A 576,716-nucleotide genomic window follows, 5' to 3' on the forward strand; every position below is an offset into this window, starting at 1 on the left:
CCCACCCCCTGCCCACCCCCCAACCCCCACTCTCCACCTGCAGGGGAATTGCTTCACAAGCGGTGAAACAGATCTGCAGGTGTCTGTTTTTCTCTCCCCCTTCGGTTTTCCCCTCCTCTCTCCATTTCTCTCTGTCCTATCTAACAACAATAATAACTACAACAACAATAAAAAAAAAAAAAAAAAACAAGGGCAACAAAAGGAAAAGGAAGGAAGGAAGGAAGGAAGAGAGGAAGGAAGGAAGGAAGGAAGGAAGGAAGGAAGGAAGGAAGGAAGGAAGGAAGGAAGGAAGGAAGGAAGGAAGAAAGAAAGAAAGAAAGAAAGAAAAGAAGAAGAAGAAGAAGAAGAAGAAGAAGAAGAAGAAGAAGAAGAAGAAGAAGAAGAAGAAGAAGAAGAAGAAGAAGAAGAAGAAGAAGAAGAAGAAGAAGAAGAAGAAGAAGAAAGGAAGGAAGGAAGGAAGGAAGGAAGGAAGGAAGGAAGGAAGGAAGATGAAATACCGCTCCACCACCCTCATGGCTGCATCTGGGTTTGGCACCAGGCTTTCCCTCACCACAATTCCCGCTGAATGTCAAGGACTCAGTGGAACACACAGAGGAACCAAGAACCAGAACAATGTTTTCTTTCTTGGAGGCACTCATCTCCCACCCTAGGATCTGTCCCTTCCAAGCATGTCTCCTGATTGCTTGTGCAAAAATCTTCCTTCACCACCCTCTGCAATCAGCAGTTCTAGAGAGAAAATGCAGCCCCACAAGAGACGAACATATGAAAATTTGTACCTAACAAATTTAATGACAGCAAAGCTGCAATTATACAGAAAGCTTAATAATGAGACTTTTCAGTACCAGGAGGTGTTTGACTCTCAAGTGGCATGCCTCTCAATTGTGACCTTTGTTACTGAAAACCTAGAACGTATGACTGTACTCCCCTTGAGTAATATCACTTAGTTCTTTTTGATGAGTCAGTGTTCTGTATTACCTCAATAAGATATGAAAGCTAGCTTATTGTATGAGGCAATATTTACTTTTCAGTTATATTATTTTAACTAGAAGACTTTTAAGAAATATGGTGGCTGAAAACTATTTTACTAAGTAATATGATCCATCCATCCATCCATTCCTAACACCACTAGGAAGAATTTGCAGGATATGCTTGTTTACAATCTCCTAAAATACTGTTGAACTCTCCTAAAACACATTTGTAGGCCTATAGTCATAAGTTCTATGACAATTATATCTCAATAAGAAAAAGAAAAGAAAAGAAATAGCAGTAAAAAGCAAGAGGGTTGAGATGTGAAGGATTAATAATGAATTTGATATTTTAAAACATTTTTCAGTAATCCTACAATGTAGGGCTCATTGTCCACAGTGACATTACACTTTTTTTTCTGACCCAAGAAATGCATTAGAAATCTAATTTGAAGAGTGGGGGCTGACAATGGTGCTCCCTTTGAGCAAATATAATACAATTCACAAGAAACTGGGTTCAAGACCTCAGTTCCCACCTGCAGGGGGAAGCTTCATGAAAGATGGAGTTATGCTGCAGGTATCTCTTTGTCTCTGTCTCTCTCTCTATATATATATATATACACATATATATCCCACTTCCCTCTCAATTCCTTTCTGTCTCTAGCCTATAAATAAATATTTAAAAATCTAATTAAAAGCTCTTGTCTGAGCCAAGAATTAGGGAAGCCTACACAAAGTTCATGAAGACTACAATCAGAGCCTACCTAGATGATTTGTTTTATGACATGTAATTATGTTTATTAATAAATTCAGCTAAATCATTTGCCATAACAAAAGCTCTTGTCTGTTTTACTGAAAAATAAATAAGGAGATGGGGTGGCAGTGCATGTGTTTGAGTGCACACATTACCCTGCTCAAGGACTCCATTCAAATACCCACTTGCCACCTTCTGGGAAGAGGGGAAACACTTCATGAGTTACGAAGCAGACATCCATCTTTCTCCCTCTCAGCTTCCTCCTTCCCCCTCAATTTCTCCCTACCCCTACCTATCAAATAAAAGAGAAAGAAAAAAAATAGCCATCGGGACCCGTGAATTTTTAGTGCAGGCATTAAGACACTGTGATAACCCTAGGGCCAAATAATAATAGTAAATAAATAAATAAATAAAGATGTACCTTACTATAATTTTTTAAAATCTAAGAAAAACATGTAAATGTATACACACACACACACACACACACAGAGTTAGTCATGGGATCCAAATATCCTCCTGAAGGCTATCAAGAGATTTCTAGAGATTCAAGAATACTCCATGCAAGACTCTGTATGAATAGAGTTAGGTGAAGGGGTGCATTAATATTGGGTAATATGCCAGCTTCCCCAGCTTCTGTCTCTAATCCTGCTTAACTAAGCACCAGCATGCCTGTATGTCATTGGTTTGATCCCATTCAAAGCTGCGGTCTATTTACATAAATCACTAACCACCCTCCCTCCAGGGCATTGGTGGTTCTGTGGTAGAATTCTCCTCTGCTCCGCCCCCTCTCCTTGTCACACCCTGATTTTCCACCACTCTCTTTTTGCTCCACCCTCTCTACATCACATCCTGTTTACACCCTACTTGGCAAGTATATATAAGGACAGGTTTGTGAGTTTTCAGTTTAGTTTAGTTTTAGCATAGCTTGGTTTAGATTGCGCTGAGTTCGTTCTGCATGAATAAAGAGATACTGCGTACAACCCAGCCATGAGTCCCAGTCATCTGTCTCTGCCCAGAAGCCAGCCTGACACATTAAGAGATTGCTCACCCAGTAGGGAATACCCTTCGCTATGTGTGTAGCTCTGGGTTCAGATCTTGACACCATATGAGAATACCACAGCATCAGCTAACACATCTCTCCTCCCTCTTTCTCTGTGGATCCACCAATATATCTGAAATTTAAAAAAATAAAATAAAATAAAACAATAAAAAGTTGACTCAAAAAAATAGTAAAACCTCACATGCATAAGGCAAATGAAAAATGAAAATTAAGTAGTTAAGATAGTTCTCTGATGATATGCATATGAAAGTATATTTGATAATTATGTGGAAAAGAATTGCTATTCCTAAATTAATTTTCTGTTAAGATTTCTTTTTTAAGTATTTATTTATTATTGGGTAGAGACAGAGAGAAGTTGAGAGGGGAAGGGGAGATAGAGAAGGAAAGAAACAGAGACACCCACAATCCTGCTTCACCACTAATAAAGCTTCCCCCCTACAAGTGGGGCCCAGGGGCCCAAACCCAGTTACTTGCTCACTGTAATGTGTGCGCTCAACCTAGGTGGCCCAATGATAATTTTTTACTACATCTTCAAGATTTATGTTTTTCCCAGAGGCCTGTTCAGCTCAGTTTATTGTGTCAGTGGGGACTAAACCTGAGACCTCAGAGCTTCAGGCAGGAGAGTCTCTTTGCAGAACCCCTGTGCTATCTCCCCCCCCCCCAAGATTTATTTACTACTGAGGGTGGGGGAGAGGTGATTGGCAAAGCACTACTCTGGGATGTGCTGCCTAGAGTTGAACTGGGGACCTCGGACCAAGGCGCTACCCACCGCAGCCCCTCCCATCTGCCATTCTTGGGCAGCCAGAACAAGCTGGGGTACGAGTCCCTGAATTTCAGCACCCCGCGTCACCATCTGCTAGGATTTCTGATTTAATGCATACCCCAGGTTTCTCAATAAAGTTAATTTTGCCTGTCACGGGGCATTTGTCAATATATCAAAATACATATGGTTACTTCTCAAAGAGAGGAAGGTTGCAGAGACCAGAGAGGGATATAAACATTCTAAAGTGCACAGCACAACTCCGAAGTTAACATCGAAGAATGTTTTGACCAAAATAGCAACAGCACTAAAGTTGAGAAACCCTGGTCTGGAATAATTTCTATATGCTTTGCAGAGAAATAAGAAAAATGTCAGGAAGTATTGATTTCAGTCTAAATAAATAATGTCTTTTAGGGAGCCTGGGAGTAGATTATTATCATAGTGTCCTTTAGATTTATATTTATATAGTATTGTTATTTTTGTCTTTTGAGTGAAAGAACCATTTTAACTAAAACAAATCATAAAATTATCAAATGATGTCATTTTGAGACTCTTATTTTGGGGTCTATTTTTATCTAAAATAGGTTATAAGCATCATTTCATAAAGGCAGGGGGAATCTCCTTTGTGGAATGAAAATCGGGCTGGTCTATCGGCCCATCGGTGTTAGCCTGAGGCAGTTGCTATAGCAAATATCTGTGTTTTCTGAATACCACCAAGTAACGCAAGCAGTCAAAATGAAAACAGACTTGATTAAATGCAGAGTAAATGACCTTTAAAAATATCTCATTGCCTCTGGACAATGGTCAGGGTTATTGTGAACCAATAAGTACTCAGTATATAGTGATGGTAATAGGGACTGCTTCTGACACACAGAAAAGCACCCAGCCGTGTGACTACCAAAATCTGCCTGCTTAAAAGTACACATTAGCCATCCACCTTGAACGTAGAGAAATCTGCGGTGAGCATTAGAAGCACAGTGAGATAACTTATATGTGCCTTGCTCTGTTTTCTAGCTAAGAATAGTGGCATACTTTCCAGTCGAAAGTTATTTTGCTTCCTCTAAGTTTGAATGATCATGGCCATTATATGTGTTTGTCTTATAGGAATACATATTTTTAAAAAATTAAAAGCATGTAAGTTATAGTGAGGTTATTTTTAATATTCTCAAATGTCACTCTCTCCTGGGTGCCTTCATGTAACACTATTTCTTTTGGATTATCTAAAAATATACAAAAGCTCAAAATGAGTCCTTTCTTTTAACCTAATTTTCAAAACTCACTGTTAATTAATCTACAGCACTAACAAAGTAATTCTCATTAAAGCGTAAATGGTTGATGGCTAATGGCTAAGTCTTGTGCTAAGACTTCAATAAGTATTTGTATATTTAAATAATTAAAATAAATGAATAATTGATATGGGGCAGGAAATAGGATAGCTTTTTAGTGTCTCTTAAATCATAGCATATGAGCAACTTTTATATAGCATTTATAAAACTGATTCCAAATCATAGATTCTTACAGTTATCATTTGCAATAGTAAATGGGATTTTAGGACCTAGGAGATGACTCTGCAAGTAAAAACATCTTTATATGTATATGTTTATTTATTTATTTACTTTTAAATGAGAGAGATACAGAGCAGGAACTACCAGAGCTTTGCTCAGCTCTGGCTTATGTTAGTTCTGGAACTGAACTTGGGATCTCAGAGTCTGAAATATGACAGTTTTTTTTTTTGTTTGTTTCTTTGTTAAGATTTTATTAGTGGAAACAAACAAGCATAAACATGTAATGCACAAGCCTATGGTCTTGTCAGTGTTTACATTTTATAAATAAATACATCAAAATAAAATTTAAAAACTGCTGTTTGGGGGCTGGGTGGTGGTACACATTGGTGAATGCCCATATTACCATGCAGAACGATCAGTGGAGTTTAAGTCCCCTTGTTGGGAGGAGAGGGGGATGGGAGCTTCATGAGTGGTGAAACAGTGCAGTTGTCTCCTTCTCTCTCCCCTCTCAGTTTCTCTCTGTTCTATCAAATAAAAAAATTGAAGAGATAAAAGAAAGGGTACAGTGCTGCCAGGAGCAGTGGATCCATGGTACAGACACCAAGCCCCATTGATAAGCCCTATGACAATTAAAAAAAAAGACAGTTTTTTTTTTTTTATAGAACTATTATGCTGCCTCATCACATTTCTTAGTATACATGAAACTTTAGGTTCAATCCTGTATTCATATGAGATCATCATGTACAGTGCCAAGGGAATCAGGCGGAACACTGCCTTGATACATCTCTCTCTGTGTCTCTCTCCTTTCTTTCCAAACAGTATATAACTTGATACCATATTGGATCAGGGTGGCAGCTGAGCAGTACTGAGTAGTATTATGCATGTGCTAGGACCTGAGTTTATTCATTTTCTATCAATACCAAAGACAAAAAAGCAACTTGAAAGAAAAGAAAATTAAGTTCTACTAGACAATCATATTTATTAGTAAGTAATATAATGATCTTTAAAAAGTATTTCCAAGGTAGGTCATAGTATCACAGTTTCAGAGATTGGAAAACTGAGACTTATAGAGATTAGTTTACCCCAAATGCATATTAATAAGTTCAGGGTTTTATTTTCAAAATGATCTATTTATATATCCCCAGACAATAACTTGAATCTACTTCTATATCAGATGTCAGGCTCAAGAAAAAAAAAAAAAGAAAAAAAATAGTATAGTCATGGGCCCTTTGGAATATAACTAAAATAGGACTACTGGAATATAACTAAAATAGGACTACTATCTACAAAAATGATTAGTCATTCATGATTAGTCAACAATTTGTTTGGCTCTCTATGTTAACTCTTTTTTCAGCCACCAAGTTCCAGATGCTAACATGATGCCGACCAGACTTCCCTGGATAGACAACCCCACCAATGTGTCCTGGAGCCGATTCCTCAGAACCCTGCCCCACAAGGGAATGAGAGAGACAGGCTGGAAGTATAGATCTACCTGCCATTGCCCATGTTCAGTGGGAAGCAATTAAAGAAGCCAGTCTTTCCACCTTTGGCACCCCATAATGACCCTGGGTCCATACTCCCAGAGGGATAAAAAATAGGAAAGCTAATAGGGGAGGGGCAGACACAAAGTTCTGGTGGTGGGAATTGTGAGGAGTTGTACCCTTCTTATCCTATGTTTTTTGTCAGTGTTTCCTTTTTATAAATAAAAAATTTTAAAAATAATTATTTATTTTATTTAAATGAAAACGAGCTACAGTGATAAAAATACAGAGATCAAAGGACTACTCAGCTCTGCTCATGGTGGCTGGAAATTGAGTCTGGGACCTCATAGCCTCAGGCATGAAAGTCTTCTACATAACTATCTTGTTGTCTCCTCAGCCTTGAATAACAGGACCTGAAAAACTCTGAAGATTCAAAATTCCACAGTCTTTGGTTAGATTCATTTGTCTGAACAACATTCAGTAAACGCCTACCGCATTTTAAGCAGTTTTGGGGCTAAGTGTTTTCACATAATAGCTGATTTAATTCTTAAAACAAATTTGTGAGTTAGGCATTATTTCCCCCCATATTAACAAATGTAGAAGGTAATGTTTAGTGAGGTGAGGTCCTACACACTGGCAAATGGCAAATCTGAAATGTGAACCAAAGTCAGCCTGAGTCTGAAAGCTTACTCTTTTTTTTTTTTTTTTAAACCTGAGCACTGCTTAGTTTTGGTTTATGGTGGGAGGAGCAGGGAGAGAATTGAACCTATGACCTCAGAGCCTCAGGCATGAGAATCTGTTTGCATAGCCATTATGCTATCTCCCCCACCCTAATTTCTAGTTCTAAGAAGTTGGGTTTTTTTTTTCCCTTTTTGTTGCCCTTGTTATTGTCCTTGTTGTTATTATTGTTGTTGTGCTGCTGTCGTTGTTGGATAGGACAGAGAGAAATGGAGAGAGGGGAAGACAACGGGAGAGAGAAAGATAGACATCTGCAGACCTGTTTCACAACTTGTGAAGTGACTCCCCTGCAGGTGGGGAGCCTGGGGCTAGGATCTGGATCCTTAAGCTGGTCCTGGTGCTTCCTGTCATGTGCTCTTAACACTGTGGGGCTCCCAGTGTGTTTTTTGTTGTTGTTGTTGTTGTTTGTTTGTTTTACCACATATTTATCTGTTAACAAAAATTGGGTGATAAAAATAAAAATCAACGGTGTAGGTCAAAGACTCTTTCAAACAGAATTTTTTCCAATTTATGTTTCTTTCATTCAAAACAGAAAATTCCATAGTCTTTCACACTCACTATTGCACAATTAAAAAAAAAAATCTTTATTTTCTATCTCATCTAAATGTTTAGATTTGATGTCAAGTGTAACTATTGCTAAGTCTCTCTTTAGAGTTTACTGATTTTGTTGTTTGGGGCAATGTCTTAGGGATAGGGGGATTTGAAAAATCAATGCTAATCTCCTGGCAGGGAGGAGCTGTGCTAATAAAGGAAATAAATGAGGAAAAGAAAAGATAAGCATTCATTCAGAAGATGTGTGTATGCAATATAAAAACATAATTTTTCCAAACATACTGTTACTAGCCTGAATTTGCTTTTCTTTTAGCAATATGACTTACAAAAATAGACATAATGTCCTAAGTTTTTTGACATATCTCTCAGTAACTTTCCACAAACGGGAAATACCTCTTGTCACACATTACTCATCACAGCAGAAGCATCTATATTTAATATCACCATACCCATCAACTTCAATATACATTTCTGGAGACATCAACTAAGTGCCCTAACGAGAGGTCAGTGAGAATGGTGCTACCTCTGGTTATTCAAGGTCAGTCAGACAGAGAGAAAATAGGATCAGACCTGTAGTCTGAAAGAAACCTGTAGTCCCTAAATATATTTCCCTTACAAATAGGTTTTTGAAGTTCTGTTCTATGCTAATGATTCAGATTGGCTGTCAGAAAAGACTGTTCTACAATCCTAGGTCAAACAACCATAATAATGCAGTTTCCCACTCAACAGAAATTATTGAACAGTCTTTTCTGACTGTTACCCTTGTTGTTTTATTATTGTAGTTACTACTGTTGTCACTATTGGACAGGACAGAGAGAAATGGAGAGAGGAGTGTAAGACAGAGACAGACAGGGAGAGAAAGACACTTGCAGACCTGCTTCACCGCCTGTGAAGCAACTCCCTGCAGGTAGGGAGCCGGGGGCTCGAACTGGGTTCCTTATGCCAGCCCTTGTGCTTTGCTCCATGTGCACTTAACCCGCTGCGCTACCGCCCAACTCCCTCTAATAAAATTTTTTTAAAAAAGATAAAGTGCTTATTTGGATGTATAACAATGAACTAAGTCTAAAGGTCAGGCTTTGCTGATTCCCATTAAGTGAGCTGGTTTTTCCCCCCCCCCCCAGGGTGTATTGAAGATTAGAAGCACCTGCAAGAAAGCATTTAAGAGGAAACATTGAACAGCTGCCACAGCTGACACAAGAATGCCAGGTAAACAAGTCAGAAAAACACAACCTATTGTACCTTAAAAAGCATATTTTCTCACTTGCAGGTTTTATACTGTTTTTATATTGATTGTATTTCTTTAAACAATCTTAGGAAATAAACAATGGCTACATTACTGAAGCATTTCCCTGGAGATTCTTTTTTAACTCAAGTGTGGCCTATGGAGCCTCATCATGACCTTTCCTGAAGACCTTTACCTTAAGCCTAATTAATTCAAATCTACATTTAAATCAACTTGCAGATGATTCTTATACCTCTTAATTTTTTTAGAAACACCTATATATATATATATATATATATATATATATATATATTAAAAATCTATCTGACTTTCTATTTCATCAAGGACCCTCAGGCCCAGACCTTGTGGTAATCATTGTCCTAAGAACTTTAAATACAAATTCTCAATGGGTTTCAGTCTAGTCACACAACTGAGAATTACTTTAGAGAACATTAAAATAGGAATACCAGGCCCTGCTCCAGACAATATAATCTAATCAGTGTGAGACAGGGTCTGAGCAGAGGTCTTTTTAAAGCTCCCCTGATAAATCAAGTGTGCAAAGTTGAAGACAAGTGCATTATCCTATTTAATTTTACATGTAAATATAAAGTTGTCCAATAATAAATTTACAGTGAAATTTGCACATGGTTGTAAAACATGGATTTAAACTCAGGTCTTTCTAAGTTGAAAGTTTTGCTCCCAATGTATTATATTTGTTATAAGCATTTATGATAGTTAATAATTTCAAAACTTCCACTGTGTGACTATCATAACAGGGAAAATGATAGAAAGTCTCTCAGAGGAAGGGAGAAAAAGAACGGACTCAAGGACTTGAAGACCACACAAGACTGTAGCAGAAAGATGAAGAAGCCATACAGCTGTTTCTCCACAGTAAGAGAGAGATCAGCCGAGTAATGAAGCTGTTGAGATTACTCAATGAACAAAAAGTGTATTGATGAATCACAGAAGGTAGAAGCTATAAGACTGTAAACACAACAGCAAGGTTTAATTGGTAAATTTAGCCTTCTAAATACAATATAAGTACCTTGGGTACATTTCCTGGATCAAATAATTACCATTTGTGGATCACTCCATCACTGTGGTTTTATCCACCAACACTGTAAGAAAGAGGTCTCTTGAAATCTACTTATGCCAATATAAAATGACCAATCAGAGGCAGATGTGTGGAATGTTCCCACAGAGCCATGGAGGATGTGAGTCATTCCTTCATGCATCCTTTAAGCAAGTCATGTGGAGATGCTTTTAAACATTTACCATAAATGAGTCCCTCTAGCACCATCTGTTCTCTTTAAGCACAGGAAATATTGAAGCCACTTTTGTTATATAGATTTCCAGTTCATAGTTTTGAAAATAATCCCTCTGATCTTTTGAAATATGTCCAAATAAGTCAAAAGACATGGCCACTTTCTTTTACAAACTACACTTGTAAGAGTCTTAAGTCATTCTCTTTGTCAGCTAGCCCAACTCTAGGGACTGACACTCTCTCTCTCTCAGGGAGCACTAAAAATCCTGGAATAATCCCAAAATGTGCACGTTGACTTTGAAAGTCTGATTTAACTGACAGATGTGTGAAGTGGCACATAGAAAATTCCCCATGGGAGACAACAAAAATGCTAGAGAGTGACACTTAAGGAGGAATGGCAATGACATGACTTCACTGGCTTTCTCTTGTTTTATATGTTCTATTTTCTGACACAAAGTGATTTTTGTGATACACAAGGCTGTATGCACATTCATAGATGCCTGTTTTAAGAGCAAATGCCAAAATTACACAAACATAAAAGCCTACTTTGTGGGAAAATAGAACATCTATGAACAATTTAGTTCTGTGCAGAAAAGCAGTAGTGTTTGCTTGTTGTTTGCTTTAGCTAGAGTCATTATTTAAATGATAATCTTCATCTTCAAGGAGTGCTTCCATCTTGAGCAGATGTCTGAGGACGGTCAGGTCAGATTATTCTCAAGACCTGGGACTGAATAGGGACTATCAGGGGAGAGGTGAGACCTCTTTAAGAGATAAGTGCCAAGTGCTCTAACTTTGATCTCTAGATAGTTCGACTGCAAATCAATGAAATTTGGAGAGAAACATAGTGATGAGAAAAGTCATAATGATGCAGAAGAAGCATAAGAATTAACTGCCTTGGGAGTCGGTGGTGGCACAGCGGGTTGGGCGCACGTGGTGCAAGGCGCAGGGACTGGCATGGGGATCCGGGTTGGAGCCCCCACTCCCCACCTGCAGAGGAGTCGCTTCAGAGACTGTGAAGCAGGTCTACAGGTGTCTATCTTTCTCTCTCTCTGTCTTCCCCTCCTCTCTCCATTTCTCTCTTTCCTGTCCAACAACAATGACATCTATAACAACAACAATAATAACTGTAACAATAAAAAAAAACTAGGTCAACAAAAGGGAATAAATATCTGAAAAAAAAAAGAAATTAAAAAAATTTAAATAAATATATAAAAGAATTGACTGCCTTTACTTTCTTTCTCCCAGTGACATCAATCAAGGTCACAATGTTTGAAAGTACTAATATTTAGCATTATTTCAGGACAACTAGTGAATAACTTATTTGCATATACAAAGAAAGACTTTAGGTGTCTTAGAAGGATCCTCTGCCTGAATTCACAGTTCTGGAGACTATGATATTTAAAATAAATAAGCTTTCTTCCTTTAGTTCCTGGGTCTTCATATCACTGAACCTAGCTAAGTTAATGGCACTTGCAGGGGGCCGGAAAGAGGTCAGGCAGAAATTGTGAATGGTCAGCACCTGCACCCTCTCAGCAACTCAGAGGAACTCTGCCCTCTAGTGGGTTATTCAAGGATGAGTTTTAATGAAAGTAGTAGAAGCTTCACTTTCTACGCCCTTCCCCTACAACTTCAACCTTTCTAGGAAGCAACAGGAAAATAATGACCATCAGCCAACTAACTACTGAGAGTCAAAATGTGTCCTGTATCTTTGTGTACGTCATATGAATAGACTCTAAGCTTTGCAACAAATTGCAAGTCGGCTGCATTTATGAAGAGAATTACATAACTGTAACATGTTCTATATACATTCAAACCCAGGATTTTCTGTTTATTTTTTCCTTTCTTTTTCTCTTTTCTCTCCTTTCTTTTCTTTTTTTCCTAAGTTTTTCATTATCTTTATTTATTGGATAGAGACAGCCAGAAATCAAGAGGAAAGGGTGTGATAGAAAAGGAGAGAGACAGACACGGTTTCACAACACAGTTTGCAAAGCCTCCCCCCTACAGGTGGGGACCAGGTGCTCGAACCCAGGTCCTTGGGCATTGTAAAATGTGTGCTCAAACAGATGTGCCACCACCGGGCTCCTCCTTTTCTTTTCCTTTCACTTCTTTTCTTTTCACTACAGCTCTGCTCAGCCCTGGTTTCTGGTAATGTGGGCAAGGATGGAACCTGGAACTACGAAGCCTCGGGCATAAGAGTCTTTTTGTATAAACATTTTCCTATCTCCCCACTTTCAAAGGCTATTTTTCTAACTGCTTCTCTGCTGTTCATCTAGGCTAGTTTCTTCTTAGGTTTCCCCCATGCGTGCTTCTAACACAACTTTTGCTTTACCCTATTTCACAAGTTGTAAGATTGTTGTGAATCAAACTCCCTACCCTAAAGATTAAGAATGCTGACCTGGCGTGGGGGGGCGGTAGTGCAGCAGGTTAAGCGCACATGGCACAAAGCACAAGGACTGGCATACGGAGCCCCCCCCCCCACCAGCTCCCCACCTGCAGGGGAGTTGCTTCACAGGCAGTGAAGCAGGTCTGCAGGTGTTATCTTTCTCTCCCCCTGTCTTCCCCTCCTCTCTCCATTTCTCTCTGTCCTATCCAACAATGAATGATATCAACAACAACAATAATAACCACAACAAGGCTACAACAACAAGGGCAGCAAAAGGGGGGGAAAATGGCCTCCAGGAGCAGTGGATTCATGGTGCAGGCACAGAGCCCCAGCAATAACCCTGGAGGCAAAAAAAAAAAAAAAGTTGACCTGGAAAAGTCTTGTGTCAGTTGCTCTGACTTGCTCTCATTATAAACCATGAAAGCACAATTTGTGTAATTCCTTTAAGAATTTTCCTATAGATAAAAACTAACCTACACTCCACCCCAAGTCATGAGCAAGACATGCCAGTCCACCACAGTATCATTTGCTATCAGTTATTCACTTTTGAAAGTTCAAATTTCAAAGTGAAACCAGAATCTAATGAACGAATCTTTCCATAATAATAGAATTACCACTCAGTGCTTTATAGAACACAAAAACGACTTTTATTTCATTAGTTTCCTAAATTTCATGTTCAATTATACATTTGTTGAATGGTGGAATACCAAAAGAATTTTTCAGTCACAGCAATTCCATCAAATACATACAATTTAAGATTTTTAACTGCTGGAATGAATTAAAATCTTCTCAAGTTTTCCTAATTAAAGAAGATAAAGTTAAGAGAAAATGTGAAAAATTCTGCTCTGTAGGAAATTTGTTGAACTCAATTACCATTCTTCCATGAGTGCAGTGTTCATTTTTAAAACGGAAACTCTAAAATTCCTAGAAACACAAGACAGTATTGGTATTTTTGGAAGAGAATACATTCAGATACTTGTGCAAAAACATGTGCAATTAAACAGTATGGAAAATGTTATTTATTACTACAGCCAATGAAAATATATTTTCATTTCCATTCAAGTTAAATATTTCCGTCTCCCATTTTATGTTCTGCAAAAAGCCATATGTTTAATTTATGGAACAAACTATGCCACAGGCAGCAGTAACTGTAAAGGAGCTTAACAATCCTTAACTACATACCTCTGGAATGAAGAATATATTTTGCTTAATCATGTGCAATGCTGGATGATGATTCTAGATCACTTATAACTACAAAGGTTTGCAGGCTTCTATTTCACACAGTATGTCCCCATCCTGTCAATTCAGCCAAAAAGAATCAAGCAAAAATGTAGGTAGATAGTCTACAAAATTCTAGTTTAAAACCTGTATGGCTAAAGTGACCACATTCTGTTACCATGAGGACACAACTATTGTAGGTGTTCTAAGAAATCATTTGCAACTGGCTATCTGTTTCAATTCAGCCTTGCCTCCCACGCCTGGCTTCTATAAACTGACTTAATTGTTTAAGGCCTAAAGAAGAACAATTGTGTAAACAAAAGACAAGCATTAATAACATAAAAACAAATGTCAATGCCATGCTCTAAGCAAGTAGCAAGATAGATTTCTCCATAGGAGAAATGTCACAAAGAAAGAAAGAGGAAAAGGAGAAAAGGACAAAGGAGGAGGAGAGGAAAGAAGAGAAGAGAAGAGAAGAGAAGAAGACAGAGGAAGAAAGGTAGGGAGAGAGAGAAGGGAAAGGAGGAAAAAGAAAAAGAAAATTGGGTGATATAGCAGAAATATAGGATTAGCTAGTACCTACAATTTGATCTTACTCCAATACAGGTGTAAATGTTGATTAAAATCTCTCTCTATATTTTTTTTTCCTTTTTTGACTTAGTTTACAAGTGAACCTTTGAATAGCATATTTTCAAGAGTCATTACATCAGAATGAAGGTCTGTACAGTAGGCAAGCAATGTACTTCAGCTCAATACAACTGCTGTCTGACAGTCTAGACTGGGGAGCTTCACACAGGAAGTGAATCTATTTTACAAAGACAACTTGCTTCTGCAGACAAAAGGTATCAACTGCAGGAAGATCTCTGAAGAACTGCCTGTGAATCTTCTTTGGTGTATTAAATACTTTACATACCCCCCCCCCCCCCGTTTTCTGTGCAGATGGCCTTTCAGGACTTTATGTTTAGACAATGTATTTGTCATCTTTAGTGTGTGATCTTGAGCTGTGATGGGATTTCTCCAGAGAGAGAGAGAGAGTTAGGTCAATGACAGATGTCCCAGGCTCAGAACTCTGTCAGTTTCTTGATTGTCTATTAAAACTGTTTCCATGGTTTATAAAGGGAGCAGATTCAACTTTTCTAAAGTCTTTGCGTGCCAGTTTCTAATAGCCTCTGTTCCTGTCCAAACTTCAATAGCAAGGGAAAGGAAACATTATTTGATGATATAGTTTGTAGATTCTTGCTGCATTTTGAAGACCTTGTGGGGGGAAGAGCTAGTTCTCTTGATTACTTTAATGCCAGCACACAAAGGAATTATAGATGGGAAGGAGAGTGCAAATGACTATCAGAAAAAAGTCTCATGCATTTAAGATTTTTTTTACAAGTCAAAATATACATCCTCCTATTGCCCCATTCCTTAAATGTATAAGAACCATCCCTAGCCCACTGGTCTCCTTCATGTCTCACTGAATTTGATAAGGAATAAAGATACTTTTCTTGTAAAGGAACAGTATCTACCTAATACTTATCATTTTAATCAATTGTGTTAATAAGAAATATAGCAGCAGTTTGGACTGAGTCACCCATCAAATCCTCTATTTATGGGCATTTAAATGTGTAAAAAAATGACAGGTACATGAAATTAGGAGAAAAAAATAAAAGAAACCTGCAGACTTTGGCACTAGCACACATAATGTTTTGTTAGAGTTGTTAAAAATGTGGTTTGACAATTGCTAAGTAGGAATGAAAAACTACAAACCTGCAGAAAACAAACAATCATAGGTGTTGGTTTGAGTTAAACTTTCCCCATCCCCCATTCCCTCCCACCCACCCCATATAGTTTCAATTATAATAAAAATAGAGATCTTAACACCAGAATTTTTCTTTTTAACTCTTCAAGGTTGCTCTGCATCATTCAAGCCCCACATAGGGTTTGAAGCACCAAATCCACAAGTTTGTCCAACCAAATTTTAAATAAATGAACACTGAAGACTGAAGGATGCCAAAGTAACTGTTCTTAAATGAAGCTGTAACACAAAGTTCTCCCCAAAACACAGGGCGTTAAGTGTCAAGTTCAAGTACTGCCAGGCTGTAAGTAGATCTGTCTCAGACAAGCTTCAGATAACAACTACAAGTACCATTGATTCTAGAGGGCATCATCCATGCTACCCAAGCAGGGCTGGAATCCCCTTCCCATCATTGACTTTTACAAAGTCGCGACCTCCACTGTGATTGGCTATTGCAGGGTCAGTGTCGAACCTGGGTCTGGAGAGGAGGAAGTAAGTCTCCTTCACAGCAGGGAAGCTTTAGTGTGAACAGTTCTTTCAGGGCTCTGTGTGTGTGTTGGGGGGAGGGGGGTTTTCCTGGCTTCTCAGGATCCACTGCTCTGGCCAGGAGTGAGCTTCACTTCGACCCAGAAAGTGAAAGTAGAGACGACCTACCTGTGGAACCAAACACAGCATGCCCCCCCCCCAAAAAAAAAGGCCGCTTAGACGACCCCACTGCAATTGACAAGTCAACTCGTGCACTTAAAGCGTATCAGTTTATGAAACGCTTGTTTGAAGTCCTCATTGGACATAGTATAGATGATGGGGTTGATGAGGGAGTTGAGATAGCCCAGCCATGTGAAGAAGTCGAAGATGGCCAGGTGGAACCAGCAGGCATCCTTGCAGATAGGCATTACCAGGGAGATGATGAAGAAGGGCAGCCAGCATACAATAAAAGCTCCCAAAATGATCCCCAGAGTCTTGGTGGCTTTGCGCTCCCTAGCGGCCATGAGTTTCTTCTTCTCCAGCAGGGCATCCGAAACGCGCACTTTGACTTGGTTCACATACACTGGAGACCCCGATTCGCTAGGCACGTCGGGAGCCCTCGAGTTAATGGAAGTGACCGAGGACGTGGACCCCGGGGAGTCAGTTATCAGCTGGGCGCGAGTCAGTCGCTTGCCGGTCCGGTTGGGAGTCTGTTTCAAAATGCGGGAGCGGGCTTCCACATAGATGCGGCCATAGAGGGCGATGAGGAGCAGGGTGGGGAAGTAGAAAGCGCCCACCGTGGAGTAGACGGTGTAGAGGATATGGTCGGTATTCACCACGCAGGTATTCACTTCCTCCTCGGCCTTGGCCTGGCGCCAGAAGAAGGGCGGCAGCGAAATGGAGATGGAGAAAACCCACACCAGCACGATCATGACCGCCGCCCTCTGGGGAGTCCTTTTAGCTGAGTACTCCACGGCGTCCGTGATGGCCCAGTAGCGGTCCAAGGCGATGACACAGAGGTGCAGGATGGAAGCGGTGCAACAGGTGATGTCCGAAGACAGCCAGAAGTCGCAGACCACCTGGCCCAGCGTCCAGCGGCCGGTGACTGTGTACATAGTACTGATGGGCATCACCAGGATGGAGACGAGCAGGTCGGTGACCGCCAGGGAGGCGATCAGGTAGTTGGCCGGGGTGTGCAGCTTCCGGGTCCGGTACACGGTGGCGATCACAAAGGCGTTGGAAAGCGTGGTGGCCAAGGTGATTAGCGCCAGCAGCAAGATGAGTAGTACTTTCCAGGGCAGGGCGATGGAGTCCTGGTAAATGTAGCCCTCGGCGCTGCAGTTATGGGAGGGAGCAGCGGCTGAGATGTTGGCTGGAGACACCCGGGTCTGGGAGTCTGCAGGCGGCGGTTGGGCGCACGAAGCGCCCGATTCCTCCATGTCTAACCTAGCCTCGGCTTAGGAGCGCAGCTCTGGGGCATGGAGCGGACGAGGGAGAGGACTGAAGAGCCGCCAAAGAAGCCACCGTCTTGCCCACCCACCAAGCCCTCCTTGCTAGTCTGTTCTGCGGGATCCTTAACTCCTGGAAGCTGCAACGCTAGGTCAAGGGCGAGGCAGCCCGGGCTGGCGAGCGCGTCCCCTGCACTTGCCGTGCGCCAGGCGCTACCACCGCGCCTCCAGCGGCTCCTCTCCACGCCCCGTCTTAGCCCGGGTTTGCTAAGGACTAGTCCCCGCTAGGCTCCTGCTCGCACCCGGGCTTTTGGGGAAGGAGGGCGATGTACTGTTTGAAAAGGAGGGAGCATCAGCCAGGTGGGGTCTCTTACCCCAACTACGCGGGGCTGAGCGTCTCCTAACCTGGGCGCTCCTGGTTGTGCAGCTTCAGCCCGCAGGAGTTTCCTAGCTGTCCAGAGCAGAGCTTGCAGCCCAGCGAGAGGTCCTGGTCTTGCATGCCCGCTTCCACCCTCCAGCCCCCATTCCCCAAGCTGGGGCAGGTCCCAGCGGCGGTTGTGGCCACCAGAGTAGGATGGGGTGAGGTCGGGCAGCCGCGCCCCTGCTTTTCAAGCGCTGGCCACTCCGGCGAGCTGCCCCGCGGAGACAGAGTCATAAGAGGGGGGACTCGAGGATTGTGGCTGCAGCTGCTCCAGCCGCACCGCCTTCGCCACCACATCGGTCCCACGGGCACCCCTGTGAGCCATGCCACACGGGTCTGGGGGGGGTCTGGCGCGGTCCGAGGGGACGGGGCAGTTGTCTAGGGAGCGAGCGGGACGCTGAGTGCGCCAACCCGGGAAGAGCGTGGGAGCCACGGCGCAGATAGGCTCCTTTTATAGACTCCAGCTTCGGTCCCCCCAAGCCTTGCAACTCGTGAGGTGCTGCAAGTGCGGAAGCAGGTCCTCATCACCTTCCCTTTTTTTTTCTCTCCCTCCCAGCTTTACTCCAGCCCGGCTCCCTCCCAGGCTAAGGAAGCTCCCGCCGGGTCCTACTGCCTCCTCTCCCAACTTCCCATCCCCTCTCCCCTCTGCCCACCCTGGCATCCAAGAGCCGCAGTTCTGGCTGGGGATGGGGAGGAGGGCGTCCTGTCCTTGCTTCTGTCCTCTAAGCTTGTTGGACGCTGCTCAAGGTAGACCCACACCCACAGCCACCAGCAAAGGAACGCTTCCCGCGCCCCTTTCGAAGCTCCCACCTACCACCCTACCCCAGAGAGTTGGACTGAGGTGGAGCCAGACTCAATTTCCGACTTCACTACTCAGGAATTTTATCCAGTCCTGCGGGCCACACCCAGGTTAGAAGGAGGTGCCAGTAATATCTCCTTAGAAGGAAACAGCCAATGGTGCATTTTATACTTCAGAATTCAATTCATACTTAACTCTTGGTACCGTGCAAACTAATTTTTCATATCTGGTTTTAGGAATCTTTATTTTATTTTTCTTATTTGTTCTCTCCTCTTTAACTGTGAGTCAACAGGAAATAAAAGAAAACTGTAAATGGTCATGAAATTAAACCTTCACTTCCAGCCTCCTGTTCCAGCTGCTCAGTAGTTCAGTGCCTCTGGAAAAAACAGTTTGCAGAAAGCATGTGCCCTTCCAGACAGAGGTCATCAAAATTCAAGAATAAAAGTATTTTCTTCCCTCAGATCGTCATCACTAACCTCAGCAATATGTCTCTTTTACCATCACCTTCAACAAACACATCAGTGTATAGGTTACTTCAACACCAACTATGCCTGTACCCAGGTCCCCTGAGGACTTCCCACCCCCAACAGATGTAAAGGTAGAGCAGAAGCATAAACTGGAGTAAGTTTAAAGAACCAAGAAAGGGCATTCCATATTCAGCCCTGTGAGCTAAGGGATTTCCAACTACTTGCCTCCTCAGTGCCTAGCACAATGTTAAACAGGTAGGATGCATCCAGTATGAGCTAGATAGTGACTGACTATGTCAGATGAAGTGTAAATATTTTAAAGAGGATTAGTCCATCTGAAATTTAAAGAGAGTACCCATTCCATGCACTCAGCTTTAGTGATCTGTTAATTTTACCAGAGTACTGCTCAGTTCTGGCTTCTGGTAGTGCTGAGCACTGAATCTGGGACTTTAAAACCTCAGGAATGAATGAATGTCTTTTTGCATAAACATGATGCTATTTCCCAGCCCCTGATTTTTTTTAACCTAAAGTCATAAAATATTAATCCAAGTTCCATCCATTTTCATGCCTCTAAGTGAAGCAGGCAGGCAAAAAGAAAGTGCCTGCTCTATGCCTGGAATTCTAGGCATCAAAGCTATAAAGGTCAATGCGACAGCTACAAACTCAGTTTTCAACCCCCTTATAATCTATAGGAGGCACACAGAGGACAAATTGCACTCATGTGTCAACTGCATTGTCATCCATTAACCTCCTCCCTTCCAAAAAGGAAAAAAAAAAAAAAAAGGTACCACAACAGCAGCCAGCCTGAGGACAAAAGCACAATCGATCCTCATCCTCCTCCCTAGTATCTAGCACTGCTTTGCTTATTAATGCTAGACCTCTCAAATTTTTCAGAGGTCCCGCCTGTCCTCCCACCCCAGCCACCCACACCAGGCGCCTAGACAGACTTTTTTTTTTTTTTTTTCAAACCGGCGCTCTCTTTGAAGTCACAGCAGAAGGAAGCAAAAAACCTCAAGCCTAAACCACTAGGTGGGGGCGTTGACCAGGATGGGAGCAAGTGTTTGGTTGCCCTGGGGGTGTGTACTCCAAGAAACTATGGTTTCTGCTATCTTGGGGAAGCTCAGCAAGATTAGAGAGAATGGGTGGAAGGAAATGAGGCGGTAGCAGGCGGAGAGGATTGTTAACTGCCTCAAACTGCCTTAAAAAAAAAAAAAAAAAAAAAAAAAAACTCTGCTCTGGGAGCTCTGGAAGGAGAAAACCACTTGCTTCTCCTGAAATGTGACTTCAGTTATGTGGGGACCTGTGGCTTTCTCCAGCTGAGACTTCAGTGCCTCAGGGACTCCCTGAAGTGGAATAAGCCCCCTCTGGGAGAAATTCGAGTCTCCACACCCTCCTTGCTTTGGTTAAGAATTGTGAAAACATACCAAGCCTTGGCATGGAAAGATTTTGGCATAGTTTTTGTTTTCAGGTGGTTTGTCGTTGTCGTTGTATTTTGAGAACCACATTTGAAAAACTCAGTCCCCACTCTCTCCATTCTTTAACACATATAAGTAATGTAGATGTGTGCACTTGAGCGCTTGTGTGTGTGAAACCTTCCAGAGATCATTAGGGTCACCACTGCTGAAGAGGAGGGCTGCTGGGCGTGGTCTGCACACAGGCTCCACAGTCCCAACTGCTGCAAGCTCCAGAAGAAACCTTCCTTCAGGTGTGTGGGAAATTCCTCTTACACAGAAGTAGTGAGAAGAGGGCCTAAAGGAGATTAGGGGGGAGAGGACTAGAAGTTAGTTGAGGTCTAAAAAAGAAAGAAAAAGAAAGAGAGAAAGAAAGAAAGAGGAAAGAAAAGAAACTGAACTGTGCTTTCCCTATCCCCACTGGCTTCACGCAGATGGACTCTAACCAGTCTGTGACAGTGAGGTGCAGCATGACCTAAGAAGAATTGCTTGTGACAGACCTTATGTGCTGCTATGCAGCAAAATACAAGGCACAGGCTTCCAAGTTTGCAGCACAGAGTTGTAAAGAGAAATTCCTCCACCCCATTACAACACAACAGACCTACTCAACTGCAAAGGCAACACTGGTTGGGCTGAGTCTCCCTTGCCTACCAGCTCTCTTGCCTGGAGCTCTTGGGTGGAGCTTGCAGCATCCTGGAGTCTTCCCTGCATTTCCCAGAAAAGGACTCTTGAGGGAGAGTCCAGGAACAGAGGCAAAAGAAACTCTTTGAGATTTGATTTTGCTGGAATAACGTCAGAGTACTGATGTTTCGGCTCTTTTGCAACTTTGATAAGGGGAAATGCAATTGTAAGCCGTTCATCTCCAATATTTGAAAAAGCCAAGAGCAGCCCCTTCCCCACACAATTTAAGGGCTAGGCAAGCTGTTTCTCCCATTCCTATGTTCTTTGTATATGGGTACTCTATTTTGTCTTTCTTTTGAAACCTCTACCACCAAAATGGCTTGTGTGAGACCATGAACTCTGTTCAAACATCATCTGGGTTTCTCTTGTATTGCCTCCAGTCACTATATCTGAAAGTTGGAATTAAATTAGAATTTCACTGAAGCGATGAAAATGTCCAAGTCTTGCTTATGTCTCCCCTTATGCTACTATCGAAATGTCCAGGTAAATAAACATATGCAAAGGTAAAGGTTTATCTATCTAATTTCTTCTAAGCAATTTTTTTTGTCTATTTCTAATTTTCCCCCCCTGTGGAGAGAAAGTTAGTGAAAGAGACCACAGCACCAAAGTCTGCTTCAATATTTCTACACCGAGACCCGCACTGCCTGAAGGGTAACGTTTATCCCACCAGTTAAAACCATTGCAACAGTTGCTAAGGAAGTTCAACCTTTCCAGGGTGCCTTTATCCTTTCTCCACCCCCTTTCCTAGCCATTTCGTTTCCAACTTGCCAATTCTGGTTCTATTATATAAAAAGCCACTTCTGTTTCTGGTTTCTCTCTTCTTTCCCTATCCCGACCTGGAGGAGGGTAGGCATGCAGACAGGGAGGCAGACACTTGTGGTTTGGCTCCACATGGCCTAACCCGCTGCACTCATGCCCAACTCTGGGGCTCCTGCATGAATAAAGATCTGTATTGTTACCTCCAAGAGCTTGGTTCCTGGATCATCTCTCTCTCCTGCTGGGAACACTAGCCCAGAAAATCTTGTCAGAAATCAACTCATTTACTATGTTAGTGCTAGGATGTATATAAGTTAACCCCTGGAAGGATAAAGCACTGAAAGATCAAGCATAGGACTGAGGTTATATCCCTAGCATAATATATGTTAGATCAATGCTCTGATTTTCTCTCCCCCTCTCATGAATGAATAAATAGGTTTTTTTTTTTTAAATAAAATGGATAACTCTACTATATGTTGATATACTGGTATATTATTGTATAAGCTATAACCTCTAAGAATGCAGAAAAACTAGGAAAAATAAAGATAATTCATATATTTTATAATGGTTATTGTCCTTATAATTGCCACTTATCTAGCAATACTTTGAATAGATACTAGCAGAATACTACTAGTTCAAAGCTATCCCAGTTCCTCTCTTTTTTTACTCTTTTTCTCTTAAAAAATTGGGCCAGGAAGGCAGGTCTGTGGTGCTATGTATATGCAATACATTTGGATTTATTCTCTAGTGCCACTTATCATATTTAAATAACTAACTAAATAAATAAATAACCCAGTTCCAACAAGTAGAAGAGATATCTCTCAACTTATTTATTTTATTACCACTATGGTTGTTGCTGGGTCTTAGTGCCAGCACTATGAATCCATGGCTCCTGACAGCCATTTTCCCTTTTTTCAATTTCTATTTTATTTGTTAATTCTTTATTTGACAGGACAGAGAGAAATTGAGAGGAGATTAAAGATAGATACTTGCCTCCCTGCAGGGAGGGAAAGGGGCTTGAACCCAGATCCTTGTGCATGGTGATATGGACATTTAACCTAACCAAGTGAGCCCAGCCCCTGAAGAGTTTTTTTAACTAAAAATTTAAGTAGTATAAGTGGAGGTTACATGGAAGAGGGATATTCAGCTATACGTCTCAAGTAAACAATGGGATTTCACAAAATAAAATAACTTCAGTAGGCAAACTGATGCCAATGAATTCACCAAACTGAAGAACAGTGTGGTACTTTAAGTTAGCAGCGTCATTAGGCATCTCAGTTCAGGATGAAGTCTCTCCTGAAAATCAAATAAAAAGATGTAACAGTGAAGTTCCCTACTGGTCTAAGGAAAGAAGCAACAGAAATTAGGTTTTTGCCTTGTTCTTAAACTAAGAGAAATTGCATCACTTCTTGTGATTAGTTCCAGGTTTTTTGGGGGGAAGGAGTGGGGGGTGGGAGGAAGGCCATGATATTTTTATTGCTTCCCACCTGCAATTAATGAATTAAAAACCATTATCCATTATTGGGTATTATATACTGAGCCTTATGCTGCATGTTCTAGATATAGTCTCTCATCTGATTCTTGTTACAACACTAGGAGTTGTAATTATCATTCTCATTTTCTGGTTGAGGAAGCTGAAATTTAGGGAATTTAAATAGTTTTCTAATGTCATAAAGCTGATAAGTTATAATACTTGTCTTCAAATCCAGGTTTCTCTAATTTCTTTCTCTAAGCCTTACTTCACCAATAGTCTCCACTGAGTCAGTCACACTAGTCAGTACTGGCTGTCTTTTTCCTATTCTTCCTGTAACTGTTTTTCATTCTCTCTGTGAGGAGGACATCATTTCTCAGAGTAAATTTGTTCCAGAATATTTGGTAAAGTTCCTTAAGATATAGAAGTTGTAGAAGTAGTAGTGGTGGTAAAAGTCTGGTAGAAAGTTGTGCTTCATGGTTCTGTCTAGTTAATCATGACTTCCATAGCAATGCTGATTGATGATCACATAACACAACAGTCCATATCAAAACCATGTTAAGGCCCTTATCTAAAATATTTCCTTGGACCTGTCCAAGAAGGATGACAGAGGACCTAGTGGGGGTTGTATTGTTATATGGGAAACTGAGGAATGTTATGCATGTACAAACTATTGTATTTACTGTTGAATGTGAAACATTAATTCCCCAATAAAGAAATTTTAAAAATACATTTCCTAAGTACTATTTTTGGTCCTATATAATTAATTCCAGGGTATGCTTTTATTGTTTGTTTATTGTTTGGTGGATTCAGGGCCTTGATTATAACTTTACTTCTTTTTACTTTATATACTGTAAGCAAGATTGATTCATCTTTTACTGCATAAACTTAAAAATCTTTAGAAGCTAAAAGAAAGTTAATAATATTATACTTGTCTTAATGTATTTAGTAGTATGAACATAGGACTAGATAAGACTATTATTACAAGTGGCGGGAAAACAGTTTTATCATACTTCAAAGCAAAATAGTGACTATAGTTCAAATAGAATGCTTCCAAATCAAAAGAAAGGAGAACTAACAATTTTTAGATAAAGAATGCAGCTGAATCTTAGAAACAACCAACCTTCCGGATTGCCATCAGAGCTTCTGTTTTCTGTTGATTACCATCTGCATTTTGATTTCTTTCGTATATTTTGTGGTAGACAGATCATCTTCATGTTAAAGAAAATATAGGCATAATACTGTATGGGGATGGGGGGGTTGGTGCTTGTTTTCCTGACTTTAAAAAAGTTCTAGAATTTTAAAATTTATTTAGAAAATTGAGAACATTCAAATGTTAGGCAGAGAGAGAGAGAGAGGGAAACCCCCAAATCTTTCTTACTCACATGTTGATGAGTGAGAGAGAGAGATAACCCAAAAAGCAGCTTACTCACATGTTAACCTAAGGAGAGAGCAAGTCACATGGTTATCTAAGCAGAGAGAGCATGAGAGAGAGAAGCCTCATATTATTTACATCTTGAGGGCTCTACCTTGCAACTTCAGATCATGTTTTTTTATATCTTAAAGATTTATATATTTCATATGAGATAAAGAGAGAGTGAGAAGTCAGAGCATCACACTGTTGATAACCGCAGAATAGAACTAGAAATCTCAGATCAGCCATTCATATACTCCACACATTTATCTATTTTCCCAGCAGCTCAATTATATGTTTTTAATTAATCTGAACCCATTATAAATGTAGAGATTCTGAGAAATAGGTTCTGCTGCTGGGTAAAATACCTTGCCATATCAACACACCAAAAATACTGTCACCAAAAATTTACAGGAACTGCTAAATAGAAAAAGAGAAAAAAGAACTTTATCAGCTAAAAAAAAAAAAAAACTTAAATTGGAGGGGGGGGAAAGACTGTTGAACAAGTTTCAAAAAAAAGTAGTTTTTTTTAAAGAGTAGAATTAGAGTGACATAACAGTCTATACATATTTAAGAGTTTTCCAGAAATAGCCGTGCATATTTATGAGACGGAAATGTGGGCAAGAGCAATTGAGGAGCACACAATAATCATTTATCACATATAAAGAAAGTGATAGGGATAGGGAGACATCTTATTTTCTCTGAGGTGCACATTAGTACGCTAATGAGGAGAAAGATGGAGACAGGTCAAGGTGGGCTCCACTTGTACCATCTTCATTGACGACTTCTGTTCAGAAGTTTTGGGCTTCTTATCTGCACAAAGACTCATAATTGGTCCTATCAAAGCCAAAAGAATGTTAAGATGGCTTCTCAGAGCCAGGCTGAGGCGCACCCTACAGAATGCACATGCCGCCATGTTCAAGAACCTGTTCTCTACCTGAAGGGCTGAAGCTTCAGAAATGGTGGTTGTTTCTCTTTCTTTCTCCTTCCCTATCTCCTCCTTCCCTCTTAATTTCAATGTCAGGGAGGAGCTGTTACAATGTCTAAATTGTGAATCTCAGTTAGTCAAGGTGTGTATGTGTGTGTGTGTGTAGATGTGTGCTTCACATACACATTATTTCCTAAGCATCACAAGTCCATCTCAGTTTTAACAAGAATCAAAGGGGGAAAAGTGGTACAAATTTTTGATTATTTGACTACAGTAACATTAAAAAGCTCTTGAATTTTAAAAATATCTCATTAAAAATAAGTACACCTTTATAATATCCTATTTTTTAAAAAATTGAAAGAAGAAAGAAGAGTTTCATTTTTCTACCTGAGTTGATTGCTTCCTGTTGTATTTCATTGAGTCATTTGTTGATTCTGGATATAGGTTATTAGACTTGGTCCTGGATTAAAAATTCTACTGGGAAAAAAAGAAACTATCAGAGTTTTGATAGTCATTTGGACCAGTGTGATGGTATTGACTATGAGAGAACCCCACATGAAAAGCAAGTTTTTCCCATGGACATTAGCTAATCAAGGGGAATGTGGAGGGATGTTTAGGTTAAAAGTCCTTAAAAGAAGAGACCTGTATAAGAATATGACTGGTCTAGTATTCGAATTACTTGCAAGATTTTATATCTCACTGAAGTAGCAAACAAAAGAGTAAAGCTCAATTTCTGAAGGTAGAAACCGCTGTAATATTTTAGAGGTGAGGATACAGAGACCTAAGAATATCAGGATAGCATGGTTCAAAGTGCTATATGAACTACAGATAATTGAGAAACACCTTTGACTCAGTAAATGTCCAGTCCCTCAGATTAAATATTCAGCCCTGCATATATTCTGCCTGACAGAGGAAATGGTGAGCACTGTATGAAAAATTTTTATCTTCGGGGTTCTGACAGTGGTGCACCTAGTGTGAAGCACAAGGATCCAGGTTCAAACCCCCCCCCCCCCCGTCCTCACCTGCAGGGAGAACACTTCACTAGCTGCAAAGTAGTTCTGCAGGTCTCACTCTCTCTCTCTCTCTCTCTCTCTCTCTCTCTCTCTCTGTGTGTGTCCCTCTTCTTTCAGTTCTCTCTATCCTACCTAATAAAATGACCATTAGGAGCAGTGGATTCATAGTATTGGCACTGAGTCCCAGTGATAACCCTGAAAACAAATAGCAACAACAAAAAAAGTCTGGAGCCCTCAGAAGTTCACAGAATTCACTTATATACAATATCTGATTACAGTTTTAAAATAAGATACCTGCACAGTATAAAAATAGAATTCCATACACAGTTCAGATATTTGTCAGTAAAAATATAATCGTACTGTAATATTTATGATTAATATTTTATAGAAAATGGAAACATTGGAAGTAAAGATCATTTTGATAGTGAACAAGAATCTTTAAAAACTGAGTTAATTAGCAATTCTAGAAGAAAATTGATTGATATGAAGGTTTCACTAGGTGGGTGTACTAACACAGGAATAGCAAAATATAGACTTAGTAATCTTATAAAGTTTAAAAATAAACATGTCTACATTAAAGCACAGAATGAAAAGAAAAAAATAATAATGTATGGGGAGTCAGGCGGTAGCGCAGTGGGTTAAGCGCATGTGGCACACAGCTGCAGGGACCTGCGTGAGGATCCCGGTTCAAACCCTGGCTCCCCACATGCCGGGAAGTCGCTACACACGAAGTGAAGTAGGTCTGTAGGTGTCTATCTTTCTCTCCCCCTCTCTGTCTTCCCCTCCTCTCTCCATTTCTCTCTGTCCTGTCCAACAACGATGACATCAATAACAACAATAATAATAATTACAACAAAAAAACAACAAGGGCAACAAAAGGGAATAAATAGATATAAAAATAATGTTTGAGTCTGAGAATAGGTCAAATGATCTAAAGCATATGCCCACAAATAGTTAAGCATGAGAATGGGAAACGAGTGAAGTAAGACTAACTTGTTCACAGAAATGGTGGGTATCAGGAGATAATGTAATGTCAACAAATTTGAAGAAGCAATTACAGAAGCCAGACCTTCCATCTTCTGCTCCTCATACAGACCTTTGGCCCCTAGTCCCAGAGAGATAAAGAATAGGGAAGCTTCTATTGGAGGAAATGGGAGATGGTACTCTGGTAGTGGGGATTGTATGGGATTGGACCATCTTATTCCATGATCTTGTTAATCATTATTAAATCACGAATAAACAGATTTAGTTAAACAAAATCTGTCAGTCTAGAAAGTCATTCCTACAGCCAATATTCTCCAAAAAATATATAGATAAAAATACAAATATTTTTAGCAAAACAAAAGTTGAAGTTTATTGGTAGTAGAACAAGACTATAAGAAATAAGTAAGGGGGAGTTGGGTAGTAGCACAACGGGTTAAGCGCACATGGCTCGAAGTGCATAAGGATCCCAGTTGGAGCCCCCAGCTCCCCACCTGCAAGGGAGTCGCTTCACTGGTGGTGAAGCAAGACACCTGGAGAGGTGTCTGTCTTTCTCTCCCCCTCTCTGTCTTCCCCTCCTCTCTCCATTTCTCTCTGTCCTATCTAACAACAACAATAATAACTACAACAATAAAAACAACAAGTGCAACAGAAGGGAAAGTAAATAAATAAAATTTAAAAAATAAATAAAAATTAGGGCAACAAAAGGGAATAAATAAATAAAACAAAAATAAAATAAAATAAAATTTTTTAAAAATATATAAACAAATAAATAAAAATTTAAAAAAAAGAAATAAGAAAGGAAGTTCTTTAGGCTAAATGGAAAGGGGATTCAAATAGAATCATAGACTGAAAAAAGAAATGAAGAACACGGGATGGTATAAATATATGAGAAAAATAAAAATGTTAAAAGTACAAAATACTCCACCTGCAGGGGAGTTGCTTCACAGGCAGTGAAGCAGGTCTTCAGGTGTCTATATTTCTCTCCCCCTCTCTGTCTTCCCCTTCTCTCTCCATTTCTCACTATCCTATCTAGCAACTATGACATCAGTAACAACAATAACAATTACAATAAAACAACAAGGGTGACAAAAAGGTAATAAATAAATAAATATTAAAAAAATAAATATAAAAATTACAATATAAATAACATAAATGTATTACAATACAAATAAAAGTAAACTATGAGATCACAGTAACTTGAAGGGCTTCTGTATCAAGAGAAGGGATATATACAGAATGAGTTGTTACAATTTGCATTGTTCAAGAAGTGTTAGAGGGTCTGGAGTTGGTTTAGCAGGTAGAGTACATGCCTTACCATCTGTGAGACTCTCACGGCCCCATCGTTAGGCTACTGAGGTATAGATCTTTTCCTGAGTTTTCTCCTTAGTTCTCTGTCCCCTGGTGTCAGCTCAGGGGCTCCCTCCTGCTGCTCCAGATTCTGAGGGCAATAGCAATGGAGACACATAATTGCATTTGGTGATTCTTAGGGGAGTTCTGGGATGGATTGGATCAACCTTCCCGTGGTGTATCTCGTGAGTACCCATTCATTGAGGAAACTGACGATCCTTCCTAGCCGACTGAATCCACATGGATCCCAGTCACTTTCAAAGCCAGCAACAAGCAGTTTTGGCAAACGCTAGAAGAAGAAGAAGGGGAGTTCTCTCCTCCCTTCAGTTGTCTTTTTGTTGGTGAAATAGACTGGTGGTGGTGTCTCAACCGGTAAACTGCCAGACTGCTGCCAACCACTTAATCTTTCCCTTGGCGCCTCTCTGTCCATGAGCCATAGGTGTTTGCACTCAACTGGTAAACTGCAGGACTATTACCAACTACCAGCCTCTTAATCTCTCCCTAGGCTCCTCGCTGTCCGTGAGCCACGTGTTTGCACTCACCAGTGATTTGGTAGGTTCCTGAAGTTGTTCTAGTCCCATCTTGTTACGGTCCCAGGTGTTCTCTTTTGGTATTCCTAGTTGACCTGGGAGAGGAAAGGAGAGAAACACCTTTTTTTCTCTTTTAAGTATTCCCCATAGGGTTTTTTTTTCATATATTTTAAACATTTAACCAAGAAATAATTTAAAAAAAAAAAAAAGCACAAAGCACATACCAAAAGAACATATGGGCCATTCAGGCAAAAATGGATGACCCTGTTTGGAAGCTGATGCCTGTTTTTATTTACCTCTAAGACTCTACTTTCACTTCATTTCTATGCCATACCTACATCTGTTATAACTTCCAGGTGTGCTGTTGTTGTTTTTTTTTCCTTCTAACCTCTCAGGTAAGGGAAACAGGTCTGTCTTCTTCAGGTACTTTCCAAGTTCCCTTCTATTTCACTAATAGGCTCAAACAAAGATTCCTTGTCATAAAAGTTCCTGGTCCCAATGTAACTGGGATTCAGAGCCCTCTGGTTATCTTCCCCTAACACTTCTTCCTGTGGAAGTGTGGACCAAAATTATTTGGGGGTTGCAGAAAGAACGAAGAGTTCTGGCTTCTGTAATTGTTTCTCTGTTGGATATAGATTTTGGCCAGTCTATTCATACCATCTTCCTGTTTCTATCTTTCCCTAGTAGGGTAGAGGTCTGGAGAGGTTAGGTTCTGGGACATGTTCATGAGGTCATCTGTCAAGGAAGATCAGGTTGGGGTCTACTAAGAACTTGGTGGATGAAAGTCAGTAAGACATAAAGCAGGACAAAATGTTTAATAAACAGTGACCAAAGTTTAGGACTAGAGCCAATGAGAATAGGAACCCTAGAATGGAAAGAAACTAGGATGTCTATTTTAGGTATATTCCTAGGAACCTGGAACTTTAATAATCTTTGGTTGAGTTTGATAGATAATATGAAGGTGAGCTACAAATAATATCTGGGAAGATGGTGCCTAGAATGGAGAGTCGATCTTGAAAGATGGGTTAGGGCAGAAAGTGTCTTTCAGATTTGAAACATATGTATTTATAAATACAATGAACTGTTTTCCACATTGATCTGACTTGGATGCAATATGTATTAATATTTAGCACAGGGACCTGTTTAACCTCCCAGTCCCTGTCAGTCTGATCTCACAGTCCATATTCACAGCTGGGAAGTTCTAGACAGCACGTATTATAGGAATAGTCTTCTTCAAGTTGCAGAGTAGAATGAACTAGCAGTCTTCATTTGCACACTGGTGCAGTACTTACCATTGCTAGTTCTTTGTGAGGGTAATGTTTTACAGAGGCCCACAGAAAGGCTAACAAGAACATTCTTGACAGAAGTGGGTAGTGATGGCTAGAAGAGGGATTACTCAGAGGTCTATGCCATAGTATATATGGGGGATCCAAGAATTCACTGACTAGGACCCCAGATGATGAGGTGGCCTGCATTGGCCAAAATGGTCATCATTAAGTGAGATCATCTCTTTCCGTTTTCCAGTTTTTTTTTAATCCCTTCTTTGTCTGATAAGCTTAAAATTTCTCCCACTTGTTAAAGCCTTGAATACCATTAGTTATATCCACACCACTATTGATTTATGGAATCCAGCCTTGAGTTGGGAAAGAAACATGCCTAGGTTTTTAGTGAAGTCTATGTTAAAAGATTCACTTGTCAGTGAGAGAGAGGAGGACAAAGAGTGGAAAGAACTAGAGCATCACTCTGGCACGTGATGCTGAGAATCAAACTTGAAACCTCATGCTTTATTCACAGTGCCACTTCTTAGGCCACAATGTAACATTTTTTTTCATATTACTCTATTCTTATCTTTAGTATTTTTCTACAAAGAAAAAATCTGTCAGATTTTTTTTTAAGATGTTTCTAAAAACAAGTGTAACAAATGACAACCACATAATCTCCACAGGTATTTGTGGAATGCACCTCCATTTCAGAAATGTTCAAATGTGGAAAGAAATGTTCATCTTAGGCTTGATATAATCTGGTAAACTCAGCGATTGTATGATAATACTGGTCTGCTGATTATTTGCTTTACCTGCATTTTATCATAACTGGTATCTACATAGTTCATTTGTATGAGAATATCAGAATACTTCTCAAATATATTCTATTCATCAATACTTAAAATTTTAATGTTACAGTCACCTCAGAACTCTGAAAGACATCAAGATATCTGCTAGGAAGTAGCATGGTTCTGACAAGTTAAAAGAAACTCAAATTTATGAACTAGCATTTTAAGTCTAGTTCTTGTAGTCTAAATGAACACGAAATATTCAGAACAAATTAAAAGAGACTTTTAAAACTATAACACCAAAATATACATGCTGTAAAAAATTAATATTATATCACACAGAAGAAATTTTTATGTAGAAAGAAAATTTGATAATTGATACCTACATCTAAAAATATGTATCAGGCATGAAAATAAGGGAGATTCAATAGGAATACTAATTTAACATAAAATGAGAGTTCCAAAGAGTTATGACTAAGTAAAGAATACAAATGAGCCTGAAATGTCAATACCCAAATCCATTCCAGAATTAAGAAAAAGGAGTTCAACAACAAAACATTTAATAAGAAGCAAGATATAGAGTGAATTGAATAAAGAGAAAAGAAAGCAAGATATAAAAAAAATGAGAGAGAGAGAGAGAGACAGAGAGAGGGAGCCAGAGAGAGAGAGAGAGAGCCAGAGAGAGAGAGAGAGAAAGAGCTAAAGATGATACAGATCTATTGCATTGTTTGCTCATGAAGCAGATGACATGATCACAAATGATTACTCACAGAGACCTTAGTTATTTGTCTGACCGAGACCCCAGAGGTGTCTCTATTGAATTCCCCCTATAGGAAGGGGGGATGAACAATGAAGCACCTTCAGTTGGGTCAGGGCCTTGTTATAGCAAGTTTTACAATGCATCATGTATTCTGATTTACAAAGGAGTTGATTCAGCAGGAAGCAGAACAAGCAGCAAGGCGCAATAATAAACATCTTGAGAATTCACCAAGTTGGAATGGAGTCTTACACATTCTAGCTCTCAACTTGGTACATTTATGGATAGTTGACTCAGTAGTAGGAGTCAACTTAATCCAGGAGTCTTTGCATCGTGAATGTCTTTGCACATGCTTTGAGGAGTTTTCCCATAACTTTACTAGACACAGCTCTTTCAGATATAAAGTTAGATATTAAGTATACATCAAGCCTCAAGGGGGTTGCTTCACAAGTGGTGAAACAGGACTCCAGGTCTCTTTGTCCTATCCAGCAACAATAACAACCTTAAGAGCAACGAAATAGAAAAAATGGCCTCCAGGAGCAGTGGATTCATAATGCAGATACCATGCCTTAGTGATAACCCTGAAACCAAAAAGAAAAAAAAGGTTCAAATCATCAAATATCTATTTGGAATGTGCTGCTGTCATACAGACCTATAGGTTTCTGGAGAAAGAAACTAGACAATGTGAAATAGCACTAATTTAAGTACAGAAAACCTTATTGCACTGAAAATATAAGTACTTCCACAGGCTAGACTAATTGAAATGCACTCTCACATATGTAATGTGTGTTTATCTTATTTTCAGAATAAATGTTTTAATTTCTGTAGTAACAGAGAAAAAAAAGCAGGCATTTTCAACAAAATGACCAGAACTAAGTGTTTCATTAATACTTCATTTCCAGGTGATGAAAAATGTATACACATTTTCAAAAAATATTACAACCCATATTTATGTACCAGTAAAGTGTTATTCGATTATATTATGCAAAAGAATGATGAAAACAATCTCAGATATACAAGAATTTGTACACTTACCCAAAAATTTTTTTGAAACCCACATTCAACTGAAAAGTTTGCAAGTAGATATGCTAAAATATTCGCCACTGATATTATTTTGGTGGAGATATCACGAATGATTGCTACTTCTTTATTCTCTATTTGTTACATTTATTTGAAATTAAAAGTAAATTTCTAGAATTTCCAAATATATGTCTATTTTAGAAAATACTCATTATGCAGAATAGTGTAGACATTACATTGCTATACAATCTTACTCCTTACAATTTATCTAATATTTTCTAGCATACATTTCATATACAAAGAAAAAAAAATCAGATAAAATATAGCAGCTACTGAAATTTAATTTTATCTTTGAAAAAAATCAAATAAAACCTACTCAAAGCATAAGTGAAGGACTATTACTATGAAAACTTTAGGCACAGAAAATGATAAGCAGCTGATTTCTAAGGTTTTTTTTTTAGTTGTCTAAAGGAGGTTTACTCTTATGTAAAAATTATAGCAAGCAAATAGTGTACCTGAGAAGAATTAGGCTGAAGTTATTCCCAACACTGGGAAACATACCAAAATGCCAATGTAGTTTAGCCTGTTGCAAAATATTTTAAGCGTTTTCTTCCAACAGATAATTTTCAAAACAACAGTCACTTTTCACTCGGCTCAAATTTTGATACTTTTGTGATTTTTGCTTTGCATCAATGGCTTTTTGTTACCTTTTTAAAATGTACTGAGTAATTTCAGCTTACTTTATATATATTGTTAGAAAATATATAGCCAAGAAAAAGTTTCCAGGAGAAGTTAAATGATTTAAATACTATAAAATTTCTCTATAATTTCATGTTCTAATTGACTACAAATTTGAGGAAAACATTTTATTATTTTACAACTCATAACAAAGACTAATGCTTAATCAAAATGCCATTTCTGAATGTCCAATTTTCTGAATGCTGTATTAAAATAATATTTATCAGTTTTTGGACTTTGGATGTTGTGTCAAATATATTACTTTAAGTGTTATTTTTTCCTGTTTTTGAGATAACCTTAGTTTATAGGCCTACAAATGTCTCACAACTAAAGTTTCTCATTTCCTCAAAATATATTACTCCACACCTACCAAAATACCTATATGGCTCCACCAGGTCCACAGGAATCTCTACCCCGATAGATTCCTATTCCCATTAATTAATCTCACTTCTAAACTTTGTATCTATAGTCTTCCTTATTTTGCTTGATTTTCTTGCTTTTGTGGGTGAGGTTATTCTATATTTTCATTTTATATAGGTACTTTTAATATTACATGTAGGATTAATTTAGTGGCGATGAATAACTTTAGCTGTTGTTTGTCAGAAAAGCTCTTCATCTCCCCTTTCTACCTGACAACATAGCAGAACAAAGTATTTTTTGAGTGCCACCAGGATTATCACCGGGGTCAGTGTCTGCACAACCCACTATATTTTTTTTTCTTCTTAGTTCTGTTTTTTGACAGAAGGTAAAAGACAGAATTATTGAGAAAGGAAGAAAGTTGGTGATGTGTACACTCTACCAGGTGTGCAATCACTCAGTCCTGCCATTCAGAAATCTTTAAATTCATCCAGCCAGTGATTTCTAGCATTTAGAATTTCTGTAAAAACAAACAAACATGATAGTCATGTAGTATGTATCTAATTTCCCTGGATTGTGTACAATCCTCTTTGATCTTGGCAATGTGAATTATTATCTGTCTCAGTGAACAGAGGTTTGGATTTATTTTCCTTGGATCTCCTTGAGGTTCCTGGATCTGAGAAATCTATCATCTTAAGTTGGGGCAAAATTCTCAGCTAATGTTTCTTCAAATATGAATTTTTCCCCTTTGCTGCTTTCTTCTTAATTTTATTTATTTATTTATTTATTTGATAAGACAGAGAGAAATTGAGAGGGAAAGGGTAGAGAAGGAGAAAGAAAAAGAGAGGCTTGAAGCACTGCTTCACCACTAATGAAGTCCCTCCCCTTCAGCTGGGAGCTGTGAACTTGAAGGCAGGTCTCTGCACACTGTAATGTACACACTCGACCAGATATGCCACTACCCAGACCTAGCTCTCTTCTTACTAGTCATAGGATGTGCGTACTGTGTCTCTTTAGTTGTCTCATAATTATAATAACTTCATATATTTTAGTGTTTTGTCAATTTTATTATTTTTATAAAGTATTTTAAGCATCAGAAAAAGCATTGCCATTCTCTCTCTCTCTCTCTTCTTTTCACCGGGGTTATCACTGGGGCTCAGGGACTGAACAAATAAATTCAATTCCAGCAGAAAATATTTTTTTTCTTTTTACAAAAGAAAGACATTGAAAGGCAAAGGGGACACAGAGAGGGAGGGAAAAAGAGAAATAATGACAAGGCTGTTTTATCATTCTTGAAACTTCCCTTTTTTTAAAAAAAAAATCTATTTATTCCTTTTAGTTGCCCTTGTTTTATTGTTGTAGTTATTATTATTGTAGTTATTATTGTTGTTGTTGCTGATGTCGTTGTTGTTGGATAGGACAGAGAGAAATGGAGAGAGGAGGGGAAGGCAGAGAGGGGGAGAGAAAGATAGATACCTGCAGACCTGATTCACTGCTTGTGAAGCGACTCGCCTGCAGGTAGGGAGCCGGGCCTCCAGCAGGTATCCTTACGCCATTCCTTGCTCCAAACTTCTCTTTTGTAGGTGGAGACGTGGGGCTCGAACACAGGTCCTTGCATATGGTAATGTGTGCTCTCTACCATTCAGCCCTAAGCATTGTCACTTAGTAGGTAAATAGTAGTTACAAAAAAAAAGCATTAGCAATTTTACTACCTTAGGTCTTTCTAAGTATGAAAGTCATATAGTTCATTTACACATCAGAGATTCAGGGCCAAACACGGCGCTGGGAACACAGAAGAGCATTTATTAAACACTTATTTCAGAATTCAAACAATAGTTATTATAAGCTGAACCCCCAGACATGCACGTTATACTTGCTATTCTGACGACCTTTATAAAGGTACTTTAAATATAATACTTCTCATTTATCATTCCTAATTTCTTTTGACATATAAAATCTACATATTACTCTTGAAATATACTTCTCAATGTTTTTGAAATAAACTTCAAGCCTACTCATAGTTCACTGGAATATAATTGGAAGTATCTAAATGCATTATTTTATTAATTCTCTACTTAAAATCACAGTACACAACTTGAGTTGTTATATTTTAAAATGCATTTACTCTCTTGACAAGTGAAAGTAGAATGATACTGAAAGTATAAAAATAAAGAAAGCTAAGCGATTTCACTTCCTTTTAGCATAGCTTGTCTATTATATTGTCTATTCTAATTGCCTACTTAGTATTCAGTCTCTTTATCATTAGATATGTTGGGGAGTCGGGCGGTAGTGCAGCGGGCTAAGCCCAGGTGGTGCAAAATGCAAGGACCGCGGTTAAGATGCAGGTTCGCGCCCTGGCGCCCCACCTGCAGGGAAGTCGCTTTACAAGCGGTGAATCAGGTCTGCAGGTATCTATCTTTCTCTCCCCCTCTCTGTCTTCCCCTCCTCTCTCCATTTCTCTCTGTCCTATCCAGAAACGATGACATCAATAGCAACAACAATAATAACTACAACAATAAAAAACCAGGGCAACAAAAGAGAATAAATAAATATTTTTAAAAAGAGATATGTTGGTGAACTCACCTGAAAAATAATTTTTATAGTTCTTTTTATTTTATTTATTTATTTATAAAAAGGAAACATTGACAAAACCATAGGATAAGAGGAGTACAACTCCAAACAATTCCCACCACCAGAACTCTGTATCCCATCCCCTCCTCTGATAACTTTCCTATTCTTTATCCCTCTGGAAGTATGGACCTAGGGTCATTATGGGATGCAGAAGGTGGAAGGTCTGGCTTTTGTAATTGCTTCCCCGCTGAACATGGACATTGACAGGTCAATCCAGGCTCCCAGTCTGCCTCTCACTTTCCCTAGTGGGCAGGGCAAAAAATATAGTTTTACATTTTCTTTTTTTTTAATTTTTATTTATTTATTTTTCCTTTGTTGCCCTTATTGTTTTTATTGTTGTTGTTATTATTGTTGTCATCATTGTTAGATAGGACAGAGAGAAATGGAGAGAGAAGGGGAAGACAGAGAGAGGGAGAGAAAGATAGACACCTGCAAACCTGCTTCACCGGTTGTGAAGTGACTCCCCTACAGGTGGGGAGCCAAGGGCTTGAACCGAGATCCTTATGCCAGTCCTTGCACTTTGTGCCACCTGCACTTAATCTGCTGTACTACCACCTACATTTGTACTACCACCCTACATTTTCTTATTAGAAGAATGCTAATACAATAGTAGAAGTTCTAAGGAGGGGCTTCTGGGTAATTCTATTAAACTGCCATTTCAGCCTTCAGCTGCCTAACTCCAGATTTCTACTTTAGTAGGTCACCACTATTGCTGTATTGTGAACTAGCAAATGCAGTTCTTAACCTATTAAGATATAACTTGGACTCTTATCGTGTTCAGTATGGTTACAGTGCAGTCATAAATTGTTTAGGTTATCCTCTTTAAAATGTGTGAGTCATACTGATAACTTATCTCACAGACAACTACTAAGAGACAACTACTTACCTAATTTCATTCTCTCAATATTTTATTTTTTTATTTTTTATTAGTGATTTAATAATGATTGATAAGATCGTGTGATAAGAGGGAAACAATTCCATAAAATTCCAACACCAGAGTCCCATTCCCATCTCCTCAATTGGAAGCTTTCCTATTCTTTATCCCTCTGGGAGTATGGAACGAATGTATGTATGGGGTGCAAAAGGTGGAAGGTCTGGCTTTTGTAATTGCTTCTCTGCTGGACATGAGCATTGACAGGTCAATCTGTACCCCCACCTTGTTCCTATCTTACCCCACTAGGGTAGGGATCTGGAGAGGTGGGTTCCAGGATTCATTAGTGAGGTTGTCCACCCAGGGAAGTCAGGTTGGCATGGTAACATCTGCAACTTGGTGGCTGAAAACTATTAAGATATAAAGCAGAACACATTGTTTAATAATCAGGAGCCTAAAGGTAGGAATATAGCAGATAAGATTTGGGAGTCTTCATGTTGGAAGAAGCTAGGAAACCTATTTTAGATATATTCCAAGGGTCCCATGACTTTACTAATTTTTGCCTGATCCTGACAGCTAACATGCAGGTAGGTGGGTTAAAAGCATTGTCTGAGAAGATGGTGTCAGAGTTGGAATAGGACTAGAAAACTAGATCAGGGCATAGAGTTGCTCTCAAATATGGGAAAAATATATAAATACTGTGCAACCTCTGCATCCCACTGGTCTGAACTCACATTCCTGGGCTGTAGCACAGCAGGTCACGTGCACATAGTGCAAAACAAAAGGACCAGTGAGAGGATACCAGTTGGAGCTCAGGGCTCCCCACCTGCAGGGGGTCGCTTCACAAGTGGTGAGGCAGGTCTGCAGGTGTCTTTCTCTCCTCTCTGTTTTCGCCTTCTCTCTCAATTTCTCTCTCTCCTATCTAACAACAACAACAGCTATAACAACAATAACAACTACAACAAGGGCAACAAAACAGGGAAAAAAATGGCCTCCAGGAGTAGTGCAGGCACTAAGGCCCAGCAATAACCCTAGAGGCAAAAAAAAAAAAAAAAAAAAACCTAAATACTATAGGGATTTGTTTCTCTCACAGATATGATAATACATATTACATAATTATTTTATTTTAGGGAAAGTTACAAATTATTGTAACAGCTCCATTCACTTTTGTTTTGATTAAACAAATATTTAATAAGGATTTTCACGTAGAAATAGATATAAAATTTGGTCTCAAGTTATATGATGTTCTCTCTACCTTGTATAATATGAAGGGTATGGCAAGTACTCTAACTGTAAGTTTTTCTCACTGCCATTGTAAATTGCACTTATTTTCATTTCAATGTAACAGCACTATTTATCACTTAGGATCTTGGTCTTACTAGACAGTAGGCAAGAGCACTATCAGGTAATTTAGAATGCATCATTACCAATGGGCAGATGTGTCCAGTGCCCATGATGACAAAGATTAAAGCTGTTGTTTGCCCAATACCTGCTGAAAACCCATCAGTCAGTTATTGTCCACTCTGATATTTCTAGGTAGACTGTGCCTTAGAAACCTATAACATTAACTCTTCTAACAGCTACATGAGACCTCTCTTTCAGACAGCTGAGTGAAGGCTCCTGGCAGAAACTAAACTTGCCAGCTTAAGTTTGTCATCAAGTATGTCAGATACAACTGCCTGTCAGTTCCGTAGAACTGGGCAGAGTGACCACTCTAATAATGCATTGCAATTATGCAACATATAGCTTTGCCTTTATGCTAGAATAAAGAATCAGAATATCTGATTGGGAAGTTCTACATAACCCACCTTATTAAAAGAAATCTCAGCATTGTGTTTGTAAGTGGAAAATAAAGGGAAGTGTGATCTTCAAAATAATTGAAATGCTAGATGACTTCAGTGATTGTGAAGAGTTTGGTAGAGGGAAAGAATATTATCAACTGAGATTTTCTCTTACGAACTAAATAAAAAAAAAAACGTACATTGTAAATATAAAGTTCTTCCTACTTGATCTTAAAACTTTGCCCAGAATTTAATCCATGAAGACGATTAAGTGGTTTTTCATAAGTACTTAAGAATTCTTTATTTTTGAGGACTATGAAGAATAAGTCACTTTGAAAATAGCAGCATTGAGTCAAGAGACTATTTCTTTCTGACACAGCCAGACATCTAAAACAATATATGAAGTTGTTCTTGTTTTTAAAATATAGTTGAAATTTTTACAAATGCATAAAATGTTTTATCCTTCCTTTTTGGAAATTTATTTTCTATAAAAGCTGTAAGGTCAGAATCACCTTGGGAAAAATCATCAGCTGGTTATTTCTATAACAGAAGAAGGTCTTTGACTTGATGTGATATCTATCCTTTAGGATGGCAATAATTTTACTCCTCTACAAGCATACACTGTCACTTTGTATTAAAGGAGTTTTCAATTTCAGATGAAAAGAACAATTGACTTTCAGCAAGACTGAAGAGCTTACCTTTTGACTAAAAGACACTGTCTCAGCAGTACTTTTTATCTCGCCTAATTTCCAGTAAATGTATTAGCTATCTACCATAGGTGGATATTAAATAGCTGCTAGTTAACTATTTGGCTATTATAGACCTGTTGGCACTTTAAAAATGTGTGCTAGGGTTGGTGAAATAGCTCACATGGATAACATGCTACTTTACCATGTGTTTGGCCCAGGTTTGAACCCCTCCCCGACTGTAATGAAGGTTTTCTTTTTTCTTTTTTTTTTTTTTATTTAAGAAAGGAGACATTAACAAAACTGTAGGATAAGAGTGGTACAGCTCCACACAATTACCACCACTAGATCTCCATATCCCATCCCCTCCCCTGATAGCTTTCCTATTCTCTATCCCTCTCGGAGTATGGAGCCAGGGGAAGGAAGATTTTCTTCTATGTTCTTTTTTACTTGCTCTGCTTCTCTGTCTCTCAATGGAAAAAAAGAAAGTGCTAGTTTCTAAGGCTGTTCTTACTTTGAGGTAATTCCTAATGAGCATTTCTTTATACTTGTGCCAGGATTTCCTTTGACAATGCTCTTTAGAAGGCTTTAACAAGGGAGTCAGATGGTAGTGCAGCAGGTTAAGCACACATGGCATAAAGCTCAAGGACCAGCTAAGGATCTCAGTTCGAGCCCCCAGCTCCCCACCTACAGGGAGTCGCTTCACAGGCGGTGAAGCAGGTCTGCAGGTGTCTATCTTTCTCTCCCTATCTTTGTCTTCCCCTCCTCTCTCCATTTCTCTCTGTCCTACCCAACAATGATGACATTAATAACAACAATAATAACTACAAACAATGAAACAAGGGCAAAACAGAAAAGGAATAAATAAATATATATTTTTTAAAAAAGGCTTTAACATATGCAAAATCTGGTTTATACACACATGACCTTTAGAGTCCCGAAGAGCAAAAACTTATATAGCGTATCACTTAAACAAGAGAAAGTAAACATGCAGTGTATTTTTAATCCATGAGGAAAAAAAGTAAAGCAGGTATCAGTGAAGAAGATATATCATAGGGATCAGGTGGTGCACCTGGTAGAGTCCTTGCCTATCTGGGAGAAGCTTCGTGAGCAGAGGAGTGGGGCTTTAGGTGTTTGTGTCTCTCTCCTTTCTTCTCCTTCTCCTTCTCCTTCTCTTCTTTTTCCTCCTCTCCTTCTCTTCCTTCTCTTCTTTCTCCTCCTCCTCCTCCTCCTCCTCCTCCTCCTTCTTCTTCTTCATCTTCTTCTACTTCTTTCCTTTCACTTACTATCACAGAGAAAGAGAGCAATGAAAACTGAAAAGTGATTTTGTGGAGAAAAACAGAGAAGTAAAAAGATAGCTGCTAGGAATTTGAGTGAAGCTGTATAGACAAAAAGTCTCAGCATCAGAGTAAAAGTTAGAGAAATGAGATAATATCAATAGCAGAAGTTACAGATTTTGCTGTTTATGTAACTGTTTTGCTGGAAAAGGGAAGGAAATCATAGTTATCATATACCAAACAGGATTCCTAACTATTTTCCCATAGCTTATTTTTGGAATTTCATATGCATCTGCTCTCTTAATAATTTTTTCATGTAAGAAAATACTCAATTTAAATGAAAAACATTTTTCACCTAACTCCTTTTTTTCTTTTTTTAATTTAAGAAAGGATTAATTAACAAAACCATAGGGTAGGAGGGGTACAACTCCACACAATTCCCACCACCCAATCTCCATATCCCACCCCCTCCCATGATAGCTTTCCCATTCTCTAGCCCTCTGGGAGCATGGACCCAGGGTCACTGAGGGTTGCAGAAGGTGGAAGGTCTGGCTTCTGTAATTGCTTCCCCGCTGAACATGGGCGTTGACTGGTCGGCTCATACTCCCAGTCTGCCTCTCTCTTTCCCTAGTAGGGTGTGTCTCTGGGGAAGCTGAGCTCCAGGACACATTGGTGGGGTCTTCAATCCAGGGAAGCCTGGCCGGCATCCTGATGGCATCTGGAACCTGGTGATTGAAAAGAGAGTTAACATACGAAGCCAAACAAATTGTTGAGCAATCATGGACCCAAAGCTTGGAATAGTGGAGAGGAAGTGTTAGGGAGGTACTCACTGCAAACTCTAGTGTACTTCTCCTTTCAGGTATATATTTTGCAGTAGTTTATGGATACGTGTGAACATAAGCTCTCTCTCACAGAAACTGGTGTATATCTAGGTTTTGGGACTTTGTTAGAAAGTGAACTACTTGAGATGAAATTAGAGTGTACTATGAAAGGAAAGGTCTCACCCGAGTAATGAAGCTGAAGGGTTATCATTCCACACCTGAAGTCTCTGGACACAGTCTGAAGTGAAGCACACTGAGGTGGCAATCGTGTGTTGGTTAGGTTGTGATCAGCAGATGCAATATTATTTGATATGGATTGGGAGAGGCATACGGGAAAGTGGGCCCTATCCAAGGGTTCCAGGACTGAGGGAAGTAGGGGCTCTGTAGTGGAGATGTGAGGTTCCTGCTGTCTTAGGGTTCAAAAAGACAATCGATAGTTAATGTTATCATCACATTATTTGGTAATTGGGTTAACTTTGTAAAGTCCTTTTGTTAGGGTTTGCTGTACAGTATCCAGTATCTTGTATATAGCTGTGCTATTGGATGCTTCTGATCTACTTGGTCTAGGCTTTTGAGAGAGTCCGCATATCAAATACACAGCCTATATATTAAAAAGATTAAGCTTGTGTTTTGAAAAACTTTGAGACATACAATTAATTTTCCCCCTCATATTAATTAACTAGTGATTTATATGACTACATTTTACTAGGAGTGTACATAAACACCATTCCCACTACCAAAAGACTGTGACCTATCCCTTCCACCCACTCCCATCCCCCACTGGCTCAGGAAGCTGCATGTCTACCCCTCACCACTGGGTTTTTACTTTGGTGCCCTACTTACAATTTGATCAGGTCCTGCTTTTAGTTTCCTTTTCAGATCTTCTTAGTCAACTTCTGTTGATGAGTGGGATCATCCCATACTCATCTTTCTGACTTAGTTCACTTAACATAATTCCTTCTAGCTCTGTCCAAGATGGGTTAGAGAAGGTGGGTTCATTGTTCTTGATAGCTGCATAGTATTCCATTGTGCATATATACCACAGCTTTCTCAGCCACTCTTCTGGTGTTGGGCACCTGGGTTGCTTCCAAGTTTTAGCTATTATGAATTGTGCTTCTATGAACATAGGAATACACACCTCTTTTTGGTTGGGTGTTATGGAGTCCTTGGGGTATAACCCCAGGAAAGGAATTACTGGATCATATGGAAGGTCCATGTCTAGCATTGTGAGAGTTTTCCTGACTGCTCTCCACAGAGGCTGTACCAATTTACATTCCCACCAGCAATGTAAAAGGGTTCCTCTGTCCCCACAACCTCTCCAGACTCCTTTTTTCCTTATGATACACATTGTATCACCTTTTTTTAATGAAGATCCTTATCTGAACCTTTGAAAAAAAATCTAGAATTTAAGTGGTTACAATTTCTTATCTCATCTTTATAATACAGAATTTAAAGACTGTCCTTGATCCTGTCTCCTTAAAATATGAGCAAAATTACTAACTAGAATTTTAAAATAGCTTTAGTTCCACTCTGTGTGGCTTTGATTTTCGAAACTATTCACCATGTAAATTGTGGTGTACATAATCTTTCAGAATTCAACTCAACTATTACACAAAAACATGTATCCGAGGTGAATACTTTGATTTATAACCGGTTTTGAAAGAAACTTTTGCAAGCTATAAGCAATCACCTCCCAGATGCATTTTTCTTTGCAAAACCCTAGCTTTCACTTTTACTCTTAATACTTGTCTTTTGCAGACTTTTTCATGCCTCCCACACATGTGTTTCTCATCATACATATGTCATTCTTAAACAGTCAAATTTATATATAAAACTCTGGGAGTAGGGCGGTAGTGCAGCGGGTTAAGCGCACATGGTACAAAGCACAAGGGCTGGCGTAAGGATCCTGGTTCCAAGCCCCTGCTCCCCACTTGTAGGAGGTCGCTTCGCAAGCGGTGAAGCAGGCCTGCAGGTGTCTATCTTTCTCTCCTCTCTGTCTTCCCCTCCTCTCTCCATTTCTCTCTGTCCTACCCAATGACAACAACAGCTATGACAACAATAACAACTACAACAAGCACAACAACAAGGGCAACAAAATGGGAAAAATAGCCTCCAGCTGCAGTGGATTCGTAGTGCAGGCACTTCTAGTGTTTACCCTTCTTCCGTAGCCAGTCAACAGCGTCAGGTTGAGCCTGATGTAAAATTTTGAGACCGCCTTTGAATCTGGAGAGGTGGCAGTCGTTGACTATGTGGGTCATAGTCTGTCTGTAGCCACAGGGGCAGTTCGGGTACTGAGCCCCAGCAATAACCCCGGAGGCAAAAACAAACAAAAAAAAGAGTTATATATAAAATTCTAAGTAAAATTTATGAGACTTAGTTGGTTTTTACCTTCTTGAATTTTTTCTTCTGCTCCATCTCACTAACCTAAGATTAAGAAAGACAGAAAACACTTGTCCTACCAAGTTCCCTATCCTCTCATTTTTATAAATCTCAGTTTCATTCCACTTTAAAGAGAACATGCACCAAAGAAAGACACTTCAACTTAGAACCAGTTCAGTGTCAAGATACAATCAATCCCTGGAGTGACACGCTTACTCCCTGACTACCAAGCGTTTTCAGATCACTGAGATAGTAACTACACTTAACTGATATATATGTTTCTGTAGCATGGATTTTATGCAACACAGTGAATCAATCTGAAATATTTATTACTGATGCTGAAACTCTTGCTAGATATTTTCCATTTATTCATTAATCTATTGGTAGTTCTGTGTCCTCAAACATGTGACTTTCTCTACTCTTAGACTGAATTTTTAAATATATACTTTATTGGTTTTTATTATTTATTTGATAGGATGGGGAGAAATTGAAAGAGAAGTGGACAATAGAAAAGGAGAAAAAAGAAAGACATTTGCAGCCTTGCTTCATTGCTTGTAAAGTTTCTATGCTGGTGGGAGTCCAGAAGCTTAAAGCCAGATCCTTGTACATGGTAACATACCCACTCAACAAGTTACTCAATGGACACCCAACCCCAGGCTGATATTTTAATCCTTACAAAGATGATGATGATGATAGATAGATAGATAGATAGATAGACAGACAGACAGACAGACAGACTAAAAGGCAACATAGCATAGTTTCCCCCAGAGCTACTGCACTCCCATGTGGTGCCCAGGCTCAAACCCAGGTCACATATCCGACCAAGCAAGCTATCTTGCTGTCCTTCCTTATCTTTGAACAGAACTCTCTCCACTAAATAATCAATAAAATCTCTTATATAACTAGCATTTCTGGAACCCACATGCAAATTACAGAATAAAATTTTAGCAGAACATTTGCAGCTTTTGGTGAAAGCCATTTGATTTAAGAAAACTGTCAACTTTGATAATGGACTAATCAAAACATTTGTTAACTGGAATCACATTAATAGAGAAGGCAACAAACATTGCAATATCCTGAGACTGCAGAACACCCTAGATCTATATGATGCTCCTCACCTCCAGGAAATCTTCGTGCTCAAGGTAATACCCAAAGGCCAACCTTGCACTAGTCTAAGTACTAGACCCTCTTTAAGTGACTGACTCATTTCAATTTCCTTTCATTTGAGGTTAAATATTAATAATTATTCCATTTTCTGGAAGCCACTCTCTCTTTTTTTTTTTCTAATTTTTTATTTATAAAAAGGAAACATTGACTAAACCATAGGATAAGAGGGGTGCAACTCCACACAATTTCTACCACCAGAACTCTGTAGCACGTTCTTTCCCCTGATAACTTTCCTATTCTTTAACCCTCCGGGAGTATGGACTCAATGTCATTGTGGGATGCAGAAGGTGGAAGGTCTGGCTTTTGTAATTGCTTCCCCGCTGAACATGGGCATTAGCAGGTTGATCCATACTCCCAACCTGTATCTCACTTTTCCTAGTGTGGAAGGCCTCTGGGGAAGTGGGGTTCCAGGACACATTGGTGGGGTTGTCTATTCAGGGAAGTCTGCTGGGCATCATGCTAGCATTTGGAACCTGGTGGCTAGTTAATATACAAAGCCAAACAAATTGTTGACCAATCATGGACCTAAAGGCTGGAATAGTGCAGATGAAGAATTGGGGGGGTCCTCCATTTTGTAGATAGCTAGTAGGTATACTTTAGTTATATTCCAATGGGCCTGTGGCTATACTAGTTTTTTTTTTTTTTCTTTTTTTCCCTGAGCCTGAAATCTAATATGTAGGTGGATCCAAGTTATTGTCTGGGTAGATGATATCATGGCTGAGAAAGGACCAGAAAGCTGGATCAGGGAAGAGAGTAGCTCCCTAATATGGGAAAGGGGTATAAATATTGTTAACTGTAAACCTCATAGATTTGATGTGATCTGGGGCCCATATTCAGCTTAGGAGCCTGTGTGACCTCTTCCTCCCTGTAGATCTGAGCTCACATTCTGTGGCCATGAGTAGAAACTTTCCAAGTTGCCCCAATACCAGCCCATCTTCCTCAGGTGTAGCATAGAGTATGTTGTCCATCCTCCCTTTGGGGGATGGAACATTTTCTACCGTTGTTGATCCAAGTTGAGGGCAAGGTCCTATGGGGGCCCACAAAGCAGTCTATTGTGTTGTTCCTGATAGAGATGAAGGGTAACAATGGAGAGAGGGATTTATTTGAGGTCTAGGCCCATCATGTCTGTTTGGGAGTCTCAGAACTCCCCGATTAGGGCCCCTCCACTCTCTCTTTTCTACATTTTCTTCTCCTTACTATAACTTACCAAAGAATTCTACACTTAATAGTCTAGTATGAAACTTTCATTATATTGGCAGCAAAACTGCAACTTCTGTCCAACAGTCTCTTCCCAGCTTCTTTTTTTCTGTGTTCAGGATACATGCTGGGGATACACCAGTGAGTTTGCCACACTGCTTGCCCTCCATCATCCTGCCTGTTGCCTACAGATGATGCTGACAATTGTAAAACTGCAGGTTAAGCACCTGCATACATGAGTATCTGAGGAAGAAGTGATTGGATTGTCAAAAAGTCATGAACTATTTTTGTATTTATTTATTTTTCCTTTTGTTGCCCTTGTTTTTTATTGTTGTTGTTATTGATGTTGTCCTTAGATAGGACAGAGAGAAATGGAGAGAGGAGAGGAAAACAGAGAGGGAGAGAGAAAGATAAACACCTGCAGACCTGCTTTACCGCCTGTGAAGTGACTCCCCTGCAGGTGGGGAGCTGGAGGCTCAAACCGGCATCCTTACACAGGTCCTTGCGCTTAACCTGCTGCGCTACAGCCTGACTCCCAAAACTAAGTTCTGATTAGAAACTTACTGAATACTAAGCATGCTTTTCAAGTATAGTTAGGGAGTCTACAGTCAGTGATTATCACTATCCTAGAGATAAGTTTTAAGACTCAGGACTAATAAGCTGCAGAGCTGATAGACCAACATGGGTCTAACCCTCAAGACTTGAAATTTTAATCTTTTCTCTATTGTTTTCAAATATTTAATTTTTTCCTTATCTGCTCACAGATGTCTAAATTCTGAGTCAATAATTAATTAAAACTTTAAAGGTGCCAATATGCAGTCAGAATACTCTGATACCTTTTTTCAGACTTTTCCAGTCTCTTTAGACCACCCTGTGGGTGCTTTTCCCCCTCAGCCTGTATATAGACTACAATCAGATCTCAGTGGATTATCGTAAAATGATATCAGGATAAGACATCTAATCCTGTTAAATAATATTTTTCAAGTAGGAAATGAAAATTTCTTACATTTTTTTTCTAAATGGAACATTATGAAAGCAGCAGGAAGGTGATAATTGAGACAGTACTTTGGCTAATCCAAGACATAAAGGAACATGCATATGAGCATACTGCAAAATGGCAACTAAGAAGTCAACATGAAATGTTCATTATTGCCCAGTTATTCCTCATCCTGCAAACTGGAAAATGCGACTCCTACGTAATTAGGAGTTTATTATACTATACTGCACTCCCTAGACCTAGGGTGTGGCATCACAGAATGATGTGTGGAAAGGACATTAAACTAATTAGTAAAAGGATGGTGAATATATATATATATATATATATATATATATATATATATTATTGATATTGTGAATCTGAGGTGATTAACTGTAATACACTAATAGCAAAGTAAGATATACAGCCATATCATAGATTCTAGCAGAAGGTATAATATATGGGAAATTAATATATCTTCTTGGACTGACAAAATAGCTAGCTTAGACTGTGTGCTTGTTTGTTATGTACGTGATCTAGATTTGAGCCCTACCTCCACAGTATAGGAAGTATTGGAGAAAGATTTGATACTGTGATGTCTTTCTGTATAAGTGTGTGTGTTTCTGACTATTACTTAACTTGAAAAAGTTGACTCAGAGAGAGGTTAAAAACCTAGTGTGGGGAGTCAGGCTGTAGCGCAGCGGGTTAAGCGCAGGTGGCGCAAAGCACAAGGACCGGCATAAGGATCCCGGTTCGAACCCCGGCTCCCCACCTGCAGGGGAGTCGCTTCACAGGCGGTGAAGCAGGTCTGCAGGTGTCTGTCTTTCTCTCCTCCTCTCTGTCTTCCCCTCGTCTCTCCATTTCTCTCTGTCCTATCCAACAAGGACAACAACAATAATAACTACAACAATAAAACAACAAGGGCAACAAAAGGGAATAAATAAATAAAATAAATATTAAAAAAAAAAAACCTAGTGTGATGGGGCCAGGTGGTGGCACACCTGGCTGAGTGCACATGTTACAGTGCTCAAGGACCTGAGCCCCTGGTCCCCACCTGCAGGGGGAAAGCTTCACAAGTGGTGAAACAGTGCTGCAGGTGTCTCTCTGTCTCCTTTCTCTGTCTTCCCCTTCCTCTCAACCTCTGGCTGTCTCTATCAAATAAATAAAGATTAAAATTAAAAAAAAAACCTAGTGTGATATATAGATAGATTTGTGTATATGTATACGCATATATGACATTGTATAGATATTAAAGGATAATTATTTTCCCAAATCCGCCATTAATTTGTCACAAAGTTATCCAGACACAAATACTTTAAACTTTTTTTTCCAATAATGTAATATAGCCAGGTGCTTTGTTCATTTATTTCTTCAAAATCAGCTCACAACATTAAAAAGAAATACGAGGACTGGGTGGTGGTGCACCTGGTTGAACGCACATGTCACAGTCTGCAAGGACCCGGGTTCAAGTCCATGGTCCCCACCTGCAGGGGGAAAGCTTCACGAGTGGTGAAGCAGGCCTGCAGGTGTCTGTCTCTCTCCCTGTCTATCTCCCCCTTCCTCTTAGTTTCTGGCTCTCTATCGAAGAAATAAACATAATATTTTTTTTCAAAGAATTTTTTTTCTTTACTAGGAGGTAAATAGGTTACAGTGAAGTTTGGCATATGGGTACAAATCTCTATCTCACAGTGATAGGCATCTGTAAAATATTCTCACCGCCAATTAGGTCTTTTTCCACTATTATGTACCGAGACCCCAAGATCTCCCCTCACTCTCCTCAGTTCTCTTAGTTTTCCAGAATTCTTTGATTTGGTGTATTGTATCCAGTCTAATTTTCACTTTTTGTTTTCTCTTTGTGTCCTTGTTTCATAATTTCTTTTTTTTTGTTGCCCTTGTTGTTTTATTGTTATAGTTACTATTCTTGTTGTTATTGATGTCATCGTTGTTGGATAGGACAGAGAGAAATGGAGAGAGGAGGGGAAGACAGAGAGGGCGAGAGAAAGACAGACACCAGCAGACCTGCTTCACTGCCTGTGAAGCGACTCCCCTGCAGGTAGGGAGCCGGGGGCTCGAACCAGGATCCTGTTTCACAGTTTGTATCTATGAGTGAGATCATCCAGTATTTATACTTCTCATTTAGACATATCTCACTTATCTCATACTCCTTCAAGCTCCACCCAAGAGGAGGCAAAGGAACTGATTTCATATTTATTTAACAAAGGTGGACATATTTCTTCCCAATAGGTTGTTTTTTAAAGTGTGTTCTGTTTCTCTTATATTTAAGGAGCTTGTGAATATTTTTACCATCCTCTAAAAGGTATCTAATATTCCCAGATTTTACTATTTTGCCTTGTTTTGTTTTAATTAATTAATTAATTTTTTGATAGATACAGAGATTGAGAGGGGAGGGGAGATAGCAAAGGAGAGAGACAGCGGTCCAGTAGGTGGCACAGTGGATAAAGCATCAGACTCTCAAGCATGAGGTCCTGAGTTCAATCCCCAGCAGCACATGTACCAGAGTGATGTCTGGCTCTTTCTCTCTCCTTCTATGTATCTCATTAATAAATAAATAAAATCTTTTTTAAAAATTTAAAAAAAAAATAAAGGGAGAGAGACATCTGCATCTCTGATTTATAGTCCAAGAAGTTTTCCACTTACAGGTGGAGAGTAAGTCTTGAACCTAGGTCCTTGCACATTCTAACATGTGCACTCAACTGGGTGCACCACCTCCTAATGCTGCCAGGTTTTACTATGAGCTGATATATTTCCACCATATTTCATAATATTTCTTGCTGCTGAACTGCTAAATAAATGCTTTCATTACTTTCTACTTTTATAATCTTTTTAAGTTTAACCTACCTATAGATTTACATGTTGGAAAAGTTTCAACTAGATACAAACTGAAACCTATCTTGACCCTATCAAAGTGGTTATGAATAACTATTAGCATCTCTGATCCCTTTCCTTTGTAAGAAAAGTGATGATAATAATACCAATTATTTCAAATGGTTCTTGGGTGGATCAAATGAGGTTACAAATTTAAAACTAGTGATTGGTAGGTACTTATCAAACATGGTTTTCTTATGTTTTGTCTCTTTGGGCTTGACATTTGACTCTTTATGTAACAGTTCTCTGGCCAGAATCATAAAAGACCAGGGTCTTGTCATCTGTTCTATTTATCACTTTGTTCTTTTACTTCTACTAATTTCCCAAATGTGAAGTGCAGCTTTAGCTTTTCCATTTTCTCAGTCTTTCAATGATAAGATATTCATTTTCATTAAGTCTGTCTTTTATGTGTCATTTTCCAATAATGTGTGAAGTTAACATTTTCCACTTCTATCATTACAAGATTTGTGTTCACTCCAAGCCCACATATTTGGTTTATCCTTACAGACACTCCCTCAGTCTTCCCTTCTAGAAAGCTAGTGAGGATTGATGGTCTATCTGTAGCATAGGGCTGCCTTGACAGTTTCTGATCACTTGGGTTTCTCAGGAAACACTGTCTTTTTGACCAAAAGGATTTTTATATTGTGGTGAATAGTCAAGCCAGGAAAAATTGCTCTTTACTCAATTAAGGGGAGGCACATTTTGAGGAAGTTTTTTTTTTAAGTGTTTGAATTGTTCTGGTTTATACAACAATAAATGGGCTTCTCAGATTAGACTCTTAAGTAGATAGAGAAATATCATGGAATTTGTAAGAACTAAGAGTATGTTGCTTACTTACTGGCTTATTAACAGCTTCAGATCAGCTGTACTTAGTCACTCTCTCTTTTAATTCTTTCTTTGGCAATCACTCTACTGGCTTTCATCTCTTGTGCTTGAAAGAAGCCATGCCAGTGGAATTAAGAAACTAGCAGTAATTATCAGATCCACCAATGGAATACATTGGCAAAATAGTAAAACACAACTGCTGCATCTTCTGTAAAGTGTTCTTGGAACAACTATGTCCATTTATCTCTAGATCAGGCACAGTTACTTTTGTGCTACCATGGCTGAGTTGAGAAGCTGCAATTAGAAAATAAAAACCCCAAAGCCTAAAACATTTAGTGTTTAATTTTCACACAAAATCTTTGCCAACTCCTGGTTAGACAGTAATGTTGGAGAACATTTATTTATAGGGTATCTAAAGACTCACAGGAGTTTTTTCTGCTTTACAAAGAGAGTTGTTATTATGAATTTCAAGGCTTTAGAGTGTGGTAGTGTCAACAGACTTAGGTGTTCAACCAAATTCTACTGTCATTATAAGGAAACTGTATGTTGGAAATGTTAAGCTCTGAAATTTACTGAGCTAGAGCAGAGCTTAACACCAGAGACAAATAATACTTAACATCAAATAAACGATTTTGATGAGGTCCATGTTAATACACTGTGCGTTTCTTTCTTTGCATTTAATCAGTCTTTAGATTGTTACTGAGTAATACTTAGCTTTCTAATGATACTTCAACTAAATATGAAAATTCTGAGATTTGAATGTCACATATTTCTCCTTCTGTGCCTTTACAGTCGCCTTCACCTTCTTTTACTAGAGCACTGCTCTGGCTTCTGGTAGTACTGGGGATTGAACCTAGGACCTTTGATGCCTCTTGCATGAAAGTCTTTTTTTTTTTTTTACTACCCCCTTTTCTTAGAAAAAAAATGGAGGGCTTTAAAAACACAAAAGTCGCTTCTAAGTTTAGTTGTTTGTTATAGAGAAAAGAGGAGGAGGAGAGATAATTGGAGTGTCATATTATAATGGGTGTGGGACTATGTGAAAACCTGGCAGAGCTTAGGGGAGCTCTGCCATCCTTGTGATGGAGGTCTGGAAAGACACTCCCACTTGTCAGCCTCTCCCTTCTAGGGATGGAGCTAAGAGGGAAATGCTTTCCTCACTCAGTTTCCCCTTGTTAGTCTCTCAAAGCTTCACAAAAGCCTGCATCCTCTCACACTTAGTTCATTTCCCTGCTAGCAGACCAAATGGCTTCCTGCTTGTAAGTTCACTTAGAGTTCACTATAAGTTCACCACCCTTTGATCACACACATAAGCACACTCCATCATAAGCCTTGCCAGTACCCTGGCAGTGAGACCCCACACTTTATTTCCTTGTCTTTGATACCTATGATTTACATCAAGCTTTGCCCTTCTCTGCTTTATCTCACCCTACTGATTTAACTACTATGTTTTCCTTACTACCTTTAGATAATTAACATGTCTTGCATCATGGAAACTAATTGCTTTGACCTTTCTATATCTCATCAATTCTTGTCATTCCTACCCCTCCCCACCATAGGGGTATCTGACCTTTAGAATGCTGTAATTTCTGACATATTTCAAAAATGTCCTTTGTTCTGTTTGCTATAAAACCCTGTGCTTACCCCAAATAAAGTGGAAGTTCATACCTGAGTTTCCCCTTGCAGTTTTCCTTCTGCATCACTCAGTCCCTAGAACTGGTGACGGGAAAGCCACCAGCTTACTTCGGGTTGCGAGGCCACCCATGTAAGCACCAGTAAATGGAGACTGAATTCAGGGCTTCATGCTTATCGTCAATGCCTCTGTACACTGCCTCCCACTCCCAATACCAGTATGCTAAAAACATGATAACTGTTAGTTTATTCCTTCAAAGATGATTCTCCACTTTTATAACTAAATTTATTTTTCTTTAAATTTATTTATAAAAAGGAAACATTGGCAAAACCATAGGATAAGAGGGGTACAACTCCACACAATTCCCACCACCAGAACTCCGTATCCCATCCCCTCCCTGGTAGCTTTTCTATTCTTTATCCCTCTGGGAGTATGGACCCAAGGTCACTGTGGGTTGCAGACGGTTGAAGGTCTGGCTTATGTAATTGCTTCCCCACTGAACATGGGCATCGACAGGTTGATCAATACTCCCAGGCTGCCTCTATTTTTCTCTAGTGGGGTGGGGTTCTGCAGAATTGGAGCTCCAGAACACATTGGTGGGATTGTCTGTCTGGGGAAGTCTGGCTGGCATCATGCTAGCATCTGGAACCTGGTGGCTGAAAAGAGAGTTAACATATGAAGCCAAACAAGTTATTGACTAATCATAAACCTAAAGACTGGAGTAGTGCAGATGAAGATTTGGGGGGGGTCTTCATTTTGTAGGTAGTTAGTCGGCATATTTTAGTTATATTCCAAAGGGCCTGTGGCTATACTAGATTTTTTTTTCCCTGAGCCTGGATTTATCTTATACAGTAGACTTCCCTGATGTATTTTTTTAAAGTCTTTAACTGTTCATGGTCATTGGATGTTTCTAATCATTTAACTGATAAAAGCTTAACGTATTTAGGGACTTAAGTTCTTAAAGACAACTGAAAAGAATTAGAAGATAATATCTCAAAAACAGTTTTTGCTTTTGCTTTTTTCCCTAGTAAAAAGATGAATGAATCCAAAGAGAGTGAATATCCTACTCTAGGTTCTGGGAGAAGAACACAGCCATGTTCAGGTGCAATCCTCCAGACAAAGGTTCCCCCTGGGAATGCACCTGAGCCATTTCTAATCTCTTTGATAAATGCAACTACAGTTCAAGTTTCAGAATCAGTTGGGGGAAATTTTGAAGTAGGGCTTCTTCTGAAGCAGTGGCAGGTCCATTCTAGACAGACGTACATAGTACATTAGAGTTTTTAGATTTCATTGCCTGGAACTAACTCAAACTGTCAGTATGTGGCCAGGTGTAAACAGTGCAGTTAAGATGGCAGATGTCATACAACCTAAGCTGCAGGATGAGCTACTGGAAAAGAATTTGAAGACCAAGATCCTGGGGAAATAACTGAGAAAAGTCCAAGTTAGTGACAGTATAAAGAAGATTAGGATGCCAAGTGCATAGATTTCAATATTAAAAAAGGAACCAAACAGTAATTAGGTTGTATCAACAGTAATAGTAATTAAAACAAACTTCATTTAATTGATTAAGTTGATAAAGGAAAAAATGAGTTTTCGAGTCACCAAGGCTTAATGATTAAGATAAATACCATTCATATGAATATTAACTCATCTGAATATATATATGGATAGAGGTCCTTGTACCATTGATTTTTAATAAAAAGAATCTTTACTTTGGTGCAATAAATACCTAAATATCTACAACTTAAAGTGAAATCCACATGTGTGTTCTCTTAGAGAAAGGTTAAGAGTTCATCAGGAGGCAAGAATGCATGCATTCCTTCTTTCTCACCTAAAGTGGTCTGAAATTTGTAAGCTTAAGTAACAGATTCACAGCTACAATGAGACTTAGAATTCATCTAGCCATATAACATTAGATATGAAAAAAACCTGAGGCTAAACAACATCTAATATTTTAGTGAAGAGTCAGCATGTCATTTAAACAACTTGGGGATTATATTCGAAGAAAATAGGTTTAAGTATTAATTCTACAAACTAAATGAATTGATATCTTTAACCCTCAACTCTCTACATGCAGCAAAATAATTGTATCACATACTTTCTTACTTTTCCTCTGGAAAAACATGTTTGTTCTAGTACTGGAACTCCCCCTGTGTAATTTGAGTCCTGGAATCTCTATTTGTTCACATGCTTAGTTATCGGTTTATACTCCAGGAAAAGAGAAGACCAACAAATCTTAACTTTTTATTTTAAAAGGTAAGACTGAGTATGAACCTTCTAAATATCTGAAAGAAGATGTACTTTGGCAGGACATGATTTCTCACGATTCTTTAGTAGCACCACCACCACTTCTCTCTCTATTAATTAAAGACCTTATCAATTGGGGAATGAAAGGATTAGAGAGTAAGGAAACCAGCTTCAAGTTAGTCTGTCTCTTGGCAACCCTGCTATCTCTTTATCTTAGAGAAGGTGGAACATAATAACAGAAAAGTCTTTAAATACATTTGAAAGTTCATTTGAAAAACTTCTGTTCTCTTTGAATGGAGATAAATCTATACATGTTTTAAACATAATGTTGATAGGAGACAGGTAGGTGCTAGGAGAAAAGTAAGTGTTCACTGACTGTCCCACAGACAATATGAGGAAACTTTAAAACAAATGAATATTTTCCCCTTCTTTTTCTTCTTCTCCTCCTCCTCTTCCTCCTCCTCGCCGTCCTTCTCCTCCTCCTCCTCCTCCTCCTTCTTCTTCTTCTCCTCCTCCTACTCCTCCTTCTTCTTTTCCTTTTTCTTCTTCTTCTTCTCTTTTCCATTTTACCAAGTACTGATCAGTACTGACTTATGATACCTGGGATTGAATTTGGGATTTTAGACTCTCTAGCTTTAAAGTTTTTTATAGGACTTTATCCCAAATAAGTAATTTCTACATCTGACAGAAGTTTTGATGCTGAAGGAAAAGCTTCCAGCACAATCAATGGGGCAGAAGTCTAATGAGGAAGATTCATAGATACTTGCATAAATCTTGGGCCTAGAATAATGGACACCACTTTGGCTTTTAACGCAGAATCTGTAGATCAAAATGATTAAACTCCACAGCTAATGATTCTCTATAAAGACCTAATAGAGATAGCATTACTTATCTGCTCTGCCAATGCCTAGAGATCTTATAAAAGACCCTTCCATAGTTTGGCTCAGCAAAAAATAATATGCAAACTGGTAGAAAGTTAACAGATTTGACAAAGTTCAGCTAAAAATAGAGTATGTTTTCTTTATCATACTTATTAGAATCTTTGAATCAGAAACTAAACTAATCAATAGGAAGTCAAGTTAGAATTTTTCTCATGTGAGTTTTTGACTGTCACACAGCTACTTGTTCTCTAACATTGCTCAATAAATAACCACAATTTCATGATGTGTAATAATACAAATTTATATGTTTTTTGTTCTAAAGATCAGGACTAAAACCTAAGTCTCATTAAAAAAAAAATCAAAGTGGTGATACTACACTTTTCTTAGCTTCAAGGCTGTTGTAATTGCCTAGCTGTTGTCCATTTATCCATTATCAAGGACAAAAATAGAACATCTTTTCATCTCTCATCATCTGCTTGACTTTTTTCATTTTTTTTATAAAGACAAAGAAGGAGAGAGAGAGAGAGAAAGAGAGAGAGGAGAGAGATTACAGATCCTATGTCGGGTTGCATAGTGGGGGAGAGAGAAGAGACCAGGAACTCGTGGAGAAGCAGAAACACAAATCTTTATTCACGCGGACACTCCAGAATTGGATGTGAGCACAGCAGTTCAGGCCACGTGGAGCTAGCAAAATGGCTGCCTCTCACTATGCCCACCAGCCCTTCTCTGGGTCGGGTTGTGGAAGAGAAAAGAGCAAAGAGAACGAAAGCAGAAATAGGAGAGGCTTTTGTGGGAGAATTCCGGAAGTGGCAAGTCAGGAAAGGGGGTGGAGAAAGGCAAAAGGCATGTTGGGAAGGTGGAAGCGTCTTTAGCAACTGTTACAATGGTTTTAATTGAATTAGCAATACCCTGAGGGGATAACATGGTGGGGATCTGTAAATAATACTTGCATGGAAATACAGTGGTTTGTAGGCCCTGCCAATGTTCAACCACATCTGCACAATTTCCCAACAATCCATAATGTGGTGGACTTAGACTCAAACCTGGATTGTGCACATGGCAAAGCAGAACACTACCCCAGTGAGCTATTTCACCAATCCACCTTTTTATTTTTAAAGTACCTTTGACAGCAGATTGGATCCACCTAGGTAACCCCAAGTAATCTCCCAATTACAAAACTCTTAATCACACCTGAAAGATTCCTTTAGCTCCATAAGGTTATAGATTCAAAGATTTTGTAGACTTGTTTGTGAATATTTTTTTGGGGGGGGCATAATTCTGCCTATCATTTCCATATATGTGTCCAAGGATAAGTGAAAAAAGAGAGAGGGATTGTATTCTATAAATATTAACAATAAATAAAAACCAAAAATTAGCACAGGAATATTTATTCTTTTCTTTCTCCCCCTCCCCCCAGTAGGGTTATCTTGGGGACTTGGTGCTGCATGACAATTCAGCACCAAGAGAGACTGTTTATGATTTTTTTTCCTTTTATTTTGATAAAGATGACATTGAGTTGGGGGGGTAATAAAGACACCTGTACACTGCTCCACCAATCATGAATTTCCTTCCACCACCACCCACACTCACACACAAGTAGGGATTAGGAGCTTGAACCTAAGTGTTTTCACATAGTAACCTAAGCACTCTCCTGGGTTTACCACATGTGGGCCTATTTTTATTTCTCTATGCTGCATAAAAACCTACCTTTACATTTATTTGTTTATTATTAGTGATTTAATAATGATTAACAAGATTGTAAGATAACTGGGGTACAATTCCACACAATTCCCAACATCAGAGTTCTGTGTCCCATTCCCTCCATTAGAAGTTTCCCTGTTTTGTTTTAATCTTGTATATTTATTTATTTATTGGATAGAGACAAAGAGAAATTGAGATGGGAGAAGTAGATAGAGAGAGAAAGATATAGAGAGATACTTGCAGTCCTACTTCACCAAACATGAAACTTTCCTGTTGCAGATGGGGATCAGGGCCTTGAAACCAGGTCCTTAGACAACCCCACCAGTGTGTCCTGGAGCTCTACTTCCCCAGAGACCCACCCCACTAGGGAAAGAGAGAGGCAGGCTGGGAGTATGGATCGACCAGTCAACACCCATGTTCAGCGGGGAAGCAATTACAGAAGCCAGACCTTCCACCTTACACAACCCACAATGACCCTGGGTCCATACTCCCAGAGGGATAAAGAATAGGAAAGCTATCAGGGGAGGGGATGGGATATAGAGATCTGGTGGTGGCAATTGTGTGGAGTTGTACCCCTCCTATCCTATGGTTTTGTTAATGTCTCCTTTTTAAAATAAGTAAATTACAAAAAAAAAAAAAGAAGTAGGGGAGTATTATATGGGATTCCATGAGAAAGTTGGTACTGTGGTCAAATGCATGTTTAAATCATTATTTTTCCAGTGTTAAATGCCTGTAAAGCAGATGGAAATAGTATCTTTCTTTCCCACGACTTTTAAATTGTTCTTTCCCTTCACACAAAGGTTCTTTAAACGGTTCTACTCCAGATGCAATGCATCTATCACACGCCATTTTCTGCTAAGTACGTTGTTGTATTTTTGTCTAATACATTATTTTTTCCAGTGGAAAAAAAAAAAGAAAAAAGAAACCAGGTCCTTGTGCATTGTTATGTGCGTGCTTAACTAGGTGCGCCACCAAGTGACCACTTTAAAAAATTAATACATTAATTAAATTTTAATTTATTTTTTTATGATCTTTATTTACCTATCGGATAGAGACAGCAAGGAATCCAGAGAGGCAGGAAAGATAAAGAAGGAGAGAGAAAGAGAGACACCTGCAGCCCTGCTCTATCACTAGTCAAGCTTTCCCCCTGGAAGTGGGGACCAGGACTCGAACAGGGTCCTTGCTCATTGTAACATGCGCTCAACCAGGTGCAGTACCACTTGGCCCAGCTTCCCTATTTTTTATCCCTCTGGAAGTATGACCCAAAATTCTTTGTGGGATGCAGAAGGTGGATAGTCTGGCTTCTGTAATTGCTTCTCCACTGGACATAGATATTGGCAGATTGATCCATACCCTCAGCCTGTTTCTATCTTTCCATAGTGGGTAGAACTCTAGGTCCCAGGACACAATGGGTAGGTCGTCTGCCCAAGGAAGTCAGAATGGCATCATGGTAGCATCTGAAACTTGGTAGCTGAATGATGGTAAGATATAAAGCAGGGCAAATTGCTTAATAAACAGGAACCCTAAGGTAGGAATAGAGTAGATGAAATTAGGGAGTATAGTGTGGTAAGAAGCTAGAAAGTCTATTTTAGGTATATTCCAAGAGGTCCATAACTTTAGTAAGTTTTGCCTGAGCTTGATAGCTAACATGCAGTGAACTAAAAATATTGTCTGGGAAGATGGATGTCAGAGTTTAGAACAGGACTAGAAAGCTGTATTAGAGCAGAGAATAGCTCCCAAACACAAGGAAAGAATATAAATACTATTAACTGCTTACTATGTAGATCTCACCTAGGGTCCATATCAACTCATATTTAGCTCTGTGTGAGCTTGTGTGACCTCTGAGGACCTCACCTTAAATGCCTAATGCTTTTCCTCAATAAAATATCAGAATTAAAGCAATATCCCCCAAACCATTTTCAACAGCTATTTATAGTTATTAAAAAGAAGAAAAAAATGAAACCAAAGAAGCTAAAATAAGATTCATTACCACATACTGAGAACTGTTTGGCCCCTTTCAGTTTGACATCTACATTTATTCACCACCTGGTTTTAGTCTGTATTTATAACTCTTTAGAAGGGTAGGCTCTTTTCCTTACTCCTATTCAGTGGCGAGGTCAGCTTTATTAACCCACCTGCCTTTCTTCAAGAAACATCCTTTCTTTGACTTTAATTACATCTTGCCCTTCACTTTCAAGGCCCATTGAAAGACTTTAGATGTTGACCACAGAACTCCATCCTCATATTTTTACACTACAGTAAGTCTTATCTCTCCCGTGAGTGGTTCTAAATTGCAGTAAACCTCAGACTGAATTAATTGCTCCTTCCCTAATTCACCCTAAGGAGTATTGGGACCTAATTTCTCTTTCATATGGGTTCATGCTGCAAGTCCCCACCTGTGTGTGTGTGGGGGGGAGCTTCATAAGCTGTGAAGCAGTGTTTTGGGTGTTTCTTTCTCAGTCTCTCCCAACCTATGTCCCCTTTCCCTTTCAACTTTTCTCTGTTTCTATCAAAATAATTAAATGTATATATTTAAAAAGCATTAATTACTAACCAACTGTATATACATAGTGATGTCTTCATAAGAACTTGAGAAGATGGGGTTTAGAAAGCTTCTGAGTTAGGGTAGCAGAGTGGTAGCGCAGCAGGTTAAGTGCAAGTGGCACAAAGCAAAAGGAGCAGTGTAAGGATCCAAGTTCGAGCCCCCAGCTCACCACCTGAAAGGGAGTCACTTCACAAGTGGTGAAGCAGGTCTGCAGGTGTCTATCTTTCTCTCCCCCTCTCTGTCTTCCCCTCCTCTCTCCATATCTCTCTGTCCTATCTGACAACAACGACAATAATAACCACAACAATAAAATAACAAGGGTAACAAAAAGGAATAAATATTTTTTAAAAGAATAGAAAAAAAAAGCTTCTGAGTTGTAGAACATGTGGAGAAATTAGGAAAGTGGCTACCCAACGAGAGCATGGACTTTGGACCACCATATACACTGCTCACTATATGCAGCTCTACTCTTCCATCAGGCTTTATTTATTTATTAATTTATTTACTATTGCATAGAGACCGAGAGAAACTGCGAGGGGAGGAGAAGATAGAGAAGGAGAGAGACAGAGAAACACCTGCAGCTCTGCTTTACCATTTGTGAAGCTTTCCTCTTGCAGGTGGGGACCAGAGGCCTGAACCCGGGTCTTTGTGCTTTGTAATGTGAGCTCTTAACCAGGTACATCACCACCTGACCCCCATCTGGCTTTCTCAGAGTTACATGCACTTGTAGGCTTTTCTCATCAGTTTTCCTTTCTTTACTCCTCTTCCTAACTCAGCCTCCTTCTTCCCCCCACCCCACTAGCCATTACATCTGCATAATTCCACTGCACCCAGCAAACTTATTTACCCTATGTGGGAAATGGGTCCACTGTCTCGGAAGTCCAGGCCATTGTTTCCATAAGAGTCTGAGTGGGTAGACCCCAAGTTCTCCCCACTCCCGTGTAGAGACAATGGCAGGTCCCTCCTGACCTCGTGAACTCATGATGTATGGCTTCTCACGATGGGGCTACCTTTCTGTACATGCCACTCCGTCCCCTTAAAACAAAGGCCATGAATTACTGTGTATTTTGGATGGTTAACTTGAAAACTGCTGAAAATGTCCTGATTTTACTCAATTGCTCCCTTGCCCCCTGCCCTGAAGTGCCTTTAATTTACCCCCCTAAGAAAATTGCATTGTTTAGCTCATGACCAAGCCTTGTAGGATAACTTCCCAGTTATGATCAAATACTTAGTAGGTCAAGATGTAACTATGCATTGTGTTGCATTGCATTTGGGTTACTTCGACCTTCTTTCTGGGCTATGGGTATATCTGCTTGCTTGCATCTCCCAATAAACAAGTTGACCCTTTGAGGCTTCTCCCAGAGCTGGGTAAGTCTGGTGTGGCTTCTTTGTCTCTGTGCACTATGCCCTTGTCATGCAGAGCCACTCTAGATCTCCCAGGGGGCCGCTTCATCCTCCATCGCCAGTGGTCAGGGAGGCAGGGGACCCGGAGTGACCCACAATCCTTCACCCCCAGGCCACAGCTTTCCAATTCCAGATAGAAATAAAGGGAGATAGAGTGGAATTCTACCTCTTGTGAAACTCCCCTACTGCAAGGTGCTCCCATTTAGTGCGACAAGTTCAAACTCAGGTCCTTACATAGTTATAAAATGTGGGCTCTACTTGGTGAGCTATATCCTGGCCCCTGCCTATGGAATATTTCATAAGCTAAAGTGACATAAAGTAAAACAAACAAACAGAAAATCCCTAATACTATGGAAAATTTTTTTTTAAATTACGAACTCAAAAATTACCCTATCAAATCACTCCAAAGAATATAAAATCAAAAATAACACTAACATGTACTAAAAGCAGATAGCATGTTGCAACTACACATCCTGCATAAACAAGAGAAAGCACAGTGGCCAGGTGGTGGCATACCTGGTTAAGAGCTCACATTATAGTGCTCAAAGGCCCAGGTTCAAACCCCTGGTCTCCACCTGCAGGGGCAAAGTTTTGCAAGTGGTGAAGCTGGGCTACAGGTGTCTCCTTCTCTCTTTCCCTCTCTATCTGCTCTTCCTCTCTCAATTTCTCTCTGTCTGTATCCAATAGTAAATAAGTAAAAATATATATTTAAAAAAAAAGAAAAGAAAAGAGAACATGAAACATGGCTCAATTTCACTTACCTGGATCTTCAGAAGGTCGTGGAGCGCACTGGTGGCTAGAAAGTAGTGGTGATGGTAGATTCAGCTGAATCTTCAGAAACTGGACTGATGGGAGGTACAGGGCCTTGGGGTCTTTGCCATCTATTAACATCTAACTGTTATCTGTATCCAGTTATTCATCAGAGAACACAAGTTGTTAATCTCTGTAAGTACTTCCATGCTGAAAGTTGAAAGTTGGTCTTCTGTTGTGATAGGGGTAGTGGAAATGGAAGGTTTGTAATTCAACAATATGTTTTGATTGCTGAGACTCACATATTTTTCTTTTTTTAAAAAAAGATATTTTATTTATTTATTCATGAAGAAGATAGGAGAGAAAGAAAGAACCAGATGTCACTCTGGTACATGTGTTGCTGGGGATTGAACTCAGGACCTCATGCTTGAGAGTCTAGTGTTTTATCCACTGCGCCACCTCCCAGACCACATGCATTTTTCTATAATAAAATTCTCCAGAAACACTCAAAGCATCCTACATTCCTGTGCAGGATTCTGTGCCCTTTCAAAAATTAAAGCCAGCCTTTTCAACAATCATTTCAGAACTCTCGATCATAGGGAACAACCCCACCCAAGCGCTTAATTCAAGTACCCAGGTGATTTCATGTCAATTCCGATCTTTTCTTCTTAAAATTCATCTCTGCTCTGCTCTTCATCTGCTGGCTCCTATGCCAAAACCTCTTCAACATCATCTTAGTCAGCTTTGTGTTGATGCAGAAATGCTGAGAGTAGTCCCCTAATCATCTCTTCACAGGGTAAGGGCTTCGTGTGTGAGTTGCTTCTCCTCTAACTGCAACTGTAAAGCAGACAATGAAAGCTGGTTTTGCTTTGCGACTTCTGTCTTAAAAAGTGAACAGTCATATAAAGGCCCATAAAACAACTCACTGGGTTTGAAATACCCCACCACCACATTGGAGGAAGATTTGCTATAGTGATGTCTTTCTCTCATTCTATGAATCCTTATCTGAAAAAAAAGGAAGAAAAAAAAAAGAAGAAAGAAAAAAAGAAAGAAGAAAGAAAGAAAGAAAGAAAGAAAGAAAGAAAGAGAAAGAAAGGAAGGAAGGAAGGAAGGAAGGAAGGAAGGAAGGAAGGAAGGAAGGAAGGAAGGAAGAAACCTTCAAATAGCTTTCCATTTTCAGAAACAGGTACTAACTGGGCACTTTCATAAAAGAGCAGTGACTTTGAAATTTCAAAAGTATGAGATGCCTATTGAATAAGCCAGTAATATAATAAGGCAACTGTAATATGAACTCTGTCTCTCACCAGAGAAAAAGGTTCATGGAAATTGTCAAACTGGTTTTCTGGTTAGCAGAAGTACAGGTGATAACCCGGACAGGAGGCAGTAGGTAGATGACGTCAGAATTCAGTTAACTACAATCCTGCTGTGGGAAGAACCCTACCATTCAGTGACTAGAAATGATGTGTCCAGGGAGTCGGGCAGTAGCGCAGCAGCTTAAACCCAGGTAGCAAAGCGCAAGGACCAGAGTAAGGATCCTGGTTCGAGCCCCTGGCTCCCCACCTGCAGGAGGTTCACTTCACAGGAAGGGAAGCAGGTTTTCGGGTGTCTATCTTTCTCTGTTCCTCTCTGTCTTCCCCTCCTCTCTCTGTCCTATCTAACGATGACATCAATAACAATAAAAACTACAACAATGAAAAATAACAAGGGCAACAAAAAGGTAAATAAATATTGAAAGAAAGAAAGAAAGAAAGAAAGAAAGAAAGAAAGAAAGAGAGAAAGAAAGAAAGAAAGAAAGGGAGAAAGAAAGAAAGAAAGAGAGAAAGAAATGATGTGTCCCGACTAGAGTGTGAGAATAGAGGAGATACAGGAAAGATTATTTTTTCCCCTTCAGAGACCGACAATAATTGCAGTCTAATCTGTGTCACAGTCCTGACAGAGTCTCCCAATGAAAAAATCTGTCCAAGAACGGGCAATTGTTTACAAAATGTAAGGTGCCGCCTCTAAATGTGACCTTCGCAGCAAACATTTATAAGAATCACTTTGTGAGGGTCAGGCGGTAGAGCAGCGGGTTAAGCGCACATGGAGTAAAGGCAAGACGGGTTCAAGGATACTGGTTGGATCACCAGGCTCCCCAGCAATAACAACAATAATAATGACAACCACAAGAGCAACAAAATGGGAACAATGGTCTCCAGGAGCAGTGGATTCCTAGTGCAGGAATCCGCTGAGCCCCAATGATAACCCCGGAGGCAAATAAATAAATAAATAAATGAGAATGACTTTACATCCCAGTCATATACCCAAACCAGGTTAATTCCACAGTTGTAAAATAACTGTTGTTTTATCATGCATCCTGATACACAGTCCCAATTTTATTCCTTCATTATCATTAACCTGTAAGAGTTAATTCTCACTTGGTGAACCTCTATAAGCTTTATTCAAGGCCAGTTTTCTGTGATTCCATACTTCCCTAGTAGACAAGCTGGAATGATTATTATATATATAGCCGGGTTCTCATCTTCAGTCCAGCTCCCTCTGAGTGACCGTTCCATTGGCCACGGGAGAAGGGTGCAGATAAGAACTTGTCCCAAGGCAGCAGGGGTGGGCACGTTGGGATACCTTTGAGAGAGATGAGACCAAAGATCATTCCAGGGGGCTATGGCAGTGGATAACCCCTTTATTGAGGGGCAGAACAGTTTTTAAAGGGTAGTAGGGGGATGCAAAGGGCAGTAGGAGGAAGCAGTTTATTTTACCTTATATGGTTAAAGCAACAGGGGTTTGAGAAAGGGTGGGGGTTCTTCCAGTAATTGTTAGGTGGGTGGTCTGGCTGGTTTGGGAATGAGGAGGTGAGATTATCATCAGGCACACAAGGAGAGAGGAGGGGAGTGGGGACTTCTTTGTGTGGGCAGGGGGAGTCAGGCCATATATGGTCAAAAGGAACTGGGAGACAGGGAAGTGGTGAGGGGGCTTCTAGTAAGAGTAAGCTGACCAACTGGTTTGGGAACAAGTAAGTGAACTATTGCCTTAGATAATGTGGGGCCCTTATGGGGTGGGGGAGGCTTATAGGTGGACAAAATCCTGGAGTTCGAGGCCTCCCCCCCGCCCTCCCCCCTCCATCTGGGTAGGTAAGACTGAAGGGGTGACTGTACTTCCAGGCACCCGTTTGTTTTTTTTCACAGGCAGTCTGTACCATGCTCAACCTCAGCCCCACAGTTTCCCACAATATATGTGCTATTCCTCTCTGAAAATGCACTTGATAATCCCTTCAGTTTTAAGTACTTCAGTAAGCAAAAAGTTTTCTTGGTTGTTAATGAGGTTTATTCACTTAGATGATGTGCACAGCAACACATTTAATAAATCGACCATAAATTTGGTATATTATGGTAAAAAAATATCCAAAATAAGGGGTTTCAACAAGTAACTTTTCGGTATTGTTTTCTCTGGGACTTTGAAATCCCAGGCCAAAGATTTCAGATAGAGAAGTATATTAAGGTAGAGAGGAAAAGAAACCACAGTACCACGTGCAGGGGAGATACTTGGCAAACTGTGAAGCAGTGCTGCTGTCACTTTTCCTCTCTCCCTCCCCATTCCAGCTCTTAATTTCTATCTCTATTCAAACAAACAAATAAATAAGATACTAAAAAAAAACGGTAAGAATCTTGTTTTAAAAAAGAAAGAAAGAGAGAACGAGAGAGAGAGAGACTCACAACAATGAAGGTTTCCCTACCACAACAATGAAGATTTTCCCACATTGTGAGCCAGGTTCAAACCTGGATCATACACATGCCAAAGCAACAACACCCTTTTTCAAGTGAATTATTTTGCTGATCCCAACAAGTAAATGGTAAGACTAACTAAAAGTAAATGAAGCAGAAGTAATTACTGGTTGAAATAATTATCAGAAAGGAAGTCAGTGCATTTGGTTTGTAAATGGAAAATACTTAACTCCCTAACAACTAGATTCTCAACTTAGCAGAGAAGAGAAAAATCAGACTCAGACAGGAAATTTTGACAGGACAGGTTGGGAAAACAAATTTTATGAAACTAGTTCATATACATTCTTTCCTATTTCCTTGGCACAGTGGAGAAAAAAAAAATCACTAATTAGTAGTATTGTACTTTCTTGGGAGACATATGTTGAGGTTGGTGATTAATTACACTTGAAAATAAATTACTAAACACTCCAGGGTTTTCTTTTCTTTTTTTTTTAATCAAACAGTAGATATTGAAAAGACTGTATATCAATGTCTACTTTAAAACTACTAATATCCAGGAAAGAATATTAAGTGAAAATATAAGGTATTGATTCTTCTTAAAAATAATAATAAATTAGCTAAAATTAAAAAAGAGAGATCAATAGAAGATCTATAATTCTATAGCTCATCTTATTTCAACAAAATATTGACCATAAAACTTGCATATTTCCAAGTGACAACTCTGAGATTCTGCTGTATCAACTAAAGATGGTTTTTTTTCATATTATTGGGTAAGTAAGTTATATTCACAGATATAGAGCAATGACTTGAGCATTATTCACCAGAATATTTCTAAAATACACAACACCATTAAAGGAATACTTAAGACTTTAGTAACTTTCAAGAACTCATCTCTATCTCTATACTATTTCTCTTTCTCTTTCTTGCTTTCTCTCTACCAATCGATCCATCTATTTCTGCTGGTGCTTTTTTTTACATTAGATGTTTTTTTAAAAAAATTATTTATTTATTCATTCATGAGAAAGATAGGAGGAGAGAAAGAGCCATACATCATTCTGGTACATGTGCTCAGGACCTCATGGTTGGGAATCCAGTGCTTTATCCACTGCGCCACCTACCAGACCACTCTGCTGCTGCTTTTTAAGGGGCTACACAAAAAAACTTCTAATATACTTTGTATAAAGAATTTGTTGGGAGTCAGGCGGTAGCACAGCAAGTTAAGCGTAGGTGGTGCATAGCACAGGGACCTGCGTAAGGATCCCGGTTCGAGCCCCCGGTTCCCCACCTGCAGGGGAGTCCCTTCACAGGCAGTAAAGCAGGTCTGCAGGTGTTTATCTTTCTCTCTCCCTCTCTGTCTTCACCTCTTCTCTCCATTTCTCTCTGTCCTATCCAACAACGACATCAATAACAACAAAAAAATTATTGCTTGAAGTCATTTTTATTATTTCTTATTTATTGAAACTAAAACCTGACATGGTTGCATCCCAAACAGCCAGATACATTTGAGTGTTTAATTTACCAACATGACACAACCAATTTTTAGGTTATGTTAGAACTTGCCAGAGTTATCTCAAGGAAAATGAGCAAATCAATCAATCCACCTTGAATTTTTAACCGAGAAACAAGATTTTATCACTGGCACTACTTAGAACTGCTGCAACATAATCTTCTTGAAAAGTTTTCTGAGGTCAAGGAATAAATAGCTCACCTAGTTGACACCAGCATGGATGAGAGAATCCACTGTGTAACATAAGGGCATATAATTGCTACAGCAAAAGGAGTCTCAATGCCACTATTACACTGAGAGTACACAGGCCTCCTAAGTAGGAAGTAAAGCATTTGACCACCAGTTTTCACAATGATTAGTGCAGGTTTACCAGGAAATAATCATAATTATGTGTGATGGATTTTTTCACTGCCAGTTTTTCATTCTTTAACTAGAAAAATTATTACCATTTAGTAGTCGTAGTAGTAGTAACATTATAGTAATAGTTTGTCATTGTTATCCATGCAGCCAAAACCAGATTAGACAAAAAAAAAATCTGCTGCAAAGGGGGTTCGGGCAGTAGCACAGCGAATTAAGCACACATGGTGCAAAGCCCAGAGACCCAAAGAGCGGCCTAAGGTTTCTAATTCTAACCCCTGGCTCCCCACCTGCTGGGGGGGGGTGTCTATCTTTCTCTCCCTATCTCTGTCTTCCCTCCTCTCTCTATTTCTCTCTGTCCTATCCAACAACAATGACATCAATAAAAACAACAATAATAATAACCACAACAACGATAAGACAACAAGGGCAACAAAAGGGGAAAAAATAGCTTCCAGGAGCAGTTGATTCGTGATGCAGACACGAAGGCCCAGCAATAATCCTGAAGGAAAAAAAAATTGCTACTAAGAACCATGTGCCAGAAATCACTCTGATTGACTAGATTCACAGTGCCTTACAGTTTTATAGTGCTTCTTCAAATATGCAGCCATTAAATTCTCACAAAACACTATGGAGTTGATATTTCTTATTATCATCATCACACCCTCTTTAGATATGAGAATGTCTTGCCCTAAGTCAACATGACTAATGATCTATAAAACAAAGACTTAAATTTCATGCAGTGTGCTTTCTACAATGACATTCTTCTTTAATAGAATTATGACAATCCTTGACACTAACATAAGCCAAATGGCCCTCTGGCCTCTCTTCCCCCTTCTCTCTGTGCTCTAATAACTAGCTAAATAAATAAGAAAGTTATTTATTTAAATAAGAAAGTTATTTATTTAAAAAGACTCAGTCTGTGCTCTAATAACTAGCTAGTTATTAGAGCACAGACTGAGTCTTTTTAATACATAGGCTGAGTGTTTGATATATTGACTCTCTCGAAAGCCTAGACCAGGGAGAACAGAAGCAACCAGTGGCACAGCTATATACAAATAATGTCAAAGGACATAAATTATGGTGATGTTGTGTATGAAATAGCAAATCCTAACAAAGGGATATTTCAAAGTTAACCCAATTGCCAAATGATGTGATTATAGCAATAACTATCTATTGTCTTCTTAACCTTAAGGCACCCCTAGGATTGGGGTCTTAAATCTGGATCCTCTTGAGTAGTAGGGATGAACCTGGCAAGTCCAGCTCCATTTTTTCAGAGGAAAAAAAAGCAGGCAGAGAACAAGTGGGGTAGGGATATCACAAGACAGAAGCTTCCCTCGTATTCATACTTCTGGGGCTTGAAAAAGTCTGCACACATTGCGAAGCAGATGTTCTCCCAAGTGACTATCTCACCAGTCGTACAATTTGAAGTTCTTGTAGCTGAAAAAAACCTAACATGAAAGTGCATTGTTATTATTGTAGTGCAAAGTGAATCTGTTCTATATAAAACCTTATCTTAAAAAAATCATACTATAGTAAATAATACTAGTTCAAGATGCCTAGGTCCCTATAAGCTATTTTTTTCTTACCTCTGTATGGTATTTCATCTTATACAAAGCACTTCATTAGAATTTGTCTGTCCTATATTTGCAGTTGACATGGTTTTGAGGTAGATCACAATGTGTTGAAGTAAGATTTATCAATCCAAAATGATTCAATGGCCTATCTAAACTTATAGCAAACACCACAGAATGGTGGAAGAGAGGGAATTATTATATTTTGTGGAAGAGATTGTTCAAGGAAATCTATAAAAAAAACACTTGTAAGAGAATACTATGAACAATCAGACTATAAGCATTTAGGAGAAAATAACAAAGAAGAATAGCACTAATACCTAGTATCTCTGAACAATTCTGTATGTTGTGCTAAGCTTCTTACACATGTGGCTAATCCTCCCGATTAAATCTTAAAAATATTCCCCCACTTCTTCATAACATTGGAACATTCTATGATTTCTTTTATTAAAACTAAGAAACCACTTCATTTCTTACTTTGCCCTCAGATCAAATGTGGAGAAATTTACCTGGTTTTATTGACTTCCAATCCCTGGATGCTAATTCTCTCTCCCCACACACATATTGTATAAAGGAGTCCACCTTCACTCCATACACATCACTCTTGTCTAAGTCATTAGTGCTTCCTGTTTGCAATGGTCTTTCACTCAGTTTTCAATAATCATTTGCCTTGACCTACCAACAATATTTAAACTACCTGATTCTGTCTTCCTGCAAAAAACAAGCAAACAAAAAACCTTCATTTATTTCTATAATGTCACACTCTCTGATTCTTCTAATAACATTTTTTTTATAATCAGTACCTCCATTCTGGTTCTTGTACAATTTTTCCAGCTTTTAAATATTAGTATATTCCTGTGCTAGTCCTTAGGCTTACATTATTTTCTTTCCGTATTTACTCTCCATGGCTTCATCTAATCTCCCACCTGAAAACACTGAGGAGTCCCACATGTATATCCATACTATAAACCTCTCCTGTAAACTTCAAACTTCACATTATTTTTCTTAAATATCTGACAAGCATTGTGAGCTCAAAATGTCCACATAGGAGTTTTGAATTGTCTTCAAATGTCAATTTGTCACTTCTAACTTGATGACAACTCATTTTTTAGTTCCTTATCTCAGAAGCCATGGAGGCATCACTGACACTCCACACACACACACACACACACACACACACCTCTAACCGCTGTTCAATATATCAGCTAACTCACATACCTTGAAAAGACGCACAGAAACTGACCACTTTCCAACTCTGTATTTACTGCCTTGATTTTTCTTGCTATTGTATTTCAACCAAATTATTATAATGACCTCTTCAGTGTGTAATACTTTTTCTATTTTTGTCAAGTTTGTAATTTATGCCAAAGAGTACCTCACTTTCTGAAAGATAGAGAGAGAGAGAGAGAGAGAGAGAGAAAGTTCTGATTTTTTTTTTTTGTCTTACTTGTTTTTATGTGGTATGGTGGATCAAACCCCAGGTGACCTGCATACAAAGCATACAGTTCACTATCAAGCCACCTCCCAGATGCCAAGAGAACCTTGTTTAGGGGAGATATCAGCTCATGCCTGATCAGAGTTTTGCCCCTTCTGTGGCATCTTTGGGGGGCACCCATTCCCTTGCATGTCTGCCTTGGCTTAGTCACTTATCCTTGGCAGGAGGGGACTAAAATATCTCCTAGATGAGGAGTTGTCTAACTATAATTCTTTTTCTTTTTATTTATTTACTCTTCTTTTCAGATCTAGTGCCTCACATATATATCCTTTCACTACTTAAAGTCTCTCTCTCTCTCTCTCTCTCTCTTCACTCATTAGAGAAAGAGAGAGACGAGGGGAGAGACAGCATGGCACCAAAGCTTCCTCTGGCATTACAGTACCCTCTATGTGCTGTGGCTTCAAGCCTGACTCACACACATGGTAAGACACATGCCCTACCCAGTGAACAACCTCTCTGACTCTAATATTTTAAGCTGGAAATGTCACACCCATTGCTTATATTTTCCCTAGTTTTGTTTTCTTCCTTTTATTTCTTACTATCTGATAGACTACAGTTTACTTGTCACTTTCCAGTGAATGCCTCTATCAAGATCCAGTGAAATGTGTTTCAATGTTTTCTGTGCTACTGACTCCCTTTTGCATAATTTGATGCTCCATAAGCAATAGACCCTCACTGCGTGAATAAATAAGCTAAGCGTCTTTAGCATCAGAATTTCAGAGTGAAGGAAACAGAGGTCACAGTAGTCTGTAGCAGACAAGCTTCCATAGCTGTTGCTCTTCCCAAATTTAGAGACAAGGTTCCATGGTAGACAAATTTAGAATGAAGTAGAGCTATGTTCAAATGCACGTTTCCCCACTTGCTTCCTACATGACTTAAAGCAATTTACTTAACTCTAACTCTCTTACCAGACAAGTGAAATAAGTCCTAACACACACCTCTGTGGGATGCCTTAATGATTAAATGTCCTAGGGTGATACATTTTTGCCCAAATAGCCCATATGCTTTCTGGCATATGCCTTTTACTATTCCTGATAAAAAGTTTGAAATATCTGGCCAAAAAAAATAATAACTATAAGCAATACTTTGATCAAGTAAAGGGAAAAAATCATTTAACAATGGAATAAAAATGATGCCTTTTGATTCTTATAAATACAAAAAGAAGGAGGAGGTGGAAGAGAAAATGAAGGAGGATAAGGAGGAAGTGGAGGTGGAGGAGGAGGAAGGAAGGATAAAAGTCATTGTAGGACATATACTCAATGGAATACTACTTAGCAATTAAAAAAGTATTGTGTCCTTTAGGAAAAAACAGATGGAACTGGTGGTGATTATGCTTAGCCAAGTCAGGAAGGAAGTGAAGATCAGTCAGCAGATGGTTTCACTCATATGTGGAATATAGATATATAAAACATATTAACTTGAATATATATGTGTGTGTATATATATACATACACACACACACACACACACACACACACACACACACACACATATATATATATATTCAACCATATTTAAGAACTTGGGAAAACTATTCTGATCAGTAATGAAGCGGTGTGGACACAAAACTCTGGTGGTAAGAGTGGTGTTGAAATATACCCCTTATATCTTTTAATCTTGTAAATCACTAATACAAATATTATATGTTATAGATATTATTTCTCCATTAAGGATTATACTCAGTACCTGGTGACAGAACATTCAACTACCGATAGTTTAAGAAGGGTGAGTTTCCTTTTGTTGTTGCTGTTGTTTTGTTTTGTTTTCCTAGGAGATTATCCTTACAGCTTGGACAGAATAAGTTATTCAGGGCTGATTTGACTGCTTCAGGGATCAAAGCTTATTTTCTCTTTTTTGAAATATTTATTTATTCATTCCCTTTCTGTTGCCCTTTTTTTTTTTTTTTGTAGTTATTGATGTCGTTGTTGTCGGATAGGACAGAGAAATGGAGAGAGGAGGGGAAGACAAAGAGGGGGAGAGAAAGATAGACACCTGTAGACATGCTTCACCGCCTGTGAAGCGACTCCCCTGCAGGTGGGGAGCCCGGGGATCAAACTGGATCCTTCTGCCTGTCCTTGCACTTTGTGCCACTTGGGCTTTGCGCCACCTGCGCTTAAGCCGCTGTGCTACCGCCTGACTCCCCAAGGATCAAAACTTAATAATTATAATAAACCTGGAGTCTTCCATTAAAGCAAAAAGAAAACAAAAGTACACGTTGATTTATATACTCAATGTGGAAAACATATCATGTTAATTAATATGCAAAAGAAGTCAGTTTTAGCTTTCATCTTTAAGAAACATATATTTTATGAACGTCAGAGAGGAAGAAAATATGCAGAGTACTGCTTCAACACATGTAGTTCCAGGCTTCAAACCTGAACCTCAAATATGCAAAGCAAGTGTTCTACTTGCTGGACCACTTCCATGATCTCTGTCTTCTTAATTTGACTTTTCATTTTTACCTATTAAGATTCTGAGGTTTTAATGTTTAATATTGCTCTCCATCTTGTTATTCCGGTTGCCAAGGTTAGTGTCACCAAGTGATTCTTCAAATTCTTCATTTGAATTAAGGATGGAAGTCATTGAACAGGGTCCCTGACAAAGCTCTGTGACAGGCTATTAAAGATCAGTCTTTGCCATGAGTGCTTTATGAATACAGACCTTCTATGCAGAACTAAAGAAACTGTAAAATTATAACTATGTTTATCAGTTTTTTTTCTAAGTCAGCATGTGATTATATTGCTGAAATTCTGACACAGAAATTTCCCTCCGAGCTTTTGATACTAAGCTTAATGTACCTCTTCCTCGTAATGTTTTACCTTCTGGCTTCTTCAAACCCTTTCATCTATGCTTTGAACCATGAAATGAGCTTACATTTATCACAAACATAATTAAATATCACTTTCACAAGGAAAACAGCTCAAACCTTACACATCACGGGAAATGGTGTCTTTTTACCTCCAGACCTTGATTACAATGTTGATGACAGACTTTTGGAACTGCCAGGCTTATAGTCTCTTGCATGTCCCTGAAAAGTCATCCAGCCTGACAGCCTCTTCTTGGTTTGAATGGTTTTATGTAGTCCCACATGACTATCAGGTGAAGATGCCTCAATTAGTGACACTGACTTTCTTTCAGTTCTAGCCTCACATGATCAGCTACCAACAAAAATCTGCCAACTATTTAGAATTATGGAGTCACACAGTTCAATGAGTTATCTCACTACTAACCGACTCAGCTTTCTTTTGCCTCTGGTATCACTCGTCTTCCAATTAGTTCAATTCAGTACAGCAATATTTGAGTATTTATATTTATATAAGTGCTTTTTATGACTTATTTACTTATTTACCAGAGCACTGCTCAGTTCTGGTTAATTGTAGTGCAGAGACTTGAAGCTGGGACCACAGAGGCTCAAATATGAGAGACTTTTTGCCTAGCCTCTATGCTATCTCCCAACCTATTTATTTATTTATTTTAGATAAGGACAGGGAGAAATTGAGAGGGAATGAGGAGGTAGAGAGGGTTAGGGAGAGTAACCTGCAACACTGCTTTACCACTTGTGAAGCTTCCCCCATGCAGGTGGAGACATCCTCAACCGGGGGTTGAACATTGTAACATATGCACTCTACCAGGTGCACCACCACTTTGTCCTATTTGTGTATTTATTTTTAATTAATTAATTAATTTTTAAATCTTTTTTTGTTATTATCTTTATTTACTGAATAGAGACAGCCAGAAATCAAGAGGGAAGTGGGGTGATAGAGAGGGAGAGAGACAGAGAGACACCTGCAGCCCTGCTTTATCACTTGCAAAGCTTTCCCCCTGCAGGTAGAGACCAGGGGCTCAAACCTGAGTCCTTGGGCCTTGTAGCATGTGCTCTCAACCAAGTTCTCCACCACCCAGCTCCCCCTTTTTTGTGTATTTCTTAGGTAACATTCCAGGTCCCATCGTAAATATCCCATATACAAATCTTAAAGCAGTTGGTCTAGAAAAGCTATAAGGGGGAAAATGACTTATTTCGATGATATGGTATACAATGACTCAAATAAATTAAAAGAAAAAAAATGTGCACAGCAGAGGAACAGTAGAAAGAACATCTTTCAAATGCACATGGTTGGCAGGGCTCAGTACAGTATACACATAGTAAACATTTCTAGGAGACTTAAATCACTACCTCTGTAGCTGAATGGCCTCATAAAACAAAAGGGATATATGATGTGTCTTGGTGATGTGAAGAATAAAAAGGCATCAATAACGGTGGCAAAGGAGCTAAGATGACCATCCAAGGATTTTTAGCCATCTTGATGAGAACTTTCAAGGTATTTCTAAGTACCGCAAGACCAACAATGGCGGGAAACACTTTTTTCACAGATAGCTTCAGGACATATCAAGATCACCAAGAAGAAAGTTAGAACTTCTGCAGCTTGCCCTTAGTGAAGGATTTGGCTAACATCACGCCATCACTGCTATTCACTTATTCAAATATCCCTAACTCAGTGCTATGGAAAAAGTCATCAGATATTTATAGATATTAACTACACTTCAGCTCTGGACTGCATACTCCGGGGAGATAATTATGAGCTCAGAATCCTCTTTTGAAAATGACCCATTCATTTACATAAACTGCAAACTTTTATGAAATCTTCTATGTTGTGATATATTTGCATATATGCAAGGAATAAAATAGTAAGACCACTAAGAGAGAAATAATGTGCATAGTACAAGATAAATGCAATTCTTTAGAGCTGATCTGCACATTCAACTCTTATGAGAGCTATTAAAGTGCTATTTAAAAGGGAAGAAACTCAGAAAATACAAGGTCAAAGCAGTAGTCTCAAATTTCTTTCAATCCTTTGTCCTGGATAATACCTTTTAAAATTCCCAATTCTTTTAATCCATATTTTATATACTTAACCTTTATTTGTTACCACAGATATAGTTTAATTTAAGTGGAGAAATGAGAATGTAAGAGCTAAAACATGGAAGCCAATGGCAATAGAGACTCATAAAATGTGGGCCATTTCAGCCATTTAGCAGAAAGTAGTGGTGGTTTGCAGAGTTCACTGTGGGATTGTGATTTCTCACTTACATTCTTTAGCTGTCTATCCACAAAGTTGTGGTTCTGACCAACAAACAAAATCATTGTTTTGAAAGTCTTAAGAAGATGAAGAAATCTCTAGAATTTCCTTAAATCATATACTGCCTAAATATGCCTTTCCCAGCTGTTTATTGGACGGAATTGGTGAAAAGATATTCATCAACTACTAGCAAAGGGATACTGAAATTTGGAGTAGTAAAAGAAAATGGAAGCAGGAAGAGTCATATATGAACTCCACACCAAGAAATTGTCCTAAAACTAATTAAATACTACTACTTATAATTCTTTGCATGCCTGTAAATACATAGAGATACATAAGCATGTACTTATGTGCTTAACCCATTGCGCTACCGCCCAGCCCCCATAAGCATATACTTATGTATACGTGTATACGTGATAAATTATATGTTTAACTGGGGTGGGGCTAATGGTTTACAGTCTAGTTGTTAACAAATCAGTACAGTTTCTCATCTCACCATCATAGTTGTCTGCAAAACGCTCTCATCCCTAACCTAGGTTCTTTTCTATCATTATGTATCAGGACCATGCCTCGGCTCGCGTGAGCTTAATGTGCAGCTTGGCGATACGAGAATCCGGCATGAAGCCCAGCCAGTCTATCTTGGCGTTACTCTCGATTGCACCCTGTCATTTCACGAACATCTCATAAAAACTGCAGCAAAGGTGGGCGCGAGGAATAACATCATTGCAAGACTGGCCAGCTCCTCATGGGGCGCGAGCGCTTCCACACTACGATCATCATCTCTGGCATTATGCTATTCCACTGCAGAATACTGTGCCCCAGTATGGTTCCGTAGCCCCCATGTCCACTTGGTCGATTCCAAATTATATTCCTCCATGAGGATAATTTCTGGAACCATCCACTCCACCCCGGTTCCATGGCTGCCAGTTCTTAGCAACATCGCCCCGCCAGATATTCGTCGGGATGCGGCATCATCTAAGTTCATTTCCCACGTCTACGCTCGCCTGGACCTGCCAATATACGCGGATATCTTCGCCCACCCTGTCCAACGCTTGATGTCTCGTCACCCAATCTGGTCCCCTACGCCTACACTGAACTTCTCTGTTCCAGACTCTTGGAAACAGAGTTGGCAGTCAGCTGAGGTAAAGAACAAACACCTCATCACAGACCCCTGCAAGCGTCAACCCGGCTTTGACCTAGCACGTTATGACTGGGTCCTCCTCAATCGCTATCGAACAGGCCATGGCCGGTGCGCCTCTATGTTCCATCGCTGGGGAGCCAGAGACGACCCGAACTGCCCCTGCGGTTACAGACAGACTATGACCCACATAGTCAACGACTGCCACCTCTCCAGATTGAAAGGAGGTCTCGAAACTTGACATCAGGCTCAACCTGACACTGTTGACTGGCTACGGAAGAAGGGCAAACGCTAGAAGAAGAAGGACTCCAAAGACATTCTACCCTCCCTCCCACCCCAACCCCAACCTCCTTCCCCAGAGTCCTTTGCTTTGGTGCAATACATCAGACTGAGTACAAAATCTACTTTGTGTTTCTCCTTTCTGTTCTTGTTTCTTAAATTCTACCCCATGAGTGAGATAATCCCATAGTTTTAATTCAAAATCTGAACTGTCAGAAAAGCACTTTAATTACACTGGTAACTGATACATTGATTTTGTTGACCCATGAGACCTTACCTCCTAAACATAGGGTTTCTAAAATGCATAAACTGACAAATATAAGAAGTAAAATTTTGACAGAAGCTGTAGCTTAACTCCATTCCAGACTCTTAGAGCCACTTTTGAAAAAAAGCACAATTTTCCTTCAGAAAAAGAAGCTTGCTTTCCTCCAAACTCCCACCAACAAGTGATAACAGAGGCCTAATTAATTTTCTCCTTGATTTGCTTCCCTTTATAGAATCAAATGTCCCTAGTCTATTTCTTGTACTAAAAGGTAGTCACCTGGTTTTTTATTTTTGCTAAAGATGTATTTATGAGGTAGAGAAAGAAAATTTGGCACATACAGGGCTACAGATTAAACTCAGTGCTTCCCACTTGCCAGTCCTGTACTTTACCTCAGCACCTCTTCCTGAAGCTTCACGTCTTATCGAAGGGGTGGAGAAGTCCATGAAACTAAAACGGTCATTCAGTGATATCCTTGTCAAAAATAAATGACATAACTGAATTATCTTTTTTAAAATTTTTATTTGTATACTTTTATTGCCCTTGTTGTTTTATTGTTATAGTTATTGTTGTTGAATAGGACAGAGAGAAATGGAGAAAGGAGGGGAAGACAGATAGGGGGAGAGAAAGACAGACACCTGCAGACCTGCTTCACCACCTGTGAAGGGACTCCTCTGCAGGTGGGGAGCCGGGGACTCGAACCGGGATCCTTATGCCAGTCCTTACGCTTTGCGCCACATGTGCTTAAAGCTTAATCCGCAGCGTTACTGCCCTACTCCCAAAACTGAATTATCTTATTATCTTATATCCTTCTTCACTGGATTTTTCTTCAGAGATCTCTCTCCAAATTATCAGTGTTTTTAGAAATTCAAGCGATAGTGATTAGATGTCACAATAAACTTATAATCAGGGTCCAAGTAATAATCAGTAATGATGTAACATCATCACCTCTGTTCACTCTTGCCATATTCCACTATACTTATGTCCCTTCTCCCCAGTGGTATTTGTCATTGCTTTTTTATTGTTGTTTTAACTTTCACTTCATCCATGACTTTATGCTATATATTTTGATATATCTCATAGCAAAAACCACTGGTAACTTCATTAAGTGGTGAAGTATTAATAAGTCATTTTATTCCATTTGATATGAACAGTTTGTTCAATACAATTTTTGTGTGTGTGTGTGTGTGTGTGTGGAGTACTTTGAACAAACTTCAAACTACTGTATATAGTGAGCAGTTTGATTTTAAATTTGCACAAATTTCATCTCGAAAAGTCATATGTGAGGCTTGGCAGAGGTGTACTCTCTTAAGCACACATATCACTATGCACAAGGACCCAGTTTTGAGTCCTTGCTCTCCACATGCAGGGGGAAGCTTCAGGAGTGGTAAAGCTGGTCTACTTATGTCTCTCTTTCTTCTCCCTCTCTATATCCCTTTCTCCCCTTCCCTCTCAGTTTCTCTCTGTCCTGTAAAATAAAAAATAATAATAATGTGAGGGGCTGCGGAGCGGGTTAAGAGCACATGGCACTAAACTCAAGGTCTCATGAAAGGATCCTTGTTCGAGCCCCTGGCTCCCCACCTACAGGGGGTTGCTTCGCAAGCAGTGAAGCAGGTCCCTAGATGTCTATCTTTCTCTCTCCATCTCTTTCTTCCCTTCCTCTCTCAGTTTCTCTCTGTCCTATCCAACAACAGCAGCAGCAACAATAATGGAAAAAAGATGGCCACCAGGAGCAGTGGATTCAAAGTGAAGGCACCAAGCCACAGCGATAACCCTAGAGGCAAAATAATAATAATAATGTAGAAAGAAAAAAAATGGCCACTGAGAGCAGTGGATATGTAGTGCTGGCACTGAGCCCCAGCGATAACTCTGGTTGGAAAAGAAGAAAGAAAGAAAAAAAGAAAGAAAGAAAGAAAGGAAGGGGGAGAGAGGGAGGGAGGGAAAAAGGAAGGAAGGAAGGAAGGAAGGAAGGAAGGAAGGAAGGAAGGAAGGAAGGAAAGAAGGAAGGGAATAAGAAAAGAAGGAAGAGAGGAATGGCGAGAGAGAGAGAGAGAATGAGAGAAGTCACCTGTAAAAACATAATGTTGAACCCTTATTTTTGCCTTGTCCCACAAGTACCACAATGTATCCGAAGTTCCTCCTATTTTTTTTTCCTAGGAAAATTACCATAAGAATTCTCACACATCTGTGATTCTACCTTATGTCAGAAATGAAAAATCTGAGGTGTGGAATGGAAATTAGAAGATGAATTCTAATCAGGTTGAGATGGAGTGCAGAAGGGTTTCAGTGCTTTATGAGCACAGCCCACAGTGCCACAACCAAAGCCTGAAGAGGAAATTAGCTCCTGCAATGGACATCACCCAGATCTGGCAGAATAAGAGTCCAGAATAAGCAGCTCAGGAGCAAAACTCAAAAGACAAGCTATCATAACGGTCAGGATAGAGTTGGAATCTGGATAACTGGTGCAACTGAACAGTCATACAACTGTTTTTGATCATAAAACTTGGTCTGTTTAATGAGAACAGAAGAGCCTTCACCAGGGAAATATTATTTTAGCCAAGACCTGTTAAAACAATGAAGGTTAGCTAAAAGCATTGAAAACAAATGTGTGTACTCTATAGAAGTGAAAGCTTGACTATGTGATTAACTAAAAGAAGCCCGGTGTGGTGAACTCGTGAACGTAACAATGGTAGAAGTTCATGAGGCTGGAAAGAAACTAGAGTTAGAATGTCTTCAGAAATTTTTTCAGGGTTTTCTTCTTTCTTCTTCCTCCTAATTGAGGAAGAGTAAGTGGAATGAATCTCAGTATATAATCCCTGATGTGAAGAAACATAATATTTCTAAACTTTCCATGTTTTGCTCTAATTTCGACACCACCTCTAATGCTCCTCCTCCTTTTTCTTCTCCTCTTACTTCCTCATTTTCTTTGTTTGTTTGTTTGTTTGTTTGCTTTCTTGTTTTTTTCCTTTGGCCAAGCTTTCACTGCACTGGTGTGATTTTTTTTTTTTTTTTGAAATAAAAAGATACAGACCCTGAGAGAAAGTAAGAGGAAATAACATTACACTAAAACTTTCCCCTGAACTATGGAAACCAGGCTTGAAACTAGGCTTCACACATGACAAAACCAGTCTTTCCAAGTGAATTATCTTGCCTGTTCCTCAGTTTCTATTTTAAGCTTTGTTCTTAAGATAATAGATATCTAATTGATTGATAGTGATCAATTCACTGTCACTTTTGTCAAATCAGATTTCCTTTTTTTAGCCTTAAAATTGTCTTATTATCTTTATTTATTTATTGAATAGAGACAACCAGAAATTGGAGGGAAAGGGATAATTGAGAGTGAGAGAGACAGAGAGACACCTGCAACACTGTCTCACCACTCATAAAGTTTTCCCCCTGTAGGTGGGGACTTGAAGCTCAAACCTAGGTCCTTCCACATTGCAACATGCATGCTCAACCAGGTATGTCACTGTCCAGCCCCTTAAATCATATTTCTTCAATCTATGCAAGTTTTCGTTATGTCCCTTTCCCAAAGTTGAATTTGCTTTTAGAGGTTGTCCATTGTCAAATGCATCGAGGAATGAATGTAGCTTCATGTTTCCTCATCAGTAGCTACACTTGCCATTGTCATTAGTACGTCCTGTCTGGAGATGAAATTATGAATAGCCCAGTGATACAAAAATAAATGAACTTTCAACGTAAATGGCAACACATTTAGGTATTTTCTACAAAGTATGGATGTTTGGATAGTGCAGGCATCTTATCTTTCTATCCCCCACCCCCAATTTCTCTCTATCTCTATCCAATAATTAACTAATAAAAAGATGTTCTTTTGGGGCTGGGTGGTGGCACACCTGATTGAACATTCATGCTACAGTGTTTCCCCCCACCTGTAAGGAGAAAGTTTTTTGAGTAAACCAATGTTGCAGATGTCTCTCTCTCTCTCTCCCTCTCCATCATTCCCTTCCATCTCAATTTCTGGCTGTCTCTTAGCCAACAAATAAATAAAGATAATAAGAAATAAAGACAAATAAAATGGTGATAAGGGTATCAGTTCACCATAATTATAGAATAAACATAACATAAGCTAATGTAATTTTGGATGCTGGGTTGAAGGAGGAAAAACCCTTGTGAAGTTAACCCATTTCATGATAGTACCATTTACTGAGCAAGAAAATCCTTATGGAAAATCCAGGGAAATATTGTAACTTGACGCTCTGAGATCTTTTTGAGACATTCAAGAGGCTGTTAATAAGTAGCTGAACTAATGTAATATTTAGAAACTAAAGGAGAAGTGTGAACTAAAAATAAAAATGAAACTGTTGGATGTGGTTTCTGTTTAGAAATATGGGAATGGGTACCAGCCATTGAGAAGAAGAACTTACATTAGGGAAATGATACAGAACTGAGCTCCATCTCCTATTTCCATCAGTGTATGTTTCTTTATGGTCTGTTCAAAGGAAAACAAGCACAGACAACTCACCAAGTATCTTCTGTATGATCAGTCAGTGGTTCATCACTAAGCATAGAGACAGGAACATCACTGGATACACAATAAGACTTCTGCCCACTTTGATTCTCCAACTGTTTTCTATTGTCTCCAGTTTGGGGAACTTTAATATCAGACATGTTGACAGGGAGTCTCAGAGTCTGCTCTGCTTTGCCCTTGTCCAGTATCAATGCTACACTCTGTTCTCTCTGTGAAAGTTCCAAATTTGATACTCCCACCACAGGAAGAAAATGGTTTCTAGTCAAAAGAATAGAAACAGCAAAACCTGGGAGAGGTATGCAACTTACTAATGACTTCAAAACAAAAATTGAAGTTTATTCAATTATAATTGTAGGTAATAGACATTAAACTTCTATACCCTAAGGCCCAAATTCACCTTTCAAACTGTAACCTGGAGCAATAAGTTTATATACACAATGGTCCCTAAGCAAGAACATGTTTCTCTACAAATGCATGCCTGCAAAAGTCCTAGGATTTCCGATAAAGTATGAAGTATGAACATTGGAAGAGGATGAAATAATTATTTCATAGTTATTCAAACAATAAGCCCTGAGAAAAGTGTTGCACCGTGAGATTTTAGAATTTCCTGATGGTTTTGTTTTAGCTATTTCTTGAACAAAAGGGGGAAGACGATGACTTCAAAATTTAATTAAGTTATGCTGAATAAATTTCACACAGGAGCGAGCAACAGTGGTCAAAATAGCTATGAATGAAAGATAAACAGCATCAGCAATGGGTGACATTTAAGACTACATTTATGCTTATTTTCAAGCATATTTACATAAAGTATTCTTAAAAACTAAGTTATAACTCTGGGTAGTGTATATGAGACAATTTTCTATTTACATCTTTTGTTTATGCGAAACACGTAAGCAAAGATTCCTGGTGTTGTGTTTGGAGTGTGAATTGGAAGCCATCTGTCCTTGAAAGTCTGTCATTTAAGTTGTCTTGTTGATAGAATAATATAGAAGTCATGCTAAGAACCATAGGGTAGAATACATAGTCAAACCCACAAACTGAAAAACATGGGTAAAGTTAACCACAAGCCAAGTGTTCTTTTTCAAATTTTATTCTATTTTTGTTTTATTTGGAAGACATTGAGAGGGCAGGGGGAGATAGGGAGAGAGAAGGCTTCACTGTGACACTCCCCCCTTGCAGTGGGGACTTGGGCTTTGAACCAGGATCCTTACACATGGTAATATATGCACTCAACCAGGTGTCATTCCTGTCTCCCCCTCCTCTAGCCATAAAGTCTGGAAAGGAAGAGAATTCATGGGAGAGGGGAGTTTGCTTAAAAGATTTAGACGTCTCATAGAAGTGGCATTCAAACTTTGCTTTGAAAAACTACTAAATGAAATAAGAATGTAGAATGTGTCAGATGAAAGGAACTGCACAAGGCAAGAGTAACCACATGGGCATTTGTGACATAGTTACAGCAAATACATAAATTAATTCCCAGTCCTGTTAAAACAGATGTCAAATATAAATCAATTAGTAACGGTGACTTTAACCAAAGTTTGGAACAGACTTATAACTTCCTTCAATACTTCAAAATGTAGTTAAAATCAAGGGGAAACAAATGTGACTTACAGACAACAGATAATACTTTGGAGATATTTTGTACTTATTCATTCAACATAGTCACATCCAAACAGCAGAACCCTTAATCAGGCACCTGAGGAAAGAGCTGAGTCATAGTCAGACATGCAAACAAAATACTACACCCTTTGCCTAGCAGCATATTCACAAAGGCATGCATGCACCTCAACCACATTTAACAGCTCCTTTACATTTGCAGACATTCAAAAGTAAGCAACAGGTAAGTTGATAGATTCTCTGGTAAACTAAGATTTGGTACAAAAGTGACTACACAAAGCAGTTCTATCTAAAGAAGATACTGTATCTTCCGGTTAGAAAGAAGAATCAGAAATTATGATGGGACCCGGCAGCGAGTGGCAGACCCAAAATAGCATATATGTTATTAGTGCACAAGTATCCAGTTCAAGTCCCCAGTTTCCACGGGGGGAGGGAGGGAAGCTTGACATGCAGTGAATTAGTGCTGTAAGTATCAAGCTGCACATTAAGCTCACGCGAGGCCGAGGCATGGTGTAGATGGAAAACAGATGATACCGTTTTTGCAATACTAGGGATTAGTCGCCATTTTTTACAGTAATCAGATATCAGAGACATGTCTTTCGTGAGTGTTTCCTCGAGGATGTCAAACTTGGATGCCTGAGTTGCACAGATGTCATCGGCGTAGATGAACTTCCTTGAAGAAGTTTCTGGGAGGTCATTGACGTAAATATTAAATAGCGTAGGAGCCAGAACAGAGCCGTGGGGGAGGCCACTTGAGACAAGTCTCCATCTCCTAGACTTGTCACCCAGATGCACCCGGAATCTTCTGTTTTGGAGAAGGAACGATATAGTGTTGGCCACCCATGGAGGCAGGGATCTTGAGATCTTGACTAGGAGACCACAGTGCCAGACCGTGTCATAGGCTGCTGTGAGATCAACAAAGACAGCACCCGTCTTTAAATTCTTCTGGAATCCATTTTCAATGTAAGTTGAGAGGGCCAGGACTTGTTCGCAGGTAGATCTTCCTGGGCAGAAACCAGCTTGGGCGGGTGATAGGAATTTCTCTGTAAGAGGAGAAATTCTTGACAGAAGCAGCCTTTCAAGGAGTTTGTAACACACGGAGAGGAGAGAAATTGGTCTATAGCTGGCGGCCAGTGTTGGGACTTTCTTTGGTTTCAAAACTGCTATTATCTTCGCACGACGCCAGTTTTGGGGCATAGATTCAGATTCCAAGATGTGGGACAGGAATGTAGTGAGCCACTTCTTTGCCGCGGGGCCCAAGTTAAGAATGAGTTCTGGGGTGATGTTATCATAGACAGCAGCCATTCCCAGTTTAACCCTCTTCAAAGCGTCTTCCAGTTCAGACAGTGTAAAGGGAGAGAGTTTTGGAGATGGACAAGATAAACGGAAGTGGGATGACCACTCATGGGAAATTTCTCTTTTCCAGACTGGGTCAATCTTAGCACGTCCAACTTGAGTTAGGTGACTGGCCACTGAGTTTGGAGATACGGGAGGATGGGAGACGGGAGAGGGTTGGCTACCGGCACCCAAACTATGGAGAAGCTTCCAGGCCTTCCTACTTGACTGGGTGAAGTTCAGACTTTCCGTGAGTTGTTGCCAGCGGGCTTGGCGTGCTGCATCCAGGGAGGCAATGAGATGGTCACCTGTAATGAGGAAGCTTCGTAAGCAGTGAAGCAGTGCTGGCTGCAGGTGTCTCTCTCCCCCTCTCAATTTCTCTCTGTCTATCCTAAATAAATAAAGATATTTAAAAACTACACACACACACACACACACACACACACACACACACATATATATATACTCCCTACTCCTGAACAACCATTAACTAGTTACTTTTTGCTCTGCTCATGTGTTCAAAAAGCATGTGCTCTAGTTCTTAAGAGTTTTTCACTCATGCAAACAAATTACTTATCCTTTCCATTTCCAAATTGCTTTTGACTGTGTAATCTTTTCAAAGTTGTCTTATCTTATACTCTAAACTACTAAATGCACCTTCCTTGTACCACTATCATATCATTCATCCTTCTGTGGGGAACAGAAAATAGCATCTTTCTGTAATCTCCATTATAGAACTGTCTCTTTAAATTCAAATAAGTTGAAAATCAACTCTGTAAGACATTCGTCTTCAATGAAATTTTATTGAATTCTGAGTGCATCTATTTTACTACCTCCTGGGCAATAATCAATAAGAAATTTTAATATTCAGTGAGAAAAAAGCAAATACTCAGAAAATTATTACAGGTTATATAGCTACTAGTGTAATTAAATCATACATAATAATTAAACACTTAAACTTTTTATAACAGATAAATATTACAGTGTTCCACCTTAATTGTATCAGTGAAACAGATATGCACTTAGAATTAGTTATTCTTACATTTCACTACAGTATCTTTAATTGAGGTTTTCGTTAATTTGAAAAGCTCAAATAATTACCACATCCAGCATTTTATTCAAAGTTAACTTGATTAAATTTAGCTCAACTTGCCATTTTTAATTTCCAATATATTTAATTGGAGTTCTCCAAGTGGATAATCAGCAAAAACTATATTATGATTCCTCATTATATAAGTAGACAAATAATTATACAAATGCTCCAGTGCAATGATCTTGGAGATACTAAATAAATTTTAAATATAAAACAATTAAAGATTAATCTCAAAATCCTTTAAATTACATTAAGTATATTAAAGAATTGATGTGTTGCATATAACCAGAGTAACCAAATTTCATATTTTGAAATTTATTATTTATAAAAGTTTATTCAAATTTTGCTATACTACTCTTTATACATTAAATAATTTTTACTGAGTGAATTTATCAGAATATTGGCATATTTGGGAAATCAAAAATTTTGTTAAAAACAAAATGCTACGGGACCAGGTGGTGGAGCACCTGGCTGAGTGTACGCACATGCTACAATATGCAGGGAACTGGGTTCGAGACCCCGGTCCCCACCTACAGGGGGAAAGCTTTACAAGTGGTGAAGCAAGGCTGCAGGTGTCTCTCTGTCTCCCTCTCTATCAACCCCCCTTCCTCTTGATTTCTGGCTGTCTCTATCCAATAAAGAAATAAAAAAAAAAAAAAGCTCCTTCTGAAGATCATGGAAATAATTTACTAAATAAAATAGATGACTCAAAACATCCTCTCATTAGATAACATTTCCAGTCCTTTCTATGAATATATGCATTTAAACAGTGTTCTTATGTTACACAATCTGATTCACTGCATATAAAACACAATTGTGTTGCTATATACATTAATTTGTAATTTAAACCATTACTAATAAAGGAAGCAATGTAGCAGGAAGTATTTTTGCCTCATTGATTGTAGAGAAGCAATGATTTTTCTTACCTGGGATTATAACCTAGGATCCATAAAAAAAGGTTCCTAATACAGACTAGAAAGACTTTTGGAGAGATGTAAATGGTTCTTGTCAGTCTTCTTTAATCCTTTCTCTCCAAGACAGCATTCTAAATCCATAGTGATCTTTCCCCTAACTACTGTTATTTTCTCATTTCCGCAAATCTATCCTCCCAAGTCTATTTATTGTCCTCCTGATCAAATATATATTTCCAACCCCTGCCCTCAAACGCATCTACTAGCTGGATCAAGATAAAATACATGGATATATAATTTTTTTCTCTACTCTGAATAGCTGATGAAAAGCTGTATTTCCTCAGAAACATTTTATTGATAAATCCTGGATATTTTCAAGCTATATGTAGAATCTCTGTTATTCAATTTAACTCAATACATAAAAATTAACTAGACTCTCAAAGCAAATGGTCTAAATTGGTTTTCTAGAACAAAAGTATATGAGAGCAATGAAATGTGATAAAATGCAAAGATCTGTGTTAATACATGATAAAGTCCCTTAATTATAATTTACAAACAAAACAGTTGGTGGCACCTTTGAAGCAATTTTTTTTTTTTTGGTTCTAACAGTATCTATGGTCTTGTAAATCACTAGACAATTGCATTAATTTACAAAATCTTCATAATTACCTGGATGATACAATTTCTGATATTTGGATAATCTGTGGAGGGGGGAGGAGACAATAGTAACAATATTCATTTTCATTATTTTCATGTATTTTATTTATTTTCATTTCATTTATTTTCATTATATTCATTTTCATTATTTTCAATATTCAATATTCATTTCATATTCATTCATACAATGTTTACTTTCTGAATATTTTTACTAGAGTTTAAGACTGATACAAATTTTTACTTCCTCTTAAAAGCAAACCATGAGTCCCTTGAAAATAGCATTTGCTACCCAGACATGTGATCCAATTTCACAAATTGGATAAATAAATACAATGGCATAAGAAGAGTGCAGAAGAGTGATTAACAGCTACTGAAATGTCTCCGACCATCTTAGATCTTTTGTCTTATTAGGTTGTTATTTGAATAACTTAATAATCAGAGCTTTTTAAAATTCTTCACTCTTACTTTCTTGTCAAAACTGAAATGGATTTTCCCACTTTATGGAAGCAGGAAAATATGCATTGGCCAGCACTTGGAGTTTACTGGTGTGACAACTTTTTCTAAGAGCAGATATTCTTTTGACTTTGATTAAACCAAGACATAGTCTAAGTACATTTATAATGAAAGGGCCCCAGACCTTTGACAAGAATTGACTCATAGAAGTTTTGTAATGAAACCTATCTCAACCATAGTTGCTTTTCTCCTAACTACCATACTGAAAATAAGCCCCTGGTGATGTAATGTTTCCTCACCTCTTTAAAGGCAATTATGGAAGTCAGGGTAGAACAGTGGAAAGCAAAGGACCTACTACTGTAAATGATTAAATTTTGAATAAGTAACTTCCAGATCCTTGAGAAAGACACTCTTGAGTTATAAGGAATGCATATATCAAAGATGCAGAAAAAGACATGACAACTATAAAGATACTTTAATAAAAGATTTGAATAAATGACATCAGGTGTCTGACTTTGTTATGGCCTAGAACAAAAGGCAAGTATTTTGATAGTGTTCTGTGGTTTTGCTCAATCACTGAAGGGTGCACATGGCTAAGAATTATTGACATTAAAACCAGTATAGTGTGTTCTAGAATCCCTCTCCAGAGGCCCCCCTTTCCCCCACTAAGGAAAGAGAGAGACAGGCTGGGAGTATGGAGCGACCTGATAACACCCATGTTCAGCAGAGAAGCCATTACAAAAGCCAGACCTCCCACCCAGAGGGGTAAAGATAGGAAAGCTTTCAATGGAGGGGATAGAATACAGAACTGGCAGTGGGAATTGTGTGGAATTATACCCCTTTTATCCTATGGTCTTGTGAATCATCATTAAAAAAAAAAACAGGATAGCAAGTGATTCTGTTCTTTGGAATAAGGCAGTTCTACAAAGAATTGAGTAAGAGCACATACACCTAGAAATATGGCCCTGAATTCAGGTATTTGTGCTCTCAAAGGAACAAGTGGCAATATCTTGAAGCTTTTTCGTTTGCCACACTGGAAGAAAGAAGCATTGCTAATGGCATCCAGCAGTTAAAGGCAAGAACCACTATAGTAGGGGAAGAAAATTAATGTTCTCTCTCTCTCTCCTAGTTCCTTATTTGAGATTTCTCTAATAAGAGACAGATTAAAGAATATCTCATCTGGTCAAGCTCCAGCCTTACAGTGAGGGAGATCTTGAGTTGTTCCAGAAGCACATAGAAATATTATGACATGGAGTGACAGTCTCTCTCCTTATCATCTACCTGTCATAAAGTGGGAAAAGTTTGCAGAGAATAAGTGGAATTGCAAGTGTATGAAGCCCCAACTTCAGAAAGAGAGAGGAGGGGGCCGGGTGGTAGTGCAGTGGGTTAATCCCACATAGCGCAAAGCACAAGGACCAGTATAAGGATCCTGTCTTGACCCCCCCCCCCAGCTGCCCACCTGCAGTAGGGGGGTCCCCTTCACAAGCAGTGAAACATGTCTGCAGGTGTCTTTCTCTCCCCCTTTCTGTCTTCCCCTCCTCTCTTGATTTCTTTCTGTCCTATCCAACATCAACAACATCAATGACAAGAACAACAACAAGGACAATACAGTGGGGAAAAATAGCCTCCAGGAGCAGGATTTGTGGTGCAGGCATTGAGTCCCAGTGATAACCCTGAAAGTGAAGGAAAAAAAAGGAAAGGAAAGGAAGGAAGGAAGGAAGGAAGGAAGGAAGGAAGGAAGGAAGGAAGGAAAAGAGAAAGAGAAAGAGAAAGAGAAAGAGAAAGAGAAAGAGAAAGAGAAAGAGAAAGAGAAAGAAAGAATGAGGAGGCAGATTAGTAAGAGAAAAGCAAACAAAAGTATACTAACATATACACATGGGAGAAATCTAGGAGACAATGAGAACCTCAAAGAGGCAGTTTTAATTTTTTAAAATATTTTATTTATTTATTCCTTTTTGTTGCCCTTGTTGTTTCATTGTTGTAGTTATTACTGTTGTCGTCATTGTTGGATAGGACAGAGAGACATGGAGAGAGGAGAGGAAAACAGAGAGGGGGAGAGAAAGACGCCTTGTAGACCTGCTTCACTGCTTGTGAAGCGACTTCCCTGCAGGCATGGAGCCAGGAGCTGGAATCTAGATCCTTAGGAGGGTGGAGGGTCCTTGTGCTTAGCACTAAGTGAGCTTAACCTGCTGCGCTACCGCCTGACTCCCAAAGAGGCAGTTTTAGAATTCACGATTAAATGCCATTTTCAGAGGAGATGTGGATCTTTTAGAAGATGATGCATTATTTTTAGGGAAGATAAAGAGTCCTTTAGAAGGTAGGTTGTGGATGAGTGTTCTACAGGGAACTCTCACAGGGAGATGAGAAATTGTACTCATGTGCCAGTGACTGCACTGTGAACCCTTAACCTCACCCCCAGCAAAAATGGTTTAAAATAAAAAATAAAAAATCTCAGAGACTCATGGCAGACATGTTTCAGATTTAGAAATAAAGGAACATCATTCACAATAGCAGAAAAGACAATAAAATGTTTAGAAGTAAGTCTAAGGCAATGAAAGCTCTAGACCTTTTTTTTTTAATGTTTTATTTTAATGAGAAAGATACAGAAAAAGATCAGAGCACTGCTCAGCTTGGATAACAGTGGTGCTGGGGATTGAACCCAGGACCTCAGTCTCAGGCATGAAAGAATGACTTTTTTTTATTGCCACCAAAGTTACCAATGAGGCTTTGTTGTGCTGGCATTAAGAATCCAAGATAGCTCCTAGTGACCATTTCTTTCTTTCTTTCTTTTTTTTCTTTTTCCTTTCTGCTTTATTTTTATTTGAGAGGACAGAGAGAAATTGATTGAGATGGAAGGGGAAATAAAGTGACCTACTTCATTGCTCATGAAGTGTGTGCCCTGCGGGTGGGGGGCAGGGGTTTGAACCCAGGTTGAACTTACTTACTTTTGGTTATATGTGAGCTTAACCGTTTGTGCCACCACCTGGCTCCCTGTACTACAAGACTTTGATGAAAAACTGAAGACATGAATAGAAAGATACTTTATATTCGTGGAGCAGAAAACAGTATCAGGCCAGATACATAGCATAATAGCTTTGCAAAACACTGTCACGCCTGAGGCTCCAAAGTCTCAACTTCTACCCCCAGCAGCACCAGAAGTAACACCAGAAGTCAGAGCTGAGCAGTGTTTCTCTTAGAGCTAGCTCCGCAATTTAGGCAGGAATGATTAATCACTGCGCATTGGTAGTGAACTCCATTTTAAATCCCACTTTGTTCCCCAGAGGTCAGGGATAAACTGAAAGTTTCAACCTTCTAATTATTTAGCTAATTTCTCAAATAGCTAAGGTCTGTCCTCCAAGAGTCTTCCTGTTAATACAAAGTTTGATACCGTTGAAAGTGATTTGTTGGAGGAAGGTGGTGGTGTACTAAGTTGAGTGTACATGTTACAATGCACAATGACTTGGTATGAAGTGTTGCTGCAGGTCTCTCTGTCTCTCTTTATCTACCTCTCTTGATTTCTCTGTCTCTATCTAATAAATAATAAATAGGAATTTGTCACAAATAATAAAAGACTTTCCCATTATTTCTCCCACTGTAGATAGACCAAGACTTTTATGCAATTCTATGCTGGGAACAGAGTGAATATCAAATATGTTTCTAATTATATTACAATAACTCAGATGCCTGAGGTAGAGTGATAGAACTTGGGAGGTGGAGGGTTGGGTGGTAGCTCAGCGGGTTAAGCAAACATGGCTCAAAGAGTAAGGACCAGCATAAGGATCCCAGTAGGAGCCCAGGGTCCCCACCTGCAGGGGGTCGCTTCAGGAGCCTTGAAGCAGGTCTTCAGGTGTCTATCTTTCTCTCCCCATCTCTGTCTCCCCGACTCTCACCATTTCTCTCTGTCCTATCCAATAACAATGACATCAATAAAAATAATAATAATAACCACAAAAAAATGATAAAACAACAAGGGCAACAAAAGAGGAAAAAAATAGCCTCCAGGAGCAGTGGATTCTTAGGGCAGGCACCAAGCCCCAACAATAACCCTGGAGGCAAAAAAAAAAAAAAAAAGAATTTGCGAAGTGATTGATTGTAGGAGTCAAAGAAATTGGAAAGTCAAAGGTATCCCTGGGAAATTTCTTGTTGAATACTTGACTTGGAAGGTGGATAATAATATAATTAAAAGATTCTGAATTAAAGGAAGAGGAAAAAAGAAACATTGAGAAAATGGCATGGAAAGTTGTGTATAATGGAGAGTACATAAGTCATCAAAAAGTGCTTATCTATAAAAAAAAATCTTGCAGTAGTATTTCAACAGATAGAGCAGAAATTAAAAAAAAACACTTGTAGTAAAAAATTACTTACATATACTTATTTAAACAGGGCTGTCTGATATAACTCTGGGGACAAGGTGACTTAAATTTATAAATAAGGTAGGTAACTATAGTCACTTTTCCAGCAGCAAATATGCTAAAATAAAAATTTGGAAAATAAAAGGACAGCCTCAGGAACTCACAATCTCATTGACTTCTTTAACGTAGTTTAAGAAGGAAGTGTCAAAAAACCCTAATCCCTAAAATCTGAAACCCTCAAACTCTCTCCTATTTATTCCCAAACCTAATTCCAGTCTTTCTACCCATCCCCCACTTCTATTTGCATAAGTAACCACTCACTTTAGAAGGTCATAAAACTGATTTGCATAATCATTTCAGCCTCCTTTATGGGTTTGGATAGTTATTACATAGAGTATTTTTCCCTTCATGCAAACAACAACAACAACAAAAATGGTTGTAATAGTGGTAACCTAAGGCACCAGGCAGTGGGCCCTCATTTCAGCTTCAGTGATCTATTTATTGTGTATTTCTCAGCCCAGAATTTTAATTGCTGTTTTGAAGTCTAGCAAGTATTGCCTAAAGGAAATTGTATCTAACGGGGGGGATAAAAACAAGCACAGTTTTACAGTGAGTAATGCATATGTAATACTATAATTCATTGCTAAAATCTATATGCCATTGATGCATATGTCAGAGTTCTCAAGAAAAAAAGAAATCAATATAGAAAGGATTTCTAGAGTTGGTCAAAGTGGATTGGGCTTAGACAACAATGACATCAATAAAAACAACAATAATAACTACAACAACAATAAAAAAACAATCTCATGATTCTTTCTGGACTAAGGCAGAAACAATGTCATTACAGATTATTTCTCTTGGGATGGAAAGAACAATGACATCCCATGTCATGAATCTGCCATGCTAACCTGAGGAAGTGACAGGTTTACCAGAGCAATAGCATAGAAATATGAAGCAATAATTATTACTGAAGAATCACTAAAATTCTAGAATGTTCTATGAAACAAGAAGCCACTTTTGTACTGCTAACAAGCTATGTAACATGTGAAGTTACTCAGTATTAGCTTCTAGAGTAGTGTTGGAGGACAGGACCCACTGTCCTGGGAAGTCCAGACTGTAGTTTCCATGAGGTCCAAGGAGTTGACCCCCAACTCTCCCTTTGGGTCAAGAGACAATGGCAGGTTCCCCTGACCTCCTGAACTAATGATGGATGACTTCTCTGAATGGGCTATCTTTCTGCACATGCCCTCCTCTCCCCATAAAACAAAGGCCATGAATTACAGTACATTGTGTTTGGCCTAACTTGAAAACCACCACTTACGTTCTTGATCAATTGCCCCTTCTTCCTCCCCCTTACTCTGAAGTGTCTATAATTTACCCTGAGGTGCCTGTAATTTACCCCTGGGGAAATATGCATTGTGAAGCTTGTGATCAAACCTTGCATAATTCTTCACTTGTGATCAAGTATTTTGTGGGTCAAAATGCAGCTGTGCATTGTGTTGTTCTGTGCTTGGGTTAATGGGTATATGTACTTGCTTGCTCTCTCAATAAATGAATTGCCCCACTGAGGCTCTCCCAGAGCTGTCCCATCTCTCTGCGCACTTTGCCCTCGACATGCTGAGCTACCCCAGGACCCTGGGGGCCACTTTTGACCTCCGTCTCCCAACAGCCAGGGATGGGTTGACCCAGAGTGGCCTGCAGAGTAGCACTACCTTTCTGAAAAGTTTTAATTATTTTTTAAATGTGGGCTCCCTTATTATTTTTTTTATTAGAGAGTTAGTTAACATACAACTGTTGACACATGTGGAAAAGTTTTATCAAGTATTTGTTACTCAATGAGTATTCAGCTAGGTAGAGATAATGCTATCCCTTCAAATGGTAAATGAGTATTTACATCCAATGATTTTAAGATGAACATGTAGAAATTTTATTTTATTATTTATTTATTGCATAGAGACAGTCAGAAATCAATAGGGAAAGGGGAGATAGAGAGGGAGAGACAAAGAGACACCTGAAGACCTGCTTCACTCACAAAACTTTCCCCCCTTAAAGGTGGATACCTGGAGTTTGAACCCAGGTCCTTGGCACATTGTAACTTGTGTGCTCAGCCAGATGTTCCACCACCAAGCCCCAAGATTAACATATAGAAACAAAGAGTATGCTGTACCCAGGGAATATATCTTGAAAAGCAGCTACCACCAAAGTTCATAGACTTTCAGATAAGCATAAATTAATCCATCCCATGACACTAAGATTATATTCGATTTCCTTTGGCTACATGTCAGTCTGATTAAGCAGCATATGAACAGGAATATCAGGAAAAATTGAAATAGTGAAATTAAAATTAAACAGTTGTGTGTGTTCAGTTTAGAAAGTTATCTAGAAATACTTATTATACATTTTAGTCTGAATTAAAAGTACTGTATTTTTCTTTTTAACATAATCATAAAACTACTACTTCAAAGAACCAAATTGCCTCTTTTTTTTTTTTTTAATTGCTAGGAAGAGGGAAAAAGGAGAGTGGAAAGAAGAGGTAGAGAGAAACAAGTTCCTCTCACAATGGATAGGACACCCAGTCACCTAGCAATAGAAAAAACAACAATGGTTAATTTTGGTCAACCTGAAGAAGGTGGATGGAAAAGGGACACGTGTATATAATAATAGTAGTAATAAAATAAAATAAGAGTAGAAAACCCCTAACAGTCAGTCTTCAGCTTGGACCCCTTGATTGGCTGCAGCAGCCTGAACAAAGATAGCCAATTGTAACAAGTATACAAAAAACAAACAAACAAAAAAACCCTCCAGGTAGTCTTTCCCAGGCACGGATGAGGCTCTGATTGGTCATTTATTTTGTCACTCAAATAGAGCTCCAGCCACTTAAAAAAAGAGAGAGAAGTTAAAGGAAGAGGCTTGGAATGACACCCCTGGTGAGCCAGGGATCTTGGTAAAGATAATAGCTCAGCGGGGAGCCTGCTAGGAGCTGTGCTGCCCCTGGAGCTGGAACTGGGGCGGGGTGGGGTGGGGGGGTGAGCTCAGAAATAATCAAGTCCCCCTGACTTCTGTTGTCAGCCCAAGAGAGTTATGGGACTGTATTTTGGTGCCACTCTACCAGCCCATGTTCACCCTCCTACAGACAGCCCAGTATCCTAAGCTATCCGGTGAATCCTGGTTTGCAAGCCGCTGCCTCTTGGAGCTCAGGGGAGCTGCAGCTCCAAATTTACCATCTTGGCTTTGTCCCCCTGGTTCTAATTTTTTATGAACCAGCAAGTCATGGCATGGCAGCACTGATAACACTGATTTAATTGAGGTCAACAGAGGCAGTATGACAATAAGGAATCAGAGGAAGAAACATCAAGCCTAGTCCTAGAGGTCCCAGGAGTAGGAAAAATTAGGATCTTAAAAGAGAATGGGAAGGAGGGGTTCCTTGTAGTCTTAGAAAGTTTAAAATAGCAATAGTTAATTATTACTATATCCAGGCAGGTTGGGGATTTGTTTTTCTATAAAAATCCAGTGATTAGGATTTACTGTAATATATTTGACCTCCCTGTGCTTTGTGCCTTTTAGTAGTGTCTGGTAATCACTGAATCTTACATACTGACAGGACCAAATGGTTTTGATCTATCTGGCCTAAGGTTGTAGGTAACTTAGATAATCAAAAAAACTATATATACAAATATGTTTTTTGGAGCTTCTTGAACATTTTTTTAAAACCATAGCACTGCACAGCTCTGATTTATGAGTTTATAAGAGTGAAACTTTCACCTACAGCCTCAAGCATGAAAGTTTTTTGCATAACCATTATGCTATCTCCACAATAAATTGCATTATAGGCTGGAAAAAATTTTTTCAGCTTATAAGCAATATAATAGATCAAGTACAAACAAATCTTTTCTCTCTTGGCTTAATTAAGACTTGCTAAATGTAGGTAACAAAAGGTGAAACAGGTTGGGAAAAATGCATAGTGGTTACGCATAGAAGACTTTCATGCCAGAGGCTCCAAAGTCCCAGGTTCAGTCCATAATATTATCATAAACCAGAGTTAAGCAGTGTTCTAGAAGCAAACAAGCACACAATAAGGAAACCAGAATAACAGAAAAAGTTAGAATCATTGTTACAAGTACATTTATTTCCTATTGAGTAATGTAAAAAAATAAAATTGCAGACTCTTCCAAGTTCTATTCTTGATGGGAAATTCTGGTTTTTAACTGCTTATTAAAAGCACATATTCAGTTACTGAAAATTCCATGAAGACGTTTAAGTAAATGTAAATGCAGAAGAACTGGGCTGAGGATGAGTGGTCAGAACGTGTCAGATGAAGGATGACACCAGTCACAATACTTGGACCCCAAATTCAAGGTAGATTAATAAAAAGAGACAAAGGGTAGGGCAGGAATCAGTGCAAGAACCTGTAAAATAATCAAACTCAAGTTTGAATGCCAGAATTTTTGTAAAGGCAACTGTTGTCAAGTTCTTTGAAGCCAAGGTTAACAACACAATTCAGCTTTCCCATGAGACACATAGTACTGTTAACACTCATGAGTACGTACCTTCATCTGTTTAGCCAGGCTATTCAGGACTTGTTACAGGGTTTTTATCTCAAAGAGAACTAGTTAGGTAATAGTTGCCTGTGCACCACAAAACAGGTGGGATCCAGCCTTTAAATCACACAAGATTCCAATGAACTCAGAAAGACTTTTAACAATGTGAAACTTTAATCTGCTATAATACGTGTAGACTCCCACAGCATTTTACAATAAGATATCCTAATTATCTTTTGTATGATTTTTCTCCTTTCTCTGTTTCTGTTCTCTTCCTTTCTTTCTTCCCTCCTTCTTTCTTCCTTGACTTTTCAAGGGTCTCGCACGTGCAATTTTGTCACTCCAGGTCTGATTTTCTTTCATCCAGAGAGTGACAAATAGGAAGAGACATCACAGAGTGGCAGAGTTTTCCTTGGTGCTGTGACACTTCTGAGGAGATGCCAACATCAATACCTAATGAGCTCTCTCTCTTCTGCCTTTGCATTTCTTAATTTTTCTAATTTTATTATTTTTTAAATTTTATTTAAGAGAGGATTAATTAACAAACCATAGGATAGGAGGGGTACAACTCCACACAATTCCCACCACCCAATCTCCATTCTAATTTTATTTTTTATGGTAAGAATACTGAACAAGAGATCTATCCCCTGTACACGAACTTTAAGTGTACAATAAAGTACTGTTAATTGAGGACAAAATGCTGTACAACAGATTTTTAGATTAAAACTGAAAGTGTATTCATTTATATATACAAGTCAAAGAAACATATTCCATTTTCATTTAATTTGGTATTGTTATTATTCTATATGTTGTTCATATTAAAGTAATCCTTGATCAGTGTGATGTAAGTATATTTGGGAGAAAGATACACACACAAACATATCTTGGATATATTAATAGATATTTAATTTTTAAATAAGCAATTTTTAAAATATATTTTATTTTAATGAGACAGAGATTCAGAGAAACACAAAAGAAAGAGCACTGCTCAGCTTTGGCTTATGGTGGTACTGGGCATTGAACATGAGACCTAACAGTCTTAGATATGAAAGCCTTTCCATAACCATTATGTGGTCTGCTCATCCTTCTTTTTTTTTCTTTTAAATTTTATTTATTTATTTATTTATTTATTTATTCCCCTTTTGTTGCCCTTGTTGTTTTATTGTTGTAGTTATTATCGATGTCATTGTTGTTGGATAGAACAGAGAGAAATGGAGAGAGGAGGGGAAGACAGAGAAGAGGAGAGAAAGACAGACACCTGCAGACCTGCTTCACCACCTGTGAAGCGACTCCCCTGCAGGTGGGGAGCCGGGGGATCAAACCTGGATCCTTTTGCCAGTCCTTGAGTTTGGCGTCACCTGCGCTTAACCCGCTGCTCTACCGCCCGACTCCCCTTTTTTTAAAATTTCTTAAGGACTACTAATGATTTCACTTTTGAGGGATAATATATATTACATATGTATTATATATATATAAGTATATAGTACTTGTGTATATATTCTTGACACCAAAACATAATTAGTGTGAGCGTGATTGCTGAAAAGAACTTGAATTTTCTCATGTGGTCTGGGCATTATTACTGATCCAGCTGTTACAGACAGTGAAGAGTGGTGAGCTGTCAGTTTTCATTTCTAGTCATTTAAAGTATCAGTCAGCCATGGAGCTTCCCAGCATCCTTTCCTCACCAGATTCTTAATGACTGCCGAAAGGTGCAGGTTATGAAAGACAGAGAAAACACTTTTAAATCAAATTCATGTCATTGAGATTTACTCTGTGCCCGAAACATCAAATGACTTTTCATGTTAGCCGCAAAGAGCAAATGAAACTTTACATCAGGCTCAACCTGACGCTGTTAACTGGCTACGGAAGAAGGGCAAACGCTAGAAGAAGAAGAAGCAAATGAAAAGGGGTCAGATAGTGGTGCACCTGGTTGAGCACATGCATTGCAATGCACAAGGACCTGGGTTTAAGTCCCTGGTCCCCACCTGCAGGGGGAAAGCTTTGCAAGTGGTGAAGTAGTATTGCAGGTATCTCTCTGCCTCTCTTCTTCTCTATCACCTCATTCTCTCTTGATTTCTGACTGTTTCTATCAAACAAAGTAAAGATAATAAAAATCATGAAAACAATTTTAAAAAGAGCAAATAAAAAATGACAAGGGTAAAAATGTGTATAAATTCTTAGAATCATGTGCATTTAAAGACATAAAAAGTGCAGTTGAGGGGGTTGGGCTGTAGTGCAGTGGGTTAAGCGCAGGTGGCACAAAGCACAAGGACCAGTGTAAGGATCCCGGTTTGAGCCCCCGGCTCCCCACCTGTAGGGGAGTTGCTTCACAGGCAGTGAAGTAGGTCTGCAGGTATCTATCTTTCTCTCCCTCTTTCTCTTTCCCTCCTCTCTTCATTTCTCTCTGCCCTAACAATGAACGACATCAACAATAATAATAATAACCACAACAAGGCTACAACAACAAGGGCAACAAAAGGGGGGAAATGGCCTCCAGGAGCAGTGGATTCATGGTGTAGGCACTGAGCCCCAGCAATAACCCTGGAGGCAAAAAAAAAAGTGCAGTTGTTTTTGCTCAAGAGAAAAAAGATACTGAATAAGAAAAGATGTTCCTCCACACCCAGGGAAGAAACAATGTGACATATCAAGAATCTCTGAAAGAAAACAGACTGAAATCACTGTTATTTCAGGAAGCATCAGAAGTTTAGTTCACAGATTTGTAATGAAACAATACTGTATTTTTAAAATACTTTTAAATTTTGTTTTTGAAGTAACCTTGGTTTATAAGTATATAAATGCTGTTAGAAGTACAATTTTGCAGTAGTTTATGGATACGTGTGCACATAAGCTCTCTCTCACAGAAACTGGTGTATATCTAGGTTATGGGACTTTGTTAGAAAGTGAACTACCTGAGATGAAATTAGAGTGTACTATTAAAGGAAAGGTCTCACCCGAGTAATGAAGCTGAAGGGTTGTCATTCCACACGTGAAGTCTCTGGATACATTCTGAGGTGAAGCATGTTGAGGTAGCAATCTTTGCTTTGGTTAGGTTGTGATCGGCAGATGCAATGTTATTTGGTTTGGATTGGGAGATGCATACGGGAAAGTGGGCCCTATCCAAGGGTTCCAGGACTGGGGGAAGTAGGGGCTCTATAGTGAAGATGTGAGGTGAAAGCAGGACTACACTAGAGTTTGCAGTGAGTACCTCCCTAACACTTCCTCTCCACTATTCCAAGCTGTAGGTCCATGATTGCTCAACAAATTGTTTGGCTTCATATGTTAACTCTGTTTTCAATCACCAGGTTCCAGATGCCACCAGGATGCTGGCTAGGCTTCCCTGGATTGAAGACCCCACCAATATGTCCTGGAGCTCAGCTTCCCCAGAGTCACACCCTACTAGGGAAAGAGAGAGGCAGACTGGGTGTATGGACCGACCAGTCAACGCCCATGTTCAGCGGGGAAGCAATTACAGAAGCCAGACCTTCTACCTTCTGCATCCCTCAACGACCCTGGGTCCATGCTCCCAGAGGGATAGAGAATGGGAAAGCTATCAGGGGAGGGGGTGGGTTATGGGGATTGGGTGTTGGGAATTGTGTGGAGTTGTACCCCTCCTACCTTATGCTTTTGTTCACTAATCCTTTCTTAAATAAAAAATTTAAAAAAATAAAAATAAATTAAAAAAAAAAAGAAGTACAATTTTACCTCCACAAAATATGTTACCCCACCACAAAAATGTTTATTGGTGCCATTCTCCCCCACTCACCACTACTACATGGTAACATGATATCCAGAGGTTTTTTTTTTTTTAACTAGTTTTAAAGTTTTGAGCAAAGAGAGAAAAAATATATTTCTAGCTCATGCTCTCAAATTTCTTTTTGTCTCTTCTCTTTTATGATTTGTTATTTGGAATTGTACGTTAAGGAACTGGGCAGTAGTGCATTCCATCTGCAAGGATTCTGGATCAAGTCCCTGAACCCCACCTGTGTGTGTGGGGTGGGGGGGAAGCTTCATGACTAAAGAACCAGTGCTGCAGGTATCTCTCTTTCTTCCTCTTCATCTCAACCCTTCCCTCTCATTTCTCTCTATATTTATCAAAAACGAAAAAAAAGGAGTAGAAGGAGAAGGAAAAAGAAAGAAAACAAAAGATGGCTGCTAGTGATGGGTCAGTGATGATCATGGTGGTCATAAAAAAAAAAAGAAAAAAAAATTAGGTAATACTAATTTATGAAATTACATATATGTTAGAATAAACTGCCACACCATTTCCAAATAGTTTTTTACCACACCCACCACTAACATTCCCATATCCCTCCACCAGTCTAACCTCAGTTTAGCTGTCTAAGTCTAAGGGTTTATTTTGATTTTTGTCCCTTTGCTTTGTTTCTCTGTATATGGCATATGAGTGAAATTATTCACTATTTTCTTTTTATATATCTCTCTGGAGAATTAGTTCAAGTGCTGGCTTAGTGGTAATGAATCCTTTAAGTTTTTATTTACTCAAAAGTTATTTACTACTCTGAGTAATAACTTACATGGTAGGAGTGTTCTTGGTTCTTTCAGACAATTCATTTTTTTTCATTCAGTACTTTAAGTAGACCATGCCATTCCTTTCTTATAGAATTTATGTTGACAAATACACTGATAGTACTATGAGAATCCCTTGAAATATGTTTCTTTATTTTTTTCCTTGGTCTTTTTTAAGTTCTCCTTTTGTTTTTCATCTTTGTCACTTTACAAGTATGCTGGTATACACTGGCTTGTGTTTATTTTACTTGATACTCCATGAGCCTTTTGGATCTGGGTGTCTGACTCCCTCCTTAGTTTGTGGAATTCTAACATATTATTTCTTAAAATACAAATCCTGGAAGTTGGGCAGTAGCCCCACAAGTTAAGTGCATGTGGCGTGAAGCACAAGGATCAGCTTAAGGATCCCGGTTTGAGCCTCCAGCTCCCCATCTACATCTGTGGGGAGTTGCTTCACAAGCGGTGAAGCAGGTCTGCAGGTGTCTTTCTCTCTCCCTTTCTGTCTTCCCATCCTGTCTCCATTTCTCTCTGTCCTATCCAACAACAATGACATCAACAACAACAACAATAATAACTACAGCAATAAAAAAAACAAGGGCAACAAAAAAGGAAAAATAAATTTTAAAAAAATTTAAAAAAGAACTACACACATTAAAAAAATTACAAATCCTGTCTTTTTCTCTCTTCTCCTTCCAGGACCCCTATGATGACTATATTGGTCTCTTTTTTGTGTTGTCATATAAATCTCCTATCTTTTCCTCCTTTATTATAGTCTTTTTTTCTTCTATCTGTTTTAATTATTTACCTCTACACTGTCCTCTAGCACACTGATATAATCTTTGGTTTCTTTTTTCATTTGTTCAGAGCCTTTATTTACTTTTTTATTCAGTTGAATTAGATTTAATCTATAATTTAATTTTTCCTTATATTTTGTTTCATACTTTCAAGTTTTTCTTCCATTGATCTCATTCAAGTTATTCTTTAGAAATATTAAACAGCTCTATTGTTTTAAAATTTTTCCCAGACTTTGGTCTTGATATGTCAATATGGGTGACTTGTCATTAAGTTTGACGTTCAAGAAGAACCAGAGCTTCAGGTTTATAATAGAGCAGTTCTGGGAAACAAGCAATATTTTGAAATCATGAGTGCCCCATATCCCCTATGTAGCCCATAGTCTGAGCGAACCTATATGAGATTCTAGGGATTCATGTCATACCTGGCCCATCGACAACTCCAGAATAACTACCATCTGCATGAATTCAGGTCTGAAAGGAGAGTCAGTGCACAGTGCCAGATGTCATTTGAGTAAATACTCTAATTTTCTCTGAAAGCAGAGTTTGTCATGTTGTGGGTCAAGGAGGTACAAAAGACCATGAGGGTCCCCTTGCTAACTTGGTATGCTTTGGGATATATGTATGGTTTATGCTTGCTATAAAGCTATGGCTTGATTATCAGCAAGTCACATGTGAACAAAAGTGGACTTGGTTTGTTAGAAGGAGTTAGTACTCATGATCAATTTCTCTTAGTCAACAAAACTAGCTACTTGATTGGAGTGACTGGAACACTCCTCCTGGCATTTATCACCAGTGTTTATACAATGCTTATTAAATTCGACATGGTCTTCAGGAGTCCAGCTCTCAGAAAGGTTGCATAAAATACTGTGTCAGGCAAGTATCTATTGCTAATTCCTATCCAATTTGTAGTCTATAACTTCTTGATTCCTATCCTAGTGTTGTAAGAATAAGAGCACACTATTAGACCACTTAGAGGTCTTCTAGATTGTACCCCCTGCTTACTAGAGCAAATCTTGTCAAGTCATCCTGATTACAGCTTATTTTCACACTTGTCATATAGTGGGGCTTCTTTTTTTAAGGAGAATGTCCATCTATCTTTCTCATGGCATTGTCCATTATCTCTTTATCATCTGAATGCTGTTATTTTGTTACTTATCGAATCTTGTTATTCTGGGTTTCATGTCTGTTTTTTAGAAGTCTGATGCATGTTTTTGTGTAGTTTTACTATGATAAGGCAGGTAAACTCAAGTTCCCCCTGTTTGAACACCTTGGTCCCACTCTTTCCAAGAACTTAAAGCTTATAGAACTATCTTGTAAAAACAAATTCAAAGGTGTGGTTTACCATACGATTATGTCATTTTTATTCCATCTATTTGTTTCTTATTCCATTGATTTATTTGTTCCACATATATGTGTTGTGATGATTGCAAGGTCCTACCAAACTTGAAATTCAAGAGTGCCAACTAAAATAGAAGTAAAATTGAAGTGTAATGACACGAAACCTGGATTCCTTCTCTACTAGTTTGCATCATTTTCTGAGGTTTTCTATTTTGAAGTAGAGCATCTGTCAGATAAAGTATATTTGCCCCATTTCAAAGCTATGACTCAGAAAAGTCAAAATGATTTGTTCAAAGTGACTTGGATGAAAAGATTTAAGTGAAACTGAACTGATAATCAGAGTGTGTCTTTTTATTCTGGCTCAGTGTTCACATTCAAAAGTAAAGATAAGTATCTTGCTGTGTGTTTATGAGAAATAAGAGCCAAACCAGACTCAGGATTCTGTCCACACATTCATTATTCAGGGAAAATGTCTTTTTTTTTTTTAGAAGACAAATAAACTAGGCTAACTATACAGCATATTTAGTTCTAGAAACTAATTGTTCTTACTATTTCCAGGCAATAACCTAGGAGAGAACCTAGTTCACTCTCATATGATTATAGTCTATACAGTTTGCATAATACCAACTCAACAGGTTTACAATATGGAGTATTTTCCTTAGAAATAAAACAAAAATCTATGATAGCAAGTTCTCTTTTCTTAATATATTACTTTGATTTGTAGAAACATGAACCTTTTAGGGAGCTGGGAATCCACAATAATTATTTATATATTTTTATTTTATTTTATTGGATAAAGACAGAGAAATTGAGAGGAAAATGGGGATAGAGAAGGAGAAAGAAAGGTACCTGCAACATGTTTCTCTCACTGCACTTGGAGGTTTTTTTTTCCCTTGCAGGGTGAAACCAGGGGCTCAAATCCAGGACCTTGCACATGATAATCTGTACACTCAATCAGATGCATCACCACCCAGCCCCCTCCAAAATGACTATTATACAACATTTAATGCTTGTTTGAGAAAGAATGAAGAGTATGTGAATGTTTGTATCTACTGAGTTGGCAGCATTTGCTACAGGACAATTTCATTAACAAATTGGTATCAGTATATTAGGAGTTATCAAATGGGGTCTGTCTGAAATATTTCTTTTTTTTTTATTTAAGAAAGTATTAATTAACAAAACCATAGGGTAGGAGGGGTACAATTCCACACAATTCCCACCACCTATTCTCCATATCCCACCCCCTCCCCTGATAGCTTTCCCATTCTCTATCTCACTGGGAGCATGGACCCAGGGTCATTGTGGGTTGCAGAAGGTATGGCTTCTGTAATTGCTTCCCCGCTGAACATGGGCGTTGACTGGTCGGTCCATGCTCCCAGTCTGCCTCTCTCTTTCCCTAGTAGGGTGTGTCTCTGGGGAAGCTGAGCTCCAGGACACATTGGTGGGGTCTTCAATCCATGGAAGCCTGGCCTCTGGAACCTGGTGACTGAAAAGAGAGTTAACATATGAAGCCAAACAAGTTGTTGAGCAATCATGGACCCAAAGCTTGGAATAGTGGAGAGGAAGTGTTAGGGGGATACTCACTGCAAACTCTAGTGTACTTCTGCTTTCAGGTATATATTTTGCAGTAGTTTACGGATACGTGTGAACATATGCTCTCTCTCACAGAAACTGGTGTATATCTAGGTTTTGGACTTTGTTAGAAAGTGAACCACCTGAGATGGAATTAGAGTATACTATGAAAGGAAAGGTCTCACCCAAGTAATGAAGCTGAAGGGTTGTCATTCCACACGTGAAGTCTCTGGACACAGTCTGAAGTGAAGCATGTTGAGGTGGCAATTGTTGTGTTGGTTAGGTTGTGATCAGCAGATGCAATATTATTTGATATGGATTGGGAGACGCATACGGGAAAGTGGGCCCTATCCAATGGTTCCAGGATTGGGGGAAGTAGAGGCTCTATAGTGGAGATGTGGGGTTCCTGCTGTCTTAGGGTTCAAAAAGACAATCGATAGTTAATGTTATCATCGAATTATTTGGTAATTGGGTTAACTTTGAAAAGTCCTTCTGTTAGGGTTTGCTATACAGTACCCAGTATCTTGTATATAGCTGTGCTATTGGTTGCTTCTGATCTACTTGGTCTAGGCTTTTGAGAGAGTATGCATATCAATTACACAGCCTATATATTGAGAAAAGATTCAGTTTGTGTTTTGAAAAACTTTGAGACATACAATTGATTTTCCCACTCTCGTATTAATTAACTAGTGATGTATATGACTACATTTTACTAGGAGTATACATAAACACCATTCCCACCACCAAAAGACTGTGACCCATCTCTCCCACCCACTCCCACCCCCCACTGTCCCAGGAAGCTGCATGTCTAACCCTCACCTCAGGGTTATTACTTTGCTGCCCTACTTACAATTTGGTCAGGTCCTGCTTTTAGTTTCCCTTTCAGATCTTCTTCCTCAACTTCTGTTGATGAGTGGGATCATTCCATACTCATCTTTATCTTTCTGACTTAGCTCACTTAACATAATACCTTCTAGCTCCATCCAAGATGGGTCAGAGAAGGTGGGTTCATTGTTCTTGATAGCTGCATAGTATTCCATTGTGTATATATACCACAGCTTTCTCAGCCACTCATCTGTTGTTGGGCACCTGGGTTGCTTCCAGGTTTTAGCTATTATGAATTGTGCTGCTATGAACATAGGAGTACACACCTCTTTTTGGTTGGGTGTTATGGAGTCCTTGGGGTATAAGCTCAGGAGAGGAATTACTGGATCATATGGAAGGTCCATGTCTAGACTTGTGAGAGTTTTACAGACTGCTCTCCACAGAGGCTGTACCAATTTACATTCCCACCAGCAATGTAAAAGGGTTCCTCTGTCCCCACAACCTCTCCAGCATTTGTTGCTGCTGTCCTTTTTGATGTATGCCATTCTTACAGGAGTGAGGTGGTATCTTAGTGTTGTTTTAATTTGCATTTCTCTGACAATCAGTGACCTAGAGCAGTTTTTCATATGTTTGTTAGCCTTTTGGATCTCCTCTGTAGTGAATGTTTTGTTCATATCCTCTGCCCATTTTTGGATGGGGTCATTTGCTTTTTCGGTGCTAAGTTTGCTGAGTTCTTTATATATTTTGGTGATGAGTTTCTTGTCTGATGTATGGAATGTGAAGATCTTCTCCCATTCTGTGAGGGGTCTCTTTGTTTGTTTAATAGTTTCTTTGGATGTGCAGAAGCTTTTCAATTTGATATAGTCCCATTGGTTTGTTTTTGCTTTAGTCTTCCATGAAATTGGGTTTGATTCATCAAAGATGTCCTTGAGGTGTAGGTGGGAAAGTGTTTTACCAATGTTTTCCTCTAAGTATTTGGTTGTTTCTGGTCTGACATCTAGGTCTTTGATCCATTTGGAGTTGATTATTGTTTCTGGTGAGATAAAGTGGTTCAGTTTCATTCTTCTGCGTGTTACTACCCAGTTTTCCCAGCACCATTTATTGAAGAGAGCCTCCTTTTTCCCTTTAATCCTTTGGGCCCCCTTATCAAAGATTAGATGCCCATAGGTGTGGGGATTTATTTCTGGGCTTTCAATTCTGTTCCACTGGTCTGTGTGCCTATTTTTGTTCCAGTACCATGCTGCTTTGATGATGATGGATTTATAATATAGTTTAAGGTCTGGGAGTGTGATGCCTCAGTTTCTGTTTCTTTTCCTTAAGATGGTTTTGGCAATTCTAGGTGTTTTCAGGTTCCAGATAAATGATTGTAGTGTTTGTTCTATTCTCTTAAAGAAGCTTGGTGGAACTTTGATGGGTATTGCATTAAATTTGTATATGGCTCTGGGGAGAATATTCATTTTGATGATATTTATTCTTCCAATCCATGAGCATGGGATATTTTTCCATTTCTTGGTATCAGTTTCTATTTCCTTGAGTAGCGACTCATAGTTTTCAGTATATGAGTCTTTCACTTCTTTGGTCAACTTTATTCCTAGGTATTTGATTGATTTTGCTGAAACAGTAGAGGGGAGTGCTTTCTGGATGTCTTCTTCTTCAGATTTAGTGTTTGCATAAAGAAATGCCACTGATTTTTGTACATTGATTTTGTAGCCTGATACTTTGCTATATTGCCTAATATCTTCCAGTAGTTTTCTGCTGGATTCTTTAGGTTTTTCTATGTATACTATCATATCATCTGCTAATAGTGAGAGCTTGACTTCTTCCCTTCCAATCTGTATTCCTTTGATTTCTTTCTCTTGCCTGATTGCTATGGCAAGAACTTCCAATATTATGTTGAAGAGTAATGGTGACAGTGGACAGCCCTGTCTAGTCCCCGATCTGAGGGGGAATGCTTTCAGCTTCTGTCCATTGAGTATGATGTTGGCTGTAGTTTTGCTATATATAGACTCCACTATCTTGAGGAATTTCCCATCTATTCCCATTTTTTGTAGAGTTTTGAGCATGAATGGGTGTTAGATTTTGTCAAAGGCTTTCTCTGCATCTATTGAGATAATCATATGGTTTTTGGCTTTGCTTTTATTGATGTGGTGAATGACATTGATTGACTTACGGATGTTGAACCAGCTTTGCATTCCTGGGATGAATCCCACTTGGTCATGATGAACAAACTTTTTGATATATTGCTGTATCCGGTTGGCCAAGATCATTTAATATTTTGGCATCTATGTTCATCAGTGATATTGGTCTGTAGTTTTCCTTTTTTGTTCTGTCCCTATCAGCTTTTGGTATCAGGGTGATGTTGGCTTCATAGAAGGTGGAAGGGAGTATTCCTTTTTCTTTAATCTTATGGAAATGATTAAGATGTATGGGTACTAACTATTTCCTGAAAGTTTTGTAGAATTCATTTGTGAAGCCATCTGGTCCAGGACTTTTGTTGTTGGGGAGGTTCTTAATAACGGTTTCAATTTCTTTGTCTGTGATTGGTGCATTTAGATTTTGTAGTTCTTCTTGGTTCAGTTTTGGAAGGGCTTATGCGTCTAGGAATTGTTCCATTTCTTCCATATTCTCTAGCTTGGTGGCATATAGTTCTTTATAGAAGTTACGCAGGATTCTCTGGATTTCTGTGGTGTCATTTGTGATATCTCCTCCATCGTTTACAATTCTATTAATTTGAGTCTTCTCTCTTTTTTGTTTGGTGAGTCTGGCTAGGGGTTTGTCAATATTGTTTAATCTTTCAAAGAACCAACATTTGGCTTCATTGATCTTTTGTATGGTTATTTTATTTTCGATGTTGTTTATTTCTGCTCTAACTTTAGTGATTTCTGTCCTTCTGGTTGCTTTAGGGTTCCTTTGTTCCTCTTCCTCTAAGTCGTTGAGGTGTGCAGTAAGGTCGTTCATTTGACCTTTTTCTTGGTGATTAATATGTGATTGTATGGCTATAAGTTTCCTCTCAGTACTGCTTTAGCTGTGTCCCAAATATTTTGATAGGTTGTGTCTTCATTTTCATTTGTTTCCAGGAACATTTGAATTTCCTGCTTGAGTGAATCTCTGACCCAGTGGTTCTTAGGAGGATGTTGTTTAGTTTCCAAATTCTGTGACTTTTAATAATTGTCTGTCTGTTGTTAAATGTTAGTTTTACTCCACTTTGGTCTGAGAAGATACTAGGGATGATTTCAATGTTCTTGAATTTATTGATGCTGTCTTTGTGGCCTAACATGTGGTCTATCCTTGAGTATGTGTTATGTGGATTTGAAAAGGAGGTGTATTCCAGTTTTTTGGGGTGAAGGACTCTGAAAATGTCCCAGAGGTCTAGTCTGTCAATCTCTTCATTCAATTCTCTTGTATCTTTGTTGGTTCTCTGATTTGTTGATCTGTCTAAGTGTGAGAGTGGGGTATTGAAGTCTCCCACTATTATTGTATTACTATTGATGTATCTTTGAAATTCTTTCAGTAAGTGCTTGACATATTTAGATGGTCCCTTATTGGGTGCATAGATGTTAATGATTGTTATGTCTTCTTGGCTGATTGATCCTCTAATCATTATGTAATGTCCTTGCCTATCTTTTATTACTTTATTTAATTTAAAATCTATTGTGTCTGAGATGAGAATGGCTGTTCCTGCCCTTTTTTGTGGTCCGTTAGCCTGTATGATAGTTTTCCATCCTTTCACTTTAAGTCTGTGTTTATCTTGTTGTGACAGATGGGATTCTTGCAAGCAACATATGGTTGGATTATGTTTTCTGATCCATCGCCCAACTCTGTGTCTTTTGATGGGTGAGTTTAAGCCATTGACATTTATTGATATTATGGATTTAATGTATTGTAGTGCCATTGTTCAAAAAAAATTTTTTTGTTGTTTGCTCTGATATATTGCCAGTATTGTAGTGATGTTCTTATTTATAAGAGGTCTTTTAGAACCTCTTTCAGGGCCGGTTTGGTCATGGTTGCCTCCTTTAACTGTTATTTATCTAAGAAGGTTTTGATCCCTCCATCTAGTTTGAATGAAAGTCTAGCAGGATATATTATCCTTGGTTGAAACCATTTTTCATTCAGGGCTCAATAGATATCTTGCCATTCTCTTCTGGCTTTTAGAGTTTGAGTGGAGAAGTCTGCAGATAATCTTATGGGTTTTCCCTTGTATGTGACTTCTTTTTTTTCTCTCTTGCAGCCTTTAGGATCCTTTCTTTATCCTTACTTCTTCTCATTGGGAATATGATGTGTCTTGGTGTCTTCAGATTTGGATTGATTCTGTTTGGTACTCTCTGGGCCTCTTGAATCTTGATGTCCTTTCTGTTATTCAGGTCTGGGAAGTTTTCTTCTATTATTTCCTCTAGAATGTTTGCTTCCCCTTCCTCTCTTCCTCTGGCAGGCCAATTACGCGAATGTTACTTCTTTTGAGATCATCCCATATGTCTCTGTTGTTGTTTTCAGTGTCTCTCAATCTCTTTTTAAGCTCTTTCACCTCTTTCTTCGTTTTCTCTAACTCATCCTCTGTCTGACTAATTCTGTTTTCTGCTTCTGTTAGTCTGCTTTCCCTTGCCTCAGCTTCTTTCTTCATTACAGCTATTTCAGCTTTCAGTTCTCTAATTGCCTCAAGATAATCAGTATTTTCCTTGTGGGTCTCAACTGTTGTTTCCCTAATACTGCCATTCCTTTCCTCCAATGTTGTTTTCATTTCTGTGATTAATAAGTTTATTATTGCTTGCATACTTTTCTTATCTATGGATACTTCTGGCTGATTTGTAGTTTCTTCTGGGCTCTTGTCTTCATTCATTGGAGTAGCAGTTTTATTTGTTTTTGATCTACCCATTTTTTTATTTATGTGCTTCTTTTTTTTTAATGCTCTGTTGTTCCTCAGTTGTTGTGTCTTGAGTACAAGCAACACTGTACTAAATACCTTTATGACAATTGCACTCACCAACCTCAGAAATTACAGTAGCAACTGAAGCAAGTATTGAAGCAGTTTAATCACTACCGTTAGCCAAACAATGTCTCCAGTCCGTGAAGAAATAGTAACCAAATCCCAGTGAATAAGAAAGAGAAAAAAAAAAAAAAGGGATAGCAAGAATAGACAGTTATGCAAGTTTACTATCCACTGTATATTCAAGGGGTAACAAGAGGGTAAAGGGAAGTAGAGCAGAGATACACACATAGAGAGTCCACTTTGAGTCAGAATTCTTCCCCCAAATAATTCCCAAATGTGTATCAGTGAATTCAAAACAGCACACTGTTTGGTGGTTTGGGGTCTGGGGCCTGTGGCTTTGGGAGCTTTAGGATTAAGGAAGAAAGGATGACAAGAATGAGAAAAAGAATTTAAAAAGAGAGAGAAAAAAAAGAAAAAGATAAGAAAAAGAACAGTCATAAAAGAGCAGTGAAAGGAAAGAGTTTTTTAAATTTATTTATTTATTTTTATTTATTTAATTAGCTATGCAGGGTGAGGTGGGGGGGGGGTTTGGTTACTTAGAAAGAAAAAAGGCCAGAGGTTTCAGAAGGGTATAGACTTGGAATGACTGATACTCCCTGGTGGGACAGGAATTTGGTAAAGACAGAAGCTCAGCAGGGAATTCTGCTAGGAGTTAGTCCCCAGGGACTGGTTGGGGGCGGGGGGGAGGCAGTGTGCTTAATAATTAAAAGGAAAAAAATTTTTTGTTCCCTTTTTTTCTACTCTAATTCTTAACCCAAATTAGGTTATAGTCACCTCCTTGGTTTCACTGCTAGGACCCCTTATTGACTGGCCTACTAAAGGTAGAAAATCCTACCATTTCCAGAAGATGTGATCAGAGCTCAAGCCACTAGCAGCTTCTCAGTCTGCCATCTTCTGGGACTCCTGTCTGAAATATTTCAAAGGTGAAACTTAGAAAGAAATCAGTGTTTAGGGGGTCGGTGGTAGCACAAAGGGTTAAGCGCACATGGCACAAAGCGCCAAGGACCCGTGTAAGGATCCGGGTTCAAGCCCCCCCCCCAACCTGTAGGGCGGGGTTGCTTCACAAGTAGTGAAGCAAGTCTGCAGGTGTCTTCCCCTCCTCTCTCCATTTCTCTCTGTCCTATTCAACAATAACAACAACAATAATAATAACCACAACAATGATAAAACAACAAGGGCAAAAAAAAAGGGGGGAAATAGTCTCCAAGAGCAGTGGGTTTGTGGTGTAGGCACCGAGCCCCAGCAATAACCCTGGAGGCAAAATAAATAAATAAATAAATAAAAGAAAGGAGATTGGTGTTTACAAACAAAATGAAGCTGTTGCTGACATAGACACAGGTAAATATTGATGTTGATGTCACAGATGGGAAAGAGAGGTAATTTTGTACTATTAAAATAATTTAAATTTCTTTCCTGGATTATTACTTTTAAAGCCTTCACTAGAACTGTATTTTGTTCTCAATATTTGTCAAAGTGTCTTTTTTAAAAATTAAAAGCGTGCTTATTATCAAGGACATCTATGCACATGAATTCTTTAAACAAATACTGCTAAAAGTACAAGGACAAAATTTCATTCTTATTCCTATCATTTTTCTCCTTGCCTTGCCCCAACGTCAGCCCTATTACCATGAAACTCCTGTGTTCATGTATTTTATCAATTACTTCTGAGACTTTTGTAAGTCATAAGAGATGCCAAGAATGCCTGCCAGTGATACTAACATCTAGCAATACAATACTTAGTCTCCACTTTGGACAAGTGCTAACTCAACTAGACATTCATGCTGTTGTGATTGTTCTGAATTTCATTACGTTTCAACAGAGACTTTACAAGGAAATACTTATCTTGTGCTTTTTTGGTCTAAGATATAAGTAAGGGTCAACTTGATCAAGATCTAGTCCCTGTTGTCAGTCTTCAAAGGGAGATAGTTGATGGAACACTACGAAGACCAATTATAACCAGGTGCTTAAGTTAGACACTAGTTTTGAGAAGCTGGATCAATGTTCGCAGGAGTCACTGGTACACCAAAAGCATGCTGCTACTTAGAACTTAGCCTTCTGATCATCCCACACAGGAACTTTTTCACCTCTTGGAAGATGAATAAGCAGAACAGGGGAAGAAGTCAGTTCTGCTACCATTCTGTTGCTGGATCCAAACTGATCACACCAGGTGAGAAGTAATGTTTACCTATTCCTGCAGCCCAAGTCTGACCCCATCACCCAGAGTTATATCCAGCACATTCAATGGTTCTGCACTGCTCATGGACAAGGGAAGCCCTGCATACTTCTGTCTAGTTGTTATTGACAGAACTTGGCCCTTAAAATGCTGACTCAGTGGGAACTTGTGTGACATACTCTGTTAAGTGCACACTTTATCAAGTGCAAGTATTAGGGTTCTACCCCCCTCACTCCCTGTCTCCAGGGGGTTACTCTCATGTCTGTCTGTCTGTCTATCTATCTATCTATCTATCTATCTATCTATCCATCCTCCCTCCCTTCTCAATTTCTCTCTTCCCTATCAAATAAAATAGAAAGAATTTTAAAAAGTAGAAAAATGGCCATCAAGAGGGGTAGATTCAAAGTTCCAGCACCAACCCCCAGTGACAGACCTGGTACCAATAAAAAATAAATAAATGAAACAGAATAAAGGCTGACTCAGTCTTATATAGATGGCATCATTTCACTCAAGTCTAATTGCTCAGTATGTGTTTTAAAAGTTTTACTTAGTGCTCTAAATCTCTTTTTTATAATTTTATTAGTGATTTAATGTTAATTTACAAAATGATGAGATAATGGGTATAATTCCACACAATTACCACTACCAGAGTTCTGTGTCCCCATTCCCTCCTTTGGAAACTACAGTGGTTCTCTCAAAGTCATAGATATGGGTTGACTATTATTTATATAACTATCTATACTTTTTCCCCATGGTCCATTTTTTTCCTATGGTCCTGCCTTCTCTCCCATTATAAGTCACAACTATATCTACTACTACTTATAAATGTCTTCATTTTCCCCTCTTCTCTGGGTCCTGATGAAACTGGAGTTCAGAACCCTCTGGTCATCTTCCCCTATTATTTTTCTCTCTCTGAGAGTATGGACCAAAATTCTCTATTGGGTGCAGAGGGTGGGAGTTCTGGCTTCTGTAATTGTTTCTCCACTAGACATGGGCATTGTCAGGTCAATCCCATGACCTTAGATTTGTAAGACCAGAGCTCTATCACTATTAGCCTCCCAGGTCGCTAAAACTAACTAAATCTGATTAACACCTCAGCTTTTACAAGCTGTTGTTGTTTTTAAATATACTATTTGATGTTTATTTACCAGAATGACACTGAATCTAGAAGATAATCTCATTCTTTCTTTAATAATGATACATATATAAAATGATCTTTTCATTGCTATGTCATAAGCCCCCAGAATTTAAAATATGAAGGAATATCTTATATACTTTTCTGGTGATGTTCTTTAAGAGAAAAAATAAGAGCAATATCCATTTAGTCTTTTAAACTGCTTATAGTAAAGAAATGAAATACCACTGACTTTCAATAGCTTGACTGTATTCATTAACAAAGGAGAAGGGAAAATATAGTTCCAAATATATTGAAATGAATTTAGCAAAATAATATGTAAGTAATATGTTGATGCTATGGTGTAGTAGGGCAATAAGATTGAGTGTTGGGAGACTGATTTAAATATTTAATCTAGCATAGCAATGACATATTTGAGTATGTCACTTGCCTTGGTCAATGAGACGTTTGCAAATGTGATGCATAGTCACACTCTTGTTCCTTTGACATTGCCAAAATCAAAGTTATAATATGAGAACAATTCAAAGATATAAGAAATAGTAGCATCACTAAGTATGTATAAAGTTACAAAAAAAATGGAAACAATGAAGATATGACTTCACTAATTCACACGCCAAATCTCCTAGCCCATGTGATGAGTCATTTAACCAAATGTTGTCCATCATTATATGATGAAAAGTTCACTTGAGGATATGGCTTCTAATTCTAATTTACTATTGCAAACCATGCTAACATTTAATTTAGAAAATTCAGTAGCCAATTCATAATTCATAAAGAATATAATTAGGAGGGGGTTTTATGTTCGTCGTGAACAATTTAAGAATGCATCATAAGAGTTAATGCATTATCCAATGTCATAAGTGAATTATGAGTTAATTACAATATAAATGAATGAGGCTAAATGCACACATGTAGTATCTTTACAGTGAATACATAATTAGAGCTTTCTTAATACTTGACTTGGGTCAAAGTACTTCACAGCATGTACGAAAAAATATCTCTAGCAGATTTTAAAAGAGAATGAAAATTTTACTATGATATTAGAATGCAGTTGTTGGGCCTAAATTATATGTTTGTCTACTATCAGAATCAAGCAAAGGTATTGTTGAGCTGGTAGGTTTCTGAACAGGGAAGTCTAGATAAAAAGATTTTCATATGGTTATTATTTGGAAGAAAAGCAAAAATAGTCACTGGATGATTTAGGAGAAATACTAGGAATAAATTTAACCAGAGAGAGTACAGTACACAAGAAAATTCACCTGGATATTGTGTCTGCTTTATTATGCACACAGCCCATGATAAGGTCAGTTTTTACTGTAGTGGGGAAGGTTCTGGTGTCTTTCTTTCTCTCCCTGTCCCTCTCTTTCTGTCTGAAAATGTTGGCTCAAACTAATGGAGTCCAGTAATGATTAAGGTAAGTAAATAAATTTAAGCAAAGAAATGAAAGACCTCTATATGGAAAAACTATAATGCACTGTTAAAATATATAGCAAAAGGGTGGGGGTAGATAGCATAATGGTTATACAAAGAGACTCTCATGCCTGAGACTCCAAAGTCCCCGGTTCAATCCCCCACACCACAATAAGCCAGAGCTGTGCAGTGCTCTGGTATTTGCCTCTATGTCTTTTCGTCTGCATCTATCTCAAAAAAAAAGTAAATAATTTAAAAAATATATACAGCAAAAGATACGAAGTCATGAAAACGAAGCCCATCTTCATAGGATGAAAGAATTAGCATCCTTAAAATGGTTTTATTATCTAGGGCAATATACAGAGCCAGTGAATTTTCTATCAAAATCCCAACAGAATTCTTCACAAAAATAGAACAAAATTATAAAATTATTTTGAATTACATAAGATCTCTCATAGCAAAACCACATCTTAAATGAAGGACAAGATGAAGGTGTCAAGATGAAAGTATACCACAGAGCAATAGTAATAAAAACCTTATGGTATTGGAAAATAAAAGAAACATAGGGATAGAACAAAATAGACCAACCAGAAGTAAAACCACTCATCAATAAACAACTAATTATGAGAGTCAAGAACCTCTAATAAAGCAAGGAAAAATGCCTTCAATAAATGGTGTTAGGAAAATTGGACAGTCGTGTAGAGAATGAAACTTGACTGTTTGCTATCATTATGCACAAAACTGAATTCAAGATGGATTAAATACTTGGATTTAAGAACCCCCAATCATAAAATCAACAGGAGAAAAAAAATGGAGAAAAAAACGTTATATTCCTTGACATCAGTCTTAAAGATGTGTTTAGAAATTGAGTACAATGGCAAAGGAATCAAAGACAGGAATAAACAAATGGAACTTCATCAAACTAAACAGCTGTTGCACTGCAATATATATATAGTCAAATGAGAGTATCAAGTGACACACACACATACACACGGGACAGTGTTGGAGAGATAAGTTAACCAGGTAGGATATCTATATTATCATGAGTGACCCAGGTTTAAGCCCTGGCACAACATGAGAGGTGCTCTGACTTGGTATCTCTCTTTGTCTCTGTATTTATGTCTCTTTATCTGAATGAAAATAGTGACCTCTAGTATGAAATCATCTACACAAAGACCTCATTTCCAAAGAAGTAAGAGAGAAAGAAAGGCACTGATTTGAATGGAGACAAGCACTCCTGTTTATGCACACTATTTACAATAGGAACTGTAAACAACCTCAGTATTTGTGGACTGAGAAATAAGAAAGAAAATGTGATATATCACACACACACACACACACACACACACACACATACACACACACATATATATACACACACGAATACTAACAGCTATTAAAAAAAAATGAAATCCTGCTATTTACACCATTTAGTGAAATTAGCCATATGGAGAAAGATCAACACCATATGATTTCACTAATATTCAGAATATAGAAAAACAAGCACATGATCTAAATAAAGCAATAATAATCTTGTGGACTTATTAAGGGTGAATAGTGGTTACCAGAAGGAATGAGGGAAGGCCAGTGGAACTGGCAATATGGGGGACATAAGTCATAAATTGGGACAAAGGGGATGTGCCTGTTGATTCTTAATGATGCACACCTTGAACTCATATGTCACAGTGCAGTGGTACTGAAATAAAAAATAACTTTTATAAGACAAATTGACAGGATCAGATTGCAGTGTACCCAATGAAGTGGACATATTACCATGCACGAGGATGACCTGGGTTGAAGGCTTCAGACTTCACCTGTAAGGGTGGAGCTTTATGAGTGGTAGAGAAGTCCTGAAGGTGTCTCTCCCCCTCAATTTCTCTCTGTCTTTATTGAAAATAACACAAGGGGGGAGTAAGTAAAGATCACTGGCAATGTTGAAGTCTTATATGCCCTGAGAACTAGCAATAACCCTGGTGACAAATTAATAAATAAAATCAATTTATATAGATATGCTTCTACTGATCATTTTTTTCCCAACTCTGTCCTCCCTCTAAGCTCTGGTAAATTTATAGAGACAGCTGGATAAAATTACCAAGATAGATCATTATTATTTTTTTAAAGAAGAAAGTTTACTGCTGTATATGTATGCACACACATAATATATTCAACCCAGATAGAATGCACATTCAATACACAATCATATCAAATATATGATACAGTTAACAATGATATAATTGTTCCTCTTGAATTCAAAAAGCATATACCTACACCAAGTAAGTAAATTCACAGTTTATAGATTAGAGAGCGAATCCAACCATTCTGTGGTGACATTACCATGACAGTGTCAACCTGGGCAGATGCATTTAATCTGAGAGTAACGTAAGAGGCTAACAGGACTCAGAAGCACTTCAGAGCATCAAAGTGTGCTGGGGTTGCAGTCCACTGAAAGGCATCTCAACTTAGATAATTATTTTAACTATACCCGAATGCCCCTCTTTCATTCCCAGATGGAGAAAAGCTTGGCCAAGATACCAAGCATTAAACAGCAGATATCCTAGGTGTCACACTTTAATTATTGTGTTTCTTTTGAGTTCACTTTATGAAGACACACTCAAGAGGGACAATGGATTTATTTCAGTGTACTGAAAGTCATGCAGTTTTTTAAATTAATTAATTTATTTTTACTTAGCAAAAGGGAAAGAGAAGAGAGCACTGCTCAGCTTTGGCTTATGGTAATGTGGAGGACTGAAATTGGGACCTGGGAGCCTCAAGCATAGGAGTCTTTTACACAATCATCATTCTATCCCTCCAGTACTACACTATGATTTTATTTTATTTTTTAATTTTATTTATATATTTGATAGGACAGAGGGGAAAGGAGAGGGAGAGAAAGACAGATGAACACCTATAGCACCACTTTACCACTGCTGAAGTTTTGCCCTTGCAGGTAGTGGTTGGGGGTTAAAGTCAGGATTTTTGTGCACTTAAATATGTATGTTCAACCAGGTGTGCCACTTCCAGGCCCCACACTGTGATATTAAATGGCAACTGGTAAGAGGATACATTATTGAGTGAACGATAATAGGTAATGTCATAAAATATTCTCTAACATAAAATAGGATAAGGAGGATAAAGAGAGTTGGAGAACAAGAAAGGGCCCAGTTGGGCCCTACTTTTTATTTTATTCAATTTAAATGAATTAATTTAAAGAGAGAGTGACAGAACAGAATATTGCTAAGTCATATGGGATACAGGGAACTGAGGATGGGCCCTCAAGCACGTAAGCAAGGTAAGTAAGATACCTTCTAAGACACTTCCCTGGTTTCAAGCTTTTGTTGTTGTTCAGTTATAAATTCTAAGTACATTTTAATAAGATGAAAAAGAGAAGTGGGAGTCATAGTAACATGAAAAAATTAAGGAGGAACATGGAAAATGAGAGAGGAAGGAGGGAGAGAAATCAGCAAAGCAATAATTAAAGGCAGCTGTATAATGACACCAGTGTAGGTCTGCTTTCATTGTGAATTGAGTGCACTCTTCCCAACTCTATAATCTTTTATTTATTTATTTTTTTGCCTCCAGGGTTATTGCTGGGGCTTGGTGCCTGTGCAATGAATCCACTGTTCCTGGATGTCATCCCCCCTTTTTTTGTATTGTTTTGTTGCACTTTTTGTTATTTATTATTATTGTTGTTGTTGCTGTCATTGCTGTTGCTGTTGGATAGGACAGAGAGAAATCGAGGGAGAAGGGGAAGACAGAAAGGAGGAGAGAAAGACACCTGCAGACCAGCTTCACCACTTGTGAAGCGACCCACCTGAAGGTGGGGAGCCAGGGGCTGGAACCAGGATCCTTAGTCTGGTCTTTGCGCTCCAAGCCATGTGAGTTTAACCTGCTGCGCTACTGCCCAAACCCCCCCCCCCCAACTCCACATTCTATACTGTTACATAGTTGGAAACTGGTCATCAAGGGAATATTGCCACCATGAATACTGACAACAGCCATCGATGGAGGCTCCACCTGTCCTGTCTTGGAAGTCCGTAATTAAACATTTATCAGTACACCATTGACCGGAAAACATGAATTAGGTAGACCCACCACCCCCCAACATGAGCAGTGGGAACATAACACCATGTGCCAACCTAGGGAGGGAAGGAGTTTTGTTTGTTTGTAGCAGAGAACCAGGTGACAACCAGAAGTTATCAAAATCACAGATGCTACCAGGGGCCTTTAGGTTATAAACCAAAGTCACACTGATGAGATTACATACATGGTTTCAAATTTCAGTTAAAGTTCGGACCAAATTCCTCCACTGAGGTGATGAAGAATCCAAAGCTGCTGCAGGCTGAGTGTTATCTAAGAGGACCAGGATGCCACGTGCCTCTGTCCGTGATGTGTCTGGTCTCTGCATCTGAGAAGCACCAGTGAACAAGTTCTTGCTTGCTACATATATCATTTGGAATTGGACAAAAGTGATGATGTTTTATATTGGCAAACCTCGTCTAGTCATTCCATATTAGATAGGGAAAAATAATGGAAAATCATGATGATGAAATTAGTAACAATGGTTACACACTTGAAACCCTGTAGGAATAAATCATATGCCTTGTAGGTTCATTTCTATCTGTTTTGCTCACTGGTTACATAATTATTCATCAAATGAATTAGGAAGTAAGTCACATAATTGTTCTTCATAAAATATTTCATAAAATAATTTTGTAATCATTTTCATCACACTACTACATCACTACCTAAGTTAAAGATACTCATTTAGATAAGATAACCACATGGGAATTTCACAAGTAAAATGATGTTTAAAGATTATTTTCAATGCACTAGAGAACCAGCAAGCTTTCAATACCACAGATACTTGGTATTTACTCTTTTATTTTTCCCTAATCCATGGTTAGGAAACAAACTTTATGGGTGTCCTTGATGAAAGTCTTTCAAAAGAGGTTTACTATGGCATGTTTTAGGACAATTTTAATCTTCCTGACATCTACCTGCTGTTATTGGGAAACTCCTGTATCTGTAGATAGAACTTATAAATATTTATGACATTTTCACCATATATCACAGAAAACTAGTAATTTTTAAGCAATAACAATTTATGTGGTGAAATCAAATGTATATGCATTTCAGTTCTATGTTCTCCAGTAAGCTTAATGTCCACACTTCAGAAAATGAATTCTCTATTACATTCCAATGAACCTAGAATTTTATCTATATGAAGAATCACACATATTTTGAAACCCAAATCTCTTATTCTAAGGATAAAGAAACTAAACTCCAAAGAATATGAAAAGAGTATGAAAATCACAGAAATAGAAGCCATAGAACTATAAGTCATGCTCTGTAGAAAACATGAAGATTGAATTTAAGAGACAAACTCATAATATTCAATAAATGATGTCCATTGCATGCTTATAAAGTCAACCCTCTGATAAAAATCTGTAATTAAGCATAGAGAGTTCTTTTCATTTGCCCTTTTTATGTTCCTTTCTCATCGTGAATATTAATATTCTATACCTTAAAAATTTGTACCATACTTATATGTAAGTGAGGTGATCACTCCCATCAGTGTTCTTCAATCTTCTATCCTCTTCAGACATTTAATCCTTTCAGTAAGAATATCTATTTTTCTGCTTATTCATTCATTCATTCATTTTTGTTTTTTGAAAAGTATATTTCAGCTTAGAAGACATAGAAATATTTTAATTGAGTGGACATTCTTTATACTTTAAAATATTTGATAAATGAATAGCTACTCTTTTAGTTTTACCATAATCAGTATAACTTTAGCAAGATTTTTAGCTACATAATCTAAAATTTGAAATATTTAACAGAACAACACAAACTTAATATCGTTTTACTATTTTTTTGTCCTCACTTATACCCTATTTTATATTTTCCGTTCCATTTTATCTTGAGTTTTCTTAGAGATCGCATATTTATTAGATTTTATTTTACTGGGAGTATAGAAAGTATAAAACAAGTAAAAGAAGTTTTTCATATGTTTTCATTGCTAAGTTAGGATTTAATAAAGACATTTTAGCTATTGCTACAAAATGATTAGAACTAGCTGATAGTTATGTACTTTTGATTCTTTTGTTGTTCCACTTTGCTAAAACATACCCTTTCATTAGTTCTTTAACAAAGGAGACAAATGTTTCCATCTTAGTTTTATATAGACATCATCTTGGTTTGAGTTTGTTTTTTTCCCCTTTTGTTGCCCTTGTTTATCGTCATTTTTATTATTGTTGTTATTGCTGTCATCATTGTTAAATAGGACAGAGAGAAATCGAGAGAGGAGAGAAAGACAGAGGGGGAGAGAAAGACACCTGCAGACCTGCTTCCCTGCCTGTGAAGTGAACCTCCTGCAGGTGGGGAGCCGGGGACTCAAACCTGAATCCTTACTCTAGTCCTTGTCCTTCCTGTCATGTGAGCTTTACCCACTGTGCCACTGCCCTGCTTCCTGTTTGAGTTTTTATATTCATTTTTTCCCTCTGAGAATGTAGAGTATGTTGCTGAAATACTTTCCACTTTATAAAATTGTTATAACAGTAATATAATTCTAATTTCTTTTTTAGCTAGCATTACACCCTCCAAATTTTTTATTTCTTCTTTTCGGTTTGTTTATTTATTTCATAAAGAGAAACTATATAGAATTATTTGTGGAGAGAAAGAATGAGAGAAAGAAGCTGAACATCATTCTAGTATGTTTGGTTTCAGGAATCAATCCCAGGGCCTTGTGTATACAAGTCCTGTTCCCTAGCTTGTCTCACCACTCTTGATGCTTATTCTTGTTATAGTCATGGTACTCTGAACTATAAAACACAAATGATGCTTCATTATGTGCTATTATTTGTATTTTCTATTGGAATCTCAAGGATTTTCTTGATTATTTTTTTAATCACTGGAGCCTCACACATGTGATTTCACTACTTCAAGATGATATTTTTAGATAGAAAAGGGGAGGGAGCAAGAGACATTCCATAACACTGAAGCTTTCCCCAGTACTGTAGTAACCACAGTGGTGTGCCAGGGGCCTGAATCTGGTTGAAAGCATAGCATAGCAAATCCTTTGACAAATGAGTCATCTTGCTGGCTCCTAATCCAAAGTTTTGGAGTTATTTAGCTCTTGTTGTTGACCTATCATTTCTTTGTGAGAGTGTTCTGCAGAAAATTGAGAAATTTTACTCATGTATCAACAATTGTATTTACCACAAACCATTAATACTCCCCAATTAAAAAAAAAAGAAAGGAAGGAAGGGAGGAAAGGAGGAAGGAAGGAAAAGAGAAAAGAAGGGAAGAGAAGAGAAAAGAAAAGAAGGGAAGGGATGGGGAAGGGAGGGGAGGGGAGAAGAAGGAAGGGGAGGGGAGGGAAGGGAAGGAAAGGGAAGGGAAGGGAAGGGAAGGGAAGGGAAGGGAAGGGAAGGGAAGGGAAGGGAAGGGAAGGGAAGGGAAGGGAAGGGAAGGGAAGGGAAGGGAAGGGAGATGTCAAGAACAATAGTATGCCTGGATCACTTTCTTTTTAAAGACTTCAACCTCTAAAAATGTAATACACAAAGTAGAGATGAGAGCACAAATACTCTTAATTTTTTGGAAAGCAGATGGTATCTACATGAGTGAACTAGTACTTATTTGAGAGAAAAATATTTTCATATTTAGATTTCAAATGAGGAAAAATGAGTGTTGGAGATAACATGATAGCCTGGAACATATTAATACTAATGATTCAGGCTGTTTTCTAAAAGAGCCTTTCTAAGTATTGATTGTTTGAATAAATCCAAGTACAAAGAATTACAGATATATGCCTTTGTCTTATTTGCTAAAGTAACAAAATGTCACAAATCAGAGTGGGTGGTAAAGACTGTGGTTTTATTTAGCTTTTAGTAAATCGTGCCTGGTAGTAAATATATATATATATATATATATATTAGAAATAAAATGAGAACAGAAAACTTTGAGTTTTAGGTTATCCTTAATTTTGACCTCAACAATAATTCTAATAATAAGTAATACTATATCAAACTGTAATCAGATATGCTGTCTTTTTAAGAAAAAAAAAAAGCTTTGGTGGCAGAGTTTTTCTGCTGTGCTAATGGAAGTGATAATTCAATCACCAAATAAATAAAAGACAGGCCATTTTATATTCAGTGAGTCTTCTGTATAGTAAATAGAGTCCATAAATTTTGCTGTCCACGTTCAACAAGAATATTGCTCATTGGTTCTATTATTTACATTAAATAGCATAGCTAGCAAATTAGCTTCCTTGCCTCCAGGGCATCTATAAGCATCAAATGAATTCATAATTGCTTTGATTTTATTAAAAAAAGGGTTCTTGACTTTGAGAGTGACGGAAAACTGATCTTATTATATAGTGATGTAAAGTGTCATAAAAGTCCAGAAAGACTTTTATGCCTTCTGTTCATCAATTTGTATGTTTGTCACCTCTTTCTAAATGTTACAGCACAGTATGATGGGATGAGAATACGTTTTTTGTCGGAGAACTGGATTAGAATCTCAACTGTGTCAGTGTTGACCTTAACTTCAATAACCTCAGTTGCCTGAACACATCCTCTATACCCCCCCATCTATACCAATAGTTGGATTACAGAAAATAAAATTGTAGACATTTATAAGCATATTAGAAGACAAAATGTAAGAGGATTTCCTGTAAAAAAAAAAAAAGGAATTGGATAGACAAGCAAGGGAAAAATAAAACTCAAGAGACACATAATGCCTATGCTACCACTATGAAGTATTTTTCTTCCTTTCTTTTGTTTTTGTTTTTTCTTTTTTTTACCCCTTTATTTTTGTCACTGGACCTTCACAGTTCCAGGCTGACTTTTGAAACAAAGACCACAGCACTGAAGCTTCTTAAAATTGCCATAGTGTTCCCATGTGGTGTATAAGGGGTTCTAATCAGGGTAGGTTGTATGGCAATGCAGACACCCTACCAAGTGAACAATCTCATCATCCCCAGTAGTAGTGTAGTTCTGACTTTGCTGCAAACCCAGAGATAAAAATTGAGTGAATGGAAAGAAGGAGGGGGCAAATACCGAGATATGAAATATGAAACTACAACCAGGCTTTAATGCTAACCTGCCGCAAATTCTCTCTTGCTTGCCAAGCAGTAGACAAAAGAAATGTTTGCTTTATGACAAACCAGAGAAGGCAGAATTTGAAATGCAGAAAAGGAGCCAGTAGTAATTAACAAACATCAAGAGGGAAAGTACAACTTGCACATGCAGAATGTAAGTAAATTGCATAGCTTTTCATACCAAAATTGCTATATGTAAAGCTAAACAAAACAAACAAAAACGGGGTGGGGGGGGCCGGGCAGTAGCCCAGCAGGTTAAGCACACATGGCGCAAAGCGCAAAGAACAGCATAAGGATCCAGGTTCAATCCCCTGGCTTCCCACCTGCAGGGGGTTGGCTTTACAAGTGTTGAAGCAGGTCTGTCTTCCCCTCCCCTCTCGATTTTTTTCTGTCCTATCCAACAACAACATCATCAATGGCAACAACAAGAGCAATAACAACAACAGAAAAGGGGGGAGAAGCCTCCAGGAACAGTGGATTCGTGGTGCAGGCACCAAGCCCCAGCAATAACCCTGAAGGAAAAGAAAGAATGGAAGGAAGGAAGGAAGGAAGGAAGGAAGGAAGGAAGGAAGGAAGGAAGGAAGGAAGGAAGGAAGGAAGGAAGGGGCATTCATAATTTACACCCACATATTAAGGTAAATACAAATAATTAAATATGAAAATAAAGATAAGGATAGTTACCCAGATTTGAGAAAAAAAATCAGTATCTGAAAAGCAGGCAACAGACTCAGCAATAGAACTACAACCAGGGCAACAAGGGAAAGAAAGCAAAAAGAAAGTTTTGAAATTAGGCTAATAGCCTTGGAAAATTATATTTCATTCACAAAAAATTATGAAAAAGGAAAAAGAAAAACTGATCTTCAAAAATGTGTACATTAATGGGAGGTAAACAGAATAAAGGATAAGCTTAAATGGGGATAAATTAATTGGAAGAGCAATTGGTTGTATCCAAATTTTAAAAATGACATTTGGTTTTTGAAAACAAATTGTTAAAATAATAAAGTATTTCCAAGATATTTAGCAGGTGCCTCACAAGGAAATAGTGTGTGTGTGTGTGTGTGTGTGTGTGTGCGTGCGTGCGTGCGTGTGTGTGTGTGTGTGTGTGTGTGTGTGTGTGAACCCTAGCTTAGGATCTCCTTCACCATCATGGACCAGACCTGAAATCCCTTGCTCCTGAGTCCTTTACTTTGGTGTAATTACCCAACTCCAGTCCAAGTTCTGTTTAATGTCTACCATTCTGATCTTGTTTTTCAACTTCTGCCTTTGACTGACATCCTCTCATATTTATCCTTTTTCTGGCTTATCTCACTTAACATGATTCCTTCTAGCTCCATCCAAGATGAGGTGAAGAAGATTAATTATTCTTAATAGCTGAGTAGTAGTATTATATGAGTGTGTATATACCACAACTTTCTTAGTCACTCATCTGTGGTTGGACACTTAGGTTGCTTCCAGGTTTAGCTGTTGCTAAATGTGCTGCTATGAACATAGCTATGCACATTTTTTTTTGCATTAGTGTGTTTGGTTTTATAGGTACATCCCCTGGAGAGGAATTGCAGGGTCATAGGGTAGGTCCATTTCTTAGCTTTATGAGAGCTCTCTGGACTGCTCTCCACAGGCATTGGACTAATTTACATTCCCACCAGCAGTGCAGGAGGGTTCCTTTATTCCCAGAACCTCTCCAACATTTGTCATTACTATCATTTCTGACGTATCACATTCTTACAGGAGTGAAGTGATATCTCATTATTGTTTTTATTTGTATTTCTCTAACAGTCAATGACCTGGAGCATTTTTTCATGTGTCTGTTGGACTTTTGGATCTCTTAATTAGTTAATATTCTGTTCATATCATCTCCCCATTTTTGGTTAGGGTCATTTTTTTCTGAGTTTGGTGAGCTTTTTACATATTTCACTCATTAGCTTTTTGTCTAATATATGGCATGTAAAGACTGTTTCACATTCTGTAAGGAGTCTCTTTTGTTTGGGTGGTGGTTTCTTTTGCAGTGCAGAAACTTTTCAATTTGATGTAGTCTCATTAGCTTATTATTATTATTTTTTGTCTCCCTTAAAATTGGACTTCAGTCATTTAAGATGCTTATAAAACTTAGATGGAAAAAAGTTCTGCCAGTATTTCTCTCTAAGTATTTGATAGTTTCTGGTCTAACATCTTGCATGCCCTTGATCTACTTGAAGTTTACTTTTATGAGTGATCAAATGGAGTGGTTCAATTTCATTCTTCTGCATGTTTCTACCCAATTTTCTTAGTACCATTTGTTAAAGAGACTCAACTTTCTCCATTTAATAGACTGGGCCCCCCTCTCAAAACTTATGTTCATAGTTGTGAGGTCTTATTTCTGGGCTCTCGATTCTATTCTACTTGTCAGCATATCTAATTTTTCCAAGTGTCAGATAGTTTGGATTGTAATGACCATATAATATAGTTTGAAATCTGGGATTTTGATGCCTGCTGTTTACTTTTCAAAATTGCTTTGGTAATTATAGGTATTTTCTGATTCCAGGCAAATGTTTGTAGCTTTGGTTCTATTCTCTTAAAAAAATTGGATGGGACCTTAATGAAGATCACATTAAATTTGTGTATGGCTTTGGATAGAGTAGTCACTTTGATGATATTAATTCTTCCAGTCCATAAACAGAGGATATCTTTTGACTTCTATTTCTTTCTATACCCTTGAATTGTGACTCATAATTTTCAATATACAGATCTGTCACTACTTTTGTTAGGTTTATTCCTAGATATTTTTATTGGTTTTTGCTGCTGTAGTGAATGGGACAGATTTCTGAATTTCTTCTTCTAACTTAGTGTTTGCATGAAGAAATGCCACCAACTTTTCTATATTAATTTTGTAGACTGACACCTTACCAGATTGCTTGATAATTTCCAGGGGCTTCCTGCTGGATTCTTTTATGCATACTGTCGTATTGTCTGCAAATAGTGACAGTTTGATTTCTTTCCTTCTAACCTATATCCATTTAATTCCTTTCTTTTGCCTGACTGCTATGGCAAGAACTTCTAACATTATGCTGAATAGTGGGCATAATGTCTAGTACCTTGTCTAAGTGAGAATGCTTTCAGTGTCTCACCATTGAATATGATGTTGGCTGTAGGTTTGCCATATATAGTTTCCACTAGGTTAAGGAATTTTTCATCTATCTCCATTTGTGTGTGTGTGTGTGTGTGTGTGTGTGTGTGTGTGTGTGCATGTGTGTGTGTGCACAATATTCGATCATCAAGAAATGTTAGATTTTGTCAAAGGCTTTCTTTGCTTCAGTTGAGATAATCGTGTTTTTTGGCTTTTCTTTCATTGGTGTGGTGAATCACACTGATTGATTTACATATATTAAATAAGCCTTGCATGCCTGAGATAAATCTGACTTGATCATGATGTACAATCTTTTAAATATACTGCTGTGTCCAGTTGGCTAGAATTTTGTTCAGTACCTTGGCATTTATCTCCATGAGAGATATTGGTCTGTATTCTTTTCTTTTCTTTTCTTCCTTCCTTCCTTTCTTTCTTTCTTTCTTTCTTTCTTTCTTTCTTGTCTCTCTGCTTTTGATATCAGGATATTGTTAGCTTCATAGACAGTAGAAAGCCATATTTTTTTTCATATATATGGAGAGAGAGGGAAGGAGGAGGGGGGAGGGTTGAGGGAAAAGAGACATCCACCCCTATTATCTCTTTCATTAAGATACATGAAATATTTTTTATTATTCTCAGTATTTAAAAGATATAGTACATACACAGACTGAATAGAATGCCCCTTTATTATATAGTTTACTTACTTTTTTTTTTGCCTCTAGTGTTATTGCTGGGGTTCAATGACTGCACTACAAATCCACTGCTCCTGATGGCTATTTTTTTCCATTGTTATTGTTGTTTCTGTTACTGTTGTTTTTGGATAGGATAGAGAGAAATGGAGAGAGGAGGGGAAGACAGAGAGGGCAAGTAAAGACAGATACCTGCAGACCTGCTTCACCACACCACTTGTGAAGTGATCCCTGCTGGTGGGGAGGCAGTGGCTCAAACCCAGATCCTTGCTCTGGTCCTTGTGCCAGTCCTTACGCCAGTCCTTACACTTAGGACTATGTGTGCTTAACCCAGTGCGCTACCACAGGGCCCCCAATATACTTATTTTTAAAAGATACATTATTTATCAATAACTAGAGAGAGAACCAGAGGCATCATTCTGGAACATTCAATATTGGAGATCAAACCCAACACCTCATGCTTTTAAGTCCAATGTTCTAGCCACTGTGCTATTTCTGCTACTTAATATGCCTATGAATTGAATTTAAAACCTATTTCTAGTAATTTTGCTTATTCTGTATTAAACATCTCAATTACATACAACATCTCTATAGAGGTTAGGGCAGGGAGCAACCCGTACTATCTGGAACACAGTGGTGACTCCATGAATGGTTAACTCACTGACTGATTTAAATTTCTTTTTGTCCTGGTGATCCCTTTCTTCAACACAAAAAGAGTGTAAACAACAAAGAAATAAAAAAAAACTATCTTTTAGAGAACTGGCACTGAACAGGGGGTTTTCTTCTAGTTCATAATTGTCCCTAGGATTCAGTTTTATCTCAATAAGAAGTAGATTTCATTTTTCAATTAATTCAGTTTTCCTCCTCTCCCAACACTTTTCCATTAGCAACTACTGTCATAAGTTTATTTTTATTATTTATTTATTCATTTATTTGTCTATTTATGGAAGTGGGGTGGAGAGTCAGAGCCTCAATGGAGGCATAGGTAATATAAATGCTCAAACTCAAAACTTCATGCTTGTGAATTCAGAGCTCTATCTACTGTACCACCTCCCAGGCCACTGGTATACCTTTTATTCTTCAAATAATTTTACTGTAGAGATAATAGTTTACAGTATAGTATAGACACTCCAGTATATACTATTCTTCTTCTAGCGTTTGCCCTTCTTCCGTAGCCAGTCAACAGCATCAGGTTGAGCCTGATGTAAAGTTTCGAGACCTCCTTTGAATCTGGAGAGGTGGCAGTCGTTGACTATGTGGGTCATAGTCTGTCTGTAGCCACAGGGGCAGTTCGGGTCGTCTCTGGCTCCCCAGCGATGGAACATAGCTGCGCACCGGCCATGGCCTGTTCGATAGCGATTGAGGAGGGCCCAATCATAACGTGCTAGGTCAAAGCCGGGTTGACGCTTGCAGGGGTCTGTGATCTCACCTTCCTGTATAGTCATCTTCAAGACACTTCCAATAGTCTGAATCTAATACATCTAGATTGCTTGTTTATCAACAGCTAATAATGAAAGCCACATACACACTATCTTCAGTAACAGAACTATCCCTAACAAAACAGCAGAAGTATTTTTCAAGTATGTCTGCATATATTTATTATAAAGATGGGGAGAGAGAGAGAGAGAGAGAGAGAGAGAGAATCAGGATACTACTCTGGAATATCCAGTCAGAAAAATGAACACAGGGTCCCATGCTTATAAGTCTAGCCAGAGCAGAGCATCTGTGAACTATAAATTATTGTAGGTTTTTTTTTTTTAATTATTTTACCACCCACTTAGCCACTTAGAATTTCTTCTGTCAACACAGGGTAACTCTGACTGAGAAGTTGCAATATGGAATGACAAAGAAGCAAAGGAATGATGACATAATTTTAGGGATGGTCATGGTAAAGTAGATTGTAAGACATTAACTCAGTTTCATGCAATCTCAAGTGTAAGAAATTTTAGCATAACTAAAAAAGTTAAGATAAATTCTTTTACAACAGTGCCAAGGGCAATCTCTAATTAACAAGTTCAAATTTAAAATGGTAATTCATCATAATGAACCCCCTTGGTCTTTTCAGATAATTGCAAGTTATAATTATATACCTAAACTGACCTCTTATTTTCCTCAATACCCCACCACGTGAAAAGTTGTATAGCTTTTAGGAGAACTAGATCCTGCTATATATTTCATAGAAGTAAGAATATAGTCCTGAACTGGATTTGCCAACTGAATTTAGTGTCCTTTAGAGTCATAAAGAAAAGAAGGAAACGGGGCCAGGTGGTGGTGCACCTGGTTGAGCGCACATGTCGCAATGCACAAGGACCTGGGTTCAGGCCCCTGGTCCCCACCTGCAGGGGGAAAGCTTTGTGAGTGATGAAGCAGGGCTGCAGGTGTCTTTCTGTCTCTCTCTTCTCTACTACCCCTTCCCTCTCAACTTCTAGCTGTCTCTATCCAATAAATAAAGATAATTTAAAAAATCTAAAAAAAATAAAAGAAGCTAATTTCATCTCAGGTGGTTCACTTTCTAACAAAGTCCCATAACCTAGATATACACTAGTTTCTGTGAGAGAGAGCTTATGTTCACACGTATCCATAAACTACTGCAAAATATATACCTGAAAGCAGAAGTACACTAGAGTTTGCAGTGAGTACCTCCCTAACACTTCCTCTCCACTATTCCAAGCTGTAGGTCCATGATTGCTCAACAATTTGTTTGGCTTTGTATGTTAACTCTCTTTTCAATCACCAGGTTCCAGATGCCACCAGGATGCTGGCCAGGCTTCCCTGGATTGAAGACCCCACCAATGTGGCCTGGAGCTCTGCTTCCCCAGAGACACACCCTACTAGGGAAAGAGAGAGGCAGACTGGGAGTATGGACCGACCAGTCAATGCCCATGTTCAGCGGGGAAGCAATTACAGAAGCCAGACCTTCTTCCTTCTGCAACCCTCAATGACCCTGGGTCCATGCTCCCAGAGGGCTAGAGAATGGGAAAGCTATCATGGGAGGGGGTGGGTTATGGAGATTGGGTGGTGGGAATTGTGTGGAGCTGTACCCCTCCTACCTTATGTTTTTGTTCATTAATCCTTTCTTAAATAAAAAAATTTTTAAAAAAAGAAGGGCCTGCAGGGGAAAAGCTTCATGAGCAGCGGAGCAGGGGTGCAGGCGTCTCTCTGTCTCTTCCTCTCTATCCCAACCATCCCTCTCATTTCTGGCTGTCTCTGTCCAATAAATGAAGGTAATTAAGAAAAAAAAAGAAGGAAACATCATATAAGGACCACTAAAGAACAATGTTAGCAATGATATTAGGGTGAGAAAAAGTATGGAAATAGTAGAATATCCAGGTAGAAAATTCTGTGCAATTGTTGGTGACATTCTTAGAGGTGGGAAGGAGATAATACAGATACCTTGCTCTCCCATTCATTTTTTTGTGAAAACCTTAAAAATAAAAATGATGGGAAATAGGAAGAGAAGGGAAGGATAAAGAAGGGAAAAAAAGGAAATAAAAGAGAAGAAAACAGAAAAAAAGGATAGAATAATTAACACTCGAGAGTCAGGCAGTGGCACAGCAGGTTAGGCACACGTGGCGCAAAGTGCAAGGACAGCATAAGGATCCTGGTTCGAGCCCTGGCTCCCCATCTGCAGGGGAGTTGCTTCAGAGGTGGTGAAGCAGGTCTGTAGGTGTCTTGTCTTTCTCTTCCCCTTTCTGTCTTCCCCTCCTCTCTGCATTTCTCTCTGTCCTATTTATCAATAACCACAACAATGTTAAACAACAAGGGCAACAAAAGGGAAAATAAATAAATAAAATCTAAAAAAAAAGAAGAATTAACACTCATTTGAGAAGTTAGATTGGGCCCTCTCATTACTCTAGCGGGTTCAGCTGGACATCAGTGGACAAGATTTGGAAAGTCTTTGCTTGGTGTAAGATAGAGGACATAATATCTGAGTCTCTTCAGAAAGACCAGTATTAAGAAAGATGAAAAATTTGTTTTTGATTTTCATTATGGAGGAGTAGTGCTGTCAATAAATCAAAGTTCAAGTTAAAGGAACTTTTGGGAAATGTTCTCAATCTCTGCATTTTCCTTAAAAGAAAAAAGACACAGCACTTATTATTGAATAAATGAGCAAAGAAAAATGCATCCTAATTAATCTGGTAATTTGCCTGTTGGAAATAGTGAGACTGATTTTGATACAAAATACATTGTTAGAATTTTATCAGGCCCTGTAAAAAAGAAATGTCTCCATGGAAAGTGGATCAGTTAATAGATGATAAAGAATGTACAATTAGTAATGACCTAAATAGGGAATGGTAAATCTAACAATTTTATAAGAAAAAAAATGTCTGGAATGATTTCAAGGCAGTACAGTTCTTGAAGAGAAAAAAAAATAGCAATTAAAATATTTAAGGCATATGAACAAAGGAAAACCATTCAGACAGCACACATTTAATTGTGCTGAATCTGTTGGTTGCAAATGATTGTAATCAAATGAAAATGAAAAGGATAAAAATGGATTTAGAAGTGAAAATAGGGGGTGGGGTGTTTGCGCAGTGGGGTTAAGAGTACATGGCGCTAAGCATAAGGATCCCGGTTTGAGCCCCCCACACACACACCTGCAAGATTGCCTCACAAGTGGTGAAGCAGGTCTGCAGGTGTCTATTTTTCTCTACCTCTCTCTATCTTCCTCTCTCAATTTCTCTCTATCTTAGCCAATAAAAGCTATAACAATAAGGGGCAACAAAAAAAATGGGGAAAATGGCCTCCAGGAGCAGTGAATTCCTAGTTCAGGCACCAAGCCCCAGTGATAACCCTGGAGGCAAAAAAAAAAAAAAAAAAAAAAAAAAAAAGAAAAAGAAAGAAAGAAAGAAAGAAGTTAAAATGTATACTTATACAATGTAATAAAAAAATGTACTAAATAAACAATGTAGTAGATATATAGAGAAAAACATGTTTGCTAAACTTTCTAACTATCAAGAAATACACTTACAAAGGTAACAGTGTGAGGCCAGGTGGTGGCACACCTTGTTGAGCGCATGTATTACAGTACACAGGGACCCGGATTCAAGTCCCTGGTCCCCACCTGCAGGGGAAAGCTTTGTGAGTGAAGCAGTACTGCAGGTGTCTCTCTGTCTCTCTCCCCTCCACCTCTCAGTTTCTGGCCATCTCTATCCAATACATAAATAAAGATAATTTTAAAAATTTTTAAAAAGATAACAATTAATTTAGAGACAGCCATATTTACAGAAAGTACTGGAGGTTACACTGATGCGAACTAGAACTTGAAGTGCATTTAATTCTGAAATCAGTTTCTCAGGGTTCTCAGTATGGAACTCTTCTAGTCTGCCTTTCTTTTTCAAAGCTCCCTTGGAAAGAAGTTGAGACTATTAGGAGAGGTGAAGAAAGGGGAGCGCAGAATCTGATCAAAATATTAAGACACCCAGAAAACTCTGGTGGGTTGAACTAAACCACCGTATATCTGAGGCTTAGGCTTTTGGAATGTGATTCTACAGTCATCGTTACTGACGTTTTGAATTGGACAAACCTATATTCACCTCGGTAAGTTTCAAATTCGACAGGATCCTCATCAGTGTTATTGGTTGTACACTTTGTGTAGTATAATGTACTCTCAGACTTGTCACCCAGCTTGTATGACGTTGAAAGTAGTATTGCAAGTTTCTGAGAGACTTTTCTATGTAAAAGAGTTAGAAATTTATATTGTTAAGTCACAGTTGCTAAATGTACTTTTGCAATGCTTGAGTGCTAAAATGCATTTGTTCTAGGAAACAACTCTGCTAATGACCACAGAACAGGAATATCTTGAATATTTCCCATTTCTGGTCTGTGAATAAGCCATGTCAGATTTGGAAAAGGATTGTAAGTATTAAAGAAATACATATCTGTCCAAGGAATAAGTAATCTAAAAAGAGGAAGTGAAAGATTCTAAAATAGTTATGAACCAAGCAGTTATAATTGTGATTTAATTTTATTGCTCATTATATAACTATTAACATGCCACTTTTCCCCAGAGTGTACCCTACATAATGAGAACTAGAAAATTAGAAGCCATGAACATTCATCCCTGCATAAAGGAGCATACTCAAGGTTTGTGCAAAAGCTTTTAGACATCTCTATAGGAGTAATTATTGAAGTTGTGAGATTTCAAAAGGAGAGAAAGCAAAAAAAAAAAAAAAGGAACATGAGATTGTGATGCCGGAAATATCTTTCTTAAGGGTACAAGAGGTACGGGTATGAAAAAGGAAAATCAAGGTGTCTGTATCTATGTAAGTGGAAGACTCAATAAGGGAATGGCTCAGGGGATGAAGAGCAACACAGACAAGAAGGGAAGCATTTTCACTGAAAATCACAGCAACTTTTTTCTTAAGCAAAGTCACTTTGACAAAGTACTGCCTATTATCTAGTGGAAGAAGGGTGTAAGGGCAGCTGTGAAGCTTCCATTTCCCTCATTCATCTTAAACTATAGCTACTATGTTCTTTATTTTCTCTTCAAAAAGGCAGGAAACTGACTTCAAAGATGTGGACACATAAAGGTCACTTTAAACAAAGTGCTAGTAGCAAAAATACCAGTTGTAGGAATCCAGATAAGAGAACCCATGTAGAAGCTTTATGGTACATCATGCAAGACTAGTATCAGGACAGAAATCCCATTTCAGAACCTAGATTATTACTGAACTCTCAGGTCATGCACATGTATGCTTGCTTCCTAAGCAAACTGATTCTAAGACTTGTGAGAACTACGGTGGTTATCTTTGGGGGTGGGAGGGTAAGGATATAAAACTTTGGTGGTGGGTGTGGTGTGGAAATATACATTGTAACCTTAAAATATAACCTTAAAATTGTAACCTTATAACATAGTACTAATCACAAATAAAAAAATTAAAATTGAACACTAAAGTGATAATGGGGGGGTGTATGTGTGCTTCCTGTTTAACCTCCTCAATCGTGTCCTTTATTTTGTAGCTAAGTCTTAGGAACTCTTTATGATTCTGTAGCTCCATCTTTCGCTTTCTGCATTCCAACTTTCTCTCTTGTTTATTTCTCTCACATACATGGAGAGTCATGTTTCTTTTTCTTTTTTTTCTAAAGAAGAGTCATGGGTATATGCTGGGCTACTGACCTCCTGGTATGAATCACTGTAGTCAATTAAAATCTCTTTGTTTTGGAGATGGGTAGTGGCACCTTTAGTTAAGTGCACAAGGACCCTGGTTCAAGGTCCTGCTCCCCAGCTGCAGTGGGGGGGAACTTTATGAGCAGTGAAGCAGTGCTGAGGTTGTCTCTCTGCCTTTCTCCCTCTCTATCACACCCTCCCTTATTAATTTCTCTCTGTCCTATCAAATATAAGAAAAATAAAATAAAATAAAAAATAAAACAAATATTTTAAAATATTTATTTATTCCCCTTTTGTTGCCCTTGTTTTATTGTAGTTATTATTGTTGTCTGTCTTCGTTGTTGGATAGGACAGAGAGAAATGGAGAGAGGAGGGGAAGACAGAGAGGAGGAGAGAAAGATAGACACCTGCAGACCTGCCTCACCGCTTGTTTAGCAACTCCCCTGCAGGTGGAGAGTTGAGGGCTGGAACCAGGATACTTACATAGATTCTTGTGCTTTGCGCCACGTGCGCTTAACCCGCTGCGCTACCGCCAGACTCCCACAAACATTTTTTTTTAATTCCTTCATTTTTTTTTTCCACCCAAGGCATCACCACTCTGGGATAACTTTTTCAAACAGAGAAATACAGACAGATGAAGAGACAGAGAGAGGGGAGTCGGGCGGTAGCGCAGAGAGTTAAGCACACATGGCAAGAAGCGCAAGGACGGGCATAAGGGTCCTGGTTCAAGCCCTGGCTCCCCACCTGCAGGGGAGTCACTTCACAGGCTGTACTTCATCTGTCTGCATTTCTCTTCCAGTGAGGTATGAGAATCTAGTTAAATAAAATCATCTATACATATTTCCCATATATCTTAATAAAGTGCAAGGCCACTAGCTAAATGCCATACTAGATAGAATACAAGTCCAATTATTTTATATGCTATAAGAAACAGACTTATAGAACCAGAGAAATAGTTCACTGCATAAGGTATATGTCTTGCTATACACTTGGCCCGGTTTTGAGCCCTGAAACTATATGCTAGGTACTGTGGCACTTGGAGAAACTTCAGTGCTGTACAATCTCTTCTTTTTGTGAATGTCTCTTGTCTGAATGAAAAAAAAAATCTGCCTGGAACAGTAAAATTGTACATGCATGCGGCCCCAGCTGAAAAAGAAGAAAAGAAAGAAAAAGAAGGAAAGAAAAAACGTTTAAAAATTAGGCCCTGGGGAGTCTGGCAGTAGCACAGTGGGTTAAGTGCAGATGATGCAAAGGGCAAGGACCGGCTTAAGGATCCCAGTTTGAGCCCCCGGGCTCCCTACCTGCAGGGGAGTCGCTTCACAAGTGGTGAAGCAGGTCTGCAGGTGTCTTATCTTTCTCTCCCCTTCTCTATCTTCCTGCCCCCTCCATTTCTCTCTGTCCTATCCAACAATGACAGCATCAATAACAACAATAATAACTATAAAAAGGGCAACAAAAGGGAATGAATAAATAGGTAAATAAACCAGTTTAAAAAAAAAAGGAAAAGAAAAAGGCCCTGGTAAAAAAAAGGAAATAGCCCCCTCCCCCCAAAAAAAAGTGGGGTAGGGTGGTGTTGTACCTGGTTGAGTACACACTTTACTTAGCTGAAGGTCTTTGGTTTAAGATCCCAGTTCCTAATTGCAGAGGGAAAGCTTCATAAGTGGTGAAATGTGTCTGTATGTGTCTTTCCTTCTCTCTACTTCTCTATTTCCCTCTCATCTCTCAGTTTCTTTCTATGATATCAAATTAAACCCCCCAAAAGAAGAAGGACGAGGAAGAGAAGGATAAGGAGGAGAAAGCAAAGGAGAAAGAGAAGGAAAAAGAACAAAGAAGAAGGAGGAGGAGGAGGAGGAGGAGGAGGAGGAAGAGGAGGAGGAGGCGGAAGAGAAAAAAGAAGGAGGAAAAGGAGGGGAAGGAAGAGGAGAAAAAGTATACTTACAAAGTTCTATGAATATGTTTAGGAGAATACACATCTGGCAGAAATTTTGGTCAAACTATCTCTTCTAGTTGTTGTCACCTAATCTCTTCCACTCTATTACTCTACCTCACTCATTCTGCAACAGGCTTCTTGTATCATTTTAGATTCATTAGGACTTGTTTTTCTGCTAGAGTTCCCTGCAGTTAAACTAAACTTCATGTTCCTGCCATGCTCAGGCAATGTGACATCACAGACAGTGGAAGTAGGTCATAGTGACTTTATTTGACGGAGTCAGGTAGGGATCATCAGCTTTGCTTATTTGAATAATTCACCATAATGGAAATTGAAACTTTCTTTTTACTCAGTTCCTCCTGTCACTGTAAGGCATAAAATAAGCCTTGTATAAGCACTGTATATGCTCCTGGAATTTTTATCCAAGTGTCTAATGATTGTAAATGAAATTAAACAAATTATACTACATAATACAATTTTATGAAAACAGGAGTATGTGTTATATTCTGCCTCGGAGAAGGTACTTATTTCTCAATTTAAGAGTCAGTAGAGATTCTGAGCTTCACTGATACTGTGTCATTAGCCTTGAACATTATTAACAAAGGCTATAATGTGGTGAGCTAACATTTCTTTAGAATATTTACCCATCTCTAAGTATCGCTTTCTTCCCTTACAGCAATTTGCTCCAACCTACAGCAGAAAATGTCACATTATTGATGTGGCATTATCAAGTTTCATCATGATTGACCTGATGTCACACTATTTGGTAGCACAACTGCTTACTGTCAGTCAAAGATACTTAAAGAAACCAGTTATAAACACAGGGAACAATTTGTACCAGCAACGGACCATCTGGTACACTTTAAGCATGAGCCTTGTGGCTATTTAAAAATCTTTTTAAAATAATTTAAATTTTAACTGTGGTTTTTATTACTATAATGAAGACCCTGCTTGATCTTCAAATAGGGTTCTTTGAAGTAGATATAATTATTTATAACTTTTCTTCATGTAGAAATATAAAAAAAAGACATGGGCGGTAAGCCAAATAGCTCACTAGGACCATGGGTTGCTTTGCCATGTGTGTGACTCAAGTTCAAACCTGACCTCCACCATATTGGAGGAAGCCTTGATACTGTGATCTCCTTCATTTTTTCTGTCTCTCTCTTTTCTAAATTTATTTGTTTTCGCTTTTGTTGCCCTTGTTGTTGTAGCTATTATTGTTGTCGTTGTTAGATAGGACAGAGAGAAATGGAGAGAGGAGGAGAAGACAGAGGGGGGGAGAGAAAGACACCTGCAGACCTGAGATTGACAAGAGATTATACAGCACTGGAGTTTCTCCAAATGCCATAGTACCTATATAGTTTCAGGGCTCAAAACCAGGCCAAGTTTATAGCAAGACATATACCTTATGCAGTGAGCTATTTCTCTGGTTCTATAAGCCTGTTTCTTATAACATATCAAATAATTGGACTTGTATTCTATCTAGCATGGCATTTAGCTAGTGGCCTTGCACTTTATTAAGATTTATGGGGAATATGTATAGATTATTTTATTTAACTGAATTCTCATACCTCACTGGAAGAAAATTTTATTTTAATATTTCCAACAGTGGTTAAAAAAAAATCTAGGTTTTGGAACTTTATTAGGAAGTGAACCATCTGGGATGGAATTAGAGAATACTATGAAAGGAAAGGTCTCACCGGAGTGATGAAGCTGAAGGGTTGTCGTTCCACACCTGAAGTCTCTGGACACAGTCTGAAGTGAAGCGTGCTGGGGTGGCACTCGTTGCGTTGATTAGGTTGCGATCAGCGGATGCAATATTATTTTATAAGAATTGGGAGAAGCATACGGTACGGGAAAGTTCCCCCTACTCTAGGGTCCCAGGAGTGGGGGAAGTTTAGGCTCTATAGGGGAAATGTGAGGTTCTTGCTGTCTTAGGGTTTGAGAAGACAATGGATAGTTACTGTTATCACATTATTTGGTAATTGGGTTAACTTTGAAAAGTTTCTTTGTTAGACATACAATCAATTTTCCCCCTCTCATATTAATTAGTGATTTATATGACTACAATTTAATAGGTGTGTACATAAACACCATTCCCATCACCAAAAGATTGTCTCCCATCCTACCCACCCCACCCACCCCCCCCCCACTGGCCCAGGAAGCCTCATGTCCACCCTCCCCCTCACCACAGGGTTTTTACTTTGGTGCCCTACTTTCAATTTAGATATAGACCTAGATATAGACCTAGATATAGACCAGGTTCCAGGAGATAGAGCATATGTTCGCATGTATCCATAAACTAGGGCAAATATATACCTGAAAGCAGTAGTACACTAGAGTTTGCAGCGAGTACCCCCCAACACTTCATCTCCACTATTCCAACCTTTGGGTCCATGATTCTTCAACAATTTGTTTGGCTTTGTATGTTAACTCTTTTTTCAGCCACCAGGTTCCAGATGCCATCAGGATGCCGGCCTGGCTTCCATAGACTAAAGACCCCACCAATATGTCCAGGAGCTCTGCTTCCCCAGAGACTCACCCTACTAGGGAAAGAGAGAGGCAGACTAGAAGTATGGATCGACCAGTCAACGCCCATGATCAGTGGGGAAGCAATTACAGAAGCCAGATCTCCCACCTTCTGCAACCCACAACCTCCCTTAGTCCATGCTCCCAGAGGGATAGAGAATGGGAAAGCTATTGGGGGGGGGATGGGATATGGAGATTGGGTGGCGGGAATTGTGTGGAGTTGTACCCCCTGCCATCCTATGATTTTGTTAATGTCTCCTTTCTTAAATAAATAAAAAAAGCAAATTTTAATAGTTTTTTTTTTATTCCAAAGAGAGAGCATGACCTTTTTTTTTTAAGGGTGAATTCACCATTTTTATTTATTTATTTATTTAATCCCTTTTGTTGCCCTTGTTATCTTATTATTGTAGCTGTTGTTGTTATTGATATTGTCATCATTGGATAAGACAGACAGAAATAGAGACTCAAGGGAAAGAAAGAGAGGGGGAGAGAAATATAGACACCTGCACACCTGCTTTACAGCTTGTGAAGAGACTCCCCTGCAGGTGGGGAGCCGGGGGCTTGAACCAGGATCCTTATGTTGGTCCTTGAGCTTTGCATCATGTGCTCTTAACCCACTATGCTACCGCCCAACTCCCAAGCATGACCTTTTATCTGCTAGTTTTTCAAAGGGTGCAGACAGTAAAGTTCTGTACAAATTCTGTACCTAAAACACAATTGTCTATAGAGAGTACAGTAACTGGAGATAATCTGTATTCTATTTTTGATGGTATACAGATTGATCTTTTCAGAAATAAATTAGAGGGTTATATCCAGAGTACATTTTCTTTGACAGACATTTTCTAGAAGGGTCTTCTGGGTTTGTTTGTTTGTTTGTTTGTTTTCAATATCTTTGTCAATTTTCTTTCTTTTAATTCTTCCCCTTTAGCAATAGTTGAAACTTGCCTCAATATTATTTATTTTATGCTTTACTGACCTGACACAGAAAATGTATCTCACATGGTGTCCTATATTTTATCAACTTCCTTTTTCAGATTCAGGCATCAGCAAGAAACAATAGTGATTGATTGGAGCCCAAAAGTCCTTGAAAAATTCTCTTTCACAAAATTAATCTCTGTCTCTGTATTTCTATGCCCTGCCTTATATGACACCCCTGCTATTATCTGGGAAAAAATGGAAGAGAAGAAAAGTCCAAGTAAAATTCTATTCACTGGGGACCAGAGCATGAAAACCTATGCATTTCAGCTTGGCCTATTTGCTGTAAAAACAGAATGTAGTCTAAAACTCTGGTCTTTTCAGCTGTCTTTGTGCCTTTTATTATGTGTGTTTAACCAGGTGTGCAGGTCTGCAGGTGACTAACTTTTCTTCTCTATCTACTCCCCCTCTCAATTTCCCTGTGTTCTAGCAAATAAAATAGGAAAAAAGAAAGAAAGACAGGGAGGGTAGGAGGGAGGGAAAAAAAAAAGAGAGAAAATGGCCACTAGAGCCAGAGCAGTGTATTCATAGTGCTGCTACCAAGCCCCAGCAATTAAAACAAAACAAAAACAAACAAATAAACAAAAAACGTACCAGGATGTAGTAGCCATTCACAAATAAAATACCATCTAAGAGATCCTTAAAGATGCTCTGAATTAACTCTTTTTGCATAAGAATGGGGGAAGGGGTAATCCCTAAAGGAAAATAGAGTTATATTGAGTTCTAATTGCCATGGTGCTTCTATTGTTTTCTACTGATGTCTTTTGGGGAGAATGCCTGACTTTCTGTAAATAGAAATATTGTATTCAGGGAAATAACACAACTAAAAGAAGCACATTATGAAAATGTGAACTCAATGACATTAGATTTATGGTGAACATTGATACAGGAAGATGTACTATTAGCCATATACTTCCAACAAAATGAAAAACAAATTAGCAATTACATTGTGAAAAAAAGTGATGAAATGTTAAATGCATGTGCTAAGCAAAAAAAGCTAGTCTAGAAATACTACATAATGTATGACACCAAAGATATGGCTTTCTGAAATAAAACAATAAAAAACTGGTTCTAAGAGGTCAGAAAAAAAAAGAGGGGTGAAGAGGGTATTTTAGGACTCTGAAACTATTTTGTTTGATAATATTATGGTAGAGACATTTAATTATGCATTTGTCAAAATCCACATAATGTAAACCCCAAAACTAAATAATAATAGGAACTGTAGGCTTTAGCTAATTGGTAGTATGTCAGTGTCTTTACTGCAACAAGTGTCCTGCTCTGGTGTGAATGCTATTTTGAAAATCTTGTGTCTTACTCGGACTTCACCACTTCAGAGCCCTACTCCACTAGGGAAAGATAGAAAAGGACTGGAGGTATGGATTGACCTGCCAATGCCCAAATTCGGTAAGGAAACAATTACAGAAGCCAGAATTCCTACCTTCTGCATCCCCAAAAAACAACTTTGATCCATACTCCCAGTGGGAGAGAAGTGATAGGAGGAAGAGGATAAGAAGTTTCTGAAGAGAGAGAGAGAGAGAGAGAGAGAGAGAGAGAGAGAGAGAGAGAGGACGAAAATGAGAGAGATAGTTGGATGTAATAATAGGGTTATGTGTGGCTTGGAGGGGAATAGAGGGTTGGACCTGGAAGAAAAAGGGGGCAATTATGTACAAATATAGACAGATAGTTGTAGAGAGGACAGTTAACCCAGGTCTGCAACTTTGGGAGGACTGCAGTGGTTTGCAATGGAGAGACGGGATTCAGAATTCTGGTGGTGGAAACTGTGGAATTACACGTTGTTGGCATGTAATTTTGTAAATCAATATTGAATCTCTAATACAAATTAAAATAATAAAATAGGGGTCAGGTGGTGGTGAACCTGGTTGAGCGCACACATCACAGTGTGCTAGGACCCAGGTTCAAGCCCCCAGTCCCCACCTGCAGGGAGAAAGCTTCACGAGTGGTGAAGCAGAGCTGCAGGTGTCTCTCTGTCACTCTCCCTCTCTATCACCCCTGCCCCTCTCAATTTCTCTGTCACTCACTATCCAGTAAATAAATAAAATAAAAAGTAACAATTAAAAATAAATAAAATAATAAAATAAAATAATCTGGTAATTTAAAAAATAGGGGGTGCAGGACAAAGCTGAATAAGGGCAAAAGATTGGCATACTTTAAAAATGGCTCCTTAGTCATTATCAGGTCACCTCGTCAGCTGGGACCTCATTCAGGGAGTCCTGAGATTCCCAAACAGACATGATGGGCCTAGACTTGTGAAGGTTTTTCCCCTGCAGGTGGGGACCAGGAGTTTGAACCTAAGCATTCTTTGTACAGTTAAATGTCCATCTGTCCTATGACTCAGCAATCCCACTATTAGTTATTTACTCAATGTCACTGAAAACTTCTGTACACAAAATATCCTTTACAAGAACATTCATAGCAGCATTACACACAATATATAAAAGCTGTGAAAACAGCTCAAATACAACAAGTGAATTGATAGATTATGGTTCATATAGTCATATTTCCATATTTAAAAAAGAATGAAGTATGAAATATTAATAAACACAACAGGTATTTTTTAATATCAAAGAAATTAGGCATTAAGAAGTATGTTTTCTCTGATTCCATTTATATAAAGTTTTAGAATAGGAAAAACTATGGTATAGTGACAAATATCAGAAAAGTGTTTTCTTCAGGTGTATGGGCAGAAGATTGGAAAGACTGAAAATTGTGTTTCATATTTTTAGTATTCTTATTTCTTTATTAGAGAAATTGAGAGGGAGGGGGATGTAGAGAGAACAAGAGAGACAGAAAGACACCTACAGACCTGCTTTACTACTCATGAAGCTTTCCCCTGCAGGCGGGGACTGGGGGCTCAAGCCCAGATCCTTGTGCATTGTAATATGTGTGCTCAACCAGGTGCGCCACTGCCTGGCCCCAAAAATTTTGTTTCAGGGAGAATATGCATACTGCAAATTGTGGCAAGCGAGAATTCTACCACTGAACCACCCATGCGATACTGCAAATTGTGATACAACCACTGACTAATGCAATGCAGAGACATGTTACTCAGTAAACATTGGAAATAAGATCTGTGAATTTTACTACATGCAAATTTTATCTGAATAAACTAATCATAAAATAACACTGTTAACCATGCACACGAACCCTGGTTTAAGCCCTCAGTCACTACAAGAAGAGAGGGAAGATTCAAAGCTGTGAAAAAATGCTGTAGTTATGGTCTTCCTTCTCTCTCTGTCTCCTCCTCCTCTTTCAATTTCTGTCTGTCCTATCAAATAAAAGAAAAGAAAAAAAGAAAAATTGCCACCAGGAGCGACATATTCATCGTGCAGGCACTGAGCTCCGGCAATAACTCTAGTGGCAATGTAAAGAACCTCTCACATTATTTTTCTTGAGGAAAAAAGAGGAAGGAAGTACTTCATAGAGAAATATATACTTGATTCCATGGTAAAATGTAATTTGGAGAAGAAAATTGCCAAATTTTATGCAGAAGAGTGAAGTCATTACAAAATGAGTTGGGCTATTTGGAAATAGATTTTGACATTAGAAAAGGACATGGAATAATCAGAAATTCAAGGGATAAGATTGTAGACAGGGAAGAGAGGGCTGAAACTGTTATTTACAGATATCGTGAATCAAATTAACAAACTTGGAACGTTCATAATTCAGGCCTAGGAAGGTGATGGGATGATAAAACCACATCAGAACTTTAGAAACCATTCATTAAAAAATAATCATCATCATCATTTTACAGCCTCTGACTTAAATTTGCCCCTGAAAATCATAATGGCACATGCCATTCAGGAAGGTCTTTTTAGAATGCTGACTGTAGGGAGTCGGGCAGTAACGCAGCGGGTTAAGTACAGGTGGTACAAAGCTCAAGGACCAGCATAAGGATCCCAGTTTGAGCCCCTGGTTCCCCACCTGCAGGGGGTCGCTTTACAAGCAGTGAAGCAGGTCTGCACTTGTCTGTCTTTCTCTCCCCTTCTCTGTCTTCCTCTCCTCTCTCCATTTCTCTCTGTCCTATCCAACAACGAAGTCATCAATAACAACAATAACTACAACAATAAAAAAAAACAAGGGCAACAAAAGGGAATAAATAAATAAATATTAAAAAAGAATGCTGACTATTTGTTTATATATATATATATATATATAAATTTGGTCATTTTCAGCTATGGCAGGAAGAGGATGGAAGTTGGGCAGACATAGGAACAGCTTATCAAACAGAGATAAAGGGAAACTTGGAGACTATCACAGAAGCAAAGCTTTGACACGTCTGCATTTAGAGAGAATTTTCAGAAAGTTATTTAAAGAGTGTACTTTTATTTATTTATTTATTTTTGCCAAGAGGCTAAGGTTGTGGATTAAGTAATATTAACTGAAATTGGAGAATGTCTTTTATAGAGGAAGAGGTGGTTGAAGAAGTTCTGAAAATCAAGAGAAAGAAAGCCAAGACATAATAAATACTTACTTTAAAAAGTACCTCCAACGCCCCGCTCCCCCAAGTAGGATTCTAGCACTTCAGAAACTTAAGAAACATCTGGTAAAGTGCTATGTGATAGTGGAAAATTGCATAGAAGGGACCATAAGTATTATTCCCCTATAGCTGAGGATTATTTGCCACCCTTCAGCCTGTTTTCTTCTGATTTTTATCATTTCTGCTGCCTGTACTAATATTTTCCACTTACATTATAAGAGTTTCTTTATAGGGCTTAAAGATAGCTCACCTGCCCAACCAAAAAGAGGTGTGTACTCCTATGTTCATAGCAGCACAATTCATAATAGCTAAAACCTGGAAGCAACCCAGGTGCCCAACAACAGATGAGTGGCTGAGAAAGCTGTGGTATATATACACAATGGAATACTATGCAGCTATCAAGAACAATGAACCCTCCTTCTCTGACCCATCTTGGACAGAGCTAGAAGGAATTATGTTAAGTGAGCTAAGTCAGAAAGATAAAGATGAGTATGGGATGATCCCACTCATCAACAGAAGTTGACTAAGAAGATCTGAAAGGGAAACTAAAAGCAGGACCTGATCAAATTCTAAGTAGGGCACCAAAGTAAAAACCCTGTGGTGAGGGGTAGACATGCAGCTTCCTGGGCCAGTGGGGGGTGGGAGTGGGTGGGAGGGATGGGTCACAGTCTTTTGGTGGTGGGAATGGTGTTTATGTACACTCCTAGCAAAATGTAGACATATAAATCAATAGTTAATACGAGAGGGGGAAAATCAATTGTATGTCTCAAAGTTTCTCAAAAGACAAACTGAATCTTTTTAATATATAGGCTGTGTATTTGATATGCAGACTCTCTCAAAAGCCTAGACCAAGTAGATCAGAAGCATCCAATAGCACAGCTATATACAAGATACTGGGTACTGTACAGCAAACCATAACAAAAGGACTTTTCAAAGTTAACCCAATTACCAAATAATGTGATGATAACATTAACTATAGATTGTCTTTTTGAACCCTAAGACAGCAGGAACCTCACATCTCCACTATAGAGCCCCTACTTCCCCCAGTCCTGGAACCCTTGGATAGGGCCCACTTTCCCGTATGTCTCTCCCAATCCATATCAAATAATATTGCATCTGCCGACCACAACCTAACCAACGCAACGATTGCCACCTCAACATGCTTCACCTCAGACTGTGTCCAGAGACTTCACGTGTGGAATGACAACCCTTCAGCTTCATTACTTGGGTGAGACCTTTCCTTTCATAGTACACTCTAATTTCATCTCAAGTAGTTCACTTTCTAACAAAGTCCCAAAACCTAGATATACACCAGTTTCTGTGAGAGAGAGCATATGTTCACACGTATCCATAAACTACTGCAAAATATATACCTGAAAGCAGAAGTACACTAGAGTTTGCATTGAGTACCTCCCTAACACTTCCTCTCCACTATTCCAAGTTTTGGGTCCATGATTGCTCAACAATTTGTTTGGCTTTGTATGTTAACTCTCTTTTCAATCACCAGGTTCCAGATGCCATCAGGATGCTGGCCAGGCTTCCCTGGACTGAAGACCCCACCAATGTGTCCTGGTGCTCAGCTTCCCCAGAGACCCATCCTACTAGGGAAAGAGAGAGGCAGACTGGGAGTATGGACTGACCAGTCAATGCCCATGTTCAGCGGGGAAGCAATTACAGAAGCCAGACCTTCTACCTTCTGCAACCCACAATGACCCTGGGTCCATGCTCCCAGAGGGATAGAGAATGGGAAAGCTATTGGGGGGGGGGGGAGATATGGCGATTGGGTGGTGGGAATTGTGTGGAGTTGTACCCCTCCTACCCTATGGTTTTGTTAATTAATCCTTTCTTAAATAAAAAAAAATTTAAAAAAAAGATAGCTCACCTGGATAGCAGGCCTACTTTGTCCATTGTGTGATTTAGGTTCATGTCTGGTCCCTAATTTATTGCAGGACGTTTAATGCTTTGGTCTCTTTTCCCTCTTTCTTTCCCATACTTTATTTCTGTCTTTCTCTTTCTATTTGAATACTCAAACTCTGTGCAGTTTTGCTCTGGTGATGACAAAACAAACAGAATGCTTTTCTTTACAGTTTACTGGAGGTTGGCATTTAAATACTCTTTGAAGCGGAGGAGATGTGGTTTAGGGATAGTATATGCTTAATGTGCCCAATCTGGGTTCAATCCCCCAGCATCTCTATTCGTTCTCAGTCACCTCCCTCACAGCTGAAATTTGTCAACACAACACTGCCCTTGAAAGTGAGGCAGTACAAGTAATAATAGTATTCACATTTCATAACAAAGAAAAAAAGATTTAGACCTTCTCTATTCAGTTCAGACTCTGACTTTGTTTTCTACCACAGAATTCCAAATTAGTATACACTCAAAAAGTATACTGTAAAAAGCAAACAAGAATAAAGTCATCATGGCATATCTTCATACATATCTTCATACATATCTTCATACTAGATTCTACTATGTGTTCAGTTTTTAACATTATTATAATACCTCATAACATAACCTTATTTGTTATAATATTAGCCATGAAAGTTTGCCATATCATATTTTGCATTAATGTGAATGCTCTAGAAAGATTACCCTCTCACTTCCAGGTTAATTAAAAAGTTGTCTTTAGGGAGTCGGGCAGTAGTGCAGCGGGTTAAGCGCAGGTGGCACAACACTCAAGGACCAGCGTAAGGATTCTGGTTTGAGCCCCCAGCTCACCACCTGTAGGGGCGTCGCTTCATAGGCGGTGAAGCAGGTCTGCAGGTGTCTATCTTTCTCTCCTACTCTCTGTCTTCCCCTCCTCTCTCCATTTCTCTCTGTCCTATCCAACAACAAAGACATCAATAGCAACTACAACAATAAAAAACAAGGGCAACAAAAGTGAATAAATAAGTAAATTTTTTTTTAAATGTTGTCTTTAGTTGATTCTTCCGTTATTTGTGGCCAAATTAACAAACCCTTCAAATACAAAGGGTCCTTATGAAATGGTTGCTTTAGTAGAAACACCCATATGTTGTTATTATTTTTGTTTAAATGTCCAAGTGTCTTTTTGTGTCTTTATATCTTTTGTTGTTTTTTATTGTTGTAGTTATTATTGTTGTTGTTATTAATGTTGTCATTGTTGAATAGGACAGAGAGAAATGGAGAGGGGAAGGGAAGATAGAGAGGGGGATAGAAAGATAGACACCTGCAGACCTGCTTCACCGCTTGTGAAGTGACACCCCTGCAGGTGGGGAGCTGGGGGCTGGAACCGGGATCCTTATGCCAGTCTTTGCACTTTGCACCACCTGTGCTTAACCTACTGCACTATCGTCCAACTCCCCAAGTGCAGTTTTGAAAAAAAATTTTTTGAGAGAAATCAGAGGAAATAAAAAAAGAGAGAGAAAACTAAAGCATCACCATGGCACATATGCTACTGGGTACTGAACTCAGTAGTTCATACTTGAGAATCCAATGCTTTATCCACTACACCACAGAGTATTCTAAGATCATAAGTTTACCCAATAGACTTTGCATTTCCATAACTTTCTATTAATTTGTGCATATTCTTATCTCATGTTATCATTGTCCTGCCTGAAGGGTAACCTCTACTACTTCTTGTAGTGTTCTAAGTCATGGATCAAGGACAAACTCCCTTCACCCTAGTTGGGCTCTTCTGAAATGCAACTGATGGAAAACTTAACATCAAACAGAGGACTAGGAGAAACAACCAAATTCACTAATGTATATGTAGAGAATTTTATGTGATTATAAATTCTAAAGTAAAATTGGATGAGTCAGCAATATATATCCCGTGTCAAAGAGAGGAAAAGAGTTCTTTTCTTTTTTATTTCATTGAGGGAGTTAAAGTTTACAGTGCATTCATTAGCACATGGGTACAGTTAGTTTCATTATGTACCAGGGCCCTAAAGTTCTCTTCTGCCCCTTCCTCCTCTTCTTTACTCAGCCAAAATTTTGTTTTGATGCAATGCACCAGACTCAGTCACTTTATGTTCCCCTTCCGTGTCCCTATATATTAATTCCTGCTGATAAGTCAAGTCATTCAGTATTTGTCCTTCCCTTTTTGGCTTATCTCATTTAACTGTTATGTTCAAGTTCCATCCAAGATGATACAAAGAAGATGATGACATCATTTTAACAGTTAAGTAGTATTACATTGTGTATATATACCAAAAAAAAATGGGGGGGGCACTTATCTGATGTTGGACATCCGTGTTACTTCCAGATTTTTGGCTACTACAAATTGTGCTGCTATTCAATTTGTAATAGCCAAAACCTGGAAGCAACCCTGGTGTCCAACAACAGATGAGTGGCTGAGCAAGTTGTGGTATATATACACAATGGGATACTACTCAGCTATTCAAAGTGGTGATTTCACCATTTTCAGCCCATCTTGGATGGAGCTTGAAGAAATCATATTAAGTGGAATAAGTCAGAAACAGAAGGATGAATATGGGATGATCTCACTCACAGGCAGAAGCTGAAAAACAAGATCAGAAGAGAAAGCACTAAGCAGAATCTAGACTGGAGTTGGTGTATTGCACCAAAGTGAAAGACTCTGGGGTGGGGGAGGGGGAGAATACAGGTCCTGAAAAAGGATGACAGAGGACCTAGTGGGGGTTGCATTGTTATTTGGAAAACTTAGAAATGTTATGCTTGTACGAACTATTGTATTCACTATCAAATGTAAAATATTATTCCCTAATAAAGGAAAAAAAATTAAAAAAAGAAATTGACAGATTGTGATGCTATGAACATAAATATACATTGGTCTCTTCTGATAGGGGCTGGGGGGTTGTTTGTTTGGCTGGTTGGTTGGTGGGTTTTTTGTTTGTTTCTTCCTTTGGGTAATTCCCCAGGAGAGGAATTGTTTGGCTTTGTATGTAGCATGCTTTAAAAAATCTAGAGGAGAGAATTCTTATGGGAAGAAGGAAATAACTTTATCTTTTGCTCTGAATGTAGAAAAGATGAATTCCTCAGATAGGCCATGAGATACAATTTTCTAATTTTTTTTTAAACAGTGTTGCTATGACTTGAACCTGGAAGACGTGTGCCTCAGTTACTAATCTCTCAATTTAGCACTAGCTATCTCTTTGTATGGCTGTTTAGTCCCAGGAATCTCTCCCTCATTCCTTTTCTATCCACGAGTTACCTGTGTCTTCACCTGTGGCTTGGTGAGTTTCTGAAGAAATCCTGATTGTATTTTGTTGAGTTTTCATTGTTTTTTCTAGTTAGTGGGGAGAGCAAAGTGAGTCTACTGTTACTTATTTACTTGGAAGGGGGAGAATGGTATAGTGTAAAGCTGTTTACATGAGTACAGTTTCTCATCTTTCCATTATAGAAGTCTGCAAAACACTCTTAACTCCCACCATCATGTATCAGTACCACAGTGATTACTTCTTTGATTAAGAAAAGGTCTCAGGTCTCAAATGAAGGCAAGTTGTTTGTTTGTTTATTAACCTCTAAGGATAAACTTTTAGAGAACACATAGACCTTTACAGCTCTTAATTTTAAATCATCCATATCCTTTAAGTAATAATAACAACAGACCTCACCAAATCCTTAGGGCCTCCAATGACCTCAGTACCTAAGTGATATTTATTGACAGAGGTCTATTGTGGGCACACACAGAGAAAAGACTATCTGAAGCCTTTAGGGAGACCAGTTCCACAATTATTATCTGTAATCGCTCTAGGTATTTCTCCAACCTTATATAGTTTCCTCACACTTGTGAACTGATTACTGTTCTGCTAATACTCAAGAGTAATTTGTTCAGTTCTGTGGTTTTCTCTCTCATCAGCTCTTTCCTTCTTAGTTCTTTGTTCTGAAGAAGTCAGCCATTTTTGTGTCTCCAAACTTTCAGATCTCCCCCCATATTTACCTATAGGCCCTCTCTTCACAGAGCCCGGACAAGCTAAATTGAGAGTCTATTGTGTGAGTGAGGTGGATAACTTACTGCAAATTTGCCATACCCTCATCCAGGATTTGACCCAGACTCTCCAAGAAAACATACCTTTTTCTTATGTCAATTAGGGGTTGAACTGTGTCATTAAAAAAAAAATAGTTTGAAGTCATAACCTTCACTTAAAACTTCAGATGTGATCTTTTTTTAGAAATAGGATTGTTGAAGATAGACTTAATAAGATGAGATCAGGCTGGAAAAGGATGAGACTTTAATACAAAATGACTTTAATGGCGTTTTAAAAATCTTGTGTAACCATATAGGAGATTTTTTATGAGGGGATAAGAAGGACACTATGGGATTACAAAAGCAGAGACTGAAATGGTTAAGCCACAAGTCAAGGAATGTCAAGGATTTCTGGACATCAGAAATTAAGTGCCAAGGAAGGATTATATCTAATTTCAAAAGGAGCATGAGCCTACTGTCACCTTGATTTTTAATTCCTCACCTCCAGAATATATTAACGCCATTCTTGGTCACCCAAATGGTGTTTTGCACTGCTTTGTTAAAACAAACTGAGAAATCTAACACATTTTTAAAATTTTCTTTATTGGGGAATTAATGTTTTACATTCAACAGTAAATACAATAGTTTGTACATGCATAACATTTCCCAGTTTTCCATGTAACAATACAACCCCCACTAGGTCCTCTGTCATCCTTCTTGGATCTGTATTCTTTCTACCCACCCACCTCAGAGTTTTTTACTTTGGTGTAATACGCCATTTCCAGTTCAGGTTCTACTTGTGTTTTCTTTTCTGATCTTGTTTTTCAACTTCTGCCCTAGAGAGAGATCTTCCCATGTTTATCCTTCTGTTTCTGACTTACTTCACTTAACATGAATTTTTCAAGGTCCATCCAAGATCTGCTGAAAATGGCGCAGTCACCATTTTTTATAGCGGAGTAGTTCTAACACATTCTCTTAAACTGTGAAACTATATTCTTCCATTCTGCATCCAAGAATGAACCAGATATTATCAGAAGTGTTTCATAATGAACTTGAACTCTGTCTGGATTCATGAACAAGGAAGAAAAGCACCTAATTTTGACTAGTATATTTTAGGAACGTGTCACACATTAAATAATTTCATGTTAAATCTCAAAAATAAAGTCTACTGACAATTTATCTATTATAGTTAGCAGGTTCACCTGCCCTTGGGATATAAGATTATTATCTCTGTTTTTGCATTATTTGTGTTTCAGTGTGAAAATAAGCTGAGTTTTCCTTTCATACGCAGAGATCTTATAACAGAGACACAGGACATGAGGTTTGCCGTAGGTATGTCAATTACAACTCCTAGTCAAAATATTTACAGCAAGACTAACTTTGAGAAACTTATAAATATTAAGTCAGGATAGCATCATGGTGGTACCTGCAACTTGATGGCTGAAAGGTGGTAAGATGAAAAGCAGAAAAATTTGTTTAATAAATAAGAACCCAAAAAGGTAGGAATAAAGCAGATGAAACTAGGGGTCTTCCTGTGAGAAGAAGTTAAGAAGCCTATTTTAAGGGAGTCAGGAAGGTAGTGGGTTAAGCGCACTTGGCACAAAGTGCAGGGACCGGCATAAGGATCCCGGTTCGAACCCCCAGCTCCCAACCTGCAGGAGAGTCACTTCACAGGTGGTGAAGCAGGTCTGCAGGTGTCTATCTTTCTCTCCCCCTCTCTGTCTTCCCCTCCTCTCTCCATTTCTCTCTGTCCTATCCAACAACAAGGACATCAATAATAATTACTACAACAATAAAACAAGGGCAACAAAAGGAAATAAATATGATTAAAAAAATTTTTAAAGAATTTTAAAAAAGAAGTCTATTTTAGGTACATTGTTAGTACATTGTGACTTTAGTAAATTTTCTTTGAGCTTGATAGCTAACCTGCAGGTAGACCAAAAGTATTGCCTGAGAAAGTGTTGCAGAGAGAGAGAATTTAAAGGAGAGAAGTGGTTTGAGAATGCTGGGTAACTACAAGGTAAGAAGGGTTTAGCAAAGTAGATTTGAGGGGCAAAATTCATCATGACACCTTCACACCCAGTTAGTGGAGACAGAAAGGGGGAGATTTTTTTTTTTTTGCCTCCACAGTTATTGCTGGGGCTCAGTGCCTGCACTATGAATCCACTGCTCCTAGAGACCATTTTTTCCTATTTTGTTGCCCTTGTTGTTGCCCTTCTTGTAATTATTGTTGCCATTGATGTTGTTGTAGTTGGATAGGACAGAGTGAAATGGAAAGAGGAAGGGAAGATAGAGGGGGAAAGAAAGATAGACCCCTGCCAACCTGTTTCACTGCTTATGAAGAGACCCCCCCTGTTGCAGGTGGGGATCTGGGGGCAAACTGAGATCCTTATGCCAGTCCTTGCACTTCATACCATGTGCACTTAACCCGCTGCACTACCACCTCACCCCCAGAAAGGGGGGAGCATTTAGATAACAGAACCTAGAGGCTAAAAGATAACTGGACTCAGACTTTGGAGAAGGGGGACTGTCTGGTGCTGCTAATGCTGAAATCAGTCCAAAACTATAAGCAGAAATCTAAAAACTGAAACCAGTTTCTGGGGGGGGGGCATTTTCTGGAAATTCTGATGGGAATAGGATACATAATAGGAGGTTTTATATGCTTTTCTTTTCTTTTTTTTTTTTTTCTCTCTCTCTGTGTCTCTCTCCTCTTGATTTCCTGGCTCCCTCTAGAACCCTCTGCTATTCATCTAACAGGAGAGACTGACAAATCAGAAACGCTTGCAGAGTCTCAGAGCCAGCATCACAGATCATGTAAGTACTGCGTGCTAACCGATTGCGCCACTGGAGCTCCAAGCATCACAGATTATATAGAGAATGGGTTTGAGACAAAGAGAAAACAGTTTAACAACCAGCATAATGGCTTTGGTCATCAAGTGACCCATAAAAAAAAAAATCAACGTTCCTTTGGCAATGATTGGCTTTAGGGAAGACCTGTTAACCAGTTTTGACTAATAGAACATATGGGAAAGTCCACTTGGGGCTACTTTTTATTATGAAAAATAGCATTACAAAGTAGAGTTTATAAAATGGAGTTGTTATAGTATACAAGTTTAAAGACTAATAACAGAAAAAAAAAAAAAAACTTTACCCACACTACTCAGCTTAAGGAATAAAACATTTTAGATCCTTGAATTTTTCCCTTGATCTTATATTTCTCTGCTCTTTAAATTAACCTAAGGTAATATGATCCTAAAATTTCTTTTAAATTTTTATTTATAAAATGGAAACATTGACAAAACCCTAGGATAAGAGGGTCACAACTCCACACAATTCCTACCACCAGAACTCCATATCCACTCATCTCCCCTGATAGCTTTCCTATTCTTTAACCCTCTGGGAGTATGGACCCAAGGTCATTATGGGGTACAGAAGGTGAAAGGTTTGGCTTCTGTAATTGCTTCCCTGCTGAACATGGGCATTAACAGGTCGATCCATACTCCCAGCCTGTCTGTCTCTTTCCCTAGTGGGGCAGGGCTCTGGGGAAGCAGGATTCCAGGACATATTGGTGGGGTTCTCTGCCCAAGGAAGTCTGGGATCCTAAAATTTTTATCAATTGTGGATTGGGAAGTGGCCCAGTAGATAAAACACTAAACTCTCAAACATGAAATCATGAGTTATAGTTATAGTTTCACATGTGCCAGTGATGTAAGCTCTTTCTCTCATAAACCTTTGAAAATTTTGTGTGAGTCAATAATCTGCTTAAATTTATGACATAACCACTTATCTATGCATTGTTATAAAATAATTTTTACAATAGAAAAATCTTGAAGTAAACCTATGTAAAAAAGGAGTAATCAATATTTTGTGTAATATTCAAAGGAAATGTAATAAGAAAAGGTTAGTTTTTTAAACAAATGATACTGAAGCAATTGGTTGTCTAGACGTAAGGACAAATAGGAATTTGCATAAATATTTCATCACACCAAAAGCAATTTGGGGTCAGAACAAAAAAACTCAGAAAGTATGTGACCTTGCATGTGACCCAGATTTAATTCTGACATTCTCCTTACTGAGGGAAGCTTCAGTTCTGTGTTGTCTTTCTCTTTCTCTCCCTCAATCTCTTTCTACCTGAAAAGACTGACTCAAAGCTATGAAGCCATGACTTCAACAAAAAAGAAGAAGAAGAAGAAGGAGGAGGAGGAGGAGGAGGAGGAGGAGGAGGAGGAGAAGGAGAAGAAGAAGGAAACAACATTTCCCCACTTCTGACATGTTTCCAATAAGATATAGAATGAGAGAAAGAGAAATATAACATTAGAGCTTTCTCCAATGCCATAGTACCTCTTATGTAGAACATGACAAGGCATACATGCAGCCCAGTAAGCTATCTCTCCATTCCTAAAAGGTAATTTAAAGTAGACCATAGACCTACATGTGCAAGTCACAGCTACAAAATTCCTGCAAGAAAACAAAATAAAAAGTCTATGAAATTGGGTTAGACAAATGTCAAATAGCCAAAATCAATTAAGAAATTGGACTTTATCATAATTAGCAAGTTCTGTTCCTCAAAAGAGACTCTTAAGAGACCAGGCAAGCCAAGAGACTAGTAATAAATATGTGCAAAGTTTATATCTGATACAGGACATGTATGATTAAATTTTACATGCTCAGATTTTTCTAGGAAATGCCAAACAGTTTTTCCAATATGGTGGTTCCAGTTTCTGTTCTCATTAGCAGCAGGTAAGAGTTCTTCTCAGACATAAACTGGCCAAATACACACATAATATGATCTGATTTTTTTAATAGCTGCCAATAAAATGCATGTGTGTTTTGACCAGTCATCTCAGGCTATCATAACAAAATACCATAGGATGAATGGATGGCATAATAACAGGAGTGGGTGTTTCACAGTTTAGAGACTAGAAACATGACGTCATGGGGATGGCATAGTTAAGCTCTGAGGGTACTCTTTCTTCCTAACTTGCAGTCACCTTCTTGCTATATTTTCACATATTAATTTTCTTCTGTGAATTTGCATATGTTTGTGTGCATTCACACACAGGCATACACTCATGTGCACGTACAACACACACACACACACACACACACACACACGTGGACTTTGGACTTCTCTTTCTCTTCCTCTTATAAGACAAAGTTTATGAATTGGCATTTAATTCATTGGAATCAGAACTTTTATTTTGTTTGTTTAAATTAATAATTGGTTGGCATGATCTTTAGCCAGTCATACTGGTATAGTAAATACTGAATAATTGGTTGGAAAAATGGAAAGATTCTTTTTTTTTTTTTAACAGAACTGGCATTCTGCTTTTTAAAAAAATATATTTATTTATTTATTCCCTTTTGTTGCCCTTGTTGTTTTAGTTATTATTGTTGTTGTAATTAATGTCGTTGTTGGGTAGGACAGAGAGAAATGGAGAGAGGAGGGGAAGACAGGAGGGGAGAGAAAGACAGACACCTGCAGACCTGCTTCACCCCTGTGAAGCTACCCCCTGCAGGTGGGGAGCCGGGGGCTCATGCTGGTCCTTGTGCTTTGGGCCACTTGCACTTAACCCACTGTGCTATCGCCCTTCTCCTTGGAAAGATTCTAAATCATTGATGTTATTTGAAAACCCTACATAAACCCAGAGTCAAGTATTTTTTACTACAGAAGGTAACAATGTTTTACTGCCTGAGGCACTTTCATCTGAATATCCTACTAATTGCAGCTGAACTCTAGTCATTTTATTAAAAGTTCTGCAATTACCTGGGTATACTTTTGTCCTGAATATAATTGGGAAACAGAGCAAGAAATTCAAGACAAACTAGCACAACCCTGGTCCAGCTGGTTTCTATCTTGTGCTACTGGCTTTTGCATGATGCATTCAACACTACAGGATTGGACTATTTAACTTTGCTTAGGTGAGACACCTCCTCTGATTACAAGATGTCAGAAGAGAAAGGGAAGCTTAAAAAAAGGAAGGCGGTGCTGGGTGGTAGTGCCACGGGTTAAGGGCACATGGTACGAAAAGCAAGGACTGGTGTAAGGATACCAGTTGGAGCCCCCAGCTCCCCACTTGCAAGGGGGTCGCTTCACAGGCGGTGAAGCAGGTCTGCAGGTGTCTATCTTTCTTGCCCCTCTCTGTCTTCCCCTCCTCTCTTCATTTCTTTCTGTTCTATCCAGCAATGACATCAATAACAACTATAATAATAATAACCACAACAATGATAAAACGACAAAGGGCAACAAAAGCGGGGAGAGGAGGTGGGGAGAGAGAGAGAGAGAGAGAGAGAGAGAGAGAGAGAGAGAGAGAGAGAAGGAAAGCTATATGTTTTTGTTGCAAAGCAAGAAATGGTTTCAGTATTGAGTGCAGCGCCCCTGCCCTTGACATCTTCCTATCAACACTGATAATCAGCAACCTCTTTAAACAGCTCCCCTGTAACAACAATGATCTCAGAGCCTGTCAACACCCGTGAGATTTAATGCTCTATTAGTAGTTCACACGACACCATTCAGAGAGCACTACACTTGGCAGAACATTATTGCAACCAAAGGGCGATATTAATGTCTTATGAGGCTGTAAACTTGTTGGAAACACACCTGAATTCTCAGAGGTAAGGGAATGGAGATGTAAGTAAGCCCAGGGCAAGTGTTTAGCTCTGCAGTTTATTTTCTGCTTAACAATAATGGGAGAAGGAGTAGCAAACTCCTATTACTTGTGATTCATGCAGCAATCTTCTTATACCTCAGGTGGACAACTTTGGGAAGATGAAAACTGTTTGCATCTATATACCCAAGAGAGTGATCCTTGAGATCTGGATTGTAAAGATTTGACAGTGTGAGGTATCAGACCATTTAGAGAAACCCATTATGTGCAATTTTCTCCAATTAATATGAAAGCCTTGCATGTCTCCAAAGCACTTCCTGGGGTAAGCAGTGCATGGATTGTGATTAGGTTAACCAGAGCATAAGGCATTATGACTGTCAGTGATCAAATATGCTTAATGAGTATAACTGAATCTTTCATTTTCCAGTAAAAAAAAAAAGGGTCTTAGGTCTGACCTATCAAAACTCAAACCATTTTATTTATTTCTATTAAGTTTCTTTTTCTTTTTCTTTTTTTACCAGAGCACGGCTCAGCTCTGCCTTATGGTGGTATGGGGGGTTGAACCTGGAACTATGGAGTCTATAGTTAGACTATTAGACTCTCTTTGCAGAACCATTATGCTATCTACTGCCACTTAAGTTCCTTTTGTAGGATCTTCCCTCAAATAGAAATTATTTTTAAAAATTTGGTTATAAAAATCTTATCCTAAAAGAAGTATTCATTTTAGAAGTAGGGAGAAAAATGCAAGCACATACTACTTTGGAAAATCCTCAACCAAGCCATACCTGGTTCTAACAACGTCTCAGTGCAACTGATTAATTCAGACAAATCCTTCCTTCCTTCCTTCTCTCTTCCTTCTCTTCTCTTCCTTTCTTCTTTTCCATCTCTCTCTCCCTCTATTTCCCTCTCTCTCTCTCTTACTCACTAACCAAATAAATATAGTATCTTTCATCAAAAAGAAAAACATATAAATAGACATTACCCGTGAGATTTCTAAAAGGTTACTTAGTCTTCTAAAAAAATGAATTTTCAAGAATCACACAGATTTCTGTTTCCCCTTACTCCATTAAAGTATAATGAATAAGTGATTCTCAAAACTTTTGCTGAAAATACAAGTATATACCTTTAAGATATTCTTTTGTATTGAAGAATAGAATCTTTAGAAGCTTACATTCAGATAAATGTCCACGGGCAGGTCAATCAAAATACTTTATGCTACACTATGAGAATCATAAAATAAAAATACATTAAATCCTTTCTGTTTATTTTTAACAAACAATTCTTAAGATAAATATTTCATGTAATGAAAGTCAGACGATTGACTCTGACTCTTAATGAGGAGGAAATCAATTTTAAAAGCTTGCTTACTGTTTAAGCTACTCTTTCTGCCTGTATTAAGCCACAAGGTAATTCTTTACTTTTGTCCATGAATACTCATTTTTTGTCCACTGTTGAGGTGAAAATATGCTATATCAAACTGTTTTTTGTTGTTGTTTTTGTTGGTTTTTTTTTTTTTTTTTTTGGTAAAGGACTGATTTCACAGGAAGGTCTCTGGGCTTCGGGTACAGGATGATATTAAACAAAATAAAATACATTTATATGTTCAAAGGAAACACTAGCTCTCTAATGGGTATCTTCCTCATCATTGCCAAAAAGACTTATTCCAGTTATCTCGAATGGAGAAGTTGGAACTAAATTGGCACAACTTGCCTTCATAGTGACCCCTTTTTAGTGAGCTACCTTACTGGCCCTGCTTTTCTTCTTCCCAAAGCCCCCTGCATTGACAAAGCCATTTAAGATCATGACATGATAAGTTCCTCCGAATTTCTGAGTCGCATTCATACAGGATTGTAACACGTGAGTGTGCAATACCATAAAACACATGTACATGTCACTAATCAATTCCTATTTACTTTTCCCCTTATCATTCTGTCTGGTGTTTATTTGATTAATGATCCACTCCTGGGAGAACTCAGAATAACTTAACAGGATAACTTATTTCTGCTCCTGAAAACTTTCAAGAAAGATACTATACTCTTTTATGGTTGCTCTATTTGCCTGAATTCCTATTGAAATTTTTGTAGCTGTTGTGCTTCTTAAAATGTTAATAAATTTTCACTCTTCTTCCCCACCCCCGCTCTGTTATACTGTCTTCCAAGGTGATTTCCTCTAGTCCTGCAGCTACAAATGGAATCTGCCTGTCACTACTGCTAAGCTCTTTTATTTCTCTATCTCTCAGGAACTCTAGACTCAAAAGCAAGTGCCTAGACTATAATTCAGATTAGATGGTTCACCTGCATCAACAGTTTAGTTGGTTCAAATGAAACACAGACTCTCCACCTCTCCCTGAACTCTACCTTAGTTTTTCCTCATCTTGTGAAGTGATATTCTCCTTTCTTACTCTTCCACTCAAATCTAGCCTTTAGGATTCATCCCTGATTAGGGAATAGAACTTTTAAGTTCTATTCCTAGAATTGTTAAGTGCAAGTTAGGGCTAGAGAGATCTTGGGTTCAGTCACATGGATATTTCATAGTGGTGACAGAATCAAGATAGTTACACCACCCTGGTCTGTGTCCTCCAAACCTCCCAGAGCATTTTCTGATTACCCACTGGTGACAGAGGGGCAAGTGACAGGAAAAACACTATTAAAATAACTATTAGGGGATTATGCAGAGAATCTTAAAAGGAAGTGAAAATACCAGGGAGACAGAGAACCAACAGAAATTAGATTATTGGGGCCAGGCAGTGCCCCACCTGGTTGAATGTTCGCATTACAGTGTGCAGGGACCTGGGTTCAAGCCCCTGGTTCCCACCTGCAGGGAGGAAACTTCAAAATGGTGAAGCAGTGCTGCAGGTGTCTCTTTGTCTCTCCATATCCTTCTTCCCTCTCAATTCCTCTCTGTGACTATCCAGTAACAAATAAATTAAGAAAAACTTTGTTAAAGAAAAGAGATCATTTAAATAGACAAACGAAAAGTTTACTCTAGGGGTAGTGGGAATAAAAAGTAAAAAAAAAAATAGTATCAGGTGAATCACCCACTTCACTTGAAAGAAACCACTACATTTGAAAATTTAAATCAAAACACATTACCCTGACTTTCACAACACCCTAGCTACAGTGTTCTGTCTCCTCAAACTCAGACTTTATTGATGGCCAATTTTTTTTTAGTTCCTCAAATATATCAATCAGGTCCACCTCTTTGTGGTAGCTATTATTCCTCATGCTTTCAATGCTTAAAAAAATGCCTTTGCATGGCTTATCATAAATCATTTCAAATGACACCTGCTTAGAAAAAAAAAAAGCTTCCCAGGTGTCATCAATAACCACAAGGATGGCTGAGTAGAAGGGAGTTATTGACAGGAAGGCAGTTTATAAATTGGGAAATTTCGTGGTGCATGATGGTGGAAACAGACCTAAGATGGGAGGTGAGAGTGTTTTGCAGACACCTATCATGGGGAAATGAGAGACTGTACCCATGTATTAACAACTGTACTGTAAACTAGTAAGCTACTAAAAAAGGATCAAATAAAGTTGCAGACCTTGTAGACAACATAAGCTATAAAGCAGGATTGAAGGAAAAAGTGGAAGTGGGACTCTAGTTTTATAGTGAGTAGTGTTACAGTGACATAATAGTCTATACATAGTAAGGAAATTTCCAGGGAAAAGTAAGCATATTTATAAGGGAAAAAAGAACATTTTCAGTAGAGAAATGCAATGACTGTGCAGTGTATGTATGTACAGAAAAATGGTATAACAACATCTCATTGGGGACACATTAGTTGAGGTGAATTCCACTGTGCAGTATTCATTGACCATTTCTGCTTGGTCCTAGTCTGAGTAATTTTCATTTTGGTTGTACCAAAGTCAAAAGAATGCAACAGGGAGTTGGGCAGTAGCACAGCGGGTTAAGCGCACATGGCACAAAGTGCAAGGACCAGAGCAAGGATCCCCCTTCAAGCCTCCGGCTCCCCACCTGCAGGGGCTTCGCTTCACAGGTGGTGAAGCAGGTCTGCATGTGTCTTCCTCTCCCACTCTCTGTCTTCCCCTCCTCTCTCCATTTCTCTCTGGCTTATCTAACAAAGACAACATCAATAACAACAACAATAATAATAACTACAACAACAAGGACAGCAAAAGGGAAAACAAGCAAATAAATATAAAAATTAAAAAAAAAAAAAAGAATGCAACAATGTGGCTACTCCCAGGATGGGGTAGTCTCACTTCCAAATCACAAGCCACAGGGCAGTTTGATTTTTATCTCTGAACTCAGAATTCTCCTCCCCATTGTTGAAGAAAAGAAGGAACATAAAGTTGAAAAATGTTTTTATGATCTTATTTCACCAGATAATGCAGTAGGGAACATTCAAGAAGACACACTTTATCACATTACACTATTTTAATTTTTGGTAGCATTTAATCTGTTTCATCTCTTCATTCTTCATTAATTCCCCCCTCCTTTTAATTTTTTATGTTTCTGTTTACCATAATGTAAATTGTACGAGTACAGAGACTTAGTTACTATTCATTTGTATATGCCTAGATATTAGAAGTGTGCCTAAATAAAGTATCTGACAAATATTTGTTGAATAGTAAATAAATAAGTCTATCACTTGAGACAAATATAATGAACATTATACTGTGTGTCCCTTTTAGTTATATTTATTGCTAAGTTTTAAATTAGTAATTTAAAAATGTAAGTCACTGTTTTGACTTATATATAAGAAACCATGGAAGACAATGATTCTATATACCCTCTTTCTTATTTCTTGAAGAAAAAATTGACAACCTTTATTTATTAGATAGAGACAACCAGAAATTGAGAGAGGAGTGAAATAGAGAGGAAGAGAGACAGAGAGATACCAGCAAGCTTTGCTTCACCACTTGCAAAGCTTTCTCTCTGCCGGTGGGAACTGGGGGCTTGAACCTGGTTCCTTGCGCTCTGTAACATGTGCACTCAACCAGGGGTGTCAGCTACCTGGTCCCCTATAGATCTTCTTTAAAGGAATTTAATATTTCAACACAGTAAAGAGATACTATATATGACTACCTAAAAGTTAATAATAAATGTGGCACTATATAAAATGAGTCATCAAACACTGTCCAAGTTAGTTTCAGAGTAGAATAAGTTTTCTAAGAATTCAGCAATAAGACAGTCCTTAATGGACTAGATGAATGATGAAGCATTGGCTTGCTGTTGGGACAGATAAAGAGAGTGTGAAGGAGAAGAAGACAGAAGAGTGAGGTGAGGGAGATAGGATGATGGACACAAGAACATATTGGATGTCGGACAGAACTGCTTGAACTGAATAGAGTCACAGTAAGAAAGTTGTTTCAGTAGGAAGAAAGAAATGAAAAAGTAAGCATTTAAGGCAGGAGGACCTGCTTGAAATTTTTTTTTCACAAAGAAAAGAGACAAGACTAGACTAGAATAGTGCTAATGCCAAGAAAAGGGGAAAGGAGATATAGGAAATGTTAACTGTGGGAGGTGATCGATGTATTACTTAACCTGATAATCTGATTGTAATAGTCTTTTCACTTACAATTATGGGAAACTTTTCACTTTAAATTATTAATCTTATGCTATTTTTATCTGTTATTTTTATTTATTTATTTATTTTTACAACCAGGGTTATCAATGAAACTTCATGCCTGGACAATGAATCCACTTCTCCTGGAAACCATTTTTCTATTTTAAAAATATTCATGGGGGACAGGGTGGTAGCACAGTGGGTTAAGCACACATGGCGTGAAGAGTAAGGACCAGAGTAAGGATTCTGGTTAGAGCCACAGGCTTCAAGCCTGCAGGAGGTCACTTCACAAGCAGTGAAGCAGGTCTGCTGGTGTCTATATTTCTCTCCTCTTATCTGTCTCCTCTCTTCTCTTGATTTCTCTATCCTATCCAACAACAACAACATCAGTAACCATAACAATAACCACAGCAACGATAAAACAACAAAGGCAACAAAAGGGGAAAAATAGCCTTCAGGAGCAGTGGATTTGTGGTGCAGGCACCCAGCCCCAGCAATAACCCTGGAGGCAAAAACATATTTATTTATTTTGTTTGTTTGTTTTTGATAGGACAGAGGGAGAGAGAGACACATGAGGCACTGTTCCACCACTTGTGAAGCTTTTTGTCTTCAGGTGGGAAGCTGAGACTTGAACCTGGGTCCTTGCACATGGTGGTGTGTGCACTCAACTAGGTGCACCAACAGTTGGTCCCCTTTATACTATTTTTAAACACTATAACAGTCTTAGAATGTTGTGGGCAGCATTTTTATTTTCCTATCGATATGATAATCAATATATTTTAAATAATTGGAAGGCATTATTTAACAAGAATGACAGAATGATTGAAAGTCAAATTGCAGCATGGGTTCCCCTGAGTAGTCTCCATAAAAAATAAAATAAGATAAAATAACTATGTGGTTTTTCATGTTTTAAAACAGAAAACAAAATACTGGGGCCAGGTGGTGGCGCGTCTGGTTAAGCACACATAGGACCTGCAGGGAGAAGCTTCATTAAGCGGTGAAGCAGCTTTGCAGATTCTTTCTTTCTTCTTATTGTTTGGTCTTGGTGCATGAACGATGACTCCACCACATCATGTGGGTCTTCTCTTTTCTTTCCTTCTTTCTCTTTCTTTCTTTCTTTTTTATTGTTAATAGAAATAGATAGACAGATAAATGATAGATAGATAGATAGATAGATAGATAGATAGATAGATAGATAGATAGATAGGTAGGTGGGTAGATAGATAGGTAGGTAGGTAGGTAGATAGATAGATAGATAGATAGATAGATAGATAGATAGATAGATAGATAGATAGATAGATATGGAAAGAGAGAAAGAAGTGTTGTACCACTGTGAAGTTTCCCCTCCAGGTGGGAACTGGAACTCAGGTCATTGTGCACGGGAATGCATGTTCTCTACCAGGTGAACCATCACTTGGTCATCACTTGACAATCATTAGCTAAATAATTAATTAGTTATTCTTTGCACATGTGTCTAAATGAAATAGGTCACTGACACTATTTTAGGAAAAATGAATTGTTGTTGTCCATTAACGGTTAGTTGAACATTTTGAGAATACTACACAGAAAATTTTCATGCTTTGGTGTCTGCATTGTTAGAATGGCCATTATCTTCTCATTCTAACTTACCAAAATCAAAGAGTACTTTGATATAGGTGTGAAAGATCTATATGAATATATACACACCTGTGAATCAGTGGTGGACTCAGATCTCAGAACAAGAAACTTTACATGTTAAATATAACATGAAAATTATAGGAAGACCATGAGGTGGCTGCAACTCACTCAAGTCAATGATTTTATTTTATTTTAATGTTTAGGGATTTTATTTTATTTTAATGTTTAATTACACAATTACAAGATAACAGGGGTACAACTCGACACTGTGCCCACCACCAGACCAGAGTTCTATATATCCATTTCTTCTATTGGAAACTGCAGTGGTTCCTCCATGGCAACAGATCTGGGCTATTTCTAAAATATATATAGAGAGAGACTTTTTTTTAGAAAATATTTTATTTATTCATTAATGAAAAAGATAAGAGAAAAGAGAGAGAAAGAACCAGACATCACTTGGGTACATGTGCTTTCAGGAATCTAACTCAGGACCTGCTTGAGAGTCCAATACTTTATCCACTATGCCACCTCCCAGGCCACTTGCCCACTTTTTCTATGGTCCTGCCTTCTCTTCCTTTCTCAGTCACACCTGTACCTATTGTGACTTCCAAATGTCTTTCCTTTTTTCCTCTTCTTTCTTTGGATACTGATGGTATTGGATTTCAAAGCACTCTTGTCATCTTCCCTTATTTCTTTTTTATTTTTAATAATTTATTTCTTTATTGGGGAATTAATGTTTTACATTCAACAGTAAATACAATAGTTTGTACATGCATAACATTCCCCAGATTCCCATTTAACAATACAACCCCCACTATGTCATTCATCATCTTTCATGGACCTGTATTCTCCCCACCCACCCACCCACCCCAGAGTCTTTTACTTTGGTGTAATACTCCAATTCCATTTCAGGTTCGACTTGTGTTTTCTTTTCTAATCTTGTTTTTCAACTTCGGCCTGAGAGTGAGATCATCCCATATTCATACTTCAGTTTCTGACTTATTTCACTCAATATGATTTTTTCAAGGTCCATCCAAGATCAGCTGAAAACGGTGAAGTCACCATTTTTTACAGCTGAGTAGTATTCCATTGTGTATATATACCACAACTTGCTCAGCCACTCATCTGTTGTTGGACACCTGTCATACATCAGAAAAAGGTAACAGCAGCAAATGCTGGAGAGGGTGTGGGGTCAAAGGAACCCTCCTGCACTGCTGGTGGGAATGTTAATTGGTCCAACCTCTGTGGAGAACAGTCTGGAGAACTCTCAGAAGGCTAGAAATGGACCTACCCTATGACCCTGCAATTCCCCTCCTGGGGATATATCCCAAGGAACCCATCACATCCATCCAAAAAGATCTGTGTACACATATGTTCTTGGCAGCACAATTTGTAATAGCCTTATTTCTTGTCCTCTTGGGATATGGACCAGACTTATTTTGGGGTTGCAGAAGGTGGGAGTTCTGGCTTCTGTAATTGCTTCTCTGCTGGACATAGACTTTGGCAGTTTGATTCATACCCCAGTCTGTTTCTATCTTTCCCTAGTGGAGTAGCACTCTGGAAAGGTGAAGTTCCAGGACACATTGGTGAGGTCATCCATCCAGGGAGTTCAGGATGGAGTCATTAGTAGCATCTATAACTTGGTGTCTGAAAGGCAGTAAGATATGTGTCAGGACAAACTGTTTAATAAACAGGTACCATAAAGTAGGAATAGAGCTGGTGAGAATAGGGATCTTAGGTTGTATGAAGCTAGAAAATCTAATTTAGCTATGTTCCTATGGGTCAATGACTTTAGTAATTTTTTATTGGGCTTGATAGCTAAGATGGAAGTAGGCTAAAAATACTGTTTGGGAAGATGGTATCAGAACTGAGAATAGAACTAGAAAGCTGAATTAGAGCAGAAAGTAGCTCCCAAACTTATAGGGAATATATAAATGCAGTGAACTGTTTACCACATCAACCAGACCTACGTGCCATGTATATTCATATTTAGCTGAGGAGCCATTGTCAGTCAGAGCTAGCAGTTCATGGTAACAGTTGGGAACATTCTAGGCTCTATTCAGTTCAGAACCAGTTTTCCTCAAATGGCAGGGACATTTAAAAACAACTCCTTTGTTGTTTTTAAAAAGATGGAATGTGCTGGTTTTCCAGTTTGGGCCACATACCTATTCCTAGATTCGGGCTAAAGAATTCAAATGGAAAGGATGGGACACAGAATCAGGTTAGCTTAAGAGATATTACATGTGGGAAAGAAGCAGTTTTCAAAGAAGAAAACATACTGGGTGGACAAAGAAGGAAATAGGCAGGTGAAACCCATCAGAGGGCTACTACATCATTGCTAGATAGTGCAAATGACTGTTATTTGAACTGCTTGAGCTTGCTACAAACTGATGTTTTTTGGATTGCATGGATGACAGCTTCCATCTATACTTTATTATACTGTTGAGGTAAAACTGTTGAGGTTAAATAATCTACACTATTTGATGAGAAGAAAGTCTCATCTTATAGGGCAGCTACAAGTTGCCTAACCCTGCTACGTAATCAGGAAAAATAATAGCCATTCACTGGTAGAACATAATTATGTGGGGAATGAACATGGTCGGTTAATTGTAAGATTCAATGACCAATGGCATGTTTCTCCCTTGCTCAGAATGATTTCAGTAAAACAACACTGAAGTAGAAACTTCCCAGTTCTCTGAAGGAGGCTGACTATGACCACCTTCTAATATATATGTTGTCCCACTGGATATTTTCCCCGGTGAAATATCTGTGCATGTCCTCACCTCATTCTCTAATGGTTTGCCTGATTTTTTGGTGCTAAGCTTACACACACACACACACACACACACACACACACACACACACACACACATATATATATATATAGAGAGAGAGATGTTGGTAATTAGCCTTTTGTCTGAGGTGTGTTGTGTAGAGATCATATCATATATCATACAGTGTCTTTCTGTTTGGGTGGTGGTGTCCTTTGCCGTGTAGAAAATCTTTAGTTTGATGTATTCCCATTAGTTTATTTTTTTACTTTTTTTTTTTTGCTGTTGGATTTGAATCCTTGAAATTTTTTTTTGAAGGATTGATTGTGAAGTGGTTTTCCAGTGCTTTATTTTATGCTTTTTGGCCTAGTGTTCTTGTTCTTGATCCACTCAGAGTTGACTTTTGAACATTGTTATATGTGTTGATTCAATTTCATCTGCTTTCATATTTCAGTCCAGTTTTCCCAACAACGTTAGCTGAAGAGATTCTCCATTTCCCACTTAATGGTTGGACTCCCTTGTTAAAAGTTAGTAGGCTATAGATGTGGGAGCTTATTTCTTGGTCTTCAATTTTACTCCACTGATTTCCAAGTTTATTTTGGTTTCAGTACCAGATGGTTTTGAGAACAGTAATTCTCTTGTATAGCTTGAGGTCAGGTAATTTTTAATGTATCTAGTTCAAGCCCTTGGTCCCCACCTGTTGGGGGAAGCTTCATCAGTGGTGAATGTGCCTTATAATATGATGCAAGCACTAACAGATATGACCCTTTTTTTAACTTTGAACTTTTGTGAATTGTAGAGCTAGGTGTCCAATCCCAGTTTTTTTTTTTTCTTTTTCCTCTCTTGTACCACATGACAGTCATTGGAGAATGATGGTCACAGCCACATAGTTTCCAGCAGCAGTCCTGGGCTAGTGGCTTAGGATACATGCGGCAATAGAGATCCTAATTCTAAACCTGGCTGTTAGTACCACTAGAAGGAATTTTAGAGTCTTTCTTCTTATTATAATTAAGGAGAGTTCACTGGCACTCAGAAGGCAGAGATCTCAGGATATAATACTGTTAAATAAATGGAGATGCATGAAATATGAGGATCTTATGAAATGTTAATAAGTATTGTAAAACATTTCATTTTGCTGCTGTTCTTTGCATTTTTAAATATGTCTTAGCACTATAGGAAGAAATCTATGTGGTGAAATTACTTATTGAGATTTTTATTACATTATTACTTTTACCAATTCATCCACTATTCTATTTGCATATAAAATATTATTTCCAAGGTCTCATTAACTGCTAGAAATAATTACTGAACCTCTAGGTAAAGATGTATTTTATATATAACATGTGTATCACAGAAGACATAGACAAAATGCTTAGATAAATGTGATATAGTTCATTTATAACAATAGCAGAGAATTATTTTTTCTCATTTTTTATTGTAGTAGTCCATAGTTTAATTTGAATTGTCATTCTTCTTATTATAGAGTAAAAATATATTTTTTCTTTTTCTAAAGGTAGTTTTTATGTAACTCTTCTCCCTATAGCTAAGAGTCTTCATTTACTGGTACTTCTGGTACAGAATATCTTTGTGTCTTCTGTTTCATTTTCAACCAAATTTGTCTATTTATATCATTAAAAACATAATTACTCAGTCTGTTTATTTGCATCATAGGCCTATGGTGGAGCGAGATTATGAGTGTTTTGGCAGGGAATAAAGTGTCACGAAAGATTCTGGAGAGGTAAAATACTGTGTTTCTGCAACATAGTTTCATAAGCCAATGTCACTTCAAAAACAAATCATAAGTACATTTTTTGTCTTTACTTTATATTCCACTCATAGCATATTACACTTATAGCATTATACTGACTTATTATTTGTTTCGGTGGTGTTATATATTTATTATAAAATACAGCATCGGATTTGATATCAATAAGAACACCTGATGGGGGCTGAGCAGTGGCACACTCAGTTGAGCACACACGTTACCATGTGCAAGGACCCAGGTTCAAGCTTCCCCCCCCCCCCCCGCACTCCTTACTTGCAGGAAGGATGCTTCACAATCAGTGAAACGGATTTGCAAGTCTCTGTCTTTCTCTGTCTCTCACCAACATTCCCTCCCATCTCAGTTTGTCTCTGTCCTATCAAATCAATTAGAAAAAAGGAAAAAAAAAAGCTGCTGGGAGCAGTGGATCTGTAGTGCTATCACTGACACCCAGAAATAACTCTGGTGTTAAAAAAACACACCTGCTGTAGGGAATAAGCTACTACATTAACCGGGGTTCTCTAGAGAGATGGGAGAGAGGAGAGCAGTCTTGTTTTATTCAGTTTTTCAACTGATAAGGCAAGGCCCACCCACATTATAGACATTAACCTGCTTTACACAAAGTCCTCTTATTTAAATATAAATTTCATCCTAAAACAGCCTCAGAGGAAAAATCCAGAATTATTCACTCTGTATCTCTCCTAATTTATAAAACATTGTATTTTGACCAGTTTTATAGCTGTTCTTGTCAGTAGGCAGCAACCTGGATTAGAAACCAGTATTATGCCTAGCTATTTCTCCACCTCATTCTTAGCACTTCATACAGTGACTTAACACATAGACTGTCACTGTCTGGGCCACTATGAATGACCATATTTCAGTGATCCAAGAACTTATGATGTCTATATTTTCTTTTTTTATATGATAGTTTTATTTTTGAAGTGACATTGGCTTATGAAACTATATTGCAGAAATACAGTATTTTACCTCTCCAGAATCTTATTCCCTGCCAAAGCACTCATAATCTCGCTCCACCATAGTTCATCGAATCTCTCCCTGTTTCTCTGTTAACTTTATTATTATTATTATGGAAAGTAGACTGAGAGATATGAAAAGGTAAGGGAACAATAGAGAAACAATGAGACATCTGCACCATGGGCTTCACCACTCTCAAGGTTTTCCCTAGAAGGTGGAGGATGTTAGCTTGAACCAGGGGCCTTGTTCATTGTAATACATGCTGTACCAGGTGCATCACCATTGAACCCTCCTCCCCCACTGAATCCCTTATACCTTGTCAATCTACCTCTTTTGTGTCAATTTCTAATTGTAGCATCAGTTCTGCAGATTGAGACCAAAAGCTTGTTTTTATTTAACTTTTCATGTCCCCTGCTTTGGTTTTCCGCTGTAGGAAAGAGAACACTCAACACATTCCTTTTATAAGAATACCTTTGCTATTTCTTATAGGGCAAATTTGGTTGGTAGTAGTACATTTTTTTTTTGTCAAACATTTTATTATTTTTTGTATTTATTTATTCCCTTTTTTTGCCCTTGTTTTATTGTTGTAGTTATTATTGTTGTTGTTGTTGATGTCGTCATTGTTGGATAGGACAGAGAGAAATGGAGAGAGGAGGGGAAGAGAAAGACACCTGCAGACCTGATTCAGCGTTTGTGAAGCGACTCTCCTGCAGGTGGGGAGCCAGGGGCTTGAACCAGGATCCTTATGCTGGTCCTTGAGCTTGGCGCCACCTGTACTTAACCCGCTTTGCTACTGCCTGACTCCCGTAAAATTTTTAGCTGTTGATTTTCTGAAAAACTTTCATCTCTTAAAGTTACATTGGTAACGTAGCTGGGTAGATTATTCTTTAATGGAGGGATTGTCAGTTCTGAACTTTGACTAGATCCTGCCAAATCTTTCTAGCCTTTAGAGTTTTGAAAACAATCATCAGATCGTTTTATGGGCATCACCTTATAGACAAGTATTTGCTTTTCTCTAGACACTTTTAATATCCCCTCTTTGATCTGCTTGAGCCTGCTTAGCACTGGCCAGCTCAGCACCCTGAATACCTATGACCCCATTCCACACCCCAAGGCTAACTGAAGTCCAGCTCAGTGCCACACTGCTCTGTGATGATAAACCACAACTGAAAGAAATCCATAAGATACAGAATTTAAACAAGAAACAGGGTCAAGAGGTCAGGTGCACAGGGCACCTGGTGTGCTCCTCTACTTAAACATTGTTCCGGGCTATGGAAGCCTGTCAGCTAGCCTAGCCCCTTTCTATGCAGGGATTTCCATGTATGTTGTGGTCTTGCTGTTTAGTTCTCTTGGATGCCAGTGAAAACAGACTTGTTAGTCTGCCATCTTGGCTTGGTGTGATTGCTGTTCTTTTTTCTCTAATAGGATGAAGGTTAAATGGTTTATAGTACAGTTACAGAAACATGGGCACAATTACTTGTATCCTCTTGTATCATGCAGCAGGACCTCAAGGTTCCCATTCACCCCTCCCTTGCTCTCTTTTTCCAGAGTCTTTTACTTTGGAATACACCATCCCCAGTCCAAGTTTTGCTTTGTGTTTTTCCTCTCTACCCTTAAAGATTCACTCAATAGTACAATAATTCAACATTTTCCTTCTATTTTTGATTCAACTTCAAATTCCATATAAGATAAGGCAAAGAAGATGGCTTCATCATTTTTGCAGCCAAGTACTATTCCATCATATCTATTCATCACAATTTTCTTATTCATTCATCTATCATTCACCATCTGAGTTGCTTCTATGTTTTGGCTATTACAGATCGTGCTGCTATGAACATATGTATACATAAGCATACATTGTTTTCTTCTGATAGTTTTTTTTTAACTATTGAGTCATTATATGGCCTCCCATATCTACTATTCTGAGAAAACTCCAGACTATTTCCAAGAGGATTAGACCAGTTTACATTACCACCAGCAATGCAAGAGTCCCATTTCCATGCATCCTCTCTAGTATTTGTTGTTTCTTTCTTTTCTTATGTATGACACTCTCACAGGTGTAAACTGGTATCTCATTGTTGCCAGGTGATTGGGCACTTGAGGCTCCTTTATCTAAATGTTGCCCTGTGCTGTGGAAACCTTCCTACTATCCAAGCATATTTCTATTGCAGTTTTCCATGTATGTTGTGGAAGCCAGTGAAAACAGAATCTGCTAGTCCACCATTTTTGTCCCATGTGCTTGCTGCTATTGTTTTCTTAAAGGTTTTTACACCATTAACTAATGACTATTAACTTACTGACCACAGTCATAAGTGCCAGAATTACAAGAGACATTCTCATTTAAAGGTGTTAAGTCATTCTCTAATATTTGTCTTAGAGTTAATGGAATCTGGTAAATAATCTCACAGATTTCACCTGTTAACTTCCAAAGTAGATATAAACAAACCACAAAGAGGCTGCCTAATAATATAAATGTTTATTATGTTAAGATATTGAAATTTTCAACCTACTACAAATACTAAATGCTACCTTCTTTAACTTTTCTTAGCAACCAGAATGCTTTGTTGTGAATTACTTTTTTTGTTGTTGACTTCCCCAAAGGTGTCTCAAAGATACCACTGGCACACACACAAAGGAAAAAAAAAAAGGAGAATGCATTAGGAGATAATGTCAACATAAACTGTCAACTCACCGGAAAGCTATTTAAAATTTGTGCTTCCACGGTGAATATCACTCTTTCATGTGTGTCCCAATGGAAAAACTACCTTAGCTTTGACAATTTGGGCAGCTTTTTGATATTTGGTATATATATGTATATGTGTATGTGTATGTGTATGTGTATGTGTATGTGTATGTGTATGTGTATGTGTATGTATATGTATATGTATATGTATATGTATAAAATAGTAAACGCCATCATAACTTTATTCAGCTATGCTGCCTTCCTGTCTTTTTCTTTCATAATCAAAAAGAGAGAGAATTGCTGTGTCATTATTCTATACGCAAATGCTGAAAGTAATTTCCCACTTAAAGGCAATTGCAAATATAAAGGACACATAAAGAAGTCAGTATGGCTGATATACCTAACAGATGAACATGAAATGTAATGGTAGTAGAAGTGGTGGGAGGATGCATACTTGAGGTTGATAAGACAATGAGAGAATGAAGCCCCTCAGAACATGAAGAGACTTGTTTGCTTACAAATATGACCTACACAAATAATACTAGTTTATCCTACAAATAACCTTAACTGAAAACGTGTTAGAAACATTTTTAAAATATTTTCATTTTCCAGCTCCAATATCATTTTATTGGGAAAAAGCTAATGTACATGACTTTAGTTGTTACAAGGATACATTTCCATAGATCCTCAAGATAGGAACCAGTATGTTTCATCCTCAACCAAACCATGATTTTATTTCACCACAGAGGGCTTAGGTTCCCCACCTCCCATTAATAACCCTTCCTTCCCCTACTGACCCTCTAAACCTGCTGCTATAGATTACAGTCTGCAGAGGACTGGCCCTGCATTATCCATTTTTGGGGAGAATTCTTTCTTTTCTACCTGAGTTAGATGTCATTCGTCAGTCCCTTAACCATTCAATGCATGATATACTTAGGCTTGAAGGAACATCTCATCACTTACTATCTGTCTCTGCAGGTGGTTCAAGTATATTTCAAGAACTCCTCGGTATAGAACTAGAATGGTAATGATTTACCGCCAAATCGCTGGAAATCATATTTTAACAAGGTAGGGCTTAACTTACAACTGAATGAATCCCAAAAGAAGTTTCTGTTGAGAATTAGAATTAAATCAAACAGTGCCAGGAAAGTTTCCTGAAACACAGGTGCCCATAAAAAGTATCATCATTATTATCATCATTATAGTTAGAAGTTCATGATTTTCCTTAGTGTTAACACAGTATAAACACATACCATCGAGACTACTGATAGAAATATGGCCTCTGCACTGACTTCATCTGTCCTTACTTGTAATAAGAACCTTCTACAAAATCAGAAATTCAGCTTCTCGGTTCCTTCTAGACAAGGAGATTTAAAGGATTAGTTCTGCTCAGCAGTCTCTTAGCATGTATCTAGGACATTAATAATTGAAGTATAAGAAAAACTGTATAGATTTGAGGAACAAGAGCCAGATTACAAGACTAAAAGAGATAGATGCATCCTCCGATCATTTGCAAAAGTACTTTAGAGATACATGCATTCTCATAAGGTTAGAGAGTTACTTTTTTTAATATGTACTTCCGGCAACTAAATTACTTTAAATGGATTTTTGAAAATATTTTATTTGAACTAGTTTGGGAAACCAGGTGAAAAGGGTTTACGATATCTATACTTGGTCTTTCAGTCCTGCAATATGAGAAACTTATAGAATGACGTGGTGTATAGTCAAACTTCATTTAGAGACTATTACAGCTATTTTTCAAAGAAATCTGTGTTTTGATTGTATAGAACTGGCTGATTAACAAGGTGTGATTTGTTCCATAGCTAAAAGTACCATATGTTTCATTTATATAAATCGAGCTAATTAGTAAGTTATGTGTAAGTTTTTCTTTGGAAGTTGCTGAAAAATGGTAAGGAAAAGAGTTTATATTAATTTCTATCTATCACTTGTGAGTTTAAGGTTTTTTTGTTATAACCTTTCTTCTCATAAATCAGTGACAAATGGGAAATGGATTATAAATGTGAAATTAAGAAATTACTACATTTCTAAATTTGTGTACAATGAGTTATCTGAATCATCAACTAATATTTTAAAGTACACATGACTTATCTATTTGGCAACTATAGTTCAAGAACATAGAAAAGAGAAAAATTGCACAGCCAAAGAAACCTTCACCCAAACAAAGAGACCCCTCACAGAATGGGAGAAGATCTTCACATGGAATATATCAGCCAAGAGGCTAATCACCAAAATAGGCTAAAAGCTCAGCAAACTTAGCAACAATAAAGCAAATGACCCCATCCAAAAATGGGCAGAGGATATGAATAGAACATTCACTACGGAAGAGATCCAAAAGGCTAACAAACACATGAAAAACTGCTCCAAGTCACTGATTGTCAGAGAAATGCAAACAAAGACATTGAGATGCCACCTCACCCCTGTGAGAATGGCATACATCAAAAAGGACAGCAGCAATAAATGCTGGAGAGGCTATAGGGACAAAGGAGCCCTTCTGCACTGCTGGTGGGAATGTAAAGTGGTCCAACCTCTGTGTAGAGCAGTCTGCATAACTCTCACAAGGCTAAACATGGACCTTAATATGACTCAGTAATTCCTTTCCTAGGGATATAACTCAAGGACTCCATAACATCCAACCAAAAAGATATGTGTACACTTATGTTCATAGCAGCACAATTCATAATAGCTAAAACCTGGAAGCAACCCAGGTGCCCAACAACAGATGAATGTCTGAGAAAGCTGTGGTATATATACACAATGGAATACTATGCAGCTATTAAGAACAATGAACCCACCTTCTCTGACCCATCTTTGATTTAGCTAGAAGGAATTATGTTAAGTGAGCTAAGTCAGAAAGATAAAGAGGAGCATGGGATGATCACACTCATAAACAGAAGTTGAGAAAGAAGAGCAGAAAGGGAAACTCAAAGCAGGATTGGACTGAATTTGGAGTAGGGCATCAAAGGGAGAGGGCAGAAGTTCGGCTTCAATGGAAGCGGGGGCGGGGGGGGGGAGAGGATGGGTTGGGACACAGTCTTTTGGTGATGGGAATGGTGTTTATGTACACTCCTATTAATTCATAGTCATATAAATCACTATTTTATGAATATGATATGGGAATATTGATTGAATGTCTCAAGCTTTTAATACACAGACCACAGGCTGAGTCTTTGATATGTTGACTCTCTTAAAAGCTTAGATCAAGGAGAACAGAAGCAAACAGTAGCACAGCTATATACAAATAATGTCAATGGACATCAATTATGGTGATATTGTGTATCATACAGCAAATCCTAACAAAGGGGGTTTTCAAAGTTTACCCAATTGCCAAATAATATGATTATAGCAGTAACTGTCTATTGTCTTCTTAAACCCTAAGACAGCAGGAACCTCCCACTTCCTCTATAGATCCTATATTTCCCCCACTCCTGGAATCTCTAGGGTGGGGCTCACTTTCCTGCATGCTTCTGTCAATTCATACCTACTTTCTATCATACTTCCCTCACTCATTCCAAAGCTAACCTTAGCAAAGCAAGGACTGCAAAAGCTGAGTAAGGGCAAGAGACTGGCATACTTTAAGGATGACTCTTTAGTCACTATCAGGCCACCCCCATCAACTGGGGTCCTAGTCTGGGAGTCCTGAGATTCCCAAACAGACATGATGGGCCTAGACCTCAAATAAATCCCTCTCTCCAGTGTTACCAGTCATCTCTATCATGAAGAACAGAATAGGTCCATTTGTGGGCCCCCATAGGACCTTGCCCTCAACTTGGATCAACAATGGTAGAGAATGTTCCATCCTCTGAAGGGAAGATGAACAACATACTCTGCTATACCTGAGGAAGATGGGTCCTGACATTGGGGCAGCTTGTAATGTTCCTACTCATGACCATAGAATGTGAGCTCAGATCTACAGGGATGCAGAGGTCATATAGGCTCCTAAGCTGAATATAGGCCCTAGATCACATCAAATTAATGGGGCTTACAGTCAACAATATCTATACACTTTTCCCATGTTTGGGAGGTGCTCTCTTCCCTGATCCTGTTTTCTGGTCCTTTTTCAAGTATGACATCATCTCCTCACACAATCACTTGGATCCACCTGCATACCAGATGTCCTGCTCAGGGAAAATAAAAACAAAAAACACTAGTATAGTCATGGTCCCTTTGGATTATAACTAAAATAGGCCTACTAGCTACCTACAAAGTGAAGACCCCCACCCCAACTCTTCATCTGCACTATTCCAGCCTTTAGATTCATGGTTAGTCAACAATTTGTTTGACTTTATATGTTAAATCTCTTTCAGCCACCAGGTTCCAGATGCTAGCATGATGCCAACCAGACTTCCTTGGACAGATAATCCCACCAATGTTCCTGGAATCCCTCTTCCCCAGAGCCCTGCCCCACAAGGGAAAGAGAGAGACAGGCTGGGAGTGTGGAACAACCTCTCAATGACCATGTTCAGCGGGGAAGCAATTACAGAAGGCAGACCTTCCACCTTCTGCACCCCATAATGACTCTGGGTACATACTCCCAGAGGGATAAAGAATAGGAAAGCTATCAGGAGAGGGAATGGGATAGGGAATTCTGATTGTGGGAATTGTGGGAATTGTGGGGTGGGGGGGTTGTACCCCTCTTATCCTATGGTTTTGTCAGTGTTTCCTTTTATAAATAAAAAATAAAATAAAATAAAGAGAAAATTTAAAAATTTGGGGCCAGGTGGTGGCATGCCTTGTTCAGAGCACATGTTACAGTGCACAAGGACTCAGGTTCAAGCCCCTGGTCCCTACCTGTAGAGGGAAAACTTCAACAGTTATGAAGGAGGGCTGAGGGTGTCTCTTTGTCTCACTCCATCTCTACCTCCCCTTTCCCTCTCATTTTCTGGCTTTCTCTAGTAAAAAAAAATAAAGATAATACAAAAATTTTAAAAAATCATATAGAAAATAATTTTGAATTTGAACATAAGTAATGAAAATATGGGAGCAAGGAGATATCTCACTCTGTAAAATACACACTTTACCAAGTACAAGGATTTGGGTTTGAGCCATTGACTACCACATAGCAGCACCTGCATGAGGGTAGCTTCATGAGTGGTTGAGAGGTGCTGTGGTTATCTCTCTGCTGTCTTTCTCTTCCTCTTCCTTACCCTCTATCTTCAAATTTAAAAAGGAGTCTACCAGAAACAATGGAGCTATAGAATAGTCTCAGAGTAAAAGAGTAAAAGCCCTTATAGGAGAAAAGACATACACACACACACACACACACACACACACACACACACACACACACACACACACACACTGTAACCTTACATGGGTTTGCAGAACTCTATACCCTTAAAGGTAAAAAACATGTCATTAAGGAGGAGAGTAAACAAAGTTGAACAGTTAGTGAAGAGATAGATAAGAGGTGGAAAGCATACACTGGCTATGATCATTGCTGCCATAATGGGCTGCCCTGATCTGATTCATCTGGTATTTCTGTCTCTTGCAAAAATGTACCTGTTGTCAAGACTACTATATAGTTGATAGTATTCACTATTTGTTTCATTTATTTAATCCATTTTGTTCTAATTTCACATATGTCCAATCACTATTTGATCATAGTATCATATTCCAGACAAAAAAGGAGAAAGTAGGAATCATACCTCTATCAATGTATCACTTTTACTGATACTCATATATAATTAGTTGAAATCCACCTACATATTACATCTTTAGAGGCTGAGTAACATGGGTTTTATGCCTAAAGGTGCATGATTCTTCATAGAGTGAAACATCTTGTAGGACAGTAAATTGGTCTCCAGTCTGTGATGGATACACCAAGATTAATGCCAGTATGTAATGCTCCTCCACAGCCTCTAATGACTTGCCCAGGTGAGAAACAACTCAATAGCTTTCTTCAAGCATATACACCATGATAACAAGTCAGCAGCAGAACCATTTAAGTTAAATGGTTCCATTTAATGGAATTTTTCTATCTCCATTGCTAGTAATGACATTTCATTAAAATTAGCAGATGATTTTTTTTTTTCTAGAGTACCGCTCAGCTCTGCTTATGATGGTCTGTGGGATTGTATCTGGGACTTTGTGCCATTCCCCAGTCAGCTGATTAAGATGTCTTAAGAGAAGACATTTTTCTTTGCCTCAGTGATACTCTACTCCTATTTCTTAGCCTTGCTTTTAGGCACCTTGGGATTTCTTTTTCTCTGTCAATATTTAGAGGGAGAATGGGGGAAAAGATCTTTAAGTCCAACTAAAGTGAGACAGACTCCTACAAGTCAGCAACAGAGTAGAAGTTATAACCATTCATAAAAGAAAAGGAAGTACTAAATTAGGAAACCTCTTGGGAATGGAGATGAGCAAGACTTAAAGTTTGAACATACTTGTTGTTGTGAGATGTCTTTGACACACTAAATGGAAATCCTCACTAAGCATATGAAACTGGACTTGGAGTTGAAAAATAAATAAAACAACTGCATCCGTTTAAGAGTGTTGTGCTGGTGAATAATATTTAAGAAACTGAAATCATTACAAAGTAATGTATAGGGGGTGGGCAGTGGTACACCCAGTTAAGCACACCTAGTATAAGGTGCAAGGACCCGCTCAAGAATCTGGGTTTTAGCCTGCAGGGGGATGCTTCATAAGCAGCAAAGTCTCCAGGGGATTTTCTCTCCTTCTCTCTCTCTATTTACTCCTGCCCTTTCAATTTTTCTCTGTCCTACTTAATAAAATGGAAAAAATGGCCGCCAGGAGCAGTGGGTTCCTAGTGCAGGCATTAAATCCTAGCAATAACCCTGGAGGCAAAAGAAAATAGAAAAGAAGAGAAAAGAAAAGAAAAGAAAAGAAAAGAAAAGAAAACACAGTAAGAGGACTCAAGAAATTACAAAATGACATGCTTTATAATTGGTATTTAGAACTTAGAAATGTTAAATTTACTTACAGGGAAAATGTAATGATATGGAAAATCAGATCAGGAAAAATTTAATATTTAAGGTTTCTACTGTATTTCTATGATTGTATAAATAATATTATCACAGTTTTCAGATTATCAAGAAGGATGAGCTAGTTATTACATGTGGAATACACTATGAAAAGAAGCCAACACTAAAAATATACTGTTAACTTAAATAAGTTGCATTAAAGTCATTTTACATTAAATATATAGTCAAGTAAGTAAAGTTTTAAAAATCAGCAATGTGCCAAGTTCCCATCCAATAAATGACCATGTCCTTATTACTGCAGTTAGATTGGGAAGGGAAGAGACCACTCAACATTCAGGATATTTGACCCACAGTTCAAATAAGAATAACACTTGGCAATTAATATTCTGCAATAAAGTACTTAAAATTCAGTTTCTTCCTTTCATTAACCAAATTCCAATTTGAAAAGGAGTCTAGAAAAAATTCTAACAATCCAGAATCAAATAAAAATTATGAAACCATCCATATTAGTTAGCATGCTCATCAGTACAGTGTCAGGAAAGCTTGGATGGCTCAGCCAACTTTAAGGATTAAACAGAAATGGAGATTCCACTAAGAAGACCAAGAAGTTTTAACAGATAATGTGTAAATACATCCGAGAAAGCATAGCTTTGCAGATAACAGGCGGAATTATCTGGTTGTTTAAGGAAAGAAATAAGAGAACAGTTTATTTTGAGTGAAATAGAGACATACAAAGGAAATAGCACAACTGGCTTTCATTTCTAAGGGTCCAGTGGTCCCAGGTTCAATCCTGGGCAACACCCAAAACCAAAGTTAGGCAATGGTCAGATCTCCTTATTTCATGGATATATTAAAGCACAATAGAAATTAAAAAAATATATAGTAGTGTCTTTTTTTTTTTTTTATTTCAGCTGAAATGTGTTCCCATTCAATGCAATTTGGAAATACAGATACATGCAGAGAATAAAACTATGTTCATTCACAAGTCTTATCACTCAAAATAGGCTACTTTTGACATTTGAAAGTGTTTCTATACTTTATTTCCACACATCACTTTTGTTACGATTGAGAAGATATTGTGTACACACTTTGTAATCCTGTATAATACTATTCAAGTGAGCTACTATTTTTGCTGGCCTGTGATTATTACTTAGGGAATCAAAAATAAGCATGTCCTAAAATTTTCAAGAATCACTGTTAACTCTTACCTTTGATTATAAAACAGCTTATGCATAGAGTTAAAATTTTTCCTCCAGTCTTATCTCAGAATGGCAAAGCAGAAAACTCTGAAATCCACAGGCACTAGTTGATGAACACATTTAGGAAATGCATTTCCAAACGGACTTTTTCAGGATATGCCTTTAAAACTGTCACTTTTTTCATTGCCATTCTAAGTTACTCTTGTAAAATGATGGAAATTATTTGTGTAGGAGGAGTTATGAATATGTGGATGTAGACTTTTCTTGCCGGTGAGGTGTATTTTTTAATTATAGTCCCTAATAATCGCTTTATAAACAATGTACGTTGCTCAATTTGAAAATGCATGAATGACCTTTGACGAATCATGTGACACTTCAGTTTCCTATGTGTAAAACAAGTAAGATAACAATATTTCACAAGTAAATTAAAAAAACATATGAAAGTATAAATTCGTTTATGAAGTCATCATTTTACCATTTTAAACAAATAGCTGATTATCATAATTTAAATATGTATGGGTAACACCTCTAACAAATTATACCTATAGTAATACTTGTCAAATTGTGATTTCTATTTTCCCCCTCAAATTTTTATATTAGGACAGTGCCAATATTGCATCAGTTTTACTTTGAAGTTCATAAAGTCTTTACTAGAAAAAGTCACTGTGGGGATATTACATTCTGGGCTGCTGTTAATAACTTGTGTGGAATATTGGAATATTCAACAACTATAGCATATCAAACCCATAATCGTTGCCAGAGGGATTGTCAGAGTGCTTTCCCCCATGAATCTAATACAGTTGGCCAAAAAAGGCTAAATTCATAATACACCACACAACCAACTTTCCAGTTTCCTCTATAAATATTTTTAAACAAATCTAGTAGTTTGCTTCAAATATGAAATGGGAGAATATTTATCTGATATTTGAACATTTTATTTAAAGTGAAAAAATTTAATATGAATTTAGTAGAATCCATAAGTTAATAAATATCTTTTGGAGAAAACTTTACTAGTAAAAGCATAAGCTATTCAATTGGCATAAACACAGTAAGAGTCTGTTTTACTGGTAAACACACAGGCTTTATGTCTTATTTTCAAAGACACGTTGTACCAAACAAGACAGAATTTATTGTTCTTTAACAACACCTGTTTTGATAGAACTTTTAAATATGTTACTTTCTTTAGGAGTGCTGTTATACAAAGGTGTTTAGTAAATAATAACTCCAACTATTCTGATGTTGAGTGTTCTTACTTCAATCGTGATACGATTTTAAAATTCTTTCACATGGCCTTGTCTCTTTTTTTTATTTTTATTTTTTGCCTTAATTACTAGTGGTTTTTGTCATTTCTATTCTCTTGACACATTTTGTGACAGCTAATCTATTTTCTGAACAAATGTTGAAACTGCATCTTTTTAAATGGAAGCTTGTATTTTTTCCATCATTTGATTTTTTTAAAAATCATAATTGTTCATGACCCACTTAATTCCACCTTTGTAGGTTTGATTACTTCCCTCTGTTTTCATATGAACAAAGTGGTATTTCTTACTTTCCATAAATGAAAGAAAGAAAGAAGGAAGGAAGGAAAGAAAGGAAGGAAGGAAGAAGGAAGGAAGGAAGGAAGGAAGGAAGGAAGGAAGGAAGGAAGGAAGGAAGGAAGGAAGGAAAGAAGGGAGAAAGAAAAACTAAATCTATTCAGGTTCCTTTCTCATCTTCTCTATCCATTATTGTCACTGCCTTCAAGCAAGCAAATCAGGGGTAACCTTTGATCATTTTTTTCTTTCATCTCACTTGGCTAAATTTACTTTTCCCTTTAGGATATTTCTGAAATGCATCCTTTTCTCCATGAAGCTATTGCTAAGGAAATGTCACACACCTTTTAATGTTACCATATTGGCTCTTGTAGATTTCTCCTTCATGCTGCCTATTCCATCCAACTTCTTCAGGGTGCTTAAAATATTTACGTAGAAATCATTTTCACTATTCACGCTAATCACTTAATTTATTCCCTTAAGTCAGACTTTCAGGTTGCATGGCTATTGCATTTTTCTTTTCATTCCTAATTGTTTTTAATTATACCCCCAAATAGTATTTTTTTCTTACTAATCAGTTTCTCTGTTGACTTTGATTTTTAATTAGTATGTATCCTCATTTACTCTCTTCATGCCTACTTAACTTAATTATTCCAACTGTTGAAAAAAAAAAGGGAAGACAACATCAATGATACAAATAAACTTTATGTAACACTCCATGAAGCAGACAGCCCCCATTCTGAGAACTGCCAAATGAGGTGGAAAGCAAGGAGTTTTGACAGGACAAAAAATAAATAGAAATAATTAATTGACTTGTTTAGGGTAAGAAGGAAAAAGAAAATGAGTATAAAGCACAGAATTGGCTTGGCATTGGGTTTGACTCTACTTCTGGTCAAGATGACCATTTATAGGGCACATCAGGCCCACCAATCTCAAAAGAACAGTTTCTTCTTAGCTTCAGATTATTTTGAGTTTCCCTCTTTTCTTTCCCTCCTTCCTTCCTTCCTTCCCTCCTTCCTTCCTTCCTTCCTTCCTTCTTTCCTTCCTTCCTTCCTTCTTTCCCTCCTCCCTCCCTCTCTCCCTCATTCCCTCCCTCCCTCCCTCCCTCCCTCCCTCCCTTCCTTCCTTTCTTTCTTCCTTCCTTCCTTTTTTCTTTCATTCCTTCCAACCTACTTTCCTTCCTTCCCTCCTTCCTTCATTTGTTTTTCTCCTTCTTTCTTTTAGTGGAACTTAAACCTTGTGTATGGTCACAATCAATATAAGGCCTTTTATTTTTCCTTTTAGATGAGAGAGAGAGAGAGAGCAAGAGAGAGCGAGAGAGCAAGAGAGAGAGAGAGGGAGAGAGAGAGAGAAAGCTACAGCATTAGATCTTCCTTCAGAGCTATAGTACCTCTTACATGATGCTGGAACTTGAACCTGAATCCTGTGCATGGTAAGCACATGCCTTACCAGGTCAACTATCTCTCTCATTGGATCGACCTTCTCGTGGTGCATCCCGTGAGTACCCATTCATTGGGGAAACTGACGATCCTTCTTAGCCGACTGAATCCACATGGATCCCAGTCACTTTCAAAGCCAGCAACAAGCAGCTCCTGACAGCTTTCAACCTGACGCTGTTGACTGGCTACGGAAGAAGGGCAAATGCTAGAAGAAGAAGAATCCCAGTTCCTTCTTTTGACTATCCTTTTTTCTTCCCTAATTGTTTAATGGGATGTTTACAGTTATTGGCACATGGGTAGAGTCTTTCATCTCTACTGATAGGTGTCTACAAAACACTCTCACTCAAACTTAGGTCCTGTTCTACTATCATGCATTAGGACTTCAAGGCCTTCTCTAACCTCTCCCTTTGCCTTCTTCCCAGAAGTCCTTTGCTTTGTTACAATACACAGTACCCCACCCCGTCCAAGTTTCACTTTGTGATTTTCCTTTCTAACCTTGTTTCATAAATTCCAACTAAGAGTGAGATTACCCAAGACTACTTGCTCTTCTTTTTTTGAGATATATATATCACAACTCTCGACACTCATCTGTCATTGGGTATTTGGGTTGCGTCCAAGTTTGGGCTATTATGGATTGTGTTGCTATGAACATTAAGTATACAGACATCTCTTTGGACACATGTTTTTGTTTCCTTTGGATAAATCCCGAGAAGAGATATCACTTGGCCATAGACAGAGGCTGAAGCAATTTGCATTCCCACTCTGTTTCTGTCCTTTTTAATGGATGGCATACTCACAGATATAAAGTGATATCTCATTGTTGTCTTTATTTGTATTTCTTTGATAATAAATGATTAGGCATTCTTTTTCATGTCAGTTGACTCTCTAATTCTCTTTTTTTGGTGAAGATTTTTAGGGGTTTTTTTCTGAGTTTAGTAAGTTCCTTCATATTTTGTTTATTAGCCCTTTATCTATAGAGATAGCCTACTCTATAGAATATCTTTCTGTTTTGGTGATGGTTTCCTTTGCTGTGCAAAAGATTTTCAGCTTGACATAGTCCCACTGGTATATTTTGTTTTCCTTGCTATTGGGCTTGAGTATTTGAATAAAAACATGCAGTTAGGTCAGGACACTAGCTCACTTACAGAGCAAACACTGCTGTATGTGGGGACCAGGGGTCAATACCCTTCCAGCACACTGGAGCATGAAAGGTGATATAGTGTCTCTCTCTTCTTTGTTTTTCTCACTCTGCTCCACTCTTTGTCTCTGTCCCCCTCTCTGAATCTTAAAGGAAGGAAAGAAAGAGAGGGAGAGAAAGAATGGAAGAAAGAAAGTTACCAATAGAAAGAAAGCTAGGAGCTATGGAATCATATATGTGTAAAGTCCTGGCACAATAAGTAAGTAAATAAATAAATAAATGAATGAATAAATAAATAAATGGGTGTCGGGTGGTAGCGCAGCAGGTTAAGCACAGGTGGCGCGAAGGGCAAGAACCGGCATAAGGATCATGGTTCAAGCCCCAGCTCCCCACCTGCAGGGGAGTCACTTCACAAGCGGTGAAGCAGGTCTGCAGGTGTCTGTCTTTCTTTCCCCCTCTCCGTCTTACCTCCTCTCTCCATTTCTCTCTGTCCTATACAACAACGACATTAATAACAACAATAAAAAAACAGGACACAAAAGGGAATAAATAAATATAAAAATAAATAAATAAATAAAGGAGTTATTGCTGTGACAAACACTGATTTAAGATAATAATTGCACAGTGGGAATATTCACAAATTTCTAGAAACAATTTCTGGAATATCCACATTAGTAACATATATCCATATACATAAAACCTAAGAAGAGTTATCATCACTTATTTCCTGATAATTTAATATATTAAATAGCTTAACCTTAATAACTGTCTTTTACAAGGGAAGAGACACATGTAAAACTTTCCAGGGGGCTCTAGAAATTAAGAAAATATTTTATTCATTTATTTTAATGGGAAAGATACAGGGAAAAGAGAGAGACTGACTCTCCAAAGAACTGGTCAGCTCTGTTTTATGATAGTTCTGGGGACTGAACCTGGCATTTTAGAGCTTCAGTCTTAACCATTATGCTATCTCCCCAGTCCTAGGCCTCTGGAGATTTCCAGGTTACTTTGGCTTAAAAAGACAAAATGAAACAAAACAAAAATAAAACATCTCTTCCATTTAGAATTTGTATTTGTTAAATGCCAAAAGGCTCGATCATTTGACTAACTAGGATCACAGCACCTAATGAAATAATACTTAATTATCTATTTAACTGATATGACAAGGTAAGGTTTTATTTATTTATTTTTTCATTTATTTATTCCCTTTTGTTGCCACTGTTGTTTTATTGTTGTAGTCATTATAGTTGTTGTTATTGATGCTGTCGTTGTTGGATAGGACAGAGAGAAATGGAAAGAGGGGGGAAGAGAAAGGGGGGACAGAAAGATAGACACCTGCAGACCTGCTTCACCGTCTGTGAAGCAAATCCCCTGCAGGTGGGGAGCTGGGGGCTCGAACTGAATCCTTCAGCCGGTCCTTGCGTTTTGTGCCACATGCGCCTAACCCGCTGTGCTACTGCCTGACTCCCGACAAGGGAAGATTTTAAAGGCAAACAGAAAATGTCATAGTTCTGAACAACATCTACCTTTTCCTGCTGAGAAGAATATGCTTTCCTAAGTCATCAAAGCCAGCATAAAACATAGTAAAATATACTGATAAAATACAAAATCTTTGCTGTACAAGATTATATAAATGATAAAACAACAACAAAAAACAAGATCAGAAGGGAAAATACTAAGCAAAACTTGGACTAGAGTTGGTGTATTGCACCAAAGTAAAAGACACTGGAGTGGGGGTTTCAGGTCCTGGAACAGGATGGCAGAGAAAGACCTAGTGGGGGTTGTATTGTTATGTGGAAATGTTATGCATGTGCAAACTATTGCATTACATTGTGAAGTGTATACTATTAATCCACCAATAAAGAAATAAAAACAACAACAAACCTAAACTTTTGTTTGGAATTTCAGAGGAGTCAAATAATCTAGAAAAAAAAGTTATTTAGCAGAGAGAGAACCTAATTCTAATTACTCTTTTGTAAAAAAATATTTTATTTATTTCTTATTGAACAGAGACAGAGGAGGGAGGATAGAGAGAGGCAAAGAGACAGAGAGACACCTGCAGAGCTGCTTTTCCCCTGCAGGTGGGGACCAGGAGCGTGTACCCAGGTCCTTGCACACTATAATGCCCTTAATCACCTGACTCTCTCTAATTACTCTTTGAATACTAAAACTTAGCAGCAGAAACAGATAAACAAAGATTTAAGCATCAAACTTCTATGCCTGAGGCAACAGAAGTCCCAAATATAACCCCTCCTCCCCACTCCTGCCCGACAGCCCTACTGCCATAAATCAAAGCTGAGCAGTAGTCTGGTAAAAACAAATACAAAACAAAAGATAAAAAGGAAGAAAAATAAACCTTCCACAACTGTTTAGGTCTATTTGTTTTTTTACTATGCTTTCCTCCTCCCCTTTAAGATTAATCAATAATTGTACTTTACAGAATTAGAACACAATTATCTTTATCCTCATCAAAAATAAAATAAAAATAACCCTCCATTTCCTTCCTTATCCAAAAATGTCTTTATTTTCCTTACCTGTTTTTCATATATAGCTACTAGATTTCACTCTTGTCTTTTTCCCTGCTTTTGTTACTTAAGATAATTTAAATCAAATAAAATAATAACCAATTAATAATAAGAATTAAGAACTTTTTGCACAGGCATATTTGTAAATGTATTTTGGAATATCTAGAAGCACACTCTCATGGTGTTTCAATATAATATATTTAGTCCTCTTGTAATGAGAAGCCAGAAGTAAGTGTTAGACCAAAATGATTTTAGTTTCTTATAAAAGGAGACCAGAAGTGGTTAAAATTTCAAAAATATATAGTGCCTAAAATGTCTTTACAAATGTATTAACTATCTACTAAATAACATAGCTTTTCTGAAATGTAGATAGAGGAGAGATACAAAGGTAGTAGTCTATCATTACCTGTTGAACTTGTAAATGAATATTTTGGAGCTTTTTTTTTTTTTCAGTCTTTCCATAATCCATGCAGTGTGATTATTCAGCACCAGAGTTTTCCTGCAGGGTAAAAGTTTTTTTTTGTTTTTTTTTTTAAAGCCTAAATTCACTTACTTCCTGATTCACTTCCCTCAATTCCTCCAAGGCTAACCTTGTCAGAAAAGGTAAGCACTACAAAAGCTGGATAGGGGCAAGAGACCAGCACACTTTAATGATGGCCCTTTTGGTCGCTACCAGGCCACCTCATTATCCGAAACCTTAGTCGTCAGGGAATCCTTGGATTCCCGTATGGTTATGAGCCTAGACCTCCAGCAGATCCCTCTCTCCACCATCACTGTTCATCTCCATCAGGAACAATATCACAGACTCTCTTGTGGGCCTCTAGAGGACATTACCTTCAATGTAGAACAATAGTGGTAGAAATTGACTTACTCTGAAGGGAGGCTGGATCGACATGCTTTGTCTTTCGGGAGACTGGTCCTGAAATGAGTGCAGCCTAGAATGTTCCTCGTTGTATCCGTGGAATGTAAACTCTAACAAGGATGCACAGGTTTCACTGGCTTCTGTGCTAAATATCAATAGATATGTGTCTGAGATCAGATTTGATGGAGTTTACAGTTAGTGGTATTTATATACTTTTCCTATACTTAGAAATTTCCCTCTGCCCTTATCCAGCTTCTTGGCCTATCCTCAACTCTGACACCATCTTACCAGACAATATTCCTAGCCCACTTCACTTGCATGTTAGCTATTGGGCTCAGGCAAAAACAGTAAAGTCATAGGGTCCTTGGAATATACCTAAAATAGACTTCCTAACTCCTTCCAACATGAAGACCCCAAATTTCATCTTCTATACTTTAACCTTTAGGTTCCCGATTATTAAACAAATCATTCTGCTTTATAGCTGAATGTTTTTCAGCTACCAAGTTGCAGATGTTTCCATGAGGCCAACCTGACTTCCCTAGGCAGATGACCTCACCAGTGTGTCCTGGGACCCCACCTTCCTAGAACTCTACCCAACTAGGGAAAAGTAGAAACAGGCTGGGGGTATGGATTGATCTGTCAATGCCCATGTCCAGCAGAGAAGAAATTATAGAAGCCAGACCTCCCACCTTCTGCACCTTATTAAGATCTTTGGTCCATGCCCCCATAGGGATAAAGAATAGGGAAACTTCCACTGGAGGGGATGGAATACAGAACTCTGGTGGTGGGAATTGTATGGAATTGTACCCTTCTTATTCCATAATCTTGTTAATCATTATGAAATCACTAATACAATTATTAAAAAATATATATGTATTTTTATTCTTAGAAACGAAGCTTAAGAAACAGAAAGGTAGCACAGTTAATGACTTTATAATTATGTGCTAAAAAGTTGATGGTTGGTATACTAATTACATGTCAAAATGCCAAAGAAATACACAGTAGGTCCTACTATGCTGATAGCTCAGAGATCATAAGTAAGAAGTATTGACTGCCTTACAGAATATTTTTATGCACAAAGTAAAGGTTGGACAAAAAAATGACTTAAATGACTTATAATATGTAGGCATCAATACTGAAACACAGGGCAGAATTGTACATCATATTAATGGTAGGAATAAAAGTGATATCAACTAGTGCTTAATATCATTGAATCTGACTGAGATTTTGTTTTCTATGGAAGGCTTGGAAGTAATAAGAGATCAAATAGTTGCAAGAATGAATTTTATTTCTGTTACTACTTTGTGTAGTATAGTGGCATCTACAAAACTTCAGTAAATATTTACAAAATCAGTGAATGAAGAGGATAGAAATGGAAATAGAGGATCCTTTCTGAAGCATAAAAATAGACAAAATAAAATGAGGACTCCTTTTAAGACTCCCAGTTAATAGGGCATCTTGTAGAACACCATGAGATGCTTTCATCCATGCATGTCATTGACAAAATGAATAATATAGACCATATGCATTGAGGTTGTGGAAAAAAATCAAATCTGTTTGTATTGTGGAGGCAGGAGACACTTGCCAGCAGGAAAATTACTTGACCAAATTCAAACTATTAATATATTTATTTCCACTTGTATGTTTCCTTTCTCATGATACTGCTCAAATGTAGTCAAACTCACTATAATGTGAACAGCATTTTCAGTTAGTGTCCGGCTGCGACGCGGAGGAGAGAGAGAGAGGAGATCTGGAGCGGAGAGGGAACACAATTCTTTATGTGCGGGCACCTCAGAGTTGGATGAGAGCACAGCAGTTCAGGCCACGTGGAGCTAGCCAAAATGGCCGCCTATGCGCTGCACCCTTCCGTTCACCGATGTGAAAAACGGGCAAGACAGTGAGGGATGGAAGAAGAAGGGCTTTTATGGGAATAGCTCTCGCGGGAATGGGAAGGGGAAGGAGTAACCAAAGCACTCCAGGGTAGGATTATAACTCTCGCAGGAACTAGCAATAGCCTGAGGGGACAACAAGGGCAGATGTGACTGCATCTGCACAATTTCCCAGCAAGTTATTATGTTCCAGGATTTTGATACATTGAACAAATCCATCATTATTTCAAAAGCTGAGCCAATGGTAATAGTATATTCTGTTCTGAATAAGAAAAAAAATGTCAAAAAATTTTGGATAAAATCATTATTCAAACCACTTATTATTGAAAATTCAGAAATATGGGGCCAGGCAATGATACACTCAGTTAAGTACACATGTTACAATGTGAAAGAACCTGGGTTCAATTCCCTCACTCCCTATCTTCCCCTTCCTTCTTGATTTCTATCTCTATCCAATAAATGAATTGAACATTTGGAAAAAAAGAAAGAAAATTTGAAAATGACATTTTTTTTAATTTCTGCTAGAAAAGCATTGAGATGAATAGTTTCTAAATTATTCTCTCCTTGTGTTGGTGGCTTTCTTTCCTACATGTAATGAATAATTTTCTGTGACCCTTTTCATTTTTACTTTAAAAAGACAAAACAACATGATCAGATAGAATTTATGCAAACAGAAATGTATTATTTTGCTCACATTCCTATACTGAAGAGAGAATATTGTGTGAAGAATGTGTATTTCCTATCAATCCCTTCTTTTTTGATATACCAGTATAAACATATGCTGGGAGTGAAAACTCATATAATGTCAAGATAGCAGCACATCTGTGAAGTTATTAAATTGATTAGGACTTACAGCATGTTTACAGCAGTGTCTCGTCACAGAACACATGCTCTGTATTGAACTGAAAACTGAAACTATAGGCACTAAGGAATAACCATGCATTTTTTAAAACATATAATAAGCTAGTTAAATGAAAAAGTAGTTTTATTTCCTTTAACTGATTCTGGTGACAATAACAAAACAATTTATGATATCGTATTGTTTATGGTGACTTCCATGTCTTGGGATTTAAAACTTATTTTAATGACTGAAGGTTTAGTGAAACATTAGGGTTCTGAATTCTATTCCACTCATACATGGCCCCAGAGTCTTTTCTCCTCAGTTCAAATAAGCAAATATTTACTAGCTACCTGCAATGTAGAAGGTACCACCCTAAAGCTTACACTTACTTTTTCTCTCTTTACAGTTTAACAGAAACATGTTTCTTTGACTCTTTATTTTGTCTTAATGTATAGCTAAAAAACAAATGAGGGAATTATAGCTTATCAAAGCTGATATTGAAGTGACTAGTTATTAAATCATATTTCATTTAACAGTCTTTGTACTTTTAGATTGATTCAGTAAATTAATTAGCTACTTAGGCAATATAAAACCTTAATGTGTTAAGTTATGAATTTTTAATAGAGCAATTTTTCTGCTCATGTTATAATATGCTTCTGGCAATAATTTTTGAAGTATAGAGCATTTGTACATAATTTTCTCTTTTGCTATTCTGTTCCAAATTTCAGAATAATGTATCAAATATAAATTTAGAAAATAAATGTTTGTCAACATAGCAAAATCTACTATCTCTCTTATGCAAAATAATAATAATAATAATAATAATAATACAGAATCCTACCTTGTTGTGGCCAGGTAGTGGCGCACCTTGTTGAGTGCACATGTTATAGTACACAAGGACCTAGATTCCAGCCCTTGGTCCTCGCCTGCAGGTGGAAAGCTTTTCGAGTAGTGAAGCAGTGCTGCAGGTGTCTCTCTGTCTCTCTTCCTCTCTTATCTCCTCTTCCCTCTCAATTTCTGTCTCTATCCAATAAATAAATAAAGGTAAAAACAAAATAACCAAAAGAAAATAAAAACAGAATCCTACATGGTCTATAACAGGATGATACTATGCATTCTCCACGAGCACACTGATATTAACCTTGATATATACTCTACCAGTGGCTCCAGTGGAGAAACATCACAGTCTTTCTTTAGGTAGTCTTGAGCATAGGGGAGAAAATAAATAAGTCTAATTTACTTGTTAATAACAGTTAACATATTGAAATGTTTTCTGTGGCGCAAAATTGTTGTTATGTACTTCAAAAGAGCCATTTTTTCACTTAATTGTCACAATAGTTTTGTTATAGCTTTCATTCTATAGATGTGGAGATGGAAACTTGGAGGGTGAAGTAAGTCTTCCAAAGTGCCAGACAGTGACAACTGTCCTCAAAGTCTAGAATTTACACATTAACCACAGTGTTAAAAAGCTCCAGTATCTTTGGAACTTACAAACAAAACTTTTAGGGGAATGAGTTGTTAATGGGATATAGGATACATTTGCCCCAAGTTTAAAGCAGGATCGGATTTCAAGAAAGGATTTCCAGACTTGTCTTGCCATTCTTTTTTTTTTAAGATTTTGTTTATTTATTAATGAAAAAGACAGGAGGAGAGTGAAAGAACCAGACATCACTCTGGCACATGTGCTGCCAGGGATCGAACTCAGGACCTCGTGCTTGAGAGTCCAAAGCCCTATCAATGTGCCACCTCCCGGACCACCTGTCTTGCTATTCTCACAAAGCATTTTTGTCTTTCCTCAAAGACAATATCTAAAGATATTGGGACAAGGGTTTACATGATTAACAACAGCAAAAACGTGAGCTTAAATATATAGTAACTTTCTCTTGCCAACCGTTCTCTATTGCTATTTCTTCTTTGCATTTTTCATAAGGTATAGCTTGAGTGGCTTATTTACTTTAGATGAGGAATCAATGCATTTTGCTTCTTAAAAATGTCCAAGTGTAGGGGCCAGGCATTAGCACAGTGGGTTAAGCACACATGGTGTGAAGCCCAAAGACTGGAGTAAGGATCCTGGTTCCAGCTGACTCCCCACCTGTAGGGGTCTGCAAGTGTCTTTCTTTTTCTCCCTCTCTTTATTTTCCCTTTCTCTTTCAAATTCTCTCTGTCCTATCCAACAAGGGCAACAAAATAGAAAAAAAAAAAAAAGCCTCAGGAGCAGTGGATTCATAGTGCAGGCACTAAGCCCCAGCAATAACCCTAGAGGCAATAATAATAATAATAATAACAATAATCAAAGTGTAAATTAGATGTTTTTAAAATAACAGCTATTTGGAGCAACCTCTTTAAAATGTTAATATTTACACACATTTGATTTTAAAAGCAGTTTTAGAATATTCAGACTCCTTCATTCACATAAAGTAAAGTATTTCCACAAACATTTTCCTACTGCTTATTCTTCTTTCTATAAGATGCTGAAGCAAAACTGTGCAACATGAACCACAACTAAAATTAGGATGCCATGTCACTGGAAGCTGGAAAAAATCATTATTGATGTCAGAGGCTTTCTTTAAGAATGCATGGCCATGGCAAGTCTATGAAGTGTTAGGAAAGGAATAATTTTAAAACGAGGCTTTAGCTCTTCCAAATACTTTTTCTCACTCTTGCTGCCTCTGTTCCATTAATATGTCTTATCATAACAAGGCATATTCATTTAAGAGAAAGATGAAGTAAAGGATGATGACAATAAGGCTCTAATGAATTTACTGGGAAGGCTAATACTCATTCCCAGCTGGCATTTTAAAATTTGTTTACCTGGATGAAGTGCTAGATACCATAAAAAGCAATCTTCAGCAGGGTAGCATTTTGAAAAGATAATCAAATAGGGAAATCATTGGGAGAAGGAGTTTCAGTAATCTTAAGATACTGTACTAGACCTTTATTTTTAATTCTTAAAATGAATTATTATTATTTGTGAACAGAAGCCACTGATTTTTAGCCTAAGAGGAGCAATTTGAAAGGACAAATAGAAATTAAAACAAGTAAGAATACTTCAATTTCTAATGTGTAAACCAGAGTCCACAGATCTTTTCACAAACACAAGTGGAGATAACTTTTCCAACAAGGAGCTAAGTAATAACTAAGAAAATAAGCATTGAGGTTTTGTTGATCTAATAACACAGCCCAATTTTACTATGTGAGTCAGAAAATGCTTCTTCTTCTTCTTCTTCTTCTTCTTCTTCTTCTTCTTCTTCTTCTTCTTCTTCTTCTCCTCCTCCTCCTCCTCCTCCTCCTCCTCCTCCTCCTCCTCCTCCTCCTCCTCCTTCTTCTTCTTCTTTTTTGCTTGTTTCAAAAGCTTTTAGTTTAAAATAATAAGAGACAAAACAGTGATTTATGTGGTTGAGTGCACATATTACAGTGGGCAAGGATACAGGTTCAAGACTCTAGCCTCCAACTACCACAGGAAAATTTTTATAAGTAGTGAAGCAGTATGGCAGGTGTCTCTCTTCGTCTCTCCCTCTCCATAGCCCCTTTCCATCTCAGTTTCTCTCTGTCTTTAACCAATAAGTGAATAAATAAATAAAAATGAAAGATAAAAATAAATTCATCATAAAATAATACACTTTGATACATATCTAAGTACACAAGATCCCATTAGTCACAGGATCTGGGACTGGCTACTTTCTCTTCAAAACATTGTTTGCCATCCTTTGACATAATTTTTACTTGTTTCATCGGTATTTAGCTTAGACATTTCCTTCAGAAAAGCCAGTCTAACTCGCTCTCTTGAGCTAAATCTGTTCTTCATTTTCCCATTCCCCACAGCATGTGCTGTTGACCCCATTAAACACATGATACATTTCCATGCTTGTTAAGTTGTCTGTATACTGAAAGAGACAGTGTGTCAATAGCAATTGCTTCATTGTCTATCTAGTATTTTTCAGGACACCTGAGAAGTATCCAATACTACTTTAGTATGGGTCATCAAGGAAAAAATGTTAAGTGTTAAGTCCTTCCAAAGTCCCAGGCACATTTTCACTTTTTATATTTCAGTAGTAACAAAGACATTCTGATTCTCACAACATACCAGTATAAAAATTTGCAACAAATAGAATGCATTTAAAATCTACACACAGTCGAGATTACACATTTATCAACTTTTTTTTCCTTAACATGGTTTTAGCATGATCATATGGACAAGAAGTATAGAAATATGTTTTCCTCTTTCTAGAAAAATAATGAGAAACTTTGAAGTTATGCAAGATGATATACAGACAACTTCTGGAATTTGAAGCAAACTGAAAATTAGTAATATGACCTAGGGCACAATTAGAATTTCAGGGCAGAGAGGAATTTCTGAGGTCATCTTGCCTAAATCCTTTATATTATAGAGAGGCAAAGTGATTTTCTCAGGGTCACAGTGCAATAAATGGTAGAAGACAGATTAAATCCCTGGTACTCTGATTTTGAATCCAATGTGTTTTCCGGGATATCTCAGCCCCCTTGACAATGAAAAGTTAAAACTGCATGTGTCCAGCTCCAAGTTAGCTGTAGGAGCAAAGTGTTTCTTGCTTTGCATCCTATAAATGAAGAAGAAAATGTCTACTGCCATTTGTGATGCAAATTCGTCCCAGTGGAATAAGACTACCACTTGTTTACATAAGACCACTTGGAAAAGGGTATTGTAAAAATCTTGAAAGAATCGGAAGTATAGTAAAGTAAGACTAGAGAAAACCACTGCAGAAAAGAAAGAAAAAAGGTTTATTGACCCTTCACTGGGCTGGACTGTTAGCATCTGAACAACAGAGGTTTAGAAAATATTTTTAAAGATTTCGTTAAAAAACATGTTTATTTGTTTGATAGCACAGAGAGAAAACGACAGGGGTGGAAGTGATGGGGAGAAAGAGAGGCAGCTACAGTACCCCTTCATCCTCTTCAGGTGGGGACCAGAGGTTTGTGTGTATTCAACCAGGTGTACCATCACCCAGCCCCCAAATAATAATTTTTAAGATTTATAAGGTGAACTTTCACCTGTGATACCTTATGACACATCCACCCTACTTATTATTATTACTATTATTATTATTATTATTATCATTATTTTTCTTGTCTCCAGGGTTATTACTGGGGCTCAGTGTCTGCAGCATGAATCCACTGCTCCTGGAGGCCATTTTTTCCCCCTTTTGTTGCCCTTGTTGTTGTAGCCTTGTTGTGGTTATTATTGTTTCTGTTGATGTCATTCGTTGTCGGATAGGACAGAGAGAAATGGAGAGAGGAGGGGAAGACAGAGAGGGGGAGAGAAAGAGACACCTGCAGACCTGCTTCACGGCCTGTGAAGCGACTGCCCTGCAGGTAGGGAGCCGAGGGCTGGAACCGGGATCCTTATGCCAGTCTTTGGGCTTTGTGCCAAGTGCGCTTAACCCACTGCGCTCCCCCACTTACTATTTTTTTTACATTTTAATGCTTTTACTGGACCATTACTGTGTCTTTATTTTTCTCCTCTATTAAAAAAAACAAGCAAATAAGCAAAAACTACTGACTTTGTGTCCTTCCTGATACGATTTGGGATTTCTGCCTGAATTTGTGCTCCCCAAGTTGTAGTTCTTAGCTTCCAAATAAATGTGGTTTGCCTCTTTAATAGCTTCTTGATTTTCTTTTTCTTTCCTTTTCTCTTGTTTCTTTCTTTCTTCCTTCCTTCTTTCCTTCCTTCCTTCCTTCCTTTCTTTCTTTCTTTCTTTCTTTTTGTTAGCAGTATGTGAATGAATGCTGATTGACTATGAGGATTCACAGGGATATCGTTTTAGGGTACAACTAGTCTCATAGTTTGTCAAGAGCTATAACAATTATTGCATTTTGCTCTAAGTGTGAATCATCTGTAAATCCAGCCTGAATTAGGCCTCGTGGCTCAGACAGAAGTCAACTATCTCAGTGTACCGGGAAGGGCAATTGTTTAAGTTGAAAAGAAATAAAATAGGCCAGAAAGTGACTAAGAGTAAAGGTGAAATCTTTTGGTATTGGTACTGAAAATACCACGGTGAGGGACTGGGAGATGGTGCAGTAGATGAAGTGTTGAGTTATAAAGCATGTAGTCTCTAACTCAACATAGCAAAATAGTTCAAATAAACTATTTTGCTGTTCCATATATAACATTTTAACAATATTTTTTTAAATGATTCACTGTTTCTTCCTTATTTTTTCACCATTTTTATGGTTTAAGTTATTATTTTAGAATTAACATTGTTCCCTTATAATAATTTAGAACTTATTTGATATCTTTTTACTTACTTTATGTTTTGATAATTAGCATTCTTTATCTAAAGTTTTAAATTTTAATTGATGCAAACCATTTTTTGTGCTTTTATTTGCACCCTGAGAATTTGTACAGAGGAGTTACTAAAGATCTCCTTTGTTATAAATGTTGGCATTTAATGAGTTTTATCTCCTAAGAATATTACATGAGAGAAGCATAATTTCCTTCCCTCTTCTGCATTTAAATGCAGTAAACAACAGGAAGAGCCCAAAGACCTTTTGGACATCTTTGCACACTTTCACCCTTTTCTACTTTCTATAAATTTCTTTAGAAAATTGGTTTGGTCCGGGCCCACATATCTGTACCATGTCGTTAGAAAGTTAATTTCTAAAAAAGGTATAAATTGGGCTGGAAAATAGCTTACCTAGTAGAGTGCATGCCTTGTCACATGCATAGATCAGGCGGAAAGTCTGGCATCACACAAGATTACTGCAGCAGGATGAGGAACTCTGGTGCAGTGGTGTCTCTCCTCTGGAGGAAAACAAAACAATTAAAAGAGTCAACCTGGGGCCAAAAATCACATATGTGCTAGTTTCTCATGCTGGTATAATAATGAATTAAAAGGTATATAAAAATATTTTAACACGATGAGGCGATCCATTTCCTTATTCATAATGTCTTGATTACTCATCCACTTGGGATGAATAAAACAAAAACTAGTATAAAAGCCTGTTCACGTTCCACAAAAATTTTTTGTCTGTTGCACACTTTTGTAAAATTCATAAATATTTTATCTTCAGAAGCTCAAAGAATGTAGTAAATGCTGGTTAGGTTTATAGTTGACTACCTGAGACATAAATGAGAAAGGATGTGTGATTTTGTTGAAATTGGCTCTTAGGTTTTCTCCCTCCACATTCTCTCTCTCTCTCTCTCTCTCATTTCTTTACCAGAGCACTGCTCAGCTTTGGCTTATGGTGGTGTGGGAGATTGAACCTGAGTCTTTGGAGCCTCACGCATGAGTCTCTTTGCATAACCAATATGCTGTCTATACCTGCCTGACTCTCAAGTTTTCCAATAGGGTTTCAGGGATTGCGTAGCACTTTTATAGTTTGTTACATTTGTTTAGTACCAGAATGTAAAAAAATATCATGCCTCACTTAGTGCCTTTATACAATTTCTAATTTTTAATCCGTTTTTCAAACTTTATGATTTATTTTGGGTAGTGAATGAGAGAAACTGAGAAGGACGGGAGAGATATATAGAAGAAAGACAGAGAAAATCTTGTAATATTGCTTGACCACTGGTGATACTCCCCTCATGCAGGTGGGGATTGAGGGTTTGAACCAAGGCCCTTGCAGATGGTAACATATGTACTCTACCAGGTATGCCACCACCTGGTCCCAATACAATTTCCATAGTGAATCTATGCATGGAATTGAAATGGCTTTCTCCCAAGCAGAGGCACAAAAAAACTTCGCATCCTTTTCCCTATTTGACTCTTGATTAGCTCTGACAGATGAACTGTAAATGGGTTCTACATTTCTTACATGTATATTACAGGAATATATATATATAAAATCAACTACTAATTTAGCATATATTAATTGGGAGTTAAAATAATGAAATAAGGGAGTCGGGCTGTAGCGCAGTGGGTTAAGCGCAGGTGGCGCAAAGCACAAGGACCGGCATAAGGATCTCGGTTCGAACCCCGGCTCCCCACCTGCAGGGGAGTCGCTTCACAGGCGGTGAAGCAGGTCTGCAGGTGTCTGTCTTTCTCTCCTCCTCTCTGTCTTCCCCTCCTCTCTCCATTTCTCTCTGTCCTGTCCGGCAACGATGACAACAATAATAACTACAACAATAAAACAACAAGGGCAACAAAAGGGAATAAATAAATAAAATAAATATTTAAAAAAATTTAAATAAAAAAAATAATGAAATAAAATAAACAAGTAAATCAAATAGTCATGGCTTATCAACCTTTTAAAAATAATTTATTTATTCATTTGTTGTTTAGAGATAAGAGAGGTAGAGATAGAACTAGAGAGAGAGCTTCCTTCAATATAGTGTGTGGGGGGGTGGGGCGGGCTGGAACCTGGGTTGGGTACTTGGCAAAGCAACACATTTTACCAGCTCTTTTTAGTGGGTAGATTGGTACAGTGATTATGCTTAATATTTTAAAGAAATCTACAATGATTGTATGCAAATAGGTCTCAATGCAGTTTATTTAGTAAACTAGTAAGATAGTATACATTTCAGGTATGCCTTATTAACACACCAACATTAGCATCTACTCTTGCCGAGTCCATCCAGATTAGCAATTGCCTGTGGGAAAAATTATTTAAGAATCCATGTCAGGTCGCAAAGGTACCATCCCCTATTAAGAGCAATGCATGTTAACATATAATTAAAAAAAAATTTGATAGGACAAATAAATTGAGTATGGAAGAGGAGCTAGAGAGTTAGAGATAGCAAGGCAGAGACATAGAGAGATAGCATAAGCCCTTTGTGTGCCTCTCCAGGACCTTGCCTTCACTATAAAATAGCAATGGTAGGGACTACCCCACTCTCCGAAGGAAGGCTACCACTCGAGGAAGACTGGCCCTGAAATGAATACAGCCTAGAATTTTCCCAACTGTGACCATGAACTGCAAGCTCAAACTTACTGGGACACAGAGGTTTCACAGGCTCCTGTGCTAAATATAAATATATATCTGGGTTCTGGGTCAGATAGATGGGGTTAACAGTTAATTTTATTCATAGGTTATCTTCAAGATTGGGAGCTATTCTTTGCCCCAGTCCGACTTTCTGGCTCTGTTCTCAACTCTGACACCATCTACTCCATCTCCATATTAGCTATCAAGCTCAAGCAAAAACTATGATAGTCATATGTCCCCAGGGAGAAAACTAAAATAGCCTTTCTCACTTCTTTCCATCCTAAGAGCCCTACTTTCATCTACTTAAACCCTACTTTTTGGCTTCTGTTCATGAATCATTTTGTCCTGTTTAACATCTTACTGCTTTTCAGTCACCAAATTGCAAACGCTATCATGATTCCATCTGACCTCCCTGGTCTGATGACTTCATCAGTGTGTCCTAGAACCTCACCTCTCCAGAGCCCTACCCTAATGAGGAAAGATAGAAATCAGTGGGGGTATAGATCAACCTGCCAACATCCATGTTCAGCAGAGAAGCAATTACAGGAACCAGAACTCCCACCTTCTGCACCCCTAAAATAATTTTGGTCAGTATTCCCGGAGGGGAAATAATAGGGGGTAGATAACCAGAGGGCTCTGAACTCCAACCTCATCAGCACCTGGAGAGAGAAGAGGAAAAAGGGAGGGCCATTAGGAAGTAGTAATAGGTGTAGATGTGACTTGGAAAAGAAGAGATCAGACGATGGGAAAAAATGGACAAATATATATATTTACAGATAGTTGTAGAAATAATAGTTAACTCATATCTGCAACCTTGGGAGACCTGTTGTAGCTTCCAGTGGAGGGAATAGGGATACAGAACTCTGGTGTTGGGAACAAGGCAGAATTATATCCCTGTTATCATGCAATTTTGTAAATCAAAATTAAATCATTGATGAAATTGAAAGCAGAGAAAGAGATAGAGATAGAGATAGATAGATAGATAGAGAGAGAGACCTGCAGAACAGTTTCATGGCTTGTGAAGCTTCCTCCCTGCACTTGGGGACTGGGGGCTTGAACCCTTATGTATAGTAATGCTTGCCCTCAACCAGGTGCACCACTACCTCGCCCCAATGCATCTCTTTTTATTTAAGAAAAAAATAAAAATCTCTCCAAGAAATTTTTTTTTTTCTTTTTATTTTGTTCCTTTCTTTCACTTTGCCAGCTAGGCAACTCTAGGGGGCGCACTCCTTAAGAACTCTTAACAGTTACGCGTTTGGTTGGGTGACCCTTACTAAAATAATTCTCAGCAAGCAAGCCAGGGTGAGATCTTGCTCCAGCTCTCTGCTGAGGGCGCTTTCTCTGCAAGGCCCGCCCCCCAGAGCCGACCTTCTCAACACACAGCCAACCCAGCCTGGGTGAGTGGGCCGCGGAGCCTTCTGGGGCTTGTGGTCTCTGGGCTTCCCAGTCCACTTCCCGGGGCTAGAACTCGGAGGAAGCTCGAGGGGCTTCCACAATCCAAGTCTGGTGTCCAGAGCTGCCCGAGCAAACACTGCAGTTCTTGCGAGCCTGGAGGATGGCACAGAGCTCCTGCCCCAACGCTGCCTCCCTGACCTGCTGTGGCTCTCCACTGAGGGCGCCCTCCCACCTCTGCAGCAACCTTGAAGGTAGGTGGAGAAGGACCCTGCAGAGCGAGCCTCCGCTCGCTCGCTCACCCCATGGCTTGGGCCTTGCATTCTTCCACTGACCCCATGTGTTTCCCATGGCCGACTTGGAACTGGATTTCCCAACGTTTGCAGTTGTGTGGGGCTCCATGCACTCTTGGGGGCTTGTCTTTGGGGAAGTAGACTGCATCTGCCCTGGGACTTGGAGCTTCTTTTTGGAGTTACTGAGGGATCTGTCTGTACATGCGTCGATGGGTTCCTGTGGTGTGTTCTCTCCCTCTGAATAATTTTTTCTTTTAAGTTTTTAAAATATTTATTTATTTATTTTCCCTTTTTGTTGCCCATGTTGTTGTTTTTTTGTTGTAGTTAGTAATGTTGTCCTTGTTGCTGGATAGGACAGAGAGAAATGGAGAGAGGAGGGGAAGACAGAGAGGGGGAGAGAAAGATAGACACCTGTAGGCCTGCTTCACGGCCTGTGAAGCGACTTCCCTGCTGGTGGGGAGCCGGGGGCTCGAACCCGGATCCTTCACTGGTCCTTGCGCTTTGTGCCACGTGCGCTTAACCCGCTACGCTACCGCCGAACTCCCCCCTCTGAATAATTTCAAGTGTGATTTGATCTCTGAAATGACCCCCGAGGATTCCAGGAGAAGTCAAGGCCTGTGATTTGAGGGCTTGGACTGGCAACTCAACCTATTGGGCAGATTTTTTTTTTTTTCATTGAACACCGACTATATTGGTGGAACTCTGTGAAATGCAGTAGGTGACAAAGATGGACACAAAAGGTGTCTTCTCACAAGGATTTCTTGGTCTTGGGCTAGAGATGAAAATATAGGTACTTAAACACACCCAGGGCATAGGGCCAGCTTGCGTTAGAAGGATCAGATGAAATGTTGTAGGACAGAGAAGCTTCTCGGAGAGGGTAGCACCATAAGCAAGGCTAAGTACCAAGCATTTGGGGATGGGGCCAGGAATAAAGGCAAGAGGTGGCAGAGACAGCTCAGCCCTCGAACACAGGACGTTCACGACCCAAGTCTCAGGATTCAGTCCCCTGCACTGATATATGCTAAAGCTCAGTAGTAGTGTCTGGAGTCTTTCTCACTTATTTTCTCGTCCTCATAATAAATATTATTTAAGAAGAGAAAAGGCAAGAAACCAGCCACCCACGGAAAAACACTTTGAGACTGTCTGACGTGGCAGGAAATACAAGGAGAAGTTGCTTGGGTTGAGCTAGGGAAGGTTTCAAGAAAGTTTGTGTTCTGGAATTGCAGAAAAACCTTTGGGATTCAAATCTGATCAGGATCCATACATCATAAAAGCCTGCTTTTTAATATTCATAAAATGCTCATTATGCAGGAAAACACCTAACCTAGACTCTTCACAAAAGGCTGTATTTTTCAATAACAGTACTGTGTCAGATTAATTACATACATTGATCACTTTCTTGAGCTTGTTTATATATTTTTTCCTATTTAAAATGAAGAGATTTTTTTTTTTGCACCCAGGGTTATTGCTGCCACTCAGTGCCTGCACCATGAATCCGTTGCTCCTGTTGGCCTTTTTTTTGTTTTCTTTTTCCCTTTTTGTTGCCCTTGTTGTAGCCTTGTTGTTGTTATTATTGTTGTTGTTGATGTCATTCGTTGTTGGATAGGACAGAGAGAAATCGAGAGGAAGACAAAGGGGGGAGAGAAAGATAGATACTTACAGACCTGCTTCCCAGCATGTGAATCGACTTCCCTGCATGTGGGGAGCTGGGGGCTTGAACCCGAATCCCTATGCCGGGTCTCTGCGCCTTGCGCCAAGTGCGCTTAACCCGCTGCGCTACCGCCCAACACTTAAAAAGAGATTTTTAAGTGTATCATTAGGTGTTTGCACTGAAGTCCAGTTGCTTGGCAGAGATTGTGAGTTCTGCCCACTATGGTCCTTGTTTAGCTAGGGGACACTTACTGCTTTAGAAGGGTTTTAGGTCAAGTTCCACAAAGAGCATGTATAATTTCCAACATATATAATCTGGTTGACTTTCATAGCAGGGAAGTGGCCTACAAGTGACAAGATTCAGCTGTGAACTTTGGAAATGAAGGTCAGGAACATTAATTGATGACAGTCTGGCTTTTATTCTTCTTCTTTTTTTTTAATTTTATTATGGGTCAATGTTATTAGAAACAGCTTTCCAAGTCAGTATTTTGAAGATAATAAAACTTAACATATATTACCTTAAATACATTTGGCACATATAAAGATGTCAGGCAAATGGAGATTGTAGCAAAGATTATTAGAAAGAATATTTTAGCTTCTTTCAAGAGATAAGTGTATGTCATGTGTTCATGAAATTCTGACGCATAACGCCACTTGAAGCTGATGGTCAGAGTCAAAATTTAATAGAACCAGTTAGGCTGGGTCACTTTGGAAGATTCTTGAGGTAAATCTATGATTGCATTGTGACGAATAGGCCGAAGGAACTGAGAGATGAGTCAAGAGGCTGATAAAGTCACAAAAAAACTAATTAATAGGTTGAAGGGAAAATTGATACATTTTTTTAGAAGTATTGGAATATAGAAAGAGAATGGGTGGGGAGTGGTACCACTGGAGTCAGAAAGCAAATTGCTTTTAAGAATAGAGATGCGGTCATTTGGCCGGAAGCTGTATGCATGGAAGCAAAGTTGAGGATTTGCAAGTTGCACTTTGGGAATCATGACATCATTTGAGCCTTGTTAAGAATAGCTGAACAGCTATGTCAGGTGCAGGGTGATGGGTAAGTCCCTTCCTTGTAAAATCTGGGAGTATCCCGAGAGCATGATATGTGGAGGGAAGTCAATACAGAAGAAATGGAAAGGGCAGGGATACTTGGTGGAGAAGGCAGAAGAAACTGATACGCAACTGGCGTTATTTCTTAGAACACTATTTTTGGTTTTTAAAGAAATTATTTCCGGGAGTCGGGCGGGTTAAGCGCACGTGGCGCTTAAGGATCCCGGTTCGAGCCCCGGGCTCCCCACCTGCAGGGAGTAGCTTTACAGGCATTGAAGCAGGTCTGTAAGTGTCTTTCTCGCCCCCTCTTTGTCTTCCCCACCTCTCTCCATTTCTCTCTGTCCTATCCAACAATGACGACATCAGTAACAACAATTAAAAAAAAGGGCAACAACAGGGAAAATAAATAAATACAAAAAAAGAAATTATTTATTGGATAGAGGTAGAAATAAAGAGGGGAAAGGGAGACAGAGAAGTGAGGCAACTACAGCACTGCTAGACAGCTAGTAAAGTTTCCTCCCTAATGGGGACCTGGGGCTTGAACCCATGTCCTTTCACATGATAATATATGTGATACACCTGTGTGGCCCTGTTCAGCCCCCTTAGAATGTTGCTTTTTATGGTGTATAAGAACAAGGATGAAGAGACTATTAGTTTTGAGGAGCTTGCCACAAAATAACTAGAACTTTTTTAAAAAAAATTTTATGTGCTGGCAAAATGGTTAGGATCCAGCTTACATAGATTTTCATTCATTGCTTAGGTAAGTTGGCTAATATTTTATTTTTCACTGCTCACCTTGTGTTAGCTGCAGGGATTTCTGCTCTGACAGACAGGTTAATGAGCTCAATGGACCTCACTTGCCACTGAGACACAGACATCAAACAGTAAATAGAATAAGGGCTTATCCATTTGTAGTTGTGATAACATAAGTTGGTGATGTGAAACATAAATGTGCGGTGTTTGGAGAAGGGAACTGACATCGTATCAAGGAAGACATGTTGTAAAGATAGAATGTGTAAATTGGCAACCTGGAGGGATAACACCAATGAAGACATATTTAAAAAAAAATAGAACTTTGGGGCCAGGCGGTAGTGTTCCTGGTTATGCACCCACACCATAGTACTCAAGGATGGGGGTTCAAGCCTCTGCTTCCCACCTGCAGGGGGAAAGCTTCACAAGTGGTGAAACATTGCTGTAGGTGTCTCTCTGTCTCATCTCTTAATCTCTGGCTGTCTCCATCTAATAATAAATAAATAAATAAGAATAAGAAAATAAAAAATAGAACTTTTAAACTGGGGTTTGGAGAGACAGCATAATAGGTATGCAAAAAAGATTTTCATGCCTGAGACTCTGAGGTCCCAGGTTCAATCCTCAGCACCACTGTAAGCAGAACTGAGCAGTGCTCTGGTCTATCTCTATGTCTATCTTTGTCTTTCTCTCTCTTTCATTAAAAATAAATAGAGGCGGTTGGTGGTACACTCACATGTTACAATGCACAAGTCCCCAGCCCCCATCTGTGGAGGGTGGGGGAGCTTCATGAGCTGTGAAGAAGTACTGCAGTTGTTTCTTTCCTTTCTTCCTCTTTTGATTTCTTTCTGTCTCTACCCAATAAATGAACATATAAGTAAGATATAAACAGATAATAATTAAAAAAATAAAAACTTATAATCAAAGCAAAAAAAAAAATCACAACATTGGTACCTAAAAGACATTGGTATTGTTACCAAGTGGATCATTATTTTCTCATGGTGCAACTTCCTGTTATCACTGCGTTCGTGATTCTCCACTTACTACTGATCCATCTCTTGAGCGTTTGAAATGCGCTTGATTGGTGAATTTGTGAGGTGGGGAAATTTTTCAGGAGCCAAGACTATGCACAGATATTTCTCCAGCCAGTGATTGCTGCCTGATAGTGACTAAGTAGGAAGTGGCCATTTAATTTTATTGATGCTACATTGATTCCCACTAAGGATAAGAAAGGAATTTGAATGCTGGCAAATCAGTGGTCAGCCAGAGTCACAACCACCACTGAAATAGCCTCTTAATATCCTTTGGAAGAATCACAACCAGCTCAGGTCCTGTCACTTTTTATTAGAAAATTTTGGCAACAGTCAATGAAAGCCTGTCTGTTGTGTTTCCTTTTGTTTTAAATTTTAATGATTCCTGGGAAAAGTGAGTGGGAAATAAAGAGCCATTCCTGCTTCTAGCTGCAGGGAAGGGACGGTACAGCTGTTGCTATGATTTTGCATTCATATAGCACTTTGAGTGTTGTCTTAATGCTGAAACATCAGTTTTATTGTTCATTTTAAAATATGGCCCAAAGTTTCCCATGTCAGGATTTGTTTGGTGGGATTCAGAGATGAGGATCTTATAAGAGTGAGCCTTGGGAGTTGGGCGGTGGTGCACCTGGTTGAGCGCACATATTACAGTGCACAAGGACCCGGGTTTGAGCCTCTGGTTCCCACCTGCAGGGGGAAAGCTTTACGAGTGGTGAAGCAGGGCTGCAGGTATCTCTGTCTCTCCCTCTCTGTCTCCCCCTCCTTATCAATTTCTGTCTGTTCTATAATATAAAAATTAAAATATTTATTACAGCCTCTAATCTTCTTTGATCTTTCTTTCCTTGCTTTCCCTGTCTCCTATGTGGCATTGCTAGCATCTGTTCTAGATATCTTTCTTCTGACCCTTAGAATATCCATTCTAACTCAGTTTTGCAGGTTCATACTTGCTCCATCCCCCATTCTAAGAATGATCCCTCCTATAGGACTGAAAGTCACAGCTCTCCTCAGGTGATTCAATCCTCCATCATGCGCTGTCTGCCAATTTTGGTAACTCTTCCCTGTTCTTATCACTTTATGACAAGAGGAGGTGAAGGATGCTCCTGACTTATTCCAATTGCTGCAGTACATTGGTGTCACTCCATTATGCCTCCCCCTCTAGAAACGATCCTCACATTACCCAAGTTGAGTTTTCATTAACTCTCTGCTTAAACCTTGAATTAGTGATATATTATAGTCTTACTACTTTTTAAAGAATTACATTATTTTTATTAGTGACTTAATAATAGTTTATAAGATCCTAAGATTATACGTATTTAGTCCCATACCACAGCCATCACCACAGTTTTGTGCCTCCCACCCGCACCACAACCCAAAGAATAATCTTATTACTTTTTAAAATATACCAATTTTTTGACACTGCTTGACTTTTTTTTTTTTTTTTTATAAAAAGGAAACACTGACAAAAAAAAAAGGATAAGTGGGGTACAACTCCACACAGTTCCCACCAACAAAACTCTGTATCCCATCCCCTGCCCATCCCCTGCCCTGATAGCTTTCCTAATCTTTATCTCTCTGGGAGTATGGACTCAGGATCATTATGGGGTGCAGAAAGTGGAAGGTCTGGCTTCTGTAATTGCTTCACCGCTAAACATGGTCACTGACAGGTCAATCCATACTCCCAGCCTGTCTCTCTCTTTCCCTAGTAGGGTGGGGCTCTGGGGAAGTGGGGCTCCAGGAGGACTCATTGGAGGGGTTGTCTATCCAGGGAAGGCCCGTTGGCATCATGTTAGCATCTGGAACCTGGTGGCTGAAAAAGAGTTAACATATAGAACCAAATAAATTGTTGACTAATCATAAACTTAAAGGCTACAAAATGTAGACCCCCAACTCTTAATTTGCACTATTCCAGCCTTTAAGTTCTCTTTAAGTAACTCCCAGAGGGTTAAAGAATAGGAAAACTATCAGGGGAGAGTATGGGATATGGAGTTCTGGTGGTGAGAATTGTGTGACGTTGTGCCCCTTTTATCCTATGGGTTTTGTCAGTGTTTCCTTTTTATAAAAAAAAAAAATATATCAAAAGTACCTTAGTCATCCTTGAATGACTTAAGGGAACATATTTAGTCATTTGTGAACTTCTTATTTAGGCTTCAGATTTCAGAGTAGACCAAGATGTCTAGTATTTTCGTTATTTTTTTTTTCCCCCCAGAATATTCGCCATAGCTATACTCACTGTATTTTGGAAATTAGAGTATATTGAAAGGCAATGTTTTGGGGTTTGATATTCAATTTGACTTTAAGGAAATATTCTGAAGTAGGTTCTTAAGTATATCATTCATTTAAGTCAATTTTTATAGTAAAAGTCCAATTTATTTTTAACACGCTTCCAAAGTATCTGTCGGCTTCTTTAATTTCTCCTTCTGATTTATTCAGTGAGCTCATTCCCTGTTTTGTTTTTGATTAGGTTGCTTGCACCATGGCAAAATTCTGGAAAACCAACCTTCTTGTGTTTACTGTGTACTTTAGTTTGATCTGGATGAATAGAGTGAATGAGAACAACCTATTGGAAAGTAATTTTGATTGTTAAGAGATAGAGAGATGTGACTTTCTTAACTTTCATTTTTTGAAGATGTATTTCAGAGGCCACTTTGTGATCAGCTCTTTTTACCATGCTTTCATGACTATCTTTCTCTCTTGCAAGATTAAAAAACAAAGCAAATAATAAAAAAATGCATGCTTTTGATACTTTTCAAATTCCCTAAAGTGGATTTTACAATAGTAATTTGTTTATAACGCATCTATCTTTTTTATCTCTTGGACCCATAGTAGGAGAGAGAGCTATTTTTTTTTTTTTTGGTATTTTTTATTTGCTTCTGAACTTGGATTTCATTGTCAGTTCTGTTATTAATGCATTTATTTTTATTTACCTATTTATCTTCTGAAGTAGAATAAAAGCTCCCGAGGGAAGCAGCATGCTTATTTCCAATACTTGACATAACCGATAAATGGTATTGAATGTTTGTTGACAGAACATAACTTTTCCCATGACATTCTGCCTTTATAATTCCCAAGGAGTAAGATGTTGCTGCTTCCTATTTTATTATTTTATTTTACCAGTATAGCTTCTAGATTGCTACTCATACTGTTTTCCCTCTTCTTTCTTTCTCTTTCCTCTCTCCCTCCCTCATTCCCTCTCATTTTCCTTCCTTCCTTCCTTCCTTGCTTGCTTCCTTCCTTCCTTCCTTCCTTCTTTTTTTTCTTCTTGCCAAGGAACAGTTCAGCTCTGGCTTTTTTTTAAATATTTATTTTATTTTATTTTATTTATTTATTCCCTTTTGTTGCCCTTGTTGTTTTATTGTTGTAGTTATTCTTGTTGTTGTTGTCGTTGTTGGATAGGACAGAGAGAAATGGAGAGAGGAGGGGAAGACAGAGAGGAGGAGAGAAAGATAGACACCTGCAGACCTGCTTCACCGCCTGTGAAGCGACTCCCCTGCAGGTGGGGAGCCGGGGGCTCGAACCTGCTCTGGCTTTTGGTCATGTTGGGGATTGAACCTGGGACCTTAGAGCTTCAGGCAGGGAAGTTATTTGCATCATCACTGTGCTCTCTTTCTGACCTGGTTTTGCCTTTTAATAAAAGAAAACCCACACCTAACATCAGTCGTTTATTTGGTGATTACCAAAGTGTTATTTCTTCTACTTAATGGAAACAGTTAAAAATATATTTTTATTATTAAAATATATGTTTATTTTTTTCTGACAAATTTTGTACATCACAGTTCCCCAAACCCCAAATTGTGGTCCTTCAATGTTTGTAGGCATGGGAGAGCTATAGCATAGCTGCGGATAGTAAATGAAGCACTTGCTTCCGCTCAGAGATTCTGGCAGTCTTTTTCATAGTATGTTGCTGATGTAAAAAAAACCAAAACCGAAACAAACATACAAACATCCAAACCATTTAATGGTTAATAATGTACAGACTCCCAGTTTCCCAGTATATCCAAAAATATGAGTATTACTCAAGATCAATCAGCAGGGTGCTGGCTTAATTATTTTTGTTTGTTTGTTTTTTAATTGTGTGGTTTATGGCTTGCAGTGCAGTTTCGGACACATGGGCACAATCATATTCATCAGTCATTGACAAAAAGTTAAGCTTTGGTAGAGAATAAAGGATAGGACTTCAGAAAATAGTTCAAGAGGCCTGAGTAAGTATTTTATTGGCATTATTTTGGACTTTGCAGTAATTTTAGAATATATTTTTGACTGGAGTCCATTATCACACTGGCTTGGGATTCATAGTGAAATCTTTGATGCTTTCTGGTCTAGATTGGCAGCAAGCATTGTCATTTCACATCACAAACATCTTTCAGAGCATCCTGTTGTCTATCATTGTGCAAACTCGGTGTCCTGACCTTTTTCAGCTCTGCTTCCCTTTACAGGTCAGTGTTCCCTTGCTCCTTCTTTTATTTTATTTTTGAGAGAGAGGTGGAGAGAGGAACACCAGAGCACTGCTCAGTTTTGGCTTAGGGTGGTGCAGGGGATCGAACCTGGGACTTTGGAGCCTCAGGCATGAGAGTCTCTTTGCATAGCCATTATGCTATTCCCCCACCCTCCCTTGCTCCTTCTTAATCAGATTAATGCTGTTCAGTTACATAGAAGATCATGCCTGTTTCTAGTTATCCTAGTACAGGAAAGTCACATTGTTTGCATTTTCATTATGTCAACTTTTCAGTCCTGTGTTAGGACCCTTTAGTCTCTTAAGTACTTTTTCGTTTAATCAAGAAAGCCACACACTCTCTCATAATTAGTTATATGCTATCTATTCCGTACTTTATCTGTCCAACTGATTTGGGGCTTGAGAGAGAGAGAGAGAGAGAGATGATGTGTTAGTTGGGATTCACTGTTCTCAGCCTTGCTTTTTTTTTTTTTTTTCCTCCTAGATATACAGGAGAGAGGGAGTAATATTATAATATTATAGCACCAGAGCTTCTTCTAGGGAAGTGAGGGCTGGGCCCACACCTAGATCATATACAGAACAAATCAGGAACACCCACTGTGTGTGTCTTTCCCTGAGCTATTAATAGAGTCGTAGTCAGCCTTAGGCAGAGAGGAATGAATGAGTGGGTCAGGAATTGAATCAATACCATGGAGTATTCTCAAATGCTTATGAACTGCAGTGCTGGCTCTGCCCCTCACCCAGTTTAGTTGGGTTATGGGTTGTAACTAAGTTCCTCTCAGCAACTTTATAGGTGAAGTGCTATTTTTCTTCTCTTTATGAATAACCATACAGGTACAGAGAGATTGAGAAACTGTAAGAAAACAGCTAGCAAAGGACACAGCTAGGCAGTTTGACATCTGAAACTGCTCGCTTGGACTCTATGCTATTCCTTTCATCTTTTTAATTTTTTAATGATATTTGTTTATTTATTGGATAAAGATAGTCAAATATTGAGAGGTAAGGGGGAATTACGGAAGGAGAGAGACAGAGACACACATTGCTTCATCACTTGCAAAGCTTTCCCCTTGCAGGCGGGGACCTGGGGCTGGAACCCAGGTCCTTGCACATTGCAGTACTTTCACTCAACCAAGTGCACCACCAACCACCCCTATTCGTTTCAACTTTAAGAAATATTTGGTGGCTGGGTGGTGGCACACTTGGTTTTGAGCACGTATTACATTGTGCAAGAAGGCAAGTTCAAGCCTCCAGCCCCCACTTGTAGGGGGAAGCAGTGCTGCTGGTATCTTTCTCCCTCTCTATCCCTCTCAATTACTCTGTCTCTATCCAATAAACAAGTACATAAATAAATTAAAAAGAATCAGGGGGCTGTAGGTGGCTTACCTAGTAGAACTCATATTTTTAAAATTCATTTATTCCCTTTTGTTGCCCTTGTTGTTTTATTGTTGTATTTACTATTATTGTTGTTATTGATGTTGTTGTTGTTGGATAGGACAGAGAGAAATGGAGAGAGAAGGGGAAGTCAGAGACGGGGCGAGAAAAACACGTGGGAGTCAGGCCATAGCACAGTGGGTTAAGCACACATGGCACGAAGTGCAAGGGTAGGCATAAGGATCCCGGTTCGAGCCCCTGGCTCCCCACCTGCAGGGGGTTCACTTCACACATGGTAAAGCAGGTCTGCAGGTGTCTATCTTTCTCTTCCCCTCTGTCTTCCCCTCCTTTCTCCATTCCTTTCTGTCCTATCCAACAACAATGACGGTAATAACAACAACAATAACAAAAAAAGCAATGATGATAAACAGGGCAACAAAAGGGGGAAAAGAAAAGATAGACACCTGCAGAACTGCTTCACCACTTGTGAAGTGACTCCCCTGAAGGTGGGGAGCCAGGGGCTCGAACCGGGATCCTTACACTGGTCCTTTTGCTTTGGCCACCTGTGCTTATTCCACTGAGCTACTGCCAGACTCCCTAGAACTCATATCTTACCATGCATTATGCCTTGGGTTTGAGCTCCTGACTGTTCCATAGAAGTACCATAGAGAGGGGAAGCTTCATGAGCAGTGGAGCTGTGCTGTGGTGTGTCTTGTCCTTCTCTTTGCTGTTCATCTCTTCCTCTTTATCACCATCTACCTGTAATGAAGGAAAAAAAAGGGTGCTGGGCGTGGTGGGATCATACAGGCACAAAACTCTAGTGAACCCACAATGACAAAAAAAAAATAACCCAAAAAAACAAACAAGGATACAAATAAATAAATAGGGGGCTGGCCAGTGGTGCACCTTGGAAAGCACATACACAGGACAGTATTCAAAGGCCTGGGTTCAAGCCCCTGGTTCTCCACCCTGCAGGGGAAGCTTCCTGAGTAGTAAATGAGTGACACAATGCTGAGCAACTCTCAACTTCTCTCTCTATCCTAAGGAATAAAAAAATCAAGAAATTTTAGAGGTGACACTGTGGTAGAACGTAGGGCTTAAATCCCTGAGATCCCAAGTTTAATCCCTGTATTATTATAAGCTAGAGTGGTGTTCTGGTCCTATGCCTCATGTTAGGCCATCAATCTTTAAAAAATCATATTTGGTTTGGAATGATTTTTCTCCTTCAGGGTTGGTGCCTGAACCGTGGCTCTTGGTGGCCAGTTTTCCCCCCTTTTTCCTTTTATTTGATAGAGATAGAGAGAAATAGAGATAGAGGAAGAAGCCCAAAGAGGGAGAGAGAAAGGGTGATCACCTGCAGCACTGCTCCACCTGTCTTGAAGTTTCTCCTCCTGCAAGTAGAGACTGAGGGCTTGAACCCTGGTCCTTGTGCCTGTGTTACTTTGTTTTGGTCTCAGTGGGGAGTCCAGGGCAGGGTGCTGGGTGGAATTCTGTATCTGTCCTTGCCATCCAACTCCACATAGTGTACCTGCGTGAATGTGCACGTGTATGTTTGTATGTCCATGCTGCTGGGACAGTAAGGAAGTTGAGATGGGGCTCAACGTGGGCATGAGGTGACCATAGATTGGACATTTAACTCTTCTTGTGACTATATAAAAGAGTAAAAACATAATGAGGACAAATTGTATTATATATGTGTGTGTATATGTGTGTACTTATACACATACTTTATGCACATACAACCCCCCAAACACTCACAAGCTAAATTTTCATTAGCTTTCACTGTGTGCTGGGCTCTGTATTTCGTCTTTCACATTGGCTCCTTTTATTAAATTCTTATAATAACTTCTATAAAAGTAGCTTCCATTCTCAGATTTCAGATAAGTAAACTGAGGCATAGAAGCAAGGCCAGACTGTCTGACTTTGTGGCTGGAAATTTTCACTGTCAAACTGCACAGACCCCCCCCCCCCCAAAAAAAAAAAAAAAAAAAAGCCAACAGCATATACTTAAGGACTCAATTGGAAAAGATGTTGGCCAATGTATGTAGCCTTATCATCGGCGCTGAAAGCTGCCTTCATCTCAGACACAAGGCCCTTCAGTCTCTGCTTGAGGAACTCCAGTAATTGGTGTTTCATAATGGTGCAAGGCAACCCATCCCATTGTTGGACAGCTCCTCTCGCTAGATATCTTATTCATCTGTTTGCTAGAGATGTATCTCCTTGTAGTTCTCATCTCTTGGTCCTAGTTCTACTTTCTGGAGAAATATTGAACAGGTCTTGCCTGTCTTCTGTCTGGCAGCCTTTCAAATGCTGTGCTGCTTCCCTGAGTCTTGTCTTTGTTTGGCATTTATGCTTGTTGTCTCCAGACCTCTCACCCTTGCAATCATCCTTTCTGGCAGTCTGGCTTAATCGGTCCTTTCTGACAAGTTTCAGCACATAGAATTGAACCTGGCAATGTGGTAGTTGATGCAGCAGAAAAACCTGACCTACTATATTGCTACTTACTGTGACATTGGGAAATGGCAAAATATTAATAGCTTCACCTCAGGTCCTTGTCTGTCAACATGGGCATAGTAACTATCTAATATACAGCATTATTGTGGGGTCAAATAAGATGGTGCCTGGAAAGGGCCTCTATGTGCCACATCCCCAGCTCTAAGCTCTCAGAGAGCTCCATGTAAGAGAGCTCTAAGCTCTCTCTAAAGCCTGTGCTTCCACATCTAAGTAAATTACCCTCTCGCTTCTCTTTGCGTCTTTGATCAATAGCCACGTGATAACTGAAAACATTCTTGACCTTTTTAAAAATTTTAAAAAATATTTATTTATTCCCTTTTGTTGCTCTTGTTTTTTATTGTTGTAGCTATTATTGATGTCGTCGTTGCTGGATAGGACAGAGAGAAATGGAGAAAGTAGGGGAAGACAGAGAAGGGGAGAGAAAGATACACACCTACAGACCTGCTTTACCGCCTGTGAGGCAACTCGCCTGCAGGTGGGGAGCCGGGGGCTCGAACCGGGATTCTTTTGCCGGTCGTTGTGCTTTGCGCCACAAAACCCCACTGTGCTACTGCCCAACCCCCCCTTTTTAGTTTAAATTGTAATCGATCACTTACCTTCAGTCTCCAATTTCCTTATATTTTGTTGTTGTTGTTGACACCTGCTTATCATGGGACCTCTGTGAATCCACTGCTCCTGGTGGCCTTTTTTGTTTTTGCCTCCAGGGTTATCTCTGGGGCTTGATGCTGGCACTACAAATCTCCTGGGAACCCCCACCCCCTTTTCCATTTTATTGGATTGAACAGAGAGAAATTGAGAGGAACGAGGAAGATAGAGAGGGAGAGAGAAATATATATCCCTGCAAGCCTGCTTTATTGCCTGTGACGTATCCCCCTGCAGGTGGGGGATCAGAGGCTTGAACCCGGATCCTTCTGCATTTTGTACTATGTGTTCTTAACGAGGTGTGCCATCACCTGCCTTCTCCCCCCTTGCCCCTTCCTTGGCAATCTTACCTCCCCCACCCTCGCCTCACCCCTTTTTTTAACTTGATAGGACAGATAGAAATGGAAAATGGAGGGAGTATGCAGGTTAAGCACATGTGGGGCAAAGCACAAGGACCGGCTTAAGGATCCCAGTTCGAGCCCCCAGATCCCCACCTGAAAGGAAGTCGCTTCACAAGTGGTGAAGCAGGTCTGCAGGTGTCTATGTTTCTCTCCCCCTCTCTGTCTTCCCCTCCTCTTTCCATTTCTCTCTGTCCTATGCAACAATGACAACATCAATAACAACAACAATAAAACAACAAGGGCAACAAAAGAGAAAATAAATAAATACAAATAAAAATATTTAAAAAAAAGACATGGAAAATGGAGGGGGAGGCAGGGAGACAGAGAGATACGTACAGCCCTAGCTGGTTCACCACTGTTTAGGCTCCACCCTTCCGCACCCCTTACCCCCCCAGAGGTGAGCACTAGTGGCCTGAATCTGAGTTCTTGCCCAGTGTAGTATGTGTGCCACTGTCCAACTTGTCCAGTTTACTTCTCTTAATTTTCTCAGCAGCTTGAGAAAATTTATCACAATTTGATATACATATAGTTAAGTTATTTTGTGATTCCTCATGCTAGATTGTAAACTATGTGCTCAAGAAAACATCTGTTTTCATCACTGCAATATTTTTTGGACATAGCAGGCGCTAAAAAAATTTTGTTGACTATATGAATGAATTGCTATCCAGTTTATGTTTCTGATGTGTCCTGACTTTGGAAAAACACAATAAGATGCTTCTCAGAAAGTATAACTGGCAAATTATGGACTGTCCTTTTAGTATTTCAATTTCATAGTTTAATTCATTAGTTTATTGCCCTGTGCTGCAAGGGTATTTTCTGAGAGTATTCTTACCTGAGCTGAACTCTAGGACTGAAATTAATTCCCAAATTAAAAAAATAAAGTGATACTGAAAGTGAGGAAAAAGTTGTCTATCACGGATTTTAATTTCTAATGATTCAGGGTTATAGTTTGGTGGGTAAATGCACAGAGATTTTTATTGAAATGAGCAACAGATCGTGTTACTTCCCATGTGTGTTTGCTCTCTGTAGCTATTCAGTATGTTTTTTAAATATTTATTTATTTATTTATTCCCTTTTGTTGCCCTTGTTTTATTGTTGTAGTTATTCTTGTCGTTGTTGTTGGATACGATAGAGAGAAATGGAGAAAGGAGAGGAAGACAGAGAGGGAGAGAGACAGGTAGACACCAGCAGACCTGCTTCACCACCTGTGAAGCAACTCCCTGCAGGTGGGGAGCCAGGGGCTCCAACCGGAATCCTTCCGCTGGTCCTTTCGCTTTGTCTGCTGTGCTACTGTCCGACTCCCAGGTATCTTGATTTCTTAATGACTTGGTCTTACAACTACAAGTCCTTTGTTACAAAGTGACCACAGCCTCAACAAGTTGGCTGTTATTGGTGTTAATATGGTTTGTTTTTTGCAGTTAGTGGATAAAGGGGAATAAGACAGAAAGGAGGCAGAAATGCAGCCATTAGCAATATTTCAGCTTGCCTCCCTACATGAAGAGAGTCTAGGAAATACCCTACCTACTTAGATAGTTATCAGGGCTGGGTTAAGGGCCTTATGCATCCACTTAAAAGATATTGTAAGGTTAAGAGTCCAGGTGGGGAGTGCCAAATTTCCAGACTGCTGTGTTGGAGGCTTAGTTATTTACATATTGAGCTAGCTGACTACCTGGTCTTAATGGACTAAAACCTTTGAAGTCAGCAGAACATGTGATTGTAACAGGTGATCTGTCTGATCTCTCAGAATGAAGAGAAAATTTTCTCACAGCAAAATGTGTCTTGGGATAAGAGTGGGGCTGGAAGGGGGAAGTTACAGTTTCCTTACCCAAGTGAGTTGACTCTGGATCTATGAATTATTGACACATGCTTTTTTGAATTTTTGCAAGTGTACCTAGCTCACATAATGCTGTCAGCAGTTAATGTTGTGTCAAGCTGTTCTGAATTTAAATCTGTAGAGTCATTTTTGGTCAGAGTGCCTGAAAAATCCCACAGCTACTTATTTAAACTTATTTTTAATTTGCTTTAAGATGTATTGTAATCACACAGGGGCTTTCAGCAGAGTGCTATAAATCTGTCATTGCTAATATATTTGCATTGCAAATATATTTGGCATGGGGAAGAATGACCAAATGAATGAATTACTTATATTCTCATTTAAATGGGAAGAGTGGTTTATTTTAGAGAAAATGTCTGTATTTGTGGATAAAGAAAACATCTTTTCTTTTTTCTCCATTATTTTTGGCTTACAGTGCAGTTGTTGATACATGGGTACAATTTCTTTTTTTTTTTTCCTTTTATTTAAGAAAGGGTTGATTAACAAAACCATAGGGTACAACTCCACACAATTCCCACCACCCAATCTCCATATCCCACCCCCTCCCCTGATAGCTTTCCCACTCTATATCCCTCTGGGAGCATGGACCCAGGGTCATTGTGGGTTGCAGAAGGTGGAAGATCTGGCTTCTGTAATTGCTTCCCCGCTGAACATGGGCATTGACTGGTCGGTCCATACTCCCAGTCTGCCTCTCTCTTTCCCTAGTAGGGTGGGTCTCTGGGGAAGCGGAGCTCCAGGACACATTGGTGGGGTCTTCAGTCCAGGGAAGCCTCGCCGGCATCCTGATGACATCTGGAACCTGGTGACTGAAAAGAGAGTTAGCATACAAAGCCAAACAAATTGTTGAGCAATAGGTACAATTTCTTGTCTTCCTGAGCATTATGCAACAGAACCACAAGGTTCTCTCCATCCCCCTCCCTCCTCTCCTTCCCAGAGACCTTTGCTTTGGTGCAATATGCCACATCCAGTTCAAGATAGGATTTGTGCTTTCCCTCTCTGTTCTAGTTTCTTAAGTTTCACCTGTGAGACCATTCAGTATTTGTCCTTCTCTTTTTGAATTATTTCACTGAACATGATTTCTTCACCTTCCATCCAAGATAGGCAGAGACATGACATCATCATTTGCAACAGCTGAGTAGTACTCCATTGTGTTAAGCACGTGTGGAGAGAGGGGGAGAGAGAGACAATAAAAAACATTTTTTTTAAAAAAGTTTACAATAAAAAAGTTTTTTTTTTTTTAGGATGTTGCAGAATATTGTGGTGTTAGAAAAGCAGTTTTAAAAATAATTTGCAGTTCTTGGGTACTTACCATATGTCAGATGCTATCACAATTGTTTTTTTAAGTATTTATTTATTCTCTTTTGTTGCCCTTGTTGTTTTATTGTTGTAGTTATTCTTGTTATTGATGCAGTTGTTGGATAGGACAGAGAAATCGAGAGAGGAGGGGAAGAGAGAGAGGAAGAGAGAATGATAGACACCTACAGACCTGCTTCACCACTTGTGAAGCAACTCCCCTGCAGGTGGGGAGCCGGGGGCTCGAACCGGTATCCTTACGCTGGTCCTTGCACTTTGCACCACCTGCGCTTAACCCGCTGCGTTATACCACCTGATTCCCCACAATTGTTTTTTAACCATGATTTTTTAGATCTTTAAAATGGTATTATGAGACTGTTACCGATATATATATTTTTTCTTTTATGGAAGAAGTGAAGTACAGAGATTACTCTGTCATTTAAGCTGGCCAAAGGCAAAATTAGATTTAGCTAGTATGCCTTTGGTACTGCAGCCAGAACCTTAGTCCTTCTGTTGCCCAGTTCAATACACCTATTTATTCAGCCCCTTTTAGTGGAATGAGGGGCAGGGGGATAGTCTCTAACCCCTAAGGGATTTAATCCTAGTGGAGAGTAAAGGCAATACCAGATCACTGCTGACTAAGAGCTAGAAACATTTAACTCAGGGGATCAGCTCTGTAATAAATATTGAGAAATGTGAAGGGCAGGGGAGATAGCATGATTGTGCAAGCAGATTGTCATGCCTGAGGCTCTGACGCACCAGGTTCAACTTCCTGTACCATCATAAGCCAAAGCTGCTCTGGTTAAAAAATAGTAATAGGGAGTCGGGCGGTAGTGCACTAGGTTAAGTGCCCGTGGCACAAATCACAAGGACTGGTGTAAGGATCCCAGTTTGAGCCCCTGCAAGGGAGTCGCTTCACAGGCGGTGAAGCAGGTCTGCAGGTGTCCATCTTTCTCTCCTTCTCTGACTTTTCCACCTCTCTTCATTTCTCTCTATCCTATCCAACAACAACATCAATGATAACTACAACAATAAAACAACAAGAGCAACAAAAGGGAATAAATATTTTTAAAAGTTAATAATAATAATAATAACAATAAATTAAATCAAGAAAAAAAGAAAAAAGAGAAAGAGAAATAAATGTGAAGATCATTGTAAGTAATAACTGGCTAAGACTTCTGGAAAAGGGGAACTCTGACCTGTGTCTCCAGTGGTAAATGAAAGTTTTACAGCAATATATATTGTGTCATTCAGTGTTTACATTTTGATAAAAAAGTGACTGATACTCTAATATACCCTAATATAGAATTTTAGAATTGTTTATATTTAAAGGGTATTTGTATATTTAAAAGTAATTTAAGTACACATACACTTTCATAGCTGCAGCTCACTTCTGAAAATGGGTATAATCTATTGCATATCTTTCCTAAAATGTGGGAAAGCAGATAATATTAAAGGAACTATTAATGAATTTCTTTTTATTGGGGCTGGGCGGTGGCACACCCAGTTAAGCACACATAGTATAAAGTGCAAAGATCTGGGTTCGAGCCTCTGGCTCCCCACCTGCAGGGGGGACTTTTCACAAGCAGTGAAGCAGGTCTACAGGTCTCTCTCTGTCTCTGTCTCTATCTCTATCTCTATCTGCTTCTCCTCTCTCAATTCCTCTCTTCCCTATCCAATAAAATGGGGAAAAATGGCCTACGGGAGCAGTGGATTCGTAGTGCAGGAACAGAGCCCCAACAATAACCCTGGAGGCAAAAAAAAAAAAGAAATACTTTTCTTGACATTTCCCATTATAAAAATAGGCTTATATAACTTACCTTAGTTTTTATAGTGATTTAAGTCTCCACCTGTTTAATTTCTCAATACCCGATCTCTTCTCTAACTCCAGTACAATTTCCCCAATTGCTTGGCAAATCACTACCTAATGTCTACACAGACATTCCCAAAACTTTTATCAACTGCTTGACTCTTCCTCTAAATCTGTGTGCATCTGTTTTCCTTTCTTAGTTTATGTAGTCATAGAATAGAGGGTTTTGCAAACTCAAAGCTTCAGGGTCAATCTTGATATCTTTCCTTGCTTAATCTAATACAGTTGTTCCTTGCCACTTCACGCTTCGACTTTCTTGGCTTCACTCTATGGCGTTTTTTTTTTTCCCCAAATATATTCATTAAAAAGTTGATGAGACTGAAAATGATACAGCACATGCTCAGTTGTCTGAGTCATTGATACACTCCTGTATTATAATTAAAATGAAAATAACTGTGCATACAGACTGTCGACTTATGTATTTGAGCACCGCTGCAAATCCTTCAGTGCCAGGTACAGCCGCTGGACCATTCCTTGTGTGTGTTTCAAATTGTGAAACCAAGCCAATCTGAGTGTGTTATGCTCAGATGTGCTTCTCCGTCACTACACATCTCCAGAATCGTTGAGTTCATTGATTTGAATTATGTATACTATCAAACTTCCTGTATACTCTATAAGAGGACTATATTTGTTTTTGTGATAAGTTTTATGTCCATATCAATGTGTAAAATACCAGTGGAACCAAGAAACATGTAGAATTGTTCCGAATTATTATTTTCAATATGTGCAAATGGTATGTGTTTGACCCTTTTCCCTTCCATAAATTTACAAAGATTCTGTCATATGTAGATGACTTGACATTTCGGAATTGGTGTCATTTTTATTGCTGACTTATAAAATGCCTGTGATGCATTTTGCCCCATGTGAAAGTCTGCAACATTTCTTGCCAGAATTCAAAGAAAATTGGTCCTATTACTAAGAAAAAGGCATTGAGAAATCAAAACACAAGGACGGATAGTTGCTGAAACAGAAAACAACTCAGACTCTGAACAATTAAAATCTGTAATTAGTTATTTTTTTTCAGCATGAGGAAAATGATAGCCTGTTTGCATAGAATCGAAACACAAAGAAGTAAACAGCAAGCATTCCCTTCTCTTTAGAAAACTCTTATTCTACACATATTTTCTTTGCTGAGAAGGTTTTGAAAGGCCCTCTTAATAATTAAAGTGGAGAGATTTGAAATCTTGAATAGCTCTTGATTCTTTTATGTAAAATATCACATGGCATTAATCTGTGCAGCATTTCACAGTACAATATGTGCTAAAGCTATAACAATAATTAGGGAATTTGTCAGCTGGATCTAACCCAAAAATTACATGTTAGACCTTGTTTAAATTTTTCCAAAGCTAATTATCTACAATATCTTCTAATAACTTGCTGTTCTGGCCTTGCTAGTATTCTGCAGTAGCACAGACTGAGAGCTAATAAGTATGCATTCTGCCCTCATGGTGCATAGGGTCTTATTCCTATACTCAGATTTTGTGTTACCACATTCTTAGTGAGTTAGGGACTATTCGGTGTTCTTCAGCTTCTTTGCTTTACTAGGAAAGTAAGAATTTATTGCAGGGTGCTCATGAGATAAAACCTGGTTTTCTATTTTAGAGCTTAACTTTTGACTTAAAACTGATTATAAACTAGATTTTTTTCTTTCTTCTATTTCTAGATTATATGTTGTTTCCATTCTTACTTTTTCTAGGAATTTCTGTAATATTTTCCATAATGGAAACACAAAATTTCATTCCAGTCAACAAAAACAATGCAATACTTTCCTTATTGGATATTAATGGTTTATAGTTCAGTTGTTAACTAATAGATACAATATCTCATCTCCCCATGATAGGTGTCTGGGAAATACTTACTCCCCTAAATCCTTTCCCCATCATACACCATGTCCCCAAAGCCCCTTTCTTTTATCCGTTTCTCTTCTTCTCCAGAGTCCTTTACTTTGGTACAATATATCACACTTAGTGCAAATTTCATCTTTTGTCTGACCTTACTATAATTTCTTGAGTTCTATCTATAAGTGAGATAATTTGGTATTGGTCCTTTTCTTTCTGGTGTATCTCACTCAACATGATACCTTCAAGTTCTGTCCAAGATAAGGCAAAGGAGACGACTTCCTAATGTCTAACAGCTGCATCGTATCCTATTGTGTATATATACCACAATTTTCTTATCCACTCATCTGTCATTGGGCATCTGGGATGCTTCCAAGTTTGGGCTATTAAGATTGTGCTACTATGAACATTGGTGTGCAAGGTCTCTTGGGATACATGTCTTCTTTTTTTTTTTCCCTTTGGGTTTAGCCTCAATAGAGGGATTGCTAGATTGTGGAGTAGGTCTACTTTAAATTTTTTTTTCTTTTTTATTTACTTATTCCCTTTTGTTGCTCTTGTTTTATTGTTGTAGTTATTGATGACGTAGTTGTTGGATAGGACAGAGAGAAATCTAGAGAGGAGGGGAAGATGGAGAGAGGGAGATAAAGACTCCTGCAGAACTGCTTCACCGCCTGTGAAGCGACTCCCTTGCAGGTGGGAAGTCGGGAGCTCCAACCGGGATCCTTACACTGGTCCTTGTGCATTGCGCCATGTGCGCTTAACCCGCTGCGCTACCGCGTGACTCCCCGATAGGTCTACTTCTGTCTGGCCTTCTGAGAGTTCTCCAGACTGTTCTCCACAGGGTTGGACCAAGTTACATTCCCACCAACAATGTAGTAGATGTTCTCTTCCCACTCCCACACATCCTCTCAAACAGTTAGTGTTCCCTTTAAAAAATATTTAGGGTAAGATCTGGATAGAGATAGAGAAATTGACAGGGAGAGGTGAGATAGAGAAGGAAAGAAAGACACATGCAGCACTGCTTCACCATTTATGAAGCTTCCTGGCAGCAGATTGGGAGTGGGTACTTTACTTACAGTTCTTGAACATTGTAATATGTGCTTTCAATCAGGTGCATCAACACCGGACAGTTAGTGTTAGGAAATCCAACCGAGGAATCCCACGAGAAGATTGAGGAGACTAGAGCCAGTATTGGATGAAGAAGAAAAGAATTTACTGGGCAGACCAGAAAGCCCAGATCATTCTGCAAGCTTTTGGCCCTGAGTTCAGGTCTGGATTCATTAATTACCTCTTCAGCAAAGTGGAAGCAAGTTTATAGAAGCCGAGGTTGCTAGATACTATTTTTCCGAATTCTTCCCACACATGTTCAGCCCTTAAGCTGCTAACTATACGGAGAACCCCCTTGGATTCTCAGAAGGCTGCAGCTAAGTGTGATCGTTGCTGCTACTCTGGTTAGGGCATCCTGTTTCTTCTTGCCTTCTTCCCCCCCCCCCCCCCCCGTTCAACTTTCCTTATCTCATTTTCTCCTTCTGTTCAACTTAATGCATCCATCTTGTTTAGCTTTTCCTAACATTGATATATCTATATATATCTATATCTATCTATATATATATATAATCTTTTCTGATGTATGGCATTATCACAGGTGTGAAGTGATCTCTTGTTGTTTTTATTCATATTTCCCTGAGCATCAGTGCCTTTGAGCATTTTTTCATATATCCGTTGGCCCTTCAACTTATTTGGAGAAGATTCTGCCCATGTTCTCATCTCCACTTCTCAGTGAGGTTGTTTGTTTTTTTTATTGTTGAGTTTGGTGAGTTCTTTTTTTTTTTTGTATTTTTGTTATTAACTTTTTTGAAAACCAATTTATTATTATTAGTTTTTGAATATTTTTATTTTATTTTTTATTTTAATGAGAGAGGTACAGAAAGACCAGAGCAGTGCTCAGTTCTTGTTTATGGTGGTGCTGAGGTTTGAACCTGGGACTGCAGAGCTTCAGGCATGAAAGTCTTTTGCATAACCATTGTGCTATTTCCTTAGCCTTATTATTTTTTTTACATAATTTATTTGTTTTGCTTTAATGATAGAAAGACAGAGAAAAAGATAAGTGAGGGAGAGAGACAGAGAGAGAGAGAGACAGAGAGAGATCAGAGTTCTTGTTGCCCTGAACTTCCACTGTGCTCTTTTCTTTGACTCTATTTGACCAACTTCTTTCTTTAATCTGAGTGATAGTTTCTTAGTGCACTCTTTCCTTCTGTGAATTTACAAAGTGGAAGGGACATGAAGATTTTGTCATATGTAGATTACTTTACATTTCTGAATCAGTCTTTTTTATTGCTGACATATAAAATATAATGCATTTTTCCCACATGAAAGTATGCAGTTTCTTGGCAGAATTCAGAGAATTATTTTAGATACACTCTCTTTCTCTCTCTCTCTCTTCAGAGAATTATTTTAGATACTCTCTCTCTCTGTCTTCAGAGAATTATTTTAGATATACTCTTTCTCTCTCTCTCTCTTCAGAGAATTATTTTAGATACACTCTCTCTCTTCAGAGAATTATTTTAGATACTCTCTCTTGTTGTTAAAATTCTTAGGGCTCCAGCTGGCCCGGCTAGCTTCACGGGCGGGTAACAGAGACGCGGAGACAACGGCTGGGCAGGGAAGCTGTATTTCTTTATTCAAGAACAACGATTCATAAACTAAACCAAACTAATCACCAAACAGAACTCTGCTGTCTCTTTGCAGCGGCGCAAGCACTCTCTCTTACTCTGGAACTCAGGAACCCTCTCTTACTCTCGAACTCAGGTACTCTCTCCAACTCTCGAACTCTCTGTCTAACTCTCTCACTCTCTCTCTGGAACTCAGGAACTCTTCAACTCTGGAACTCTGAAACTCTTCAACTGTGGAACTCTCTCTTACTCTGTAACTCTGGAACTCTGGCGGGGTTCCTCGGGGCGGGGTCAAGCGGGCCCACGAAATTAACAGGACTGATCCAATTCTCTTGGCGGGGGAGAACTAGAACCCAATGTAAAGCATACAACAATTCCCCCTTTTCTTTTAACTAAATGGCTACAGTATGAAGGGTGTGGGGTAAACAGAAACCTATATCGTACAGGCATTTTTATAAAAAGACACTGGCACAAACATGGAGAAACATGCAAGCAAGTGACAAGAACCAGTGTGCTGCTAAAGGAAGGCCTGAGGGGGCCATATCTGCCTCTGTGGGCTAAACTTTATCAGCTTAAAAAAAACATTCCTTGCCTCTGGGGGGTGTACTTGCCTTGACGGGCATTTGCATGGGGGCGGGGAACAGCCTAGAGTCCCAAAGGCAGCTGGCTGCAATTTACTTACTATGAAACAAAACTTGTTATTAGCATATTTCTAAAAGAGAAGGAATTTGAGACTTTTACATATCAACAACGTCTTTTAACCTTTTGTTACACCCATTCAAGATGGAGACACACCCTAGTTGTGGGCAGGAGAGGAAACCTCAGGCATGAGAATAATTAGCATAGCCATTGTGCGATCTACCATTTCTCATAGAGAAGGTAATGGAGAGTTTTACATATCAACAAGTCTATTTAACCTTTTGTTTAGACCAACTTAGTTAAAATATATTGCTTGTTAACTAATTTTTACCTTAGACTTTAAATGTAAGTTAATTTTATCTTTATGAGAATTACGTTGAAAACCTTTTTCATTTAACTTTGCCTAGTAAGAATTTAGCCTTAAAGTTACTGTTTACCAAGCTTTAAACATACACATAAACATGGTCATTAATACACAAGGAGAGAAACCTTTGTTACGAAGACATGTCATTTTGAACACGAATTTAAATCTGTACTGTCTTAGTTGTTGGGGGGGGGGTCCACCATCCGGAGGTGGCTTCCCACGCAGCTTCACTTCTAGGAATTGCAGGTTGCAATCTCTGCACAAATCTCTGCGTACTCCAGCTTGTTTGCCTTCAGACTGGACCGACAGCTGGAGATCTCGTGTGCCCAGTTTCGGCAGGGAGCCCAGGGGTCCGGGAGGCCTGGGATCGTTCCAGAATTTATAGCAAGAGGGCAGGCAGGCCAGGCTTGTAGAAGGTGTGGGCCTAGGTGCCCAGAGGTGGCGGCCATGATAGGCCGCCGTGGCCCTGCCCCATGGCCCTGCCATGTCTGCTGCCCTGTTCGCAGTGGCCGAGCAGCGTGGAGGGATCACGCGTCCAGTGCCCTGCGCCATGCAGTGGAGAGTCAGCTCCTGTGGGCTGGCCTGCGTGCTGGCATTGGGCTCTTGTGTGGTGGAATCAGGCTCCAGCGTGTTGGCATCGGGCTCCAGCGTGTTGGCATCGGGCTCCAGCGTGCTGGCATCGGGCTCCAGCATGCTGGCGTCGGGCTCTTGGGGCTCTTGTGTGCTGGCGTCGGCCTCCTGCGGGCTGCGGGGCTGCGGGCGCGGTGCGCGGGGTTGTCTGGGCGCAGCCGGCTGGCTGGCTGTTTAACCAGGTGGAAACAGCAGCAACGCGCCTCGCCTCCCTCCCGCTGGCTCTTCCCGCTGGCTGTTCTGAGTTCGCCCGAGCGAGTGGAAACCACAGAGTGGTCCATAGATAAATGTTCCAGAAACAGCAAAACAGTCTCATGAAGAAAGAGCAGAGGCCTTTGGAGATCTCTTCACAAGCATATGAGAAGACCATAGTACATAGGTAGCCAAAGTGTCTTTACTTATCTGAGAGATGCACAGGTCAGGTCCACGTGGGCGCCATTTGTTGTTAAAATTCGGAAGGCTCTTGCTGGCTGGGCTAGCTTCATGGTGGGTAACAGAGACGTGGAGACAACGGCTGGGCAGGGAAGCTGTATTTCTTTATTCAAGAACAACGATTCATAAACTAAACCAAACTAATCACCAAACAGAACTCTGCTGTCTCTTTGCGGTGGCGCAAGCACTCTCTCTAACTCAGGAACCCAGGAAATCTGTCACTCTGAAACTCTGGCGGGGTCCCTAGGGGCAGGGCCAAGCGGGCCGCGAAATTAACTGGACTGATCTAATTCTCTTGGTGGGGGAGGGCTAGAACAAACCAATGTAAAGCATACGACACACTCTCTATCTCTATCTCTCTCTCTCTCCCCCAAGTTTCTTAACTTTTCATCTTCACCTGTTGTTAGGCATCTAAGTTGCTTCAATGTTGGAAGCAAATTGTGCTGCTATGAACATAGGTGCATATAGATCTTTACGGGTAGGTGTATTTGTTTGCTTTGGATAGATCCTTTGGAGAAGAATTACCAAGTTATAAGGTAGTTCCATTATTAATATTCTGAGGTATATCCAGATTAGCTTTCATAGGAGTTGAATCAATTTTTATCCCAATAAAATATGTAGAAATGTCCCCTTTTTCCCCCCTGCACCCTCACCAGCAGTTACTGATTCTGTTCTTTATATGTATGAAGTTCTCACAGGCATAAAGTGGAATCTCATTAGTGTCTTTATCTGCATTTATCTGATAAACAAAGACTTTGTGCATTTTTTTCATTTCTGTTGGCCATCTGGATATTTTCTTTGGTGGATATTCTGTCTATGTCTTCTCCCCCTTTCTGAATGTTTTTGTTGTTGTTACTAAGATATATATATATATATATATATATATATATATATGTATGTATGTATATATATAACATATATATATATTAGTTATTATCCCACTCTTTTGATGATCACTTATAGAGATTTTTCTCTTTTTTGGTACGGAGTCTTTCTGTTCTGGTGATGCTTTCTTTTGACGTGCAGAAGATTTTCAATTTGATATATTCCCATTGATTTAATTTTGTTTATGCTTTTCTTGCTCCTGGACTTTATACTATGCTTGCTTAATAAACATCTTTGAAGAGTAGTGTTCTGCCACTGTTTTTTATCTGTATATTTGACAGTTTCTGGTTTAATGTTAAACTCTGTGATCCACTTGAAATTGACTTGTTCATGGCAATATGTGGTAGTACAATTTCATTATTCTGCATGTTTCAATTCAATTTCCTCAAGACTATTTGTTGAAATAATTTGTTACAAATTCATCATATAGAGGTGTGGAGCTAATTTATGGACTTTAAAATCTCCTCCTCCTCTTTTTTTATTTTTTAAAATTTGCTTTCCTCCCTTTTGTTGCCCTATTTTTTCTTTATTGTTGTTGTAGTTGTTGTTGTTACTGATGTCATCATTGTTGGATAGGACAGAGAGAAATGGAGAGAGGAAAGAAAGAAAGGGGGCGAGAAAGATAGACACCTGCAGACCTTCTTCACCGCCTGTGAAGCGACTCCCCTGCAGGTGGGGAGCCGGGGGCATGAACTGGGATCCTTACACAGGTCCTTGCGCTGGTCCTTGTGCTTCGTGCCATGTGAGCTTAACCCGCTGGCTACCGCCTGACCCTGCTCCCTTTCTATCACCAGTGTTATTGCTGGGACTCGACATCTGCACTATGAATCCACAGCTGCTGATGGCCAAAATTTTCTCCTTTTATTTATTTTGATTTTTTTTTACTATATTTATTCATTGGATATAGACAACCAGAAATTGAGAGGAAGGGGGAGAGAGAGAGAGCGAGAGAGAGAGCGAGAGAGAGTGAGTGCGCGCGCGCGAGAGAGAGACAGACCTGCAGCTCCGCTGTATCTCTTGCAAAGTTTTCCCCTTACAGCTGGGAACCAGGGGCTTGAACCTTGGTCCTTGCGGATTATAATGTGAGCGCTTAACCAGGTGCGCCATCACCTGGCCCCTCCTCACCTTTTTTTTTTTTTTTTTTTTTTAAATCTTTTTACTTGATAATACGGAGAGAAGTGGAGAGGGGGAGAAGATAGAAAGAAAGAGAGACATGCAGCACTGCTTCATCTCTTGTGAACGCCCCCCCCCAAACCCCACAGAGGAAAACTTGTGTCTTTTTCTGTTTTCTTTAATAGCAGCTCATAATTTTCAGTGCACAAGTCTTTCCCTTCCTTTACTAAATTAATCCCAAAATAGCTAAGTAGTTTTTCTGTTATTATGAATGGGATAAATTTTTAGGATTTCTTCTTCTATTTTTTTTTTTTTTGCTATTTGCATAGAATAATGCCCCTGATTTCTCTACATTAATTCTATAACTTCCCACATTACTATATTGTCTAACAAATTTTGAGTTTTTTTATTGGATTCTTCTGAATTTTCTATATATACTATCATAGTATCTGCAAATAGTGACAATTTTTCTTCTCTTCCAATCTGAACCCCCCTTTTCCATTTTTTCTTATCTAATTGCTTTGACTGCATTTCTAAGACTGTTTTGAATAGTAATAGTGGTAGTAGACAGCGCTGTCTAGTACCTGGTCTAGGAGGAAAAGCTTTTCATTGAATATGGTGTTGGCTTTGGGTTTGTTCTACAGAGACTTGACTACACTGAGGAATTCTCTGTCATCATTTTGTTTTAAATGTTTTGATCATGAAGGAATACTGAATGTTGCCATAATCTTTCTATCAATCTATTGAAATAATCATATTTTTGATGTTCCCGTTGTTGGATTATGTTTATTGATTTTCATATGTTGAACCATACTTGCCTTCTTGGGATAAATATTACTTGGTCATGATGTGAAATATCCAGTTTACTATTACTATTTTGTTCTCTGTCCTTGCATCTGTGTTCATCAGAGGCATGGATATATAATTTTCTTGTTGTACATCTGCCCACTTTTGATATCACATCTGCTCACTTTTGTTATCAGTGTGATATTGGCTTATTAGAAGGTGTTGGGGGAAATGCCTGTGTTGTCAATTTTTTGGAAGAGTTTGAAAAATGTAGGTAATAGTTCTTCATTGAGATTTTGTAAAATTCATTGATAAAAGCCCTCTAAGCCCTAGATTCTCGAGCTTGATGGCATACAGCTGTTCATAGAAGCCTTACATGATATTTTGCATTTCTCCCCTTTCATTTACAATACTATTTACTTTCACTCCCACTCTTTTTTTTTTTTTTTTTGAGTTTGACTAAGGCTTTGCCAATTTTGTTTCCTCTTTCAAATAGTTAGTTCTTGCTTTCATTGATCTTGTTTTTTTTTATTTCAATGCATTAATTTTAGTTTAAATCTTTATTATTTCACTCCTACTTGTTTTGGCCTTTCATTTTGGTTCTTCCTCCTCCTTTGACTACTTCTTTTCCTTCTTCTTTTCCCTCTCCCTCCCCTCTTCCTCCTCCCCACCTTCTCCTCCTCTTCCTCCTTCTCCTTCCAAGGTTATTAATGGAGCTTGGTGCCTGCATCATAATCCACCACTCCTGACAACCATTTTTCTTTTTTCTCCCCCCTCCTTTTATCATTTTTTTTATTAGATAGAACAGAAAGATATTGAGAAAGGAGGGCGAGGTAGACAGGGAGAAAGAGAAACACTGGCAGACCTGCTTCAACTGCTCATGAAGCCTACCTTTACAGTTCAGGAGTGGGGGCTTGAGGCAGGGTCGTCACATACAGTATCATGTGCGCCAATCAAATGCTTCACTGTCTGCCCCCTTGGTTCCTTCTCATCATCAATATCTTAGCAAATTGTTGAGTTGATGCTGCATTTTATAATGAAGAAGTCTCAGACTGAAGAGGTAAGGTCTGCATACAGATTGTAGCTTCTCATCACAACCATAATGCATCCCACAATGACCTTGGGTCCATATTCCCAGAGGGTTAAAGAATAGGAAAGCTAATATGGGAGGGGCTGGAACGCAGAGTTCTGGTGGTAGCAACTGTGCGAAGTTGTACCCCTCTTATCCTATGGTTTTGTCAGTGCTTCTTTTTTATAAATAAAAAATTTAAAAAATTGATGTAGAATTCTGAAGCTCCATCCCAAACTCATCCTCATTTTGATGCATTCTCTACTATGAAAAATATGGTCTAGGAATATTGCTATATGGTCAGTAAGACATTTTCTTGTCTTAGATAATATGCTTTATAATGTTTATGGCACTAAGGTTGGATGCTGTAGAAAAGTATGAATGAGAAAAATCAAATATCCTCAATGTTTACTTTATTAGTATTTGGGTGAATAACTCCTCTGTCTTCTTACCCGCTTTATCCTGTTCCCTTTATTTTCTTCCCTTCTTTTTGTCTCTGATTCTGTCAACATACCAGTGTCTGTGTGTGGATTTTTAAAAATTTATTATTTTTCTTTACTGGGGAGGTACATGTGTTAACATTTCTCAGTTTTCTGCATAACACTTTAACCCCCCTACCTAGGTCTTTCTTATCTGTAGATTTGTTTTCAGACCTTTAGTATTACAGAATTTATTCTTTTTTAAATATATTTTTAAAATTTATTCCCTTTTGTTGCCTTTGCTTTTTCATTGTTGTTGTAGTTATTATTGTCATTAATGTTGTCGTCGTTGGATAGGACAGAGAGAAATAGAGAGAGGAATGGAAGACAGAGAGGGGGAGAGAAAGACAGACACCTGCAGACCTGTTTCATCACCTGTGAAGCGACTGACTCCCCTGCAGGTGGGGAGCCAGGGGCTGGAACCTGGATCTTTGCACCGGTTTATTGTGTTTCGCACTACGTGCACTTAACCCGCTGTGCTACCCCCGACTCCCAGGATTTATTTTTTATATTAGTTTTCTGCAGCTAGTAACATATAAGAAATATTTTTCATAATTTTAAATGTTTAAAAAATCAGTCCAATTGTACATCACATTTTAATGTATCTGTACTGTTAGATGCTCAAACTGTTGACAGATTCTGTTTTGCTTTTGCTAATTGTTAATACTGTATATCTATGACATAACTTTCTTAGTTTTGGTTACTTAAGATCTTAGAAATTACATTGTTGGGAGTCGGGCTGTAGCGCAGCGGGTTAAGCGCAGGTGGCGCTAAGCTCAAGGACCGGCGTCAGGATCCTGGTTCGAGCCCCCGGCTCCCCACCTGCAGGCAGGTCCCTTCACAGGCGGTGAAGCAGGTCTGCAGGTGTCTGTCTTTCTCTCCCCCTCTCTGTCTTCCCCTCCTCTCTCCATTTCTCTCTGTCCTATCCAACAACAATGACATCAATAATAACTACAACAATAAAACAACAAGGGCAACAAAAGGGAATAAATAAATAAAATAAAATAAATAAAATAAAAAAAAGAAATTACATTGTTGAGTCAAACAGAATGAATGTTCTGAAAGTGCTTGACACATATTAAGAAAAAAGCCTCTTGTATGATTATTTAAATTGAGCCTCTGACAGTTGTGTATAGAATTATTTGTGACTGACTATAGAATGTTCAGTGGTCTTGATGAAATAATTTTAGAATTAGGGTTATAATTCAAAATAGTCTTGATGAGGGAATTTTTTGGTTGAGATAATTTAAATTTAATAGAATAAATGAATGCAGGATTTATGTGGGAGGTAAAAATTGCCAAAACTACTGTTTGTGGAATGCATTTAAGAGAATCTTGGGTAATAGGAATGTGACTAAGTTTTTTTTCCCATAGACCTGTGGGGTATTTTGCCAGGGTAAAGACTGTTCCCATAAGCAGAGAAAAAGTCATCTGTACTAATATAGTATTCTAAATAGACTGTTAAACTTTTATATTTTCCGCTATTAAGAATTCAAAGACACTAACTACCTTCTTGGGGAACATTAAATGTTCATTTTAATTATTTACTATAATTATCTGGGCATAAATTGAATTAAAGAAAGGCTTTTGGAAAGTTAGTGCTGATCTTTTCTCAATTAAACAGAGGATAATTTTAGACAGCTGAGCTCTTTTTCCATGAAATTGTCAGGAAAATAAAATAACCTTTACTTTGCAGTGGCATTTTGAGTATGGGAAAGCTATGTGAACATTAACATGGCCTATGAGAGGCAGGCTGTGAGTGTGGATCAACCTATCAAAGCCCACATTCAGCAGGGAAGCAATTACAGAAACCAAACCTTCCACCTGCTGCACCCCATAATGACCATGGGCCCTTACTCCTAGAGGGATAAAGAATATGAAAGCTACCAAGGGAGGGGATGGGATATGGAGTTCTGGTGGTGGGAATTATGTGGAGTTGTACCCCGCTTATCCTATGGTTTTGTTTAAGCGTTCCTTTTTTTTTTTTTTTTAACCAGAACACTGTTCAGCTCTGGCTTATGGTGGTGCGGGGGATTGAACCTGGGACTTTGGAGCCTCAGACATGAGAGTGTTTGCATAACCATTATGCTATTTACCTTCCATCCACCTTTTTATATATTTAAGAAAAAAGACACATACTTGAAACCACAAATAAAAATTTTAAAGGACTTGGTTCTGTCTTGCTGTAAGTTATAATTCTAAGTCTCTTCTGAGTTTTGCGTGTAATTTATACCATAGAAATCTGTACTTACACTATTTCTATTCATTTGTGGTTCAGTTCTGCTTAATACAATTCTGATTAGTCCTCAGATGATATGATCAGAAGGACTTTATAATTTTTGAATGTGACAAGTTTCTGTTGACTGTTCTTATGATTTCAAGGCTATTAAAAGTTACATTTGAAGGTTTATAATTAAAAAAATTAATTAGTAAGCTCCTTTAAGTCGATTAATTGAATAAGTATACAAAATGACAATGGTTTTACTATGTCTATTTTTTAAATACACTTATTTTAGTGAGAGAGATACAGAGGAAAAGACTCAGAGAGAAAGAGAATGATAAAAGAAGTAATCAGCTCTGGTTTGTGGGCGTTGGAGATTGAATCTAGGACCATGGAGCCTCAGGCATGAAATCATTTCCATAGCCATTATGCTAACTCCCAACCCAACTGTTTATCTCCTTTCCTCTCCCTCCCCTCCCCTCTTCTCCTCTCTCCCCTCCCCTCCTCTTTCTTCTTTTTTTTCTTTCATTTATTTATTTATTTATTTATTTATTTATTTATTTATTTTTACCAGGGTTATGACTAGGGCCCTGTGCCTGCATGATTTCACAGCTCCTGGTAGACTCCCCCCACCTTTGCCTCCAGGTTTTTTGCGGGGACCTGGGCCTGCACTAGGAATCCACTGCTCTTGGAGGCCATTTTTTTCCACTGTTGCCCTTGTTGTTGTCGTTATTGTTAATGTTGCCATTAATATCGTTGTTATTGGATAGGACAGAGAGAAATTGAGAGAGGAGAGGAAGACAGAGAGGGGGAGAGAAAGACACCTGGAGATCTGCTTAACTATTTGTGAAGTGATACTCCCCCCCCTCCCCCACCCCACAGGTGGGTTTCTGGGGCTCTAATGGGGATCCTTACTCTGGTCCTTGTGCTTTGCACCATGTGCGCTTAACCCACTGCACTACCATCCCAGACTTTCTCTTTTTAAGAGAAGGTTGTGAGAGAATAAGAAGAGAGTCATAGGGAAAGAGACAGACAGAGAGAGAGAGAGAGAGAGAGAGAGAGAGAAGGGAGGGGAAAGTAGGAGATCCCACAACACCACTCACTTTACCTACTCCTGAAATTTCCGCTTACAGGTGCTTCTATGTGATAGTCTGGGGACCTGACACACATCATGGAGCAAGGTAATGTGTATCTACCAGATGAACTATCTCCCTGCCCATATGTTTTTATTTCCCAAGGAACTTTACCTCTTGTATGAATGAATAGACTTTATTTTTTTCAGCTTAAGATTCTTACTGTTCATAATTGAAGTCTGATCCTTTTCAAGACGAAAGAAAGATTACTTATTACTTACTATGGTTGTTCTTACTCTTGGTAAAGAAGGAAACTTCTTTAGAAAGGACCATCATGTGTCTCTGTGGGGGTGCTTCTCTGAAACAGAGGCAGAGTCTATTGCTTCCATTGCTGGAAGAACAGATGGAAAATGAAGCCGCCAAGTGAAATGGCCGCTACAGAAGCTAAAATAAGCGGAGCTATAATTCAAAGTAGTTTGTCTATCTGAACAGGAGCCAGTTCTGCTGTGTTCTACAGCTGTGCGAGTTCTTAAAAAAAAAATGGCAGCTGTACTTTTACTTTTGGAAATGTAATCTTTATAATTATTTTTTCTGATTATAATTTTACATGTACATATTGCAGAAATTTTAGGGAAGTATAAATTAGAAAACTAAACAGAAAGAATTACCAACATTTGTACAGTAGAGATAAATCCTATATACATTTGTTTTATATGGCTTACTTTTTATACAGTTGGGATCCAGCTTTACATGCAATTTCATGTCTTCACTTTCTTTTTTATTTTATTGTTTTTTAATTTTTTTTTTTTTTTTAGATAGAGATGGCTAGATATAGTGGGAGAGAGTGAAAGAGGCCACAGAACTCAAAGCTTCCTTCGAATGTGGTAAGGGCCTGGCTCGAACCTGGGTCACAAAGACGGCAAAGCAGAACACTATCCGAGTGAGTTATTTGCCAGCCTATGCCCTCACATATTTTTCAGAGGATTGGAAAAGAGATTGATTCATTTAATATGAGATAGATTCTGCACATGCCTTACAGGGGATTAAACCTGAGGCTTCATACATCCTGTCTTATACTCTCTCACTTTACCTGACCACACTGTCGTCACTATTTTCCCCCCACTCTGCATATTTCTTATGCTATCAAGAAAGATTAAAATTATCTGAAGGCCAAGTAGGGCACATGATTTGCCACTTTCACAGCCCAGATCTGAGCCTGTGACATTGAAAGAAGCCCAGTACTGGGGTCTCTCTCCCTCTCTCTCTGAAGTAGGAGGAAAAACAAATGGCCTAGGAGCAGTGAAACCATTCATGTGTCCAACCCCAAAGTCACACACATACATATCAGGCTCTGAAAACCTAATTGTTTGGCTATGCAGGGCTTCACCATTCTGGGCTGACGTTTTTCACACAGAAGGAGAGATAGAGGGAAAGAGACTATAGTACCGAAACTTCTGTTCTTGCAGTGGGGATGGGAGCAGACTTCCACCTGGGTTTCATTTATGGCAAAGTAAATGATGAAAGTATTTTATTCTTCTATGACTGTTGTTTCCAGAGTTATTCTGTGGTGGTCCCTGCACTACAAATCCATAGCTGTAGACAGACTGGTTGCACATCTGGTTGAGTACACACGTTGTTACAACCTCACAGTTCGTGGGGACCATTTCCCCCCTTCTTTTCTCTCTTTTTTTATTTATTTGATAGGACAGAGAAAGATTGAGATGAAAGGGGAGATAGAAAGAGAGATACTTGCAGACTGTCTTACCTCTTGTGAAGCTTTTCCCTGCAGGTGGGGCCAGGGACTTGAATCTGATTCTTTGAGCATGGTTATTGTGTACACTCAACTGGGTAAGCCATTGCCCAGCCCCTACCCGATGAAAGTATTTTAAAGATTGTTCTTAGTTTAATACCTTCAGCTCTATCCTAGAGTTGCTGACTCAGAATATTAGAGGAATGTGACCAGATGTATGTATTACAAACCTTCCTCAGAGATTTTGAGTGTCTGACTGGAAACCAAGAAGTGAATTAATATATGCTTTTTCCACGTGAAGAACTTGTCATATTTTTGACCTACTGTTTTGAATATTTAAAAAAAAATTTTTTAAAAAATATTTATTTATTTTCCCTTTTGTTGCCCTTGTTGTTTTTTATTGTTGTTATTGATGTTGTCATTGTTAGATAGGACAGAGAGAAATGGAGAGAGGAGGGGAAGACAGAGAGGGGGAGAGAAAGACAGGCAGACACCTGCAGATCTGTTTCACTGCCTGTGAAGCGACTCCCCTGCAGGTGAGGAGCCGGGGGATCAAACCAGGATCCTTACGCCAGTCCTTGTGCTTTGCTCCATGTGCGCTTAACCCACTGCGCTACCACTGGACTCCCTGTTTTGAATCTTAATATCCTTAATATGCATGTGTATGCATTTGTCTCTTGCATATTTTTCATACTGTTTTCAGTTTCCTGAGAAACATTTTTTTTTCTGTTACTGAGTGTCAAGTTGTACTATAAACATTAATTAGTGTTGCTTTGCAAAATCAATTTTGAGCAAATGAAATGTACTGAGAAACTTAAAAGAAATTTCTATACCCCCCCCCCCCGTTTTTTTTTCTTTTTCCTTAATGATAGGAGCAAAAGCCAGGATGGATGATCAAACATGGCAGTTGAAAACTACTAAGTTGGCTTTGGCCTTGGCAATTATCCACTCAAAACCAGCAAACCGAAGCAGCAGAGAGTACACAGAGCACCTTGCAAGGGTGGTGTCCGAGCAGGAGTCAAAGTGGAAATCAAAAGTTGAAACCTTGGAAGCTGAAGTTCTGCAGTTACGTCAGAAGCTTCTTCTCAACAGTATTTGCTCAGGATCATTTAAGAATGGTGAGTGTATGAAAGGGCCTTTTGGTAACGTAACCTATGCGTATGTTTTCCGTAAGAGTCATTGCTGTTTTGCAGTTTATTACCAAAACACCCAATTATTTGGTTTTTTCAGGCCAGACTTCTTTCCCTTCAGGATCCCCCCCCCCCCTTCTCCTTCTCCCTCTCCTTCTCCTTCCCTTTTCCTCTCTCTTCTCTCTCCCTCCTTCTCCTTCTTATTTATTGGATAGAGACAGCTAGAATTGAGAGGAAGGGGAAATAGAGAAGGAGAGAGAGAGAGAGACAGACAGACCTGCTTCAGCACTTGTGAAGCTCCCCTCCCTCACTGACGGTGGGGACCCAGTGCTTGAACCTGGGTCTTTGTGTAGTGCAATGTGAGCTCTACCAGGTGTGCCCAGCCCCTAGGATTTCCTTTTTGAACTTGTAGTCACCATTAAATACATATTATCACTTTCTAATGCATGGGATGATGTCAGACAGTGGTATGATGTTAGAGACTGTGAGTCATCTGGGTGTGAAGGCAACCATGGCTTAAGTTTACTAGAGAACTTGATTTTAACAATCTCTTGCGTATTATTCTAGCAATGAAATCAAACCTGTAAATAATTAACCCAGCGGTGACAAGTGCTATAATCCATACTGACCAAGAGGAGGAACCCATTCATCCTACCTGGCTTCATTCTAGCAGGTCTGGCCTTCAAGGACCAGCTATCGACTAGTCAATGAGCTGGTCTCTGAACATGTAGCAGGAGGAATGCATGTTAGTGAAGGCAGGACCTTGGTGAATATATGTGGCATTCAGGACGCTGCCAACACTACATCTCAAAGTAGCCAGAACACTATAAAATTGCAATGGAATGGGAAGAAGAGAACTGAGTTGCTACAAGGTCCACATGGGCCTTGAACATCAGCCTAAGGTGTATTCCCTATCTGTAAGTTGACTCTACATTTTGTTATTTCCCCTTACTTAACAGCTTTAGTGTACTTTTAGCAGTAGGTCTACCATTGAACTGGGTCTGGGAAACATAATTCTGATGATTATATAGTTATTTTATTTTTACATCAGTGTTATTGCTGGGGCTCTGTGTTTGCATGCTTTCATCACTCCCAGTGGGCGTTTCCTTATGTTTTTTTTTTCTTCCTTATATAGAGGGAGAGAGGAGGAAGGGAAACAGAGAGAAAGAGAGAGAGAGACATGAAGGAGAGACATTATAGCACCACTCCACTGCTCACAATGTTTCCCTCCAGCAGGCTTTCTTATATGGAAACCTGGTCACTGAGCACAAAAACATAGATTCTCTATTAGGTGAGCTATCTGCTGACCCCATGACGATTTTTGACAAAGTGCAAGGGAGACAAGAGCATTGTTCTATCACTTTATAAGGTGCTGGGAAATGAACCCAGGAGATCATCCACTCATCATGTATGCAAGACCACTGTTAAGCCGCGTCCTCATCTTAGTTCTTTTGGTTAGAAAATGTGAGTCAGATCACACAACTTTTTTTTTTTTTGCACCAAACCCTCCTCCCCTGGTGTCCTATTATGCTTTACATCAGTTGTGATTGTGGCCCAGAACTGTGGGTTATTCACCAGTACTTAATGTCTCCTGTCTCCCATGAACCCACTGTAAATTCATTTCCCTCTGTCATGACCATGAGTCCAGTTTTTGAGGGTTCTTATTGCCTTGAATGTTCACTATGCTCTTTTCTTTGACTCTTTGTGACCAACTTCTTCCTTTATTCTAAGTGATAGTTTCTTAATGATAAGTCCAGGGGCCGAATGGTGGCTCACCTGGTTGAACGCACATGTTAAGATGCACAAGGACCTGGGTTCGAGCCCCTGGTCCCCAGTCTACAATGGGAAAGCTTTGCAAGTGGTAATGCAGCATTGCAAGTGTCTTTCTCTCTTCCTCTCTGTCTCCCCCTTCCCTCTCGGTTTCTGGCTGTGTCTATTAAATAAATAAAGAAAGAAAGATAATAAAGAAAAAGTTAAAAAAAAAGTCTCTACATACACTTCCCTCAACACACACATGCACTAATTGTTCTTTCCTCACACTATACGCCGTATGGATTATTTATGTGTCTGTTTACTTGCTGTTTTATTAACTGTTGCTCTGAAGAATATTCAGGCTGTGATATAACTAAAAGATTTCTCTTTAAATCTAGGAATCATGATCTGGACCTATGACTGAGGGGTGGTTCTCTAGGGTCAGGGAGATCTGAGGTTATGTCATTTGTGGTGAAACTTTTGGATTTACCCTTTAGTCTATTTGTCTGTACCCCGTGGCCAAAGTCTTCAGGGATCGGTGGTTATGATCAACAGTGGCCTCTTGACAGTCACTGACAAATAAATAAAGCTCTTCCCTAAAAGTCCCAAGATGAGACATGAAGAGAACAGAGTATTTGACTCAGAATAGTTTCCAGACTTCTCAGCTAGTCTAGTTTATTGAGAAGAGGGCCTTTAGTTTGCTTGGCACCCTTATTTCAGTGCTTAACACATAGTCTGACATCAGGTTGCTACTAATGCCTCATACATAAGCAAAAATAGTGCTATGTGCTCTGTAGTTACATTTTAGTCTCTCTAAAAGTCTTTCTAGGCATTGACTTCCATGAGTATATCTGGTAAATAATGAACATAATTCATTTTATTATTATTTTTTTGTGAAGTAAGATGAGTAATGTTATGACACATATGTAAAGGTTTTTAGTAATCTAAGACTATCGTAAGCATCTGGAGTGTCAAAACTGTTGTTTACCTTCCAGAGTCTATTGACAACACCAATACAATGTTATGTTTTATTTGTTTGGTATATAAGTATGCCTAACAATGAGAATCTAGGTGGTAACTTATTCTTGCACTAAAAACTTTCACTTACAGTGCCGAAGACAGGAGGTTTCAGATTATCATACAGTTAAAATCAGTTTTACTGACGGCAGCAGTGACAGGTAAAGTGTTTCAGTGTAGATGTTTAAAAGTCATCTGTCTCTCCATCTGTGTGCTTAAACTTGGAAAACGAGGGATAAATGGATACATGAAGAGTGTTTCGCAGATACATACCATGGAGTGATGAGAGATTGTAGCCATGTGTCAGAAACTGTACTGTGAACCATTAACCCCCTAAAAAGCGATTCAGAAATAAAAAAATAAAATAAATAAATAAATAAATAAGTAAAATCAGCTTGGTTCTTGTGCCCTAGGAGATGGTACAGTGGATAAAATAGTAGACTCTCAAGTATGAGGTTTCAAGTTTGATCTCTGACATTACATATGGTATAGTCATGCCTTGATTCTCTCCTTTCTTCATTAATAAATAAATTTAAAAAAAGAAGAAGAAGCAAAACAAACAACAGCAACAACCAGAGTCATTGTTCAAGGTGAAAGAATACAATCTAGCAGAGTGGGACATTAGACTGATAGGAAGAAAAAGAAAGCAAAGCTGTCAAAGAAAGAATAACATACCTCACTTTAAGCAAACCCTGTACGTGAAAGCCACAACTTGGGGGGCCAGGTGATGGTGCACCTACTTAAGCACATGTATTATAGTGCACAAGGAGACAGGTTCAAGTCCCCGGTCCCCACCTACAAGGGGAAAGCTTGATGAGTGGCCAAGCAGGGCTGCAGGTGTTTCTCTTTTTTCTCCCTCTGTGCTTCTCCCCCTCTCCTCTCAATTTCTCTTTGTCTCTATCCAATAATAAAAATAAATAAAAATATTAGAAAACTAAAAAAAAAGAAAACCATATCTCTATGATAGTTGTACTTACAATATTAAACTTTTTTTTTTGTTTGGTAATTTTCAGGATAGCTTTACCCATGCAACTATTTTCAAGTGTTCACAGACAGCAGACCTTTAGTAAATGTTGAGTGGAATGGGTCTTGACAGCTTGAGAGGCTGGGGAACTTAATTTACAACATCAACTATCTATTGAAGTAACTGAGCAACCCAGAATTAAATAAAGCAGAGCTGAAATGGCAACATAAACAAATAAGGAAGTATGCTATAGTTTATATAGCATTTTAGGAGCTCAGCTCTTTTTTGTTTTATTCTGACTTATTTTTCTACATTCTCTTAAAAAGGAATATACTTCTTTATTGTTTTTATTAAGGCACTCTACAGGGAAAGGGTAAATAGAGTTTGCTCTTACAGTATGTCACATTTTGACCTTGAATGTAAGAGGAAAGAAGAAAGAGAAGGAGAAAATAAGGGGAAATGGATGAAGGAAATGCAGATAGCCAGTGTCACATTTCTTATTCTTTTGGGGATATATGGAAACCATAGTTATTTGTTTACTTAAGAGCTAGCTACTTTTTCCTTATTAAACACTCCAATTTTTTTTTTTTTTTTTGATAGAAATGTGCTTATACCCAGAGGGTTAATCCATAGAGGGTTTATTTTGTTTTGCCAGTATGGTTCTAAGGTTGGGCAGAAAAGCTAAGAAAAACTAAAAAGAAATCTTCTGAGCTTCTGATAAAGATGTGCTTCTTTATTTAAAAAATGAGTCTCATTCAAAAAAGAGACTGATTTTGTACCTCATCTGTGTGCTCCCATGTTCCCCACAGGCACATGGAAATATGATGCTATGTTGGAAGGACATTTCACTTGCTATGCCTTGTACTCGACTCAGGTTCCAACCTGGCCCTATCATGTCAGAGGAAGATTTGGTGCTGTGATATCTTTTCTTCTTTCTCTGTCTCTTTTTATATTATAAAATAAGTCAGTTCGGCGAAGTCAAACTCCACTGAGGACAAAGAAAAAAAAAGATTCCTTTAACTGTATAAATGCCACAGCTTTCTTAGACATTCATCTGTCGTTGGGCATCTGAGTTACTTCCAAGGAACATTTCTGGTTTAACCCAGAGTAGCTTCCTTTTTTTTAAAGTTTTTTTCCCCCATATTATCTTTATTTATTTATTGAATAGAGACAGCCAGAAATCAAGAGGGAAGTGGGTGATAGAGAGGGAGAAAGACAGAGAGGCACCTGCAACATTGCTTCACCACTTACAAAGCTTTCCCGTGCAAGTGGGGCCCGGGACCTCAAACCGTGGTCCTTGTGCATTGTAACAGGTGCGATCAACCAAGTGTGCCACCACCCGGCCACTGAATAGTTTTGATAAAGATGATCTTAGAATGTTGGCAGACTTTCCATCAAGCTCTGAGTAGGTGTATCAGGAGACCCAAGGGATGTGTCATTGGTTTATCTTTTTATGTGTGAAGATGAGGCCTTATCCATGTGTGATTTCACTGCCACTAGGCTGCTTTTTCATACAAATAGGGATAGGGACACCTAGAAAACACAGTACTGGAGTTTCCCCTGGTGCTGTGGTTCCCCACCTATGGCCCCCAGACTGGAACTTGGGTCATGTGCACTGTCTTCTAAGTTATCACTCTGGCCAACTTTGTCTATTCTTAAATTTGGATTAGGTGTTGAAAAGGATTCAGTGATCGAAGTAGACCCTTATTAGTCAGAAAATGACATAGAAATTTAAGAAGAGTTAGGACTAAAGTGAGTGAGAGAGAGAAAGAGAGAGAGAGAGAGAGAGAGAGAGAGAATATGAGCATGTGTGTATATGAGAAAGGAAAAGAAAACTTGATAGTATTATATGATTTGACATTCGCTGGGAAAGAGTCAGTGGATGAATTTCATACCCTCCCCCATACAATTTCATGGTGGGTGCTTTCATAAATAATAAATAAGTCATTAGAGGATTAGGCTGAAAATAAATTCAGAGGAAATCAGATCAAATTTATTTCTTTTAGGTGTTTTAGTTAATGTGAAATGACTACAGAGATCATGTGTAGAGTGCTTTAGGGGTGGGTGGGAGGTGGTATGCAGAGCTATCCCTTTAGGTTAAGGCTCAACTTTGCTCTTTCAGACTTTGAGTCCTGGGAATGAACTGATCCAACCAGATGACTCTAGGAGTCTTTTAGGTACATTGTTTAAGTTTGCATTCCCTTCTCCTCCTGTCCCCTGTATTGCTATGTAAGCTGAAAATCAGATACTCACTACTCCATTGGGTAGTTCAGAGTGTTACATCTTTTTTTTTTTTTTATTGTTGTAGTTATTATTGTTGTTGTCGTTGTTGGATAGGACAGAGAGAAATGGAGAGAGGAGGGGAAGACAGAGGGAAGGAGAGAAAGATAGACACCTGCAGACCTGCTTCACCGCCTGTGAAGCGACTCCCCTGCAGGTGGGGAGCCGGGGTTTGAACCGGGATCCTTATGCCGGTCCTTGTGCTTTGCGCCACCTGCGCTTAACCCGCTGCGCTACAGCCCGACTCCCAGAGTGTTACATCTTGTGTGCATTTAGAGTCAGGAATAGGCTGGTAGCTAGACTAGTGATGAAGAAATGTCAGAACTGGAGCTCGCTATCCTATCTCTGCCTCCCTGGGTGGAGCTTAATTTTAGCTCCTGACTGCTGTTTCTGGTCCAGGCCTCCCCAACCTCTGTTCCATTATCTCTGTTCCTTTTAACTTGTCCCATACTACATATGGAGAACATGTTGCAAGGAATTAAGAGTCACAGTTGTGGACCTCAGCACTTATGTGTTGGGGACATTCACTGCTTTGCAGTTGTTGAAAGATCAACAGATAAAAGCATCAGCTTTTCGTTCTCGGTTTTCATCCAAAATCTCATCGTCAAATATATAATACTGATGGACATTTTTTCACTTGCAGCTGCTTTAAAGCAAACAAGCACGTATGTTGTACGTACTCACCAGAGAATGTGCCTTTAGTATAATATCAGTTCTAATGAGAAGTTCCCAAATAATGAAAAGGAAACTTATTTTACATTGGACATTTTTACTCATGTACAACAATTCAATTGCTTATTTGCTGTTGGCATACAAGGAATTTTAAAGTTCTGATTAAGGAGGGTTTAATAGTGACATGGCAGTGATGTAGAAATGCAAACATCTTATGTATTTTTCTAATTTGCTATTTTCCTCCTTTTGTTACCCTTGTTGTTTTTATTGTTTTTGTAGTTATTATTATTGTTATTGCTGTTGATGCTGTCGTTGTTGGATAGGACAGAGAGAAATGGAGAGAGATGGGGAAGACAGAAAGGCGGAGAGAAAGATAGACACCTGCAGATCTGCTTCAAAGCCTGTGAAGCGGAAGCGACCTCTCCCCCTGCAGGTGGGGAGCCAGGAGCTTGAACCGATCCATAACACCTGTCCTTGAGCTTCTGGCCACATGTGCATAACCCGCTGTGCTACCACCCGACCCCCGCAAACACCTTAATTATTATAACTGGAGCTGTCTTTGGTTGGGATGGAGGACAGAGATAAGGAGTAAGAAAGAGCAAATGAGTATAGGCACATGGATCAGGCCAGAGCAAATGAGTATAGGCACATGGATCAGGCCAGAAAGAAGCTTGAGGCATCTGGCATCAGTGTGGGCAACTGACTTTCCTCAGTATACAGTGTTCCAGATGGGACTGAAACTCACCAGACCCCCTCCTCACACCAGCAAAACATCTTCTTTCTTTCAACTGGAGAGATGCCAGGAAGTAGTCTTGGGGGTCCAGGTAATCCCCTAGTGAGGCTGACTTTGCCCTGTATGTACCCTGAACTCTCCTTTCTTCTCTCCACTCTCGGTTTTTGTCTGATAAGTCCTGGACAGGCTTGATGCCTCTAATTGTATCCATTTTGAAATCTAGATTGCAGTTTAATTTTCTATCTTGTAATTTATTCTAAGATGAAACCCACAGGGACCTGTGAGGTAGCTCCGTGCCACACAGAGTATACCTTGAGTACCCCGGATTTGATCCTTTAGGCCATTTAAAAACAAGAAAGATGAAAACAAATAGAACTTTCATGATTATTATTAATTATTATTTTGACTGCAGGGTTATTGCTGGGGCTTGTGTCAGCACTACCAGTCCATTGCTCCTGACAGGCATTTTTACCTTGTATTTATTTGTTTATCTATACTTACTTATTTTTATTGAATAAGACGGTGATAAATTGAGAGAGGTAGGGGAGATAGAGAGGGAGAAAGATAGACACCTGCACACGTGCATCGCCAGCTGTGAAGCATCCCCCCTGCAGGTGGGGAGCAGGGGTTTGAACCCAGGTCCTTGCTTGGGTCCTTGCACTTAGTATTATGTACACTTAACCAGGTGTGCCATCACCCCAGCCCTCATAAATAGAACTTCATAAATGGGAGTGTGGGGCTCTGATACAGTGTACTTCAGGGGAAAATGGATGGAACTAGAGATGATTATGCTTAGGAAAGACATGGAAGACACTACTGCATGATTCCACTCATGTGGACTCCAGAGACTTTGAAACAAATGAGCAAAACCAGAAGCAAATAAATTGTTTCGAAGACTTTATGAGAACTCAGATGGTCGTTGTTGGGAGGGGTAGGGCATATTGCAGCCACTAAAACTAAACATGCATTACCTCATAAATAAGGTTTCATGGCATGTGTGTGGGAGTAGGAACACACATGTGTTAAAGTCTGGGACATTGAAAAGATGAAACTCACTAGCCTCAATATAAAGTGAATTGGAATGGACCTAAATGGAACATGGGGACAAAACACACGTATCAGGTTTTTAAAAATGCAGCATAGTGTTATGTTCTGGAGTGACTAAGCAGAAGAGGTGCCCAGATGTGGTGCCCATGTCAGTTCTGTTGTGATTTGTAGAGGAATATTATAAGGATGTCACTACACTTCTTAAAAAACATTTTATTAGAAGGCTAATGGATTACAGAAATTACCTATTGTTGACACATGGGTAATTTATCCCCATGGTAACTGTCTGCTTGGGACCTTTTCCATCATCATATATCAAGATCCCAAGACCATCTTCATTCCCTTGCATTCCCTCCTTCCTCACAGTCTTGCTTTGGTGCAGTATATCCCAAGCGGTCCAGATTTCTCTTTGTGTTTTCCCTTTTCCTTATACTTTTCTTATACTGCAGGTAAATGGTGGCATTTCCAGTGGTAGCTCCTATTTTAGAAACATCACATACATACATTTTAAAATCTAAACGGCTTATAAACATTTCTTAGAGTGAGTGGCTCACTTACATGCGGGGAGAGAATGCCTCTTCTTGGGGCTATCTGAGATGTGAAGGAGACAACTTGTGGGGGTTGGTGAGCTGTTCAGACACTGAAAAAAAATCCATTGTTTCTCATCAATTATAGTAAGCATGTGATAATTTTTCTTGTTTTCAGCCTCTCCCATTTCTCAGAAATATTGCTGATGTGCCTTTAGAACATTCAGTCAAGTTTTGTGTTTTGAAATAAACAAGAAAAAGATCGCTTCTAGAGAATGATGATGTTGATGCTTTTAGAAGCCTAGCTCTAAAAATTCCTCATTATTCTTTTTAATTAATACCTTACATGAAGAAGAAAAACTGAATTGCCTTTGTGCCCTCCTTGGGTACTTGATTCGGTGTAGCTCTTCAAATATTTTTTTCCTGGCTTCATATTTAAATTATTATCTGTTATTAGGCTTGTAAATATTTGTAGTTCAAATAATTTCTGTGAGCTAAGGTGGGATTTTTCCATGTAAAATGTAAGGCAGCAAATACAAACTGTTAATGTTTTATATTTTTTTAAAAAGTATTTGGTAAAAATGTAAATAGTGCTTCTGATTCTTCTGCATATATTTTTTTTATTGTATTAAAGTTTTCTTTTTCTTTTTTTGGATAGGACAGAGAGAAATCTAGAGAGGAGGGGAAGACAGAGATGGAGAGGGAAAGATAGACAACCGCAGACCTGCTTCACCACAGGTCAAGCGACTCCCCTGCAGGTAGAGCTGGGGGGCTCAAGCCGGTATCCGTATTCCGTTCCTTGTGCTTTGCACCATGTGTGCTTAACCGGCTGCACTACCGCCATGCCCCCTTAAAGTTTTCTTATGTATCAATCACATATGCAGGTTTTGGATAGCTCTCCTCCTTAACATTGTTGCGTCAATAGCATATATCTATCCCCCTCAACTTTGGTATAATTTGTCCATTCTTTATGCAAGGTGATTTTTTTTTTTGATAGGGTGACTTTGTTTGTAAGCCCATGTTATACAAATTAGACGACATGTTGGATATTTTAATAACTAAGCTTGCTAAAAATCATGCCTTTAATAACTCCAACCATATTCTTACCTGTGAATTTTATGGGACATTTATCCTCATCTGATTATATTTTTGTCCTGTGATCCACAAGGCATCTCATCATACCTGTAATTTCCAAGCAGGAGGCAGTCCAAAGTAGGCCAAGTCTAGGCTGGTGGGCTGCTTTGTATGGCTGCTTGGCTCTCTGATGTTTGCCTGCCTGAGACATACAGCAGGATTTGGTCTGAGTGATCTGTACTTTTGCAGTCCCTCTGAAGCTGCTCTTTAAAAGTAGCACATCATCCACGCCTCAGCATCGAGATGATGAACACAGTGATGATGAGCTTCTGTTCTGTTCACTTGTCTTTTGAATAAAACATCGTAAGATGCTAAATCTTTTTTTTTCTTTTCCTTTTTGTGGCTGTGCAAAATCTGAATGAAAAAAGGAAAATTTTCAATCATGGACTAGTAGGATTGGCTTCTTAGATCGTGCAAGTGCTTTGTCATGGGCATGATCCAGGTTTGAACACGGTCCTCACTGTACTAGGGAAGCTTTTGTGCTGGGGTGACTTTTTTCTCTGTCTCACTATCCTTATCTGTCTTTCAGTATGAAAAAAAGCCAGCCAGTGATGAGCAAAGCCAAAAAAAAAAAAAAAAAAAAAAAGCTCCCTTTAGAGAGATTTTCAACTTTTAAGTTCATTTCCTAAAATGATCTCCTGGAAGTTTTTGCTCTTTACAATTGGAGACTTAAGGCTCAAGGTCCAGGTAATGACCTTCAGCTTTGCCTGTGTCTTAGAATCACTTGTGCACCTGTGCTGTCTGTCTTAGGGTTTAAGAAGACAATAGATAGTGATTGCTATAATTGTTTGCCAGTTGGGTTAACTTTGAAATAGCCCTTTGTTAGGATTTGCTGCATCATATACACCATCACCATATTTTATGTCCTTTGACATTATTTGTCTATAGCTATGCCACCGGTTGCTTCTGTTCTCCCTGGACTAAGCTTTTAAGAGGGTCAACATATCAAAGACTCAGCATATGTATTAAAAAGACTCGGTCTGTGATTTAAAAAGTTTGAGATATTCAGTCAGTTTTTCCCCTCTCATATTACTTAAATAGTGATTTATATGACCACAAATTATAGGAGTGTACATAAACACCATTCCCACCACCAGAAGACTGTGTCCTATCCCCTTCTTCTCTCCCCCTCCATGCCCCATGCCCCATGAAGCTGAACATCCACCTTCACCCTCAACCCTGGGTTTTTACTTTGATGCCCTACTCCAAATTCATTCTGATCCTGCTTTGAGTTTCCCTTTCTGTTCTTCTTTCTCAACTTCTGTTTATGAGTGGGGTCATCCCATACTTATCATCTTTATCTTTCTGACTTAGCTCACTTAACAGAATTCCTTCTAGCTCCACTATGTGCTCAGTGTATTTAAGCGCACATAGTGCAAAGCTCAAGGACAGGTATAAGGATCCCGGTTCGAGACTCCTGCTCCCCACCTGCAGGGGAGTCCCTTCACAGATGGTGAAGCAGGTTTGCAGGTGTCTGTCTTTCTCTCCCCTTTTCTGTTTCTCCTCTCTCCATTTCTCTCTGGCCTATCCAGCAACAACAACAATGACAACAATAATAACAACAACAATGATAAACAACACGGGCAACAAAAGGGAAAGAATGGCCTCCAGGAGCAGTGGATTCGTAGTGCAGGCACTGAGGCCCAGCAATAACCCTGGAGGCAAAAATGAAAGAAAGAAAGAAAGAAAGAAAGAAAGAAAGAAAGAAAGAAAGAAAGAAAGAAAGAAAGAGACAGGCTGGTAGAGGCTGGTAGAGGCTGGTAGAGGGAAGGAAACCAGGGCATCTAAGCTTCCCCCAGTGTAGTGGAATCAGTTTACATATGACAAAGCAGGTGCCTTCCAGGGAGAGCTATCTTGCTGCAGGGCAATATAATGCCTTGTTGAAGAATTTGGGTATGCTTTTCTTTCTTTCTTTTAAATTTCTGTTCATTTATTTAATAGGGCAAAGAGAAATAGAGAGGGAAAGGGAAGAGGGAAAGGGAAAGAGACAGAGAGACAGACACCTGCAGCACTGCATTACCACTCATGAAACTTTCTCCCAGCAAGTAGGGACTAGGAGCTTGAACCCAGATCCTTGTACATTGTAACATGTACACTGAACCAGGTGTACTACTACCCAGACCTGTGGATATGTTTATAACAAATCTTAATTATTGATATAATTGCTGTACTGTTCAGGGTTCTTGAATTAGTAATGGTACTTAGCAACTCATGAGTTACATTTTTTTATTTTTTATTTATAAACAGGAAATATTGACAAAACCATAGGATAAGAGAGGTACAACTCCAAATAATTCCCACCACCATAACTCCGTATCCCATGCCCTCCCCTGATAGCTTTCCTATTATTTTTATTATTATTATTTATTTATAAAAAGGAAACATTGACAAAACCATAGGATAAGAGGGGTACAACCCCACACAGTTCCAACCACCAGAACTCTGTATCCCATCCCCTCCCTTGATTGCTTTCCTATTCTTTAACCCTCTGGGAGTGTATGGACCCAAGGTCATTGTGGGATGAAGAAGGTGGAAGGTCTGGCTTCTGTAATTGCTTCCCTGCTGAACACAGGTGTTGACAGGTCAATCCATACTCCCAGCCTGCCTCTCTCTTTCCCTAGTGGGGTGGGGTTCTGGGGAATCAGAGCCCCAGGACACATTGGTGGGGTTGTCTGTACAGGGAAGTCTGGTTGGCATCATGCTAGCATCTGGAACTTGGTGGCTGAAAAGAGAGTCAACATAGAAAGCCAACCAAATTGTTGACTAAACATGAACCTAAAGGCTGGAGTAGTGCAGATGAAGAGTTTTTTTTTTTGGGGGGGGTGTCTCCAGTAGATAGCTGGTAGGCATATTTTAGTTATATTCCAAAAGGCCTGTGGCTATACTACTTTTTTTTTCCCTGAACCTGAAATCTGATATGCAGGTGGATCCTAGTTATTGTCTGGGGAAATGATGTCATGGCTGGAAAAAGGACCAGAAAGCTGGATCAGGGAAGAGAGTAGCTCCCAAATATGGGAAAGGGGTATAAATATTGTTGACTGTAAACCCCATAGATTTGATCTGATCTGGGGCCCATATTCAGCTTAGGAGCCTATGTGACCTCGGCATCCCTGTAGATCCGAGATCACATTCTCGGGTCATGAATAGGAACATTCCAAGCTGCCCGAATTTCAGGACCCATCTTCCTCAGGTGTAGCATAGAGTATGTTGTCCATCTTCCCTTCAGAGGATGGAACATTCTCTACCATTTTTGATCCAACTTGAGGGCAAGGTCCTATGGGGGCCCACGAAGGGGTCTATTTTGTTGTTCCTGATAGAGATGACTGGTAACACTGGAGAGAGGGATTTATTTGAGGTCTAGGCCCATCATGTCTGTTTGGGAATCTCAGGACTCCCTGACTAGGACCCCAGCTGAGAGGGTGGCCTAATAGTGATTAAAGAGTCATCGTTAAAAGTATGCCAGTCTCTTGCCCTTATTCAGCTTTTGCAGTCCTTGCTTTGATAAGGATAGCTTGGGAGTGAGTGAGGGAAGTATAATAGGAAATAGGTGTGGAGGGTGTCTAAGTAGACACTATTTCATTATGAACTTCATATTGACTCACTGTAGATTATTGTATACTTTTGATTTCAGGTATATATTTTGCCCTAATTTGTGGATACATGTGAACATATGCTCTATCTCATGGGACTTGGTCTATATCTAGGTTGGAGCTTTCCTATTCTTTATCTCTCTGGAAGTATAGACTCAGAGTCACTATAGGGTGCAGAAAGTAGAAGGTCTGGCTTCTGTAATTTCTTCCTAGCTGAACATGGGTGTTGACAGGTAGATTTATACTCCCAGCCTGTTTCTTTCCCTAGTGGGGTAGGCTCTGGGGAAACGGGGCTCCAAGACACATTGTTGGGGTTGTCTGTCCAGGGAAGTCTGGTTGGCATCATGTTAGCATCTGGAATCTGGTGACTGAAAAGAGTTAACATATAAAGCCAAAAAAATTGTTGACTAATCATGAACCTAAAGGCTGGAGTAGTGCAGATGAAAAGTTGAGGGGGGATATCTCCATTTTGTAGATAGCTGCCATTCTCTTGCCCTTATTCAGCTTTTGCAGTCCTTGCTTTGATAAGGTTAGCTTTGGAGTGATTGAGGGAAGTGTAATAGGAAGTAGGTGAGGAGGGTATCTAAGTCTAAGTAGACACTATTTCATTAGGAACTTTATACTGATTCACTGCAGACTATTGTGCACTTTTGCTTTCAGGTATATATTTTGCCCTAATTTATGGATACATGTGAACATATGCTTTATCTCACAGGACTTGGTCTATATCTAGGTTTTGGGACTTTGTTAGGAAGTGAACCACCTGAAATGGAATTAGAGAATCCTATGAAAGGAAAGGTTTCACCCGAGTAATGAGGCTGAAGGGTTGATTTTCCATGCCTGAGGTCTCTGGACACAGTCTGAAGTGAAGCATGTTGAGGTGGTACTCCTTGCACTGATTACATTGGGATCAGCAGTTGAGATATCATTTGGTATGAATTGAGAAGCATGCAGGACAGTGAGCCCCACCCTAGAGCTTCCAGGATGGGGAAATATAGGCTATATAGAGGACTCAGGAGGTTCCTGCTCTCTTAGGGTTTACGAAGGCAATAGATAGTTATTGCTATAATCATATTATTTTGCAGTTGGGTTAACTTTGAAAAATCCTGGGCCTGTTGGTGGCTCCCTTGGTTGAGCGCACATATTACAATGCGCAAGGGCCGGGGTTGGAGCCCCTGTCCCCACCTGTAGGAGTAAAGCTTTTCGAGTGGTGAAACAGTGCTACGGGTGTCTCTCTGTCTCTCTCCCTGTCATTCCCTTCCCTCTTGATTTCTGGCTGTCTCTATCAAATAAATAAAGATAATAAAAAAAAGAAAAATCCCTTTGTTAGGATTTGCTGTATCATACACAACATCACCATAATTTATATCCTTTGACATTATATTACGGTGCCACCGGTTGCTTCTGTTCTCCCTGGTCTAGGCTTTTGAGAGAGGCAGCATATCAAAGACTCAGCCTATGGTCTGTACATTAAAAGTCTGAGACATTCAATCAATTTTTCCGCTCTCATATTAATTAAATAGTGATTTATATTAATAGGAGTATACGTAAACACCATTCCCACCAACAAAAGACTGTGTCCCATCCCATTCCCCCCACCCCAGTGAAACGGAGCTTCTGCCCTCACCCTCAACCCAGAGATTTTTACTTTGATGCCCTACTCCAAATTCAGTCAGATCCTGCTTTTTGAGTTTCCCTTTCTGTTCTTCTTTCTCAATTTCTGTTTATGAGTGGGATCATCCCATACTCATCTTTGTCTTTCTGACTTAGCTCACATAACATACTTCCTTGTAGCTCCATCCAAGATGGGTCAGAGAAGGTGGGTTCATTTTTCTTAATAGCTAGCTGCATAGTATTCCATTGTGCAAATATACCACAGCTTTCTCAGCCACTTTTCTATTGTTGGGCACCTGAGTTGCTTCCAGGTTTTAGCTATTAGGAATTCTGCTGCTATGAGCATAGGTGTACACATATCTTTTTGGTTGGGTGTTATGGAGTACTTGGGGTATATCTGCAGGAAAAGAATTACTGGGTCATATGGAAGGCCCTTGTTTAGCCTTGTGAGAGTTCTCCAGACTGCTATCCACAGAGGGTAGACCAATTTAAATTCCCACCAGCAGTGCAGAAGTGTTTCTTTGTCCCCACAGCCTCTCCAGCATTTGTTGCTGCTGTCCTCTTTGATGTATGCCATTCTCACAGGGGTGAGGTGGTATCTCAGTGTTGTCTTTATTTGCATTTCTCTGACAACCAGTGACCTGGAGCAATTTTTCAAGTGTTTGTTAGCCTTTTGGATATGTTCTGTTCATAGCCTCTGCCCATTTTTGGATGGGGTCATTTTGTTGTTGTTGTTGTTGCTAAGCTTGCTGAGCCTTTGTATATTTTTGGTTATCAGTCACTTGTCTGATGTATGGCATGTGAAGATCCTCTCCCATTCTGTGAGGGGTCTTTTTGTTTGTGTGATGGTATCTTTGGCTGTGCAGAAGCTTTTCAATTTGATGTAGTCCCATTGGTTTGTTTCTGTTTTATTCTTCCTTGCAATTGAGTTTGTATCATGGAAGATGCCCTTGAGGTTTAGGTGGGAAAGTTTTCCTCCAATGTTTTCCTCTAAGTATTTGATAGTTTCTGGTCCAACATCCAGGTCCTTGATCCATTTGGAATTGACTTTTGCTTCTGGTGAGATAAATTTTATTAGAAGGAGAGGAGCGAGTCTCAGCCTTTCTTTCAAGTAATACTACAGATGACTTCCCAAATAAGCTGGCTATGAAATCTTGTCAATTTTTAGGAATACTTTTAAGAAACTCTATGTAAACTAATAGATAATTTATAAATAAATATTTATGTAAAATACTTAATAAGCCTTCACACCACTCCATGGTGGTTAAGAATACACTAAAATGTGTATTCTTGGACTTAATTCATGGATTCTGAAGTTAATGCTCCTAGCAGATTTACCAAGAATTCTCAGCTGCAAAAATGATTCCATAATTTGAATACTACCTTTGAGGTTGCTCTGTGGTATATACTTCCCCCCACCCCCAGAGGTTTTTGTTTTTTTAATTTTTGTAGAAAGTACAGGCTCAATTTTTAATGTAGCTTTATTCTTATACAATGTTGAGGTGCCAGCCAAGACCTTCCACTTGCAAGGCATGCTTTCTTCCTCTGAACGATTCCCTACATCCATATATTATGTGATTATTTTATGGAGGGAGGGCAAGCAATACACTGCATATATATATATATATATCCCCAGGGTTATTGCTGGGGCTAGGTGCCTGCACTAGGAATCCACTGCTCCTGGAGGCTATTTTTTTCCCTTTTGTTGTCCTTGTTGTTTATCGTTGTTGTTACTATTATTGTTGTTATTGCTGTCATTGTTGGATAGGACAGAGAGAATTGGAGAGAAGAAGCGAAGACAGGGCAACGATGGGGAGAGAAAGATAGACACCTGCATACCTGCTTCACCGCTTGTGAAGCTAGCCCTTTGCAGGTGGGGAGCGGGGGCTCAAACTAGGATCCTTACTCCATTCCTTGTGCTTTAAGCCATGTGCGCTTAACCCGCTGCGCTACTGCCGGACCCCCTAGCTTTCCTATTCTTTATCCCTCTGGGAGTATGAGCCAAAATTCTTTATGGGGAGATGACGCGCCAGATGCTGTTGCTCTGATTGTGGGGTGTGAGGCTGATGACATGTCTGTGATCCAGTACAGGCTCTTGAGTGTCTCCAGGCCCTGGGTGAAGTGGACCGCACCCAGACGCTAGTGGAACAGCGGCACCAGTGTGGTCTGAGGCCGTGGCTCTGTGAGGTCCCTGCACCTTCCTTGCTTTATTCTTGAGTCACATCCCTGACCCCCTTTTAATGACACGAATATCATGAAATTATATGTTCTGCCGAGGGCATCTTTGAAGTCAATAGAAATGTTTTCATTGTAGTGTCCATTCTGAGAAGTGTGAATCAGTCAAGTAATAAAGGCCAATGACTAGGGCTGAAGAGATAGCATAATAGTTGTGCAAAAGACTCTCATGTCTGAGACTCTGAGGTCCCAGGTTCAATCTGCAGCACCACCATAAGCCAGAGCTGAGCAATGTTTTGGCCTGCCTGCCTCTCTCACTTTGTCTCTCCTTGTTTCATTCTCTTATTAAAATAAAATAAAATAAAAGTTTAAGAAAAGGGCAGTGACAAAGCACCACGCTTCATCATGGAAACAATCTGATGCTTTTGACGAATACATTATTAATCACTTAAGGTGCTTATTTAATTAAGTTAATAATACCCAGTGATTAATTTAGGAGTGAACATGCACAAACGAATGAAAAAAGAACCAGCAGGCGAAGAGGAGATATTATTGATGGAATGATTTGCTGGTGACAAACTGAAAGCAAGTGTTTACTGGAAAGATCTTTGGTTTTGGAGTAAAATGTATCAGAGTGAAAAATCCCAGTTCCAGCAATGCCAGTTAAGTTCTTTTAAGCAATGAGACTCTATTCCTCTGTAAAACAGGGGTGGCAATGAGGAGGATAATAACAGTCCATATTGAAATTTAAGGGAAATGCTTGACACCAAGTTTCCAGACACTCAGACAAAAATATAAATACTGATTTCCTTTCTCCCTGGCCTTGAGAGTCTGATGGGAATTGTTATTGATTTCTTAGCAACATCAGACCCCATTATTTTTTTTTTCTTTGAGAATTTTATTGCTTAATTTTTGTTGTACAAAGACCTAGATCTAAGTACTTGAAGGAAAGGAACAAAGGTTTAAGGAGATGTGTGAGTTTTCTTCTAGTTGTAAAACTGAGTGATTGACCTCATTGTTACCATTTCTGTTCCAGTGCGGTAATGAAGTGCATGGACCTCAGTGAACTGTTTGGAAATTTGTGTACAGATTCAGCTGTTCCAAATAGGAAGGTGACACAGCAGTTAGAGAACGGGTCTTGCATGTATGAGACCCTGTGACATATGTTCGAGCAGTGCTCTGCTCACTCTCTCCACCTCTCTCTCTCATTACATTAGTAAATCTTTTAAAGAAGATTTTGCTTAAGAATTCTGCTTAACACTATTCTAATTTTGGGGGGTTGATTTTTTTTTATATTTTTTTATTAGTGATTTAATAATGATCTGTAAGATTGTGGGATAAGAGGAGTACAATTCCATACAATTCCCACCACCAGAGTTTCATATCCCATACCCTCCATTGGAAGGTTCCCTATTCTTTATCGCCTTGGCAGTATGGACCAAAGATTTTTATGGGGAGCAGAGACAGAAGGTCTGGCTTCTGTAATTCCTTCTTTGCTGGGTCTGGTCATTGGTGCATTGATCTATATCCCCAGCCTGTTTCTATCTTTCCCTCATGAGGGAGGTGGTGTTCTAGGACACATTGGTGAGATCATCTGCCCAGGGAAGTCAGGTTGGTATCATGTTCGCATCTGCAACTTGGTGGCTGAAAAGCAGTAGGATATAAAGCAGAACAAATAGTTTAGTAATCAGGAAGCTAAAGGTAAGAATATGGCAGATGAAATTTGGGGCCTTCATGTTGGAAGAAGCTAGGAACTCTGTTGTTAAAATTCGGAGGCTCCAGCTGGCCGGGCTAGCTTCACGGGCGGGTAACAGAGACGCGGAGACAACGGCTGGGCAGGGAAGCTGTATTTCTTTATTCAGGAACAACGATTCATAAACTAACCCAAACTAATCACCAAACAGAATTCTGCTGCCTCTTTCCCCCGCGGCGGCACCAAGCACTCTCGAACTCTGCCACTCTCCAACTCTCCAACTCTGGAACTCTGGAACCCTCTCGGGGTTCTTTGGGGCGGGGCCAAGCGGGCCCGCGAAACTAGCAGGACTGATCCAAATTTTCTTGGCAGGGGGAGAGCTAGAACAACCCAATGTAAAGCATACAACAGAACTCTATTTTAGTTATATTCCATGGGACCCATGACTTTACTAATTTTTGCCTGAGCCCAACAGCTAACATGTAGATGGGCTAAAAGTATTGTCTGGGAAGCTGATGTCAGAGTTGGGAATAGGGCTAGAAAGCTAGCTGAATCAGGGCAGAGAATAGCTTCCAAATATAGGAAAAGTTTAAAGTACCGTTAACTATAAACCCTATCGACCTGACCTAGGGCCTATGTCTATTCATATATAGGAGCCTGTGTAACCTCTGTATTCCTGTTGGTCTGAGCTTGCATTCCATGGTCTTAGCTAGAAACATTCTAGGCTCCACTCATTTCAAAGCCAGTCTTCCTCGAATAGCAGAGTTTTTTTTTTTTTTTTTAAACAGGATTAGATTTTTTATTTATTGACCTTTCTCTGGATTATTATGAAAAGCTCTTATCATATTTCTATTTTTTATCAATTATAATTTTCACTGTTTCTCTGCAGCTAGCCAATTTCTTTCCTGCAAGGGCTTTATATAAGACATAGTGAAGTTCATCTTGTAAACAAGGAGTAGCTTACCACTGTCTAAGAATGAATTTGATTCAAATTTTATCCCCAAATTCTTTCCTTTCTATATCCTACTCTCTCCATGCCTCTGCATTTTCTCTGCCTTTATTCCTTGTCTACCGCTTCCTAGTTTTAAAACCCCTGTAGTGAAAATTATGTGATCCAGGGCCCAGTGGTGGTGCACGTGGTTAAGCACTCACATCACAGTGCACAAAGACCCAGATTCAAGCCCCTGGTCCCCACCTACATGGGGAAGGTTGTAGTGGTGAAGCAGCGCTGCAGGTGTCTCCCTGTCTCTCCCTATCACCCCCTTCTCCCTCAATTTCTGGCTGTCTCTGTCTAATAACCAAATAAGTAAAGATAATAATAAAAAATTAGGCGATCCTATAGCACTCCCACTCCCTGAAATTACTCTGGCTTTTCTTCAGTATGAACCAGTTCTTTTGTGGTTGTTGAGAAGCTCACCTGTACCTCTGCGAAGCATTAATAATGCCCTTTTGCCATGTAATAAAAAGAGTTAGCTCTAAGCTTACCTTTTTCTTTGTTCTTTTTGGGTAGAAAACCATGCCTTATTTACCATTTGAGTCCTTTCCATTCTTTTTTTAAAAATATTTATTTATTTATTCCCTTTTGTTGCCTTGTTGTTTCATTGTTGTAGTTATTGTTGTTACTGATGTCATTGTTGTTGGATAGGACAGAAAGAAATGGAGAGAGGAGGGGAAGACAGAGAAGGGGAGAGAAAGACAGATACCTGCACACCTGCTTCACCACCCGTGAAGCAACCCACCTGCAGGTGGGGAGCCAGGAGCTGGAACCGAACCGGGATCCTCATGCTGATCCTTGCACTTTGCGTCACCTGCACTGAACTCACTGCGCTACGGCCTGACTCCCTGAGTCCTTTTCATTCTTATCCGTAGCCTGTACCTTGTGTCCCCCAATACAATGAATTACACTGAATGCTTTGTACAAGCTGTGAAATCTATCTGTCAAGGCAAAATATATATAGCTAGTTTTATTTTCCCCCTGAAAAATGTGGGTTAATTTCATCTTTTGATAGTAGGAGACTATGATGCTCTTTTGCTCAAATTTATTTAATTTCCTAGACCACTGGTTTTTGCGATGAGTGGTAGATGACTGAACCGTAGGACTAAAGCTGTGCTACACTGCTTTATAACTCAGCCTTACAAATTATGAAAACCAGAACCCTTGAGAAAGGGACTTTATTTTCAGAATTATCACAATGATAAAAATGAGTAGAAATGAGTTCTGCTTGGTTAGCAATAAAATATTTGCAGGAAAAAAATGACTTTGAGCTCTCCTTTTCTGCTACTCAAAGTATGTGTTAATCATAATGACTATGGTCTTGTTTCTGGCTCCTCTTTTTTTCAGATTTAAGTATATTTTCACTCTGTGTCTGTGTGTTAGAGAACTGACTCTACAGAATCAAATATGCGACCTTTGACCAGATGCATATGTTCTTACAGAGTTGTCATTTAGACTGTTCCTGTAAGATAGACCACACTTGTAGAAATAGTATTAGATGTGAAAAAGTCATGTTTCTTTGGAGTGCGGCATGTGAATGATTCTTGGTTTTCCTAAGAAACCTACAATTATTTTATATACTTAAGACATGGTATTATATCATCTTTCAAATATTTTATTCCATGGTGACATGAAAGGCATCTAACTCCTAGCTTCAAAATTGGTCAGTTACCATATTTTTCTATTTTTGGATTGTCTGTCACTTAAGGGTGTTACCAATATTTTCAGAGTCTCTTGAGATATATTTTTTAAGGACTTAAGTTATATGATTCCTTAAGGCAATATTCCTTTCACATTAGGTTTTCACAGTCCTTTTTCTTGTGATGTTGTTGTAGCATTTCATTTAGTACAAGTTGCTGAGCACCCTCCCTGTGCTTGGTAATATGCTTAGGAAAAGGACAAGATGAATATGGCACCATCTCTTTGGACTTCACATCCAAAGGCAGAAGACTGTTAACATGTTCAGTGGACGCCAATTTCAGAGCAATCAGATTTGATCTACTGGGCTGTCGGGAAAGTTATGAGGTAATTTTGCATAGAACAGCATAGAACATTATGTCATGACTTTTCCAACTCAGAGAAGCTCTTCCTAAGGAAGGACATTTGAATGGACACATAAAACTGGGATATTGGTAAATTAGGATAAGTGGGCTTGGAAGGAAAGGAAAAAATGTATATGTTTTAGAAATGATAATACAGAAATGTGGTATAAATAAGATTAGAGGGATGGTTTTCAACTTTTGCTGTCCATTTTACTTCATCTGTAGTGTTCTAGAAAGCTCAGTGCTGAGATTCTTTTGAGAAAGATGGTGGGGCCAGGTGGTGGCACACCTGGTTAAGCACACACATTACAGAGAAAGATGGTGAGAACTTGGAAAATCAATACTGAGGTACTGTTAACAGGTGGGTGATACAGTAAGATTCATGACTGACAAGGTCACTAGATTCCAATTTGAGATAGACTGGAGATGGATGAGCCAGGATTTACGAAGGCCAATTAAGAGGTATTACAGAGAATTGGGCAAGATAAATAAATAAATAAATAAATAAATAAATAAAGGAGCAACTTGAACAGGCAGGTGTTACTCAGAGTGACAGACAATGTTGAGGTATAAAAGTTGATACCTTAGTCTATTTGGGCTGCTCTTGCAAAGAGACACAGACTGGGTGCTTATAAACAACAGAAATTTGGTTGGGGGGGGCAGGCGGTGGCACACCTGGTTAGGTACACATGTTACAGTGGTAATGGTCCCCCACTGGTCCCCACCTATGGGGGGAAAGCTTCATGTGTGGTGAAACAGGACTGCAGGTATCTCTCTGCTCCTTTCCCTCTCATTATCTCTCCCACCATGCTCAATTTCTTTCTGTCTTTATTCAATAACAAATAAATAAAAAGAATTTATTTATTTAAGAAAGGAGACATTAAGAAAACCATAGAATGAGAGGGGAACAATTCTGCACAATTCTCATAACCTGATCTCCACATCCCACCCCCTCCCCTGATAGCCTTCCTATTCTCTATCTCTCCAGGAGTATGGATCCAGGGTCGTTGTGGGTTGCAGAGGGTGGAAGGTCTGGCTTCTGTAATTGCTTGCCCACTGAACATGGGCGTTGACTGGTTGATCCATACTCCCAGTCTGTCTCTCTCTTTGCCTAGTAGGGTGTGGCTCTGAGGAAGTGGCGCTCCAGTACACATTGATGGGGTCGTCTGTCCAGGGAAGTCTGGTCAGCATCCAGAACCTGGTGGATGTTAACATACAAAGCCAGAGAGATTGTTGAACAATCATGGACCTAAAGACTGGAATAGTGCAGATGAAGTGTTGAGGGTATTCTCTGCATGCTCTTGTGTACTTTTGCTTTCAGGTATATATTTTTCACCTAGTTTATGGGCACGGATGAACCTATGCTCTGTCTCAGGGGACCTGGACTAAATCTAGGTTTGGGGACTTTATTGGGGAGTGGAACACCTGGAATGGAATTAGAGAATACTATGAAAGGAAAGGTCTCACCTGAGTGATGAAGCTGAAGGGTTGTCATGCCACACCTGAAGTCTCTGATCACATCTCTGAAGTGGGGTGGCACTTGTTGTGTTGATTAGGTTGCAATCCACGAATGCAATATTATTTGATTTGAATTGAGAGCAGTATGCAGAAAAGTGGGCCCCACCCTAAGGTTCCAGGACTGGGGGAAATATAGGCTCTATAGTGGAAATGTGGGGTTCCTGTTGTCTTAGGGTTCAAGAAGACAATGGATAGTTATTGTTATCATTTGTTATTGTTATTCAATAACAAATAAATAAAAAAGAATTTTTTAAAAAACACAGAAATTTAGGTCATATGACTGGCTCAAGAATCTTGGAAGTCCTAGATTCCAGCCTGCTGACAGTGTTCAGTGAGGACAACTTTCTGTTTAATAGACAGGATCTTAGCATGTGTGTTCACATGGAGAAAGGGGTGAGGGATCACTTTAGTAAGGTCGCTGACCTTATTCATGAGGACTATACACTCATGACTGAGTTAAGTCACCTCCCAAAGGCTTACCATAGTATATAATACCATTGCCTAGGAATTTAGAAATTGACCATAAGCAGTTTAGGAGAGGAAATACAAGCTTTTTGACCATAGTAGTCAGCTAAGTAAAAGAAAACAAAGTTTAATTTGATAGGAGGCAACCCTGTCTAAATGAGTAGCATATATATAAAGCAAATAACAACAGTTTATTATTTTGTCAATGAGAAAGACTGTGAGATGAATGTCAAGCAAAACAGAAACTATTGACTATTTAATCATTGACCAGGTGGTCATTTGATCAATTGCAACTTGTCCGAGAGAAGTAGAAAAAGTTAGGAGATAGAACAAATACATAAATAAGTTTTGATGAAATTTCAAGGGAAGGTAACCGTGAGTATGTGGTAAGGAATTTTTTAAAACAAATACCAGGGAGCCTTAAAGATGCAAGGATCTTTAATAAAGGAGGGTGGGAAGAAGGGAACATTATCTTACCCTTTGGGTGTGGTGTGTGTAGGAGCAGAGGATATGGCTGAAACTCTTATTTGAACTTTATTTTTAGTAGTGAGGAAATACCAAAATATTATGGGGCCAGCAAGATAGTTCGTTTGAAGAGTAAGCTTACTTTGTCATAGACATCAACCAGATTTGAGCCCATCACACTAGAAAAGCTTCAGAGCTTTGATGCCTCTCTGTCTCTGTCTTAACATCGAACAAGTTGGTCTGGAGTAGTAAGGCTCCAGTGACAACAACAACAACAAAAAGATCATGTGCAAGAACTCAGTGTGTAAATTCTAAAAACTATCTGGCTGCCCCAAAGTGGTTCACTTTGACAAAGTATCAAATCACTTACTAGCGACAGAGAGAGAAGGGAAGGGGAGACCTCAAAGGGGACTAAAATTTTTTGAAAACCGGTGATTTGCAGAAAGAACTTGTTATCTAATGGCAGTGTATTTATATATGATTGAGTTAATTGATTATGTTGCCATGACATTTCACTTAAGGGGCCACTTCTTGGCATACCTGGTATAGTGCACAAGGAACCAGGTTCAAACCCTTGGTTCCCAAAGGCCAGGGGAAGCTTCAAGAGTGGTGAAACAATGTTGCAGGTAAACTGACTCTCCCTCTCTATCTCCCCTTTCCCTCTCAATTTCTTTCCATATACAAAATGAATAAATCAGTTAAATATTTTTTAAATGTTTTACTTCTGAGATTTGGACAATGGCACATCTAGTGAAGTGCACATATTAATAATGTACAAGGACCCCAGCGTTAGACTCCTGCAAGGAGGAGTCTTCACGAGTGGTGAAGTAGTACTGCAGGCGTCTTTCTCTTTTCTCTCTTTATCTCAATTTGTTTCAGTCTCCAATCAAAGTAAATAAATAAAACAAAAAATAGTAAGTAAAAATCACTCTGGGGAGTGGTAAGAGATATACTGTGTCGTAAGTAAGCCAGCATTTGATCATGTCTTGTTACTATCGGCAAGAGCTATTATTTAAACCCCCTTTGAAGTGAGATATGCTTAGATAAAGGAGAATATCTCTAAGATGAGAAGGGTGCCATTGGAGTTCAGCAGCATCAGTGAACTCAGTGTTCAGGCTTCCTTTCAAAGGGGCCATCCAAATTTATGGGGGACTCACAGGACCTTTGAGGAATAATATGTTAAAAACCAAGTTTTTGTAAGGCACTTGTAAGGAAGTTTAGTGTGTCAGACGAAGTGTAGAATAATCTTCACTACTAGGGAGAAAAATTAACTTTAGTCATCAAAACTGACGATTAGGTGGCTATATGTGGGTTTATTTTGGGTTTTTTTATTTGGTTTCATTGGTTCAAGTGTCTACTTTTTTATTCCAGTAGCACATTATTTTAATTACTATTACTCTGTAGCATAAATTGAAATTGAGAAGTGTGCTATTTCCAAAAGCCTTTTCAACAAATGGTGTTGGAAAACTGGACAGTCACATAAAGAAAAATGAATCAAGGCTACTATTTAATGCTATACACCAAAATTAGCTCAAAATGGATCAAAGACATAGATATTAGACATTAGATCTGAAACTATAAAATATATAGAAAAAAAGGTGAAACACTTCAGGACCTAACATCAAAGATGTATTTGGAGACTCAATACCACAAGGCTTCAGAAATGAATACGAGATTAAAAAATGGGACTGCATCAAGCTAAAAAGCTTCTACACATGAAAAGCAAACTACACAAGGATAAAAAGGCAACCGAGTAAAAGGGAGAAGATATTTGCACATCACTCATCTAACAAGAAACTGATATGAATCATCTATAAAGAACTCATACAACTCAACTAAAGAAAAATAAATAGCCCGATAAAATGTGGGCCAATTAACTGAATAGTTTTCTAAAGAAGAGATACACATAGCCCATGGGCATCTGAAGAAATATTTCATATCGCATATCATTAGAGAAATGCAAATTAACACTACATTGAGATTCCGTCTCACATTTGTGAGAATGGCTTACATGACCAAAACCAGAAATTTCAGGTGTTGTGGAGAAAAAAAAGGACTCTGTTATATTGTTGGTATAAATGCAGACTGGTGTAGCCCCTTTGGAAGACTCTATGAAGAGATTTTAAGCAAATAAAAATGTAATTATCTTATGATTTAGCAATAACACTTAGGCATTTATCCAATGGACATGCAAACACTAATTTGAAAGGACATATTCACTTCTATGACCATAGCTGTATTCACAACAGTCAAAGATTAGAAGCAGCCTAAATGCCCATCAATAAATAACTAGATAAAGAATTTATGGGCTATGACTCCATGGAATACTACTCTGAAATCAAAAAAGATCATATTTTATCCTTTGGGATAAAGTAGATGAAATTGAAATTGTGTTTAATGAGATAAGAGGGAAAAGACAAGTACTGGATGGTTTCACTCATATGTGGAGTCTAGAGAACTGAAACACATGAACTTGCATTAAACCAACCAGTCAACAAACAAACAAAAAAGTATAGGATGTCTCTAAGACTTTGTGAGAACTGAGGTGATTATCTTATCATTGAAGATGGGGCTACAGAATTTTTGATGGTTGGTGCAATGTGGAACCCTGTAATCTTATAATATTGTAAGCCATTATTAATCACAAAAGAAAAATGACTGAAAAAAGGACTGAAGATTAAAGAGATTTTATGAATGTTTTGTGTATCCTATGACTGTAAAAGTGGGGATAAGGCCTGAGAGAAGCCTACATTATTTGAAGGTAAATGTTTGTTACCTGAGTATAGACTGAGCTATTTTAAATTTTGCAATAAATAAGATGTAGCATAGATAACTACGGGCAGAAATAAAACCATATTTTAATTGATACTAATAGAAAAATCGTGACTGCTGAATTTTCTTTTTTCTTTCCTGTATTTCTAAGCAGTCACCTTAGTATCTGTAATGTTCAGTAAGCCTTTAAAAGAAGAAAAAAAATCTGAGTCTCTCATACAGACAGCTTTTTAACAAAGCCTAGATTCTGTGGACCAGTTTTGATATGGCAAATGTGAAAACCAAAAACCAAACAAAACCTTGAAACCAGAACTCATAGCTAGAAGCCTAACTAAACAGACACGAAAATGTGTTCTACTCAGAGGGAGGCCCCCTCCCTCCAGGTTCAGCTCAGGTTGGGCAACTGCATAGCAGTTTCCTCATTGAGATCTCTGTCTGCTCTAACAGATGGAGATCAGGTTAGACAAAAGTGTGCTTGGCTTTAGATCAGGCAAATCAACAACCACATAGAGACAAAACCTGCACTTGTAGATTTATTTCTGAGGTGCACAGTAGCTAAAACGATGATTCTAATTTAGAGAGTGAAATTGAAAGTTGAATGAATGAGAAAGCAAATTAAAGTTAGAGACTTCTTATTGTGCTTGTTCAATTGTGAGAGGATGAGCATACAATTGAGGCAGATGTTTGTGATCAGGAGGATTACAAGTAACTAAAAGTTAACTTTTTTTTTTCAGTATAATACTGAGTATCTTCTACAGTAGACAAATTAATCTGCAAACACTGAAATACATAGTTAGATTTTTTTTTTTCAAAACTGTGCTTGACTTTGATGCTTGGACAAAATGAAAACATTTATTTGCTACTCATTATGAGCTTGTGGGCTGGTTTTCAGTAAGCTCTCCTGAGTAAACATACAATATATGATGCATACAGTTTTGTTTGGGAGCCGCAGTCACTGATGCTCACTTGCTTCTCAATTAATTGATTCGCTTATTTTTTTGACAAGAAACTTATTTCAATTTTACCACTGGAGTTCCAGTGATAAAAAGATAGAATTAGGTTCCTTTTTAAAATAATGTTTTCTATTTATTTATTTATTTATTATTCCATAAGGATAGACAGAAATTGAGAGGGAGAGGGGTAGAGAGAAAGGGAGGGAAATGGAGAGACACCTACAGCCCTGTTTCACCACCTGTGAAGCTTTCCCCCTGCAGGTGAGGACCAGGGCCTTGAACCTTTGTCCTTGCACTGTAATGTGTACGCTTAACCAGGTGTATCACCACCTGGCCCTGATACATAGATTTCTTTAGAGCAACAGACTTACTAGAAATTGATTCTGAACATTTTTTAGTAGTGATTTAATGATGATCTAATTCCATACAGTTCCCACCACCAGACTTTTGTATCCTGTCACCTCTGTTGGAAGGTTCACCATTCTTTATCCCTCTGGGAGTATGGACCAAAATTCTTTATGGGGTGCAGAAGGTGAAAGGTCTGGCTTCTGTAGTTGCTTCTCTGCTGAGCATGGACATTGGCAGGTCAATCCATATCTTCATCCTGTTTCTATCTTTCCCCAGTGGCATAGATTCTGAACATGTTTAGTACACTTTTATTTTTATGGAGAAGACAGATAATAACAAGTAAACCAATAACCAAGACTAATTCTGAGTGTTAAAAACTGAATCAAATCGACCAAGTTGGTACAGGTGATTTGAAGATCTTGCTTTGGCTGCTACAAATAATAAATTATAGGTAGTAGGAGGAATTGAATGACTGGATAGGTGTGAGAGGCTGTGAAATTAATATAAAAGAAATTATAAAGTAAGAAAGAGACAAGTAGTAAATACAATGCAAGTTCTTGAGACTTCACTGGTTATGTTACTCTTTTTAATTTACTTATTTTCCCTTTTGTTGAGCTTGTTTTTTTATTGTTGTAGTTATTATTGTTGTTATTGATATCGTCGATGTTGGATAGGACAAAGAGAAATGAAGAGAGATGGGGAAGAAAGAGAGGGGGAGAGAAAAATAGACACCTGCAGACCTGTTTCACCACCTGTGAAGCGACTTCCCTGCAGGTAGGGAGCCAGGAGCTCGAACCAGGATCCTTATGCTGGTCATTGCGCTTCACACTACGTGGGCTTCACCCACTGTGCTACCGCCTGACTCCCTGGTTATGTTACTCTTTTGAAATGTTTATTTACAATGTATGTTCCTGGAAACAGTGATTACATCTGTCTAGGAATACTTATTTTAGTGTGAATTCATTTGCGGTGATGTAGACTGGAGAAATATTGCACAGTGTAAAGGATCTCAGTGCATCTGAATTTTGATAAAGAGAATGAATTCCTGGAGCCTTCCCCTGGAAACACCGATTACCTCTGTCTAAGAATCCTTTTTTTAGTGTGAATTCATTTATGGTGATGTAGACTGGAGAAACATTGCACAGTGTAAAGGATCTCATTGCATCTGAATTCTGATAAAGCGAATGAAGTGAACACATCCCATAGAGAGGAATATCTGTTCACTTATTCAACCTTGAGAGGCATGGGGCCCCAAGCTGCCTCACAGGAAATATCTCAACAGTGTAGACTTGAACAGTTAATTGTGGCCTAGAGCTAAGGTTGAACAGTTAACTTGAATGGCTGGGGTGGGAAACAAATTTGGGCAAGTTGTCTTGGTTAAGAGGCTTGGTCAGGGAGATCTGTGGGATCTCTGGAAAGCTAGGTTGCGGAGATTAGTATATTTCCTGGTGTTTACTATATCGGGAAGCTAATGAATGTAGTATATACAAGACTTAAGTAATTATGCCATTTAACTAATTCTTTATGGTATTTGTGACATTACACTTGATGATGAAAGTTACATAAGTGGCTTCAGTCATTGACTTGCTTGGTCGCAGGCTATCTTCCTGGTTTTGATGTTAATTATAGGTTTGTGCTGTTGGAATCACGTTGTAACTACATCATCTCTCAATCTAACACTGCCCATTTGTTAGGAAAGAGAACTAAAGCCAAGCTTTTAAATCTAAACTGCACATCTTTGCTCCTTAATTGACTGGCTTCAAAGAGAGATTATTTCTTTTTATTGGCTTCAAATTTTGTCCTAGTCTCCCATTGCCTTTAGAGAAATTCTTTTTTATTTTTTACTTACTCAGTTCCCTTTTATTCTCTATTAAGTACAAACAATGTGAAAATGCAAGGTCTAATCCCTGTCTGTAGAATCCCATAGTCTTTTGGGAACAGAAATCACATCACTGGTAACAGCCAGTGAGACCGTGGCTCAAAGAAAGAAATTGATTTTCAGAGAGAAGAGAGTGATTATTTTGCTTTAGAGAACAGAACTTTGAAAAGTCTTTATGGAGTAAGTTGCTGACCTTGAAGGATGGGTAAAATTTTGAAAGTGGTGGTAGTGAGGTATTTCAGGCAAGAGGGAACAGTGTAAAATACGGACACAGGAATCTATTGGCAGATAGTTTAATTAGACTGTGGCGTACAGAGCATAAAGGGGAGTTCTGGAAAAATAGCATGAAATACTTGGTTGGACCCTATTAAGAAGAGGTGTGACAGCCAGTAGAAAACCTGCTTTATTCTGTAGACAGCAAGGAGCCTTTAGAGACTTTCCATCAGGGAAAATAGAAGGGAACTAACATTTATTGGGTATATGCTATGTATGTGTCAAGCAGTATGTTTCTGAAAGTGATTTTTTTTTTTTTTGCCTCCAAGGTCATTTCTGGGACTCAGTGCTTGTACTATGAATCTACTGCTCCTGGCAGCCATCTTTTCCATTGTTGTTGTTGTTGCTATTGTTGGATAGGATAGAAAGAAATTGAGAGAGGAGGGGAAGACAGAGGGGAGAGAAAGATAGACCTGCTTCATCACTTGCAAAGCAACCCCCCTGCAGGATTCAGGAGTTCAAACTGGGATCCTTGCTTTGTCCTTGTGCTTCGTACCAAGTGCACTTAACCCAGTGAGTCTACTGCCTGCCTCCCTGAATGTGATTTCTTTAGGTGATCTGAGGGAAAAGGTTCTTTTGGCAAAGTAACAGGGCAGTTGTATTTAGAATTATTTGGGAGAGGGAAGAGGTTGGAGATTAAGACATCATTTTCATAGCCTAGTTACATATATTTGTATTGGCATTGTTTTTTAAAAGAGGTAATGATATAAAATATTTTATTTTTTCTATTAATTTTGTCTGATATAAATGTTCATTTAGTAGCTTTATTTTAAAAATATTTTATTTATTTATTGGGTATAGACAGAAGTTGAGAAGGGAGGGATGGATAGAGAGGAAGAGACATATATCTGCAGCACTGCAGGTGAAAGGACTGAAGGCTTGAACCTGGGTCCTTGTTCTTGTAGCATGTACACTCAACTGAGTGTGCCACTGTCTGCCCCATTCCCACATAATTTTAAATTTTCTTCTCCATTTCAGAGTCATCTTGTTAGGGTGGGGGGGTGTCGATTTAGCAGGATTATTGTTGTGAGGAGGGTGTATTTCCAGATTCCCTCAGGTAGGTGTCAGTGTATTCCACTCTCTGTTCCACCATAGGACCATAGATCTTATTTGTTAGGAAAGGGAATTAGGACCAAGCTTTAATCTATACTGCATACTAGGGAACTACAGAATGTCATAGTTGGGAGGTAAGGAACTAACCAGTAAAATTAAGATTTGAGTGCCTGAAGACAGGAAGAATTAAGCTGTCAAGTAGACCTGAACCAAGTTGACACATAAAAAGTGGTTTGTGATCCTCATACAGTAAAGACAATGCAGTCAAAGGAAATATCCCAGTAGTTTGTAATCTGGAATATTGGAATCTGCTTTCTTCATTTAGAGTGGTCAGAGTTAGAATTGTGATACAGACTACTAGGCTGGGATTAAATGGTCAGCATTGCTCAGACAAGTTTTGCAGTATTGAGTGTAGGGCGGTAGTGCAGTGGGTTAAGCGCACATGGCGCAAAGGGCAAGGACCCGAGTAAGGATCTTGGTTTGAGGCCCCCGGCTCCCCACCTGCAGGGGGGGGTCGCTTCACAAGTGGTGAAGCAGGTTAGCAGGTGTCTACCTTTCTCTCCCACTCTGTCTTCCTCTCCTCTCTCCATTTCTCTTTGTCCTATCCAACAACGACGACATCAATAACAACAATAACGACTACAACAATAAAACAACAAGGGCAACAAAAGGGAAGTAAATAAATAAAAAAAATTAAAAAAAAATTTTTGCAGTATCATTCCAAAGGAAGAAGATAATTTTCTTAAGTGAAGCACTCCCATATCAGAAAACTTTGTGAAATACTTTAAACTTAGTATATCCAGTTTGACCACCAGATGGCATAAACATTACTTTTAAATGGTTCAATGCAGTGGTAGATATGAATGATCATTATTAATATTAAGAAACCATAGTTGGTAGTGATGAACTTGATGTACGCCTTGATGGCATTTCAGCATATCTGAAAAGGTGTTTTTTTATTTATTTGTTTGTTTGTTATTGTTTTCTGTTGTTTTTTTTTAGTAACAAACTGGGTATCTAGTGGCATTTCAGTGAATTTCAAGAGGCATTTTTATTTTTTGTTTATGTATAGTATATAATGATATACAAAATTCAAATGCATTTACATAAAAACATATTTATATGTGTGTATGTATACTTGTATATTTTCTATAACGAGTATTGAGACTATTAAGAAGGTGAGTATGTATATCCGGCAACAACAAATATTCAAGTTAGGGGGCAGAGTAGTAGCACGGCAGGTTAAGTGAATATGATATGAAGCACAAGGACTGGCATAAGGATCCTGGTTCGAGCCCACCCGGCTCTCCACCTGCAGGGGGAGTCGATTCACAAGCTGTGAAGCAGGTCTGCAGGTGTCTATCTTCCTCTCCCCCACTCTGTCTTTCCTTCCTCTCTCAATTTTTCTCTGTCCTAACAACAACGACAGCAATAACAACAGTGACAATAAGGACAACAACAAGGGCAACAAAATGGAAAAAAAAAAAGGCCTCCGAGAGCAGTGGATTCATAGTGCAGGCACTGAGCCCCAGCTATAACCCTGGAGGCAAAATATGTATCCAAATTAATAAATTCTGCCATCTGGAATCTCTCCGTTTGAATAGATGGTCACCATTACATTCAAAAGAGTTTGATGACCCAGTAGTAGAATTATGTGTAAGGAACAAAATAGACCAGATGGGGAATGGTTTCTTCTGCCAATGGAAAACAAAGAAGGAATGGAAACACAGAGGACTTGAAGCAGGTTTTGAAGGATGATTCTGTCTCTGGGTTATGCTGTATCTACACACCTGATGGTAAGAACAGCTCATCAAATTGAATGTAGGAAACATCGTGCTGTGTTTTGGTAGTTTCTAAGTTGCTTAATATTGTTTGCTCATGGATAAGGGAAGGACAGAAGTCTGGAAAGTGAGCAGGGGGCTGGCCAGACAGAACACAACTATAGGCCAGACTGAGCAACTTGGAGAACTCTTACCTTGTAAGTTTTGGGAAGCCATTGGAATGGTAGATGGCAGTCCTGCAATCAAACAAGGACTTTGAAAACAGGATAACGCTCAGGCTAGTTGAGAATGTGACCCAAGCAAATGAAAGCATTGCTTTAATCAGATTAAGAGATGATGATATTGTCAACTAAAACAGTAGAAGAGGCTAGGAAGGACGGACTCAGACACATCCCGTGATCATTTTTCTGCTAAAACTTGGTTGCCTCAGACATTTAATTAAGTACTGTGGACATGTCTGTAAGGGTGTTTTAGATGAGACTAACATTTGAATCAGTAGTCTGAGTTTGGTAGATTACCCTCCTTAATGTAGATGGGCTTCACCTAATTACTAGTATTACTGAATTGGAACAAAGAACTTTAATCAGAGTACTTAACCAGGTAAATCACCACCTGGCCCTAGAACAAAAGACTGAATAAGTTAGTGTTTCCTCTACTCTGCTAGCCCTTCCACTGGAATGTTGTCTTTTTTTTTTTTTTTTTTTTGCCTATGGATTTGAGTTGAAACAATTCATCTGGAGTGTCCGTCCAGTCTCCTGGTATTTACACTTACATTATCAGCTCTCCAGGCTATCAAACCTTTGTAGTTAGATTATGGATGCACCAGTTTGCTGACTGCAGGTCTTGGTGGATTCATCTCTCTCAAGTTTTTAATTACTCTCTCTCATTCTCTCTTGCTGTCTCTAGCTTTCTTGGTAGAGCCAGGAGATAGAATCAGCATACTGTGGTAAGAAAAAGGAGTCCAGGATAGTCAATTGTCTGGGCTTGGTGACTGGGGAAAGTGGTCTTGCTATCAGGTAGGATAGGCAAACATACAGGACAAAACAGAAATTATGTGTTAGTGTGTGGGGAATCTGTTCAGTTTTATAAGCAAACTTTATGAAATTTATAGGGTGTGTAAAAAATGCCTTCTAGACAGTTGATTCTAAAGGTCTAAGTTTATAAATGAGACTAAAAGATTGTGGAGGTGGAAAAGGCATTAACACAATAAAATCATACATAAAATAGAATTTATGTATTGATAGATATGAATAATCTGAGAGACACCTCCTATCTAAAAGAAAAAAAGAAAAATGTGGTTACTGGAAATAGTAGATTCATGGAGGCACTGGGTCCAAGTGAAAGAAAAAAAAGTTTAGGGATACTGATACCTACTGTCTCCCATCACCAAAGTTCTGTGTTGTCCACCCCACTGATAAACACTGAATTTCTCATGAAATCTGTACTCTACACATGAACAAAACTATCTAGTAGTGGTTTATTCTTTCTTTCTTTATGAAGCATAATCACTCCCATCTCCATCCATTTTATCCAAAAGGATACAATGTTGTATGGCATGTATTTTCAGTGGACTACTACACTGCAATTATAAAATATAGGATACAATTTTATGTGTGGATTTTAAAATTTGGCTTAAATTAGATTTGGATATAACTATCTAATAAAAATCTACTTATCGAGCAGTTGGTATGTATTAGTTTGTGTGTAGTTTATTCTCTTTCAAAACTCAATGACAGATATGTTAGATACTGTCCAATGTCTAGAAAGGTGTCCCTCCAAGTGAGTGCTCTAAACCTACTCAAGAACTAAATTAAAAAAAAAGAAGAAAACAACTATTTACTTCTTTTTTTAAAATTTATAATCTTTATTTATTGGATAAAGACAGCCAGAAATTGAGAGAGTAGAAGGAGATAGAAAGGAAGAGAGAGAGAGAGAGAGAGAGAGAGAGAGAGAGAGAGAGAGAGACCTGCAGCACTGCTTCACTATTTGCAAAGCTTTCCCCCTGTAGATGAGGATTGGGAGTTTGAACCCGGATCCTTGCAGATTGTAACATGTGTGCTCAACTAGGTGTGCCACTACCTGGTCCCTAACTTTTGTTTTTTACTTCTCAATTTAGTATTCTCTTCTCAAGTTCTTATTTTTTGAATATTTCCAGAAATAGTCATCATCCACAAAGTTCTATTTGCCATACTGGAAAGTTGAGTAGGTTAATAAAATAAGTTTCTGTTAACTTTCTCAGGGAAGAACCATTTTGAATTCCATGAAATAAGACCAGAAGTATCTACTTGAATAATTACCAGTGGTCCCCGCCATTTATTTTTGTGGAGAGTAATGTGAATATCTTAAGACGCTCTTTTAAATGTTTATCCCTTTTCATTAGGAAAAGAGTACCTGCTGCCTGGAAATGATGTCAGCCTTTCTGAGTATAGAAATAGTCATGTGCAGTTAAACAATTTGCTGGTAGTTCCTACGCTAGGTATCACTATGCTGGTGAACTTACCCCACCCACTATGTGTCTAACTTGAAGTACAGATATTATAGTGATAATTAGCAGACACAATTTTTTAAAAATTTATTATTTATAAAAAGGAAACATTGACTAAACCATAGGATAAGAGGGGTACAACTTCACACAATTCCCACCACCAGAACTCTGTATCCCATCCCCTCCCCTGATAGGTTTCCTGTTCTTTAACTCTCTGGGCATATGGACCCAAGGTCATTGTGGGATGCAGAAGGTAGAAGGTCTGGCTTCTGTAATTGCTTCCCCATTGAACATGGGTACATGGGTGTTGACAGGTCAATCCGTACTCCCAGCCTGAGCAGACACATTTGTAGTGGTTATAGTAGGTGATTGTTAAATGCATGACATAATTTAGACTACAATCCCCTATCTCATCTACTTCTAATTTTATCCAGGATAAAAGAGCAAGAAATTAGATAGATCTCCAAGTATATGATGGAGAAAACGGAATATGGTCATGTTCACTATTCTTATTGCTTGTTCACTAGCATCCCTGTCTCAATCTTTAAAAAAGAAAAAAAAGAAAACTATCTTATGAATAAAAACTCTTTTAACTTCCTGCCTTCCAGGGTTGGTTTTTGTTGTTGTTGTTGTTTGTTTGTTTTTTACCCCTATAACATCCTCTTTCCCTTTAGCCTGAATAGAAAAAAATCGCTTCTGTAAGAGCACAGCCAATCCAATGGAATCCTTAGATTAGCCTCCTTGTCCTTTTGGTCAACACCATGTTCCACCTGCCATGTTTGTTTTTGTTCATATGTCTAATTTTTGTTTCTCTTTTTAATTTTTAAAATATTTTTGGTCTATAATTGCTTATGTTTCTCCAGATTTGCCATGCCACATTCTTCTGTGCTTTCTCTCCACTTTCACTCTTCTCATCAAAGTCCTCAGAAGCATTGGCTGTTCTTCATTTTCTTTCTTTCCCATTTACTCTTTGGTCCATTGTACCCAGACTTCTGAAGTTCACCACACTGACCAAACTGCCACAGATGTAATCATATGGTGATTTTTATCATTGGGTAATTTTAACATATGCTCCACTTTTTACTATGTTGGAATTCTCTATTACATACAACATTTCTTACAGTTCTCCTTGACTTTTGTAATACAGTTCTTCACTATCTCCTTAATGATCTTTCTCTACTTAGCCTATAAATATTAAGTCTTTTTAGGGACTTTTTTTGACCTTGGTTGGCTTCTAGTCACTGCTCATTTCTTCTCTGTTGGTATGCTTCTAGTTCTGCTTCTGGGATCCATTCTGTTACATTGCTCGATGTTGTGGTCTATTTACATGGTCATTCTGTTACATTGGCTTGGTTTCTCTCCCCCTGCCTCCGGGAGATTTTGGTTTAGTCATTGCTAGCTTCGCGCTTCTTCCTTCTCCCTGCCCCCTATCCTACGTACTTCCTTGGTTCCTGACACTGCCGCCAGAGGAGAGAGATGGAGGAGCACATTGTGTGGTGATTAGGTTGTTGGACTGCTTGCCCGCTCGTGAACAAAGATTCAACGGCGTTCTCAGCTCAGCCATGTGTCCCTGGTCGTCTGTTACCCCAGCACTTCTCCACATGGTCATGATGATCATTTTTATTGTTTGCTACATGACCATTTACATACTGCCTAGAATTTTCTCTTACTCTCCGGCTTAAATAATCAATTCTCAGGGGAAGAATTTGCTACAAAGTCCTCCATTTGCTTCACCTTTTACTTGTTGAAACCTGAACTTCTTAACATGTTTCTTAAGTTAGTTCTTCTGTCTTTTAGCCACCGCAGTGGATGATACCATTATGTAGTCACCTAGGTCAGAGTCATGGAATGTATTTATTCATACTTTCCTTTCCCCCACTTTATTGGGGTGGGAGGGTGCTGATAGTTTCTTGTATAAGGCAGTTGTTGACACTCACAGACAGCCTCTCGTCTCCCCATAACTAATATTTGCAAGACAGTCTCCCAACTTTGGTCCTTTTCCCACCATCATACATTTCATCCTTCCCCTCTTTCTCCATCTTTTTTTTTGGTACAACACATCACACCCAATCCAAGTAAAACATCCTGTTTCCCTTACTGTCTTTGCATCTAAGGTCTCACCTATGAGAGATCATTTGGCATTTGTCCTTCTCTTCCTGGCTCATCTTACTCAATATGATTCATTCATGTTCTGCCCAACATATGGCAAAAGGGATAATTGCCATTTTTAATGGCTGCATAGTACTCCATAATGTACCTATACCACCAACTTTCTTAGCCGCTTAGCCACTTATCTGTTCTTGAGAAGAACTCTCCTATCCATCAGGTGGGACTATAAATTGGTCTACCCCCTCTGAAAAACATCTTGGAAACTCATCAAAATGCTAGAAATAGATCTACCCTACAACCTAGCATTTCTTCTCCCATGGATTTATCCAAAGTAAGCAAAGATTCCCATCTAAATAAACTTATATACACTCGTGTTTATAGCAACATAACTTGTAATATAGCAGCATAATACTTGGGAACAGTTCTACATTTTTTAAATTGGGGTATGGTTAATGGTTTATAGTATAGACTTTTAACATATTGGCACGACCTCTCATCTCCCCTTGATAGGTGTGTGTGAGACACTTGCTCTCCCCACCTAGGACCTCATCCGTCTTCACACACCAGGTCCCCAACTTCAACCCATTTCTTAAACTTATGTTATTATCAGCACAGTTTGTTATAGCCCAAACTTGGATGCAACCCAGATGCTCAACAGATGAGTGGCTAGGAAATTCGTGGTACATAATCACAGTAGGATACTATGTGGCTGTTTAAAATGATAAGGCCACCTCGTTTGACATACATTAATCAGAACTTGTTGAGGGAAGCAAGCCAGAAAAAGAGAAAGACTAATATCAGATGATCTCATAGGTGGTATTTAATCATGCAATTACTTAACTGGTTTCCAGATTGACTTTTCACATCTCCTGTCTATTTCCTTTATCTCCCTCTGCTTTTTGGCTTCTACAGTAACTGCTTGGCTCATAGTCCTGACCCTCTGATAGAGGCACCATCTAGCTACATTTTCCCTGTCTCCTTGTGTCTTCAATTCTGCCTTTCACAGTGTCAGGATAATGTTGCATGGAATGAAACTAAGATCATTTGTCCTTCCTGAACAATATACTTTAGTGCTTGATTTATGCTCCCACTGTGGACAGCAATTATTTCTCAAACTTACTGCCATTGATAGATACGTGCATTTCAGACAAACTGAGTGCTGTCAATAGATACGTGCATTTCAGATATTCAGTGTGAATTTCTGCTTGGAGTGTACGGTTTACTGATAGTCACTTAATGTCATCACTGTGCAAGTTACACCTTGACTGCCATATTTTCTCAACCAATGTTAGAAGATTCTAGAGGTTATAGAGCTTAGTGATATATGCATGTGTATTTATGTGTATAAATGTATGTTTGTATATTACACTTACATGTACACATATATAAAGATACACATATATGCTACACACATATATTGATAAAGTATACTTGTATAATCATAAGTTCCTATGCATGTGTAAATGATTTATATATACTTACATTTGTGTATCAGGTATGTTTGTGTGTTAGTAAATCCCTTTTTAAAGGGATCTTACTTTATTCGAATCTGAGTTACAGTCACTTTACAAACTCTATGATTTTTGTTTGTTTATATGCCTTTTAAGAATATATATGTATATGTATATATTTATTTTTAATGACATAGAAAGATAAAGAGATGATAGAGATAGACCATGTCATAATTCATCTCTGGATTATGGTGGTGCTAGAGATTAAACCTTGGGACCTCAGAGGCATGAAAGTCTTTTGCAGAACGATTATGTTGGTGTGTCCTTACCCCATGTTTACATGACTTATAAGATCTTCTATGCTCTGACATCTACACAGTTCTTCATATTGAATTTCCTGCTTTATATTTTATCTAAGGGAGTATCAGACTACTTGTGTATCCTTAAATAAACAGTGTTTTCTTCTTATTATTAAGTCTGTGATTGTGTTCGACTTCTTTGGCATATGGAATTTTCTTGTCTTCTTCTATTCCCCTGATTTTGATTTATACTCAGGTTTTAAGAATTATTATCATCATCATCTATTCCAGCATGAGTTTATCTAACCAGGGTAGGCAAGACACATTACCCAGAGTAAAATTCTCTTTCTAGATAAGCCTGTTGCTTTGTGGTTGCTTACCTGTTGGACTTTATACCAGATATTGAACCACTGAAAGTTCTGCAATTTCTTCTCCATATCTTTCCAACATAACTTGTAACTGAAGGAGAAAATGATTCAATTTTGCTTTTTGTTCTATATACATTTTTATCTATTATTGAATATAGACAAAGAGAAACCGAGAGGGGAATGGGAGATAGAAAGGGAGAGAGACAAAAAAGACATTTGCAGCTTTACTTCCTCACTCATAAAGCTTTTCCCCTGCAGTTGGGAACCAGGGACTTGACCCTGGGTCTTTCCGCATTGTAATGTGAGCTATTAACCAGGTATGCCACCTCCTGGCTCCTCAGTTTTATTTTTCCCAATGAAGCTAAGGGACTTTGTAGCAGTTTGCCAAAGCAGTTTCTTTTATAGCCTTTTCTCTGTTCAGTTTTTGTGCTACTATTTTTAAATGTTATATATATATATATATATTTGCATCCTTTATTTAGTATTTAAAGTGAGAAAAACGACTATCTGGATTTTATGTGAAGAAATTTTAACTACAGAAAGTTAACACTTCTATTCCTTTGTATCTTAGGAGATTCATCTTTCCAGTTGCAGACTCAGGAGCCTAAAAGTTCTGAGAACACATTAAGTATGCAGGAAGATTCTGGGTGCGATTTATCAAATGAGCAGAGGATGGAACCTGCAGAGATACCCCAGCACTTTGTGCAGAGCTGTGCTCCCACACTCTTTCCACCACTCCCCATCATGAAAAGGCATAGCAGGACTCCAGGAAATCCTCTGTCATCTCACATGCAATTTCTGCAACATCTGCTTGAACTGAAATGCTTGACAGAATCTGGAAGTCTGAAAACAGACTTAAGCCAATTTGAAAATAACTTTTCCACAGTATCTGATTCTGTTCTTCAGTTGCTAGATGGCTTGATCACTTTTTACCATAAACCCAAATTTCCTTCCTCAAGCTTTTGGACAGAAGCTGTTGATACTTTAGCTAAACTGGTCAATGACTGTAACTTGTCTGATCATATTCTTAAAAAGTGTTACAAGAAGTTTGAGGAATTTGAGAAAACACTATTACAAGCTATTCTAAGGAACAGTCATATAAACCGGGTAAGTGATAAAGCTCTTCCATTCATGAAATAATGCCAGTAATTTTGGAGAACATTCCTGTTAGATAGTATTTATTTTGGTGTCTTGGATTTCCTAGTTGGATTTTTCTTGCTGCCACCAGCAACTCTTTTTTTTTAAAAAGATTTTCTTTCTTTTTTTTTAAATTTATTTTATTTTATTTATTTATTCCCTTTTATTGCCCTTGTTGTTTTATTGTTGTAGTTATTATTGTCGTTGTCATCGTTGTTGGATAGGACAGAGAGAAATGGAGAGAGGAGGGGAAGACAGAGAGGAGGAGAGAAAGATAGACACCTGCAGACCTGCTTCACCGCCTGTGAAGCGACTCCCCTGCAGCTGGGGAGCCGGGGCTCGAACCGGGATCCTTATGCCGGTCCTTGTGCTTTGTGCCACCTGCGCTTAACCTGCTGCTACAGCCCGACTCCCCACCAGCAACTCTTATGCCTCCTGTGTTCCCACCTTTGTTCTGTGATTATTATAAATGGGTCTCTACATATGTGTTTGTTTCAAATTTGAGTCTCTTCTTTGAATTACCTTCCAAATTTTATTTTTAAAATTTTATTTTATTAGTGATTTAATAATGATTGACATGATTGTGGGATAAAAGGGGTTTACTTCCATACAATTCCCACCACCAGATTCCTGTATCTCTTACCTCCATTGGAAGGTTCTCTATTCTTTATCCCCCTCGCAATATGGATCAAAGTTCTTTATGGGGTGCAGAAGGTGGGAGATCTGACTTCTGAAATTACTTCTGTGCTGGATATTGGCATTGGCAGGTCAATCTGTACCCCCCCCCCCAGCCTGTTTCTATCTTTCCCTAGTGCGGGAGGGCGCCTGGGAGGTTATGTTCCAGAACATATTGGTGAATTTGTCTGCCTAGGGAATTCAGGTTGGCGTCATGGTAGCATCTGCAACATGGGGGCTGAAAAGCATTAAGATACAAAGCAGAAAAAAATGTTTAATAATTAGGAACCTAAAGGTAAGCGTATTATAACACCTGACCAATTTCAGTTGGCATCTTTCTTTTCTCCTCCTCTCTTGCTTTCTCCCACCCTCATTACTTCTTATTGCTTAAGAACCTCAATATTTTTCAAGTAGCCACCAATACTTGTAAACTCTCAATTTATTACTACTATTTGTTAATTTATTTTATGATGAATTGCCTGTATTAAATCAAATCTGCTTTTATTCTGGTATTGATTATCAAATGCCTGGAGGCCAAAGAGTATTTTTTGTTTCTCTTTCATAATTTCTCTTATGGGTGGCATAATACCCAAAGACCCCACCTGCAGATGCAGGATAATTGAATAAAGTCGCTGAAGAATACATAAAATATTGTTTTGGGGTTAAGCACACATGGCTCAAAGCGCAAGGATCGGCTTAAGGATACTGGTATGAAGTTCCAGAGGTGGGGCTATGGAGAAGCAGCAGCTGTGATTCCCTCCTCTCCTCTTCCTGTTCATTGAGGAATACCAAAGGAGATCATTTGGGACTGCAACAAGACAGGAATAGAATGACTTTAGGAACCCATCAAATCACCAGCAAGTGCAGACACGTGTGGCTTATGGACAGAAAGGAACCCAGAGAGAGATTAAGTGGCTGGTAACAGTTTGGCAGTCTACCAGTTGAGACACCACCTCCAGTCTGTTTCACCAACAAGGAGACTATTGAAGGGAGAAGAGGACTCCCCTAAGGCTCACCAAATGCAGCTGTGGTTCTCCATTGCTACTGCCCTCAGAAGCTGGAGCAGCAGTGGGGAGGCCCTGTGCTGACACCAGGGGACAAAGAACTAATGAAGAAATTCAGGAGAAGATTTATATCTCAGTGGCCTAGCAGTGGGGCTGTGAGAGTCTCGTAGCATAACCATTGGAATATCTCTTCCCCATCCTGATTTATCTCTTGGTCAGCTGTGGGAGATTAAGCTAAGAAGCCTAATTATAGTTTAAAAGCCCACAGGCTCCCATAGACTACAGGGAAGGAAAAGAACAAAAGAAGCATTTAAAGCCACTGTGCTCCAACTGAGGGATTAAAATAATATTGAAACTACTGTCAATTTCCACAACTGTGAACCCTTTAATTACATTACTTAGACACAAGTCAATCCAGGCAAGAGTGATCAGTAATTTGAAAAGTAGTGAGAGGGGAGCCTCATAATATATTATATAGAATGGTTAAAACAACAAGAAGAAATATTGGAAAAATAAACCAGGACAAGAGTTCAGCTAAAAGCCGCCCAATGGTTGAACCACAAAATAATGTGGTCAACTTCCAAATAATAGTCAAGGAAATAATCACAGGAGTGAGTAAAGAGTTTGAAAGAATTGTCATCAGAAATGCAGAAACAACCAATGAGACTCTGGAAGAAACCACTACTTATCTCAAGGTTATTAGAGTGCTGAAAGCTGAAATAGCTGAGCTAAAAACACAACTAGATGAACAAGCTAAAATAGTATCAGACCTGGGTAACAAAATAGATGAACTCCAGAATACAGTATAGGGGAGAGAGAATAGAATAACTGAGGCTGAAGACAGAATTAGTAAGATCTGTTGTTCAGACTAGATGGAGGCATAAAAACCTTCTCAGACAAGCAATAGTTGAAAGAATCAACTATCACCAACCCTGCCCTGAAAGAAGTTCTAAAAGTTCTCCTATAAAGAGTCAGACCACCATAAACATTCCATATATAAGAACACTCTAAAAATTTACAAGAATGGCATTAAAATATCTTCAGTCTTTGATATCAATAAATGTCAGTGGCCTGACTTCACCTATTAAAAGGCACAGAGTAGGAAGATGGATCAGAAAACACAACCTAACAATATAGTGTCTACAGGAAACCCACCTAACTCAACAAGACAAACACAGACTCAAAGTGAAAAGATGGAAAACTATCATACAGTCCAATGGCCCACAAAAAAGTGCAGGAATAGCTATCCTTATATCTGACATGATAGACTTTAAAATCAATAAAATTAAAAAAGATAGAGATGGACACTAATTGCTTTGAGGATCAGTCAATCAAAAGAACTTAATAATTATTAGTATCTATGCACCCAGTGAGAAGCCATCTAAATACATCAAACATCTACTGAAAGACCTACAGCAGTATATTGACAGCAACACAGTCATACTAGGGAACTTCAACACCCCACTCTCTCAACTTAACAGATCACCCAGGCAGAAAATCAATAAATAAATGAGGGAGCTAAATAAGGAGATAGATACACTAGAAATATTGGACATTTTCAGAGTCATTCATCCCAAGAAACTGGAATACACATTTTACTCAAGTCCACATGGATCATTCTCAAGGCTAGAACATATGTTAGGCCACAAAGACAGCATCAGCAAATTCAAGAGCATTGAAATTATCCCAAGCATCTTCTCAGACCACAGTGGAATTAAACTAACACTTAACAATCAACAAAAGATTAGTAAGAGTCCCAAAATGTGGAAGCTCAACAGTGCACGACTTAACAACTACTGGGTCAAAGAGGAAATAAAGGAAGAAATCAAAATGTTTTGAAAGTCCAATGAAAATGAAGACAGAAGCCTATCAAAATATGTGGGACACAGCTAAGGCAGTACTGAGAGGGAAGTTCATAGCCATACAAGCACACATTAGAAAACAATAAAAAGCACAAATAAACAGCCTGATTGCACATCTTAAAGACCTAGAAGAAGAAGAACAAAGGAAGCCTAACACAACCAGAAGGACAGAATCACTAAAGTTAGGGCAGAAATCAGTAACATTGAAAATAAGAAAACCATACAAAAGATCAATGAAAGTAAATGTTGGTTCTTCGATAGAGTGAACAAAATCGACCAACCTTTAGCCAGAGTCACAAAATAAAAAAGGGAGAAGACCCAAATAAATCAGATAGTAAATGAAAGAGGAGATATCACAACAGACACTGCAGAAATTCAGCATATCATGCGGGACTTCTATAAACAACTATATGCCACCAAGCTAGAGAACTTGGAAGAAGTGGATGATTTCCTAGATACCTACGAAGTTCCAAAATTAAGTAAACAGGAACTAGGTAGCATGAACAGGCCCATTACAGCTAATGAAATTGAAACATTTATCAAAAACCTTCCCAAAAATAAAAGTCCTGAACCAGATGGTTTAAGAATTGAATTCTACAAAACCTTCAAAGAATAACTAATACCTCTACTTTTATTTTTTTTTATTTTTTTTATTTAAGAAAGTATTAATTAACAAAACCATAGGGTAGGAGGGGTACAATTCCAAACAATTCCCACCACCCTCTACTTTTAAAAGTCTTCCAGAAGATTGAAGACACTGGAATATTCCTTTCCAGCTTCTATGAAGCCAACATCACTTTGATACCAAAGCAGACAGGGACACAACCAAAAAAGAAAACTATAGACCAATATATCTGATGAACATAGATGGAAAAATATTGAGCAAATTTCTAGCCAACAGGATACAGCATTACATTAAAAAGATTGTTCATCATGACCAAGTGGGGTTTATCCCAGGGATGCAAGGTTGGTGTAATATACGTAAATCAATCAACGTGATCTACCACATCACTAAAAGCAAGGCCAAAAACCACATGGTCATATCAATAGACGCAGAGAAAGCCTTTGACAAAATACAACATCCCTTTATGATCAAAACACTACAAAAAATGGGAATAGATGGAAAATTCCTGAAGATAGTGGAGTCTATATATAGCAAACCTATAGCCAACATCATACTCAATGGTGAAAAACTGGAAGCATTTCCCCTCAGATCAGGTACTAGACAAGGCTGTCCACTATCACCATTACTATTCAACATAGTGTTAGAAGTTCTTGCCATAGCAATCAGGCAGGAGCAAGGAATTAAAGACATACAGATTGGAAGAGAAGAAGTCAAACTCTCCCTATTTTCAGATGACATAATAGTATACATAGAAAAACCTAAGGAATCCAGCAAGAACTTTTTTGAAATCATCAGGCAGTACAGTAAGGTGTCAGGCTACAAAATTAACATTCAAAAGTCAGTGGCATTCCTGTCTGCAAACACTAAGAAGTTGAAACCAATTACTTTTACTACAGCAACAAAACAATAAAATATCTAGGAATAAACCTAACCAAAGAAGTGAAAGATTTGTAAACTGGAAATTATGAGTCACGACTCAAGGAGGCATCACAATCCCAGCTCTCAAATTGTATTATTCTCATCAAAATTTCTTGGTACTGAACATGAATAGACACACTGACCAGTGGAATAGAATTGAGAGCCCAGAATTAAGCTCCCACACCTATGGACATGTAATCTTTGACAAAGGTGTCCAGACTATTAAATGGGGAAAGTAGAGTCTCTTCAACAAATGGTGTTGGAAAAAATGGGTTGAAATATGCAGAAGAATGAAACTGAACCACTATATTTCACCAAAAACAAAAGTAAATTCCAAGTGGATAAAGGGCTTGGATGTTAGGCCAGAAACTATCAGATACTTAGAGGAAACTATTGACAAAAATCTTTTACGCATAAATTTTAAAGACATCTTCAATGAAACGAATCCAATTACAAAGAAGACTAAAGCAAGCACAAACCTATTGGTCTACATCAAATTAAAAAGCTTCTGCACAGTAAAGGAAACCACTACTCAAACTGAGTGACCCCTCACAGAATGGGAGAAGATCTTTACATGTCATACATCAGATAAGAGTTTACAAACCAAAGTATATAAAGAGCTTGCCAAACTCAACAACAAGAAAACTAATAACCCCATCCAAAAATGGGGAGAGGACATGGACAGAATATTCACCACAGAAGAGATCCAAAAGCCAAGAAACACATGAAAAGATGTTCCACGTCTTTGCTTGTCAGAGAAATGCAAATAAAGACAACAATGAGATGCCACTTCACTCCTGTGAGAATGTCATGCATCTGAAAAGGTAGTAGCCAAAAGTATCAGCAAATGCTGGAGAGGTTGTGGGGTCAAAAGAACCCTCCTGTACTGCTGGTGGTAATGTAAATTGGTCCAACTTTTGCAGAGAACAACCTGTAGAACTCTCAGGAGGCTAGAAATGGACCTACCCTATGATCCTGCAATTCCTCTCCTGGGGATATATCCTAAGGAACCCAACACACCCATCCAAAAAGATCTGTGTACACATACGTTCTTAGCAGTACAATTTGTATTAGCCAAAATCTGGAAGCAACCCAGGTGACCAACAACAGATGAGTGGCTGAGCAAGTTGTGGTCTATATACATAATGGAATACTACTCAGCTATTAAAAACGGTGACTTCACTGTTTTCAGCGGATCTTGGATGGACCTTGAGAAATTCATGTTAAGTGAAATAAGTCAGAAACGGAAGGATGAATATGGGATGACCTCACTCTCTGGCAGATGTTGAAAAACAAGATCAGAAGCGAAAACACAAGTAGAACCTGAACTGGAATTGGCGTATTGCACCAAAGTAAAAGACTCTCGAGTGGGTGTGGGGGAGCATACAGGTCCAAAAAGGATGACAGAGGACTAGTGGGGGTTGTATTGTTATATGGAAAACTGGGAAATGTTATGTATGTACAAACTATTGTGTTTACTGTCAAATGTAAAACATTAATTCCCCAATAAAGGAATTAAAAAAAAATAATGGTTTTATTCTGCCCTTTTATATTTGTGTAACGTGACCCAGAAAAGCTGACTTAGAGATTCTTTTTTCCTTTTACCAGAGACTTTGAGGTAACTTGATGTTATTTTGTCCTTTGGCTCTTCAGACTTAATGGGAGATTTCTTTATTGTACTACTTTTTTTTTTTTAATCATCCTCACTATCTGATCTTTTGTAAGACTTTACACTTTCATCCTTTTTAATTGTCTACTAAAAATATCACAGAGGAGAATAAAAGGTCTGCTTAACTTATTAACTGTATTTCACAGTAGGGAAAATTCTATTGATCCTTGTTCCTTTTGATATATCAATGTTGAATCTCTGTCTTCAGTGTCATTACCTAGTGCTCAACATTTATATATGGTATTTCAAATTTCAAAACCAACAGAATTTTAACTAATAACCTAGTTGTTTGTACATACATCTCTTCTTTCCTACTCTAATGGTATTATTTGATCAATATTATTGAAAACTTTAGTCAGAAAGCTTTCAATAATACTACTAAAGCTTTCAATAATATTGATACTGGTATTTGTAAAAGTTACTGCATTTCCTGTGTAGAATACTGAAATCTGTTTTCTAACGAATTAGGTACTAATTGTAGTAACAAAGAGATAAGATGTATTTCTAAAAGATCAATGCATCTCTTAAGTACTTGGTATCCCCCAAACTTTCTGTATGTTTCTATTTTATTTATTTCTTTAAAATTCTTTTAAACAAATATTCTGTGAATTAGAAGCTCCCAGACACTGACATTCTGTCTCATTCAAGGACTAAATGAAGATGACACAAAAGTACTTTAACAACTGCATGGAAGCAGGAGTGTCTAGAAACTTATGATAATACAGATGGATCTGAAATAATATGTTTCATGCTATTTGTCTTGGTAGCAGCCATTGTTGACTAACTGGTAAATAGTGAAAGAAGGAGTGCAAACTACCTTTAGTCTTCTTGGATAGGTAATTGTTGCATTACGAGGAAGTAGAATCATAAATTGCCCGCTTCATCTACTGTCAGGATGATGATCTTTTTTTTTTTTTTTCATTTTTATTTATAAAAAGGAAACACTGACAAAAAAAAAAACATAGGATAAGAGGGGTACAACTCCATACAATTCCCACCACCAGAACTCCGTATCCCATGATTCTTAAGTAAGTTTAAGTGACATTCTCTCTGGGAGTCATTTTTTTCCTCATCAACAGAAGGATCTTAGACTAAGTCATTCGGCTGTTTCTGTTGTCAGCATCAGCATCTTTGTTGCTAACAGTATTCTCTTTTAGATATGTTCATACTGCTTAATTACTTATTGAAGGATAATTATTATTTCAAAAGCAATTCTAAGCAACACTGTAGTAGAACCTAAACCTTTCAGAATTGCCTCATTATGCATTAACATTTGTATATACCACATTAATGTCACCATTACAAGTTAAATTCTCCCCACTTACCAGATTAAACCATACTTTAACCCTTCTTTTCTGGTAGTTGGTAATTTGGTGTTATAGTCTAAAAGTTCATTTGTTTGTCATGACTTCTATGTACCATATATAAATAATACAATGCTGCTTTTTCTGCTCGCGGATTGAGTTAGCATAATGCTCTTTAGGTCTAGACATTAGTTGTAGATCGCAGAACTTCATCTTTTTATAACTGAATAGTTATCCACTATGTATATATGTTGTATTTAACTAAAAAAAGGGGGGGTTGGTGGGAGCTGGGAACTGGGAACTGGTTTAAACAATACAAGGTTTTTAGGGTGAAACAAGTAAAGGGCAAAATAAGCACTTATCATCAAGGGTTAAGAGTACACTAGGTCTATAAAGTCTGAATATCCCATAAGATAAGCAATTACCAATTCTGGTAAAGGTTGCTCATGGCAGTAGAGAGGTCTAAAAGTTTACCAGCTAGTAGAGTCACACACATTCAGTTCCCAGGGGGAGTAGCCATGGCTGGGAGCTATTCTGGGATGCTTCTGACCAGGAGAAGAAGCAGCAGCCAGAAAAAGCCACGTGCTTTTCCTTGCTTTTATACATTTTATACATTATTTATACATTTTATACATTTATACATTTTATACATTTTATACATTTGCTTTTATACATTTTATACATTTTCCTTGCTTTTATACATTCCCTTCTCTGAAGCACTTCCTTAGGGTGAGGTCATTTGTATGTTAATAGTCCCAAACTCCTGCTGGGGTCACCCCATATATATACCACATCTTCTTTATTAGGCCTTTTGTTCATGAACACAAAGTGGGTTGACATTTTTGGCTAGTGAAAATAATGCTACAGTGAACACCAGAAGTCTCTATTTATTCAATTTAGTGATTTTTATAATCTTCAGGTAGATACTGAGATACAGGGTAAGTGGATTGTATAAAATTACTGTTTTCAGTTTTTGGTTTTTGGTTTTTTTTTTTTAAAGAATCTCCATGCTTTTCTAGCAATTGACTGTTGCAATTTACATTCTTACCAAACAAGTACAAAGATCTCTCACTTCTTTCTTTTTTTTAAACCACTTTATGTTATTGTAAATCGCTGGATATGATTAACAGGATAGCTAGTGACACATGGGGACAGTCTCAGATCTGTCATAGGTATCTACATCTCTCCCACTTTCTACACATTCTCTAACATTTTTTTAATGAGTCATAGCATTTTCTGAGGTCTCCATGTTGGAAGAAACTAGGAAGTCTATTTTAGGTTTATTCCAAGGAGCCTACTTCCTGACACTATGTTTTTGAAGGTTCTTTTCTCCATTGCATACTCTTGGCTCCATTGTTATAATCTTGTTGTCTATATATGTGTGAACGTTCATCTGGGTTCTCAATCCTGAGTCATTTACCTCTGTTATTTTATTCCAATACCATGCTGTTTTAATTAATATTATGGTCTCCTTTGAAGTCAGAAAAAAATGCAGCAATGACTATGGATTACATTCCCATTTCTTTATGTCTTGTTCTATTTCATTCAACAATCTCAGTTTTCAGTGTCTTTCACCACTTAAGGCAAGTGTATTCTAAGATACTTATTATTATTTTTTTAGTATTATATTTGTGATTAATAGTGGGTTACAAGACTGTTAAGATTACAGTATATAGTTCTTTTTTTAAAAAATTATTTATAAAATGGAAACACTGACAATACCATAGGGTAAGAGGGGTACAACTCCACACAATTCCCACCACCCGAACTTCATATCCCATACCCTTCACTGATAGCTTTTCTATACTTTAACCCTCTGGGAGTTTGGACCCAGGGTCATTATGGGGTGCAGAAGGTTGAAGGTCTGGCTTCTGTAATTGCTTCCCTGCTGAACATGGGCATTGGCAAGTCGATGCATACTCCCAGCCTGTCTCTCTCTTTCTCTGGTGGGGCGGGGCTCTGGGAAATGGGGCACCAAGATACATTGGTGAGGTTGTCTGCCCTGGGAAGTCTGGTTGGTATCATGGTTGCGCCTGGAACCTGGTGGCTGAAAAAGAGTTAAGATATAAAGCAGAACAAATTATTGACTAATCATGAAACTAAAGGCTGGAGTATTGCAGATGAAGATTTGGGGGTCTCCTTTTTGGAAATAGCTAATAGGTCTGTTTTAGTTATAATCCAAAGGGCCCATGACTTTACTAGTTTTTGCCTGAGTCTCACAACTTATGTATGGGGAGATTATGTCATAGTTGGAAAAAAGAATAGAAAGCTGGTTCAGGGAGGAGAGTAGCTCCGAAATATGGGAAAAGTATATAAATATTGTTGACTCTCATCCCCATCGATTTGATCTGGGGCCCATATTCAGCACATGAGCCTATGTAACCTCTGTATCCCTATAGGTCGAAGTTTAACAGTGGGCTCAAATTATTAATATATTTCTAATAATGACTTGGTCTTTGAAATGTTGACTCTCCTAAAAGCTTAGACCAGGGAGAAAAGAAGCAACCAGTGGCATTACTTTATAAGATACAACTATATATAAATAACATCAAAGGACATAAATTATGGTGAAGTCATGTATAATACAGCAAATACTAAAAACGGGATATTCAAAGTTAACCCGCTTGCCAAGTAATTTGATTATAGCTGTAGCTATCTATTGTCTTCATAAGCCCTAAGACTGCAGGAACCTCCCTCTATAAAACCCATATTTCTCCCAGTCCTGGAACCTCTGGGTGGGACTCATTTTTTAAAAATTTTTATTTATAAAAAGGAAACACTGGCAAAAACCATAGTATAAGAAGGGTACAACAACACACAATTCCCACCACCAGAAATCTGTATCCCATCCCATCCCCTAGTAGCTTTCCTATTCTTTATTCCTCTGGGAGTATGGACCCAGGGTCATTATGGGGTGCAGAAGGTGGAAGGTCTGGCTTCTGTAAGTGCTTCCCCACTGAACTTGGGCTTTGACAGGTCAATCTATACTTTCAGCCTGTCTCTCTCTTTCCCTGTGTGGTGAGGTTCTGGGGAATCGGAGCTCCAGGACACATTGGTGGAGTTGGCTATTCAGGGAAGTCTGGTTGGCATCATGGTAGCCTCTGGAACCTGTGGCTGAAAAGAGAGTTAACATACAAGCCAAACAAATTGTTTATTAATCATGGACCTTAAAGGCTGGAATAGTGCAGATGAAGAGTTGGGGGGGGGTCTCCATTTTGTTTTGTAGATAGCTACCAGGCATATTTTAGTTATATCCCAAAGGGCCTGTGGCTATACTAGTTATTTTTTTTCCCCTGAGTCTGAAATCTGATATGCAGGTGGAATCAAGTTATTGTCTAGGGAGATGATGTCATGGCTGGAAAAAGGACCAGAAAGCTGGATCAAGGAAGAGAGTATCCCCCAAATATAAAAGATGTATACATATTGTTGATTGTGAACCCCATCAATCTGATCTGATCTGAGGCCCATATTCAGCTTAGGGGTATATATGACCTCTACATCCCTCTAGATCTGAGTTCATATTCTATGGTCATGAATAGGAATATTCCAAGCTGCCTCAGTTTCATGACCCATCTTTTTCAGGAGGAATATAGAGTATGTTGTCCAGCCTCCATTTGGAGGATGGAACATTCTCTACAGTTGTTGATCCAAGTTGAGGGCAAGGTCCTATGGGGGCCCACAAAGGGGTCTATTGTGTTGTTCCTGATAGAGATAACCAGTAACAATGGAGAGAAGGATTTATTTAAGTTCTAGGGCCATCATTTCTGTTTGGGAATCTCAGGACTCCCCGACTAGGGTCCCAGCTGATGGGGTGGCCTGATAGTGACTAAAGAGTCATCGTTAACGTATGCCAGTCTCTCACCCTTATTCACCCTTTGCAGTCCTTGCTTTGATAAGGTTAGCTTTGGAGTGAGGGAAGTATAATAGGAAGTAGGTGAGGAGTATATCTAATTCTAAGTAGACACTATTTCATTAGGAACTTTATGGTGTCTTTTTAGGTGTTTCTGCTGCTTGCTGCATGTACTGACTCACTGCAGACTATTGTGTACTTTTGCTTTCAGGTATATATTTTGCCCTAATTTATGGATACATGTGAACATATGCCCTATCTCATGGGACCTGGTCTATATCTAGGTTTTGGGACTTTGTTAAGAAGTGAACTACCTGAAATGGAATTAGAGAATCCTATGAAAGGAAAGGTCTTACCAGAGTAATGAGTCTGAAGGGTTGGCATTCCACTCCTGACGTCTCTGGACACAGTCTGAAGTGAAGCATGCTGAGGTGGTAATTGCTGCGTTGATTAGGTTGGGATCAGCAGATGCAGTATCAGTTGGTATGAATTGAGAGTAGCATGCAGGAACGTGAGCCCCACCCACTTAGTAGGTAGGTATCTCAGTGTAGTTTTAATTTGCATTCTCCTACAGATATTTAAATTGAAGCACTTCTTCATGGGCCTGTGAGCATGTGTAGCTCTTCTTTAGAAAACTGTTTAATTCTTTGGCCTACTTACTTTATTGGGTTTTATTTTGTTGTTATGGCTTTTGTTGAGTTGTGGAATTCTATATAGATGTTTGCTATCAGTCACTGTGATGTACATATATCTTCTATTTATTGGGCTGCCTTATTACGTTTGTGTAGTTCTATTTATTTTACTTATTTATTTATTTTTCCTTTTATTTCATTGGATATGACAATGAAATTAAGAAGGGAGGGTGAAGATAGGGAGAGAGACACAGCAACATCTTCAGTACTTGGTTCATTGCTCATGAAGTTTCCCCTTTGCAGATCGGGAGCAGGGGCTGGAACTCCTGTCCTTGCCCTTGCTGCTAACATGTGCACCATTGCCTGGCCCCCTACACGTAGTTTGCTTCCTACATGTAGCTTTTTAGTTTGATGTAATACCATTTATTACTCTTCAGCCTTTCTTCGGGTTGTATGTTTCCTGGAAACAGAATAAATGGACCTTGCTCTTTAGTCAATTCCGTCATTATACATATTTTAGTTTGTAAATTTAAGCCATTCATTTTTAGTGTGATTATTGATGTGTCGTTTACTTATAGACATTCTGATTTCTGTTTTGCATTCTTATTCTATCTTTTCCCGTTTGTTTTTACTTGTTACTTTGTGTGGATAGTTTTTTATATTGGTCTTGCTTACGGTGTATATGTTTCCTTTGTTTTTTTTTTTTTTTTGGTTATGTCTTATTTTCTTTCACCTGGATAATTTCTTGTTTTCCCTGTTTCACCTCACTGATTATTTTCATAATGCTATCACTATTAATTACTTATTGAGTTCTTAACATCTTAACTCTGTTAACATTTTATTGAAAACTTCATGGGTTCAAGTCCCCATCTCCCACTTGCAGGGAGGATGCTTCATGAGCCCGAAACAGGTCTACAGGTGCCTATTTCTCTCCTTTTTAATCTCCCCCCTCCTTTCTCAATTTCTCTCTGTCACATCCAATAAAATGGAAAAAAAAAAAGATAACTACTGGGAGCAGTTGATTCGTAGTATCATCATGGAGCCTCAGGGATCCTGGAGGCAAAGACCCCCCCCCCCCAGAAAAAACACATAAAATTTCAATTTGTAGCATTTGTGGGAGTGTCTTGGAGAACAGAACAAGTTTATTGCTTGTATTGGGTCCTATATTTGATCAGTAACATTGCTTTTGATGGCGTGATGTGCCAGTACCTCATAAAATAAAGAAATGCAAGTTAAATCTCTACCTTCTCTTCTTGAGCTCCTTGATTTGCTTATCTGAGTGTTTTTCATATCTCTTTGAGTTCCTGAATGATAATCATTTTGAATTCTCTATCCTTTAAGATATAACCTTTTATGTCTCTTTGGGGAGATTTATCTTTCTTTCTTTGTGATGTCATTATTACTTTGCTTGCTTGTTTGTTTTCTGTTACCCATTTGGAAATCAGCAATAGGGCTGAGCTGCCTTGTTTTTACTTTTACAGCAGGTGGTGCCATAGTTTTATTAGTATTTATCTTTTGATGACTTCTGGCTGCTCTATATAGTCAGGAAATTAATAGCTGCTGTTGGGTCAGCAAGGTGGGGAAATTCACAGAGGAGTTAATTTACTGTCCAAAGGTGTTGAAAGGGTGTAGTCTGGCTTCTTTGTGTGACATCTCTGGTAACTTTCCTCTTTAGGGTACTATATATGGGGCTCTCGTCTATGTCCATTGTAAGTAAAGTTCACAATACATGTATACATTTTTGAATTATGATCTAAATTTTGTATTGGCTAGAATCAGAGAGAAATAAGAGGAGAAAGGGGGAGGCAGATATATATATAGACAGACACCCGCAGTACCGTTTCACCACTTGTGAAACTTCCCCTCTGCAGATGAGGACCAGGGGTTTGAACTCAGGCTATTGTGCATGGTAACATGTGCCCTCAACCAGGTGTGCCACTGCCCACCCCTTTCTATCCTTTAAAAATTCATACTCTGGTGGTGAAGTGGATGGACTAAAGAAGTTTCAGATGAATCAGCAATCTGATAAGAGGCTACGACGAGAAGCCAGACAGGGAGTGACAGGTATATAAACCACAACAAAATAAGTTTTATCTGCACATATCCTAGGATCTGGGCCAGTTTGTGCCACATCTGATGATTTGGGAGGTAAAGAAAGATGAGGGCATGTTTCTCCGGCCTCCTCCTTCTCATCTAGAGTTTGGAAATGCTAATGACAGCCATGCCATTCTCAGTAATAGTGTAAAAAAAAATGCTGAGTGCTTTGGAGCATTCTAACGGATTTACAGGACAGTACACATTCTTCACTATAGGCCTTAAGTCTTGTTTCTGTCTAGCCCCTATCCACTCACTTGGCATTCTCTTCTTCCATTCCCATCAGACAGCATGATTTGTAGATTTCCAAGTGCTCTCATTCCTCCCCTCAGTGTCTCAGTACAGGTAAGACAGTTCCTAGGCCTAGAATATGCATTTGCCATTCGGCTAATGTTGCTTCTCCATACAACCTGAGCTCTAGGATTTGCTCTTCCAAGGAGGCTTCTTTCCTACCTAATTTCTGCCCCCATTTCCCTTTTCTTTTCTTTTCTTTTCTTTTCTTTTCTTTTCTTTTCTTTTCTTTTCTTTCCTTTCCTTTCCTTTTCTTTTCTTTCCTTTTCTTCCTTTCTTCCTTTCTTTCTTTCTTTCTTTTATTTTTTTTTTGCCTTCGGGGTTGTTGCTAGGGTGTGGTGCCTGCACTACCAATCCACTGCTCCTGGAGGCCATTTTTTCCCTTTTGTTGCCCTTGTTGTTTATTGTTGCTATAACTATTATTATTGTCATTGTTGTTGGAAAAGACAGAGAGAAATTGAGAGAGGAGGGGAAGACAGAGGGGGGAGAGAAAGATAGACACCTGCAGACCTGCTTTACCACTTGTGAAGTGACTACCCTGCAGGTGGAGATCCGCGGCTCAAACTGAGGTCCTTAGCCTGGTCCTTGACCTTTGTGCCATGCCACTTGCACCTAATCCGCTGTGCTACCACCCGCCTCCCCCCCCCCATTTCCTTTTTCTAATTGACTCACCCTTCAGTAAATTCACACAGTACACATCCCCTATAAGGTAGCTATGGACATACCTTCATCTTCCACTAGAATCCATTCTCTTTTTTGTGGTTATATACTTGCTGGAATCAATTTAGATCCGTAGTGCTCAAGGCAGTGCTCACAGATGTGCAGGGCAGCATCTCATTCTAGACTGGTGAGGGTGAATATCCTGGCTTCTACTTGACTTTTGTTTGTTTGGGTGGAGTGGGCCATATTTTGTCCAGTGATTGTTTGAGTATGTTTGATTGTGTTGGAGAAGTTACCTTTTTAGAAGCATTCTCCTTCCTTTTTCTGGGCAGTGGGAGGGGTTAATGAATTAATGGTACAGTCGTTAACATTCCAGGAAATCTCTCATCTTTCCTTGCTAGATGTCTGAAAAAGTGAAAACACAGTGTAAACTTGGATGAGTTTGGTGAATTACCATAAAGCAAAGGACACTGGGGAGGGAGGAGAGAGGAGGAAGCTTGGGGGATGGGCTTTGGGATCTAGGCACATGATGATGGGGGAAGAAAACCAAAACAATTAGATGGTGAGAATCTTTTGCAGGCACATTTTAGGAGTTTTCTTTTCAGAGGCCAGGCAGTTAAGTGCACAGGCTATGATGAGCAAGCACCCAGCCAGGTTCAGGCACCCAGTCCCTACCTGCAGGGCAGAAGCCAGGTGAGCAGTGAAACAGGGCTGAAGGTGTTTCCCTGTTTTTTTGTTTTTTTTTTTCTCTCTCTCTTTATTTTCCCTTTCCTGTCCACTTCTCTCTGTCCTATCAAACAAAAGAAAGAATTAAAAAAGGGCCTCCTGGAATGATGGATTTGTCATGCCAGCTCCAAACCCAAGAGATAACCCTGGAGGCAGTAAAATAAATAAACAAACAAATAACTGAAAGCCCAATTTTTTTAAAAAGTTTTTCTGTTCTGTTATGCTGAGTCTTTAGCATCTTGTCTGGAGAGAGCAGGCTTTAGTTGTTGGACTTGTTTTCATTTTTGTCTGTACTTAACTGGCATATTTCATGGCTGGTGATTTTATTTAGCACCTAATATTTCTTTTGGTCTCTAGGCCTTTACCTGGTCCATCTGCCTATCTTTTTCAGGTTTGTACTTATAGGAAGAATGAAGCCAACTTCCTGAAAGTAGGAACCTATGAATACACTTTTAAAACTTCAGTACAGGGAGTTGGGTGGTAGTGCACGTGGCTCAAAGTGCAAAGACTGGCTTAAGGATCCTGGTTCGAGCCCCAGCTCCCTACCTGCAGGTGAGTTACTTCACAGGCGGTGAAGCAGGTCTGCAGGTATCTTTCTTTCTCTCCCTTTCTTTGTCTTCCCCTCCTCTCTCCATTTCTCTCTGTCCTCTCCAACAACGATGACATCAATAACTATAAAAATAAAAAAAAAACACAACTTCAGTACAATCCCTGCCACACACTGATGAGCTCAGTACCACCCCTCAGGAACCACCATTATTGCCACATCTTTACTCTGGGTTTCCCATCCATTTAGCATGTTTAAAATTCAGTGTCATATAAAAAAGCTACATGCCTATTTTTTCTTTTTAGGATTTCCTGGAAGATAAGAATTATTGTCTTAGGTAGTTAGATTTCTTCTATTAGTACTCCAGAGATATAAGACATTTTGTTCAAACAAGTATTACACACAAGTACTTAATCCTATGTGTGTGTCTTCAGACCCATTAGACATGTAATATATATAAATATACAGTCATGGTTTCATTTCTTTTATAAATAATTTTCTTTTTTGTTCTTTTAAAAATTGTCTGTTTATTATTAGATGGAGACAGAGAGAAATTGAGAAAAGGGGTGATAGAGAAGGAGAGAAACAGAGAGACACCCGCAGCACTGCTTCAACTCTCAGGAAGCTTTCCCCCTATAGATGGGGACCAGGAGCTTGAACCCGGGTCCTTGTTTACTGTAATGTGTACCAGGTGTGCCACTGCCTGGCCCCATGGTTTTTTTTTTTTTTTTTTTGTACAGCATTTTTGTAGTTTTCTACATGCTTTTGATTCCTTTGTGAGATACTTTGACAGGGTTGTGAACATCCTGTCAGTATTGTCAAGTCAGTTATCAGTTCAATCTTTCTTTTCATATATATTTCTTTTTGGATACATCTTTTGGAGCCCTGTTTCTCCTTATTTAAACATAAACCAAAGTTCCATATATCCGCTGCTCAGCTTTGCTCCAGAGATCTCTTTGCTTTTTTGAGTCAACAAACCTTTTGGTGTTTTTTTTTTGCACTGTGTCTCATATTCCCTGAATCTCATTTATTCCTTTTCTTCATTTACAGTTTTATTTAGATGATAAATACATGTTTTAAAATTTTTCTTTGTTTATTTTTATCTTGGGAGGGCAGAGGGAAATTGGGGGGGAGGTATAGGGTGGGAGAGAGAAAGCTGCAACTTGCTTCATCTCTGCTGAAGCTTCACTCCTACCAGTGGGAAGCCAGGTCTTAGGCATGGTAATGTGTGCACTAAACCAGATGTTTCACTGTCCAGCCCCTTGATGGTGCATATTCTTTATTAGCTCATTTTGAAAGGGTTCACAGGATATAAACTTTAAATATATATATATATATATATATATATATATGCATATATGTATTTAATTTTCCCTTTTGCTGCCCTTGTTGTGGTTATTGATGTTGTTGTTGTTGGATAGGACAGAGAGAAATGGAGAGAGGAGAAGAAGACAGAGAGGGGGAGAGAAAGACAGATACCTGCAGACCTGCTTCACCGCCTGTGAAGGGACTCCCCTGCAGGTGGGGAGCCAGGGACTCTACCGGGATCCTTACACAGTTCCTGGTCCTTACACTTGGTGCCACATGCATTTAACCAGCAGCGCCACCACCTGACTCCTTTAAATATATTTTTTATCCGCAATAAGTTATCCACACTATAAATTATATTGATGAGATTTGAAATCCAGGTGCAAAATAACTTTTCCATAAATCTTCATAATTATTTATTCTATTTTGCATTTCTGTGCCACTAGTGAGAATTTTTTACCATCAGGGTTATTGCTGATGCTCTGTGCTTGTATGGTGAATGGATCACTTCCAGTATCTGCCTTTCTTTCTTTTCTTATCTTTCTTTCTTTCTTTCCTTCTTTCTTCATTTTTCCTTTCTCTTATTTGACAGGATGAAGAGAAATTGATAATTTAGGGGAAGGTAGAGAGGGAAAGAAGAAGGGAGACACCTGCAGCACTGCTCTTGAAGCCGCTCACCTCCCTCCCACCCCACCCCCCACCCCCCCGCAGATGGGGGTTGGTGGACTGAACCAGGTCCTTGCATATGTTAACCTGTGAGCTCAATCTACTGTGCCATTGTGTGCCTTCCACTCCCCCATTAACTTTTAAATTTAATTTTAAATATATTTTATTTATTTATTATTGGATAGAGACAGAGAAATTGAGGGAGGAGAGGAATATAGAAAAGGAGAGAGATGGCGTCGGATGGTGGTGCACTTGGTTGAGCACCAAAGATTGGGGTTCAAACCCTTAGTCGCCACTTGCAGGTGGGAAGCTGCTGGTCCCTCTCTCTCTGTCCCTTCTCAATTTCTGGCTGTCTCTATCCAATAAATAAAGATAATAAAACCATTATTTAAAAAGAAAAGAAAAAAAGAGACAGATTGAGAGACACCTGCATCTCTGCTTCATCATTTGTGAAGCTTTCCTCCTGCAGCTGGGGACCAGGGGCTTGAACTGGAGTCCTTGTGCACTGTAATGTGTGAGTTTAACCAGGTGCATCACTGCCTAGCCCCACTTATATTTAATTTTTCCAAGTGAAGCATTTGTTATATTTTTTGGCTGTCAGAATATCAGTTTAGTAATAACATAGGTTTCTTTTTTTCCTGTGCTGACTTTCAAGAAAACCTTATCTACTGCTCTTTTAATTATCGGTACTGATCAATTTCTTAAGATTTACCTTATAGATTTCTAGGGCTATTCATAGTTAACTTGTCTATTATATATTTCTAGGGAAATAAACTGGAGTCTAAAGACTCCATGTCTGTCTTATTTCATCCTTGTGTAGAACTATATTATCATTGTTATTTTAAAAGAGCTTCATTATTGTTATTTTAAAAGAACGCTCTGGACAAAGGTTCCTGAACTTTTATTTTTATTTGATAAGAAATATTGTTACTGGGACTAGGTGGTAGCGCACCTGGTTGAGCATACATGTTACAGTGCACAAGGGCCCGGATTCAAGCCCCCGGCCCCCACCTGCAGAAGGAAAGCTTTGCAAGTGGTGAAGCAGGGCTGCTGGTGTCTCTCTTTCTCTCTCCCTCTCTATCTCCCCTACCTTCTCTATTTCTGACTATTTCTATTTCTATTTCTATTTCTACCTTTCTGACTATTTCTATTTCTTCTCCCCTACTATTTCTTCTCCCCTACCTTCTCTATTTCTGACTATCTCTATCCAATAAAGATAATAAAAAAAATTTAAAAAAGAAATATTGTTACTACAATCTTACTGTTCATTTTATCATGTACCAATCTATAAATTAAGCATTTTCAAAGCATTATTTAGTTTTTAGTGTTCTCGCAAAAGGAGGGATAGACTTTTTTTCCCATTTACATTCAACATATATTCATTACAACTTCTCTGCTAAGATAGTAAACAGCATCCTACCTTTTGTTCTCACAAAAGGAGGGATAGACTTTTTTTCCCATTTACATTCAACATATATTCCTCATTACAACTTCTCTGCTAAGATAGTAAACAACATCCTACCTTGACACTATACTTAATAGTTTGTAAAGCATTTCACTTGGAGTCTACTAGCTCTTCTGACAACACTGTCATGGTTATTACTATATACATAAAAAATGAAGAGAAATAGGCTAAATTACTTACTGAAAGAATTTATTTAACCAATCATGGAAGAGCTAAGTTTTAAACCTACTTATTACTATAATGTATCTCATTTTCATTATTAATTTATAAATCACCCATATATTTATGCCCTCAACACAAAATAAATAAACTGCCTTTAATGAATTAAAGTATTTCATTGGAGGATTTTCAGAGGTGTGGCTATGGAGTAGGGGCCCTTTTCGATGGTGCTTCTGATAAACTAAAAACAAACAAAAAGGAAAAATCACAGGAAGACTCACCAAAATACAACTAGGATCTCTCCAGAAATCACTAAGCCACAGACACCAAGCTACAGATGCTACTACAATTTTGTCTTGAACCCTCCACCTCATCAGTATGTCCCAGAACCTTACCTCTCAGGAGCCCTACCTCACTAGGGAAAGATAGAAATAGCCTGGGATCAACCTGCCAAGGCCACTGGCCATCAGAGAAGCCATTAGAGGAGCCAGAACTCTCACCTTCTGCACCCCAAAAAGGAGTCTTGGTCCATACTTCCAGAGGGAAATTTTGTGGAGTTGTACCCCTCTTTTCCTATGGTTTTGTTAGTGTCTCCTTTTTAAAATAAATTTTAAAAAGTGCAAAGGTGATTCTGTATTGTAACACAAAGTAATTGTTTCCTGCTTTCGTACACATGAATTTTTGCACAGAATAAAATGCATCAATGTATTCAAGTAAACTATAAATATTATCTTCATAAAATTAGGAGTAATGTAAAAGCATTTGAGTTCTGGAGGCAATAAGTCTGAGACAGAGGTATTGACTTGTCTGTGCTCAATCAAATGCTAGCTGAGATAATTTGTTCTTTTGTCACTTAGAGCTTCCGGTATTTCTTTTGCCCCATTTCTGTCTGTTGTCTCCTCTTTTCCTTACCTTCTTCATTGTGTGCCCAAAGCCTTTCTCTTTCTTGTAAGGATGCTTATAATGGTTTTGGGAACTACCTGCATAAGTCAGGGTTAACCATTCACAGATTCTTAAACATCTTTGAAAAGGGTTTTTTGTTTTTTTTTAATAGAGAAAATGGTGACATTACTGGTTTCAGGCCCTGAAATTTAGCATCTTTTAATGTCTATTTTCCAACCTGCCATACCTACCCAGAATTCATTTTTACTTTTAGTAGCTTTTGCTGTTCTCTGTTTCTCCACATAGGCCATGAACCCATGCCGAAAAATCTTTGACCTAAAAATAATTCTAATTTCACCTTTCTTGCCAGAATGGTCTGACATGCATTGCAGATCAGTGCTTCCATGGAATTTCTCGGAAAGTTTCTCTTCATTTTCTAGGAGATTTCCAGACACAATTATCTGGCTACTGTCTGATAAAGATGTAAGGTTTGCAGGTGTCTAGCTGCCATCTGAAGGGCAAAACAGCTACATAACAAAGGCTAAAACCTGGAGAATCACAGTAAATCCAAGTTAGAGCTGAGTTAAATCAACCCCGAAGCCTGTTCAGTCTCTGGATTTATAATCATAGGAGACAGTGCAGTTTATTAGTGGTTAAGATGATCTGAGTTGGGTTTTATGCAGTTTATAGCCCAAAACATCTTTTGGATATGCAGTCTCAAGGATTTTGAATGTCACTGATACATAATGGGCAGCCATTGCTTTAGATTTGAAAACCTTGCTTTAAATATCATTGTCACGGTAGATGAGAGGGGTGAAAGTTGAGAATCTATTTAAACTATGTAATAGTCTGGGTGAAAGTTCTTTAAACTAGGGTGGTAGGTATATATACAGATAGTTAAAATATAAGCTGAAAAAAATAGCACATTGCTTGATAGAAGATTAAACTTGGATATTGAGAAGAGACATTTTATTTGGTTCCTACCATGAAAAGTGTTAGTACTGGGCATTTTTAAAAACATAAATATGTAGGGAAAAGTGCTACCAGAATATAGCAACAAAACATTGGGCACAAGGACTGGCGTAAAGATCCTGGTTCGAGCCCCTGACTCCCCAGACCTGCAGGGGAGTCGCTTCACAGGTTATGAAGCAGGTCTGCAGGTATCTATCTTTCTCTCCCCCTCTGTCTTCCTCTCTTCTCTCCATTTCTCTCTGTCCTATATAACAACAACATCAATAGCAACAATAATAATTACAACAACAATAAAAAACAAGGCCAACAAAAGGGAAAATAAATATAAAAAATTTGTTTTAAACTTTGAAAACTAGGGAGAACTTGGACAATAAGTAAATATTTTAGAAGATCCAAGAAAACAGAATCACAAAGGAACACTTGAAAGCTATCATATAAACTAAATTAAATAGTAAATCTTCCACTGACTTAGAAATTAGTTCCACTAGTTACTTTGGGAAGAGGGAATGAAAGCCAGGTGCTAGAGTATAAAGTAGTGAACTTGGCTAAACGTGAGCTTTGGAAACACTTTGAATACCATTTTAGGTAGGGTTATGACCAGCCTACAACCAGGAAAGATTGGACATTTGTGTCTGGAAACAAAATAATAATTATTGAAGCTATTTCATTGGGGGAAGTTCGAGTTGAGAGTGAACACACTATGTTTAAAATAGACTGAATACAAGTGTACAATTCTGACACTTTTCCAATCTGTACTCTCATTCGATTCCATAACACTGACACCAAGACATCTAACCCCAGATAGAAGGGAATTTGAGCACCTAAAGAGGAAAAACATGAATGCACTTTTCCAAATGGAAATGACCAGGTTATCCTTTAGTGAAGATTAGAATGCGTTTGTTCTACTCACAAACCAGGTCAGATTCTGATCCTTGACTCTATAGTGTAGGATTAACAAATTCCTGAGAGATTTATTGAATTTGGAAGTTAGATTATGAAAACAACTTGTTGGGAGCAGAGGGCAGGAAGAACTCTAAAAATTAAAGTAAAACAATGTACATGCTCATGCATGTACACACACACTTTGTTTTTTTTTTAATTTTTTATACTTATTTATTCCCTTTCATTGCCCTTGTTTTATTGTTGTAGTTATTATTGTTGTTATTGATGTCGTTGTTGGATAGGACAGAGAGAAGTCGAGAGAGGAGGGGAAGACAGAGAGGAGGGAGAGAAAGACAGACACCTGCAGACCTGCATCACCACCTGTGAAGTGACTCCCCTGGAGGTGGGGAGCTGAGGGCTGGAACCGGGATCTTTATGCCAGTCTTTGCGCTTTTCACCAGGTGCGCTTAACTCGCTCTGCTATTGCCTGACTCCCCACTTTGCTTTTTTTTAAAAAAATTATTGGGAGATTAATGGTTTACAGTAAACAGTAAAATATAATAATTTGTACATGTGTAACATTTCTCAGTTTTCCACATTTCCATTCAGCCCCCACTAGGTCTTTCTCTGCCATCATGTTCTAGGATCTGAACCCTTCCACCCACCCCAGAGTCTTTTACTTCATTGTAATACACCAAACCCAATCCAAGTTCTACTCTGTGTTTTCCTGTTGTATTTTCCTGTTTTTATTTTTTCAACTTCTGTCCATGAGTGAGATCATCCCATATTCTTCCTTCTCTTTCTGGCTAATGTCACTTAACAGGATTCGTTCAAGCTCCAGCCAGACAGGTGAAGAAGGTGTAGAAGGTGAAATCACCATTTTTAAATAGCTGAGTAGTGTTCCATTGTGTATCTATCACCACAACTTATTCTTCAACTAGATATAAAGGAAAATTATGCACTACAATAAACACTTAAGGTGCATTTGGTGGCATAACTGGTAAAGTGTCCAAGGTACCATGAATAAAGGACGTGAGTTTGAGCCCTCAGTCTTCACATGCAGAGGGGAAGTGTCACGAGTGGTGAAGCAGTGCTGCAAGTATCTTTCTTGCTCTCTGTCCATGTCTTGCCACATTTCTCTTTATCCCTGTCATAACTTAAAAAGAAGAAAAGGAAAACCATGGCCTCTGGGAACCGTGGAATATTCATGCAGGCACCAAGCCTCAACAATAATCTTAGTAGTAATAAATAATTATTTAAAGAAAGAAAAAACACTTTTTAAGGACATGATAGTGAAAGTACATAAGCAAAGGTTTAAATGTTTAGGTAGGAAAATTTTCCATAAAGTAGATGGGAAATACATAGACTATATCAGAGCAAAATAGAACTAGAGGGTCAAGTGTTGGGATTCTAACATTTGAATGGTAGGAACTCCAGAAAGAGAACTGAAGAAAATAGAAGTGGAAATGATTTAACACACTTGAACAAAAAAATCTAGAAATAAAAGTTCTGCTATTAGATGAAAAGCCTACCAAATGCTCTGTGCCTGGCTGAAAGTAGACATATTTTGAGGCCCTCCATATGAAGTCCAAAGGACCAGGACAGAGACAAGATATTTTATACCTTAAGGAATAAGGGGAAAAAGGTATAGTTCACCAACAAATTCTCAGTAATGCATTTTTTTCTTTCAAAAACAAATTTGGAAGAATTGGAGACAATATACCCCCTCCCTGCCAATAATAGTAATAATAATAATCAGGTAATTTATTTCCAGCCCAGAATTTTGTACTCAATCAAATAATCACTCAAAATGTAAGGATAAATGAAAATATTTTCAGGGATGTTAGATTTCAGAATACGCCTCCCGTGTTCCTTTCCTTGGGACACATTTGAATGGTATTTTATGACAAAGTAAACTAGGAAAAAGTTACATCAGATATCTCAGAAATATGAAAGATCAAAATACAAAGGGTCATAAGAGACTATTGCCTTGAGAATCTATATGCCACCAAAATGAGAGGTGAAAATGCGGCTAGCAGAAATGGGTACAAATTCTTGAGGCATTCACTATTACAAAACCTAATAAATAGGTAACTTAAACAGACTAAAATTGAGTAAAGTCAGATTAATCAAAAGTCTTCCTCAAAGTAAAAGCCCAGGACTGACAGCTTCACAAGTGAATTGTGCCAAACTTTCACCAAAGTTGTAATGCATATCTTGCTCTAATTCTTTCAAACATTTGAGGAGGAATGAATATTACCATGTACATTTTATGATGCCAACATTTAAATGATTTCAAAATCAGACAAGGACAGCAAAGTACATTCACACACAAGAGAGGCAGGCCAGTGATGAAGAAAGATAGAAAAATCCTCATCAAAACCTTGTTAAATGTCAAACCCACAGTTAACATATTCATGGTGCAAAATGCAAACCAGATGTAAGAAAAGTATGTTCAGTCTGACAGCTGTTATTAAATAATATAATTGTAGAATCCCTAGCATGAGCAATTTGGCAAAGGTAAAAGATCTGAAAGAAATTAAAATTGGAAAAGAACTATCATTGAAATTCTATTGGTTCCACTAAAATTCTGCTAGAGACAATAAGTATAATCAAGTGTCAGAAATGAAAATCAATACCAAAAATCTTTTACCTTTCTGTATACAATGATTTAGAAGAAGGTGAAATAAAAAGAATATTTAAAATTACATCCAAAATTGATGTATTTGAGTATACATCAATTTTAAAAGGTGAATATACATTAATTTGTAGGATGTATACTCAGTGGAGCACAACCAGCCATTAAAAGATATCAGCATGACTTTTAGCAAAATAGGCTGGAATCAGAGGATAATGCTGAGTAACTTACTTAAGGAGGTTAAAGGCAATTACCAGATAGTTGCAGTCATTAGTAGAAAACAAATATCTAACACCAACAAACTTAACAAAGAAATAACAAAAATAACTTTTAGATTCTAAACTTGCATTCTCTGGTAGTTACTAGAGAGAAGGAAGAATGAATGTACCAGTAGAAGAGTGGCTTTCAGGTAATGGCATTGGAAATTTAGTGAGACAGATTCTTACATGTAATTATATAAAATTATATCCATCAAATTGTATAGTGTTTTAAGCCAATGATAAATGATAAGTCAGTGAACTAAAGCAAAATTATGTCAAGAAATCTAAAATACTCAGGAATAAATAAATTTACAGAGGTTTTTTTTTTAACAAAGTAATTAAAGGCATATGTATTAAAAACTGTAGGGCAGTGCTAAAATAGAAGCTAATGCAAAATAATGTAGAAGTACTTTTCTGTGACTAAATTATAATTCAGATGTCTATAGAGTGTATTTCCTACCCTTTGTTTTGTTGTTTGTCACACTCCTATGATCTAGCAACTTCAACACAGTTAGATTTTTCAAATATTGCTGTTTTCCCCCATAGTACATGAACATTTGTTTCTATGAGCGTAAAAGTTATTTTATTTAAAATGTGGTCGAGGGATCTAGAAGCCCATTAGAAAGGCAGAATAGCAAACGTTATTTATGATTTATGGAGTCTGATTAAGCATTTTAACAAAATCTCCACATAATTTACGTATACACCAAACTTCAAGAATTATAAAAAATTTTGATTGTAACTCCCAACAAATTAAGGCAAATGTTTATTGAATTCTCGCTAAATACTTGGCATTGATTATTTTGTTTAATTATTTTAACAGCTCAGGAAAGGTATTTGTATCATCCTCACTTTATAGATGGAATAGTTGAGTCATAAGGATGATTTTTTTTAAATAAGCATATGTAGGAATACCTTGGAGATAACTCACTCAGTCCTACCAAGAAACTCTGCTCTTAGACACCTGTATTCTGAATTTTATAAACTCGGGTTCCCTTCTTCTCAGATCTTACTGGCCCAGCATGCTTTTCTTCACCAATAAGGTGTTTCTAAGTGTAGGGTTAGGGTTAGGGTTAGGGTTAGGGTTAGGGTTAGGGTTAGGGTTAGGGTTAGCAACTTCAACACAGAGTTTTCAAATATTGCTGTGTTCCCCCATAGCACATGTACATTTGTTTCTATGAACGTAAAACTTATTTTATTTAAAATGTGGTCCAGGGATCTAGAAACCCATTAGAAATGCAGAATATCAAATGTTATTTATGATTTTCTAGATTTATCATCTTCTAGGACCAGATAATATCTGTCTTCTCTAAAGGGAAAAGTCTTCATGAATTCATTAGCTTTCTGTCTAAGGATATTAGAGACACATGAATTGTATGTCTCTGTGTTAGCCCTGAGGAATCACTGGCCACTTGGGAATGAAGAGAGGAAGGGAAATATTATGAATATGTCTGGATACTGGTGTGAAGAATTCACCTAGGAAATAAAAGTTAGACTGCTATATTAAGAGACTGATGAGAAGAGAAAAATCCCTATTGGTCTAGGTAGCTTGAAATGATGAACTGGATGAGTTTTGTATTTTCTAGTGGTTTTTTTTTTGTTTGTTTTTTTAGTTTCTTTCTTGGGGATTAATGGTTTACAGTCACTAGTAAAATACAATAGTTTGTACATGCATAACTTTTCTACACAACAATACAACTCCCACTAGGTCCTTCTCAGCCATCATGATCCTGGACCTGAACCCGACCCCCTTCCCCAGAGTCTTTTACTTTGGTGTAATACACCAAATCCAGTCCAAATTCCGCTTAGAGTTTTCCCTTCTGATCTTTTCAACTTCTGCCTACCCCCCTATCCCAGAGTCCTTTACTTTGGGGCAATACACCAGATCCAGACCAAGTTCTGCTTTGTGTTTATTGTTCACCTTTTTTTAATTTAATTAGATTCATTTCATTGAGGGTTTCTTTAAAATTAAGATAGAAAAGAGTTCTGCCAATATTTTCCTCTAAGTAAATAGTTATAAAAACATTCTGGGAGTCGGGCTGTAGCGCAGCGGGTTAAGTGCAGGTGGCGCAAAGCACAAGGACCGGCATAAGGATCCCGGTTCGAACCCCGGCTCCCCACCTGCAGGGGAGTCACTTCACAGGCGGTGAAGCAGGTCTGCAGGTGTCTGTCTTTCTCTCCTCCTCTCTGTCTTCCCCTCCTCTCTCCATTTCTCTCTGTCCTATCCAACAACAACGACTACAACAATAAAAAAAAACAACAAGGGCAACAAAAGGGAATAAATAAATAAAATAAAATATTTAAAAAAAATAAAATAAAAAAAAAATAAATAAAAACAGATAGCTGGGATTCGGGCAGTAGTGCAGCAGGTTAAGTGCAGGTGGCGCAAAGTGGAAGGTCTGGTGTAAGGATCCTGGTTCGTGCCCCCGGCTCCCCACTGCAGAGGAGTTGCTTCACAAGTGGTGAAGCAGGTCTGCAGGTGTCTTATCTTTCTTTCTCCTTCTCTTTCTTCTCCTCCTCTCTCCATTTCTCTCTGTCCCATCCAACAACAACAACAATAATAATAGCTACAACAATAAAGCAAGGCCAACAAAAGGGAATAAATAAATATTTTTAAAAAACATAGTTTCTGGTCTATTGTCCAAGGGGTGTTGAAAACCCCTACTATTACTGTATTTCCATTAATTTATTGCTGTAAACCTGTCAGTAGATGTTTGATATATTTAGATGATCTCTCCTTAGGTGCATAGATGTTAATAATCATTAAGACCTCTCTATTGACTGATCCTCTGAGCCTTAAGTAATGTAGAAAGATGGAACAGAAAACACAATCTAACTATATGCTGTCTGCAGGAATCTCACCTAACTCAGAAACAAACAAACAAACAAAAAAACACAGATTTAAAGTCAAAGGATGGAAAACTACCATACAAGCCAATGGACCAGACAAAAATGCAGGAGCAGCTATCTTTCTTAAATTTTCTTGGGTACTATTATTTATTTATTTATTTATTTTTATATTACAGAATTACATGTCAACAGAGGTTTGAATCCACACCATCCCCACCATCAGAGTTCTGAATATTCAGTCTCCCCACTGCAATCCATCACAGCTCCCCTAAGGTTGTAAATAAGGGCCAATCATCATCTCTACAACTGTCTACATTTATACATAGTTGTCCTCCTTTTTTTTCCTGATTCAATCCTCTCTTCCCTTCCCAGCCACTCATGACAACATAGCTACCTCCAAATGTCTCTCTCCTTTCCCTTTTCTCTCTGGGTGCTTATGGAACTGGAGTTCAGAGCCTTCTTATCTTCACCCTATCACTTCTCCCTGCTGGGAGTATGGATCAGAGTTGTTTTTGGGGAGCAGAAGGTAGGAGTTCTGGCTTCTGTAATTGTTTCTCTGCTGAATGTGGGTGTCCACAGGTCGATCCATACCCCAGCCTGTTATTATCTTCCCCTAGTGGACCGTAGTTCTATAGATGCGAGGGTCCAGGACACATTGGTGAGGTTGTCTGCCCAGAGAAGTTGAGATGGAGTCATGGTAGTATCTGTAATTGGTGTCTGGAAGGTGGCATGACCTACGTTAAGACAAAATGGTTATTCTCAATCTGACACGACAGACCTAAAACAAGTAAAATTTTACAAGATAGGGAAGTGGATGAATTTTTAACGTAAGTCTAAGTATCATCAGCCTTTAAGTGTAAGAAAAAGAAATTCCAGAATAGAAAGAAAAGAAAAAGCCTCATCTTCATCTACTTGTTTTTAAGAAATTTGTGAGTTATAAAAATAAACCATAAATGACCTCCAGGAGCAGTGGATTCATGGTGTAGGCACTGAGCCCCAGCAATAACCCTAGAGGCAAAAAAAAAAAAAGCAGGATGTTGTTATAAGGAGGTATGAGTGAACTGGAAGCAGGATTGTTGTTCATACATCCTTTGCGTATAAGCGTAATGGTTTAAATATGAATTTTAATAAATACCTTCCTGAATACATGCAAATTGGCTTACAATTTTTAATGAAAGTTTCAGAAACTTCAGATGCACAACACTTTTATAACTGAGAATACAACCCAGTAAAGTTCCCTTTTGAACTTGTTTCTCTTTAGGGCATCCACCTGCAATCAGAAGGGGCCATTATATTTCCTGGTGTATCTGCTGTTTTCTCCCCACCTCTTGCGTTTTCGGTTGGAGTTTTGCACTTTTAAGAGAAACTGTGCAGGGATGTAGGAATTGAGCTTTCCTACACCAGTGATCACTAATAGATGAGAGTTCCCCTACCTACCTTTTAAGCTAGTCATTTTTGTAAATAGTTTTTTACTTTAGGTGAACTTTGTCTTGGGCTGGAGAGAGGTCATATAAGGTAAGGTGTACACCTTACTTTGCATGCAGCTCAGGCTCAAGCCCGCTCAGCACCATATGGGAAGTGCTACTGGGCATCCTATGCTGGTTGTTTCTACAACTATTAGATTGGCATAACCTGACTTAGCAACCAGAAGAGGATTTTTTTTTGGTTCATGGAGAAATGTTATTTAAAAATAGACTAATGCATCGGCTTGGTGCCTTTCAAATCTAAGAACATGAGGCTTCCTTCTCCATGAATTAATTAAATACCAAGAGAATTAAAATTTAAAAAAATTAGTACATCCTTAGATGCAAGAATGTCAATTAAAGTTGGCAGTGCAACAATTCAATCACAGGGGTTATTAAAGAAGCACTTTAAAATTTGCAATCTAGTAAATAACAGCAAATGACTGGATGCTGAGCATTGTTAAATGTAAATGTCAAATTAAATTGACTTGCTCTAGGTTGGGTTTTCAGAGTACCATATTTACTGGCATAATTTCTCCTTTTATACCCCATGATAAATCTAGGATAAAATATAACCAACCACCAGCTCCTATTTAGTTACCATCCTAAGCAACTCTTATTAATCTTATTTCTCCTTCTAAGTTTCTTGTTTGTTTCTTATTTTTATTTATAAAAAAGAAATATTGACAAAACCATAGGATAAGAGTGGTACAACTCCACACAATTCCCACCACCAGAATTCCGTATCCCATTGCCTCCCTTGATAGCTTTCCTATTCTTTAACCCTCTGGGAGTATGAACCCAAGGTCATACTCATTGTGGGATGCAGAAGGTGAAAGATCAGGCTTCTTTAATTGCTTCCTTGTTGAACATGGGCGTTGACAGGTGGATCCATACTCGCAGCCTGCCTCTCTCATTCCCTAGTAGGGTGGGGCTCTGGGGAAGCAGGGCTCCAGGACACATTGGTGGGGTTGTCTGTCCAGGGAAATCTGGTCGGCATCATGCTAGCATCTGGAACCTAGTGGCTGAAAACAGAGTTAACATATAAAGACAAACAAATTGTTGAACTATCATGGACCTAAAGGCTGGAATAGTGCAGATGAAGTGTTGGGGTGGGAGGTACTCCATTTTGTAGATAGCTAGTAGGCATATTTTAGTTATATTCCAAAGGACCTGTGGCTATACTAGTTTTATTTTTTTCCCTGAGCCTTAAATCTGATATGCAGGTGGATCCAAGTTATTGTCTGGGGAGATGATGTCATGGCTGGAAAAGGGACATAAAGCTGGATCAGGGAAGAGAGTAGCTCCCTAATATAGGAAAGGGGTATACATATTGTTGACTGTAAACCCCATCAATTTGATTTGGTCTGGAGCCCATATTCAGCTTAGGAGCCTGTGTGTCCTCTGCATCCCTGTAGATCTGAGCTTACATTCTGTGGTCATGAATAGGAATGTTACATGCTGCCCCAATATCGACCCATCTTCCTCAGGTGTAGCATAGAGTATATTGTCCATCCTCCCTTCGGAGGATGGAACATTCTCTACCATTGTTGATCAACGTTGAGGGCAAGGTCCTATGGGGTCCTTCTAACTTTCTAATGAGCTACTTGTCCAGAGTTTCTAAGAAATTAGTGATAGTGCACACTGCTTCCTCGAGGTTGATGAGAAGTTTTACATACCTCTCCTTTTATAAATAATGCAGTAGGTATAGATATTCTGAATACATATATATGGTGAAGATGTATGTTTTGTAAATTAGATAAATCCATGCATGATTCTTACACTAAGAACTCAACCTACTTCTGATACTGGAGGCTTAAGTGACCCAGTAATGTATCTGTCTCTACAGAAAACACATTTAAATTTGATAAAAAAAAAAAATTTGACTTGCCCAGAGAAACACCACAAATCTTCAGGTTAGAATGTATCTCCCAAGCTAAGAGACAAATTTTTAATGTAACAGTATTGACTGTGTGTGTAGTGTATTGCACCAAAGGAAAAGACTTTGGAGAAGGAGGGAAAAGGAGTGGGCAGAGAATGTGTTGAGATCGTGGTGCGTGATACTGGAAATGGAAATGGACCTAAGTGGGGGTGGGGGAGCTATATTGTGTCCAGTATGCCTGACAGGCATTGATTGTCTTACAGTAATTTTAAAGTTAGCAATGAACCAAAAATAGCTTCAACTTAGCAGAACTGTCTAAGGAGCACTAAGCTTTACAAGTTGAGACCTAAGTTGAAGATTTAATATTTATACTCTTCTGAAACATCAAAGTCATGTTTGTTCCCTAACATAAAAAGTTTTGGTAAATATAAAATTATAGAGCCCATACTTAGGAGAATAGTTGAAGATCATATTACTTCTCATTATAATGGTTATTTGCTATAGACTGTTGATTAGAATTTCAATTTTATTATAATTCTAATGTTAGGTTTTCACATCAGACAGCATTCGACATTAATGTTTGTAAATAAATCAATAGTCTTCACTTTAAATTTTTACCTTTGTAAAAGTTAAACGTTTGTATTGTCTCTTTATCTTTGGACAGTTTATGTTAGCTGAAGTAGAAGTAAGTAACACTGAGGTTCTCAAATGAAGTCTGTGGATATGTACATATGTGAACTTCTGTTCTTCAGAAACCCCATTATATTTTTATTATAGTGTTAAAAAAAGAAGTGATATAGATAATCCAAAAAAAGGAAACAAAGTAACCCTATTAAAAATTGAGTAAGAAAAAATAGTTCTCTAACAAAGATATACATTACATATTGCCCAAAGATCTGTTAAGAACTACTACAGTCCACTTATTAGAGAAAGACAAGTTAAAACCACACTGAGATTTCAGTTCACATTAGTGAGAGTAGCCTACATCAGCAATAAAAGGAAGCTTCAAATACAGAACGAAGAACAACTGATGGCGAATGTCCGAGTTCTAAGGGTTATGTAACTCAAGGTTGAACAAAATGTTTAGGTTATGGGAAATTGGTAGAGTCCAAATATTGGAATGTAGAAAGGAAAAGAAAAATAAAAGCAATAAATCATATGATTTGCAAGGCAGAAAAGCTGTTAGTAATTATTGACAACCTTATTTTCTCATTTATCTATTTAGCTAATTAACTTCCAGTTTTACTTGATTTTAAAGTGGGCTTCTCATTCTTGAACTTGCCGTAAGACGAGGGATTTGCCAGTTCAGTGCATGCTAAATACAAAAGTCAGGTTTTTGTTTTCTTCCTCATTTACCATCTTCATTTTATATAAGTCCGTTTGGTCTCAGTAGGAAACATCCAGTCTTCTCAGGACCATTGCTCTGGCCCTGCCAAAATAATTTCAGGTGGGACTCAAAATTAAGTAACTGTAGGATCTTTTCTTTTTTTTTTTTTCATAGCAATATAAAGGCTATTTTTTTAAGTTGACAGTTTGGTATGACCTGTGACTGATACCCAAATGGCTACTGACAGAACAAAGTTTTCCCACCCCTCCTGTAGGTCCATCAGTGGCTTCTATCTCTACCTGTGTGTTATAGTTATTTGGCCCCGTCTTAATCAGGTTCATGTCTGTAGCAAGAGACAAATCAAAATAGGGGGTAGGGTTTAGTTTATCAATCTAGTTTAGAAGCTTTCCTGATGATTCTAAAAGGAGACTAAGCTGACAAGGAACTTATCTACACATCATCACTGTCTAGTCTAGTAAAATAAGAATTGCCTGTCAATTTTGCTTAATAGTTTTATTCACATGTATAATTACAAAATAGACGTATTTCTTAATTTTTGCTACAGCGTGCCAATCAAATGTATTCTGAGGCACTGACTTTTGCTCAGCAAGTTTTATCTGTACTTCCCGGTATCCTTATTAGACACTGTAACACTGCAATTTAAAACTTTTATATCAGTTTGAGCAACGCACTATTTGTAACTTTGTTACTACACAATCCAGTGTAATAATACAGTAAATATTTTGATATTAGACGAGAAGATATTATTATTCTGTTGAATGGGAAAAATATCCTTTTTAAATGTTTATTTACTTATGTTTTCCCTTTTGTTGCCCTTGTTGTAGTCATTATTGTTGTTATTGATATCGTCATTGTTAGATAGGACAGAGAGAAATGGAGAGGGGGGGAGAGAAAGACACCTGCAGACCTGTTTCACCACTTGCGAAGTGTCGTCCTTGCAGGTGGGGAGCACAGGCCTCAAACCGGGATCCTTATGCGTGTCCATGAGCTTTGCGTCAGGTGACTTAACCCGCTGCGCTACCGCCCGACTCTAGAAGGGAAAATATCTTATGGTTTGAAAGGTAGAAAATGATAACACCTGAAAATAAATAAGAGTTCTTTCTTCCTGCATCCCTCCAGACCTTCTGACTAAATTAAACAGTAGTGCTTTGAATATGAATGAAATAACATTCTGTGAATGATCACCATTCTATGCTGTATGTTTTTCTTGCTCAAGGTGAATCATTAAGATTTCATGAGCTTTCTGACCTCCACTTTAGATAATGCTGTGTTCATTTATTTTTCAATTAGGTTTTATTCCCTAAAAATGGATATTTTGAGAAATCTGTATCTACAATAAAGTTAAAATATGTATTTGAGGACTTTATTGCTCGAGGGCTAAACAAAACATGAGTTGAATTTTAAATTTGAATTTCTATTTTCCATTTAAATGATCACTAAAATTTTGAATTTTGATAAATATTTTTATTTTTATAAGGAAAAGAGAGCCAGTAAGGCAGTTCAATATTACTAGCTTAGATCAGAAAAAAAAAATTTTATTTAAGTTGCAAATACATGACCGTTAGAAAGCAGAATTATGGCTTCAAAAATGAAAATTATAAAAGAACGAGGGCAGGTGGGTTAAGGATATCTCAGAAAGTTTTTAAACATTTCTCAAACTCATACACAAGTAATCAGTTCTGTTTGCCTCCTCCTCCTCCTGAGAATAGGACAAGAAAAAGCTCATTTTATCCTTTAGCATTAAGGACTTACAGAGATTGTTTCCTGACAGAGAAATTTGTTAAGTATTAGAACAGATTACCAGAAAAGGTTGTAAAATTGCTTTCTATTGAGAGAGATAAAAATAAAATAATTTCTCTTTTACCTGGTATTTTAAGAATACTTCTCCCTAAGAGAAGAGGGATACAGTTCCGTACCCTGAAATCTATCTGTCCATTTCATCCCTCCTTTTTCAGGTTCTTGTGCATAAACAGAAACTATAGCCAGAAACCATGTTAGGATCTTGGATAAACCAAATGAATACTAAAAGACTAGAACAAAAATTCTGCTTAAATTGCACATGAATCATGCTGTTAATCTACTGCATATATATTGCTTTGGATTTTAAGCAAAAAGAAATAAGGGGAAAAGGGTGTTGGCACAACTGGGTAAGCACACATAATACTAAGTGCAAAGGAACCTGGGTTGTAGCCCATGACTCTTCACCTACAGGGAGTGGGGAGTGGGTGGAGGGTGGGGGGCATCGCTTGACAAGCAGTGAAGCAGAATTGCAGGTGTCTATCTTTCTCTCATTCTCTCTATTTCCCCTTCTTCTCTCAACTTCTGTCTGGCCTACCCAGTATAATAAATAAATAGATAAATAAAAGCCACCAGGAGAAGTGGATTTGTAGTGATGATAATCCACTGATAACCCTGTAGGCAAAATAATAAATAAATAAGGCTGGAGCCAGGTGGTGGTGCACCTAGCTAAGTGCACATATTACAGTGCACAAAGTCCCGGGTTCAAGCCCCTGATCTCTACTTGCAGGCAGGAAGCTTCATGAGTGGTGAAGTAGGGTTGTGGGTGTCTCTTTGTCCTTCTCACTCTGCCCTTCCTTCTCAATTTCTTGCTGTCTCTATCCAATAAATAAATATAAATAAAAAATAAAATAAGGCTCGATGTTATCACTATCATTCAGTTCTCTTTTTTCTAGAAAATATATGGGTGGTAGCACAGCAGGTTAAGTACAAGTGGCGCAAAGTGCAATGACTGGCACAAGAATCCCCGTTCGAGCCCCCCGCTCTCCACCTGCAGGGAAGCCGCTTCACAGGCGGTGAATCAGGTCTCTCCCCCACTGTGTCTTCCCCTCCTCTCTCCATTTCTCTCTGTCCTATCCAACAATGAAGGCAACAAGAATAACTACAACAGTACAGCAACTAGGGAAACAATAGGGAATAAATAAATAATATTTTAAAAAATTAAAAAAAGAAAAATCTAGAAATTGATCCCTTATACTATAACAGTAAAAATAAAGTATTTAAGAATACAATTTTCAGAACAGGTGAACGATTTCTGAAAATAGGAATCACTACTCAAGGAACTAGTGATACAAAGAAATAAAAATATATCCCATGCTCATGGATTGAAATAATTAACATTGTAAAATGACCATCCTACCCAGATCCTTATACATAGTTAATGTAATTCCTATCAATATCTCACCAAATTTATTTAAGGGAATGGAATAACAGCTACAAAGGTTTATATGGAACCAGAAAGTACCAACAGTCATAGTCATAAAAGCAGTTTTGAGAACAAAGGACAAGACTGAATGCATAATACTTTCTGACCTCAAACTATATACCACAGTGCTACTGTAATCAAAACTGCCTAGTATTGGCACCCGAAAAGACAGACTAGTTGAATAAAACTGGTGTGAGGTAATGAAAATATTCATTAGGATACATCAGCATATGTTAAAAAAATCAAGAAGTTATAGGGCATAGGAATTCTTCTGCACTGCTGATGGGAATGTAAATTTAATTCCTGTAAAGAGCAGTCTGGAGTACTCTCAGAATGCTAGAAGTGGACCTGCCTCTGCTGGGGATATATCCCAAGGAGCCAAACATACCCATCCAAAAAGATCTATGTAAACCTATGTTCATAGCAGCAAAATAGTAATAATCAAAACCTAGAAGCAACCCAGGTGCCCAACAACAAATGAGTGACTGAGCAAGTTGTGGTATATGTACACAATGGAATACTGTAAGCAGGCTTCTTAGCTTAGTCACTGACTCCTGACCAAGAGATAAAGCAGGGTGGGGCAGAGATAATCCAGTGGTTATGCAAAGAGACTCTCACAGCCCCACTGCTAGGTCACCAGGGTAGAGATGTTCTCCTGAGTTTCCTGGATAGTTCTATGTTCCTTGATGTCAGCACAGGGCCTCCCTGCTGCTGCTCCAGATTCTGAGGGCAGTAGCAATGGAGACTCACAGTTGCATTTGGTGAGTCTCAGGGGAGTCCTCTCCTCCCTTCAGCTGTCTCCTTGTTGGGGAAACAGACTGGAGGTGGTGTCTCAACTGGTAAACTGTAGGACTGTTACCAGCCACCCAGTTTCTCTCTAGGCTCCTCTCTCTTCATGAGCTACACATATTTGCACTCACCGGTGATTTGGTGGATTCCTGAAGTCGTTCTAGTCCTGTCTTGTTGTAGTCCCAGGTGGTCTCCTTTGGTATTCCTAGTTGATCCAGAGAGGAGCGGAGAGAAACACAGCTGCTGCTGCTCTGTAGCCCCGCTTCCATTGAAGAGTAGTATTCCCACAACGGAATACTACTCAGCTATTGAAAATGGTGACTTCATCTTCTTCACTTCATCTTGGATGGAGCTTGAAGGAATTGTGTTAAGTGAGATAAGTCAGAAAGAGAAGGATAAGTATGGAATAATCCTACTCACAGACAAAAGTTGAAAAAGAAGAACAGAAAGGAAAACACAAAATAGAAATTGGACTGGATTTGATATGTTGTACCAAAGTAAAGGTGGTGGGGAGTGTTCAGATCCTGGGACATGATGATGGAGGAGAACCTAGATGGGGGTTAGAGTTGTTATGTGGAAAATGAGAATTGTTACACATGTACAAATTAATGTATTTTACTGTGGAAAGCTATTGATACCCCCAATAAAAATTTAATTTGTTTGAGTAAGAGATAATAAAGTCCTTAAATAAACTGTCATCAATACATTGATTAGAACAATACATTGGAACATTCCTAAATTGTACTAATGCTCATGCCATTAAACACTCCCACTAAATGTGGTCCACAGTAAGATGGAACATGACTTTGGGTGAGGTGGCATTCTGCAGTTAAGGCATTATCTTGACAGGGACAATATTTGAAGGGTATCTAGAAACTGAAGCATATGCTTTATGGATGGTGGTCTGGGTGGCCTATCACAGCGCCTGCCATGGAGGACAAGTTGGGTGAGAAGTAATAAATGATCTTTATTTATTTACTGATTCTTCTTCTTCTATCATTTGCCCTTCTTCCGTAGCCAGTCAACAGCGTCAGGTTGAGCCTGATATAAAGTTTCGAGACCTCCTTTGAATCTGGAGAGGTGGCAGTCGTTGACTATGTGGGTCATAGTCTGTCTGTAGCCGCAGGGGCAGTTCGGGTCGTCTCTGGCTCCCCAGCGATGGAACATAGCTGCGCACCGGCCATGGCCTGTTCGATAGCGATTGAGGAGGGCCCAATCATAACGTGCTAGGTCAAAGCCGGGTTGACGCTTGCAGGGGTCTGTGATGAGGTGTTTGTTCTTTACCTCAGCTGACTGCCAGCTCTGTTTCCAAGAGTCTGGAACAGAGAAGTTCAGTGTAGGCGTAGGGGACCAGATTAGGTGACGAGACCTCAAGCGTTGGACAGGGTGGGCGAAGATATCCGCGTATATTGGCAGGTCCGGTCGAGCGTAGACGTGGGAAATGAACTTAGATGATGCCGCATCCCTACGAATATCTGGCGGGGTGATGTTGCTAAGAACTGGCAGCCATGGAACCGGGGTGGAACGGATGGTTCCAGAAATTATCCTCATGAAGGAATATAATTTGCTGATAAAATGGGTTTATAACCTACATTATGCCAGATAGTGACCTAAGTGCTGGTGGCTAAGTATGTAAAGTAATCATTACATTTTGTAATATGTACTATGAATTAAATGCAAAGTTAAATAATCAAAAATACAGGGATGGGGCTTGATTTATTTATTTAAGAAAACTGCTGTGTTTTTTTAAAATACTACTTTAGTACTTTGCTGTCTCCATAATGCATACATTATATATTTTCTTTTTTTTTTATTTTTTTTATTTAAGAAAGGATTAATTAACAAAACCATAGGGTAGGAGGGGTACAACTCCACACAATTCCCACCACCCAATCTCCATATCCCACCCCCTCCCCCGATAGCTTTCCCATTCTCTATCCCTCTGGGAGCATGGACCCAGGGTCATTGATGGTTGCAGAAGGTAGAAGGTCTGACTTCTGTAATTGCTTCCCCGCTGAACATGGGCATTGACTGGTCTGTCCATGCTCCCAGTCTGCCTCTCTCTTTCCCTAGTAGGGTGTGTCTCTGGGGAAGCTGAGCTCCAGGACACATTGGTGGGGTCTTCAATCCAGGGAAGCCTGGCCAGCATCCTGATGGCATCTGGAACCTGGTGATTGAAAAGAGAGTTAACATACAAAGCCAAACAAATTGTTGAGCAATCATGGACCCAAAGCTTGGAATAGTGGAGAGGAAGTGTTAGGGAGGTACTCACTGCAAACTCTAGTGTACTTCTGCTTTCAGGTATCTATTTTGCAGTAGTTTATGGATACGTGTGAACATAAGCTCTCTCTCACAGAAACTGGTGTATATCTAGGTTTTGGGACTTTGTTAGAAAGTGAACCACCTGAGATGAAATTAGAGTGTAGTATAAAAGGAAAGGTCTCACCCGAGTAATGAAGCTGAAGGGTTGTCATTCCACACGTGAAGTCTCTGGACACAGTCTGAGGTGAAGCATGTTGAGGTGGCAATCGTTGCGTTGGTTAGGTTGTGGTCGGTAGATGCAATATTATTTGATATGGATTGGGAGAGGCATACGGGAAAGTGGGCCCTATCCAAGGGTTCCAGGACTGGGTGAAGTAGGGGCTCTATAGTGGAGATGTGAGGTTCCTGCTGTCTTAGGGTTCAAAAAGACAATCTATAGTTAATGTTATCATCACATTATTTGGTAATTGGGTTAACTTTGAAAAGTCCTTTTGTTAGGGTTTGCTGTACAGTACCCAGTATCTTGTATATAGCTGTGCTATTGGATGCTTCTAATCTACTTGGTCTAGGCTTTTGAGAGAGTCTGCTTATCGAATACACAGCCTGTATATTAAAAAGATTCAAGTTTGTGTTTTGAAAAACTTTGAGACATACAATTGATTTTCCCCCTCTCATATTAATTAACTAGTGATTTATATGTCTACATGTTGGTATGCTTCTAAAAACCCCTTCTGTTTCATTTGGTTTAAATCCCCCCTGCTTAACACTGCATTCTATTTACATAACTACTGTATTCTATTTACATAACCACTGCAGGGCATTGGTTCAATCCCCACTGGTTCATGATATGTTTTTGCTCCGCCCCCTCTCCTTTTCATACCCTGATTTTCACCAGTCACTTTTCTCTCCACCCTCTCTGCGTCACATACTATTCTCACCCTACTGGGCTAGTATATTTATAAGGACAAGATTGTTTGTAGTTTTGAGTTTAGCTTAGCTTGGTATAGATTGCGCTGCGTCCTGCATGAATAAAGAGATACTGCGTACAACCCCAGCCATGAGTCCTGGGTTGTCTGTTATCCACCCATGAAGCCAGCCCGGCGAAAACAACATCTACATTTTGCTAGGAGTGTACATAAAACACCATTCCCACCACCAAAAGACTGTGACCCATCCCTCCCACCCACTCCCAACCCCCACTGGCCCAGGAAGCTGCATGTCTACCCCTCACCACAGGTCTTTTACTTTGGTGCCCTACTTACGATTTGGTCAGGTCCTGCTTTTAGTTTCCCTTTCGATCTTCTTAGTCAACTTCTGTTGATGAGTGGGATCATCCCATACTCATCTTTATCTTTCTGACTTAGCTCACTTAACATAATTCCTTCTAGCTCTGTCCAAGATGGGTCAGAGAAGGTGGGTTCATTGTTCTTGATAGCTGCACATTATATATTTTCATATATAACAAGATGATTCTTTAGTGGAATGAGAGGTAGAAACAGACTGGAATCACAGAGCAATGGATGTGATATTTAAAAAAAAAAAAGTTGTAAATGTTCTGCATGGAAAGAAAGCATAACCACTGTTCTAAATAATTGCTTAAAGTAATGATTCATGGTCAAGGTTCTCATACTTATTTTCTAGAGTTCTAACACTTTGGACTACTCAGTTGATTCTCACCCCTATAAGAATGAAGGGAAAAGTACTGTTTCCTTCATTTTATAAGGAGTAGTACCAGCGTTCATAGAGACTAGGGGCTAAGCCTAGAATCAGAGTCTGGGAGGATATGGACTAAGTCTGAGAAACCCTTCCATTATTATATACTGCACTAATCTTTTAGTTACACCAAGGTAACCTACTTTGTGGAGGTCTTCCATACCTACATAAAATGCAAATAATAATAATAGCAATAACAATGTTACATGTACTCAAATGAACTAAATTTTATTTTATTTTTTAATTTGCTAGTGTGGCTATTCTATTTATATCACAGGATGAGTTTTTTTTTTAATTTCTTTACAGTCTGTACCATAAAAATTAAGACTAACAAAAGAAGAAAGAATTCTCTGATAGCTTATATAGTTGGCCAACACTGGCAATATAAGACCTGCTAAGTATAGTAATTTTTATGGGTGGGCATGATTAAATGAGTGTAAGTTAAAATGAACAAAATCAACGCTTGCTGAGCAAGTCTGACTTTTATATGTTGCTTGCCATCAGATGTAGAATCTCATTAATGTTAATGTCCCCCTAAGTCTCCCTAGGTGAGAAGAGACATGATAAGATATTTTTAATGAGCTTAGAGGTGTATGTGGCAGATGGTCTGCCATTTTCTACTGCCAAGCAGCAGAAATTTTGTAGTTAACACTTGAATGGATCTCCAAATCCCTCTCTAAGCCACCTGTTGGGGGATTCTCACAGCCCTATTCTGGCCTCACAACAGTAATTGTTCCAGTAAAAAGAGGCAACAGGAACAGTTTGTTCCAGATTACCATGACTAGACACTGATCTCTAGACCAGTCGATTTCCAGAGAAGCCTTCTTTAAAAGTACACTCATAAAAAGAAATGAATTTAATAAGAAAATAATCGTAGTATTAAATTAAGATATTTTCCAATCACAAAAGTAAACATACCCAGCTGGAAAATTACAGATAAAATACTCAATCCTTAGTGATGTTAATTGGTAGATATTTGTACTTACTTCATTTGGTATTTTTTTCATTTCTATAACTTTTATTTATAAAATGGAAATATTGACAAGACCATAGGATAAGAGGGGTACAACTCCACACAGTTCCCGCCACCAGAATTTCCTATCCTACTCCCTCGCTTGAATGCTTTCCTATTCTTTATCTGGGAATATGAACTCAGGATCATTGTGGGGTGCAGAAGGTGGAAGGTCTGGTTTTTGTAACTGATTCTTTGCAGAACATACGTGTTAGCAGGTCGAGCCATACTCCCAGCCTGTCTCTCTCTTTCTCTAGCAGGCAGGATCTGGGAAGGTGGGACTCCAGAACACATTGATGGGAAGTCAGGTTGGCATCATGGTAGCATCTGGAACCTGGTGGCTGAAAAAAGATGTAAGATATAAAGCAGAACAAATTGTTGACCAGTCATGAACCTAAAGGCAAGAATATTGCAGATGAAGATTTGGGGTCTCCATTTTGGAAAAAGCTCAGAGGTCTATTTTAGGTATATTCCAAGAGGCCCATGGTTTTACTAATTTTTGCCTAAGACTGAAGTCTAATATGCAGGTAGACCCAGGTTATTGTTTGGGGAAATAGTGTCATAGTTGGAGAAAAGGATACAAATCTGGGTCAGGGAAGAGAGTAGCTCCCAAATATGAGGAAAGTATATAAATAACATTAAGTGTAAAACCCTATCAATTTGATCTGGGGCCCATGTTCGGCACAAGGGCTTATGTAATCTCTGCATCCCTGTAGGTCTGAGCTTGCATTCTGTGGTCATGGCTGTGAAAATTCCAGGCTGTACTAAATTCAGGACCCATCTTCCTCTCATATTAATTAACTAGTGATTTGTGAGACTGTAAGCTAATAGGAGTGCATATTAACACCATTCCCAACACCAAAGGTCTGTGCCCCTACCCCTCCCACCTCCCCCAGTGAAGCTGACCATCTATTCTCAACCTCTACCCAGAGATTTTTACGTTGGTGCCATACTCCAAACACAGATCCTGCTTTGAGTTTCCCTTTCTGTTCTTCTTTGTTAACTTCTGTTTATGAGTGGGATCATCCCATACTTGTCTTTGTATTTCTGACTTATCTCACTAAACATACTTCCTTCTAGCTCCATCCAAGATGGGTCAGAGAAGGTGGGTCCATTGTTCTTAATAGCTGCATAGTATTCCATTGTGTAAATTTACCACAGCTTTCTCAGCCGTTCATCTGTTATTGAACACCTGATTTGCTTCCAGGTTTTAGCTATTATGAATTGTGCTGCTATGCACATAGATGTATACATATTTTTTGGTTGGGTGTTACGGAATCCTTAGGATATATCCCTTGAGATAAATTATTTGGTCATATGTGAGGTCTACTTCTAGCCTTGGCGAGGGTTCTCCCTTCACAGAGGTTGGACCAATTTACATTCCCACCAGCAGTGTAGGAGAATTCCTTTGTCCCTGCAACCTCTTCAGCATTTGTCGCTGCTGTCATTTATGATTTATGTCATTCTTACAGGGGTGAGGTGCTATCTCTCTTTATTAATTTTATTAGTAATTTATTATTGATTTACAAAATTATGAGATAACGTGTATAATTCCACACCATTCCCACCACCAATTTTTTTTGTCACTATTCCCTCTACTGGAAACAAGAGCAGTTCTCCCAAGGTTACAGATATAGGTTGACTATTATTTCTATAGCTAGCTTTCTCTCTCTCTCCGTCTCTCTCTCTCTCTCTCTCTCTCTATATATATATATATATATATACATATATATGTGTGTATATAATGTGTATATATATGTATATATTTGTCAATTTTTCTATGGTCCTGCCTCTATTCCTTTCTTTTCTTCTTTTTTAATTTAATTTAATTTTATTTATAAAAAAGGAAATACTGACAAAACCGTAGGATAAGAGGTGTACAACTTAACACAATTCCCACCGCCAGAACTCTGTATCCCATCCCCTCCCCTGATAGCTTTCCTGTTCTTTAACCCACTGGGAGTATGGACCCAAGGTCATTGTGGGATGCAGAAGGTCGAAGGTCTGGCTTCTGTAATTGCTTCCTTGATGAACATGAGTGTTGACAGGTGGATCCATACTCCCAGCCTGCCTCTCTCTTTTCCTAGTGGGGCAGGGTTCTGGGAAATTGGAGCTCTAGTTAACATTGTAGAGGTTGTCTGTCCAGGGAAGTCTGGTTGGCATCATGCTAGCATTTGGAACATCTCTCCATTGTTACGGGTCATCTCTATCAGGAACAACAAAACAGACCGCTCTGTGGGCCCCCCATAGGACCTTGCCCTCAATGTGGATCAACAATGGTAGCGAATGTTCCATCCTCTGAAGGGAGGCTGGACAATATACTCTATGCTACACCTGAGGAAGATGGGTCCTGATATTGGGGCAGCTTGGAACGTTTCTTTTCTTTTTCTTAAATTTTATTTATAAAATAAAAAATAGAAAATATTGACAAAACCATAGAATAAGAGGGGCGAAATTCCACATATATCCCACTGCCAGAGTTCCATATCCCACCCCCTCCACTGGAAGCTTTCCTATTCTTTATCTCTCTGGGAATATGGACCTAGGATCATTATGGGGTGCAGAAGGTGGGAGGTCTGGTTTCTGTAATTGCTTCTCCAATGAACATGGGCATTGACAGGTTGATCCATACTCCCAGTCTGTCCCTATCTTTCCCTACTGGGCAGGGCTCTGGAGAGGTGGGGTTCAAGGGTGCATTGGTGAGGCTGTCTGTCCAGGTGAGTCAGGTTGACATCATGGTAGCTTCTGCAGCTTGGTGTTTGGAAGATGTATTCCTTTGCTTCCTCCTTTTTTTTTTGGGGGGGGGGGGGGTTGGTTCAATAGTTCTTGTAAGGTGGGATTGATTGTGGCAAATTCCTTTAGTTTTTGAATATTTGAGAAAACCTTTATTTCTCCCTCATATTTGAAGGATTATTCTGTAGGATACAATATTTATGACTAGATTTCCCTCTCCTTTAGAATTCGAATATGTCATCCCTCTCTCTCCTTGCCTTTAGAGTTTGTAAAGAGAAATCTGATAAAAGTCTTATAGTTCTGCATTTGTATGTAACTTCTTGGCCATATCTTCTAGATTGGAGATTATTTCTCCTGAATGTGTGGATCTATTTCCTAAGCCTTCTACCTGGGCATGCACTGACTGAAATTCTTTCAAGATTTGAAGATTCTTAGTGAACTCTGTTATAAGTTCCTCTCTTGTGTGTTTTGATTCCTTACTAACATGTTGCATCTTTTAATTCTTGCTTAAATTCTTGAAGTGTCTTCATAATGAGCTCCGTGTAGTCTCTCTCTGAGAGTGTCTCTAAATCTGTAATTCTGTGGATTTCCTCTGTTTCATTTCTGTCTGACTGATACAGCACAGTGGGCTGTTTATTTCTGTTTCTCTGCTTGCACATTGTGTGTGTGTGTGTGTGTGTGTGTGTCTGTGTGTGTGTGTGCTGATTACTGATGGCCAGCAAGTAGTGCTAGGTTTCTCTTGATCTGCGGTAAATGGGATGGGATTGGGGGGGGGGGGGGTTGCTTTGGGCTGTCTTGTGGTCACAAATGCCCTGTTTATATTGTGTCGTTGCCTTAAATCCAGAAGGCTGAACCTCCTGTGTCAAAGACTGAAAGGTTTTAAGCCCCTGTCTCTTTTCTTCTGGCACTAAGATGAATGTTATTTGCTTGCTGTGCTTAGAGTGAAATCACCAGAATGGCACAACTCAGCTCCTGCACCACCGCCCAGAGCACTGATTTGACTTTGCTGTTCTTCAGCCCGTGCCCACGTCCATTTTCACTCCAACTGCATGAGAACTCCCACCTGACGCTGCAGAACTTCCAGCTGTAAATTATGACTTCAGTTGGGTTTCTTGTATTTATTTGTTTTTTGGGATGAGAGGCAATTTGGTCCCAGTTATTCCATGGCCACGCCTCCTGGAAGCTAGTGAGGCGACATCTCAAAATTGTCTTTATTTGCATTTTTCTGAGAACCAGTGATGAGGAGCAAATTTTCATATACTTGTTGGCCTTTTGGATCTCTTCATTATTGAATATTATGTTCATATCCTCCACCCATTTTTGGATGGAGTCATTTGCTTTTCTGTTGCTAAGTTTGGTGAGCTATTTACATATTTTGGCTATTAGTCTCTTGTCTGATGTATGACATGTGAGGATCTCCCAGTCTGTGAGGGGTCTCTTTGTTTGAGTGATGGTTTCTTTTGCTGTAAAGAAGCTTTTCAATTTGATGTAGTCCCATTGATTTATTATTGCTTTATATTTATTTTTTATTTGCTCTTCCTTGGATTTGTATCATCAAAGATGTCCTTGAGGTTTAGGTGGGAAAGTGTTCCACCAATGTTTTCCTCTAAGTACTTGATAGGTTCTGGTCTAAAATCCAGGTCCTTGATGCATTTGGAGTTGACTTTTGTTTCTGATGAGATAAAGTGGTTCAGTTTCATTCTTCTGCATGTTTCAATCCAGTTTTCCCAGCACCATTTATAGAAGAGAGCCTCCTTCCTCCATTTAATGCCTCCATTTCTGTTTCTTTTCCTCAAGATTGTTTTGGTGATTCTGGGTATTTTCTGGTTCCAGATAAATGATTGTAATTTTTTTCTATTCTTTTAAAGAAACTTGGTGGGACTTTGATGGGTAATGCATTGAATTTGTATATGGCTCTGGGTAGAAGATTCACTTTGATGATATTAATTCTTCCAGCCCATGGGCATGGAATATCTTTCCATTTCTGGGTATCATATTCTATTTCCTTGAATAATGACTCATATTTTTCAGTATTCAAGTCTTTCACTTCTTTGGTCAGGCTTATTTCTAGATGTTTTATTGATTTTGCTGCAACAGTAAATGGGAGTGGTTTCTGGATATCTTCTTCAGACTTAGTGTTTGCATAAAGAAATGCCACTGATGTTTGTACATTGATTTTGTAGCCTAACACCTTGATATATTGCCTAATGATTTCTAGTAGCTTCCTGCTGAATTTTTTAGGTTTTTCTATGTATACTCTCATATCATCTGCAAATAGAGCTTGACTTCTTCCCTTCCAATCTGTATTCCTTTGTTGATCTAAGTGTGAGTGTTAGGTGTTGAAGTCTCCTACTATTACTGTATCAATACTGATGTATTTCTCTAGCTCTTTCAGTAAGTGTTTGATGTATTTAGATGGGCACTCATTGGTGCATAGATGTTAATATTTGTTAAATATTATTGATTGATCCTCTGATCATTATTTAATGGCCTTGTCTATCTTTTATTACTTTATGTAATTCATAGTCTATTGTGTCAGAGATGAAAATAACTGCCCCTGCCCTTTTTTGTGGTGAATTAGTCTATATGATATTTTCCCATCCTACACTTTAAGTCTGTTTTTGTCTCGTGTCAGGTAGGATTCTTGCAAACAGCATATGGTTGGGCTGTGTTTTCAGATCCATCCTCGCACTTTTTGCCTTTTTATGGGTGAATTGAAACCATTGACATTTATTGATACTATGGATTAAAGGTATTGCAGTGCCATTATTCAACAACTTTTTATTTGCTCTGATATATGGCAAGTATTTTGGTGATGTTCTTGTTTATAGGAGTTCTTTTAGAACCTCTTTCAGGGCAGACTTGGTGATGATTGCCTCCTTTAACTGTTGCTTGTTTGAGAAGGTTTTGATCCCTCCATCTAGTCTGAATGAAACTCTATCAGGGTATTCTATCCTCAGTTGAAACCCTTTTTCATTGAGAGCTTGATATTGCCATTCTATTCTGGCTTTCAGAGTTTGAGTGGAGAAGTCTGCTGATAGTCTTATGGGTTTTCTCCTGTATATGACTTTTTGTTTTTCTCTTGCAGCCTTTAGAATTCTTTCTTTATCCTTACTTCTTTTCATTGTAACAGTGATGTCTTTGGTTTCTTCAGGTCTGGGTTGATTCTGTTCAGGACTTTCTGAGCCTCTTGAATCTTAATGTTCTTTCTGTTGTTTAGGGCTGGAAATTTTCCTTCTATTATTTCCTCTAGGTCGTTTTCTTCCCCTTCCTCTCTTTCTTCCTCTGGTAGGCCAGTTATATGAACTTTACTTCTTATGAGGTTATCTCATGTCTTTATTGTTTTTTCAATCTCTTTTACCTATTTATTTGTTTTTTTTTCTAAGTCATCCTCTGTCTGCCTAATTCTATCTTCTGCTTCCATTAATCTACTTTCCCTTCCCTCAGTTTTCTTCTTCAGTTCAGCTATTTTTTTTTTTACCTTGCTCAGTTACAGTGGTAGCTTGTTCTGCTAGTTGGCATTTTAAATTACCTACTTTAGCTTTTAGTTCTCTAATTACCTCGAGGTAGCTAGTAATTTCTTTGAGGGCCTTATCTGTTGTTTCCCTATTTCTGCTAGACTTTTCCTCAATAGTTTTCCTCATTTCTGTGTTTAATAGATCAATTATTGTTTGGATATTTTCCTTATTTATAGTTGCATCTGATTTACTTGGATTTTTTTTTTTTGGGGGGGGGGGCTCCTGTCCTGATTCATTGTGGTAGCAGTTTTATTTCTCTCAATTTTTTAATGGTGTTGTTTGTATTTTTCTGTCCTGTCATTCTTAAGTTGTTGTGTTGTGTGAGTATAAGCCACACTAAACTAAAGTTTTTTTTCACAAGTGAAGTCACAAACTTCAGAAAGTACAATAGCAACCAAATCAAAGAATAATGAAGTTCATCCAAAACCAGTTAACCAAGCAACATTTCCACTCCATAAATAAAACAAACAAAACAAAAAGAAAAAAGGAGAAGCAAGAATAAACAATTATGAAAATCAACTATAAACTATTAATTCTAGAGATAGTGGGAAGAGAAAAGGAAGGGTAAAAGAGAGAGAGAGAGAGAGAGAGAGAGAGAGAGAGAAATAGAGAAAACATTCCCAGTCAGACTTCTTCCACAAGATAATTCACTTACAAGTGCCAGTTAATACAGAAGGAAAAAGAGAAAAGAGAAAAAATAAAAGAAAAAGACAGCTAAAAGAAAGATTTTTTTTTTTTTAGATCAGCTAGGCGGAAAGAAACAGAAAAATGGAGAAGAGAGAAGCAAGTTCTTTCCACAATAGATAGCACAGCCAATTGCCTATCAATGGAAATAGCAACAACAGCTTATTTTGGTCAACCTGGAGAGGAGAGAAAAGAGACAAGCACATATAAGAATAATAATAAAAAAATAAAATAGAATAAAAAAAACCCTAACAGTCAGTCAGTCTGAAGATTTAACCAATCCAGATTGGCTTCATACAGCCTTGTTCCCTTCCTAAACCAAGAAGAAACAATTGCAAGAAACTACTGTCAAACAAGTTCAAGGGGTAGAGGGAAAGAAGACAGGTTATCTACTCAGGCAAGACCGAGGCCCTGATTGGTCAGATAATCTGTCACTCAGAGCTCCAGCCTGCTTAAAAAAAAAAAAAAAGACTTAACTTGGGGAAATATCCCCCTTCTTTGGATAACACCCTTGCTGATTCAGGGTTCTTGATAAAGAAATTAGCTCCAAAGGAGAGCTATCAGAAGTAGCAGCCTTGGGGGTTAGTTTTGTGGTGGGGGAGTATAGAGCGAAGTAGCAAAACCAAAGACTGAGCTGACTGAGTTTCTTCTGTCCTTTTCTGCCTCTGTTTCTCTGCCCATGGGTTAATTTTAGGGCTCTTCCTTGGTACCACCCTAACCCACCCCTGCCCCCATCCTCCAGCACTGGCCCAGAAATCCTACCCTCACCCAAACTTTCCAGGTTTAAAACCGCCTCCTTGCAGAGCTCACGCCAGGTGTTGTCTCCAAGTCGCCATCTTGGCTTTGCCTCTTTTTATATTTTTTTAAGGAATAGTTCTTCTTTTCTAGTTAGTATATATGTATATATGTAGATTTACTACTATAAAAAGACTGTTCAATAATATGCTCATAAAGATAAAACTTTGTGCACTCAACAAGAGGTTAAAAAGGCATGAAACCGGTTCAGTGTTTAAATGCAAATAAATGCTAATTAGTCAAGACATTTCACAAGTATGTATGTGAACTCTGATGTTTCTAAATCTTGTATTTGCCTCCTACGCTACTGTTTTTCTAATATAAAAACTTAGTAAAGCTCAAAACATGGGACCCTTTTCAGTATTAAAGCTTATTAATAGTCTCTCGCTGCTCTTAAAGAGAAAACAGATGTAATAGACACCCTAATTCTTAGCCAAAGGTTATACATAAACATGTCACAAAATATAGAAAACATTAATTAGGCATAAGATAAGATGAGTTAAATACAGTTTCTTAGGTATACAAAGAGCAGTATATATCCTTTTTTATGCTTAGAATGTTGTCATTGTTTCAATTTATATGGTAGGAATCCATAAACTGCCTCCAAATAAACACATTTGAATATATCTTCTTGATTAGAACTCTTGCTGTGAGTAGAAGGAAAAAAAATCTATCTACTTAAAATCAGACCTGCTTATATTGAAATTGATTGCATGATTGGATATTCAAGGGCATTTAAAGCTCTGTTGTGTTCTAATTTTCTTTTAACAATTTATTAAAGCTGTGTACATAAATATGTATCAGATAAATCATTCCATTGTTTATATTGGAAATGTATCTCCAGTAGTGCAAAACAAATTTGTTTAAGTATACACATGCATTTCGTAGTTTGTGTAGTTAAGAACACAGACGCTTGTATCATACTGTCTAATAGTCTGGATTGGATTCATGGTGTCACTATGCATTTACTGTGTGACTTTGAAAAATTCATTCTGCCTCTCTGAACTTTATATCCTAATCTTGTAGAAGAGAACAGATAATTGTAACTACTTTATAATGTGAAAATTAAAGCAGTTAATTTACAGAGGAGACTTAGAATGTTGTCTAGCATAAACGCTCTCATGTATTGATGATATCATTTATTCAGAAAACTTTTTTTACTATAAGTTTTATGACCTATTTAGATGAAATAATCTCAAAATATTCTATGAGAGAACACTAGAAATAGAACACTTTAGAAATAAATCCTCAATGTTAGGCATTAAATTTTTGATATATAATAGAAGGAAGTATTTGGTAAGAATAATTATGTAGTATTTTGAAAATGGTGTTCATCTATAAGTAACGTAAAGCTATAGAACAATTAGCATTTTTGCCAGTTTAGATATTCATAATTAACTATGTTTTACATGCTTGCTTTCTGACATATTTTACAAGCAAATAATTCATCCAGTATTTAGACTCTTTTACTTTAGGATTCTGAGAGGTGTACATGGAAATACGTCTTATTTTTAAGCCAGGAAAATAGTGTTTTCAACAGACTTTCATTACTGAGAACACAGGTTCAGTCCTTGGCACTACATTAGCCCAAAACAGTGTTCTTTTCTTTCTCTCCCTCTCTTTCTCTCTCTATCATAAAAGAATAAATCTTTAAATTAATAGATTAATAAAGATAGTGACTAATCATTGTGATGTCATAGCTAAAGCATGCAACTTGTAGTTTCTCTTTTTCTTTTTTCCCTTTAGAAGTTGCTTTTCAGTTTGGAGTTATAATTATCATTACTATTATTACTATTGCCTCCAATGATATCGCTGGGCACTCCTGGAGACCATTTTTTCCATTTTTGTTGCCCTTGTTGCTATTGTTAGTATTGCTACTGTTGTTGCCAAACATGACACTAAAATCAAGAGAAAACAGGAAGACAGAGAGGGGTAGAGAAAGATAGACAACTGCAGACCTGCTTCACAACTTGTGAAGCGAACCCCTGCAGGTGGGGAGCTGAAGGCTCCAACCAGGATCTTTATGCTGGTCCTTGCGCTTCAAGCTATGTGCACTTAACCCGCTCCCCTACTGCCTGGCCTCCTGGGGTTATTATTAATAAGTGATTCTTGAAAAAGTGAACATTAAAACGTATATTAAAAGTTACAAATCTATATTCTTGGGGAATCCACAAAAGCTCATTTCTAGATCTCTTACTGACCACATTTACAACTATGTACTTTGTATTATTAATACTGCTCAATGATCACTGGTAAATGGTAGGGCTTGGAAGGAGAAAAACAAAAAAGACATGCCAAATTACATGTACTGGTTATACCTTTTACAATTATGTTAGGACTGCCTCTGTTGATTCCACCTGCAGTTAGTGGTGGAAGAAAAATACGTACTGTTGGGGGTCCGGCGGTAGCGCAGCGCTGGCGTGAAGCTCAAGGACGAGCATAAAGATCCGGCTTGGAGTCCCGGCTTCCCACCTGCAGGTGGGGTCATTTCACAGGCAGTGAAGCAGGTCTGCAGGTCTCTTTTCTCTCCCCCTCTCTGTTTTCCCCCTCCTCTCTCCATTTCTCTCTGTCCTACCCAACAACAATGACATCAATGACAAGAATAATAATAACCACAGCAATTATTAAAAAAAAAAACTACTGTTTGGGCATGGTTATGCAAAAAGACCCTAATGACTAAGGTTCTGAAGTCCCAAGTTCAATCCTTGGCACCACTATGAACCAGAGCTATAAACCAGTGCTCTGGTAAAAACAGACAAACAACTGTTTGATAGATCATCTCAGGGTAGTTCAAAGTTAAACTTCCTAAAGGAGGAGGTTGAACTTAAAGGATGCAAGGTAAGGCCCATGAAGAGAAGACAGATCTGTGGTAATCTCCTCAGGACACCACAGAAGAGAGTCCCTTCTTGGGTACTCCTTGCATGGTGCATGTTCATTAGGAAAGCAGGCTAAATCGTTGGGATGCTGATACCCACTTCCCTAAAATACTGCCAAAAAAGAAAAAAATCAGTTGACAAAGTGAAACTAAGTTAATACAATAACCCCCTTGGCAAAGTGGTTATGGTATTTCTAAACGGGAACACTAGAAAGGATATTTATAGAATTTCAAGGTCAGGGCTTAGTGATATTCCAGTAGGTTTTTATAATAAGTCTTAACTGATAGGAATTGGGAGGATTTAAAAAGTATTTCATCTTATTGTCTTTTTTATTAATGATTTGTAAAATTACAAAATAACAGTGGTATAATCCCACACCATTCTCACTATCAGAGTTCTGTGTCCCCATTCCCATCACTGGAAACAGCAGCAGTTAATCCTGAGGTGACAGATATAGGTTGACTACTATTTCTGTAGCTGTTTGTCTATCTCTATATAGTTCCCCATGTTTTTCTTTTTTTTTATTAGTGATTTAATAATGATCAATAAGATTGTTGGATAAGAAGGATGCAATTCCATACATTTCCCACCACCAGAATGCCATGTCATGCCCCCTCCATTGGAAGCTTCCCTATTCTTTATCCCTCTGGGATTAAGGACCAAAGATCTTATGGGATGCAGAAGGTGGGATGTCTGGTTTCTGTAATTGCTTCTCTGCTGGACATGGATGTTGGCAGATGGATCCATATCCTTTAGAGTTTTTAACCACTAGTGTTAGTAAACTGTGGCTGATCCCAGTACCAATATGGCAAGCAACATCATCTAACTAACTGGCTTCAGTGATGTTATTCTTTTTTTTTTTTAATCAAAATTTTTCTGTACTCTCTAATTCCTTTGAGATATCCTGCAGAGAAGGCTACACAGTCTTCAGAATCACCCTCTTCATCTGAGGGTGAGACAGTCACACAAACATGAGGTTTCAGACATGTCTTATATCTTTCATAATCTGTGTATAATTAAGCCTTGTTTGGTCAGTTCTTTGATGGTTGCTACTAAGTTACATCTTAAAACCATTCAGTCAGTCAGCCAAGTCAATCAATCAATTACAATACAGTAAGAATAACAAGGACTTTTAACATCACAACATATGCAGTGGTGGGTAGAGGGAATGCGTGTTGGTATCTGAAGTCTCTGGTTCAGTCCCTAGCACCACCATAAAACAGAACTGAGCAGTTTTATGTTACAGTATAGCCCGGGTGAGAGACCCGGAAATTTCTACCCTAGAGCATTACTGTAGTAGATTGAGATCAACCAAAAAAAAAAAAATTTCGATCAGCATGATGACACCGCTTACTTACTGAAATTTCCAGAATGAAAATAAGTGATTAGTTGTCTGCCAAAGTGAAAATCAAGGGCAAAACACACAAGATAACTAAGAAGTGAGAGCTGCTTAGTCTAAAGTGTCAATAAGAGAAGAAACAATAACCTTTCTTTGTTAATAAAAACGTCTTGGTCATAAAATATTAGCTCCATACCTCAAGTGTTCAAGAGAAGTGACATAAAAGGTATTACGAAGATGCCCGTAAGGGCTCTGAGCCAATGCTGTATATGGTGAGGGCACATTCAGAAATTAGTTTTGGCCTCTGGTGGGCAATAAATCTACCTTAGCTCAGTAGGAATCAGACCATAGAAAAGTGAAGACCCAGATGAGAAGAAACAAAATCAAATAAAGTCTCAAGAGTCAGAGGAAATGATTTCTAGGCATCCCCTCACCACTCTCCTGACAGCCTCCCAGACATTCTCTGCTGGTTACTGTTCCACACACTGCATATGCTCCTGACCCCAGACTGTGACTTTGCTGCCTGCTTCATGCATAAAAGGAGCCACTGACACTTCAGAGAAGATAACACTACTTCTTCTTCCTCTAATCACTCTCTTTTCTTCCCCCTCAACTGTAGAAGGAAAGGGATCCTATCCAAGGAGTGCTGATAAAAGGTAGGCTCTAACAAGTTAGAGCCAGACCTTGAGCCAGCTGTAAACTAATTTTAGTACCTGCCCCTCTCTGTGTGGTAGGGACAACAGAATATCTAGGTCAAATGTGGGGAATGTCTGACCTGCAGTCCCAGGGAATCATCTTCTCTAGCCCTGCTTAGTCATCCTAAGCTTCATTATTAGAAACATCAGTGCTCATTTATTTTAAGACACAGAGAAAGAGAGACAGCACAGGTCTGCAGGTTTCTTCAAGAGTGATTAAACCTGAGTCTGAACATGGCAAAGTATCATACTATCAAAGTGAGTTTTTGCTAGTCATAAGTGCTGATTTTTAAGTTGATGATTGTGTGTCGGATTGTGTCCAGGGGGAGAGAACTCCACGGGAGTCAACCTGGGCTACTGCTTACTCAGCAACGCAGGAGAGGAACCAGGAGCTCATGGCTTAGTGGGAACACAATGTAATAATGCCTTTGTTGATCAGAAAAAAACTGCCTTTATATCTTATGAGACAGAAGTGGCAGGTTGGAAAAGGAAATGGCTAGGAGAGGGGGTGGTGAGAAAATAAAAGAGCTCGAAGGTAGCAAGATTCTATCTAACCAGTGGGGATTAAACCAATGCCCTGCAGGCAGGGCGGGTCTCAGGCAAAGCAATGATTATGTAAATAGACCACAGCATCAAGCAATGCAGCATGGAGCAGGGGGAGCTGGCATAATGCCCAACAATTGTGTATTGCCCACAAGTGATGCTACAAAGATCTAAATTTTCCTTAACCAAAGAATAGCTCCCCACTCATGATCTAGTCAAAACAACAGTAAAAAACACATTTCAGATTTAAACGGAGGCCAGAATTTGTTGCCTGTATCACTTCCTCCCTTCCCAAAAAAAAAAAATTCTAAAAATCCCTTTAAGCCTCAGATCTGTTCCTATTTCCTGTACATATCTTTCCCATATTATTTCCTACTTGATGTTACTCCTAGACAGAATTCCAATTTTCATTTTCCTCATTGAAATAACTCTTAGCATTGCCTTACAAGGAACTGCACTGGTGAAATTGCTGAACCTGGGCATTCTAGTGAAATTCTTATAAATGTGTGATCTCGACTGACCCACACATTCCTAGGTTCAACTTCTGTCATTTCCTCTTGTATTTGCAAGAGTATGATAACATCATTACTGATTTTTCACAGGTATTCAATGCAAAATGTTTTATATAGAGAAGTGCTTAGTTTTACACATTCACAAGCCATAGGATCACATTCTATGAAATGGGAGGTAATACCCACATAACCAATAACCCCTAGGTCAGAAAATAAAACAACCATGGTCGATACTTTTTTTTCGTTCTGCTATTTTATCTTTTATGTTTCTTAACAAAAACAAACAAAACTCTTGTTTCCAGTGACCTTTCTTTTCTTTCTGTCTTTCTTTCTTTTTTCTTCCTTTTTTTTTTTTTTTTGATAGAAGGTAAGGCAGGGAAAGATAGAGGTAAAGAAAGAGAAGGAGAGACACCGGTAGCATGGCAAAAACTGTTTTTCTAGTATATAGTTACATATTGCTTTTTCAGTCCTTTCTCTATGTATATTTGTTTGCTGAAGTACTATTGTACTTTGTAAGGTGGTATGCTTTAGGGTTACGATTTCACACCTCTCCCTAATACATGAAGCCACACTGCTTCTATCACCAGAACCAGTATCCGTCCACTAAAGTCTACTATTCCCATTGCCCCCATACAATCCTCATACTTCTTGCCCTTTAATGAATTTACTTCTACAGTCATAATCTATGGACTTATTTGACTTTTTAGCCTTTCAATCTTTTTATATCCCATATAAGTGATTTATCCTTGTCTTGAGTTATTTCAGTTAGCATGTGCCTCTCTAGTTCCATACCTGTTGTACCACGGAGAATATTTCACCTTTTCTCATAGGTGGATAGTATTTTCTCATAGGTGGATGTAACCCTTATGCTAATATCTCTCAGACCCTAAAATAGAATAATCTTAGACATTATGGTAACATTCATTTATAACGTATTAACCAGTGTTTCTAATTTAGTAACTTTCCAGTATTCTTTTTTAAAATTAACACTTAAATGCCCACCTATACTTTACCCTCCTTAATGATATAAATATACCACTGCCCTGTGTTCATTCTAAATTTGCATGAGAATCACGTTTTTAACTTTTTGGAGAAGTACCTTTTCACATCGGGATCAAGTTAGACTGCATGTTGATAGCCTTTAAAGTATCTTGCCTACTGTAACCAGAAGTAACTACTGAAGCAAAAGTAATCTTACTTTTCTGCATTGGATTCTGCCTGATAATATGACTAGCTCAGACACTGGCACATGGACTCCATGTAGTCAATATTTGTTAGAAAGAATGAATGAACATATCGCCACTTATGAGTGTTATAGCTTCAGACCTGTTGTGTTCCATTTAGTGGATCTTTTTGTGAATAATCCATGCTTTTAAGATCACAGTATGAAATCAATTGTGGTGATGATGTTTCCGAACTATGTAATGTGTTTCTTCTTTTGGTAGTATTCATTTTAGTTTTGGGAGAGAAAATGACCATCTCTCAGTTCTGGTTTATGGTGCTAGAGATTGAACTGACCTCAGACATGGAAATCCTGTGCTCCTCTGTACACATTGAATTTTTGAAATTATTTCATGTGACTCCCAACTGATTTACTGTTGTTTACCTTCATTTTATTTTAAATACTTTCTTTATTTGTTTTAATTAGAGAGATATACAGATAGAATGGCCAGAATACCACTAAGTTCTCTTTTCTAGTGGGCTAAGGATTGAATCCAGAACTCAGACCTCCAGGCATGAAAGGATTTTTGCATCACCACTATACTATCTCACCACCTCATTTACATTCACTGTGAATGCGCTCAAGTTTTTTTTTAATATACTTATTTTTTGTGATTTTTTTCTTATTTTTTTATTATTTATTCCCTTTTGTTGCCCTTTTTACTGTTGGTATTACTGTTGTCGTTGGATAAGACAGAGAGAAATAGAGGAGGGGAAGACAGAGAGGGGGAGAGAAAGATAGACACCTGCAGACCTGCTTTACCGCCTGTGAAGCGACTCCCCTGCAGGTGGGGAGCAGGGGGCTCGAACCAGGATCCTTACTCTGTGTCACCTGCGCTTAACCCGCTGTGCTACCGCCTTGACTCCCGCGCTCAATTTTTAAGATCTTTGTGAAACAGCTTTTGTTCTGTAATTCCGATTGGTTGATCCTGGATGACTATGAGACGGCATGCCAGCTCACTCATGCTGGATTGCTTAAGCTTTTATTACTTTAGGAAGGCAACTCTGGACAGTCCTGTCTTTTAATGTCTTGTTCACTGTGGCTACCTACATGTTAATACACTCGATTTATATTCATAGGCAAGATAAAAGTTCTACAATCATGGTTGTGGCACAATTGGTGAAATGGTTTTATTCCTGTTTATTTTCCCCAGCTTTACAAAAATAATAGCCTCTTTCCCCTTGATTTGAGTTTGCTTTTATTGCTTTATATAATTAACACATGTTAATTGCAGAAAAACAGGAGAAAATTGGATGGAATATAAATTAGAGACTTCAGAAAGTTAGAAAAACTTATGAATGAGTCATCTATCCAAATTTATGACTGGCACTGTCTGTTTCCCTGTATTTGCCTATCTTTTCCTCTGCTACTCAGTTTGCTGGTTTTGTTAATAGAAACTGATGATAGGCAAAGTAGCAGTTGTGTTTCTATCATTCAGTGCAGTCATTAATATTCATTCTTAGGAAAATCTGGTAAGTACTTGAATATTTTCCAGGAATGTTCCCTGTGGTCTTTCAGAGGTTTTTTGGCTACGTAAGTACGTGGAATATATGACTCTGAGTATATACTCATTAAAAACCTGAGATAATATGCATATCATCTAAATTTACACACAATTAGTCCTGTCTCTAACACCTTAATCTATGTATTTAGACTGAGGTTATGCCCCCCCATATAGTTGATAGACGGATTAAGATATATAATATATAAATGCTAAGCACTGTACATAATAAAGAATAAAATTATAGTGCATTTATATTGGCATTTTCTATTTCTCTTTGGTCATTTGCCACAATGTTCTATAAGATCTTTATAGTTTACTTTATAGGAGAGATAACAGGCATTCAAGCTTATATATATATGTGTCAGAATGTAGCATTCAATTCTGTTACTTACTATGTGACCTTATTTTTCTGATTCACAATTATTTCACTTTTAAAAATGTAGAATGTCATCATCAATTTTGTTGGGCTGAAAGATAAAACATCCCAACTCTTTTACCTAAATTCTCAGGTTGGAGAAAGCCTTCTGCTGTTTCAGTAGTCAGTTTTAGTCAGTTTAACTTGGTTTCACTTATTACTGAAGTTATAAAGTTTTATATATAATGCTCTTTTTTAAATTTAACAGTATTAATCTGTGAACTACTTTTTTATTTTTAAAATTTTTTATTTATAAAAAGGAAACATTAACTAAAACATAGGATAAGAGGGGTACAACTCCACACAATTCCCACCACCAGAACTCTGTATCCCATCCCCTCCCCTGATAGCTTTCTTATTCTTTAACCCTCTGGGAGTATGGACCCACGGTCATTGTGGAATGCAGAAGGTGGAAGGTCTGGCTTCTGTAATTGCTTCCCCACTGAACATGGGCATTGACAGATCAATCCATACTCCCAGCCTGTCTCTCTCTTTCCCTAGTGAGGAAGGGCTCTGGGGAAGCGATCTCCAGGACACATTGGTGGGGTTGTCTGTTCAGGGAAGTCTGGTCAGCATCAGGCTAGCTACCATCAGGAACCTGAGTAATGAGGGTGAAGGGTTGACATTCCATGCCTGATGTCTCTGGACACAGTCTGAAGTGAAGCATGTTGAGGTGGTACTCCTTGTGCTGATTAGGTTGGGATCAGCGGATGCAATATCATTTGGTATGATTTGAGAGAAGCATGCAGGAAAGTGAGCCCCACCCTAGAGGTTCCAGGACTGGGGGAATATAGGCTCTATAGAGGAAGGGGGAGGTTCCTGCTGTTTTAGGATTTAAGAAGACAATAGATAGTTATTGCTATAATCACATTATTGGGCATTTGGGTTACCTTTGAAATATCCCTTTGTTAGGATTTGCTGCTTCATACACAGCATCACCATAATTGATGTCTTTTGACATTATTTGTATATATATAGATGTGCCACTAATTACTTCTGTTCTCCCTGGTCTAAGCTTTTAAGAGTGTCAATATAGCAAAGACTCAGCCTATGTATTAAAAAGATTCAGTCTGTGCATTAAAAAGTGTGAGACAGTCAATCAATTTTCCCCTTATATTAATTAAATACTGATTCATATGGCTACAAATTAATAGGAGTGTACATAAACACCATTCCCACCACCAAAAGACTGTGTCCCATCCCATCCTATCTCCTGCGCCCCATGAAGCCGAACATCCACTCTCACCCTCAACTCAGGGTCTTTTTTTTATTTTTTAATTATCTTTATTTATTGGATAGAGTCAGCCAGAAATCAAGAGGGAAGGGGGTGATAGAGAGGGGGAGAGGAAGAGAGACACTTGCAGCATTGCTTCAACACTTGCAAAGCTTTTCCCCTGCAGGTGGGCACCAGGCGCTTGAACCTGGGTTCTTGCACAATGTAACATGTGCGCTCAACCAGGTGTGCCACCACCCGGCCCCTCAACCCAGGGTTTTTACTTGGGTGCTCTACTCCAAATTTAGTCACATCCTGCTTTTAGTTTTCCTTTCTGTTATTCTTTCTCATCTTCTGTTTATGAGTGGGATCATCCCATACTCATCTTTATCTTGAACTTCTAAGTATCACTTCCTATATTCATCACATCTTGTGGAGTCCAGTTTGATGAAGTGAATACTGACAATAAATTTGCTTTTTTTTTTTTTTTTTTTGCCTCTAAGGTTATTACTGGGACTCAATGAATCCACTGCTCCTGGAGGCTCTTTTTTCCCCTTTTGTTGCCCTTGGTTTTTCTCTCTCTTTTTTTTTTTTTGGTTTTTCTTTTATTTTATTGTTGTTGTGATTATTATTGTTGTTGATGATGGATAGGACAGAGAGAAATGGAGAGAGGAGGAGGAGGTAGTGAGGGGGAAAGATAGACACCTGCAGACCTGCTTCACCACATGTGAAGCGACCCCCCTGCAGGTGGGGAACCAGGGGCTTGAACCGGGATCCTTCCACCTGTTTTTGCACTTTGTGCCATGTGCGCTTAATCTGCTGCGCTACCGCCCAACCCCCTATGTACATCTTTAAAATGTCCTTGACTCAAGCATACAAATTATGTTGAGTTTTAAGAAAGAATAGTTTCTACCAATCCTCCTGTGCATGTGAATACATCAAGTGTCATTTTATTATTATTATTGACTATTGATTCTCATTCATATGTATTGTTGTTCCAGATTAAGAAATCAAGTTTTGTTATGCTAACCTGAAGCCTTTGTAAAAATTGTCATAAATGAGCAAACTCTACTTTGCATGGGGAGACGGCTGTTTTAAAGTTTGGGTTAGAGTTTAAGACTTTTTAGTTACTCAGCAGAGTCATGCTGCTTTAAATATGTCACTTCTGAAAGTGCCTTCGTCTGCAGAAATCACAAGGTGCCACTGGACATTTTGGGAAATGTCTGATTTTTTCCCCCCTAGAAAATAATATTCCCCTGTAGCAATGAAAATAATTTAAAGAAAGTGGCAGTGGAAAATTTACATATCCATAATTAGAATTATTGCATTTAACAGGCTGTAGATATTTAAATAGAAAGACATTCAAGTACATTTATTTCTTTTGCATTTCACTAATGTTTTGACTAGTTATTGTAACTTAAAGAGTTCACTTGAATTTTGAGTTCACTGCCACAACTCTAGCTTTCCCAGAAGTGAGATAGTTTACATTTTGATTTGCAAGATCTGGTTCAAATTATTCATTAAAAATGTGACCATGGAGTCAACTACTCTGGCATGTTATTAAAGGACCACCAACAGTTAAAATCCACAGTCGTTACGTACAGTTTGTTCACCCAGCCAAAAAATCATGTGGCTCTTAATACTCTCAAAACAAACCCTAGAGGCCTGCTGAGAAGTCTTGCTAAAAATCAATGCATCTCTATCTGTGACTCCTTTGTTACTGAGCATAGCAATCTTGGCATATCAGACAAGAATTAAGGTTACTGAGACTGATTTTATTTTACTGATGCACTTTCCCAATGGACCTTAGTTTGTATGCTCTTTTTAGCTCTCCCAAATTTTCTGCATAGGGATGGATTATAGAGTTGTCCCAGAATCCAAATATTATTCTGTCAATTGAGAGACCTACTTTAAGACTATTTTCAAATCTATACATCATGTGCCTATCTGTATTCTTATAGTGCCATTTGTGTATTTCTCTCTGATTATCATGAATGTATTTTCTTTTTTAAAAATATTTATTTTATTTATTTATTCCCTTTTGTTGCCCTTTTTTATTGTTGTAGTTAGTATTGTTGTCGTTGTTGTTGGATAGAACAGAGAGAAATGGAGAGAGGAAGGGAAGACATAGAGGGGGAGAGAAAGATAGACACCTGCAGACCTGCTTCACTACCTGTGAAGTGACACCCTTGCTGGTGGGGAGCCGGAGGCTTGAACCAGGGTCCTTATGCTAGTCCTTGTGCTTTGGGCCACGTGCGCTTACCCCGCTGCGCTTCTGCCCAACTACCCATGAATGTATTTTCAACCACATTCACAAGAACCTTGCATCCTTTAGGATAAAGTCCTTGAAACTTTGAGTTCATTTCAAGTACCTAGGTTTTCATGTATTCATCACCGAATTTAAATCTCTAATTCATCTTTATTTTATCTTTTACTTGTACTACTTTATTATATTCAGATATAAGGTCATTCCTCTGAATGGGAAAATTTAGAAGAAAATAATTGTTCTCTCCTTAGCATTTAGTAATGCTATACTAACATTTTTTAGTAATGAGACTTTCTATTTCTCCTACTCCTCTGAACTTAAAAATATATTTGCCCTTGGTTATTTTTCTCATTTCATTAGTGGGTTAGTGGCTTAAAATACAGTTGTATATGCATGGTTACAATTTCTCATATTCCTATGATAGGTATCTACAAAACTGAGACCTTGATATTTTTACCTTAACAGATGCATTTTTTTTTCTTCAGTTGGGGGGGATGAATGGTTTACAGTAAGTACAGTTGTTGGTAAATGTGTAAAATTTCTGTTTTGTGCAAAACACTCTCACCCCCAACCTAGGTCCTCCTCTACCATCATGCACCAGGACCTGAAGAACCCCCACCCCTCCCCACAGAGTTCTTTACTTTGGTGCAATAGATCAAGCCCAGACCAAGTTCTGCTTTGTGTTTCCCCTTCTGTTCATATTTCTCAACTTCTGTTTATGAATGAGATCATCCCATATTCCTCTTTCTCTTTCTGGCTTATCTCAGCTAGCATGATTCCTTCAATCTCCATCAAAAATGAGGTGGAGAAAGTGAATTTGTTATTCTTAATAGCTGAGTAATATTCCAACCCAAACCTTCAAACCTAGGTGATGTGACAAAACAAGTGTCCACTCAGGTGAGTTGTCTTCCTAGCCAACATATCAGACCTTAACTGGTCATGCAGTTTGAGGAGAAGGACTTCTTTTTCTTCAAACTCAGCCAGTGAGAACTTTATATACTACCAACTGATTAATTTATACTCATTGGGAGAAAGCAAAAAAGTATCACATGGAAATGTGCCTAAGATATATCAGGGAAAGGGTTCACTACACCAAGAATAATAACACAATGTAATTAGAAAAAACCATGTGATTGTATTTATGATAGCTCACCACCATTCCATAAGATCCTTCTATCTTTTGCATAGGCCAAATAGGCAGATCTGCTGGGCACGTGAAAGGAATTTTCACCCTTGTATATTTTGAGACATTAATGCAGCACTGAGCTCTGTAAATATCATTGGGACAGGAGGGAAATGCCTAGAGAAAAAGACCTTTGGAAGTACTGAGTTTAGAGAAGTGACTCCGTAAAAGTACTAGGTCATCAAATCATCTCCTGTTTCTACCTAGAATAAGAACTCAAATACAAAGGAAGCCTCTGAACAAACAAGAAGCCAGAAGCATGTCTATCACCTTTGCCAGATCTTCATATACAAAGTATAAGATCGGGGCAGGGGTAGATAGCATAATGGTTATGCAAAGAAACTCTCATGCCTGAGGCTCTGAAGCCCTAGGTTCAATCCCCCACACCACCATAAGGCATAAGCTGTGCAGTGCTCTGATATTTCTCTCTGTGTCTTTCTCTCAAAAATAAAAATAAATAAAATACTTTAAAAAAAGAAAGCTTCAAGCCATGCAGCAGGCACACCTTTAAAAAAATTATATATATATATATATATATGATCTACTTCTTTCCTTCATTATGTACTTCTCTTATAATTATTATCATTTATATTTATATTTATTTATTTATTTTACCAGAGCACTGCTCAGCTCCAATTTATGCGGGGGATTGAACCTGGGACTTCACAGCCTTGGGCCCCTACCCTATTATGTACTTCTTTTTTTTAAATTTTTTTAAATATTTTATTTTATTTATTCCCTTTTGTTGCCCTTGTTGTTTTATTGTTGTAGTTATTATTGTCATCGTTGTTGGATAAGAGAGAAACGGAGAGAGGAGGGGAAGACAGAGAGGAGGAGAGAAAGATAGATACCTGCAGACCTGCTTCACCGCCTGTGAAGCGACTCCCCTGCAGGTGGGGAGCCGGGGTTCGAACCAGGATCCTTATGCCGGTCCTTGTGTTTTGCGCCACCTGCGCTTAACCCGCTGTGCTACAGCCCGACTCCCACCCTATTATGTACTTCTAAGTAAAGGCCTCAAATTAACACTTCTGATTGGCAGATTCCCAAATTATATCCAAAATCCTTAATGCAGAGGAATTTAAGAAAACCTAGGTCTATCTCTCCAGTTCCTGAAATGCAGGACATGATAGAATAGAAAAAGGATAACATGGATGTTAAGTCCTTCCAAATTTCTATTTTTTTATTATTTATTTTGGATAGCAACAGAGAGAAATGAAGCAGGAAGGAGGAGACAGAGAGGAAGGGCAAGAGAGAGAGAGGGAGAGGGTGAGGGAGAGAAAGAGAGAGAGAGAGAGAGTGTGAGAGAGAGAGACATGCAGCACTGCTTCCTCACTTATGAAGCTCCCCCCACCCCCACAGATGGGGACTGGGAACTTGAACCTGAGACCTTGCGCACTGTAATGTGTGCCACCACCCAGCCCCATCCTTTTTTTTTAAATTAGTCCATCTAAATTTCTACCACAATAATTTTATGTGTAATATTGCTGTCAGTTCTGTCCTCCACATCAGCTTCCCTAAAATGCTCTACTGTGCTTATAAAAGGACAAGTGTCAATTCAAATGTAAGAAAGGATTAAGGCCATTCTTATAATAAAGTCACAGATTTTTAAGCCACCTAAATGGATACATACTTAATCATTGATGTCCTATAAATGTGACTCCCATTGGTGAGATAACAATTGTACATACATTCATCATGGTGAAGCTCTTTTTAACGAAAAAGTTTCAGCATTGTCCTTTTTTTTTCTTCCATGGTTATTGCTGGGGCTCTGTGCCTGCACTTGAAATCCACTGCACCTGAAGGCTATTTTTCCCTTGTTTGTTTATTGTTTATTGTTGTTGTTATTGTTGGATAGGGCAGAGAGAAACCGAGAGGAGGGGAAGAGAAAGATAGACAACTGCAGACCTGCTTCACCACTTGTGAAGCGACCTCCTGCAGGTAAGAAGCCAATGGCTCAAACCAGGATCCTTGCTCCATTTTTTAAAAAAATTATCTTTATTTATTTATTGGATAGAGGCAGCCAGAAATTGAGAGGAAGCGGGAGATAGAGAGAGACAGAGAGACACCTGCAGTACTGCTTCACCACTCCTGAAGCTGTCCGCCTTGCAGGTGGGGACCAGTGGCTTGAACTCTGGTCCTTGTGCATTGTAACACGTGCACTCAATCAGGTGTGCCACCATCCGGCCCCCTTTTGCTCCAGTTCTTGAGCTGTGCACCACGTCTGCTTAAGCCGCTACACTACCACCCGAACCCTTAGCATAGTCCTTTAATAGGATTTTATTAATTAATAGAAATTAGATTTTATTTCTAGCAAAATTTACTCTTCTAGTAGACTTTCAAGGGTCACTACATTAATCTTTTGTAACAATTAATGTTTTTATATTATCATCCCACATAATAATGCCTAACACTGATCACTTATTCTACACATGACACCGTGTTATAGCATTTTTACTATAGGATAGACGAAGCAAGTCTATGAAGTATTATTGGGATTTGATTAAATTACTACTAGTTAGCAGAATGGAATTTGTAACTTAACCCTGTCACTACCTAAACACTTTTATTCTCTCTCTCTAAAGTTCATCTTACTTTATGAGATGGTTTTCTTTGTTTAAAGTCATCTCCTATTTTGTGAGAGAAGGTAAGTAAAGAAAACAACAGTGAGTGCCCAATAGAAGTATTGCTTTTGTGTTTTTAAAACTTAAATAATAAGGCAAAAAAGAGAAGAATGAATACAGATGGTCTCACACATATAGGCAGAACTTAAAAAACAAGGACAAAGATTTTCCTCTGCATCTCTTGAGATAATCATGTGCTTTTTTTTTTTTTTTTGATGTGGTGGATCACATTTATTGACTTACATATATTGCACCAGCACACTGTCTCCATTACTAGTCAGTATAGTGTTGGAAATTCTTGCCATAGCAATCAGGCAAGAGCAAGGAATTAAAGGGATACAGATCAGAAGACAAGAAGTCAAAATGTCACTAATTGAAGATGATCTCATAGTACACATATAATAGTACCCAGAGAATCAAGCAGAGGGATAGGTAGTGGCACTTGGTTAAATGCACATATAACTAAGTGCTAGAAACTGTATTCAAGCCCCGTTACCCACCTACAGGGGATCCGATTCAAGAATGGTGAAACAGTTTTACAGTTGTCTTTCTCCACCACTCTGTGTCTCCCCATCCTTTCTCAGTTTCTGTCCGATCTAATAAACTTTAGAAAGGTAAGAAAGAAAGAAAGAAAGAAAGAAAGAAAGAAAGAAAGAAAGAAAGAAAGAAAGAAAGAAGCCCAGCAGGAAATACCTTGAAATTATTAGGACATATAGTAAGGTGTTAGGCTACAAAATTAACATACATGCAAACACTAAAGTAAAAGAAGAAATTCAGAAGTCAGTCCCATTCATTATAGTAGCAAAAATAGTAAAATATATAGGAATAAGTCTAACAAATAAGTGAAACCTATGAGTCACTATTCAAGGAAATAGGAAGACACAAAGAAGTAGAAAGAAATTCCATGGTCATAAATTGAAAGAATTAACATTATCAAAATGAATATTCTACCTGGAGCCATATAAAATTTAATGAAATCCCAGTCAAGGTCCAACCAATTTATTTTAAGAGAATAGAACAAATGCTACCAATGTTTATCTGGAAGTAGAAAATACCTAGAATTTCCAAAATAATCTTGAGGAAAAGAATAAAATTGGAGGCATCACAATCCCAGATCTCAAACTATATTTTAGGGATATTGTAATCAAAAATGCTTGTTACAGAAATAATAAAAGACACACTGACAAGTGGAATAAAATTAGGAGCTGAGAAATAAGCCCCCACATGTATGAACAACTGATTTTTAATTGTTAAATGGGGAAAGGAGAGTCTCTTTAACAAATAGTGTTGGGAAAGATTGGGTTGAAACATGCAGAAGGATGAAACTGAAATACTACATTTCACCACATACTAAAGTAAATTCAAAATGCATCAAGGACTTGGATGTTAGGCCAGAAACTATCAAATACTTACAGGAAAATATTGGCAGCAACTTTTTCCATCTAAATTTTATAGGCATCTGATACAAATCCAATTTCAAGGAAGACTAAAACAAAAATAAACTAAAGAAACTATATCAAATTTAAAACCTTCAGCAAATCAAAAGAAATCACCAGCCAGGGGAGCCAGGCTGTAGTGAGTGCAGTGAGTTAAGCACATGTGGCGCAAAGTGCAAGGACCAGCATAAGGATCCTGGTTCGAGCCCCCGGCTCCCCACCATCAGGGGAGTTGCTTCACAAGTGGTGAAGCAGGTTTGCAGGTGTCTTTCTCTCCCCCCTCTGTCTTCTCCTCCTCTCTCCATTTCTCTCTGTCCTATCCAACAACGACGACATCAATAACAACAACAATAATAACTGTAACAGAACAGCAACAAGGGCAACAAAAGGGAAAATAAATAAATATTAAAAAAAAAAAAAGAAAAGAAAAACAAATGAGCCATTCAATAAATGGAGATGGGATATGAACAAAATATTTATCAAAGAGATCCAAAAGGCCAACAGACATGAAAAAAATGCTCCAAGTGATTGATAGAGAAATGCAAATAAAGGCAAGGAGATAACACTTCACCACAGTAAGAGTGTCATACATCAGAAAGGATAATAACAACAAATGCTGGAGAGGTTGTAGTGGCAAAGGAACCATCCTGCTTTGATGAGGGGAATGTAAATTTGTCCATCCCCTGTGGAGAGCAGTCTGGGGAACTCTCAAAAGGCTAGAAGTGGACCAACCCTATGACCCTGCAGTTCTTCTTCTGGGGATATATCCTAAGGAGCCAAACATATCCATCCAAAAAGTTCTGTATATGCCTGTGCTCATAACAGCACAATTTGTAATAGCCAAAACCTGGAAGCAATCCAGATGTCTAACAATAGATAAGTGCTGAGTAAGTTGTGGTCTATATACACAATGGAACACTACTCAGCGATTAAAAATGGCCATTTCACCTTTTTCACCTCATCTTGGATGGAGCTTGAAGGAATCATGTTGAGACAAGTCAGAAAGAGGATATACATGGTTCTTCTTCTTCTAGCGTTTGCCCTTCTTCCGTAGCCAGTCAACAGCGTCAGGTTGAGCCTGATGTAAAGTTTCGAGACCTCCTTTGAATCTGGAGAGGTGGCAGCCGTTGACTATGTGGGTCATAGTCTGTCTGTAGCCGCAGGGGCAGTTCGGGTCGTCTCTGGCTCCCCAGCGATGGAACATAGCAGCGCACCGGACATGGCCTGTGTGATATATATGGTATGATCATCTCACTCACAGACAGAAGTTGAAAAATAAGAACAGAAGAGGAAGCTCAAAGCAGAACGTGGACTGAATTGGTGCATTAAATCAAAGTAAAGTTCTTTGGGGGGAGGGTGACTTTCAGGTACTGGAGCATAATGTCTAAGGAGGACCTAGGAGGAGGGTTAGCGTGTTTTGTAGATAATTGAGAAATTGTGTACATGTGTCAACAACTATAATTACTATTGACTGTAAACCATTAATCCCCCAACTGGGAAAAAAAAATAAGTAAAGAAAAGAAACAAAGGCAATCAGGTAACAGGTTAAGTGCACATGGCCCAAAGCATGAGAGCCGGCTAGGGATCCCGGTTCCAGCCCCTGGCTCCCCACCTGCTGGGGTGTCACTTCATAGGTGGTGAAACAGGTCTGCAGGTGTCTGTCTTTCTCTCCCCCCTCTGTCTTCTTCTCCTCTCTCCATTTCTCTCTGTCTTCTCCAACAACAATGATGACATCAATAACAACAATAATAAACATATAAAAATATGAAACTTCCTATGATGTATTATTCCTGTCAGAATTTCCAGAAACTCCCCCCCCCCAAAAAAAAAAAAAACCAACTTGTTTTAGTTTTTAGATTTCTACTTGTAGTTTTGGACTGATTTTAGTATTAGCAGCACCAGACAGTCCCCCTTCTCCAAAGTCTGAGTCCAGTTCTCTTTCAGCATCTAGGTTCTGTTATCTAAATGATCCCCCCTTTTTGGGAGTGGGGCGGTAGTGCAGCAGGTTAAGCAAGAAGTGCAAGGACTGACATAAGGATCCCAGTTCACTCCCAGATCCCCACCTGCAGGGGAGGTCTCTTCATAAGCGGTAAAGCAGGTCTGCAGGTGTATTTTTCTCCAGTTCTCTGTCTTCCCCTCCTCTCTCCATTTCTCTCTGTCCTATCCAATTACAACATCAATGGCAACAATAACAACAACAAGAAGGACAACAACAAGGGCAACAAAATGGGAAAAATATGGCCTCCAGGAGCAATGGATTCATAGTGCAGGCAAATCTTGTGACAAAACTCTTACTCATTCTGCATGTAATCTAGCTAATCTGAGCAATCATCATTTGATACTTCAGCTAAAACTTCTGTTTTGGCACCCTGCCACACATTTCCAAACATTGACTGCCATGGAAATGTCTGATTACCTTTGTTACTATAATTTACTAGCTTGATGGTTTTCCTTCACACTAACTTAGAATTTTTGACACCTTTTGTACTCCTTTCTCAACTTTATAAGAGGCTCGGTAAATACATTTTGACCTGACTTGAAAGAAAGTAAAATCTTCTCATCTTTATCTACAGTTTCAGGTACAGCATTATGTCTCTCAGAGTCTCGTAACCCTGGGAAGTTGCAGCTCATTGAGGAAATCTATAATATCTCTGCTTCTATCAGAAGTAAACAGCTTTGCTGATGACCTGGGTACCATCAATCAGGTACATACAACTTAAGCTATAATTCTCATTTATAGTTCAAGTACTATATGCATTTCTTTACTTCCCCCCCTCTTCTTTTCCTGCCAGGCTTATATTTTAGTTAATAGCTCTTTCTCTATGATATGTGAGTACTATTACTGGCTACTGAAACTATAGAAAGGTATTTTCAGAAAATAGTTTTCAAAATAAAGCTATGTTATCATCCTTATTTATATATGTGTCAGAGGTGCCATTGGTAATGGGATAAGAATGCACAGATGAATGGCCTTAAGTCCAAGTAGGCAGCATGTTTCTAAAGGAAAGCAGTGAGTCAAAGTGGATAGGAGTGAATGCTAAAAGGAGAACAGCCTGCGACCAGTGATTCCTAGCCCTAATCATTTATAATAAGAATCACCCAGCTAACTTTTAAATGTCCCATTGCCACACCATATGCCAATCCAATTAAATGGAGGCCTTTGGGGTTATAATGCAGGAGGTATTGTTAAAGCTCTCTAGGTGGTTCCAATGTGTGTCCAAGGTTGAAACCAGTGTCCTTACCCTTTTAGTCTTTGTAAAGTCCCATCTATCACAGCTGAAAACAAGCCCCATATATCATTGCTAAAATAAGTGTCTAGGCAACAAAAGTCATTCTCATGTTTTAGTGTTGACAGTGTCCTATTACATATTTAGTTTATCACTTTACTTAATAATATAAAAGTTACTGGCTCTGTTAGAATTAAAAAGCATGTGTTAGGGCTGGGGAGATAGCATAGTGCTTATGCAAAAGGCTTTTCATGCTGGAAGCACCAAAGTTTTCAGGTTTAATCCCTAGCACCAGCATAGACCAGACCTGAGCAGTGCTCTGGGGAAGAAAGAAAAATAATAATAAGATGAAGCAATAAATAAATAAATAAATAAAAAAGCATGGTTTAGGAAAATCAGAGATGGACAGAAATGTTTTGCTAATTAGAAAACAACTATGTATATATAATTTTAAATATAACAAATAATCCTTAAGTCCTCTATAACTAATAATGTTTTAACACATATAACCTAGTAGAATTTAATGTATGGGATAATAAGTTCTCTAAGCAACAATTTTTCAACCAGCCTGTAAAGTATTATTTAATACTTAAGCATATAAGGAAATAAATTAGAAGTTATCAGTTGTGTTGAGGTGAAGATACACAGGAATGTGATGTAGATTCTGTTCTATGAAGAAAATAAAATTAAGGCAAAACTGAGGGTATGTGCCAAGTAAGATCTGAGAAGCAGAAAGAGAGAATTAAAAAAGTAGACAATATAACAATGTAATTTCTGTGCAGAACTAGTCTTAGTCCTGTAAAATAACCACTGGCACTTCTTCACAAACTCTTGATTGGATTGTCAAATTGAATTATATTAATCAAGGAGATTTTAATATTGATAATAATATTTATATTTAATATTTTATAATTTTAATATTTATATTTAATAATATATTGAATTATATTAATCAAGGAGATTTTAATATTTATTTTGCTAGGGGATGGGCGGTAGGGTGGGTTCATTATTCCTAATAGCTGTGTAGTATTCCATTGTGTAAATATACCATAGCTTTCTCAGCCATTCATGTACTTTTGGGCATCTGGTTTGCTTCCCAGTTTTAGCTACTACAAATTGTGCTGCTATGAACATAGGTGTACACATATCTTTTTGTTTGGGTGTTATGGAGTCCTTGGGGAATATCCCTAGGAGAGGAATTACGGGGTCATATGGAAGTTCCATTTCTAGCCTTGTGAGGGTTCTCTAGACTGCTCTCCACAGAGGTTGGACCAATTTACATTGCCACCAGCATTGCAGAAGGGTTCTTTTGTCCCCACAGCCTCTCCAGCATTTGTTGCTGCTGTCCATTTTGATGTATGCCATTCTCACAGAGGTGAGGTAGTATCTGAGTGTTGTCTTTATTTGCATTTCTCTGACAATCAGTGACCTGGAACAATTTTTCATGTGTTTGCTAGCCTTTTGGATCTCTTCTGTAATGAATATTCTGTTCATATCCTCTTCCCATTTTTGGATGGGGTCATTTGTTTTTTTTGTTGTTGTTGTTGCTAAATTTGGTGACCTCTTTGTATATTTCGGGCATTAGCCTCCTCTCTGATGTATGTCATGTGAAGATCTCCCATACTGTGAGGGGTCTCTCTGTTTGGGTGATGGTTTCTTTGGTTGTGCAGAAACTTTTCAGTTTTAGTCTCATTGATTTGTTTTTGTTATATTCTTCCTTGCAGTCGGTTTTGTATCATCAAAGATGCCCTTGAGTACTGTTCAGCTCTGGTTTATAATGGTGTGGGGGATTGAACCTGGGACTTTTTTGCCTCAGGCATGAGGGTTCCTTTGAATAACCATTATGTTATCCCTACTATTTACCAGTTTTATAAAATATTCATGCAGGAGCTAGGTAATGGTTCATTTAGTAGAGTCTAGAATAAAAATAGAGTTAAGTCTCTTCTGTGTCTCTGTCTCTTCTCTCCCTCTCTCTCTCTGTCTTCCTCTCCCTTTCTTTCTCCATCTCTCTCTCCCTCTATCTAAGAAAAAGAAAAAAAGGGAAGGGTGGCGGGGAATGTACATGAGGGAGGGTGAAGTCATGTTGGCTACAAATAAACCTGATGCCCAAACAAAAGAAGAAGGAAGGAAGGAAGGAAAGAAGGAAGGAAAAGTATAATGTACAAAATAGTTTTCATGTATGCACACTTGGACCATTTTTAAAGATTTTTATTTATAAAAAGGAACATTGACAAAACCATAGGATAAGAGGGGTACAACTCCACACAATTCCCACTACCAGAGCTGCATATCCCTTCCCCTCTCATGATAGCTTTCCAATTCTTTATCCCACTGGGAGTATGGATTCAGGGTCATTATGAAGTGCAGAAAGTGGAAGGTCTTCTGTAATTGGTGAGCATGGGCGTTGGCAAGTCGATCCATACTCCCAGCCTGTCTCTCTCTTTCCCTAGTGGGTCAGATCTCGGGGGAAGTGGGGTTCCATGATACTTTGGTGGGGTTGTCTGCCCAAGGAAGTCCGATTGGCATCATTGTAGCCTCTGGAACCTGGTGAAAAAAAGTTAACATATAGAGCGAAACAAATTGTTGACTAATCATGAACCTAATAGTTAGTAGGCCTATTGTAGTTATATTCCAAAGGGCCTATGACTATACTAGTTTGTGTTTGTTTTTTTTTTCCTGAGTCTGACATCTGATATGCAGGTGGTTCCAAGTTATCCTCTGGAGAGATGATGTCATGGCTGAAAAAAGGATCAGAAAGCTGGATCAGGGAAGAGAGTAGCTCCAAATATGGGAAAGGTGTATAAATATTGTTTACTGTAAACCCCATCAATTTGATCTGATCTCAGGCTTATATTCAGATTAGGAGCCTATGTGACCTCTGCATCCTTATAGATCTAGGCTCACATTCTGTGGTCATGAGTAGGAACGTCCCAAACTGCCCCAATTTCAGGACTCATCTTCCTCAGGTGGAACATAGAGTATGTTGTCCAGCCTCCCTTTGGAGGATGGAACATTCTCTATCATTGTTGGTCCAAGATGAGGGCAAGGTCCTATGGGGGCCCACAAAGGGGGCTATAGTGTTGTTTCTGTTAGAAATGACCAGTAACAATGGAGAGAGGGATTTTTTCAAGGTCTTAGGCCCATCATATCTGTTTGGGAATCTCAGGACTCCCTGACTAGGGTCCCAGCTGATGGGGTGGCCTGATAGTGACTGAAGAGTCATTACTGACGTATGCCAGTCTCTTGCCCTTATTCAGCTTTTGCAGTCCTTACTTTGCTAAGGTTAGCTTTGGAGTGACTGAGGGAAGTGTAATAGGAAGTAGGTGAGGAGGGTAACTAAGTCTAAGTAGAAACTATTTCATTAGGAGACCAATTTTTAATACATTGATTTATTGGCTTTTTTACAGATTCTTGTGCAATCCAGAATCTGAGGTAACATGAGAATATTAGTGCTTATTGAATACATAAAGTATATGTTCTTTGGTATCAGAAATATATTAACTTAAAATGAAACCTCTGTCATTTATTGACTTCTCAGTTATTACTGTTTTTCACCTTAGATGCTGTTCATACCTTGATCTAATCAGTATGTAATTTTTGGTACAGTAGCCAAGATATTAAAATCAAGTAATACTTTTAGAATATTGAAAATATGTGTGACCTCTGGATTTTAATATTAAACACATACTCAGATATCTCAAAAAGTTAGCATTTACAAAGTAAATGAAGGTTATACTTGAAATAGTTCTTTTAAAATGATATAATAGCTTATTAGGAGAAAATAACTCTGGCGCTGATATCAGAAAGCATTTTCAGATGTCTATTTATATGTTAAATAAAATAAAAGGTAAGCAACTCATTTAGAAAAAGTAGAACAAGCACATGAAAGATTCTAAACCTGGAGCTAGTTTATATAAATTTTCTCCAAAGTAAAATGAGGTTTTTTGTTTTGTTTTGTTTTTTTAATTAGGACAAAATATAGCAACAAAACTAAGTGTCTTTAATAAGCTAAAAACAATCATCTATGGAAGAAACAGCTGACCTATTTCACTTGAGAAAGGAAACATTATTTTCTGAAATTATGTAGATCTTGATCATATTTAAGATCTAGGAAGCATGACTAGATCAGGGATATTACATTTTTTTTGATGTTTGAAAAATATTTTTATTACTTTATTGAGGTGGGGGTGTAATGATTTACAGTACAGTTGTTGACACTGGCTATAATTTCTCATTTCCTCATGATTGGGCCATACAAAACATTCCCACCCTCAACTGATGCGTGCAGTAATCATGCATCAGGGCCCCAAAGCACTACCAAGCCCCTTGCTGCTATCCTTTTCCCAGAATCCTTTACTTTGGTGCAATATGCCATACCCTGTCCAAATTTTACGTTATGTTTTTACTTTCAGTCCTGGTTGCTTAAGTTCGAGCTGTAAGTGAAGTCATCCTGTATCCATCCTTCTCTTTTGACTTACCTCACATAGCACAATTCCTTTAAGCTCAATACAAGATGAAGCAAAGTTGAGATATATTTTTCCTTTTTTATTTTACTTATTTATTTATAAAATGGCAACACTGACAAGACCATAGGATAAGAGGGGTACAGTCCCCACCACCAGAGCCCCATATCCCATCCCCTCCTCTGATAGCTTTCCTATTCATTATGGACCCAGGGAGATGTATTTCTGTGTCACAAATTTCTTTGCCACTCATCTGTCCTTGAACATTTAGGTTGCTTCTATGTTTTGGGCTATTCGAAATTATACTGCTATGAACATAGGTATACAGAGATCTCTTTGGATAATTATGTTTCCTTTGAATATAACCCCAGGGGAAGAATTGCCAGGTCGTAGGGCAGATCCATTTCTAGTTGTTCAGGAGTTCTCCAGACTGCTTTCCACGTGGATTGGACCAACTTGAATTTTCAATAGCAGCGTAGAAGGTTTCCTTTTTTCCCAGAACCTTTCCAACATTTGTTATTACTTTCATTTTTAATATATGACATTTTGACAGGTGTAAAGTGTTATTTCATTATTATTATTATTTTTATTTCCATTTCTCTGATACTCAAAGCTTACAATTTCCATCACATGGATAGTGTGGAAATGAGATGGGATTCTTGGGATTTTCTGTTTTGATTGTTTAACATGAATTTAGAAGGACGTCTTGATAATGAACTCTCTTTTAGAGGTGTGTAATGTTTCTTTTTTATTTTATTTATTTATGTATTGGTTACAGACAGCCAGAAATCAAGAGGGTAGAGGGAGACAGAGAGAGACACCTGCAGCCCTGCTTCAGCACTCGCAAAGCTTTTCCCCTGAAGGTGGGGACCGGGGACTCAAACCTGGGTCCTTGAGCATTTTAACATGTATGCTCAACCAGGTGTGCCACCACCCAGCCCATGTAATGTTTCTATTACTGATGTTTGTATTCAAATAATTAAATATGGGACAGGAGCTAGATAGCATAATGGTTATGCATAAAGACTCATGCTTAAAACTCTAAAGTCCCAGGTTCAATCCCCAAAAGCCAGAGCTGAGCAGTGCTCTGATAAAAAGAAAAGAAAAGAAAAGCAAGGGAAGGAGAGGGGAGGGGAAGGGTAATTAAATATTAGGTAAGAATGAAACAAGGTTTAAAATGCCCTCAAACTATCCGCCAACCTCATGTTTCTGACATTGCTAAATGTCATTTTGAAGCTATTACTTGTTAAGAAAAACTTATTTCTAGAGCTCAGTTGATGATAGATAAAAGTTGAAAGGGGAATACTGGGAATAGCATAATGGTTATGCAAAAACAAGTAGCACATATAGTCAAAATTCTGAAAGAAATCTAGGCCTTTGGCAAATAAAGTTTAAAAAAGAAATTCAGGGGGGTGAGGGTAGGTACAGACATAAACTCTGATCTTCGTTTGTTTTATAGAAGTGTCTGTCTTAATTGCTAGGGGTGCAGTAATGCTGAGTGAAAAAGAATTAGCTTATTGAAAGCATGTTGATTTTTTAAACATTGTGCCTACTTATCAATAGATACATTTACTTGAAAGGGTAAGCAGCATATAAATGGTGACTTTAAAATATAGCACTATCTTAGTATTTCTCTTATCTTAACTTAATCTTATCTCTTAACTTCCACTGAATTGATTTTGTTGAGAACTGAACACTGGAAAAATAAATGAATGTTCTGTTTGATTTTTTTTTTTTATCTAAAAGTGAAATGGCCTTAAGGTCCATTAAAGATGTCTTATATTTCAAAAGTCTTCTCTATCACTATAATATTCTCATTAATGCTAATCTTAAATATCCTTCTTTGTTTGTTTCAATTGAAACCATAGTCCTGTTGAGAAAAACCAACCAAGAAGAAAATTATAAAGACTTCACTAGACTGTTCTTTTAAAAACCTTCTAAAGATTAAGTGGTTTGAAATAACCATTAAATAATCATTTAGCTCATGCTACTGGGCATAATCAGTGTTTAAAGACTGGGAAGATTTATAGCTAGAGAGCATATGTCACTATATATTTATAATAAACTCCACATTTTAATTCCAGAAGCTGTTATCTGTAGAGCCTGTGAGAGAGTGATACAAAATATAAAAATTGAATTTTTTAAAAAAAATGATGATTTGACATTTTGAATTTTTTTCATTCATTTTCTCATGATCTGATTATGAAGATGATGCAAGAGAATTGATAAAGTCTATTGAAAGAGACTAGATGCTCACTTGGAAGCTCTGACTTTTTAGCTTTACCAGCTAATTTAATGATAGGGAAATCCATTCCTTTCAGTCTACTTCTATAATCACATATTCATTGATATGATTTTTTTTTTCTCCTCAGGCAGTTGAGTTAAACACATTGAACAGTTACCAATCCACCATGTGGCTTAGGGATACTCTTCAAACAGATTGCATCATGATCACTCCACTTTTCTGGCCATTTTACTATTTTAGTTAGGAAAATGTCTCAAGGGTTATATAGAGCAGATGCCCACACAAAGTGTAGTTCCATTGCTGATGCTTGTTTGAATAACTCATGAATCTGTGTTTGTCTTTTTCTTGACACAAACATTATCCACAGCTTTTGGAATTATGGTATTGTAGTAGAGTTCAGGAACATAAAACATCCTAAAATTTAGATTTGGAATTCCTAAATATTTCTATGCCAATAAAAATAAAACTGTCTATCTACATTGCAAGAAAATATCTTTGGAACTATTAAAAGCATAACAAGTTTTTCAGGAATTCATAATTATATTGATCAATGATTCCATTCTCAAGAACTAGAGTAGTCTTTTCTCAGTGAATTAACCTGGTCTTGAAGCAATCTAAAATTCTGCTTATTAGTTCAGAAATTTATATTAACCATTTGTAGTCCGTATGTTAAAGAGGACAGGGTACATACAAAACTAAGTACAGAAAAATTAGTAGGTAGTGCAGCTGGTCAAGCACATGTGGTGCAAAGCGTAAGAACCAAGAACCGGTGGAAGGATCCCGGGTCAAGCTCCTGGCTCACCACCTGAAGGGGAGTCGTTTCACAAGTGGTGAAGCAGGTCTGCAGGTGTCTATCTTTCTCTCCCTCTCTCTGTCTTCCCCTTCTCTCTCCATTTCTCTATGTCCTATCCAACAACAACGACAGCAATAATAACTACAACAATAAAACAAGGAGGGCAACAAAAGGGAATAAATAATAAAGAAAAAAAAGAAAAATTAGTAATTTGGTAAATAGTTTTGCATCCAAAATTAAAGTTATTCACTTAATATGTAAAAGTACCTTTATTGTTTTATATACAACTGTCTTCATTGATCTGTTCCTCCTCTATTTGTTGCCACATATTGAGAGACGAAATTACAGGCAATGCTCTAACATTTCTTCATACACATGTATAATATATGGGTTCAATATAATTTTTATTCTTATTGTACATAAACAAACCCTTAGTCTATAACTACAGATCTGGAGTTATTAAGGAAGGAGGTAGCTAGCAGGGATCTCTGATGCGGAGAGATTGACTTATTATTATTTTGTTTTCATTTAGTCTGGTTTTTATTTTTGTTTGTTTGTTTCTTGTCTTTTTTTTCTTTCCCAGCAGATCTTCCCCCCCTTGCATTTAAGATACTCTTTCATTTCTTGTGCCATTCACTGTTTCCCATCCATTGTTTAATTGCTTTTTTCTTTTATTTACTACTGGTATAGTTATCATTGGACAGACCGCCACTTTGTATCTCCATTGCCTAATCATCATGTATCTGTGTGCTAGTGAGGATCCCCACTTCACTCCTCTGCTGAAAAATATATTGTATCTTTTGTGGTTAGCAGTTTTCTAGGATATGTAGCTTGTTATGCCCACAGCCGAGGCTCTAACTCTGAAACCTCATGGAAGGTGTTGTCTTGTATCTGAATTAAGAATTAGCCTGGACGGCAGGGGGCATAATGGTTATGCAAAAAAAAAAAAAAAAAAGGAAGAAAGAAAGAAAGAAAAGAAAACTAAAGAAAAAACCCTTTTTTTGTACCTGAGGCTCCAAAGTTCCTGGTTCAGTCCCCTGTACCACCATTAAGTCAGAATTGACCAATACTCTGGGAGGTGAGGGTTGGGGCAGAGTGGGGGGATTCAACCTGGAGTGTAAAATGGTCCTGGCTCTGGAAAATGATCTAGAGATGATATCTTGGGAGTACAGGCGAGTTGGGAAAAGCTTGTAGATTATATCTCAATCGAGTTAGTTCAACTAGATTTCTGTTCTTTTTTTTCTCATCAATTTAAAAAATAATAATAAAACTTAAGAACTCTGCTGGGGATATATATATTTTTTTCAATGAGAACTCTGTGCTTTTTACTGGAATTTGATGGTAGGGAACACATTATTTTAGTGAACTAATGAAAAATGTGCTGAAATAAATTTGTTCTCTGCAAGTTCAGAAATGGTGTCTGGAGTCATGCACAGGTGCAAATAGTTGCAAAAGAACCTCATGTACAGTTGCAGTCAAAACAAATCTGTGTCTTTGATTATAATTAATTTAAGAGAAGCTTTGAGCCACGGAAGAAAAGGAGGCCAGTTATGTCCTCTGTATTTGGCTATGCTAGAAATGAAACGTCAATTACATATTACTTTTTCCATAAGTAAAAGAGTGATTACTACAGTTTTAATGATTGTTATGGTGAGGCATATCTATACTGAACAGAAATCATCAGAGGCATTTTCGTGTCATGAAACAGTTCCAAATGTATTTCTTTTTCTTTTCTTTTTAATTTCTTCATCGGACGATTAATGGTTTATAGCCTACAGCCAAATGTACTTCAATATCCTATCCGTTGCCATTATTATTTTAGCTTTATGCTAGTAGTCATATTTATTCAGAATAGATTTATGCTGTAGTTAATGCCAAATGCTCTTATTGTCTTCTCTAATCACCACAAAGAAGACACTCAGCTCTTTCCTTCTCCTATCTCTTTATGAGGATATCAACACATTTTTATTAGAAATAATTATAACACAGTATTGCTTACATGCCACTTCTTTGAGTATACTAAGGCTAGTGAAAATGACAGTTCATGTAGAACTGTTCACATGCATTTCCTTGAATGTATTAAGAATAACAAAAAGGTCTTCTCCATTGCTTTATGTAACTCTAATGTAGGGATGTTTGATTTTTATAACTAAGAAAAAAGTTTTACTGAACATTCTAGGCTGCACTAATTTCAGAGTCCATCTTTCTCGAATGGCAGTGGTAGAGTATGTTGTCCAAATTTCCTTTGGAGAATAGGGCTGTCCCTACCGTTGTTGATCCTCATAGAGGGAAAGGTCCTATAGGGGCCCACAAATGAGTCCATTACGTTGTTCCTGATAGAGATGACTGGTGACAGTGAAGATAGGGATCTGTTAGATGTCTAGACCCATTATATCTGTGTGGGGATCCCAGGATACCCAGACTAGGGCTCTGGGTGATGGGGTGGCCTGGTAGAAACCTAAAGAGCTCTCACTAAAGTATGCCAGTCGCTTGTCCTTATTCAGCTTTTCTAGTCTTTACTTGGTTTCTGACAAGGTTAGCCTTGGATTGAATGAGGGAAGTGAAATAGGAGGTAGGTGAGAAGGGTATCTAGATCTAAGTAGAAACTATTTGATTAGGGACTCTATGGTGTCTTTTTTTAGGTCTTTCTACTTGCTTGGTTCATCCATTGACTCACTGCACACTATTGTGCACTTTTACTTTAAGATATATGTTTTCCCCTAACTTAACTTATGGGTACATGTGTACGTATGCCCTATCTCATGGGCCCTGGTTCTATGGCTTTGTGAACTGCATCACCCGAAATGCAATTAAAGAGTTCTATGATCTAAGTTTTTGTAGTTCTTCCTGGTTTAGTTTTGGAAGGATATATGCTTCTAAAAATTCTTTCATTTCTTCTAGGTTCTGTATTTTGGTGACATAAAATTATTCATAGAAGCTTCGCCTGATTTGTTGGACTTCTATGGTGTCTGTTGTGATATCTCTATCATTTACAGTTCTATGTAATCTATGTATTTGAGTCTTTTTTTTTTTTTTTTTTTGGTGAGTCTGGGTATTTTTTTTTTTCAATTTTGTTTAATTTTTCAAAGAACCAACACTTGGCTGTGCTGAACTTTTTGTATGGTTCTCTTATTTTCAATGTTGTTTATTTCTGCCCTACTTTTAATGATTTCAGTCTTTCTGTTTGCTTTAGGGTTCTTTCTTTTTTTTTTAGATTTATTTATTTAAAAAAGGAGACATTAACAGAACCATAGGATAAGAGGGGTACAACTCCACACAATTCCCACCATCAGATCTCTGTATCCCATCCCCTCCCCTGATAGCTCTCCTATTCTTGATCCCTCTGGGAGTATGGACCCAAGGTCATTGTGGGATGCAGAACGTGGAAGGTCTGGTTTCTGCAGTTGATTCCCTACTGAACATGGGCATTGACTGGTCAATCCATACTCCCAGTCTGCCTCTGTCTTTCCCTAGTAGGTTGGGGATTTGGGGAAGCGGATCTCCAGGACACATTGGTAGGGTCGTCTGTCCAAGGAAGTCTGGTTTTCATCATGCTAGCATCTGGAACCTGGTGACTAAAAAGAGAGTTAACATACGAAGCCAAACAAATTATTGAACAGTGATGGATCTAAAGGCTGGAATAGTGCATTTGAAGTGTTGGGGGGGTCCTCCATTTTGTAGATAGCTAGTGGTCATATTTTAGTTATATTTCAAAGGGCCTGTAGCTATACTAGTGTTTTTTTTTTTTCTCTGAGCCTTAAATCTGATATGCAGGTGCATCCAAGTTATTGTCAGGGGAGTTGATGTCATCTGTAGCTGGGGGGCAGTACAGAGGGATAAAAGGAAACTCACAGTAGCTCCATATCTGGTATCCTATTGTTCACTTTCAAGCTGGTTGACAGTCCATATATGACTTGTGATTCTCTTCCTTGGTTGTACTTTGACCCCTCCTATATATTTCCTCCACCACTGGCCTGGAAATCTTGCCCTCACTCAGAATTCTCAGGTTTTAAGTAGCTTCTTTACAGAGGGAAAGTCAGGAGTTGTCTTCAAGCTGCCATCTTGTCTCCACCCCTCTAAAAATATAAATTCTAAAATGGATAGAGTTATATGAACAATGTGGGTGAGCCAAGGCCAATGTCAAAAGGCCACATATTAGAACAGAAACTCTAAATCCCAATCTTAGCATCAGCTTGCTTGAAACCTGAAGGAAAAATGTTGTATAGGATGAGTCAGGAATACTGGTTGACTACACACATAGGTACAACTGGAGAGACAGTCAGAGAGGGAGAACACAGGGTGAAACCTGGACTGGGAGAGGGGTACTGCACCAAAGCAAGGAGCCTGAGGAAGGAGTGGAAGAAGGAGAGTTGGGGGGAGGGTCTTAGACTGGGGGTGAGTGTATGTTACAGACATCCATGACGTGAAGCTGGGGATGGGAACACATGTGTAGACAGTTGTGCTATAAACCATTAAACTCCAAGTAAAATGAATAAACAAATAAAAGTAAGTTCTGCCATTTGTGATAACAAGAATGAATGCTGAGAACATTAAACAAAATAAGTCAGGTAGAGAAAGACAAATACAGCATGTTCTCATTTGTTTGTGTATTACTGGGGGGAAGCCCTGTAGAAACATAACACGTATTTGTGGTTGACAGAGATAAGGAATTAAAGTGAGGATAAATATGTGCAGTTGCTTAAGATGTCTAAATTTCTAATTACAAGCAAACTCTGGGGATGTAATACATAGTGTGGTGATTATTGTTATAGCTATATTGTATATTTAAAAGTTACTTAAAGAGTAGATATTAAAAAATCTTATAAGAAAAACAGAACCAAGCATGCAGTATATATTAAACTTACTATGATCTACCAAATTTTATATGGTACTCATTAAATTAAAACAGATTACATACTAAATATGGATCGATAAAACTAGAAAGAAAAAACAAAAACAACTAGAAAGCATAGTTAGAGAGATTTTTGTGGTTGACCTAGGTGTGTCAGGTGATAAATTCAGTGAGTAACAGAAACAGAAGAATAAAAACTGTATCCAGAGTGTGGAAGTTTGCAGTTTAAGACTTTAGAATCAGACCATTTCTAGGTGTCATTTTAGAGCAGGTGTGAACTTCACTGCAGTGGAGTAGATCAGACAATAATTGAGCAAGGTCTCTTAAGGTGCTTTGTTTTAGGAGCACGGGAATCATTCAAGCTGACAGTGGCATGACAGAAAGCAAGAAGACTAAGAAACAGGCACCTGACACTTTCTTAGGGTGCTAAACACTGAGTATGTAAGAGTGCTAGACACTGAGTATGTCAGTAAGTAAAACAATGAAAACTCTTGAGGTGAATTGTTAAGGACCCTGTTGTGGGTGATGGACTCCATTCTGCAGAACTCCAGAAAGGTGGTCTTGCTAGCTGTGTTTTCCCATCCTCAACTCTTCTGTTTGTCGTCCCACCTACTTCCCACCTAGATTGCCAACTTCTGTTTTCCTCTCTGATTGGGATTCTGTATTTGCCAAGCTCAATGTAAAGCCAAATCTCTATGTTGTCACAGAGGCAGAAGTTAGTCTGATCTCACTTATCGACCCTTATGGTTAGGGATGCAAATGGATTCTTTCAAAGTTATGTGACTATCCATTATTATTAAACAGGTATTTGTTTTGTTCTTGCCCACAGTGAGCATGACACTAAATGTCCTGGTGCAATGGCACATGGGACATTTACTTTAATTGTGAAGAGATGCTTGCTGCAACATCCCAGTCAAAGTATAGCACCAAAAAGAATCTGGTATGAATAGTTGCATAAAATATGTTTTGAAGAATAGTGTCTCTATATTATTTAACCTTATATTAATATTTGGGCTGATTCGTGAGAATGCTATTATCTTGTGTTATTATTAGTGTAGACTGCACTTAAAAAGAATTCAAGAAAAAAAATGTGGGTGAGCACTCCTTAACAATCTCACAAAAGGGAAAGAATTAAGTCTAGGGGGACCAGGTGGTGGCACACCTGGCTGAGAGCACAGGCTACAGTGCTCAAGGACTTGAATTCAAACCCTCGGCCCACAAGCAAGGGGGAAACATTTTGAGCGGTGAAGCAGTATTGCAGGTGTCTGTCTTCCTCTCTGTCACCCCCTTCCCTCTCAATTTCAGACAGTCTCTATTCAATAACTAAAGATAATGCCAAAAAAGTTTTTAAGAATTTAGTCTAGGTAAGAGTAGGTGTGTAATTTAGGAAATAATTGTCAGCAAAGGATCCTGGCAATATTAACTAGGTGCCTCTAGATATTGAGAAGAGTAGATGGGTAAGATCAGGACTCATTCCTTTTCACTCTGAAAAACATTACATTCAATACTTTTTTAAAAAAAATGTTTTTCTTGGAATTTACAGTGTTAGCATAACCTATGATTTATGTGTGTTTTTTTAAACATAGTGTTAGGTTGGTTTTATGTATTATCTTTCACACCGGTCACCTGGGGAACATTGCTTAGATGTTCAGACAATGCAAATAGGAAATTATCCAAATAAACTGATGGAGGCAGTCCTCTTCCACACCCTGTCTCAGTGGCTATAGAGCTGTAGTGCTTAGTTCAAGGTAGACTAGGGATTTAGGCATGGCAGTGATTCTCTGTAGCTGTGCATGAAAGCCTCCATGATTCTCAGTTAGTGTATGCGTATTCCTTTTCCCCTCCCCTTTCTCTTTCTCTTTCTCTTTCTCTTTCTCTTTCTCTTTCTCTTTCCCTTTCCCTTTCCCTTTCCCTTTCCCTTTCCCTTTCCCTTCCCCTTCCCCTGTCCCTTCCCTTCCTTTCTCTTTATTCTTTTCTTTTCTCTTCTCTTCTTTCTTTCTTTCTCTCTCTCTCTTTCTCTCTCTGTCTTTCTTTCCTTTCCTTTTTTTTTTTTTTTAACCTCCCAGGTTATCATTGAGGCTCCATTCCTGCACTACAAATCCATTGCTCCTGGCAGCCATTTTTTCCATTTTGTTGTTGTTATTGTTGTTGGATAAGATAGAGAGAAACTGAGAGAGGAAGACAGAGACGGGGAGAGAAAGACAGACACCTGCAGACCTGCTTCACCGCTTGTGAAGTGACCCCCCATAATAGCAGTTTTATTTCTTTCACCTTGAACATGTGCAAAATTGCTAAATACCTTGTAGAAAGCTATATTACGTTCTTTATTTCATTTAATTTTTAAAAGACTAATTTGTTAGAACGGGCCTATAGAGGTTGAAAATAGTGATATAAAAGAGGAAAAAGTGATAGCTTTTGAAACATTGAACTTTTTTTTTTCCACTTTATAGTGGGATTACTCAGTTCAATATAGTTATTGACACACAGGTACAACTCTCATTTCTCCATGTTAAGGTATTCAAGACACTCTTCCCGACCCTAGGTCCCCTTCCACCATAATGCACCAGGACTCCAGTGTCCCTCTATCACAAAATGAGACATCACCATAACAGAAATTTCATATGCTATAGGAGAAGATTGCTACGTAACATATATCATCAGATAAAGGGCTAATAATCAAAATATATAAAGAACTCACCAAACTCATCATTAAAAAAAGGCAATCCTATTTGGAGAAAAGACAAAAAAGAAACGTAAAAGCATCCCTTCCTAAAAGTTTTATAGAATTAACTTCATTAGAATGATAGGAGAGAAAATAGAAGGTATTTGTAAACATGAATACATGAGTGAGGACAATAATGACAAGAATAAAAAGGAAGGATACTTTTTTTTCCTTTTCTTTCTTTTTTTTTTTTCTTTCTGGACATCATCTGATTTGAAACCCTAGCAGTGAACTTTGTATAGGACTCTGGGGAGGGAAGACAGGGAGAGGGGCTTGGCTGGGGGTGGGGCTTTGGGGTCCTGATGCATGATGTGAGGGAAAGGTAAGTTAGAGGTAAAATGTTTTTTTTGTTTGTTTGTTTTAATATTTATTTATTTATTTATTTCCTTTTGTTGCCCATGTTGTATTGTCGTAGTTATTATTGTTGTTGGATAGAACAGAGAAAAATGGAGAGAGGAGGAGAGAAAGATACACACCTGCAGACCTGCTTCACCACTTGTGAGGTGACTCCTTTGCAGGTGGGGAGCCGGGGGTTCAAACTGGGATCCTTCAGCCAGTCCTTGAGCTTAGTGTCACGTGCGCCCACTATGCTACCACCGGACTCCCGGTAAGAATGTTTTAAGGATGGAAACTATCGTGGGGAGATGAGAAATTATACCCATATATTAACAACTCTATTTTAAACCATTAATTCCCCCAATAAAATTTTAAAAAATAGCTTTTGTATAGCTTGCATTTTACCTATACTCTTCAAGTTCTTCCAAAAAAAAAAAAAGATACAGAAATACTTCCAAGTGCCAAATAGGGAGGAATGGGTAAAGTTATAGTATATATAAACATTATAAGATATATTTATGATATTATATTTCATTCATATGAATCATATATAGACAGAAAGCAGAATAGGTGAACTAAATCAAGCAATTACAATATTTTAGACTATGAGACCAGTAAATGATTATCGAAAAGAATGGGGAAGGCAAGTAAGTTTAGAGACATAATGCAGGACAAAGATATAAATGTTAAATTTCTACGATGTATTTCTGAAACATTTATTATACCATGTGTCCTATAATGATACTTAAACAAGGTGAAAAACATTCAATTTTTTTCTACTCAATTAATATTTTTGAAACTGGAACATAGTTATTGTAGTCTATATTTTTGCATTCTGTTCTTATGCTTCTGCTGATGAACTATGCCTAACTTTATAGCTTAAAGATTCTGCTGTGAAGCGCAAGAACTGGTGCAAAGATCCCGGTTCAAGCCCCCGGCTCCCCATCTGCAGGGGCGTCACTTCAGAGTCGTTCAAGCAGGTCTGCAGGTGTCTATCTTTCCACCTTTCTGTCTTCCCCTCCTCTCTCCATTTCTCTCTGTTCTATCCAACAACAATGACAGCAATAACAACAACAATAATAACTACAACAGTAAAAAAAAAGATTCTGCTGTGATTTGATGCTAAGATGCCTGTGAGTTTACCTACGATTGTTTTCACATAGTCAATGCAAATACTAATACAGTGAAAATGACAAAGTATTTCTTAGTTTTAATCTGTTTTATTCTCTGAAATGATCCCAACAGTGTGAGAACTACATTTGGAGAACTGTCTGTGTAGAAGATCAGTAAAGCCAATCAGAAAGATTAATGATGCCTTGAAAACAAGATACTCTAAAACTTCAGTGTTAGGAACCTAGAGAAAGTGTGGGATGGGAGCTATACCTGTGTCTGCTCTGTCTGTATGTGTTCATGATCTAGAGTGTTATAGCTATAAAATCATAGAGCTGCATGGAGAAGAATACATCACCTAGAATTATTCATGCATGATTCTAGTTTAAGAATTACCCCAAATAGGTTAATGAAAATCCTCACTCATTTTAACAATACCAAAAAATAAGACTGCTATATCATATTGGCAGTTTCAGGATTTTGTGACCTTAGGGGAAAAAAGTCATTTAATATTTATGAATCTCACTTTCTCTACTACAGATCAATGATAACAAAATACACCCTACCTAACTTAAAGGGATATGCAAACCATGTAAGACAAGTGCATCAGACTACTTTGAAAACTATTATTTGATCACAGTCTGGAGAAGGCTTTCTCTCAGTGAAAATTATTAACACTCAGTTTCTTCTAGAAGAGTTAAATCCAAAGCATGGCCTGAATCCATGCATGAATCTTTCATTAATTTCCAGTGTCAGGATATAAATTGGGTTCTGTTAGAAAAAAAAATACAAGGAAGGTAGGGGTAGGTAGCATAATGGTTATGTGAAATGTCTTTCATATCTGAGGCTCTGAAGTCACAGGTTCACTCCCCCACACTCCCATAATTCAGAGCTGAGTAGTGCTCTGGTTAAAAAAAAAAAAAGAAGAAGAAGAAGAAGAGGAGGAGGAGGAGGAGAAGGAGAAAGAGAAGAAGGAGGAGGAGAAAGGCAAGCAGACAGTGAAATAATGAAAGGCTTGCTTAGAAAGCACAATCTAATGATAACTGTGTTAGAGAAGATCCATTTTTGATGACTTTCATTCTTCAAAGACCACAATGTTTTATTGGTCTATCTATGTGAACAGCCTATTCTGGTTAATTGGATTCTAGCTTTAACTATGAGTTAGTGTACCTTAATCAAATATTTTCTAGGCAATTATGAATCATGGTGAGTGCAATGTTCTGAAAGTCAGTTCTCATTGGACTTCAGCTGCATAAAGAAAATCACATTAATAATTATTAAGTGTGACCATGAATTTATATATAAAAAAAGAAGAAAAATCTACTTTTTCAACTCTTATTTTTGTGTTTCTCCTAGAAGCACAACACAAGAAGGGGGGAAACAAGTTAATTGTGCATTTAAAGTCAGTTGGACTTTAATAAAGGATTTATTTATGAATTTTCTGGGCCAGGTGGTGGCATACTTGGTTGAGTGCACTCATTACAATGTGCCAAAACTCAGGTTCAAGCCCCCAGTCACCACCTACACTAGGGAAAAGTTATGGACTGTGAAATAATCTCTCTCTCGCTCTCTCTCTTCCTCTACTTCCCCCTTCCCTCTCAATTTCTCTGTCTCTATCCAAAAATAAGTAAATATATAAAAAAGAATTTGGTCTATTAAAAAGCATGCTATTGGGGGTTGGGCGGTAGCACAGTGGGTTAAGCTTACATGGCGCAAAGCGTAAGGACCAGAATATGGATCCCGGTTCGAGCCCTTGGCTCCCCACCTCCAGGGGAGTTGCTTCACAGGCCATGAAGCAGGCTTGCAGGTGTCTATCTCTCCTCCTCTCTGTCTTCCCCTCTTCTCTCCATTTCTCTCTGTCCTATCCAACAACAATGGCATCTATAACAACAACAATAATAACCAGAACATGGGCAATAAAGGCAGGGGGAAGCATGCTATTAGTTTTATGCTTTGAACAGAAATAAGAGAAAGTGTTCCTTGCATCAACAACAGTTTAACTTGATGTTTAAGATTAAAGAATGTGTATCAGGTGCTCTGATTTACATGTACCGTGTATAGGTGTGCAATTATACCCATGAAATCGTATAATTTTGTGAATCATTATTAATCAATATTAATAAAATTATAAAAGAAATAACACAGTCAAATAAAAAGATTAAAGAGGTTACCATTGTTTTCAATGTAAGTTTCATGTCTGGATATATTTTTCTTTAAAAGGTGCAATTCCTACCAGCAGTGCAGAAGGGTTCATCTGTCCCCACAGCCTCTCCAGCATTTCTTGCTGCTGTCCTTTTTGATGTATGCCATTCTCACAGGGGTGAGGTGGTATCTCAGTGTTGTCTTTATTTGCATTTCTATGACAGTGAGTGACCTGGAGCAATTTTTCATGTGGTTGTTAGCCTTTTAGATCTCTTCTGTAGTTCTGTTAGATCTCTTCATGTTCTGTTCATATACTCTGCCCATTTTTGGATGGGGTCATTTGCTTTTTTGGTGCTAAATTTGCTGAGCTCTTTGTATATTTTGGTGATTAGTCTCTTGTCTGATGTATGACATGTGAAGATCTTCTCCCATTCTGTGAGAAAACATTTAAAGAAATTATTTTATCTACATAATACTCTAACTTCCTACGTCCCCCAACTTCCTACGTCCCCCTACACCATCATGTTCCAAGACCTGAAAGCTCCTTACTGCCCCAGAGTCCATTATTTTGGTTCAACACACCAAATTCAGTCCAAGTTCTACTTTGCGTTTTCTCTTCTGTTCTTATTTTTCAAGTTATATCTATGAATGGGATCATCCCATATTCATCCTTCTTTTTCTCGATTCTTTCACTTACCATGATTCCTTCAAGCTCAGTCCAAGATGAGGCAAAGAAGGTGAATTCACCATTATTTTTTTAATTTTGTATTTATAAAAAGGAAACATTGACTAAACTATAAAATAAGAGGGTACAACTCCACACAATTCCACCTCCAGAACTCTGTATCCCATCCCCTCCTAGCTAAGTGTATTCCATTGTATATATAGAGCACAGCTTTCTCAGCTACTCATCTGTTGTTGGACACCTGGATTGCTTCCAGGTTTTGGATATTACAAATTGTGCTACTATGAACATTGGTATACACTGATCTTTTTGGATGGGTGTGTTTGTTTTTATAGGATATATCCCCAAGAGAGGAATTTCAGGGTCATAGGGTAAGTTCACTTCTAGCCATCTGAGTGTTCTTCAGACTGCTCTCCACAGGGGTTGGACCAATTTACATTCTCAGCAGCAGTGCAGGAGGGTTCCTTTGACCCCACAACCTCTCCAGCATTGTTGTCTTTATTTGCATCTCTTCTTTGGTGAATGTTCTGTACATATCCTCTTCCCATTTTTGGATGAAGTCATTTGTTTTTTGTTGCTGAGTTTGGTGAGATTTTTATATATTTTGAATATCAGCCTCTTGTCTGAAGTACGGCACGTAAATATCTTCTCCTATTCTGTAAACTATCTTTTCTGCTCTGCAGAAGCTTTTTAATTTGATGTAGTCCCAGAAAATGCCTATAAAATTAAAATGGAAAAGAGTTCTGCCAATATTTTCCTCTAAGTATTTGATAGTTTCTGGTTTAACATTCAAGTCCTTGATCCATTTGGGATTTACTTTTATATCTGGTGAAATGTAGTGGTTAAGTTTCATTCTTGTGCATATTTCAACCTACTTTTACCCATACCATTTATTGAAGAGACTCTCTTTTCCCTATTTAACAGTCTGGGTACCTTTGTTGAAGATTAAATGTTGGGCTGGGTGGTGGCACAACCGGTTAAGTGCACTTAGTACTGTGAGCAAGGACCCGTGCAAGGACCTGGGTTCAAGCCCCTGCTCCTCACAAATTGTGAAGCAGGTTTGCAGATGTCTTTCTCTCCCTCTCTCTATCGCCCGCTCCCCTCTTAGTATGTCCTCTTCCCTCTATTTATCTCCCCCTCTCCTCTCAATTTCTCTATCCTAGTGAATGAAAAGAAATAACAACAGCAACAATAACAACAAAAAACTCGAAGATTAAATATCCATGGTTGTGGGGTTGCTAACTGCTCATAAAACCTACATAAGATAATATATTTTAAATGTGGATACATTTTAATTTGGGGTGCTTTTCAGCAAGGAATTGGAAGGAGTGAAAAGTACGTACTGATCAGATCCTTTTGATTCCCCTATGAAATGGGCAGCAACTTTAAGGTATTTTTTATAATTTTGATAATAAACTCTTTCAAAGATTTTATGCCATAGTTTATCACTTTTTTTTTTCCATTAAAGTCTAAGAATTGAATGTATGGGCGCTGTTACTTTAACCCTTTTGGGTCATTTTGACATTATCATTTTGATGTTATCCATAAGGTCCATGCCAGCTTCAAAATTTATTAATATAAACTTCATTAAGATCTTTTTTCTTTTAAAACTTTATAGAACTGGTCTTTTTTGCTTTTCATGGAAATAATGAGCCAAGTGAAATTATTTTCTGGAATAGTTTAGAAATCCAACAGTTGGTGAATATATTTATGCAGTTATTGAAATGCAAAATATCCTCTGATAAAATCATGTTTATAGCCATATTTATGGAGTGAGCATTATGTACAAATTGGTGTTTAAGGTGCTGCTGATTAGACATAGTCTATATCACAGTAGCTACTAAATAAACTACATAAGGAATATCAACCTTTGTGTATATAACACATTTAACAATTTGATTTCATAATGTTATGTTTTCATATGTGTATATAACATCTAGAATTATGAAAGGAAGCACATTCAATTCACAGTAATCATATGTTTGTATTTATATTTCTTGAGTGTTTGTTTATAAAATTACTTCACTTATATGACAAAAACAATTTGTTTAGGAGTCTTATCCAGTGTAAAGATGGGTGAGATAAGCAGTGAATCTTCATGAACAAACAATCCAGGCCAAGTTTTTTTTTTTTTTATATTTATTTATTTATTTATTTATTTAATTTTTTTTATTTAAGAAAGTTGACATTAACGAAACCGTAGGATAAGAGGGGTATAGTTCCACACAATTCCCACGGCCGGATCTCCATATCCCCTCCCCTCCCCTGATAGCTTTCCCATTCTCTATCCCTCTGGGAGCATGGACCCAGGGTCCTTGTGGGTTGCAGAAGGTGAAAGGTCTGGCTTCTGTAATTGCTTCCCCGCTGAACATGGGCATTGACTGGTGGATCCATACTCCCAGTCTGCCTCTCTCTTTCCCTAGTAGGGTGGTCTCTGGGGAAGTGGAGCTCCAGTACACATTGGTGGGGTCATCTGTCCAGGGAAGTCTGGTTGGTATCCTGCTGGCATCTGGAACCTGGTGGCTGAAAAGAGAGTTAACATACAAAGCCAAACAAATTGTTGAAGGACTATGAACCTAAAGACTGGAATAGCGCAGATGAAGTGTTGGGGGGTATTCCCTGCAGGCTCTTGTGTACTTCAGCTTTCAGGTATATATTTTTCCCTAGCTTATGGGCACCTGTGAACCTATGCTCTATCTCAGGGGACCTGGACTATATCTAGGTTTGGGGACTTTATTGGGGAATGGAACACCTGGAATGGAATTAGAGAATACTATGAAAGGAAAGGTCTCACCCGAGTGATGAAGCTGAAGGGTTGTCATTCCACACCTGAAGTCTCTGGTCACAATCTGAAGTGAAGCATGCTGGGGTGGAACTCATTGCGTTGATTGGGTTATGATCTGCGGATGCAATATTATTTTATTTGGATTGAGAGAAGCATGCAGGAAAGTGGGCCCCACCCTAAGGTTCCAGGACTGGGGGAAATATAGGCTCTATTTTTATTATTTACTATCATATTTAAAGTAAGTTTACCAGTTTTTTAAATATTTCTCATATATATATGTACATATATTATATATTCTTCTATATGAATGGTAACAATTTAAACAGGGTAAATTTGAAATTTCTGGTAATCCTTTTCAATCAGTTGTTCTGGATACCTAAACACCTTTAATGGGAAATAGAATTTTAATACATATTGGCCTGGGAAGAGTTTTTTATTGGGTATTCCTCATAAAATGTTAAATAATTTAAATGAAGTAATCTCTTGATTTCAGGTAACTTACTGACCTCATATACTCAAAAGATTCATTTGAACTATAGGAGTAAGACTTCTGGGGGCCAGGTGGTGGCATATCTGGTTAAGTACGCACATTACAGTGCTCAAGGACCCCGGATCAAGCCTTTGGTCCCCATCTGCAAGGGGAAAGCTTCAGGAGTGGTGAAACAGTACTGCAGGTGTCTCTCTGTCTCTCTCCCTCTTTACCCCTTTCCCTCTCACTTTCTTTATGTCTCTATCCTATAATAAATTAAAAGACAAAAGAATCAGACAATCCCTGCAGAGATAACACAAAATTTAGAGACAAAGTCTTTGTGCTCATCTCCATGTTAGTAGCAGTCCCTCTGACTGATCATTATGTCATTAACCTGCCCTTGACCAGAAGCCAGTGCAAACCCTATAAGTATTCTGTATTGGCATGTTTTTTGACAAGTAGATTTTATTAAGTTACATAGAATTTCATTTACATTCAAAGTACAGTACTTGAATAATTCTTGACAGTTTTCACCCAGTTGAGCAGACCTGAAACCTAAGGGCAGCTGTAAAACAATATTTTTCAATCTTTTACAATTAGTGCCTTTTTTTTTTGCCTCCAGAGTTATTGCTAGGACTCAGTGTCTGCACTACTAATCCACTGTTCCTGGAGGCCTTCCCCCCCCCCCAATTTTTGTTGCCCTTGTTCTTATTGCTATTATTGTTGGATAGGACAGAGAGAAATTGAAAGGGGAGGGGAAGACAGAGAGGGGGAGAGAAAGATAGACACCTGCAGACCTGTATCACCTTTTGTGAAGAGACCACAGACCATCCCCCGTTGGTGGGAAGCAGGGGGCTGGGAACCAGGATCCTTGTGTGTGTATGTGTGTACTTGTGCTTTGCACCATGTGCACTTAACCCAGTGCACTACCGCCCGCCCCCCCCAGTGCATCTTTTTTTTTTTTAATTTTTTATTTATAAAAAGGAAACACTGACAAAAACCATAGGATAAGAGAGGTGCAACTCCATACAATTCCTACCGCCAGAACTCCGTATCCCATCCCCTCCCTTGATAGCTTCCCTATTTTTTAATCCCTCTGGGAGTATAGGCCCAAGTCATTATGGGGTGCAGAAGGTGGAAGGTCTGGTTTCTGTAATTGCTTCCCCGCTGAACATGGGTGTTGACAGGTCGATCCATACTCCCAGCCTCCCTCTCTCTCTTTCCATAGTTGGGCAGGGTTCTGAGGAGTCGGAGCTCTAGGACACACTGATGGGGTTGTCTCTCCAGGGAAATCTGGCTGACATCAAGCTAGCATCTAGAACCTGGTGGCTAAAAAGAAAGTTAACATATAAAGCCAAACAAAGTGTTGACTAATCATGAACCTAAAGGCTGGAAAAGTGCAGATGAAGAGTTGGGGGAGGGGGGTCTTTGTATTCCAAGGGGGCCATGACTATACTAGTTTTTTTTTTCCTGAGCCTGAAATCTGTTATGCAGGTGGATCCAAGTTATGGTCTGTGATGATGATGCCATGGCTGGAAAAAGGACCAGAAAGCTGGATCAGGGAAGAGAGTAGCTCCCAAATATGGGAAAGGTATATAAATACTGTTGACTGTAAACCGTATAGATTTGATCTGATTTGGGGCCTATATTCAGCTTAGGAGCCTATGTGACTTCTGTATCCCTGTAGATCTGAGCTCACATTCTGTGACTTACATTGCATTTAAGATCATTAAAATATCATCAAACCTATTATTTAACACTTGTGCTTTCAAGAAGCATACATTACAGAATAATCAAGTCTTGCATCTTGAAATTATTTTCATTCATTACCTAGTTTGCATTTCATAATAATGCTGTAGCATATAGACAGTCACTGAGGTTCTTGTTTTACAGTAGACTAAACTGAGCTTCAGGCAGCTTTATTAGTTAGAAGCAAACGTAATGTTGGATATGGATTTTCTGACCCTAACCTGCTAGTCTCTCTACTATAATACTTTATCTTGTGATTGTGAAAAATCTCTGAAATTGATTTCAATAGTCAGAATAAGAGAGTCAATAGAAACTTCTGTGTTTACCAAAAACTATTATTTAGCTTACTTGTTATTCCTGTAGAAAATAGATACCCCATTGTAGTTTAGAAAGATTCACAAGCATTCTGGTCAGTTTTTATTCACATTTAGATAAGTCCAACAGAGACTATTGAGATGAATTGAAATGCTATAAAATGGTTATTTCATAAAGAATATTTTAGTTATTCTTAATATTTGCTTTTATTTTATTGGCTAGAGACAGAGAGAAAGCAAGAGGCAAAGGAGAGAGGAGGAGAGAGACATCTGAAGCGCTGCTTTCCCTCTGCACTTAGTGACCAGGGCTTGAACACAGGTCCTTGAGCATAATAGCATTGTGTGTACTCAACCCGGTGCACCACTGCCTGGCCCCTCCCCTTCTGCTTATTAACTATCCTCATTTCTCACCACCAGTTTGTATTTTTCAGACGTTGAATTTATTAACATTACATCAAACCATTTATGAGACTCTTTTTTATCTTTTTATTGTGGGGATTAATAGTTTACAATGCAGTTGTTGGCATGGGGGTACAGTTTTGAGACTTTTTAATATATATATAGTCAACACCTTTAAAATATTGTGCAAAGCATTCCACATACCAGTCTCCTTTGTACCACTATAATAGATGCCACCATCTGTTGATTGAATTGAAAAAAAGTGTGTCTTAAGTGATATCATCATTTTCTCCCTCTTCACAGTGAATATTTTTTCTGTTTCTGTCTTGTGAATGTTCCTTGCATTTCTGCCTCAGAGTGCTTTTTTTATTATTTTCTGAGATGTAAATGCTGTCTCTTGGTGTTTTCAAGTCTGGCTGCCTCCTGTCTTTCTATCTTTGCCCTTATGATAGTATCACATTTTCAGAGGGCCATCCTTTCAGTAACATCTGATACATATCTTCCCCCCCTCACCCCCCCCACACACATAGAGCTTATCACAATCATCTTTTCCATGTAGTAATGTTTACTTTATCATCTGACTTACTCATTTGTCTGTCTTTCTCCATAGTTCCCTTTTGACTTGTTGCAAACGTACACGTAGTAAGGGAATTATTTGTTCCCTAAAGATTGACAAAACTGCCAAGATCAGCTTCTTTGATTGAAATCAACTGTTCTAATTTAAAAATGAGCTTACACTTTTTTAAGTCAGAAACTTTTATTTATTTAACATTTTTTATTTGTATGTTGTAAAATTGCTATATAACAATTGAAGCATATCTTTAATCTTGATAAATGTGTATGCCACACCATACTGACCACCAAAGTTTGAGTACCATTCAGCACTGCCAAATCACCCCCTCTTTAATTGTTCATCTTACTTTTTCTCATCTTCCTCTCTCTCTGGAAAACACCACTGTCTACTCAGACTCAGAGTTAATTTTGTTGGGCTGTCTTAGTTTGCTTTATGCATAGCCTACATCTGGGGAAACCAACTGTTGTCTTTCTTTCTTTTTATGATTTATTTAGCCTGGTTATTTATTTAAAAAAGAAAAAACAAAACTATGTATAGTAACATGGACAGGAAAAAGATCTTGAAAGCCAGCAAGATAGATCACCTGAATAGTACTGCTTTTTTTTTTTTTTTTTTTTTTTTTATCATGAACACAGCCTAGATTTCAAGCCTGGGCACAGCCTCATCAGAGGAAACTTTAGCGCCATGCCTCTTCTCCTGTCTCCCTCTGTCTCTATCTCAGAAAAGTTTTCTGGGCATTGTGAAGTCCTAGTGATGATAAGGAAAGAAAAAAAAAAGTCTTTGACAGCTTGATTTCAACAGCAAAGGGAAACAAAAGCAAAATAAATGGATGTATATCAAACTAAAATACCTTTGAAAATTCTTCTTCTAGCGTTTGCCCTTCTTCCGTAGCCAGTCAACAGCGTCAGGTTGAGCCTGATGTAAAGTTTCGAGACCTCCTTTGAATCTGGAGAGGTGGCAGTCGTTGACTATGTGGGTCATAGTCTGTCTGGAGCCGCAGGGGCAGTTCGGGTCGTCTCTGGCTCCCCAGCGATGGAACATAGCGGCGCACCCGCCATGGCCTGTTTGAAAATAATCTAGCATCAAAACTGAATGAGAAGGTATTTGTGCATCATAGGCCTGGCAAAGGTGTTAATGTCAAGATATATAAATAAGGACTTTATAAAACAAGAGTAAAACCAAGCAGCACCCAGACCTACTGTCAACTAATTTTTGACAAGGGAGCCCAAAACAATAAATAGAAAAAATAGAGCCTGTTCAACAAATGATGTTGGGGAAAATTGGGTGAAACATACAGAAATATGAAACTGGACCACCAAATATCATCATATACAAAAGTTAGCTCCAAATGGATCAAAGCTTTAGAAGTTAGGTTGTAAACCATTAAGTATTTAGCGGAAAACATAGTCAGAACTCTCTTCTATATAAGTGTTTGCATTATCTTCACTGATTTGAGTCCAATTGCTAAGAAAATGAAAACAAAAGCAGACCAGTGGGACTGCTTCAAACTGAAAGCTTTATGTGCCATACATAAATAAGACAGAGGACTGATAACCGGATATATATAAAACTCACCAAACTCAATAATAAAAAGACAAACAGTCCCATTGAAAAATGGGGAGAAGACATGGAGAGAATCATCTCCATAGAAGAGATCCAGAGGACCAACAGACATATGAACAAATGCTGAAAGTCAGGGAAATACAAATAAAAACCATGAGATATCACTTTATACCTGTTATTATATCACACATTAGAAAAGTCAGAAGCACCAATAGGTAGAGAGGCTGTGGGAAAAAGGGACTTTCCTGGGGAATTGGGCGGTAGTGCAGCGGGTTAAGCGCACGTGGTGCAAAGTTCAAGGACCAGTGTAAGGATCCTGATTAGAGCCCTTGGCTCCCTACCTGCAGGGGAGTCCACTTCACAGGCAGTAAAGCAGGTCTGTAGGTGTCTTTCTCTTCTCCTCTCTGTCTTCCCCTCCTCTCTCCATTTCTGTCTGCCCTGTCCAACAACAATGACACCAATAACAACAACAACAACAACAAACCAAGGGCAACAAAAGGGAAAATAAATAAATATTTGGGAAAGAAAGAAAGAAAAGGGACTTTCCTGTATTGCTGATGAGAATGTAACTTGGTCCAACCCCTGTGGAAAACAGGCTGGAAATTTATCAGAAATCTAGAAATGGACCTACCCTATGACCCAGCAATCCTTCTCCTAGGGATTTACACTGGTAAAACAAAAACTTGTATCCAAAAAGAGCTATGCACAAAAAGAGCTATGTGCACAGCAGTAGATCGTAATAGCTTAAATGTGGAGTCAACACACATGCCCAAGAACTGATTAATGGTTAAGGAATCATGGTACAGGTACACAGTGAAGTACTATCTAACTGTTAAAAATGATGAGGTCAGTTTCATCCCAATGTCATGATCAGAACTCAAAGGCATGATCATGTTAAGGAAGACAAGCCAAAAAGAGAAAGACCAATGGTCTCCCTTCTAGGTGGAATTCAAGAATAAAGAACAGTAAGGGAATGCACAAGATTAAATGTGGACTGGGTATGGCACCAAAGTAAAGAACTCTGGGAAAGGAGAGAATGGGACAGGATGAAGGGACCTTGGAGTCCTGTTGTTTCTCTTAGACACAAATCATGGGGAGATGTGAGGCTGTGCTGATGTGTTAAACGATATGCTGTAAATCATTAACCCCTCCCCAATAAATAAAAAAAAGAAAGAAACTGTTGTTTCTTTTTCATACCAACAAGAAACCACACACACACAATTTAAAATTTAATAGAGAATCTGGAAGACAGTCATTATTCCAAGTAAGATAAAGTAATGGCAAACACCCACATTTAAAAAAAAAAATGGGGGATCCGGGCAGTAACGCAGCGGGTTAAGTGCAGGTGGTGCAAAGCTCAAGGACCGGCCTAAGAATCCTGGTTCAAGTCCCCAGCTCCCCACCTGCAGGGGAGTCGCTTCACAGGCCATGAAGAAGGTCTGCAGGTGTCTATCTTTCTCTCCCCGCCTCTGTCTTCCCCTCCTCTCTCCATTTCTCTCTGTCCTATCCAACAACGATGACTTCAATGACAACAACAATAATAACTACAACAATATACAACAAGGGCAACTAAAGGGAATAAATAAATAAATAAATAACATCTTTTAAAAAATTATCATCTCCTTTTTCATGTATTGGATTTTTGTGTTTATTTGTTAACTTGAGTCAATTACATTTTCCTGGAAAAAGTTGACTCGTTGTAGTAGAGATTTCACTTCTATGACATTAAAAATGTTTTTACTATCCTTTTAAATGTTATTGTTATTTTATGACATCATTGTCTTCTCATTAGTAAGTGTAGGTATCTGTGTCATTTGAGAACCCACATGTATAGTCAGACAAGTTTGAATTCTGAAGTCGGGTAGACATGAGTCCAAAACTTGATGCAGACACTTAGGGATTGGGCAAAGTTAACCATGCTAACAAACTTATCTAAGATTCAGTTTCATCATCTATAATATAGGTATTGGCGTATTTATCATAAAGGTCTATTGTGAAAAAGGACGTAGCCCTATGTCTCATGCACAGTAAATTCTGTATGACAGCTAACTCTTGCATCATTACTGCTTTTTTTAGTACAAGTATTATTAATGAATGCTAATATATTAATGCTAATTATCATTCTTTTTATAATTAGACTATATGCTTGTTATCGTTGTGCATAGTTCAAAGATAGGTTGAGTCCTTAATATGTACAATGGTTTTCTCTCTAATTCCTTAGTACCTACTTTTAACTTTGTTGTTTTGTTTTTCCTTCTTGCCTAGATTATGTATCTTTTTGTTATTTTAAAAAACTATTTTTAAGTTTTTTTCTTGAAATTTTACTTCTAAGAGTTTGAGAAGGTATAGAAAGTTTTGATATAAGATAAACTGATTTCCAGTATAGGATTCATTTTAATAAGCTGGACAATTCACTTGATCTTTTTAAACTTCAAATACACAGAGAATAATAAAAAAAATACTACAAGATGTGTTTGTCAGCATTAAATTAATAAATACAGTGAAAATATCAGAAAATAAGATTTGCAGAAATTAACTCTTAATTATTTTTCTTATTTACATATCCCTTAAGTGTTACTATTTTCACTGTATTTATAGATGTGACTTACATCTTCTGTTTATGCTTATCTAATATATTAAGTCATATTATCAATATGGTCAGCTTTTTGTATATATTTAATAAATAATTGCATTGACTTTTTATAAGTCTAGAATTTTATTTTATTTTATTTTAAGATTTTTATTTATTTACTAATGAGAAAGATAGGAGAGAGAGAAATAACCAGACTTCACTTTCATACAAGTGCCACCGGGGATTAAATTCAGGACCTCATGCTTGAGAGTACAACGTTTTACCCACTGCACCACTTCCCAGGCCACTCAGTCTAGCATTTTATAATTATGAAAATAATAATAAAATGTTATGATACTCATGTTATCCAAATCTTTTTTTGGTTAATACTCATTAATACTATATCCTGGCTTGCCACCTACCTGATCTGACCTCTCCAAGCCTTGTAGCATCTATCATAAAACTTAGATAATGATTTTCTTTATTACTACTCACCAAGAAGAATATTCTAAGATCATTAGTATCTATGAATTTGTGTTATTGCTATTGTAGTTGTTGCTAGTATTCAAAATGTTGAGTTTATATCCAAGATACGCTGGCAAAACACATAATGCACGTAAAGTTTTGCTAGTGCATGTTATATACTTCTGACAATCAAACTGTAGGGTCTCTGTGAATAGTTCAGCATTATGACTGCATAATAAATTAAAAATATGAGTATGTCAAGTATTCCATGCCAAATATACTTTTTATTTTATACAAATAAGAGTTTGGATTCAGTTGGTGGCTCACCCAATATATGTACATATCTCTGCTCACCAAAAAACTGTTCTGACAATAAGCAAACCAACAACAATAACAAACAACAAAAGAATAATTTAGATCACTGAACAGTAAACTATCAATCTCCCTTTATTTTGCAAAGAAAAATGTTTTGTAACTTTTTTTCCTTTATTGGGGGATTAATGTTTTACAGTCGACAGTAAATACAGTAGTTTGTAGATGCATCACATTTCTCAGTTTTCCACATAACAATACAAACCCCACTAGGTCCTCTGTCATCCTTTTCCAGGACCTGTACTCTCCCCCCACCACCTACCCCCAGAGTCTTTGACTTTGGTGCAATACACCAACTCCAGTCCAGGTTCTGCTTAGTGTTTTCTCTTCTGGTCTTGTTTTTCAACTTCTGCCTGTGAGTGAGATCATCCCATATTCATCCTTCGGTTTCTGACTTACTACAATTAACATGATTTCTTCAAGCTCAATCCAAGATGGGCTGAAAATGGTGAAAATGTTATATAACTTATGTATTTTTTAATATTTAATTTAATGTATTAAATATTAAAATATTTAATATTGTACAGAGACAGAAAATAAGAGAGGAGGAGGAGTTAGAGAGGGAGAGACAGAGAGATACCTGCAGACCTGCTTCACCACCTGTGAAACTTTCCCGTGAAGGTGGGAACCAAGTGCTTGAACCTGGGTCATTTTGCACTGTAAAGCATGCACTCAGCCAGAATTTTATGTGTTTTAAGGATGGAAAAAATATAATATTGAGGTAAAAAACAACAACAACAACAACAAGAAAAAGATAAGAATCCACCTCTTAGGTTATTGTGCTTTATAGTTAAGTCAAAAGACAGGCACAGTTGTTGAGTGATGTTCTTCAATGTATAAAGTCAAGACTGGGTGAATAAGCTTTTACCTTTGCCTTGACATGTCCATTTGCCTTGATCATGTCCCAAATCCCAGACAACAGTGTGCAGAAGCAGCACACAGTGTTGGTCTGGCAAAGAAGATTGTCAACAAGAAAAAAAAAAAAAAAAAAAAACGCCTGCATTTCATGCAGAATGTTCCTTTTGGATGCATCTGGTACTTGGTCCTGTATGAACTTTACTGTGCCAAGGAGGTCTTCAGAAAAACAGATTCACTTGTTTAGCATTTATATACTGAATGTGCCAGAGACTGGTTTGCATGGTGGAACTAATTCAGTGAGGAAAAGCAAGTACTTCCTGAACCTAACCGTGAAGTGCTAGGAAATAAAGAGAAAACAGATACATGAGAAATATGGCCAAAAAAAAACTCTTTGAAGAAAAATTAGTCACACTGTGGAGACAGGATATCAAGGGGTCATATCTTTAGGTAAGGTGGTTATGATGGGCCTCCACAGAGGTGGCATTTGAATGTAAAGGAGTATTTGATGGAAAAAGATGTGTGTGTGTGTGTGTGTGTGTGTGTGTGTGTGTGTGTGTGTGTGTGTGTGTGTGTGTGTGTGTGTGTATCTGGAAGAGAGTAAAAGCAAAAGTCTTTTCACATTTTTCTGGGAATCTGGCTAGTCTCTGATCCACACTTTAGAATCTGCATTCTGAGTGTGCTTAGAACCTGAGTTGAATGGGTAGAAGTGGTACTTAGGAGTGCCCATTGAATTGGAAGATATGGAGAGAACTCAGCACTTTCCACCACTCCCTAAACACTCAGCTTTCTGAAAGACCGATGGCCGCAGAAACTTCTTAGGGCAACTTCTAACCCACTAGAGGAGAAATGCTGCATCATATACTAACATTTCAGGAAGAATAACAGATGGGCTTAGGAGAGACATGGTAAACTACTTCCATTCAGATGTAAACATTTTAATGATGTTCCACATTTTGAATGCCAGCGAGAACCAACAAAAGAACCGCCAATTCAGTTTGGATTGGGTTAAGCAGTACTGCTGAGATGTCACTTTACTTTGGAATGTGCAAAGTCCAAACTGTAAAGTTTAATGGATAGAGCTTTCGTTTGACTCTTTTAAATTCTGGAATGACTTTTTAAAGCATTTAACAGTAAGGCTCAGTGACTGTATTTGGAGAAAAGAGATAATTGCATGCCATTCAAACTGTTTACAAACATGGATGTTACAGAGCTGGCACAATTGTTCATTTTCAGTTCAATTTAATTCTGTAGGTAAACATACAGAAGTTACAGCATGCCATAAAAGGATATTTGCAAGCGCACGTGGCACAAAGCACAAGGGCCTGCATAAGGGTCCCAGTTCAAGACCTTGGCTCCCCACCTGCAGGGGAGTCGCTTCACAGGTAGTCTATCTTTCTCTTCCCTTATCTGTCTTCCCCTCCTCTCTCCATTTCTCTTTGTCCTATCCAACAACAACGACAGCAATGACAACAATGATAAACAACAAGGGCAACAAAAGGGAAAATAAATAAAATATAAAATAATAATAATAATAAGGTTATTTGCAGAATAAATATTCATGTAGGAAGGCATATTTGCCTTTGTGAGCCCTTAAAAGTGGTAGGAAGAGAGCTGGCAGACCATACCTATCTTCAATTTTCTGACTTCAAAAACCAAAAGAACAGCTAGAAAAGATGGGTTCAGCTTGTCAGAGGTATACATGGGAAAAGTCACAAGCCCTCTTTGTTTTACTCTGCAATGTGTTCTGTGGGCTTTTCTACACAAAGGTGACTTATCTGTAGGCCCCAATTGTCCTTGAAGATAGGTCCCTACCACTTGATTTGATCTACCATGATATTTTGTTTACTTCATAGTAACCAACAAAGTGTGTGGTGTTTTTTATTTTTGATGTCCTTTATCAAACCTTTATAGGCTCATTCTTCACATTACTGGTTCACTATATATAAAAACACTACATTTTATGTAGTGTATAGTAAGCAGTTAGGATGTGCATAGATGAATGAATGAGTGTGATAAGTGCAAAGGAGTTGCTGAGATCAAAGTGTAGTTTAACAAAGACTGGCATTTTGCTGTATTCTGCAGGACTGTAAAAGAGGGAGGACCTTTCAGTACAATTTAAATGTGTCTGAAATTGTGAACTTAAGTCTTTGAAAGGGTTTATAGTCTGAGACATTGTCAGTTTTTTGTGGGACTTCAAAGGAGCAGAAATCAATTAGCTTTCACTATTCTGTATTGTTTTTTGTTTGTTTTTTGCCTCTTGGGTTACTGCTAGGACTAGGAATCCACTGTTTCTAGAGGCCATTTTCCCCACTTTTGATGCCCTTGTTGTTATTGGATAGGACAGAGAGAAATCGAGAGAGGAGGGGAAGACAGAAAAAGGAAAACGAAAGATAGACACACCTGCAGACCTACTTCACCACTTGTGGGAAGCTGGGGATCAAACCAGGATTCTTGAGTTGGTCCCTGTGCTTCCCGCCATGTGCATTTAACCCACTGCACTATCACCTGGCCTCCTGTTTTATACTAAATGGACATTTTAAAGTACTTTTGTAGTAATCAAATTAACAAGGTTTAGGAATGTATAAGAGCCAAGAGTTGTGTTGAAATATGGAAAAAATGCATGTCACAATGCATGAGAGATGCTTATGCCACTTAAACTGGACCCTTCTTAGGGGTTTTTGTTCTTACAGATGTTCTGAAACCAAAGGATAAATGAGTTGGATTTCCAGTGTTTGTTTGTTTTAACAAAGAAAGTATAATCCAGAGATATTAGTCTCTTTTTTCTTCAAACCTTTTTTATAGAATGTGATAAAATAAGTTAATATATAACTGACTTCTATAAGGTCATACTACTAGACAGTGGGAAGGATTCAGGTAGGAAAGTCCGCAGGCTTCAGGACCATAGAGACCTAGAAAGAATCACAACTCTATAGTGACCTGAGGTCAGCTTTACTGCTTCTTTATAACTTATAACTATGAACTAACCCCTCCGCAAGTAAGAGTTATTATGTCAAATGCCCAGTACCGTGCCTGAACCATAGTTAGTTTTCAACAAGTGTTTGTTTCCTTTGTCTTCCCTTAAATGTTACCTCTCCTGACAAAATTCTAGTAATAATAACTAGAATAAGTAACTGCCAAAACAATCTGCTAATGATATTTTATCAGTTAAGGACATGATATATATTTCACTATAAATTTGGAAAATATAAAACAAAATAAAATTACAACTCAAGTGCTAAAATGATTCAGGGGTTGCTTCTCAAATAAGAAAGAGTATTAAAGAGAAGATGGATCAAAGAGAAAAAGAAAAGGGAAAGAAAATGAAAAAGAGAAAGAAAAAAAGGCAAATGCAGTAAGAAGAATTCAAATGATACACCCTTTAGATGAGGACTATTAATCTCATGTAAAGTAGATATAGTCTTTGTGAATCAGCCATTGGTTTAATGCTAAAGTATTTTTTGAACACTTATTAGAATTGGAGCTTTAAAAATGTATACTCATAGAAATTCTAGAAATTCCTACTTTGAATTTAACTATTTAAATATATATACACATATTCTGTGTGTATGATATATGTAAGATATGTTCATTTTATTTTTGTTTGAAGCAAATATAATATAATCACATTTAACCTACTGTGTATATAAGCAAAGATCTGTCTTTCCTTTGTAAATTTCTTATGATTGGTGTAAGTCATTTTATGCATTCGTTACCAGATGGTATTGCTCAGATTTCTGTGATCAAATATTCCAGAAAGTAATTTTTGACAATTGAATTGCCAGTTATTCACAAGAAAGAGAAATTGTGCCATTTTCTCTGCGTCAGCAGTTGGTTTCCTCACATACGTAGGTTTGTCAATATTTTTAGCTCATCTGTTATATTCAAGTAGATGGCAGCTAGTTCAAACTTGAATAACTATCTTAAATATTAATTATAGAAAATGTCAGCTCTGGACATTTGAAAAAATGAGTATTTGAAGAATATCAATTGCTATGACTGACAGAAACATTGATTCTGGCTGTACATTCTAAAGGTTTGGTTTGGAAAGGGTAAAATTTTGTGCTACAGAAGCCAAGTAATTATGTTTCTCAGAAAAGTCGCTGTATAAAGAGCATGAGTGGAGTCACTGGAAAATGGGAGAATGATTCTCCATCCTCTCAAAAATAGTTTAGTCTTCCTGAGACACAGTAAATAAAACGATTTAAGGGAGAACCAAAAATTCACCTTGAAAAATAATCTATGTATTTAATATAAAAATGTTTATTATAATACATTAGCAGTGAGATGTTTAAGAATTCCTTTATAGTGAACTTTTTCTTTTCCTCAGAGTCCTGCTCAGCTCTGGCATGTTAGTGCTAGGGACTGAACCTGCAACTCTGGTGTCTCTGATATTAAACCAAAGGGGGGGGGAGTTGGGCGGTAGTGCAACAATAATAATAACTAAAAAATAGCAAAGGCAACAAAAGGGAATAAATAAATATTTTAATAAAAAAGTTTAAAGAAAAGTTTGTTTTGCTGCTGAATGATTCACAGTGACCACTTTATAAAGACAGTTTTGACCATAGTTGAATGGTCCTTGAGGGTGGCATGGTGTCACTAGGGAAATGCTAATGTCCATGGGCTTTTGTATATATGTTTTATTTGGTATGGGTACACACACACACACACACACACACACACACACACATTCACTCACTCTTCAAGGATTAGTAATGAGTTAAATGAGCAAATAGCCCCATAATGTTAAAGTCTACATTTAGTTAACAAACTTGAGTCAATTAATAAATTTAATACCAGTGGTTGTCAGTATGCCAAACTTGAGCATTCAACAGGAACAAAGCACTTCATTTTTCTGGTGACTACTATAAATGTTCCGAATTGGAGTTTTTGCTAAAACGCACAATTAATAGATAGAAGATGAGCTTATAAATCTTCAACAATAAGATAAGTATAACAAGATTAAGGTTGTTAAGAAACATGGGGAAAACTTAGATGGCATTCATTTTAAAAGTCAGTTTGGGGCTGGGGACTTAATAGCTCAGTATTAGAAAAGAAGACATATGTCTGAGACCCCAGAGAGCCTAGCTTCATGCTTGGCACTATCATATGCCAGAGTTGAATGACAATCTGTCTCTCATTTTCTACTCTGACTCATAAAAATGAATAAATATTGCATGCAATGAAGTGTTGACCATTATATTCTTTAAAAAAAATTTTATATGTATTTTCCCTTTTGTCGACCTTGTTTTTTATTGTTGTTGTAGTTATTATTGTTGTTGTTATTGATGTTGTCATTGTTAGATAGGACAGAGAGAAATGGAGAGAGGAGGGGAAAATAGAGAGGGGGAGAGAAAGACACCTGTAGACCTCCTTCACCACCTGTGAAGCAACTACCCTGCAGGTGGGGAGCCCAGGCTCTAACCCGGATCCTTATGCCTGTCCTTGCACTTTGTGCCATGTGCACTTAACCCGCTGCGCTACCACCAGACTCCCCAGGAACCCCGTATCCCATCTCCTCCCCTGATAGCTTCCCTATTCTTCAACCCACTGGGAGTATGGACCCAGAGTCATTAAGGGATGCAGAAGGTGGAAGTTCTGGCTTCTGTAATTTCTTCCCCCTTGAACATGGGCGTTGACAGGTCGATCCATACTCCCAGCCTGCCTCTCTCTTTCCCTAGTGGGGTGGGGTTCTGGGGAATCAGAGCTTTAGGACACATTGGCGGGGTTGGCAACATGCTAGCATCTGGAACCTGGTGGCTGAAAAGAGAGTTAACATATAAAACCAAACAAATTGTTGACTAATCATGAACCTAAAGGCTGGACTAGTGCAAATGAAGAGTTGGGGGGGGGGGCGGTCCTCCATTTTGTAGATAGCTAGTAGGCATATTTTAGTTCTATTCTAAAGGGCTTGTGGCTACACTAGTTTTGTTTTGTTTTTTCTTTTCCTGAGCCTGAAATCTGATATGCAGGTGGATCCAAGTTATGGTCTGCTGTGATGATGCCATGGCTGGAAAAAGGACCAGAAAGCTGAATCTAGGAAGAGAGTAGCTCCTAAATATGGGAAAGATGTATAAATACTGTTGACTGTAAACCCCATCGATTTGATCTGATCTGGGGCCCATATTCCACTTAGGAGCTTATGTGACCTCTGCATCTCTGTAGATCTGAGCTCACATTCTGTGGCCATGGGTAGGAACGTTCCAAGCTGCCCAAATTTCAGGACCCATCTTCCTCAGGTGTAGCATAGAGTATGTTGTCCAGCATACCTTCAGAGGATGGAACATTCTCTATGGTTGTTGATCCAAGTTGAGTGCAAGGTCCTATGGGGGCCCACAAAGGGGCCTGTTTTGTTGTTCCTGATAGAGATGACTGGTAACAATGGAGAGAGGGATTTATTCCAGGTCTAGGCCCATCATGTCTGTTTGGGAATCTTAGGACTCCCCAACTAGCTCCCCAGCCGATGGGGTGGCCTGATAGTGATTAAAGAGTCATTAAAGTATGCCAGTCTCTTGCCCTTATTCAGCTTTTGCAGTCCTTGTTTTGATAAGGATAGCGTTGGAGTGAGTGAGGGAAGTATGATAGAAAGTAGGTGAGGAGGGTATTTAAGTCTAAGTAGACACTATTTCATTAGGAACTTTATACTGACTCGCTGCAGACTATTGTGTACTTTTGCTTTCAAGTATATATTTTGCCCTAATTAATGAATACATGTGAACATATACCCTATCTCATGGGACTATAGGGTGTATATCTAGGTTTTGGGACTTTGTTAGGATGTTAAACACATGGAATGGAATTAGAGAATCCTATGAAAGGAAAGATCACACCCTAGTAATGAGGCTGAAGGTTGGCATTCCATGCCTGACCTCTCTGGACACAGTCTGAAGTGAAGCATGATGAAGTGGTACTCCTTGCATTGATTAGGTTGTGATTGGCAGATGCAATATCATTTGGTATGAATTGACAGAAGCATGCAGGAAAGCATGCCCCACCCTAGAGGTTCCAGGACTGGGGGAAATATAGGCTCTATAGAGGAAGGGGGAGGTTCCTGCTGTCTTAGGGTTTAAGAAGACAATAGATAGTTACTGCTATAATCACATCATTTGGCAATTGGGTTACCTTTGAAAAATCCCTTTATTAGGATTTGCTGTATCATACACAACATCACCATAATATATGTCCTTTGACATTATTTGTATATAGCTGTGCCACCAGTTGCTTCTGTTCTCCCTGGTCTAAGCTTTTAAGAGAGTTAGCATATCAAAGACTCAGCCTGTAGTCTGTGCATTAAAAAGTTTGAGACATTCAATCAATTTTCCCCTCTCATTAATCAAATAGTGATTTATATGACTACAATTTAATAGGAGTGTACATAAACATCATTCCCACCACCAAAAGACTGTGTTGCATCCCACCCACCCACCCCCCAAAAAAAAGCCCTGTGAAGCTGAACATCCACCCTCACCCTCAGCCCAGGGTTTTTACTTTGGTGCTCTACTCCAAATTCAGTCAAATCCTACTTTGAGTTTCCCTTTCTGTTCTTCTTTCTCAACTTCTGTTTATGAGTGTGATCATCCCATACTCATCTTTATCTTTCTGACTTAGCTCACTTAACATAATTCCTTCTAGCTAAATCCAAGATGGGTCAAAGAAAGCTGATTTATTGTTCTTAATAGCTGTGTAGTATTCCATTGTGTATATATACCACAGCTTTCTCAGCCACTTATCTGTTGTTGAGCACCTGGGTTGCTTCCAGGTTTTAGCTGTTAGGAATTCTGCTGCTATGAACATAGGTGTACACTTATCTTTTTGGTTGGTTGTTATGGAGTCCTTGGGATATATCCCTAGGATAGGAATTACTGGGCCATTTGGAAGGTCCATGTCTAGTTTTGTGAGAGTTCTCCAGACTGCTCTCCACAGAGGCTGGACCAGTTTACATTCCCACCAGCAGTGCAGAAGGGTTCCTCTGTCCCCACACCCTCTCCAGCATTTCTTGCTGCTGTCCTTTTTGATGCAGGCCATTCTCACAGGGGTGACTTGGTATCTCAGTGTTGTCTTTATTTGCATTTCTGTGACAGTGAATGACCTGAAGCAATTTCTCATGTGTTTGTTAGCCTTTTGGATCACTTCTGTAGTGAATGTTCTGTTCATATCCTCTGCCTATTTTTGGATGGGGTCATTTGCTTTTTTGGTGCTAAGTTTGCTGATCTTGTTGTATATTTTGGTTATTAATCTCTTGTCTGATATGTGGCATGTGAAGATCTTCTCCCATTCTGTGAGGGGTCTCCTTGTCTGTGTGATAGTTTCTTTGGCTGTGCAGAAGCTTTTTTGATGTAGTCCCATTGATTTGTTTCTGTTTTAGTCTTCCTTTCAATTGGGTTTGTATCATCAAAGATGTCCTTGAGGTTTAGGTGGGCAAGTGTTCCACCAGTGTTTTCTTCTAAGTATTTGATAGTTTCTGGTCTAACATCCATATCCTTGATCCATTTGGAGTTGATTTTTGTTTCTGGTGAGATAAAGTGGTACAGTTTTAATTGTTAATTTTTAAGTTGATAATTTTGTATGGCCTGCTAATTATGTTACAAATATCCAAATGGCCTTTGGCAGAAAAAAAAATTCTCACCTATGTCTTAGATGGGTTGTATATAAGAACATGTCCAGATAAGAATAACCTACTGGACCTTGTAGGCTGTTTTCAGGAGTGTCCTTCCTTGAGCTTTATTCAGTTCACATTCAGTCTTTCAAATATCTAGAATAAAAGTAGAGCAAAGAAAATACAGTTTGTTATATGTACTAACCATCCTAGAATGAGCTGTTTTGACTAAGCGACTAAGTTTCAAACAGATATAAAGTTCATTACTGATGAAAAGCAGAAATCATAGAGATACAGGACAACAAAAGCCATGTGATTAAGTGAACTTCTCTCTTCTCATAAGGAAATCCGAATCTTCTCATCATTATGCTTAACACATTTGGAAAGTTAGATTATTTCCATCAATTACTCATGTAGTGTCCCATCTAGTTTGTTGGCAAGAATTGTACTTATGCTTTGGGGGGTGTTACTGTGGGTATTTTTTTAAATGACATTTACAATCTTGTATTTGTGCCATTTTGCAAAAAGTATGGTTTGTTGAAATTTTGCCTTTTGGGGGGACAGATATTCTGCCTTTACATAAAAGTGCAAACTTAAAGAAAAGAAAGTGTTTTTTTATTATTAGAGATTTAATATTGATTTACATAATTATGGGATAACAGAAGTATAAATACATACCGTTCCCACCAGCAGAGTTCCATGTCCCCATTCCTTCCTTTGGAAACCATAGTAGTTCTCCCAAGGTCACAGATATGGCTCAACTGTTATTTCAGTAACTATCTGCATATTCATATATATTTGCCCTTTTTTTTTCTAATACCCTGCCTTCTCTTTTTTTCTAAGTCACACCTACTGCTACTTCAGAATGTCCTTCCTTGTTTCCGTTTCACTTTCTGGGTCCTGATGGAGTTGGAGTTCAGAGCCCTTTCGTGATCTTCCCCTCACTTCTCTTTTTCTGGGAGTGTGGTCCAAGATTTTTCGGGGGGTAGAAAAGGTGGGAGTTCAGGTTTCTTTTTTTTATTTTTAAAAATATTTATTTTCCCTTTTGTTGCCCTTGTTGTTTTTTATTGTTGTTGTAGTTATTGTTGTTATTGATGTGGTCATTGTTAGATAGGACAAAGAGAAATGGAGAAAGGAGGAGAAATCAGAGATGGGGAGAGAAAGAGAGACATCTGCAGACCTGCTTCACTGCTTGTGAAGTGACTCCCCTGCAGGTGGGGAGCCAGGCTTGAACCTGAATCCTTATGCATGTCCTTTGTGCCATGTGCGTTTAACCCGCTGTGCTACCACCGGACTCCCAAGGGAGTTCAGGTTTCTATAATTGCTTCTCTACTGAACTGGCTATTGGAGGTCGATCTTTACCCCAAGTCTGTTTCTATCTTTCCCTAGTGGGGTAGCGCTCTGGAGGTGAGGTCCTGGAACACAACACAAGCTAGGAAGTCTATTTTAGAGGCCTATAACTTTTTTTTTCCTTTTCTGCTTACACTGAAAGAAACTGCAACAAACTTAGCTAAGTGTTCTTGACCTTCTGGGTGAGACTAGTTATGAAAGAAGGCACCACCCATCCTCCCTCTGCACATTTCAGAAAACAGCCTATTTGCAGAGGAATGCCAGTTTCTCTTTGAAACACAAGGAGAATGCTTGAAAGCTTGCTAATGGATTTTTCTCTTCAACAAAATGATTCTAGGAAAATGGATAGGAATTTTCGTTTATGATTTGTTTGCCTCAGTGAAGTGATCCTTTTGCCCTGGACCATGGAAATGCTAGATTTTACTTATAGAAAGTCATGTCAGTTTTAGGTGAAGTTGTCCACTAAAATTAAAATGTAACCCATAGTGGTAATATTTTTATTGGGGTAAATACATTTGTTGGTAGCATTTAAGTATAATCCTCTACTCTCTTCTTATGTTCTTAATGTTTGAAAATAGGTAACTTTCTTTTCTATTTCATTACTGTTTATTAAGCTTATGTTAGCCATTATGCTTATGTCAATGATGTGTTCTACAGAACATTAATTCTTATGAAAAATGCATATTATGTTTAATGTATAAGCCTGGATAATTTCCAAAACATTTTTATAGGAATAATAAATGCATTAGTAGGGGGAAGTATAGTATATACCAATTTCCATTTTCTTCAACCATAGGACTCTTTTTTTTTCTGAAAAAACTACCCACTTCTTCAATTTAACAATGAACATGAGACGAAACACACTAATTCTTTATTTCATTTTTTATTTTGTAAAATCATTTTAAGTGCAAGTTTGTTTTTCCTAATGTTGCTTCTATTAAGCATGTAAAAGCAGCAAATCAGGTCCCCAGTGTAGAGAATCCCAACTCTCATGCCTTCATATAATTTGCCTCGACTTTAAGACACAGGGCTTTATTGCATCTCACTCACTTCTGATGTCATCTTTTTAGAATTAGTATAGATGCCATTGGTTATTGCCCTGGGAGTAGGGCGGTAGTGCAGCGGGTTAAGCGCAGGTGGCGCAAAGCGCAGGGACCAGCATAAGGATCCCTGTTCCAGACCCCAGTTCCCTTCACAGGCAAGTCACTTCACAGGTTGGTGAAGCAGGTCTGAGGTGTCTTTCTCTCCCCTTCTCTGTCTTCCCCTCCTCTCTCCATTTCTCTGTGTCCTATCTAACAACGATGACATCAATAACAATAATAATGACTACAACAATAAAACAACAAGGTGAACAAAAGGGAATAAATAAATAAGTATTTTTTTTAAAAGGCATAGTTCCCAGGGAGTCCGGTGGTAGCACAACGGGTTAAGCGCAGGTGGCGCAAAACGCAAGGACCTGCATAAGGATCCGGTTCAAGCCCCAGCTCCCCACCTAAAGGGGCGTCGCTACACAGGCGGTGAAGCAGGTCTGCAGGTGTCTATCTTTCTCTCCCCCTCTCTGTCTCCCTCTCCTCTCTCTATTTCTCTCTGTCCTATTCAACAACAGCCATATCAAGAACAACAATAACTACAACAATAAAACAAGGACAACAAAAGGGAATAAATAAATAAATATTCTTTAAAAATAAAAAAAAGACGTAGTCCCCAACAAGACTACCTTCACTTTATACATCAGCCACAAGTTCAGCTGCTCCCACCTACCCACACCGAGACTAAATGCTTATAATATGTGAGGAGTCCCTACTTGCTCCTTCTGGCTCAGCACCTTAGTAGAATGATCCAGAGCACTCTGGAAAAAAAAAAAAACTGTTATACTTACTATAAAGGAAGCCAACCATGATCAGTGAGTTCTGGAAGCATCCTAAACACCTACGTGCACTTTCCCTATGGAACCCAGTGCATCATCTTTGTTATATCAGAGTAGCCACCAACCAGATGGCTCTAACAAACATCATTGTCCAGATTTTTTTTTTTACTGGAGATTTATTATATAGATATGATGGGCAGAATCATTGTTTAAATAATAGAATTCAATCTCTACTCCCCACTCCTCCCCAGAAGTCAGGCTGACTCGAAACCCCAATCATATGGTTGGTGGTATAGGTAGTCAGTCCCTATCCTAAATCATCTTGTTACCATGTTCTTATTATGAACCAAAGGCCCACTGTGAATAATACTGAAAACTAAATTTCTTTTCTGTTCTTTTTTTTTTCTTCTTCTTCTTTGATTGCCACCAGGATTACAGCTGGGCCTCTGTGCCTGCACAACAAAATCCACAGTTCCTGGCGGCCATTTTTCCTTTTAGTATTATTATTATTTATTTTGTAGACAGAGAGAAATTGAGAGGAGAGAGGAAGAGAGAGAGAGACATAGAGACACCTGCAGCACTTGTTTCATCATTCTGATGTGTCCACCCTGCTGGTGGAAAGCAGATGCTCAAACTCTGGTCCTTGAACATGGTAATGTGTGTATTCAATCAGGTATGCCACTGCAGGGCCCCCCAGGACATTTCTTTCATTTAGGAAATTCTGAAACATTGGAGGCCCTCTACAAGGAGCCAGGAACAAAGATCAGACAAATGTTTCACTATACAGTGGATATCTACTGAAATTTTTAATTTTGTTTCATGGAAAAGAATTCACCTTTAAGTCTGAGTTTTTATTCCACGGGGATTTGTTCAAGCATTTCTATAATTGTTTTAGGACTAAGTATATAAAAATTACTACTTCCATAATGTTAGACTTCTGGCCCATTAAATAAGTATTTATTATATAATAATTATGTATAATAGTGTAGCTTGTCCCCTGCCCCAAAGTAGAATATTTTACATGGAATTCTTTTTTTTTAAATATTTATTTTATTTATTTATTCCCTTTGTTGCCTTTGTTGTTTTATTGTTGTAGTTATTATTGTTGTTGTTATTGATGTCGTCATGGAGAGAGGAGGGGAAGACAGAGAGGGGGAGAGAAAGATAGACACTTACAGACCTGCTTCACCGCCTGTGAAGCGACTCCCCTGCAGGTGGGGAGCCGGGGTTCGAACCGGGATCCTTATGCCGGTCCTTGTGCTTTGCGCCACCTGCGCTTAACCTGCTGCGCTACAGCCCGACTCCCTTACATGTAATTCTGTCTCCTTCTCCTTACACATGAAACATGAATGATGGTACAAGATAGAACTTGGCTTTTTTTTCTGTCTTTTTTTTAATTTTTGAAAAATAGTGGGTTACAAGGTTGTAGACAATTACAAGGTATAGTTCGACACCACACCCACCACCAAAGTTCTGTATTTGCACCTTCCCAAAGATAACCACCATAGTTTACACAAGGTCTTAGAAATAGTTGGCTCCTGCTTTTTTTTTGCTTTTGCTTTTTGTTGCTTTTGCAAGTTCATGTATATCAGTTCTCTAGAGTCCACATATGAATGAAGCCACCGAGTACTTGTCTTTTATCTCTTTTCTTATTTCACTAAGCATAATCACCTCCATTTCTACCAAAGGACACAACATTAATATTGCCTTTTCTATTGCAAAGTAGTATTCATGGAATATATATATATATATATATATATATATATATATATATATATATCTTCTTTTTTATTTTTAATATTTTAATATTTATTTATTTTCCCTTTTTTGTTGCCCTTGTTTTTTTATTGTTGTTGTATTTATTATTGTTGTTGATGTCATCGTCGTTGGATAGGACAGAGAGAAATGGAGAGAGGAGGGGAAGACAGGGGGAGAGAAAGATAGACACCTGCAGACCTGCTTCACCGCTTGTGAAAGGACTCCCCTACAGGTGGGGAGTCGGGGGTTTGAACTGGGATCCTTATGCTGATCCTTGCACTTTGTGCCTCGTGTGCTTAACCCAATATAACTTCTTTATCCAGTCAACTGACCATAGGCATTCAGTTTGTTACCTCCTTTTTTAAAAGCTGAAAACTTTTCAAGTGGTAAAGCAGTTTTGCGGGTGTCTCTCTCCCTTCTCTATCATACACTTCCCTCTCAATTTCTAGCTGTCTCTATCCAATAAACATAAAGTTAACAAAAAAAGGCCAGGAAACACCCCCTTTTAAAAAAGCTGTTGTGAATAGTGCAACTAACCACACACCCCCATGTCAGGTCAAATGTAGAGCATTTTATAAGGAATTACATCTCCTTACACATGACATATAAATGGTATAAAATTGCATTTGAGTAAAACATTCTTCTTACTAAAGTTACTTTCACAAGGTACCAGATGGTGACACACCTAGTTGAACACACGCATTAACATGCCGAAGGACCCAGGTTCAAGTCCCCAGTCCTCACCCAGGAGGGGGAGGGTCAAGAGCAGTTAAACAAAGCTAAAGTTGTCATTTTCTCTCCCTTTACTTTTTCTGTTTCAAAATAAATGAATGAGTACACATTTGTTAAAGATAGTTTCACAAAGTATTTGAAGATTTGTATTATTCAAGTATCATTTTACTTAACACTTTTTACACCATTGTTAATAGACTCAGCCTAGCAGAATAATTTGGCTTCCAGAAAAGATCAAGTTTATTGCAGGCCTGCAGGGAAGGTACCTACAGTGCCAATGCAGGAAACCCAGGTTGAATCCTGGTAGCTACTTCATTGCGGGCAACTCCAGTGCTAAAGTAGCTCTCCCTGTGTGTATTTCACCTTGCCTTGCCTGCTTTCACCTTTGCCTTTCGTTTCTTATTTTCTCTCTATCTTTCCCTGTCTCTCTTTTTCTGTCTTTTTCTTTTGTTCCCCAAACCTTCTTTCCTCTTTCTTCCCTTCCCTTCCCTTCCCTTCCCTTCCCTTCCCTTCCCTTCCCTTCCCTTCCCTTCCCTTCCCTTCCCTTCCCTTCCCTTCCCTTCCCTTCCCTTCCCTTCCCTTCCCTTTCCTTCCCATTTCCTTTTCCTTCCTCCCTTATTCCCACCCTCCTTCCCTCTCTCCCTTCTTTCCTTCCTTCCTTCTTTTGTCCCTTCCTTCCTTTGTCCCTTCCTTCCTTCCTTCCTTCCTTCCTTCCTTCCTTCCTTCCTTCCACTCTTTCTTCTTTTATAAGAGTACTGCTCAACTCTGGCTTATCGTGACACGAGGAATTAAGCCTTGAACTTCTGGGGCCTCTGGCATGAATGACTATTGTGTAAGCCGCAATGCTATTGCCCTACACGTTTCTCTAAATATGAAAAAGTCAGCCCTGATCAGTGAAGTCCCAAAAATGACAGGGAAAAAAAAAAGGACAAAAACTGAAAAATAGACATACTTGCATTAAAACATGGCCAATGTTTATGAAAAGATTTTTCAAAATTATCCAATTTCAGTCAACCTTCTGGAAGCATTTTTGTTCTGCAAATCATTGCTTATAAAGCATATATCCATATGCATATAGTTTGCTAAATAGTTGCTTTCTTGTAAATGCAGTGTATCCTCAGACTGCTAGATTTTAGTTGTATAATATGTATCTGAGAACGATGAATCACGTTTGTAAATTATATATTAATATATTCATATTAAGTCATTCTACGTATTTCATTTTCAGTGCCGTTAGCATATGAATTCCCATACCATGTTAATTTTCCTTGTAAGTTATGGCTCGTTTAATACTCCCAAATTGTACCACTTAGAATTCTCATTTGCAATTTGCTGAGTGTTGTCTCTCAGGCTTTGTTTACTATAATTCATTCAGGGGCAGTGACATTGCAGAGATGACCCTCGTGCATTATATATTACATTCTACTGCCATTATGTACATACTGAACTTCACCTTGAACTGTGTAGCCTTTTACTATATAATTGTATAATGTAGCCTCCTTATTATATAATTCCTATCTCAGCAGTGTGTTTGGTGGCAACTTCTGAGGGCATGTTATTTGGAGAAAGGAACTAACAATATTTAAGTCTCCATCTGATTCTGTACTCCTACATTTTTTTAAAATTTGTTATCAGTTCATAGTTTTCACCAGTCAGTAGCATTAAATAAGAAAAAAGCTTTCTTCAGAGCCACTTAGAATTTTTATGACAAATTTTCCCAGTTTCTCAGCCTAAAGATAATGAAGAGAGTTAAACTAGGGTAGCTAACTCATCATAGTTTTACACCTACCTCATTTTCCTAAGTTTTCTGTATTATGTATGAAGCTTTTCTTAAAAAAAAAAATCCTAAAATATCATCAGGGGGCAAACTTTAGCAAAGTGAAAACACACTAAATGATATATATAGTAATCAACCAGATAAAAGGTAGCAAAACATTTTAAATGTGGGGGCGGGTGGTGACACATCTGGTTAAGCGCATGTATTACAATGCGCGAGGAGCCAGGTTCAAGCTCCTGGTCCCCACCTGCAGGGCCAACCTTTATGAGTGGTGTAGCAGGGCTGCAGGTGTCTCTCTGTCTCTCTCCCTCTCTGTCACCCCTTTCCCTCTTGATTTCTGGCTGTCTCTATCCAATAAATAAATATAATAAAAAAACTTAAAAAACATTTTAAATAATATAAAATAATATTACCTTGGTGTAACATGATTACTTGGAAAGTATTTATATTATGACCTATCTTAAAAGTCGTATATCAAATTCAAATAACTTAAGTATCTAGAAGGGATAAATCTTATTGTATTTCAGTTATACCACACAAAGGCTGTTTTTCTTTGAAAATGTAATGCTTGATTAAAAATAAAACTTCAGAAATGTATTACGCACTTTGCCCAGCTCCCAGTTTCAACTTCAGGAACAAGATAAAGTTCTTTTAGGTATTTATTCATTTTTATCTCATATATTTTAATAAGAGAAACGCAGGGGTAAGGGTGGAGAGACACCAGAACACTGCTCAACCCTGGCTTATAGTGGTACTGGAGAATAAACCTGTGACTTGCAGGGGGAACCTCAGGCATGAAAGTCTTTTGCATAACCATTATGCTACCTTCCCAGCCCAACAAGATAAAGTTTTCATGAGAACACATTTTAAAAATAATCTTTTTTTTGTTTATCAACCTTCCCATGTTATAAGTGTTAACCTAATATTAGAGTACAAGTTCTCATAAACTTATGTTATTAATTATGTTATTATGTTATGTTAATACATATTGAGACAGGAAGCAAAGGAGATGAATGTATTGGGTTTATTCATTTATTTATTTATTTATTTATTTCAGATAAAGACAAGAGAGAAATGGGGGGAGAGGATAGGGCAAGAGAAAGAGAAACACCCCTGCAGCACTGCTTCATTTGTGAAACTTCTTCCTTCCAGATGTACACTGGTGTCTTGAACCCTGGTCCTTGTGTATAGTAATGTGTGCACTCAACCAGATGTGCTACCACCCGGAAACCCCTGTGTTGGTTTTTAATTTTTGTGACTCCAGCCCTATTCAGCTTCCCAATGGGAGGTCATTAGTGTATTATCTGACGCCAGTCAAATTTGATTTCCAGTTTCTAAAGAACATTGTTAAGAAGGATCTGGTCACTTCTGAACCCATTCATTTGTTGTCACTCATCAGGACCTTTGGGTCCAGTGTAATTAAAAACTGTGTACATTTTCAGCAAACTTTGGCAAAGTTATCAAAGTTTAAGCTATGCAGCCTTTAGGAAACACCCTCTGGTTTTGGCCTGGCTGGGCATCAGTGATAATCCTTCAACAAACCTACCTCCAGCCTTCCATTTTAGCAGGCAAGTTTAGATGCTGACTTAGACAGTCTTTCTTCAGAGTCCAAAACGTAATGTTTTCTGTTGATTTTCTGCCCACTGACTAGTGAGATATTTGTTGATCATCTTTAATGGCCACTTATATGTCACGTCTATTTCTAATGCATACCAGGTATTTCACTAGCTTTGATTCTTCTCAAACTCTCTTTTAATTACATTGTGGGAATGTAACTTGGTGCATTCTCTCCCCAAAATACTACTGCCATGCTTTCTCTGATTCACTGTACCTTCCTTTAGAGAGATAAGCACTAAGCATTTAAGTGACCTGAGTTAATTAACCTCAGTTAATCAATGTGCATTTTTAAAGTTTTCTTAACTTAGAGAACTGACTTGATTCTTGCCTCTAGAATGAACTTAAACAAGTTGACCATGGGGCAAGGGATAGATAATACAGTTGGTTATTTAGATCACATCTTGTTGGGGTCTTGAAGATCTGGACTGAATTAAGTAGAACTCTGTAAAATTGTTCATATTACTCAAGACTCTGAATTCAAGCCACACTCAAAACTTTGGGACAATTTAATAGTAGAAGTTTTTAAAATAGCCACTTTTACAATTAGGGTCCTTCGTACCATCCTTCTCCCAAAATTAAATTCTCTGCTATATTCCTACTCTCTATGAAGATATTTCTTGATGGAAGAAAGTAGATAAAATGGCCTCCTCAGTTTCTTTTTCTTTTTTTTTTCTTTTTTAAATATCATCTCGAGGTATATAATTTATACTACTCTTAAACTGCTCCCAACAACTGAACACAATAATGTGTCTGAATAACCACAATAATCGGGGGTCGGGCAGTGGAGCACTGGGCTAAGCACACATAGTACAGCCCAAGGATTTGCACAAAGGTCCCGGTTCCCATCCTAGACTCTCCACCTTCAGAGGGGTCTCCACACAATTGATGAAGCTGGTCTGTAGGTGTCAGTCCTTCAGCCCCCCTCTCTGTCTTCCCCTTATCTCTCAATTTCTCTCTGTCCTACCCTAATAATCTTCTTCTTCTAACGTTTGCCCTTCTTCCGTAGCCAGTCAACAGCGTCAGGTTGAAAGCTGTCAGGAGCTGCTTGTTGCTGGCTTTGAAAGTGACTGGGATCCATGTGGATTCAGTCGGCTAGGAAGGATCGTCAGTTTCCCCAATGAATGGGTACTCACGGATGCACCACGAGAAGGTCAATCCAATGCAACCCTAATAATAATAATAATAAATAAATAACAGCAACAACAAAGTACCTTATGGGTAGGGATTGTATCTTTTGATGGTACTGATGATGATAGACAATATATATATATACATAAATATATATATATATATTTAATCAGAGCACTGCTGGGCTCTGGTTTATGGTGGTGGTGTTGGTGTTTGGGAATTGAATCTGGGATTTCAAAGCCTCAAGCTTGAGATTCTCTTTGCATACCATTATGCAATCTCCCCCTCCCCACCCAGCCCACTAAGATTCTTGTTCAAATTTCTGTTCCACGGCTGATCATTTTTTTATAGTTCTTTCATTTTATTATTGTCTTACATAAATTCATCCTCAACAAACAGATTTGTAAACAAGTGTAGGTAAGTTTCATGAAAATTTTGTGTATAAGCCTTACTTATTCAACTAATTTCTATTTTTTAAAAAGGGAAAATATCAAGATTCCAAATGCTAATGATTTTAATAGTTAAGAGCAGTTTAGAGCTTTTCATCTATGTTGCCTCCACAAATTAGATATATGTTCCTTAGAACCAGTCTAAGATTTAACATTTAAGGCCCAGAGCCATACCCTTATCTGTATAGAGCAAAATGGGTTAGTGTCTTTTGAATCATTATCATTCTTCTTTGCTGAGCAATTTCATCAAAAATGATTCACCTATCTATACCCCCACTCCCTGTGAACCGTGGCTCTCAATTCATCTCTGAGAAATCTTCTCTAATTAACTATGCTCAGCTCTGATCAGCCTTTTGCTTTAAACTCCCTCAGTATGTGTCTGGTTTCCAGGGTGCAGAGAAAGTTAAAAAATATAAAGCAACCATCTTCCTAGGAGACACAGTTATAATGAATATTGATTTTAAGAGCAATCCCAAGTCCACTAGTATATAAAGAGTAACTGTATTACCACATATACCAGTAGCATGTGCATGCTATTTGTGCATAGTAAATATGTATGTGGTTCTTCTACTCTGTTCCCAGGCACATTACTAACATGATCACATGTGGCATTGCTTGTTCTAGGCTCCCAGGTAAAGTTGCTGTCTCCTGTGCTTAGAAGCCGCAAACTACTTAGTAAAGTAAATCGCAGCTAGAGACTTCATTTCATCCTTTCCCTGGCATCACCCCGCCCTATCCCCCCACAACTGAAATCTACTGAATTTTTTTCTGCTTTCTCATAGATAAGTTATTAAAAACTCAGGAGTAAGTTTCCTACTTAATTATCCTGGTGACAACTGACCTTTTCCTTTAAAGCCCTGTGTTGAATTCATTCTGTGTGAGACTACTAATTGTAGTTGTATCTTACTTATCGCTGCTGTCTAATAAAACCGGGCAGGTGAGATACCAAGCCAATGGCATGTTGTATTCAAGGAATATTTAATTTAAATTTAGCCATGTGCCGATACACTTTTCCACTATTTTCTGCTCTATCTCATTTTCTCCTTCACCTCTTGTGTGTGTAGTTAGAAGAGAAATGTCATGTTGTGTGTTCACCCCTTCTGTTACAGCAGGTTTATTTCTGAAAGTGCTGGGATCCACGTCTACATTGCCTTGCACCCATGAACTATCAAAATATTGGATTTAGTGAGCTACTACATTTTCACATTTTTCTGGCATTAAATATAAATATGCAAACTAGGAGTCACACACCACAGGTGCACTGTCTTTTGTTACATTATCTGCTGCCAAAAAAGTACTGGGGCTTATATCCTTTTTGGTGTCTCTGTCCTTTCTGTGTCAGAGACAGCAAAAGGCTGTCTTTACAAGGCTAAAGAAACTGAAGAGTTCCCTTTATGTCTATCTGGAGGCTTAAGATTCCAATTTTAAAAGACCAAAATGGAAGAGGAAACCTTTGTTAATCCATGGGTGACACTCATTCTCAGGCTAACAAGATGGTTGGATATGTATTTCCAAATAGGAACACAAGTAAAAAAAAAAAAAAAAAGGAAGGTAAAAGATGCATTCCAGAGCCAGAGAGAGAGAGAGATCACCAGGTAATATGTCTGGTGCCATGGTTTCTCTCCCTCTCTTCCTCTGTTTCTTTAAACAAATGAAAGAAAATTATTCCAGATGTAATGAAATCATGTGGCCCAAAGGTCCGAGATCCAATAAGCAAAAATATTCTACCAGATTTGACTATTGAATAAAGTCCTTTCTCAGAAATCTCATCCAGTTACTTACATTTACATCTTTTTGACCAGAACTAGCCTTAAGGAAGACTGAAAATATGCACATTTTTTGCTTACATATTCCCTTGAGAAAACCTGGAATTTTGTTGGTGAATAAGAAGGGAGAAAAAGAATAGACAGCAAAGAGTGCTGTCTACTTCAAAGAGAGTGTGTCTTATCAAGATTTCCACAGAAAATTATTTATTAATTTATACAGAATTTTGGACTATTGGTGTTGATTAGTGGGAAGACTTAAGCATTATTTAAAGATTTCTGACATAATCAAGTTAAATGTGAATTTTTTAAATTTGGAATAAGTAAAGTTTTTGGAAAATTTTAGTATTGAAAATTTCACTGCAATTTTGCATCAGCTAATAACCAATTTGTGTCCATAGTAATATATTTTTTTTTTAATTTTTTTAAATTTTTTATTTAAGAAAGGATTAGTGAACAAAAGGATAAGGTAGGAGGGGTACAACTCCACACAATTCCCAACACCCAATCCCCATAACCCACCCCCTCCCCTGATAGCTTTCCCATTCTCTATCCCTCTGGGAGCATGGACTCAGGGTCGTTGAGGGATGCAGAAGGTAGAAGGTCTGGCTTCTGTAATTGCTTCCCCGCTGAACATGGGCGTTGACTGGTCGGTCCATACCCCCAGTCTGCCTCTCTCTTTCCCTAGTAGGGTGTGACTCTGGGGAAGCTGAGCTCCAGGACACATTGGTGGGGTCTTCAATCCAGGGAAGCCTAGCCAGCATCCTGGTGGCATCTGGAACCCGAGTAATGAAGCTGAAGGGTTGTCATTCCACACGTGAAGTCTCTGGATACATTCTGGGGTGAAGCATGTTGAGGTAGCAATCGTTGCTTTGGTTAGTTTGTGATCGGCAGATGCAATGTTATTTGGTTTGGATTGGGAGATGCATACGGGAAAGTGGGCCCTATCCAAGGGTTCCAGGACTGGGGGAAGTAGGGGCTCTATAGTGAAGATGTGAGGTTCCTGCTGTCTTAGGGTTCAAAAAGACAACCGATAGTTAATATTATCATCACATTATTTGTTAATTGGGTTAACTTTGAAAAGTCCCTTTGTTATGGTTTCCTGGACAGTACCCAGTATCTTGTATATAGCTGTGCTATTGGAAGCTTCTAATCTACTTGGTCTAGGCTTTTGAGAGAGTCCGCATATCAAATACATAGCCTATATATTAAAAAGATTCAGTTTGTCTTTTGAGAAACTTTGAGACATACAATTGATTTCCCCCTCTCATATTAATTAACTACTGATTTATATGTCTACATTTTGCTAGGAGTGTACATAAACACCATTCCCACCACCAAAGGACTGTGACCCATCCCTCCCGCCCACTTCCACCCCCCACTGGCCCAGGAAGCTACATGCCTACCCCTCACCACTGGGTTTTTACTTTGGTGCCCTACTTACAATTTGATCAGGTCCTGCTTTTAGTTTCCCTTTCAGATCTTCTTAGTCAGCTTCTGTTGATGAGTGGGATCATCCCATACTCATCTTTATCTTCTGACTTAATTCACTTAACATAATTCCTTCTAGCTCTGTCCAAGATGGGTCAGAGAAGGTGGGTTCATTGTTCTTGATAGCTGCATAGTATTCCATTGTGTATATATACCACAGCTTTCTCAGCCACTCATCTGTTGTTGGGCACCTGGGTTGCTTCCAGGTTTTAGCTATTATGAATTGTGCTGCTATGAACATAGGAGTACACACCTCTTTTTGGTTGGGTGTTATGGAGTCCTTGGGGTATAAGCCCAGGAGAGGAATTACTGGATCATATGGAAGGTCCATGTCTAGCCTTCTGACAGTTTTCCAGACTGCTCTCCACAGAGGCTGTACCAATTTACATTCCCACCAGCAATGTAAAAGGGTTCCTCTGTCCCCACATCCTCTCCAGCATTTGTTGCTGCTGTCCTTTTTGATGTATGCCATTCTTACAGGAGTGAGGTGGTATCTTAGTGTTGTCTTGATTTGCATTTCTCTGATAATCAGTGACCTAGAGCAGTTTTTCATATGTTTGTTAGCCTTTTGGATCTCCTCTGTGGTGAATGTTTTGTTCATTTCCTCTGCCCATTTTTGGATGGGGTCATTTGCTTTTTTGCGGCTAAGTTTGCTGAGCTCTTTATATATTTTGGTGATTAGTTTCTTGTCTGATGTCTGGCATGTGAAGATCTTCTCCCATTCTGTGAGGGGTCTCTCTGTTTGTTTAATAGTTTCTTTGGATGTGCAGAAGCTTTTCAATTTGATGTAGTCCCATTGGTTTGTTTCTGCTTTGGTCTTCCTTGCAATTGGGTTTGATTCATCAAAGATGTCCTTGAGGTGTATGTGGGAAAGTGTTTTACCAATGTTTTCCTCTAAGTATTTGATTGTTTCTGGTCTGACATCTAGGTCTTTGATCCATTTGGAGTTGATTTTTGTTTCTGGTGAGATAAAGTGGTTCAATTTCATTCTTCTGCATGTTTCAACCCAGTTTTCCCAGCACCATTTATTGAAGAGAGCCTCCTTTTTCCATTTAATCCTTTGGGCCCCCTTATCAAAGATTAGATGCCCATAGGTGTTGGGATTTACTTCTGGGCTTTCAATTCTGTTCCACTGGTCTGTATGCCTATTTTTGTTCCAGTACCATGCTGTTTTGATGATGATGGCTTTATAATATAGTTTAAGGTATGGGAGTGTGATGCCTCCATTTCTGTTTCTTTTCCTTAAGATGGTTTTGGCAATTCTAGGTGTTTTCAGGTTCCAGATAAATGATTGTAGCGTTTGTTCTGTTCTCTTAAAGAAGCCTGGTGGAACTTTGATGGGTATTGCATTAAATTTGTATATGGCTCTGGGGAGAATATTCATTTTGATGATATTTATTCTTCCAATCCATGAGCATGGGATATCTTTCCATTTCTTGGTATCAGTTTCTATCTCCTTGAGTAGCGACTCATAGTTTTCAGTATACAAGTCTTTCACTTCTTTGGTCAACTTTATTCCTAGGTATTTGATTGATTTTGCTGAAACAGTAAATGGGAGTGATTTCTGGATGTCTTCTTCTTCAGATTTAGTGTTTGCATAAAGAAATGCCACTGATTTTTGTACATTGATTTTGTAGCCTGATACCTTGCTATATTGCCTAACAACTTCCAGTAATTTTCTACTGGATTCTTTAGGTCTTTCTATGTATACTATCATATCATCTGCAAATAGTGAGAGCTTGACTTCTTCCCTTCCAATCTGTATCCCTTTGATTTCTTTCTCTTGCCTGATTGCTATGGCAAGAACTTCCAATACTATGTTGAAGAGTAACGGTGACAGTGGACAGCCCTGTCTAGTCCCCGATCCGAGGGGGAATGCTTTCAGCTTCTCTCCATTGAGTATGATGTTGGCTGTAGGTTTGCTATATATAGACTCCACTATCTTGAGGAATTTCCCATCTATTCCCATTTTTTGTAGAGTTTTGAGCATGAATGGGTGTTGGATTTTGTCAAAGGCTTTCTCTGCATCTATTGAGATAATCATGTGGTTTTTGGCTTTGCTTTTATTGATGTGATGAATGACATTGATTGATTTACGGATGTTGAACCAGCCTTGCATTCCTGGGATGAATCCCACTTGGTCATGATGAACAATCTTTTTGATGTGTTGCTGTATCCGGTTGGCCAAGATCTTGTTTAATATTTTAGCATCTATGTTCATCAGAGATATTGGTCTGTAGTTTTCCTTTTTTGTTCTGTCCCTATCAGCTTTTGGTATCAGGGTGATGTTGGCTTCATAAAAGGTGGAAGGGAGTATTCCTGTTTCTTCAATCTTGTGGAATAGCTTAAGAAGTATGGGTATTAACTGTTTCCTGAAAGTTTTGTAGAATTCATTTGTGAAGCCATCTGGTCCAGGACTTTTGTTGTTGGGGAGATTCTTAATAACGGTTTCAATTTCTTTGGCTGTGATTGGTGCATTTAGATTTTGTAGTTCTTCTTGGTTCAGTTTTGGAAGTGCATAGGTTTCTAGGAATTGTTCCATTTCTTCCAGATTCTCTAGCTTGGTGGCATATAGTTCTTTATAGAAGTTTCGCAGAATTCTCTGGATTTCTGTGGTGTCAGTTGTGATATCTCCTGCATCGTTTACAATTCTATTAATTTGAGTCTTCTCTCTTTTTTGTTTGGTGAGTCTGGCTAGGGGTTTGTCAATTTTGTTTAATCTTTCGAAGAACCAACATTTGGCTTCATTGATCTTTTGTATGGTTCTTTTATTTTCGATGTTGTTTATTTCTGCTCTAACTTTAGTGATTTCTGTCCTTCTGGTTGCTTTAGGGTTCCTTTGTTCCTCTTCCTCTAAGTCCTTGAGGTGTCTAGTAAGGTCGTTCATTTGGGCTTCTTCTTGGTGTTTAATATGTGATTGTATGGCTATAAGTTTCCCTCTCAGTACTGCTTTCGCTGTGTCCCAAATATTTTGATAGGTTGTGTCTTCATTTTCATTAGTTTCCAGGAACATTTGAATTTCCTGTTTGAGTGAGTCTCTGACCCAGTGGTTCTTAAGGAGCATGTTGTTTAGTTTCCAAATTCTATGTCTTTTAATAATTTTCCGTTTGTTGTTAAAAGTTAGTTTTACTCCACTGTGGTCTGAGAAGATACTTGGGATGATTTCAATGCTCTTGAATTTATTGATGCTGTCTTTGTGGCCTAACATGTGGTCTATCCTTGAGTATGTGTTATGTGGATTTGAAAAGAAGGTGTATTCCAGTTTTTTGGGGTGGAGGAGTCTGAAAATGTCCAAGAGGTCTAGTCTGTCAATCTCTTCATTCAATTCTCTTGTATCTTTATTGGTTCTCTGCTTTGTTGATCTGTCTAAGTGCGAGAGTGGGGTATTGAAGTCTCCCACTATTATTGTATTACTATTGATGTATTTTTGAAATTCTTTCAGTAGGTGTTTAATGTATTTAGATGGTCCCTCGTTGGGTGCATAGATGTTAATAATTGTTAAGTCTTCTTGGCTGATTGATCCTCTAATCATTATTTAATGTCCTTGCCTATCTTTTATTACTTTATTTAATTTAAAATCTATCGTGTCTGAGATGAGAATGGCTGTTCCTGCCCTTTTTTGTGGACCGTTAGCCTGTATGATAGTTTTCCATCCTTTCACTTTAAGTCTGTGTTTACCTTGTTGTGACAGATGGGATTCTTGCAAGCAGCATATGGTTGGGTTATGTTTTCTGATCCATCCCCCCACCCTGTGCCTTTTGATGGGTGAGTTTAAGCCATTGACATTTATTGATATTATGGATTTAATGTATTGTAGTGCCATTGTTCTAAAAAACGATTTGTTTACTCTGATATATTACAAGTATTATAGTGATGTTCTTGTTTATAAGAGGTCTTTTAGTACCTCTTTCAGGGCCGGCTTGGTGATAGTTGCCTCCTTTAACTGTTGTTTGTCTAAGAAGGTTTTGATCCCTCCATCTAGCTTGAATGAAAGTCTAGCAGGATATATTATCCTTGGTTGAAACCCTTTTTCATTCAGGGCTCGATAGATATCTTGCCACTCCCTTCTGGCTTTTAGAGTTTGAGTGGAAAAATCTGCAGAAAGTCTTATGGGTTTTCCCCTGTATGTGACTTTTTGTTTCTCTCTTGCAGCCTTTAGGATCCTTTCTTTATCCTTACTTCTTCTCATTGTGACTATGATGTGTCTTGGTGTTTTCAGGTCTGGGTTGATTCTGTTTGGTACTCTCTGGGCCTCTTGCACCTTGATATCCTTTCTGTTATTCAGGTCTGGGAAATTTTCTTGTATTATTTCCTCTAGAATGTTTGCTTCCCCTTCCTCTCTTTCTTCCTCTGGCAGGCCAATTATACGAATGTTACTTCTTTTGAGATCATCCCATATGTCTCTGTTGTTGTTTTCAGTGTCTCTCAATCTCTTTTTAAGCTCTTTCACCTCTTTCTTAGTTTTCTCTAACTCATCCTCTGTCTGACTAATTCTGTTTTCTGCTTCTGTTAGTCTGCTTTCCCTTGCCTCAGCTTCTTTCTTCATTACAGCTATTTCAGCTTTCAGTTCTCTAATTGTCTCAAGATAATCAGTATTTTCCTTGGGTGTCTCAACTGTTGTTTCCCTAATACTGCCATTCCTTTCCTCCAATGTTGTTTTCATTTCTGTGATTAATAAGTTTATTATTGCTTGCATACTTTTCTTATCTATGGTTACTTCTGACTGATTTATGGTTTCTTCTGGGCTCTTGTCTTCATTCATTGGGGTAGCAGTTTTATTTGTTTTTAATCTACCCATTTTTGTTATTTATGTGTTTCTCTCTTTTTTTTTTTTAATGCTCTGTTGTTCCTCAGTTGTTGTGTTTTGAGCACAAGTAACACTGTACTAAATACCTTTATGACAATTGCACTCACCAACCTCCGGAATTACAGTAGCAACTGAAGTAAGTATTGAAGGAGTTTAATCATTACCAGTTAGCCAAACAATTTCTCCAGTCCGTGAAAAAATAGTAACCAAATCCCAGTGAAGAAAGAGAAAAGAAAGAGAGGATAGCAAGAATAGACAGTTATGAAAATCTACTATCCAGTGTATATTCTAGGGTAACAAGAGTGTAAAGGGAACTAGAGCAGAGATACACACATAGAGAGTCCACTCTGGGTCAGATTTCTTCCCCAAAGTAATTCACAAATTCAGAAAGGCAAAGAAGAAAGAAGTGTATGACAAGATAAAAAAATAATAATAATAATAAAAAATAAAAAAAGAGATAGAGAGAGATAAGAGAGAGAAAAGGGAGAATATAAGAAGAAGGGTTGTAATTAAAGAGCAGTGCGAGGAACTTCCCAAATGTGTTATCAGTGAGTTTAAAAAAAAAAAAAAAAAAAAAAAAACACAAAACAAAAAAAAAAACCCTGTTTGGTGGTATGGGGTATCCTGCTAGTAGCTGGTCCCAGGCACTGCTTATGGTGGGGGGGGGGGGGAGCGGCGGGAAGGATGTATGCTTGAAAATTAAAAGGAAGAAAAAAGAATTTTTTTCCCCTACTCTAATTCTTAACCCAAATTAAGTTATAGACAGCTCTTTGGTATGACTGCTGTGGCCCCTTATTGGCTGGCCTGCTAAAGGCAGAAAATCCTATTGTTTACACGAGATGTGTCCGGAGCTCAAAGGCTAGCCGCTTCTCATTTGTCCGCCATCTTCCGGGAAACCCCCCCCTCCAGACTTTTTTAAAGGATTTCTCAAAAATGAAAACTAGCTCCAAATCCTTTGATCCAATGAGAGCTATACTCAAGAAGTCTTTGGATCTGCTCTCAGGGTCACGGTGGACCCTGGATTCTCCCAAGAGGAAGCCCTCGAGCTAAAGTGCTCTCTCCGGGTCCTCTGCCCGCCGCGCTCTGCAACCGGCGGAGGAGCCGCCTTCCTGGGCGGGCGGAGGACAATGCCCGGCGCACTCTCCTTGCCCGGCGCCCTGGGAATTCTGGAGCCCCGCTAGTCCGTGTCACCTTTACTCTAATTCTTAACCCAAATTAAATTGTACCCACTCTTTGGTGTCACCCCTTATTAACTGGCCTGCTAAAGGCAGAAAATCCTACCGTTGCCGACGATGCGACGATGCCGTCAGAGCGCTCGCTGCCAGCAACTTCTCAGGCCGCCATCTTCCTCCGAGTCTCCCATAGTAATATATTTTAAATTATTACAGATCTTGTTTATTCAAAGCAAAGCACCAAGTATATGCTATGCTTTAGAAAAACATTATTCTAAAGTGTCTGTTACTTCCCTTGATATGATAATCTTATAAATAGGTCCAAACACAAATATAATTGCTTCAAGAAAATAGTTCACTTGAATAATGCTCATGCTCTGCATGTGCGTAATTCAGTTTTGAACATGGCCACCACTGCATTTGGAGGAAGCATCAGTGCTTTGGTGACTCTCCCTCTCTTTCACTAATATATATATTTGAAAATGTGTGCTCAGAACAGTGAAGCCCAGAAGATGAGAGCAGAGAGAGAGAGAACATGAGAGGGAGAGAGAAAGAAGTAAACCAGAATGTAAGTAAAAAAAATTGTTCGGATTTATAAATTAGTGTGGAAAGATCAGGATTGGAAGAGGATAAAGAATGCGTAGTTGGGAGTCGGGCAATAGCGCAGCGGGTTAAGCAAAGCACAAGGACGGGTGTAAGGATCCCAGTTCGAACCCCTGGTTCCCCACCTGCAGGGGAGTCGCTTCACAGGTGGTGAAGTAGGTGTGTAGGTGTCTATCTTTCTCTCCCCCTCTCTGTCTTCCCCTCCTCTCTCCATTTCTCTCTGTCCTATCTAACAATGATGCCATCAACAACAATAATAACTACAACAACAATGAAAAACAAAAAGGGAAAATAAATATTAAAAAAGAATGCATAGTGGCCATTTGATGTGGGTTTTTGTAATTGTAGATTGATGTTCATCCATTCTAGATGTAAAAGGTCAACATATAGGTATTACTGGTCTTCACATATAACTGTGTATTCCAATTTGGTAAGAGAGAAAGGTATGATATAATTGGATAGGTATGTCTTATTCTAAACCTTAACGAACAAGAATTTATTAGTATAATTTGCAATATATTAAATGATTTATCCATCTTCTCTGTGGATGAATGTTTCCCTAAAGAGATTGCCCTTTATTAATGTTTCTTCTGTCTTTGTTGCGCTGGGCAGATTTGATAAATGTTTCTCAGTAAGAAGGAGATAAAGTCATTTTCTATCTTTGCACTTACTACTTTATTCCCCCACGTTGTTCTTTCAGTTTTTCCCTTTTTAAGCCTCCCTTTTACTTCCTAGATACTTTGACTTGAATAGACTTAGGATGAGATCACCGTAATTTCTGTAGAAATTTTATGAAGATCCTATCCTCTAAGATCTTTACATTAACTTGGCAGCAATATCACACATAGGGAGTCTTTGACAGAATGTTAACTCCAACATACACTTGCTATATGCAACTCTTTGACAAGCATTTTAAAATTCCTCTGAATGATGAATTCAAATACCAGTACAGAGAAGATTTGGAGATTTGTGAACTGCCAAGACAAAAAAATCGTTCCCAGTGTTTCAGATACATTTTCTCCTTCCTTCCCCAATCAAAAAGGAACAGGAGGACTGAAGGTGTCAAGTAAATATTTATATTTTAACTCACAATTGAACATATTTTTAGTAGCTACCTGAACTAAGTTAAATACTTTTAAGAAGATTATTATTTGTTTGTAGGTGCAAACCAGCTATGATGTGACACGCTATGAAAATAGTTTCTCTCTATTCTGGATTCTGGAACAACTTCTACAAAAAGAAGCTGAAGAAGGCAGCACATCAAGTAAAGGGAATGATGACCAAGAAATCAAGAAATTTCTGCAGAAGCATGATGAAATTATTTTCCAACTCTCTGATACATTTCCTTTATTTACTTTTTATTTATGGAGACTAGGAGTTCTCTTGAACTCAGAAGAGACAAAGACTTGAAAACAACTTACTTCCTTAGTAATCTGCCAAGTGTTAGAAGCATATTAGCACTGCACAAATGAAGACCTTGTGTTTAAAATATTTCTGAAGCTAGTTTAAAATGAACATTTTTAAATGAATCTCTAAATATAATCATCAATTCAATATAAGTCTCAACTTGTATATGAAAGATGATTTTTATTATAATCATTTTCAGTTGAGAATGCCCTCCAGATCCCCATGTAACATTAGTTATATGTTACTCAATCTAGCTTAATTCTGTTATTCTCTGAAGCATTCAACATTTTAAAAGAATAATGTAATCAATGTAAAAGGTAACAGAAGAAATCTTAAAATACGTTGTTTTATCAACAGAATATTTAAAATAAGGGGATCTTAAGTGCAGTTTTTAGGGACGGGGAGGTGGCTTGTATTAGGGATAGAGTGCATATTTTATATGTGTAGGTATTTTGTACCTGTTCAATCCTTAGCAGCACATAAAATGCTAAGTGTTCTGTTCTTGCTTGCTTTCCTTCACATACATTCAAACTAGAAAAAGTTGAAATGCAGGTTTTGCACCTCCTTTTTTTTTCCCTTACATCATTTCACATATAAAATTGCCAATCATCTTAGAAGGGACTTTTATTTTTATTATTAAATCATTTTAGGGGAGAAAATAATGATTTACAAAATAATTGTCACCTGAGTGCCATATGTTACCTCCTCAAGATTGACATCTGCCCTTCATATTCATTACTGACACTGTCTTTCACCATTGTGCATGAAGCTGAACAAGTTTTTAACATTTGGGAACCTAATTGCTTTTTACAGTGCTAATTAGTTGTTTAAGACTCTCGGCCAAAACCCAAATTTAAATTATCTGTGTTATTTTTCAACAATATTAGTCTTGACTCTATTGATTACATATGATATTCCTGTTCCTGCCTAAATGTAGTTGTAATGTGTAATTAAGTCGTTTAAGAAAAAATTTCCAAATGCTTACATCTGTCCAGAAATATACTTTATACTTATTAAAAGGTCTGAATTCTCTAGTGACACAGCTTCATTGACTTTGTTTCAATTAGAAATACCATAACCAACTAGCTTAATAAGCACACATCATATACTTATGCAATTTGGAATACTACAAATGTGCCTTGTTAATTATGTGTGATATTATTTCATAAGTTAATTACCATTACTATCATTAGTATTTTAAGAAAAAATGGTAATTCTATTTAAAGTGTATACAGAAGTGGAATATTATCTGTCATGATTAATTTCTATGGAGCTTTGTGGTAGAGCAACTGGTTAAGTGTACAAGTCTGCACATGTCTAGCATTCTCTTTCCCTCTCTCTCTCCCCCTGTTCTCTCAGTTTCTCTTTCCTATCAAGTAAAAATTGAAAGAAAAAAAAAAAAAGGCTGCCAGGAGTGGTAGATTCATAGTGTTGGTACCAAGTTCCAGGGACAACCCTGGTAGGAAAAGAAAAAAAAAAAAGCTACTCAAACTCAGTGATGGCTTTGCATCAAGCATTGTTATGTAACAAAGAAACCATCAAATCTCAGTGGCATATAAGAAGTGCTTCTCAGATGTCTTGAGTTCACCTGCAGATAAGACCTCTTAACTGGGCCCTGGTAGAAAGCTTTACCCAGGGCACAGATCACAATGGGATAGATTACTTGCGGTAAATTTTGGATTTTGGTCTCTTACACATGTGCTTATTCTGGAGCTAGAACTGAAGGGAAAGAAGCTAATCAAGGAAAAGCTTTTCCCCTGACAAAGGAAAACTGACTAGAATAGAAGGACTTACTACGGAATGTTATACTGTTATTTCTACCTACCTACCTTGGCCAGATTAAAATAAATCAAATGGTGCAGTCCAAAGAAAATGTAAAAAATTTTACCCTCCACCTTGAGTGGGCAAACCTGTAAAGTGAGGTAGCAAAGAACAAGGGATGAGAGGTTAGAGAATTGGGTAAGTAATTTATTCCATAGCACATACCAGTTTAACACAAGAGGAATATCCCAGATTCTGAGTTAAATAGAAATTTTCCAGTAAATTGATTCCCAGGACACCTCTAAAGGCACTTAAATTAATAACAGTACACAAAATCCGCAATCCAGGATATATTCTTGTCATTCCCCCATCCCTCCCCTAATCATTATACAAGACTGGTAAACATATAAGCAAGAGAAATAACCCTTTCTTCCCACTGCAGGCAGTCAACATAATGATCCGAAGAAGCCATTTGTAACATAATAGATCTCTTTAATTTCAGTAGTCTTGAAAGCTTTGAGATTTGAAAATTAGCCTAGAAAATGTATTCATTATAGAAAAAAATTAAGCTAGGATCCTCATTAATCTACTGGGTAGAAATGCATTTTATTTCCAGTTGACATTATTGCATGTAAAAATTTAACTTTAGATAATTTCATGATACCTAACCCTTCATTATCCTATGTTTCGGTCTATAATTGTGTTATCTTTGTATTAAGTTCTAAATCCCCTACTGGTAAAAAACATGATAAATTGAGATACTTGTATCATTGTGTGTATGTAAAGCAGTGAAAGAGAACAAATACAACTTAGCAGTTTTGATTTGATTATTATCTACAATTTTAGGGATAAGAGTAACAGAAGGAATATAAACTAGGCAGCATGGAGACGAAAACAGGATGGAAAATAAAAAGCCAATAGCCAGTCCTAAAAATGAAAGAAATTATAAAAGTGATAAAGAACGCTAACACTCATACAGTATTTTGTATGTGTGTAAATATAAAATAAATGTCAAACACTGAATTAAGTATACCAAAAGTAAAGATGGAGGAAGTTATGAAAGTGAGGGTGAACACAGTATTTATGTATCTGTTTAAATATAAAATAGACATCAAACACTGATTTAAGTATATCAAAGTCAGTCTACTAAGATGCCAAGATATGCAGGTGATAACCATAGCAGACTATAATCTATAGAAAAATATTTGTTTTTCTCTCTGCCAACTGGGTGGAGCTTAGTGCCTGCACTATTCCGCCACTCCGATGGGCCTTTTTCTTTCTTCACTCTAGAGGATGAGAGATGAAGAGAGACAGAGAGATAAGGAAAGACACCTTAGCACCACAGCAGTGCCGCACCATTCATGAAGCTTCTCTCATGCAGGCACTCCCATGGAGTCCTCGCTGGGGCCTTAAGCTTGGGTTTTTATACATGGTCCTAAAGCATTGTTTCTCAAAAATAGTCCCTAGGACTGTAGTGTCAGCAACACATTTGAATCTGATAAAACGTAAATTGTAGGGCCCCACAGTTAATGTATTACAGCATTGGGAAATGTTGGGGCAGAGCTCAGCAGTCTGTATTTAATCAAGTCCTCTCCATGATTCTGAAGTCCATTCAAGTTTGAGAACCACTGTGGCAATCACTGTTTTCACTAAACAAGAGTCCTCAATTCTGGTAAACTCATGCAGAAAGTAAAAATTCAATGCTCTTCAATTACTTAATTGAATTTTTAAATTTCTTCCTGTGTCTCAAAATTCTGAAATACAGTTTTGGGGGAACTAAATCATTCAGAATTCACTTAAAATGACTAACAAGTATATAAACATATAGGCCAAGTAAAAACCAAACAAATGTTGTATCAGAGCCATAAAATAATTAACTTGGATAGTATGCTGTTTTGTTACGTAAGCCACAAAGTTTACATCTGTCCCTTATCACACTGAAAGAAGCTGTGGTTCTGTGGTTTCTTTCTCTCTCTGATTCTGTCTCTATCTGAAAAAGTTATCCCAGAGCGGTGAAGTTCAGAGATTAAAAAAAAAAAAAAAAGCTCTTGCATTGCTACATTTAGCTCTTAACTTCTTCCCAAAAATAATGTCTTTCTTCTGCTGGCATTTTTATTATTATACCTTGAGGTTAAGTGACATAATTGCCACTTTCTGCTTGAATTTTGGTATAGATTGATGAACATTACAGATAGAAGCAGAGATGATGTTGATTTGAAGTTGAAAAATGAAGGTATCATCAGAACATCCATCTTACTCCAAGACAATCTTTGCGCATGTGGTAAATAAAGCATGGTTACAAATATATTATTCTGTCTCTACCCTGGAGATGGAATTCTATTCTTTAAATCCTTCTAGAATGTAGTAAGCTATAAATAAGTGAGAATGAATAAATGGTTGCCTCTTTTTAACTGTCATGCTTAATGTATTTCTTATGTCTTTACCATTTGCCCTGTAAGCTTCAATCAGAGTCACCCAAGGACATCGTGAGAGAGAAGAGCTACCATCACTTTTAGTTTCAGTGACTTTAACTACTAAGTCATTTTCATGAATGATTAATCACTTCAGAAACATCAGAAATGACAGACAACAAATCGGCAGAGGAAGAGATGTATTTGTTCTGACTTCTCTCTTATACACACACTCAAATTCAACATCCATTTTATAAAAAGAGATTCAAATGCCTTGAAGTAAATTCCAAAGTTTAAAAAGGTAGGTTTCCATTTTAATATTTTACTTTGTGACCTTTAAGGGGTGATCCCACAAGCATTGGTTGTGGCATCTGTGCCCTTTCGCCCAAATGAGCAATGAGTGTGGCTCAGATATTGACATTGTGATGACAATGACCTTCTTCTAGAAGAGAACTCCAGAGCCAAGGCATGACTCTCATGGCCGTTTTGTGTGTGCATGTCCTCATCCACAGTCGATAAACAAGACATGAAGTGTTCCAGAGCTGACTTGGCACCTTATCTATCAAAATGATAAAGATCTTGAAAAGAGTTCCAAAGACTGAGCTGAGAGGATGTATATTATAAGCCAAACAGCAAGCAGAATGAGAGGCAGCATAGAACTCTGAGAATTCCCCGTACTTCAGTTGAATATAGTCATACTATTCCTGTGTAGAACTAAAAATCAATTTCTGATGCTAGTATGATCTTGGCTCATGACATATTGTTGTTTTAAATAGACTTCTTTCCACACATATCGAGTCCACATCCTTGCTACCACCATTTTGTGAAGGCATATGGCAACACCCAGAATATATTGCGCCTGATATGTGCTAGCACTTCACTAAGTCTTTAAAAACTATTGTTTTGTTTAATCCTTCAAATGATCTTATGAGATACATTATTACCCTGCTAGATGAAAAGCAAGTTCAAAACATGTAATAAGTAGTTTGTAAAGTTTTTTATTTCAATGTTGTATTTATTTCATGAGCTAGAAGGATGGAGGAGGGAGAGGCTAGAAAAAAGCACACTGTCATATGTAGTACTAGGAAATATCCTAGCTTTGCAAAAGTGGTAACTGGGCACAGTGTATAAAGTTACCCTAACAAAGAAATTCTAGCTTGCAATTTTTTTCCTGAGTGTTCTTTCTAGATATATGCAGTATGTATTTGTGATAAGCATTCTGTTGGGAAATTCATACTTTGATAAGGAAAAATGAAATGATTGAAATATTTCATTATATTTGGGGAAAATTGTAGTATAGTCTAAGAGATTTTCGATTGATAGCATTTATTTAAGTGAAATAGGTACTGAATTCTGCTCTAGCATCTGACTGCTTTGTAAGCTAGTATGAGTAACACTTTCTGAGGATAAAACAAGTTAAGTCTTTCAAAATGCAGGGATCAAGATCAGACAACCGTATATGGATTAGAGTTAATTCCTAAGTCTTAGAAATAAATAATGCATGTGCAGCATTGCTTCTCTGTGCCGGTTCACAAATCATACCTTTATTATTATTATTTTTTGGTAACAAATATAAAGAAAAATATCTGTTTTGTAATTAGAATTGATCATCATGATCTTGTTGACAGTATTTGATATTTGTAAAAAATATTTATTTATTCCCTTTTGTTGCCCTTGTTTTTTTATCGTTGTTGTTATTAATGTCATCGTCCTTGTTGGAAAGGACAGAGAGAAATGGAGAGAAGAGGGATGACAGAGAGGGGGAGAGAAAGATAGAAACCTGCAGACCTGCTTCACCGCTTGTGAAGCAACTCCCGTGCAGGTGGGGAGCTGGGGGCTCGAACCAGGATCCTTCAGCCTGCCCTTGCACCTTGCTCCATGTGCACTTAACCTGCTGTGCTACCACCCGACTCCCTTTGTATTTGACATTTCTAAACCATCTTATGAAATAGAAAGCAAAAAGTTTTATAACTCTTTATAGCACAGGGGAAAGACAAGAAAAGTGAATTATTTAAAGCACCTTAGTGATATTTCCTCCCCAACAAACAACATTTCAGGCAGCTCTTATTGACTCATTGTCCTTGGTTCTGGGAAAAAGAAAATTTAATGACTTTTCACTTATGCTCTGCCTTGTCATTCAGCAATATAATAACTGTTCAGATATTATATTCAAACAAGAGTAAAACTCAGGAAAGAACATGTAGAAAATACAGATGAGAGGGCAATGATGTCGGTTATGAAGGAACAAAGGAAAGAAAAGTGAACTGAGACCCATTATTGCTTAAGCCGCCTTGTAATTTAGGGCTACTAATTTAATAGATTTATTTTTCTCTTTATAGTATAGACATGATTTTTTTTTTAAGTTTTAATTTGTAAAGAGCAAGTTGTATCTGTGTTTCTCCTAGGAAAACATGTTTCTTCTGAATGTATCAATAAATGGTAAGACTAAAAATTCTACTTGTTTTAATCTCTTCTTGTCTTCATGGATAATGTTCCAAGATAGATATTTAAATGTTTAACAAAGTGTAGTACTTTGTTGAAGATGGAGGGTGATGTGTTACTCTATCATGTAAAATAAATCTTTTATTTCTTCACTGTTGACATGTTTAAGAAGATAATCTCACTGCATGATTATTTGTGTGGATGAAGCAAGATGATACATGTCAAAAGCAACTTGTGAGCTTTGAAGTGAAAATAATACTAAGATTCAGGAAGATGGCACAAGGGTTGTTCAATTTTTTCAGGTCTGAGGCTTAGGGGTTCCTGGCTTAATTACCTCTAGTATCATAAACCAGAGTTAAAAAGTGTTGTGGTTAAAAAGTGGTAGTGGGATCACATCAAATCGATGGGGTTTATAGCCAACAATATTTATACCCCTTTCCCTTATTTGGGAGCTACTCTCTTCCCTGATCCAGCTTTCTGGTCCTTTTTCCTGCCATGACATCATCTCCCCAGATAATAACTTGGATCCACCTGTGTATAAGATTTCAGGTTCAGGGGAAAAGAAAAAAAACTAGTATACTAGTATAGCCACAGGTCCTTTGGAATATAACTAAAATATGCCTACTAGCTATCTACAAAATGGAGGACCCCCCACCCTCAGCTCTTCATCTGCACTATTCCAGCCTTTAAGTTCATGATTGGTCAACAATTTGTTTGGCTTTGCATGTTAACTCTTTTCAGCCACCTGGTGGCAGATGCTACCATGATGCCGACCAGACTTCCCTGGACAGACAACCCCCTGATGTGTCCTGGAGCCCACTTCCCCAGAGTCTTTCTCCACTAGGGAAAGAGAGAGATAGGCTGGGAGTATGAATTGACCAGTCAACACCCATGTTCAGCGGGGAAGCAATTAACAGTAGCCAGACCTTCCACCTTCTGCATCCCACAATGACTTTGGGTCCATACTCCCAGAAGGTTAAAGAATAGGAAAGCTATCAGGTGAAGGGAAGGGATACAGAGTTCTGGTGGTAGGAGCTGTGTGGAGTTGTACCCCTCTTATCCTATGGTTTATTCAATGTTTCCTTTTTATAAATAAAAATTGTTTTAAAATAATAAAAATTAAATTAAAAAGTGGTAGTAGTGATAACATGATGATGATGTGCCAGTATTTTTGTACATATTATTATGTACCAGTCACTTTTCTAGACACTTAACATGTATTTTTCTCATTCAGTACTCTTAACAATCCAATATAAAGACAATGCCTTTATTTCCATCAGTACCATATTGTAGGCAAGAAAAAGCACAATTAAGTGCCTTAGCCAGAGTCACACAGAGAGAGACAAAAATGCTATTAGTATTTTATTACTCTTTCTTTCTTTTCCAACTATTTCATATCAGTTCTGCATGTACACGAAGAGTCATTCTGAAAGGTAATTCTTACTGTAATCTTCAACTTATATTTAATGATAGTTATGATGATAAGGAAATGTTAGTCATATGTTCTGTCTACTAGAAGCTATGTAGTATGCTTTTATGTAAATAAATGTACTGACTTTTTCATAGACTAGCCAGTCCCTAAGATTTTTTAATTCAGTGTATATTTAAAGGACCTCTTTCCTACCTATTGCAGAGCTCTGAATTTCATATGCCCACACACTGTGCAGAACATTCTCTGAGCATGGCTCACTTAGCAGATTTCTTTCTCTGGCTTCTGGTTTATAGTCTGGATGCTTACTAAGAACAGTAGATCTTATTAATTACTGTTCTTTTTACAGTTAACATTTTAATATCCTTTTGTGAGCTGTCTTGTCTCCTTCAGAACAGTCTTTCCTAATACCAAAAGAAAAAGAGAACACAATATCTTTTTTTTTTCTAGTATAAATATGTTTACATGAAACAATACAAACCATTTGGAAACAGCCTCTCAAAAATTTAGATTCTATGCAGAATCTCTCATTTAATTGTACCTCAAATATATGACAATTCACTGGTGAGACTGCTGAATTATTTTTGTGGCTAGACTCCTAGAGCTTCCTGCTATCTTTTTCTACACCTGACTCTTCATCTTTTCAGTTCAGTCTTTGAGCTACCAGGTATTCACTTCACTGCCTGTGTTAACCAGGAACTGTTTGTATAGATTAAAACTGCTGGTCTCTACCTAACAGAGCACGCTGAACTCTGCAGTTCTATTATATATATATAATTTATATATATATATATATATAATTTATATATATATATATATTTTCATTTATAAAATGGAAACACTGACAAGACCATAGGAGAAGAGGGGTACAATTACACACAATATGTCTTTGTTCTTATGAATACCCTCTATCATGACTGATTCATACTGCCAATAGTTTCCTTCTAGAATTCTCCCCAAATCCAGTGACACCTCAGTAACTTGCTGATATCTAATGCAACCCCAGCTTTCTTGTGAATTATACACTGTTAGTCACTTTGCACTAAATACCGCTACTCCTTGATGCATAAACTACCACACACCTGCCACCTCCCAGTCTGACCTGCCTAGACTGAACATAAATTCTGTACACTCACTGGCCCTTGTGGTTCCAAATACTGACAGTTTCATTAACTGACCATCATTTTTCTGTGGGCAAATGGTGAAATACCTCTTGTGAATCTCGCTATGTAAGAACATATGAAAATTTATGAAATGAGAAGTACATCATTTGTTACACTCAGTCATTGTGCACACTCACTTATTTTTATACTTTAAAATGTCCCCCTGAGAAGGTCAAGTGGTGGTGCATATGGTTAAGGATATACTACCATGCTCAAAGACACAGGTTCAAGCCCCTGCTTACCACCTACAAAGGATAGGGGAACACTTCACAAGTGATGAAGCAGGTTTGCAGGTATCTATCTTTATGTCTTCCTATCTCTCCTCTCTTCTCAATTTCTCTCTACCCTTTAAAATAAAATAGAAAGAGAAAAAGGGGGTTCCACTATATTTCACCAAATAAAAAGTAAATTCCAAGTGGATCATGGACTTGAATGTTAGACCAGAAACTATCAGATGCTTAGAGGGAAATATTTGCAGAACTCTTTTCCACATAAATTTTAAAGACATCTTCAATGAAATGAATCCAATTACAAAGAAGACTAAGGCTAGCATAAACTTATGGGACTATATCAAATTAAAAAGCTTCTGCACAGCAAAAGAAACCAAGAGACCCCTCACAGAATGGGAGAAGATCTTTTCATGCCATACACCAGACAAGAGTTTAATAACCAAAATATAGAAAGAGCGTGCCACACTCAACAACAAGAAAATAAATAACCCCATCCAAAAATGGGGGGAAGACATGGACAGAATATTCACCACAGATGAGATCCGAAAGGTTGAGAAACACATGAAAAAATGCTCCAAGTCTTTGACTGTCAGATAAAATGCAAATAAAGACAACAATGAAATACCACTTCACTCCTGTGAGAATGTCATACATCAGAAAAGGTAACAGCAGCAAATGCTAGAGAGGTTGTGGGGTCAAAGGAACCCTCCTGCACTACTGGTGGGAACGTAAATTGATCCAATCTCTGTGGAGAACAGTCTGGAGAACTCTCAGAAGGCTAGAAATGGACCTACCCTAGGATCCTGCAATTCCTCTCCTGGGGATATATCCTAAGGAACCCAACACACCCATCCAAAAAGATCTGTGTACACATATGTTCTTAGCAACACAATTTGTAATAGCCAAAACCTGGAAGCAACCAGGTTGCTGATGAGTGGCTGAGCCAGTTGTGGTCTATATACACAATGGAATACTACTCAGCTATTAAAAATGGTGACTTCACTGTTTTCAGCGGATCTTGGATGGACCTTGAAAAATTCACGTTAAGTGAAAAAAGTCAGAAAGAGAAGGTTGAATATGGGATGATCTCACTCTCAGGCAGAAGTTGAAAAACAAGATCAGAAGCGAAAACACAAGTAGAACCTGAACTGGAATTGGCATATTGCACCAAAGGTAAAGACTCTGTAGTGGGTATGGGAGAGAATGCGGGTCCACAAAGGATGACAGAAGAGCTAGTAGGGGTTGTATTGTTATATGGAAAACTGGGAAATGTTATGCATGTAGAAACTATTGCATTTACTATCAAATGTAAAACATTAATTCCCCAATAAAGAAATTTTTAAAAATTACTCCCAGAGAAGGATAAAGAATAAGGAAACTTCTAATGGAAGGGTTGGGACATGGAACTCTCATGGTGGAAACTTGATGGAATTATATTCCTGCTATCTTACAATCTTGTTAATCATTATTAAGTCACTAATTATTTTTTTTAATGTAAGCTTTCTGAATTCAAACTTAATTTTTTTCCCACTAATCTTTGTGAATTTGAACAGGTGTATTTTTTCCCCAAGTTTTGGTTTGTCTAGATGTTGTGGTGGTGAATGTCGTTATTATTACCATGAATAGATTTAGACAGAACTGTTTCTCGCTGTCCTGATTCAGATTGGTCACTGACCTCTGGCAGGCCACTGCCGTTGTCTGAGCAGGGCGCTTAGTTTTAGTTTCCAACCAGTTTTTTCTGCCTTTTCTGAGCTCAGCCTGTGTGTTCTGCTGTGTGACTATCAAATTGGTGCCACTTTTTCTAGCTGGCTCCTGACTTCTAGTTCAAACTGTTTTTGTCTTGACAGCTTTTTGTGCATCCTTTACCACAAACACATGCACCCTAATGAATTTCTTCAACCATTACAGCAGCAATCTTTGTGAAATTTTGGATTTTGTTTTTGTGTTGTCATTGCTTTTTCCTAAGGATGTTCCCAGGTATGATATTTCTATTTCTGCTACTTTATAACCACCCCTCCTCCAAGACATCTTTCAAATTTTTTTTTTAATTTAACATCTTGATACCACTACTCTCCATTAAAAGTGATGAAGAAATACATCTATAGGAACTGTAACTGTCATTAGTGGAGCAAGGGAAGCATAGCAACAAACATGATCAATTATGACAGAATGATGGCAGGATTTATTAGTAGTCTGAAGGCCTCTCATCAAGTCAAGCTGCTACTTAGAGGAAATATAGAAAGTCCATTAGAATGTCAGAATGTCAAAAAGCATTTTGTGAAAGCACTATTTACAAGTAGAATACATTGCTGAATAGACAATTACATAACAAGAAGTGGATTTGATACTGTTGCCAGAAGACTCAACATGATTTCATTTTGACTTTAACCAGATTCATGTTAAAAATTAAATTACTGGTTTCTTAGCAATTGTGAAAGTGATTAAATGGATATGGGTAATGCAAGTATACTTATTATAGCACAATTTGTAGAGAGTATTAAAAATATCAAAAACTTGGGAGTCGGGCAGTAGCCCAGCAAATTAAGAGCATGTGGTGTAAGGAGCCCCCTGCTCCCCACCTGCAGGGAGTCACTTCACAAGCGGTGAAGCAGGTCTGCAGGTGTTTATCTTTCTCTCCCCCTCTCTGTCTTCCCCTCCTCTCTCCATTTCTTTCTGTCCTATCTAACAACAATGACATCAATAATAACTACAAAAATAAAACAACAAGGGCAACAAATGGGAACAAATAAATAAATATTTAAAAATATTGAAAACTTAAAAGTTAATAAGACAAGCAGGGTGCAGTCATCAATACAGAGTTCTTCACTTAAAGTTAGTTTTTACAATGGAGTAAACACTGGAAATATTTCCAGATGTATTGACTTTTATGTATCTGTATATCACAATATACCTGCTAAGTGTTGGGGAATAGCTATGTCAATGTGACAACTTATAATTAAGATGATTTACTTCTTAGTGACTGCAAAGTAACATAGGGCATCATGACAAAATTACCTTTTCCAAATTAAAAAGAAATTGGACTGTATACTATTTTATTAAGTCTTCTAAAGAGGGACTATAGTTGATATTTTTTTCATAAAGCATTTTTGTCTCAGTCTGACTAAATGTCATTTGATTCCTCACATAAGAGTTAGATTAGATACTTTGGTTATAATGTGGAGCCTCTATCTGACCTATGAAGTGGTCATGGTCATGCTTACATTCTATTACTGGGAGTTAATAAACAAAGGATTTCTCTGGGCTTACAGGGGAAGTAAAACTAGTTCCATCAGATTTTCAGGTGCAATACAACTGAAGAAAAATAATTATACCCTGTAGTTAATGTTAAATAAATTGAGATTGCTTTGAAGCAGTTTTACAAAGCTAATTCCAATTCCCTTTATAGCTTTCTTGAATTATATGATGATTAACATAATATTTTATGGGGAGAAATGTTAATTCTATGTATATTTATTTGAAATTTTAGAAGTTAAGAAATTTTGTAACATTTTACATTTACCACCTTTATAATAATAATAAGTTGGACCCTCAGGAAGTGATTCAGTAGCCTGAGAACATGTTTGAGGTCTTGGGTTTGATACCTGGATCCACATGTGATCGCCAATGATAGAATGACATTTTACTGTTTCTTTCTCCCCCAAAACTGTATTCATTAAAGAACAAAAGATAAGCTTGCTTCTTCATGTAGAAAGTGATAAGGATACTTAATCCATCTGCTCTCTCCTTTAGCTTTAAACTTTCCCAAGTCTTCATACTACATACAAGTCAACAAATAAGTTCCCTTAGCTCCACATTTTCCAAATTTCATTATATGTTTCAACAAACTGGAATATTTGCCTATAGATCTACATTGTTTCTATGGAAACTATTTTCCTATTACCTTTACTGTTCTCAGTCCTCAATTCAGCTCAAGAAATACTACCTTTTTGATAGGCTTCTGAAGACAACTATTGTTATTCACCTATTGTTCTCTCAGGAGGATTCTATAAGCATGAATGCTCTTCTGGAAACACTCTATGAGTTCTTTGACAGGATGACCCAATACATAATGCTCTTTGAGTTATTTCCTACACTTCAGGTAGTATTTCTCTAACACCTCTTTATCCTGCTCTCTCGTTGCCTTTTCTTACTCCACCTGATAGAAATCAGTGTGTTTCTGCTTTATGGTGATGTTGGGCATTGAAACTGAGACCACAGAACCTAAAGCATGAAACCATAGTAATTATGCTACCACCCACTCTCTGCTATACATTTAAATAATGTACTGGGCAGGGAAAGAGATGACATCAAGGAGTTTTTTCTTTCAGTTTGTGTGTGTGTGTGTGTGTGTGTGTGTGTGTGTGTGTGTGTGTGCGCGCGCGTGCGCACGCCAGGATTCTTACTGCTATATATCTATTACCAAACAACCTGTATTTCTCTGAAAGAGATGATGGTTTCACTCATATGTGCAATATAAAGAATTGAAACACCTGAACTTGCAAAAACAATAGCAGAATTGTTTTTAAGATCTTATAAAAAGTATGGTGGCTAATCTGGAGAAGAGAGAAGGAACATGGGATTCTGGTGGTAGGTGTGGTGTTGAACAGTACCCCTGTAATTATGATCTTGTTAGCCATTAGTAAATATATAATAAAAATACATTCTTAAAAAGTCAATTACCATGTCGCGGATTTTGACTTTATTGACTATAAATAATGTAAAGGCAATATCATTTGTGCATGATAAATATGGAGCTGACATCATCAACATATGACAGAGGTAGAATAAGATGCAAACTCAAGGGAGTCAGGTGGTAGTGCAGTAGGTTAAGTGCACTTGGTGCAAAGCGCAAGGACAGGCATAGAGGTCCCGATTCAAGTCCCCACCTTCAGGGAAGTCTCTTCACAATCGGTGAAGCAGGTCTGCAGGTGTCTGTCTTTCTCAACCCCTCTCTGTCTTCCCTTCCTCTCTCCATTTCTCTCTGTCCTGTCTAACAACGACATCAATAACAACAATAACTACAACAATAAAGCCACAGGGGCAACAAAAGGTTAAATAAATAGATAAACAAATATGAATAAATAAATGAATGAATACGATGTAAACTCGAGAGGAATTGTGGGACTGGTGATTATTTAAGTAAAGGTCTGGTGAAAATAACCCTTTGAGGGGCCAGGTAGTGGCACATATGATAAAGTGCACACATTACCGTGCACAAGGACCCAGGTGTTCAAGCCCCAATAATAAATACATAAAATATGTAGGAAATAAAAATATTTTTTTTTTCTTAAAGCCCTTCTTCCTATTCCCTTTTGCCTTTGCTCTTTGTCACATCACCTCATCTTCATGGAAGCTGAATGCCTGTGAACAACACTTAAAGACTGATGACCCATGTCACATGGCCAGCTAGATTTTTCTCTCTTGCCTATTTTCTCACTACAGTTTATAAAAACCTGATACATCTGCTCACTTTATAAAACTCTCAGTAAGAGTTGTTATTTTTATTTTTACAACAGGGGAAGGTGGTGGGACACTGGTAGAAAGCACGTGTTATTAGGTTCAAGTTCTTGCCCCCACCAATATGGGCAAAACTTCACGTGTGATGAAACAGTGCTGGAGTTGCCTCTTTTCCACTCTGCTTCCACCTTTCTTCTCAATTTGTCTGTTTTTACCCAACAAATAAATCATAAAATTCAGAGTCACACGGTAGCGAAGTGGGTTAAGCGCAGGTGGCGCAAAGCTCAAGGACCCGCAGAAGGATCCCGGTTTGAGCCCCCGGAGTCATTTCACAAGCGGTGAAGCAGGTCTGCAGGTGTCTATCTCTCTCCCCCTCTCTGTCTTCCCCTCCTCTTTCCATTTCTCTCTGTCCTGTCCATCAATGACGACATAAATAACAAAAATAAAATAAGTTATAAAATTAAGAAAAGAAGTTAATGTGAAGTTCTTCAGTGGTCCATTCCCAGGCCCTCTTTCTGAAATACTTATTTCTACTGTGCCGGTGACCATAATTTTTCTTTCTTTTTTGCCTCCAGGGTTATCGCTGGGGCTCGGTGCCTGCACTACGAATCCACTGCTCCTGGAGGCCATTTTCCCCATTTTTGTGCCCTTGTTGTTGCGCTTGTTGTGATTGTTATTGTTATTGTTGTCATAGTTGTTGTTGGATATGACAAAGAGAAATCAAGAGAGAAAGGGAAGACAGAGAAGGAGAGAAAGATACCTGCAGACCTGCTTCGCTGTTTGTGAGGCGACCTCCTGTAGGTAGGGAGCTGGGAGCTGGAATCTAGATCTTAAGCTGGCCCTTGTGCTTTGGGCCATGTGCGCTTAACCCGCTGCACTACCACCCACCTCCCTGCCATAATTTTTCTATAAGGATAAAAGATAGCTCCAGGGTTAGCAGGATACCCTGAATAGTGCTTCTGCTTTGTTATGTACATGACTCAGAATAGAACCCAGCCCACTTTGCACTGGGAAAAAAAAAAAAAAAGCCTTCAGTTCTTTCTCTGCTTCTGACTGAAATAATTGGTTTGTCATGGTGAAGCCCTAGCAATGACAAAAATTATCTAACTCCTAACTCCTTAATAGGAACTAACAAACAGAAATGAATATTACTATATTATAATATTAACAAAATCATCAGGTGGATTAGTGTAAACAATAGTGAAGCTTGTCCCAGAAATAGTATCCCCTTGGGTAGTAGTACTAATGAAAAATAACAGTACAGCCTCTGAAGAATGAGAGACCTCTGCCAGTCTGCTTCCCCTCTACCTGGTAATTTACTCCCATACCTCACTTATGCATTCAAGTTCTCAAAGTTTTGCCATATTAGAGTTTAGGTCACATGTCTGTTCCCACTCAAACCAAAGAATTAACAAATATGAGTTTTCTGATTCCTTGCTAGGGAATACGGGACACATAGAAAAAAGAATATTCTAAGATATGAGGTGATCAGATACGTCACTGCAATTCATATATATATATATATTATATATCTATAATATATATATATATATATATATATATCCTCTTCCAGCATAATCTTTCACATACAAGTATAGCCTAGCTATATCATTGCAGCTATATATAAACAAATGTATTGGATTATTGGAAAAGTCATGACACATATTTTTCCTGTTTTTCTAAAGCAAAAATGTGTCATGACTTTTATGACAACCCAATATCATCACCTTCTGAAGAAAATCCTTCATCAGTTATGCATTTCCAAAATAGGACAAATGAATTGCATGACAGCTGGCCTACTGATTTATTTCTTTTACTGCAAAAATAATGAGTTCTCATGAAAAGCAGATATTGTAGAAACTCTGAACAGTGAGTATGACGTTCCCTTTGTTTATTTTCAAATTCATACGTTTCAGTTCTCTGGACTCCACAGATGAGTGAACCTGTCTGGTTATTGTCTTTCATCTTATTTCACTAAAATATTGTACATTTTTTAAGAATCTGTTTAGAGTCAGACATTAGCCACCTTTAGATGAGGCATAACAAAAGTATTTCACAAGGTTTTCCATACAGTTAGAGGATTTTCCTGTCATAGTGTCTTTTATGACCACTTCTGAATATCCTTAGTATGACTGCAACCTGTTTGTGATTAATGTTAGCTTATCATGGCAAGTCTATGCCCAAAGTTTGGCGTCGTGCGAAGATTATAGAGGTTTTGAAACCAAAGAAAGACCCAACACTGGCCGCCAGCTATAGACCAATTTCTCTCCCCTCTGTGTGTTACAAACTCCTTGAGAGGCTGCTTCTGTCACGTATTTCTCATCTTACAGAGAAATTCCTATCACCCGCCCAAGCTGGCTTCCGCCCAGGAAGATCTACCTGTGAACAAGCCCTGGCCCTCTCAACTTACATTGAAAATGGATTCCAGAAGAATTTAAAGACGGGTGCTGTCTTTGTGGATCTCACAGCAGCCTATGACACAGTCTGGCACCGAGGTCTCCTAGTCAAGATCTCAAGATGCCTGCCTCCATGGGTGGCCAACACTATACCGTTTCTTCTCCAAAACAGAAGATTCCGGGTGCACCTGGGTGACAAGTCTAGCAGATGGAGACTTGTCTCAAGTGGCCTCCCCCAGGGCTCTGTTCTGGCTCCTACGCTATTTAATATTTACATCAATGACCTCCCAGAAACTTCTTCAAGGAAGTTCATCTACGCCGATGACATCTGCTGTGCAACTCAGGCATCCAAGTTCGACATCCTCGAGGAAACACTCACAAAAGACATGTCTCTGATATCTGATCACTGTAAAAAATGGCGACTAATCCCTAGCACTGCAAAAACGGTATCATCTGTTTTCCATCTACACCATGCCTCAGCCTCGCTTGCACTTAATGTGCAACTTGACTATATGAGAATCCGGCATGAAGCCCAGCCAGTCTATCTTGGCATTACTCTCCATCGCTCTCTGTCATTTCACGAACATCTCATAAAAACTGCAGCAAAGGTGGGCGCGAGGAATAACATCATTGCAAGACTGGCCAGCTCCTCATGGGGCGCGAGCGCTTCCACACTACGATCATCATCTCTGGCATTATGCTATTCCACTGCAGAATACTGTGCCCCAGTATGGTTCCGTAGCCCCCATGTCCACTTGGTCGATTCCAAATTATATTCCTCCATGAGGATAATTTCTGGAACCATCCGTTCCACCCCGGTTCCATGGCTGCCAGTTCTCAGCAACGTCGCCCCGCCAGATATTCGTCGGGATGCGGCATCATCTAAGTTCATTTCCCACGTCTACGCTCGACCAGACCTGCCAATATACGCGGATATCTTCGCCCACCCTGTCCAACGCTTGACGTCTCGCCACCCAATCTGGTCCCCTACGCCTACACTGAACTTCTCTGTTCCAGACTCTTGGAAACAGCTGGCAGTCAGCTGAGGTAAAGAACAAACACCTCATCACAGACCCCTGCAAGTGTCAACCCGGCTTTGACCTAGCACGTTATGATTGGGCCCTTCTCAATCGCTATCGAACAGGCCATGGCCGGTGCGCCGCTATGTTCCATCGCTGGGGAGCCAGAGATGACCCGAACTGCCCCTGCGGCTACAGACAGACTATGACCCACATAGTCAACGACTGCCACCTCTCCAGATTCAAAGGAGGTCTCGAAACTTTACATGAGGCTCAACCTGACGCTGTTGACTGGCTACGGAAGAAGGGCAAACGCTAGAAGAAGAAAAATCATGGCAAGTGATTTTTTTTTTAATTAACCAAAGCACTGCTTATTTCTGGTTTACGGTGGTGCATGAGATTGAACCTGGGACTTCGAAGCCCTAGGTATGAAAGTCTTTAGCATGAAACCATTATGCTATCTACCCCTGCCCTGCCGGTGAATTTTAATTACTCAAACTATTACCTTTTTCGTCTGTTTGTTATAAGACTTCCACATGACATATATACATGCATACCTTTTCATATATGACAACAGGGCATTCAAGGGGCTCATAAAACAGGAAATAAAAATCTTTCTCCTTGACCAAACTCTAACCAGGCTCCTCTAAGTCCTCTTCTTGATGGCTTTAAGCGTTGCAGGCTCACAGAACAAATGATTTTGTTCACTTCCTATGTGCACATGCATGCACACAGACAGACACTTAAAGGCAGAACAAACATTAGCATAAATTCTAACTTCTCAACTATGCTTTTCTAAGATGATCTGTATTCTCCTATAATGAAAGAAAACTCAAAGCTGCTGAAAGAATTGACTACTTGCTCTAGTTAGTACTTGACAATAGGTCCCAGACCTCCCTTTTTAAGGACAAAGGTCTTACAATTAAAAATCACTCCTCTGTCCTTTGAGATACATATTTATCTATCTTCTACTCAGAGTATCTTCTCAAGCACCTGGAAGTCACTCCTTTGAAATACAATCATGAGGGAGAATAATGTCCCTGTCTCCCAGTCTCTGTGGGAAGATGTTGATAGAGTCCTAAGGTGGGTTCCAGTTAACAACCACAGCTGATCTATTTTTTTTTACATAGACCAGCCCTTTGTTACTCTATCATTTATTTATTTAGTTAGTTATGTGTCAGACCCTAACATTTCACCTATTAACTCGCTCATCTAGTCTTTAAAATACCTCATCACCTTCGTAAAAATTGAATCTGTGTATGATTCACCCTGAAACTTCTTCCATTTTTACATGTTACCTGATATATATGTTATCTACACATATTATATACATAATATATAATAATAAACATTATATATTATTTTTCATATTAATGACTAAACACTGTCCTTAACAAACTAGTACTTGACTTCTTTGAGGGAAGAATCTGCTCATGCAACTTACTTGTTCTTCGGTACCTACTTAAGATCAGATTTGTAAACTCTGTTTCTTAGTAATGAACTACTGCTGAATGAAAAGCAAGGAGTATCTTGGACTGTCAGGTGATTTGGTGCTGTGCCAGCAGGTGTGCAGGCCTATCATGAACTGCCTTCTCTAAGTCACACTCACACCTATTATGACTCTCAGTGTCAGCTTTTAAGGGAGTCTCAGAAAAAAAAAAAGAAGCTTTTCAAGTAGGCCAAACTATGGAAATAGTCTTCCAACAGACTTAATAAGCTAATCTATTTCTAGCCCAAGTATCTGTGACTGAAGTAGGTGCTTTGTAAAATCTGTGTCAAGCCTTAAAAGAAGAGTTTTCACAAAGGTATCTTAGATTTTAGAGTAACTGAACCTCTTAGCAAATGAGTGTTCTTTTTTTTTTTATTTATTTAAGAAAGGATTAATTAACAAAACCATAGGGTAGGAGGGGTACAACTCCACACAATTCCTACCACCCAATCTCCATATCCCACCCCCTCCCCTGATAGCTTTCCCATTCTCTATCCCTCTGGGAGCATGGACCCAGGGTCATTGTAGGTTGTGTCTTCATTTTCATTTGTTTCCAGGAACATTTGAATTTCCTGCTTGAGTGAATCTCTGACCCAGTGGTTCTTAAGGAGTCTGTTGTTTTGTTTCCAAATTCTGTGACTTTTAATAATTGTCTGTTTGTTGTTAAATGTTAGTTTTACTCCACTGTAGTCTGAGAAGATACTTGGGATGATTTTGATGTTTTTGAATTTATTGATGCTGTCCTTGTGGCGTAACATGTGGTCTATCCTTGAGTATGTGTTATGTGGATTTGAAAAGAAGGAGTATTCCAGTTTTGGGGGGTGAAGGACTCTGAAAATGTCCAAGAGGTCTAGTCTGTCAATCTCTTCAATCAATTGTCTTGTATCTTTGTTGGTTCTCTGCTTTGTTGATCTAAGTGTGAGAGTGGGGTATTGAAGTCTCCCACTATTACCACTATTATTGTATTACTATTGATGTATTTTTGAAATTTTTTCAGTAAGTGCTTGACGTATTTAGATGGTCCCTCATTGGGTGCATAGATGTTAATAATTGTTAAGTCTTCTTGGCTGATTGATCCTCTAATCATTATGTAATGTCCTTGCCTATCTTTTATTACTTTATTTAATTTAAAATCTATCATGTCTGAGATGAGAATGGCTGATCCTGCCCTTTTTTGTGGTCCGTTAGCCTGTATGACAGTTTCCATCCATTCACTTTAAGTCTATGTTTATCTTGTTGTGACAGATGGGATTCTTGCAAGCAGCATATGGTTGAATTATGTTTTCTGATCCATCCCCCAACTCTGTGCCTTTTGATGGGTGAGTTTAAGCTATTGACATTTAATGATATTATGGATTCATTGTATTGTAGTGCCATTGTTCAAAAAAAATTTTTTGTTGTTTGCTGTGATATATTGCCAGTACTATAGTGATGTTCTTGTTTATAAGAGGTCTTTTAGAACCTCTTTCAGGGCCAGTTTGGTGATGGTTGCTTCCTTTAACTGTTGTTTGTCTAAGAGGGTTTTGATCTCTCCATCTAGTCTGAATGAAAGTCTAGCACGATATATTATCCTTGGTTGAAACCCTTTTTCATTCAGGGCTTGATAGATATCTTGCCATTCTCTTATGGCTTTTAGAGTTTGAGTGGAGAAGTCTGCAGATAATCTTATGGGTTTTCCCTTGTATGTGACTTTTTGTTTCTCTCTTGCAGCCTTTAGGATCCTTTCTTTATCCTTACTTCTTCTCATTGTGACTATGATGTGTCTTGGTGTCTTCAGGTCTGGGTTGATTCTGTTTGGAACTCTCTGGGCCTCTTGAATCTTGATGTCCTTTCTGTTATTCAGGTCTGGGAAGTTTTCTTCTATCATTTCCTCTAGAATGTTTGCTTCCCCTTCCTCTCTTTCTTCCTCTGGCAGGCCAATTATATGAATGTTACTTCTTTTGAGATCATCCCATATGTCTCTGTTGTTGTTTTCAGTGTCTCTCAATCTCTTTTTAAGCTCTTTCACCTCTTTCTTCGTTTTTTGTAGCTCATCCTCTGTCTGACTAATTCTGTTTTCTGCTTCTGTTAGTCTGCTTTCCCTTGCCTCAGCTTCTTTCTTCATTACAGCTATTTCAGCTTTCAGTTCTCTAATTTCCTCAAGATAATCAGTATTTTCCTTGGGGGTCTCAACTGTTGTTTCCCTAATACTGCCATTCCTTTCCTCCAATGTTGTTTTCATTTCTGTGATTAATAAGTTTATTATTGCTTGCATACTTTTCTTATCTATGGTTCCTTCTGGCTGATTTGTAGTTTCTTCTGGGCTCTTGTCTTCATTCATTGGAGTAGCAGTTTTATTTGTTTTTGATCAACCCATTTTTTGATTTATGTGTTTCTTTTTGTTTGCTCTGTTGTTCCTCAGCTGTTCTGTCTTGAGTACAAGCAACACTGTACTAAATACCTTTATGACAATTGCACTCACCAACCTCAGGAATTACAGTAGCAACTGAATCAAGTATTGAAGTAGTTTAATCACTACCAGTTAGCCAAACAATTTTTCCAGTCCGTGAAAAAATAGTAACCATATCCCAGTGAAGAAGAAAGAGAAAAGAAAGTAGGGATAGTAAGAATAGACAATTATGCAAATCTACTATCCACTGTATATTCTAGGGGTAACAAGAGGGGAAAGGGAAGTAGAGCAGAGGTATACACATAGAGTCGACTTTTTTTTTTTTGATAGTATGTCTACCATATGCCCTGCTATGGCAAATGATGATGCCACTTACAGAGAAGACTTCATAGAGATAAAAGATTTCAGTCAATCTGAGTGAATAAGCTGATAATATGTCCTTTTAATAATGCAATATTAACTACATAATTACATAAAGAAATCAAACAGGGTGCTCGAATTTCCTAAAATTCTGTTGTGGCAGCCTAACCTATAATGACTAACAGAGTCCCCAACCATTTTTCTGGGTATACCTTTTATACTATTCATATCTAGTACATTGTAAATCTTTTATTTATAAAAATGGAAATATTGACAAGACCAATTCCTATCTGTCTTGTCAAATATTTTTTAAATTTTTTTTAAAAAACGGAAAAAAAGAAAAAAAATTTCCACCAGGAACAGTGGTTTTGCACCTATAAAAATAAATAAATAAATAAATAAATAAATAAATAAAGGTAGCCCTTTGAACAAGAATTCACACTATTATCATACACAGGTTGTTTTGATTATTTTTCATCAACCTGAGTCCCTGTGTGACTTTTTTTTTTTGCTTCATAGATTTTTTAAATTACACTATGGTTCTGTTGTTACATCATATTATATGCCCATCTGTTCTTTATCTTGTTTCATTCACTCTACTTACATCCACAGAATCCATTTCAATTTTTTTAACTGTTCAGAAACTAGGGGTGGATTGGCTTATATTTTTGTATCTTTTGTTGCAAAGAATCCTGATACCTTTCTGGTTTCGGGTACTTGCAGAATCTACAACATGCCCCCTATATTGGGAGCTTGAGAAGAAAACAGAAAATTCCAATAATTTGATTTTTCCCCTTCAAACTAAAATAAATTCTATTTGACATTCAAAGTATCTACAATGTGGTCTATTTGAATGTTCTAAACCTGCATCTGGTAAGCATTTCCCCAAGTTATACAGATATTACAACTTAAATTAAAATAAAAAATCAGTAAAAGTATTATTTTTTAATCTTTTTAATTTATAAAAAGGAAACACTGACAAGACCATAGGATAAGAGGGCTACAACTCCACATAATTCCCACCACCAGAGCTCCATATCCCATCCCCTCCCCTGATAGCTTTCTTATTCTTTATCCCTCTGGGAGTATGGACCCAGGTCACTATGGGATGCAGAAGGTGGAAGGTCTGGCTTCTGTAATTGCTACCCCGCTGAAAATGGGTGTTGGCAGGTTGATCCATACTTCCAGCCTATCTCTCTCTTTCCCTAGTGGGGCAGAGCTCTGGGGAAGTGGGGTTTCAGGACACAATGGTGGGGTCATCTGCCCAGGCAAGTCCAGTTGATATCATGGTAGCATCTGGACTAAAAGTATTCTTAGTACTTAACATGACTGATACCTTGCTAGCTTAAATGTTGTCATTTAAATTTCCAGCCACATTACCTTTTTTTTTTCAGTAACAATTTAAGTACTGGGATAGAAAATAGAACTGATAAATTTTCATATATCAAGCATGTCAGGCACAAATATATTTGAGTATAATCTCATTGGGTTATAGGAGAGGAATTTTAAAAACCCACTCAAACAGTAATTTATCTTCCAGGATATTTGGTCTCCAATCAATTAATCATGATCCAATGGGGTTTCTTAATGAGCACCATGTTTGGGATAGATAGTAGCAATTTGGCAAGTCCCACAGGTGATTTTTTTAAAGCAAATCCAAATTCTTCACAGGTCTCTCATCCCTTCCATCACAGCGTTTTCTTTGAAGGGTGCGTGGGAGCTATCACAAAATTTCCTTCCATGCCAGATGGAAGAATTAAGAAAATGCTATACAAATGCAAATCTAGGGAACTTAATAAATTTCCTCTTAAAGCTGCCTGGGTATTGCTGAGAAAAATAAACAAATAAATAAATAAATAAATAAATAAATAGCATTGTAGCAAACAGCAAAGAGAAAAAAAAATTAAAAGCAATTTGCAGTGTGGTTTTTTTCTTTTTCTGGCCTATCTTTAAATAACACTGTAGTGTAGTTAAGAGTATGAGCTATAATGAATTTTTTCCATATGTTTTTAGAAGACACATATGCTTTATGAATAAATACACAAATCAGACATTACTCGGGGGAGGGGTCAGGCAGTAGTGCACCGGGCTGAATGTACACACTCTACTTTGTGTCATGGAACCAGGTTTGAACCCCAGGCCCATACCTGAATGGGAGAAGTTTCACAAGTGCTGAAGCAGGTCTACAGGGTATCTCTTTCTGTTGTTTTCTCTTCCCCTCATCTCTCAATCTCTCTGTTTTTTTTTTCAATAAAAGGAAGAAAGAAAGTAAATGAAAAAGAAAAAAGAAAGAGAGAGAAGGGATGCGGCAGGAAGAAAGAAAGAGAAAGAAAAAAAAGAAAGAGAAAGAAAGAAAGAAAGAAAGAAAGAAAGAAAGAAAGAAAGAAAGAAAGAAAGAGGAAAGGAGAGGGGAGGGGAGGGGAGTGGTATCTAATGGTTGTCTTTATTTGCATTTCTCTGACAGTCAAAAACTTGGAGCATTTTTTAATTTGTTTCTTGGTCTTTTGGATCTCTTCTGTGGTGAATATTCTGTCTATGTCTTCTCCCCATTTTTGGATGGCGTCATTTGTTTTCTTGTGGTTGAGGCTGGTAAGCTCTTTATATATTTTGGTTATTAGCCTCTTGTTTGATGCATGGCATGTGACAATCTTCTCCCATTCTGTGAGGGATCTCTTGGTTTGGGTATTGGTTTCTTTTGCTGTGCAGAAGCTTTTTAATTTGATGAAGTCCGATAGGTGTATATTTGCCTTAGTCTACTTTGTAACTGGATTCATTTCATTGAAGATGTCTTTAATATTTATATGGAAAAGAGTTCTGCCAATATTTTCCTCTGAGTATCTGATAGGTTCTGCTCTAACATCTAAGTCCCTGATCCATTTAGAATTTACTTTTGTGTTTTGTGATTCACATTCATTCCTCTGCATGTTTCAACCCATTTTTCCAACACCATTTGTTGAAGAGACTCTACTTTCCCCTTTTAATAGTCTGGGCACCTTTGTCAAAAATTAGATGTCCAATGTGTAGGGGCTTTCTTCTGGGTTCTTGGTTCTATTCCACTGGGTAGTGTGTCTATTCATGTTCCATTACCAAGCATGTTTGATTACAATGGCACCATAAAAGAATTTGAGATCAGGGAGTATGATCCCTCCAGTTCTGTTCTAAAGATTATTTTTGACAATTCTAGGTCTTTTCTGGTTCCAGATAAACATTTGTAGAATTTGTTCTATTCTCCTACAAAATGTGTTTGAATTCTTGATGGGGATAGCATTAACTTTGTATATGGCCTTGGGTAGTATATTCACTTTAATAATGATAATTCTTCCAACCCATAAACATGGAATTATCTTTCCACTTCTTTGTGCCTTTTTTCAATTTCCTTGATTAGTGACTCATACTTTTTAGTATACAAGCCTTTCACTTCTTTGGTTAGGTTTATTCCTAGACATTTTATTGTTTGTTGTTGTTGTAGTAGTAGTAGTAGAAAGAACTGATTTCTCAATTTTTCTTCTTCTAACGTAGTGTTTGCATAGAAGAATGCCACTGAATTTGAATGTTAATTTTGCAGCCTGACGCCTTACTGTATTGCTTGATGATTTCCTAAAGCTTCTTGCTGGATTTCCTAGGCTTATCTATGTATACTATCATGTCATCTGCAAATAGGGAGAGTTTGATTTCTTCTCTTCCAATCTGTATGCCTTTAATTCCTTGCTCCTGCTTGAATGCTAGGGCAAGAACTTCCAACACTATGTTGAATAGTAATGGTGATAGTAGGCACCTGTCTAATACCTGATATGTGTGGAAATGCTTACAGTTTTTCACCATTGAATATGATTTTGGCTGTGGGATTCTGAGGGATCAGAGCTCCAGGACACATTGGTGGGGTTATCTGTCCAGGGAAGTCTGGTGGCATCATGCTAGCATCTGCATCCTGGTGGCTGAAAAGAGAGTTAACATACAAAGCCGAACAAATTGTTGAACAATCATGGACTTAAAGGCTGGGATAGTGCAGATGAAGTGTTGGGGGGGTACTCACTGCAGACTCTTGTGTACTTCTGTTTTCAGGTGTATATTTTTCCCTGGTTTATGGACACATGTGAACATGTGCTTTATCTCAGGGGATCTGGTCTATATCTAGGATTGTGGACTTTATTGGGGAGTGGACCACCTGGAATGGAATTAGAGAATACTATGAAAGGAAAGGGGAGGGGAGGGGTGGGGAGGGGAGGGGAGGGGAGGAGAGGAGGAAAAAATGATTGGTATGAGCAGTGGATTTGTCATGCAGGCACGGAGTCCCAGTGATAATCAATGTTGCAAGAAGAAAAGAGAGGAAGGAAAGAAGGAAGGCAGGAAGGAAGGAAGGAGGGAGGAAGGAAAGGTATATGAATCTTTAGTATGGGAAACACAACTTGTTAGGTCAAAGACCTTATTAAGACTAATTTCAAATGAAGAAGTATGTGACCAGACAATTTGCAAGACATAATCTGAAATCCCTCTTCCCAGGCTGGGTGGTGGCACACCTCGCTGAATACACATGTTACTATGTGTAAGGACCAGGGTTTGAGGCCCCTGGTCCCCTACCTGTAGGGGGAAAACTGTGAGTGGTAAAGCAGTGCTGCAAGGACCCTTCTCCCTCTCTGTCACCCCCATTCCCTCTTGATTGCTGGCTGTCTCTATCCAATAAATAAATAAATTAATATAATAAAATGTTTAAAAATATCTCTTTCACTTGCTTATTGTAGTTCATACTCATACTTGGGGAAGTTATAAGCTGTGTTACTGTTCCCAGGAGACAGAGACTTCTTTAGAGATAAGACCTGCTTTGACCGTGTGTCTCTGTGACTTTTGGGGCTGACCTGGAAGAGACTACCTCTCTCAGGAATATTAAGCCACAAACCTAGTAAACCTTTCATCTGAGAGCATGTCTTCTTCTATGGAATTGTTTTTTATTTTTCTCCAGGGTTATTGCTGGGGCTCAGTGCCTGCACTATGAAGCCACTGCTCCTGGAGGATATTTTTTCCCTTTTGTTGCCCTTGTTATCTATCATTGTTGTTATTATTATTATTGCTGTCATTGTTGTTGGATAGGACAGAGAGAAATCGAGAGAGAAGGGGAAGACAGAGAAGGCAAGAGAAAGACACCTGCAGACCTGCTTCACTTCCTGCAGATGGTGAGCTGGGGGGATCTAACCTGGATGCTTACACAGGTCCTTGTACTTCACATCTTGTGCTTAACTCACTGTGCTACCTGCAGCCTCCTTTCTATGTAATTCTTACAGCACTCTCAAACTCTGACACACTAACCGCATCTCTGACCCGAGAGCCAGGTACCAGATAACTACAGAGAGCCTCCATATTTCAGAGACTGCTGAAAATGAAAATTAGCTGACCCTGTTGAAACGATCATAAAAGCTATTGTTCTTGCTTCCCTCTGTCTCCAGTCATCTGATGTTTCCACCATGCAGACCTCCAGGATGTGTTGAGATCATTTAGCATTTGTCCTTTGATTTTTGTCTTAGCTCATTTAACATAATGCCTTGAAGCCCCATCCAAGAAGAGGTCAAGGAGATGACTTCATATTTTTTAACAAATGAGTATTATTCTATTGCATATATATATCACAACATTCTTAACCACTCATCTGTCATCAGACACTTATTTTGTCTCCAAGTCTGAGTTATTACAAAGTGTGCTATGAACATAGGGATACATAGATTTCTTTGGCTAGGTGTGTTTTCTTTTGTTTGGCTAAGTCTCCATGGGAGAAATTATTGGGTCATAGAGTAGATCAATTTCTAGAGTTGTGAGAAATCTCCAGACTGTTTTCCCCCAGGGTAGTGTCAACATTTTTTATAACTTCAAATTCTCTCTACACAACCTTCTCAAATTTATACTTATAATTTTCACTTGATCAATAAATAAAATTGGTTTGGAGCAACAATATAAATATAGTCTCTCATATATAACTTGTAAGAAAATCCTCTCAATTCCAGACACCTGTTTGCAGGCTTGAGAATCAGAATGAGCCAATGGAGTCAACAAGGAGGAAGTTAATAGGCCACAGAAAAAAGGCATGCTCTTCAATAATTCTGAGCCCAGGACAAAGGACAATTTTTTATGTTCTTTATTTATTCCCTTTTGCGCCCTTGTTGTTTTATTGTTGTAGTTATTATTGTTGTTGTAGTTATTGTTGTATAGGACAGAGAGAAATGGAGAGAGGAGGGGAAGACGGGGGGGGGGGGGAATCTGCTTCACTGCTTGTGAAGTGACTCCCCTGTAGGTGGGGAGCCAGGGACTCGAACTGGGATCCTTAAACTGGTCCTTGCACTTTGCCCATATGCCCTTAACCCGCTGTGCTACTGTCCGACTCCCTACTACAAAATTTAAGTGTGATGAGAGGCTATTAGAAAAAAAAAATGGACATGAGCATTATATGACCTAACGATCTGCTTCCAAGATTGACCTAGCAGCTATGTGGAAAATAGACTATGTTGGAGCAAGAGTGGAATGAGCAAGATACATTTAGAGACTGGTCTTCCTGAGAGATAATAGTGGCACTTACTGTAAATGGCCTTATTATTTATGTATTTTTATTGTACTGGTTTAAATGGAAACAAGTTTCCATTTAAAAGATACAAGTTCATGTATCTTTTATTGTCAATATCCAGAAAATTCCTAGCATATACTATCAATAAATATTTAATAGGTACTTCTGGAAAAAGGGAAGAAAGAAAAGAAGGAAGGAGGGTAGAAGAAAGTGGAACTTAAATGAATATATAGTTGATTTGAGGATTCTTCAAAGTAGCTAAAATAAACTCAGGTGAGAATGTGTTTCTCCTTCCAAGTAATACAAAAAGAAACAGCTTTGTTAAATTTAGTAATAAGCACAAATTTATTTTGTGAAAATGTTGCATCTTACTTTGTTCCAACATTGAATGAATGTGAAGCCATGAAGTCTTTATTTTTCAGAAAGTGGCCAAATGGCATAAGTAAAAACAGAACTAAGGAGCGTAGGTAAGCTTATTAAAGAATCATATTGAGAAGCTGAGCCAAAAAGGATCCGTAATGCAGAAACAGTTCTCAGATAAAAGACAACTGATCCAAAGATTGGGTCTTGGAAATGAAGACCTTACACCTGTATATAAGTCTGGGGAGATTGCAGTAATATCTTTTTAATTCTTTTCTTATTTATTTAAGAAAGGATTAATTAACAAAACCATAGGGTAGGAGGGGTACAACTCCACACAATTCCCACCACCCAATCTCCATATCCCACCCCCTCCCCTTATAGCTTTCCCATTCTCTATCCCTCTGGGAGCATGGACCCAGGGTCATTGATGGTTGCAGAAGGTGGAAGGTCTGGCTTCTGTCATTGCTTCCCCGCTGAACATGGGCATTGACTGGTCAGTCCATACTCCCAGTCTGCCTTTCTCTTTCCCTAGTAGGGTGGGTCTCTGGGGAAGCGGAGCTCCAGGACACATTGGTGGGGTCTTCAGTCTAGGGAAGCCTGGCCGGTATCCTGATGACATCTGGAACCTGGTGACTGAAAAGAGAGTTAATATACGAAGCCAAACAAATTGTTGAGCAATCATGGACCAAAAGTTTGGAATAGGGGAAGGAAGTGTTAGGAGGGTACTCACTGCAAACTCTAGTGTACTTCTGCTTTCAGGTATATATTTTGCAGTAGTTTACAGATATGTGTGAACATATGCTCTCTCTCACAGAAACTGGTGTATATCTAGGTTTGGGGACTTTGTTAGAAAGTGAACCACCAGGGATGGAATTAGAGTATACTATGAAAGGAAAGGTCTCACCCGAGTAATGAAGCTGAAGGGTTGTCATTCCACATGTGAAGTCTCTGGACACAGTCTGAAGTGAAGCATGTTGAGGTGGCAATCATTGTGTTGGTTAGGTTGTGATCGGCAGATGCAATATTATTTGATATGGATTGGGAGAGGCAAACAGGAAAGTGGGCCTTATCCAAGGGTTCCAGGACTGGGGGAAGTAGGGGCTCTATAGTGGAGATGTGAGGTTCCTGCTGTCTTAGGGTTCAAAAAGACAATCGATAGTTAATGTTATCATCACATTATTTGGTAATTGGGTTAACTTTGAAAAGTCCTTTTGTTAGGGTTTGGTGTACAGTACCCAGTATCTTATATATAGCTGTGCTATTGGTTGCTTCTGATCTACTTGGTCTAGGCTATTGAGAGAGTCTGCATATCAATTACACAGCCTATATATTGAAAAGATTCAGTTTATGTTTTGAAAAACTTCGAGACATACAATTAATTTTCCCCCTTTTGTATTAATTAACTAGTGATTTATATGACTACATTTTACTAGGAGTGTACATAAACACCATTCCCACCACCAAAAGACTGTGACCCATCCCTCCCACCCACTCCCAACCCCCACTGGCCCAGGAAGCTGCATGTCTACCCCTCAACACAGGGTTTTTACTTTGGTGCCCTACTTACAATTTGGTCAAGTCCTGCTTTTAGTTTCCCTTTCAGATCTTCTTAGTCAGCTTCTGTTGATGAGTGGGATCATCCCATACTCATCTTTATCTTTCTGACTTAGCTCACTTAAAATAATTCCTTCTAGCTCAGTCCAGGATGGGTCAGAGAAGGTGGATTCATTGTTCTTGATGGCTGCATAGTATTACATTGTGTATATATACCACAGCTTTCTCAGCCACTCATCTGTTGTTGGGCACCTGGGTTGCTTCCAGGTTTTAGCTATTATGAATTGTGCTGCTATGAACATAGGAGTACACACCTCTTTTTGGTTGGGTGTTATGGAGTCCTTGGGGTATAAGCCCAGGAGAGGAATTACTGGATCATATGGAAGGTCCATGTGTAGCCTTCTGAGAGTTTTCCAGACTTCTCTCCACAGAGGCTGGACCAATTTACATTCCCACCAGCAATGTAAAAGGGTTCCTCTGTCCCCACATCCTCTATCCTCTCCAACATTTGTTGCTGCTGTCCTTTTTGATGTATGCCATTCTTACAGGAGTGAGGTGGTATCTTAGTGTTGTCTTAATTTGCATTCCTCTGACAATCAGTGACCTAGAGCAGTTTTTCATATGTTTGTTAGCCTTTTGGATCTCCTCTGTAGTGAATGTTTTGTTCATATCCTATGACCATTTTTGGATGTTGTCATTTGCCTTTTTGGTGCTAAGTTTGCTGAGCTCCTTATATATTTTGGTGATTAGTTTCTTGTCTGATGTATGGCATGTGAAGATCTTCTCCCATTCTGTGAGGGGTCTGTTTGTTTGTTTAATAGTTTCTTTGGATGTGCAGAAGCTTTTCAATTTGATGTAGTCCTATTGGTTTGTTTCTGCTTTACTCTTCCTTGCAATTGGATTTGATTCATCAAAGATGTCCTTGAGGTATAGGTGGGAAAGTGGTTTACCAATGTTTTCCTCTAAGTATTTGATTGCTTCTGGTCTGACATCTAGGTCTTTGATCCATTTGGAGTTGATTTTTGTTTCTGGTGAGATAAAGTGGTTCAATTTCATTCTTCTGCATGTTACAACACAGTTTTCCCAGCACCATTTATTGAAGAGAGCCTCCTTTTTCCATTTCATCCTTTGGGCCCCCTTATCAAAGATTAGATGTCCATAGGTGTGGAGATTTATTTCTGGGCTTTCAATTCTATTCCACTGGTCTGTGTGCCTATTTTTGTTCCAGTACTGTTAATGCTGTTTTGATGATGATGGCTTTATAATATAGTTTAAGGTCTGGGAGTGTGATGCCTCCATTTCTGTTTCTTTTCCTCAAGATGGTTTTGGCAATTCTAGGTGTTTTCAGGTTCCAGGTAAATGATTGTATTGTTTGTTCTATTCTCTTAAAGAAGGTTGGTGGAACTTTGATGGGTATTGCATTAAATTTGTATATGGCTCTGGGGAGAATATTCTTTTTGATGATATTTATTCTCCAATCCATGAGCATGGGATATCTTTCCATTTCTTGATATCAGTCTCTATTTCCTTGAGTAGTGACTCATAGTTTTCAGTATATAAGTCTTTCACTCCTTTGGTCAACTTTATTCCTAGGTATTTGATTGATTTTGCTGAAACAGTAAAGGGGAGTGCTTTCAGGATGTCTTCTTCTTCAGATTTAGTGTTTGCATAAAAAAATGCCACCAATTTTTGTACATTGATTTTGTAGCCTGATACCTTGCTATATTGCCTAATAACTTCCAGTAGTTTTCTGCTGGATTCTTTAAGTTTTTCTATGTATACTATCATATCATCTGCTAATAGTGAGAGCTTGACTTCTTCCCTTCCAATCTGTATTCCCTGATTTCTTTCTCTTGCCTGATTGCTATGGCAAGAACTTCCAATACTATGTTGAAGAGTAACGGTGACAGTGGGCAGCCCTGTCTAGTCCCTGATCTGAGGGGGAATGCTTTCAGCTTCTGTCCATTGAGTATGATGTTGGCTGTAGGTTTGCTATATATAGACTCCACCATCTTGAGGAATTTCCCATCTATTCCCATTTTCTGTAGAGTTTTGAGCATGAATGGGTGTTGGATTTTGTCAAAGGCTTTTTCTGCATCTATTGAGATAATCATGTGGTTTTTGGCTTTGCTTTTATTAATGTGGTGAATGACATTGATTGACTTACGGATGTTAAACCAGCCTTGCATTCCTGGGATGAATCCCACTTGGTTGTGATGAACAATCTTTTTGATATGTTGCTGTATCCGGTTGGCCAAGATCTTGTTTAATATTTTGGCATCTATGTTCAACAGAGATATTGGTCTGTAGTTTTCCTTTTTTGTTCTGTCCCTATCAGCTTTTGGTATCAGGGTGATGTTGGCTTCATAGAAGGTGGAAGGGAGTATTCCTCTTTCTTCAATCTTTTGGAAAAGCTTAAGAAGTATGGGTATTAACTGTTTCCTGAAAGTTTTGTAGAATTCATTTGTGAAGCCATCTGGTCCAGGACTTTTGTTGTTGAGGAGGTTCTTAATAACGGTTTCAATTTCTTTGTCTGTGATTGGTGCATTTAGATTATTTAGTTCTTCTTGGTTCAGTTTTGGAAGGGCATATGCTTCTAGGAATTGTTCCATTTCTTCTAGATTCTCTAGCTTGGTGGCGTATAGTTCTTTATAGAAGTTTCACAGGTTTCTCCGGATTGGTGTGGTGTCAGTTGTGATATCTCCTGCATTGTTTACAATTCTATTAATTTGAGTCTTCTCTCTTTTTTGTTTGGTGAGTCTGGCTAGGGGTTTGTCAATTTTGTTTAATCTTTCAAAGAACCAACATTTGGCTTCTTTGATCTTTTGTATGGTTCTTTTATTTTCGATGTTGTTTATTTCTGCTCTAACTTTAGTGATTTCTGTCGTTCTGGTTGCTTTCGGGTTCCTTTGTTCCTCTTCCTCTAAGTCCTTGAAGTGTGCAGTAAGGTCGTTTATTTGAGCTTCTTCTTGGTGTTTAATATGTGATTGTATGGCTATAAGTTTCCCTCTCAATACTGCTTTAAGCTGTGTCCCAAATATTTTGATAGATTGTGTCTTCATTTTCATTAGTTTCCAGGAACATTTGAATTTCCTGCTTGAGTGAATCTCTGACCCAGTGGTTCTTAAGGAGTCTGTTGTTTTGTTTCCAAATTCTGTGACTTTTAATAATTGTCTGTTTGTTGTTAAATGTTAGTTTTACTCCACTTAGGTCTGAGAAGATACTTGGGATGATATCGATGTTCTTGAATTTATTGATGCTGTATTTGTGGGCTAACATGTGTTCTATCCTTGAGTATGTGTTATGTAGATTTGAAAAAAAGGTGTATTCCAGTTTTGGGGGGTGAAGGACTCTGAAAATGTACAAGAGGTCTAGTCTGTCAATCTCTTCAATCAATTCTCTTGTATCTTTGTTGGTTCTCTGCTTTGTTGATCTGTCTAAGTGTGAGAGTGGGGTATTGAAGTCTCCCACTATTACCACTATTATTGTATTACTATTGATGTATTTTTGAAATTCTTTCAGTAAGTTCTTGACGTATTTAGATGGTCTCTCATTGGGTGCATAGATGTTAATAATTGTTAAGTCTTCTTGGCTGATTGATCCTCTAATCATTATGTTATGTCCTTGACTATCTTTTATTACTTTATTTAATTTAAAATTTATTGTATCTGAGATTAGAATGGCTGTTCCTGCCCTTTTTTGTGGTCCATTAGCCTGTATGATAGTTTTCCATCCTTTCCCTTTAAGTCTATGTTTATCTTGTTGTGACAGATGGGATTCTTGCAAGCAGCATATGGTTGGATTATGTTTTCTGATCCATCCCCCAACTCTGTGCCTTTTGATGGGTGAGTTTAAGCCATTGACATTTAATGATATTATGAATTTAATGTATTGTAGTGCCATTGTTCAAAAAAATTTTTTTTGTTTGCTCTGATATATTGCTAGTATTATAGTGATGTTCTTGTTTATAAGAGGTCTTTTAGAACCTCTTTCAGGACCGGTTTGGTGATGGTTGCCTCCTTTAACTGTTGTTTGTCTAAGAAGGTTTTGATCTCTCCATCTAGTCTGAATGAAAGTCTAGCAGTATATATTATCCTTGGTTGAAACCCTTTTTCATTCAGGGCTCGATAGATATCTTGCCATTCTCTTCTGGCTTTTAGAGTTTGAGTGGAGAAGTCTGCAGATAATCTTATGGGTTTTCCCCTGTATGTGACTTTTTGTTTCTCTCTTGCAGCCTTTAGGATCCTTTCTTTATCCTTACTTCTTCTCATTGTGACTATGATGTGTCTTGGTGTCTTCAGGTCTGGGTTGATTCTGTTTGGAACTCTCTGGGCCTCTTGAATCTTGATGTCCTTTCTGTTATTCAGGTCTGGGAAGTTTTCTTCTATTATTTCCTCTAGAATGTTTGCTTCCCCTTCCTCTCTTTCTTCCTCTGGCAGGCCAATTATGTGAATGTTACTTCTTTTGAGATCATCCCATATGTCTCTGTTGTTGTTTTCAGTGTCTCTCAATCTCTTTTTAAGCTCTTTCACCTCTTTCTTCGTTTTTTGTAGCTCATCCTCTGTCTGACTAATTCTGTTTTCTGCTTCTGTTAGTCTGCTTTCCCTTGCCTCAGCTTCTTTCTTCATTACAGCTATTTCAGCTTTCAGTTCTCTAATTTCCTCAAGATAATCAGTATTTTCCTTGGGGGTCTCAACTGTTGTTTCCCTAATACTGCCATTCCTTTCCTCCAATGTTGTTTTCATTTCTGTGATTAATAAGTTTATTATTGCTTGCATACTTTTCTTATCTATGGTTCCTTCTGGCTGATTTGTAGTTTCTTCTGGGCTCTTGTCTTCATTCATTGGAGTAGCAGTGCTATTTGTTTTTGATCTACCCATTTTTTGATTTATGTGTTTCTTTTTGTTTGCTCTGTTGTTCCTCAGTTGTTGTGTCTTGAGTACAAGCAACACTGTACTAAATACCTTTATGACAATTGCACTCACCAACCTCAGGAATTACAATAGCAACTGAATCAAGGATTGAAGCAGTTTAATCACTACCATTTAGCCAAACAATACCTCCAGTCCGTGAAAAAATAGTAACCAAATCCCAGTGAAGAAGAAAGAGAAAAGAAAGTAGGGATAGCAAGAATAGACAGTTATGTAAATCTACTATTCACTGTATATTCTAGGGGTAACAAGAGGGGAAAGGGAAGTAGAGCAGAGATACACACATAGAGAGTCCACTCTGAGTCTGAGTTCTTCCCCAAAATAATTCACAAATTCAGAAAGGCAAAGAAGAAGGAAGAAGTGTATGACAAGATAAAAAAAAGAAAAAAGAGACAAGAGAGAGAAAAGAGAAAAAAAAAAGAGCTGTAATTAAAGAGCAGTGAAATGAAAGGTTTTTTTTGATTACTTTAATTTAAATTTAATTTAATTTTTTAATTAGCTAGGAGGAGGAGGGAGGGGAGAGTCTGTAGAGGAGGTAGGAATAATGAGACAAGTTCCTCCCACAATAGATAAGATGCCCACTACCCTAGCAATGAAGGATACCCTAAGAGTTAATTCTGATCAACCTAAAGTGGGGGAAGATATATGCCTTTATATAATATTAATAATAAAATAGAGCAGGGTAAAAAAATCCCTGTCCCAGATTACCTCAAACCTCGTGATCAGAGGCAGCTGATTGTTAAGAAAGAGAAAAAAAAAACCACCTCAGGACTAGACAAGGATAGCTGAAATAGACAGTTATGCAAATCTACTATCCACTGTATATTCTAGGGGTTCCTAAAGGAGGAAGAGAAGTTGAGCAGAGATACTCACAGTCAGAGTCCAACTCGGAGTCAGAATTACTCCCCAAAATAATTCCCAAATATTAATCAGTGAATTCAAAAAAGCACACTGTTTGGTGGTGTGAGGGCTGGGGGCTGTGGCTTTGGAAGTTGTAGGATTAAGGAAGAAAGGATGACAAGAATGAGAAAAAGAAAAAAAAGAAAGGGAGAAAAAAGAAAAAGATAAGAAAAAGAACAGTCATAAAAGAGCGGTGAAAGGAAAGAGTCTATTTATTTATTTATTTTTAATTATTTAATTAGCTATGTGGGGTGAGGTGGGGGGGTTGGCTACTTAGAAAGAAAAAAGGCCAGAGGTTTCAGAAGGGTATAGACTTAGAATGAATGATACTCCCTGGTGAGACAGGAATCTTGGTAAAGAAAGAGGCTCAGCAGGGGATCCTGCTAGGAGCTGGTCCCCAGGGACTGGTTTTTTTTTTGGGGGGGGGAGGGGGAGGAGGTGTGTTTAATAATGTAAAAGAAAGAAAAAAATTTCCCCTTTTTTTCTACTTTTTTTTAGCCCAAATTAAGTTATAGTCACCTCCTTGGTATCATTGCTAGGACCCCTTAATGACTGGCCTACTAAAGGCAGAAAATCCTACCGTTTCCAGAAGATGTGGTCAGAGCTCAAGCCACTAGCAGCTTCTCAATCTGCCATCTTCTGGGAACCCCCCTGCAGTAATATCTTTAGGAACTCTATAAAGTGGAGTGGGTCAGACAAGACCACTGCGGTTGTTTCTTTGGTGATATCTACTGAGACAACCAAATAAGGCCATTGAAATATATATATTCAATGAATTTATATATATAGCCTGTTATTTCATTATTTACTGAGCTATGTGTTAGGCTTCATGACTTTTGGGTTGAACATCATGAACTGTTTACTCCTTGTGTGTCCTGGTGATTGATAACATGCTGCAAGTCATTGTGCCTTTGTTTCTTCCCAGTCAGGAGTTTGTGGTACAAAGTTTTCAATGAACCAGAACATCAGAGTTTTGACTTTTGGCTCATATATATGTCTGAGAAAAACAGTGATTTCATAATGATAATTCTTGGACCTTTTACTAGTTTAATAGTAATGGGAAACAGGAAGGGAGAATGGTTTACAGCAACTGGAAGTGGGCAGTGTTTTCAAGTAGGAACGAATGGGACTGCCAGTGGCTCAACCAGTTAAGGTGCTGTACTTATATGGAAAGAATAATCCTTCCTGCCTTATTCATTTCTGGGTGGTACTGTACACTCTTGGACTGATAAAAAGTCAAGAGGAAGGAGTAATGGCCCATGACTGGAGTTGAGTATATATATATAAAAAAAGATAAAAGATAAATGTCTTCTGAAATCAGTTTAATTTGAGAAGAAAATATTCACTTTCACAGATGTACTTGAGTTGGCACAAAAATTAGAACATGTTGAATTGAAATCAATTCCTCTGATTCCTTATGTTTTCTGTTCACTGTTAGTGAGATGCTTTTCTGCTGTACTTGGCAAATTAGCAGTAAACATCAACTTTAATCCTAAATAATTAATGAGCCAAGAAGCATTTAAAAATTGTGCTGCAAACTTCATTTAACAACCGTAATTCAGACCCTGACATGAGAAATTTAATATCAGAACAGTCAGTATTAGGTATAAGATGATCTTTTGGCTAAGAAAATCAAGAAGAATGAGAGCCACTATTTAAGCAAAATATTACAAAATTCAAAAACAATTAAAACATGTAATTCTCTTTGCACAGAAAAATGGTAAGAATGTATGATGAATTATTCCATATGTCCTTGATGCCTTACAAATATAGCATCTAAAAACATATGCACATTTAGATGTAGCTGCAGAGATGTTTGAGAATCTGATAGATATTAGAAAAATTTCTATTTGGCATAAGCATACCACTTTATTTATTTTTGTTTATTTGATTTCTTACCAGGACTCATTTCAGCTCTGTTTTATGGTGGTACAAGAGACTGAACCTGAGACTTTGGAGTCTCAGGTATGAGAGTTTCTTTTCTTTTTTTTAAAGATCTTTTTTTTTAATATTTATTTTATTTATTTATTCCCTTTTGTTGCCCTTGTTGTTTTATTGTTATAGTTATTATTGTTGTTGTCGTTGTTGGATAGGACAGAGAGAAATGGAGAGAGGAGGGGAAGACAGTGAGAAAAAGAGAAAGATAGACACCTGCAGACCTGCTTCACCGCCTGTGAAGTGACTCCCCTGCAGGTGGGAAGCTGGGGTTCGAACCGGGATCCTTATGCTGGTCCTTGTGCTTTGCGCCACCTGCGCTTAACCCGCTGCGCTACAGCCCGACTCCCGAGAGTTTCTTTTCTTAACTTTTATACTATTTCCCCCTCCTATTACCCTTAATTCTTTTTCATTATTATTATTATTTTATAAAAATGAACATTGACAAAAACCATAGGATAAAAGGGGTACAACTCCACACAATTCCCACCACCAGAACTCCATGTCCCATCCCATCCCCTGATAGCTTTCCTATTCTTTATTCCTCTGGGAGTATGGACTAAGGGTCATTATGGGGTGCAGAAGGTGGAAGGTCTTGCTACTGTAATTGCTTCCCTGCTGAACATAGCCATAGACAGGTCAATCCATACTTCCAGCCAGTCTCTCTTTCCCTAGTAGGGCAGGGCTCTGGGGAATTGGGGGTCTCCAGGGCAAATTGTTGGGTTCATCTACCCAGGGAAGTCCAGTTGGCATCATGGTAGCATCTGGAACTTGGTGGCTGAAAAAGAGTTAACATATAAAGCCAAACAAATTGTTGACTAATCATGAACCTAAAGGCTGGAATAGTGTAGATGCAGACTTGGGGGGGTCTTCATTTTATAGGTAGTTAGTAGGCCTATTTTAGTTATATTCCAAAGCGCCCATGACTATACTAGTTTTTTCTTTTTTCTTTTTCTTTTTTTTTTTCTGAGCTTGACATCTGATATGCAGGTGGACCCAACTTATTGTCTGGGGAGATGATGTCATGGGTGTAAAAAGGGCTAGAAAGCTGGATTAGGGAAGAGAGTAGTTCCCAAATGTGGGAAAGGGGTATAAATATTGTTGACTGTAAACCCCATTGATCTGATCTGATATGGGGCCCATATTCAGCTTAGGAGTCTGTGTGACCTCTGCATCCCTGTAGATCTGAGCTCACATTCTGTGGTCATGAGTAGGAATGTATCAAGCTGCCCGAATTTCAGGACCCATCTTCTTCAGATGGAACATAGAGTATGTTATGAAACATTCTCTACCGTTGTTGATCCACCTTGTAGGCAAGGTCATATGGGGGCCCACAAAGGGGTCTATTGTGTTGTTCCTCATGGAGATGACTGGTAACAATGGAGAGAGGGATTTATTCGAGGTCTAGGCCCATCATGTCTGTTCAGGAATCTCAGGACTCCCTGACTAGAGCTCCAGCTGATGGGGTGGCCTGATAGTGACTAAAGAGCCATCATTAAAGTATGCCAGTCTTTTGACCTTATTCAGCTTTTTCAGTCCTTACTCTGATAAGGTTAGCTTTGGAGTGACTGAGGAAGTGTAATAGGAAGTAGAGGAAGAGGGTATCTAAATCTAAGTAGATACTATTTCATTAGGAACTTTATGGTGTCTTTTTTAGGTCTTTCTACTTGATTGGTGCATATACTGACTCACTGCAGATTATTGTGCACTTTGGCTTTCAGGTATATATTACCCTTAATTCTTGACACCCTATATCACAGTCCTATTTTAATGCTGCTTATGGGATCTGCCTTAATTTTGGAGTATTTGTATTGGTAGGTTACAATTCTTTTTAAAAAATTTTTCATATTTATTTACTTTACCTTTTGTTGCCCTTGTTTTTTTTAATTGTCGTTGTACTTATTATTGTTGTTGTTGTTATTGATATCTTTGTTGTTAGATAGGACAGAGAGAAATGGAGAGAGGAGGGTAACATAGTGAAGAGAAGAAAAAGATAGACACCTGCAGACCTGTTTTACCGCCTGTGAAGCGACTCCTCTGCAGGTAGGGAGCCGGGGGCCTGAACCGGGATAACTCCGCCAGTCTTTGCACTTCATGCCACCTGTGCTTAACCCACTGTGCTACCACCTGACTCCCGGTAGGTTACAATTCTATTATTTGTTTTATTAGGAGGAAAATACTGGAAGATCCTTAGTTCTTACTTATTTCACATGTTCCATATCTCATAGTACAACTTAGATAAAATGTCCTACAGATAATATATGAAACCATACCCTTGAAATGTTTTAATTCTGTAAACAAATGTAAAGTCACTAATAATAAAAATGTATAAAATTGGTTTACATGCTTTCTACATACCTCCATACAAGCTCACATCAAACAAAATAATCTCCCTGTTCACCTACTTCTCATAGCCCAACTTAGATAAAATGTCCTTCAGATAACATATAAATTTAAACTCTTTTAAATAAATTTCTTATGTGGCTTAGGAGTTGGCTCTGCCCTAAAATGCCAGACTTACATTCATAAAGCGTAAGGTTAGATTCTTTGCACCACCCTTGCCAGAGTTGATGAGTTCTAGCCTCTTCTCTTTCACATCATCTCATTCTATCAAATGAGTAAATTAAAAAAAAAAAATCTGTATGTAGTCAACAAGTCTACAGTATTTCTTTGTGACTAGTTATTTTAAGGTCAAATGTGGCAGCAGTACTGATTCTCAATCCTATTTACCTTACCATCCAGCCACTGTCTTGTTTTAGAGCTGATCTGAAAGATAACAAAATATATTTCAAAGTGTGTATGTGAATTCTTCCTTTATACCCTTACCTAAAACCTAGCATAAGCTATTATACCTTAGAACATAGAGTATGTTGTCCAGTATGTTGTTTTACTTGGCGTTGATTTCAAATCTTAAAACAAATATCATTACTCTATTTTAGAATAAACTCCCGTACCCTTTCACAATTCAGAGTTTGAAAAAAATAAAGAGTTTGCTTGGTTTATGAATTTTTCTGCTTACTTTGGAGGGGGCTTAGAATTTCCAGAACATTAAGAGTTTCTGTCAGTCTTCTGGCTAATGAATTTTAATTTGTAAATAAAAGTAAACTAAAGAGAGCCTTCATTCAAGGCTATTTTAAGAAAAACAAAATTCTATCTGGTTTTCATAAATCAGATGTTTTTGGAGTCTCTGATGATTGAGTGCTTATCCTGGTTTCTAAATGTCTTCTATGGAATTTTTTTCATATAAAATTGGAAGAAATTAAACTAATCATTGCTCTGGGCAAAATTCTGCACTTCACTCAGTAGTTTGAATTTAAGGTATTTCTCCCCCTCCCATGTTTGCTTCCATTTGACAAGCTTCAGGCAGAATTTAAAATGGAAATCCAATGTAATGAAATGTTGTATAGAAGTGTGTTTTCCAAAGAACCTTTTTTGATACTTACTGCTCAATAGTTCTCTCTCTTAATCTAATTAGAGAGAGAGAGAGGTTACTTTTCAAAACAAGGCTTCAATAGTTCTCTCTCTTAATCCAATTAGAGAGAGAGAGAGAGAGAGAGAGAGAGAGTGGTTACTTTTCAAAACAAGGCTTAAATAGTTCTCTCTCTTAATTCAATTAGAGAGAGAGGGAGAAAGAGAGAGAGAGAAAGAAAGAGAGAGAGTGTGTGTGTGTGTGTGTGTGTGGTTACTTTTCAAAACAAGGCTTCAAAAAGTGAACATATGTCCAATATTAGTTTAGGAGAATATGGTACTGTATCAGAATCTAAGCTGAACATCATTAGTAGGTGTACAATATGTAACAATGGTTTTAAAAATAAGAAATTTTAATACAGTCTAACAATGTTTTAATATGAGGAAAATGAATGAGTAGGTTATACATTTTGTCATTATAATTAAGTATTTTTCTCCCAAAATTTTGTCTTTGCCTTTCAGGATATTAAAAGTTTATAAAAATTTTATGAGAATTAGAAAAGGGCTAGAAAGACTTCTAATAAGAGACAAAAGGCCCCAGGGTTGAAGAGATGAGTCTGTGGGAATGATTTTCCTGAAAACACATGAAGAACTTTTTTTTGGCTGCACCTACTATAACCAGTGATCCTTCTGGAGAAGTAGAAAATGGGCTAAAACTCCAATGGAAACATTGCAGTACATTTCTATGTGTAAAAGGCAGTCACTCAGACCACCATATATATATATATATATCAATTCACCCTAGAGCTTTAAAGGCATTACTGACTCCCCAAACAATAAAATTAGTTTGAGGATTGTGGGTTTTTTGTTGTTGTCATTGTTGTTGTTGTTGTTGTTGTTGCCCTTGTTTTATCATTGTTATGATTGTTGTTGTTGTCATTGCTGTCATTGTTGTTGGACAGGACAGAGAGAAATTGAGAAAGGAATGGAAGACAAGGGGGAGAAAAAGACACCCGCAGACCTGCCTCACCACTTCTGAAAAGCTCCTCTGCTGGTGGGGAGCCAGGGGCTCAAACTGGGTTCTTTAAGCTGGTTCTTGTGCTTTGCGCCATGTGCACTTAACCCACTGCGCTACCACCCGACCCCCTGAGGATTGTGTTTTTATAAGAAAAAAAATTCATTTGTTTTTGTGATACCAGTGTAGCACTCAGCTTTGACTGGAATTGAACCTGGGAGCTCAGTCATGGAAGTTTTGTGTTCTAATGCTGAGATACCTCTTCATCCACCAGCTTTGGTCTTAAGTGCTTTTTTTCCTCAGGTGATGCTAGTATAAAGCTGACTAAAAACTGCTGTAAGGTATATTTTGAAATGAACTTCAATAGGGGAGCAGGAGGCAGGGGGTTGGGCCCAGCAGTGGTACACCCAGTTAAGCACACAGGTTATCACACTCAGAAACAGGCTGGGAGTATGGGTCAATCTGCCAATGCCCATGTTTGGCAGAGAAGCAATTAGAAATGCCAGACCTTCCAACCTCTGCACCCCATAATGATCCTGGGTTCATTCTCCTAGAGATATAAAGAATAGGAAAGCTTCCAGTGTAGGGGATGGGATATGGAACTCTGGTGGTGAGAATTGTGTGGAATTGTACCCCTTATCCTATGGCCGTGTTAATATTTTTATTTTATAAATAAAAAAAGGAAAGAATCCATTTTAGAAATCAAGAAAGAACAGGAAAACTTGCAATGAAGGGAATGGGATATAGAACTCTGGCGATGGAAGTTGTGTGAAATTGTACCCAAAAAAAGGAAAGAAAGAAATAAAGAAAGAAAGAAAGAAAGAAAGAAAGAAGGGAAGGAAGGGAGGGAGGGAGGAAGGAAGGAAGGAAGGAAGGAAGGAAAGAAGAAAGGAAGGAGGAAAAAAAAGAACCTGGGCTGAGCTTGTTACCTGCAGGAAGGATGCTTCACAAGCGGTGAAATAGGCCTTCAGGTGTCCAACTTTCTGTCCTCCTTTCTGTCTCTCCTTTCCATCTCAATTTATCTCTGGCCTATCTAATAAAATAGAAAGGAAAGAAGAAAAGGAAAAGGCAAAAGAAAAGGTGCTAGGAGCAGGTGATTCTTAGTGCAGGTACTGAACCTTGGCGGTTATAAGAGAAAGAAAGGGAGAAAGGAAGGAAGGGAGGGATGTAGAGAGGGAAGGAAAGAAGGAAGGAAGAAGAGAAATAAAGAAGAAAGAGAGTGGAAAGAAAGGGTCATTTCACTGGAGCATGGTAAAATTAGCAGAAATAAGAATCCGTTGGTTGCTATAGTTACTATGACTATGCAACTCTGAGATTTACCTAATAGAGTTGTATTATTTTAAAAAACATTGTGCAACATTATTTTAACTTGATAGACCTAAGAAATTGAGAATGAAGGATAGAGAGGGAGAGAAAGAGAGAAACAGAGAGACCGAGACTTATAGCACTGCTTCACCACTTGAAGCATTCATTCCTCTGCAGATGGGGACCATTTGAATCCAGGTCTGTGAACATGGTAACATGTACACTTATGATGTCATCTGGCTCCAAGTTCTGTCATTTTCATGAAAACACTAACCTAAACCCATCCCTCGCATGTTGACTCAAATCTACGTTCTCTTTCTTTGGAAACCAGCTGGAACTTTCATAAGAAAGAATAACATGTCAAGAGATAATCTGGGGTGCCGGGTGGTAGCGCAGTGGGTTAAGAGTACATGGCGCCAAGTGCAAGGACCGATGTAAGGATCTGGGTTAGAGCCCCCAGTTCCCCACCTGCAGGATGTCGCTTCACAAATGGTGAAGCAGGTATGCAGGTGTCTATCTTTCTCTTCTTTTCTCTGTCTTCTCCCTTGATTTCTCTCTGTCCTATCTAACAACAATGATATCAGTAACAACAATAACAACGACAACAATAAACAACAAGGGCAACAAAAGGGAAAAGGTAGTCTCCAGGAGCAATGGATTCGTAGTGCAGTCACTGAGCCCCAGCAATAACCTTGAAGACAAAAAAAAAAAAAAAAGATAATCTAAAGGACATAAATTCAATATATAGACAGCATTAAAATTACATTTTTTGCTACATCAGGTTGTGTTTAAACTTTTAAAAATATTTATTTATTCCCTTTTGTTGCCCTTGTTATTGTTGTTGTTGTTGTTATTGATGTCATTGTTGTATAGGACAGAGAAAAATGGAGAGAGGAGGGGGAGACAGAGAGGGGGAGAGAAAGACACCTGCAGACCTGATTCACCACCTGTGAAGTGACTCCCCTGAAGGTGGGGAGCCTGGGGCTTGAACCTGGATACTTACTCAGGTCCTTGTGCTTCGTGCCATATGAACTTAACCTACTGTGCTTCCGCCCGACTCCCTATCAAAACTTTTTAACCCACTGTCTTGACAGTTACATTTTAGCCCTGTTCCCCCAACCTTGCTCCCCAATAAAGGCATACTGCAAACATAGTAGTTTCTTTGATTTCTTTTACTCTATCTCTACATGCTGATCTCATATCTTGCCATGTATATATTTTTTCCCAACTTCAGATGAGATAAGTCATGGTCAGAGTAGTATGGCCACAGACTCATCCCTTTCTACTTGATACTTTGCAGGCTAAATCACAGGTAGTATATTTAGTGCTTTAGTTTTTAGAAGAAGAAAAATGAGAGACTATGAGGGTGGTAAAAAGAATGAAGAGAAATAAGGAAGAAGAAGTAGGAAATGTGGAGGTAGATTTTTAAAATAAATCACCTATATCTCACCTGTAAGAAAACAAAAGTACATTTGACATAAAGATTCAAAACAAAAAATTGTGGGGGCCAGGCAGTGGAGCACCTGGTTTGAGCCTCTGCTCCCCAGCTGCAGTGAGGATGCTTCACAAGTGGTAAAACTGGTCTTCATTTGTCTATCTTTTTCTTTCTTTCTCTCTCTCTCTTTCTCTCTCCCCTCTCTCAGTTTCTCTTTGTCCTATTTAATGAAGATTAGAAAGGAAAACCAAAAAGGAAATCATGGCCACTGGGAGCAGTGGATTCATACTGTTGACTTCGAGCCCCAGCTATAACCCTGGTGACCAAAAGGGAAAAGAAGAATAAGAAAAAAAGATAGATTACATAAGATAGACCATACTAATAATAATCAAAAGAAACCTTGAGGGGTGTGGAAGATAGCTCACCAGTGTACTTTTTGATAGTTCAGCTGGAAGATGATAGCTCACCCACTAGAGTACACACTTCACCATGTGTGAGGTCCGACGTTTGATCCCCTGGCCACCACATGGGAGCACCCCACAGAAGGGAAGTTTTATTAATTGTACAGCAATGCTATGGTTGTTTTCCTCTCTCTTCCTGTTTATAACCCTTTGTGTAGAAGAGAGAGAGAAAAAAAGACAGAGATATATAGATGATGATGATGATAGATAGATAGATAGATAGATAGATAGATAGATAGATAGATAGATAGACAGACAGACAGACAGACAGGAAGAAAGAAATCACCAGGAGTGGTAGAATTATGCAGTGATGAAACCTCAGCAAAATCCCTGACTGAGCAACAACAACAAAAATAACCTAGAATAACAATAATTTAAGAAAAGGAAGAATTCATAAATAAATAGGATCATTACATCATAACAAAGAATCCAGACTCCAAGAATATATAATATTCCTAAAATTTATGTACCTAACAAAAGAGTATGAAAATACATGAAGTAGAACTGATAAAATTCAATAGCTATATAAACAGTCATTCTTTTTTTAATATTTATTTATTTATTTTCCCTTTTGTTGCCCTTTTTATTGTTTTTGTAGTTACTATTGTTGTTGTGATTTATGTCATTGTTAGATAGGACATAGAGAAATGAAGAGAGGAGGGGAAGACAGAGAGGGGGAAAGAAAGACACCTGCAGACCTGCTTCACCACCTGTGAAGCTACTCCCCTGCGAAGCTACTTCCCTGCAGATGGGGAGCCAGGGGCTCAAACTGGGATCCTTCGCCACCTGCACTTAACCCGCTGTGCTACCACAATAAAGTCATTCTTAATTGGAGACCTCAACAACTCATTAAATGTTTGATAGATGAAACAGACAGAAAATCAGTATGGCTGTAGATAACTTCCATGGCACTATCAATCAATTTGATCTAATTGACATGTACAGAATATTTCATTCAATACATGTCATATTTGCCAAAATACAGCATTTTATCATCTTTTATAGAACCAGGCTTAACCATTCATAAGTCACTTTTTCCATTCAGTTAGACAGAGAAAGAATGAAAAAGAAGGAGGGAGGGAGGGAAGAAGGGAGAAAGAGAGAGAGAGAGAGAGAGAAGAAGGAATTTCAGTGTTGAGAACTGCTCCATCATATGTTGTAACTGAAAGAGAATCCAAGGTCTTACACATGTAAAGAACGTGCCCTACTTACTACTATACTAAGTCATCTTCCAGGCCTTCCCCAAAAAAAACAGAACAGAAAAAAACAGACCATATTCTCCCATCCAAGTACTAACCAGGCCCGACCCTGCTTAGCTTCTGAGATCAGACTCAATCGGGCATGTTCAAGGTGGTATAGCCATAGACAACAGACCGCATTCTATGCCATAAAACACAACCTAACAAATTTAAAGTAAAAGAAATCATACAAAATACGTTCTCAGAACACAGTGAAATTAAGCTTGCAGTTTCTCTCTATTTCTATCCAATAAAAATAATTTTAAAAAATCTTTAAAATACGGGAGTCGGGCGGTAGCGCAGCGGGTTAAGCACACATGGTGCAAAGCTCAGGGACCGGTATAAGGATCCAGGTTCAAGCCCATGGCTCCCCACCTGCAGGGGAGACTCACTTCACAGGTGGTGAAGCAGGTCTGCAGGTGTTTCTCTTTCTCTCCTCCTCTCTGACTTCCCTTCCCCTCTCCATTTCTCTCTGTCCTATCTAACAATGATGACAACAGTAATAACTACAATAAAAACAATAAGGGAAACAAAAGGGAAAATAATTAAAATTTAAAAAATTAAAATTTTTTTTTAAATCTTAAAAATATTTTTTAACTAGATGAAAATTAAAAGATAACATCAAAATTAGTGGAATGAAGCAAATACACCACATAAAAGGAATTTTATAGAACTAAATATTTATATTAAGAAACAAGAAAGATATAAAATTAACAAGAAGATTTCACTTTAGGATAGAGAAAAGCAAATTAAATCTAAGTAAGCAGAAAACAAAGAAGCAATACAAAGTGGAGTGGAAATCAATGAAAATGAAAACAGGAAATCAACAAAGATTTTAAAAAGCCATTCTTTGCAGAAACTAACACAATTGATCAACTGCTAATCAACCTAATAAAGAAAAAAATGAGAAAAGACAATACTGTCAGTATTAGAAATGAACAAAAAAGTCTATAATTCTCACAGTAAGAGTAATATAAAAATTTGATAATGTAGTTAAAATGAGCCCAAAATCTCTGAATGACAAAAACTTCCCAAATTCATCCCAAAAGAATAAAGTAAACCAAGAAAACTGTTGTATATTTGTATTTGTTAGTGAACGTGAATCAATGTTTTTAAACTTTCCTTGGAGTCTTAGATTCAGAAGTGTTTTTTTTTAATACCAAATATTCATTCTACCTTAAATATACAAAATATTTAAGGTAGAAAGAATAACAATTCTCTACACTTCTTTTCAGAAAGTATAAGTAGAGAAAAATACTTATCTTATTCACTAAAAATGAAATTATCTTAATATGTAAAATAATTGACATCACCAAGAAAGAAAATACTAGAAAAATTTCTCTCATGACATTGCTGCAGAAATCCTCAAGAACAGATGTCAATTATAATAAATATATTATATATGCTCTATTATATATGTTAAATATAATGTTTTATTATAAGTTATATACAGATATATAGTGACATATACAATAAATAACACACACACATATATATACACACACAGAGTATGTGATCTGTAAATGGTGACTTCCTCCCAAAGTATACAAAATGAGGTGGGGAAGGGGGATAACACGGTAATGGAGAAATCCTTTTTTTTTTTATTGTTGTAGTTATTATTGATTTCATCTTTGTTGGATAGGACAGAGAGAAATGGAGAGAGGAGGGGAAGACAGAGAAGAGGAGAGAAAGACACCTGCAGACCTGCTTCACCACCTGTGAAGCGACTCCCCTGCAAATGGGGAACCCGGTCCCTTCCGCTGGTCCTTGCGTTTTGTGCCATGTGTGCTTAACCCGCTACGCTACCTACTGACTCCCAGTAATGGAGAAATCTTACAAATACTACCTCAGGCTAACTTCAGGAGTGATATGTGAATAGTTTATCCCATAAATGCAGTGATGTAAATAGAGCCTTAACTTTGAATGTTTTCTTCCGTGAACCCACAACTACAGTTAAATAGAAAAACTCAGAAACCAGCACAATAAAGAGGAGATTTTTTTAAAAAGGGGGGGGGAGATTTGGAAACAACAAAATTAAATATAATGTGGTATGTTGAATAGGATCCCAAAATAAATAAGGACACAGTATAAATAAGTGAATATATACATACATGCATATTTAGGATATCTGATTAAGTATAATTTGGGATGATAATATAATAATATTAGTACATAGTTAGCTGTGACAAATTAATAACTAGAATAATACAAGTTACAAACTACAGAGAAACAGGGATGCAGGTACATAGGGACTCTACTCTCTTCATAAATTTTCTGTAAGTTTGAAGCTGTTGCCAATATAAAAGCATATTAGACATTGATTAAGTATTTTTTATTCTTACATCTTACATATTTTCTTACTAGTCTTCAACCTGGACCAAAACAAGGTTTATGACTGAAAAATAAAGTTTGATGTGCCCTAAATCATTATATTGGGCATATAAATGGAGGGGCTGGACCGAATAATTCTTGTGTTTATTTCTGCATATACTAAATGCTCACTGCATTGAGAGTAACAGTTTAAATAGCATGAAACCTATGTATAAATGAGCAAAGAGCAATATCAATATGACACTACACAGACTTTTTTTATACTAAGAGGGCACTGGCCAAATCGTTGATAAAATTAGCCATACTACCATTCATAAAACAAAAGAAATGGCCACATTAAGAAATATGAACAATTTGGCAAGTATAATTACCTGAAATACATCTTTCCTGATTCTGATCTCCTCCCCACTCATATATTTAAACTCTACTTTAGTACGGTGCAAGTTTGATCCTCAAAAATCGTTGAACTTATTCTTGTTTTCCTTTGTAAGAGCTTTTGTACTGCTGCTAGGATCTGAATTAAACTCTTTCTCCTCTCATGTTCCTAAAAAAGATCCTGATATTTCTCTACTCTACTGAAGCAGAACTTCCTTGTTTTTTATTAGTGTAAGCAATCTGTAAGAGAATATATTTCTATATAAAGAAATGGTACTCATTGGTTACAAATCTTCTGCCAAAGGAAAGGTATTCCAAAGAAGCAAATGGGGACAAAAATCACTTGAAAGAAACTAAAATGCATAATTTAACAGATCTAAACTCACTTAGTAGTAATATTTATGGAGAATACCAATGAACTTCTCTCAGAGAAATGGTGCCTCTCACCTGAACTTGGCACTATATATACTTCGCCTTTTTTCTTGAAAAGTTAAATTATGTCTCTAACCATATTTGAATGGGAAAAAAAAGCACAAAATACCCCCCCCCTTTTTTTGCCTCCAGGTTTATTGCTGGGGCTCCGTACCTGCACCATGAATCCACTGCTTCTGGAGGCCATTTTTTTCCCCTCTTGTTGCTCTTGTTTTTGTTATTATTGTTGTCTTTGCTGCTGTTGTTGTTGGATAGGACAGAGAGAAATCGAAAAAGGAGGGAAGACAGATGGGGGGGCGTGGGGAGAAAGACACCAGCAGACCTGCTACACCACCTGTGAAGTGACCTCCCTGTAGGAGGGGAACCAGAGGCTCCAACCTGGATTCTTACTCCATATGCATTTAACCATGCGTGCGACTGCCCGATACCCTACAAAACACCTCTTTAAAATAAATTCAGTCAAAAATTAGTCTTTCTTCGCATGTGTGTTCTTAAAGATGATGTTATAATCATGTAGAAAGTGGATATACAAAATCACCCTAGCCCCCAAAGAAAAGCAGATTAAAATATAAAAATCTACATTTAATTATGCTATCTAATATTTTCATTAGAAGAATGGAAGCACCAATAAATGAAACTATACAAACAGCTGACTTTCCATAACTAATGTTTACTGAGAATTTCTCAGGTGTTTCATTGAGTAAATCATATACAAAGTACTAGATTTTCACAACTTGAGGTATTTTCAAGTGAGTGGACTATCACATTTGGTTTTAAATATATATTATTTTCAATTGGCCATCATTACAAATGATCACTTTTCATCCCTTTAAATCTCACTCCACATATACCAATAGGTATCTGTGATAAACAGAGAGGAGGATGAGTTTTCAGTTGGAGTGTGATATTTTCCAGCTGGGTGAATGAAACCTGTTTCTTCCAGTCTCAGGAAGCAGTGAGGTGGAAATTCATACAGAGAGCAACATCAGATGTCTAGTCTACTGTCACACGGCCACATTCATTCCTTTTTAATATTTGAAATTTTCTATTTTATTTTCTGTTTTATTCAAAATTGTATGCAATAAAAGCGAGGGGTGGAAAACAAAAAGTCAAAAAAATTTTATAATGAATTTGTGACTGAATAAATTGACTTTTGAGGAGTCTGAGCAAAGGAATATTCTTCGACATCACTTTCAGATGTGAAACAACATATGAAACTAGACTTCCATTTCTTCCAGAAAGTGTTGATTGATGCTGCATATGAACATCTTTTCTGAAAACAAACCACCTGCCTCTGTTTGAAAAGAATTATTTTATTCTGCAACATTATTTCATGGGTATTCATTCATCCACAGTTCAATAAGTAGCTTGTCATCTGTCCATTAGGCCTCAGCTCACTGCACTTGCTTTGTAAAAATATTGTCCTTATCTCTCCAGCATAGATAACTATAGGACTGAGCTCCTAAATTGTGAAGCAGACGCATATGTATGTGTTTTTGCATGTGTGTGTATATACATACGGCTTGAAACATTATACTTATGTATTTCTTAATTATACATTACATGCACATATAAATCGAGTATATATTTTCGTCTATGTATATGTGCACAAAATTCATTGTGAGGAAGAATAAATATGATATAGAAAAAATAGAGGGCAGGGGAGATAGCATAATGGTTATGCATAAAGACTCTTATGCCTGAGCTTCCAAAGTCCAGGTTCAATCCCCCATACCACCATAAGCCAGAGCTGAGCAATGCTCTGGTTCTCTCTCTCAGAAAATAAAATAAAGATAAATCATTTATAAAAAAATATTCGATTTTGTGGAAAATAATTTATACAGTAAGGAGTAAAGGAACAAACAGCAGCATTCATTTCTGTGTCAGGAGACACAAAAACATGATACTGTTCTATATTTTCTATTTTATTCTTATCTATTGTATTATTTCAAGTATTGACTAGATATTTCTCATTCAATTTCAAGTACTTGCATATTTGCATAAAAATGTTGCTTAGACTAGTGGCCCTGGTACATCAGACTAACTAAATAATTCATCCTGTTGCAGTATCCCCTATATTTTTACAAATATGAAAGTCACATGTGGAGGACCAGAACATACTTTTTGAATGGGGAAAGCTTCACCAGTGGTGAACCAGGGCTGTAGATGTCTGTCACTCTACCCCTCTCATCTCTCAGTTTCTTCATCTATACAATAATAAATAAATAAAAATAATTTTTAAACATCTGAATGATTTTATTTGGACTTTAGTAAAGTTATAGGGGGGCTGAGTGGTGGGCACCTGGTTAAGTGCACATGTTACAATGTGCAAGGTCTCCAGTTCCAGCTCCTAGTCCCACCTACAGAGGGAAAGCTGTACAGATGGTGAAGCAGGGTTGCAGATGTCTCTCTGTCTCTTTCCCTCCGTATCTCCCCATCCCTCTCTATTCTGACTGTCGCTATACAATAAATAAAGATAATAAAAAAAAATTTAAATAAAATAAAGTGATACCAGTACTTTGTTGATGACTGTGGTGTGATAACACAGTTTGAAGAGGTGAGATACCACACTCCTAAAGCATTTATAATCTTGTAAACCAAGTTCATATAAAAACAAATAAAGTTTGAAACGTTAATTCAGGGGCTGGGCAGTAGTACAGCAGGTTAAATGCTCCTGGCAAGAAGCCCAAGAACCACTGTCAGGATCCCGGTTCGAGCCCCCACTTCCCCACTAATAGTGAGGTTGCATCACAAGCAGTGAAGTAGGTCTGTGGGTGTTTATCTTTCTCTCCTCTGTTTTCCCCTTCCCCCTTGATTTCTCTCTGTCCTATACAGCAACAACAAGAACAATCATAAGGGCAACAAAAATGGGAAAAATAGCCTCCTGGAGCAGTGAATTCTAGTGTGGCACCGAGCCCCAGAGATAAAGAGGGAAAAATAATTCAATTTAAAAACTAGCATTTGACCAGCAAGATAGTTCACTTGGGAAAGTGCCTGCTTTACCACGTGTACAACCTAAGTGTCAGCCTTATCATCGTGCTTGTTATATCTTTGTCTCTGTTTATCTCTTTATATCTCTTGAAAAAAAATCAGCCTGAGTGATACAGTTTCTGGAGCTAACTAAAGCAACAACAAAAGCACTAGGATTTAGTATTTGGTTAAACCCATCATTTCACCCAGAAATAAGAGAAAAAAAATTATAAAGATGGGACTTCCCCACCCTCTGAAGGTGAGGCTGGGTCATCCTATTCTGCCACTTGAGGAAAACTGGTCCTGAAATGAGTGAAGCCTAGAATGTACCCAGCTATGACCATGGACTGAGAACACAGATTGACAGGGATTCAGTGGTTATACAGATTTCTGTAATAAATATGAACAGATATGGGCCCCAGGTCAGATTGGAGTGGTAATAGTTAATTGTATTTATATATATATTCTTCAAGTTTGGGAGCTAGTCTCTGCTGGTCCAGCTTTCTAGTCCTATACTCAACTCTGACACCATCTTCCCAGACAATATTTTTAGTCCACCTGCTGGTTAGTTATCAAGCTCTAGCAAAAATTACCACAGTTATGGGCCCCTAGGAAAAACACTTAAAATAGATGCCTTAGCTTCTAGCCACCCCTAAATCCCTATTCCTACTTTTTTAGTTCCTGTTCATTAAACACTTTGTTCTGCCTTATATTTTATTGTATTCAGCCACCAAATTGTGTATGCTACTATGATTACATCCTGAACTCCCTGGGCAGATGACCTCACCAATGTGTCTCAGAACCTCACCTCTCCAGAGCCCTACCCCAATAGGGAAAGATAGAAATAGGCTGGGGATATGGATCCACCTGCCAATGCCCATGTCCAGCAGAGAAGCAATTACAGAATCTATACATTTCACTATCTGTACCCCATAAATAAGTTTGGTCCATACTCCCAGAAAGGTAAATGTGGGAAGATGACCAGAGGGTTCTGAAATTCGCTTCAAACAGAATCCAGAGAGAGAAGAGGGAAAACAAAAAAAGGAAGGAACCTGAGAAGTAGTGGGTATGACTTAGAAAGGAAGAAAATGCAGAACCATAGAAAAATGGGGGGGGGCAAATATATATAGATAGGTATAGAAATAATAGTCAACCCATATCTGTGATGTTGGGAGAACTAATGCAGTTTCTAGTAGAGGGGATGAGGACACAGAACTCTGTTGGTAGGAAAAGTGTGGAGTTATACTCCTGTTATCATATAATTTTGCAAATCAGTACTACATCATTAATAAAAATTTAAAAAAAAAGATGAGAGGTCAGTCAGACTGAGGAAGAAAGCAAGTAGGATAGAGCAGGAAAGGAAGACTTATTTTTCATCTGCATTTTGCAAATCTATTTACTGTAGTATGTAAATATCATCAAGTGAGTTTTCAAGCATTGTTAAGTGTTTTAAAATTATTAAGATAATTTTAGATAATTAAGTATTTCAGATCAAGATTTGTTAAACTCCAAGTAAAAATACAGATCCCTGGAATTGTTGTCAACCAGGACCAAGAAAGCCACTAAAGAGTGAAACCTAGATACCATATCTCTGATTGCTCAAGGTATGTTTTGAGACTGGAAAATGTGAAAGATGAACTTGCTTTGTTAAATACATTAGAGAGTCAATTAGGATGAAATTGACAATTAAAGCATGTTTCTAATTATAAAGGCACACGAAGAGGCCATTGACTGGCTGTTTAGTAATTAAATCACTCCTGGGATCATTTTTGTCATCTGTAGCATTAGGACACTTTTATTTGTGAGTATCGGAAAGCCACTCTAATCTAAGAAATGAATGCAGTGACTTATGTAATTGAGAAATCCCGTAGGTAATGCTCTTGGAAAGCACAGATGTTTTTCAGGAGATTGATGATAATTCTCCCTACCTTTCTTATTTTTTTTCTTTTTCTTGTCTCTTTTTTGGTTCCCCATTTCTATTTGTTTCCCCTTCTCTCTTCTTTCCTTTTCTCTTTTCCCTTTCACCTTTGCTTTTTTCATACCATAGCTTTGTATTACTCTATGCTACAATTAGACTTCTATTTTTAGATATTTTATTAAGTTGACATAGAAAGGGGGAATAAAAAGGGGGAGAAACAGAGACACACCTACAATGCCGCTTCACTACTTTTGAAGCGTCCCCTCTGCATGTTTGCACACGCACACACATTCATTAGAGACAAAGAGAAATTGAGATGGAAGGAGAGATAGAGAGGGAAAAAAGAGAAAGAGAAATACCTGATACCTGTAGCAGTGCTTCACCATTTGTGAAGCTTCCCCCTACAAGTGGGGCCTGGGGGTTGGGTCCTTGAGCATTGTAGTGTATATTCAAGTGAGTGTGCCACCACCAGACCCCAGGAAGATTCTTTATAATAAAAAAAGTCAAGAGCAGCAAACTAGTTAAATGTGCTAGAGTACAAGACTTGCATATCTGAGAGTACATGTTCAATTCCCAGCAACACCATAAGTCATGAATGATACTCTGATCTCTCTCCCCCCCCCTTTACAAACACACACACACACACACACACACACACACACACACACACACACACACGACAATAAATCCTTTAACTGTACTGAAAAAAACGTTGGCCATCTTAAGTTTGAAAGCTGAGCAACCTTAAGTTTTCCATTTAATTGAAAAAGAACCTCTCAATAGTACAGAGACTGACTAAGATTTCATGGAATGTGCTGATGTTCAAGCATCTGTGAACCAAACTAAATGATTTTATGTTTGTAGTGTTATGGTTGATCAAATCTTAGTCATACTAAACCCTTAGGTGCAAGGGAAAAACACAATCAGTTTTACCCCAAACCAAGAAACTCCCTAGGTATGCATAGAAAGAAGTACATTGGAAGCACTGGTTCTCAAACTTGAAAGTGTATTGACTCAAACTGAAGATTTTACTTAAAATATGGCTAATCATTTAATAATTCATGTTGGAACTTGTCCCATCCCGTGGAACCTTCAGCGTGGGTAAACATAGGAGAGGGAGTGAGGACAGGGGACAGGGAATGGGGACAAGAGACTCAAGAGAGAAATGAGACAAGACAGGATTCTGATCAAGTCTGTTTATTAACACCAAAGGTTTAGTATGTTTTTAAGGCCGGGGTAAGGGGGAGGTTAGCAGCTGGGGGCAGTTGGTTGACGTGCCATGTTGTCATGGTGATCAGCCGTTATCTGGAAGGTCCTGGGTGATTCATAGGAAGGTGGGCAAGTTACCTGACTTACGAGAAACTATACAGTGGTGACAAACAGAAACTTTTCTTTGTCAAGACTAGTTAGGAAACAGAAACTTATCTTGTAAACAAGGCCTTCTGTGAACAATGGCTATGTGACCATGCCAATAGCAACCTTGAGGGCACATGTGGCTCCCCACATGTCCCCCTTCCATATATATATGGAGACATGTCTTGATGTTTGGCGGACTTCATTTTGTGGCAGGGCGGACTGTGCCTGTCTTAGGTTGGGGATCAGCCTTCCGTCTTACCCATCATTGGAACACTTTGTCGTTTTTTGTCCAGTAGTACCAGGTGCCCTGTCTTAGGTTGACTGGATAGCGCTAGTTTCCCCTTTACCCGTCATTGGCTACTCAGCCCTCTACATGGTGGACGTCCTGACGGAGGGGGGCAAATCTTCCGCAGCAACTGCATTTTCTGCCATGTCCAGCCTATGATAGTGAACTTGTATAGGTTGCATCTTTATGGCATTGATCTGTTGCCGCAAAAAGGCCATGAGCTTGTTAAGAATGATAGGACCTACTGTGAGCAGAAGAAGTAAAACAAACAAGGGTCCCACAACTGAGGGCAGCCAGGTCAAGGGCCAGGAATCTTTTTTGATAATGGTTACATCAGCACCTGTGTCTATGAGTCCTTCAAATTCTTTTCCATCTAGCCAAAGTTTTAACATGGGTTTATTGTTAGAGACAGTTTGTACCCCATATGTATCAGAGGAGCCAAAGCCTTTATCTCCCTGGGTTGTCTTGCAGATGGAGTTGTTTGTGGATGTCAAGGGTAAGAGGAGTAGCTGAGCCACCCGTTGACCCTTAGTAATGGCAGCGACCTCATACGGGGAGGAGATCATGAGCTTAATTTCTCCTGTATAATCATTATCAACAACACCCGGGCTGATCTCAAGCCTCAGCCTCTCCATCCTCTCTGTCAATTTTCATAGGTCTCGGCATCTGCAGGCATTTTGTCTCCTTCTCTTCCGTTTGTTGGACGGACCTCTCTGGTAGCCAGCGGGCTTCATTATCTGTATGGGAGAAAACACAAACATGCCCTTGCCCCACATGAGGACAGGATCTTGTCTTTTCCAGGACCCTGACAGGGGGTCTTTCCATTTGACAGTGCGTATCTACTGTTAGTTGTAGTTTTTTATAACCTATCACTGGCAGATTTTCTTTGTGTGTCCAAATTTAAAATACGAATGGTAAAGAGTGCTCTATTAAGAATGTTGTGTGGAATCTGTGGTCCTGTCTCCCCCTTTTTATTTTTCAAAACACATGAATTGTCTGTTTTAGTGTTTTATTAGCATGTTTAACAATGGCCCTACTAAGGCTGTTGGAATCAGCTGAGATTTTATTATCTTTGAAAAAACATAAAAACATTGATAAGTCATATAAACTGAAATTGGACTACATATAGGGGATTTTTTAAGAAAGCTTTTCACCATATGAAAGGCTGGTTCTTTATGTGAAGGCTTGTCATGGTTGTGAATGATATCATTACGTATTTGTCATTCTTGTTTTGGATTATCTCTCTTAACAAGATGACTTCAAATTCTAGCCAAGATGATGCAGAGGAGATGACTCAATTAACTCATTATTTACGAAGGTGATTATATGTTCAGTTACAGAAAATCGCTCAGTCATTGACCAAACTGGCAAGAACTACTATCAAAAACGTATAAGCCACATAAAAACTTTGAATGTGTTGTTATAATATTTTACCTGACTTCAAACAACCTGAAAGTTCAATTGATGTTGAAATGCAATTGTTTTCACCTATGTTGGATTTTCTGCTTTTGCAAGAAAGAGATAAAGGCAATGAATTGACATAAGGCTTTTGTGTCTTTAAAAATGTTCAGAATATTATCTATTAGAAACGGGAAGAATTCTATCAAATTCTGCTTTTACCAGACTTCAAAAATCCTAAAAGGTCAATTGATGTTGAAATGCAATTGTTTTCACCTGTGTTGGGTTTTCTGCTTTTTCAAGAAAGAAATAAATGGCAATGAACTGACATAAGGCTTTTGTCTTAAGGACTGTTCAGAATATTATCTATTAGAAACTCGAAGAATTCTATCAAATTTTACATAGTTTTTTAATTATTGCTTATATATTTGACTCTATATAAGCAAATACATTTATATTAAATATATTCATCCAATAGTAGAATGTAACAAGATGTAAATATGTACTCATGAAAGTTAAGAAAGTGTTATCAGCTCTAACAAAAAAAATGTTTATCTAGGGAATACATTTGGTTATTAGGGCCCTGGAGTCTGTTTTCCTTCAAACATACGCTAGCATTATTATTTAAATGTCTGTAATGAGCTTCAGTAATTTGAATATCAAATCGGGTAAATATTTTTTAATTTTATTTATTATATATGAAACAGAATTTCTTTATTTTGTTTTTTAAATTTTATTTAGTTTTTCTCCTTTTGTTGCCCTTGTTTATCATTGTTGTTGTTATTATTATTGTTTTTGGATAGGACAGAGAGAAATCGAGAGAGGAAGGGAAGACAGAGGGGGGAGAGAAAGATAAATACCTGAAGACCTGCTTTACCACCTGTGAAGTGACCACTCTGCAGGTTATGAGCACTTAACCTGCTGCACTACCACTCAGCCCCCTATATATGTTCCTTTAAAAATATTTTTATTAAGATTAACAATTTATAGTAAATACAGTTGGTACATGTGTAAAAATTCTCAGTTTTCTGCAAAACACTTTCACCCCCCAGCTTAGGTCTTCCTCCACCATCATGCACTAAGACCTGAGTGTATCCTCGTCCTCCTGCCCCCCCAGAGTCATTTACTTTGGCGCAATACATCAAGATAGAACCCAGTCCAGCTTCTACTTTGTTCCCCATTTCTGTTCTTACTTCTTAACTTCTGACCATGAGTGAGATTGTCTCATATTCAACCTTCTCTTTCTGGCTTATCTCACTTTGCTTGATTCCTTCAAGCTCTATCTAAGATAAGGTAAAGAAGAGGAACTCATTATTCTTAATAATTGAATAGTATTCCATTATGTATATATTACCACAGATTACTCTCAGCTACTCATCTGTTGTTGGACACATAGGATGCTTCCAGGCTTTGGAGATTGCAAATTATGCTGCTATGAACATAGGTATACACAGATCTTTTTTGGATGTTTTTATTATTTATTTTTATTTCTTAGGGTATATCCCCAGGAGAGGAATTTCAGGGTCATAAAGCAGGCTCACTTCTAGTTTTTTGAGAATTCTCCAGACTGTTCTTCACAGGGGTTGGACCAATTTGCATTATTTCCAACAAGGCAACAGGGCAGACAGGTTACTTTGTCCCTACAACCTCTTCAGCATTTGTTGTTTCTATCCTTTCTAATGTATGACATTCTCTTCAGAGTGAAGTAGTATCTTATTGCTGCCTTTATTTGCATTTCTTTGATGATCAGTGACCTGCAACATTTTTTTTTCATATGCCTGTTGACCTTTTGGATCTCTTCTGTTGTGAATAGTCTATTCATATCCTCTCCCCAATTTTGGATGGGGTCATTTTTTTGTTGTTGTTGGGTTTGGCAAGCTCTCTATATATTTTATTAACCTTTTGTCTGATATGTGGCATATAATGATCTTTTGCCATTCTATAAGGAGACTCTTTGTTTGGGTGGTGGTTTCTTTTGCTGTGCAGAATATTTTCAATTTATTGTAGTCCCCATTGGTTTATTTTTGTTTTTGTTTTCCTTGCAATTGGACTTGCATTGTCATTGAAGGTGTTTAGAAAATGCAGATGGAAAAGAGTTCTCCCAGTATTTTTCTCTAAATATTTGATAGTTCACAGTTGCAGGCTTACCTCTGAAATTCACCCTCCAAAGAATTGAATTCTTGGCCTCAAGGTTTAAGGTTTAAGGCAAAGACAAAAGACAAAAGACATATGTTACTGGTTTCTTCTGTGGCTTTTTTGCATCCTATTCTCTGAAGCTCCTTGCCTTCTCTGTGATTTTTTTTTTCCTTGGATAGATAGGTCAGGATCTTAGGAGATTTCTTGAGAAGTTCCCTAGGCTTAACTTCTGCCATCATCTTGACTCTACCACCTCACCCAAGATGTTTGTTAAATATTTTTCTCTTCTCCTTTGAATTTGAGACTCCTTATTTTCTTAATATATTTTTCAAAACTAAAACACTTCAGGGTAAGATTTGGAAACAAACTTTTAGTTTTTATTTTACCATAGGGGGGATAGTCAAGGACAGCAGTTTAAACTGTGAGTTTTTGTTTGTTTGTTTGAATGTTTTTGGTTTTCTTAATAGACAAAGCATAAGAGATTTATTTATTTAGTACTTAAAAATACATACTTAAATTATGCTTGGCTTCATTGCATATTCTGTTCATTCTCCTTTGCTTTCTTGCATGTTTAAATTGACTTACTGTTCTGGAAGGAATTATGCAGAATTGTTATTTTTAGAGAAGGATACATTATGTAAACAAGTTTAGCAATACATATTTACCTTATGGGTCTCAACTCATGCTTACAATAGGAAAAGGTACATAAAAGTAGTGTGATAGATCATATATTTTGTGTAAATTATTCCACTATGACTGCATGGATCATAACCAGTGTAAGCCTATGCATGTTTTATACCATTATACTATACTATTTAATTTATAGAATAATAAATCGGTGTTTATACATATCTGCAAATGAGGTTCAGACTCATTCACAGCACTTCTTAAGAATGAAATAAATTGGGAGTCGGGCTGTAGCACAGCGGGTTAAGCGCAGGTGGCGCAAAGCACAAGGACCGGCATAAGGATCCCGGTTCGAACCCCGGCTCCCCACCTGCAGGGGAGTCGCTTCACAGGCGGTGAAGCAGGTCTGCAGGTGTCTGTCTTTCTCTCCCCCTCTCTGTCTTCCCCTCCTCTCTCCATTTCTCTCTGTCCTATCCAACAACGACAACAACAATAATAACTACAATAATAAAACAACAAGGGCAACAAAAGGGAATAAATAAAATAAATATTTTTTAAAAATTAAAAAATAATAATAATAAATAAATAAATAAAAATAATGAAATAAATTAAAATGTTGAAAAGGCTATAAAGTTGATTTTGAGAATAACTGTGAAGAGTTGGAAATGAAGCATGGTCAACTTTCACCAATTTTTCAGACTCATTTCAGTGGTTCCAAATTATTTGGAAATAGCGATTGCGCATTTATGAATTATACTTACTAGTCATCCATGCATCTCAGTGCAACCTTGTGACTGATTCCTGACAATGGAATCTGAGGAGATGTGTTACCCTTTAATGTTCAGGTAATTTTGAAAACGAGATATTTTTGTATTTTCTCTTTCCCTTTCTGCCACCTAGATATCAAACAATGGTTTGATTGAAGACATGTTGATGCTAGCACCACCTCCAAAATCTTAGGTCTCAGAAGGAGAATTCTTAAACCAAAAGCACTTTCCTAGGACTTGATACAGTTTTTAAAAAGTGTTTTTATCCTAAGGCATTGAAATTAGGTGGCAGGCTTGTTAAAACAGTAAATGTTACTTTTTCTAATATAGAAAAGACATATTTTTACTTATACTTCCAGGAACAAAAGAGTTTATTTTACAAGTAAAGAATAATACTGGTATGCAAAAAATAAGGGGAATTGAACATTGGCCTTTAATTAAAACACCTAAGTCAACCCATACAAATAATGCAAATTAAACCAACTGTGTTAGGTATAAATTTAAAAAAGTAAGAGTTTGTATGGAATTTGTTTTGTTTTTTAAATTTATTTCCTGCATCTGGAGAGATCTGTACATAATTTGCATTATTTTAAAATATTATCCCTGTTTAAGATCAAAGTTCTGTTTTGATACTGTCAACATAATATTGACATGACCATTGAATTAATTTGTTATTTCAGTTATAAACCTAGAATACGAATTGTTTTTAAAACTATTACGCTTTAATGCAGCTAGGATTATGAAAGAAAGGTTGTAAGATCAGTTGTACTTGCCACTAAAATGGAATTGGCATTTATTACTTGGTTTCCATGGAACTGCTATCCTTCAATAGAATAGTTCCTATAAAGAACTGTTTTTCTACCACCAAATTATATTCATGCTGACAAGTTATGCTTTATGTGGGAAATATTCAAGGCCTTATGAGAGAATGAATGTGGGATATATGAATTTTTTAGGGGAAGATGGGTCTTGGCAGTTTAGTCTCAAATGTTCCAATGGCATGTTATACAGAGTATGACACCCAAAGTATAATCAGAAAGCCTCTTTGTGTATTTGTATGATTAAATTGTCATTCTTGACTCCCTTGCTTGTTGTGTACTTTTTATATGTTCCCCATTTCCTTGCCTGATTTTCAGCTGTTTGGTGGTAAGAATAAAAACAATGTAAGACACATTAATAAGTACTATTTATTTTCATTCTTTTCAAACCTTGAGGAAGATTATAAAGGAGACAGAATATCTGTATTGTTAGAAATAAGGAAAAATCCTACAAAAATCTGAATTTTAACTCTACTTTGAAGTTAACAAGTAAGCATTGTCCCAGTCCCACGTATACTCTCAAAAGATGCATGGATCAGAAACAAAGAAATTTAATGTACTCAAGCTATGTGAGTAGTCAGCTTATTAATGCATATTATGCTTTTTCTTCCCAACAAAATGTCCTGGGATAAGAGGACAAGGCAATATTGGAACATGCAATGGGCCGCCTTGTAGGAGAAGAATCCTGAGCTTAAAGAATTTGATTATTTTAAAATAAATAGATTGAATGACAGCTCTTTGTTCAGAATAGTACATAGTAGCTTCTAGATTATTAAGTAAGCTTTTATTCCTTCCAAAGACTCTATTGTGTCCTCCAAGATGTTTACTATAGAAACATCCTTAAAAAGAAAATAATGTAGAATAAGAGGGACCAGATGTGTTTTGCAGAACAACCCAGACCTAATGTTAAAAAGGAGATGCTTACACATTTCTACCAAAATGTGTAGATTACAAAATTCTTGTGAAGATGAGAATTTTTTCTCTTTCTTTAGTATATGAGTATATTTTTCATACATGTGTACTTATTCTCAACTATATAAAATGTAAATATGCATTTAAATATAGGCTTTATATATAACATATATAAATATATATAACACAATATGTTATAATAACATTATTTTGTTAACAAAAATAATAGAAAGTATAGGGGGGCTGGCACACTGGGCTAAGGAACATAGTCCAAAGTGCAAGGGCCTGCTCAAGGATATATATATTCCCCATCTCTCTCAATTTCTCTCTGTCCTATCCAAAAAATTGAAAAAAAAAATGGCCACAGAAGCAGTAGATTCACAGTGTGGCCACCAAGCCCTAGTGATAACCCTGGAGATATATATATATATATATACAGATATTTAAATAAATATTTTCTTGGTATATAGTTCATTAAGTCAATACTAAATATTTATTGTGAGCAATTTTACATAATTAATGTTGCTGTAGTTTAGTTCCCTTACATGCAAGTTTTAGGTAAGAAAAAGCTGCTAATTGCACTGTTTTAAATAATTAATTAACTCATTCATTTAAATAAAACAATATATGTTATGCACCCAAAACTGTAGTTGACGTATATGCATCAACTGAAAAATAAATGTTATCTTCTTACAGTATTAATGTATATGTTTATACTGTTTTCAAAATCATCTTACTAATTTAACTAAGTAATTATTGTTACACATGTGTGTGTGCTTATGTACACATATGCTATACATAAAATTCTATTCATCTTTTAAAGTATTTAGTGAGAATACTTCTCTTCGGGGTATAGAATAGCTTAAGTTTTATTACTGATTCAAACAGACTCAAGCTGAATTATGCCAAGTTAAAATAGAGGAAAGATACTAAATTGTGACATGATGGCATCTTCCAGAAACAGTTCTTAAAAGCTGCACAATAATATTCTCCTCCTTTGTAGATAGAATCCTTTTAATAAACTGAGTCGTCGGGATGTAGGAAAGAAACAGGCAGTTCAGAAAGGAAAACAAAAAGGACTTTGATTTAAAGCACTATGATTTTCCTTTCAAAGAGTATTCATAGAAAGCTTGTCAAAAAGAAGTGGAAATTTTCTTCCTGTAGAATAATACATTCAGAAGTTTTTTTTTTTAATTCAAAATAACATCTATGAAAGATCCCCCCTCCTTTTTTTTTTTTTCCTTTCAGGGTTATCACTGGGGTTCAATGCCTGCACTACAAACCCACTGCTCCTGGAGGCCTTTTTTTTTTTTTTTTTTTCATTTTACTGGATAGAACAGAGAGAGACTGAGAGAGGAGGAGGAGATAAAGAAGAGAAGAGAGAAAGGTAGACACCTGCAAACCTGCTTTGAGGTTCCTGAAGCTTCCCCCTGCAAATGGAGAGCGGGGGGCTAGAACCCACATCTTTGAACAGAACATTGTGCTTCATAGTATGTGCTGTGTTTAACCAGGCATACCACCGTTTGGGCCCCCAGGGATCCCCTTTTTAATACCAGGATTGGCCTTTGCTGCAAAGCACATGGTGCTGTATATGACATGTTCTCAGGTTCTTAGTAGTCTCTGACCATCTTTCACTTCTCAAGGAATAGAGTTTAGCAAGAAAGGAAATATTAGGTAATAATGAATTAAGTATTTTTTTGTATTAAAGAATACAGGGGAGGCAGGAATAAATTAGAGATAGAGCTAGAAGAAGGATACAATTACTATTTTTAAAAATGTTCTGCATTAAAATTTTCTCTCATCGTTAAGACAAACCCACATCTTGACTGAAATTAAACAGTAAAATTTACTTAGGCAGGGTCAAAATAATTTATTCATTTCCTCAGAATTTTATCCTATATATGTGCAAAGAGCACTGGGAGACCAAATTAAAGGAGTGTACAGGTATCTTTTAATAGTGAAGAACAATCCATTAAAGTAATAGCCTTTACTTGCTTTCTCAATAGTGTAAAAGCTAGTATCCTATTGTCTTAACTCACTGAAAAGGAGGTAAAACCATAGACTCACTCAGTGCTGAACCAGTCATGCATCTGGAACATAACTTAAAAGTAACTTGCAGAGCAAAGTGGTACAGCAAAAGTGTGCTGGCCTGGGAGTTGGGCTGTAGCGCAGCGGGTTAAGCGCAGGTGGTGCAAAGCACAAGGACCGGCATAAGGATCCGGGTTCGAACCCCGGCTCCCCACCTGCAGGGGAGTTGCTTCACAGGCAGTGAAGCAGGTCTGCAGGTGTCTATCTTTCTCTCCTCCTCTCTGTCTTCCCCTCCTCTCTCCATTTCTCTGTCCTATCCAATAATGACAACAACAATAATAACTACAACAATAAAAAAAAAAAAAACAGCTAAGACAACAAAAGGGAATAAATAAAATAAAATAAATATTAAAAAAAAAATTTTTTTTAAATTGTGCTGGGCCCATAACTTAAGAGAAACTTTGAAAGCAAATACAATGGATTTATTCATAAGTACTCCTTTTTATCTTAGAAAACTAACATTTTTTGTTGGCGATAAGTCCTTATATGTCCCAGTATTCCCATGCAAGTATCATTTATATGAGTAAAAAAACTTAAAAAAATTTTTTTTTATTTTACAGTCTGTGTTTTAAGAAGTTCTAGATATATCATCAGTTTTAAAAAAAACTGGGGAGTCGGGCTGTAGCGCAGCGGGTTAAGCGCAGGTGGCGCAAAGCACAAGGACCGGCATAAGGATCCTGGTTCGAACCCCGGGTCCCCACCTGCAGGGGAGTCGCTTCACAGGCGGTGAAGCAAGTCTGCAGGTGTCTATCTTTCTCTCCCCATCTCTGTCTTCCCCTCCTCTCTCCATTTCTCTCTGTCCTATCCAACAACGATTACAACAATAAAACAACAAGGGCAACAAAAGGAAATAAATAAAATAAAATATTTTTTAAAAATTAAAAAAAAACTTTTTAAAAAGATTTTTGGGAGTTTATTGGAATAAACAAGTTAAGAAATAGTCACCAAGAGAAGGGAGAGGTGGAGAGTAAAAAAGAAACTTCTGACTCGCAGGAATGACAGAGGAACACTAGCTTTCGAAGTCTATTATGTATAGAAAGGGAAAAAACAAAATGAAACACGGACTGGGTGTGATGTATTGCACCAAAGCAAAGAGCTTTGAGGAAGGAGAAAGAGGGTTGCGGGGGAAAGGGTATTGGGGTCTTGGTACACGATGGTGGAAAAAGAATTAAGTTGTAAATGAGAGTGTCCCACAAACACCTATTATGGAGAGATGAGAAAATGTATTCTGGTATCAGTAACCACAGTGCGAACCATTAACCCCTTAAACAGCTTATTTAAAAAAAAAAAAAAAAAACATCCCTTTTGGTGGTCAGGGCAGTAGCGCACTGGGTTTAGCGCACATGGCTAAGTACAAAGACCTGCTTGAAGATCTGGGTTCGAGCCCCCGGCTCCCCACCTGCAGGGGGCTCCCTTCACAAGTGGCAAAGCAGGTCTGCAGATGTCTGTCTTTCTCTTCCCCTCTCTGTCTTCCCCTCCTCTTTCAATTTCTCTCTGTCCTATACAATGACAACAACATCAGTGGCAACAATAACAATAGCAACAAAAATGGGAAAAATGGTCTCTAGGAGCAGTGGATTCATAGTATAGGTATCCAGCCCCAGCAAAAACCCTGGAGGCAAAACAAAAACAAAAACTTTTTAACTTTTATATTAATGGGTTACTTATATCATCATTGATGGAAACAGAAATGGAAATAATATAAGCTATTTAATAGTAGCACAATAATAATGAAACTATACTATTAATACAGCTATGGCACAGTGTGGCAGTTTTCTAAAAATGCTTTGGGTTTTACTTAGTGAGCAAGATTATTCCATTAACGTCTCAGTATAAGAAAGTGATTTTGATGTGTAATACAATCCACAATTCTGAGAGATTTTAACAAGTACAAGAAGCACTTGTTTTCTCTGAAACCAAAATGTTCCATGCAGTGAAACTGTATTTACTTTTTATGTGATTGAAAAATCATCTCAAGATGTGTCTCCTTTCAACAGAAATCACAGATTATGATAATGAAAGACTATAATGTTTACTACTGACATCTAAAAGTATATGACAGGGGCCTCCTCTGCTTATCTAAGATCAGTCTTCACAGTGGATTGAAGACTGTTCCTTCAAAATATTATGGATTTATTTGGAGAAGGACCTCCAAATAAATCCATAATATTTATTTATTATTTATTTATTTGGATGATATCCTGACTATTTACTTAATAGTCAGGATATCATCCAAAATATGGTGGACCCTAAATCCAGTGATGGACATCCTTATGCAAAGAGGAGAAGATAAATAGACAGACAGAGATTAAAAGACTTTACAAACATAGGGTCAGAAAAAGGAATTACACTGCCAGAAATTAGGGAATTGATGGAGCCACTAAAAGACCAAAGAAGCAGAGAGTGGTGTCAGAAAACATAAAAAGATTCCGCCAAGGATTCTCACTTAGTGTGAAAATAACCAAAATCAAACCTCACTTAAGTCACTGTGAAATGTGGATGATCATAGTCTCTACCTGGTCTGTCACTACGAATGAGATAAGAACATGTGTTTTTGAACACTAGCCCAAAATCAGAACTTGAAAATATCTGCTCTTAGTTTTAGTCCTTAGGGCCAAACTTATTCAGAAACTTTTAGATTTAACATGAAGTTGAAATAAAAAATTTTTTTCTTAAGTGTTTTCAAGAACACAGCAGATTAGAAACAAAACAGTTGGTGGGAGGTACCATTACTCACAATTACAATTACATCAGAAAAAGGTTCTTGACAGCCTCCTGTTTAAGGAAAGGCATAGAGGTAAAAAGCAATAAAGCACCATATTATTCCTCAGTATAATAATGGACATTTATACTGTTATATTTATTCTTTTCAAGCAGAAAATATAGTGTGGTTAGGTAATAGCTTGACAAACATTTAAAGTGTCTTTAAATAAGTTTCAGAAGTTAACTCTGTTAAGCTTTAAAAAACAAAAAACTTGACCATAAATCATATTTTATTAGAAACATCTTTACCTTCAATTCTTAGAATAAATGAATTGATATATATCAAATATATCCATTGATAGTTAATATACACTAAAGAAAGCATCTTTAAAACTATCCCCTATTCGGTTATATTGAAAGAGATAATCCTGTGCAATTAGTCATATAAAAAAGCTTGCCTACCACAGTGCAGAAAGTAAAATACAGGGAGTCGGGCTGTAGCGCAGCGGGTTAAGCTCAGGTGGCGCAAAGCACAGGGACCGGCATAAGGATCCCGGTTCGAACCCCGGCGCCCCACCTGCAGGGGAGTCGTTTCACAGGCAGTGAAGCAGGTCTGCAGGTGTCTATCTTTCTCTCCTCCTCTCTGTCTTCCCCTCCTCTCTCCATTTCTCTCTGTCCTATCCAACAATGACAACAACAATAATAACTACAACAATAAAACAACAAGGGCAACAAAAGGGAATAAATAAATAAAATAAATATAAAAAAAAAAGAAAGTAAAATACAGAATGTTTATTCACCTACCCTCAAACACTACTATTTTATAGGACTGCAAATTCAATGTCAAGTTTCAGTTAGTGGCAAAAACTGAGCATTAGTCACATCGGTGGTAAGACTACAGTATTCTTAAGTGAGGAAACTAACTTCCCTCCTCTCTCCCTCCTCTCTCCCTCCTCTCTCCCTCCTCTCTCCCTCCTCTCTCCCTCCTCTCTCCCTCCTCTCTCCCTCCTCTCTCCCTCTCCCTCTCCCTCTCTCTCTCTCTCTCTTTCTCTCCCCAGACCTGCTTCACCACTTGTGAAGTGTTCTCCGCTTCCTACTATGTGCCCTTGATCCGGTGCGCTACCTCCCGACCCCCTATTAAGGTACACTTATATGACACTTTTAAAATTTGGTACATATCATTAACACCTTTTATTACTTTAGTATAGTAGCATTTTTTTGACTAAGTGATATTATGAAAATGGCATTTTATTGTGTCAGTTTAATGAAAAGGTAAACAGAGCAGAGAGATACTCACCAGGGGGAGTACACATTTGATCATGTGTGAGAGTATCTGGGTTCAAGCCCCCAGACCCTACACAGGAGTACAGTGCAAAGGGCAAGGCATATGAATGGTGGGGCAGTACTATGAATTTTTCCCTTTCTTCCTCTTTTTCTCTAGAGAGACAGAATACATACCAGGAACAGTGAAATCATGTAGGCATGAAAATCCTTACAGCAAAATATAAGAAAAGTGAAAGGATAAATGACAACATTGATAACTTCAAGTACATTTACATGGAGAACTAATATTTATCAAGGGATTGAGAAAGAGAATGAAGTGGTTTGGGAGATGGCGCAGCAGATAAAGCATTTGACTCTCAAGCATGAGGTCCCTGGTTCAGTCTATGGCAGCACATGTACCAAAGTGATGTCTGTTTCTTTCTCCTTCAATCTTCTTATTAGTAAATAAAATCCTTAAAAAAGAGACAGAGAGAATGAAAAGTTAAACTGCAAAATTAAGAATCATTCAAAACAAAAACTAAGAAGTAACAATTCCTTTTTAAAAAACATTTTATTTGGGGGGTCTGGCGGTAGCGCAGCGGGTTAAGCGCATGTGGTGCAAAGCGCAAGGACTGACATAATGTCCTGATTTGGGGCCCCGGCTCCCCACTTGCAAGGGAGTTGCTTCACAAGCGGTGAAGCAGGTCTGCAGGTTTCTATCTCTCTCTCCCTTTCTGTCTTCCCCTCCTCTCTCGATTTCTCTCTGTCCTGTTCAGCAACGAACGACATCAACAACAATAACCACAACAAGGCTACAACAACAAGGGCAACAAAAGGGGAAAAAATAATGGCCTCTGGGAGCAGTGGATTCATGGTGCAGGCACCAAGCCTCCTCAATAACCCTGGAGGCAAAAAAAAAAAATACTGTTGTGTGTGTCCATTTGACCTGTTCAAGAGTATTTACATGTTATTATATAAAATATGTCTAAAACTTTTCACTCTAGGAGGTGACCCAGCACATGAAGCATTGGAATCTCAAACACGAAGTTTCAAATTCAGTCCCAATGGGGGCTGGGCTGTAGTGCTGCAGGTTAAGTGCATATGGCGCTAATTCAGTCACCTGTATTGTGTATATGTGCCAGAATGATGCTCTGATCCTCTTCCATTCTCTCACTCTCCTATTAATGAATATAAACATATGACTGAATAAGACATAAAAAGCCAAAGTAATCGTAAAGAAAGGAAAAATCCAATAGCAATCAAAAATAGAATATTATTCATATATATATATATTAATGCTTTTATACAATGACATTTTCACAACAATGAAGACATTACTCTTTTGATTTTTTTTCATTTAAAGCCTTCTAAATTTATTTATTTTGGATAGAGGCAGAGTGGAGTTGAGGGGCACCAGGGAAATAGGGAGGGAAATAGAAACATCTGCCACTAGTGAGGCTTCCTACCCTCTGTGGGTGGGGATGAAGGTCTTAACCTATGTGCTTGCATGCTGTAACTGTGAGTTCTACAGAGTGGGCGACCATACAGCCTATGTCCTTGCATGCTGTAACTGTGAGTTCTACCGAGTGGACGACCATACAGCCCAAGTGAACTCTACATGTAATGATTATGATTACACTGTTGAGCACGTTTCAGAATATTTCCGAGCATGATCATAGATCACATCCAAAAACAAAACAAAACAAAAAAAAAAGCAGAATTAAGATATAGATTGCTGTGACATTTGAGTTGCTGCAATGGTCAAAGTGTTGGACCTTCAAGAGTGAGGTCCTAATTTTAATTGTAGATGCCAGAGTGATGTGGCGGTTCTCTGTCTCTCTTCCATCTCATTAATAGTAAATAAATATTATTTTTAAAAGTATATGGCTTTGGTACACACACACACACACACACACACACACACACACCACACACACGTCTGTTCAGTCTCCAAAGAGAAGATAAAAAGGATTATCATGTAAGTCAAGATTGTGAGAGGAAGGCCATAATAACTAAGAGGAGCACATAGTTTGTGGGAATAGTGGTAGAGGAAGTTTCTGTTACATTGATCAAATTATTTCTTGATTGGGTGGTAGTATGTTTTTACTTTATAATCCTTAAGCCTCCAACAGCTACACACACACACACACAGAGAGAGAGAGAGAGAGAGAGAGAGAGGGTAAAATAGAAATATAACAATTGGATTTCAAAGATAAACTCTCAATGAACTATGCATGTATTTATGCTATGCCCTTCTGTTTCATTTGGACTCTTTCAGAAAATAATGCAGCATGGTTTTCCATATAAGTCACAGGAAGTCATGCATTTCTTTTTCTTATTTGCTTAGAATGGTTACTGCAGGAAAAGCCAACCACCATGTAAATATCTAACTACTTGAGGTCACCATGCTGTGAAGAATTCCTAGCTTAGTCATGTGGAGAGATTTTATGAAGAGACAGATGCCATGTGGCTTGCAGCTATTCCAGCCAGCTCAGTTCATGCACCAGATATGAAAATAAATGTTTTTAGTGTAAACTAGCCCCATAATATGAACACAACTACATGGTAGTCTTCTAATCAGCAATCATCCAGCAATGGTCAGTTGTTAGATCAGCCTAGAACTATAAGGAATAATAATTGCAGTTGTAAACCATGGCATTTGGCAGTAGTTTGATATGTAGCAATGGATAACTGAACAAAAGGAAAGTGCAACTTGCTTAAAAATTAAAATGCAAAAATGCATTTCATAATAAAAAGAAGATGAAAATAGAATCTCATATATCTAAGTTAAAAGACAGCATGTTTGGAAAATGATTCATGTATTCAATACATATATTCTTTTCTTAGTGACAAACTCATGTTTGTTTATAAACTGGTAAACACATCTACCTGAATTTCCTGTTGGATTCATCATTCTCAACTGTCCAAAAGGAGTATAACCCCCCCCACCCCACCCCTGTACATGCATTTAACTAAAAAGGAGGTCCTATAGATTTTGGTTCTCCTTCTTCCTCTTAAGCATTTCTTCCTTCAATAATATGTTTCTACTGAGTTCTAGTTACTAAACTAAGCACTGAGTTAAAGAGGAGACAGTATCTCTTCTTGCTCTCATGGGATTTGTACATCATTCTGGCAGCAAACTTCATCACAGCATTTCGTTCCCTCTGTCTCCACCCCCTTCCTAGGCTTCAGTTCCTCTCTTTTGAACTAATAGTCCTTTTCTATACTGAGTCAACAGGTTTTTCTGTCTCCTGTTTTCACTGGTCTAGCTTAACTTTGTTGACAGATTGATCCTTACACTTTGATAATGATTTTCTTTGGAAAAATGTGATCACTTATAAGAATATTGATCTGTATCCTCTAAACAGAACTGATGTGAACCATTAGTGCATCTTTTACATAGCATCCTCCCTCCTTATTGATGCTTACTGATAATTCAAGGCCTGTGTCTGATCTTCCATGAAATCTCTGTGTGTTGAATGTATTTTTGTTCAACTCAAAATAACTGTTTAAAGAGGAAAGGTAGTATATATTACCTCACTATTATAATTCTATAAAATAAATAACTATATGCTATAAACCCTGAATTTAAAATCATCATACACGGAGAAGAGCCTTTCTCTCCACTGTCTGACCTACTTGATGCTAAATTCAATAGAGTTCATTTTCATAGTCTATTTTCAATCTTTGGAGCTTATAACTAGCAAATGCATTTTATCAATGTTAAAATTCTGTCTATGCAAGGTAACATACTTATAATTGCAGCTGCTGTGAACATAAAGAAGTTAAAAGGATCTGATGTCTCAGAAAATTTTATGTGAGCTCATGTTAATGATTCTGCAAATTGGTAAGATAAAAACTAATTTAAATATCCTTTTCAATTTGTTCTAAAAGAAGCATGACAGAACTGAAGAACAGTGTCCTTGATGCCTCTTATTGCTCTAAAAACTTCTTCTTTTAATATTTCCCTCAAAAATGGTTTAATGGAGGCCAGGGAGTGGCACACCTGGTTGAGTGCACATGTTACAATGTGCAGGGACCCAGGTGCTAGCCGCTGGCCCATACCTGGAAGGGGAGTGCTTCACAAGTGGTGAGTCAGGACTGCAGTTGTCTCTCTGTCTCTCTTCCTCTCCATCTCCCACTTCCTCTCAATTTCTGGCTGTCTTAATACAATAAATAAATACATAAATAAAAGATAATAAATTTTTTAAATGGCTTAATGAAACAGCTCATTATAACATTTTCTGCAACATTCTAACAATGAAAACTGTTCACAGGGAGTTGGGCAATAGCACAGCGGTTAAGCATAGGTGGCGGTTAAGCATTGGTGGCGCCAAGCATAAGGATCCTGGTTTGAGCCCCCAGCTCCCCACCTGCAGGGGAGTCACTTGATAGGCAGTGAAGCAGGCATGCAGGTGTCTGTCTTTCTCTCCCCCTCTGTCTTCCCCGCCTTTCTCCATTTCTCTCTGTCCTATCCAAGAACGATGACATCAATAACAATAATAATAACTACAACAACAATAAAACAACAAGGGCAACAAAAGAGAATAAATAAATAATTTTTTTAAAAAAAACTGTTCATATTTGAAGTAGGATTCAAAGTGTGGCTATGGAGTAAAAGCTGTCTCACTTTGCTCTCCCTGATTAGAAAAAGCAAAAAAAAAGTCAAAGCTCAATAAAATACAACCAAGATTTCTTCATAAACTCACTAAGTTACAGGTGAATGCAAATAAGTATGGTTAGTGGATGGAAAAGGGGTGAGGAAGAGATCATCTGGACTCAAAAAGACACAGTCACTGACAAATGGAGCAAAACTGGGGTTACCGAGTATAGCACGTGGACTGTGGCAGAAAAGTAGATTTGGTTGTTTAATCTGTGACCTCAGAGGCAATAAGATATTGAACTGTAAACAAGGACCCACTAGTGTGTTAAGAAAAAGAAATCTGACTGAAATTAAAGACCACTGATCAACTCAGGTTCCTGCAGCTTGCTAGAGAAATAAGTTTCAGTAAACTTCTGGTGGCATGGCAAATGGTTAGCAGCTGAGGCATGTCACTCCAAGAGAATGAGTTAAAGCAACAAGAATAGTCTTTGGAAAATTGTCTAATAACATGCCAATTTATAATTGTGACCTTTTGAGTACCTCTCTTAACCATAAGTGGGTACAGATAAGCACGCTCAAGAGTGAGAAAGAGGCTCTCAATATTTAAAAAGCCCTGTTCAGTGGCAGAAGGTAAAGTTCTGGTACTTTCAAAACAGAGCACACAATCAGAGGAAGGAAGGCAGGGAAATCTGGAAGCCTTGATCTGTGAACCCAGGGATGTCAAGATATTGAACTGCCCATAATAAAAGACTCAATCAGATTTACAACTGAGCTAAAAAAGATAAAATATCTTGGGTTGAATCTCACTAAGGAGGTGAAGGACCTATACAATAAAAACTACAGGACATTGTTAAAAGAAACAGAAAAGGACACACAGAAGTAGAAGGACATTTCTTGTTCCTGAATTGGAAGAGTAAACATTACTAAAATCGTCATTCTATCAAAAGCAATCTACAGTTTCAATGCAGTTTCTATCAAAATTCCAATTACATTTTTATATGCAAATTGGAAAACTTTTCCTAAAATTTGTGTAGAATCAGTAAAGGCCAAAAATTGCCAAAGCACTTCTGAGAAAAAAAAAAAAAAAGGAAAACTATAGAGGTATCACATTCCCCAACTCCAGTTTATATTATGAAGCAATCATAATCAAAACAGCATGGTACTGGAATAAAAATAGAGACTTGAATCAATGGAGCAGAATTAGAAGTCCAGAAATGAGCTCACATATATACAAACCATTCAATGAGGTAAAGAAGGTCTCTTCAACAGACAATGCTGGGAAAATTGTACAGCCACATGTAGAAAAGTAAAACTAAACCACCACCCAATACCTGATGCCAAGCGCAAATCAAAATGGAATAAAGATCTAGATATTAGAACAGAAATTCTAATATTTATAGAAAAAATATAAGTGGAACTTTTTTTGTACCTTCACATCAGAGACATATTTGGAAACTCAACCCTCTGGGCATAAAAAGTAAAAACAAGAGTAAATAAATAGGATTACCTGAAACTAAAAAGCTACACATCAAAAGCAAACTGCACAAGTATGATCAGGTAACTGAATAAACGGGAGAAGATATTTACACATTACACATCAAAGAACTGATATTTAACATATATACAGCATTAGTATAGTTCTACAAAAGAAGCAAAAATAACACAACCCAATAAAAAAGAAGTGGGCCAAATAACTAAACAGTTTTCTAAGGGAGCAATACACATGACACATGAAGAAATACTCTACTTCACTTATCATTAGAGAAATGCAAACTAAAGCTACATTGAGACACCATCTTACACCTGAGAGAATGGCTTATATCAACAAACCAGGAAATGACAGATATTGGAGAGGTTGTGGAGAACAGGGAACTCTGTTATATTACTGTGGGAATGTAAATAGTACAGCCACTTTAAAAGACTGCATGGAGAGTCCTTAAACAAATGAAAATGGGAGTACCTTATGACCTATCAATAACACTTTTAGGCATTTATCCAGTGGATACACAAGCACTAATTCAAAGGGGCATATGCATTCCAATGTTCATAGCTACATTATTTATAACAGCCAAAGAGTGGAAGCAGCCTAAATGTCCATCATCAGATGACTGACTAAATAAGTTATGAGATGCATATTTAATAGAAAATTATTCTGCAATCAAAAAAAGATGATGGTTTTACCATGATGGTTTAACTCATATGTAGAATCTAGAGATCTGATTTACAAGAATTTGCCAGCAAAATTCAAACAAAACTGAAGCAAGCAAACTGTAAGACTTGTGAGAACTATGGTGATTACCTTTGGGAAGTTGGAGAGTGGGGATATGGAACTTTTGTGGTGGGTGTGGTGTGGTAGTATACAATGTAATCTTATAGTCTTGTAACAAACTATGAATAACAAATAAAATTATTTTTAAAAATAATAAAGCTACTGAAGAGTAAAATCAAGGAAAAACGAACACTTCTCCATGACGTAGCAGGCTTCATCAGAAAGATGAAAGCTATAGTTATTATCCTGAAGAAGAATTAAGGGAATGAGGAGTAGAGAAATTACTGAAAAATTACAGCAGAAAACTTTCTACACATGAGCAATGTTCAAAACATAAATACAAGAAGCTGAATGCACACCTAACCCTTTATTCAAAATGGAACATATCATAGTAGAACTAATCAAAACCAAAGACAGTTTGAGTGCATTTCAGGCTGAAGTAAGTGGCCATGGAAGTAGACTGAATCTTTTTTTAAATTTCATTAGTGATTTAATATTGATTTGCAAAACTATAAAGTAACAGGGGTATAATTATGCACTGTTCCTTCACCAGAATTTTGTATCCCCATTCCCTCCATTGGAAACTAAAGCAGTTCTCTCAAGGTTGCAGATATGAGTTAACTATTTTTTTTTTACCATTATATGTCTATATTTGTATGTATTTACCTATATTGTCCCATGGTCAGGTCTTCTCTTCCTTTTCTGGCCATACCTATAACTATTACTACTTCCCAATGTTCTTAATTTAATGAATAGGAAGATAAAATAGAATCCATCAGATAAGAATAATTTCTAACACGAAGTCAATATACTTCAGCTGGGACCTGCAACTGGTATACTCAGCAGAGTGGACACATTACCATGCCTGAAGACCTAGTTCAAGCCTCTTGTACTCACCTGTAGGAAATTGCACATGTGGTGGAACAGTACTATAAGGCTCACTCTTTCACTTTCCCTCCTCTCCTTTATTTCTCTCTTTTTCATTATAAATGAAAGAAAAAGAGGAAATGGCTGCTGAAAATGGTGAAATTGTTCAAGCACTGAGCCCAAGGATAAAACTGATGATAAATAAATATGAAAAAAGAAATACATTAACTTTGACTACTATTTTATTTACAGAGCATACATGTAAAGTGATTCTTTTTTAGTCATTCAGGCAACTTTATGAAAGTGGAAAGCAAAACATGCAAGTTAGCTTATAGAGGTTTCTGTTTTCTAGGGAGTCACAGAGTGGCACATCCAGTTGAGTGTACACAACACCATGCACAAAGATTTAGTCTTCTTCCAAAGACCCAAAGAAGACAGACTCCCATAAATCCAATATTGGCTGAATACAACAAGGACAATCAACACTTTAACTGGGAGTAAGTCTAAGCTCATCTAATAACAAAGTGATACAAAAGTTGCATAAGGGCAAGAGATGGGTTCACCTAATGATGTTTTTTTTTTTTTTTGTCAATACTAGACCACCCCATCATCTGGTGTTCTAGTAAGGGAATCCTTTAATTCCCACACGGATGTAATCACCTAGACCTCTAAGAGATCCCTCTCCACACCATCACCAGTCACTTCCATCAGGAACATATAGCGTAAGCCCTCTTTTGGGTCTCTCCAGAACCTCACCCTCACTGCAAAGTAGCAATGGTAGGGACGGCCCCACTCTCCAAAGGGAGGTTGGGTCATCCTACCATGACACTAGAGGAAGGCTGGTCCTGAAATGAATAAAGCCTAGAATGTTCCCAGCTGTGACCATGAACTTTGAGCTCAGAGTGACAGAGACTCAGAGGTTATGTAGGCATCTGTGCTAAATATAAATATATATGGTCCCTGGGTCAGGTGGGTAGGGTAAACAACTAATTTTATTCATGGATTTTCTTCAAGATTGGGAGCCACTCTTTCCCCAATCCGATTTTCTAGCCCTATTCTCAAATTTGATACAATCTTCACAGACATTTATTTTTGTCCAACTCCATGTTAGCTATCAAACTCAAGAAAAAATTACAAAAGTCATGGGCCTCTAGGAACATACCTAAAATAGACTTCCTCATTTATTTCTACCCTAAGATTCTATTCTCATCTGCTCTATTCCTACTTTTTGGCTCCCGTTCATTAATCACTTTGCCCTGCTTTATAATTTACCACGTTTCAGTCACCAAATTGCAGATACTGTCATGATTCCATCCTGACTTCCCTGGGCAGACAACCTCACTCATATAACCTGGAACCTCTCCAGAGCCCCACACAGGGAAATACAGAAAAAGAGGGTGGTATGTACTGATCTGTCAATGTCCATGTCCATTGGAGAAGGAAGTACAGAAGTCAGAACTCTCACCTTCTACACCCCTGAAAATTTTTTGGTCCATACTCACAGCAGGAGAGAAATGAAAAGGGCAAGATGACCAGAGGGCTCTGAAGTCCAATTACATCAGGCCCTAGAGAGAGAATGGTAGAGCTGGCACCATACTAATGCTGAAAACTCTCCTTTTTTTCCTACTGTGTCTGGAATCCATTGGCAGGGTGCATGTGGCACATTGATCCCCAAGGCTGCCACTTCTAGGGTATTAACATCCTGATATCTACTTAGAATGACTGGCTCTTTCTTGGAACATGGGCTCTAGAAGAGAACGCAGCATCTGGACTTGCAGGTCAGGAATCTATTGGAGAGGGATATGTCATGTGTCACAGAAAGTGTCACTGAGGCCTCTGGGGAGCTTGTTTGGAGTTGAGAAAACAAAATTATCTTTTATAATTGAAGTAACATTGGTGTAAACATTATACAGATTGGAACAACAACTGAATATATATTATGTTCACCACCAAAATTCTAGTTTCCATCTCTAACATATAGTTAACCCCGTTTACATGATTTGCCTACTCCTTCCTCCTGCTCTTCTAGTAACTTCTAGATTTCCCCCTTATAGTCTAAGAGCTTTTTTTTTGTTTTTTGTTGTTGTTGTTCATTGGAATAAGCCAGAATCCTTTTAAATGTGAAAAAAAAAATTATAGGAAGCTTCCTGGCTATTATTATTTCCATAAATTACACTAATAATCACATTTTGAAAGTGTTGCAGATGTTATTTGATAAGAAGGTAGGTGACATGCATTACAGCAAGAATTGATGCATTGTCAATGATAATAACATCATCAGCATAATAACTGTCTTTATGGGTAACTAGTCATGGTTGAAGTTCCTGAAAAAACATGTATACATCTTGTGGAGGTGGAGAAGGAGGCAACCGTTAGAACAGTTCATGAAAAAGGTGGCAATTGACCCCTCAGGAAAGGAAGAAGGCAACCAAGTTTTTGATCAATCTTAAAATAAAATTTCCTGCTTATTATTCTTCGTGTTCTCCTCCAGATCAGTGTGAAAGCCTACATTTTCTTTTCCACAAGCTTTTATAACCCTTCGATCAAGCTAACTTTCCCTTTAGCTTTAGGCAGCAATTACTTGCTGCAGGATCATCTAGTAACAGAATTATTGCCACCTTGCTGGAACTCTTTCTACCTTAAATGCGTTTCATCGATTATTAGGGCTACGAAATGGGCTTTGGTAAACATTAATTGGATTAATATTCTATTCTCTTTTCCCATTCTTCTCCCTACATATCACTAAGACTCTTAATCTGGGTGGAAGGTTTTAACAATACACAAAAAACCCCAGAAATTTTCTTTATTGGGAGAATAATGATTTACAACATCGTTATTGCCACATGTGTATATTTTCTTCTTCCCCAGTGAGAGCTATCTGACATCTTCCTTTGCCATGGTGCATTGAGAACTCCCTTGTCTTCTGCATCAAATATTATATATATATATATTTCAAGATAGCTCATCTGGGAGGGTGCCTGCTTTGTCAATTGTACCACCCAGATTTGAACCTGTACTATACCAGGGAAATCTTCAGTGCTCTCTTCTATCTCCCTGCCCCCTCTATCTTTCTAGAGCATCCTCAGTCATGAAAAATAAATAACTAAATAAAACTATACCTACATATGGTTTTACAAAAATATCCCTTTTGTGAAGCTGAAAATACCCGTAGGACACTAATTTTTCCATAGTTAATGGCACATCCAGGTTAAAAAAATGAAAACAAAAGTTTCAGGTGGAAAAGTGATAGTCCCTGATGCTTGCTCATATTTTTAGAAACATTTCATCTTTATTTATCACTTCAACTCCATTTCCAAACATTCACAGAATAGTTCACCTGTATTCTGAATGATGACCTATTTTTCCAAGTCTCCTTCATATTTCAAGATCCCATACTGTTCAATTTCAGCACTTTTTCAGATTTTTTTTTGCTTTTATTCTTACTTCTACCAAGCCTTACCAAATCTCACATTCATGTATAATTGTTTTCTCTTTGAGTTCAGGTAGAAGCACTTATTTTACAAAATTAGAGAAACTAGCCAAAATACTTTGCCTTACCATCTCAGTTGTCTTTTGGATAAAATATGAGTGTCAATATCTGTCAGATTCACCAAGCTGTACAGGTGTTGAAAAATCCCTGAGGGATTACAAAGAAGTGAACTGTTATAATATTGATACATAGGATATATCATTATATATACAGATAAAACACATGGCCAGACCACATGAAACAGCAGAACTCTGACTCACTTCTTCAACAGTTCTTCTAGGAAGCCAGACCACAAACCACAACCTCAGTAGTAACTGGCCCAAATATTGTCTAAACATGGTTAGTAGTTACTTCCTTCACATTTGGCTATTTCTTTTCCTTCTCCAACTCAGAACCAACCAGAGAATGCCAAATGTGATCCTCAAATAAGCATCCAGAATCCCCTTTTCTAGTAATTTTGCCTTTAGTTTCTGTGGTAACAACCTCCAGTAATGGTACACTTGTACCTTCTCTCTTTTTGCTCACTATAATACTTTCAGCTTCCTTTCTATCTGCCTTTGAGTCTCTGATGAGTGAAACATTAACTATCGATTGTCTTTTTGAACCCTAAGACAGCAGGAACCTCACATCTCCACTATAGAACCTCTACTTCCCCCAGTCCTAGAACCCTTAGATAGGGCCCACTTTCCCGTATGCCTCTCCCAATCCATATCAAATAATATTGCATCTGCCAATCACAACCTAACCAACACAATGGCCACCTCAACATGCTTCACTTCAGACTGTGTCCAGAGACTTCACGTGTGGAATGACAACCCTTCAGGTGAGACCTTTCCTTTCATAGTATACTCTAATTCCATCTCAGGTGGTTCACTTTCTAACAAAGTCCCCAAACCTAGATATACACCAGTTTCTGTGAGAGAGAGCATATGTTCACATGTATCTGTAAACTACTGCAAAATATATACCTGAAAGCAGAAGTACACTAGAGTTTGCAGTGAGTACCTCCCTAACACTTCCTCTCCACTATTCCAAGCTTGGGATCCATGATTGCTCAACAATTTGTTTGGCTTCGTATGTTAACTCTCTTTTCAGTCACCAGGTTCCAGATGTCATCAGTATGCCGGCCAGGCTTCCCTGGACTGAAGACCCCACCAATGTGTCCCGGAGCTCCGCTTCCCCAGAGACACACCCTACTAGGGAAAGAGAGAGGCAGACTGGGAGTATGGACTGACCAGCCAACGTCCATGTTCAGTGGGGAAGCAATTACAGAAGCCAGACCTTCTACCTTCTGCAGCCCACAATGACCCTGGGTCCATGCTCCCAGAGGGATAGAGAATGGGAAAGCTATCAGGGGAGGGAGTGGGATATGGAGATTGGGTGGTGGGAATTGTGTGGAATTGTACCCCTCCTACCCTATGGTTTTGTTAATTAATCCTTTCTTAAATAAAAAAAAGAAAAACAAACAAACAAACAAAAAGAAACAAGGGCAAAAAATAAAAACAAAATGAACTGTAAAAAAAAAAAGAAGACAGGCACTATGTAGTCCAGGAGGTAGCACAGTGGATTATATATTGGACTCTCAAGTGTGAGGTCCTGAGTTTGATCCCTGGAAGCACATGTACCAGAGTTATATCTGGTTCTCTCTTTCTCTCTCCTCCTATCCCTCTCATTCATAAATAAATAAAATATTTTTAAACAAAATACAGGCACTAAAAATTAAAATAAAAAACGAGAGGTTAAGATAGTAGAAGTCTACAAAAAGACAGAAAAGAAAAACACATGGGAGTTGGGCAGTAGTGCAGCAGGTTAAGTGCAGGTGGTGCAAAGTGCAAGGACCAGCAAAAGGATCTCAGTTCGTGCCCCAGGCTCCCCACCTGCAGGGGAGTCGCTTCACAGGTGGTGAAGCCTGTCTGCAGGTGTCTATCTTTCTTTCCTCCTCTCTATTTCCCCTCCTCTCTCCATTTCTCTCTGTCCAATCCAACAACAACAACAACATCAATAATAACTACAACAATAAAACAAAGGCAACAAAAGGGAATAAATATTAGAAAATAAAAAACGAAAAACACATAAGACAATTGAACTTAATATGAGACCTATTGGACAGTTTCAAGAGAAGCAACATTAGCATAACTGTAGTAAAAAGAAGGAGCAGAGAAAGAAAAAGGGATAGCATTTAGCTGAGAATTTTCCCAAATTAGAAAAGTGAATGAACCCCCAGATTCAGAATTATCAAAGGGATCAATAAAAATGAATTCAAACTAAAGCTTACCAAGAATCATAATAGTTAAAGTGACAAAGATCAAAGGCAAACATCATTCTGAAGGCTGTCAAAAAGAATCAATCACTTATAAAAGGAACTCAGTAAGACTGTCAGCAGATTTCTCAATAGAAACATTAAAACCACGAAAGCACTCTCAGGATATATACAAAATTCTGGGTGAAAAAAGGTCTCCACTAAAGAATACTTTATCCTGTCAAGTTATCAATCAGGTTTGAAAGAAACGTAAAGCGTTTTTTAGATAAGCAGCAGTTGAAAGAATTCATCACCTCTAAACTGTCTAGACCTACAAGGGATACTGAAAAGATTCACAAAATGAAAATATGGCAACCTTATCCATAGTGGGGGAAACAAAACCAGGAAAACAAATGAAACTCAAAGAAGATCATAGATAGAACTCAAGTCACACAGGGTTGACACATGGGGAACAGCTCAGGGAAAGGAGGTCCAGTGGGCTTTGGTGGAGGGATGTTGAAGCTTCTGTGAGATGTGATGGGGTAATTATTTCTGGGGAGGTGAAAGTTGTACTTTAGAACACATGTGAACTGGTGTCACAACTGGTACTCAGTTCTAATGGCGGGAGCTACTGCTTATAAGCAAACTCTTGCCATTTAAAAGTATGAACTTAAAGCCAAACAGTTTAAAATACTAAATAGAAATCTTTCTTATCTTTCACTAAAATGCGAACAATAATGTAAGCATGGCTTGGAGTCTGTTCAGCTCTGTTTTATGGTAGTGCTGGGGATTGAAACGGGGACCTTAAAGCCTCAGGCAAAGTCTTTTTCCAATCTATCATGCTGTCTCCCCAACCCTTGTATCTTGTGTTTCATTCAACTTCATAATTCATGTATTGACCCTGGCTCCTTAGATGTGGTAGAACAAAAATGGATTGTATACATGGTAATTTTTACAACTATTATTTTTTATTGCCAGCAAGTTTATCAAGGGAGCTCAGTGCCTATATGAATTTACCATCCCTAGTGGCCATTTTCTGGTAACAGTAGACAGAGAAGATCAGAAATACAGAGAGAAAAAGGGAGACTTGTAGCTTTTCTCCACCGCTCATGAACCATCCTCCTCAGGTAGGACCAGAGAGTGTCCCTGTGCCACTACCTATTGCTGTAAACATATTTTAAATGATTAGATGAACAAGCCTTTGATTGCAAGAGAAATGCAAATAAAGACAACAGTGAGATACCACTTTACTTCTGTGAAAATATTATTTATCAGAAAAGGTAGCAACAACAAATGCTGAAGAGGCTGTTGGAGTAAAGGAACCCTCCTGCACTGCTGGTGGGAATGTCAATTGATCCAGTGCCTGTGGAGAACAGTCTAGAGAACTCTCAGAAAGCTAGAAATGGACTTATCCTATGATCCAGCTATTGCTCTCCTAGGGATATAGCCTAAGGAACCAAACACACTCATCCAAAAAGATCTGTGTAAACCTGTTGTGACCCCCAACAGGAGTTTGGGACTATTAGCATATGAATGATGTCACCCTGAGGCAGGACACACGGAGAAGGGAATGTATAAAAAGCAGGGATTTGGAGCAGGTCACTCTCTTTTGGCTGCTGCTTCTTCATCTGGTCAGAAGTATCTCGGTGGAGGTGCTCCTGGTATCCACCATGGCTACTTCTGGGAACTGAACACGTGTGACTCTGCTAGCCGGTGAACTTTTAGACCCCTCTACAGCCATGAGCAACTTTTACCTAAGCTGCTAATTGTTTATCTTATGGGATTAAACTTTTGATAAATATACTCTGATTTTTATGGCCCTAGCATACTCTTAACCCTTAATTGCTTATTTTAATTGCTTATTTTGACTTTTACCTGTTTCACCCTAATAAACCTTGTATTGTTTAAACCCGTTCCCAGCTCCCTGCTGTGAATCCTTTTATGTGTTGCAGCAGCCCTAAATAATCCCTTTTAAATTAAGTTTCAACATATACCTATCTTCATTGCAGCACAATTTGCATTAACTAAAGCCTGGAAGCAACCTAGGTGTCCAAAAATAGATGAATGGCTAAGTAAGTTGTGGTATATATACACACTGGAATACTACTCAGCTATGAAAAATGATGAGTTCACCTTATATTGAATAGAGATTGAAGGAATCATGTAAAGTTTGATAAGCCAAAAAGAGAAGGATGAATATGGGATGATCTCACTCATAGACAGAAGCTGAGAAATAAGAACAGGTAGGGGGAACACCAAGTAGAACTTGGACTGGGTTTGGTGTATTGCACTAAAGAAAAGGACTCTGGGTGGGTGGGGCTTTCAGGTCCTGGTTCATGATCCTGGAGGAGTACCTAGGCTGGGGTGAGAGTTATTAGAAAAAAAAAATTGAGAATTTTTCATCATGTATCAAGAACTGTATTTATTGTAAACCATTAATTTCCCCAATTAAAAATAAAGTTATGTTATTTTTTTCACATTCTTCTATGCAAAATTGCATCATTTTTTGACAACCCAATATTAGAAGTTGGTTTAACTTTCTTTTCTAAGAGATATCGTCTTATTATTTTTCTTGTGACAGGAATACTGATTCAGCCAGTGTCCCTGAGGATGGGAGCGTGGTGACAGTATGGAGGCATAGTAGACTTGGGTTTCGGCGAAACTCAAGGTAGAGGAGTTAAAATGGTCTGCATAGCTCAGCGCCCCAGCAAATAAGAGTACCCAGAAAATATTCTAGACTAAATCCAGATCCTGGGATTGACTGTTATCATGAAGTGCACTGATAATGGATAAACTGCAAAATCTCAGACCCATGACTGGAGAAAAGATAGTTTATTGTTGTGTCAAGTACTGGAACTAACTTCTCCATCACATTCCTAACAGTGGCAGGCCCCTAAGCACCCTTCCCCCTTCACTGAAACAGCACCTACAATGTGTATGTTTATAGCTGGAAGAAACATATTTTTGAAGTAAAATAAAAATAATTTTAAAATGACATTTTACTTATCAGTAAATAAACATTTACTAATCATGTATTTATTGTAATAAGTAATAATAAAGTGAATAATAAAGTAATATAAGTAATAAGGTAAAAACAAAAAGTAAAAAATAATAAAGTGAAATGACATTTTACTGTTATTTAGCATTCATACAAAGGTTAAATAGTTCATATGATAATCCCAGTTCTTGGTATATGAAAGGTACATGACCTTAATTAAACAGAAATATTGTCTTACTATTTAAAATCCGCTGCCCATGACTACAGCAAAATATCTATAGTTTATCTACAAAGTGAGCCTACTTTGTCATATGTGTGACCCATGATTGAACCCAGGGTAATATTGGAATTGTGATATCTTTCCCTTTCTCTTGTCCTGTCTTTCTATCCCTTCTTTTCTTCTCTATCTGAAAAAAGTCAACTGGGAGTTGTTCCAGCAATGATAGATAATACAATAAAATAAATTGAATTCAAATGCTATGCCCACCTAGAAGTTCAGGTAACTCATAGTATATTGCGAGGAAGTGGGCAGCATAAAAAAGGTTTGCTTGGGATGCTAGCATTCTATGAAATATTGGAGATGTTTGCAAGGGTAAAGAGAAAGCAACTTCTTTAGTGTACCACTCTCATCTCATTGATGCCAATAAGTGCATGTAACTCAACATGACAACATGTGATTTTTTTCAATAACTTAAAAAAAAGAGGGGCAGGGGCCGGGGCAGTAGAGCAGCAGGTTAAGCGCAGGTGGCGCCAAGCGCAAGGACCGACATAATGATCCCGGTTCGAGCCCGTGGCTCCCAACCTGCAGGACGGAGTCGCTTCACAGCAGTGAAGCAGATCTGTAGGTGTCTTTCTCTCCCCCTCTCTGTCTTCCCCTTCTCTCTTCATTTCTCTCTGTCCTATCCAACAACGATGGCATCAGTCATAACTACAACAACAATATAACAACAAGGGCAACAAAAGGGAAAATAAATAAATAGATTAAAAAATAAATAAATAATAAAAAACAGAGGGGCAAAATCCTATTTCATCCTTTACCATGAACATGGGCAGAAAGTATTTTGTTGCCAAGATGTAATGACTTTTTTCCCCCTAGTGATTTTGACAAATAGCATCTAGTCCAATTAAAAAGCTGTCTTTTTTTGCTGTTCATTTAAGAAGTGAGCACCCAGGAGTTGGGCAGTAATGCAGAGGCTGTTAAGCACACGTGGCGCAAAGCGCAAAGATTGACGTAAGGATCCCACTTGGAGTCCACCGTTCCCCACCTACAGGGGTGTCGGTTCACAAGCGGTGAAGCAGGTCTGCAGGTGTCTGTCTTTCTCTCCCCCTCTCTGTCTTCCCCTTCTCTCTCCATTTCTCTCTGTCCTATCCAACAACGATGACAACAACAACAGCAATAAAAAACTACAACAATAAAAAGACAAGGGCAATAAAAGGGAAAATAAATAAATATAAAAAATTAGTAATTAAAAAATAAATAAGTCAGCACCCAGGAGTCGGGCAGTAGTGCAGTGGGTTAAGTGCATGTGACGGAAGGATCCCGGTTCGGGTCCGGGCTCCCCACCTACAGGGTAGTCGCTTCACAGGCAGTGAAGCAGATCTGTAGGTGTCTTTCTTTCTCCCTCTCTGTCTTCTCCTCTCTCCATTTCTCTCTGTCCTATCCAACAACGATGACAACAATAGTAACTACAACAATAAAACTAGGGCAACAAAAGGGAGTAAATAAATAAATATTTTTTAAAAAGTGAGAACCCATGTTTCACTGTGGTATTCAGCTCTGTTATTAATAGCTCTCTTGACATCTTATTAAATTGGAGAGATTTTCAGACTCATTAGATGGCATTATGAATCTCTTCATATTATTTGAAATGTATATTCTGTTCACACACACACAACTATTTATATTATCTTACCTTTTGTACATCATAAAAACATTATATGAATTTTAGTTTACAGGCCCTCAAAGAAGGTCATTTTCCACAAAAGAAGCAGTTAGATAAAAACAAAATCAAAGCAAAAATCACAAAAGAAGTTTCTGACTAAAAGGAACACTTGTTTATCTGCAGGGAAATGAAACAGGTCAGTCCTAAACAGTTTTTGCATGATAGTTTCCCTCCTTCTATGGACGCAGTATGATTTTTGTGACCAGATTTAGAAAGGATTTTTTCCCCTTCTTTTCTAAAAGTTTCACTTTTGAGCGTAGAATGTGATGACACAAACACACTCATACACAAAAGTGACAATATTGTATATAATATTCCTGTTACCCCAACTATCCCTTTATACCAATCATAGTCAGTTGTTCATCTTTATCCTTGACCCCAGTCAGTGACTACTACACTTATTCTTTACCACAAGTGATCAAAGTAATGTTTCCTTGACTTTCACATAAACAATTCTATATGACATGTATTATTTTATTTTCTGGATCACTTCACAAACTGTATTTTTAGATAAACTTCTCATTTAGGATAATGTCAGATTTACAAAAATGTTGCATTAGTAGTATGTAGAATTCCCACTGATGCCATAACCAATTCTTCTATTCTTAAAAATACCATATTAATTACTGTAGAAGTAATACAATTAACATGCATTTGTGACAACATATCAGTATTTGTGTATCAACTAGAGAGATAGTTTAGGCACACTTCATACACTTTAACCTAATGCTCTTTTTTATGTTCTAGAATCCTACCCAGGACATCAGATTACAATGAGTTATTGAATTTAATTTTCACATATCCTTACCCCTTTTGTCATTGATATTTTCTTTTCTTTTTTTAAATATTTTTTAAAATTTATTTATTAGAAAGGTAGGAGGAGAGAGAGAAAGAACCAGAAATCACTCTGGTGCTGCCAGGAATTGAACTAAGGACTTTATGCTTGAGAGTCTAATGCGCGACCTCCAGGGACACTTCCTTTATTTTAAGACCACAGATTAGAAAAGTACTGCCTAAATATTTTGTAGAAAGATCCTCAGTTGGAACATGGCTTATGTTTATTCTTAAAGATTATATTGTGGTTATGAATATTTAGTAGGAAGGTACATAGGTAAAGTGCTGCTCATATTAATTTTAAACCCTGACTGAGGCAGTCATTGTAATATTTCTCAAATGTAAAGTAACACATTCTCCCCTTACTCTTTCTCTGTTGTACTCTTTAGGAGAAAGTTACTAACTGCAAGCACTCTTCAAGAGTAGGAAATTAGGGCACTGGGCGATAGCCCAGCGGGTTAAGCGCACATGGCGTAAAGCACAAGTACTGGCGTAATGAACCAGGTTCAAGCCCCTGGTTCCCCTCCTGCAGGGGGTTGGATTCACAAACGGTGAAGCAGGTCTGCAGATGTCTGTCTTCCTCTCCCCCTCTGTCTTCCCCTCCTCTCTCAATTTTTCTCTGTCCTATCCAACAACAACAAGGGCAACAAAAATGGGGGGTGGGTGGGAATGGCTACCAGGAGCAATGAGATTCATAGTGCAGGTACCGAGCCCCAGCAATAATGCTGAAGGCAAAAAGAAAAAAAGGAAATTGGACCCGCTTCCTCAAGTGTCGATAGAAATCATTTAGAATTCTTTACCGGGAGTTGGGCGGTAGCGCAGCGGGTTAAGTGCAGGTGGCACAAAGCGCAAGGACCGGAGTAAAGATACTGGTTCGAGACCCAGGCTCCCCACCTGCAGGGGAGTCGCTTCACAAGTGTTCGTGAAGCAGGTCTGCAGGTGTCTTTCTCTCCCCATCTCTGTCTTCCCCTCCTCTCTCCATTTCTCTCTGTCCTATCCAACAACAATGACATCAATAAAAACAACAATAATAACTACAACAATAAAAACAACAAGGGCAACAAAAGGGAATAAATAAATAATTTTTTTAAAAAAGAATTCTTTACCACAGAAGATTGCTCTATTTTCCATATTTATTTTGTATCCCTGTGGACTGTACACATTTATTTCAAAATTTGAGTTACAATACAATGCTGTGCTTTTATTGTTGCTCCATCTTTGGCTATTGGCAGCTCTTTCTACTGGCTTTTTTGTCCTTTTGATCGGGTCCCGGAAGTGTAGATTTTTGTTGGTTCATTTTTGTTTTGTTTTATTTATTTATTTCCTTTTATTTTTTTTAATATTTATTTTATTTATTTATTCCCTTTTGTTGCCCTTGTTGTTTTATTGTTGTAGTTATTATTGTTGTTGGATAGGACAGAGAGAAATGGAGAGAGGAGGGGAAGACAGAGAGGAGGAGAGAAAGATAGACACCTGCAGACCTGCTTCACCGCCTGTGAAGCGACTCCCCTGCCGGTGGGGAGCCGGGGTTCGAACCGGGATCCTTATGCCGGTCCTTGTGCTTTGTGCCACCTGCGCTTAACCAGCTGCGCTACAGCCAGACTCCCTGTTTTGTTTTGTTTTGTTTTAATGATCACAACCTTGCTTGATGGCACTACAAGTTAGAGAAGCCTTACATATGCTTTGCAGTATTTCTGAATCTGCCGCTTTAGTATGAAGTGCATACTCACAGCACATGCCCTTGATGGAAAGTGACTGACATTCTGTGGTTTCTTCCCAAAATCTGTGATCCTGAACAGAGTGGAAAATGGTGTTTGAAAACAAGAGCTAGGCAGACAGTTATCTTATTGCTACTGGATCTCTATCACTTCTAGGCCTCTCTAGTTACAGAAGACTATGCTATATATTCATAGTTGTTGGAAAAGTCATGACACATTTTTGCACAGAAAAACAGAAAATGTGTCATGCATTTTCTGTCAACCCAATAGCTCACATCCTCCATATGTTCCTGTATTAATAAACATTCATACAATGTCTCTGACTCTAATACTTTCACACTTGAATAATTCTAGTTATTTCCCCCTTGCTTATCTATAAACTCCCATTCCAGAAGTGAGAAACTTGAATTAAATGACTAATGCTAGAATACATGTATATGTAAGGATTACAGAATTACTGTCCTACACTCCTCAAGAAAAAAAAACTTTCAACTAAATTAAGGACCTATACAGAGTTTCGTTAGCCATTACATTATCTACTGACTTTTAGAGTTATTTAATTTAGCATGTCCCCGGGCTTAACTTCTTCAGTGAGTCAGTTTCATTTATTTGCAAAAGAGTTCTAGTCACTGATATGTAAGAGTGTATCATTAACAGGGACTTGAAAAATCTAGGTGGAAAGGTTTATTGAAAATTAAGTGTTAAGAGTTTTGTGGGTGTTAAAAATTCTTATTAGGTATCCAGCTAAAAGTCTATTAAACTCAAAAAAATGATGCTATTTGTCTGAGATATGAATTGCATATATATCCCCTAGATTAAAGTTCATATTTTGAATTATATGATGATGTATAATTTTTATTTACATTCTTTATTTTAATATATATATTATTAAAATAACATATATATTTAATATATATATGGAAAATAAAAGTATTTTCTCTGTATCTATTCCTTTTTTAGAAAATGTTTTTAATCTTTATTTGTTGGATAGAGACAGCCAGAAATCAAGAGGAAAGGAGGAGATAGAGAGGGAGAGAGACAGAGAGACACCTGCAGGCCTGCTTCACCACTTGTGAAGTTTTCCCCCTGAAGGTGGAGACCGGGGGCTTGAACCTGGGTCCTTGCGCACTGTAACGTATGTGCTCAACCAAGTGCACCACCACCTGGCCCCCTGTATCTATTCCTTTTAACTGACACTTCAAAATTAAGACATGCTGTGGGTATTTAAAATTTCATAGCAGAGATCAGAGTGTGACTCAGTATGTACTTTGCGCAATTTACATATATAAAGTTTAGGGACGGAATACTGACTTAACAGGGAGCAGTAAGGAGAAGTCCACAGATAACAGAGCATTGCTTTATACTCTCCTTGTTCCCTTGTCCTCTCTCACTCTCTTACTGTCTATCTCTTTCTCATTCAAAATATAGGGGGAAAAAGTGTTTGTAGGGGGGTGACTTAAGTTGTAATGTGTATGCATGAAATCCTGAGTTCAGTCTTCTGTACATGATTTAAAAAGCCATTAAAGGGGTTGGGGAATGACTCAGATCTAATTCCTTGCATACAGAAGATGCTGGATTTTAGCCCTTGCCTTTTCCTCTCTTGCAGTCATAAAAAACAAGATTTCATAGCAGAATTTCTTTTTAAGTCATTTAGCCAATTTCCTTACAATCACTGTGTTCTCTACCTAGTTGTTGCGGACTTACATTTTAATATTTTAAGATCCATGTCTAAAATTTTAAGTTTAAGCATAGAGGACACAATTGTCCTTGGTTCAATCACCACATGGGTGGAGGCTGCCTTAGTCAAGTGCTTTTAACATATTCTCAGTTACCTACAGTGTATACAGAAGAAAACGATCTTCTTGAATGACTTTTTAAATGAACTTAAACATTTCAGAATTGTTCAAAAATTAAAATGACATACTTACATTTTGCCATTAGACATTTTCTTTGAGATGATTTTATAAGCATTTATTTCATACCTTGGATTCACATAACTCTGTGCTATGTCCAGTTATTCCTTTTCCAGTAGCTACTTTAAATCATGATCATTGGCACAGAGCCAGAATATAGAAGTATATGCAATGCAAATATTACCTCTTCCTTCATTTACAAATACACTGCTATTTATTAAATCAATCACCTGTGAAGATTGCACCCTTTTTTGCTTATTTGTTTTATTATTATTAATTATTGTATAGAGACAGGGAAATTGAGAAAAAGGGGGGAGGGGGAGAGAGGGAGAGAGGCAGAGAGACTCCCGCGGAAGTGAAGTCTTCCCCCTGCAGGAAGGGACCAGGGGCTTGAACTGGGTCCTTGCACACTGTAATGTGAGTGCTTATCCAGGTGCAGCACCGCCTGGCCCCTGTTTATTTGTTTTTATGGAGGTGTCACAATGTATCTGCTACACATAAAGAAGAAATGGCAATATTTTAATCTTTTGCTAAAGGTTAGATTCTGGGTTTTTCCATAAAAAGCTCAACTGGTGAATTAACCTCACAGACTTAATGGTCATTTAAAAATACTTAAGTAAGAAAATTGCAAAGATAATCTCTTCCCTAGTGATCATCATTCAACAAACATATATAACAGACATATTAGCATGTGCATAGACCTACCCGTAGGCCTATATGGTAGCTGAACATAAAAAATAAAGGAATACAACAGTAAATTAATCACAACAATAGGTACTTCTCCTGTGAAAGAGACAGTTTATACAGATAAAAGAAACATATAGAAAATAATGTCTAAAACATTGAAATAATAAAGAGATCAATTAAAAATTATTTTCACTCTATAAAATGATGTTTTTGGAGGGGGTGTGCTGGGCAGTGGGGCACCATGTCAGGCGTTAATCACCATGTTCAAGGATCCATGTTGAGGCACTCAGTGCCTTCTTGTAGGGGGGAAGCTTCACTAGCTGTGGAGCAGTGCCATAGTTCTCTGCCTACCACTTTATTCCTCTGTATCATTTTAAAAAGAAATAAAATGTCAGAAATGACTTCCAAGAGGAATGAGTGAGCCATCGTAATAATCAAGGTGGTAATAAATAAATGTATAAATTAATTAAAAAATAAATGAGTAAAGTCATGCTTTTCTTTACAAAAGATTTAGAATGAAAACAAAGACAATATAATTTGCTGTAATAGTTCATATATCCTGTAGTCATGTTGAGCTAAAACACAATTCTGATTTATCTAATCAGCATTCTAAAACTATCTGCTTCACCACTCATGAAGCGACCCCCCTGTAGGTCAGGAGCCTGGGGCTCGAACCGGGATCCTTATGCTTAACTTGCTGTGCTACCTACCGCCTGACTCCCTGGTATAAAAATTTTAACATTAATAGTTTCTATCAATTCATAAACTGTCTATCTGTACATTGGACCTGGGCACATCATATCTTGTTAAATATTTGGATTCGATTCCATCATTATTTCCCGTTACTTAATCTTCACTTATAAATTGTATGAATTCTGAGTTTCTAATTCAAGTTCATTATCAATGTAAAGAAATTCGCTAGTATTCCTGGGGTGTTGTGAGGTTTTATTGTAAACATAGGTTGGATTCTGCCAAAGGCTTTTTCTGCCAACTGATATGCTCATTGATTTTTCTCCTTTGGTTTTTGATGCAGTGAATTATATTATTGGTTCTGAATGTTGAATCAGTTTTCCCTACCTGGATTTATTTTAGTCTTAGTGAACATTCTTTTTTATATAATTTATTAAATTTGCTAAATTTAGCTGAAAAAAGTTTACCTCTATATTTATGATAAATATTGGTTTGTAGTTCTCCTTGTTAAAAAAAAAATCACTCCAAATTTTATGTTTCAATTTAACTTGATTTCTACCCTAAATTTTATTCCTTTTTTAAATTTGTATTTATAAAATGGAAATATTGGCAAATCTATAGGATAAGAGTGGTACAATTCCACACAATATTCACCACCAGAACTCCGTATCCAATGCCCTCCCTTGATAGCTTTCCAATTCTTTATCCTTCTGGGAATATGGACCTAAGATCATTATGGGGTGCAGAAGGTGAAAGGTCTGCATACCATAATTGCACATTGAGGGCAAGGTCTTATAGGGGCCTGCAAAGGGGTCCATTATGTTGTTCCTGATGTAGATGACCAGTGACAGTGGTGAGACAGATCTGTTAGTGGTCTAGGCCCATTATTTCTGTGTGGGAATCCCAGGACTCCCTGACTAGGGCCCCAGGTGATGAGGTGACCTGGCAGTGACTAAAGAGTCATCATTAAAGTATACCAGTTGTTTGCCCTTAATCAGCTTTTGTAGTCCTTACTTTGTCTAGGGTAGCTTTGGAATGACTGAAGGAAGTGTAACAGGAAGTAGGTGAGGAGGGTATCTAGGTCTAAGTAGAAACTATTTCATTAAGTACTTTAAGGTGTCTTTTTAGGTCTTTTTACTTGTTTGCTTCATTTATTGACTCACTGCAAACTATTGTGCACTTTCGTTAAGGTATATATTTTCCCCTAACTTATTGATACATGTATATATGCCCTATCTCATGGGCCCTGGCCTATATCTAGGTTTTAAGGCTTTGTTAGGAAATGCACTAAGCAGAATGGAATTAAGGAGTCCTATGAGCTAGGAAAGGTCTCACCAGAGTAACGAAGCTGAAGGGTTGGCATTACACGCCTGAAGTCTCCGGACATGGTCTGAAGTAAAACATTCTGAGGTGGTACTGATTGCGTTGCTTAGGTTGGGATCAGCAGATGCAGTACCAGTTGGTATGAACTGAGGGAAATATGCAGGAGAGTGAGCCCCACCAAGAGTATCTAGGCCTGGGAGAAATATGGGCTTTATTAAGAAAGGGGAAAGTCCTTCTTAAGCCTTAGGGCTTAAGAAGGCAAGAGAGAGTCATTGCTATAACCAAATTTTTGGCAATTTGGTTAACTTTGAAAATCCTTCTGTTAGGATTTTCTGTATCATATAAAACCTCACCATACTTTATGTCTTTCGATGGTATTTACAAATAGTTGTATCTTAAAAAGTAACACCACCAGTTGTTTCTGTTATCCCTGGTCTAAGCTTTTAGATGACTTAATATTTCAAAGAATATGTCTTTATTATAAATGCATTAACAATTTGAGCCCACTGTTAAAATTCAAGGTGATTATCACTTTGAAGTTTTAAGTGCTTAGACTGAAGGAATATGTAACTCAGAGCTACGGTCTACGCATCAAAAAGGTTGACATACTTAATCCGTTTTTCACCTCTCATGTTAACTAAATAGTTATTTGAGAGACTGTAAGTAAGTTAATTGGAGTGTATATCAACACCATTCCCACCAACAAAGATCTCTCTCTTATCCCCCCTCCCCCCAGTGAAGCTGAACATCTACCCTCACCCTGTAGCTTTCTTATCCTATTTCCAACTCAAGCACCATCTCCCCAGACAATACCTTTAGCCCATCTGTATGTTAGCTGTCAGGCTTAGGAAAAAAGAGTTAAGTCATGGGCCCCTTGGAATATACCTAAAATAAACCTACTAGCTTTTCCCCATAATTAAGACTTTTAGTTTCATCTGATCTATTCTTAACTTCAGGTTCCTGATTTTTAAAAAATTTGTTCTGTTTTATATCTTAATATTTTTAAGCCACCATGGTGCAGATTCTACCATGATGCCATCCTGACTTCCCTGGGTAGACGGACCTTACCAATATATCCTTTAACCGTACTGCCCCAGAGCCCTGCCCAGCTAGAAAAACAGAAACAGGCTGGGAGTATGGATCAACCTTCTAATCCCCATTTCCAGCAGAGAAGCAGTTACAGAAGCCAGACCTTCCAGTTTCTGTAAGCCATAATGATCCTGAGTCAATACTCCCAGAGAAATAAAGAATAGGAAAGCTTCTAGTGGAGGGGATGGAACATGGAACTCTGGTGGTGGGAATTGTATGGAATTGTACCCCTACTACCCCACAATCTTGTAAATAATTATTGAATCAATAAAAAAAAGTCATGGTTCAGAAACTGACAATGAAATTTTGTCTCTGTATCCTGCTTTTATATAGGCATAATAATTAGTGTTTAAACACCTAGGTTTGAGGGAGGCTTGCCCCCACTGTACTAAAGGAAGCTTCAGTGCTGTGATATATTTCACTCTGTCTCTCTAGCTTCCTATCTGAAAAATTCGGCTCGGAGTGGTGAAGCCCCAGCGGTAATAAAAATCGTAAGTCTGATTGGAGACACGCATTTCAGCATTAAGAATGCCTTGATGGTATTTATTTTTTGTTAGTTTTTTGGTGAGTTGAGTGTTTATTGAAATAGAAAAAGAAGAGAAAGATATATGTATATACATATGCAGATGAGAAAGAGAAAGAGCAAGAGAGAGTTTGATATTTAAAATCACAAGGCTGGAAGAGACACCAAGAGGAGAATGTATATTAAAAAAAAAAACTCAAATAGGAGACTATTTGAGTATGATTTCCTGAAAACCAAGGGATAGATTAATTTAAGAAAAGAATGCTAGTCTGAATCAGGATTTGCTAGTAAGTCAGGTAAGATGACAGTCAGAAGATAGTCATTTGACTGAGCAACACTGAAGTCACTCGTGAGCCTCTTGTCCTGGACGAATATAGTACAGTGTCTCCCAATATCTTAAGACTATTTCTATGTACTGTTTATTTTCAGCATGTTTCTTTTCTCAATTGTTTAGTCATATTTACATAATATATAAAAGTTATTTGGTTTATTTGTCATATTATCGATAAAATCATTCTCTAATGCTGAAAGCTAGCAGAAATTTATATTCACTAGTTGTGTGTGTGTGTGTGTGTGTGTGTGTGTTTTATCATTTTAGTTCAATATGCAGGAGGAAGGTGAGTATAAATGATTATAGCATATGTTGAAACTTGGTTCTCTTCCATCAGATTCCAACTTTTTATCAGCCTACTGGCTTCAGAGAAGTGACTAAATTCCTTAACTCACTTTCCTTGTTCACAAAGTGGGTAATGACACATAAAAGGTCACTGTGAAATTTGAAGTGTTTGGCACAAGTTAAAATCTATTTGTGTTCTTACCACTTTCTAAGCACACTGGATCATCAAAATACCCTAAAGGCAGCTTTAGAGAAGGGGAACAAGGCTGCCCAAATAACTCACCTGGGAGAGTATCTGCTTTCTCATGCATGTAACCCAAGCTCCAGTCCATCTATGGTGTCTTTTTCTCAATCTCTGTGTCTCTAACTGAAAAAGTTATCCTGGGGCAGTGAAGATAAACATATGAAACAGATAGTTTGGACATCTGTTGCAAAGAAACAGATTTCTTTCTTATTTCAGAGTATACTGTGAGGAAATAAGAAGAGATGCATATTATTGACCATAATTTTTTTTAAAAAAAGTAGTTCTGGAAAATTTTTTTTTTAAACAAATGTGTGGAAATGGAGCGTATTATAAAAGTCATGTTATAAAGATTAAAAACATGATTGCAAAGCACCAAGGGGCACATTGCTATTGGATTTGGTGATTAAAAAAAACATTCTTGTGTAACGCCCGAAATTAATTTAGAGTATGTTCAATGCCTTTAAGGCATATGGCAGAATAATATAAGGTCACAGTTTTAAAGATAGTAATCATCATTGAAGCCAATTTCTTCATGCTGGCTGCAATTTAGTTGGTTTTCCTTTAAGTACTGTTCTAATTCAAGGAATTAATAAGCAAAGGTTTAGTATTTAAACCTTTCCGCTTTATAAATGAAAGTATTGATTTGCAATAGAGTGCTAATAAAAACTTGTTTTTAAAAAAGAAGACTTTTAAAGAACTAAAATTTAAAAAATAATAGTGAATGCAGTATATCCCTTTTAAAAATACAAATTATTAAAAGAAAATTGACTTTCATTATGTTCAATTTGCTTATTCATTTTCTCACATATTTTGGCAAATATTTTGCTTTTTTAAAATATGTTTTTAGTATTTATTTTATTTATTCCCTTTTGTTGCCCTTGTTTTATTGTTGTAGTTATTATTGTTGTTGTTGTTGTTGGACAGGACAGAGAGAAATGGAGAGAGGAGGGGAAGACAGAGGGGGAGAGAAAGAAAGACACCTGCAGACCTGCTTCACTGCTTGTGAAGCGACTCCCCTGCAGGTGGGGAGCCAGGGGCTCGAACCTGGATCCTTACGCTGGTCCTTATGCTTTGTGACACCTGCGCTTAACCTGCTGCTCTACAGCCCGACTCCCAAATAGTTTGCTTTTAATGTCAACAATATCAAATAGTTTAAAATAAAAAAGCAGAGTATATTTTCTTTCACAGTTTTCATAATCATTAGCATTCTCTGGAATATGAAATTCTAATTTCTAAAAGTAATTTCGCTGCTATCCTTTCAAAATATTATGTGTGAAACAGTTAAGAGGAAAACTGGGTAACATAGAAATTTATTATTTAATTTCTCCAACAGACATTTTTTCTGAATCGCTACTTTTTTCAAGTCTCTGCATTATGCAAAAGAATATAATACCTTATGAAAAAGCCGACAAGTAAATAAGATAACTAAAGTCTGAGCAGTTTTTGGATTGCAGAGAAGAGGACAAGGGCTAAGACAGGGAAGGACGATGTTGTAGATGTGGAGACACATTTTCCAGAATTTCTCCTGCGTGTTAAAAATGGAGGATGTGAAAGGATCAGGACAGAGAGCAGCAGCATTTAAAAAGTCTGGAGATTTGAGAAGAAAGGGCATGCTTGGAAAAAGGTAATAAGGACAAGAGTTAAGGTTGCAGAAGTGAAGACTTGATCATGGAAAGCGTCTTGTAGCAAAGACTCTTTATTGAACCCTTGACTAGTAAGGGTTAAACTGACTGTCTGATTACAGTGAGCTGCTCCTCAGAGAGATCATGGCCTTCTTAGGCTGATAACTGCTGTTAGTTCAAGATAAGAACTCAAAAGTGAGCATACTTTTTAAAAATTATTTTTAGTGATTTAATAATTATCTATAAAATTGTTATATAAGAGGGGTACAATTCCCACTACCAAAGTTCTTGATCCCACCTCCTTCATTGGAAGGCTCCTTATTCTTTACCCCTCTGGGAGTATGAACCAAAGACCTTTATGGGGTAAAGAAGGTGATAGGTCTGGCTTCTGTAATTTCTTCTCTGCTGGACATGGTCATCGACAGGTTGATCCATACCTCCAGTCTATTTCTATCTTTCCTCATACCTTTTAGTAACACTACATCACTCTAGACCTTGGCAAAACTTCGATGTCCTGAACAAAGTTAGATGGAGCTGGTTATTGACCTAGAAGTATCTCTAGACTACACTGAGGGATTACTAGTGATGTATAGCCACAGTAATAATAGCAACGACATACTAGACTTATTAGATAAGAGATTTTTAAAAATTCTTGGCAAGATAGTCCACCTGGCTAGTGCACATGCTTTGGCAAGAGTAGGCTTCAGCCTGTGCCCCCACAGCACCAGAGGAAGCTTCTGTGCTGTGGTATCATTTGCTCTGTCTCTATCAGAGAAAATATTGTGAGCTCCAAGCAGTGTAGCCCCAGTTACAACAATAATAACAACAAACATTTAAAAATATATATTCTAGAGTGACATAATTTGTCTTTACTCAAAAACCGCTGGGGAGACAGTATAGTAGTTTATGGAACAGACCTATATACCTGAAGCTTTTAAGTCCAAGTTCAATTTTCAGCACCACCATAAGCCAGAACTGAGCAGTGATTTTTTTTTCTCACAAGGTTTAACTGGAGATTTGTGCAAATAGGCTATGATTACCATACAGATAGCTCCATCCTTAGAATCCAGAAAGAAATACCACCCTACGATACTGAAAGTAATCATTCTATTCCTAAGACCTACACACACAAAAAAATTAGCCTTTTCTGTCACTTACAGAGATTTGAACTGACATCTTAGTACATTCATTGGGGAAACTGAGGATCCTTCCTAGCCGACTGAATCCACATGGATCCCAGTCACTTTCAAAGCCATTAACTGGCTACGGAAGAAGGGCAAACGCTAGAAGAAGAAGAAGTACAAGGTCAAGTTTTCCTCTTGGAAAAGCTGTCTTCCAGATCTACCTAAGCATGATGTTGTTGACATTGACATCCTTAACTTTTTCCTTTTCATCAAAGCACCGTCATTTAAAAAAAATATTTATTTACTTATTTATTCCTTTTTGTTGCCCTTGTTTTTTATTGTTGTAGTGATTATTGTTGTTATTGATGTCGTCATTGTTGGATAGGATAGAGAGAAATGGAGAGAGTTGGGGAAGACAGGCAGAGGGAGAGAAAGACAGAGACCTGCAGACTTGTTTTACCGCTTGTGAAGCGACTCCCCTGAACGTGGGGAACCGGGGGCTCGAACAGGGTTCCTTACACAGGTCCTTGCACTTGGCGCCAAGTGCGCTTAAACCGCTGCGCTACAGCCCGACTCCCTAAGCACAGTCATTTATATATACACACTAAGAATCACTCAAAGCAGACAGAATGCAAGTAGAATTCCTTCCCTAACATTTGCCTTGACAGTACAGACTCCGGTGCTTTGACCACTCCTGGAAGTGGATGTTATGAATGGTGGAGATTCCAGAGGGACTGAGGTTTTCTATCCATAATGATAAAACAGAAACACCAGTTGAGTTATGTAAAAATAAGTTGATTCTGAGACTGGATATTTAATAATAACTCTATAGCCACAGGATTTTAGACTTAATCTGGAAATTAATAGAGAACGCATCAGAGAAACTTAAGTGCAGGACTTGACATGTTTCTTAACAGGTGATTATTATGGTGAAGATATTAAATATGAAACACAGAAAAATATATTTCCTGATGAGGACATTTATTGTTAATTAATAAATTACATCTTTACAATCAAAATCAAAATCTTCTTAAAGTTTTGTTTATAATCTTAGCAAAATGATTAAGATTTAGAACCATCAACTCTGAGGAACAGATCCTTAATGCTGGGGAACTCCACTTTGTGGATCTTGGAATAAATTCAATCTGACCAGTTAGCTTATTTAATTCCATCCTTGTAGCTAAGAGTTAGGAGAGAGGATAAAAGCATCATTTACATAATCTCTATAAATGAATATTTTTCTAAAATTCACACAGGGTATGAGGTATGAAGGATTTGAGTTCCCATAAAGATTCTAAGGACAGCATTCATGGGAGAAAGAGGACGGTGTGTTTTTAAACTCTTGCTACCATTTTATACTCATGCTAAGGTATTATCTTCCCCTAAATTCTTAAAAGTTTACAAATATGCAATAAAATCTTTAAAAGAATAAGAAGATGAACATACTAATAATTATAATCTAACTGTCTTACTAATTAAGGATTGAAATTAGTTTCCTTCCTCCCTCACATCTCCCTTCCCTTTCTTAAATATTTATATACCAGTCACTAATCTAGATATTAAGAAAAAAAGTTATTCTCAAAAAGGCTTGTGTTAAATAGGAAGAAACAGGTAATGAACACATTATGTTCTTTTATGTTGTATCAAATGAAAAGAAAGATTCAAGAGAAGCAGAGGAGGAGACAAAGTGCTAGAGTGTTGTAAGGAAAGTTAATTTTTTAAAAATTTTTTATTTAGGAAAGTTAAATTTTTAAGTACACTGATCAAAGAGCAGTGACAGAGATAGCATGAAGATCTTCAAGGAAAAGTATTCACACAATGTACAGTTCAGTATTCTGAGGCAGGAGTGAACCTGTAACATTTACAAGAATTGGTATAGAAGGAGCAGAGATAAGTAAAGGATGATCACAGAGAGAATCTAGACCATATAAGTAAGGTCTTGTTGGTCTTTGTACAGTCTTTGACTTTTAATCCAAGGGGGCCAAGATGTTATTGGTGTATTTTGTACAAGTTATGAGTGCTTGCAATTTTAATGTACTGCTCTGTGAGTCAGAGAAGGACAGTAGTCAAGGTTAATTTCAAGGTCCACCCTAAACATTTGTATCCTAGCAAATAGAAGGATGGCATTGACAGATGAAAATGAAGTTGTTATTTTAAGGTAAAGTTCAATAGTCTTCAGCTCATTGATAGTAGAGAAAGGAGTATAAAGTCCCAGGTATAGATACTTAGTAGTATCTGAAGCTAGGCACTTTTGGTATTCATTTCAATTACTTCTATTTTCCCCTCAGAATCTGAAAATATACCATTTGATAGAAATCACGTTGGTAAGGAGGTGTTTGAGCTCTTAAGGAAAGCGAAAGGCTGGCATGTCCTAGGATTTATAATCAGCAGACATGGATGGAAGTGAGTCACCTGGTTTGTACTGTTCTCCAACCAAATACCAAAGAGGTTTCTTATCTGGGGTTTGTGCAAAAGAGGTGCAAGTGAATCAGTGTGTTGGCAAAGGTGTTATTTTAATAATAAATCATAGAGCTTACTTGATAAGGAGGAAACTGTCAAAGAAAAATATAGTGAAATTAGATAGGCAAGGGAATATTTATTCAGACTTGTTAAAAGAAGAGATTAAACTCAACTCCACTGAGGGGGAAAAAGGCAAGAGGGATTTTAAGTGCTGTAGTGAGTTAGTGGAAAATATGCAGAAAACTTGGGTGGTGTCATCAATGGAAAGTTTCTGGAAGATAGAGTCAAATCTATGTTTGCAATGTTTTTCATTATGAATAAGCCATATAATGTCTGTTTGCTAATATGCTTCTACCAATATAGCTGATGCTTTCTCACTGGGAGACAGGTTTACTGTCTTTCTGATGATTACATTTCAAAGAGATCCAAACTAGATCACTGAAAGATTTCCTTGGTTTATAATACCAGCAAGAAGATGGGCAAAGTATTATCTACTTTTCAGAGGAAAAGAGAAAGAATTGGCAATTTGAGATAGAAAGTAAATGTTCTAGAAAAAGGGAGGCTAGTTGCTTATTGTTAGAAAAAAAAATCAGTTCCAAGTTTAATCAACTGAGGGGAGTATTAAGATCGTCTTAGTTATAAATTAACAAGGATGTGATGAAATACTTGAAACATTAGGAGAAGTGGATTATAGTTCTATATTTAATCAAATAATTTTAGGCATTAGCATATTGGTGGAATAAGAGTTACAAATCTTAAGACACAATTTTTGGGGCCGGGTGGCCAAGTTAAGCGCACATAATATGAAGTGCAAGGACCCGCTCAAGGATCCAAGTTCGAGCCCTGATCCCTACTTGCAGGGGGTCGCTTCACAAGCATTGATACCAGTTTGCTGGTGTCTGTCTCTCCCCCCTCTCTATCTCCATCTCCCCTCTCTGTCTTATCCAATAAAATGAGAAAAAGCCACCAGGAGCAGTGAATTGGTATTTGCAGGCACCGAGCCCCAGCAATAACCCTGGAGGCAAAAACAAAAAACAAAAAACAAAAAAACAGAGAAAGACATCATTTTAAGTGAGATAAAGTAAAAAGAAAAGAATGAATATGGAATTATCTCACTCATAGACAGAAGTTGAGAATTAAGAATAGAAAGAGGAAACAAAGAATCTGATTTGGTGTATTGGGAGTACGGATAGGGAAGGGAGGAGTTCAGGTCCTGATGCATGATGGTGGAAGAGGTTCTAGGCTGAGGATGAGAGTGGTCTGCAGAAATTTCACACATGTAACAGCAACTGTATTTACTATAAACCTTTAATCCTCCCAATAATAATAATAATAATAATAATAATAATAATGAGATAAAATATGGTATTGATTTTTATATTGACAGCTTCTTTTTCTATGGTGTAACTACTCACACATACTTTTTTTTTTTTCTGAATATAACTATTCTTAATAAGTATGTCCTCTTAAAGACAGCCACTGTGTGGGTTAGTATTACTCCAAGGAGAATTATTGCCAGCATTTATAGAGGTGCTTCTTAATACTAACATAATGAATGAGGACTTCCAAAAGTTAAAAAAAGAATTTGCCACTAAGAACTGGAAGGCTTGCTGAAATAACACTTTTACTTGCAAGCTCCTGGTTCAGTAAAATTGGCCACTTTGATACACGGTTTACCTCCTCTTTATCCATTTCCCCATCCATTTCTATGATGATATATAGAAGATACTTTCATTTTAATGATATACTCTAAATTCACTTGGTGTAGAGGGAAAAAAGCACTTAGCCTGACCTTAAGGTAGTGATTTTTTTCTGAACCAAAAACTATTTTACTTTAATTTTTATAGCAATTGCCAAAGTAAAGTGTTCCATTGATATGGATATTATCTTGAATGATTCTAATATTAGATTTAGAAATATAAAATGCCTTTTAATTATAAGTGAAAAACATATTTAATATTTCTTTTTTTTTCAATACCAAATACCACTTCAGTTCTAAGGACTGTTTTTTTTTTTTTTCATGGGCACTATGTAAGTACAATAGATGAATTATATTAAAATCAAATTAGTTGACTCTGGTGATTGATTACTAGGAAATTAAATATTATTAACTGGTATAAATGGATTCCAAATAATTATTAAAATATAGTGAATTGACATTTAAATATCTAAATCACATTTATTAACTTACATGCAAACATTTTCTCTCAATTCAAAGTATGCAATGAGTTTGTATGTAATGAAGATTACTATTGTATGAGGTTATGAGGCTCTAGGAAATCTTCCAAACTGTATGAATCTACTCAATACATTGAACAAATTAGATTTCATATTACATTTAGAGATCAAATCATCATATATCCAGGAATCTATTCTTAATACCCTTCCTAATACCCTGCCTCACAATAACGTCCTCACTACACAGTCCAGGAGTGGAACAATCTTTGGGCTAGCATCTTATAGGGGATAGAGGTTCAACCCCACATAGAAGTTGCATAAGCCACTACATTTCTCCTCATTTTTTATACCGTCTTTTGGAAGAGTGAGCAAAATATTTGTTGGAAAGTTGCTACAACTCTATGGAGATTTTGTAAGGATTGGAAATATTTGCCAACTATAAAGCAGTGAGTAAGTAGAGCAACATGAAAAATCACCAAGAAGAGACTCAGGGATTTTGTAATTTTATGCTTGGTGACTTTGATTTTAACATAATTTGCAAAGTGATTCTTTTTGCTTGTGACCTCATTCAGAATCTTATAGTTAGGCAATAAAGATAACACATAGCAGCGCAGGTAAGATGAAATAGTATATACAACACACATTTTTAATGGGAGTGATTATGTTATGTCAGGCTAACTAAACTCAAACCACATCTCTCAAAATCATTGTTCCTGGATGATTCCATTTTGGAGATGATAACTAGAGAAGTTTTCGTGATATTTGAGCCTGTGAAACAGCTACTACCTTTCTCTTTTTAGTTTTAAATTTTTAATCTTTATTTATTTATTGGATAGAGACAGCCAGAAAGTGGGAGGGATGTGGGTGACAGAGAGGGAAAAACACAGAGAGACACCTGCAACACTGCCTCACCACTTGCAAAGCTTTCTCTCCCTTGCAGGTAGGGACGGGCGCTTGAAACCTGGTCCTTGTGCATTACAACAGGTACACTCACACCTGGTGTGCCACCACCTGGCCCCCTCTTTAAATATTTTTTAATCTTTATGTATTGTATCTAGACAGCCAGAAATCAAGAGGGAAGGGGTGATAGAGAGTGGGAGAGACAGGGAGACACCTGCAGCATTGCTTCACCACTTGCTGGTGTGTATTTTTGCCTCTCCTCTATCTCCCCCCTCTCTCTTGATATCTCACAGTTCTATCTAATAATATTTAAAAAGGAAAGGACAAAATATAAGGAACAATTGGCTGCGGTGCTGTGGATCTGTAGTATCAACACCAAGTCCTAAAGTCCTAGTTTTAACCCTGATGGCTATTAAAAAAAAAGACATTTCACTCATTATTTTTATTGAGTTGTCTACCCACATGAGTTAGCTACCATACTACCAACATGCTCAGAGTTGGTCTCTTCCAGTAAGTTTCAACTTGGTATGAGAAGCTAATGTTAGTCAGTTTCTCTGGGTTAGTGGTAGTGGAAAGTAACTGTTACTATTACTTAAAGAATGCAAGCTGTTCTAAGTTAAGAGCCATAAAGTCTAGCGCAGCAGGTTAAGCGCTCATGGCGCGAAGCTCAAGAGCCAGCTTAAGGATCCCAGTTGGAGCCCCCAGCTCTCCACCTGCAGGCGGGGTCGCTTCGCAAACAGTGAAGCAGGCCTGCAGGCATCTTTCTTTCCCCCTCTCTGTCTTCCCCTCCTCTCTTGATTTCTCTCTGTCCTATCCAACAATAAGAACAATAACAACTACAACAAGGCAACAAAATGGGGAAAATGGCCTCCAGGAACAGCAGATTCATAGTGCAGGCACTGAACCCCAGCAATAACCCTGGAGGCAAAAAAAAAAAGCAGTACCGTCCCCAGAGATAAGAGTTCTGCCTCAGTCTTTGTCTTATTCATAATAAAGAAGTAATCACTGTCTCCCTTTTATGATCTAAAATAATAGTTTCTTCTAGGAGGATATCAGCTAAGTATATTTATTCTTTCTCTCTTCCTCCTCTCTCACTCCTCCCCTCATCCAACTTCTCTCCTTCCCCTTCTCCACTTCTTCTCTTTCTTCTTCTTCTTCTTCTTCTTCTTCTTCTTCTCCTTCTCCTTCTCCTTCTCCTTCTCCTTCTCCTTCTCCTTCTCCTCCTTCTCCTCCTCCTCCTCCTCCTCCTCCTCCTCCTCCTCCTCCTCCTCCTTTTCCTTCTTCTTTCTCTTCCCCTTCTTCCTTCTTTGCTATCAATAGAATTGTAGCTGGGATTCCATAACTGCATGATTCCACCACTCCCCAGAGGACACTGAGAAATTACACACACACACACACACACACACACACACACACACACACACACACACACATGAATTTAAGAAAGAGGAAGAAGAAAGGAGAGGCATTAAAAAGTCTACTCGAAATGGATCAGACATGGGCATTAAACCAGAAACTATCAACTATATTGGTAGAACACTTCATAGTCTTTACTTCAAAAAGGACTTCAAAGACTCAAATCCAACATCAAAGAAAACCAACCAAACAAACAAAAAAGTAAATGAATGGGACTACATCAAACTACAAAGCTTCTATACAGCAAATTATACCCTCATCCAAACAGAAAAAATGCCCTTCAGTGTGGAAGGATTTTATACAACCTTCTTCAGTTAAAGGACTAATAACCAAAATACATATAATTCAGCAAACTCAGCACCAAAAACCAAGTAACTCTACTAAACAGTGGGGCAAGGGCATGAATAGAAACTTCACTGAGAAAGAGATCCACGGGGCAATGGACATATAAAAAAAAAGCCCTAAATGTCACTGGTTATCAGAGAAATGCTAATAAAGACAACAATGAGATACCTTTATAGCTGTGAGAATATAGCTGTGAGAATATCATACATTAGAAAGCACAGTGACAATCAATATTGGAGTGGATGTGGGGAAAAGGGATACTTATGTTGCTAGTGAAAATATAAACATATCCAACCTTTGTGGAAAACAATCTGGAGGGGAGGGTCCTGGTTGGTGGAGTACTGGTGAAAGCTCAAGGACCTGCTCAAGGATCTGGGTTCAAGTTTTCCCACCCCTTCCCCACCTGCAGGAGGTTTCTTCACAAGCTGCGAGGCAGGTCTGCAAGTGTCTATCTTTCTCTTTCTCTATCTCACCCTCATCTCTCAATTTCTCTCTGTCTTATCAAATTAAAAAATTATGGGGAGATGGCCAACAGGAGTGGTAGATCTATGGCACTGTAGTGCTGACACTGAGCCCCAGTGATAACCCTGAAAGAAAAAAGAAAAGAAAACAATCTGGATCCTTCTCAGAATACAATAAATCATTCTATCTTATGACCCAGAATCTCCTGGGGAATTACCCAAAGGAGAGATCCATTTGTATCTATGTTCATAGCAGCACAATTTGTGACTGGCAAGACTTGGAAGCAACCCAGATGTCCAATGACAGATGAGTGACTAACAAAAACAGGGGTATATTTACCTGCTGGAATAGTACTCAGCTGTTAAAAATGATGAAGTCATCTCGTATGGAACTTAAAGACGTCATCTTATGTGAGATAAGCCAAAAAGAGGACAGAAATGGAATGATCTCACTTGTTGTAGTTATTATTGTTGTTGTTGATGTCGTCATTTTTAGATAGGACAAAGAGAAATGGAGAGAGGAGGGGAAGACAGAGAGGAGGAGAGAAAGATAGACACCTGCAGACCTGCTTCACTGCCTGTGAAGCAACTCCCCTGCAGGTGGGGAGCCGGGGGCTCGAACTGGGATCCTTACGCTGGTCCTTGTGCTTCATGCCACATGCGCTTAACCTGCTGCACTGCCGCCCAACTCTCCTGCATATATTTTTTAATGAGTATGTCCTCTACCTTAGAAACTCATCATTTTAATTTCAGAGTGAAGATGAGGTAACTTTATGTGCTGTCTTACTTCTCCTCAATGTCCTAGGTCCCAGAATACAGGATGAATATCCCAGGTCTATCCTATTTTTCTTTTATAATTTATAGTCATGAGACTGTAAATTCTCCATCTATGTGCTACTAAATGTGCATTTTTTTACTACCTTGCTAAGAGATATTCAACTCTCTCTAGGTTTCCTAGTATTCTATCTTTCAATAAATATATTCTTTATAATTTTTTGGCATTTCCCTTACTAGTCTTTATGGCATTAAATTGTTTGTACTTCCAATCCCAGTAGAACCCAGATGTGAGGCCTAAAATGTTCACATCCTTTTCTAGCAGAATAATATATGTATCACTATAATATAATGTGAAGTAATTAATATAATCTCAGTTGGAATACAGAAACTCTGCACCTAAAAGAAAACCCATTTTCCTTTACTTAATTTCTGTTTTTCATTCCTAACATGTAGGTAATCTGTTCTTTATGGAACTCAGAGACCCATTTTCAACCATGTTGTGACTCAGTCATGCCCTAGTAACTCCTTGCTCTCTGAAACCCACAGTGTGTGACTGACTCATGGGAGAAATGAATGTGGAGATGATTTACAGGCTCCAAAGATTTGTTTTTATATCACTTACACTCTTAGTTTATTTATGAAGGTGTTCATATTAGAAAATTTAGCTATGGAATTAAGTATATCAAAATGTCTACTGTAAGCTCCCTGACTTGATCTTTTTTACTTTTTCAAGTAATATAATATATATATTATATATATATATCGTACCATTATATATATAATTTTACTGAAGAAACATAAGTTTTAGATATATATGATTAAAATCAACACACACACATGCACACCCCAATACACAAAGGTCTTATTCTATTTGTCATCATATATTTGTCTCCTTGGTTCCACTTTAGTCACCCTAATACCTATTTCCTTCTAGAAATCACTAAATGATCTTATACTGCCCATCCCCACCCTACCACAAGACCATGTAGGAAATTACCTTGTCAGAAGTCCAGCAAGCAGGCACCGAGTTCATATCCTTTGTTCTTTCTCAGTAATACTTAGTGGAAATTCTTTCTTTATAGTGTAGTATAGATCATTTGCCCTTTTACAATTTATTTTTTGATTTAATTTTCTCATGGACTGGATCAACCTTAAAGAGTTTTTACTCACTTCACAAACAAGTGAAATTGCTAATTCCTCACCTTGCAGATCAGTCATTGCCCCTATTTTTTGTGTGTTACAAGGGTGTACGGGTGTACTTGATTATCCACCTCAAACCCCCCCCCCCCGTAAATTCCACAGGCATGCAGCAGAGACAGACTGATCACCTCTGTGTAATCCCACTCTGCCTATGGGGTAATGTACTTTTGGTTTTCGTAAATAAATCTACATTCTTTCTATAACTATTGACTTGAACTTGACATTTATTTATTTATTTATTTTTGACAGCACAAACCAATGAACTCTACAAATTAGCTATAATCTCATTAAAAAAGGGATGCAACTGCCTCAACTCAAGACACATGAACAGTCACGGTAAAAGCCAGATTAGCTACTCTGTGGAGGCTCTTTTTGTTTTACAAATACTAATTGATAGAAATAGCTGTTCAACTGGACCTAATCTGCCTTGTATTTTTTCTTCTTTTCTTCCATGCCATAAAGTTCCTCTTATAACTTAAATGTATCAGGAAAGAGTAACCCTACAAAACTCCTCAGCCTCAGTTCCCAATAACAGCAGGACTGGACATCCCCCAACACACCCCACTATGTTGTGCTAATTTTCAGGTATAAGAAATAAACCTTTTATTTCAGTCTGCTTATAATAATTATTAAAGGCTATCTTGCAAATCTAAGAATGTATTTTTCACTTTCAAGTTGCTTTTATTTTTAGTCAACTCTAATATTTTTATTTATTTTATTAGTGATTTAATAATGATCGACAAGATTGTGTTATAAGAGGGGTAAAATTTTATACAGTTCCCTCTGCTAGAGTTCCATATCCCCTCCACTCCACTGAAAGTTTCCCTTTTCTTTATCCTTCTGGGAATGTGGACCAAAGATCTCTATGGGGTGCAGAAGATGGGAGGTCTGGCTTCTGTAACTAATTCTCTTATGGGCATTGGCATTGGTGAAGTCAAGTAAGGTTGGCATCATGGTAGCATCTGCAATTTGGTAGCTGAAAAGCACTGATATGAAGTAGAAAAAACTGTTTAATAGTCAGGAACCTAAAGGTAAGAGTATAGTAGATGGGATTTAGGGTCTTCATGTTGGAAGAAAATAGGAATTCTGTTTTACATATATTCCAAGGGGCCCATGACTTTACTCATTTTTGCCTCTGCTCGACAGCTAATGTGCAGAATGATATCAGAGTTGAGAAAAGGACAATAAAACTGGATCAGGGCAGAGTAGCTCCCAAACATGTGAAAAGTATATAAACACCATTAACTGTAATCCCCATTGATCTGACCTAAGGCTCATGTCTTTCATGCAACTCTAAGAATCTTAACAACTGGCTGAGTCATACCAGCACCAGGCTGAGACCAACAAGACACAAATCATCCTATCAAGTTTTCAAATCTTAATAATGTGTTTGTTTGTTAAATGAAAGCAATAAATTATCACTAGTAGGAACTACTTTTCAATACTTAATTGGTTCCTTTGGGTAAATTCCTTTATCACCAGCTGTAAGGAATCTAAGAGGAGCAATTGAAAAGAGTGGTAGATCTTAGAGGTTAAGCTAAAACATTTGATAATGCTAGGTGATTACTAGGAGCCATTAAACAGCTCACAGAAAGGTGTTTTTCACACCGTTAGTCAATAAACATGTTATTCTGGTCAGTCTTCAAGACTGCAGTACTTGCTTGTTCTGTCATTTTGAACACCACTGATGCTCATTACCTTAGTGCTTTAGATATATGTGTTTTGGTTTTTTTTTCTGAATAATATAGGATAGTAGCAAGTGGAGGTGAAGTTTAAGGTACAGTCATCACTGACAGTCACTCTTTCATTCTTTGAGTAAGTAGTTCACTTTTGTGTTTAAGACTTTATGATAGTAGGAGATATTAAATAATCTACTATACTTGAGTATTTATTATTATATTATTATTATTATTATTATCATTTAGGGAAATGGATGCTTTAACAGTTGAGACCACAGGCCCATTAAATGGGAAAGTCACACATAGCTTCCTCCATGACTGTCAATGACAAACAGCAGGGTCCTTTTACCTTGGCACTAGTCTAGAGATTTTTGTTTGTTTAACATTGCTAGTATTTCTCTCTGACTGCTTGAATCAGCAGCAGATAGATAACAATAACTGTTCTCTTTTTGTTTGGGGGATTTTTCATCTTTGGGTATTTAATTAGCTTAAAAATAAAATTTTGTGATTCAAAAAAAAAGAATATATGAAATATTTTATTGTTTCTAAATTTGACCTCAGCTAGTATACACTCACCTGTGAGATAGACACAGGACTGTATAAGTGTATCTGAACCTTCGGACACTGCGTCCACCAGTTGTCATTAAGAAAATGGAGTAATTTCATGTTTCAGAAGTACAAACTTTTAATTTTGTAAATATATTTTTGAAAACTAGAACCAGAAATTTAAGCATTAAAAGCGCCCCATAATAAAAACTTCATGCCTTGTTTTATGTATAATCTTAGAAGTGTTCTCCCAAATTTCTGTCCTTTGGTTATTCAATTATCCACTAGTCTAGTTACTTCAACTAAAGGAGTTCACATTAAAGTTACCAACTAGGTTATTTTATGATAGCAAAGCTACCTTGGAGGACCCATAATCACATGTGCCCTTAAAAGTAGAAAAGGAAGGTGAAAAAGTTTGTCAAAATATATGCTAGAAGGGAGTCGGGCAGTAGCATAGCAGGTTAAGCACAGGTGGCGCAAAGCACAAAGACCAGCTTAAGGATCTCAGTTCGAGCCCCTGGCACCCCACCTACAGAGCAGTCGCTTCACAGGCGATGAAGCAGGTCTACAAGTGTCTTTCTCTCCCCCTCCCTGTCTTCCCCTCCTCTCGCCATTTCTCCAACAATGACTACAACAATTATACATATATATATTCTGGAAGACAGAATGTAACTGAGCAAGAGGAGATACAAAAGAATATTTTAAAAATTGCAGTTAATGTTTACAGTTCTTAAGACAGAAACTCTTGCTTGCATCTACTAGTCTATTAGTGTTAGAAAGGGATTTTAATTAACATCTATTAGTGCTAAGAAAGGAATAATAGTTAACCATTAAACACTCATCTTTAAGAAAGAAACTCGAGTTTAAATATCATTATTGTTGAGATAATGCTGTAGTTTAAGTATCTATTAGTGCTGAGAAGAGAAAGGAACTCTAGTTTACTGTCCAGAAGTAAGTTGTAGCTTAAATATCTATTGGTACTGGGAAGGGAATGATACTTAACTATTTAAACACTTATTTATGAAAAGAAGCACTTGGCTAACACTACACAGTGTTTATGACTATTAACATATGACTGAAACTGAAATCCTGAATGAAGACAGAGAAGAGGAAAAAAGAAAACAAACAAAAAATAATAAAATAAAACCTATATGATTGGAAGGTACAAGAAGGAAGGGAGAAGATGACTTATAAACTATTTGAGAAAAATAACCTCTGTTCCCTCCTGTTGTGGGCAGGGGTGGATTTGAGGAACAAATTTTCCTTTCCTTCATTGGCCAATGTTTTTTCTTTCTTTTTTTTTTCTTTTAAAGCATTTCACATTTTTGTTTTCCTTACCAAGTGTTGTGTGATATTGATTTTTAAGTAAATATATATATACTTTTTTCTTTCCAGCTCTTTTTTCAAGAAATAAAGCAATGAGACAAAAGAAAGATAAAAAACGTTTAAGATACACAGAGGCAACACCCCACAGTGACTGTCTTCAAAGATGGAGAAAGTAGAACACAAGCCAATGAATGTGGGAAGCCTCTAGAAGTCACAGATGATTTTTACTCAACAGCTAGGAAAGAAACAGCTCAGTCATACAGTCACGGGAATTGAAATTTGCCATCATCTTGACTAAGCCTATTTAGATTTATCTACTAACTCTGTGGAAAGTAATGCAGTTTTGTCAATAATTTTAGTCTTCTGGAGTCAGGGTAAGTACCAAATAAGCCGTGTTACTTAGACTTTCGACTTTAAAAACTATGCAAGAATAGAATGTTTTAAGATGTTAAGTAATTTACTCTATCAGCAAAAGAAAAAGAATGCATGCCTTTGCGGGCCTAAGAAACCTGTATTTTAATATTAGCCAGAAAAAACTAATGGAATGAAGATGACCCAATAGTACCTTTTAACTTTTTTTTTTTCAATCGCTTTACCAAGTCATACTGTTAAACTGTCCAGTAGAAAGTATAACAGCAAATCATCAGAATTGTATAATATGTCTTCACAAGCATTTTGGATATCAGGGGGACATAACGGGGAGTAAATAACATTGAATGAATTTCAACTGTATATGCTCAATGCCTGGATAAATCTAATTAGGCCAGTGCAATATGACTTCAATTGAGAAGGAGAATGTATATGAAGATGCTGTGATGGTGTTGTGGACTGACCTCAGGAAGTCACACAATGGTGACATTTTAGGGAGTCGGGTGGTAGTGCAGAGGGCTAAGCACAGATGGTGCAAAGCTGAGGACCAACATAAGGATCCTGGGTCGAGCCCCCCGGCTCCCTATCTGCAAGGGAGTCACTTCACAGGCGGTGAAGCAGGTCTGTAGGTGTCTGTCTTTCACTTCCCCTCTCTGTCTTCCCTTCCTCTTTCCATTTCTCTCTGTCCTATCCAGTAACGACAACATCAAGAATTACAACAAGGGCAACAAAAGAGATTAAGTAAATAAAAATTATTTTTTAAAAAAGCTGACTTCTTTTAAAAGATATTTTGTTTACTTATTTGTTGGGTAGAGACAGAGTAAAATTGAGAGGGGAAGTGGACAGATAGAGAATGAGAGAGAATAAGAGACACCTGCAGCATTGTTTCACTACTTGCAAAGCTTCCCCTACCCTCCCCCCAAAGGTGGGGACCTGAGTTTAAACCTGGCTCCTTCTACATTGTAATAAGTGTACTTCAATAGGCATGCCATCACCTGGCCCCCAGAGCTGATGATGATGAGACACCTTTCAGCATGAGGGCTATTTTTAACTATTAGTAATGGCTAGTTCTCTAGATTAAACCCTTGCCCTCCATTAACAACACAGGAAGCGCTTTAACAGTTCTTTTAAAGGGCAGAATTATAAGCAATCTTCTTGTTCTGTCAGTCCCTTGATCAGTGTCCTCCTTGAACTCTCAGAAGACACATCTCAAACAAAATAAACTCCTCACTTTTTAGCAATATATGGACGTAAATTTCACCTTATTATTAAAATTGGGACTTTTTTTCCTTTGCTGAATAAATATTCTTTGGATTATCTATCCATTTTAAAAAGAATCCAGAGGGGTTTGGGGATTTTCCCAGGACCCAAACACTGATTTTTGGCTTTTGCTGACTGGTATGTACTTTCAGCTTCTCAGTTATTCATCTCTCTCTCTCTGTCTCTCTCTTTTTCTCTCTCTGTCTCTTTGCTTCCTACATTCTTCGATTTCCTTATGTTGAATTAAGCCGACAAAATTGCCCCAATACTCAGTAGCGATCACTGGGAGGCAAAACTGCATTTACATAAGGAAAGAATTTCTGAAGAGATATCTGATGTATAGAAATTCTCTAAAAATGCAATCAACTTTTAAAATAATGACAATATGTAAAGCAGCAAACTTAAAAATCTCAATGAATGCTTTCTCTTCTACATATACACATTAAGAAACTACTGCACAACAACTGGAAAAATGGCCCAACCGGTAATGCATCAGGCTTTTATGCTTAAGGTTACTGGTTCAATCCCCGGCATTGCACTGAGTGTACTCTAGCTTTTATTTCTCTTTTCCCTCTGCCTTATGTGAAGCTCTCTCTTTCTTCTCTAATCAGTGAAATAAACCTTAAGAAAATAAATTACCGGGACCAGGTGGTGGCATACCTGGTTGAGCGCACTATTACAATGTGCAAGAACTCAGATTGGAACCCCTGGCCCCCACCTGCAGGGGGAAAGTGCAAGTGGTGAAGTAGTGCTGCAGGTGTCTCTCTGTCTCTCTCCCTCTCCATCACCCCCTTCCCTCTTGATTTCTGACTGTCTCTATCCAATAAATAAAGATAATAAAAAATTTAAAAAAGAAATGACTATATCTTATAGTTGAGACGCTTCTATGATATGATGAAAAACAAAATCAAGATGGAATTTGATAAATAAAGAACTAATTGTAATCTAATGAGACGCCAGAGTCAGGGGAGTCCATGGTAGCACAGCTGGTTTAGCGCAGGTGGCACCAAGCACAAGGACTGGCGTAAGGATCCCAGTTCGAGCCCCTGGCTACCCTCCTGCAGGGGAGTCACTTTACAGGTGGTGAGGCAGGTCTGCAGGTGTCTTTCTTTCCCCCTCTCTGTCTTCCCCTTCTCTCTCCATTTCTCTCTGTCCTTTCCAACAATGACATCAACAACAATAATAATAACTACAACAATTAAACAAGGGCAACAAAAGGGAATAAATAAATAAATAAATATTTAAAAAATAAAAGTTTATAGAAGTCACTACTGTGGGTATGGACTTGTGTAGTCTGCCTGCCTGCTTGTCCATGGTACTTCCACATGTGAGTTGGTTTCTCTGTCTCTTCCAGTATATATGCTCCCATCTTTCCTGAATAAAAGCTTAACATTTCTGAAAAGCATGCTTTTCTCCTTAATTCTTTTTTGAGTTTAAGAATGATAGACTTACAGCCATGGGGGATAGCCATTTTGGGCCTCATCCACTCCATTCAAAAGGCTATACGCTTTTTTTTTATCTTTATATTTTCAGTAGTGATTTAATTTTGATTTACAAAATTATGAGGTAAGAAGGGTATAATTCCACACCATTCCCATTACCAAAATTTAAGTAGCCAAGGTTTTTTTTTTTTCCCGAATTTGTTATAGAAGCCACAGAGAACCAATATACAATGAACATTAATTTGACTTTCTCATCTTTGAAAAGGACACTTTTTTTTTTTATCTCTCCTGGTTCTTCATTGAGACTTTTATTCAGTTTTCAGTATTGGAAATAAAATATATACTGAGAGACCTCTCCAGAATGAGGAATTGACTGCCATACAAATAAGATATAACCTGGGCAAAATAGCCATTGTGATTCTGGGGTTTCAAAACAAATAAAGGAAAACAAATAAAGGATGTAGCTAGGGGCAAAGTGACCTATTTAAATGTAATGAAGCCACCTCAGGCAAACTTGCATTCCCACTCAAATTACAACACCTGACCACCCACCTTTCCTGCATACAAACCACTCAGCCCCTCCCCTCCTTTTTTACACAGGTATAAAGCTTCCTAGTCTGTAAGGGAGGATACTGGTCTGACTCTTTGTCTGCTGGTCAAATCTGCCTTGGTTCTTCTCTGAGATATATGTGTGTGTGTGTGTCTCTCTCTCTTCCTCTGAGGAGATCAGCGGTGTTCAGGTTGGTATGGTCGGTAGACTCTCTCTTCCTCTGCATCTCTGCCCCCTCAATACTTTTTTTTTTCTATAATATCTCTAGCTGTCATTTGAATAGTTATTTTTTGGTTAAAATTATTCCTATGTGTATGCGTTAGCAAACCACCTGTAAACTGTAGAAAAAATCTTTGAAGAAAAAACAGATGAGTGTGCAAGGAGTTTTTGGTTCAGTCACAGAAAGGGAAGAATTTCCATTGCTTTTATCAAGCTCTTTAAAGTTGTTTCCCTCTCTCCACTACATTTCAGCCTCAGTGGAAAAACCATGGAAGACCAGAGGATCTCACTTAAACAATACAATGCTTGATGGAGTCTTTGTTCTCTTCTGTATTTCTTTTTTACCTAGAATGGTCTTCAAGTAGTGTTTAAAATAATGCGTGCCATTCAGGAGGTGGTTTTGTATTATCTCCAGGATGTTAATTTGTGCCATCATAGACCAATATAGTGTTTTGATACAACTGAACTGTCAATATGATGAATACTATCATGATGTAAATTTCTCTATAAATGTACCCCTACCCCACTGGAGGTAGAAGAAAGTGAATATATATATATACCTTATAGACTCAGGATTTCCTTCCAATATTTGTATTTTTTTTAACTTCTCCAAGTAATTTCTTTGGAGCTGGCTGAATTTTTAACATCAATTCTGAAATAATAAAGTTCATCTCTCCCCCCCCCCCCCCATGTAATGGTGGCACTTTATTCAAGTTTACAAAGGTATTGGGTTAGTGAAATTGAAGATGACAGGCTGGGCAAAAACCAAGTCCTCAATCTAAAATAATTCTTAACCTGATTTGTTAATTACATTTGTGTAAAGCAATCTGCAGACATAGGTAAATTAAAAGTTATTTTAATTTTAATTAGTTCAAAGTCATGTTTTTCTTGCTGATCTGGAAAATTTTTAAGAAAGAATTCACATTGGGCCTGTGTATTTTAGATATTCTTTCTGAAGATGGTGTAATGGAAAAGCAGAAAATAATAAGTACTGGGGGAATAGAGTTTAATGAATAGTAGACCTGGTAAAGAGTTGACGAAAAGGCTATTTAGCCAGAAGGACGGATAGCCACATATTCACAGCAAACATAGAGGCTTTATCTCTCAAACTGTGATACAGCCCAATCATCCCCTAAATTTTAGAATAAAGTATAGCTCCTTATTCTTGAAGAGTCCACAATATTTTTGTTGAAGTACCACAGAATATAGGCTTAAACACACTTTGGTAACTAGGAGATGGGAGACAAGTAGACAAGTCCTTTGGAAATTAGTTAGATCAAATGGAAGAACAAAAGGAAAATTTGCAGACAGGTGTATGAATATTTCAAAATTTTCTCCCTTTAACTGTCAAAATTTGACAGTGGATGAAAGTAGAGAAGAATACCAAGTATTCCAATATTTGTATGCAAGATTTTATACATTGTGCTTTAATATATATTCCTTAAAACTTTAAAGCATTTACACTCCAGCTTTCCCTTTTCAGAAAAAAAGTTACTAAAACAGTAAAATCATGACTCAATTATAATTCAAAACATTTATGAAGGAGGGCTGTCATCAGCTGATGAATGACATGGGTCCATCAAAACACAGCTCGTGTAATTTTTCAATGTGAGTATTATATTTTCTTACAACTGAATGTTTGTTTAGTCTATCCACTGATGTGTTTGAGGGCTTAATTGGAAGATTAACATTCATGATCCCTTCTGTAGATTATCTCTTACTGTACACTTATGTAAAGAGCAAGTCAGAAGTGGAAAAAACAGTTAAACCTAGATTACTATAGGGAAGAAAGACTGATGGGGACAGAGAAGTGGTAAGGGACACTAGGCAATTTGCTTTGGAGTTCATGTTCTTCAAGAAGAGGTTAGAGGAAGAACTATGGAGAAGTTCGGCTTCACTTATATAGTTTTCACTATGAAGTTGGTTACAAAGGTAGTTCCCCCCCCCCTTTTTCCCTTGAGAAGAAAAATAAACTTATACTTAAAAATGGGAGACTGAAGTTTTCTGGAAATGATTCTATAGCACATGGTTATATAACACCAGCTGCATACAGACATGTTTTCTATACATGTAGTTCTCACTTAGTGACTAGCTTCTGTTTCTACAACATGATCAGTAAACAAATTTGTCAATAGAGGAGGAGCTGCTCCTTACTGGTATTTCAGTTATAGTACTGTATTGTTAGAGGGTTTGTCAGCCATCATTAGTTTGATATCACCTTTACATCATTTATGACATTTTAGATATATTTAGATGTTAATTGTATAGTTCTCTCTCTCACTATATATATAATATACACATTTATATATTATATATACAAAATACATTGCACTATGGGGTGATTAATAAATCACAAGGAAATAGATGAGAAATGTTATCATTGTGTATACCAGCCAGCTATAGGAGTGAGGTTGAAATTGAGATGATGTTAAATGAGACGCTTGAAGCTGAACCACTGTAGCACCATTATCCATTAATTAAATTCTCTTGCATTGCCACAATATGGATTCATTGTAAAGCTATGATCAATAAGTGATTGATAAACAAGTAAGTCACTAAGCAAGGACTAGCTGTGTAGGTAGACATTTCAGAGTCATTTCCAAGGTCAGGAAAACACATGATCTGTCAGATGAATTCTAAACATTCTATTTCACTGACTTGGGATGAATTTCCCAAGGGCAATTATTTACATTTAAATAGTAGAAAAGAATGGTATAATCTAAGGCTCAGATACATTACTGATCCTGTATGATTAAAAAAGTTGGTGCCCTGGTGTTCAGTGGGGTCATGAAATTAGTCTTGGTCAATGGAATGAGGTGGTCAACAGGTTACTTGAGGTAACTTGAAAGAAGGAATTTTAGAGTGATTGACTGAGGCAGACTCATTACAGGTCTTGACAGGAAAACTGAAGATAGATTTTATGTTTCTGCCCTTTTCAGACAACTATGAAAAATAGACAGGATACAGACAAAGCATATCTCTACACAATAATGGCCATTTATAACAAACACCAAGTTTGCATCATACTCAACAGTGAAATACTAGAAGCTTTACCTTTAAGTTCAGAAATAAGACAAGGGTAGTCACTATTACCGTAATTATTCAAAATAGTGTTAGAAGTCCTAGCCAGAACAATCAGTCAGAACTAGAATATAAAAGTACCCAAACTGAAAATAAAGAAGTAAAACTGTCAATATGTGCAAAAGACATGATAATCTGCATACTTAATCAAAAAGGCCAGGTGAAAAGCTACTCAAAGCAATGTAATATAGTGACAGGCTACAAAATTAATATATAAGAGGTGAATGCATTTCTCTACATGAACTATAGAAACTACTGAAATGAAATCATGAAAACCACTCAATTAACAATCACACTCAAAACATTCATATGCCTCAAAATAAATTTAACCAAAAGGTGGAATGTCTGGAAGGCCAAAGATAGCTCTCCCTTATAGAGGGCATACATTGCTATGTGTGAGCACCTGCGTTCAAGTCCAGCACCACATACAAGCACCATTCCATTGGGGGTAGTTTCATGTGTCGTGAGGTGGTGTTGTGGTGTCTCTTTCACCACCTCTTCTTTTAAAGTAAAAAAATTAAATAATTGCAAGGTCCTAGTGTCTCATTAAAGAAAAAAAAAGGTGAAATGTCTGTACGCTAAAGACTAGAAGACATTACTGAAAGTATGAACAAATAAACAAAGAGATCATTTATATCTGAAATTTGGAAAACTAGTATATTTACTTATTTAATTTTCTTTAAATTGCCAGTAGAGTTATCACTTTGGCTCCATGCCTGCACAAGTCCACCACTTTTGGTGACTTTTCTTCCGCCTTCTTTTTCTTTCTTTCTTACTTTGATAAAAACAGAGAGAAATTGAGAGGGTAGGAGAGAACAGAGAAAGAGCAGAGACTCTGTGAAGCCCCTCCCCCCACAGGTGGGAACTTTGGGTTTGAACCTGTATCTTTCTGCATGATAATGTATTACTCTATAAGCACAATTTATAATTACTCAAGTATTAAAAAGTGAACCTTGTCTTTTGAAACAACATGGATGAACCTAGAATCCATTATACTTAGTGAAGTAAGATAAAGAAAAAAGCACACTGTATCATTTATATATATCATTTCTCTCATGTCTTGAAGCCCTAGAACTCATCATCATTATTGTGATGATCCTTTTAAGCAAATCTTATGTGAATGTTAGACTATTTTCTTATTAAAATGTGGTAGTGAAGGTTCCACATGAGAAAGGAAGAATGAAGGAAAGCAAAGAAAGGAAGGAAGGAAGGGAGGAAGGAAGGAAGAAAGAAAGAAAGCTAGAACACCAACAGTCTGGCACACAATAGGGATTATAACAGGAATTTCAACCACTCAAGTCCTGGATTGTATTAGTTATAAACTGGCTGCTAAAATATTTTAATTTAATTTTATTATTATTATTTTATTATTTGCAAGTTAAATTGCTTATATAGTTTAGGTCTGGGAAGAAACTAACCAGGCTAGGGGCAATTTGAGTATGGAAGACTTTCTATAAGAGAAAGGAGACAGAAAGATCAGGTAGAATAAGCCTAAATAACCTATCTCTATGTAACTAGAGGCAGAGAAACCCCAGGCTATTCACAGTCAGGAATTGGGGGTGGGGGGGTTTTGGGTATACATACAGAAAAGAAAACGCCCAAACCTAGTAGGGTTGTATTGTTATGTGGAAAACTGGGAAATGTTATGCATGTACAAACTATTGTATTTCCTGTTGACTGTAAAAAATTAATCCCCCAATAAAGAAATTAAAAAAAAAGAAAAAGAAAAGAAAATGCCCAAGGACCATTAGACACCTAAAGTCCCAACAGCTTAGGTCATTGTATACAGGGAGACCTTCACTTATCCACTGTAACTGAATGCTTTATTTGTATTAAATGTAGAAGGAGCTTAGGTTAGAAACAGAAATTTTATAATTTGCAAAAATTCAGATAATTTCAAAACCAGAACTGAGGCAACTTATATCATCTTTACTTTTTTTTTTTTTAACTGTTCTGGGACTCAATTTATGCCTGTATATGACGTGATTAGATTAGGTAATAACTAAATTCATTTAAATTATAAATTAAAATTTAAATGTATTTAAATATTTATATCCCTTCACTTCACCAATCTTACCTGTAGGGTATATTGAATTTTATAGCTATTAATAAATGGTAAATATTTGAAACTACATCAGAAATAACAAATTGTCTAGTATGTTTTTAGAGGAACCTACTTGTTTCTGATAATTTTCCAGCATGAATAATTATTCTTCATTTGTAGAAGAGACTTTCAGCCATGCATTCACCATCTAATTCCATTATTGCTAACTTAATAAATGAGATTTAGAGGATTACAATTGCTATCTTAAGGCATTCAATTACAGAAGCAACATATTAAATACACACCACAAATCTGTGATTAGAAAACACTTTATTATGCTCTCTAATGACACAAAGTTCCAGTTATTTTATATGAACAAGAACTCTAAGAATTTGAAGATGTACTTTGCTTATATGAATTGGAATAGGGCCAGAGACAAAATTAAAATAGTAGATTTAGATTTGAGAACTAGTTCATCTAATGTGTCTGCTGTTGGTTATGTACTTTTTGAAAGCAATATCACTTTCATTACCTTTGCATCAGTGATCAGGTACTGATGATACGTTTTATATGCGAAGCTTAAAAATAAAATGTCTAGAAAAAAAAGAACATATTTTTACAATAAAATCTTAAGAGACCAGAATCCTAGATGACTGGATTCCAAGTTTCTAAATAAGTCCATTCCATTAAATAAAATATTTTCAGCTTTTTAAAACTGCTACAAGAGTTATTTCTGTTTTATTTATTTCATAGGACAGAGAGAAACTGAGAGGGGAGTGGGAACTGAGAGGGAGAGAGACAGAGACACTTGCAATACTTGCTTCACTGCTCCGGAAACTTCTCCTCTGCAGGTAGGGAGCAGGGTTCCAGCGCAGGTCCTTGCACATAATAAAGTGGGCTCTTAACCAGGTGTGCCATCATATTGTCCCCCTCCCCCTTTTCTTTTAATTTGAGAGAAAAAAACTCCTCATCTAATACGTAACTATTGTATTATTATCTGTGTGTATATGCATATGCTGTTACCTTAATGTTTTATTGAAATATGATGCAGTGAAATTACCAGAGGCAAAAATTAGTAGAGAAACTATGCAAAAATCTTTCATTGTTCAAGTGGATATTAATAAATTAATGGCCACCTTCTTTTCTTTTTTAAAATTAATTACTTGGGAGTCGGGCTGTAGCGCAGCGGGTTAAGCGCAGGTGGCGCTAAGCTCAAGGACCGGCGTCAGGATCCCGGTTCGAGCCCCCGGCTCCCCACCTGCAGGCAGGTCCCTTCACAGGCGGTGAAGCAGGTCTGCAGGTGTCTGTCTTTCTCTCCCCCCTCTGTCTTCCCCTCCTCTCTCCACTTCTCTCTGTCCTATCCAACAACAACATCAATAATAACTACAACAATAAAACAACAAGGGCAATAAAAGGGAATTAAAAAAAATTAATTACTTAATTAATTAATTCTATCAGAATACTGATTATCCCTGGCTTATAGTGCTGCAATTGATTGAAACAGGGACTTTGGAGCTTCTGGTATGAAAGTCTTTTTGTATAAACATCTGCCCCAGCAAACACAAATACACACACACACACACACACACACACACACAGACACACACACACCTTCTTTTCTTAAACGTGTGGGTCTTGCTGATCCTCTAAATATGCATTTAGAATATGCTTTAATAAGTATGACTTTTTTTAACTCTACTTATCCATGTTACATATGATATTGTGTAGGTCAAGACCGCAAAATTATGGCTTCACATACTGTTAGGTTTCAAGAATCGAAGGAAGACACCAAGAGACAAGAGTGATGCAAAAAGCAGAGTCTTTATTTCTAGCCAGGCTGGGGTTGAGAACCTACACAGACACAGCTGTTCTAGGTGCTTGACCTCAAACCCCAGCACACAAGGAGATATATAGGGTATGGGTTACATAGTATACATGACAAGCTTAGCCTTGTAGTTATCTTCTTTACACATCTGGGGGGAAATGTTTAACGGTCTCTATCTCTCTGGAGACACCTTGCAAATGCTTAATGGTCTCTATCTCTCCAGAGATGCCTTTCTTAATGTTCAGCTTATCTTTGTTCCTGTTGATTCAAGGCCATGGGTTCAATTTCCAGTAATGGTCCTGAATTCCAGGACCTGTTTTTCTCGAAACGGGCCTATCTCATTTCTGCAGTTTTTGGAGCCTGTCATGGAGTCACTGCAGATAGCATCTTTCAATACTTATAGAACTCAAATGGTGAAAAGACATTTTGAATATAATGGGAGAAGCAAAGGAGAAAAATGTCCTTTCTTTTTGAAGGGTACAAAGAATAGTGTCTAGAAGACAGTGAAATGTTACACAGCTTCAGTTCATGCATTTTATAAACAGCTTAGCTTATTTTCAGTAGCATGTTGAATGAGAGCCATCAAGTGCTGGTGCTACAAGACTGACCATTTCCTTACTGTCATTCTTAAATCCTTTGTAAAGACAAAGCATAGCAAAAAAGCCCCATTTGGATCAGGCTTTATAATTAGGCAACGACAGCACACACACACACACACACACACACACACACACACACACACACACACACACATGCAGAAGAACAAAAGACTGGGTGATAAACTTATATATTTGATAGAACGAAGTGTTGACATAAACGGGGAGAATTTCAAAGAAAATTTCAAGTTGCCTGAGTAACATCAGTAAAACAAGTAGCAATTTCCAAGTGAGGACAAATACAAAAGTAAAACCAAGGCCAAGATGACTTTTTTTTTTTCTTGTATTTGTGAACTGCTACAGAAAGATAAGTCCACAAAAGTGAAATAGAAATGAAACAGACGTAATTAGAAGGGGAAACTGGTTATTAAAATGAAGAAGGTGATATATAAGTGAGATAGTAAGTTAAGATATAATCAAAAAAGCACTCAGAAAAAAGTTGAGCAGGTATTTGATGTGCATGAAATTAAGACAATTTAGTATGATAAAAATCATGTCTTGGTTTTTATGTACTGGAACAAGAACAACAAAAATAGTACCTTAAGACAATATTTATGATTAAGTGTAAAATAATGTGTCAACAAGATTTGCAGTGGGAGAACATAAAATCCTCTATTACTTAAATACATGAAAATAGATTCCTATGTTCTATTCTACAAGTGAAATAGCAATCTCACACAAAGATTACATTGGTAATAGTGTTGAAAGGCTTTTATTTAAACATTTTCAGGAGTTTTTTTTTTTTTTAAACAAACCTCTGGATATAGATAGAATCTATACAAGCACTAACTGCTCTAGTAAAGTTTCCCTTAAATTTCAAAGACAGTTTGTTTTTCTGTTGATAAAAAGAAAAATGTAAGATCTCCACTCTTTAAAGCCTTTCCAGAAAACTTCTTCCAGTGATTTTTCCACTTTTCAATTTTAATAATTTAACAGTTTTTAACTAAGCATACACTCTCAGTTGTAGATTCAAATTTGGTGCCAATTGAGCTTATGTATTCAGTAAAGAGCACTTTCAGGGGAAAATCCAAAATCACTCATACAAAATGAGACACAAGACCTTGGAGATAAATGAGGTATCCTACTACCTCTGCTTAATTAAAATTAGTGGTAAAGCAGTCTCTATGATAAAGCTCAAGGAAGCTGGGCTCTCTACTCTCTGCATTTATTATAACAAAATGTACAATGAAGCGATCTACATTACTCCAGAATTGTAGCTCGACTCTCAAAGCTGATGACAATGAACCATAACTCTCCTAAATTCTAAACAGAGTTCTGGATATATCCATTGGGACTGACGTGAGGTTGCTCAGTTATCCCTTTGACTACTTTTCTCTCATACTGATAAGAGAAAGCAAGAGATGTATTATTGAGGTCATTTAAAAAATCTTTATTAGTAATTGAACAATGTTTAAAAGAGTAAATGATTCACAAGCATTTATTTATTCCCTTTTCTTGCCCATGTTTTATTGTTGTAGTTATTATTGCTGTTGTTTGATAGGACAGAGAGAAATGGAGAGAGGAGGGGAAGAGAAAGACAGACACCTGCAGACCTGCTTCACTGCTTGTGAAACGAATTCCCTACAGGTGGGGAGCCAGGGGCTCCAGCCGGGACCCTTACTCTTGTCATTGTGCCACCTGCCACCTGCGCTTAACCCGCTGAGTTACTGCCTAATTCCTGATTCACAAGCATTTATACCCACTCATGGTATATTCACCTTCTCCACCGAAGTTCTCACTGCCATAGTTCTCACAAAGTCCAACAGCTGGTTTGCTCACCATAGTTTTTGCATGTGTACTTGAATTAGTCATCTATAGTCCACATATGAGTAAAACATCTAGCAGTTTCCCTTCACTTCTTATTTCACTTAGTATAATGTTCTCCAGTCCCTACCATTTTGTTCATGGTGGGTCTTGAATAAAATGTGTAGGATTAGAGACTTCTGAGGACTTTCTTAGTAATCAATCCAAATTGGAGGATAATCCAAAAGATATAAGAAACAGGAAACTTCTACCTTGACCCTATGATTCATAGTCTATATTAGATAGTCTATAGATATTAAAGTGACTGGTCTGTACCATTTCTGAAATCGAGCAGGAACTTCTCACAGGCAGGCCACATGTGTTCTCAGAAATTAGAAACACAAATGAAGAAAGATTACTTCGGGGGCAGGCAGTAGCGCAGGTTAAGAGCACTTGGAGCAAAGTGCAAGGACCTGTTTAAGAATCACGGGTTGAGCCCCCTCCCCAACTACAGGGGGGTCGCTTCACAGGTGGTGAAGTAGGTCTGCAGATGTCTTTCTCTCTTCCTCTCTGTCTTCCTGTCCTCTTTCAATTTCTCTCTGTCCTATCTAACAACAATAAGCAACAAAGGAGAAAAAATAGCCTCCAGGAGCAGTGGATTCCTAGTGTAGGCACTGAGCCCAGCAATAACCTTGGAGGGGGAAAAAAAAGATTATTTCAATGTCAGCGATTAAAGAAGATTCACGTTTACTTTTTTGTTAGGGCAAAGATAAATGAGTTCTGGTCATCCATGTAAATTAGACTTAGCCCTACTTAAAAGTAAAGCTTTTTGTTTGCTTCAAAGAGATCATAAACAGGTCATCAAATGTGACGGGAAAAAAGCATCTTACAGCATGCTTAAAGGTGATAGAAGGCAAAGGGATAAAATTCTTTCTTCTTTATGTTTATAGACTTATACTTTCTCAGAAGTCATGTATTTGTAACGTGTCTTTCAATAAGCTGGTAAAGTCCCTGGAGGAGATTGAGCTTATGTCTGTATTTTCTATAAATTCTTATACAAAATTTTAATGGTGTGTCTGTTCTATAAATACAGGTTGATTGATACTTTATGTGCATTCTGTACTTTTGTCATTTGGACACTAAGGAGATGCACTGCAGTTTCTAGAAAGCTACTTTAGCATAGATACACTATATATTTTTATTTCTTTATTGGGGAATTAATGTTTTACATTCGACAGTATATACAATAGTTTGTACATGCATAACATTTCTCAGTTTTCCATATAGCAATACAACCCCTACTAGGTCCTCTGTCATCCTTTTTGGACCTGTATTCTCCCCACCACCCTACCCCAGAGTCTTTTACTTTAGTGCAGTATGCCAATTCCAGTTCAGGTTTTACTTGTGTTTTCTCTTCTGATCTTGTTTTCAACTTCTGCCTGAGAGTGAGATCATCCCATATTCATCCTTCCATTTCTGACTTATTTCACATAACATGAATTTTTCAAGGTCCATCCAAGATTGGCTGAAAATAGTGAAGTCACCATTTTTTATACCTAAGTAGTATTCCATTATATATATAGACCACAACTTGCTCAGCCACTCATCTGTTGTTGGACACCTGGGTTGCTTCCATGTTTTGGCTATTACAAATTGTGCTACTAAGAACATATGTGTACATAGAGCTTTTTGGACGGGTGTGTTGAGTTTCTTAGTATATATCTCCAGGACAGGAGTTGCAGGCTCATAGGTAGGTCCATTTCTAGCCTTCTGAGAGTTCTCCAGACTGTTCTCCACAGAGGTTGGACCAATTTACATTCCCAGCAGAGCAGGAGGGTTCCTTTGACCCCACAACCTCTCCAGCATTTGCTGCTACTACCTTTTCTGATGTATGACATTCTCACAGGAGTGAAGCGGTATCTCATTGTTGCCTTTATTTGCATTTCTCTGACAACCAAAGACTTGAAACATTTTTTAATGTGTTCTTGGCCTTTTAGATTTCTTCCATGGTGAATATTCTGTCCATGTCCTCGCCCCATTTTTGGATGGGGTTATTTGTTTTCTTGCTATTGAGTTTGGCAAGCTCTTTATTTATTCTGGTTATTAACCTCTTGTCTGATGTATGGCATGTAAAGATTTTCTCCCATTCTGTGAGGGGTCTCTTGGTTTGGCCTGATTGCTATGGCAAGAACTTCCACCACTATGTTGAATAATAATGGTGATAGTGGGCAGCCCTGTCTAGTATGTGATCTGAAGGGAAATGCTTCTATTTTTTCACCATTGAGTATGATGTTGGCTATAGGTTTGCTATATATAGACTCCACTATCTTGAGGAATTTTCCAACTATTCCCATTTTTGTAGTGTTTTGATCATAAAGGGATGCAGTACTGCAGATATCTCTTTTTCTTTCCCTCTCTACCTCCCTCTGCCCTTTTGATTTCTGGTTGTCTCTATCTAATAAATAAAGATAATTTAAAAGAAGGACTTCTGAGTATTCCAAGTCAAGCAATTTAAATGGGATCTTCAAAAATGAGCCAGACATGTTGCTTAGGGAAGCCTGAGAGTTCATCTGCCCTTGGTCATTTTTACCTGAGTCTCTATTGCAAGCACTACAGTGAGCACCACTGTGGCTTCATCTCCTTTATAATGCTAAGTGTATTGTACCTCCCAATAAATATGTACTGTCAACAGAACAGAACAGCAGAATCCCGAATAAATAATCATAGGATAAAGTCTTACATAATTACTGAATTACATGCTGAAGTTTCTGGGGAGACTGAATAAATCAATGAACAAACAAACATGAACTGTGAACAGAGTGCTTACTTGAAGTCTCTGAACATAGAGTGCTTTACACTTCACTTTATTTGCAAGGTTTTTTTTTTAATTTTTTAAATATTTATTTATTCATTTTCCCTTTTTGTTGCCCTTGTTTTTTATTGCTATAATTATTATTGTTGTTGTTGATGTCTGTAAAACATGTTGTCTGTTGTACAAAAGAATTAAGTCCTGCTATTATATTAGATGCTGGGAGTTCTGTTTGTGATATGTTTATCTGAAGTAAAATCCTGGCCTATCTAGATACATCTTTTGGGAAGTGTGTTTTCTCTGTTGCAAAGTCATAGGAATAACATAACAGATAAAAATCTGTAATGCCTGGGGTACCCAGATCCAGGTTCCATCCCTGGCATGACCATAACCCAGAGGTAAGTAGTGCTCTATTAAACACCACACACACACAAAACAAACAAACAAACAAACAAACAAACAACTGAACTTGTCTGCTGTTAGGTAGTTGGTCATTTTAGTCCATGGATAAACTTGGAAACATTTATCCACAATCAGATTATCACTAAAACAAAAGACTAATGGGGAGGGTTGATCGGACAGTAGTGCAGCAGGTTAAGCGCACATAGTGCAAAGCGTAAGGACCAGCGTAAGGATCCCAGTTCAAGCACCTGGCTCCCCACCAGCAGGGGGGTCGCTTCAAAAGCAGTGAAGCAGGTCTGCAGGAGTCTATCTTCCTCTCCCCATCTCTGTCTTCCCCTCATCTCTCCATTTCTCTCTGTCCTATCCAACAACAATGACAACATTAACAATAAAAACAAGGGCAACAAAGTGGGGAAAATGGCCTCCAGGAGCAGTGGGTTCATAGTGCTGGCACTGAGCCCAGCAATAACCCTAGAGGCAAAAAAAAAAAAAAAAAAGAAGTTTGTTGAAGAAGTTGTTTGAAGTTTGTTGTTATTTAGTCAGCCAATCACAGTGATAAGCCATAAGGAATCTGTACTTATCCTATTGAAATCCAATAGTAGGCTTCAAAATTAAAACAGTCAGTGGTATTCTTTTATGCAAATACTAAGCCAGAAGAAGAAGAAATCCAAAAATCACAAAATTATGACCTTCTGACTTATCACCAATAAAATGGTATATAGAATGCTTTTAACAGAAGTGCAAAAGTTTGAAGAATCAGTGATGATCTACTCAAAAATGGTACTACAGATCATACCAGTGAAGCTGCAGAAATACATCCACACAGACTCAGGTGTCGTGTGATGGGCGAGTGATTGTAGGACTTGTCAACCTTTCTTATCATTTAGTATTGCAGCATTACTCATCACTTCTTTGTGTGAGTGCAGTCATGGGGAAAAGTTAGGAAGGTATTACTCTTTCACTCTTGTGCTTAGTTCAGTGGGAAGGCAGCTTTCACTATTTTTTACATGTGTATTAGCTGTGATCAGTATAAATCAACCAAAAATGTTGGTGATATATCCATTTCAATATTACTCCACATTTAAAAAATTGACAAAGTAGTGGTCAGGCATTGGCACACTTGGTTTAGTGCACACATTACAATGTGCAAGGATCCAGGTTCAAGCCTCTGGTCCCCACAGGCAGGGGGAAAGGTTCACAGGTTGTGAAGCAACACTGCAGGTGTCTATTTCCCTCCCTTTCTATCTGTCCCTCCCCTCTCAGTTTCTCTCTGTCACTATCCAATAATAAATAAATAAATAAATAAATAAAATTTTAAAAGTTGAAAAAAATAAATAAGAATGGGGCTGGGTGGTGGCACACCAGGTTGAGCACACATGTTGCAATGTTCAAGGATCCATGTTCAAGCCCTCAGTCCCCACCTGCAGAAGGGAAGCTTTTCAAGTGTCGAAGCAGGGGCTGCAGGTGTCTCTCTGTCCCTCTACCTTCTTATCTCTCACTCTCCTCTCAATGGCTGGTTGTTTATAGCAAATAAATAAATAAATAAGAAATTAAAACAAACAAAATAAACATAAAATAAATATAAATAAATAAATAAAAAACAAATAAATAAAAAGAACACAAGGTTTCAAATGGTTTGAAATTTTTTCAAAACACGTTAGTTAGAAAACATAAGTTGCTATTATAGTGGAATAATAAAAATATTAATATGAAAAATAAGATGCCTTCCACCAAAATGACAATATTCCTTGTCAACAGCACACACACATACACATATGTTGATACATACAGACATATTTATGTAGTAACATTCAGTTTTTAAGATTGACATATTTTACTAAGGGGGTGAAGGAAAGATACTATGATGTTATTCAACATAAGTCTATCATTGTAACCTTTTCTATGTGCCTTCATTCCTTCATCAATAAAGTACATGTAGTAATAATTTTCACTTCATAGTTATTGTTAAAACAGTACCTATATGTCAAGTGGTTTTAGTAAATGCTTCTATAGTGTTTGTGTGCTATATATTTTTTAATTTTTATTTATAAAAAGGAAACACTGACGAAACCATAGGATAAGAGAGATACAACTCCACACAATTCCCACCACCAGAACTCCTTATTCCATTCCCAGGGACCAAACCTGGAACTTCATGCATGCAAGTTCTGTGACATACCCACTGGACCAGCTCCCCATTCCCTAGTCTCATTCTTTATTTAGCTCTATTTATCTATCATTAAGCTTATCCTCATAGTAAATTTACCTATAAACTCATCCATGAACCTGTGTTTTAAGAAAGATATAGGGCAGAGCCAAGATGGTGGCTTGGAGACAACACCTGGTGTGAGCTCCGAAAGGAAGCAGCTTTCAACCTAGGATTCTCCGGAGAGAGGCCACCAGGTTCCACATGCTACCATGATGCTAACCGGACTTCCCTGGGCAGATGATTCCACCAGTGTGTCCTGGAGTCCCACTTTCCCAGAACCCCACCCCACTAGGGAAAGAGAGAGGCAGGCTGGGAGTATGGATCGACCTGCCAATGCACATGTTCAGTGGGGAAGCAATTACAGAAGCCAGACCTTCCACCTCTACATCCCACAACGACCCTGGGTCCATACTCCCAGAGGGATAAAGAATAGGAAAGTTATCAGGGGAAGGAATGGAATAAGGAGCTCTGGTGGTGGGAATTGTGTGGAGTTGTATCCCTCTTATCCTATGGTTTTGTCAGTGTTTCCTTTTTATAAATAAAAATTATAAAAACATATAGCACACAAACACTATAGAAGCATTTACTAAAACCACTTTACATATAAGTACTGTTTTAACAATAACTATGAAGTGAAAATTATTACTACATGTACTTTATTGATGAAGGAATTAAGGCACATAGAAAAGGTTACAATGACAGAGTAGCTTGCAGTCTGGCTTCAAAGTCGTCTTGCTTAAAACTATTACAGAAGAGAAATTCATTCCACCATAAAATAATTTTAAGCATGAATAAAAGAACCAATATTAAGTGGGTCAAGATAGAGTTGAGGGGTGTTCTGGTCTCTTTCTCTAAGCCTTTCTCTCTGTATCTCTCTCATTAAAATAAAATAAATAAGACATTAACAAAAACAAATGCTGAGACAATAAAAAAGATGAGTCAATAAAAGTAAAAATTATCAAATTACCATCAAGTAAAAAAGTCCAACAACAACAAAAAAAGAGTAGAATTTACTATTAAATTAAATTCTGGGGGGCAGAGCCAAGATGGCAACTTGGAAACAGCAGCTGTCCTGAGCTCGAAACAGAAGCAGCTTACAACCTGGGATTCTTTGGATAGGGTGGGATACTGGGCTATCTGTAGAAAGGCGAACATGGGCTGGTCAGGGTGACACCAAAAATAGAGTCCCATAACTCACTTTTGGGCTGACAAACAGAGACCAAAAAGACAAACAAAGGAAAATCTTTTTGGCTTGTTTATTTCTGAACTCACCCCTCCCCCCCACCAAAGAAACAGCCCCTGAGGTTGGGCAGCCTCTTGTAGCAGGCTTTCTGCTGAGCTATTTTCCTTACCAAGATTCCTGGCTCACCAGGGGTGTCATTCTGAGCCTTTTTCTTTTTGTTTTACTCCTTTTTTTTTTTTTAATTAGCTAGGAGGAGGAAGAAGGGGAGAGTCTGTAGAGGAGATAGGAGTAATGAGACAAGTTCCTCTCATAATAGATAAGATGCTCACTACCCTAGCAATGAAAGATATCCTAAGAGTTAATTCTGATCAACCAAAAGGAGGGGGAGATATATGCCTTTATATAACATTAATAATAAAATAGAGCAGGGTAAAAAACCCTGTCCCAGATTGCCTCAAGCCTCCTGAGCAGAGGCAGCTGATTGTTAAGAAAGAAAAAAAAAACAAAAAACCTCAGGACTAGACAAGGATAGTAGGAATAGACAGTTATGCAAATCTACTATCCACTGTATATTATAGGGGTAGCTAAAGGAGGAAGGGAAGTTGAGCAGAGATACTCGCAGAGAGAGTCCACTCTGAGTCAGATTTCTTCCCCAAAATAATTCGCAAACGTGTATCAATGAATTCAGAAAGCTGTAGGATTAAGGAAGAAAGGATGACAAGAATGAGAAAAAGAAAAAAAAAGAGAGAGAGAAAAAAGAAAAATATAAGAAAAAGAACAGTAATAAAAGAGCGGTGAAAGGAAAGAGGTTTTTATTTATTTATTTTTATTATTTAATTAGCTATGCGGGGTGGGGGAGGGAGTGGAGCTGCCTGAGCAGAGGCAGCTGGTTGGCTACTTAGAAAGAAAAAAAGCCAGAGGTTTCAGAAGGGAATAGACTTAGAATGAATGATACTCACTGGTGGGACAGGAATCTTGGTAAAGAAAGAAGCTCAGCAGGGGAGCCTGCTATGAGCTGGTCCCCAGGGACTGGTTATGGCGGGGGAGGGGGAGGAGGTGCACTTTGGGAATAATAATTTAAAAGAAAAAAATTATTTTCCCTTTCTTTCTACTCTATTTTTTGACCCAAATTCAGTTATAGTCACCTCCTTGGTGTCACCACTAGGACCCCTTATTGACTGGCCTACTAAAGGCAGAAAACCCTACCGTTTCCAGCCGATGTGGTCAGAGCTCAAGCCACTAGCAGCTTCTTAGTCCGCCATCTTCCCGCAAGCCTGCTGATTCTCATTGTTACTGTCGAGCCTGCTAGTAGCCTTTTTTAAAAAATTTTTTATTTTAAGGTTTTTTTTGTTTTTGTTTTTCCCATTTGTTGCCCTTTTTATTGTTCTTGTAGTTATTATTGTTGTTGTTATTGATGTCATCGTTGTTGGATAGGATAGAGAGAAATGGAGAGAGGAGGGGAAGACAGAGAGGGAGAAAGATAGACACCTGCAGACCTGCTTCACCTCTTGTGAAACGACTCCCCTGCAGGTGGGGAGCCGGGGACTCGAACCCGGATCCTTACGCAGGTCCTTGTGCCTCGTGCCATGTGTGCTTAACCCCCTGTGCTACTGCCTGACCCCTAAGACTTTCTTGATTAAATACATCTTCATTTGCATGCAATTTCTATATAGATAGTAGATACATAAACAGAGAAATTTAAAATATATTTATCATAGGATGTGGTTGTTTCACTGGGGAGAAAGTTCATGGAACTCTTCACTTGCTCAACTTTTATTTTAATAATTGCATTTTCAAAAACTTTACCCCTAATAACATCTTTACATATTTTTCAATTTTTGTTACCAGGGTTATTACTGGGGTTCGGTGCTAGCACTATGAATCAGCAGCTCCTGGCAGCCTTTTAAAATTATTATGATTATTATTAGACAGGTCAGAGAGAAACGGAGAGGGAAGGGGAGACGGAGAAGGAGCGAGAAAGATAAATATCTGCTTCCCTGCTTCACAGGGTCTTGAAGCATCCTCCCTAAAGATGGGGAGGGAGCGAGGATAATAACCGGATTCTTCGCAAGGATCAGAGTAAGGATCCTGGTTCGAGATCCCGGCTCCCCACCTGCAGGGGAGTTGCTTCACAAGTGGTAAAGCAGGTCTGTAGGTGTCTGTCTTTCTCTCCCCCTCTCTTCTCTCTCTCCATTTCTCTCTCTCCTATTCAACAACAATGACAACAACAATAGCTACAACAATAAAATAACAAGGGCAACAAAAATGAATAAATAAATAAATAAATAATTAAAAAATCTTTAAAAAATTAACCGGATTCTTGAGCATGATAATATGTGTGCTAAAATGAGTGCACCACCAACTCCCTAAAATAATTGTTAAGGGATAAAGAATAAGAAAGCTATCAAGGGAGGGGCTGGGATACGGAGTTCTGGTGGTGGGAATTGTGTGGAGTCATACCCCTCTTATCCTATGGTTTTTTTCAGTGTTTTCTTTTTATAAATAAAAATGAAAAAAATTAAAAAGCAAAACAATAATAATAATAATGGAATCTTACTTTTATTTTTAATTATGTCCAAAATAGGAAAAAAAAATTCCATGGTGATTGAAAAATAGCTATAGCATTTTTTTTCTTTTGCTACTGAAGAGTAACTGCTGAATTGACTGTAACCTCCCTCTATAATAATAATAATGATAATAATAATAATTGCATAAGTTCTAGGAGATTGGTAGCATTAGTTGATCATAAAATAATTCATAAGCTAAGTATACCAAATAGTTCATTTTTTAAATAAAACTTTAAGAACCAAAAGAGTGAGCAGTATTTTACAGCAACTCTTAACTTGCCTCTGACAAAATTATGACCAATCACAAATAAAATCCAGTCTGTCCAGCTGCCCTGGAAATCAATTTGTCAGCACTAGCATCGCAGAAGGAACCATTCATAACCAGGCAAGGCTTGGACCATTTCAAGATCATAAGATGAAACGAATTATCTATTCATTTTGACAGCCCGATCAAGACAAAGAGAAAATCTGGACTTCCTTCTAGCAGTAATCTAAGTCTTCTATGTCAACATATTTCACAGAGATCCAGAAATAAACAAATTAGTATAAACTAAATATGCCTTCTATATTTAAAAACAAATACATTTTTTTCTCCCGAGATTCTTGAAACAAAAGACTCTGAATGTATGTGATGATTTCTAGGTACTTTCCATGGTTAACTCAAGTTTTTTTTTTATTATTTTTTTATTTTTCCAGCTCTATTACATTTTCAAGCTCCATTTGATGGGCAGTGTGGGAGTCACAAATACACACATAAATAAACACCACACATGAACATATGCATGCACTCTCACAGCTGAGACAGAGGCAGAAACTGCATGATAAATTCCAATGCTTTAAAGGTTTCTGGTGGGTGTGCCTGTGTGTTGCTTTTCCACTTGGATCTGCCTTTCTGTTTAGCTTATATCTTCTCCTTTTTCATCATGTTTTAGCTTATATGTGTTCCCTTGTGTTCATTAATTTGAAAGACTTATTGCTCTTGTATATTTTACCTATTTTTTATATTTATTTATTTATTCCCTTTTGTTGCCCTTGTTGTTTTATTGTTATAGTTAATTATTGTTGTTTTATTGATGTCATCATTGCTGGATAGGACAGAAAAAAATGGAGAGAGTATGAAAAACAGAGAGGGGGAGAGAAAGACACCTGCTTCACCAACTGTGAAGCGACTCCCCTGCAGGTGGGGAGCCAGGGGCTCGAACCAGGATCCTTACACCAGTCCTTGTGCTTTGCCCCACCTGCACTTAACCCACTGCTCTACTGCCCGACTCTCATATTTTACTTATTGTACTTCTACGTCCAAGATGGAGGAAGTTGCTTTTAAAGAGAAATTTGTCTAGTTACAACCTAAATGTTTTTGAATATGCTCAAATTGGAACAATTTCCAGATTTATGGTTTGCTAAGACATACAACTAAGGTACATAACTTAAAGGTGATAAAAATGCATGAAATATATTTAAATTCCTAATTTGGCTCAAGTTATAAAATTTAACTCCGTTTGGATTACTTGTATGACCTTAGGCATTTTGTGGTAAAAAATAAAAATAAAATAGAAACAAAATGAACTGGAGATATAGCTCAGTGGTTAGGGTCCCTGCATTGTCTGTCATCTGTGGACCATGGGAAAGGTGCTGTGGTAATGGAGGAAGCTTCTGTGCTATGGTGACTCTTTCTTTTTCTGTCTCTTTCTATCTGAATGAAAAATGTGACCCAGGATGGTGATGCCATACATGTTGTTGGCCTTGGTTCCACACACAGGCACAGACACATACACTATGAATGTAAAATGTAAAGACATGTTCCTGATATTTTATTTTTGGTCATTTCTTTTTTGACCTTTTGGTCTTTACTAATTATAAATATATATTTTTTAAAACCCCTATTCATGCAGGCAAGCAGTCATGACTAAAACATCAGATTCTTTGCTAAGATTGAGCAGAAGATATAGAAAAAAAATATCATTTCAGCCATTAGAATAACACTGAGTTATAGATTCTGTACTAAGGTCTTTATATGAAAAATGTGTATAAGTTAATCCACAAAACAACCTTAAGACATGTTCTTCCACATATCTCCTGGGAGTGAAAGTTTAATTGGCCCATGTCGAAAGGCAGACCTTGAATTAAACCCAGGTCAGTTATTTTTGGAGATACTTTGACAAAAGGCTTTTAGAGAAATTAATATTGCAAGTGAAACTTGAAGGGCATATGACGGTACTAAGTGGGACTGGGAAAGAAAGTTCTAGGCATAAAGAAACATGCAAAGGTGAGAAGTAATAAAAAAAAGTTGGCACCTCTACAACTTTTAATATGGTCCAGTCTGACTTGTTAAGACATATTGTATATGTGATATGTGTAGTAAGGGGATGATTGCTCAAGAAAAAAAAATTTCATGCAAGGGATATTAAATCTTAATAACGGGGTTGCCCTTTTTGAAATGAAACTTTAAAAATCACTTATTGGGGGTTAGTGGTTTAAAGCATAGTTGCTATGTGGGTACAATCTCATCTCCTGCAAATACTGATGTGTTTGCAAAATATTCTCACCCCCAACTCAGGTCCTTTACCACAATCATGCACTGAGGTCCAAACACCCTTCTAATTTTTTTTTTTTTACCAGTGCATTGTTCAGCTCTGGTTTGTGTTGTACGAGAGAATGAACCAGGGGTCTGGAAGCCTCAGGCATGAGAGTGTGTTTGCATAACCATAATACTATCTCCCCTGCCCACTCTAGAATCACACTTACATTTAAATTAGAGACAGACAGACAGGCAGGCAGAGCCTACACTGCACTAAAGCTTTTCCCAGTGGCATAATGCTCCCCAATGTATTACAGAAGACAAAATTTCCCATGTATTACAGGCAAATGGGTATACATAGTCCTCCATTACCTATGTGGAACAGTTTCAGGACTTCTCTGACACTTGAGAATATGAATACCTTACCTTATATACACTATGATTTTTCCTATACATACCTTTGATAGAGCTTAATTTATAAATAGCGATACTTAGCGATTAGTAAAAATAAGAATTATATTGAACATTGATAACAATGTAATTCAATTAGTATTTTAAACTCTTTTTAATAAACAAATATAATAAAAGTCCATGAATGTTGTCTTTATAGTTCAGCTACTAAATAAGGATGTTTATTTAGTCCTAAAGTTTAGATTTTTTCTTTGCAATCAAGGATCAATTCTGCTCTCCAAACACTTTGGAATTTATCCAGGAATGTATCCAGGGAGATAATTCCTAAGCCTTTGGAATATCCTGCCTTTTAAGAGCACCTTTGCTTATTTGGAGACCTTGGAAGATGAACATAGTTTTTGCTAACGATGTCCTTTATGTAGTTCATGGGCGATACTATACGGACTTGACTTCTGTAAATGTTGGATACTAATGATATACATATAGGCAATCAAATATACACGTGACCAACCCCAACAAAAATTCTAAACACTAGAGCTAGGATAAGATTCTGTGATTACAATTCTCTCTCTATTCTGTCAAATGACATTTGTGGGAGAAATGCAACTACACTGAGAGAAGACAAGGGGATAATCCACACCTGTCTTCTCCTGATTCCTGCTTTATATGTCCCCTGATAAGTCCCTTTGCTGACTGTAATGTATTTTTCATTTCAACGAATTGTAATTGTAAATAATAGACTTTTCTGGATTCAGAATCTTAGTAAATTACTGAAACTGAGTGTAGTCTTGAGAACATCAACATCACTGTTTAGCATAGTACTAATACAATTCATGAATAAAATATTATGCCTATGTATGATCCCCCTTCCTGATTTAGAATGATTAGAATCATATATATCTGGTGAAGTATAATTTACAAAAATCTTTCATTTAACTTACAGAAGAGAAAAAATTAAAATTATGACTAACTAACATTAAAGAAATGTTCTAAAAGAGCTAAAATAAGATAAAAGTCCAATGGAAAGTCCTTTCTTGATTCTTCTTCCATCATGACCTTTTACCTTTCCCAAAGAAGTGTAAAAAAAGTATATGTGAATAAAAAATATGAATTGCAACAATGAATAAGCTAATGAAATGAACTTCCTGAAACAACTCCAGCTAAATGTAGTTGTCAAGGAAGAAAAATATTCAATATTACCTAAACAAACTAATTGTTACACTCCATTTGGTATTTATCAGAGCTCATTAACAGTATTATATTCAGATTATATTTTGTCATTATTATAAAAGAACATTTTAGAGTCATAAATAAAATTAAAAGCTTCATTAATTAAAGTGTTTGATAAAAGGTTTATAGATCTGAATAAGTTCATTCAGTTAGAAAGATAATATAAAAGCAAGGTTATTTAATGATAGTTCCTTTGGGTGACTTCTTTTTACTTAATAAGAATGTAATTGTAGACTTCTTATAGCAAGGAAGAAGAATAAAAATTAATCAGGGAGCATCAAATGGTATGATTATACAAAATATCATCTACTATGTTATCCAGGTTTTCTGCTTTATTTTCTCATGTAACCGAATCCAAATTTATCTAGTACTTCAGATAATTCATCTACCAAGCTTCAGTAAAAAAAAAAAAGTGAATACTTTGAAATACATTTTCAAAACTGTATGTAGATCAATACTACGAAAGTTGGTTCTGGAGAGAATTAGGACAAGTATTCTCTTAGGATCTTTCTTGACTGTTTTATACTAATGATTCACTGGATGAAGTTTTCATGTATTTTTTTAATTAATGATATTACCAGCTGCCTTCTTTTATAGGCTCCTACTCTGAAAATAATAAGCATGTCGTCTGCAATAGATTTTGCATTCTATTGCCTACCATGAGATCTTTAATACTTTAGATGATCGACGTATATGTCACAGAAAATAAAATCGCAATAGAAAACAATAATAGGCTAGAGAAAATGAAGTTTCAATAAATAAATTTCAGAGGAGTAATTTTTCCACACATGGTTTCTAAAGTCTAAATTCATGGCTACATAATAATGTATATGGTCTGGCAAACTGAATGCATTAACTGACAGCTGATAAGGTTTCAAATGATGGTTCAAACCTACTGGTATTAGTATTACTATTAGTTGGAATAGACTGAAAATGATTCAGTTTCTTGAATGATAGTTGCAGAATATATAAAACTTAGAATTCACTTCTCTGTGTTACTCTTTAAAAGTCATGAAATCTTTGAAAGAAGAAAGCAGATGAGAATTGTTTAAGAAAGTAGAACGCTTTAACCAGGAGTATAAGAGTGGAAGGATCTGCAGAGCTAATTTTTAGAGAAAAGAACATGCAACTATTATTTGTAGAAATGTTAGATGTCAAATAGATAGAAAAAAAATTCACAATGCCCCAAAGTACAACACAAAGATTATAGCAGAGCTATACAAAATAAACATTTTCCTTTTCTTTTTTTTTCTTCAGATCACAGTAAACATTTCACACATCACTCAGATTTATCACAAGAGAAACTGAACTTAATTCTCTATCAATGGAGCCACCCTGTCTAAACATTAAGATGCACAACCAGCTGGTAGCAAAAATATTGGGATTCAAGAAAGATATGAGTCCAATGACCTTTAAGGTCCCTTCAAATCTTCTTGAAATACAGTAAGTCTACATGTTTTTGTATATATACGTAGTGTTTAACCTTCAAACAACAGCAGTGATACATAGCACTAGGTTCGTTCCAGTCTCTGCAGGACCTAAGCTGACTCCTCAGACCTGATCAGATGTATGATAGCTTCATGATAAAGGAGTTTTCTTTATAATGTTGAAGTGAGTTATATTTCCCTACTTAGTAAATAGAAAAAAAAATCTAGCTTCTAGTTTTGTATTAGAGTTCATTTAAAATTACTTTACTGGGGAGTGACAGGATAATGAGTTACAAACAGTTGTTGTCACATGTATATGGGTTCTGATATGGTAGGTGTCTACACCCCACACCCACTACTGACATCTTCTTTTCTTAAAGCTTTTCCTGAAAATTCTTCAGTAACATGGAGAATGGTGAAAATTACCTCTCCTGGTTAGAAAAAGTCTTGCTTCCATATTTGTTGATGATTCAATGACTGATTCACAGCTTGACTAGTAGGTACTCACTTAACCAGAAGTTAACAACTTAAGAGGAAGGACAGGATCAGGAGGAGAAAGACAGGAGAGGAGGAAGAGAAAGAAAATGAAGTGAATGGCATTTAACCTTTAAGCAACTCCTTGATAGAAATTCTCACTGTTTTGACCTCTGTGGGTTTCAACTTCAGATTATCTTCACATAGACTTCTACAGACATTCTTTCCTTAACTTCATTTTTCTATGTTTTTAACCTATTGAGCACATCATATTTCTTTGAAGTTTTCTCTTAAAACAATAAAGCCAGGAACAAGTAGTGGTGTACTCAGTTGAGTGCACAAGTTACCAGATTCACCCCCCCCCCCAACCTTACTTTCAAGGGATAAGTTTCACTAGTAGTGAAACAATGCTACAGCTCTCACTCTCTCTCTCTCTCTTCACACACACACACACACACACACACACACACACACACACACACACACACACACACACACACACACTCTCTTTCCCTCTCATTTTCTCTCCATCTCTATCCAGTAAATAAATAAACACATTCTTTAAAATAAACTTGCAAGGCTAGGATAGTGATTCAGGGACAGATGGAAAATCTTGAATCTCTGAGGCCCACTATTTATGTTTGTCCAGCAAATCATAAATATCAGATGTTGTGGTCCCTCTGTCTCTCCCAATGGAAAAAAAATAATAAAATAGCTTGTTAGCTTTCTCTTTTAAAAAATGAAGCCTTAAAATTCAGTCTAGATCTGAAGTTCGCTCAAACTACATTGCAATTAATACATAAAGATTTGACAGTCTGTTTTAATAAATTCTCTTGGAATTGAAACGGAAAAATCGACGAACACAGAGTGCACCCTATCCTGATTCACCCTATGTAGGTATTTTAATCTATGTGCCTGGTAGAGATTTGTACTTCCTCTGTGACATAAGGGACATATAGCCTAACTCTGTATTTCCTCTGTGCCATATGGGCCTCACAGCACTCAGTGACTGCAGCTACCTTATCTCCTTCCTCCACATTCCTAAACAGGACAGCTAGGGAGGAATCCAGTCTAGCAGGAAGAGAGAAAACCCCTGTATCCACCTAGCACCAGGGCCCAAGATCATGTGGTTGCAGTGTGCCAATGTCTGCATTCTCTTTGTAGCCAATATGTAAAACTCTATATAAACACCGCTGTTCCTTTGTTTGGGGCAGAGAACTTTCTGGAGAGATCCAGATCTCTCGCCCCACCTGTGTATTAAATTTCTCTCTATTCACCACACCTGGTTCTGGTCTCGTGTTTGGAGATGATTTCTACAACAGAATCAGAGACTCTATAAATAAATAAATAAATAAATACAATTCTTTCCAAATAAACCATAAACCTAGAAATATCTTAGTAAAGCTCCAAATGGAAGCTATTGGAACCCACCTTCCCGCTTTCCGTAACTGTAACTCCAGAGCCCCTATCTCTGTTTACTTTGATTAATCATGTCTCTTTTTGGAGGCTATTCATTTTACTGCAAAACCTCATGCTTCCAACATAAAACTAAAAAAATAAATAAATAAACTGTATTTTATTATGTTTGTTTTATATGGAATCAGTCCCATAAAAATACATTAGATAATGCATAAAATGACAAAACATCAAGATAAAAATTCCTGTTGGTGCCAGGGAAATTGGTTGTGAGCAAGTCACTAAGTGGGGGGTACTAAGCTTCCTGATTTTCTGCACATGGCAGCCTTTTCTTAAATGTCTTGCTAACTAAAAAGACAACGTCAGTGTTCTGCCACATTTTATTAATTAATTATATTCCCAAGTTGTTCTGAGAGCATAACAGGAAACTCATTTGACAGATCTGGATAAATCTTGACATTGATTATAAGTTGTGTACCTGGGACTTTTGTAAGTGTCTTAAAAAGTTAGCTGCAAAGTTTTTTTCCAGCTAACTTGCTTTATGTTACATTGTTATCAATCAATCAAGCTTGTAATTGACTTTGGCTTTTATAAAAATTCTAGTACTTGTGACTTCAAGGATGATTGAACTCACTTTTTGTTCTAGTCTCTTCTTTGAATAACAGATAACCCAGAAAGCCTATATGTCATAATTTCAAGAATACTTAAAGTAAAAATCTTTCTAAATTGAAACATTAAAGATGACAAAATGAACAAAATTTTAAATCATAATAGGCACTTATAATCTTTAAACATATAATTCTATTTAATGAACATATACACACAAATATAGATCATCAGCAACTACCTTTAAACATATTGTCAAAAAAGTAATATTAAAAATTAATATTATTATTTGAAAATCATTTGAGAATTGAATAGTTTTTTTGTATTTTCCTCATTAAAATCAAGATCTCATTTCATAGAAACTGCTACCTCCTTAATCACTTTCAGAATATTAATAATTTTGTCAATAGCATTTTATAAGCAAGGAATAGCATACCATTTTCTCATTTAAAACAAATAACATTTATAATTATAAAATTGAAGCCATGTAATTAAATGACTGAAACTGACAGATTTGGTATCACTGGTAATTACAAAAAAAAGAAAAAGTTGCAGATTTACTGCTATACTAGAACTCTGAGTAACTAGTAAATTTATAAAGGAACTTAGTCTCTCTCTCTCTCTTAGAGAAAAAAAAATCAGAAAAAGTGTAATTCAGTAAAGCAAGCTATCTCTATCAAACATCCCTTAATTCTGTGTAACAAAATGTTTATAAGAGCTGTTAGTGTATAAATTATTTGAGTCAACTTTATATTTCACTGCTGAAATTCAGGTTATGAATTCCTTTATACATATTTATATAGCCATAAACTCTTTGTACATGAACAATAGAAAATCCAGGCTTCATAAACTGAGGAAATGAGGCAAAAATACCTCCAAATCAATTATCTCAAAATCCATGCATGAATGCAGATGTGACTTACCATGGCAATTATCTGATAAGTTAAAGTCCTGGAATTATATAGAATTATTTCCTCTGTTTTTTACCAAAGTACACTTGAAGAAATTTGGATGAAGAATTTGAGGACAACAGATAAGAAGGATATCAGTGGAAATACTTATATAATTCTTCACAGAAAAAAATTATCTTGGCATTAATATATGATTTACTTCACAAAGTACAGCTTCAACACTTCTTTGGGTTTCTTTTTTTTTTCTATTCTTAGATTATGTTTCTGATATATATTATATACAATTTACTTACATGTTATATATGCATATATTTAGCATTAACTTTTATTAAGACTATGGGAAATAGTTAATTAGGACTCAGAGTTCAGGTTTCCACATGAAGAGTTTTTTTTCAGTTTTTAATTTCTTTTTTTTAATTGGGTATTAATAGTGTAAGGTAAATATAAAGTTATTGGTAAATGTATAAAATTTCTCAGTTTTCTGCAAAACACTCTCACTCCCAGGCTTGGTTTTCCTCCACCATCACTTCCTGCACCAGGAACAGATATCCCTCCTCCCCCTAGATCCTTTACTTTGGTGCAATACACCAGACCCAGTTAAACTTCTGCTTTGCATTTCCCTTTTCTGTTCTTGTTTCTCAGCTTCTGTACATGAGCAAGATCATCCCATACTCACCCCTCTCTTTCTGGCTTATCTCACCTAACATGATTCCTTCAAACTCCATCCATGATGAGGGCAAGAAGGTAAATTCAACATAAATAGCTGAGTAGGATTCATGTTTCTGAGCCATTCATCTAGTGTTGACACCTAGGTTGTTTGCAGGTTTTAGCTGCTGTGAACATAAGTGTAGAGAGATGATTTTTAAAAATTTTATTTTGAATGGGTATGTTTGGTTCCTTAGGATAGATCTCCAAGAGAGAAATTGCAGGGACATAGGGTAGGTCCTTAGGATAGATCTCCAAGAGAGAAATTGCAGGGACATAGGGTAGGTCCATTTCTAGCATTCTAAGAGTTCTCCAGACTGCTCTCCCTGGGGTTGATCCAATTATTTTATATTCCCACTGGCAGTACAGGAAGTTTCCTTTTTGCATTAATTTTTTAAATAACAGGTGACATACTGGAATGAAAAGATCTTTCATTAAAGGACAAAGTTCCAGTTTCAGCAAATCCATTTGCTAGACTATTATTTTTTCCATCATTTTATTGGTGAAATAATGATGTACAGGACAGTTATTGAAACACTGGTAGCTGCTTACCTCTCAGTAAAGGTATGGGCACAGCCCTTTCCCCACCAATGCAAGTGCTTTTATATGCGTATATATGTCATGTACTGGATACATGACTCCCTCAGCCTCCTCTTAGTCCAGAGTTCTTTGCTACAATATATTCCATCCAGTCCAAGCTCCATCTGTTGTACTCCACCAGTCATTGAATGTATGGGTTGTTTCCAACTTTGGTCTATTACAAACTGTATTTCTATGAATATAAGTATATATAGCCTGGTTTGGATACCTATTTCTATGGTTTTTGGATAGATTTCTAGGAAAGAAATAGTTAAGTCATAGGGTATCAGACCCATTTCCTGTGTTCTGAAGAACCTTCATGTTACTTTCCACAGGGGTTAAACCAATTTGTACTTTAGGGTTTCTTTTGATCTCAACTCTGTTGGCACGGACCAGAGATGAGGCTGAGCTTCCGGATATATTTAGTTGAATCACAGGGCCTGACTGTGCTAAGTAATTTATGCACGAGACTTCATTACTTCTTAAGATGTTCCAAAGGACAGGAAGTTACCTCAAAATGATTGACTTGCATTAGTCTTTTAGAGATTTTTAGGGATTATGACATTTTAATTTCTACTGATTTTAAATTCATGTGTTCACTCTAAAGATGTTAGATAGATGTCATTTTCCTCTCTGTCAGGTTCTTACCACTTTAGTCTAGGTATGATTAGAGAAATAATTGATTACTATCGAGTATAGTTAGTAGGTACAGGATTCTAACTCACAGCCTAATTTCATATAAACTGATATATTTTAAATAAAGCCTTACTTTTTCCTGATATAATAATTAATTTATTGTTAATGCACACGTAGCATAAACACCAGTAATTTCACTATTTTTGTATTCCTGTGTTCCCAGTACTAAACTAGACACACTTTTGGACAGCTGATTTAGAACTTTGAAAGACAAAAAAAAATAGCACAAAGCACCAAACATAATTAAATAAATGAATGTAATAAATACTAATAAACACTAGTAATTTCCAAGAAAGAATTCAACAATAATTATAGCCCTAATTGCTATAGTTGTGTCTGTTTGGGTGAGATACTTCTTATTTATTATGAGAACTAATCTCAGTAAGAATTCAGAATAACGTTTTCTGGAAAAAATATTTCAGCCAGAAATCAAAGTATAAATTACGTTTTGCTTTAAAGTCAAAGTATCCTAAAAGTTACGCTATCACAACATCAGGAAGTTATTTGCAGGCATTTTGCTTGCAGAAGGCATTAGAAAGTACTATTTAGTATGTTCACAAAATAGAACAGAACAGCAGAATTGTAATTGGAATATTTAAAGAGCAAACATAGAGGAATTGCAAATATAAAAACCAACCTCTTTGCAATTAATACATTCAGTGAGTGCTGAATAAAGAAATTGGCTGGTTTAGAATGAGTCAACTTGTTCATGTAGGTTGTTAAGTAAACACGATGGAGGAAAAGTAAAAAAAAAAAGCGTTATAGAAAATGTGAGGACTAAGGTGTCAGATATCTTAGAGAAGAAGCAATTTAGATGAAATTCACTTTGTGATATTATATGTCATATGCAACCAGAAATCTCCTTATATAAATTAAATGTGGTAAAACTTATCTCTCAGTAGTTGTTTTTGTTGTTTGTTTATTTTTTGCCTCCAAAATTATTACTGGGGCTCAGTGCCATCACTATGAATCCATTGCTTTTGGCAGACAGTTTTTGTTGTTGTTGTTGTTTTTTATAGAATAAGTCAGAGAAATTGAGAGAGGAGGGGGAGAGAGAAAAACACCTGCAGACCTGCTTCACTGCTCGGGAAGTGTCCCTGCTGAAGGTGAGGAGCTGGGGCTGGAACCCTAGTCTTTGAGCATGTCCTCTGGCATAGTGCTATGTGCACTTAACCAGGTGCACTACCGCCTGGCCCTCCTAATAGTTGTTTTCACATTCTTCTATGCTAATCATGATTTTTTTCGCCTTGTAAATAAAACTTTTATTACAGTTAGGTGTGGCTATATGATTGATTATGCCCAATAAGATTTACATAGAAGCATCGAGTTGTGGCTATTGGAAACATTTTTTTTTAATAGTAAGACTGGGAGATAGCTTACCTTGGAGAGCCCTAGTTTGGGTATGAATGTGACCCAGGTTTGAATTCATTTCCCACTGCAATAGGGAAAGCTTCAATGTTATTTCTGTTTCCCTACTGCCCCTTCTCTCTGAAACAGTGGCTTGGAGCAGTGAAGCCCCAGCAACGATAAAAACAAAATTAATTGATGTTGTTATGCCATATTCAAAATGCCCTTCATCCTAACCCCTGGGGTTTTGATACCAATACCTTGGATCATGCAGTGAAAGATGACATTCCAGGAATAGGAGACAGGTGAACTGGGGAGATCCTTGAATTTGGGAGACTTCACAAAACACATTTGACAGATCAACTGTGGGTCATACTTGCCTTGGAATTTTGCCTGTTAGAGGAACTTATATCATTTAAAACATTTGAGAGGCCTTTATTTTACTTATAATCTAACTTAATCCTAGTTAATAAAATGTGTTGCTGCACACACACACACACACACAAACACACACACACACACACACACACACACACACACACTTAAAGAATATATAGGCATGTGCTAGGAAAGATTTCACCAGATCAGAGGAGTTGGGAGGCTGACATCAGACTTGGTGTCTCTGGGGTCCGGCGGTAACACTGCAGGTTGAGCGCAGACTTGGTGTTTCTGGTGACAATCTGCAGTAACAAATCAATAGCAGCATAACCTGGCGTGGTAGAACTGGTAGGGCTGATTGAGGTCAACAGAGGCAGTATGATGTTAAGGGATCATAAAGAAGAAATATATATATATATATATATATATTTATATGTACATATATATATATATATATATATATATATATATATATATATATATGCATAGTCCTAGAGGTTCCAGGATTAGGAGAAATACAGATCTTAAAAAGAATGGGAAGTATTTCTTATAGTCTTAGGAGTTTAAAATAGCGGTATTTATTGTTATTACCAAGTTATTTGGGGGGGTTGTTTTTCTATCAAAATCCGGTGGCTAGGATCTACCATAATATACTTGATCTCAATATGCTTTGTGCCCTTTAGGGTTATCTATTAGTCATTGTATGGTAGATACTAAAAGGGTCAAATGGTTTTGATCTATCTGGTTTAAGGTTGTAGGTAACTTAGATATTAAAAAACTATACATACAAATATATTTTAGGAGTTCCTTGAACAATTTATGCCCTTTGTCAGAATTTGGTTATCTTACCAATCTGAAACATAACTTAAAGAAAATATACTTAGAGCTATGTTCAGCTAGAGAACTTAAAGTATTAAATCTACCCCCATGTTAAATTAATAGTGATTTATGATATTATAAATCAATAGGATTTATAATTTCACACCTTTCCCACCACGGAAATTCTGTGTCCTCCTCACCCCCCACCCCTTGAGACAACCACTATAGTTTTCCACAGTCTCAAATACGGGTTGACTTTTTGCTTGTTTGTTTTCAAGTCCTTGTGTTCAAGTCTTTAAATTATGCATATGAGTGAGACCATCCTGTAATTGTCCTTTACCTGCTTACTTACTTCACTAAGCAGAATCTTCTCCAATTCCATTCATTTTATCCTAAAGGACATTTGGTCTTTACTCCCAGTGAGGGTGAAATGATAGGGGAAGATGACCAGAGGGCTTTGAATTCCAACTCCATGGGATCCGGAGAAAGAAGAGAAAAAAAGGAAAGCCGCTCAGAAGTAGTAATAGGTGTAAGTGTGACTTAGAAAGGAAGAGAAGGGAGGACCATAAAAAGGGAAAATATATATAAACATAGATAGTTAAATAATAGTCAACCCATATCTGCTACTTTGGGAGAACTTCTGTTGCTTCCAATGGAAGGAATGGGGTTATAGAACTCTGGTAGTGAAAACAGTATGAAATTATACCCATTACCTTATAATTTTGTAAATTGATGTTAGTCACTAATATTTTTTTTAAATATTCAGGCACTTCTGGGGGCCAGGTGGTAGTACAGTGGGTTAAGTGCACATGGCACGAAGCACAAAGATTGGTGTAAGGATCCCGGTTCCAGCCACCAGACCCCCACCTGTAGGAGGGTCACTTCACAGGTGGTGAAGCAGGTCTGTGGGTGTCTACCTTTCTCTTCTCCTCTCTGTCTTCCCCATCGCTCTCAATTTCTCTATGTCCTATCCAACAACAACAGCAATAACAACAAGGGCAACAAAAATGAGAAGAAATGGCCTCCAGGAGCAGTAGCTTTGCAGTGCAGGCACCGAGCCCCAGCAATAACCCTAGAGGCAAAAAATATATATATATATATATGTACTTCTGACATGAAATTTCCTGGGCTGAGTATGACAGATCTGTTCCTGAGAATTCTAAACATGTATCCTCCTGTTTGTCATTAGTCATTCTCAAAGAAAATATTCAACCATATGTCTTAGTCTGTGTTGCCAAAACAAAAGATTATCAAATGTCATGTATGTTTGGGAGTAATGCTTTTTTTTCAGAATGCCAGGAGAGTCTAAGGTTATCTAATTTTTAGATAAGAGAGAATAAAGAAATCATAAATTTAACAGCTTCTTACATGCCAATTATTTTTTATTCTCCCAGTTGTGCTAAGAATCATTTTTCTCCTTTTCTTTTTTCCTCTTTCAGTTCCAAAGTGTTGTTCTGGAAGTACTCAGAAGTTAGTATGGTTTTTGCAATACAAGAAAATATCATACCTTCTTAAAGATTTAAATTATGATTTGATTTGTATACTTACAAGTCTAGCCACAATATGAGTCTTAACACTGATTTTTGTCATCCTTAGCTAGATGAATATTGAGCAGGAAAATTAAATTTTTTCTCCTAAAATAGATAACAAAATTGAAGTGAAAATGTTCTTTTCCTTTCTTTTAATTATCACCATAGTTAGTTATTGCTGGGACTCAGTGCTTGCCTGTCAAATTCAGCATTGCTGATAGCCATTTCTTTTTTGTTTATTGTTGTTGTTCTTATTGTTGTTGTTATAGTTATTGATGTCGTCCTTGTTGAATAGGACAGAGAGAAATCAAGAGAGAAGGGGAAGACAAAGAGGGAAGAGAAAGATAGACACCTGCAGACCTGCTTTACCTCCTGTGAAACGAACCCCCTGCAGGTGGGAAGCCCTGGGCTTGAACCGCGATCCTTAGGCTGGTCCTTGCACTTCAGCTTCATGCCATGTGCGTTTAACCCACTGCACTACCACCCGACCTCCATCTTTTCTGTTTTTCATTTGACAAGACATGGAGAAATTGAGAATGGCAGGGAAGATAGTCAGTCACCTGCAGTACTTGCTTCACAGCTTGTGACGTTTCTCTCCCGTGCAGGTGATGAGTGGAGGCTTGAACCTGGATCCTTGTGCTTGATAATGTGAGTGCTTAACCAGGTGGCCACCACCTGATCTCAGAAAAATTTATTTTCTATGCATTTAAATTGTACTCTAGGGGGTCGGGCGGTAGCACAGTGGGTTAAGTGCACCTGGCACGCAGCGCAACGACTGGCTTAAGGATTCCGGTTTGAGCCCCCGAGTCCCCACCTGCAGGGGAGTCGCTTCACAGGTGGTGAAACAGGTCTGCATGTGTCTATCTTTCTCTCCCCCTCTCTGTCTTCCTTTCATCTCTCCATTTCTCTCTGTCCTATCCAACAATGATGACATCATCATCTCAGCAACAATAATAACTACAACAATAAAAAACAAGGGCAACAAAAGGATAAATAATAATAATAATAATTTTTTAAAAACATTAAAAATTTTACTTTAAAGTTCAATTCTTATTATTTAAGATTGAAGTTTTCAGTTAATGAAAGTTAGTGCTTTTTATTATAAGAAAATACTATTTTGAAGACATATGTAAAATGACTTGCAACAGGTGGTGACACACCTGGTTAAGTGTACATACTACAGTGTGCAAGAAACTAGGTTCAACTCCTGGTCACCACCTGCAGGGGGAAAGCTAAAAGTGATGAAGTAGATAAACAGGTGTCTTTCTCCATCTCTGTCTCCCCCTCTCAATTTCTCTCTATCTCTATTCAATAATAAAATAATAAATAAATAACAAAAACTAGAGAAACTTTAAAAATAAAATGACTTTCATTTTTGTTTTTACAAGCTATTTAAAAAGACCAAAGTTTAAACATTAAACACAACTTTCTTTGTTTTAAAATTTTTTTCAGTAGAACACTGGTTATAATTATTTTGATTATAGCAAAAGAGCTAGGAATACATTCTCCTGCTGTTAAGTTCTACATGTGATTAACAATTGAGTCTTTAGTTAATAGTTACTTCCCCCAATTATCCTTAGTTGATTATTTTTCTCATGTTTCTATTTAATAAATAATTCATTTATGAGTGTTTATTTACACTCCCTCTCATTCCTGTAATGACAAGGAAATGTAAAGTGGATAAAATCGAAAGAAACTGTAAGGTGAAAACCAACTGTGAGAAAACTAAGAATTAGAAAAGAATGAAACCTGAAAATATAACAGTAGCTTCCCCAAATACTTTAATGAAAAAAAGAAGCTAAGCAGAAACCCTCATAGCACTCTGCAATGGAGCAATGCCAAGCTCAGGCTGGTACACTAATGTAGCTCAAACTGTGCTTTATGGCTAAGCTTCCATTACTTAATCTCCCAACTCTGTCCTCAACCAACAGCATGGCTGGACTACTGAGTTTAAAAGGTCACTTCTGGGGCCTGGTGGTGGCACACATGGTTAAAAACACATATTACCTGACCCTACCAATGTATCCTACAGCTCCACTTCCCCAGAGCTCTGCCCCACTAGAAGAACGGAGAGAGAGGCTGGGAGTATGGATCTACTTGCTAATGTCCATGTTCAGTGGAGAAGCAACTACAGAAGCCAGACCTCCCACCTTTTACACCCCATAATGACTCTGGGTCCATACTCCCAGAGAGTTTAAGAATAGGAAAGCTATCAAGCGAAGAGATGGGATACAGAGTTCTGGTGGTGGGAATTGTGTGGAGTTGTACCCCTCTTATCCTACGGTTTTGCCAGTGTTTCCTTTGATATGTTGATTCTCTTAAAAGCTTAGACTAGGGAGAACAGAAGCAACCAGTGGCACAGCTATAAACAAATAACATCAAAGGGCATAAATTATGCTGATGTGTATGATATAGCAAATATTAAAAATGGGATTTTTCAAAGTTAACCCAATTGCCAAAATTATGATTATAGCAGTAACTATTTACTGTCTTCTTAAACCCTAAGAGACAGCAGGAACCTCCCACTTCCTCTATAGAACCTATATTTCCTCCAGTCCTGGAACCTCTACAGTGGAGCTCACTTTCCTGCATGCTTCTCTCAATTCATACCAAATAATATTGCATCTGAAGATCTCAACCTAGTCAATGCAAGGAGTGCCACCTCAGCATGCTTCACTTCAGACTATGTCTAGAGAGGTCCAACATGGAATGTCAACCCTTCAGCCTCATTACTCGGGTGAGACCTTTCCTTTCATAGGATTCTCTAATTCCAATCCAGGTGGTTCACTCCTAACAAAGTCCCAAAACCTAGATATAGACCAGGTCCCATGATAAAGGGCATATGTTCACATGTATGCATAAATTAGGGAAAATATATACCTGAAAACAAAAAGTACACAATAGTTGGCAGTGAGTCAGTATAAAGTTCATAATGAAATAGTGTCTACTTAGTTTTATATACCCTCCTCACCTACTTCCTATTACAGTTCTCTCACTCACTCCAAAGCTAACCTCATCAAAGCAAGGACTGCAAAAGCTGAATAAGGGCAAGAGACTGGCATACTTTAACGATGACTCTTTAGTCACTATCAGGCCACCCCATCAGCTGTGGCCCTAATTGGGGAGTCCTGAGATTCCCAAACAGACATGATGGGCCTAGACCTCAAATAAATCCCTCTCTCCATTGTTACCAGTCATCTCTTTCAGGAACAACACCATAGACCCCTTGTGGACCCCTGTAGGACCTTGCCCTCAACTTGGATCAACAACAGTAGAGAATGTTCCATCCTCTGAAGGGAGGTTGGACAACATACTCTATGCTACATATGAGGAAGATGGGTCCTGATAATGGGGCAGCTTGGAACGTTCCTTCTTATGACCACAGAATGTGAGCTCAGATCTACAGGGATGCAGAGGTCACATAGGCTCCTAAGCTGAATATGGGTCCCAGATCACATCAAATCTATGGGGTGTACAGTCAACAATATTTATATACCTTTCCCATATTTGGGAGCTACTCTCTTCCGTGATCCAGCTTTCTGGTCCTTTTTCCAGCCATGACATCATCACCCCAGATAATAACTAGGATCCACCTGCATATCAGATTTCAGGCTCAGGGAGAAAAAAAAAAAGAGAAAAACAAAACCAAAACTAGTATAGCCACAGGCCCTTTGGAATATAACTAAAATATACCTACTACTTATCTGCAAAACAGAGACACCCCCCCCCCCAACTCTTCATCTGCACTATTCCAGCCTTTAGCTTCATGATTAGTCAACAATTTGTTTGGCTTTATATGTTACCTCTCTTTGCAGTCTCCAGGTTCCAGATGCTAGCATGATGTTAACCAGACTTTCCTGGACAGACAACCCCACCGATATGTCCTGGAGCTCTGATTCCCCAGAACCCCACTTCACTAAGGAAAGAGAGAGGCAGGCTGGCCATATGGATCGACCTGTCAATGCCCATGTTCAGCAGAGAAGCAATAACAGAAGCCAGACTCTTTCCACCTTCTGTATCCACAATCCCCTTGGGTCCATACTTCCAGAGGGTTAAAGAATAGGAAAACTATCAAGGGAGGGGATGGGATACGGAGTTCTGGTAGTGGGAATTGTGTGGAGTTGTACCCCTCTTATTGTATGGTTATTTTATAAAAAAAAGAAAAAAAGAAAGAAAGAAAGAAAGAAAGAAAGGAAGGAAGGAAGGAAGAAAGAAAGAAAATATACCTCTCATTATCCAGCCCAGGTCTGTGTCTTCCCAGGACCCAGACAAGACGCTCTGCACCAGCTTCATTTCATCCCATCCACCCTTACAGGCACTGCTGTGTTTGCTGAAGATGTTTCCTTCACTCCTGGCACGTTGCCACTCCCATCCCCTACAGAAAGCAATTGCTAAAACCTTGAGGCTTTCAGGTGCTAAATTGATACTTTGTTCTCAGGAGTCCTCCAGACTCTGAAGCAATTAATTCTGCCTTCCACACAAAAGTGGAAAGAATACCTCTGAACTCTTTACAATTACAGTTTGTACTGTGAAATGTACTTTCAGTGAAAAATAGCTCTTTCCCTTTACAAAACAGCTTTATTCAGAACTCAGATCTGAATTCCCTGGGAAACATAGCATGTTTATTTGACTGTGTGCACGACCATCTGGGACTCTTCTTCAGGTGAGAGAGGCACTAGCTATAAGAACATACCTAAGAGAGAGAGACATGGGGTTGTTTAAAAATTGCTTTTGCATTTGGATTGTGAAAGCTTTGTTTTAAGTGTTTTAAGCTTGACATGTAGGCATGTCTTCTCTCCCCACTCATCTCTGCCCTCCATAGTGCTCCAGAGAACCTTGCAGGTCTGAATCACTTGTGGACACATTTTACTTTCACACCAGGATTATAAACTATCTGGTGGTGAGTAAGTGTGTGTGTGTGTGTGTGTGTGTGTGTGTGTGTGTGTGTGTGTGTGTGGTGACATTGCAGCAATAGCTCTGTGCCATCTGTCCATTTTGTAGTATGACTTAATCAATACATGCTTGTAGAAGCTATGATGTACTTTCAGCTCTCTAGATGCTATTTGAACTTTATTTGGATTCAACAGCTCTAGTATAATTTTAGAAATACAGGGCGTGGCTTACAAGAATGATGGCAGGGGGTGCAGAGCCTAGCACAAACTGCAAAAGCACACATTGCTATTGCCAGAATTAGAGCTGTGGGTGTTGAAATCCTTCCAGATGCCCAACAACCACACTATGGACCTCAGGGACCACTTGGAAAGTTCTCACTCTAGAAAGACAAAGCTGCAGAATACAGCCTTGAACACAGTAGGAGTACCTTAAGTGTGTTCCCTATGGCATACACTCACACCCTCTTCCCACCCTGGGTCTTGCTGAGAGTTGAGGTTCTGCCTCCACTTCCCTGCAGCCTTACTTCAGGATATATATATATATATGTATATGTATATGTATATGTATATGTATATGTATATGTATATGTATATGTATATGTATATGTATATGTATATACATATACATATACATATACATATACATATACATATATATATAGTGTATTTCTTGGATAAACCAGAAATTGAGAGGGAAGGGGAGATATAGAGTGAGACAGAGATCTCTGCCTTTTCCCAGCTGTCCAGAGTGCGGTGTCAATCCTCCACCATGAGGCTGCTCCTGTCACTTCTGGTCCTAATGGCAGTCCTGTTGATGCTTCTGGATGGCCCTGCCCCTGCGTAGGCGGCCCCAGACTTCTCCAGCACCCTGGAGGAGACTCAGGCAAACTGAAAGAGTATGGGAGCATCGTCAGTGAGAAGACCCAGGTCATAGTGGATAAAAATCAAGGAGAAAGAAATTACTACCAAGGCTAGGAACTGGTTTTTGGATACAGTCACTAAGCTAAAGGAGAAACTCAGCAGTAAAGATTGAATGCCAGGAAGCTGCCCCCCCCCAATCCTCTGTAGCCAGGAGGGCTCTGGGGACTTGCTGTAGGAAACCCCCCCAAACTCCTCTACCAATAAAAATCCTACAAAGAAAGGAGAGAGAGAGAGAGAGTGAGACAGAGAGACACTTGCAGCCCTACTTCACCACTCATAAAGCTTCCCACTTGCAAGTGGGGACCAGGGGCTTGAACCAAGGACCTTGCACACTATAATGGGTTCACTTAACCAGGTGCATCACCTCCTGGCCCCATCACTCCAGGCTTTATTGCGATAGCAATCTCACCATGAAGGGCTAAGCCAACACACAGAACAAGCCTAAATATGACTGCTTAGGACTGGACAAGACAGCATTCACAGCACATCCAACTCCAAAATCCCCATCAACTGCAAAGTCCCCTGAGGCTCTGCCAGGAGCTGGATGGATAAGGTCATCAGGAAAGGTGCCCAGTCACACACACAGACTTAGACTCTTACACCAAGGAGCAACTCATGACAGAGCTCTGTCAGCTCTAGTTAATTTTTTGCCCATTGTCAATAAAAACAACAATGCACAAAGTTACTTTCTTACCTATGGTTTTTGTGCCTCTTTCTTTGATTTCCTAAAGTGGCTTTTCACAGTTAGGGAGCAGAGAACTAGAGGTTACAAGAGCATGGGGACAGTTTGACACTTTCTTGGTTGCTGGGTGAGGCAACTTCAAGGTTGATGGTCACAGTCCTCAAGCTGAGTAGGATGGATTCCTGGTTAATTTGAAATTAAATCAGGAGCTTTATTCCTATCAGAATTCCAGTGTACTCATGGGGTTCCAATCATATTTGGGGCATAGAGGGAAGAGCTAGACATAAAAATACCTGGGTGTGACCTGAGACTGACCTCAGCCCCCAGATGAGGGGAGGTATATGTAGAGTAAGGGTGGGGCAATGCATTGTGTGCAGTGTTTCTGGGGAGTCTTAAACTTCCATTCACTCACACATCAACACAGCTGTGCTAATCCCTGAGTCACTGTGGGCCCTGATTTCTAGTTTCAGCCTTTGAAGTCACTGTAGCCACTAGTGTTTTCTGGGAAGCTCTGAGTCTGAGGGCTGCCATATACAACTTGCTCAGGTGCAGATTCCTTTTTGACAGCAGGAAGTTAAAGAGGGCAATAGGGCTGTGCTCAATTCACACTGTGGCAACCAACAGCTTGATCAGATGTAAGAAAGACAGAAGGGAATCCATCTGGTTGGTAAAGTAGGGATTTTGCCCATCTCTCCCATCTGCCTCTTTGTTCTGTCAATTACAGCAAATCTTTAAACACTGCTCATTGATGTTGAAGAAATTTTCTGATCACAGACTTCCTGTTACTTGTTATTGGAAAAACCTACATCAGCCTTTGCATCCGTTTGCAAAGTACATTATTGGCTACATGTACATTCTTTTGACTAATGCATACCATTAGGCCTGTGTCCCATCATCCCAAACCCTGCTCTTAGACGAAGTCTGGATATTTCAGAGATAACTACCCAGAGGCAAAAGAGTGTTGGATTGCCATAGTGATCACTCATGAATATGAATATCTGACTGCTATCCCAGTGGTCTGGAGATTGTGCATGGGATAACTGGAATAAAAAGAATGTACCTGACATTATCCTGTTTGGATAATGACAGTTTTAAGTACCTTTTCTCCCTTAAAAATGTATTCTAATTGTTTTCTTTCTCTCTCTCTCTCTTTCTTTCTTTCTTTTTTGCCTCCAGGGTTATTACTGGAGCTCGGTGCTTACACCACGAATCCACTGCTCTTAGAGACCATATTTTCCCTTTTGTTACCCTGGTTGTTTTTATCGTTGTGGTTATTATTATCATTGCCATTCATGTCATTGTTGTTGGGTAGGACAGAGAGAAATGGAGAGAGATGGGGAAGACAGAGGGGGAGAAAAAGATAGACATCTGCAGACCTGCTTCACCACCTGTGAAGAAACTCCCCTGCAGGTGGGGAGCCGGGGGCTTGAACCAGATCCTTACACTGGTCCTTTCTGATTTGTACATCCTGTTGTTTTGTCTGAACAATGTCATGTAAAGCATAAATTTTACAAATAAGTAGATGAGACACATACTTGATACTGTTCTAGTTAGGGATGTCATATGTGTGTGTTCCCACCTGACCTCTTCTGATCAATTGTATCTGTGTGTGGTACTTTGTCTCCACCCTAGATGTGTCTAATCTCAGGGCTCTGGTGTCTGACTAAGGTTCTCTCCACCTGTGCATTCCCTACACATTGTTTTTTAAGTTTCATTTATTTATTCGCTGTGGAAGAAGAGATTAAAAAAAGAGAGAGAGAGAGAAAGAAGCAGAAGTAAAAAGAGATGAGAGGACTTCTCAGCTCTGGCATTTAACAGTATAAAAGATTGCAATCTTTAATCTCTGGGGTCCAAAGCATACACATTGACGCTCCAACAGGCTGAGTTATCTTTCTTATCACTCTGTGTATTGCTAATCTCCACCAAGAACAGATCAAGCAATCTAGAGTTTACAAACACTCATCAGTCAGGGAGGTGGCTCAATGGATAGAGCAGAGTACCAGCACCAAGAGCTCCAGGGTTCAACATAGCCAAGGTATATCAGAGCAGTGCTTTAATCTCCTTTAATCTTCCCCCCCACTCTCTCTGTCTGTCTGTCTCTCTCCCTCCCTTCCTCCCTCCCTCTCCTTCTTCCTTTCCCTCTCCCTCCTTCCTAAAATAGTTCACTGGTCTCTTCTTGCTTCTATAATCCATCCATGCATGGATGGATGCAAGGATGGTTCTCTATACATAAGTCAATTATCAGTCATCTATGTATGACTTTGTAAAGTTTTTGATAGTCAACAACTAGAAGGCCTGGTCATTGCCACTCCTATTGTAAACTATATGGCTTTCTAGCCTCTGCATCTTGACAAGTTGCAGACACTCTTTGCTTGGTTATTTCATGGATGAAATGACAGTGCAGGACTGTGATGTTTCTTAGTTCCTATGTTCTCATTTCTTCTCAGGTGTGAGCCTATAATTTCTATAATTGTATTCTTACTAGATGATAGTCAATGACATATTTTTAAATGCATAGACCTATAAAAAATAAAATGAGTTATACAACATTTGTTATAACATTTTGCTCATTTTTCCAGTGTTCTTTATGTACACATTTTTCCTGTGGTACAAAAATCAGTGTATACCTTTTTACTCAGCTTCCTTCACTTCATATTAGAGAACATTTCCTAATATTAATAAAAGTAATTATTGAAACCATTATTTCTTATGATTGCATATAAGATACATACAGCACAGTGTATTTCATTAACAGTTTATTGTTTAATATTTATGCCAGTGTTAAATGAAACTCAGTAATAGATAAGGAATTTGCTCACACACATGTATGTGTGTTCCATATGTCTATCACATGATAGCTGAAGGTTAGTCTCAGGTCACACCCAGGTATTTTTATGTCTAGCTCTTCCCTCTATGCCCCAAATATGATTGGAACCCCATGAGTACACTGGAATTCTGATAGGAATAAAGCTCCTGATTTAATTTCAAATTAACCAGGAATCCATCCTACTCAGCTTGAGGACTGTGACCATCAACCTTGAAGTTACCTCACTCAGCAGTCAAGAAAATGTCAAACTGTCCCCATGCTCTTGTAACCTTTAGTTCTCTGCTCCCTAACTGTGAAAAGCCACTTTAGGAAATCAAAGAAAGAGGCACAAAAACCATAGGTAAGAAAGTAACTTTGTGCATTGTTGTTTTTATTGACAATGGGCAAAAAATTAACTAGAGCTGACAGAGCTCTGTCATGAGTTGCTCCTTGGTGTAAGAGTCTAAGTCTGTGTGTGTGACTGGGCACCTTTCCTGATGACCTTATCCATCCAGCTCCTGGCAGAGCCTCAGGGGACTTTGCAGTTGATGGGGATGTTGGAGTTGGATGTGCTGTGAATGCTGTCTTGTCCAGTCCTAAGCAGTCATATTTAGGCTTGTTCTGTGTGTTGGCTTAGCCCTTCATGGTGAGATTGCTATCGCAATAAAGCCTGGAGTGATGGGGCCAGGAGGTGGTGCACCTGGTTAAGTGAACCCATTATAGTGTGCAAGGTCCTTGGTTCAAGCCCCTGGTTCCCACTTTCAGGCAGGATGCTTCACGAGTGGTGAAACAGGGCTGAAGATGTTTTGTCTTCATATTTCTGTCAACATTGTACATGAAGTTTCTGAAGTCCCGACTCTTATTAAGCTGAAACCAGATAGAAAATAAAGTTATTTAGGAAGGAGATTCAAAATTAGAAAATTAGAATTATTAGATGCAAATAGAAAAAGAAAGAAAGATGTCTAGTAAAATAACTGATATAATTTTGTTGACTCCATATATATATATATATATATATATATATATATATATATATACCCTTTCACTCTTAGGTCCCTTTTCTAAGTCAGAGAGATGAAGACATACTGAGAGAGATTCCACAACTCCAGATGAGTGATGCTAATATGTTGCGCTGGGCTTCAAATTTGGATCTTGTGGATTATGCGGCACATGTCCTGTCCTGTGATTATTATC

At 38.1% G+C, this 576,716-nt stretch overlaps 2 protein-coding genes across 5 annotated transcripts; one reads left to right on the forward strand and one right to left on the reverse strand.

Moving 5' to 3' along the window:
* Positions 1-15,692: 15,692 nt before the first annotated feature.
* Positions 15,693-18,822, reverse strand: HTR1B (5-hydroxytryptamine receptor 1B). The gene has a single exon (XM_007521948.2). The coding sequence runs from the start codon at positions 17,587-17,589 to the stop codon at positions 16,414-16,416; it is 1,176 nt and encodes a 391-aa protein (XP_007522010.1). The 5' UTR covers positions 17,590-18,822; the 3' UTR covers positions 15,693-16,413.
* A 184,694-nt stretch (positions 18,823-203,516) lies between these two features.
* Positions 203,517-453,854, forward strand: MEI4 (meiotic double-stranded break formation protein 4). 4 transcript variants are annotated; one of them, XM_007521946.3, is made up of 6 exons: positions 203,635-203,763; positions 236,917-236,964; positions 239,479-239,724; positions 280,761-281,296; positions 352,086-352,217; positions 414,476-418,893. In XM_007521946.3, the coding sequence occupies exons 2-6, from the start codon at positions 236,955-236,957 to the stop codon at positions 414,722-414,724; spliced, it is 1,173 nt and encodes a 390-aa protein (XP_007522008.2). In that variant the 5' UTR covers positions 203,635-203,763; positions 236,917-236,954; the 3' UTR covers positions 414,725-418,893. The 4 variants fall into 4 exon arrangements, with proteins under 4 accessions (XP_060061402.1, XP_060061401.1, XP_060061400.1 ...); XM_060205419.1 differs by lacking the exons at positions 236,917-236,964; positions 414,476-418,893 and adding an exon at positions 453,462-453,854 and having other exon boundaries at positions 203,517-203,763; XM_060205417.1 differs by lacking the exon at positions 236,917-236,964 and having other exon boundaries at positions 203,518-203,763.
* Positions 453,855-576,716: the final 122,862 nt, after the last annotated feature.

Source organism: Erinaceus europaeus, chromosome 13, assembly GCF_950295315.1.
Source record: "Erinaceus europaeus chromosome 13, mEriEur2.1, whole genome shotgun sequence".
Lineage (NCBI taxonomy): Eukaryota > Metazoa > Chordata > Mammalia > Eulipotyphla > Erinaceidae > Erinaceus > Erinaceus europaeus.

Excerpts from the sequence above, each read along its gene's own strand:
- HTR1B (XM_007521948.2), bottom strand. The coding sequence starts at position 17,589 with ATGGAGGAATCGGGCGCTTCGTGCGCCCAACCGCCGCCTGCAGACTCC.
- MEI4 (XM_060205417.1), top strand. The coding sequence starts at position 203,673 with ATGGCACAGAGCTCCTGCCCCAACGCTGCCTCCCTGACCTGCTGTGGC. Across the intron at positions 203,764-239,478 it reads CCTCTGCAGCAACCTTGAAG|GAGCAAAAGCCAGGATGGAT; the intron begins GTAGGTGGAGAA and ends CCTTAATGATAG. Across the intron at positions 281,297-352,085 it reads GGAACAGTCATATAAACCGG|TTTCAGGTACAGCATTATGT; the intron begins GTAAGTGATAAA and ends CTTTATCTACAG.